General features: G+C 38.1%; 9 protein-coding genes and 2 long non-coding RNA genes across 27 annotated transcripts in view; 5 read left to right on the top strand and 6 right to left on the bottom strand.

The window, feature by feature from the left end:
• Nucleotides 1-21,321, top strand: part of LOC113098371 (gap junction delta-2 protein-like) — a 29,263-nt gene extending 7,942 nt beyond the window's left edge. Inside the window, exons 2-3 of one of the 2 annotated variants that reach the window (XM_026263408.1) lie at nucleotides 15,050-15,873; nucleotides 16,440-21,321. In XM_026263408.1, coding sequence (XP_026119193.1) covers nucleotides 15,050-15,873; nucleotides 16,440-16,486 — 871 coding nt within the window. In that variant the 3' untranslated portion in view covers nucleotides 16,487-21,321. Of the gene's footprint in view, nucleotides 1-15,049 lie in introns of both variants that reach the window. The other variant, XM_026263409.1, reaches the window with a different exon arrangement.
• A 5,357-nt stretch (nucleotides 21,322-26,678) lies between these two features.
• On the bottom strand, nucleotides 26,679-29,825 carry LOC113098399 (zinc finger BED domain-containing protein 4-like). Its single transcript, XM_026263452.1, has 2 exons — nucleotides 27,913-29,825; nucleotides 26,679-27,720 (listed from the first exon to the last, which is right to left on the bottom strand). The coding sequence occupies exons 1-2, from the start codon at nucleotides 29,238-29,240 to the stop codon at nucleotides 27,192-27,194; spliced, it is 1,857 nt and encodes a 618-aa protein (XP_026119237.1). The 5' UTR covers nucleotides 29,241-29,825; the 3' UTR covers nucleotides 26,679-27,191.
• A 23,940-nt stretch (nucleotides 29,826-53,765) lies between these two features.
• LOC113098396 (uncharacterized) lies at nucleotides 53,766-56,331 on the top strand. 8 transcript variants are annotated; one of them, XR_003289011.1, is made up of 8 exons: nucleotides 53,766-53,932; nucleotides 54,094-54,137; nucleotides 54,844-54,895; nucleotides 54,978-55,082; nucleotides 55,328-55,364; nucleotides 55,697-55,790; nucleotides 55,879-55,935; nucleotides 56,263-56,331. It is a non-coding gene; the product is annotated as an uncharacterized LOC113098396 (long non-coding RNA). The 8 variants fall into 8 exon arrangements; XR_003289010.1 differs by having other exon boundaries at nucleotides 55,439-55,790; XR_003289009.1 differs by lacking the exon at nucleotides 55,328-55,364.
• Nucleotides 56,332-56,516: 185 nt separating this feature from the next.
• Nucleotides 56,517-79,957, top strand: LOC113098394 (ras and Rab interactor 2-like). Of its 7 annotated transcripts, none has more exons than XM_026263446.1 (15): nucleotides 56,517-57,009; nucleotides 60,546-60,621; nucleotides 62,435-62,501; nucleotides 62,615-65,763; nucleotides 66,955-67,071; nucleotides 67,195-67,354; nucleotides 70,343-70,451; nucleotides 71,071-71,143; nucleotides 73,349-73,437; nucleotides 73,541-73,641; nucleotides 74,349-74,562; nucleotides 75,591-76,196; nucleotides 77,034-77,351; nucleotides 77,606-77,737; nucleotides 78,197-79,957. In XM_026263446.1, the coding sequence occupies exons 5-15, from the start codon at nucleotides 67,037-67,039 to the stop codon at nucleotides 78,637-78,639; spliced, it is 2,280 nt and encodes a 759-aa protein (XP_026119231.1). In that variant the 5' UTR covers nucleotides 56,517-57,009; nucleotides 60,546-60,621; nucleotides 62,435-62,501; nucleotides 62,615-65,763; nucleotides 66,955-67,036; the 3' UTR covers nucleotides 78,640-79,957. The 7 variants fall into 7 exon arrangements, with proteins under 7 accessions (XP_026119231.1, XP_026119229.1, XP_026119228.1 ...); XM_026263444.1 differs by having other exon boundaries at nucleotides 62,021-62,501; XM_026263443.1 differs by having other exon boundaries at nucleotides 60,546-62,191.
• Nucleotides 79,958-83,020: 3,063 nt separating this feature from the next.
• On the bottom strand, nucleotides 83,021-91,254 carry LOC113098380 (homeobox protein meis3-like). Its single transcript, XM_026263416.1, has 13 exons — nucleotides 90,988-91,254; nucleotides 90,564-90,659; nucleotides 88,409-88,548; nucleotides 87,819-87,975; nucleotides 87,143-87,193; nucleotides 87,005-87,055; nucleotides 86,450-86,599; nucleotides 86,243-86,351; nucleotides 85,848-85,990; nucleotides 85,218-85,294; nucleotides 84,910-84,968; nucleotides 84,686-84,772; nucleotides 83,021-84,587 (listed from the first exon to the last, which is right to left on the bottom strand). The coding sequence occupies exons 2-13, from the start codon at nucleotides 90,573-90,575 to the stop codon at nucleotides 84,397-84,399; spliced, it is 1,227 nt and encodes a 408-aa protein (XP_026119201.1). The 5' UTR covers nucleotides 90,576-90,659; nucleotides 90,988-91,254; the 3' UTR covers nucleotides 83,021-84,396.
• Nucleotides 91,255-110,483: 19,229 nt separating this feature from the next.
• Nucleotides 110,484-117,851, bottom strand: ech1 (enoyl CoA hydratase 1, peroxisomal). Of its 2 annotated transcripts, none has more exons than XM_026263393.1 (10): nucleotides 117,573-117,851; nucleotides 115,884-116,052; nucleotides 115,444-115,532; nucleotides 114,659-114,783; nucleotides 114,285-114,333; nucleotides 113,729-113,793; nucleotides 112,633-112,703; nucleotides 112,474-112,545; nucleotides 112,182-112,332; nucleotides 110,484-111,051 (listed from the first exon to the last, which is right to left on the bottom strand). In XM_026263393.1, the coding sequence occupies exons 1-10, from the start codon at nucleotides 117,601-117,603 to the stop codon at nucleotides 110,947-110,949; spliced, it is 927 nt and encodes a 308-aa protein (XP_026119178.1). In that variant the 5' UTR covers nucleotides 117,604-117,851; the 3' UTR covers nucleotides 110,484-110,946. The 2 variants fall into 2 exon arrangements, with proteins under 2 accessions (XP_026119178.1, XP_026119179.1); XM_026263394.1 differs by having other exon boundaries at nucleotides 110,792-111,051; nucleotides 117,695-117,851.
• Nucleotides 117,852-119,840: 1,989 nt separating this feature from the next.
• LOC113098382 (28S ribosomal protein S22, mitochondrial-like) lies at nucleotides 119,841-126,553 on the bottom strand. Its single transcript, XM_026263419.1, has 8 exons — nucleotides 126,393-126,553; nucleotides 125,926-126,062; nucleotides 125,568-125,732; nucleotides 125,157-125,300; nucleotides 124,995-125,078; nucleotides 124,671-124,816; nucleotides 124,041-124,149; nucleotides 119,841-120,015 (listed from the first exon to the last, which is right to left on the bottom strand). Exons 1-8 carry the CDS (start codon nucleotides 126,526-126,528, stop codon nucleotides 119,926-119,928), a joined length of 1,011 nt encoding a protein of 336 aa, XP_026119204.1. The 5' UTR covers nucleotides 126,529-126,553; the 3' UTR covers nucleotides 119,841-119,925.
• A 19,539-nt stretch (nucleotides 126,554-146,092) lies between these two features.
• On the bottom strand, nucleotides 146,093-409,163 carry amotl1 (angiomotin like 1). Of its 2 annotated transcripts, none has more exons than XM_026263449.1 (12): nucleotides 408,989-409,163; nucleotides 351,121-352,309; nucleotides 350,464-350,785; nucleotides 350,150-350,294; nucleotides 348,638-348,718; nucleotides 318,578-318,720; nucleotides 228,247-228,396; nucleotides 178,537-178,727; nucleotides 153,951-154,067; nucleotides 151,796-151,980; nucleotides 148,452-148,853; nucleotides 146,093-146,279 (listed from the first exon to the last, which is right to left on the bottom strand). In XM_026263449.1, the coding sequence occupies exons 2-12, from the start codon at nucleotides 352,242-352,244 to the stop codon at nucleotides 146,176-146,178; spliced, it is 2,964 nt and encodes a 987-aa protein (XP_026119234.1). In that variant the 5' UTR covers nucleotides 352,245-352,309; nucleotides 408,989-409,163; the 3' UTR covers nucleotides 146,093-146,175. The 2 variants fall into 2 exon arrangements, with proteins under 2 accessions (XP_026119234.1, XP_026119235.1); XM_026263450.1 differs by lacking the exon at nucleotides 146,093-146,279 and adding an exon at nucleotides 147,031-147,572.
• Nucleotides 161,303-168,913, top strand: LOC113098398 (uncharacterized). The gene is made up of 2 exons (XM_026263451.1): nucleotides 161,303-162,009; nucleotides 162,098-168,913. Exon 2 carries the CDS (start codon nucleotides 163,752-163,754, stop codon nucleotides 164,781-164,783), a length of 1,032 nt encoding a protein of 343 aa, XP_026119236.1. The 5' UTR covers nucleotides 161,303-162,009; nucleotides 162,098-163,751; the 3' UTR covers nucleotides 164,784-168,913.
• Nucleotides 409,164-414,018: 4,855 nt separating the features above from the next.
• LOC113098372 (uncharacterized) lies at nucleotides 414,019-416,714 on the top strand. The gene is made up of 7 exons (XM_026263410.1): nucleotides 414,019-414,363; nucleotides 414,467-414,584; nucleotides 414,716-414,808; nucleotides 414,950-415,067; nucleotides 415,506-415,610; nucleotides 416,031-416,195; nucleotides 416,569-416,714. The coding sequence occupies exons 3-7, from the start codon at nucleotides 414,740-414,742 to the stop codon at nucleotides 416,712-416,714; spliced, it is 603 nt and encodes a 200-aa protein (XP_026119195.1). The 5' UTR covers nucleotides 414,019-414,363; nucleotides 414,467-414,584; nucleotides 414,716-414,739.
• Nucleotides 416,715-434,441: 17,727 nt separating this feature from the next.
• On the bottom strand, nucleotides 434,442-435,282 carry LOC113098379 (uncharacterized). The gene is made up of 2 exons (XR_003289001.1): nucleotides 435,168-435,282; nucleotides 434,442-434,477 (listed from the first exon to the last, which is right to left on the bottom strand). It is a non-coding gene; the product is annotated as an uncharacterized LOC113098379 (long non-coding RNA).
• Between the last annotated feature and the right edge of the window lie 34,718 nt (nucleotides 435,283-470,000).

Genomic DNA, 470,000 nt, shown 5'->3' with positions numbered 1-470,000 from the left:
TATATATAGAGAGAGAGAGAGAGAGAGAGAGAGAGAGAGCGCTTTTAACAATATAGATTGTAACAAAGCAACTGAACAGCATTAAATGGAAAATAGTGTCAATAACGCAAAAAGGCAGTTCATCTTTGAATTCATCATCCAGCTCAGTTCAGTTTAAACAGTAGCTGTGCAATCAAGTCAACAAAATTGCTGGTAAATGAGTTTCCCCAACTAAGCAAGCCAGAGGCGACAGCAGCAAGGAACCAAAACTCCATCTGTGACAGAATGGAGAAAAAACCTTGGGAGAAACCAGGTTCAGTCGGGGGGTCAGTTCTCCTCTGACCAGATGAAACCAGAAGTTCAATTCCAGGCTGCAGCAAAATCAGATTGATCAGTTTCCTGTGGTCTTGTTTCGGTGGCCGTCTAGGAGACAAGGTCTTGACTGTGTATCTGTCTCTGGGGCTCATCTAGTTGTCCTGGTCTCCGCTGTCTTTCAGGGCTGTAGAGGTCCTTTCTGGGTGTTGATCCACCATCTGGTCTGGATACGTACTGGATCCGGGTGACTTCACTGACCTCGGAATAAGAGAAAACAGACTAATATTAACGTAGATGCCATTCTTCTAATGATGTAGCAAGTACATTGGGTGTTAAGGGAAGTGTTCCCGGTTCCGGTTTTCTTAATTAATGCAGCCTAAAAATCCTTTAAACAGATTTGAATATTAGAAATGTGTTAGTGTGTTATGTGTAAGCCAGGTTAAAGAGATGGGTCTTAAATCACGATTTAAACTGACAGAGTGTGTCTGCCTCCCGAACAATGTTAGGTAGGTTATTCCAGAGTTTAGGAACTAAGTAGGAAAAGTCATAATATTATGTTAATATAATTATAATAATGTAATATAATGTAACAATATAATGTTACAAACAAACTGATTTTGGAGTTGAAGTGTGTGGCAGCTTACCACTGAGAATTGTAGGATCTAGGATGACATCTAATTGCTACTCCTGAACAAATAAAGCATAAATCAGTGTCTTATCTCTCTGAACCACATCAAACCTCAAGCTGCACATGGAAGATGAAAACAGAAGGGAAAGTAGGTCCTGTGAGGACAAGAGTGACACATGATGGTTGTCAGAACCAATGTACCACAAAACAATTGTGTGTACATCTCGAGTAGGTCCCTCAAGACTGAGGCTAAACTGCTCTGGAAAAACTGTAATAGAAACATACTTTACAAAAAAACTGTCCATTATACATATGCACACATTGACTGTACATAACCACAAGCAAAATCTTCATGCAGCTGTTTACACACAAAATGAAAAACAATATTTGATCACAAACACATTTATCATTTACTACACAAAGACATATGCACACACACCAACAGAGGCTCCTGTACCAACAGTATGTCATTTATTAACACATCATATTAGAGAGACAAGCATTTTTTCAGGGGAATATCAGCCTCCATTCGCACTATATGTGATTTAACAAGTATGCACACACACACTGGTTAGCATAAATAGTTCTCCATAGCAACAATCCCATGCACCCATCAGGCTGCTTTCTACTTCATTGAGATTTTTCTACTTAAATAAAAACAGAAGCAGATCAAATAAAATGACTTACAGAAAGAGTATATTATATATTTACACTTTATTTGAATAGTACACTTTAAACATTCTCCTAGCTATACATAACTTTAAGACTACATGTAACCTAACTCTCATCAGAGCATTAGTACACTGTTAGGTTAGGGTTAGGGATAAGAATAAGTTGATGTACATGCAAAGTTACTTATAGTCATTAGGGTAACACTTTATTTTACAGTTTGTTCCCAATGTACATACTATGTACATATTATAGTAATTACAATAACTATGTAATAACTAGGTAATAACTCTGAAGCTACCCCTAAACCTAACCCTACCCCATGTAGTTACCTTGTATTACCAGAACGTTCTTAGATAAATACACTGTAAGTAAACTATAAGTACATGTAAGTACACATACTGTAAAATAAAGTGCAACCGTCATTAGAATATACTGTATGTTAGGGCATCATCGAAATAAAGTGTTAGCAGATATTATGCAAGCAGTCTACTAATAATCTAATGACTGGTAACTGACATGTAGTTACAAAGTTACTTATAATTAGTAGAATGTTTAAAGTGGACTATCAAAATAAAATGTTACTCTTCAAATTGAAAAAGAAGACATTAATGGGGTCAAGAAGCAAAAATACTTATATATTATATTTTATTATTTATTATTTTATATTATTATAGTTCAATAATATTTGTAATTATTATTTAGAATTTGAGGGCTTTTATGATACTATGCAATATTTATAATTTTTATGAGCTTTTTTTTTTTTTTAAGGTGCCAAGTGTTACTTTTTTTCGACCCTTTAGCATAGCCAGGTCATGTCCTTGACTTTCTGTTCAAAATCTAATGTAACAAAAGTCACAGAGTATAATTTCATTCTGACTGTAAATTTGAAAATGTAAAATTTTAAAATTAATTTGTTAATTGCAGTCCATTTATACTGTGTGTTTCATTCCACTCAGAAATTTGGACAGAAAGAGCAGAATCCCACTTAAAGGTGTGCTGAAAGGTTGATGTATATGGCTTACCCAAGGGGATACTCCTTTTAAGCAAATAAAATACACCAATGAGTTGTACACATCAGATAAGCATAACATTTCCACCTCTCAATTAGTTGATAAAATAATTATTAACATGTCTGCAAAGCTGACAGTAGCTTTTTCTTATATTGTTTCCTTGCACATCATCCAAGCAATGGGCAGGGGAATGCTTTTAGTCATTCAGTCGGAAGTCAGAGAGATATCATATACAAATATCCCACATCTTGCAGCACAGCCACAGCGACTTCACATTGAGAGATGAGTGTGTAAGATGTGCGTAAAGCCTGCATAATTCCACTCAGTGACACACAAACCAAGCATGCATAAGCATAATAGTGTAATCCTAAGGGACGGCATTTTTTCAAACCAGCAGAATTTAAACAATACAGGTTGAGAGAGGAAAAACCTTACAAACCTTGGCAGAATCTGTTTTATGCAACGTACATACATAAGCGCCAAATGTACTCTTAAAGAGCCACCTCCTCTTTACCTAAATGCATATGAAAGACCTGTAAAAGCTTTATGTGATTGCTCTGTTAAGTTAACACAAATCTTTTTGAGTACAAAATAAAAATTGACCCAAATTGACCTGGAACACTCACTTCCTGTTGCTGACGTGTGGCCGTATGTGTGCATGTGTGTCATGCAGAATTCTGGAAGTCAGTGCGGGCAAACGGATGGTTGTTCTGGCACAAAACCTTGCGTAGAGACCTTCCTCTCTTTCTCCTCTGTCCTTCTGCTGAGAGAGGAGAGATATGGAGACTAGCCATCCTCTGTTTCTCTAGGGCATGTGGGTCTTTGCTAGGTTTGTGGTAGGAAGTCTCATAAAAATACTGTGATGATACCCTGGTACTTTGGTATCCAACAGTTCAGTCTCATATTGAAATGTCATGTTTTAATGCGATTTTGGAGATTCTCGGTAGAGCGATGCAGTGTACTGAGGTAGGGATGGATGCAGTATCTTGAGACATTTTTCATTACAGCATCATATGAATTAAATTACACAGAATGATTGTTCGCAGAATTGATTAAAAACAGGGTGTGAGAATTAGCAAGGCTTTGTGCAAAAACTGCATTCCTTAATTTCTCACTATTAACTATTAACTACAAAGTTTGCTTTAATAAACTCCTAATTCGCTACTTATATTATAGTTAGTAAGGTAGTTGTTAAGTTTAGGTAATGCAAAATAAGGAATTAACAAGTGCTTCATTAAGTATTAATAAACAGCCAATATGCAAGTAAAATGAATGCTTGTTAATAGTGAGAAATGATCCTTAAAGTGTTATCCAATTTTCTTTTTATATGTATTTTTACACAATAATATAGCAATGCAGCAGGTTCCTGATTCTTTAGCTACAAAAGATTTTAACATCTTTTTTTTTTTTTTCTCAAAACATAGAGTTAATTTGATGTATCATGTTAAATTGAAATGCATATAATCACTTGGCATTTAGATCATTTTAATGACATTTCTTAAGAATATTTTGACAGGATATAATGTGAGAAAGCTAGTGATTGTGACATAAGTCTGTCACAGCACAGGAAGATAAAGGCAAATTGATAGTACCAGTAAAATACTGCTTTATTCATGCCTAAAATTATGTATAGTTATTGACATCCAGAGTTTGAGTGCTTTAATTGCTCGCCTGTCTGATATTAAGGCCTTGATGTAAGACTAAGAGTAAGACTGATGCAATTGTGTTTGGTTCTTTAGCCTGTATCTGGCAACATACAGCAAGTATGTCAAGCCCTGTGTAAAAAATGTAGGTGTTGTGTTTGATTCCGCTTTGACTTTTTATAAGCAAGTAAATGCAGTAGTTAAATTAAGTTTCTTTCAGCCTCCTTGCTAAGGTGAAGGTTTTTTTTTTACTTGTCCTGAGTTCGAAAAAGCTATACAGTACATGCTTTTATCTCTTCTCGTCTAGACTACTGCAATTAAATGTATATTGGTATTAACCAATCATGCATGAATTGCCTACAAACAGTACAAAATGCTGCTGCCAATCTTATGACTGACACTCGCAAAAACGAACATATTACTCCTGTCCTACTGTCACGGTTTACGCTGCCGGAAGAAACACGGAGCCGAGGATAAACGGAATAAGGCTTTTAATATATTCAGCTCATGGAGCACAGCGATAGACACACGTAAGTGAGTGAGTTAGAAGACCCGACAACACAGAACTGAAAGGACAGGGCTTATGTACAAAAGATAATGGGGAAACACAGGTGGATGGAATCACTAAATTAACAAGGACATGGAACACATGAGGAATAGAATAGACACACCTGGGAACTAATTAAACCAAACACGGAAGACAGAAACTGGGTCACAGGGGCAAAGACACACTAAATGAGACCAGGTATGTGACAGTACTCCCCCCTCCCGGTAGGTGCGTCCTCGCACCATAGAAACAACCGAGGGAGGCGTGGGTGGGAACTTGGGAGGAGGTACCAGTGGAGGACAGACTCCCAGGAGGGGGCCAGCAGAAGGGGACCACGGAAGGAGGAGCCAGGGAGGAGACGACGGAGGGAGGAGCCAGGGAGGAGACAGGAGCAGGAGGAGCCAGATGGTCCACCAGAGACCAGCCAGGTCGACGACTGACCAAGGTGGAGCCGGAGGGACGAGGGAGCCCGGTGGAGCAGGTGGGATGACAGGCCACGGTGGAGACGAGGGAGCTAAGAGCCAAGGCGGAGCCGCTGGGTCGAAGGACCGAGGAGGAGTCCAGGGCTCGGAGGCTGGAGGCGGAGACAGGGCATTAACGTGCCAAGGCAGAGCTGGAGACTGGCAGTCCAGTGGCGAACCATCGCGCCCCGATGGCGCGGACTGAGGGTGAGCTGCGGGACTGACTGGCACCAGCAGGGATGGCGAGGAACTGGCTGGTCTAGGAGGAGGACAGAGAGGAAGGATGGGAGGAAGGACAGGAGGATCAGGGCTGGACGGAACCAGAGAAAGTGGAGCAGAGGGACCAGCAGGTTTGGGAGGAGGTGGGAGAGGGAGGCTGGGAGGGAATACAGGAGACACAGAAGGTTCAGGGCTGGGCGGAACCAGCGGAGACACAGAAGATTCAGGGCTGGGCGGAACCAGCGGAGACACAGAAGATTCAGGGCTGGGCGGAACCAGCGGAGACACAGGAAACTCAGGGCTGGGTGGAACCAGCGGAGAAACAGAAAATTCATGTCTGGATGGAACCAGCGGAAATGGAGCAGAGGAAATGACTGGAGGAGGTAGGAGTGGGAGACTGAGAGGGTACACAGGGGAGTCAGGGCTGGACGGAACCAGCGGAGAAACAGGAATATTAGGGATTACCTCCATAGACCAGTCCATCAGATCCAGAACTTGCTCCATATGACCTTCAGAGACTGCATACAGCTCACCCTCAGTCGCAGGAGTGTGGGCAGGGCTTTCCTCCACGCCCTCGATCTCCACGAGGACTCCCACGACGCACGGTGTTGCCGGCTCACACACCTGGTCAGTCGCGCTCTCGAGATCCGGCCCCCTGTCGGTGAATGGCTCGGGCTCTGCGGCTGCGGTGGGCTCTGGCTCCGTGTGGCGGGATGGTGGCTGGCTGGTCTCTGGGTCGGGAATGGGACTGGCGAGATCCTCTATCGGGCAGACGGTGAAAGGTGAGCCATTTCTCGCCAGAGTCCACTCCACGAATGCGGCGAAATCCTCCCGAGGACCATCTTCGGGCGACAACGCTCTGCACTTGGAGTTCAGGCTGGCATTGTAGAAGGCACAGAGCGCGTCGTCCGGGTAGCTGGTGGCATTAGCTAACAGAAGAAACCGTCTGGTGTGGTCCTCGAGAGAACGTCCTTCCTGCTCCAGCATGAGGAGGAGGAATCCGGGGCTAGAGAGGGGATCCATCAACACTACGAAACAAAAAGACTGTGAAAAAACAAAAACAAAACGGAGGGAAAAACACGCAGTTTTCTACTTTCTTTTTCTGGTCGGGTCTTCTGTCATGGTTTACGCTGCCGGAAGAAACACAGAGCCGAGGATAAACGGAATAAGGCTTTTAATATATTCAACTCATGGAGCACAGCGATAGACACACGTAAGTGAGTGAGTTAGTAGACCCGACAACACAGAACTGAAAGGACAGGGCTTATGTACAAAAGATAATGGGGAAACACAGGTGGATGGAATCACTAAATTAACAGGGACATGGAACACATGAGGAATAGAATAGACACACCTGGGAACTAATCAAACCAAACACGGAAGACAGAAACTGGGTCACAGGGGCAAAGACACACTAAATGAGACCAGGTATGTGACACCTACTCTCTTTGCACTGGCTGCCAGTCCATTTTAAAATAGAGTTTAAAATTTAGCTTTTTTAAGATTTTAAATGGTCTGGCACCTTCATACCTTTCTGATCTGTTGAGTGTACACAGTCCAGCTAGATGTCTAATGTCATCAAATCAGAAACTTCTATTGGTCCCTAGATCTAAATATTTAGGACCATGTGATATTTCAGTTTTTCTTTTTTTTATAAATGTGCAAAAATGTCAACAATTCTGTGTTTTTCTGTCAATATGCGGTGCTGTGTGTACATTAATGAGGAAACAAAATAACTTAAATGAATTTAGCAAATGGCTTTAATATAACAAAGAGTGAAAAATGTAAAGGGGTCTGAATACTTATATTTAGTGTTACGTTTCCAGCTGATTGGACCATGTTAGTAAACGTTCTGAGATGGCTTTCAGCCTTCAGGTCGCAGTGTCACATCCACAAATGACAACATTCTTCAGCTTAACTCTGGCCATAAGTCAGATAGGCTCAAACTATTGGTACTTTTGCCAATGCAAATCACTGTTTGAAAAATAATGTAATAAAAAAAAAAAAATTTAAATGCTACACTTCTAGTTCTAAGATAAAACAGTACCATTTTACTGTTAATATTGTTTGGCATTTAGGCATTTAGGTCTTAAACGTTATCTTGATATATAGATTTAATTTGCACATGTAGCAAATCCAATCCATTTCTGAAAAAGGGCTGTAAAAATCATTTTGGACCCCTCACATCCAGCACACTCCCTCTTTGAACTGTTGCCATCTGGTCGACGCTACAGAGCACTGAGCACTAGAACGACCAGAGACAGGACCAGTTTCTTCCCTCAGGCAATTCATCTAATGAACAGCTGATAATAACTGCGAACACACTACACTATTTATATTTATATACACATACACTTGTTTATCTAACACACATACTTAGTATACACTTACATTTTGCACATAATATACATGTACATACATAACTGCATTTTGTAATATACCTGCCTACAATTGTCAATTTGTATATTGTCATTCACTATCTACTTATTTGTATTTTTTATTCTTTTATTATGTGTTTTATGTTCTGTCGCTGTCATTCTGTTGTACTGCAGAGCATCTGTCACGAAAACAAATTCCTCGTATGTGTAAACATACCTGGCAATAAAGCTCATTCTGATTCTGATTCTGATGTCATATTTGCAATATATTACTGGTTAAAGTTAAGTAAACAAGTAGTGATTTGATTTGTACTGAAAAAATATTTCCCAACCCTCTCATCCATGTATAAAATGCAGTTATATGCTCATACATTATGCATATAGACATTTGTATATGAATTATATTATTATGGCCTCAAAGAAGTGGGAGCAAGATGGAAAATCAAAATGGTATATTAAATAATTAATGCAATTAATTAGTGCAGTAATTTAAGCAATGGTAAGCTATGGGTGAAAACAAAAGAAAATAAATAAAAGAAATTCACACTTCACAGTCCACAGCTTGGCTGAAAATGCCACAAGCTAGAACCGGAACACAAACTATTAGATTTCAAGGATTCATACACCAAAAGAAGAGATGGTTCTTTCCTTTATCTTCTCAATTTTCAATCTCCTATCCTTATTTCTAAAGCAGTATGAACAGAAAGAACTGTGTGATACTGAATTATGGTTTGTTGAACTAGGAAGAATGCATGTCAAAACATCCTGTTTCTGTGTTACTCTTAGCTCCTGTATGTTTCCTTCAGTCATCAGCATGCTCGTATAATTGCTGCTATCAGAGGCAGTGAAATAGCACACTGCTAGAGCCAAAATAGAATCTGAATAGACTGCGACTTCTCAATATAGCAGGTTCTTATCACATAACTGAGCGAAAATTACTCTCACTCCAGCTTTCTGCCCTTTGTTGTTGCCGTGGTAACAGGCAGAGGGAGGCAGAGTGATGCTGTGGGTACCGTTGACGGGGGGTTCTCTCTTCATCATAGACCGAGCGCCTTCTGAACACCTCCTTACTACTAAAACACACTCACAGTCAGTGGCATTAAAGGCTATAGTGGGAAAGACACTTGATATCTGCCATGCCTTTTTCCCCACATATATTGATTCAGCAGTGCTTTCAGTGTATTAATCAGAAACATTAGTCACAGGAATAAGGCTCATTGTATTCACATGTTGATAATGTATCCAAATTTTACACTGTAGTGTGTTACTATTATTATATAATTCTATAAAATTATATTGCAGAAAATGTTCAATGAATTTTCACAGGTGAAATCCAGTCATCTCGGTAGAAATCCACCCAATCTGGAAAGTCACATGAGGAGAAAAGATTTCCCCACAATGTGAATGATTTGGTCACAGATATATGCATGACCCCTTATTTTGGATTTAATGTGGTCTTTAATGTAAGCTCTCTTGTATGTAAAATTAAACAACTTTCATTTATTTAAAGTGCATTTTTATATAGGTCTAATCAATAAACATGGTTTCCAGTGTTACATTTTTCTAAAATGACACTCCCCACAGAAAGAAAGAAAGAAAGAGAGAGAGAGAGAGAGAGAGAGAGAGAGAGAGAGAGAGAGAGAGAGAAAGAAAGAAAGAAAGAAAGAAAGAAAGAAAGAAAGATAGATAGAAAGAAAGAAAGATTTTTGTTTAAATGATATTTCCGCTTGACGCCAGATGTGCAGAACATACTGGCTATCTTTGCTGACTGCTAAAATGATTGTGGGTCTTATGAACATTTCTGGTATTTTTGTGAGATAACAATAAACATGAAGGTCTTTCAAAGTTGTCTTTCTTTGTAGTGAGTAAATCAAATAAATATTGACTAACAAAATGTTTTTTGTTTCATCATAAGTGAAAATTCTATTTTTATAGCTTATACCCTTACATTTGCATTTACATTTAATCATTTAGCAGACGCTTTTATCCAAAGCGACTTACAAATGAGAACAATAGAAGCAGTCAGGTCAACAAGAGAACAACAACAGTATACAAGTGTCATGGGAAGTCTCAGTTAGTCTAGTATAGAACGCATAGCCAGTTTGTTTTTAATAAATGGAAAGACGAAAAGGAAAACTGCTAATATTGGTTGGTTAAGTGCTGTCGAAAAAGATGAGTCTTTAGATGTTTCTTGAAAATGAGTAAAGAATCAGCTGTACAAATTGAGATTGGGAGGTCATTCCACCAGGTGGGCAAAGTCCAGGAAAGGGTCCGTGAGAGTGATTTTGAACTTCTTTGGGATGGCACCACAAGGCGTCGTTCACTTGCAGAACCAGTGGTCGTCTTGTAGACAAGCATCAGTACCTTGAATTTGATGCGAGCGGCTACTGGTAGCCAGTGTAACCTGATGAAGAGAGGAGTAACGTGAGCTTTTTTTGGCTCATTGAAAACAACCCTTGCTGCTGCATTCTGGATCAAATCCTTACCTAAAGGATTATAAGGAACACCATACTAATACTGTGTTTGACCCCCTTTTGCCTTCAGAACTGCCTTAATTCTACGTGGCATTGATTCAACAAGGTGCTGAAAGCATTCTTTAGAGATGTTGGCCCATATTGATAGGATAGCATCTTGCAGTTGATGGAGATTTGTGGGATGGACATCCAGGGCACGAAGCTCCCGTTCCAGTGCATCCCAAAGATGCTCTATTGGGTTGAGATCTGGTGACTGTGGGGGCTATTTTAGTACAGTGAACTCATTGTCAGATTCAAGAAACCAGTTTGGAATGATTCGAGCTTTGTGACATGGTGCATTATCCTGCTGGAAGTAGCCATCAGAGGATGGGCACATGGTGGTCATAAAGAGATGGACATGGTCAGAAACAGTGCTCAGGTAGGCCGTGGCATTTAAACAATGCCCAATTGGCACTAAGGGGCCTAAGAATTGCCAAGAAAACATCCCCCACACTATTACACCACCACCACCAGCCAGCCTAGTGGTAACAAGGCATGATGGATCCATGTTCTCATTCCGTTTACGCCAAATTCTGACTACCATCTGAATGTCTCAACAGTAATCGAGACTTCACTTCAATCGACATTTTTCCAGTCTTCAACTGTCTAATTTTGGTGAGCTCGTGCAAATTGTAGCCTCTTTTTTCTATTTGTAGTGGAGATGAGTGGTACCCGGTGGGGTCTTCTGCTGTTGTAGCCCATCCGCCTCAAGGTTGTGCGTGTTGTGGCTTCACAAATGCTTTGCTGCATACCTTGGTTGTAACGAGTGGTTAATTAGGTCAAAGTTGCTCTTCTATCAGCTTGAATCAGTCGGTCCATTCTCCTCTGACCTCTAGCATCAACAAGGCATTTTCGCCCACAGGACTGACACATACTGGATGTTTTTCCCTTTTTCACACCATTCTTTGTAAACCCTAGAAATGGTTGCCAGTGAAAATCCCAGTAACTGAGCAGATTGTGAAATACTCAGACCGGCCCGTCTGGCACCAACAATGCCGCGCTCAAAATTGCTTAAATCACCTTTCTTTCCCATTCTGACATTCAGTTTGGAGTCCAGGAGATTGTATTGACCAGGACCACACCCCTAAATGCATTGAATCAACTGCCATGTGATTGGTTGATTAGATAATTGCATTAATGAGAAATTGAACAGGTGTTCCTAATAATCATTTAGGTGAGTGTGTATGTTTTATTAATATTTATAAAAACTGTAAGTATATTGTGTGAAAATCTAATAAATCGAACACATTATTATTATGTTAATGATTATGATGATTATTTTTATTATTTGTGATCAAAATAACCCTAAATGTACTTTTGCATTGATAGGAAACTAATGAGAGACAGAGAACAGGAATAACACCACAGATGAAAAGAGACAGAGAGAGAAAATGTGTGGGGGAAGAATAAGGAGTAGGTGGGGGTTGGGGAATGCATAATCTAAAGCTGGCATTAAAGAACTCGTAATGCAAGAATCCCTCTATTGGCTCTAGTACAGATTAAAGGTTGTGGGGTTTGTGCATGGAAGCTATTATATAATTCATCCTCTGATGAAATTTTTATCACATTGGCAATTTTTTTATTCATGGAAATCTCATATTATTTGTCAGTGCTGTGTGTGTGTGTGTGTGTGTGTGTGTACATGTGCAATTCCCTGCACAGTTTTTCCTTTTTCTCAGCATTCCATGGACTCTTTTGATCAATCTCGCTGCCTACAGTATGCTGTTAACCACACAAACACAACACACTCCTACGAATTGCACAGTGTTTGCAATGAGTTGCAAAAGCATAAGACAAGGAATACATTCTTATTACACACCTTCTCAAAGTCACCAACAGAAATAAGTTTAATCTTTGGTGCGTTTGGATTTCATGTCCATGTGATGAAATGTTAGGAAAACCTGCAATGGGGCATAGCTGGCATAAAGTGATGTTCATTTGAAACCCGTTTTCCCTTTAGCATCCATCATTTTAAAGAATTGTGTCATTTTGTTTTCAGTGTTTAAAAATCAGGGTTTAATACAGGGGGAAAAATTTAATCTAAATATAAAGAATTAATACATAGTATTATCATATATTATAAATAGTGTTGTGTTGTTATCAGTAGATTAGTCCTTTTATATCTATTATATCTATATTAATTCTGTTTTTCGTGACTCAAACTTTCTGAAAATCCTATATATATTTAAATAAAATTCACATAAACGTTTCTTATATCACTAACTAGTACAATTATGTAGGGTAACTTACAGATGATGTTACTGATTGAATTATTAGTTATTTAACAAAAGTAAAGTTTAGTATAAAACATAATCATGTTTTTAAATGAAATATAAAAGGGTGTTCATATATATATATATATATATATATATATATATATATATATATATATATATATATATATATATATATATATATATATATATATATATATAAACACATAATCTTAGTTAATTACTACATGATGTTAGGCTGTAATGTGATTGGTTATAAAGACACACGTGATCCAAGTTGACCATTGTGCTTTCTCCAGTAGTAAGTGATACAGACCCTCTCATCTCCTAATAGTAAGACGGTATCTGTTTCTAATATACCTAATAAGACCTTGATTAGCTGTTCGTGTGTGTTTGATTAGGGTTGGAGCTAAACCCTATAGACACCGGTCCTTCAGGGTTTGGTGACCCCTGCTTTAGCATCTCAAACTTTTTCGAAATAGCTAGGCTAACTCTATAGCTTGAGTTCTTGTTTATGAATATATAGTCTTTTAACCTTTGTGCATATTTTTTGTCAATGGTTTGTCAATGGTTTATTGCAATTTGGCAAATTTATTTAGCCTAAAAAAATGTGCTGTACAGTTAATGCAATAAACATTTTAATAATATACAGTATCTTTCCAAGTCTTGTTACTTCTGGATTTTCTTTTTTAATTTCATATTATTTTCAGTATGATAAATGACTCAGGCTTTTTAACTTTTGATAATCACACACCTGAAAAATACTACAGACTTGATTTTGAATTCTATACAATTTTGCCTCTGTCCAAATTTCTGTCCAGCCACAGAATCAGGCTTGGCTCAGAAAAGCAAAAGCACTGGCTGATTGGATGCAGATTAAAGCTGCCTGTTTGATCTCACAGCTGGAACAAGAACGCAATCCATTAATCCATAATAAGTGAAGGCTCCAAATCACATAATTCACTTACCTGATGTGAAACCTTCTACAGAGCTAGAAAGCACCTCATCATTTAAATGGAAAAACGCCATTTTCAACTTTAAATCACTCAAACATTTAAAACCTTAATTACTATTACAGACGGAGTATTCTTTACAGTTTAATTTCTAAATAAAGAAATGCACCTCCTATCAGAATTAGAACACAGATGTAGACTACATCTTCTGGATGTAGTTAAATACTGTTCATGTACTTGAACACTTTTGCATAAGAGTTGAAGTATTTCTGACTGTTAGTGTCTGCTGAGGTCTGGGATGTCTGGCATGCTCAAGTGCTGACTCTGATTTAAAAATTAATGAGATCGTAAAAGTGACTACATTTCTGGGTGAGGAAATGAAATATCTGGTAAAACATATGTCGGATGCTTATGTTGTCTGATGCGCCTCATGAGTTCAGCACAGTGGCAAGATGTCAAAATGTCTCACTTATCTCTTATGGGGGTTATGTTTTTGCCATATTACCATAGTCATTGCTATGGTAACAAAATAACACACTGGATATTGACTATGCTCTTTGAATAATAAATCTGATTTCATTACTTGCAGAAAGAGAGAGTTGATATGTCAGTCCAACAGATTTGAAACCCATATTGGAATTTGGTACAGTGTGTACCTAAACTTTCAAGCCTTTGAAATTTGGTTGAATTGGATGGGGACTGACATTAAGAAAATACATGCCATACCCACCATCCACATGTGCACAATTACAGAACCTAGAAGAACATTTGTGAATACTCTTTATAAAAGATCTGTCTTACAGAGCCAAACACCTAAAATGTAGAGTTTAATCCAAATCCACTTATGCCCAAATTAAATCTGTTTTACTCCTCCCTTCAGTCATATGTAACAGACATATGTAACAGACATATGTAACATCTCTCTTTATCCATCTCTCTTTCTTAATCTCTCTCTCTCTCTCTCTCAGTCAAACACTAGTACCGAAATAGCCCTAACAGCAGTGACAACTAAGGTTTAATATCTAAACTGTTTCTATGGGGAATAGAAGAAAACAGGTTTGACTGCCACCACGCTACCAATTAATGAGCAGTATAGAGACTAGCATCGACAGATGTTACTGTACCAGTGATACCGGTTACCATGTCAGCAGAGTTCACAGGATGGCACAGAACAAGCTATAATTAGCACCTGAGAAAGCTAAACTGTTTAAAATTTAGATTTCTTAATTAAATGGGAAAGTTGGTTTTGAAAGTGAAAAACACACATTTGAATAGCAAATGCAAACATCTACAATGCTAATTTGCTGGTAGCCTAAATAAGGGACAAATTACGTCAATGGAAAAAAACTGAGGAGATATATATATATATATATATATATATATATATATATATATATATATATATATATATATATATATATATATATATATATATATATATATATATAACCACGTTTATATCCAATATCAAATATTCCCTCTATTTCTTTCCACCAGGATTTTACTGACGGTTGTGGTGATATTCCGTATCCTGATTGTGGCCATCGTAGGTGAAACAGTGTATGAGGACGAGCAGACCATGTTTATCTGCAACACCCTCCAACCTGGGTGCAACCAGGCCTGCTACGACAAGGCCTTCCCCATCTCTCACATCCGATACTGGGTCTTCCAGATCATCCTCGTTTGCACACCCAGTCTGTGCTTCATCACCTACTCAGTACACCAGTCGGCCAAACAGCGTGACCGTCGCTACTCCTTCCTCTACCCAATGATAGAGAAGGACTACAGTCATGAGGGAACCCGAAAAATACGCAACATTAATGGAATTTTGGTGCAGCATTCTGACAGTGGTGGCGGAAAGGATGAACCTGACTGCTTAGAGGTAAAGGAGATCCCAAATGCTCCGAGAGGCCTCGTGCATGGCAAGAGCTCCAAGGTACGACGACAAGAGGGCATCTCTCGCTTTTACATAATCCAGGTCGTATTCCGCAATGCACTGGAGATAGGCTTCTTGGCAGGGCAGTATTTTCTATATGGCTTTAGTGTCCCTGGCATCTTTGAGTGTGACCGCTACCCCTGCCTGAAGGAGGTGGAATGCTATGTGTCACGGCCCACTGAAAAGACGGTCTTCCTAGTCTTCATGTTTGCAGTGAGTGGTATCTGTGTCGTGTTCAACCTTGCCGAGCTCAACCACCTCGGCTGGAGGAAAATCAAGGCTGCCATTCGAGGTGTGCAAGCCCGCAGGAAGTCCATCTGTGAGATCCGCAAAAAGGACATGGCCCACCTGTCACAACTGCCAAACCTGGGCAGGACCCAGTCCAGTGAGTCTGCTTATGTCTGATCTCCATTCACCTAAATATGGCATCACAATGAGTGGAGGTGAGAGTGGCGGTTATGGTACTTGTGCAAATGTTTATAATGTCAAAGGGTGAGGGGCTTCACTTAGCCACACCTCTTTCCCACAAGCCACTCCCTGCCTCTTTATGGAAGTTTGCACAATGATAGGCTTCTAGAAGATAAGGAATAGAAGAGGAATTTTTGGAAAGTCTCGAACACAAGGATCATTGGAAGGGTACGAGCGTAAGGAATGATTTGATGAGGTGATGTACTTCTAATATAGAATATTATGGAAATAAAAGTATCTGGGTCTTTTTTTCCCACTTTTCTCACTCTGACATCTTGAGAAAAGACTAGGAAGGATAGCAGGAGAGCGTAGCATGACAATAACCTCCCACTTTCCTCAACCATTGTCACTGAGATGGTTCCAAAAAAATAAACATTATAAACATGGGATATAAACATTGTTAGAAGCAGTGGCACCTTCACTTTGACATTTGATTGAACAAACATTAGAATCTTTTTTGTACTCTCTCTCGTTGTCTTACAGGACTAGGGGATGATTATTACCTCTGCGCAAAGTGTGCCCTTCCATGAAAACACCCACTGTTATGTGTTCCAGTCAAGTATTCATCGCTCTTATGGTGCATGGATGTGTTAATATGTATGTATGTGACCAAAGTTGAAAGAATTTACAGATTGCAGATTCTTTTTTGTTCGTTTTAAGATTTTACTTTTGTTCCGTGCAAAAGTTGGTGCCATCAACTTAAATGATTTCAGAATATTATTTTAAACATAGTTAAAAGATTATTCCAATGTTATATTATATATATATTTATTGGGAAAGGGAGTAAACCCTGCTGAAAATAATTCCCATGCTGGTCCAAGGTTTATGCTGATTATTGCTGGTTTAACTGGTGAAGAAGAATAGCCATGCGCACCAGCAAAAAAAAAAAAAAAAAACAAAAAAAAAAAAACACTCAAACATAGGGAACCAGCATGTTTTTTTTCTGGTGAATGTGATTAACAAAGATGATGTTGTTGTTATGATAGATGCTTGATGGGGACGTAAAAAAGATTGAAGAAATGTTTTCATGCATCCATGTTTCTATCAGTTGAATCAATTATCCAAAACTTTGCATAAAGGTATCTTTCGAAGGCATGTTTACAAAGCTTTTTCTGTAAAATGACTTTTTTAGATGAAAATTTATTTCCAGTGCGTTATTTGGAAAAAGGATAGATTTATAGGGTTTTTACTAGCTTTTTCTTCTCATCATGTGTTTTTATCAGCATGCCTTTACTATTAAGAACATAATAATCTTAGAAAAATATATGTATGCATTGCACTTTGTGGGTTGGGAGGAGTGGATAAAAGGAGAAACTCACTCTGGGAAGGACATTAGTGGATGGAAAGTGAGCATTTTGAATTGGTCCAGATCAATGATAAGTACTTACACAGCATGTATGTAGCCGTGATCCCCTGTGTGCCTTTGTTTACACAATGTGGGTTAAAAGCAGGGTGTTGTCTCTAACGAACACACACACACAGACAAAAAAAAAAACACAAACCAAAAAAAACAAAAAACATTTGAGTTGTCATTCAGCCAATTTTATCCCTAGTTTAAACTCACTAAAGTAAGTACTGGTGCCTACACCACCCTGACTCCACTCTGCACATGCACTAAAAACAACCCAGTGTAGACAGAACACAGTGCAACTAACACAGACCAGCTCGATGACATACCACAGAGACAGAAACACTGTCAGAGAAGATACAGAGAGAAAGAGAGGAAACTGCAGAGGCCCATTAATACCAACACAAGTGTCCTGACTTAGGCATTTCTTGCAGAAAAAAAAGTCTTTCACAGGAAAGTTTGTCTTTATGTTTAGTTTGATATGAAGTGCAGTTTAGAAACAATTCTGATTCAGGCCAGAAGTCAGTGTGAGGATGGAGATTGTCGTTTACATCTAAATTGAATCAGAGGTATAAAATTGGCCTCATTTGTGAGGCGTCCAATGCATGTCATATTTGTTTTACTGCAAAAGTAAACAGCTTGTAAATGATCCGTAAAAACTTCTGGACTTTCCTGTACTTGATCCAAAATGAGAACAAGGATTTCTATGATTAAATTTAGACCCAGTGTACAACATTAACACTCATCAAGCAGCAAATGTGATTGACAAGTACATAAAAAAAAGCTACTTGCCAGTTTATAAGGAACTGCAACACGACTGCAATAACTTACCTTGAACTAAGTGATGCAATTTAAAGACATACAAACTACTACTGCTATTTTTAATTTAAATGCAAATACAGTTTCATGGCTGGTACATATACTAAGTTCCACCTGCCATTGGCCAGCATGGTGAAAAGTTCATTTTGGGCCCTATGTACACACTTTAAACATCATTTGATTAAACATCTTTTTTTTTTTAGTGCAGAACTAATTGAATGGGGTTTGATTAAAACAAGACAAAATGCCAATGCAATATAAAAAATAGACATTGGTTCTCCAACTTGGTTATGAGGAAAATTAAAATTAAGTTATAAGAGGTTTCAGATATCAAAAATCCTATTTAAGATTTTTTTTTTTTTTTTTTTTTTTTACAGTCTTACCTGACATCAAAATTGTATTTTATACTCTGAAGATTTAAATATCAGGGCCTGTTATCAAGTAAATTATAAGGAACTATAGCCATTATTTTGTGGGGTAAAAAGGAAATGCAGCCCTGTTCTCGGGACCAAGTATATTCTACATCTGTCTCTTTTCTTACATCGTTCCTCTCCTGTGTAAGATAATTACGGTTCTTTTATTCTGCAGTAAAATAGTAGCTCTGCCAAAATCATAACCTCTGTAACAATGCTGCATTGAAGGGCATCTTTTACAAGAATGATATTGTCAAGTGCAGTTCAGAGATTTTGAAGATTGCTTCCCCAAGTGAGAACTTCTTCAGAGTGCTTGCATTAATCCACTCTTCTCCTCAGTCTATTTTTATAAAACCTATATCAGAGTTTGAATACTAGACAAAAAAGAACAATGTCAGAATTTTTATCTTCTTATTATTTATTCTATCTTGTGAGTTATGTTTATGTGTGCTACTCTTTTTTTTTTTTTACAGTGCTGTAATGTTAGGGATAGCGCAGGGGGAATTGAATTAAAGACCAGAATTAGGATTTGAAGTAAAAATGTTGCTTTACTTGCCAAAATTTTGTTATATGCAACTTCATAACTAATTGGGTTTCGGGGTTGATCAAATACTGTAAAGCTTGTGTAACTGGTATAAAAAGCATGTTTTTGTTATTTTAATTCACTCTATTTTATGAGACAGAAAATCAGGTACAAGTAAATGGCATGATTAGATTAGAAAACGGTGTAAAATTGTAAAAATGACATCCATTCATTGGCCAAAACTAAATTAAAAGACTAAAGCAGGTATTATTATGCAGACTATCTTGCTACAACCATAAGCAAGACTTGATTTTAAGCACAAACTTTTGACATGAGGAAAGCATATTTATTATTACACACATCCTGTAGTCCTTGCCAGACAATTTTGTAGAAAATTTCACCTACAATTTTTTTTAAAGATATAATTGATGTGTAAGCAACCTGCATGTCGCAGTTGACAGATTTTATTATTATTTTTTTTTAATGACCTCATTGTTTCTACAATTATTATTCAGTGCACAGTATCTTTGCGAAAGCTAGTAGAAACTATAGCCATGTTTTATAGAATTGTAAAACAAAAACTACTGATAAATCGTACATTATCTGATAACAGTGGATCTTTTACAGACATCATTTCAGGATAGTGAAAAAAATCTGAATATAGCTCAAACATCAGTCTAATATGTCTTTCTTGGCAGTGCCATTTTTTTTTTAAACACATATGCATATTAAGTAATGAAAAGAACAGAGTCAAGTTCATTCCCTGTTAGCTCAGGGAAAATAATCATTCTAATCTCACATTAATCCATTCTGAATGATCATCACATGTCCCAGAATGCTCTCTGAGTGTCTGCCAGAAATCAGTCACAAGAGCCCCTGTCCCAACCACACTTTTCAATTGCCAAATCAGGTTTTCCTCTAAAGCTCTGGCTCATGATCAATCCCTCATTTCAGCAAGGACAGTTAAATGAGAGGATTCTGTTTTAATCCGTTGTCCTTTGCTTAATAAGCACTGCTGTATTTCCAAACTGCCCAGAAGAAGCCAACCTTAAGGCTCACTTTTCCTTTCTCTTTATTAAACAGAATTATAAAACTGGTCTGGGATGGAACTTTAACCAATTACAACTCCACGTGTGCTGCCAGGGGTGTTTGACACCCGCCGCACAAGCCATGCTAATCTCAGGATTCAGGAATAAGAAGAGCCTAATCACTCCCAGCTACTTACACGACCATATAAACACTGGATTAGCACTTGACAAAGGCAAAAGGGCAGACGAGTCATTCATCCCTCTTACCTGCACCATCACAGAACAAATCACACCAACGCATGCCGCTGTAATTCAGGACCTGTGCACCAAGGTACCAATCTTAAAAGCCAATGTTTATACAGAGAGTACCCATTCTGCTAGCCAGGGAAACATAGTTACAGAAGAACTGCAGAAACTTTACAGTAAATCACAATTAGCCATATGAAACATATTAAAGTGAGTTTTATGTATATATATATAATTGACTCTTTGTTAAACTCCATACCCTTGGTTCTGTTGCTCATTTAGAAAAAACATTACGAATTGTCAACAGATCTTAAATTATTACAAGAATCTGAAAAGCACATTTAGGAGGTGTTTGACTTGCATTAATACATCCAGGTCACATGCTATGCCATACGGTAAAGGGTAACGATGCTACCTGAATGTTACAGCCATGTCCTTCAGAGATTATATATATTTATGAGGGCAACCCTTTAATCCACCATTAAATCAACTGTCTGATTACTTTATCTAAATAAAATGGGCTAGATTGTATGCACAGAATATGATATATATCTCCTTATAATCTTCTTTTATATCAGATTTTCTTTTTTCATTTTTATTTTGTCTTATTTTTGTGGGGATATGATGGTCATTGCAGAGTTCAACTTTCAACTTTCAACTTCTCAATGTGAAAAATGCTATGTTTATGAAATATCAAACAGGTGCTGCAAAAATGCAAAAGTAATAGCTATACAGATTTTACTGACAGCTGTACATCAATTGTTAAGTCCACAAATGCCACTGTATCTCTTAGCCCTGTTCTGATGTCTTTCATAGTCTTTAAAAAAAATTATCCAAATGAATGATTCGTACTTTTTAATTTCTTTAAAGAAATCTGTTGTTTGGGACACAGACTTCTATTTTGTAACTGACCTCATTTAAAGGTTTTCTTTTGTACTTTGTGGTTGTTGGATTGTGTACAATGACTTAATTAAACACCTTGAATGAACTCAACTATTTATTCCTTTAGTGTGTGTATCTTCAGATATAATTTTCGGATTCAGATTTGTTTGATGAAAATTTTAAGCAGACTGAATCTCATCATGTTCATAGCTGAGCACTGGTTTGATCAGGCTTAAATGATGAGAAAACCAGTTTAAACTGGTTTATTTACAGGCAATCGACCGTTTTACCCATTATCTGTGTTTACTATTTGTTTGCTCAATAGACTATTGTACCATTAGCTCAAATCACTCTTTTATATTGTTATTTGTGTGGCATAGTTTATATAGAATTTACCAAATCAAACACCTATGAGATTCCATGGTGGTTAAGATGATGTCTACAGTTGCCTTCTAGTGTTATTCAAAATGTACTTTAAATTTCAGAGGTCAAGCATGTTAGTCCACAGAAGCCCGCTACCAGCAGTTAAGAAAAACTGACATGAACTAATGTACTCTTCAATTTACCAGATAAACTGACTAGGCTATGCAGAGCATGTTTGGTTGTTTGAGTGTTATTTGATATTTATGTAATAAAGTTCCTCACAATGGGAAGAGTATAACAGCAAGAGAGTGGGTAAGCATAAAAATATGGCATATAAGTAAGTTTATTTATATAGCACCTTTTACAGACGATGAATAGTCAGAGTGCTTTACTATTAAAAAAAATATCTAAATAAAAAAATAAATGATGGTAACTGTTATGATATGCTGCTGGAAGGGATGAAGGAGCCATGGATAAATAAAACTGTAATTTATTAAATCCAACACACAGGGTAAATTCACACTTGGAAGGGAAGGAAGACACACGTACACAACTGGTAAACCCGACAATGGAGGAACACACACACAGAAAGGGAAGGATTCAATGATTGAAGTCAGCTCATCTATTGGAAAGTAATGTTTGGATATCATAGACTTTATGCATAGACATAATTCCCATGGCACTATTCCTTCAAAAATGTCATGCATAAAATCTGGGGGGAAGCCCTGGATTGTGTGGAAATGAGAAAGTCTATCGAGAACACAGTCACTCTTTACTCCATTCACGGAAACTAACTGATGTCTGTTTAATTCCAGAAGGTCCTGTTTGTGAGCTTCAACTGTCCGGAGTGTAAATACTCTCTCTTTTAGCTCGTGAATGTCAATATCTTGCTGACTAGCTAAACAAAACCGACAAAATTTGTTGACATCAAAACTCTCATGAAACCCAGCTAGTGAGTGGGCCCCCGAGTTGTCTGCAGAGACATACAACACAATACCTCTAACAGTTGTTCCCAATTTCTGAACATTAAATCCTTGCTGGTCAAGTACTTCAAGGTCTTTGGTTCAAGAATGGCTCCATACCCATATTTCTTCACATCATTGCTATGACACAGTCATGCAAGGTAGATGATCTATATCGTATAGATAAATTTGAAATCACTCAATAGACTGCACAGACCTTGTGCTTTTTTATCCTTGAACAGTCCATTTCATTAAAAGAACGCAACATCGCATTTCACAGTTCAGAACGATTCCTCATCGAACCATTAGTGCGTCATAAAACACAGTCATGGTGCCAAGATGGCTAAAGGAGATGTCACCCCCTCCTTTCCCTTCTGTGCCTGTCTAATCTCATACCAGCGATGCCAGGACAGCAGGAAAATATTTCTCTATGTTCTCCAAACTTAAGACCAAATGGCCAAGAACCCCTGTGGTGACCCCAATGCATAAATCCCCAGCCTTATCATGAAAGGAAGGATGCTAAGGCATTCCTTTGTCCCAGGATCACCAAAAACCTTAAATCAAAGACGTTATCTCCCAAATAGACCAATAGACTTAAATTTAACCCACTGGTGGTTTAATACAAACAACGGCCTCAAAATTGCTTCAAATAAGCTAAATTGATTGCCAGTTTTTACCTCACATATATTTTAAGTATGCTAATTACATGCAAGAACCGGAGAATGGGGCATAGGTCCCGCCCAAGACAATATCTGATAGGCTGTCACACTAAGAAGGACGGATCAGATGGACACGCTTATAACCGAATGACAGGCTTTTTGCCTAGCTTTTAGCCCTGCTTGCAGTGACTTGGGCTCTTGCCTATGGTTTGTGCTGACCTTTCCATCGTCCAGCGTGTACTCTTCAAACCACCAAGAGCTCACTCAAAACTCATCAACTCTTCCGTAAGTCCCTCGCTGAACTTCGTCAAAGAAAGAGTCACTACAGACTTAGAGAAAACTCAAACCACAATCCAGTCTCGCGAACGAAGCGCCACCCGGCAAAGCCAACCAATCACTTACCATTGAGTGCTGTCCCTCAGATCGCGTCATAGACAGACTGCCAGCCAATCAGCGCCAGAGATTCAGTCTCCAGCAACTTCCAGCAAAGCACCCACAGGAGCATCCAAACGCAAGTACCCAATATCTAATTCTGGCTGAAACTGGTGCAAATCTTATTAAGAAAATGAACTAAGATTAAAGTGTTAGTAGACTGATTCTCTCAGGTTGCGGGCAAGAAATAGTGTCTTTAGTTTTCATTAGTTTAGTTTGTGTGTATTAGAGTAGTTCAATAAAGCCTTGTTTGATTTTACATACCAGTGTCTTGTCAAGTCAAGTCACCTTTATTTATAAAGCGCTTTAAACAAAATACATTGCGTCAAAGCAACTGAACAACATTCATTAGCAAAACAGTGTGTCAATAATGCAAAATGACAGTTAAAGGCAGTTCATCACTGAATTCAGTGATATCATATCTGTTCAGTTTAAATAGTGTCTGTGCATTTATTTGCAATCAAGTCAATGATATCGCTGTACATGAAGTGACCACAACTAAGCAAGCCAGAGGCGACAGCGGCAAGGAACCGAAACTCCATTGGTGACAGAATGGAGAAAAAAACCTTGGGAGAAACCAGGCTCAGTTGGGGGGCCAGTTCCCCTCTGACCAAACGAAACCAGTAGTTCAATTCCAGGCTGCAGCAAAGTCAGATTGTGCAGAAGAATCATCTGTTTCCTGTGGTCTTGTCCTGATGGTCATCTGAGACAAGGTCTTTACAGGGGATCTGTATCTGGGGCTCTAGTTGTCCTGGTCTTCGCTGTCTTTCAGGGATGTATAGGTCCTTTCTAGGTGCTGATCCATCATCTGGTCGGGATACGTACTGGATCCAGGTGACTGCAGTGACCCTCTGATCTGGATACATACAGGATCTGATGTCTACGGTGACCTTGGAATAAGAGAGAAACAGACTAATATTAGCGTTGATGGCATTCTTCTAATAGTGGTATGGGAAGTGTTCCCGGTTTCCGGTTTACTTAATTATGGCAGCCTAAAAGTCCTTTAATGGATTTGGATATTAAAAGCATATTAGTATGTTATGTGTAAGCCAGGTTAAAGAGATGGGTTTTTAATCTAGATTTAAACTGCAAGAGTGTGTCTGCCTCCCGAACAATGTTAGGTAGATTATTCCAGAGTTTAGGCACCAAATAGGAAAAGGATCTGCCGCCCGCAGTTGATTTTGATGTTCTAGGTATGATCAAATTGCCTGAGTTTTGAGAATGTAGCGGACGTAAAGAGTATTATAATGTAAAAGGGGTTCATTCAAATACTGAGGTGCTAAACCATTCGGGGCTTTATAAGTAATAAGAAATATTTTAAAATCTATACGATTGGGAGCCAGTGCAGTGTTGACAGGACCGGGCTAATATGGTCATACTTCCTGGTTCTAGTAAGAACTCTTGCTGCTGTTTACTAAGCGTGCAGAACAACCACCCAATAAAGCATTACAATAATCTAAACTTGAGGTCATAAATGCACGGATAAACATTCCTGCATTTGACATTGAGAGCATATGCTGTAATTTAGATATATTTTTGAGATGGAAAAATGCAGTTTTACAAATGCTAGAAACGTGTCTTTGTAAGGAAAGACGGTGATCAAATAGCACACCTAGGTTCCTAACTGATGATGAAGAATTGACAGAGCAGCCATCAAGTCTTAAGCAGTGTTCTAGGTTATTACATGCAGAGTTTTTAGGTCCTATAATTAACACCTCTGTTTTTTCAGATTTTCAGCAGATTTCAACGAGTAAGAAATTACTCGTCATCCAGTTTTTTATATCGACCATGCATGCCATTCGTTTTTTCAAATTGGTGTGTTTCACCGGGCCGCGAAGAAAAATAGAGCTGAGTATCATTAGCATAACAGTGAAAGCTAACAACATGTTTCCTGATGATATCTCCCAAGGGTAATGTCACGGAGTGACTTTGAGGGTGGAACCAACAGTGAGAGGAGAAGTTCCGCCCAGACCGAAATTTGTAAGCCCTTGTCACTTCCGGAAACCCTGGACGCCCCAAATCAAGGGAAATCTTCAGCAGGTGCGTTCAATGACGTGGCGATTGCAGACGGGGCAGTTTGGGAGTATAAAGAAAGCATTGAGGATACAGGAAGGAGTGTTGTTTTGCTTCCTAAGGAACGCCACGAGTGAGACGGAGTGTTTTGGGCGCTGGAATAGGACGAAGCAGATGAGAGCAAGTGTGGAGTCGCTAAGCGAATTGGAGGATTTAAATACGGCTACTGGAACATGTTTGCCAGAGCGAAGTTTTGTGGAAAGAAGCCATACTCACCCGTGTCTGTTATATGAAGGTCCCGCAGGAAAATAGCGCTATTGTGGAACAACGATAACGCTTCCGGGTGTCTGTAAGAAGCTGGGGAGAGAAAGAGAGCGGGAGAAGATCAGTATCACGAAGACTGTGAGTACATTGGATTGCTTATATTGCTGTTTATATCTGGATGAGAAAGAGAGCGGGAGAAGATAAGTATCACGAAGACTGTGAGTACATTGGATTGTTTACATATCATTGTTCATACTTGGATATGGATAACTAATATCTGCTGGAGTGATTAACAGCTTGTTGAGCGGCCCCATCGTGGAGGACGAGACGAGTGGGTGAGCCGAAGTAAAGTGGGGCTGAACGGATGTTATTTGGCTGTGGCTACACCGCAAAGTTTGGAGCACTTACCGTGCCAGCGACTGTAAACTCCTCCAGGACGGAATCCGACCGGGTTTGGAGTAGAGATGTTCCGATACCATTTTTTCCCTCCCGATAACGATTCCGATACTCGTGCTTTGGGTATCGACCGATACCGAGTACCGATACCAGTGTGTTAAAAAAAAAGGAAAAGATCATACTATGCCTGCATAACTGTGATATTATCATTGTGGTAAGGTCTGGCTCAGGTTAAACCCTTTGTAAAACATGAATGAATAGAGGAAATGCAAGCCATTTATTTTTAAATAGAACAGTATAACAGTAGTGCAACAGCAACTTAAATAAATATAGGAATAATTTTTTTTTTTTTAATTAAACCGCAGCCACAATATTGTAAAATAAAGGCATTTAAATGTTTAAATAGAACAGTATAAAACAGTATTGCAACAACAACTTAACTAAATAAATATAGGAATAATTATTTTTTTTAAATAAAGTGCAGCCACAATATTGTAAAATAAAAAAGGCATTTAAATAGAACAGTATAAAACAGTAGTCCAACAGCAACTTAACTAAATAAATATAGGATTTTTTTTTTTTTAATAAAGTGCAGCCACAATATTGTAAAATAAAAAAGGCATTTAAATAGAACAGTATAAAACAGTAGTCCAACAGCAACTTCAATGATTCCTTTAAAAAAAAAAACTTAAAGTGCAGCCATTATGTTATAAAAAGGCATTCAAATCTTCAAATAGTGCAGTATTTAACAATAGTGCAACACCAACCTATAAAGTAAACATAAACAAAAATACAAATCAAAAGAGTAGCAGCTACATATTAAACAAAAAATACTTTACACCAAGTAGGCTACACATTGCAGTAGCATTTAAGCAATTTAGTATTGCTCATAATTTCAAGAGCAAAGGCAGATTCTTCTTCAAGAAGATGAGCATTTCTGCCCTCTCTCCTCCTAGCCTGTTCCTTCTTGCATCAATAATGTTGGATGCTACACTGAACAGTCTCTCACTGTCAACACTGGTACAAGGAGCACAGAGAAACTTTGCAGCAGTGGCAGCCAGGGTGGGAAAACGAATTTGGTTGACTCCCCAGTACTGGAATGGGCTGTCTGAGCGTGGGACCGTTTGCTCTGTCAAATATGTCTGTATTTGATTTTGAACTTGTGTGCTAGTGCTACTTGCCCCACGTTCCTCATCATGCTCCTGCAGGATTTCCTCAAACAGGCCTTTCAAGCTGCTCTTTCTGCTGCTGCTGCTGTCTGGCTGTGCTTCCAGACGTGGGGCTTTATGGGGGTTTTCTGGCACTGTCTCTGCTCCCTCAGGTGTGGTCCTGCTCAGTAACGCTGCCTCCATCTTCTCCACCTCTTGGGTCAGAGCATCCTTGGCATTCTTGTTGCTGTCTGCTCCTGTGAAGTATCTAAAAACAATGAAAAATAATAAATAAATGTCTTAATGTGTAAAATAAACATATAAACAACCTCTATAGTAGCTTTTAGTGGTAACATATTAATGCAACAGTAATCAATAATAATGCAATATCTAGTTATCCAAAACACCATTTCAAAATTTTGTTTATAATATAGACATTTAATAAACATATTAGACATACCTGTCTTTGAATCGTGGGTCTAAAAGAGTGGCAACTGCATAGAAGGGCTCATTCTCGATGGTCTTGAATCTTTTCTGGACAGCCTCAAGAAGGGTTGTTTTCATGGTTTTTATACCCGTGTCCCCCTCGTTCTCCCGAGCAAGCAGGCGTTTCAGCACTGTGACTGAGGGAATGACTTCAGCTGCAGAAGAGGTGGAGGAGCTAATCTGTCTGATCAGTTCTTCAAATGGTGCCAGAACAATGATGATTTTCTCCAGTAAAGCCCACTGGTAAGATGTAAGGGTCACTGGCAGGTCGTGGTCAGCTCCATATGCTGAAATTGACCGCTTCTGCTCCAGTAAACTTTCGACCATATAGTAGGTACTGTTCCATCGTGTTGCTACGTCTTGGTGCAGACGTTTGGTGGGCATTTGGAGATCTTTTTGAATTTCCTCCAGGCGTGTAGTAGCCAGTGGCGAGTGTTTGAAATGACCGACTATCTTCCTACCATTCGCCAGTGCATCACTCACACTTCTCTGTGACAGTAGTCCTTCATGCACCACCAGCTGGAGAGTGTGGGCGAAGCATCCCAAACTTGCTACATCCATCTCGTCCATGGCTTTCTTCATGTTGCTAGCGTTGTCGCGCAAAACAACATGAACGTTGGACTTGGGGATTTTCCATTTTACTAGCATCTCCTCAATTGCTTCGGCAATTGATGTGCCAGTATGTGACCCTCGGAACTCGTTCGCGTGCAGCACCGCACTTCGAGGGGTAAATGTTGACTCTCTGTCCACCCAGTGTGACGTTAAACTTAGCAAAGACATGGGGCACACGTCGGAGCTCCAAATGTCCGTGGTAAAGCTGATTGCATGCACGTCTTTCAGCATACACAAAATGTGTTCCCTAACTGTCTCGTATAATTTGGGTAGCGCAGTTTCAGAGATATATTTACGACCTGGCAAACAGTACCTTGGCTCCAAATGCTCCATTAAGCGGCGAAATCCAACATTTTCGACGACAGACAGGGGTTGGTCATCCAGGACAATAAACTCCACAATTTTGTCGGTTATCTTTGTTGCTTTTTGGCTGTCTTTGGTGAATTTATCTCGTCGCTGGAAGGCAGTTTCCAGAGTTTGCTGCTGCAGTTCGTCCTTTTTTTTACCCTTAGCTTTGGTGAATTCGTCATGCTCTTTAGTGTGACGTGTCTTCAAATGTTTGATTAAGTTGCTGGTGTTGAAATTTGCAACATTCGTGCCACCCCTCGAAATTCCTTCTTTGCATATGTTGCATTTCGCCGTCTTACTGGTGGGAAAATCCACTGTAAAGTACTGCCAAACTGCCGACATGATGCGTTAACGTTAGCTCTATGGTTAGCTCCTTTTAAGGGAGGAGTCAGGTGGTCAGTTCTTCTTCGCCCCTCGAAAACAACAGTAGCTGCCGATGGCAACACAGCGCAACTGTTTTAAGAGCGGCGAAGAAAAACTGTAAGCTAACGGAGCTAATCAGTAAATAGATTCCTATTTCTAATAAATTATATGGTATCGGATCGGTGCCTGGACTCCAGTACTCGCGGATTCCGATGCCAGCATATTCGGCAGTATCGGAGGCATTTCCGATACTGGTATCGGAATCGGAACAACTCTAGTTTGGAGTACTGACCTTAAAAATCACTGAAGTGTGTGTAGTCTGTCTTTGACGTGTGTACACCTGAAGTCTTGCAGTGCTGTGCCGTGTCCCTGTTGTCTGTACTCGCCCTCCAGGCCGGGAAAAGTTCCTGTTGGAGAGAACGTAGGCTGCCGTGGCGGTGCCTACCTATTCCACCTACGCCCACCTATAACTCCGTTCCTCGTATCCAGCTTGAAGGAGGTGAAGTGTGAATGCAAGACAAGGTATTGTGCGGATATTGTGGGGAAAGCTAAAAGCTATTGACTTTGAATACGCCCTGTAAGCCCAGTGTGAAGATACAGTCACTTGTTGAATACATACCTGTCTGTACGGGCTAAAAGCTATTGACCTTGAATACACCCTGTAAGCCCAGTGTGAAGATACAGCCATTTGTTGAATACTTACCCGTCTGCACGAGCTAGAAGCTATTGACCTTGAACATGCCCTTTAAGCCCAGCGTGAAGATACAGTCACTTGCTGAAAACTTACCTGCGCCCTCAGGGGCTTGTGTGTTACCTTGTACTTACCTAGGATGTCTATTGGAATGGAGGAGCTGTCAAGACGCTGGTGAAGTACAACCTAAAGAGCAACGAATATAGGAACAAGGCATTCTTCTCCGTCTTACCCATTACTCATCGTGTGTTTCTGTTGCCTTCAGGAGAAGAGAAGGGCACCACGGGAAATCAAGCCGCGAAGGAAGGACTTAGGATCAGTCAGGAGATTGGTGGGAGTTCTGTGAAAGGACGTAAGAGCCCTTGCCCCCATCCCCTTGTGATCACTTACCAAAGACCTCCAGATTTTAGATTCCCCTTTCTCCTTCCCTAAATTATCTTTTTAAATAATTTAAATAAAGTTGTTTTAAAATTATCCTTAACTTATCTCGTGTGTCTGGTCATTGGGGTGTTCGTGGGACCTCCTCGAGGTGGAAATTAGGAAGGGGCGTGACTCGCAACACCTGTGGTCCACTCCGACCTGTGACAGTAACATATAAAGTGTGAAGAGGAGTGGCCCTAGTACTGAGCCTTGAGGTACTCCATTCTGCACTTGTGAGCGATATGATACATCTTCATTCAGTGCTACGAACTGATGGCGGTCATATAAGTACGATTTAAACCATGCTAATGCACTTCCATTAATGCCAACAAAGTGTTCTAGTCTATGCAAAAGAATGTTGTCAATTGTGTCAAACGCAGCACTAAGATCCAATAAAACTAATAGAGAAATACGACCACGATTAGATGATGAGAGCAGGTAATTTGTAACCCTAAGGAGAGCAGTCTCAGTACTATGAAACGGTCTAAATCCTGACTGGAAATCCTCACATAAACCATTTTTCTCTAAGAGGGAATATAATTGTGAGGATACCAACTTTTCTAGTATCTTGGACAGAAAAGGGAGATTCGAGATTAGTCTATAATTAACTAGTTCTTTGGTGTCAAGTTTTGTTTTTTTGATGAGAGGCTTAATAACAGCCAGTTTGAAGGTTTTGGGGACATAACCTAATGACAATGAGGAATTAATAATAGTCAGAGGATCTATGACTTTCGGAAGCACCTCTTTTATGAGCTTAGATGGTATAGGATCTAACATGTTGTTGGTTTAGATGATTTAACAAGTTTATACAATTCTTCCTCTCCTATAGTAGAGAATAAGTGGAATTTATATGTTTAATAAATACCTGGGGTTATGTTTGTTTTCTTCTAAAAGAGAAAAAAAGTAATCGGATCTAGCAGTTTTTAATGCTTTTCTGCAGGATAGGTTACTTTCTAATTTTTTTTTAGGTTACTTACTGCACTCCATTTTTCGGGCTGCTCTCTTTATAGGGTGCGAGTATGCTCATTATACCATGGTGTCATACTGGTTTCCTTAACCTTCCTTAAGCATAAAGGAGCAACTGTATCTAAAATGCTAGAAAAGAGAGAGTCCATAGTTTCTGTTACATCATTAAGTTGTTCTGAGGTTTTCCAGTCTTTTTTGTGGTAGAAGTGATGGTTCTTCCATACTTGTAACAAGAAGTAGAATTTACAATTTTGGCTATATGAAGTTTGCACAAAACTAAATAATGATCTGAGATATCATCACTCAGCTGCATAATTTCAACACTATCAACATCAATTCCATGTGACAGTATTAAATCTAGAGTATGATTTCCACAATGAGTAGATCCTGAAATGTGTTGTCTAACCCCAATAGAGTTCAGTATGTCTATAAATGCTGATCCCAATGCATCTTTTTCATTATCAATATGGATATTAAAATCACCAACTATTAAAACTTTATCTGTAGCCAGAACTAACTCGGATGTAAAATCACCAAACTCTTTAATAAAGTCGGTATGGTGCCATGGTCGCCTGTATACAGTAGCCAGTACAAACATATTTATCATTAACATTTGTTTCTCTGGATAATGTTATATGAAGCACCATTACTTCAAACGAGTTATACTTGAAGCCTGCCCTCTGAGAAATCCTGAAAACGTTGTTATAAATTGAAGCAACAAAATTGTGCTGTGTGCTTACAAGTTACTGCCTTAAACTGTAGATTCTGTTACTTTGCTCATAACCAGTAATCATAATTTTATGATATTATTACCGTAGGCCACGGGATAATATTTTGTCCAGTATTGATAAGATACCCTAAGCTCAATTTATCGGTGGAGGAATAGTTGATAGAGGGTTAAATATTATTTCTGAATAATTTGCATTCTAATTCGGTTCTTACCTACTGTAATTCAATCCCCTTTGATTTATATTGATCTTAATTCCCTTATTAATCTTACATACAGTCCTAGGGCAATGCTAAGATCTGCTCTGACGAGAGCAAATTATTGTCTTGGTAATATAGACCGTCTCTGTATGTTTTGTACTGAGACAAGTGTTCAATTGTTTCAATATGTCCTGTCTCCAAGACTTTATCTAACACATCATTACGAATTTACAGCTCTGTCAGGACTTTCAAAACCGGAATATAAACAAATTTCTGTCTTGAAGATAAATCTAAAACATATCAATCAGCTCCATGACTTTAAATTTGTTCTTGTAAAAAGTTTCTCTTTTATACTCAGAGCCAAAAGGCCCGTCTTTTGGCAAGAAACTCAAGGGGGTTTGAGATAATTTGAGATAAGGTAACAGAGCCTTCTATACATTGTGATGTTTCTTTAGAAATAAACAATGGACAAATAAAGTCTTTAAACACTTAGATGTAAAGTTATTCGCAAAGTGACGTCAAAAGGAATGGCAGTCAATAGAATGCTCACAGCGGGTGAGTGCCAGGTAGCATTAAAATGGAGCCATAGGAGGTACGAGTTGTGGAGAGAGGCCATTTTAAATGTATTTACTTGGACGGCTGAACTGAACGGAATATTGTGAGTTTTTAAAGAGTTTCCGTGCTTTTTTCAAGTTGAAGTTGTTGTAACTCTTCATACTTTACTTTCCCCCTTGCAAGAAACCCACGTCTGATCTCCAAATGGTGGTCTGCGTGACCGTTCACCCCCACTGCTGCGTGTTGCCATGGATACAGAGTGTATCGGGCGGCACACGTATCACTACACATGAAAACAATCACTAAGTTTTAATCCCGCATCTAACTCAACATAAAAAATATAGTCCATACACTACGCTGGTGGTCAGTGTTTTTTTGCACTCCTCTTCCCCATGGACCATGAGTTGCTCTGTTATCTCACTTTCTGTTAATGCTGTGCCAGGTTGATTGAGTGCAAGCAAAGCTTCTTGTACGAGTCGCGACGCCACGTAAATTGGCAGGTTGACCCGGGTATATTGTTCCCACTGTTCACATATTTTTCCATAATAATGAAGACAGGTCTCACACCGTTTCACTTGTGTAAGAGTATATTACAACAATCGTCCCTCTGACTAAAAGCCCAAATAATTTTTAACAGTGCACCCGCAGGCGTATGAGACATTTTTTTATTTTTTTTATGGATGGGCTCTTTTTATTTAAAATCTTTTGGACTGAAGCAATACAATGACTGCAATGATAGAGCTTGAAAGATCAAAGACGAATCTGACTGCATTCGTCTGAAAGATGAAAGTCATATACACCTAGGAGGCCTTGGGGGTGAATAAAACGCAGCCTAATTTTCATTTTTGGATGAACTAGCACTTTAATATATGCTTTATTGTGATGGTCAGACATTCCACTGAATCAGTAACTTTGCAAGTACATGTCAACTTAATCTAACCCTACCAGTCTACTAATACTCTACTAATACTGAAATGAGAGTTAGTAGATAAGTAGGTGGAACGTTATTTATAGTCAACAGAATGTGTTAAAGGGACCATCAAAATAAAGTTATACCCCAATGAAATATAAGCTATACTAATACCACCACTAAACAACAAAAATTTTATAACAGCGAAACCATATTGTTTAAATGCTTTAAATTAAAAGGGTCTACCCATTTAAATAAACAAAATGGTAGCGCTCGGACAGGTAGAATCTAAACCATCTTAGAGCCTGCCCTTGAATACCTGTATAGTTGTGTAATCTATCTATGAGTATGTCATGATTTCTGGTGTCGAACGCAGCACTAAGATCAAGTAAAACTAGCAATGAGACGCAGCCTTGATCAGATGCAAGGAGCAAGTCATTTGTAATTTTAACAAGTACAGTTTCTGTGCTATGGTGGGGTCTGAAACCTGACTGATATTCTCCATAAAGATCATTTTTTGCAGGAAGGAGCCCAATTGAGCAGACACAACTTTTTCTAAATTTTTTTACATAAATGGAAGATTTGAAATAGGCCTATAATTTGCCAGTACACTAGGATCTAGTTTTGGTTTCTTAATAAGAGGCTTGATAACCACCAGCTTAAATGGTTTTGGCACGTGACCTAAAGATAACGACGAGTTAATAATATTGAGAAATGGTTCTTCGGCTACAGCTAACAATCTTTCAGTAATTTAGTGGGTACAGGATCTAATAAACATGTTGTTGGCTTAGATACAGTGATAAGTTTATTTAGCTCTTCCTGTCCTATGGTTGTAAAGCACTGCAGTTTTTCTTTGGGTGTGATGGATGAAACTGAAGTGTTAGACGCTGTAGAATCTACATTCGCTATTGTATTTCTAATGTTATCTATTTTTTCAGTGAAGAAATTCATAAAGTCATTAGCCACTGTGCTAAATAAAAAAAACACTGTTTAGCCACTGTGCTAAATAAAACCTTGGATTGTTTTGGTTATTTGGTCATGCAGTTCCTACAGCAGATCAATAAACAGAAAGGCTTTCTAATAGCAGTGGTTATAGAAGGAATGGTAATTATAATTGAAAGACTAATGAACTCTCATGAATTAAAGACTAAAACTGATAAGCATCTCTATTAGAACATTTATTCCAAATTTGGACATTAATTTGAAGCATCAAGCATATCATATGTTAGTCATTGTACATACGTAACATAACATAGTCAGTGTCCTTTTTGTTTTATTATACATGCCTGTGTGTGTGTGTGTGTGTGTCATGTCAACCCCCTTCTACAGCCCGCAGTCCATGGTTGCGAGTTGGGATTGAGGGCCTGTTGCCACGGTGATAAACCAGGCAGTAATATCACTAAGCGCTACAGGGATTATTGTGCAGACAGATGGGTGAGAGAGAGCATCACTTCTTAAAAGATGAGCAGAGACCACGGAAGACTCACGCCGTAATAACTGTTAGCATCACCACCTGCAGCCGCATGCATCATCTGATCTCCCACAGTGAAAGTAAATGTCACTTTAATCACCTATGGTTGATATAATTAATGACCATAATTATGCATTTGAAACACAGAGAAACCACTAGGAAATTCAGATTATCATTTCGAAAGCCAACATAAGCACTGATGTGCTATTTAAAGGAAGACCTCTTCATATGTTAATAGCATCGCACATCTATCAATAAACTGTGCGCGTGGAGAAGTGAAATTATTATAAATTCAGTAATGACATGTACAGTACATGCACTCTGCCATCAGATACTAATGACCTATATTTGATAAACCCGTGAGCAAGAGAAATGGCTTCATTTGGCAGAACAGTTCTTGTGCTGGGGTCGAGCTGGCAGGCTTTGCCTGACTGCTCATATTTTCAGAACTAATAGATGAATAGGTAATAGATGAAGAGGAAAGGGGTTTGCATTCTCACTAAGAGTGAAGAGAAGAGAGAGACCGAAAAATAAAAAATAAGAAAGAGAGCATGAAATGTGAAGTGTGTTTATATTTTTTTAAATGTTTTCTCCTACATGCAGAGTCTGTAAAGCCTGACATAAAAAATAATAGTTTGTGTAATTTTATTCAGAGGCCCGAACTGAGGGAAAATATGCCATTTGGTGCAGTTGATAATATTTCTATGGCCGAAATGTAACATGAAATTCCGATATCTTGTAATGTAAATCAATGAGATCTTTATAATAGCAGACTAGTTGCATCAAATGCATACAAGTATTGTCATTATCACATATTATGTTAAAAGCTCTCAAAGTAGTTTTTATTGTGGGGTTGCACATACAGTATAACGCAACACTATTCAATGATGATTGAGAGACGTACAAATTAGTGTTCTTCAACGACCTGATGTATCATATTTGATACTCACATTTTAACAAATTTTTTCTAAATAACTATGCATGGATAATCAAGAAAACCTAAGTTGCTTCAGTCCAGGAAGTGTTCATCTTGAAACATTACTATGACTTGATTGCAAATGATTGCACAGATCATATTTAAACTGAACTGAGATGATGACATCACAGAATTAAATGATGAACTGCCTTTAACTGTCATTTTGCATTATTGACATTACATTGCATTGCATTGTTTTCCTAATGAATGTTGTTCAGTTGCTTTGACACAATCCTTTTTGTTTAAAGTGCTATATAAATAAAAGTGACCTGACTTGACTAAAATATCAAATGTATTCTTATGTTTAATTCAATACAAAAGATTTCACAGACCAAATGTACCACACTTGAAGGATGTCATTTTTACAATCACTCTAAAAGGCCTTTTACTTTAAAGTATAAACTTTTTAGGAGGTGAATGTAACAGAGGCCTACTGGTATGAGCTTCTTGGCCTCATAGGCTATAATGGTCTATATTGTCCTATATCTTATTCATAATTATATATTGATTTTCAGATGAAACTGTGCCATCCATATTTCACTATATTGACTATTTGCTGTCACACATTTATGAGCATGTTTCATGGTTAATCATAAACTCAAATTCTGAGTTGACAGAGAATACATATTATGTATGTTATATATACCTGTTCTGTTTATGACTGTCCATTGGTTCGAGAGATTTAGAAAGGCAGATGCTAAGAGAGAAGTGGATTTAGACCAAAAGAGCTGCACGTTGAAAGAGACTGAAACAACACAGCTTCAGCTGCAAAATTGATTTTTTTTTTTTGGCTCTATTCCAAAACCAGTGAGCTGCCTCTCTGCCTGCTGCCACAGACAGCTGTCTATCATAACTAAAATATAATTTCCTAAGTGACCGATTTGGAATTCTTTGTAGGCAGCAACTGTATGTCATATAAATTGAGTTTACTTTTTTTTTTTTTTTTAATCTTTTTTCTGTACATTTCTTCTGCTTTGTCTGCAATTTTGGATCATTTTTGTATATTAATCATCTATCATCTGATATTGCTTTCTCTACAAAGGAAACATTTGATGCTGCATCAAAATGTAGCCATAACAATGTTCCTTTTAACTTTTTGACATTTTAGAACATGATTCGCGTTTATACATATCTGCGAAAAACTGTCAAAAATGCTGTATAACATATGCCAGGCCAATAGTTGGTGCTGTTACCTTGTTACTAAACAGTACCCGTAGGGAAGTGTTTCAGTCCCCCAAATGCCGTTGACATTTAAAAGAAAAGGCAAAACACATAAAAAGTTTCCGGTTTTTGACTGAAAATGTTGTCGTGTACTAGTTTACTAAGGGGCCATTTACATGTCAATCAAAAGCAGTGAAGCATGCCACTCGTGCCTCACACACATGCACACTTCCCCCAGTCTGGCAGCTTGGCAGCAACACTATCACATGACACTGCGCTGTGGCCATGTTTGGCCTGCAACTCTGCCCACACAAGCAAAGCAGAACCACAGTGTGCAGTGGGCATGCCAAGACCCGGGTTACTCAACATCACCATCACCAAAGCCCTGAGCCATCAATATAGTCCCAGAGACAGCCATAGCAGAGAGTGCACACAGGCTCTCCTGACAACAGAATCCCTCCCAGTCTAACACGCACACACACACACACGGTTATGTAATCCTGCCTTTTACAAAAAAAAAAAAATAATAATAATAATCATAAAATCCTGTCATTATAAAATAGTATAAAAGAAGTCTTTATGTAAGAGAATATGTGTGTCCTTGACTGTATTGAACTCACAAACATATGTTGACCATCATTTGTAATCCTTTCCCATTGAAGTCATTCTCTCAGCAGGATTAACAACAGTTGAGACAAGGACTACATGTCCTGTGTGAACATAGCCTAGGAGCTTTTCTGTTCACCTCTCACATCATTCATACGTACATGAAAATCTAACCAATGAGCAATGACAGCATTAGAAGCTAAAGTGGGGTTAAATAATTATTTAAAAGAGCACAATTGTATAAATTCAAAAACACTTCTATAGTATTTATCTAAGCATTTGGACTGGTCATTTCTACCAAAAGCATTATAAAATGCAGAAACAAAATCTCATAGTCAGCCAGAATACCACCTAGAAACTACCTAGAACATCCTAGCAACACTGTAGCAACCACCCTAGAAACCACATACAATTGTAGCAGTGAGACCTTCACAGAGAAAAAACGGTTGCACTTTATTTTACAGTACATGTACTTCCATGTGCTTATAGTGCACTTACAGTGTATTTATCTAAGAAAGTTCTGGTAATACAAGGTAACTACATGGGTTAGGGTTAGGTTTAGGGGTAGGTTCAGGGTTAGTACATAATTATTACATAGTTATTGTAATTACTATAATAAGTACATAGTATGTACATGGGGAACAGGACTGTAAAATAAAGTGCTACCGAAAAAACTCTACTCACATTTTCTAAAAAAAAAAAAAAACTATATACATCTAGTTTTATTGTAACTTAATGTTGTCAACCAATATGTGCTCTTTACACAGAAAAATTTGGACAAAATCATGTCATATAGCATTACCTATATTGGACAGAGAGAGGAATTACATTGTCAAATAAACATGAATTTTGTGTGGCAACAACATTCATCTATAAAGCCAAACTATGTACAGAATTATTGTTTAACTATTGTAGTGACAAGATCAACATTTGCATTTAGAGAAAGTGCATGAAAACTTTCAGTGTAGTCAGACATCAGACTTAAAGTTTGCAGCAATGTATCAGGCCACAAGAGAGATCTTTTTTCATTCACAGTGTTTACAGTATACTTATCATATGGACACAGGGAAGGTAAGGAGTCCATTTTTAAGAATTTTTTTTTTCTATCCCAGTCTAAGTAAACTATTTATAGGTTGACCTCCCGAAGAGCATAAACACAGTGGCCCTCTGGTTCTTTCCAAACATTGTTCTGTTTGTTTGAGCAGTCTGACATGTCAACTTCTGCCACGTGAAAATGTTACTAATGTGACTCTGTCATTCAATGGTGTGATATTAGTTCAGTTGTTTTTATAATAGGACAGCATTTCTAGGAACATTCTACTTTTTTTGACCACCAAATGTATTTACCACAGTGCAATAGACTGTGTGGTAATTAGATAGTTGAATAAGGATATTTGCACAAAAGGAAAATAAATAAAGTTAGCAAATGGATATTTACAAATTGTGCACATTACAAGGCAGGCAACATAGTTACCAAAAATTGAATGTCTTCATATTTCAAAGTACTGTCAAGGTACTGAACTGCATCGTATTAAAATATGAAGCATTTGTGCATATAAATAATAATAAAATCAAATTAAATAACACGGTAAGCAAAGGCTAGCCTTTCTGGCACACTATGGTAAGAAAATAGGCTGGCAGAGGAAGTGTTATGCTCTGAGTCATGTTCTGATAGGAAAACTTGGGTCCTGGATTTCATGGGGATGTTACTTTGACATGTTCCACCTACCTAAAGATTGTTGCAGGCCACATCCATCTTTCATTGAAATGGCATTCCCTGATAGCAGTGGCCTACATTCAGTAGGACAATGCACCCTGCCCCACTACAAAAAAATAAATAAAAAATAATAATAATTAACAATTGCTTAGGAATGGTACAAGGTGTTGCCTTAGCCTAAACATTCCCCATATATCAATCTGATGGGATTTATTTATGGGATGCAATGGACAAACAAATCTGATCAATGGAGGTCTCACCTCGCCTCATGTTAACATCACTTCATGTCTCCTGAGATGTTTTATTGTATCCTTTGCTGCTTTTTTATCATACAGCCCTGTGTATTAAATTCCGTGATAACTTAGCTAAATAATAAAAATGTTAAGTTGAGTTTGGTGGTCAGTTTATGTTTAAATGTAGGTTTTTGACCAACTTTTTACTTTTTTAAATTTCTAGCATGAAATTAGTAATATATACATGGGCGTCAGAATGTATGTGGGTGGGACAAGACACACCCACTTTTTAAGAGCAATGATATTGGACTCACTCACTTTTGTCAGTGAATATGTTAGTTCACTTTTCCATTCCATCAAATCCATTCCACTTGGCTCATTTAGAGTCCATATAAATTAAACTAATTGTTTTCAGTATTCGCTTCTGTTGCCTTCCCATGACACAGCAAGATTCTGCTGATGAAAATGAAACTTTTTGCAAACAGAGCTTTCTGCATGTAAACTTATCATGTCTGTTCTGTCTGTATCATCTCAGTGAGCTTTTATCAGGTTTATGTATGCGCAGCAAGGTGAATTTAGCATTTTCCGACATTTCAGTGTGGATGAGAAACTTCTTGAAAATGATAGTGTGGACAGAGAGATTTTGAAATGAAGACGTTGCTTTCAAATGTATCCATACTGATGTACAGTAGACGTCACGTCACCTAAACTTTCAGACATGGCCAGTCAGTTGAGTTAATTTAGCTCTCTTCTAGCGAGCCTGTAACAATATGAACTTCTTAATCATCGGCAAGAAGGAGGCGGGAACCGGCGCACAATCAAAACACTTTAATGATCAAAAATAAATACAAAACGGCGCGTCAGCCCCTCACGGCGACTGACGTGCACAAATAAAAAGCAAACATTAAATAATGTCCCAGGCCTGGTCCTCTCTCGTCCTTCACGGTCGTCACTGTTTTATATCCTTCCATCTCCTACGTGGGACTCGATACTGGCAGTGGGGCGCAGGTGTAGCTCATCTCCAATCACTACACCTGGCCTCACTACTCGTTCCCACGCCTCTCGGCCCCACCCCACTCGCCACAGAGCCGATTATCTGAATCATGTTAGTCAGTCAAGTGAGATATACAAAATTTGCAAAGCTGTGGGATGGCTCCTAGTCCTAAAGAAACCAAATTATACAGTAGGACTGAAACTCATACCCTGTGTCTGAAATCGCCCCCATACCTTTAAATAGGGCACTATTTGAGGGGACAGAAATTTTTAGTGGTGTCAGAAAACTTAGTGGACATTACTGAGTGCATTCATTCAATCCCACAATACACAGCAATATCAAGTGTACAACTGATGTTTGCTCAACGGCTAGAGAATACCCATAAAGCACTGTGAGAGTTGCATACAGAGTGAATTGCCGCATCTTGCCAGATGACGACACTCACAGCTGGATCATCCATCCATCCATTCATTTTACAAATCGCTTGGCATACAGTGTAATAAAATACAGATATAAATTCATTGCAAATTGATTATTAAATTGTTTATTAAGTTTTATGTATAATTAAGAGTATTTGACAAAAGTAGCGAAAAGTAGCACAACAAGGTAAATTATAACAATAATAACAATAAAGGTGGCTAAATACTAAATATTAATCAAAAGCCTCAGAACCTTCCTGGCTATTTTTGTTGTAAATGCAGAAAACTTATTACACTCCTTCCAAAGAGGGATGTTGAATATAGCATCACCCCTAATATCAGGTTTTACAATGATGACCCTAGAACAGAGTTGCAAAACTAAATTTTCACTTTGGGCAAAGGCAAGAATGACAAGAAGCAAGAACGATTATAGAACTAAAGCAAATGGCTGATGAACAAAACACTCTGGAATATGACAAGGAAACAAAATGACACAAAGTCAAATTCTGCACTCAGTTCAGGTCTTGTATTCATGGTATTATCTTCTTTAACAAACAGGCCAACATGGGACAGATAACTACTATACTTCCCTTTCATTACAAACATGCCAATACATTAGGCTATAAAATGTGATCCGACTTCAGTTGTAAACACTGGTTGGGTAATGGATACGCCATATGAGATCGCCCTTGTCATGATCCTGTCATGATTTTGTCTCTTTCTCTGTCTCCCTCTGCTGGTAACTATCTTCTCCTTTTCCCAACATTACTGACAGCTGTTTCCACTTTCCATTAGGCCCGTTTCCCTCCACCTGTTTCTAATCCTGACTTATTATCTTGGCTACTTCTACCCTCTCTTTTTCCTGTCTCATTGTCAGATTGTTTGATGTCACCGATGAGTATTGACCATTGGCATCTTCACATTAGTTTTGTCCTGTCCTGTCCTGTCCTGTCCTGTCCTGTCCTGTCCTGTCCTGTCCTGTCCTGTCCTGTCGAGTAGGGGTTTTGTTAGTAGTTCTCTACCACTGCTGGAATTACTCTGTGCTCATCATTTGCACCCACAGAACCTTACCTGCTGAAAGCTGCTTCGGCTTCCCCCGCTCTGTGAGCACCGACCGCCTGCTCCTTCGTGAGTCTCGAGAACCTCCGCCTCGCCAGTCTGCTGGCCACCCCTGCCACAGAGGTCTTCTCAGTTCTCTCCAATATCATTACAGCCCTGTAATGGCGAATTGTGAACAAGCGACCGGGTGACTGCAGTGACCCTCTGATCTGGATACAGACGGGATCTGGTGGCTACAGTGACCTTGGAATGAGAGAAAAACAGACTAATATTAGCATAGATGCCATTCTTCTAATGATGTAGCAAGTACATCGGGTGTTATGGGAAGTGTTCCCGGTTCCGGTTTACCTAATTAATTCAGCCTAAAAATCCTTTAACAGATTTGGATATTAGAAGCATATTAGTGTGTTATGAGTAAGCCATGTTAAATATATGGGTCTTTAATCTAGATTTAAACTGCAAGAGTGTGTCTGCATCCCAAACAATGTTAGGTAGGTTATTCCAGAGTTTAGGCGCCAAATAGCAAAAGGATCTGCCGCCCGCAGTTGATTTTGATATTCTAGGTATTATCAAATTGCCTGAGTTTTGAGAACGCAGCAGACATGAAGGATTATAATGTAACAAGAGCTCATTCAAATACTGAGGTGCTAATCCATTCAGGGCTTTATAAGTAATTAGCAATATTTTAAAATCTATATGATGTTTGATAGGGAGCCAGTGCAGTGTTGACAGGACCGGGCTAATATGGTCATACTTCCTGGTTATAGTAAGAACTCTTGCTGCTGCATTTTGGACTAGCTGTAGTTTGTTTACAAAGTGTGCAGAACAACCACCCAATAAAGCATTACAATAATTTAACCTTGAGGTCATAAATGCATGGATTAACATTCCTTCATTTGACATTGAGAGCATAGGCCGTAATTTAGATATATTTTTGAGATGGAAAAATGCAGTTTTACAAATGCTAGAAACGTGGCTTTCTAAGGAAAGATTGCTATCAAATAGCAAACCTAGGTTCCTAACTGATGACGAAGAATTGACAGAACAGCCATCAAGTCTTACAAGGTTATCACATGCATGTAAATCGTGAAGAGTAGCGGCCCTAGTACTGAGCCTTGAGGTACTCCATACTACACTTGTGATTGATATGATACCTCTTCATTCACTGCTACGAACTGATGGCGGTCATATAAGTATGATTTAAACCATGCTAATGCACTTCCATTAATGCCAACAAAGTGTTCTAGTCTATGCAAAAGAATGTTGTGGTCAATAATGTCGAACACTGCACTAAGATCCAACAGTACTAATAGAGAGTACTCCAATCAGGACAATTCCACACTCACCACCAGATGTCACTCGGACTCTAGCACCTCTTATCTGTTGCACCACACCCTAACTACATTTCCCTTGAGTCTCTGCATCACAATCACCCTGCCACACCTGCACATCATTCCTCAGTCAATCTCCTTGCCACACCTGCACCTCATTTACACACATATATAAGCAGCACACTCACTCTCACTCTCTGCGAAGTCTTGATTTGTTGTGTCTGTCCTTTCCGAGCGTTTCCCTTGTGTTTGATCTCTCTGTACCTGACCTTTGGATTGTTTATAATGACTCTGATTCTCTGCTGCCTGTCCCCGACATCTGCTTGTTCCGGTTTTCGATTCTGGTTATCCCTATATACCTGACGCCATTGCTGATCATTGCCTGTCTGACCATTCTCATTAAAAGTTCTGCACATGGATCCGACCTCTCTGTCTCATCATTACAGAAGACTTCGCCAAACCAGGATCCAGCAGCTTTCTTGAACCCCAGACCAGGTATGGAGTCCGCTAACAGTTCATGCAACCCTCTAAAGGTGCTATGCTCCATTTTTCAAGAAGGTAGACCAATTGAGCTCTTTGTGGAGGAATTCATTCAGTATAGTCACCTTTTGCCTGGGGATGAGGATTTGGTAAAGGACTGTTTCTGGAGTGGTCTTGATACTAGGATAAGCTTGAGTTTACCGGAGGAAGACCCTAGCTGGACCCTGGGACAGTTTATTAACTTTGTGTTGGAGTTTTGTGGCTCTCCCTTTACAGTTGAGGAAGTTACTTCTCCAGTGTATCCAGCTCCTATCTGTTCGACGGTCCCTGTACCAGCGCCACAGCACAAGATGGCCGCCAGCCCAGCGCCACAGCACAAGATGGCCGACTCAACCCCTGAGCCTCCAGACCAGGTGCCACCGACTCGCCACCATAGAGGGCGGAGGAGGAGGAGACAGGTGTCTACCGTTCCTCAAAGCCCGGAGATCATTCCCAAGGCCGGTCCAGAGGCGGTGCCCGAAGCTGAGGCGTCTCACATCTCTACAGGCAGTCCAAAGTCAAGTAAGGTGCCCATTGACCCTCCAGAGTCGAGTCAGTTCCCGGTGGACCCTACAGAGTCGAGTCAGTTCCCGGTGGACCCTCCAGAGTCGAGTCAATTCCCGGTGGACCCTCCAGAGCCGAGTCAGGTGTTCGTTGACCCTCCAGAGTCAGGGCTAGTCACCGTCGATCAGGTCTCCGTTGATTTCCCGGAACCTAGCCAGGTCACCGTCGATCAGGTCCCTGTTGATTTCCCGGAACCTAGCCAGGTCACCATTGATCAGGTCCCCGTTGATTTCCCGGAGTATAGTCAGGTCACCGTTGACCATCCAGAGATGGGTCAAGTCACCTCTAACACCCAAGAGTCAAGTAAAACAACAGTTAAACTTCATGAGCCAAGACAAGTCACAGTTGATCCTCAGGAACCAAGTCAAGTCACCAACGATCTTCATGATCAAAGTCAAGTCACCCTTAACCTCTGTGAACTAAGTCAAGTCACCAATGATCTTCATGAGCAAAGTCAAGTCACCAATGATCTTCATGAGCAAAGTCAGGTCACCAATGATCTTCATGAGCAAAGTCAGGTCACCATTAACCTCCGTGAGCAAAGTCTAGTCACCATTAACCTCCGTGAGCAAAGTCTAGTCACCATTAACCTCCGTGAGCAAAGTCCAGTCACCATTAACCTCCCTGAGCAAAGTCTAGTCACCATTAACCTCAGTGAGTAAAGTCTAGTCACCATTAACCTCCGTGAGCAAAGTCTAGTCACCATTAACCTCCGTGAACTAAGTCAAGTTACAGTTGATCCTCAGGAACCAAGTCAAGTCACCAACGATCTTCATGAGCACAGTCAAATCACCACAGATCTACCAGAGCCTCGTCACATCTCAGCCGAACTCCCAGAGCCTTGTCACATCTCAGAGCTCTCGTCCTATCCTGTCACGGCCAGGGAGGCCGTCAATGAGCTGTCATTCATTCCGATCAGGGCTAAGGAAGACCATACACCAACACTTTGTCTGTCCTGTCATGGCCACGGAGGCCAGCTACCATCTCATCACGGCCACGGAGGCCGCTATTAACCCGTTTATGTTCCCTGTTTCAGTCCCACCTGACCAGACTTGCTTTCCTGTGCCATCAACTCCACTGTGGTGGTCCTCTGCTCAGCCCTGGTGGGCCTCTGTCACCTTTATTTATTTATATAGTGCTTTAAACAAAATACATTGCGTCAAAGCACTGAACAACATTCATTTGGAAAACAGTGTCTCAATAATGCAAAATGATAGTTAAAGGCAGTTCATCATTGAATTCAGTTATGTCATCTCTGTTCAGTTTAAATAGTGTCTGTGCATTTATTTGCAATCAAGTCAACAATATCGCTGTAGATGAAGTGACCCCAACTAAGCAAGCCAGAGGCGACAGCGGCAAGGAACCAAAACTCCATCGGTGACATAATGGAGAAAAAAACCTTGGGAGAAACCAGGCTCAGTTGGGGGGGCAGTTCTCCTCTGACCAGACGAAACCATTAGTTCAATTCCAGGCTGCAGCAAAGTCAGATTGTGCAGAAGAATCATCTGTTTCCTGTGGTCTTGTCCTGGTGCTCCTCTGAGACAAGGTCTTTACAGGGGATCTGTATCTGGGGCTCTAGTTGTCCTGGTCTCCGCTGTCTTTCAGGGCAGTAGAGGTCCTTTCTGATCCACCATCTGGTCTGGATACGTACTGGATCCGGGCGACTGCAGTGACCCTCTGATCTGGATACAGACTGGATCTGGTGGCTACGGTGACCTCGGTATAAGACAGAAACAGACAAATATTAGCGTAGATGCCATTCTTCTAATGATGTAGAAAGTACGGTGTTATGTGAAGTGTTTCCGGTTCCAGTTTACCTAATTAATGCAGCCTAAAAATCCTTTAACGGATTTGGATATTAAAAGCATATTAGTATGTTATGTGTATGCCAGGTTAAAGAGATGAGTCTTTAATCTAGATTTAAACTGCAAGAGTGTGTCTGCCTCCCGAACAATGTTAGGTAGGTTATTCCAGAGTTTAGGCGCCAAATAGGAAAAGGATCTGCCGCCCGCAGTTGATTTTGATATTCTAGGTATTATCAAATTGCCTGAGCTTTGAGAACGTAGCAGACGTAGAGGAGTATAATGTAAAAGGAGCTCATTCAAATACTGAGGTGCTAAACCATTCAGGGCTTTATAAGTAATAAGCAATATTTTAAAATCTATACGATGTTTGATAGGGAGCCAGTGCAGTGTGGACAGGACCGGGCTAATATGGTCATACTTCCTGGTTCTAGTAAGAACTCTTGCTGCTGCATTTTGGACTAGCTGTAGTTTGTTTACCAAGCGTGCAGAACAACCACCCAATAAAGCATTACAATAGTCTAACCTTGAAGTCATAAATGCATGGATTAACATTTCTGCATTTGACATTGAGAGCATAGGCCGTAATTCAGATATATTTTTGAGATGGAAAAATGCAGTTTTACAAATGCTAGCAACGTGGCTTTCTAAGGAAAGATTGCGATCAAGTAGCACACCTAGGTTCCTAACTGATGACGAAGAATTGACAGAGCAACCATCAAGTCTTAGACAGTGTTCTAGGTTATTACAAGCAAAGTTTTTAGGCCCTATGATTAACACCTCTGTTTTTTTCTGAATTTAGCAGTAAGAAATTACTCGTCATCCAATTTTTATATCGACTATGCATTCCATTAGTTTTTCAAATTGGTGTGTTTCACCGGGCTGCGAGGAAATATAGAGCTGAGTATCATCAGCATAACAGTGAAAGCTAACACCATGTTTCCTGAAGATATCTCCCAAGGGTAATATATAAAGCGTGAAGAGTAGCGGCCCTAGTACTGAGCCTTGAGGTACTCCATACTGCACTTGTGATCGATATGATACATCTTCATTCACTGCTACGAACTGATGGCGGTCATATAAGTACGATTTAAACCATGCTAATGCACTTCCACTGATGCCAACAAAGTGTTCAAGTCTATGCAAAAGAATGTTGTGGTCAATTGTGTCAAACACAGCACTAAGATCCAATAAAACTAATAGAGAGATACACCCACGATCAGATGATAGGAGCAGATCATTTGTAACTCTAAGGAGAGCAGTCTCAGTACTATGATACGGTCTAAATCCTGACTGGAAATCCTCACATATACCATTTTTCTCTAAGAAGGAATATAATTGTGAGGATACCACCTTTTCTAGTATCTTGGACAGAAAAGGGAGATTTGAGATTGGTCTATAATTAACAAGTTCTCTGGGGTCAAGTTGTGGTTTTTTTATGAGAGGCTTAATAACAGCCAGTTTGAAGGTTTTGGGGACATATCCTAATGACAATGAGGAATTAATAATAGTCAGAAGAGGACCTATGACTTCTGGAAGCACCTCTTTTAGGAGCTTAGATGGTATAGGGTCTAACATACATGTTGTTGGTTTAGATGATTTAACAATTTTATACAATTCTTCCTCTCCTATAGTAGAGAATGAGTGGAACTGGTGTGATACTGTAGCTGACGGCTGAATGGTTGCAATTTTATCTCTAATAGTATCGATTTTAGAAGTAAAGTAGTTCATAAAGTCATTACTGTTGTGGTGTTGGGAAATGTCAACACTTGTTGAGGATTTATTTTTCGTTAATTTAGCCACTGTATCGAATGTATGTTCTGTCATGTATGTTCAACTATGGTGGTCGTCTGGTCCGCCCTGGTGGGCTTCTGTCCCATCATCTCTGCTGTGGTGGTCCTCTGCTCCGCCCTGGTGTGCTTCTGTCCCATCATCTCGGCTGTGGTGGTCGTCTGCTCCACCCTGGTGGGCTCCAGCTCCACCTGCTCTGCTCTGGTGGGCTCCCACACCACCTGCTCTGCCTTGGTGGGCCCCTGTTCCCGAGTTAGGCCCACGGCGGGTCCCTGTTACCGAGTTAGGCCCATGGCAGGGTTCCTGTTTCCTCTGTCAGGCCAAGGAAGGCCCCTTGTTTCCCATGTGAGGTCCAGGAGAGACTCCTGATCTCCATGTTAGGCCCAGTTCTGCCTGCTCTGCCCCGGTCCTCGACCACTCCACTTCCTCATGGACCTGGCCCTCCGTCCCTCCCCCTGTTCCGCCTCCGCTCCACCGTCCTCCTAGATTGTTTTGAGCGTCTGGAAGCTGCTCCTTTTGGGGGGGGGGGGGGCTATGTCACGATCATTACATGGAGTGCCCATGAACTTTTGTAGAGGGCACTCCAATCAGGACAATTCCACACTCACCACCAGATGTCACTCGGACTCTAGCACCTCTTATCTGTTGCACCACACCCTAACTACATTTCCCATGAGTCTCTGCATCACAATCACCCTGCCACACCTGCACATCATTCCTCAGTCAATTTCCTTGCCACACCTGCACCTCATTTACACACACATATAAGCAGCACACTCACTCTCTGCGAAGTCTTGATTTGCTGTGTCTGTCATTTCCGAGCGTTTCCCTTGTGTTTGATCTCTCTCTGTACCTGACCTTTGGATTGTTTATACCGACTCTGATTCTCTGCTGCCTGTCCCCGAAATCTGCTTGTTCCGGTTTTCGATTCTGGTTATCCCTATATACCTGACGCCGTTGCTGATCATTGCCTGTCTGACCATTCTCATTAAAAGTTCTGCACATGGATCCGAACCTCTCTGTCTCATCATTACAAATTTAAACACTGTGTTGAATAAATACCTGGGGTTATGTTTGTTTTCTTCTAAAAGAGAAAAGTAATCTGATCTAGCAGTTTTTAATGCTTTTCTGTAGGATAGGTTACTTTCCCGCCAAGAAATACAAAATATTTCTAGTTTCGTTTCCTCCAGCTGTGCTCCATTTTTCGGGCTTCTCTCTTTATAAAGTAGTTTATAAAGTCATTACTGCTGTGATGTTGGGAAATGTCAAAACTGAATAGAATGTTCTGCTGTAAAATAAGACTGTCAGTGGGTCTGCTAACTGACAACTAATACATTGTGATGTCCTGTGCTCTGTATAATACGGAAGTTCTAAGCAGCCATGCATTAAACATTTTTCCTTTGTTTTTTGGTTATAACAACTTAATTTTCTTATCTCGACGTAACAAAAGTTGTTTTCTCGTTATAACGACATAACAGTTTTGACAGGCATCTGATGGACAACCATGCAGGTGCTCTTACTGTAGCCTATATTTCAGCAAATTTTGCTTCGCCTAGGTAATAACGTATACAATACTGTACATAAGTAAAGGCTGATCAATCACTCTTGATTTTTCCAGAGACTGTACACTAAACATTTTGTTTTTGTAATTAACATGTTTAAATGGCAACACCGTGAACACTTCAGAAGGATGCAGAACTATTCTAAGATCTTTTAGAGCTGCTTGGATTAAACTCATTTTTAATTTTCCCTTTATTTGAAATAAAATAATATATAATTTGTAATTTTTAGTACTCATTATATGCTGTGGCAGATATCATGTGTGTTACAAACTTCTGTTTGAAAACAGCGTTCATGTACAGTGTATGTGCGTGTGTAGAAAAAAAATGTTTACAACATTATAGAACAAAACTGAATTAAATTAGCCTATGCATTTTACATATATATCACATTTCTCATCAATATGGTTAACAATAAAGATTGATAATAAGGAAAAGAAGCACATCACAAATAGCCTACATCGTTAAATCCCGTCCTACTGTAGATAAACAGAACATTTCTGCTTATTAGCTACCTAATCATGTGCCTAAAAGAAGCACAAATAAAGAAGATAAAGGTGCAAACAGAAATACAGTGACGTCAGCCTTGGTTTTGATAAGTAGTTATTTTATTTCGTTATGTCGAGATAATGAGAAAATGAAGTCGTTATAACGAGAAAATGACTTTTGTTACGTTGAGATTTTTTTATTTAATATAGGTTATTTGTTTATGCATAGAATAATTTTGGGAATAATATAGCAGCAGCCTATTATATTCTGAGGGAGCATCAGGTAAATGTAAATGATTTGATGCCCATTTTTATATAGTATTCATTTATTTACGTCAATTTTTTTTTTTAAGAATACATTTTTATGCTAAACCTGAATTAAATTCTGAATTAAACTGAATTAAGGTCAGAAATGTTAGTGATACACATTACACAATGTCCTGATGTCATAATGAAAAAAAAAATATTACAAAAGAAAACTTTAAGTAGTTCAGTAGTTCAGAGAGAAAAAAAAAAAAACTACTTAATTGCTTATTAATATTTGAAAATAAAGTTTGTCTGACAAATCAAAATCTTGTGGTGCAAAACAAAACAAAGCAGGAAATAATATCATAGAGTGGAGCTATGCAGACAGTGTTAAGTTCCATTAAGTCCCTAAATATGGTACATATACAGGTTCTGGTTATATAATTAGAATATCATCAAAAAGTTTCACTAATTACATTCAAAAAGCGAAACTTGTATATTATATTCATTCATTACACACAGACTGATAACATTCAAATGTTAATTTCTTTTAATTTTGATGATTATAACTGACAACTAAGGAAAATCCCAAATTTAGTATCTCAGAAAATTAGAATATAACTTAAGACCAATACAAAGAAAGAATTTTTTGAAATTTTTGCTTGGACACAGAGCTCTGTGAACAGCCAGCCTCTTTTGCAATGACCTTTTTTGTCTTGCCCTCCTTGTGCAAGGTGTCAATGGTCATCTTTTGGACAACTGTCAAGTCAGCAGTCTTCCCCATGATTGTGTAGCCTACAGAACTAGACTGAGAGACCATTTTAAGGCCTTTGCAGGTGTTTTGAGTTAATTAGCTGATTAGAGTGTGGCTCCAGGTGTCTTCAATATTGAACCTTTTCACAATTTTCACATTTTCTAAAATACTGAATTTGGGATTTTCCTTAGTTGTCAGTTTTAATTATCAAAATTAAAAGAAATAAACATTTGAAATATATCAGTCTGTGTGTAATGAATGAATATAATATACAAGTTACACTTTTTGAATGGAATTACTGAAATAAATCAACGTTTTGATGATATTCTAATTATATGACCAGCACCTGTATATAATGTGGTATGGTAATAGTGGTATTAAAATTAATAGTCTATTTTTCTTTTTCAATACCATACAAAACCAGTATATAAATAAATAACAAGTACATTTTTGAGACTTTAGCTTTTCTTTTTTCCTTTTTTTTTTTTTTTCATTGACACTTTTATATGTCATTGATTCTGAAATGTTTATAAACTCATTCAGCTTTTTACTACTTACTGGGTTTACTACCTAAAGGGTGCAAGTAGACATGGTTAAATTATCTCCATTGTGTTATGCTTGTGTCTTGAGGAAGTGGATCTGAGTGGCACCATAATAAACCATAATGGGCTTGAAAACCTTGGTAATCAACTCGTTTTATATAAATTAACACTTGTTGCATGAACTGTCATGATGTCTTCTCCCGATGTCTAAGCCTTTGACCAGTCAAGTATGTCAGTCTTTATATGTCTTTATCCCGCCGAGCCAAATTTTAATCTTGTCCCCATCTCGTCTGTCACAACTCATTTTGTGAGTGCCAGATCAAACTCATACAAAATTATGTTTATCTGTGCAAATTCTGTGGATTCAATTTTCTAAAATGTAAACATTACCTTATTCTGCTATCCTTGGCCTCTCCTGGCTTATTACTTATAGGAGATGACAACGGTAATCTCTGGGACATTTTGGCTTAAATTTTCTACTGTGGAAGTAAATAGAGACATGTGCCCATCTTTGCATAGACCACAGAAGCATTCCCTAAATCTAACAGAATACAAAACATATGATAAATTAGTGATCTCACAGCTGCCACTGAAACATTTTGCTGAGGTGCAGTTTGCTCCCTGGCTCACACAAAGAAAATGTATCTTCTCAGTGAAACAGAATAAACTTCAGACTCTCTCTCTGTGAGGATGTCCTGATAACTGGTTCCTAGCATGTCTTCGTGTCTTTGGAGAAAGTCTGGTGGAGTTCGACCTGTCCCACCGCTCTCTAATCACTGTGGGAGGCCTTGCTGCATTAAAGAACCTCAGGTCATTTAAACAGTCTTTAGTCTTTTTCTTTTCAGGGCCAAAATTATTTATTTATTTATTTATTTATTTTATTTTTTTACTCACATTCTGTGTTATTTTTTCCCCCTCCACCTTAAACCATCAGAAAGCTAAAGCGGTTGGATATTTCTAATAGAGGAAATGCTGCCACACTGCCGGGTCACTTCAGCTTAATACGAGCAGGGCCTGATCCAGCCAGACAGCCAAGAGCAAACAGAGAACCATCATGAAGCTTCCACACACACTGGACTTAGACATCTATGAACAATGTTGCTACTGACAGTGGAGATTCTATATTATTGTTCATTATAATGCCAAAACCTGTGATTTTAATAAAGCTCTGTGCTCATGTTTTGCATATGTTTATGTTTTCACTTTGTAAAATACATTGCATTTGATCATTATTTCAGAGAAAAAAAGACAAAAACAGTTTCAAATCCGATTAGTCAGAATAAATCCTGTAATCCTGTTTATGGAGGTGTGAGGATATTCTCTATTCTAAGTGTGGGAATTCTAAGGTGGATGAAGAAATTTGACTTAAGGTAATGTTTTTCCTTTATGCAAATATGTAAACATTGACACAGACACTATTGCATTAAAATACATGTTTTGTACAAATATAACAGTGTTTCCACCCGGTTGATTTGATCTACATGGTGCAGAGAAATATCATAGTATAGAATTGTATATAAACGCAATTTTCAGGAACGTCCAAAACGGCCAGGCATGCATTAGAGTCACGGAAGTTGTCTCTCTCTAATATAAATATTATTTTAATATGTTTTATCATATATATATATATATATATATATATATATATATATATATATATATATATATATATATATATATATATATATATATATATATATATATATATATATATATATATATATATGGCCTGAGATTTGAATACGACTCAGCGGAGGATTCGAGGATTCGGCTCTCTGTCTGAGCCTCTTGCGCCCTCTCGAGGTAACTGCATGTCCAAGAATGTTTACACCTATCAACATATTAAGCTACCCAATGAAATATATGCGACGAACACAAGTTATTGTCCCTTTAATAAGACAGTGCTATCTTCTCTTATCTTGATGTGTTTTAGAGTTTTAGTAATATTTGAAAGCGGATAAATGTTGAAGGTAATACTATGATTGTGTCTTTGTTTATATGAGTGTTGTCAGACACAGTTAGCAATTAGCAAAAGAGAAAGTAGAAAGCTAATTGTGTATTGGAAGTTTTTCCACTGTTTTATTAATATTATGACATTCACATGAGTGAGATGTGTTATTGTGTCCTGCAGAGGCTTCTTAAAGGGCAGAGGAGGCTGACGCACCAGATCTCGAGGTAAATGAAGATACAAGTTAATGTAACACTTACGTATAGAAATAAACATGAGGCTATAAGTAATATGTGTACATAACATCAGACACACATGACACGTCAAACAACACGTTCATTAGACTTACCATAGACATGTACCATAGTAATATGGACTTGTACAAAGCTAATACCATGTTTTGTTTTGTTTTGTTGGACCTTGGAAGTGGCATGGTTATTTTAAGTTCTCTATGTATTTATCAAAATACCATGGCATTACCATTAGACCTTAGAGTAATAATACATTATTGTTATTATTATTATTATTACTATTATTATTATTATATTTTATGTAAAACCATTATCAGCTAAAATAACAGAATAATAAAACTGCATAATAAATTATTTAATAAAATAGCTTCAGCCTGTGCCAATAATTTAAAAAAGGTCAAATGTCAGCTGATATATTAGACCTGTTCTAATATATTAGACCTGACCTTTTCTAATGTTTTCCCTGCCTCAACAGTATTTTTATTTTATCTTTTTTCTGAAAAACATATGCATAGATAGGAGATAAATATGTGAACATGAGATATAAATGCTAGATATGCAAATATAGTAAACATCCACCAAGTTCAGCATAGAAAGTAACCAGTTCATATCTATGTCTTTACATAAAATAATAACAATAATAATTATAAAAACAATATTATTTTGATATGCTTTTCTGCAGAGTGAGTCTGATGACAGCAGTGATGAAGGCAACGCTTCAGGAGACACTGAGAGTATGTGTCAAATAATCTGTCCTCAAAGTACATTTAAATAAATCATGTGATCTTAACTAAAGTTAGATATGCTCCTTTTCAGTGGATTTCTTACACAGTCTCTTCTCACGAACACGAACACAGGCCTGAGTCCTGGAGAGAAAGTCTTTTCTTGATGGGGTCGCCCGCTACATCCTGAGTGGCAAATGTGAGTTAACTTCTCCGATGAGACCAGTCTTTAAAAGTGAAGTGTGTCTTTTTTCAATGTTAAAATACTTTACTACATTCAATTCAGTATGTACAGTCTGCTGCAAAAAAGCCATTTGTACCTTGGCTTCCTGTCTAAACACTGTAGTGAACATATTGCACCTTTGTCTGAGCAGGTTATTTTTGACTCAGCTAGTGAGATACTGTTCAGTAAATTACATGTGTTTGTCTGTTTTAACGGGCAAGAACATTATCTGTATGGTTGGAGCTGGAATATCTACATGTAAGTAAATTGCTTATCATAAAAAGCAGTTTTCTAAAATTAAGCACATAAATAGATCATATCTTTTCTTACAGGCAAAGCCTCTTTAAGTATAAAGTCTCACCTCAGTCGTGTTATTGAGGCTGGAAGAGAGCGCTGTACATTCCCTGCTCCCTGCTGGTAGACTCGAACCTGCAACCTCTGGGTTACGCTCTTACCATTAGGCCACAGCTGCCCAATATATAGCATCCTGACTACTGTTATTATTGTTATATAGCATTAGTTTTTAATTATTGTCTTCTATGTTAAAGTATTAATTAACCTAATAATTAATTATTATTTTTCACATTAAGCTGCCGGAATCCCAGACTTCCGCTCTCCTGGCACTGGTCTGTATGCCAGTTTGCAGAAGTACAACCTGCCATCTTTCAGATCGACTATTTCAAGGTCTGTTTGTGTTTCTGAAGAAGAGCTGCAGCTGCATTATTTGTTATCTAAGAGGACACAAACCAAATGTTTCATTGTCACTTTCCAGAAACATCCGGAGCCCTTTTGTGCTCTGGCCAGAGAGCTCTACCCAGGACAGTTTAAGGTAATTTATGAATCTTTCCTGACATACATGGCTCACCAATTAAATTATGTTATGAATGAAATCAAACCTAAGCCTTTTCCATGTCCCTTTGACTTGAATTGTTTAATTTCTGCATAAAAATCAGTAAAAACAATCCTGCAACATCAGAAATTAACAGCTGATTTGGCATTGACAGCAGTGTGGAATAAGTATGTTTCTTTAATAAATATGCCTAAATAAATAAACAAACATCTGTAATTCATAAAATAATAAAATAAAATAAAATAAAACAAATAATGACCAATGTATTGTTGTGTTTAACTCTTGTATGCTCTTCGGTTTCTTTAGCCCACAGTATGTCACTATTTCACGAAGATGCTGAAGGACAAAGGTCTACTGACTCGCTGTTACTCTCAGGTAAAAAACTGTTTGTGTTATTATATGTTTGTTATTAATGCTGTTATTGAAAATGAATAATTATTGTATATGTATGTATACATAATTATTTCATATTATGCAATATTGGGAAGTCGTGGCCTAATGGTTAGAGAGTCGGACTCACAATTGAAGGGTTGTGAGTTCGAGTCTCGGGCCGGCAGGAATTGTAGGTGGGTGGAGTGTATGTACAGTGCTCTCTCCACCCTCAATACCACAACTTAGGTGCCCTTGAGCAAGGCACTGAACCCCCAACAGCTCCCCGGGCTGCGCAGCTAAATGGCTGCCCACTGCTCCGGGTGTGTGTTCACTGCTCTGTGTGTGTGCACTTCGGATGGGTTCAATGCAGAGCACGAATTCTGAATATGGGTCACCATACTTGGCTGAATGTCACGTCACTTACTTTAGAGAGAGTTGCAGGACTGGAAGGAGAAGACCTGATCTAAGCTCATGGTACATTTCACACCTCTCATTGTGTGAGCTTGCTCTGTTGTAAGGAGTACTTCATGGACTGGATGTACAGTACTGAAATTTAATTTTCACTTTTAAATGAAATCAATTATGAGTAAACTATTCACATTTCATGTTTTTGACTTACAGCTAAAACTTTCTCTGAAGATATTCCTAAGTGTGATTCCTGAGGGAGCCTGGTAAAACCTGGTAAGAGCAATTATTTCTAAGAGCAGTGTATGATTTTACTTAGAATTTGATTTAGTTTGGCTTCAAGACAGTTCATGGAAAAATTATGCTCTTTCAAAGCTGTATGATTTTCTTTCTTCCATGAAGCACAAAATAAATATTTTATAATCTCAGAGTTTCTCTTTAGAATAAATATAAAATATATAAATATAAAAAAGTGGTCCATAGAGGTTATATAATTCCTGGTCTTTTGAAATTATATAAGCATAGTGTGAGAAACTATTGTTAGATTTCTTTCATTGGTGACTACCCTCTACTGTTGTGATGATTTTAGCTTCTTTGTGGATGTATTTCCTCTCCTATTTTAGATATTGTGTTTTTTTGGGGGGAGAATATACCTCCCTGGTTCGTCACTTCCATGAAAATGGTGAAGATTCAGCTATTAAATGGATCGTTCACCCAAAAAATAAATGTGATGTTTATCTGCTTACCCCCAGGGCATCCAAGATGTAGGTGACATTGTTTCTTCAGTAGAACACAAACAGAGATTTTTAACAAAAACCGCTGCAGTCAGTCACTCTTATAATTAATGTGAATGGGAATAATTGCTAAAACATACAATAAAAAAAAACATACACAAACAAAACCAAATTAAACCCTGCGACTCGTGATGAATTATTGATGTGTAAAGACAAACAGTTATTATTATAATTTTTTTTTTTTTTTACCTCTGATTCACGCAATGTGCAAACTGTTCGAACTCTCCTAATCGCGTCCTCCTGAGCACGTTCTCAAGGGCCCTGACCCAAATGGCACCCTAAACCCTTGCAGTATTTCTTTGATTCTGGACTTTCGTGACATAATGCCGTTTTGACTTACCGTATTTTTCGGACTATAAGTCGCACCTGAGTATAAGTCGCACCAGTCCAAAAATACGTCATGACGAGGAAAAAAACATATATAAGTCGCACTGGACTATAAGTTGCATGTATTTAGAACCAAGAGAAAACATTACCGTCTACGGCCACGAGAGGGCACTCTATGATTTCAGTGTAGAGTACAGAAGCACTGAGCGCCCTCTCACGGCTGTAGACTGTAATGTTTTCTCTTGGTTCATTTCTCTTGGTTCATGTCAAATTAATTTTGATAAGTCGCACCAGACTAAAAGTCGCAGGACCAGTCAAACTATGAAAAAAAAGTGTGACTTATAGTCCAGAAAATACAGTAGGTAGAAGTCTGCTGCTGATATCGCCCCAGTGCGGGCTCTGCTGAAGTGTGTATTAAGGGCGCATAACTGCTGCAAAGGGGGTGTTCGTGAGCACCCTTTTGAACACTAAAACACACCACGGTCTCGTGGTCTTAACGTACACATGCACGCAGTAAGTCCGCAAGACCGAGTGCACATGAAGTGTTCCATTTGGGACAGGCCCAAGTAGGCAAGTGAGGTGTCGTCTTCTTGCTTTATGGCGGATTGTTTAACTGCCATCTTCAATCTCAGTTAGGAGTGTCAGTGGTCCATTTCAGCGATAGGTGGTGGTAATGCACTTATAAGTCTGCGATCCACAATTAAGCAAGGAGAAGAAAAATAATCCTCACTCTCTGAACACGCTCACGAGAGTTTGAACAGTTTGCACATTGCGTGAATTAGAGGTAATATATATATATATATATATATATATATATATATATATATATATATATATATATATATATATATATATATATATATAAATAGTGTTTTGTTTCTTCCACAGACTGATCGTTTTGTGTCTTTATATGTGTATGTGACCCGTCACGGAAACCAGTTGGCAGCACAACTTTCAAGCAAAATGAGAAAGAAGCATTTTTTTTTTCCAAATTTGTGTTTTTTGCGTTTTTTAGCAGAATCTGTTAGTTGATATCACAAAGAAGCCTCTCCGTGTTTGAGATAGCAGTATTGGTATATTTACAAGTGTACATTTTGAGGTTGAAATCAGCTAGTTTGTCGGAGATTCTAGCACGCAGTAGGGGCGTTTCATTGTCTGTCTGTATTTCCATACTGGATAAGCCTGCTTTTGTTTCTTTTGTTATTGCCCCCGCCCTCCGAGGGACGCGTGGCTACTTAGTATGCAGCGCTCTGGCCGGCTCTAGCTGATATCAGAATTCAATGAAGATGGACGCCACAAAGATGAACGCAGACGAGCTGAACCGTGGCCATTAAACCGAAAATGCTTTGATGTACTTCTTCAACAAGCCGGATGCTTATAAACAAGCTCTCACTGATTCTGAAGACGATCTGAGCGACGATGAAAGCGGCATAATAAGACTGTATGATATCCCTAATCTACAACTGAGCAAAGATAACGACGAGGAAGAATGTATTGGACTGGTGTCAGACGAGTTGGACCGTAAGATATCAGAGGCTATATCGATAGTAACATTTGATGGGGATAAAGACAGAGAAATGGGGAAAATCCGTAACATTTAGAGGCAAACAGACACACAGTGCAAACTTCGGATCTGCAAGAATACTTTTCTGTTTCTTATGGGGTGAGTTTTCATAAACATCAAAGTTTGTCGTTATGTGTTCATTCTAAGAACACGTACACGTTATCTCATGTTTATTCCATGTTTAGACCTTCCCATATCTACCTATTGTTATTAGCTAGCTCATCGGTTATCACAGAATCCTGTTAAAAAAGTCCTAATGCTACACAATGAAATCAATTCACCAAGTTTTATGTAGAAAACCAGCAAATAACAAATAGAATTAGAATTAATGTGTACTTTTGTTTACATAAACATTAAAATAATAACATTAAAAATGATGGCCACATTTTAAAGATTAAAGATTTTTTTATAAAAAGATAAAACTCACATATTTCAGCCTCTAAATCATTTTTATAAAAGTCAAAAAAGATAAATTACTGACATTTACAATGCACATTCTCCTTTATTATTAATATTATGCGTCCCGATTTTTCCCGTTGTGTCTGTCCTTGCTATGCAGGGGGTATGGCTTATCTAAATGAGATGTAAATGAGCCCCATTGTCACTCGCAGCAGTGAGAACTGCACAATCTTTAAAGGCTATTTTCTGCTTTTTGAGGTTTTTTGAGTGCCTACCTTCAAATGGCCACAACTTCTCCAAATATTATCCGATTTCCATGTGTTACACAACGTTGGAAAGCTTGGAGACTACATTTTCAGAATCTGTGAATACCTCAAAATGCCCCAGAACCGACTTGTGTCCCTACTTTCCGTGATTGGTCACATATGTATCGTCCCGAGCTGCAAGGTTTAATTTTTTGTGTGTGTGTTTTTTTATTGTATGTTTTAGTCATGATTCCCATTCACATCAATTATATGATTGACAGACTGCAACGGTTTGTGATAAAAATTTCCTTTTTGAGTTCTACTGAAGAAACAAAGTCACCTACACCTTGGATGCCCTGGGGGTAAGCAGATAAACATTGCATTTTCATTTTTGGGTGAACTATCCCTTTAAGGAAAAGTTCCTTTCCAGTCAGTCCACATTCTCAGTTTGAATGATACTATCATTCTTCTGTTTACTGCAAGACTTTCCTCGATGTGACCTTCTCATCATAATGCGCACATCCCTGCAGGTTCAACCTTTTGCATCACTAGTCAGTAGGTAAGATTCTCACTCATGTCTTCACGCATCCTTTGGGCCCCACTAAATTTGTAGATTATTTCAAATTTTCTGTGCTGATTCTGGAGGAAATGCTGTAGAATCGATGTAAATAAGGTAATAGATTGGGATATTTTTTACCCTTTGATCTATATATAAAACATATATCACAGTGATTATGCATTTTTTCTTAATGGCTGAAAGCAACACTATGTACATTTGGGCACTCTAGCAGTTAATAAACAGAACTGCACGCATCCCTCGGAAGAACATTCTAACCTACTTCTCCAAGTTTAGGTCTATGGCGATTCACGCAAGTATGTGTTACTCTGAGTCCACAGCGATGACGACCTGAACAGGCTACAATAGTCCAAAATAATTACTTATTATAAATGTCTCATAGTGATTTTGGATAAGAAAAACATGGTTTTGTAGATGAATTTATGATGCACTCGCTTATTATATACATTTGGCAAATTTTGAACACAGAAAAAGTTACATAGTGTTGCTTTACAAATGTTTTGTAATCAGAGGAACTGTTACAAATAGCCACTGTTGCCGAGCATGTAAAAAAAAAAAAATCAGCAAAACACACCTTTTTCACTAAATTAAATACAAGAAATAATGATACTTTATTGTTTTTATTAATATTTACTACTTTAACAATACATCGTAGTAAACAGCATAACATGAACATTTTTGAATGATGGTGCAAATTAATTGTTGAATCAGTGTTGTGAACTGATTTGCCTCCTAATTGGCATTTGAAATATATGCTATTAAATATTTCTGTCATAACGTTTTTATAATCAAGGGTCATGATGACACAAGGACTGGTCTGCTGGCCCCTTCTGTAGGAGTTTGGCTGAATTAATGGGCATATAGTATATGGGTCATTCTCTCGAAATTATGCCATGTGTATCCCCCTATTGATATAACAGGATATTAAACTTATTTACATTATTTTATGAATGTAGAAAACAAAACACATTTTTCAGTAATTTATAATTATACAACACGTGAACATGAGGCACATTGTTGGGTGTTTATTTTTAGGCATCTAGCTGCAACTTTCTGAGACTAGTGGTGTGCAAAGCGGGGCTTCATGAAACACTGAAACAGTCAAAGCAAATGTGGCGAGGCTTCAAAACATGTTCACACGCGTCTCTACGGTCATTTTCAAGTATTGCTCTGAAAAAGCATAGGCAATGAATCAGTTGGCCGAATTGACAAATTATAAAGTATATGATAGTAAAGATTTTTATTTAAATATATAAATTCCTCTGCTGCATTAACTCCACTTTTATACTTTGCTGGGTTTAAGTTAAGAAAGATGTGCGACTGTATGGTTCGTTCCTGACTGTATGGTCTCGAAACACCCCAATGTTCTGAATCACTTTAGTCACGTGACATGGGTGTTTCGTATCACACTTCGGAGCAGTGTTTCGAAACATCTGTGCTTCGGGATCTCGACACGGTGTTGAAACGTCATTGTCACGTCAGCCATCCCTATCTGAGGCAGCATCTTTCACACTGTACGAGTTCCTGCAAGAGCAGGGTTTCATAAACCCAGGTAAGAAACAGTGCTAAAGATAAGTCCAAAAAAATGTGCTTCTAAATTAAAATAAAACCGTCAAACATTGCTTTACCTAAGGTTAAAAGCAGGGTTTATGATGATGATAACCTGTGGTTAAGTGCAGTAAGAAAAGCCCTTAAGACCTAATTCATTCTAACTTTTAAAATGACGGTGTTAAGTAGCGTAAAGGTGTTAAGGAGGTTTGAAAAGAATGTGTTGATTTTTATTGATCGTTCACAGAGATGTGGCTCACCTAAGCACCTGTGATGACGGCTGCATGGCTCTCGCCGAACTGCTGGGCTGGAAAGTAAATAAAGGCATATTCACACACAAATTTGTCATGTTATTTAAATCAATATTTATTTATTTGTCTTTCTTAAACTATGTTTATTGCATGAAATGTCACCACTCTTGTTTCAGGAAGACTTGGAACAGATGGTGAAGCGTGAACATGCTTTAATTGACGGCAAAGATGCCAAAAAGAAAGACAAGGAAGCCAATCAGAACTCCAAAAGCACTGGGCGGAGGCTGCAAAGAGTGACAAGACAGAACATGAAGAGGGTTTACATGGCAGCCCTAATAGATCTATAGAATTTAACTCCATTTCTCAAAGCCAGGTCTGTCCTTCTCAAGTCTACAGTCGATCACATCTTTCTGTTTCTCTGAACTTCTGTGTCTCTCATCTGCCTATAATAGCAATACAGATATTATAGAAATAGTACAAAATCTCACAGAGATCAGACTGGAACAGTGAGACAGACAGACAGATAGCAAACACTCTCGCAGAAACATGGTGTTATGCATGGGCCAGGAGACGGCTTTGATTTAATTGTGTAACACAATTATGAAAAACAGGGCTATAAATGTTATGTTTTAAAGTTGATAAGCATCACGCTTTCACTTTATGCTTCATCACATAAGGTCTCATTTTATCCAGCATAAAACTGATTATGAAGCCCAAATTTACTACTTTAATGCCTGCAAGTTTTTCTTTTGAAATTTTTTTTTTGTAATTCTCATAATTCAGATTTTCTTTAAATTATTAGGTTAAATTAATTTACAGAAACATACAAAAGGATGTACAACAGATGCTATCATTCAGTAAATGTATTTTCTTGCACCACAGTAATGGGAAATGCTAAAGTTTTATTTTATTATTATTTTATTCTTACCAGGTTTCATGAGAATTAACAATACTAATGATAGATGACAATCTTCTGTCTGAACTTGTCAAAATAAGATTACTTTGTACATTTATTTGTAGATTTTATTATAATGTTATATTATTAAAATAATTAATGAATGTTTATTTTCTCTTTCTCTTATTATTATTTCTGCAGTATATTTACTATTATAATACATTTTTTATTTAATTCTCTGTTGCTTCTCTTTGGTTTGGAATGGATATCTATGCTTGTGGCTCAATTGTGTAAGAGGAAGTTTGCCTAACATTGTTTTACAACATTACAAAATATGATTATCATCAGTGATAACCTTATGTGAGGAAACGAGAATTGAAAATGAAACCTTTAAACGTTTTTTACTGTATGTGTGCATGTGGTGTCATTTTTGTCAAATTGCCTTAAAATAGTTATAAAAAATAATAGTTAATAGACATTCCAGCTATACTAAAATATACCCATAGTAAGTAACAGCTGTGATGTAAAATAACCCCAATGGCTGTGTATATGACTGCATAACACTCACAGGCCACCTACAGTCGTTGTCAAAAGGTTTGGCAGGGACATCAATTTTATGTTTCGCAAAGTTTGCTGCTTAAGCTGTTGTGGTGTTCATTCACATTGTTTCTAGCGATGGTTAACTCCAAAGAAACATGCAGCCATCATCACTTTGCATAAAAATGGTCTCGTGCAAGGAAATTGCTACAAAGAATATGGCACCTGAAAGAACCGGATCATCCAGAACTTCTAGGAGAGAGGTTTGACTGCTGTGAAGAAGTCTTTAGGACGTCCCAGAGTGTCCAGCAAGCGCAGAGTCCACCAGTACAGAGCTTGCTCAGGAATGGCAGCGGGTTGGTATGAGAGCATCCGTGAGACCAAGACCTTTGGACAATGGCCTGGTGTCAAGAAAGGAAGCAAAGAAGCCACTTCGCTTCAAGAAATACATAAAGGACAAACTGAAACTCTGCAGGAAGTACAAGGAAGTACATTTTCTGATGTAGCTCCCTTCCGACTGGGACATCTGGAAAATCGATTGTTCGGAGAAGGAAAAGGTGAACGCTACCAGGATTCTAGTGTTGTGCCAGCAGTGAATCGTCCTGAGACCATCTATGTGTGGGGTTGTTTTCAACCAAGGGAGTGGGCTGTCTCAAGAATACTGGCGTGAATAAAAAATGGTATTAAAAGATCTGGCAAAAGCGACTTCTTCCAACGATCCATGTTTAATTTGATGATTTGTGCATTTTCCAGCATGGTGGAGTGCCATGTCACAAAGCAGGGATAGAGAAGTGGCTTGAAGATCATTACACTGAAATGTTATTATGCCAATAAACTTCTCAGATCTCAATCCCATAGAGAAAATGAGGTCAGTCCTCAAAAGGTTAGTGGACCAGCAGAAGCCCACAAATCGTGATCAACTCCGAGAACTGATGAGGCAAGAATGGATCACCATCAGTGGATTTGGCTCAGAAGCTAATATCCAGCATGCCAGAGCGAATTGCAGAGGTTATGAAGACAACCCCCCCCCCTTTTTGTGCTTTGGGTGTACAGCAATATACAATATAAATGCTATTCATTCATTCGATACTGTAAATATCAAATTATATATTTATTTTTATTTATTTATTATTTTGCCAATAAAAGCTTTAACTTATACTATTCTCATTGTTTTTCAATGTCTTGTTAGCATGTGTATATAGTGGTTAAAACAACCTTTGTGATATTTAGTACCTGATTATAGACAGCATGGAAATATTATAGCTCTCAAACATTTATTTAAACCTTTTAATGTTAATGTTAGAGATGGCTATGGGTTTAACCTTAATTAGTCAATGTGGATTTTATTGTAAGAGGATATTCAGTGAATTTCTCTCTTCACTTGAACTCCGTTATTAGCAGATGATGCTCTTATACAAAGAAAAGTGGTTTAGTTTTTGGAATGCAACTGCTGGCTTGAGTAAAATGGAGCTGATGTGAACTGAGCTACATGGTACTGTTATTATGAAAGTAACACTTATTTAGCTATATTCGTTCTGCTGTATGTTACATCCTACTTCTATCACTGTGTTCAAGTTTTCACTCTGAGGTTTACCACAACCATGAATGTGGGTGGAGCTTTTGGTGTAAGAGACACAAAAAGCATCATTAACAGTACTGTTAGAGTTATCTGCTTAAACTGAACTATAATGTGACTAAAATTTGATGCCTTGAACATTTCATAACAGGGGCAAGAGTGAATCTCACTGTAGGTAACATGACAAAGTACAGGACATATCTGTAATGAGGAGTGTCAATTACCCCACACATAAAACTGCAGTGCATGGAGGCATTTGGAGCAGCTTTCAGAGATGTTTTTTCCTTATCTAGGAGGACATTTTGAAGACGCCTCATGTGAGTTCAGCTTTGACTTTTGTTTGCATCATTACAAGTGAGTTACTTTAAATACATACTTCTCAACTTACTCTTGAGACATAGGACTGATAGGCAAGTGAAAAAAAATAACGTTTGTAGCAGTAGTCGGTTCTAAAATGATGTTCAGAGGTGTTTACTGTAGGTTTTACATGGGAATAATCTGCCTTTTCATTTTCTACAGAACTGTAAAAACTACTGTTTGATTAAAAATAAAATGCACTGCCATGAATAAAAGTATTAACACTGATATTAAATATGGAGTATAATAAATAGAGAAGATGGGCTGTTCCGGACAGCTCCTATTGATGACAACTGGATTGACAGTTCAAGCTAATGACAAAATAATTGTATTTTGCATATGACACCAGTATTAAATAAAATAATAGTGTTGGACAAATTACTCAAAAAGAAATCCAGTACAGGCACCCGATACCAGAGAAAAATTAAGCTAATATGAATGCCTATCTGTGAAAATTTTTTTTAAAAAATGTAAAACCTTTGAAAATGTAATTTACAATCACAAAACTTATCATAGTTAGGACTTAACTGTGGCTAAGTAGAACTTAGTCTGATACATATTTTAATTTACTTTGTGTTGCGTTCTAACGACGGGTAATTTAAGTACCTTGACATTGATAATGTACAGTAATAATTTACTGTAAAAATTCTGAAAATCAAATTAGTATTTCCAATTTTTAAAGTGGAGATGTTGCTATTTTAATACCAACAGAAAGTAATATTCTGAGACAATTTATGAAAGAATCAACTTTTTTTTTATAATTCAGTTCGCACTGAATAAAAATACTTATTCTGAGTTCATACTGCATGTTAATTTAACCATCGATCTATCCACAGTATTAATATTCTAAAGTGATAAATGATAGCAATAATGAGTAACAATGAGCAGGTGCACCCAAATGTTTGACTGATATGTATTTCAACAAGTTGGAAATGGCTCTTTTTGTCACAGCACACGGCCCTCTGTTTTACACAAAAGAGATGAAACTCCTCCCTTAGTTAAATAAATAAATAAAGAAAAAAGACTTTACATTTCACCACTGATAAAATACATAAACTCTAAGCAAAGAACTATGACAAAGAAAGAGCAAAAAAAACTGAAAAAAACTATTTCTTAATTTCCTTTGTTTCTCAATTTCCAAATGTCAACAGAGTTACAGCAACATAGTTAAAATGGAGGAGATAATAACCGAACAGATTCCCTGAACAGGTCTGCTATTCTGTTGGACCAACGATGATGAAAGATGAATTCACAACCAGTGAGAGCAGGTGAGAGAGAACATGTATACAATCTTGAGTAAATGTAATCACCATTTTATTCCATATGCATTAAAAAAAAAAAAACTTCTTCAGTAAAATTATAAAAAATGTGTCTTGATTTTTTATTAATAGAGAAAATCCTGCTAGCACAGTACCCAATGGGGTCTCCAGGAATGAAAAACAAATCCTGACTCTGCTGCAAGGTTTACGGTTAAGTCAGGATGCCTGGGCTCCCAAGAGCCCCTGGGACAGACATGGGGCACATGCCGCTCTGTGGGGCAGACCTGCTGGGGTGGGTGCCTTTACTTCCTTTTTATCATGTTAATTCAATTTATCAATGCTAGTCATTCAGCTGTTTCAACAATATTCCCTGTAAACCCTAATGTTGTCAATAAAGAAAACCAAAATGTAGTTTTGGTAAATATGACTTGAAATGTAATTCAATTCATAATTCAATAATTTAAAGTTTTGCTTTCAAATTCCATCAAATCTAAACTAACTGAGGCCGGAGAGAGATGTAGGTCCCTAATAATTATTCCCTTTTAATATTACTGATGCTATTTTCTAAATAGATACTGTAGGAAGTCACTGTTCCCTTTGGTGTTTCCCTGTTTATTAAAAGTTTATTGGGAGTGAGGTTTAGGGTTAGGGTTTGAGGCTCACTCGGAGCAAGGACAAGGTTTGGCGTGAGGAGAAAGGGGTTACATTGGTGCCGTGACCCGGATGGGAGTGAGGTTTAGGGTTCGGGGTTCAAGGCTTTCTTGGAGCAAGGACGAGGTGTGGCGTGAGGAGAGAGGGGTTACATTGGTGCCGTGACCCGGATGGGAGTGAGGTTTAGGGTTCGGGGTTCAAGGATTTCTTGGAGCGAGGACGAGGTGTGGCGTGAGAAGAGAAGGGGTTACATTGATGCCGTGACCCGGAGGGGAGTGCAGGAGACCTGCTCGATGCATATATTGTATGTATGTATATATATATATATACACGCAGTGCCCCATTCATTATTACTGGCACCCTTCGTAAATATGAGCAAAGGCGCCTGTGAAAATAAATCTGCATTGTTTGTTCTTTTGATCTTTCATTTTAAAAAAAATCACAAAATTCTAAACTTTCAGTGAAATAAATCAATTGAAGGTGGAGGAACATATCATTGTGAAATAAATGTTTTCTCTAGTTTATGTTGGCCACAATTATTGGCACCCGATTATTGCAACATCCTTAACCCTGGACATGGGGTACTTTTTATCCCTGTTTATACTAAACCCATCCAGTTGGTTGGCTGATCAAAAGATATTTTTTTTAGTTTCATGTGACCATAGAAGCCAGTGCCATTTGAAGTTCCAGTCCTGTCTGACAACTGAATTACTACAAATGTAAATATCAATATCAGTAATATACTTCAGAGCTATTTTACTCAAAATAATTTCTAGGGATGCCACTATTGTGGTCAAAATGCATTGGAGAAAAACAATTATTTCATTGTGTGATTTTTTTAATGAAAGATCAAAAGGATAAACAATGCAAATTTATTTTCACAGCCGCCTTTGCTCATATTTACCAAGGGTGCCAATAATAGTGGATGGCACTCTATATATATGTTTCGGGGTTTAACAACAGTGATAAAGTAGGCTGAAAGTGTAGCGGAGCATTGTGAACCACAACCAAAGCAAGGTTCTTTTGTAATACGCAAATTAAATTAAACAATATTTTATTGAAACTATTGAAAGGTGATTATTTGTGAATATATTTTACTCTTAAGCAATCTATGATGTAGATGAGTTTGTTTCTTCATTGAAGCAGATGAAAACATAACATTAATTAGGTAATCTACATACCTACAGTCCATCAGTTTCCACATTGTGAAGTGGAAAGCTGTGTGTTTGTAGGGAACTAATCCATCATTAAATATTAAGCCATTAGTCAATAATCCATAATACACATTCCATCCCCTGTTGTACTTTTAAACGGTACTTGATAAGATTTTCTCTCCTGATTCAGACAAGACAACTTTTCCCTTCACACAACATGTTTTGATGAACTGGAGTCATATTGATCACTTGAATTATTGTACTATCAGCTCTTTTTCTGACGGTACCCATTCACTGAAGAGGATCAGATATTGACCAAATAATACAATGCTAAATTTGTCCAAATCTGTTCTAATGAAGGAATAAACTAAGTAAATTTTCAGCAAACATTTATTTGTGGGTGAACTTTTCCTTTATGGTTAACTTGTCCTTGTCTAGTGTTATTATTTGCGACCCTGTCTGCTAAAAGCTAAAGCTGGGTTTTATTTTTATTTTATTTTATTTTTTTATTTTTTTGTGATTCACTGTTTTCTACAAAACATCATCCTTCATAAAGATGTGGAATATTCTGTGTAAATATAAACTTTATATCTTTAATATTGACTAATTAAGGCCATTTCAAAGATTGAAATCATAGTGAAATATTTGGTTGAAATCAAACTTTGATGCTTGTTATTTTATGAGAGTTTGATACATTTTTGCCTGGATTTCACAGACAGGGTTAAAAAGTTTTTTCAAAAAAAAAACTACTGTTATGTTGCAGATAATTGCAGAAGTAGAGTTAGATAAGCTGCATAAAGCATGACTGCAAGAGCGCTTGAAGAGAGGCAAAGAGGTGGTTAGAGACAAGAAAAAAACCTATTCCAGAGTTTGTGGAAGTGATTATTTTTGTTGGTGGTATCTAGCATTATAGATTTTTACATTGTAGAGTGTTTTTGCTGGTTTAAGTGCTCATTCATGTCTTTAATGATAATAATAATAATAAATACAAGATCTGCATAATATAAAAAGAAAAGAAAAACAAAACAGACACAGACTTGTTGACGGATGTGTGTGTCTCTTTTCTTTCTTTCTTTTTTCACGTTCAAATGTGAAATATGCTTTCATAGTTTCACTCTATATAATCAGTGAGTGATGTCAATTATCAGAGGCCTCGTTTCACTTCCTTTGTGGTCATTGCAAAATCCTCCAACAAAGTTCTTTTAAACATTTTTTTTTATATATATATATACTTTGAATTTGAAAAAACGTTAGCTGATGTCCAACTTTTGCCTATACTGACTTCCTCTATTGAGAGTGAGCATTTCCTTGAATTCAGTGTTGGTTGTATCACTTACTCAAAAGAATGCTTAAGTAATTAGTTCGTAAAAATATGACAATGATACATTATTCTCCATGATATTTTGATCATCTCAGTATAACCCTTTCATTAACTTTGCATAACAGTAAAATTATATAACTGTTCCTTTACACAGAGTTTCTTGGTGGTCCAAGACTCTTCATCTCAAGACCAACTTCTGTGTGTGTCTGTAGGGGACAGAGGGGAGCCGGTCAAAGAATACCCCATCTTAACCACTGGAGCAGGTACTGAAAAGTGTTTTCATTCTTAATAGCCCCTCAGATTTGCTATACCCAAGTTTTCAGTCACAAGTAAGAATTTAACACTTGCATTTGTCATGATCAACATGTTCTCGTGATGTTGTCAACTCCTCCCATGTCAAATTATCTGAGCTATGGTGTCAACATTTTATAGCTGCAAACTATATATATATTTCAGCAACTGTCTGAATATTTATTCATTTATTTATTTATTAGATTTGCATGAGAAACACACACGTTTCCTGAGCTATTAAGGAACAACCTCAGAGAGGAAATGAACAAGCTTTTATGCATAGTCAGGCATAATACATTTCTAAAGCATGCACATTTTCTAAATTTCCTGTTACAAACTGACAATGGAAGCATAGCATGGGAATCCATGTGCAAATAGTTGCCGTGTAAATGAGATGTTTGTGCGAAGTTCAGTAAAATCTTCAGCACAGTAGTTTGTTCCCTTTTTGGCATGCAGATAAATTGCACATTGTGAACCCTACAGTCTTCTATTTCCTCATTACATACGTGTACTTGACTAGTCTGTCCAGTTTCTCTATTACTCATAGCGGTAGTCTGACTTAGTTCGCTTGTCTTTTTTTCCCTTTCATAGCTCTTCACCTGAATGCATCTCATCTGGCTTTCCCTGATCTCTGTCAACTCCTGCACTTCTACACACTGAGCAGGTGGGATGAGATATTTTTTATCTAGCACATATTGATAAGGAAGAGTATCGTTTTTGCTTGATATCAGGATGTTGTCACAGGAACCTCTGTGCACCACTGTGTTAGATAGTAAATTATATTAAATCTTCTATGCACTGTAAAAAAAACTGGTAACCTGCAATTACAAGCTTAAAGAGCTATTTCTACCTGATTCTACCCGTAATTGTTTTGTTAGTATAGATGAATGTATATATTTTGGTTGAGTGAAGTTAAATAGTATTTTTGACTTGAATAAAACCAGTATTTTTAGATGTTGTCCCTGTGTGGGACAAACAATCTGATAAAGAAAATTAATTATCTGTTTGTTTCCAGTATGCTAAAGTAGTAATTTGGCATAAGATTACATTGTTATAAGGGGCAAACTGTAATTGTGGGTGTAAATTTATATATTAAGGTTGGGTCAGTGGTATTAAATTATATTTATATTTTTACTTGATTAACCCTTTAACTGGTGACTTATCCCGGGGGATACAAACATTTGAGATGCTGTAGGGTCTAATTTCTTGGTTTCATGTTGAAAGGGTGTTTGTTTGTTTTTTGTAATCTGTCTCTAAATGTTTGTATCTCAAGGGATAAGTCACCTTTTTAGAATATTGTGGCTTGTGTTTTAGAAAATCAAATGTATGTGTAAGCCAGTGTTTTGTTTATGGTATAGTGGCCAAACTAGATCTCACAGGAACCATATTTTTTGTGATATCAACTTCAAATTTAGAACATAAATTGGTTAGTCAGATAGTTTTGATTTTATAGCAACTTTGAAGTGCAACATATTTTATACAAATACAAATATTAAATTGTTTCTTTTATTTTTTTTATTTTATTTTTTTTTGTGATTGTGTATTATTCTAACCATATAAATAATTCTTAATCATATAAATAATGTGTTTGTTTGTTTGTTTGTTTTTTGTATACTGAAAAAAATAATAAACACAACACTTTTGTCTTTGCCCCCAGTTTTAATGAGCTGGACTCAAACATCTGAGACTTTTTCTATGTACACAAAAGGCGTATTTCTCTCAAATATTGTTCACAAATCCGATATAATCCATCCACCTCACATGTGTAGAATATCAAGATGCTGATCAGACAGAATGATTATTGCACAGGTGTGCCTTAGGCTGGCCACAATAAAAGGCCACTCTAAAATGGGCAGTTTTATTGTATTGGGGGGTCCGAAAACCAGTCAGTATCTGCTGTGACCACCATTTGCCTCACGCAGTGCAACTCTCTTTGCATAGAGTTGATCTGGTTGTTGATTTTGGCCTGTGGAATGTTGGTCCACTACTTTTCAATGGCTGTGCGAAGTTGCTGGAGACTGGCAGGAACTGGAACACACTGTGGTATACGCCGATACAGCATCTCAAACATGTTCACTGGGTGACATGCAGGTGAGTATGCTGGCAATGCATGAACTGGGATGATTTCAGCTTCACAGAATTGTGTACAGATCCTTGCAACATGGGGCCGTGCATTATCGTGCTGCAACATGTGGTGATGGTCGTGGATGAATGGCACAACAATGGGCCTCAGGATCTCGTCACGGTATCTCTGTGCATTCAAAATGCCATAAATAAAATGCACCCATGTTTGTTGTCCATAACATACACCTGCACATACCACATCCCCTGCGCCACCATGGGTCACTCAATCCACAATGCTGACATTAGCAAACCACTCTCCAACATTACGCCATACACGCTGTCTGCCATCTGCCCTGTACAGTAAAATACAGGATTCATCTATGAAGATAACACCTCTCCAAGGTGCCAGACACCATCGAATATGAGCATTTGCCCACTCAAGTCGGTTATATCAATAACCTGCATCTCTGGTATAGTGCTGTGTGATAAAACTGCACTGAGTGGCTTTTTATTGTGGCCAGCCTAAGACATACCTGTGTAATAATCATGCTGTCTAATCAGCATCTTAATATGCCACACCTGTGAGGTGAATGGAATCTCGGCAAAGTTGAAGTGCTCACTAGCACAGATTTAGACAGATTTGTGAACAATATTTGAGAGTAATAAGACTTTTGTGTACTTATAAAAAGTCTTAGATCTTTGAGTTTAGCTCATGAAAAATGGGGGCAAAAACTAAAGTGTTGCATTCATAATTTTGTTCAGTGTGTTATCTGACATCTGCTACCTATGTTTAATTTTCTCTCAGGGATGTTTTGCCTGTCTGTTTATTGGTTCCCTCATGGGTTTACACCCTTAACAATCTATCAGCTCATCATGTTCCTCTGCTTGGTCCAAGTTAGTACTTGCCCTCATTCACCAGTCTCTGTATACACCATCATTCTGCTGTTGTGCAAATCTGACTCTCTGAATTCCAGTGAATTGTGTGTTTGGTTTTCAGAGACCTGGCTGTGTCCCTCTTCAGATCCACTGATTACCAGTACGACTCCAGAAACACAAGGCATAACAGAAAAGCCAAAAACAGTCATGTGCACTATACAGGTGATACAGATTCTCTGAGTCAGTGATCTCTGCTATAGGTCTCTGATGTTTTCAATTTGATAATATTTGTGTTAAATAAGTGGTATATGTAATGGCTTCATTCAGAACTGAGAGTGCTTTGTAATTCTAATTCTATATTCTAATTTCTGAATTTGAATTGGAGTATAACAGAAAACAGATTGCCTACAAAGATACTGGTTATTGTCTGTGTTTTGTTTTAATAATGAACTTTTTTTTAGAGAAACTTTCTAATCATTTAAGAAAACATAATTGGTATCACTTTATTTTAGAGTGTCCTTGTTTCACGTTACATCTGCTTTCTGTAGTAGAAACTATACCTTAAATTAAGTATGTTATAAATTCATAGTATTTGGCCCTTATTTGTGTTATTAACAATAACGCTTAAAAATAAAGTGTAACCAAATATTTACATATCTAAGACTGTCTGGTTCACATGAAATTTGATTTGCATAATCTAGACACTGACAATGAGTTATCTAAATCAATGTGATCTGTCAAATCAGTTGGTAGGCATAAAACTTTGTTTGGATGTGATCTACAATTACTTATAGAACTGTATATTTTGTGTGCAATAAATGTTCCACCTTAACTAATGTACTGTATCTATTAGAAATCTATTATTTTTAAGCTTTGTGACTATACACTATGTGAGGCAAGACCTTGAAATTATTTCTATTTGTTGGTAGGTTACAGCTGCCAGTGGTGCCATGTGCTTTATCAATCCTTTGTACCTTCAAGAGCACGGCGATGATTGGCTTGCTCATCCTTCAGCCAGCCAATTAAATCTGCCAATCAGGTTGAGGCGAAAAAGTACCAGGAGAGCATGGGTAGGGAGAGGACTGAAACAGAAGTCATCTACACTAGCTGAAGACAACTCTAGCAGTTTTGACCATGACAGAGGTACCGGTTGACTGTTTTGAAGTTCTAATTTTGATTTTGAATTTTTTATTTCATTTTATGTGCTTTTGTCATTTTTGTTTGATTTAGTTTTGTAGTTTAAATATTTCTATTTACTTTTTGTTTTGTTTTTTAGAAATTTTAGTACTTCAACTTCAATTTTATTGAAAATTTAAGTAAATTTGCAAGGCATATTTCTAATTATCTTTTAAGGTTTTTTTTAAGTTTAAGGTGAGACACTACAGAAAAATAGTTGTTGTTGTTGTTTTTCATGTCAATTTATAAATTTTGGGATTTTTGGCTTTTGGGATTTTCATTAAGTATTTTTTCAGACTAGTGGAAACAAAACATCCTAAATACACTTTTACACTTGTTTTATAGCACTTACCTATTTGCATCTTTAGATTTCAATGACAATGTATGTCTTTGAAGCTTGTTCTCTCAAAATGCAATATTTAAAAAAAATCTAAACTCTAAAATCTCCACTTACTTACATAAAACTTACAGTTTTATTCCTGTCTAAAAATTCCTTTTCTCCCTGGATTTTGATTGTACTGTATGTTCTAATTTATGGAGTGAGATCCAAAATACCCACTTTAAAAACCCTTAATATGTCAACAAAATGAAGAATTTTGAACCTGGCTTCATCCAATGTTCTACATATGTATGCAAATTAGTGCACATTTAATTAATCAGTCTCATTTTAAGAGACATATATGTCTCATTAGAATTAACATACAATTCCAAAAAACTTATGTTAACACAAAAATGTTTGCAGTTCTTAATGTAATCATTTAACTGTAGAAGTGTGGTAATCTCAATGATTTTTTTACCCCATTAACCTGAGGTGTTTCGCTTTACGTTTTTCATCCAACATTTTTTATTTTAAATACTTTTAGTTAACAATAACAACATTGATTTCAAACGCATATTGTTTATGAACTGAAACAGAATCTGCTGATAAAAGGCATATATAAAAGCTGATCTCAGTTAGTGTTATGTAAGTTAATGTCTTTTGTTTCTTCTCAAAGGATCATTTGAGAAGAATCCAGAGGCCCCAGCTACCCCAGGTGGAGTTGTGCTTCGAAGGCTGAGTGGAACCAGCAAGGAGGACCCCATAAAAAGATCAAGTGTCGACTCCATTAAATGCCCTCTCCCTCAGTCACCACATCGTGTGTCGTGGCTAGAGGACAATAAGATATGGCTGAACTCATCACTTACTTCCTCTCTGCTTCAACCACCCGGCTTAGAGCTGGACTCCCTGTCAGTCAGCAGTATAGAGGAGGAGACTGAACAAGAGTTAAGCCCCTCCCCATCCCCCCGGCTCCACTTGGCAGATAAGATGATGAACCGTCTCTCTGCAGTGGGTCAGGCTCTAGGTGGACTTATGTCGCCACAGCGAAGACTGAGTAAACGTGTTCAGGAGATGGCGGAACGGAAGGGAGGGGCTTTTGCAGAGGCTGTCAGGGGATTTGTAGAGCAAACTCTTGCATGTGGGGCTGGTCCTGGAGTGACCTGCACCGAGATGCTGCAGGAAGTGCGCTCATCCCTCACTGCTCTGAAGGAAACCCTGTTTGATTCTCCAGAGATACAAAGCATCACAGACAGCATTGGAGACACTCCAGATTTTGAGCTGGGTATGACCTGGAGATAACATTATTGCCACGATATTATAATAACGTATCAGTCTTATCAGCTTATCATCTGTGTTATTTGATCAAAAAACAAAAAAAAAAATTATAGAATTGCTCCAATTTTCATAGGGCATTCTCTGGTCACACTTAGCAAATGTTTTGCTAGTATATTAGTTAGTTTCTCATAAGAATCTTATTTGAAGGAAAGTGCAGGGAGATAAAATGGGAAATAATAGAACCATACAGTTTAATTAACAAGTATATGTGAACACAAGCACTTCAGCTATTCAAAAATCATGTTGTTGTGTTACCCACAAAGCCGTTTGCACCGCGCTATTTCATCACTCAGTCCATCAATCTGTTTAATTGCTTGTTATTTGTGAAACCATGATCCGCACTCAAAAAACTTTATATTTAACATTTATCACCAGCAGGAAAACACAAACGTTTTGGATCAAGGTCTTCTTCAGTGCAATCAATAATTCAGTCCCTCCACCCACTTTTTAAATCATTAATTATATTGACTTCATCATTCATTAGCCAATGTTAAGTCTCTAAAAACACACATGTGCATACCATTTGAATGTTCAACAATATCCATTTTTATATGACAGTTTGTCACATCTACCAATACAATACATTAAGACATGATTTAACCCATACAATACCATGCTAAAAATATATATATAAACAAAAAGTATAGGGAAATATTTTGTTATATACAAATGGATATTTGGTGAGTATTCAATGCATATGCATAAGTGTGTATATGTGTAATTCTTTTTTCACCTCTAGTAAAACTACATTCTTTCACAAATCTGTTTTTCTCTCTGCTCTTAGATGCTGTTCTGGAGCTTGCCATTCATAAAGTAGCTCTGAAGCCAGTTTACTCTCACCTTTACGTGTGTCTAAAGACAGCTCGTAGGGATGACGGCACTCTTCAGCGTTTAGAGGCCAACAAGAGCACCCTGGAGAACCGCAGCCTGGAGGAGCTGGAGGGTGCATCAGGGGCCGGGGTACCTGATTCCAGCATGATGGAAAAGATCCAGCAACGCTGGACCACAATGCATGAGGCCTATTCACCCAGTAAAAAAGTTGACACCCTGCTCAAAGTCTGCAAGAATATCTACCATAGTATGAATGCTAATGCCAAGCCAGGTGAGTGAAGTAGTACTGTAAAGACGTAATTCAGATTCTCATGGTTGATGTTAAGTCTGTGAGTCATTCAACATTCTACTTCCTTTGAATTTTGAACTTGTATGTTCTCTGTTAATATACAGTATATACAGAAATCAACAATTCTGAGCATACCCATGAACCCATGACTACTGCCAGACATTTTAAGCATTCAAGGCACTTACAACATCTAAAAACCTGTAGACGATTTGAATATGTTCAATGTTTTATGCTAGGTACAGTTTTCGGGGCAGATGACTTCCTGCCATGCCTGACATGGGTATTGCTGCGTAGTGATGTAGCTACACTTCAGGTTGACACTGACTACATGATGGAGCTGCTAGACCCCATGCTACTACAAGGAGAGGGTAAGGGGTGCACACACATTCATACCCGTAAACATACTAGTTTAATGTGCAGGGACATCTGTACAGTCATACATATTGGTAGGGCAAACAGTGTGATGCTTTTGAATCATAACTTGGTCTAACATGTCAGCTTCTGGCTCAATGACTGTTTGTCTGAACCTGTAGAGATCTATCCATTGCATTCCCATTCATCTCAATGGCAGGACACCTTTTCTGTGCACAGTCCCAGGCTCTCTATTAGCAACTACCCTGAAGTGTATCATAATTATTATTGTGTAAAACTGTTTGAACTTGCACCAAAATACTGAATGTGCCTTTAAGATAGAGAGTCGCATTAGTTGCATTAGAACATTAAAATGAAAGACCATCAATGGATTTTTTCCCCAGAAGGATGGAGTTTTTTTGTGTGTGTTTTCTAGTGTGTATAATGTGCATACTTTCTTTCTGTCTTTTTCTCAGGTGGGTATTACCTTACATCTCTCTACGCTGCCCTTTTTTACATTACCAGCTTCCGACCTCGTCTAGCGAAGCGGCAACTTAGTGCAGAAGCACAGAGATCTCTCAGCCAATGGCACCGCAGACGCACACTGCACTGCAACCAATCTCGGCGCAGCAGAAATCGTAGGACCATCCGCAGACATGGGCCGGCTGATGAAAGCTGTAAAACAGCCGAAGAACAGAACTCTTTGAATGCGAGCACAGAGTCCAGCAGTCTGACTGACGTCATGCCAACAACCTCTTACGTGCACGAACCACTCCAGGGCTTAGATGAAGAATTAGAGGACCCAAAGGAAGAAGAGGAAGGACAACAAATACTGTCACCAAAGCCTTTTCACATCACCACTCCTAAAACGGAGGGAAAAGAAAGAGCTGATGGAGTAAGCTGGACAGAAGATAACTAAAAACCACATGATTCTTAAGGGATGAGCAAATGGTATGAAATAACTAAGCTTTGAACTTAATAGAGATGCTTGTGAAGGCAAAGTGTGTTACTCAAATGACGACTCAGATCATACAACTTAATGAAAAGAATACATGCTATTATTTCTCTCAGCAAACAGATTTCAGATTTTTGCTTGTTAGATGATAAAATGATTGAAAATACACACACACACACACACACACACACATATATATATATACTGAACAAAGTTATAAAATGCAATACTTTTGTTTTTGCCTCCGTTTTTCATGAGCTGAAGACTTTTTATATGGACACAAAAAGCCTATTTCTCTCAAATATTGTTCACAAATCTGTCTAAATCTGTGCTAGTGAGCACTTCTCCTTTGCTGAGAAAATCCATCCACCTCACAGGTGTGGCATATAAAGATGCTGATTAGACGGCATGATTATTGCACAATGAAAGGCCACACTAAAATGTGCAGTTTTATCACACAGCACAATGCCACAGATATTGCAAGTTTTGAGGGAGCCTGAAGTTGGCATGCTGACTACAGGAATGTCCACCGAGCTGTTGCCTGTGAACTGAATGTTCATTTCTCTACAATAAGCCATCTCCAAAGGTGTTTCAGTTAATTTGGCAGTAATTCCAAGCGGCCTGCAGACAATGCAGACCTCACGTACAAGACCATCCAGCCACCTGCATAACAAAAAAGATTTCTGCACAAACTATCAAAACCATCTCAGTTCAAGCTGAAAATATCACAGTTCTTTCATGGCCAGCACTCACCGGACATGTCACCCATTGAGCATGTCTGGGGTGCTCTGGATTGGCATGCTGTTTTAGATTTTTGGAGAGGTGCTGTTCCGAAAGCCCCCCTGCTGGCAGAGAATGCATGTGCATTTTCAATAAGCCTGTTTTATAGGGTGTTCCTGCAATACTGGAGGACCTTATTGTGTATTATTATTAGCAGTAGTTGTTGTAGTAGTGACATGTCCGGTGAGTGCTGTATATAGCATATGAAGTAAAAAATAGTGAGTTTATAGTACATAAATATATTTTAAATAATACTAGATTACAACATCCAGCAGGACAATGGACTGTTTTGCACAGTTACATAGGCTAAATGGAGATTGCTGACATCGCCTCACATAGTAAAGTTCAAGCCAGCCCTTACATTAAAAATAAGATATAGAAAAATTATAAATGTACAGTTTCCATGGATCTTGTCTTTGCATCTGTTTGTTTCATGTTTGAAACAGGTATCGTCTGTTGCAATAGAATTGGCTAGATGGCGCTGTCACACACACAAAAAAAAAAAAAAAAAAAAAAATATATATATATATATATATATATATATATATATATATATATATATATATATATATATATATATATATATATATATATGGTCCTAGTAGAACCGGGTTCCTGAAAACACAGTGTTGGCCAATGTACACACCAGAGTGAAGATCGACCCACGTTTTTACAGTACCCTGCAAATACACAGAGCTATAAATGTGAACTGGTTGATCGATAAGAAGATAAGGCATTATAAAAATCTAAACAGTAAAATTTATGTATATGTTATTTAATTAATATGATAATTTATTGATAATCATTCTTTTAAATTAATAGCTATAATACTCATCCTTTTTATTAAAAATGGTTTAAAGGCTGAAATGTGAAGTGTATCGTTTTATAAAATGTTTTGTTTGTGTGAAAACTTGTATCTGAACTGTAAATCATGTCATCTTACAGTTTAATATGTCACTATAGACATTACCTTACCCCGCTCATGGTTAATTTTATTTGTGCAGGTCTTAAAAAGTCTTGAGATTTGAGTTTAAAAATCCTGCCAGAAACCATGTCTATATAAATTGCTATATTAAATAAATTATTTCATTTTAATGATCATGTTGGACTTTTTATTTTTTTAAATCTTGTTGGACTAATGCAATGCCTTGTTGTGTGACTGACTGTTTTAATTCTGTTGTGAAATTAAATCAATGTCTCTCTTCCTATCTTCAAGTCTAGTTGTGTAGGCCTACTAATTCACTGCCGTTCATCGTGACCACTCCAGGAAGTATTGTACATCTTTTTCTATTCTTTTTTTTTTTTTCAAGAAAGATCTTGAATTCACATTGTGTTCTAATATTACTTTGAAAAAGGTAGGTATTTGTTATTATATATATATATATATATATATATATATATATATATATATATATATATATATATATATATATATATATATATATATATATATATATATATATATATCCATCCATCCATCCATCCATCATCTTCCGCTTATCCGGCATATATATATGTGCACCATTTTAATTCAGTTTTTTATATTTAGATTTTTGTTATCACATCTTGAACAGACAAGACATTCTTAGACATGATGATCATCATACATATACAGTTATATTTGAAAGAGCAAAAACGGGTGTGTAATAATTCACATTATTTCTTTATAGATTCATATCACTGGGAAACATATTGTGAAAAGTGCAACAACAACAAAAAAACTATTGTCAATGCATTCTTTAAAATGCTTGTTTATATAGAATAATCCCTAAATAAACAGCCAACAAAAGCCTAGACTAGCAAGATTACAAGCCCCTTTATGTATTCATCTGGTACTCAGTCTAAATTTAAATATTACAATGTATTAAGCCTGTTGTCATCTGCAGCAACATTCAAAACTCACTTAAGTCATAATTTAGAGATAAAAAAAAATATATCATTCTTTTTTTTCCCTCATCCAGTAGATCAAGTAGTGAAAAAATGCATCCAGCACAAGGCATAAATTAAATATATGACCTTCTCTTGTGTGTTGCTGAATACACATATGGTTAAAGCTATTTAAAGACTAAACATAACAAAGAAGAGTTGGCTGTCAAACACATTCTCTATCCGTGATACTTTGACAGCTTAGTAGGTAATGTGAGCTAGAACAAAGTTGCAGTTAATGGAGATAAAGAAGTGCTGGTGGCAAAATGCACCCCAACACTTTCAAACCAATTATTCTCTGCATTAAACCAACTGATGGATCATTAACAACCTGCCTGGAGTTTTCCTTTCTGACACTTTCACACTTCTTTTTAGTCTCACACACATCTGTATCATTTGCAGCAGCTTGTTCACAACAATTTTGCTGATATTGTATTGTGAACAGTGATGTATAATTATAAAGTGGAGCTGCTTGATAGTGCACCATGTGAATACCATGGCAATAGGCTATATGACAATATATTCAATATGTTAAAGAGGGTCACTGCAGACACCCGGATCCAGTACGTATCCAGACCAGATGGTGGATCAGCACCTAGAAAGGACCTCTACATCCCTGAAAGACAGCCGAGAACAGGACAACTAGAGCCCCAGATACAGATCCCCTGTAAAGACCTTGTCTCAGAGGACCATCAGGACAAGACCACAGGAAACAGATGATCCTTCTGCACAATCTGACTTTGCTGCAGCCTGGAATTGAACTACTGGTTTCGTCTGGTCAGAGGAGAACTGGCCCCCCAACTTCGCCTCTGGCTTGCTTAGTTGGGGTCACTTCATCTACAGCGATATCGTTGACTTGATTGCAAATAAATGCACACTATTTAAACTGAACAGAGATGACATCACTGAATTCAATGATGAACTGCCTTTAAATCATTTTGCATTGTTGACACACTGTTTTCCTAATGAATGTTGTTCATTTGCTTTGACGCAATGTATTTTGTTTAAAGCGCTATATAAATAAACGTGACTTGACATTGGATTCTTCCTGTTAACCCTTTAGTGAACTCTGCCCCCTGCTGCAAGCTGAATCTATCACACAAGGCTGGTTGGCAGATATGGGGGTGAACATGGAGCCAAAAATGCACTCATGCATAGTGAAAAACACTTTAGCAGAGATTTGTGATGACTAGGGAAGTATAAGCCAACCCACATGTAAAAACTTGTTTTATTGATTGATTTTTATTTTGTCTGCAATTTATTTACTTATTAATACCTTTTAAACAAAGAGATGCAATAGATAAAAAATTGCCCCATAATGCTGAAAACAACCAATAAACAGTAGTGATTTTATTACATTACTTGCTTTTCTCAAATTCAAATATCTTGTCTTTTTAGTCTTCAACTGTTTCATTGCATTTTATGTCTCACTTTTTCATTTGTAGAATGGGTTTGTTTTGCTTTATAAATATGTCTGGGTTTAGAATGCATCTAATTAAAAATGCATTACTCATTAGTCAACTTGACTTTAAATTCCTCCTTACACTTTTAAATGGTCAAAAGAAGCAAAGCTTGAACTTTACACTTTGTTGATAAAATGATATAATACCTTAAGTCATGTCATCATAAATACATCATCAACAGTCTTATAATAGGTTTTAATGCAGACAGTGCATGACAAAAAAAGGTTTCAAAATTGAAGTCCATTGCTTTCCAACAAATCTCCAAAAAGTTTCATCAGATATTCTTGTATTCATTAATACATTGGTACTGTGTGATGAAATTGGGTGAAATATTGATGGTAATGTGAGTCGGGTCCTTTAGGGCAAACCAAAAATGTGCCAGTTGGGACCTCAACAGGTAAACATTTACAAAACTTTAAATAACTTTAAATAAGAACATATTCACTTCTTTATCAAATCGAGATATTCAAAAAACGTGGCACTCAGATTATTGTACGTTTTGGAGAAGCCATAGTTCTGACACAGATAAATACAAAACAATTAACATAAAAAATAAATTAAATCAGGTGTAAAAACTAAAATTGAGACTGACTTAGCAGAAGAATTGAAAGAAATGTATATGACCCTCAGCTAGGAAGACATAATCTGTGGGACCTTTAAGCCAAGAATCTCTCACAAAATTCCTCAAGAATATGTCAATATCTGTTTCACCCCAAAATCAAAATAAGATATATTTTTCTTATTGGAAAACGGGTTTTAATGTATTTTTGTATTACGGGAAACTAATGAGAACCATTATTATAAAGAATGGAGAAAGAGAGTTCTGTATAATAATACTGCATTTCTAATTCTTAATGATCTGAAAAAAAAAAAATGAATTGATATTCTATAAATAGGTTTCTTGTGCAAAATCTCTTGATTTTGGGGTGAAATGTGACGTGATTTCACGAGCTTCACCCTTACATTTTATTAACCATGTTCAGCAGTCAGGCTATAAGGATTTGGTGCAATTGTTCATCTCAGAAGACTATTTCAGGACTTTTGATATGTTTGGGTCCTGACTGAGGAGGTATATGCTGTATTTATCCATTTGTGCTCCTCAAGACAGTTTTCAGAGGCAAGGCAAGAAAGGCAATGAAGGCCTTAATGTTAGATTATGGGAGATCTCAGTTCACCCCTAAGGCCATAGGAAGACATGGGTATATTCAAATAAACACAACAATGTGCATAAAAACTAGTAGATAGGTGTATGAAGTACAGTGCATTCAGAGCATTGTCATGAGGAGAACATATAGCAATAAATGGTTAAGGAATGTAACAAGTCTATCAAGCATTTGAAATGAGCATTGCATGGAAGCTGAGTGCATAAAATTGACATTTTGATTCATGACGCCAGGTCAGTGCATTTAAGACATTCTCCGAGTCTTTATGTGTTGACCGCAGTGATGCCCTGAAGGTTTGGTGAGAGCGATGGGCTGTGGTACTGAAAAGTCCATTTATAATGTACCCTTCTATCCCATATTCAGCACACCCTCCCCAGCTCTGCTCTCAGTTAGTGGGCATGAATGTCAAGGCCTTGTCCTATGAGGGGTTCAGCGGGGTGGCTGTGGGGCGGTGGATGGAGCAGCATGGCAGTGTGGGGGCCGGGGTAGGGGTGCAAGGATGGGCCGGCGTGCGAGTATCCCGGCTGGGGCAGTAGGGCCCCGGGGTAATCTGTGGGAAGGGACGGTATTCCCTGAAGTCCTGACAATGGAGAAAGAGAGAGAGTGAACGAAAGCCAATATTGACAGATAACAGGTATTTCAGATAAGGTGATGTTTCCTCATGAACGCTGTTCTCACCTGCTGTCCTAAGACCTAAATGAGACTGTGCATCTAAGCCATATCCTCCTAGAGCTGCCCCCTCCGGACTGTACGGGGTACTCTGGCCTGAGGAAACACACACAAACACAGATATGTGTCATTCAGTGCAGAAAGCCATGAATGTTCATTTACTATGCAATCAGACTGTAAAACAAAGTCATAGATAAAGAAACAAACACAAATCCAGAATAACTTTATTTCACCTGAGCGATTTGATTGGTCAATCATTGGCTGGACTATTCTGCGTCTGGCATTTATAAACCTAAGTGGAGACAGCAAGAGCAAACACAAGATTAAGATCGATGAATGCATCACTAGGCATCTCAAGAACTCTAGCATTTAATGTTAATAAAATTACAATATTTGAACTTATTTTACAGTACGAAAGTGTAAATACGAAACACACACACACATATTTTAACTTTTAAATAAATAGCTAATTTAAAATAGAGGAATGTGATGGCAGATCATGAGAGAGGTTGATTACTGGGGAAAGAGAGTGATTACTTACCAGTTGTTGACTTGCAGTATAGTGAGACCAGTGTCTTGGGAGAGCTGTTTCTTCTGTTCTTCAGACGGGTACGGATGCTGAGACAGGACAAAAAACGTAACATGTGATCAAATAAGTCAAATAAGTTATATGGAGTGCTGGGGGTTACCTATTTACATAATATTACTTTTTGGAAAAGTAGCAAATAAATAATAATGACTTTTTCAAGAAAATATATTTGAAAAGGAAGTGTTTTTTTTGTTTTTTTCTTTTTTGCAATAAATAACTATATAAAATGTATTTATAAGGTAACAAGTTCCTTAACACTAGTTATTGTTGTGCATCCCTCAGGAAGTCTGAGAATGCACTTTAATCATTCTTTATTCACTCAAGTCTGTTTGTACGCACATTGTTTTTATTCTTGCTAAAAACCTTATCCAAACCTTTTATCATGTCTTCTTTTTCTAAGCTCAGAATTGTTTTTCTGTCACTAATTTTAGAGCCTAATGCTACTGTTTCTCTCAACCCTTATAAATATGTACCATAGTAACCATATTTTTCTACATTTATGATGTAGTTTTTTCCATGGAACACAAAAGAAAAATGTTCAAGTATATTTTTTACTTTAAATGAGTTGTTTTTTTCTCTCACCGACAGGTGCTGGAAGAGCCAAGCTCTCATAATGTTTGTTGCGACTTTGGGAAAGATTCCTCTTTTCTTGTTTCGTCTGTCTCTATCCGTTTCATCTTCTTCTCCAGTGCTGGGAGATGCTACACTTCCATCCAACCCATCACCTGACACAGCACAACACACAAGCATAATTAAATACCTTGTTGGATTGAACTGAAAATACAAAACAATATGTTTTTATTTCCAAGATGATAACAAGATGCCAGTCGTTGAATTAAACATGAAACAATTTAGCTCTTATCGCCGCATATAGTTTACACAATTCCCATAAGATTTTTATAAGACGGTATGCAACATAAATGCTACACTTCACTATAGCACTTCATTTAGAACATTGAGTGTAAACTGATAAGTACCAGCATCGCTGCAGTTCTCTGCGCTGTGTGAGGTGAGGCCACAGGAGGCACTGGGGGTGCCTGAGGGGGTCGACACACAGTCATCCGGGTCTCGCAACCAAGAATGATTCTAGATCAGGAAAGACAGACACAGTCAGACACACACACCCAGGAAAAGGGAAAAATTAGCTAGAGTACCTGATAAGTGTCCAATGTCTACTGACTTACTTGTTCTGACAGATTGGTGCAAGAGCCAGTGAAATCTTCCATGTCAGATTTGGATCCGCCCTCTCGGTCCTCCAACACCAAATCAGTGGGCATCTTGCCTTTTAGACAGGTGATGTACCGGTTGCAGAAATTATCACAGAGGTCATGAACCTATGAGAGACAAGTAAAGATGTCAGGCTGTCAAAGATATCACTGACATTTATAAAGCTAATGTTCATTGAGCTATTTCGTATAAAATAAAAGCTGAGAGTACTGCGAGAATAGCCGTCTATCTCTAAAAAAGGATGTGAGTGTGCTATTTTGTGTCACTGAAAGCAAACCTCCAGTGCCTCATTTTGACATGCCATGTTTGAATATAAGGAGGGATGAATGAGATTTTATGAAGGATATCCATTTAAAAAAAAAAAAAATGTTTTAAATTAAATTTAAAAAGAATGAACGAGGTAATTAAATTATAACAGAAGAATCACACTCTAAATAAAAAATGTGTTATGACAATGTCGTGTTTTTAGGACATGTACCTGGATAATACAAGGGTAAATTTTAAAAACATACCTTTTCTAGCTCTAATAGATGAAACCTTAGAACCTGAATGGCTTGGATCATCTGTGCAAAGAGATCATGTGATTAAGAATGGTGAAAAATTACACAAAGCCATTTATTTTTTAAAAAAAAAGCTTACATATATCTTACCAGATTATCCAGTTCTGGATTTGATGAAAAGATAGGTTTCTCTGATCGAATCTAAAATAATTAACAGAAAAACCATTATGTACTGAATTTGATGCTTGATGTTTCTGCAATCTGTATAAAGCAAAAAAGTATACACTGAAAAAAGTTATAAGTAAATTTACTTAATTTTATTTGGCAAGTTTTTGCACAAGCATTTTTCAAGTAAATTTAACACATTTGGAAATTAAGTAAATCTACTTTTTACTTTTTTCAGTGTACAAGACATAAGACATAAGCCTGTTGTCTCTGAAGTAGATATGGAATAACTAGAAGTTGAAGATCCCAGTCTATTGTGTTCTCTGTACAAAAAGCCTATAAACTGTCAGACTTTTTCAGAAGTTTTTAAACTTTCAAATAAGGCTTTGGCATGACAGAATTCAAAGCTTGTCTTGACAAACTTTAGTTTTCTGGTTCAAATGTACAGTTATATTAATATATTTGAACTTTCATTCATTAAATGCTACTTTCTTAAATTCAAGTTTGAATTATAAAATCTGCATGTTGTGCTCTACCTCAATGCCAATTCATTATAAATTTAAGAATTTAATTTAAAAGTCATAAAGGTCTGTAAACAGCATGGCAATGTTTGGTTTTGGAGTGTGCGCTTGGCTTTAACATGATTGGCTTGGTTACTCACTTGTTTGGCAAAGGCTGCGATATCATCATTGAACGATTCAGAGGAGCAGACATCACTGTAATTGGTCATGTTTGACATGGAGGTGGAGTCTCGTGGGGAGCAGGTGGCAAGTTCACACTTTTCAAATACCAGAGCCAGGAGTGGAAACAGAGGATGACTGCAAACAGATACATATGTACGCTCCAAGTAAGAAAACACTGCAGGGTAAGAAAATGCTACTCAGCTAACGCTGCCTAAGAATGACTGATATGAAATAAAAAATGAATGCCACCAAAATGAAGTGGATATAACTTGAGTATAATTGTTTATCTGACCAATGGGAATGTTCAGAAAACCTGAAAACCGACCTTATTTTTTGCAATTCATTTGCAAAAAGTCATTAATCGTTCTCACGTTTCCTTTTTTTTAAATTGTGAAAGAAGAGTTTTTTTTTTTTCTAAAAATAAATCTTTATGTGAGAAAGTCAAACATATAATTGATTCCATAATTCTGATCTCTTACAGAAATTGAAGTCCATATATATTAACACATGCAGTGCTCATTCATGTTTCGTGGGAGGTAACAGATGGTTAAAGTAACCAGACTCTCACCCATAGATCTGGTCCCGGTGGTGTTTCAGGGAGTCAGGCACAGCGTGGCCATAGTGGGGTGGAGGAAGTGACCTCATGGCATCCCTGTAGTCTCCCACAGGCATGGCATCAGAGCCTGGGTAATGCACCAAGTCCTCATACTAGATAAGCAGAGATGTGACAAGATCATTTTAAAAGAAAAGACGTTGCCTGATTCAGCCTTATGTGAGATGCATTATTGCATCTTGCATTATTGACTTTGACAATCAGTATTGTATAAAGCACTATATAAATAAAGGTGACTTGATTTGACTTGACTAAATGTGCTGTGTTTTGGGGGGAATTTATTATGATGTATAAGTATATAAAGGACTGACAATTCATGTGAGGATGTGCGTTAGCAAGGGGCTGTTTGAAGTCTCTGCTAATTGTATCTCCTCCTTAATAAACACTGGTTGCGGGGAGGCTTTGATGAGCGATTTTTCAGCGCACCGAGCAACATTCACCCAGGGACATAAACTCCAAAGAAAAGCTTTCCAGCTGATTTATAATTAACAGACTTACATACAAATACATAAAGTCATCCAGCCTTCATTCACACTAATTAGATGGGCTTACAGTCAGCTTTCTGATTAATGCTGTTGTCAGATAAATGATCAGAAAAACAACATAGAAGAAAAAGACTCACAGAATGCTTTCTGAATTAATAATCTGAAAAAAATCTGCCTGCAAACCTATAAATTTTATATGAGCCGTTTCCAATGACTGCTCACCTATTATTGAGAAGCAAGCTGTATCATTCATTACTTAATGCAAGCCACTTCTGCAAAGTACATTTTACTAAGAAATAAATAAAGGATATAATAAATCATAAATCAGGATTTTCTGTAGCATATAAACTCGATATTTAAAATTATTATTAGGCCTTCTATAAAGATGGGCAATTTAAGAATTTAAAAATATGGCAAACACATAAAGACACAAAACATCCAAAGTCTTGCATGTGGTACATTTTGTCAGTACTTTAGCACTTTAAAATAACTTTAAGTAAAACATAATAATAATAATAATTGAAGTAACTAACATTCATCATATAATGCAAATACATATAAGAAAATTTGTGAACCAAAGTTTGATGATTTTTCTTTCTATTGATGAAAATATAATCAAACTGATAAACATATATTGATTGATAATCACATAATTATTAGTAGTGTAAATTAATTATTATAGACAAACTACAACCGATTAAAAGCAGTAGAATTTCAAGCAGACTGGATGTAATTAAATATAAAGAGAATTACAGTATATATGTCGTAGTGTTGCTTTTTCTAAATAAATGAGTATGTATGTGTACTTCACAACCTTAAAGATGCAAACATCATGTAGAAGGTAATAGAACAAAAACATAAACCCACATATTTTGTGGGACTTACACATATAAATGTTTTATTTTAAATCTAACAGGCTTTTACTGGAAATAAAAACACCAATCAGTGTAATTGAATTTCTTGGATTATTTTACACAAGGAGGAATATTGCCGTACAGATAAAAGGGCTTATATTTGATATTGAATAGACTTGATTCCAAATTAACAGGATCATATAACTAATATTTCTAAGTAGATAGAAAGCAACAATAATTTCCATTAGGCAGCTGACTGTAGCACAAAGGTTGACCTATACCTACTGACTTTGCCTTACAAGGGCCTGTTTGCTATTTTCTTACACTCCATCTGATGTTTGACTTTTATTATTCTACGGAATACATGTAATTGATTTGAACATGGATAAAGCTGAACAGCTAAGTGTATAAGCACATTTATTTACTCGACTGCCTTTTTAATAAATGTAAGCCCAGATGAAAACATATAAGTTAAAGTTTAATCTATTTTTAACTATTTGAATGCACATTAACTAAAGAACATTAATTAAGCATTACATAATGGAATAATGTTCATTACTGACTTGGAAGTTGGAAGCCTAGTGTCAGACAAAAATCTAATAATTACGAAATAAGATTGAATTATTATTTTTATTTTTTTTATACCATAGCTGCTTGTACACATCAAGAGTTATATTTAGAAAATAGTTTTTAATATCCACATGATAGCATCCTTCGCATCAAAGTAGCAGTAAAATGGACATGGAAAATCAAGGGGAAAACAGGACCTACCCTCTTCTCCATGCGATACGGAAGCCGAGCTCACTCACTCACTGACGGATGACAACACGCACCAGAGCGGCAGATCAGACGCACTCTCTGCAAGAACTAAAGCAGAAAAACATTGAACCAAAACTAAAAAAAACTAAGTATGCATTGTAATGCCTGATACCATATTCAAATTCTGGTCCAAAAGCATCATACAATAAATGCAAGAACATGAGTGGATAAGATTGCTTTTCTCTTTAAAAGTATCCATAAAAATAACAGCCTAAGAGCTGAGCTAGAGTGAATGAGAAATCCCTATAATAATATTACCAGTATACACATATTAAATGCATAACAATTTATTATATCCATGTAAATTATGGCAATGGAAATTGGGTTATATAATGGATATACTGGGATGTGATGAGAAGGCGTAAGGATACCCCACCTTAATAAGAATGTAGCAGTAGACGCGTGGACCGGGCCGAGTATCCAGCATTAGCGGCGTGTTTGATATATCGCGTCCTTTCCGCTCTAGCGATGTCCATGAAGCGACGCGTTGGGCTCAAATGTGTCTCTCCACAACGAGCGATGAAGCTTTAAACCAGAAAGAGAGAGAGATGGAGACTGGGAGTTGTTTAGGGGGTCAAAACACAACGGGGTCTCTCACCCCCACCTCCTTATCACACACGCTCGCGCATTACAAACACACACATACACACACGCAGAGCCTTTCGTTTTATCTGAAGGACTCTCTCGCACACACACACACACACACACACACACACACACACACACACACACACAAACACACTCACACAGACCGTTCTTACCGAGTTTCATCATCATTATTCCGGTGTGAAATCATTGTTGTCTGATTATAGGTAGGCTATAGGCTATTGTGCAATCTGGAGCAGATCTGTTATGAAGCATGCACTGAGTTGCACTTGTAAATTTACACTCTTGCGTTATTCTCCACTGCATACTCGTCACATAGGCTACCACAAAACAAAAAACAAAACAAAAAACAAAAAAGAATATATATATATATATATATATATATATATATATATATATATATATATATATATATATATATAGTAAATAAATAAAAAGTGTTTGTGGATTTATATCGCTTTTTAAATTGGATAGGATACATATACTACGTTTATATCTTTCTTGATTGTAAATAGTGGGTGAATACGTGTAAGAAATTAGTATAATACATGATCACCTCCCTCCTGGGGGGACAGTAAAAGCTGTATGGATTCAAATGAAATTAATAAATAAAAACTGAGGTTGAAAAATAAACTTTTAATATAATATAATTTGATTTACATTTATATTTATATTCTTTATATACAATATTCCATATCTCACTTTGTTTCTCTTTTGTGGCCAATAAAAACGCTTACAATTAAACAAGGTGAACTGGGGGGGAGGAGTTAAGGGCGGTGGATATACAAAGAAAATCATTAAACAAAATAATGTAAACAAAATAATAACACTAATAACGTGTTACAATTCACCCAGTGGTGGGATAGGATGTAACAACTGCATTGTTTGCACTTGAGAGTATAATCTAAAAGTTGAAGACAATTTTAACTTGTAGGAAAAATGTAGGAAAATAGAAAGATAGATGGGGCGATTAAAACTTAAAACGTTTTTACATTTACAGACTGTTACTGAAGTGTTACTGAAATTCCATGTACTGTAGAGTTAAACACCTACAAAATGATTTGAAAGTCTAGCTTGTGCTATCTTCCTTAAAAACAAATACTTTGTTTGACATGTAATTTGCAGTAATGGAATTCTTGTGTGTTTCTTAAGTGTCAAAATAATTTCAGGGACAACATTATGCTGCAGAAAATAGAAGAGAAATAAGAAAAAATGCAATCAAGTATCAATCAGCTGTTATCACTGCCAATAACTGCCAATTGCCAATTTAACTTACTATAATAAATAACAACCACATTACCATGTAATTGCTTTAATTGCAGGACAAATTACAGCAATATGTTTGTGTTATTTATGACTGTCTTATTTTAGAACCATAATAGGGGAGACTTGGGCTGTTGTGTGGAAAAAAATAGAATATATTTCCAGCATACACACTTAATAAAAGAATATTAAGACAATTTGTAAATTATATAATGAAGATATGTTGTAACTGAAAGGTTGATTTAACTTTTTTCAAGACAGATTATTATTGTTTGTTTGTTTATTTATTTGCTGCTTACAATTGAAGAGCCATTAAAAGCCTATAAAACATTTGGAACACAGTGTGCGCGTGATACGTGAATTGAAACCAATGGGCTTTAAATATGTAGTACCAAGCAGCATAACAATCAGTTTGAGCAACCTGTAACAGGAAAACAGTTCCACGGCGTCGTCTTGTGTTGTAAATCACCCTTAAATAACATAATAAATATTCCACACGTCCCCCGAACTGTTCTCCCGCTGAGTGAGCCCTCAACAGGCGGTCAAGACTTCAATCACCGTGGCCCTCTCCAGCGCGCTGCGGCCGGACCGACGAGCTCGGTGGGCGGCGATGGGCGATCGGCGTGACATAAGCGAGGCAGAGGATCAGGCGATCCTCGTCCTTTCAACACCATGGGAGGGCACTGGCCAACAGAGATGATCATAGCTAAATAAAGGCATTAACAGCAGAACAACAGTGATTGTGGAGACGCTAAAAGGAGCAACGCCCTTTGAATGCGGCCTTTAATCGGGTCTTTCCACATGTACTAATGCGTTGTCATTTATACAGTAGGCTACATATGTAATATGATCGGTTGACATGGTATAACAGGGTTTTCACACTGTAAAAAATAAGTGTAATTTTAACTGTAAAATTTTGTAAAAACGCTACGGAAAAAAACTGATAATAGGTTAACAGTAAGTTCCCGTACTATATACAGGGAAAAACTGTAAAAGATCTAACAAAGCATTTAATGTAAATTTACAGTAAAATTCTGTTAATTATACAGCTTTTAGAAGTAAAAAAAGAACAAATCAATGTATAATTTACAGTCTAAAACTGTAAACTGATATTCCCAGAATTCCCTGCGTGACACTCCAAGTTTGAAAGTATTTTGTTTAAATAATCATGTTTTTAAATAGTTCTTGTTATCAGTTATGTACATTTGAGCTTTATGTTACATCTTCTGTTGCTTAATGAAAGTTTTTTGCATTATTTAAGTATCACGTGTGTTACCATGATGGTGTTTTGTGTTTCCATAAATGTGCACCTTCTATATGTTAATATATACTTCTGCTTGTGGTGAAGCTACTTGTGATGAGCTTTGATACTTCATGTGGCTTTCTCTTATACAGTACCGTCTTTATTATTATGGTGGTTGTCAGTACTTTCAAGGTACAAAACAGATTTAATTTTGTGTGTTGTTGAATTTACTGGTTTATATTCACATTTTCTGGTTTGTAAATTACAGCTTTATATTGTAAAATTAACAGTTTTTGACGTAAATGTGTTTACAGTTTTCTGTATTTTTACAAAATTATTCTGGCAACCACAGCTGCCAAAAAGTTTTTGTAAAAACAACAAGAAATTTTTTACAGTGCACATTAATTGTGTGTTTTTGTGGGAGTGAAATTGAGGGCAGGTTGTGTTCAGAGAATACGCTCATTAGTGTTCTGGTGTTAGGCATCTTGGTGTGATTTTGTTGTTGTTGTTGTTGTTTAATGTGACTATTTGTCACTTCCTCTCAAATTGTGAATGTTTGTTCAGTGGCATTTGTTACAGTATCTGTTCTAGGTGTCTGCGAGTTTACGTGCCATATGAGAGGCATTCGGTCAATGCCAAGGCATCAAGGAGCCAAAAAACAACAACTAGTGACTACTATTTGAGATGCAACAAAACTTTATCTTTCTTATTTATGCACTGTATAATAATGTTTAATATTTTTTCAGACCTTACTGACCTTATGGCCTGTCCATTTACAGTTTATGATGTTAAGGAACTGACTTCACAAACTCACACAATCTCTTAGGCCTGACCTTTGACATCTGGATCTATATCTGCTGTTGTGAGCATTGTGTATCCCTGAGGGAGTCGTTCTCTGGTATCTGTTCACCCCAAATCCTCATGTCAAGATCTCGCTGTCAATTTTTGGTGCCTTTTTATGCTTCTTATGTAGCCCTTATGGCACTGCTTAGCATGCACTTCGGAAGTTTGATTTCAGTAAAGCAATAAGTTGTCTTTTAAAATGTATAAACATTTTGCAAGTCAGACTATAGCAGACAGTGAGATTGTAGCATTTAGCATGTGTATATATTAATCAAACAACAATTGGCCTTGGCATTTGCAAATACTCCGAAATACAGAGGTGATGTGTGAAATGTATTTATTTCAGATATTATATTTTGCATATATTAATTTATGCATTGTGTCATGTACTGATCACAGAAGGCCACCTACACAATCACACACAAAAAGATGATATTAATTGTAAACTTACTGACTGCATCACTAGGTTGAATCGCTTATGCTGTGGCATTCTCTTTTTAAGAAACTGGCTTTAGGATGACACACAACAAGTGCTAGTAGCTAAACATTGTGACTTCTAAAATCACTTGTTTTATTCAAGTAAAAGCTTTTAACATCACAGAACCAACCAAGGAGTTAAATTAGACAAAAATAGCTCTTTAAAGGGGGGGTGAAATGCTCATTTTCACTCAATATCCTGTTAATCTCGAGTACATATAGAGTAGTACTGCATCCTTCATAAATCCAAAAAGTCTTTAGTTTTATTATATTCATAAGAGAAAGATAGTCTGTACCGATTTTTCCCGGAAAAACACGACCGGCTGGAGGCGTGACGTGTGGGCGGAGCTAAAGAATCAAGAGCGCGAATAGGCTTTTGCGTTGAGAGCATGTGGAAGCTGTGACATTACCGTGAGGGACAACCCATCATCCAAAACAAACCATGGCTTACAGTCAGATTCAGCCATTTATTTATGATCCAGAATCAGATCCAGAGGCTGAAACTGAACGAAAGCAGCAGCAGCAACGACTCGCTCCGAGCGGGGCTCGAACCCGGGTCTCTGGCATGGGAGGGGACGCACTGACAAGGAGGCAGAGATATTTGAAGCAGTTTTACTTACCGCCTGCGGTTCCAACACACGATCGTGACCCTTTTTCCTTGGGATTGCATCATCCTTAAGAAATAAACGATACGCAAATCCGTCGTCAAACTGGGCCTTGTGAACAAGCATCTTCGAAATGCAGGGAACAAACAAAAACACTTGCACAACTCCGTTGATGCTCTGTAAAAATAAACTCCATCCACTGGTCCCTTAATGCTGGTTTTTTTTTTGGTAATCTGTGCAGGGTTGTCTTGCCCTGGCAACCAAAAACACACTTCTTTTGTGACTTTTCGCGACGCTCTCGCTCTGATCAGTGAAATGTCTGTGCTGCTCAGCCTCGCTATACGGGAGCGCACGCTCTTCCGGCAGAAGTGCCTCAGGACCCATATAAGAAAATTCCGCTGCATCTAACGTCACACAGAGCCATACTCGAAAAAAACTTTCAGAAACTTGTGACAAACCGGAAGGAGTATTTTGGGAACAACTTAATTTTTGAAACTTTGTCCAGGTTTAGCATGGGAATCCAACTCTTTAACAGTGTAAAAAACTCAGTATGCATGAAATAGCATCCCCCCCCCCCTTTAAAGTGCCCCTATTATGCCATTTTTATGGTTACTAATATTGATTTGGAAGTCTTCTACAATAGGATTATGCATAAAAGGTCAAAAATGCTTTTGTTTTCTCAATATATGCATTTAGTATCACCTAATGTTCCAGCGACTCTCAAATGATTTGTTCAAAGTAGTTAAAAGATTCAGTCTTTCTTTCCATGAGCCTGCTCTGCTCTGATTGGTCAGATGGCCTAGTCTGTTGTGATTGGTCTACGGCATACAGCGATGTCGGAAACAATACGCCTATTTCAGTGGTTCTGTATTTTGAACGCTCTATAGAAAACATAACAAAACATATATATATATATATATATATATATATATATATATATATATATATATATATATATATATATAAACATACATTATTTATCATATTTACAGGTTGTGATTCAGTGGAGCAGCTGGTCCGTCTTTCAGCAGCCAGTGTTCTGTGAATCCCGTGTTAAACTCCCCGAGATCAGAGAAGCACTCATCAGCAGAATCAATGACATGTTTGTGGGCGGGGTCAAGTTGTTCGCAGTCGGCCGACGTAGAACGTAAGGCTCACATTAAGCAAATGTGTTACCGAGCAGCAGACTCCCGCACTCTCTTGTGAAGCCCATATGGAAGTGACTAAAACTGCAATTCATCGACTGGCCACTTGAGGCTGGCTGCAAAAGGGAATCAGTCCCATCAACTCCGCATGTTAAAATGCGATTTATAGGACAAAAAATCATGTTTACAGCCTGGTGCAAAAAAATTATGTTGGAATTTTACCCTTCATGACAATTGTGAGGGTGGTGAATTTTTTTATTACTAAACCATTTCAATTATATTAAGCCTTAAAGTTCTGCATAATTAAGGGCGTGGTCACTTGAGTGACAGGTGGATTGCCGCTGGCCCGCTCCACCCATGTTTGGTTTCAAAAACTCTCTTCGGAAACCTATGGGTGATGTCACGGACACTACGTCCATCTTTTTATAGTCTACGTGTGTTACCCCATGACGTGTAGCCATCACGGAAGTTGAATTTGAATGACTTACAACTTGTCTAGGCTGTACAGAGTCGATTTGGGAGACAATACCTTTATTTATCATGCACTTTCAGCTTTACAACTTTGCAGATACAGCTACATCACACACTGCATAAAAGGCAATATTGGAATAAGCACTTAAAGGTAATAATTTCAGCTTACTACTTTTTACAATGAACAACACAAGCAAAGTACCCTAGCTTCCACCCAGAAACTACATAGCAGCACACTCAGAACTCCTTAGCATCTGGAAAGCAATTCATGGCGACTAATTTTTCACAATTTAAAAACCTAGTTTTTAAATAGAGATTAGAAGATTTGTTTAGCCTTATTGTGTAGTCTGTTCAATGGTCGATATTTTCCCTTTTCTTTCTTCTTCTCTTATATTTGTGTAGTTCTTCTTTGTTATTTCACAAAATTTAGAAGCAAAGAACCCATGGCAGACTTTTTTGTCTTTTTCTAGACCTCTAAGTCTGTCTTTCTCTTCATCCTCAACTCCCTCAACACCCCCCCCCCCCCTCCAATGGTCTTCTTACAGATGGAGATTAACTCCGAGCCTGAGCACCATCCGTTTCCCTGACTGTTGGTTATTAAAGAGATGGATGGTAGCTTGCAGTGCCAGCCCGTCACAACCGCAATTACAGCAGGGCCCATGATAGATAGAGGGAGAGAGGGAGGAGATGGAGAGAAGGAGATAGAAAGAGAGGCATCTATCACGCCCCTTAATCTACCTGTCACTCCGGGGGGAGAGGCAGGAGAACAGAGCATAGGGAATGAGTAAAAGAGAGAAATAAAGAGGAAAGATTTTGGTCTGGCTTATTCTGCAAATAGTTCAGCTTTGCTTTGTATTCTATTTAATTGCAGAAAACATGTAAAATACCTTCAATCATAATTTTAATATTACATATTCATGTTACAGAAACTACATAATTATATGTAGGAACTAGGACGCTGAAGGATCAGTTTAGATATTGTGATATTTTGTCACTAAATGCAAATAATGAAACACAACTAAGATCAACTTTTAAAAGTCCTTCTGGAGCATCAGTGAATGTTTGAATCTTTTTTAAATAGTTGTGTTTGATTCCCTCAAATGTCCTCAGTCTGAAAAGATGTATCTCAAAATCATAAAGTCACTGCTGGAAAGGATTCAAATATGCAAAGATGCTGGAAAACTGAAAAATCTGCAGGACCTTAAAGATTTTTTTGAACGCTGCTCAGTTTAACTGTTCAGAACAAACAAGGGACTCATGCACAACCATCACAAAACAGAAAGACAGTCGAGGATCATCAGGTGACCACACACAGTACTAAGAACCAAGGGTTCCCAAACTTTTGAGTAGGGCTATTTTAATAATTTCTGCATTTTTTTTTGTCTTGTGGATTAAATGTTAATATCTTTTATGTACAATATCTTACTCAGGACAGTACTAAATAAAATATAACATGCATTTAGTATGATCTCTCTTATTTTTTGAAAATTACTCGCATTTTCACAGATTCTGCAAGGGGTGCCCAAACTTTCGAGCCCCACTGTATATGCATACGTTTGGTGTAATGCAATTCTTTTCTTTTCTTTTCTTTTCTTTTCCAGTGTTACAAAAATTTTATGAAAAATCCAAGGTTCTCCCATTCCCAGCTCTCCCTCTCATCAGTCCAGAGGAATAAAGGATGGGGTGGAGGGATTAATACTCTTCCGCTGGCCACTGAGATGATGGATGGACAGATGTGGAGAAGGACAGAGGGAGGTAAGAGAGAAGGCCAAGGGAGGAACGCTAAGCCAAGTGCTCGATAAATCTAATGGAAAGGCATGCTTTGCATCAGGCACTGACAGACTGTTGCAGAGGTGTTATGATGAAGGACTGGTTTACTGTTTGCTTATTGGACTGAATGTCATGTTTTTGCTGTATGTGAAGGAAGAGGAGCTCTCAAACTTTTGTCTTTGTGCTTCGTGTTTTACTGTGTGAGTTTATGAGTAAACACACAGATTTTCTGAAAAAAACTGCTGACCTGGGAACAGTTTTTAATTGAGGAAGGGTTTTAAATGGGGCTGCAGTGTTTGAAGTTGCCAGCCAATAAATACATAAATAATTGACAGAATACAGTAGGAATAAGAATTTTTCTAAATCGCTATTCTGATATCAGCATTTTTTGACTGGGACATTACTGACAAAATCAGCTGATTTGATTCTGAAATTATTATGGAGATTGTAATACTGTCCAGTCTAATCAACAAAATTATTTTACAGTTGTTTTATGTATTTTTTCAGTTGCTAATAAGCGTTTACCAATACTTAAATTACTTTTTCTAAACTCTTAACACAGCAACACAACTACAGTACATCACACGCTTAGCCAAATAGTAAATTTTCTGGCCAAAACCACATTTAGTTAAATAAATACAAACTCTTTCAAAATGCTGAATACCTTTTCCTAACATATACTAACTCTATCAAAACACAGCAAACACAATTCAAAATCGAGTCATTCGGACAAAAAAATTGCACTACTTTTCTATCCAATAGGAATATATAGAACATTGACTGGCAAAATACTAATATTTGATGGCTTGACAAAACTGCATTACTTGAAAAACAAACAAACATAAAAAATATAGAGTCCAGCATACATTCTTAACCCCTCCTTTACCTCTTCTTCTCCCTTACCTATCTTCTTCTGATCCAACTACTCCCCTCCCACCTCCAACTATTCCTCTTCATCTCCCAGGCATTATTTTTTCTCTCTTTGATTCTTTGTGGTGTTCTGCATCCACAAAACCAATTCAAAGAGGTATTTTTTTTACTCTATGTTGAGGTAATGTTGATGTAATGTAAAGTAATGTAAAGAGCATCAACACCTGTCTATTCCTGCAACTGAAAATGGAATCAGCTATTTCTAAATATTTTAGTGATCTGTTACTTAAAAATGCTTATCAGTTGTGACAATAGTTTATATATTGAGATATTTTTCAATACTTTTGAGTTGCTATTGTTGCAGAAGTAGAGGCTTTACACTATATTTAACGTTTGGAACATTAGGTCTTCATTTCTGTCATGCTGTGTTTAAGCATTTGTAAAAAAGATAATAAAGATCTATGATTTTGAAATGTAAGCATTTTAGAAACATGTTAATTTACTGAATATTGTGTGAAAACAACATGATTTGTGTTAAAGGAATGGTCACAACAGACTGATGTTGTGCTAATTGTGTATAGCGTTTTGAAAATGTGACTACAGATTAGACAAAAGCAATTGAAAAAAATAAAACTGTATTGTAATTATCACAGCAAAAAGTATATTTTCTATTATATATATATATATATATATATATATATATATATATATATATATATATATATATATATATATATATATATATATATATATATATATATATCAATAAATTACAATGTTGTGGAAAAGTTCATTTATTTCAGTAATTCAACTCAAATTGTGATGCTTCTTTATTAAATAAATTCAATGCACACAGACTGAAGTAGTTTAAGTTCTTCACTATCTCAACAATACTACAATACTTCATAGACCAATAAAAACTTCTGATTTTTAGTGAATAGTTGGCCTTCTGCAAAGTGTGTTCATTTACTGTACATGTACTCAATACTTGGTAGGGACTCCTTTTGCTTTAACTACTGCCTGAATTCGGCGTGCCATGGAGGTGATCAGTTTGTGGCACTGCCGGAAGCCCAGGTTTCTTTGACAGTGGCCTTCAGCTCATCTGCATTGTTTGGTCTCTTGTTTCTCATTTTCTTCTTGACAATATACCATAGATTAGACATATGGGGTTCAGGTCTGGTGAGTTTGCTGGCACAATGGTCATTTAACCAACTTTTGGTGCTTTTGGCAGTGTGGGCAGGTGCCAAATCCTGCTGGAAAATGAAATCAGCATCTTCAAAATGCTGGAGGAAGGAAGCATGACGTGCTCCAAAATTTATTTATAAACTTGTGCAGTGGCTTTGGTTTTTAAAAAAACACGATGGACCAACACCAGTGGATGATATTGCACCCCAAATCATCACATACTGTGGAAACTTAACACTGGACTTCAAGTAACTTGGGCTATGAGCATCTCCATCCTTCCTCCAGACTCTAGGACCTTGGTTTCCAAATGAAATACAAAACTTGCTCTCATCTGAAAAGAGGACTTTGGACCACTGGACCACAGTCCAGTTCTTCTTCTCCTTAACCCAGGTAAGACGCCTCTGACGTTGTCTGTGGTAAGGAGTGGCCAAATTTCTTGACATGTCTGTGTGTGGTGGCTCCTGATGCCTTGAGCCCAGCCTCAGTCCATTCCTTGTGAAGTTCACTCAAATTCTTGATTCAGTTTTGCTTGACAATCCTCATGAGGCTGCGGTTCTCTCGGTTGGTTGTGCATCTTTTTCTTCCACACCTCTTCCTTCCACTCAACTTTCTGTTAATATGCTTGGATACAGCACTCTGTGAACAGCCAGCTTCTTTGGCAGTGAATGTTTGTGGCTTACCCTCCTTATGAAGGGTGTCATTGATTGTCTTCAGGACAACTGTCAGATCAGCAGATTTCCCCATGATTGTGTAGCCTTGTGAACCAAACTGATAGACCATTTTGAAGGCTCAGGAAACCTTTGCAGGTGTTTTGAGTTGATTAGCTGATTGGCATGTCACCACATTCTAATTTGTTGAGATCGTGAATTGGTGGGCTTTTGTTAAATGTGAGTCAAAATAAGCACAATTAAAACAACCAAAGACATAAACTACTTCAGTCTGTGTGCATTGAATTTATTTAATACACAAGTTCCACAATTTGAGTTGAATTACTGAAATAAATGAACTTTTCCATGACATATAAGCACCTCTTACTGATTTTAAGCTCCATCCACTAAACTTGGTGCAGTCCTTCAGTTTGTTCTGACTTACATATTGTCTAACAGATCAGACTTTTGCTTTTTAGTGCAGGGATCAAATGGGCCACATGCAACTATCTTACTCTTAATGCTGTATAACCTTGAAATATTTACTTTAGGATTTGTCAATCCAACATTGTTTTCAATTTTCTTTGTGATAGCATCCTGTTTCATGATAAAGTAAAGTGTAATTAAAATCTGTTAACTTAAAAACTGTAATAGGACACAAGCAGATCTCTTCTTGACACGGGACGTGTCTGAACCACATATTTGGATAATGTAGCATGCCATCCCTGTTTAGACAAGTGAGTGTACTTTTGTTTCAGATCGCATGTGTGTTTTAATCAGCATCTGTAGTCATCTGTAAGTGTTGTTGTGCTGTGACCTGGCTAAGATCAGATAAAGTATGGCTTCACCTCACCCCTCCTCCTGCCGCCCTGCTCCATTTGTTATGGAGTAGCTGTCGGTCGCTGTGATTGGTTGCTGTGGTAGACAGATAGCCGATAGGCCCTGATTAATAGTTGTGGCTCTGGCACTTGCTCATTGATCAAGGGAACAGGCTGAAGAGAGAGAGAGAGAGAGAGAGAGAGAGAGAGAGAGTTTTCTACAACAGACCCTTAGCTTCTGCTTATCTGGTTGCAGTGATGAGATAAAGCCTGTGTGCAGGCTTTTTTTTATAAAATGTAATTCATAGTGATATATATTAGAATGTGTTTTGCTAACAAGTCTAAACATAATATGTGGGATGCATACCTGACAAATAGTCCTGTATATGTGCAAAGTTAGTCACAGTAAAGAACAATTTACAATGGCCTGTATAACACACTGAAGTCATGCAAACAAAAATATGCTAACATTACTTTTTGGAAACATAATACTGTGTACTATGCGGCAAAATATATATTTTTATTATTATGTATAATTATTTATTTACAATATCTTTATTTTTAATCGTCAGTGGACAACAATAGAAGACAAAACAATGTATCTTAAACAATACTGTTTAAATGCCTTTAAACTAGACAAAATATGCAAACAAATAATTCATTAATAAGATCTAGAAAGAATTCATTGCAGTGTAAAGTTTTTCCCCTTAATATTATTATCATCATTAATATTTACAGTATCATTATTGGTTTTAATGACACATTGAAAAAAGTAAAAGGCAAAACATGATACTGTCAAATCTGAGCAATGTATTTTTTTAACAAATGACTGTGGACAGTGTATTGGCAAGTGTATATGTATCCATATGTCTGTCTGAAAGCGAAAGGGGGGAAAGACATCCAAATGGAGTGAATAGCGCATTTGTGTGTGTGTGTGTGTGTGTGTGTGTGTGAAGGCAGGGTGCTGAATGAGCTCTCTCAGAGGGGGGTTCAGTGGTGGGAGGTCGTGACCTGGTCGACCCTGGGGGACTGGAGATCATCAATCAGTGAGAGGCAAGACCAAACAACAGGAGCTGAACACACCCCCTGTCCTCTAAACCTCGCCCTCACACACACACGCGCTGCCGCCAAGCAGATGGCCTTGCTTACCTTACACACACTCATACATTGACAGATTATGATTGATTTTCATTTCTGCTGTTGTTCAGACAGCACTTCAATGCATAGAAACAATGGATTACTCCTGTAATTTACAGATCATGCAATAGGAATATATGAGAATACCAGCATAATCTTTTTGATCAAAACATCATGCATCTCAACATATTATTCTTGATCCTGGAACTGCATAAAATGTGTAATATGTACGGTACGTAAGGTTTTGCAAGACTTATATTATATAAATTGAATCTGCAATTACATTGACATTTGAAGCAACTGCAATAAATTATTACAAATTTTATTTTATTTATAATTAGTAGTATTTTGGATACTGAAAGATCAACCCTCATCTCATTTTTCTGGCTAGAAGAGATTCTTAATAGGAGTGGGAATACATAATACCAGTAGCACCTCTTTTTGTATAAAACAAGCTGGTTGCTTTTTATAGACATCTAGGATGGAAATTGCTTAATATATGTTGTTGTTTTTTTTTTTTTTTTTTTTTTTTTTTTTTATGAAGTCAAATTTCAGAAGTTCAAATTTTAGCAACAACGACAATTTTGCAAGGCCTAATGCAGGAGCATTTGTATTTCCACCCCCTGGAATATACAACTAGTAATGTTTACCTCTTCAAGGTGAGAAATTTACCACATCTGTATTTTACAAAGAGCACAAACACACATAAATTATTAATTACATATACATTTTATTTGTAAAAGTCTTTGGTTATAATATAGCGCAATTTACAGAACAGGAAAAAAAAAAGGCATATAGTAATACTGAGCCCACTTTATATTACTGTAGGTGTCTTTAACTACTTCCATGTACTTCCATGAACATTTTATTACACAATATGCAATTGTTTAATAAAAGTACTTGCATGTAATTGTTTTCAAAATTGCACTGATGACCAAACCCCAACACAAAATGTCCTGATACAAGCAAATGTGAATCTGGTTAGAATTTTGCAGAACAACATGAGCATATATTATAGTAGTTAAAGATCCTGATGTGGTATAGTAATATTATCTTTCATGCAATTCTGAATTCAGCAGGAGTCCAATTCAGCTGGTCACAGCATGTGATAACTACAGTATTTTTTAGATCACTTATAGTATACTGCAATCATGTTAGCGGACATATTTTCAATCAAAAGTCTCCTAAAGAAGGTTCACAAACCTAATATAAAAAAGATTTCAAGCACTTCTTATGGTGCCAATGCTGCGCTTTTGAGCCACATGGCCACACATCTTCCAAAACATAAACATTCTTATAAAGTGACGTGACATTCAGCCAAGTATGGTGAAACATACTCAGAATTCGTGCTCTGCATTTAACCCATCCGAAATGCACACACACAGAGCAGTGAACACACACACACACACTGTGAACACACACCCGGAGCAGTGGGCAGCCATTTATGCTGCGGCGCCCGGGGAGCAGTTGGGGGTTCGATGCCTTGCTCAAGGGCACCTAAGTCATGGTATTGAGGGTGGAGAGACAGGAGGTAGAATTTAGAGATAGGATTTATCCCTCATAGGAGGAAAAAATAAAATGAGAGAAATTAAAGTAAAATTGAACTAAAACTATTAATTATTCTATGTTATACATTTTTGTTAACACATTTAGATTTTTACCTTCCTGGCTTTCTGCAATGCAGGTTTATCCATTGATTTATCTGAGTTCATGTCCATACAATGGGCAGGGCCATCAATGAGAACCACCACAGTGTCATTCCAAACCACGCTTTGCTCCATCCACGGGTCTATGTGTCCTTGGTCAAAAAAACATTTCTTTATGAATCACATAATGTACTCTGAGCAGACAGCTCCACTTGTAATTATTACATCTAAGAAATTTAAGTGGCCATTACAGTTTTTATCGATTGCTAAACGACAGTGAGAACCACTGTTGTCACATGTGCAAAACTCTAACTACAGTCTGCACAGCAGCAGATCATGTGGACCAAACTCTAGTTCATTTTTCATAGCTTGAACACAGTTTTCAAAACTCCCATGACTTTAACCACAACCTGCACAACACTGTGGATTTACAGCACTTTGTTCAAATGCTAACACACTGCTGACAAAACTGTGAAACGATCAAAACAGAATAGATTTCAGCCTTGTGCCTTTCAAACACTGCTGATTGCAATTTCAGGATTAGCCCCTCAATTATTTGTTCGAATTACAGTATGTACTTTTAGTTTATACTTTTTTTTTAAGAAAAGTATGAAAATAAGAAATAAGAAAATATGACTTTGTATGAAGTCACTGAAATTGTTCAAACTGTAAAGATGAAAAGTGAGTATTTTCTGTATTGGTGTTTGATGCTTAGTTTTTCATCTCAGTGTGTTCTGAATGACAGTGTGTGTTATCTCAGTGAGGGTTGTGTGTAGTGTTTCGCTGCACTGAGCCTGTTTTGAGCCATGTGTTAAGAGTTGTGTTGCTTTGAATGAGTTTTGTAGGTGATGTGAACTGTTTAGCTCAGGTGACTGTTGCTAGTGCAGACTGTAGTTAGAGTTTTGCACATGTAGCTCCAATTGTGCTGTAAGACTGTAATCTAAGATTAAATTACATACATCTATATAAAAAAAACAGCTTTATAATGTATATATATATATATATATATATATATATATATATATATATATATATATATATATATATATATATATATATATACAGTACAGACCAAAAGTTTTGACACACCTTCTCATTCAAACTTCTCTTTCCCCGAGAGATGCTTAGCACTTGTTAGCCCTTTTGCCTTCTGTCTGCGGTCCAGCTCACCCCTAAACCATCTCGATTGGGTTCAGGTCCGGTGACTGTGGAGGCCAGGTCATCTGGCGCAGCACCCCATCACTCTCCTTCTTGGTCAAATAGCCCTTGATGCCTTCAGTGTGACTCTACAGTTTTCATAGTCATGAAAATAAAGAAAACTCTTTGAATGAGAAGGTGTGTCCAAACTTTTGGTCTGTACTATATATATATATATATATATATATATATATATATATATATATATATATATATATATATATATATATATATATATATATATACACATGAAAATCAATGCTAAATGGAAAGAAAGATGGGGTTAGTTCGGAGATAATGTTTGTCTGCAGATGCCACTGATTTATATATTTATTTATTTTTGTCTGATATCTAATGTAATGATTTTCAGACAGTATTGTGAAGGTACTCCTGGGGCTACTGTGTAGGTGTATTGTGTGTGAATATCTGTAAAGGGAATTTGACTGAACCTCAGAAATGAGAGAATGATTAAAAAGAGCACTGTAGGCTATCTACTCACGGAAGCCAAACTCAGTGCAGGTCTGTAACTGGATGTAACCGTGGTGTTACCAAGTTCAAGCTTTTCATTAGAAACATCCAGACATGGGACATTCCCTCTGGCACGGTACATCTGAATACATGGCCAATAAATAAATAAATAAATAATAATAATAATTAATTACAAACTAAATATGTGATTTGTATTGTATAGCAAGAGGTGACATTGTATGGAGATTTACAAGAATCAGGCAACTTTTTTTACTAGTCTGTGATGCCCTCTGCTGGTTAGATATTATATTGAGCTTTTCATTTTAGTTTGGGAAAGGGTTATGTGCAAAATTAAAACACTAACAGCATACTGCGAGGGAGTACAGTGTATTCTGTAAACTATTTTCCAAAAACAACATGTGAAATTGAAAGCATTATAGCATCAACTTTTTTAAATAGTAGTATGCTGAATTATTGCTTGACCTCACTACATCATGCTGTATGTAACATTCAGCAAATTTTAATTTTAAATTAAATTCTGAGTAATAAAAAAATGTCTTAACATTTGGCAGTTTTATTCAAAATAAAGTTGTTATGCTGCAGCTGATATTACTTCTAGCTCATTCATCACACTAGAAATGGATGGTTTAGTTGAACATATGGCATATATATACTGCAGAAATAGTATAATGTATGTCGTATGCTAGTATGCTATTCTGAACATGGCCACTGATGTGTTCAATGTCCACTTGAATAATTCTTTGCACACTTATATATTCGTTACAGTAATTTTGGGCTCAGGGTGAGTATGCCAGTGAAAAAAAAAAAAAAAAAAAAAAAACTTATATACTGATTGAAATAATACACACAATTAAGGGGACAGATAAGTCAATCAAGCTCTTTTAACATTATTAAAATTTTAATTAAAAAATGCAAATTTAAATGTCAACTGTACTGTATTTTTCAAACAAAACATTATAGCAGATATGTTTAAAAACTAAATTTACTTTATTAATAAGTTATCAAAATTTGAAATACATCTTGATGCAATTTAGGTTTTTTACATAAACGTTTTACGGTCTCACTTTTTTAGTTAAAAAAAAAAAAAAAAAAAAAAAAAAAAACTATAATTCCAAGCAGTTACACATTTTAGATCTTAATATGAGAACATAAAAAAAAATGTTTTGGCCACTAGTTCGACCATATGGCCTCCTCCTTCTGTTCATTCTGTTCTCTCTTATTGGTCATGATGTCACAAAGTTCTGCGATGCTGAATGCCCCCTCCTCGTTGTTTTGGACATTTCCCAGGAAGATATCAGCCAAGCTCTGCAACAGTTCCATCTTGTCCTCTGGTTTGAAAGGGGTCTCACAAGAGCCCACCTCTATCTCATTCACCATAGTAGAGCTGCCTCTGCTGCTGACACACACAGACAGACACCCAAACACACATAGACAAAGTGACCCTAAATGTACTTTTACCGTTTTAGAGCCCACCACCTGCAAACATTAATTGTAAAAAATTCCAAACCATACAGGTAGTTCAATAACTACTGAGAAGTTGTGCTCTAATTGCTAAAATATCTGCTCCATGGATGAGATGAAGGAACTAGAAGAGAAAGAAATTTGGAAGATATATTATTTGTAATTTCTGGAGGTTCACTGAATGGAAAAGAGCAACTTGGGAACTATACAGAAAAAAAAAAAAAATATGACAGAATTTGGAAACAATTTACAAAAAGGCTCCATTAGCTAACATGAACTAACACTGAAAATATTTCTAAAGCATTTATTAGTCTGAATTCATGTTAATTACATCACTGTACATACTGTACATTGTTAAAATCAAAAGTTGTATTGGACCTAAGCTAACATGAACTAACAATGAACCATCTATTTTTATTGATCAATTTTAATAAAGATTAATCAATACTTTAATAAATGTAACACAACTACTGGGACCTCATTGTGAAGTCTTACCCAGATTTTTTTATTTTTATTAGTTTATTTTTTAAGGTGCAGTTTCATAGATTTTGGTTCGATTTGATCGGCTAAAATGATTTATTTGAATTAAAGATGTAGAAAACAAATTAAACACTTCCAGTACTTTTTTTAAAATGAACAACAAAGATTTGTTTGGAACGAACCTTTGCTCATAACCAAGCCGAGAGATCTCCAGCATAGGAACCACCGAAGCTGATCCAGCTGTTCTTATGGGAGAGGCTGAACCGCTGGCTGATACAATGATGGAACACAGACAGGTCGGCCAAACTGAGACGGGAAGGAGATGAAACAACATTTATCATAAATGCTTCCTTTCTTCCCTGCTGCCATCTTTGCATTATGAGCACTCAGAGTTATGAAAATATCATATAACAAATTATTTGTGATGTTCATCATTTGTAAGAAATTGCTTTGGGAAAAAACAGCTGTTAAATTAATAAATGTCAATACAAATGTTTGTAAAATCATATCATTGAGGAAAGCAGTGAATGCCATGTGACTCATGATTGGAAGTCTTATAGAGAAAAACTTTAAAGTTACAAAAAAAAAATATGTGCAGTAACTGGTAGCATGTGAAAGAGGATTTTCATAGAGCTTGAATATTACTGAACCTGGATTCGGGAAAAAAATAATAATGATAAATAACTCGCATTTAGCGCCACCCAGTGGACATTTCATCTGGAACACAGCATTGATACAAAGGAGAAACAAGGATCAAGGAAACAAGGAAAATTGATACTAACCACTAAATTTAGAGAGTGGACCCTCTCCCCCTACAGTATGTAGACAAAGACTGGTCCATCTGAACGCTGCCAATAAATGTCGTTCACAAAGAATTTCTGCAGATCACATATTAATGAATAAATGATGATAGCAAATAAATGACATGATAAATTCATTCATTTTTATATAATTATAATAATATTTTAAAATAAAAAATAAAATAATAAATGTTATTATTATTAATAAATAATTAATTGTATATATATTTCACATAATTGTTTACAATATAATAATAAAATTATCTAAAATGACATATTTGTGCCATCCTGATGATATCACATTCAAAGAAGACACTAATGAAGAGTGTCTATAATTTGTATGTCAATTTTTGTCATTTTTCCAAAGTGGTTCAGGGGTTGGCGAATTTTGCCTTTTTTTGGGAATTACAGTGGTCAGTGTGTGTGTCACATGCTGTTTTACTCTGGCCTGATGGATTTATGAACTTGGTCCTTCATGCTCCAAAGAACATTACCTAGAAAATATATCATATATCTATATGAAAACAAAAATGTGTGAGTAGATTTAGATTTACTTACACTTGTTAATTTTATAGTTTATTTATACTTACACACACACACACACACACACACACACACACACTATGTCCAGGCAGTGATGAAGTTCATATTTCAAAACTAAACTAGTTTCTCTTTTGAAAATTGTCCATACTGACATGACTATGCCCAACAGAACACACTCATTTTACATTAGTTGTTTTATTGAGTTGCAAAAATATCACAACTCACATTGTAAAACATCATATAATACAGAACACAAGTCACTGATAAATCATAAAACAAATCATAGACTCAAAAGCAAATCAAACCATTTATCTTAAGGTTTTATTTTTAGTGTGCATTCAGCACTGAACATGTTTAGCAGGTTTTTTTGGTTAATTAACTGATATTTGTGAGTCAGCATTAAGGCACCCATACAAATACTGAATCAAACTTGTTCATCTTAACTATTCCCAGAAAGACCTTAAACCAAACTGAAACTGATTGATTTAAACTGAATGTAAATACAGAATTGAAGTGTCAATAGCAAGATTTACTTTAGTTGTAAAAATCATGTTAATTAACATGAGCAGACCAAATCTAACTCAGCAGGAGCAGGTTTTCAATGAAGAAGCCATTATTTGTAAGTAAGGGTGTGTAGACTCAGAGCTTAGAGAAAGTAATGTCTTTGAGACTTTTCTTCTCCATCGCTGCTTGAGCTGACTTCATGACATCTTGGGTTTGAAGCATGCTCATATTCCAGGTGTTCTGCAGAAACAAACAGGAACAGAAAACCCAGGTAAGAACATATTTCTGTTTAACAAAACAGTCCTCAATTACAATTGTTGTTGGTTTATAATTTTTCATTTTCACGTAATAATTAAAAATAAATAAAAAATAAATACAAATATAATGGCTTTCATCATGGGAAGGGTTGTACTTGTACTACTACTAGAAATGCTGGATTCATAAAAAAAAAGAAAAAGAAAGAATAATAATATTAATAAGAAAAAACTAAACAAAAAACCACAGGAGTATACTGTATACACTGCTATAGTTAACTTTCTGTTTAGTTCTTAGGTTTTTTTTTTTATTCTATTAATAGTCTTTGTTTAATGTATTTGTTCTATTCCTTCTGAATGTAAGGAGATGGTTGATGCTTTGTATTAATTTGCAAAATGGCCAGCTTGGTTATACTTTCAATTTCATTAAAGTTTCTAACAGTAGATGGCTGTCATTCTTGTTTTATAAATATATTTTACAAAAGAAAATACCTGAAACCTGTTGTCAGTTTTTAGGTCATTGTTTTGAGAGTGACAAACTGTACGTGTTGGGATGACAATATTTGTAAGTTTTATGGAAGAATGAGTTGCTTTGAAACGTTCTCGGTGATGTGCTTTGGTAGTTTTAGTGTATATATATTATGTGAATAAATCAAAATTACTGCTGTGGACTGTGCCATGCTGAAAATTGTTTATGAAACTGTGTGAAGAGTAAAAAGTAGAGAAAATGTAACTCAAGTATGAAATGGGTCCTTGCAACTGTTTTAAAAAAAAGAGAAATAAAATACTAATAAAAAATACAATTGTAGAGAATGTGGAAATATTATACAAAAGTTGAAGACACAGAGCATAATTTAGTTTACAACTCACTACCCTACACTAAAACAAAATAAAGATTACTCCCTTATTTTGCTTTTATTAAGGTTTTATTTTTTTTCCCCCATTTTTGTCTGTCACCTCTAAGCACAACACATAATGTACAACCTTTCATTGCTTTCATGCCGAAGTTATTTTAATCCCCATATCCAATCTGAATCCGTTTTTCTTTATCATTTCTTATTATACTTGTCACTTTGTCAATTTATATACTTTATACTGAGACTGCTCAGAACTCACTATGTAATTCAGGGCCTCTGGAACACTGTGGTCTCTGGAGTAAATGAGATTGACTTTAGTTCCCTGGACTGCTACAGGACTTTTACTGGCAATCTCTCCTGCCATCTCCAGAGCTCCGGCCATCATAGTATCTTTATCCGGGAAAACACGACTGTGTGCAACAAAGGAGAACAAGCACACTCATGTTTACTAAAATGTATTATAAAATTTGAGACTGTTCTATGTTGTCAATACAGCTACTATATTCAAATTAAAGCAGATCATATTATATCTTATTGCCTAGGTCTCTCACCTGACCAGTCCACAGCTCTTGGCTTCATCAGCATACATCTTCCTTGCAGTGAAAGCCAACTCATTCACTAGACTGCAAGACATTAGACGAAAATGTTACTATTAATTGTATAAACCCAGTGCACTGCTACTGGATCTAGAACACGCTTTAAGCAAGTACCTTCGACTTCCAATCACTCTGGGGAGACGCTGCAAAGTCCCCACATCAGCTGCCAAACCAATGTCAACCTCCTTAACAGAAAATGGTGATCAATTCAAATTTGGATCAATAAAAATCTAAGGTATTGTAAAAATGGTATTAAAGGGGGGTGAAATGCTATTTCATGCATACTGAGTTTTTTACAATGTTAAAGAGTTGGAAAAAAATTAAGTTGTACGTTTGTTCCCAAAATACTCCTTCCGGTTTGTCACAAGTTTCGGAAAGTTTTTTTCGAGTATGCCTCTGTGTGACGTAAGATGGAGCGGAATTTCCTTATATGGGTCCTAGTGCACTTCTGCCGGAAGAGCGCGCGCTCCCGTATAGCGAGACTGAGCAGACATTTCACTGATCAGAGCGATTCACTGATTAGAGCGAGAGCGTCGCGAAAAGTCACAAAAGAAGTGTGTTTTTGGTTGCCAGGGCAAGACAACCCTGCACAGATTACCAAAAGAAAAAAAAAGCATTAAGGGCAGTGGATGGAGTTTATTTTTACAGAGCGTCAACGGAGTTGTGCGAGTGTTTGTTCCCTGCATTTGGAAGATGCTTGTTTTACAAACAAGGCTCAGTTTGACGACGGATTTGCGTATCGTTTATTTCTTAAGGATGATGCAATCCCAATGAAGAAGGGTCACGATCGTGTGTTGGAACCGCAGGCGGTGAGTAAAACTGCTGAATCTGACTGTAAGCCATGGTTTGTTTTGGATGATGGTTTTTTCCTCACGGTAATGTCACAACTTCCAAACGCTCTCAGCGCTCGTGATTCTTTAGCTCCGCCCACACGTCACGCCTCCAGCCGGTCGTGTTTTTCCGGGAAAAATCGGTACAGACTATCTTTCTCTTATGAATATAATAAAACTAAAGACTTTTTGGAGTTATGAAGGATGCAGTACTACTCTATAGGTACTCAAGATTAACAGGATATTGAGTGAAAACGAGCATTTCACCCCCCACTTTAAACACATAAAAGGGGTTGCAGTTGGGACTACAAAGAATTTCAGACTGGATGAGTAAAAAGCGGTGAGTTAAAATCACAACAATAAAATAAAAATGCACACACCTTGACCTGAAACCAGGCATCCTGTGTACACAGTCGAATATCACATGCTGTGATTAGGTCCACGCCTGTGAAAGAAGAAACAAAGGAATGATAGCATTTATCATGGCTTCCCCAGTTGAATATTAGGTTAAACATACACCTATCACTGTAACTATTGCTTAACTTTTGTATGATTTTAAATAAACCCCAACCCTTAGCATTAAAATAAAAAAAACTTTTGTGCTATGAAAATGTATTATACCTTGCATTGTGTGATTTTGATTTCATCTGATGGATAAATTATGTGGGAACAAATCTATAAACTTACAATCAAGGAGACAGCGAAATATCATAGAGACTTTTGACTTACCACCACCTAGACACCACTTAGAACAATCTTGCAACTGAACATAAGGTTAAACATACACATCTTGATTTTGTATGTTGTTGTTTTTTGGGAACAATTTGCGTTTTGAACAGTGCTGTTCAAATAAGCCAGAGTAAACTTCCATCTGTACTATATGCACAATAGAAAGTATCAAATGTTGTGACAGCCTCCTTACACAGGAAAACTAACCTCCTCCTATACATGCTCCATGAATGGCCACAATCACTGGTTTCGGACACTGTACAATGAAGCACAAGAGACATGATGAAAAAATATGATTTCTGCATGAGATAAAGCATAGTTGACCATTTACATTTCTAAATCCAAATCTTGGAATGGACTGATTGTTAAAGCCAAACATAATGTTCAAATTAAAATCTTGTAATCCTCCAAACATCCTCATGGCATGCCTTTTACAGTTTCTCAAATGCATAATGAATTAATTTTCATTTTTGTATGACATTTTCCTTTATATTTCCCATATTACCTAGATCTCTCTTTTTTATATATATAATTATCTATATATTGATATGCTTTCACAGTATGATGTTTAAAAAAGTAACCTTTTCAATAACAGAGAAGGTCTCTTGATATTTAGTTATGATGCGGCGCACATTCCATGAGATCCTGGCTGTGTCATCACCTTCGGGCTGTAGAAAATCACTGGCCATGCCCAGGAGGTCAATACCTTTACAAAGATTAATACATTAAATATTTATATATGGCATATAAAACATAATACATTCACTGCTGCAGAAGGAATGTCTCTTTCCAGCTGCAGTTAAATAGATTCATTAAGTGTTAGTGGTGCGTGCTAAGGGAAGTATTACTATAACTAATGCTCATTTTGAATGATTCCAATAAGCATTAAACTACTGCAACATTTGTGCTATGGATATGAATTATACCTTGCATACTGTGGTTCAGATTTCCAACTGATGAATAAATTCTACTTATTAAAAAAAGCCATAACCTTAAATTTAAGTAGACAGCTGTGGGCTATTTTGACTTTTGCTGGAAAACAACCACATAGACACCACCTAGAATATTCTAGCAATTGGACAGCAACACCTACATGTAGTACCACGGCTCTGAGTATTGCAAGGGCAAGGACATTTTTAAAAATCTAGGTCTAGGGCACCATAAAACAGTCTATTTTGTCAAAATGAAAAATGCTCTATTCAGTTTCCAGTGGCCAAAACAATGTTGAGATGAAACATCATGCAATTTTGAAAATGTATTTTCATATTATGAGAAACAGATTGACCAATCAACAAATCACACACAAAACTGCAATAAAACAAAAGGCCTAGACTAGACTTTGGCAAGAGACGTCGGATAGCTTTACCTGAAGTGAAGAGCTTTCCAGCACCTGAGAAGACCACGGCACGACATTCTGCGTCCTCAGATATCTGATTGAAGCAATCAACCATTTCACTACAGATGAAACCAAAATACAGTAATTAACACCAACATACAGTAATACAGCATAAGCCTGTCATGACAGGACTGAAAATATTTTAGATAACTAAATAACATTAGAATTTAAAGTGCACAATCTCATAATGCCAAATAAGAACATCTGAACAGAAATGACATAAAATGGCCACTCCTTCTAATAAAAATGATGAGATACTACGTAAGCATTTTAAAACTTAAAATATTAATATTCATGTCAAACTACTCCTGTGAAATGAAGGCTTACGAAGCATTACAGCAAATCTTAACAAAAATGAAATGAAATAAATGAATTATTCATAGCATGTGATATGGACATGGAAGCCATACAGCCAGAATGCCTTGTTCATTGCATTGCGTTTCTCCGGGCGGCAGATCTCAACATGAGTGATGGTCTCAGCTGGCCGGCTGACAGACAAGGTTGTGAAGGGGGGTGTCGGTGCTCCTGATGAAGACATTCCTCTAACAGCGTTCATGAACGGCATCAACAAAGCCTGTTCTAATCACAAAACAAAGACCAAATGTAGGGCTGTCAGTGATGGATCTGGATTTATAAAGATCCTATGAAGTTCAAACTGGTGCACTTTAAATTCACATATCGCCGTTCAAATAAGCCCATTTTAATCAAATCAGGGTGAGGAATTTGCTCATAATAAACTACAGGTCAAACTTCTTTTTTTTTTTTTAAATGGAACATGTCACATAATCCTTCAGAAATCATTCTAATATGCTGATTTAGTGCTCACTTATTTTCTTCTTATTATTATTACTATAAATGTTGAAAACCGCCTTAGCCACTTATTTATGTATTTATTTATTTTTGTGGAAACCATTCCAAAGTTTGAGACAAGAAGAGAAATACACAGAAATTAATACTTTTACTCATTAACCAAACCCATGAATCAAAAGTAAAATTTATATTGTTACAAAAGATTACTATTTCAAATTAAGTATATATATATATATATATATATATATATATATATATATATATATATATATATATATATATACAAATGAGCACTAAATCAATATATAAGAATGATTTCTGAAGGATCATGTGAAACTGAAGACTGAATAAGGCTGAAAAACTTTACCATAACATATTTAAATAAAATATAGTAAAATAAAAAACGAATATTATAAATCTTGTAATAATTTTCACAGTATTATTATTTTATAGCATTTGTTTGTATTTTTTATATTAATTTCACTGTGTTTATATTTTGATCAAATAAATGCAGCCTTGGTGAACATAATATTTTTTTATTATTATTATTAAATGTAACACACAAAATTAATTATTCCAAACTTATGATTTGTAGATAAAAGTTACACAATTACAAGGTTACTGATCTGTCAATTTCTGCGTAACCTAAGATATATTAATGTGTTATGAAAGAAAAGGATTTAGTTAAATGTTAAAAATGGTTGTTATATTAGATCTCTGTCATGTATTGACAAAAATGTGTGCTTTAATTGTTTAAATATTTATTGCAATTAATCGTAAACAATAGTATTACCAAACTCAGAATGTTTTTCATTGTATTGCACATAGATTATATGCACCATTTAAGCATTATCACATTATTTGTTTATACACAGATTCCAGCTGGCAATTGCGACTGCATGCTATATCGATTTTGATATTTTATTTATCCATTACAATATTGTATTCTATACTCAAAAAGAGAATTAACATATTATTGAGTATACGTGACCTTTCACCCAGTTAACTGCATTCAGCATGTGTGTAATGACCATAGACAGTAAAAGAAATGACACATTCACCTAACTTATATTCAGACGCGGTTACAGACAAATAAAATCCTTACAACGTCAATGTAACTGTCCAATGATTTACAAAAAGAATACAATTTATAGTTTGCTTCTAACAGTTTTGATTCTTCCATCCAGTGTTCAATGCTTAATCACAATAACATTTATACAATCAGTGAATTGTTAATGTGACTATTCGAACAAATGTAACGTTGGTTAGATGATCAGACTATGACTTACTTCTGAAGGCGGAACGCAATACGAATGCCATTGGTGCCCTTTGACCAATATATTCAAAATCACAGAGGTGGAGACCTGTTTATGAACAATATCACAATACTAACTTCAAAAATGTGGTTTACCTTTATGTGTTTAAAAGGTTGAAAATAATTGAGGTAATAGTCGCAACAAAACAAAAACACGGATCATATCTCAATCTGTCTTTAAGTAAGGTTGGTTTGTTTTGTTCTGGAACTTTTATTTTTTTAAGACCTCATCATGGTTTCCTCTGACGTACGGTGGCTCTTAAAGGACAAAACACAAACATATAATTAACAGAGAAGGTGTCAGCCTTGTCGTTTTTTTTTTTTTTTTTTTTTTTTTTACTGTTTTAATCATCAGCATGTGGGCCAATCTTAATCATGTTTGCAATTTAAAAAATCGTTTTAGATTAAACTAATTTTAGAGTTGACATGAAATCGTTAATTTTATGATCATTTAATGGTTATTCTCTGGTATATCTCTCTCCAAATTCAATTGAAAAGATTTGCATCTAACATCAACACTCTAATAGTAAAAACTAACTAAATAAATGTGTATACAGTGGAGATCAAAACAACCTACAATTTCCTAAATTGGTCACAGCTTAGTCCTATTCAAGGTCACTGTATAGTTATTTAAAGTTATCATTACAGGAGTAGAAGGGCAGTTTTTCAGCATATTTCTTAAATTAATTGCATTCTGAAGCACAGGATAAAAACCTAATAAAAAATCAAATAATATAAAAACTTAAATGACATATCTGAAAAAGAACTCTGATCAAAATTAGAGAACACTTACAGATACTTCCAAATTACTGGTGTTAATCTGGTACCTGTTGCTTATTTCCTTAATTTTATGATTACACCTATTTAACTGGCAGAATTTGTCCAGTTTTAACTGAAATTGCAAGATGGTGGGGCATTCTAACTTGACTGAAACCCTGCCACAGCAGGTTGTCCAAATGAAGGCCAAAGGTATGACACTTTTAACCACTGATTTCTTGAATTTTGTATCTTTACAATGACAATAAATCATTCAAGTCCTCAAAATTCTAGTCATCCATGTAAGACAAATGCTCAAGAAAACATGATAATGCAGAATCGGTTCAACACTGCAGCTGGAATTGCTCGCCAGTTCAGTGCTGAACAGGGTAAGGATCTGTCTCACGTTTAAGAGATGTCAGACTGAAAGCACACTCTGCGGTGACCAATCCTCTTGTCAGCAGAAACAATCAAAAGGCTAGGCTCACCTTTGCTAAGGAGCTTGCTGAGGTCCCATGGGAAACATTATTTTTGGCGTCAAATGGGAAAAAAGTGAAGGCCATGTGCATAAAGAAGTCAGTGAAAGGTGGAGGTGGAAGTGTGATTGTTAGGGGGATGGTTTTTACAGCAGAAATTGGCTACATCAATGCAAATGTTTATCAGAACCTTTTTCAGCAACATTCAGTTCCTTCCCTGCAAGCATCTTCCAATGCAAGACAATGCCCGTCAAACTACAAAACAGGTAGACCATTTCCTTGAAGCCAAGAACTTTGAAATAATTAAATGGACAGATGTGCAGAAGTCATTCAAATCATGGGCCTCTACACTTCCTACTAATTTCCGACAGCTGTATTCCTTAATTTTTTTCAGCATTGAACATTTAAAAACAAAAATCAAAGATTTATAGATTGTTTTCTAATTTTGATCTGCACTGTATATAACAGATGCATGTAACACAAAGTAATTATTTCCCTGATACAATGTTAGTTAGCTTTAATACAGTATAAACAAGACATTACTTACACATTTTTACCGTATAAATGGTTATTTTCACGAATGAAATTAGATTTTATGAAAGGGGTAAATACAGATTCATGCAAACTGTATAATGTTTTTTTTTTAGTCTACATTTACTGGTTTTGCCCCATCTACAGTAGATGTGTAATGAGTTGGACTATGAGACCGATTCAATTAATGGTTACTTGATAACAACGTCAAGAATGAGTAATTTACTCAAGGCATTCAACAAAATCATTTTTAACATGAAAAATAATCTATCCTATAACATGTGCAGAGAAAAGTGTTCTGGTGCTTTTAAATCTTTGTGTGTTTGAGCACTCAGCCATGCCAGCTACTTGCTCAATCAGTAGTGTGCATTTTAAGTAGGAGAACCTGTTTTTCTGAGCAAAGACAGAACTACTCTGATGTCTACATTGTGAAAAATGTGAAAGAAACTTAATATTTAAATAAAGAAACTGAGACCTTCTATACAAAAGATTTCTTTATTATGTACAGAAAGACTACATATTTAAAAACTGTCCATCAACAATTGAATTACGTGACCAATGTGTTTAAAAAGAGCTCGGCGCTTCGGTCTGTTCATAGGTTTGCACCGCCAACTCGATGAATCCAGCTCTGTTTGACTCATACTGGGCATATATCTAAAAAATAAGATGAAAATAAAGACAGGAAAAACATCAGACATGAACATATGTATAAAACTTATAACCATAAGCCTTTAAAACAACAACAAAGATTACTGCGAGCATTTTGCTTTTGGATTTGAATCATTTATATATTATTCTTGGTCTATATTTGACATGACTTTTGAACAAACTTTAATATGGCAAAAATAAAGCCTCCGGCTGATTATAACCTAAACCTACTGTGATCTTTGTTTTCACTGCCTTAATGGGTTAGCTCACCCAAAAATAAAATTTGGTCATAAATTACTCACCCTCAATGGCACTCAGCAGATGTTGCAGTGCTTCAGTCCAAAAGAAGTGAAATAAAAATCGCCCATCCATTTAAATAAATAAATACAGTGTCTCACACGATTCTGGGGGCTGAACAAAGGCCTCCTGTAGTGAATTTATACATTTTTGTAAAAAACAAAAAACAAAAACAAATAAACCTTTTGAAATGCAATAATTTAATTTAGCTTGCTCTCACTGTTCGAATATGGTTATTTTTCTTACAAAAATGCATCTATTTGCTACAGGAGGACTTTGTTCATCCCCCAGAGCCATGTAATACACTTTTTTATTATTATGGATGGGGGCTTTTTATTGCACTTCTTTTGGACTGAAGCACTGAAACATCCGCTGTGTGCCATTAAACAGATACAAAGATCAGAGACAAATTTTTATATAACTCAACTGGATTCATCTGAAAGAAGAAAGTCATATACACCTAGGATGACTTGAGGGTAGGGCTGCACGATGTGTCGTTTAAGCATCGATATCGCAACGTACGAATCCACGATAGTCACATCGCAGGATGTGCGATGTACAGTAGGCTGTCGTAGTTAAAACGTTAATCATTAACTGAATGGGCCAGAGATCGCGCGAGAGAGAGAGACCGCGAGCGCGCGGCCGGAACACACTGGATGCGTGGCGCAAGCGTCTCAGCTGCGTGGCGTGTCTGTTTTTAATTCGGCTCCCATGTTAACAGGTTAGAGCTTGCAGACTGCCTGCGTGAGACACGTGTCTCAGGCGCGGCTCGAGCTGCGCGGAAAACATGTGCATGCTAGAAATAGAACCAACGCCTATTTTTCAGGCAACACGCAAGCTTGCTGGAAGCATTTCCAGGCAAAATAGAATAGGAAAATATGTTTATATGTCATTTTGTACACAGATACATATTAATTCATGACACTTAGATGTTTGAAAGTCTATAGGTTGACATATATTCAGATATAAATGTAATTTAAAAATAAATTAATAATTATAGATTTTCAAACATTGCACCTGTCACCGGACTGAGAGAAAGAGCACGCGTGAGAGAGAGAGCGTGCGCAAGAGAGAAAGAGAGAGAGAGCGAGCCCCGGCCGCACGCTCAATGTCTTCAAACAGCGCTGTCTTGCTCTCTCTCCCTCGCGCATATTAATCAATTGACACGATAATGTCGATGTTTAAATCATTTAAAATGAGAATGTAAGTGTGCTCACCCCATTTTTGTTTGTAAGAAAAATTAGATTTCATATCGCAATATATAATCGCAGAAAAATTTAATATTGCAATGTAATTTTTTCCCAATATCGTGCAGCCCTACTTGAGGGCGAGTAATTTATTTATTTTAATTTATTTTATTAATTCAAATTTTCCTTTTTGAGTAAACTAACCCTTTAAATGTTCACCTGGTTTAGTTTAGCTGGCTCAAATTTGTTCCAACAGTACCAGTGGTTTTTGAACTGCCATTTATACCTTTGATGTATGTATTTTGTGTACTAACCAGTGTTGTTTTAAGTATCATTAATATACTGGTTATAAATTTTGTAGTATTTAGATTTTTTTTAAAATACTTAATTTTAATTTAATTAAATTTTTATCATTTATGTTTTTGTATATTTTTATTACATTTTAATTTGTAGTTAATTTCTTTGGGATTAATACTTTAATGAAAATTAGAAATTTTGCATTGGCAACTTATTTTCATTTTATTTTATTTCAAGTAATGAATTGTTTTATGTTTTTAGTTTCAATTAACGATAATAACCCTGGTAGTAACTGCTGTTGGTTCACACGGAATCTTTACATTTACAATATCTTTACATTGCTTATGGGAAATGGGAAGTGGTGTAGTCTGGGCCTGACCCCTCATTCTGTTTCCAGAGTTGTCAAAAGCACATAGCTTTATTGTGAGAGTGCTTTTTCAACAGAGACTGATCAGGGGCCCATTCTTCGTACGTCACTAACTCAGTTAGCTGGATTTGAATGTTGACGATTTTGCGTGATCTTGGATCGTTTGGTTCTTCGAAGCTCTTCGGAGCAGGCTTATTTCATGTAAACAGGATCAGATCGCTTCTTTTCAACTGATACTCAAAATATGTCTGCTACCACCGCTACTTTGTTACAAGAGTATCGTACTGATCCAGGGACAATAATTTAAAATAATAATCATTAAAAAAAAAATTTTTTTAAATAATATAAAAATGCTGTGTAGTCCATAACAGCCTACTATAGATAGCCAGTTTTACTCACTGAAATATTTATTTGTCATAAAATTATTACTTCATAATTGTATTAGAGTCTTACACACATGCTACACAGAAAATAGAGTCGTGCATTATTTTGAGTGATGACTGCTATTATACGTGGCTTGATGGAGCGCAGGAGATGCAGATAACATGATATTGACCCCGTAAGAAACTTACATTAATGCTGTCACGTAACAAATCCGTCCAAATATAAAATGAAATGAATAGGTAATTTCTACATTGAAATAAAAAATGTAAAGACTGCGCAACTATTATAAATTGTGAATCTAAATAATTGGGAATCATGAAAGAATTTCTAATAAAATAAAAACATGTATCTATTATCTCTTTCATGTATCTATTATGACATTTATGTAGTTTTGTTTGCTTGGCTGTTTCCTTATAAAAGTCCAGAAATTTGTCAAGTTTTTCGTCAGGTGTCGTTTTAAATTATGTGACGTCATTACATTGCCGTCTTGCCACCAGCCAATCGCTGCACTGCTGATCATGGTTTCGAGTATAGATACATATCCCCTTTTAAGCCAACACATGAATGCGCAATTATCTCAGATAACTCAATCCAGCGATACTAATCATACACAAGGTTCATGGTTAGCCGGATCATGATTAGCACGATGATATCATCTTGGATGTGTCATTTGATCTCGGATGTAATAAGCGACATACGAAGAACGGGCCCCAGCTCCAAAGTTTTGCAGATTGGCTCTGCTGATCTCTTCTGCAGGTATGTGAATTGAATGACATGGCTAAACAGTGCTACTTGAGTAAATATTTGTAGTATATTGGTGGATAAACTAGCATTCTGTTTAACAATGCACTGTTAGATTCTGAGTTGATTAATTTTAAGGCCCAATTCTTACTATTATCCAGCATACACATTATTTATAATGTTGGCTGTTTAGTACTTACAAAGCACATATGAATGCCTTTTTTTATTTTGCGTGACTAAATTTTAGATCCCTTAAACCTACCCCATACCTAAACTTAACAACTGCGTTGCTAACTATTAATCACCAGCAAACGTGGAGTTTACAGAGGCAAACGTCATAGTTAATAGTTAGATAACAGTGACAACTGGACTTTACATAAATAACATTTGGAGATTCAATATATTTATGATTATATGTGTAAATCATAAATAACAGGAATCTGAGCAATCAGTTACAATTTTTAGTTTAATTGAACTATTTTGACAGCCCTAACTTACACATATTCTTCAAAAAATGGCTCACAGTCTAAAGGTTTTTGTACAAACAAATATATATACACGCACATACACACACACACGAGGTCATGGGAGCTCACAGTAACTAAATTACATATTTTGGTAAATGGTAATAGAAAACCAAAATTGCAAACCATTATATGTAGTTGTTTGAACTGTAGTTCAAATGTGTTGCCCCAGTAACAGATGTGGAATTGCAATGCACAAAAAACCTCTAAGACTATGTTGTACTATGTATTCACCTTGAGCAGGTTCAGGTCAGTGGCCTGTTGTCTTTGAGCATGCTGTGCAGACTCACTCTGAGGATGAACCAAGTTAAACAGACGCACCAGCCTCACTGCATCCTGCATTCTGTAACCATGACAACACATGATCATCATGCAAAGCAACCAGACTTCTCACAACACAATACATAATTTAAACTTCAAAGAGTTTTAAAGATTGAAGCTCCCTCAAAGCTTTACTAATGTTCACTGATCTTTCTTTTGTGGTTTCTTAATTTTCCTTTCATATGTACATGCAAGGATACAAGAAAGTGATATGATGTAAGTATTTATGAAGCACATTTTACAAGGGCAAACTCTACTGAATTCTAAAAGCAATGCAATTGTGTTCACTTGATGACACACTTTGAAAAGACAACAATTTATACACCAAAAATAAACATTGCTATGGCATAAACCGTCAATAATACAGGATTAATTTCTACTTTTAAACCCTCCGGTACACTTGTCCAATAGACTTTCAGTGCAAATGCATTACTCAAAGTGTTTCCGTCCTTCCAAAAAAACAACTTTTTTTTTTGTGAAAAACCTGCCTGCATCTGCTCTGCACTGAACCCACAAAATTCATTTTTTCTTACACATACTCACAGGTCTCTCTGCAACATGTCCACAAGAAGGCCATCAATTCGTCTTCCATTAACTAGATGCCAGGCCAAACCACCGAAGAACCGTGTAGATCTGAGCAGATCGTATTTCCCATGCTTTTCAATGTCCTCATAGGTCAGCATGAGCACCTGAAAGACCAAATAACTATTATTAATTAGTTCTACAACAACTATTTCCTCTGAAGTATACAGAAAATAAGTGACAAGCAGAGCACTCCCTGAAAAATATGGAATAACATGTTTTCATGCTCTGGTACAGCTTATCATCCAATCCTGACTTCTATACATCTGTCTGTCAGCAACTCACATTCTTAAATTCTGCAGAGTCTGGCTCAAATTGGACAACACATTGGTTTAGCACATCTTCGTGTCTATCCTGTTCAAAGACCACCTGTAGAAAGACACACTTGTCAGAAATAAATACATGTGCAAATTGATCAGACCTAATCTGCTTTTGCACATTCCATACCCTAAGGTTTTCTTCCTTAAAGATGGGTGGTGGTGTGATCTTGCGACCCTCTTTGGGGAAATAAACTTGTATTATCCTATCTCTTTCATTCCATGTTGCTTTTCTTAGGGTTCCACTGGGCTCTCGCACAACTATAAATCTTTCCTGTGGAATAATGGTGAGTGCGGCAAAATTCCAACAGTATGAAAGAGAAGATAAGTAAAATAGGCAAGAAATAACACAGTACCTCTGTATACACACAAAAAGTTCTGTCTGAAATTGCATTAAAATATCAGAAAATTACCACGAAACTACAGTAAATAATGCCTTATTCCAGTTTTTACCTAGAACAACAAAAACTTTCAATACATGTAAAATGAAAGTATACACAACACAGACATGATAAACTTGGTCACAATGGCTTTTTCTTACTCGATGCGGGACGTTGAAGTTGATGTCGGTGAAGACGTATTTAGTGGTATCCATGCCTTCTAGCATCTGATCTTCAGAGAGCACATCATTTATAGGCTTCCTCTCAGGCAGGACTGGTGGCATCTTCAGCAGATGTTTTGCCTGTTCCTCTGCCTTAAGCACTGCCTGCTCAGCAGCAGAACACATAAACCCAATTGAGACCAGCAGAATAACTGTACAATCACACAATAAATCTCATGTTATTACCAAACACCATTCTGAATCTCTTTCCATTTCATCATGTATCTCAGCCCCTCATTAACCCCATCCTAACATTACCATCTTCTCACAAATTCCACCCCATCACGAAAAGTCTCACCTCCTCTAATTCTTTGTCTGTCATAAGCTTGTATTTTGGTGGCGTTAGCTGCTGTCTTTTGGGTTGGAACACTTTCTTCAGGTCCAGACCTGTGATTTTGGTCAGAATCTCTTGAACCTCTGTATCTGTGAACTGAGCTTAAGATACATCAACGAAGATTGGAAGAAGAGGGGAGCAAAAAAAAACAAAAAAAACAAAAACAAAAGTTAAATAAACACTGATCGACTGAAATTATGCTTATACTCAAACGTATGTGGCTGTATGGAACAGTTACTGTATGTTTTAGCATGATAATAAATATATATACTTTGAATTAATATACCATACTATTTATATACTTAAATTATCATATTCACAAAGCACATTAAAACTACAAAACATTAAACGTGATATACAAGGTCAACTCTACACTATTGTGAAGCATGTAACCAACGTCACATTTAACAGTACACATTTACTATACTTACTGCTGCGTGATGCAGGTACACAGAACATTCGCGTCGTAGCCTGCAAACGCGTTTGCACATGATCTACACATTTAACACAAAAGTAAGACCTTACTAAGCACCTTGTAAAACTGAATGCAGCCATGCTGTGAATCATTCTTCTTCTTCTAGGATTTTATGGCTGTTGGCAGACCAACTTAAAAGGTGCATTGCCGCCACCTACTGAAATGGAGTGTGAAGCTCATATTGAAAGGAAGTTTAAGCTAGATCTACTCTTTAAAAAAAAAAAAAAAAATATATATATATATATAATAATAAAAATAAATAAATAAATAAATAGAATAAATAAATTATAATAATAATTTAAGGTTATATAAGAGTTTACACAGCAGGAAGTTTTACATCCTATTAGATAATCCTGTTTTCTTTAAAAATATAAATAACTCATGATAAATTCTTGATTGTTTGGTACATTCTCCTAGGAGAACCTGAAGTGTCTGCTCATTGATTTCTATATTTCTTAAAGCGTTTCTTAGCTGGGACCGCTTTCTTTCATAAGCTTTGCATTCCATAAGCACATGTTCTACAGTTTCAGCTAACCCACATTTATCACAATTTCCATTCTCATGTTTACCAATTCTTTATAAGCAATGATTAAATAAAAAATGTCCAATACGCATCCTTGTGACTAAAACGTCCTCTTTCCTGTTTCCGAATCTTCTTCTCTCTGAACCAACTTTTTCTTGAATGCAGTAAACATGTCTACCTTTTGTTCCTTCATTCCATTCCTTCTGCCAAATTTCCTGCATTTGTTTCGCTATTATCACTTTAATTTCTGTTTTACTTGATGCCACTTCAACGTCAATTTGTGAATGATTTAATGCCTTTTTAGCCAGATTGTCAGCCTCCTCATTTCCTTTCACACTATGCGATGGAGCCCATACAAGATTTACCAGAATTCCATACTGTCTTGTTCTGTAGAGACTCTGCATTACTTCATTTATCATGTCTTGCCTTGCTGATGATGTTCCACCTTCCTAGTTATTTAGAGATGATAGAGAATCTGTACAAATCACTGCCTTTGTTGGTTGTATTTCTTCTATCCACTGAAGTGCTAGACATATTGCTATTATTTCTGCAGTGAATACCGAAATATGACCTGAAGTTCTTTTTGACATTCTAATGTTAAAAGTGGAATATATACCGCTACTGCTGTTTTCCCAAATTCTGGGTCTTTTGAAGCATCAGTATATATTTGCACTGCACTATAATAAGTTTGATCTATGTATTGCTGTATACCTAGATTTTCTAATCCATTTGTATTGTTATGCTTTTCTTTAAGCAAATGGATATCAATCAAATGCATTGGGAAAAGCAAAGGAGGAATTGCTGACCAAGCCACATTAGGGGCAACATTGAAATCACTTAATCCTATTCTCCGGGCTTCCTCACTGGCCTTCCATCCAAAACTTGATAACTTTTTATGTCCATATTCCCAACAGTCCTCCAACACCATTTTAACTGGGTGACTGTCCGAGCGTCCCTTTATGTTTATGAAATACCTCATCTTTAACTTAAGCCTACGAATTGCTTGAGGCATTAGCCCATCTCTACTTGCACTGCAGATATTGGGGAGGATCTAAACGCTCCACAACAAATTTGCATAGCTTGTGTGACTGAATTGCCTCTAGTTTTACGAGTTGTGTTTTGGATGCAGTGCAATATACCACAATGCCATAATCTATTGCCGATCTTATTAGGGCACAATATATTATTTTAAGGGACTGACGACTTGCTCCCCAATCAACTCCTGCTTAAACACCTCATAATATTTAGCTTTTTTGCATTTATCAACCAGTTTCTGTATATGTATACTAAAATTCAGTTTCAAATCCATCCATATACCTAGAAACCTCACAACTGCTTCACTTCTTGTCCATATAATTTAATGTTAATGGTAGGGTTACTTTTCCTTTTTGCGAAAACAAATGACCTGAGTTTTATCTACTGAAAAACGAAAGCCCAATTCATTAGCACAGTTTTCTACCATTTTAATGGCATTCTGCAAACATTTTTCCACATACTTTACATTACACCCTCTTTTCCACAACGCTCCATCATCTGCATATAAAGATCTTTCAATGCCCCTAACAACCTTTGTAAAGATGTCATTAATCATAATGTTAAACAGAATTGGACTGTGTGTGTATCTGAGAAAAAGCAGTACTTACTCTTACTTGTATAGTTCTGTTAAACAGGAAATCCCTGATCCAGTTATACATTCTTCCTTTAATTTCCATATTTTCTAACTTAATTAAAAGTCCCTCTTTCCACATCATGTCATATGCCTTTTCGACATCAAAAAATACCCCAACTAAAGCTTCCTTATTTACCTGAGCCTTTCTTATTTCAGATTCCAGGCAGGGTACTGAGTCCATTGTATTACATCCTTTCCTAAATCCACTTTGGTAAGGTGATAAAATATTATCCCTTTCAATGACATACACTAGTCTACCCATAACCATACGCTCCATTATTTTGCATAAATTAGATGTTAAAGCTATAGGTCTATAGTTATTTGGCTGTGTATGATCCTTGCCTGGTTTTGGAATTGGCACTATGACCCCATGCTTCCAGTCATTTGGTAACTTTCCTGACTCCCATACCTTATTAAAAAGCCTCAAAATTGGCTCTAATGCTGTCTCTGATAAATGTTTTACCAATCTCATAACAAATGTCGTCTCTGTCTGGAGATGTTTGCTTAACCCCTGCAAGCGCTTTTTTCACTTCATACAAGGTAAATTCTGAATCCAACGTACTACCCGAAAGTCCTTTTTCCTCCAATAAATGAGGATATTTACTTAGTATCTAGTCCCTAGCTTTCCTCACATCCTCTGATAAATTTGAATTACTATGAACTTTAACGAATGTTTCTGCAAACACCTCTGCTTTCCCGCTTTCAGATATAATTTGTCAATTATTATATTCTAATACAGGTGGTTTGTAATCTCTTTGTATCCCTCCCATCTTTCGTATCATATTCCATTACTCACTTATTTCAATGTCTTCCCCTATTCTATTACAAAAATCCCTCCAATGATTTCTTTTAGACATCCGAATAACTTCTCACTATAGCTTGTGCCCTTTTATAACTAACTAAATCATTAAAGTTAAGTGACCTTCTTACCCTCTTGAGTGCTTTATTTCTCATTTGTATTGCCTCATTACATTCTTCATTCCACCATGACCTAGCTTTCCTCCTGCTGCCTGCCTTCCTCTTACCTATTACTTCTTCAGCTGTACTCTGAAGTACTTTGCATATTTTTATATTAAAACATCAACATCTTCTATACATTTACTTATTTCCTTCATTTTGCTTTCACATAAATCCTTATACTTATCCCAGTCCGCTTACTTGAACCTCCACCTAAGCATTCTTCTCCCCATTCTTTGTTCTATATCTACTCCAACTTTACTGCAAATAGGAAAATGATCACTTCCTATTGTACTTTGTGTTAGTACCTTCCATTCACATTTACTCGCTAAGCTTTCAGAGACTATTGTCAAATCTAATGCTGAATGCCTTTCCTTATACAAATCAATTCTAGTATGGCTTCCATCATTAATGCACACTAATCTTCCCCAAGCTAGCATATCTTTGATAATCTCACCATTATAATCTGTTTCAATCAGGACCACTTCCATCAAGTATATTTAATGACAATTATAATTGCATACAGTTAGTGTTGGTGGTATGGTTATGTTCTGGGCAACACTCCACACGCCTATCCATGCAGCCATGCTTGGACAGAGCGGGGAAAGCAGCAAGACAAACCCCCCTGGGGTACAGAACAGAACCATAAGCATACATAATTAATTACATAATTGTAAACAAAATGTCATGGAGACTGCTTCCAATGAAGACACAGTAAAGAAAGAACAAATTAGATCAGATTACAGGTTCAGTTGGTGGAGTTGGGGTTGGAGGAGGGAGATAATTGCAAGCAGCAATGCGATGGATAGACACTGAATAATGGGAATTTAAATAGACCGCAGGAGATAGGTGTCAAGACTGGATTGGCAAGCGTGACTCAAGTGACCTGACTGAACTAACGCGATGCTCGATTTTTGCACTTCCCCATATTGAACTGTGAGCGTTAAAATCACCACATCGTTTTTTGACTTCCATTCCCTCCTATACTTTCTAGAATATCCTTACTTAATCTATCTCATGGATTGTAAAAATTAATTATTCTAATACACCGTGATCCTTCCCATATTTCCACCACCACAACTTCTATATCCCTATCTACCTCAACTGTATATACCCAATTCCTTGTTTTATAAAAGTAGCTACTCCACCTCCATTCCCTTGATGTCTATCCCTGCGAATAGTAATATAACCCTGTACTAGAAAGTTATATTGTGATTTAAGCCAAGTTTCCTGTATACATATAATATCTTGGCCTTTCTCTTGGTCCATTTTCTGCTGTGAATGATATCACTGTGACTGTGTAATGAACTTCCACCTTTCAAAGAACCAATCGGAATGCTGGGAGATGTAGTAAACTATATCCGGGAGAGTTCTAAGAAAATATTTTAGGGTCAGCATTTTCGCAATCAGCCTACCAGCATTTTCATTCATTCAAACAAATAAATAAATAAATATTCTTCAATTTACCAACTGAAAACATGTACTCAAAAAACCACAGCTACCAGTGGTATTAAATTGAAAAAAAAAAAAAAAAATGTATCTGTGTAGTAGGGGAGTGCGGGGCACAAAGTAACGCGGGGTTAGTTGTAACTATACAGTCTATGGTTGTAACACACGTGGTTTGAATATTTCTATACATGCTAGCATAAAAAAATGTACAGAATTTATTAGTTACCATATCAACATTGTATAGAAAAAAATGTGCACCAAAATTAGCTGAACATTTATTTTACCGTAGTAAAATTAAAATTCTGGCTTAAAGGGTTAGTTCACCCAAAAATAGTTCACTCCGTTTATCTTTGGAACACAGTTTAAGACATTTTAGATTTAATCCGAGAGCTTTCTGTCCTTCCATTTGAAAATGTATGTACGGTATACTGTCCATGTCCAGAAAGGTAATAAAAACATCTTCAAAGTAGTCCATGTGACATCAGAGGGTCCGTTAGAAAATACATTTTGTTCCAAAAATAACAAAAATGATGACTTTCTTCAGCATTGTCTTATCTTCCACTTCTGTTGTGAGTGCGTTCACAACACTGGAGTGTAGTGATGTTCGGTTCGTGAACGAATCATTCGATTTAACCGGATCTCCTTGAACCAGTTAACCAAATCGAACTGAATTATATATAAATATATATATATATATATATAGAGAGAGAGAGAGAGAGAGCGAGAGAGTGTTAATTAGATTCATTAATTATGGAGAAAAATAATGCGTTAAAATTATTAACGCATTTGATGCACTTGCCCACCCGAGACCTATGTGGATCATCTGCCATTTCATACAGTCGATTGAATGACTAATATGAGGCAGGGCAACAACTTACTGCATGATGAAGCATAGGAAACATCCCTAAAATTCAAGATATGGGGCTAAATATCGCTGTTTGAATTTTTGTCTCATATTAAGAAATATCACGAGTGCAAATGTAATACTCATCTTATACAATAGTTAATTAAGAAGTTAATATTGTGTTATTTTAGACACAATGTTGTCTGTTTTGCTCAATTTTGCCAACCAAAATATAAAGACAAGTCAGAACTATTCATCCCCGAGCAAACCACAGCGGCATTTCATTTCTTAATCCACGTTTTGAACGATAGTCGAGTTGGATTTGAAATGGTGCTGCACAGACCAATCTGTAATGACATCAAAGCACAAGGAGTCATCTGCTCGCTAAGCTCTAGCGGTACTTTGATGTAACACACCGATCGGTCTGATGGTGATGAACCGCTTCAAGTCGAACAAGCCTAATGATCCAATGAACCATAAATAACCCTTTACTTCACTCCTGAATGAATCAGCCTTTTGAACGAATCAAATGAATGAATAAATGACTCGATGACTTAATCATTACGAAATTTACCACCACCTACTGGCAGTTTATTATTTAGCGTATCATTTCATTAAATAAATAATTTTATATTTTCATAGTAATAATAATGCAATTAAGAAAATATCACCAAACCAAAAATGACTATTCTGTCATCAAATATTCACATGGTCCAAAAGAGTATATGTAATATATGTATATGTATTAGATAAAAAATTGTAATAACTTACAGCCCTAATATATATATATATATATATATATATATATATATATATATATATATATATATATGTATATGTATTGTGAGCCGTGTCCCAGGCACCGATCAGCGTCGCCCTGGCAACAGAGGAGATCCACCTGCACACCATCACCGCGGGCTGATCGGTCCCAGCTGAAACCGCTCAGAGGACAACTACAAAAGCTGCACCCGAGAAGACATGGGTGAGAAAGCTCTCCAGCAGAAAAGCCAGCTAATGTTGTGTCTCTTATCTCTCCAGAAAGCGAGTGACCGATCAGCCCGCCACCTGAGCACCGGACCCCGATTCCCCTTTGCACTCAGCCGGCTGACGAACAGGATCACACAGCACAGAGGACGAGCACAGGACACTTCTGGCACCTTCAGTATCACTGTCACCAATAAATACACCCTCCGGGGCTTCAAACTTTCACTACAGCCTGCTGTGTGATTCTTCAGCCCGCGACACTGGTGGAGAATGCGGGTAAACTGCTGAAGAATCACCGGCATCACCACTCCATTTACTCACCAATTTTTTTTTTTTTCCTTCTCTGTGTTTTGTAAGGCGGTGACTCCTCCCCCAGCCATGGAGGAACTCCTTAAACACCTGACGGAGATCAGTATTCGACAGCAGCAAATTGTGGAGCACATGGCTACTCGGCAGGGAGAGACGGAGCGTGAAGTCGCCACTCTCCGCTTCGTGGCTGCCCAGCGGGTCCCGCTTCCGGATCCCCGCGCTCAAGCCACCCAGCTCCTGCCGAAGATGACCGTCCACGATGACGTGGAACATTATTAGGACTGGCCCCGCGAAAGTTGGGCATGGATACTGGCTCGTTGCTGACAGGGGAACCCCAGCAGGCCTATTTCTCCATGCCGGCGAGCCAAAGAGAATCGTACGACGAGCTACGGAAGGAAATCCTGGCCCGTGTAGGGCTGTCTCCCATCACCGCGGCCCAGTTGTTCCGGACATGGGAATATAACAGCCGGTTGCCAGCCCGTGCCCAAGCCGCCGAACTCAACCGCCTCGCCCATCACTGCTACCTCCAAGGCCAAGACGAATTAAGGAAAGTCAACTATAGCACATTAATCTCCTGAAGCGCTGGGAGGGAACGAGGACTCAGGTCACCGTACTCGCCGCCATCTCTCCCGTGGTTGTTGACATCTGCCCCCAACTGTCGGCCGCCCAGAAGACGGAGCTCCATCATCTGGTCAGTCAATTCTCTGATGTGTTCTCCCCATGGCCCGGGTGGACCAACGTGCTTCAGCATGACGTGCGCACACCTCCAGGGACCATCGTGTGACAGCGGCCCTACCGAATCCCGGAGGCCCGGTGACACGCAGTCGAAAGGGAGGTTCAGGAGATGCTGAGGTTGGTGGTCATTGAGCCCTCCCGCAGTCCCTGGTCCAGTCCCATAGTCATGGTCCCAAAGCCGGACGGCACCCTCCGGTTCTGTAACGACTTCCGCCACCTTAACGAGGTCTCTGAGTTCGATGGATACCCGATGCCCCGTGTCGACGAGCTGCTGGAGCGGCTGGGGAGAGCCTGGTTCATTTCCACGCTCGATAACTGACAGCTAAGATTATAACTGACAGCTAAGATTATAACTGACAGCTAAGGAAAATCTCAAATTCAGTATCTCAGAAAATAAGAATATTACTTCTAAATACAGAGAAAAGTATGATCATGAAAAGTATGAGCATGTACAGCACTAAATACTTCAGTATTCAGTAGTCGATCAGTCTGTGGCACTGCTCAGGTGTTATGAGAGCCCAGGTAGCTCTTATAGTGGCCTCCAGCTCTTCTGCATTGTTGGGTCTGGCATATCGCATCTTCCTCTTCACAAAACCCCATAGAGTTTGCTGGCCAATTAAGAATATCATGGTCCTTAAACTAGGTACTGGTAGCTTTGGCATTGTGTTCAGGTGCCAAGTCCTGTTGGAATATGAAATCTGCATCTCCATAAAGTTGGTCAGCAGCAGGAAGCATGAAGTGCTCTAAAACTTCCTGGTATATGGCTTCGTTGACCTTGGACCTCATAAAACACAGTGGACCAACACTCGAGGCTGCCCTTTACCAAAGTTGTTCTAGGCTACTCCTTTTCCCATCACATATCAGATCAGAAAGGCATTTATTTAAAAAATAAATAAAGGAAATATCTGAATTTGGAAATAAAACATCTCATAAATAATTCACTGTTATTAGGTGGATAGCAGTATACAGTGTGTAGGGAGGTTTTTGTCCAAATAAAATTGCATTTATTTAATAATATTTTTTAAGCATGATAATTTAAACACTGTTATTGCATACTTTTTTATAATGTACTGAAATATAAATGTGTACTGGGCTGTAAGCAGTAAGCAAGTATGCCATTTCGAACACAGCCTGCATCTTGTGCTCGCCTGGGATATGTCATCACAGTATGTTAAGAGGCGTACCATTTCGGTCACAAGCTTGAGGCATTCAGCCAATCACAACGCACTGGATAGCTGGCCAATCAGAGCAAACCTCACTTTTTCAGAAAGATGTGCCTTGTAAAAATCGATGCGTTTTAGAAAGGCGGGGCATAGAGGAGAAACAATAATGTACATTATATGGAAAATAATGTGATTTAAAAGGTGGGGTTTAAATGTTTCACTAATGGCAGAATACTCTTCTTGTCACAGAGTCACCAGCAATGCCAGATCATTCAGCTCCACCCACTCATTCACAATCCCCAGAATTATGATTAACTTTACCTGTCTGCACTCATCAAAAGTACAGTATAAAGCCACTTACCCATCACCACATCAGTGTCTGGTCTTGTAGTTCACTACTGTGCTTCAATTGAACTTACCTGATCTGATCTCAATCGTCTGTCATCATCATATTCTGCCTGCACGTTGTCTCAACCACCAGTTACTGCTCAGCTTAGTCTCAACTGAACTTACCTGCACCTCTGTCTCGCCTGTGATCATCGCTTGCTCCTCTCCCTTTATAAAGCCTTAACAAAACTCTGTGGGACTGTCATTTACCAACGTTGTCTCCTTCTGTTTGCCACTCTCACTATATAAAGGGGGAATAAAATCCTTTTGGTCTTCTCAGGCTTTGAATGAAAATTAACACTCTGTTCAGTACATTTATTTGCATACTTGTAGTAGGATTTAAGCTGGCCAAAGTGTTTTCTCTATTTCCCCATTCTTCACTTCTTCAAAATAGCGCACAACAGTGGAACTGAAGAACTCACCACAGAGAGACTTGAGGTTTGCACAGCTTTATAGTTTTCAGACAGTGCTGTCACATTCTAAAAATGACTTGATCACTGTAGTCATTATATATGATCACAGTAGTCATCACTGTTATGGTTGCCGTCATCATGGGGGAGAAGGGAAAAATGATCTGATCTGAATTCAGAATTAATTACAATATTACACTTAGATTGTCAGATTTGCTAATAATTTGTCAAATATTTGATAAACATGAACTTTGGTGATAAATGTGAAATCAGTAGATTCACAACTCAAGTGGAAGATCTGAGAAATGTATTCTAAATATGGTTTGTAGTTAGACTTAAAAATATCTAAACAAAGAATGAATGCAGAAATGTTTTGTGTTCTCCAAACATGGCTGAAATTATTAGGCCTATGATAGCCCTGCATTTTAAAGATTTATTTATTTTATTAATATTTAAATATTTGGACCTTATACTAGGAAACAAAGCGTATAAATCTGTCAAATCATGTTAATATATAAATCTAGTGATTTGCACAGGTTTCTGTTTAGGGTTATGATCGGGTGCAACGGTCAAGTGAGGAAAATATAGAAAATATAATGAACCTGATACAGAGTCTGTGGAGAAGCCCTAATTAACATAGTAAAACAAATATTTATCAGACACCAACATTTTCCTCACATAGGTAGCCAATGTTTTTTTTTTGTTGTTTTTTTTTTTGGTTTTGCTATATGATGTATTCAATTCAATTCAAGTTTATTTGTATAGCGCTTTTTACAATACAAATCCTTACAAAGCAACTTTACAGAAAATTATGTTTCTACAATATTTAGTAATAGCTTATAAGTGGTGACTGTCAGTTTGTGCACGTATGACAGGATTTGTAGAAAAATGTATACAAGACGTAGTCAGCCAGATGATGAACATTATTAATATTATTAAAAATAAATAATTATTAAATGATGCAGTGATACTTGTAGCAATATTAGTTCGTTCTGTTGTTGATTCAGGGTCAGCATCATCTGTGGTCCTCTGATGGTCAGCATCATCTCTTCTAAGGTGTTCTGGATCCAGACTGGAGCTTATGTAAATCCTAGTTACCGTGACAAAACATAAAAACAAATAGAGACATCATTAGCATAGCTGCTGTTCCAACAAAGTAAAATTAATTAGTTTAACCCAGGCTAAAGAATAAGAATGCACATTTGATCAGATACAACTACACTCACAATTTAAGATACATTATTCAAATGCTTGGCGAAAGAGATGCGTTTTTAATCTAGATTTAAACAGAAATAGTTACTTTCTTGAGAGAGTAAGTATTACTGTTATACATTGGCACAGTACGTTTTTCTCTAACCTTTTTCAATTTGATGGGGGCAACAGTTTCTAATGTATTAGAGAAAATAGTGCCCATGTTGTCAGTCGTTTCATCTAATTCATGTGTATTTTTGGGTACAAATAGCAGTTGAGATAGATCAGGCAGGTTATTAGCGAATCTGTCTTTGGTGACTGGAACAATAGTTCTGCCCAGACGGTAACGCTGAGACATATAGTTAATGTCAGTGATGATCAGCATGCACGATACAAGGAAATGGTCTGTAACATCATCACATTGAGGTACGATATCTATAGCAGTAAGATCAATTCCATGCGATATAATTAAATCTAGTGTATGATTAAAACGATGAGTGGGCCTGGTGACATTTTGCTTGACCCCAAAAGAGTTTATTAGGTCAGTAAACGCAAGTCCTAATGCATCATTTGTATTATCAACGTGAATATTAAAATCTCCCATGATTAGCGTCTTATCAACTGTAACTAGAAGGTCTGAGAGGAAATCTGCAAATTCTTTTAGGAATTCTGTATACGGCCCTGGTGGTCTATACACAGTAGCCAGCGCAAGAGATACATTAGATTTCTTTTGCATGTCTGACAGTGTAACATTAAGCAGAAGTATTTCGAATGAGTTAAACCTGTATCCCGTTTTCTGGGTAACATTGATAATATCACTATATATTGTTGCAACACCTCCGCCACGGCCAGTCTGACGGGGCTCATGCTTATAACAGTAGTTTGGTGGAGTAGACTCATTTAGACCAAAATAATCATTTGGTTTTAGCCAAGTTTCAGTCAAGCAGAGTACATCAAAACATTATCTGTGATCATTTCATTGACAATAACTGCTTTGGGTGTGAGTGATCTAATATTTATGAGCCCAAACTTTAAAGATTGTTTTTGTGAAGAGGAGTGAAGCGGTTCCGGGTGGAGATCTCAAAGACAGGAGGGGTCGCACCGAATGCAGCTTGAACGAGTCCTCGTCTGCAATCAAAGGTAGACATTCATCCGCCATTAAAGCAAGTAACAGTGAGTACAGCAATGGTAATGTGTGTGAATACAGTATTAGCAATGTAAGCGCAGTTAGCAGCAACCATGCCGCTGATGCTAACGGGCTATAAGCTAATAGCTGACCCAGGAGATCAAAATAAAACTAGTGATAACGAGGCGCTCTGATTGTTTTTGTTGTAGAATACAATAGAGAATATATTCACACGTTATACAAATGGAAACGATGGTGTATATAATTGATTTTTAAGATAAGAATAGTCGATAAAAAGAATATAGTGACGGAGCTCAAACGCAGTACAGGTGCCAACAACAAACAGGAAGTCACGCCCAACCACAGGAAGTGAATGTATGCTATATGAAGTAAAAGCAATTATGTTATAAATCAGCCAATCAATCTTGTCATATTTTGTATAGCCTATGCTGATGCTTGCTCATATTTTGAAACCATTGACATTTATTAAAAGGTTTAAGCACCACATATTACATACTTATTATCTGTTAGGATTGTTTAGTTGTGTTGTCTAGCCACTTTTAGCAAGGGTTCTGTGTTAACCTATCTATCTGATGTGAACAGCTATGAGCACCTACATTTTCATGTGAAACCTTGTTATCTGTTATAACTATTTAAATATGTTTTTATATATGTATGTTTTTTCTATGTCGATCACTCTGAGCAGACCCAAAGAGCCTCAGAGGGATCCTGAGTGTTTAGAAGGTCTGTATGTCTCTCTAAAGCACATCATTGCTGACAGATTATGATCACCACTAACAGACTTATTTAGGGATCTCACGGTTTAAAATTATCTGGTGTGTAGTGTTATTCTAATAGCTTAGTCATGATACTGTCTCTCTTTTCATTACTACTGTGATATTGTTATATTGACCAGGGGCAGATCAGTGTAAGTGTGTACTGGTTTGACTATATGTGAAATCTGTTGAACATCCTTAGACAGCCAGACCTCACTAGTTAAAAAAAAGGGTTATAAATTGGTTTATATAAATTCAACTCTGCATTATATGGGGGTTATGTTTAGGAGTTTAGGCTTTTGAAAATATTAACCTGATATGAAAACATGGATGTTTATGAGGTGTCCTCACTAATATTTTGAAACAAACATAATTGTGTGTGTTTGCTTTAGTCAGTATGTAAATGTAACAATCAGAATGAAGTCCTTTGTCTTTTGCAGGTGTGAACTCTAATAAAGACAAAATGACTCTGCACAGATGTTAATTACACATACACACTGGTGTCACTGTGTTAGTGAGGGCATCTCATAAACATAGTGGTTTTTATGCAGAGTTGTGTAAAATATTTATAGATTAGATTACCTTAACTTTACCTAAACCTACCCCTCACTAAAAACCTGGTGATATGAGTTATTTTAATATAACTATAAGCCTAACCCTGGCCATAAAAGAAATCCACTAAAAGAAAAAATATTGCATTAGTTAATTAATTAATCTCTGTTTATCAATTTACACTGGCTGCCAATAGCTGCTCGCATAGAGGCATTGATGTTTGCCTACAAAACCACCACTGACTCTGCACCCCTTTACCTAAATTAATTACTTCAGGCTTATGTGCCCTCTAGAAGCTTGCATTCAATTGAATGTCGCTTGATTGTGCATCCCAAAAAAGCACAAAGTCACTTTTACGGATGTGACAAGTGGGGCGGGGCCGAGAGCCGTGGGATCAGGAGCGAGGCTGGCCGAGTGATTGGAAATGAGCGACACCTGCTCAACCCACCGGTCTCGAGTCCCACGGAGGAGATGGAAGGATATAAAACTGGAGCGACGACAGTGAAGGACGAGAGAGCACTAGGCCTGGGTTTTAGTTGTGTTTGGTTTTTATTTGTGTGTGTCAGTCGTCGGTGAGGTGTTTTGTCTTTATTTTGTCATTAAAGTCTTGATTTGATTGTCCGCCGGTTCCCGCTTCCTTCTTCCCGTGAATATGAAGTTTGTATGTTGTTACAACTGACAACTTTTAAATTAAATGTTCCCTCCTGGTGCAATGACCTGCCCAACTCAATCCTCAGTTAAGCCAACTGAGACTTGTTATAGCACATATATATCATTGCTCTTTGGATAAAAGCATCTGCTAAATGACTAAATGCAAATGTAATTAAAGTTTATAAATATCTGTGTTTATAATTAATTGTGTGTGCAAACATGTTAATGGTGGAGGGTAGTCACCAGAGGCAAGACTTTGTCTTTCAACAAGCAACAGCTGTCTCCATATTGAACTACACACACACACCTATATTTTCGATCTTCATGCACAATTATATGATGTGATTATAGAATTTAGGATACTATCTGAGAGTATGTATTGGTGTGTGTGTATGTCTCTGTCTGTGTGTACTGGTATATATGGTTTATGAGGACAAAAATGTGTAAAATGACATTGGTACTACAATGTAAACATGGTTTATGAGGACACTTACTGTGTCCCCGTAAAACAAATGGTTTTAAAAAACATACAAAACGGTGGTTTATGAAATTCAAAAATTGCCATTACTTTTCTGTGAGGGGTAGTTTTAGGTGTAGAGTTGGTGTAGGGCGATAGAAAATACTGTACAGTATAAAACCCATTATCCCTATGCAGAGTCTCTGTAAACCACAAATGCAAGTATGTGTGTGTGTTTGTGTGCATGTAGGTACGTACACAGATTTTGGAAGAATGGAATAAACCGAGGACCCAGAATCCACTATCATCTCCACAGGTATAGAAGCAGAAGCAGTTGTGATTGTAGCAGTACACTTAATCTTATCAGTTAGCACATTTTGCAGTTACAGAATGTAAAGTTCAGGCAATTCATTTTCGTGCTCTGAGCATGTTTGTTGTGAATGACATGCTCTTGAAAAATGTCAATTTTTTTTACAATTATGACATTTTCATGAAACAGCAGGGCATCTAGAATCATTTGCAAGATGTTTTGTTTATCCACAACGATAACATGCACAGACTGATTAAGTCATCTTAGAAACTTTAGAAGTCTTAAAAGTTTTTAAGGAAACAGAAGGCTTTGTAGATGCAGAGTATTTAGTTTAGAGTATTTAGTGAAAAACAGCCGCCAAAGAATTTCCTTGTATTGCTTGCACATTGCTTCCGGTCTGATATGGTTTTAACTTGTTCACCAGAAGCTTCAGTTTGAGTAGCAATTGTGATGGCATTACTAAGTCAAGTCAGTCTCCAACAACAGCTTTTCTCTGATACGATGACTGGCCACATTTTCTACTAATTGATCACATAATATTTCATCAAGATTTGACTGTTTAACCAGGTACTTGAGCTTGTTTTCTAAAAACATGTCATTCTGCAAATAAATTCTGTTGAGGAACAAAGTGTGCTTGTAAAACCTCAATAGCTTCCTCCATTGTCTGTCCTTGATTTGGCAAAGTATAAAATAATCTCTGACCTTCTGTGCTCAAACAATGAAGAAATAGAGCTCTCTCTTTCCTGCAACGGGCCACTCATCTCCAGATGCATTAACAACCAGTAAATAATAATTATTATAATTATTAATAGGAAATTAAGCAACTGCAGCCATCTTTCATTCACAAATGTAAAATCCTCCTCACCAGATTTGTAGTGTTTCAAGCAAGGCTCTGAACCGGTTCAAGAAACAAAAACGAAAACTGGAAAGGAACTAAATTTTGACAGGAACAGAACCAGAAACAGAAACTAAATAAAATGTTATACTTCCGAACAGAATCGAAAATTTGAAATGGCCATTAACCAGCTATTTACGTTATTTTATCCATTTAATATTTGAAATTTGCTGTCAAGCAATCACAAATTCCAGCAGTACGGCATATACAAGAATGATTCACTTCCTGTCGTGTAAGATGATGTTACTATCACTATATACCCTATTCCTAAATCTGAGATTGTTTTCCTCCTTTGCAACAGAAAATGTAAAACTGAAAATCAGCAAGAAAATTTTGACACATCGGTTTTACACATTTTTAATAACGCAGCTTCACATTATTCTTATCTATCTATCTATCTATCTATCTATCTATCTATCTATCTATCTATATATATATATATATATATATATATATATATTTTTTTTTTTTTTTTTTCTTATTTCCTTTTGGAGAAAAAAAATGAAAGAATTATATTTCTGATGATGAGATGTGTATATAATGTGGGAAAATAATGTTTTATAGTTTTGTGAAATATCTAGTAAAACAAATTAATAATTTCTTTAATTGTATTGCCCCGAGAGCTTACACAACATTAAAAATAGATTTTCTGGAGCATGGTAAAAATAATAATAATAAAATAAATAAAATCATTTAAAACTTAACTTTAAAAAGGCAGTTTTGAAAAAGGTGTGTAAAACTAAAGGTAAAACTTTCCGGTAATTAAAACACACATGATGCAAAACGGCAGTTATTGCTGTACAATTAATTAATAACAAGCTTATTTACAGCAAGTTTGCCATAAGACCAACAAAGTTAAACAGCATTCAATAATTTAATTGTACATTTTACAATTCAGAAAAATATTATTTTTATTTTCTGTAGATTCACACAAATATTATCTAATATACAGCATTGTGGAACACACTTATGAGGTTGTGATAATATATATATATAAAAAAAGATATTATATATGCAATAAGTATATAGGCTAGGTCAAATATCATATTCATTGTTTTTTTTTCAGGGTCAAAAATGGACAGAAATAAAATTATAATAAATTATCAAATTCAGTATTTTGGATGCACAATGCTGAATTCTAGCTTTAACTTTGCACTGCATGCCTTCATTCCTTTCCTTTCTGTCTGTCTGTTGTATGTGATCCATTACATTATACTACATCTATTTCTCTATGCCTTCCTTTCTTTTTCTGTCTTACTCATATTCTGTTTTTCACTCCCTCATTCTTTCTTAAGCACCGTCCTCTCTGTAAGAATGCTGCTTCCAGGGTTGTTCTTTCAGATAAGGATCTCCACCAGATCTAGGTCAGGCAGGGGCATCTTCTATCCTCGAACTTCTAGGCCTTTATCCTGCCTGGATTGAGATTCTGCAAATAAACATTTTTTTTTTTTTTTTTTGTCATACATTTTTTAATATATAATATGATACTAGCACTATTTCTTGAGATACTATTATTTAAACTACAGTAGCATTAGTTGCTAATATTTTAGCCATTTAATTTATTTATCCATTTTTTTTTTTTTTTTTCAGTAGGGGACTATAATTTAAAAGGTCATTGTGTCACTTACAATACCATGTACAAAAACATCAAGACTTGATTTGTTGTCTCATAGTTGTATGTTGTTGATGGATAGGTGTATCTCGATTCAATGCATTAGAAGAAAAAGCTTTTAATGTTTTTACTAAGCTTCTAACAAGTGTTCCACTGTTACATTGTATTTTACAGTGTATTTTTGTGGTCTACATTTATTCACTGGGCAGAGATTCTACAAAAAGCAATGTTATTAATGTTATTAATTCAACTAAGTGACCCTGTTATTTGATGGATCCCAAAAATTGTCAGTTACTGTCAGAACCAGTTGTAATGGTAAATGATCACAGAATCTCATTTGCTAGGCTAGTTTGAGCTTCAATTTAAAGCTTAAAAAAGTAGCATAGGACTTGATTTTATCTGGATCATAGAAAGTGCAAAATAAATGGATAATTGCTTTAAATGAGCAGCAATTTTCTGGAAGGGAGGTAAGGCCCACTTTTATTTTTTTATGAAATAAGTTTTTTTTTTTTTTTTTTTAAGATATGAATGGATAAATCATTAATCACTGGATTCAACAAAATGAGAACAGTCAATTTCGACTTAATCATTACTTGAATTCCTGAGTAGAACTGTGCCCTGCACATGAATGTATAATGTAGATAAAGAAGCTGCATTTCCACATTGCTTCTCTCTGCCTGTCTCACCTGTCTTTTCTTGTATTTTGCTGTCAAGCAATCACAAATTCCAGCAGTACGGCATATACAAGAATGATTCACTTCCTGTCGTGTAAGATGATGTTACTATCACTATATACCCTATTCCTAAATCTGAGATTGTTTTCCTCCTTTGCAACAGAAAATGTAAAACTGAAAATCAGCAAGAAAATTTTGACACATCGGTTTTACACATTTTTAATAACGCAGCTTCACATTATTCTTATCTATCTATCTATCTATCTATCTATCTATCTATCTATATATATATATATATATATATATATATATATATATATATTTTTTTTTTTTTTTTTTCTTATTTCCTTTTGGAGAAAAAAAATGAAAGAATTATATTTCTGATGATGAGATGTGTATATAATGTGGGAAAATAATGTTTTATAGTTTTGTGAAATATCTAGTAAAACAAATTAATAATTTCTTTAATTGTATTGCCCCGAGAGCTTACACAACATTAAAAATAGATTTTCTGGAGCATGGTAAAAATAATAATAATAAAATAAATAAAATCATTTAAAACTTAACTTTAAAAAGGCAGTTTTGAAAAAGTTGTGTAAAACTAAAGGTAAAACTTTCCGGTAATTAAAACACACATGATGCAAAACGGCAGTTATTGCTGTACAATTAATTAATAACAAGCTTATTTACAGCAAGTTTGCCATAAGACCAACAAAGTTAAACAGCATTCAATAATTTAATTGTACATTTTACAATTCAGAAAAATATTATTTTTATTTTCTGTAGATTCACACAAATATTATCTAATATACAGCATTGTGGAACACACTTATGAGGTTGTGATAATATATATATAAAAAAAAGATATTATATATGCAATAAGTATATAGGCTAGGTCAAATATCATATTCATTGTTTTTTTTTCAGGGTCAAAAATGGACAGAAATAAAATTATAATAAATTATCAAATTCAGTATTTTGGATGCACAATGCTGAATTCTAGCTTTAACTTTGCACTGCATGCCTTCATTCCTTTCCTTTCTGTCTGTCTGTTGTATGTGATCCATTACATTATACTACATCTATTTCTCTATGCCTTCCTTTCTTTTTCTGTCTTACTCATATTCTGTTTTTCACTCCCTCATTCTTTCTTAAGCACCGTCCTCTCTGTAAGAATGCTGCTTCCAGGGTTGTTCTTTCAGATAAGGATCTCCACCAGATCTAGGTCAGGCAGGGGCATCTTCTGTCCTCGAACTTCTAGGCCTTTATCCTGCCTGGATTGAGATTCTGCAAATAAACATTTTTTTTTTTTTTTTTTTTTTTTTTTGTCATACATTTTTTAATATATAATATGATACTAGCACTATTTCTTGAGATACTATTATTTAAACTACAGTAGCATTAGTTGCTAATATTTTAGCCATTTAATTTATTTATCCATTTTTTTTTTTTTTTTTCAGTAGGGGACTATAATTTAAAAGGTCATTGTGTCACTTACAATACCATGTACAAAAACATCAAGACTTGATTTGTTGTCTCATAGTTGTATGTTGTTGATGGATAGGTGTATCTCGATTCAATGCATTAGAAGAAAAAGCTTTTAATGTTTTTACTAAGCTTCTAACAAGTGTTCCACTGTTACATTGTATTTTACAGTGTATTTTTGTGGTCTACATTTATTCACTGGGCAGAGATTCTACAAAAAGCAATGTTATTAATGTTATTAATTCAACTAAGTGACCCTGTTATTTGATGGATCCCAAAAATTGTCAGTTACTGTCAGAACCAGTTGTAATGGTAAATGATCACAGAATCTCATTTGCTAGGCTAGTTTGAGCTTCAATTTAAAGCTTAAAAAAGTAGCATAGGACTTGATTTTATCTGGATCATAGAAAGTGCAAAATAAATGGATAATTGCTTTAAATGAGCAGCAATTTTCTGGAAGGGAGGTAAGGCCCACTTTTATTTTTTTATGAAATAAGTTTTTTTTTTTTTTTTTTTTAAGATATGAATGGATAAATCATTAATCACTGGATTCAACAAAATGAGAACAGTCAATTTCGACTTAATCATTACTTGAATTCCTGAGTAGAACTGTGCCCTGCACATGAATGTATAATGTAGATAAAGAAGCTGCATTTCCACATTGCTTCTCTCTGCCTGTCTCACCTGTCTTTTCTTGTATTTTGCTGTCAAGCAATCACAAATTCCAGCAGTACGGCATATACAAGAATGATTCACTTCCTGTCGTGTAAGATGATGTTACTATCACTATATACCCTATTCCTAAATCTGAGATTGTTTTCCTCCTTTGCAACAGAAAATGTAAAACTGAAAATCAGCAAGAAAATTTTGACACATCGGTTTTACACATTTTTAATAACGCAGCTTCACATTATTCTTATCTATCTATCTATCTATCTATCTATCTATCTATCTATCTATCTATCTATCTATCTATCTATCTATATATATATATATATATATATTTTTTTTTTTTTTTTTTTTTTTTCTTATTTCCTTTTGGAGAAAAAAAATGAAAGAATTATATTTCTGATGATGAGATGTGTATATAATGTGGGAAAATAATGTTTTATAGTTTTGTGAAATATCTAGTAAAACAAATTAATAATTTCTTTAATTGTATTGCCCCGAGAGCTTACACAACATTAAAAATAGATTTTCTGGAGCATGGTAAAAATAATAATAATAAAATAAATAAAATCATTTAAAACTTAACTTTAAAAAGGCAGTTTTGAAAAAGGTGTGTAAAACTAAAGGTAAAACTTTCCGGTAATTAAAACACACATGATGCAAAACGGCAGTTATTGCTGTACAATTAATTAATAACAAGCTTATTTACAGCAAGTTTGCCATAAGACCAACAAAGTTAAACAGCATTCAATAATTTAATTGTACATTTTACAATTCAGAAAAATATTATTTTTATTTTCTGTAGATTCACACAAATATTATCTAATATACAGCATTGTGGAACACACTTATGAGGTTGTGATAATATATATATATAAAAAAAAGATATTATATATGCAATAAGTATATAGGCTAGGTCAAATATCATATTCATTGTTTTTTTTTCAGGGTCAAAAATGGACAGAAATAAAATTATAATAAATTATCAAATTCAGTATTTTGGATGCACAATGCTGAATTCTAGCTTTAACTTTGCACTGCATGCCTTCATTCCTTTCCTTTCTGTCTGTCTGTTGTATGTGATCCATTACATTATACTACATCTATTTCTCTATGCCTTCCTTTCTTTTTCTGTCTTACTCATATTCTGTTTTTCACTCCCTCATTCTTTCTTAAGCACCGTCCTCTCTGTAAGAATGCTGCTTCCAGGGTTGTTCTTTCAGATAAGGATCTCCACCAGATCTAGGTCAGGCAGGGGCATCTTCTGTCCTCGAACTTCTAGGCCTTTATCCTGCCTGGATTGAGATTCTGCAAATAAACATTTTTTTTTTTTTTTTTTTTTTTTTGTCATACATTTTTTAATATATAATATGATACTAGCACTATTTCTTGAGATACTATTATTTAAACTACAGTAGCATTAGTTGCTAATATTTTAGCCATTTAATTTATTTATCCATTTTTTTTTTTTTTTTTTCAGTAGGGGACTATAATTTAAAAGGTCATTGTGTCACTTACAATACCATGTACAAAAACATCAAGACTTGATTTGTTGTCTCATAGTTGTATGTTGTTGATGGATAGGTGTATCTCGATTCAATGCATTAGAAGAAAAAGCTTTTAATGTTTTTACTAAGCTTCTAACAAGTGTTCCACTGTTACATTGTATTTTACAGTGTATTTTTGTGGTCTACATTTATTCACTGGGCAGAGATTCTACAAAAAGCAATGTTATTAATGTTATTAATTCAACTAAGTGACCCTGTTATTTGATGGATCCCAAAAATTGTCAGTTACTGTCAGAACCAGTTGTAATGGTAAATGATCACAGAATCTCATTTGCTAGGCTAGTTTGAGCTTCAATTTAAAGCTTAAAAAAGTAGCATAGGACTTGATTTTATCTGGATCATAGAAAGTGCAAAATAAATGGATAATTGCTTTAAATGAGCAGCAATTTTCTGGAAGGGAGGTAAGGCCCACTTTTATTTTTTTATGAAATAAGTTTTTTTTTTTTTTTTTTAAGATATGAATGGATAAATCATTAATCACTGGATTCAACAAAATGAGAACAGTCAATTTCGACTTAATCATTACTTGAATTCCTGAGTAGAACTGTGCCCTGCACATGAATGTATAATGTAGATAAAGAAGCTGCATTTCCACATTGCTTCTCTCTGCCTGTCTCACCTGTCTTTTCTTGTATTGTGGAGGTTGCAGAACTAAATTTCTTTGGTCTTCTGCCACTGTCTCTGCTGGCAAATTTAGAATGAAGAGACAAGAGAGGAATGGAGGGGAGAGGGAATGAAAAAGGAGGCTGAAGAGAGTCAGATGAGGGCCAGGGTGATGTGGAAGAAGAAGAGGAAGGGAGGGAGGAAGTGCTATAACGGGGAACACAGGAGGATGAGATTATTAATGATGTGTTTGAACCTGTGGAGGCCAACAAAGGAAGAAAAGAGGAAGATAGAGAGGAGGAGAATGGTGGAGAAAGAGAGGAAGGAAAAGAGGCAGGGAGAGATGAAGAGACAGAGACCAAAAGAGAGGGCACAGAGGGGCGGATGTGCTCTACTTGGTGTTTTTCCAGAAGAACATCTGCAAACAAAAACACAAACCAATCAGTAAAACATGCAGTAGCAAAGGTCGCATTGCAGTAATGAGTGTCAAAAGATATTTACACTTCAATTTTCGAATTTCCATCAGCCATTACTCATGTCTACAGTGTCACATGAGCCTTCAGAAATCATTCTAACATGCTGATTTATTGTCAGTGTTGCTGGAAAAACACACTATATATATATATATATATATATATATATATATATATATATATATATATATATATTAGGGCGGGTAATCAATTAAATTTTTTTATCTTATTAATTACATGATTATTAATTATTCTAATTAATCGCACATCAAATTTGGAGAAATTACATATAGCCTACTCTTAGACCATGTGAGTAAATGATGACATAATTGTCATTTTTTGTTGGGTGAACTATAATTTATTTTCTTAATTTTATTATTATTACTATGAAAATATGAAATTATTTATTTAATTAAACGATACTCTAAATAATAAACTAAAACTGCCAGTAGGTGGTGGTAAATTATTTAAGTCATCAAGTCATTTATTCATTCGTTTGATTTGTTCAGATGGCTGATTCATTCAGGAGTAAAGTAAATGGTTCTTTTAATGAATGGTTCATTGAATCATTAGGCTTGTTTAAATTGAAAAGGGTCATCACCATCAGAACGATCGGTGTGTGACATCAAAGTACCGCAAGAGCTTAGAGAGCAGACGACTCAGCCCCATATCTTGAATTTAAAGTACATTTTCTAGGCTCCATCATGTAAGTTGTTGTCCTGCCTCATATTAGTCATCAATCAACTGTCCACATAGGTCTCGGGCGGGGCAAGTGCATCAAATGCGTTAATAATTTTAGCGTGTTATTTTTTCTCCATAATTAATTAATCTAAGTAACTAATTAATTAGGTTAAGTTACCTGCCCTAATATATATATATATATATATATATATATATATATATATATATATATATATATATATATATATATATATACATATATATATATATATATATGGCATACTTTTTCGGGGTACAAAGTTACAAAGATCAGCCTTTCTTTCAAACAGTAAGTCATTTTCATAGTTGTTTATCAATTTAACACATCCTTGCTGAATATAAGATTTAATTTCTTTCAAATGAATAAATAAAGAAAAAAATTGCTGACCCTAAACCTTTGAACTGTTGTACATTGTTACAGTAGGTGGCCAAACACAATGTGATTTTTACTTCCTGAAAATGCATTTGCAGCTTTTGACCACTGAGGGGTGCTTTAATCACCAACCAAAGTTATCAAGCGAACGCTTCAAAGTGCATTTTTACAAATAGCCCTCAGCTTTGCCTTGCAGATGTTACATTTCATGGCTGCAGTCTGAGGAAAATGACAAGAAAATGTCTAGATACAATTTTTTTTTTTTATATTCACTAATGCAAATTAAGTACTAATGAAGTTATGTGCATTTCTCATTTAGGACAAATTCAAGCAGATATAAGAAAATATATCTCTTCACTAATTAAGAAATTGTTGTGTATTTTATCAATTGTTTCCTTTATTTTTGTACAATGTAAGGCATAATTTTGCTCCCATTATTTATGCATAATTTAAACAAAAAACGGATAAATTAAACTTGGCACGATTTAGCTTAATCTTTGAAACTGAAAAGAAGGGATGGATTAATAAAATGTCCCCTATTTAAGCTCAAGTTCTCTCATTATAATCATGCTGATTACTGATAGCCAACTGCATGAGTCGGCAAGTAAGTTTGGCATCAGGCCCAAATTTTTTTTGCCACAGAACATAGTCAAAGGATTATTTAAATTGTAATTTTATTGATGAAAAATGCAACTGGAATTGCCTGTGACGGACTGTAATTGTGTCTTTTGTAACTGTAAGAGAGCTGTTACTCTGTTAAATCCTGTAGGATGACAGTCAAAAACATTTGTGTGGCGGAGTCTGCCAGAGTATGTGAGCGGAGTGGAGCATCAACAATTTCCCCTCTGTGCTCCGAGCATTTATTAAAATTTCTAATAGACTTCAGTTTACAGTCTATAACTCCACCTGTCTCGGATGTAGATCATGTGAAGATATATTTTAATGTGGATCCAATACTGTACCTTAAACTAAAATAAATGTGCTCTATTGGTTGATACGCCGGCAGCCATATCACCCTGGAGCCCAAGACCGGTTGCCCACTGAAGCTAAGCAGGTCTGAGCCTGGTCAGTACCTGGATGGGAGACCTCAGAGAAAACTAGGTTGCTGCTGGAAGAGGTGCTAGTGAGGCCAGCAGGGGGTGCTCACCCTGTGGTCTGTGTGGGTCCTAGCGCCCCAGTGTAGTGATGGGGACACTATACTGCCAACAAGCACCTACCTTTGGATGAGACGTTAAACCGAGGTCCTGACTCTCTTTGGTCATTAAAAAATCCAAGGATGTCTTTCGAAAAGAGTAGAGGTGTGACGTCGGCATCCTGGCTAAATTCGCCCATTGGCCTCTGACCATCATGGCCTCCTAACAATCCCCATATCTGCTGATTGGCTTTATCACTTTGTCTCCTCTCCACCAGTAAGCTGGTGTGTGGTGGGCGTTCTGGCGCACTATTGCTGCCGTCGCATCATCCAGGTGGAAGCTGCACACTGGTGGTGGATGAGGAGATACCCCCTGACTATGTAAGCACTTTGAGTGCCTAGAATAGCGCTATATAAATGTAATGAATTATTATTATTATTATCATTATTATTATTATTATTATTACTATTCATATTTAAGTATTTGAAGCATTGGACTAATCAATCTGAATAGCTGGCCAATCACAACACTCTTTACTTTTCAGAGAGATGAGCCCTTTGTCTGACCCTGGTGTGTTTTTGTGTCTGTGTATATGATACAATATAGTAAAAAATAAGGCATAGTACTTTAATCAGAACGAATGTATTTGTATATGTATTACCTTTCCAGCTGTGCTGGTCTCTGTGTTTGGTCTGTGATGAGTGACGTGTGTGTAGTCCAGTTGCTATCGAAATGGAGGGAACAGAGCGGGCAGGACGTAGAGGAGTGGGATCTCGACGGGAACGCTGTTGTAGGACTTTAATCATGGCATCTTTCTCCAGCAACTGAGCATGCAAGTCCTTCATCCTGTGACATGCAGAGCAATACTTTGTTTTTTATTTCTTTTTTTCATCTCAGATACACCGTTATCAAAAACTATAAGATATCACCTTTTTTAAACCTTTGTGGATGGTGTTCCCTGGTAGTTTTGATTTGATTTATAGACTAACAATAAATCAAATCAACTACACTTAAGGATACAAGGTGACTGTGGTGAAAATTACGTTTGATAAACCGTATTTTCCGGACTATAAGTCACTTTTTGTACACTTTTTTTCATAGTTTGGCTGGTCCTGCGACTTATAGTTAGGTGTGACTTATCAAAACTAATTTGACATGAACCGAGAGAAATGAACAAAGAGAAAACATTACCGTTTACAGCCATGAGAGGGCACTCTAATGCTGCTCAGTGCTTCTGTAGTCTACACTGAAATCATAGAGTGCCCTCTCGCGGCTGTAGATGGTAATGTTTTCTCTTGGTTCTTGGTTCTAAATAAATGCGACTTATAGTCCAGTGCGACTTATATTGATGTATTTTTGGAATGATGCAACTTATACTCAGGTGCAACGTATAGTCCGAAAAATATGGTAGGTTTCAGAACGTTTGCTATAGAGTGCCCAGCGAGCTACATCCAGAAAATCCAGAACACAACACAGTCACTTATTTTACATTTTCTCAGCAAATGTTGTGTCATTTTCAGGCATTATATTTTAATGAACTCCTCATAGAGATTTAATCAGATCAACACCAAATTTGGTCATTCTAATCCTTTGTGATGTTAATTTGCGATTATCTTGAGTGTTCGTTGAAGGACCTGTCCATGGCGGCCCGACAAATTTCTATGTTTCAACATGAAACTGGAAGTTGTTATATCTCAAACATACAATGTTTGATCTGCCCCAAACTTCACATGTTAGATAAGTGTCCTGTCCTGATCACATGCCCATGTGCTGTCAACAGTAAGTGGCATGTTTGATGTAGTAATGAACTTCAAGAGATTTCATTATATCAACATTTATATTTAGCCAGTCTAATCTAAAGGCCTTTGCAATGTTAAATTGCGAAGATCTTGTGTTTTCGTTATTGGATGTGTCCGTGGCGGCCTGACAAAGTTAAATGTTTTGCCATGGTAAAAATACAAATACAATATCTGATCTGCCCCAAGCTTCACACATTTGATCAGAGTCCTGGAGTGAGCACATCTAAAGGCCAATATTCAGTTAAAATCATAGTGCCACCTGCTGGCAACAGGAAATTACTTGTTTTACACTAACTTAAACATGCAATGTGCAATCTGCCCCAAACTTTGCATGTTTGGTAAGAGTCCTGGCCTGAAAACATCTACATGCAAATATTCAGTTATTATTTAAAGCGATACCTTTTGGAAACAGGAAATGTCATGTTTTAAAATAACTAAAACATGCAGTGTACAATCTGCCTCAAACTTCACGTTTGTTATCAGTCCTGACCTGAAGACATCTGCATGCCAATATTTAGTTATTGTCATAGCACCACCAGCTGGCAGTAAAAAGCTTTGCACATATAAATGACTTTGACATATTCCTCCCATATTTACCACTTTTAAAGCATATTGCCCACCGTTGGCTGTTTCCCTAAGGCCACTGGGTGGAGGTGGCTCATGGTGTGTGGGCCCTTAAATGCTTCTTGCAGCCTTAATAATATATTGAATTCAAATCATTAAAAAAAAAAAAAAGCCTTGAAATTGATGTCAGGTCTTCCAGTTTACAGATGCTTTGGTTCTTTTTATCAGGTTTTTGTTGGTTTGGTCTTTACAATTTCTAAGTCACAAATGTAAATTGTCCAGTTTGATGACTATAGGAAAGGCTAACCCCCCAAGATATAACACCCCCCCCACACACACACACACATACACATACACTATTGTCAAAAGGTGGCACAATAGAGCCGCCCGCACCAGGACTATTTATGAGCTTTTGCCAGTGTCTTACTTACATATATGTTTATTAGCAATTACCTTTGTTCCATTTCCTGACAGTGACGACTGCTCTGGATTCTGTTCTCATCCTCATTGAGCCACAGTGAGCTGTCGGTGTAACTGCCACTTCGGGAATGCTGGATTATAGTTGTATCTCTGAAAACAAGTATAAAATAAATCTGTCACTTCGTGGGGAATAAAAAAACAAATCTGATCTAATTCAGCTGACTGTGTTTATTGTGGGTTTCATCTGTCCAGAGGGAAACTGACCCCCCAACTGAGCCTTGTTTCTCACAATTTTTTTATTAATTTTTTTCACTTCTGTCACAATGTGGTATTGTATGGAATGATATTGCGGACTTTATTCAAAAGGAATTGCAAATTTTATTTAAACACAATAATAGCAGCATTAATGTTTACTTAGTTCAGAGAAATGTGTATATATACAGTCATTACAAATGAAACTAAATATTATATCAATTGCCTCTTTTATTACCGTCCACTGTGAGTGACGTCACTTCCCAATGCAAACACGCCCCAATAAAATGGCCCCACCCCTGTCACTTGATTGACAGGTTTCCGTGTAGACGTTGGACATTCAAATGCAAAATGAATTGCGATTCCATTTGAGTTTTGGGAGTTTACATGCACAGTGAAGAGAGAGTGAAAAGGCAAATGTGGTAATTAATATTGCTTTTTAAATATGACAGGCTCATAGCTCGTAAGAGATGGGAAACAAAATTGCAAACGGACTTTGCGTTTCCATTTTAAATTTGGCAGACACTGTGCGTCCGTTTAAACGAAAATGCAAACGGTAATGCACGATTTGCATTTGGATTATGTCCTTTTTTAGAAAAATATATTTTTATTAGAATGCAATGCATATATAAAAAATAAACATTTAATTATTACCCATTGTTTCTCTGTCTGTACTTGTACTGTGAACAATAAAAATAAAGTTGACATATGAATTAAGTGCATTTAAGTACCATTCAGTTGGTGTTTTAAATAAAGCTTTTTCTGAGATGCACATTAAAATATATATATATATATATATATTTTTTTTTTTTAGTAGTAGGTAGGCTATGTACATTCTGCTGAACAATAGTCTTTAACCGAACTTTTATTTTGACGGGTTAATGTACCTTTACAGTTCTGTTTATGTGATACTACAGTCTATAATGTGATATGACGCTAGTTTTACTCAAATCAAACGGTCAAATGCTCATGAAGTGACTGTCAGAGCAGTTCTGGAGATGTTGTTCATGTGTTCACCTCCTTATTTAGTGAGAAAGCAGACGCTGAAATCACCGGAGCGTCACACGTGTGATAAAGGAACTCACGCTTCTGCTCCATTCATTAACAGAGACACGCAGAACATGCAGGATTCATATTTAAATAGATTGTTCCGGCTTAATATTTACAGATATTAGTTTATATCGTGATTTGATGTAAGTACAATGACCTATTTTTGATTAATCCATTAAAAATTTGGCAAATTCCAAGCCATTCTGCGTTAAACTGTTAATTCTGTTATTTTTTGACTGGATTCCGCCATTCCCTCCACGTTTTTTGCATCGCAGAAATCATAGGGTCCTAGTTGAGGTATGCCAGCACTATCTTGCAATGGACACACGCCAAGCCATTCTCTTTACGTTTGTCCGCGCCCTCAAATCAAAACACTGCTGACTCCTTGTGTCTCCTTTCTTTTTGACACTTTATTGGTGGGGTTACCATTATCATGGTCATGGCTGGATTTGTAATCAGGCATACCAGGCATTTTCCTGGTGGGCCGACATACTTAAAGGGATAATTCACCCAAATAGCAAAATTATGTAATTAATAACTTACTCTCATGTTGTTCCAAACCTATAAGACCTCCCTTTATCTTTGGAACACAGTTTAAGATATTTTAGATTTATTCTGAGAGCTTTCAGTCCCCCCATTGAAGCTGTGTGAACGGTATACTGTCCATGTCCAGTAAGGTAAGAAAAACATCTCAAAGTAGTCCATGTGACATCAGAGGGTCAGTTAGAATTTTATGAAGCATCAAAAATACATTTTGGTCCAAAAATAGCAAAAACTACGACTTCATTCAGCATTGTCTTCTCTTCCGTGTCTGTTTTAAGAGAGAGTTCAAAACAAAGCACTTTGTGATATCCGGTTCGCTAAAGAATCATTCGATGTTACCGGATCTTTTTGAACCAGTTCACCAAATTGAACTGAATCGTTTTAAACGGTTCGCGTCTCCAATACACATTAATCCACAAATGACTTAAGCTGTTAACTTTTTTAATGTGGCTGACACTCCCTTTGAGTTCGAACAAACCAATATCCCGGAGTAATGCATGTACTCAAACAGTACACTGACTGAACTGCTATGAAGAGAGAACTGAAGATGAAAACAGAGTGTTAAACAAAATACATTGTGTCAAAGCAACTGAACAACATTCATTAGGAGAACAGTAATGCAAAATGATAGTTAAAGGCAGTTCATCATTGAATTCAGTGATGTCATCTCTGTTCAGTTAAATAGTGTCTGTGCATTTATTTGCAATCAAGTCAACGATATCGCTGTAGATGAAGTGACCCCAACTAAGCAAGCCAGAGGCGACAGCGGCAAGGAACCGAAACTCCATCAATGACAGAATGGAGAAAAAAACCTTGGGAGAAACCAGGCTCAGTTGGGGGGCCACTTCTCCTCTAACCAGACGAAACCAGTAGTTCAATTCCAGGCTGCAGCAAAGTCAGATTGTGCAGAAGAATCATCTGTTTCCTGTGGTCTTGTCCTTGTGGTCCTCTGAGACAAGGTCTTAACAGGGGATCTGTAGAATCAGAATGAGCTTTATTGCCAGGTATGTTTACACATACGAGGAATTTGTTTTCGTGACAGAAGCTCCGCAGTACAACAGAATGACAGAGACAGAACATAAAACACATAATAAAAGAATAAAAAAAATACAAATAAGTAGATAGTGAATGACAATATACAAATGACAATTGTAGGCAGGTATATTACAAAAAAACAGTTATGTATTTACATGTAAATTATGTGCAAAATATAAGTGTATAATGTAAGTGTATAGTGTAAGTGTATACTAAGTATGGACTAACAGACTGGATCTGGTGGCCACGGTGACCTCGGAATAAGAGAGAAACAGACAAATATTAGCGTAGAAGCCATTGTTCTAATGATGTAGCAAGTACATAGGGTGTTATGGGAAGTGTTCAAGGTTCCGGTTTACCTAATTAATGCAGCCTAAAAATCCTTTAACGGATTTGGATATAAAAAGCATATTATTATGTTATGTGTAAGCCAGGTTAAAGAGATGGGTCTTTAATCTAGAGAACGTAGAGGATGTAGAGGATTATAATGTAAAAGGAGCTCATTCAAATACTGAGGTGCTAAACCATCCAGGGCTTTATAAGTAATAAGCAATATTTTAAAATCTATATGATGTTTGATAGGGAGCCAGTGCAGTGTTGGCAGGACCAGGCTAATATGGTTATACTTCCTGGTTCTAGTAAGAACTCTTGCTGCTGCATTTTGGACTAGCTGTAGATTGTTTACTAAGCATGCAGAACAACCACCCAATAATAATAAGCATTACAATAATCTAACCTTGAGGTCATAAATGCATGGATTACCATTTCTGCATTTTACATTATGCCGTAATTTAGATATATTTTTGAGATAGAAAAATGCAGTTTTACAAATGCTAGAAACGTGGCTTTCTAAGGAAAGATTGCGATCAGGTTCATAACTGATGACGAAGAATTGACAGAGCAACCATCAAGTCTTAGACAGTGTTCTAGGTTATTACAAGCAGAGTTTTTAGGTCCTATAATTAACACCTCTGTTTAACACCATTGAATTTAGCAGTAAGAAAGTACTCGTCATCCAGTTTTTTTTATCGACTATGCTTTTCATTAGTTTTTCAAATTGGTGTGTTTCACCGGGCCGCGAAGAAATATACTGTAGAGCTGAGTATCATCAGCATAACAGTGAAAGCTAACACCATGTTTCCTGATGATATCTCCCAAGGGTAACATATAAAGCGTGAAGAGTAGCGGCCCTAGTACTGAGCCTTGAGGTACTCCATTCTGCACTTGTGATCGATATTATACATCTTCATTCACTGCTACGAACTGATGGCGGTCATATAAGTACGATTTAAACCATGCTAATGCACTTCCATTAATGCCAACAACAAAGCGTTCAAGTCTATGCAAAAGAATGTTGTGGGCAATTGTGTCAAATGCAGCACTAAGATCCAATAAAACTAATAGAGAGATATACCCATGATCAGATGATAAGAGTAGATAATTTGTAACTCTAAGGAGAGCAGTCTCAGTACTATGATACGGTCTAAATCCTGACTGGAAATTCTCACATATACCATTTTTTGATTCAAGATTGGTCTATAATTAACTAGTTCTTTGGGGTCAAGTTGTGGTTTTTTGATGAGAGGCTTAATAACAGCCAGTTTGAAGATTTTGGGGACATATCCTAATGACAATGAGGAATTAATAATAGTCAGAAGAGGATGTATGACTTCTGGAAGCACCTCTTTTAGGAGCTTAGATGGAAGAGGGTCTAACATACATGTTGTTTGTTTAGAGAATTTAACAAGTTTATACAATTCTTCCTCTCCTGTATTAGAGAATCAGTGAAACTGTTCCTAAGGGGGTCTATAGTGAAGAAAATAAAAGAAAACAGCGATAGGTTTGAATGAAAACGCTAATGACAAGCTAACGAGTGCTAACGCTTTGCAGGTGTACTGCACTCACGGATATAAAATAAATGTGAACGATAAAAATTAATCTGATAAGATTGATCGATAATATTAGAAATATGGTGTGATTTAAGTTATATTTTATCACTTTAAAAAACAGAGAGTGATAGTAATATAAAGATTCTAGAGAAAAAAAATAAAAATAAAAACAGCTACACGGAGCTACGATTAGCTACAGAAGGCAAACAGGAAGTAGGGAAAACACTGTCCAACATTGGCATGCAATTATTGCATCCAGCTGCCGCTGATCACAGCATGAGTATAAGAAGGCAGCAGGTGATATGCATACCAGCTTTTCTCTTTGAAACCGAGCGACAGTATCGTTCTGCTTACCTCAACTGTGTCTACGGTGAACTGCGAGTTCAGCACGCTCTGGAGAGCTTCCTGTGTTGGCAAGACGGCGTTTCAGCGGCGGTCGTTCCAGTGTCGAGTGGGTTTCACACTTCAGGCTGCACTACCCTGTGTTGTGTTGCAAGTGGCCATCTCCTCTGTGTGCCACAGCACCAAAAGAGCATTTCCTAAGAGCAAATTTCCTCACGGGTAGAGCTTCACAGGTACGTCTTTATAAAGACGACGGATCGTCCTTATAAGGATGCCGTTCTGGATGCGGTCGTTACCTAGTGATGGTCACGATCACTGCCTCACGTGTCTGGGCGTCAAGCACGCTGAGGTGGCGGAGGGCGAAGGATGCGTACTTTCATGTATCCATCCTTCCATGCCACAGATCTTTTCTGTGGTTTGTGTTCGAATGACGGGCATATCAGTACAAGGTCCTGCCCTTCGGGCTGTCCCTGTCTCCCTGTATCTTCACGAAAGTCATGGAGGCAGCTCTTGTTCCCCTCAGAGAGCAGGGTGTTCGTATTCTCAACTATCTAGATAATTGGCTGATGGCTGAGGACCTCTTTTCTCCGTATGGAGTTGAATTCGGTTGAACAGGCAGCATGCCTCACAGAGGAACGTGTGTGGTCGGTGCTAGCCTGCTTGAAAGCGTTCAAGGGCAGGACAGTGGTCCCACTGAAACTTTTTGCTGTGGTTTGCTTGGGGGCCACGTACAACAGGCATGCAGTCTTAGGGGTTGGACAGGCCCGCAGCTGCAGTGGCACATCAATTGCCTTGAGTTGTTAGCAGTGCACCTTGCCTTGAACTGTCTCAAAGGTCTCTAATGAGGCAAGCATGTGCTGGTCCGAATGGACAACATGGCGACCGTTGCATACATCAACCGACAAGGTGGTCTGCACTCCCGTCGCATGTCACAACTCACTTGCCACCTGCTCCTTTGGAGTCGGAAGGTTCTGAGGTCACTTTGTGCCGTTCACATTCCAGGCCTGCTCAACCGTACAGCCGACAAGCTGTCTCAAGCAATGCTCCCTGGAGAATGGTGACTCCATCCCCTGTCGGTCCAGCTGATTTGGAGATGATTCAGAGCCGCTCATGTAGACCTGTTGCTTCTGTTTGACCTCTCACTGCCAGTTGTTCTGACCGAAGGAACTCTCGGCATGGCACCCAGCTGGCCGCGGGGCCTACGCAAGTATGTGTTTCTTCCAGTCAGCCTTCTTGCACAGACACGTTGCAAAGTCCGGAAGGACGAGGAGCAAGTCTTGTGGCGCCATATTGGCCCACTCGGACCTGGTTCCCCGAACTAGTGTTCCTTGCGACAGCCCATCCTTGGCCAATTCCTCTGAGGAAGGACCTACTGACTCAGAGATGGGGCACCATTTGGCACCCACGTCCAGACCTTTGGACACTCCATGTCTGGTCCCCAGACGGAGGTTCTAGTTGACCTACCCCAAGAGGTAGTGAACACCATCACTTCGGTAAGAGCACCGCCTACGAGACACACTTACGCCTTGAAGTGGAACCTGTTCGTCGAGTGGTGTTCTTCTCGCCAAAAACCCCTGAAGATGCCCGATTACAGTCGTGCTTTCCTTTCTGCAGCAAGGGCTGGAGCGAAGGCTGTCTCCCTCCACCCTCAAAGTCCATGTTGCTGCTATTGAAGCATACCATGACCCCGTGAATGGGAAGTCTTGAGTAAGCATGACCTCATTGTCAGGTTCCTTAGAGGGGCCAGGAGGTTAAATCCTTCCCGCCCCCCCCCTCTATACCCTCTTGGGACCTGACTCTAGTGCTTAAATCACTACAGCAGGGCCCATTCGAGCCTTTGCATTCAGTTGAGCTAAAGTTTCTTTCATTGAAAACTCTGCTCTTGCTTGCACTGGCCTCCATCAAGAGCCTAGGGGACCTGCATGCATTTTCGGTCGACAATTTGTGCCTAGAGTTTGGGCCGGCTGACTCCCAGGTAATTCTGAGGCCCCGGCCTGGAAGCATTGCCCCTGTAGGAGACAGACCCAGCCCTGGCTTTGCTCTGTCCTGTCCGAGCATTGAGGTGCCAGACACAAAGCTTCAGGACCTCAGAGCAGCTCTTCGTCTGTTACGGAGGCCGGCAGAAGGGGAGTGTCGTCTCTAAGCAAATGATGGCCCACTGGATTGTGGATGCCATAGCCCTGGCTTATAAGGCTCAGGGTGTGCCCTGCCCATTCAGGTTGTGAGCTTACTCAACTAGAAGTGTTGCATCCTCCTGGGCAGTGGCTCGTGGCACCTCGCTGACAGATATTTGTAGAGCTGCAGGCTGGGCGGCCCCTAACACGTTCACTAGGCTCTATAGCCTTCATGTAGAGCCAGTATCCTCCTGTGTTCTCACCTCAAACGGGTAGTGGCACTGAGAGGCCCTGGTTAGTGTCGGCTTGATTAAACTGCTCCAGAGTGTTCATACTGTAGACCCTGTTGTGATCCTCCATCACCCTTGGCAGCTGGACGCAGCGGAACATCCGGCGCCAGGCCTTCATTTTGTATCCGTGAGAACCATGGAAGGCAGGGTTCCATATTGAGACCTAAGTGGTTCTCGTATGTGTATAGTCCATGGTATAGCCTTAGAGCCTGTGTTTCCCCGGCAGACTTCTACCTTCCCAAGAGGGTTTTTATGACCTCAAATTTCTCCATGTACTCCTAAATGTATATTATATGTGTGTTACTGCCACATTTTCGTTTCTATTCATTTTCTGTATATTATTATTATTACCGTTAAGTGCCACTAGGGGCGCTGTAGCTTAAGAGTGAACTTCGTATGCAGAGAAGAGGTTAATACAGAAGAAGAAGCGATCTCTCTAGAGAAAAAAGCGATCTCTTAAGAGAAAGAAAGATGCATGACTAAAGTGTGGTCACTAAGCTAATAAGATAAATAAGATAAACAAAAAGAAGAAGAAAAAGACTTAAACTAATCCCTCTCTCGGTACTCAGCCAACGAGGTATGTTTTGTATGTTGTATTTGTCAAAATAGTTTTATCTGTCAGATTTCTTTCTTTAAGCTAATTATTGTTTGTTCTGTGCTTTTAGTTTTCACGGTGTGTTTATGATCCTGACTAAGCTGGATTCAATAAATCCATCAGTATGAGAAAGCCACTTGTGTCTGTTGGTACCTGGAGGAATTACAGTGAAAACTCGGACTGATCTGCATGCGGGTGGAGGCGAGGCGGCATGATCAAAGGAGCAGCAGTCTTGCCACAGCGTGATCGGCACGTGAACAGAGCGGGGAGCGCGCACGGGACCAAAGCACATGATTTGAAGAGCAACACTTTAAGATAAGACCATAAGATGTGTGGACACTCATAAGTTAAGGGTTTGTCTAAACATGGAAAACAAAACACAAGTTTATGGTTGATTAATCAAACTGTGAAAAGTGAAAGTAACGTTTTGCTATTCCTAGTTTTGTTTTATTAAGCCACAGTGTAAGTTCTAAAGCACCTAAGTTTAAGCATCAGTACTTTTGTTTTATTGGGCTATTTGTAAAATTCTGTATTTTATGTGAACAGTTTAAATGTGAATAACTCTTATTTGAATACGTTTTGGGTATATTTAAGTTGACAGTAATTTAAGTTACATTCATATTACTGCATTAAGATTCAGTGTTACATTTTTATTTTATTCTGCCTTTATATTTTAACTGCCTGCAGTACAGGGGTGACTTTTAGTTAACGTAAAGATTGCTGTTTAGTGACAAGTGACAAGACGTTAAAATGACTGATCCAAACACACCACTAAATAGTGCAGAACCCCAGATGCAGTCTGAAGAAACCCAATGTACTGATCTTAGTGAGCAGCAAGAATCAGTACAACTTAGAAGAAGTCAGAGAGTGAAAACATATTAGAGGTCTTTGTGCAGATGTCATAAAAGTTTATGAAGAGTTACGTAAGCTCACCCCACCGGATCAGGAGTCATGTCGCAGAGTAGATCTGTGTGTGGAGATCTCAGGTTTCCTCGTGAATAAAGCAACCAGCCGATTGGAAGGAAAAGAGGAACAAGATTGGCCGGAAGCAGGCTCCCTCTTTCAAACTGTAAGCAATAAGTCAAGCTCCTTCAACACCACTACGAACTCATCTGAGCATTCACATAGATCCTCTATAAAACGTCAAGAAGCCGCAGCAGAAGCAGAAGAACAAGAAACGGAACAGCAAGAGATAGAAAGACTAGAAGCTGAAGTCAGGAAAAAAGCAGTAGAAGAAACATTGATTAGACAAAAGCGCTTAGAAAGAGAGACAGAAGAAATTAGATTAAGAATGCAGAGAGAAGCAGACGAAGCAAAGTTTAAGGCTCAACAAGAAGCAGAGTATGCAGCTCTGCAGAGAACACTTGATGAAAAGAAAAGAAAAGTACTGCACCTGGAAAAGGTCAAAGATCTAAAGGCAGCACAAGCAAAGATGCAGGTTTATGACCAAATGAGTGCAGTAGAAGCGCAAAAGATCGATGTAACAAAGATTAACACAGAAATGAAAGACGCTGAACATGTAAGCTTCCCATCTCTGCTTAAACAAGTCATACCCCAAGCTGCAGCCACTCCTACAAGTGATGGTACATCAGATCTTGTTAAAGTGCTAGCAAGTGCACTAAGTGCTAGCCGTATCCCTGTTCCGGAACCTACTGAGTTTTCTGGGGATTCCTTAAGTTACAGTGACTGGAAGCTGTCATTTCAAACGCTGATAGACCAAAAAAATGTCCCAGACAATATTCTACCTTCGGAGATATGTGAGTGGACCGGCTAAGAGAGCGGTTGAAGGATACTTCCTGCTTGGAACTGAATCTGCATATGCTGCTGCCTGGAAGATTCTGGATGAAAGATATGGAAATCCATTCACAATCGCGAAAGCCTTTGGAGACAAACTGCATGCATGGCCCAAAATTACCTCAAGAGACAGTTTCGAACTAAGAGACTTTGCAGATTTCTTGCACAGTTGTGAAGCTGCTACAGCTCACATCAAGTCATTAGAGATCTTGAATGACTGCAATGAGAACCAAAATATACTTTCCAAACTTCCAGACTGGCTTGCTGCTAGTTGGAACCGCAAGGTTATTGAAATTGAAGAACAAACAAATCAGTTTCCCACTTTCAGCCAGTTTGTTGAGTTTCTATCGAGAGAAGCCAAGATAGCCTGTAATCCTGTTACATCTTTACAGTCACTTAAACAATGTGAGCCTAACAAATCAGACAAACCGATGCTTACAAAACAGAAAGAAATTGGAGTTAAAACCCTGATGACGACTTCACAAGAAAAGATACAACTGGTATGTGTATTCTGTAAGAAACCTAAGCACAGTTTACACAAATGCAGAAGTTTTCTGGGAAAGGCTGTGTCAGACAGAGTCAGCTTTATTAAGTCAGAAAGGCTATGTTTTGGTTGTCTCAAACCAGGCCATCATTCGAAGAGCTGTACCAACCGCAATATTTGTGAAAGGTGCAGTAAAGAGCATCCGACTTGTCTTCATGAAGATAGAGTTAAGGACAAAGGAGAACAAAGGCAACCAATAGCTAATCCAAATCCAAGCAACGAAAGGTCAAGTCAAAGCGACCGAGTTCAAGAACAAGTTACAGCCATGGCTATGACTAACCGAGTCGCAAGTCAAAAAAATAACACACAGACAGCTGCAATCAGTCCTGTGTGGCTTTCATCTTCCACAAAACACAAAGAAGTTCTTGTGTATGCCTTACTGGATTCGCAAAGCGCAAACAACATTTGTTCTCAGTGAAGTTGCAAAGTTACTAGAGACAAACCAAGAACCTGTTAAACTAGAACTGTCTACTATGTCTTCCCAGACTACAGTTGTTCAGTCTGACAGACTTCAAAATCTTCAAGTTCGTGGCCTTTACTCAAGCAAAAGAATCACTTTACCTCCTACATACACACGAGAATTCATTCCAGCCAACAAAGCTCACATTCCAAATAATGAAACAGCTAAAGCTTGGCCACATCTGGAACACCTTCAATCAGAAATCGCACCTTTGCAAGATTGCGAGGTAGGATTGTTGATCGGATACAACTGCTCACAAGCTCTTCTGTCGAGAGAGATTGTGTCAGGCAAGGAAGGCGAGCCATACGCTCAGCGCAACGATCTTGGTTGGAGTATAGTTGGACAAACCAATCACTGACTGAACTATGGAGATGCAATTGGAATTAGTCATCGCATTATTGTCAAGAAAGTCATCCCAGAGCTTAAGCCTTCTCTAAAGCTTCAGAACAAAGTCCACTATGTCAATAGGACAACAGTAAAGGACATCACCCCTTCGGACATTATCAAAGCACTTGAAGGAGACTTCTCTGAAAGAGCCATTGAGGGCAACCCTGTATCACAAGAAGATTTAAAGTTTCTCACAAAACTCAAAGAAAACATCACACAGAATGAGAGCGGCCACTATGAGATGCCACTACCATTTCGTGACGAAAGACCCACATTACCAGACAATAGAATATATGCAATGCATCGCCTAAAGTGTCTTGAAAGGAGATTAAAGAAAGACAAATCATATTACAATGATTACACAAACGTCATGGATGACATCATCTCAAGAGGAGATGCTGAAAGAGTCCCTGACAAAGAGTTGAATAACACTCCTGCATGGTATATCCCACATCATGGGGTCTATCACCCACACAAACCCGGAAGAATCGGAGTAGTATTTGACTTGACTTGACTTGACAGACTTTTATTGTCATTCAGTATACAACAAGTGTGTACAGAATGAAATTTCGTTTGCATAGGCCACAGTTTCAGTACAGTGTAAATGTCAATGCAACAAAGTGTTCTAAGTGTTCAACAGTCTGATGGCTTGGGGAAAAAACAGTTATAGAACCTGGTGGTCCTACACCGCATGCTGCGGAACCTCTTTCCGGAGGCCAGCAGAATAAACAGACCATAATGGGGGTGAGAGGAGTCGCTACAGATTTTTCTGGCCCGAGATGCACAGCGGTTCTCTGCAATGTCCTGAATGGAGGGAAGAGAAGTGCTGATGATTCCATTCAGCTCAAAGACTCAAGAGAGCTCTGTTCCAAAGGAAAGTTAAGAATCCACAAATTTGTGTGTAACAGTTAGAGAGTTATGTCCACTATTCCAGAAGAAGAGTGTGCCACAGTGAAAGACCTTGACCTGTCTTTAAGTTTACCACGCATTGAAAGAGCTCTTGGAGTTGAATGGTGCGTCACTTCAGACACATTCAAATTCAGAGTTCAAGTCAAGTTGAACCCCCTTACAAGAAGAGGTTTACTTTCTACTGTCGCCTCCATTTACGATCCCCTGGGGTTTATTGCACCGTTCGTCCTCTTGGGAAAGCAGATTCTTCAGCAAATGTGCAAGGATAAGGTTGGGTGGGACCACGAGCTTCCAGAGCACTTAAAACCCCAGTGGGAATCCTGCATTAGAGACCTTCCAAATTTAGCTAACATGCAGATTCAAAGATGTTCCTACAGATTTTGGTCAGGTTAAAAGCTACGAGCTTCATCACTTCGCAGACACCAGTGTCAATGGATATGGTGCTTGTACTTACCTGCGAGTCATTAACCAATCAGATCAAGTCCATTGTTGCTTGGTAATGGCCAAGTCAAGAGTCACACCTACTAGTGTCACAACTATCCCTCAACTCGAACTCTCAGCAGCAGTTGTTGCAGTTAGAGTCAGTGATCTACTCAGGACAGAACTTGAAATCCCATACATTGCTGAGTTTTTCTGGACAGACTCCACCGTTGTTCTCGGCTACATAAATAATGATGCCAAAAGGATTCAAGTCTTCGTAGCGAATCGGATACAAAGGATCAAGTAACGCACAAAGCCAGAACAATGGGCGTATGTCGCATCAGAGCAGAACCCTGCAGACTACGTTTCTCGAGGCTTAACCGCAGAACAACTGAAGTCCTCTGAATGGTTTGAGGGGCCAGCATTTCTCTGGGAGAAGAACATTCCTGAGAGAGATGTTAAGGTGGGAGAGATCAGGGAAAATGATCCAGAACTTCGCAAAGCCTCTGTGTATACCATCAATGCAAAGGAAGAGCAAACTATTTTCAGCAGATTTGAGAAGTTTTCAGAATGGTCCAGATTGATAAGAGCATTTGCAATCTTGAGAAGAAAGGTCAAGGAACACAAGGGTGATATACAAAGGATCAAAGAAAGTACAACTTTGGAAGAAAGAAAACAAACAGAACTGTTTGTCATCAAAATTGTTCAAGAGAAAGCTTTTGCAGAAGAGATAAAGAGTCTAAAATCAAAGAAAACAGTTTCCAAGACCACAAATCATAATCTGTACAAAGTCCGTTTCTGGACGAAAAAGGAATCCTCAGAGTGGGTGGACGTTTGGGTCAAGCTGTACTACACCCGCATGTAAAACATCCAGCCATACTTCCCAAGGACAGTCATATTTCAACTTTGCTAATCAGACATTTTCACACGAAGGTTCAACATCAAGGTCGTGGAATGACTATGAATGAGTTGCGTGCAAATGGTTGGTGGATTCTTGGGAGCAGCCGTGCAGTTTTATCATACATCTTCAAATGTGTAAGATGTCGCAAATACAGAAGGAATACGGAGCATCAAAGTGTGGGAGATTTGCCAGTGGAACGAACTGAGTCTACCCCGCCTTTCACTTATGTTGGAATGGATTGCTTTGGACCAATATACGTCAAAGATGGACGAAAGGAGCTCAAGAGATATGGACTCATACTAACCTGTCTATGTTCACGAGCCATACATATTGAAGTAGTAGACGACCTGAGTACAGACACATTTCTAAATGCTCTGCGAGCATTTATTGCAATAAGAGGAAATGTGCATCAACTGAGATGTGATAGAGGAACCAATTTCATTGGGGCCCAGAGAGAACTCGCAGATCTCATGAAAGAAATTAATCAGGAGAAGGTAAAAGCGCTTGGATGTGAATTTCTCATGATTCCCCCTTGGGCAAGCCATATGGGTGGAATATGGGAAAGACAGATCAGGACCATCCATAGTGTTCTTTCAGCCATCCTTGACCAGTCAGCAAAGAGACTCAACAGTACATCCTTGAGAACCTTGTTGTATGAGGTCATGGCGATTGTCAACAGTAGGCCACTTTCCATCGAACATTTAAGTGATCCAACAGGTCCTGAGCCATTAACGCCCAATCACATTCTCACTATGAAGTCAACCATTGTTCAACCTCCTCCAGGAGAATTTAGGAAAGAAGATATGTATCTTCAAAAAAGATGGAGAAGAGTACAATATTTAGCCAATGAGTTTTGGATTCGTTGGAGGAAAGAATATTTGCTCAACTTGCAACCAAGACAGAAGTGGAATGTACACAGAAGGAATCTGAAGATAAATGATGTAGTGGCACGATGACAAGATGACATGGCACCACGTAATGAATGGAAGCTTGCCAAAGTCACTGATGTCTATCCAGGAACTGATAACAAAGTGAGAAAGGTTCGACTTTTGGTTAGTGAAAGGACATATGACAAGCACAGTAAACTTGTGACTAAGACAGTCTCATTAGAACGACCTATTCATAAGGTTATTGTTTTGCTAGAAGCAGACTAAGGGTTTGTGTTTATTTTCATGTTCAGTTTGTCAGACTGAGTGTAAGTCATAGAAATCCCACAGTAAGAGTTGTGAGATTGGTGGGAGTGTTACTGCCACATTTTCGTTTCTATTCATTTTCTGTATTTTATTATTATTACCGTTAAGTGCCACTAGGGGCGCTGTAGCTTAAGAGTGAGCTTCGTATGCAGATAAGAGGTTAATACAGAAGAAGAAGCGATCTCTCAAGAGAAAGAAGCGATCTCTCAAGAGAAAGAAAGATGCATGACTAAAGTGTGGTCACTAAGCTAATAAGAGAAATAAGATAAACAAAAAGACTTAAACTAATTCCTCTCTCGGTACTCAGCCAACGGGTGTATTTGCCCCCGAGACCTCCTGCAGGAAGGATGGGGCGTCCGCAGCATCCCTGTTCCAAGCGGAACGGGTACGTTTTCCTAGTGTTATCCAATCTCACCAGTGAGGTAGTGCTTTGACAATGGTGAGTGGAACTTCTTGTTCCGAGCCCCCGCGTACACCTAATAGGGGCGCAGGCGGCTCACACAGGGCACTGGAAGGGGCAGCACTTATGGTGCTTTAGTAGATCCCATTTTGCGTCGGTCGCTTGGCTCCTCAGCGAATACCTGGTATGCATTGCACCTGCTGCCTTCTTATACTCACACTGTGATCAGCGGCAGCTGGATGCAATAATTGCATGCCAATGTGCATTGGCTTGTTTAGTTTACACTTAAAGTAGATTGGTCTATCGAAGCAATATCCCATTTTGCATCGGTCACTGACATGGTGTCTCCTTACCATACGTAACCGAGACATACTTGGGGGTGGAAACACATTAATCTCTGTTTTAGATTTATTCATATGCAAAACATTCTCATCCAACCAAGTTTTCAGGTCATTAAAAAATGCAAGAAGATGCCCTAGTGAGCTACTCACCTACTTTAATTGCATTTATATTTTTGTGTCATCAGCGTATGCTGTGTTTTTTTTTATGCCCAATTGGAACCATATATAATGAAAACAAAATGGGACCCAAAATGGATCCTTGGAGAATCCCACATGTAAGAGTAGCCGAAGATTATTAGATTGACCCAAGGCAATGGAAAAACATATATTTAAACAGCCCCTGATACAAGGCAACTATTTCTAATAGATAAAACACTAGGCCCAACTATATCAAAAACCTGTTTGATTAGATTTGATGGAACATTATCAATTGGGGAGTCTGATGGCTTTAACTGTTCTACTATTTTCACCAAGCCAGAGAGATGAAGAACCTCAAAATGATCAAACAGCATAGGCAAACACAGATGTACAGATGGATTAATAACAGCAGGAAGAATATGAGATCTAATATTAAACATGCCTTAAAATTTCACAAGAAATATCAGGCACAATCACATTATTGTATTAATAAGATAGTTAATAGTATTAAATAATACTCTAGGCCTGTGACAGTTTCTCTCAATAATTTCAGAGAAATACTTGCCTTTGCTGCTTTAAAAGTACTTTGATATGTATGCAAGGACTCTCTTAACATTACATATGATACTCGGAGCCTGTCCTCCTGCCATTTACGCTTTGCTCTTCTGCAGATTTTCAAAGTGCTTGTGTATTATCATTCAACCAGGGTTCTGCCTTAGGTTTTACATGCCTCACATTCAAGGGTGCAACAGCATCTAAAATAGACTCAAATATGATTAAGGGTTTTCAAAGGCAGTAACATTTTGATTGTTTACAAATGCCACAGAAAAATCGTTCATAATGCTAGAATTTAGTATATTGTACAGACATGCACTAGAGATTTAATATTCTGACATGGAAAAGATGCCCCAAAAATTATTGGTTTATAGTCAGAGAAAGTTGCATCATGAACATCTACATAACACAAAGAAATGCCATGAAATAAAATTGTATCCAATTTAGGTCCATGTTCATGTGTGGGACCATTTACAGACTAGATTAAAGATTTAATGAGATTCAAAAAAAGTCTTTAACTAGGGGGTCTGCTGGACAGCAGACATGGATATTAAAATCCCCCACAATTACAACCCCTATGAATTCAGAAGATTTGGGTGGCCAATATACCACCTCACACTGCACAGGCTATGCTGACTTATATAAAAGTGTGCAGTTCAAAACTATACAAATGTTCGGACTCCACACAATGGCAATTAAAGTTGTTTTTAAAAAATTATGCTAGAAATCCACTCCTGCCTATAGATTGGGGGAATTAAAAAACTTACAGTTTGAGGGAACGAGGTCAGCAAAAGGGCTTACATCACTGGTTGATAGCCACGTCTCAGTCACAAATAAAACAATATCCAATAACTTAGAAGTGTAGAAATACCTCAGGATATAAGTTTTATTGCAGAGTGATCTAGAATTAACCAGTGCCATTTTGATCAATATAGAGTCACCTACTGACGGTGATGCACGATACAGTGGTTCAAGATATTGGAGATTTACACCCCCACCTTTACGGAGATATGGCATCCGATGTATGGGATGATCTACGAAGATTTCCGGAGCGATCAGCCGAATTGATTTATATGATGGTTCCAGTGAGTGCCAGTAAATTAAAAGATGATAGTCCCACAAGTCATTAAAACCATGATGGGCTAGGTTGGTTCTAGACTCCAGCAACAGTTTGACAGAAAGCCTGCCTCGTTTTCCTTGTCTTCTTCTATGTTATTTGTTGGAAATCCACAGGGAAACCGGCACAGGACTGACAGCACATCTAGAGGATGGTATGAACACGGACCTCTCAGTTTGTCTCCGGTTTTGAGAGTGTAAACATCCAAACACAATGCGCTATAGACAACACGACTAAGTATTTTTGCTTGACCTATATAAAGATCGCTTCATCCCAACTTCTACCTTGTCCTCTTTGCCCACGTTTTCACAGCAGCTTTATCAATAACATGCTTGGTCTGCAGTGAGTGATGTGGGCCAAAGATCCAGGCAGGAGGGGAAGTGACAATGTGATGTGACATACAGCCAAGTGTGGTGACCCATACTCAGAATTTATGCTCTGCATTTAACCCATCCAAAGTGAACACACACCACACAGAACACACAAACACACAAACAAACACACACACACACAACGTGAACACACAGCCAGAGCTGTGGGCAGCCATTTTTGCTGCCACAACCTTAGGTTTAGGAGTCAAACTCTCTAACTACTAGGCCACAACTTCCCCAGAATAAGAAAGTAGTTGAATCTCTAAAGTGCTTTATAGGTACTCGCATGTGAAAAAAAAATACATATTATTCCCTCCAGTCCGCTAATGTGTTATTTGGCCAACAATTCGTGTCCTATGCATAGAAGCTTGCTTGATTTAAATTAGTTACACGCAATGACGCGTTGCGTTAAGTGTTTTGCCCATGACGTAATTTGTGTTGTACGTTGCCATGACGTTATAGTGACCATATTTCCTCTTTATCCTGGATATTTCCTCTTTTTTAAACCAAAAAAAAAAAAATGCTTCTGGACGGGATTTCTGATTCGCCCAAAATGTTGGGAATTCAGCTTTTGCTTTTTACAGTCACCATTGCATTTTTGTATTAGAGCGCTGCCAGGGACTGATTTCTTAATCACGCTCCCACTGAATTTCTGACCACTATGATTTTTGTGTCCAATCACGCCCACTTCCTGCAAACATTCATATATTGCATATTTTTTGCACATCAGGGAGCTGTCATCAATACGGAGAGTATTTAAATCTCTTTTGAATCAGTCATCTCTCTCTCCTCAAACTGTGAACAGTCAAATCTTACTCCTGCAGCTCGTGTTGAATGCAGAGTTCCCAAGTAGACCTACGCATTTTTATTTTCCTATGGCTACTTTTAAACTGTTAATGGATTGATTTTCCCTGTGGGTTTAAAGTTTGAAATGTTGCTTAATTACATTTTACTTAAATGCTTGTACTTAAACATTTTGCATTCTACCCATGATTAAACTGTGCTAGATGTTAAGTTTTGTGAAGGACATTTTCAGTTTTGATGTATGGGATATGGTCATTGCACCATTTTGGGCACTACTTTAACCACCAACCAACCACACCCCAGCCCCCCGACCCACCCACGCCCACTGTCCTCTTTTTGGTAAACTAAAATATGGTCACTCTACATGGCGTTCATGCATGCACAAAACTGCTAGGATGGTACCTCTTAACATATTCATATATCTTAAAACTTCTGGTTACATGAGCTTGAGCTCTTTTCAATAAAATCTATGCAAAAGTTATTATAATACTTTTTAGAATACAGTGTAGGATGTACCAGATATTCTTCAGTTTTATGCAAAACAGAAATACAACTTATATACTATCAGATCACTGTCATATGGGCAAAAATGTTTGCCAAAAAAAAAAAAAAAATGACAAAAAAAAAACCTTTTTTGCATAGTTGTGTTTGACACATGAAAACTGTAACAATGTATTTTACAAGATAGCAAGATGTAACCTTGCTCTCACTTAAAATGTATCCCCACACTTCTACCTCATTTCGGTGCCTCTTAAATGCCTGTGCGATCGATTTAAATATTTGTCCTGGTTCTCCGAAATGTACACAAGAAGCATGGGCATCGCTTGGCTTTTTTACGGGATTATAGCATTTTGCTCCATAAACTGTACTCTAATTCACAATCGCCTCAGAGTCAATCCCCTTAAATTACAAGGTGTGTTTTTATCAGAGACTGTTAGAATATCTGTATCCGTGCAGTACTATGTCATAAATACATTTTACAAAAGGTCAAGAGGGAGCAGTCGGTATCCCATCTACTTAAAGTTTTTGCTGTTCACTGATCATCACACCACAGCTGTTTTCTCCAACAATAATCTAGCCCTTAACACATATGAATGCATACTTTAATTATACTTAATTTAATTATACAAAGCTGATTCCAAAAAAGTTGGGACACTGTACACATTGTTGTTAAAAATGAATTCAAAAAATTACATTAAATTTATTTAATTTATTTAATGTAATGTAAATTTACAATTAAATAATTGCAAAGAGTTTGAAGTTATCATCATCTACAGTGCATAATATGATCCAAAGATTCAGAGAATCTTGAACGAATCTCTGTGCGTAAGGGTCAAGGCTGGAAAACCATATTGGATGCCCGTGATCTTCGGGCCCTTAGACGGCACTGCATCACATACAGGAATGCTACTGTAATGGAAATCACAACATGGGCTCAGGAATACTTCCAGAAAACATTGTCGGTGAACACAATCCACCATGCCATTCACTGTTGCCGGCTAAAACTCTATAGGCAAAAAAAGAATATAGGTTTGCAGACTGTTATAAAAAGAAGAGGGGATTCCACACAGTGGTTAACATGGCCTTGTCCCAACTTTTTTAAGATGTGTTGATGCCATGATATTTTCCCTTAAAATGATACATTTCCTCAGTTTGAACATTTGATATGTCATATATGTTGTATTCTGAATAAAATATGGAAATTTGAAACTTCCACATCATTGCATTCTGTTTTTATTCACAATTTGTACAGTGTCCTAACTTTTGGAATCAGGTTTGTACATACTTTATACATACACTACTGTGCGTGAGTCTTAAACTGGTTTTAGGGCCAGTTATTCATATATTTTTCTGTAGTGTGTCAGTAGAAAATATCAGTTTAAATTTGCAAACATTTATTTTGCAATTAATTAAAAAAAATAATCTAGTGATAATTATCCAAAATTTATTGAATCCAAAAGTAGTCTGATTTGATGATGGTGAGATCAGATCTCCTTTTGGAGCACCGGTTTTTATGAGACTGCTTGTGCATTTAAAAATCTCACTAGATTATTATTCAAATGATTATTATTTTGTTATTGTTGTTTGTTTGGTTTAAGTATCAGTTCAGGCACCGTTTAGGCACCGGTACCGTTTTAAAAGTATAGGCACCAGTATCGTAGAAAACCCAATCGATACCCAACCCAAGTGTTCATATAGGTTTCCATGGGCAGATGCGAATAAAGGTAGATTTAAATTAAAGGAGCTGCATGATGCTTTAAAAAAAATTATATATATTTATATATATATATATATATATATATATAAATGACTCAAATGCGTATACTCCAGAGGGTTAACTGAGATGATGACATCACTGAATTCAATGATGAACTGCCTTCAACTGTCATTTTACATTATTGATACAATGTTTTCCTAATTAATGCTGTTTAGTTGCTTTGTATATATAATTTTCAATTTGTATATTGTCATTCCTTACCTACTTATTTGTATTTTTTTATTATTTTATTATTTTTATTTTTTTTTCACTGCTGAGCTTCTGTCACGAAAAGAATTCCTCGTATGTGTAATCAATAAAACTCATTCTGATTCTGATTCAATGATGAACTGCCTTTAACTGAAAAAATGAAATAAATATATAATAAATAAGACCAAATACCCTCCAAAAATAATGTTACTCTCAAAAATGGAATACACAGACACACACACACACACACACACAGTGTGTATAAAAAAGTGAAAGTGAAAGTTAGAGCCTTTACATTGAACGCATACAAAGTGCACACACATAGCAGTGAACACACTATCTGATCGTGGTTTTATCTCTCTATTAGTTCTATTGGATCTTTGTGCAGCGTTTGACACTACTGACCACAACATTCTTTGCATAGACTTGAACACTTTGTTGGCATTAATGGAAGAGCATTAGCATGGCTTAAATCATACTTATATGACTGCCATCAATTCGTAGCAGTGAATGAAGAGGTATCATATCGATCACATGCAGTATGGAATACCTCAAGGCTCAGTACTAGGACCGCTACTCTTCACGCTTTATATGTTACCCTTGGGAGATATCATCAGGAAACATGGTGTTAGCTTTCACTGTTATGCTAATGATACTCAGCTCTATATTTCTTCATGGCCCGGTGAAACACACCAATTTGAAAAATGGAATGCATAAATCGATATAAAAAAATGTCGATAAAAAAAATGGATGACAAGTAATTTCTTACTGCTAAATTTTGAAAAAACAGAGGTGTTAATTATAGGACCTAAAAACTCTTCATGTAATAAGCTAGAACACTGTCTAAGACTTGATGGCTGCAATGTCAATTCTTCTTCATCAGTAAGGAACCTAGGTGTGCTATTTGCCACATTTCTAGCATTTTTAAAACTGCATTTTTCCATCTCAAAAATATATCTAAATTATGGCCTATGTTCTCAATGTCAAATGCAGAAATGTTAATCCATGCATTTATGACCTCAAGGTTAGATTATTGTAATGCTTTATTGGGTGGTTGTTCTGCATGCTTAGTAAACAAACTACAGCTAGTCCAAAATGCAGCAGCAAGAGTTCTTACTAGAACCAGGAAGTATGACCATATTAGCCCGGTCCTGTCAACACTGCACTGGCTGCCTATCAAACATCTTATAGAAAGGAGAGAGTCGGAAAGGACCTCTATATCCCTGAAATACAGTGGAGACTAGGACAACTAGAGCCCCAGATACAGATTAGAGAGCTAATTTCCGACAGTAGCACTAATTAAAATCCGCACCCGACCCGACCTGCTTAAAATAGAACCGACACCCCGACCCGCACCCGAAATCAAATCAGTTAAGCCAATCACATTAGACACACTTTTTTCAAATTTTATATACAGAATTATTTTTGGAAAACATTTTAAAAGATATTCATTTTTTATACATTTTATCTTAATTTTGATCAATGTTTTATCAATCAATTGCCAGTATTTAATAAGAAGCAAATATATAGCAGACAATGTAATAACCTTTAATTGACAGAATTACTAAAAAAATATTTTTCTACCTAAAAGTTAAATATTTTTTTGTGTCACACATGCATGCATGTCTATTTCCCTCATATTAAATATAAAATGCATGTGGACTGATATTTGTCTGGAGTCCTTTATTAATGGAGTATTTAAACAGTTGTTTCAATATATTGGTATTAAATGCTTTTTCTGAGAATTTATATTTCACGTTTTTACTGCAACTGTCGAAATACGTGCTTGAGTCACTGATCACACTATTTTGATCGACTGATTTATGAATGTATATGCATAATTCTCATCAGTCGGAAATACAGATAAACACTTTCATTTGTTGTATTTTTGATCCTGAAAGAAAACAGAACCACAAAAGAGCAAATCATACCACCGTCTGAGGTTGTGCTTCAAGTCGAACACACCCATTTTTAAATCGTTCACAGCTGAGCATCTCGAGAGGCGGATCTGCGCCAGAGCGCACATGTGAATGAGCTGCACAGTCATTTTCAGATGGAATAAAAAAAAAAAAAAAAAAAAAAATAAAAACCCTGGATAGCCTAGATTAGGTCCATATTCACAAATGTGTTAGCTATGGAATGAAATATCTGATATTCCGATTGTCAAATACATGCAAGTGGAAGTGTATTGTTGTTAAACACCTTTATAACGATCGAGTTAGCTGTATGTGCGATATCATTTTATGACACAAATTTTGAAATAGGCTTAAACCAAACACATTTTAATTCAGATTCTGTATATATATATATATATATATATATATATATATATATATATATATATATATATATATATATATATATATATATATATATATATATATAAAACAGCTGGCTGATCTTTTACGGGTTGATCTTAATTTAATTTGCAGGTCACCCGTCCCGTGCAGGACTCTAATACAGACTGTTTTCCTAATGAATGTTGTTCAGTTGCTTTGACGCAATGTATTTTGTCTAAAGCGCTATATAGATAAAGGTGACTTGACTTGGCTTGACTGGCACCAGCAGGGAATAAGCATAATTGATGACTTTTATGAGAATTGGGTATTTAAGTGAAAGTGACAGTGACATTCAGCCAAGTATGGTGACCCATACTCATAATTTGTGCTCTGCATTTAACCCATCCAAAGTGCACACACACAGAGCAGTGAACACACACATACTGTGAACACACACCCGGAGCAGTGGGCAGCCATTTATGCTGCGGCGCCTGGGGAGCAGTTGGGGGTTCGATGCCTTGCTCAAGGGCACCTAAGTCGTGGTATTGAAGGTGGAGAGAGAACTACATGCACTCCCTCCACCCACAATTCCTGCCGGCCCGGGACTCAAACTCACAACCTTTCGATTGGGAGTCCGACTCTCTAACCATTAGGCCACGACTTCCCATAGGTAATTTGAAGATTTAAATGTTATAATCTTGTAGGAAAATAAAACCTTTGGAGCTTTTCTGATTAAAGACTATTTATGTTGGAAATGCCAGTTGGAAATGGGTACCTTTTTACATTGTATTTGGGAATGTAGTCTTGTTAAGCAATACTTGAAACAGATTATGGATTCCATAAATTTCTGGTATCTTAAATACCACATATGCCATAAATTACTGGTTTACTAGGTGATAAATCTCAAATGCCTAATGTTTCAAAACATATATTTTCTGTTATTATGGTATATATAACAATCGCAAGTAGGATTACGTTGAGACACTGAAAGAGAGTGAAAGACCCAGAATCAAAAGAGTGGGCCAATGCAATGATAGAAATGGCATCTTATGAATCCATGCTTAATTGAATAAATGGTGTTAGAGAAGAAGGGTTATCTTCCTGGGAAGAGTTCTGGACATATATTACAGCAAGGTCTGAAAATAAATATACAACGAATTTGTGTCTGTCTTGCACTGTATTGTATTTCATGGATAAAATATGCCTGTAGAAATGTGTATCCCTGTATAATTATTGTAATGTTGTACTTCTGTTCTGTTACCCTTCAAAAAAAAAGCAATGAAAAAAATATATATAATAATAGTAATATACTTTATAGGTAAACAGACTTAACATAAGTGCAAATAAAAGTGCAAATAAGAATTGATTTCATTAATTATTTATACAGATTCTTACTTATACGTGTAAACATGCATGTGTGTGCAATGACCTCTGTGCTGCGGCTGTAGCTGCGGCCTCCGTGGCAAACTGTCTCATTGCACTCTCTTCTAAATACTTCTGTTCCCAGCGTGTCATATCAGCCTCCAATCCCAGAATCCTTTCCTCTCTCTCCTTTAGAAGATCCAGTAGTGCAGGAGCACTGGATTCCCACGAACTAAGGGGAACACCTACACCAGCACGCTAAACACAGGGAGAAACAGTGGTTATGGATATATTGGGCTGGAAAATTACTCTCTAACATATAGGCCTGTTGTTATTGAAAACACCCTTTTGTGGAAACAGATGTGGAAAGTAACGAAGTACACTTACTCACGTTACTGCAATCAAGTATCTTTTTTTGTGTGTACTTTTTGAAGTAATTTTTTTAAATCTGTAATTTTACTTTTACTTAATGTGCTAAGAGTTTTATTCTCATGAAGTTATGTTCGAGCTTCAAAGCTTAGAATTCTTGGTTGCATTTTATTTTACAGTATGTAACCCCTAGGGGGCCTCATTGTTTAAATCAACCAACAACCTAAATTGTAGATGTTCACAAGCATCTCAATAAAGGGGCATAAAAGGAGAGAGAGGGACTGGTGTAATATAAAAATATAAACAATTTATTTTCCTTAAATTAGACACACTTAAACAACAAACATTAGGTCTCTGGTCAACAATTCAGGGAAAGGTACAACAAAGTGCAAAATCAAGATGTCTAAATGAATACCAAATTCAGCAAAACTCAAAATCAACAAACACAGAATAAATAAGGCACATCACAAAATCACATGCATAGAAAACAGAAATAACTTACACTCAGCAACCCAGTGGCCACACAACAAAATTGTTACACCCCCCCCCCCCCCAGAATATTGCACCAGCCCAATTACCAAAGAAGAAAACATACAACACACAGGGGAAGGCTAGTGGGCAATACAGTGGTCCTTCCTCCCACACACACACACACACATACACGACTTAATACTGAAAACAGGGCACAGGAAAAACAGTGGTCAGGATGGCATATAACGGTCCTCCTGTTTAAACACCGACCGCAGCGTCGAGCTTGTTTACTGTAATACGATCGCAATCGCTTTATTCCATCTGGTTTTTACTCGTACATTCCCAGGCCAACATTCTCAGCGCGACAAACAGCACTCGGTAAACTTATAGTGGTCCTACTCCAAACCAGTGATTTTCATTGATTCACCCAAACGCAATCTGTAGTCGGTAGGGGCTCGTGAAGATGGCACTGAATAACCGCACAAACACCAGGTCAAGATCGACTTGTAAGAACCAACCAAGAGTCCAAGGAACCAAGATCTGTAGCAAAACACCAACTAAAGAGACCGCCAACTAGCTGCATTTAAATGTGAAACGCCAAACGCGCACCACCTGATTCAATCAAGGCGCAATTCTTGCTACTTACATCCTACCCACCTGATTCAATCAAGGTGCAATTCGCACTGCCTACATCCTACCCGCTACATTCACCCACCCTTAAATGTCACCGTCCCGGTGACTAGGGCAAGGGTCAAACCCGAGATGGTTAGAACATTTTCTGCCGAGGCCACAGGTGGTCTTCTTACAGTCGTGAATGGAAGGTTGTGAGGATTGGGATGGCGGCCTGCATTTGTTCTAACAGTTCTCCTTGAAACAAGGGTTTTGTCAGATGTTAATACCTCCCCTTCAACACCCAAGGAGTCACTTATTAAATGTTGAGGTGTAGTCTGCCCCTGCTGTTCAAGAGCTAGAGGCTGCAACCCTCCAAACTCAGTGGAAGGTATTGATCGTCTTACAGGAGGTTCATCAATTGCTACCAATACTCCAAAATCATCATCTTCATCCATACTGCCATCGACATCATCCCCTATGAAATTGGTCATGCTTACATTAAGCATCTCACCCCCAGATACAAAATGTAGTGGACCTGGGTCAGTTGGGAGAGGGCGCAGTTCTTTCCGGTTAATATTCTTCTCGGGACCTAACTGATCTCTTGGCCTAATTTTATAAAGTGTACCAACCTCATCAAGGCACCTCACAATCTCATACACCACATTTTCCCAAAGATCACTAATCTTGTGCCGTCCATGCGGATGGCTACGACGATACACCAGTGTACCAGGGGGCAGAAGTGGCAAAGGAGCCAAGTGATTCTTTGCTCGTTGTTAAGCGGCTGCCTCCAAATGAACTCGGGCCTAGATTGCAGAGAAATGCTTCAGTTGTTCTTGAACCCACTCAGCAGTGATAGAGTCTGATGGAATATCAATTGTGCCCAACAAGGAATCAAGTGGAAGAGTGGGCTTACGCCCAAACCAGTGATTTTCATTGATTCACCCAAACGCAATCTGTAGTCGGTAGGGGCTCGTGAAGATGGCACTGAATAACCGCACAAACACCAGGTCAAGATTGACTTGTAAGAACCAACCAAGAGTCCAAGGAACCAAAATCTGTAGCAAAACACCAACTAAAGAGACCACCAGCTAGCTGGATTTAAATGTGAAACGCCAAACGCGCACCACCTGATTCAATCAAGGCGCAATTCTCTCTACCTACATCCTACCCACCTGATTCAATCAAGGTGCAATTCCCGCTGCCTACATCCTACCCGCTACAAGTACATGTACTACCATGTACTTATAGTGTACTTACAGTGTATTTATCTAAGAAAGTTCTGGTAACACAAGGTAACTACATGGGGTAGGGTTAGTTTTAGGGATAGGTTCAGGGTTAGTACCTAGTTATTACATAGTTATTGTAATTACTATAATAAGTACATAGTATGTACATAAGGAACAGGACTGTAAAATAAAGTGCTACCGAAATCTTAGTTTAGTGTTTCTGTGAACAGTAACACTATGTTAGTGCATCTAAGCAAATGAACGGAATGCAAGCCCACATATGCTGAAAACCTTCTTTCTCTGCAGGAGAAAGTGGATTTATGAAATGTTTAGACTAAAGCTAGCCCACATCAAAGATGTGTGTGTACTGTTTGGGTGAAGAGCACGCACAGGATGCTCTTGAGGGAGCATCCTGTGCAAATTGTGAGCGTTTTCCTATGAAAACGATCCGCTCTCGTCGGGCTCTCTTCTCGAGGGAAGAGAGTTCAGCGTCTGGTCCTCGCGGATCGGGTCCCGCTCGTGCCGAGGCAGAGCGACGACGCGCTTCATGGGGCTCCCAGATGGAGCTCGCTGACAGTCTCGAGGGGGGCGTTAACCTCTCGGACGCGTCATCGGCTGACGAGAGTGAGCTGCAGGTGGATGACGGAGACTTTTCTCCTATTTATACTGCAGCGAGTGCTCTTCAGGCCGGGCAAGAGATGGCTGAGGAGGATGATTTAGATCCTCAACCTCGTCAGCCATCCTGCCCCGTGTACGCAGAGCTGGTGGAAGTTATGGAACACGCCACTGACAAACTTCAGTTGCCATGGCGGCGTGCTCAGGGAGAGATCGTTTACGGTCGTTTGGATGACCGGTTTCTCCCTGAACATAGACCACCAGCTCAGCAGAGCCTTCCATTCCTTCCTGATCTCCATTCAGAGATCGAGAGGGCATGGAAGAAACCGTACTCTGCCCGTATTCATCGACATCAGCGGGGCAACTTCGCTGATGTTGAGGGGATCGGTGAGTACGGTTATGTGTTGATGCCGCCCATTGAAGAGACGTTTGCGAACTATCTCGTTTCTGGGCGGGTGTCGACACCTAAAAGCTCCGACTCTGCCATCCAAGCCCCTTAAAGCCACGGCTCGCTTGAATGGCAGAGCGTACACGGCGGCAGGTCAGGCTGGTGCTGCCCTTCATACCATGGCAGTGCTCCAAGCCTACCAAGCTGACCTGCTGCAGGATCTTGACCAGGGGGCTGGGCTGTCCCCTGAGGCAGTCGCTGAGTTGCGCCGGACCACAGATTTGTCCCTCCGGGCCACTAAACAGACTGCTGCCGCGATCGGCCGATAGATGGCGGCGATGGTGGCCACAGAGAGGCATCTGTGGCTCAACTTGGCTGATATCGGGGAGAAAGAAAAATCCCTTCTCCTTGATTCACCAGTTTCGCCTGCTAAACTTTTTGGCACCTCCGTTGAGGCGGTGGTTGAAAAGTTTAGGGAGGCGAAGGCGCGCTCAGCTGCATTTAAGAACTGCATACCTCTGAGATCCGGGCCCCAGCCCAGGCAGGCGGGAGGACCTGGTCCGTCTTGGTCTGAGGACCGTAGGCAGGACCAGAGGTCTAGTGTCGCCTCTCGTGCCCCCCCTCCATGGAGGAGTAGGACACAGAGGAGGCGGGCCTCCCGCAAAAAGAGGGACTTAAGGGAGGTCATTCAGCACAAGCGCTGCAACGCTCAGCGGAAATAGGGTTTGATCTCCCTGGAGGGCCTTTTCTACCAGCCCTCTCCCTCTTCTTGACTCCCCAGGCGTTTACGTTACACCAGCCCTGGGGATGGGCCTTATGATGAGAACTGTGTTCTGATGGCCCACCGTAGCAACTGGTTGATGTGAGCGCCTCTTTTAGGCATGTAAAAGTGGTGGACCCCAGATTCATTGAGAACTCTCTGGCGAGTCTTCACTCCGCACGCCGCAGGTGAACTTTTGGTTTGTAAAATTCTGTGTGTATAACTAACACTGATTGTATTTCTCTACAGACCCTGTTCCCTGTATAGACCTAGGGGGTCATTCTTAGAGGAGCAATTAAAGTATGGACTTTAGGGCCCTGAAGCCTCCCCCCAGTTGGTGGCTAGAACGAATTAGGAGGAAGCTCAAAGAAGATTCGGCTTCTGTGCTGAGTATGTGATGGCCTTCCTGTCATAACATTTTATATGCGTGGTGGGCCACCGCTCATTTCTGTTTAGCCTCAGGGCTATTAGCCACCCAGAGGGTAGAGTAGTTGGTCTTCCTAAAAAAAAAAAAAATAAAAAACTTTTTTGCTTCAGGTTTAGACTGACGCTGGCGCTTCAGATAGATCTTCAGATAGATGTCCTGCCTATCGGTTTGTGACATTGGTATCCTGAGTACTCGCTCCCCTGAGCTCTGTTGGGTTTCAGTAGGTTGAGTGTTTTCACGGCCTCTCAATCAAGTAGGCTGTGGCTCCTCCGAGCCCTCAGGTAGATCTATGCTTGTAGGTCGGCCCTCATCCGGGCCGCCTCTGTAGCTGGCCTAGGCTATGCTAGGGATGTTGGAGGCGTGTTGCTAAGTATAGCTGCCACATTCATTATGTGTTAGGCTTCCTCCCCTTGATTTCAGCCTCCGCCCTTAAATGGGAGTTGTTGGCCAAGGCCCGCCCCTTTCTCTGCATTCAGGGGTCATAGAGTAATGCAGGGTGGTAGCTGAGGTAGGATCAGTCTGGCAGGGTTAGGCCATCTTTCGCTCTGCGAAGTGAGAGTTTGTCAGACCCTGCCGAACAGAGATGTTTTTGGGCCTCTAGAGCTGGCTCCACTCAGCCCGTTGAGCTAATCGCTCGACCGATGGGTTGAAGTGGGTTGGCTTGCAATTTAGCCCCCCCGCTCCCCTAGGCTGGGCGCAGGACAAATCCCTGTCACCCTTTGGAGCCACTTGCAGGCCTGCTCCCTGTCTAACATTGCAGGGGCATATGGTTGTTACTCCCCCGCTAACTCAGGGTAGTTTTGAGTAGTCCATTCTCAGCTCTGTATGTATCTACCTCACACCACGATGGCTCCGGTTGAGCAGGGAGTTCTAAACTACATTTCATTCCAGTTTTTGAACTCCGCTCCCTTTGAAGCCAGAGCATTGCCATGGGCTGACGCCTATGCATTTAGTAGGTAGGCCCCTAATGGGGCCTCCACTAGGCAGAATGGCGTATGTTGTACTCCCCTGCTATAAGGGTATTGCTATTTGCTGAGTACACTGCCTCTGGCAATGTGATTAGGTACCAGGATGCTGTAGCAACAGATTTCTGCCGCGAAGGCTGCACAGTTGGGTAGTAGGCCCCAGCAGGCCTCCTTGACGGAATAGCCCCCAATAGGGCTCCTAGGCCAGCTCACCTTCGGTGGTTGGCCCTGGTAGTTCGGGCAGAAGGCTCACTGCTGATTAGTAGGCCTTAACAGGCCTCCTCTGAGGTGGGTCGCAACATTGTGGAACATACACTTGGACAAAACTATAGGAAGAGTTTTTAATAGTATGGTTCCAGCAGTGTTCGGTAAAGTAGCAGAATAGACTCGCTATCAGCTAGCAGGCTCGACCAGGCCTCCCTGTTAGGCGAGTCCCCAGCAGCAGTTACATCCAGCTGATTAGACTGTTTCAGGTAGTAGGCCTCTTCAGGCCTCCCTGAAGGTGGGCTCCCACATTTTGTGGTGGTCAGGTAGTAGGCTTTACTAGGCCTCCCTGAGGGTTTAATCCCACATACTGTGGTTACTAGGTGGCAGGCCCCACAGGCCTCCCTGGAGTTGAATTCCCGCTTCTTTGAACTGTCAGGTAGTAGGCCTCATAAGGCCTCCCTGAAGGCAAAGCCCCAAAGACAGTCAACTGGACTGCCAGTCTGGCTCACTATCAGCTATGGTTTTCAGGTAGTAGGCCTCTCCAGGCCTCCCTGAAAGTAAGCTTTCCTGCACTGTGTTTATCAGGTAGTAGGCCTCACTAGGCCTCCCTGAAGTTAGACTACAGGTAGTAGTCTGTAGGTGAACTCCCACATATTGTGGTTATCAGATAGCAGGCTTCACCAGGCCTCTCTGAAGGTGAGCTCCCACATACTGTGAGCTCCAACATACTGTGGTTGTCAGGTAGTAGGCTTCTCCAGGTCTCCCTGGGAGTAGTTTCACGGTGATGCTGGGTTTCGTAAGCTAGTGGCCACTTACTTTCAGTTTAGCAGTCCTTATCAGGCAGCTACCGGAGGTGAGTTTGCGCCCTGGCTCGGCTCAAGTTTTTATTCTCTGCTACGGGTTCCCTCCTGGAACTTTTTTATCCTGCTACAGCCTGGTTGCCTACCAGGTAGATCTTATGCTCCCCTCACTGAGGGTCAATGTGAGTATGTGGTCTCCTGAGTCTGGTCAGTCGGTCGCAGGCCTCTCATGAGGCCTCCCAGTTAGATCAGTCCTTAGGCCCTCACAGGCCTCCTCAGTGTTTTTTGAAACACAAACACTGGGTAGATCCGTGGATCGAGTAGAGAAACTCCCCTCGCTGGCAAGGGTTGTAAAGCACTATGCTGAGTCATACTCTCCAGGATATCCCGTCTCTGAGATCCGGGCCGAGTGGTTCACTGCCTGCTCTGCAGTTCCTCGGGCTGGATGCCTTCCTAAAGGCAAGTGTCCAGAGGCTCTGTCTTCGGACAGACAGGAAGTGGCCAGTCTGTAGTGTCTTATGTAGTGACACCAGGTCAGGCCTGCCTGGTGGCATTTCAGGTGGCACATTCCCCTGAATAGTGACTGGCTGGGGTTCCCTCGGGTTCCCTAGCCACATTCCCTAGAAGGGACCCCTTCGAAAGGGAACGTCTCAGGTTACAAATGTAACCTTGGTTCCCTGAGAACAGGGAACGAGACAATACGTCTCCCAGCCATGCCTCAGGGTCTGCCTGCCAAACAGTCCCTTCAGACGAAAGGATATTGTCATGGTTTCAAGGCGCCCTTTTTATATCCAGGTCGCACGCTCATCATTCAAGCTGATGATTCACGGCTGTCGCCGGTCAGCATGATTGCTGTGAGTTGATATTTGATTTCAGACACCTGTCACACCTGAGGCGTTCCCCATAGCGTCGTTGACGTATTGTCTCGTTCCCTGTTCTCAGGGAACCAAGGTTACATTTGTAACCTGAGACGTTAATAAACAGAACTGCTTGCGTCTTGCAGAAGAACATCGTAGCTGGAACTACTTCTCTCTGTTTATGTCTATGTAGAATCACAAAGGTACTGGGTTACTCCGCCGCGGTACCCCGAAGCAATCTAAAAAATAGTGCGAATATAAACACTTATTATAGTGATTCAGGACAAGCTAAAAACATGGTTTGGAAAATGGATTCATGGTGTACTCGCTTATTATATACATTTTTCTACATTTTGAACACAAACAAAGTTACGAACCGCAGCTCTGATTGATTGTTTCTTACCGGGAGCGGATTAATTTCTGCAAATGGCAATAGGACCACTGGGAGGAGCCAGAGGAGCTTGATTTTTTCACAGATTATCTGTCTCATATTCTACTGTCAGGACATAATGACAGGTTTAACAAATATGTAAAAAATATATTTTTACAAAAGTTACCTACTGCATATGATATGATTGATATTTAATAAGTGGGGATGTTCTGTTTATTTACAATAGGATAGGCTTCAACGACGCAGGCTATTTGTAATGTGCCTCTTTTCCTTATTATTAATCTTTATTGTTAATCATATCGATAAGAAATGTGATTTATATGTAAAGTATATACTGTAGGCAAATTTAATTCAGTGATGTTCTATAGTGTTGTAATCTTTTGTTTTCTACACACACACACACACACACTACATGTACACATGAACACTCTTTTCAAAGAGCTTGTCATTCACATGATATCTGTCACAGCATATAATGACTACTAAAAATTACAAATTTTATCTAATTTTATTCCAAATAAAGGGAGCATTTAAAGTGAGTTTAATCCAAGCATCTCTTTAAGATCTTAGAATAGTTCTGCATCCTTCTGAAGGCACTCCTCCTGTGTTTGCTGTGTTGCTTTGACCATTTAAACATGTTAATTACAAAAAAAGTGCTGTGTACTGTGTTTGGAAATATCAACAGTGATTGATCAGCCTTTATTTACATATTGTAGATGTTATTACTAGGTGTATTTCTGTATTACTGTATTTCAGCAAAGCAAAATTTGGTGAAATGCAGGCTACAGTAAGAGCACATGGTTGTCCATCAAGTGAGTTTCAAAGTTGAGAAAATTATGTTGTGATAACACAAAAAATCAACTTGGTATGTCGAGATCACGAGAAAATTAAGTCATTATAACAAGAAAACAAGAAGGAAAAAAATAATACATGGTCGCTTAGAACTTCTGTACAAAATTGAAGATATGGAACAGAACATTTATATGTAATATAGTAAATCAATATCACATTTCAAAATTCAGCAAATCATTTTTTTTTTTTAACAAAAATTAAATAAACAAGAAGTTTATTAATAGATTTTCGTTTAAGACACCATATTGCCTGTTTTTGCTCTTATTTCAACAACAAACTATTTCCAAACACAGCCACCATGGCACTGTTTTTTGTCTCTGAGCAAGGACGGTGGTTTCTTATTAAATGATTGCTGGCACCTGGTGGTTTTAATTTCACATTTTAAGTATATATATTATCAAGTATTTTACACATTTTATGTCTTATATCAAAACATTATGTCTGGATTTGTAAATGCAGGCTATATGCATTCATGTCCTGCATTAAACAGAGTGTAAATGCATCTAAATGCCACTTTCGATTAAGCTTCTATGTATCCTCTGCATTGAAAAGATGAATTTTCTTGATACTGATTTAATTTATCTGGTAACAGCCCAAATGCACTGTAAAAAATTATTCACTTTTTTTACTCAATAAATTTGTTTCAAATTTTACCTCCAATATTATTAATTAAATGTAACACATTTAACACATAGAATTAATTAGAAATAATCAAATTAGATTATTTTACAAGCAACCATTCAAAATTAGTAGAACATGAAAAAATTAAGTAAAATGTACACAAAAAATTGATTTCATTGAAAACAAACAAATAAAAAACACTATACTAAAGAATACTATACACTGTAAAAAGTAATTTGTAATAAATTAAGTAATCTTGACTTTATTGTTTTAAGTGTCATTTAAATCTCTATTAATATATTTAAAGTATTCCTTACTTATTTTGAGTTTAATTTACTTAACACTTATGCATTGTTGGGGACATTTTCGTTCACTAATGGGTAAAGTTGAATCTTATTTTGGCCACAACTTTCTCTGTCTTTGAGCTAATGGAATGATTTTTGGTGACAAATCTTATTTTGACTTATTTTGATTTGAAAATGCTTTGACATTTTTCAAAAACTCAATGGTACACTCTGGCCAAATTCACTACCCTTTCGTTACGTCCGTGGATGAAAACATCCACTAAATTAAACTGCAGTAAAAATCTATCAAATTAAAATTAATTAAATTAAATTCATGCATTTAGCAGACGCTTTTATCCAAAGCGACTTACAGTGCATTCAGGCTCTCAATTTTTACCTATCATATAAATATTTTTTTTACAATTTTTTTTTGCATAAATATATTAATCAACCTCAGTCCTGATCAAAACTACCAAATGTTAAAAAAAAAAAAAATCCAAGATTTTAATTACCAAGTTCATAAATTATGTCACTGATTTGGGGGAAAAAATACACAAAATTACATATTTTCAATTTAAAAAGTGATTGTGAACTGGATATTTTTGTACCTTTTATCACAGTCTTGGGCATGTCAAAGATTAGTAACAAGATTTGCTTTAATGCATAGTTAATTTTTGTGCAGCATTAGATTTAAATTTTTTCTCCCTCATTTGTTGTTGGTGGCCGATCCTAACCCTAACCCTAAACTGGTCGTGGTGGAGGTGTTGCGACAATATATAGTGATATTCTCAATGTTACCCAGAAAACAGGATACAGGTTTAACTCTTTTGAAATACTTCTGCTAAATGTTACACTGTCAGACATGCAAAAGAAATCTAATGTATCTCTTGCTCTGGCTACTTTATATAGACCACCAGGGCCATATACAGAATTCCTAAAAGAATTTGCAGATTTCCTCTCAGACCTTCTAGTTACAGTTGATAAGGCGCTAATCATGGGAGATTTTAATATTCACATTGATAATACAAATGATACATTAGGACTTGCGTTTACTGACCTAATAAACTCCTTTGGAATCAATAAAAAAGTCACCGGGCCCACTCATTGTTTTAATCATAGACTAGATTTAATTATATCTCATGGAATCGATCTTACTGCTATAGATATTCTCAAAGTGATGATATTACAGACCATTTCCTTGTATCGTGCATGCTGCGTATAACTGATATTAACTATATGTCTCAGCATTTCCGTCTGGGCAAAACTATTGTTCCAGCCACCAAAGAAAGATTTGCAAATAACCTGCCTGATCTATCTCAACTGCTATTTGTACCCATAAATACATATGAATTAGACGAAATGACTGACAACATGGGCACTATTTTCTCTAATACATTAGAAACTGTTGCCCCCATCAAATTGAAAAAGGTTAGAGAAAAACGTACTGTGCCATGGTATAACAGTAATACTCACTCTCTCAAGAAAGAAACTCGTAGTCTTGAACGCAAATGGAGAAAAACTAACTTGGAAGTTTTTAGAATTGCATGGAAAAACAGTATGTCCAGCTATAGACAGGCTCTAAAAACTGCTAGGGCAGAGCATATACACAAACTTATAGAAAATATCCACAACAATCCAAGGTTTTTATTTAGCACAGTGGCTAAATTAACAAATTACCAGACGCCACCTGATTCAAATATTCCACCAACGTTAAATATTAATGACTTTATGAATTTCTTCACTGATAAAATAAATACAATAGCGAATGTAGATTCTACAGCGTCTAACACTTCAGTTTCATCCATCACACCCAAAGATAAACTGCAGTGCTTTACAACCATAGGACAGGAAGAGCTAAATAAACTTATCATTGTATCTAAACCAACAGCATGTTTATTAGATCCTCTACCCACTAAATTACTGAAAGAGTTGTTACCTGTAGCCGAAGAACCGCTTCTCAATATTATTAACTCATCGTTATCTTTAGGTCACGTCCCAAAACCATTCAAGCTGGTGGTTATCAAGCCTCTTATTAAGAAACCAAAATTAGATCCTAGTGTACTGGCAAATTATAGGCCTAAATATATTATAGGTCAAAAATTTTAGAAAAAGTTGTGTCTGTTCAATTGAGCACCCTACTGCATAAAAATTATCTGTATGAAGAATTTCAGTCAGGTTTCAGGCCCCACCAAAGCACAGAAACTGCACTTGTTAAAATGACAAATGACCTGCTCCTTGCGTCAGATCAAGGCTGCATCTCATTTCTAGTCTTACTTGATCTTAGTGCTGCGTTCGACACCATAGATCATGACATACTCATAGATAGATTACAAAACTCTACAGGTATTCAAGGGCAGGCTCTAAGATGGTTTAGATTCTACCTGTCCGATTTACATCCCGTGGTAACTAGGATTTACACAAGCTCCAGTCTGGATCAAGAACACCTGAGAAGAGATGATGCTGACCCTCAGAGGACCTCAGATGATGCTAACCCTGAATCAACAAACAGAACTAACAAATATTGCTACAAGTGTGACTGCATCATATAACAATTATTAATTAATAATTTTAATAATGTTCATCGTCTAGCTGACTACGTCTTGTATTATTTTTTTTTCTAAAAATCCTGTCAAACGTGCACAAACTGACAGTCACCACCATAAGCTACTACTAAATATTGTAAACATAATTTTCTGTAAAGTTGCTTTGTAACGATTCGTATTGTAAAATGTGCTATACAAATAAACTTGAATTGAATTGAATTGAATTAAGCCTTTAGATGGGCCTGTGCAAAAAAAAGGCTTAGTTTCTGGCTTGTATATGGAGTTATATGAAGTATAACAGCAAATTATAGTGTTTGTGTTTGTGTGTGTGTGTGTGTGTGTGTGTGTGTGTGAGAGAGAGAGAGAGAGAGAGAGAGAGAGAGAGAGAGAGAGAGAGAGAGTAAAAAGTTAAAAGTAAAAAGAGAGTAACTGTAAAAAAACAAAAAAACAAATTTTACCTCTTTCCAAAAGGGGAAACCAAAAACAATCAAGATTGCATGATTATATGGTGTCATGGCTTTGCAATAAAAAAAAAATGTCGTTATAATGGAAGTCAATGGGGCAAAATCAGCCACCAGCAACAAATTAGGGAGAAAAAATGGAAATCTAATGCTGCACAAAACCAAAAATGCATTAAAGCCAATGTTGCTACTAATCTTTGACATGCACAAGACTGTTATAAAAAGTAAAATTCATAATTTATGAACTTGGCAATTAAAGAGTTAAAATCTTGGATTTTTAAAAAAAACACTTGGTAGTTTTGATTAGGACTGAAGTTGATTAACAGATTTATGCAAAAAAAAAAAAAAAAAAAAAAAAAAAAAGAATCTGACACATTTTTACAGTTTAATTGAATGGATGTTTTCATCCCGAACATAACAAAAGGGTAGTGAATTTGAACAATGCACAAGGGTTAAGTCATTTAAGCTTTTTGAAATGCTTGTTTTCACTCAATATCCTGTTAATCTTGAATACCTATAGAGTAGTACTGCATCCTTCATAACTCAAAAAATTCTTTAGTTTTATTATATTCATGAGAGAAAGATAGTCTGTACCGATTTTTCCCGGAAAAAAACACGACCGGCTGGTGGCGTGACGTGTGGGTGGAGCTAAAGAATCACGAGCACCAGTAGGCTTTTGCGTTGAGAGCATGTGGAAACTGTGACATTACCGTGAGGGAAAAACCATCATCCAAAACAAACCATGGCTTACAGTCAGATTCAGCCGTTTATTTATGATCCAGAATCAGATCCCGAGGCTGAAACTGAATGAGAGCAGCAGCAGCAGCAACGACTCGCTCCGAGCGGGGCTCGAACCCGGGTCTCTGGCATGGGAGGGGACGCACTAACAAGGAGGCAAAGATATTTTAAGCAGTTTTACTCACCGCCTGCGGTTCCAACACACGATAGTGACCCTATTTCGTTGGGATTGCATCATCCTTAAGAAATAAATGATACGCAAATCTGTCGTCAAACTGGGCCTTGTTTGTAAAACAAGCATCTTCGAAATGCAGGGAACAAACAAAAACACTTGCACAACTCCGTTGATGCTCTGTAAAAATAAACTCCATCCACTGGTCCCTTAATGCTGTTTTTTTTTTTTTGGTAATCTGTGCAGGGTTGTCTTGCCCTGGCAATCAAAAACACACTTCTTTTGTGACCCGCTCTGATCAGTGAAATGTCTGTGCTCAGCCTCGCTATACGGGAGTGCGCGCTCTTCCGGCAGAAGTGCCCTAGGACCCATATAAGGAAATTCCGCTCCATCTAACGTCACACATAGCCATACTCTAAAAAAACTTTCCGAAACTTGTGACAAACCGGAAGGAGTATTTTGGGAACAAAAATACTCCTTCAAACGTACAACTTAATTTTTGAAACTTTGTCCATGTTTAGCATGGGAATCCAACTCTTTAACAGTGTAAAAAACTCAGTATGCATGAAATAGCATTTCACCCCCCCCCCCCCCCCTTTAACCTAATTGAATCTCCAAGTGCCCAACCAAAGAGAACGCAAATCGCTGTAATGATGAGTTAAAAATAAAATAAAATTAACATTTGAGAAAAATCAGCATCCATTTATCAAGTCAGATTATGCAATGTTCTCTCAAACATTTTAGTTTCACAAATTAGTGAAAATTATATAAAGGCTGTATTCACACCAGGAATGTCCGCTTGTTCACTTGCTTTGGTCCGGACCAAATACAATGTTGATTTTTTTTTTTCTGTTTCACACTGCTCTTTTTGCAAGTGAACCAGAAATTGTAAACAAAAACACATGTGTGCTAATGTCATCCATTCATTTGACAGAAATTCTCAAGCAGGGAAAAGCAAACTAATCATGGAGATTTTTTTGTAGTGCTAATAATATATATTTTCAGATTTTCTCTTATCAAATACAAAAGCAACATGAAGACACTTGACAGTGTCAGATGAGACAATGTAATCTATACAATGTTGTAACAAGGATTTTGCAAAGAACGAAGAAGTGCTGCAAGACGGTTCTGGCGGAGAGAGCATGCTCTTATGTGTGCCTACCATGGCATCATGACAGGCAGAATAAAGAAAGCGAAAGCGAAAGTGAAACTTAAAAAAAACACAGCGCACAGGAAAGCAATTGCAGGCTTTCGCAAGTGTCAGCTAACTGCGCGATCATCCGTAAACTAGAGCTCTAAACAGGCCTCAAATTTAGGCCTGATCCAAGCCCGCCCTTTTCCCAAAACAGCTTATACTACTGTTTCAACTATTAAAAATAAATCAGTTTTGTATGTAATGTCAAAGTGATTATATTCTATTTCATTTTTTATCAGGTTAATTTAAAAAAAATCTTTGGAGCATTTTTTGTTCTTTTAATAAAAGTTTTTTGTTTGTAAAAATAATGACCAAGCGAACAAGCTGATCATGTTTGATCAATTTAGCCTTCTCAAATCATCACAACTTACCTAAAATAAAATCTATAGATATACTAAAACAGTTCAAGCATATAACAATGTTTAAACATAAAACCTATATAAGTGTGCGCTATATCCAATAGTTTGTGTGGAGAGTGGAAGCTATGCGCGCTTTGCAGGACAAAGAGGCACCAGCGTGATCACTTGTTTTCCATGGATATGCCGTCATTTTTGCTCGTAATGTAAGAGTAATTCATCATTCATAACTGTAAAGGGTATGGGTTTCATTCACCCACAATATCAAGAAAACATTGTACGTTTATTAAATAAAGAAAACAAACATGATGAGCTTTATGCCGTCTGGTCTTGAATAGGATCGCTTCACAAAAATGAACCAAAATACATGCCTCAGAGACATGATAAATATATGTATAGAAAGCTTTAAATTAGTACTTAACAAAATTTAACATATTGAAAACAATAACTCTTTTATTATAATCATAATCCAAAGTTCGTTTTTTTTTATTGGTTGAGCTAGACGTAATTACGTCATTGGCAATAATTGCCCTTCATTCAAGTCTTCGGTTTACCCGCATTCATAATTTACCCGCATTCTGGGTTCAGTATACTGGTGATCCAAAAACCAATGCAACCGGTTCTTGACTTGAGAACGAGTCAATTTTTTGTTTGTTCCCTGCTGGAAAAATTAAATTAAATTAAACTTTCATATATTTTAGATTCATTGCAAACCAACTGAAATATTTCAGGCCTTTTATTGTTTTAATACTGATGATTTTGGCATACAGCTCATGAAAACCCAAAATTCCTATCTAAAAAAAAAAATAGCATATTTCATCCGACCAATAAAAGAAAAGTGTTTTTAATAGAAAAAAAGTCAACCTTCAAATAATTATGTTCAGTTATGCACTCAGTACTTGGTTGGGAATCCTTTTGCAGAAATGACTGCTTTAATGCGGCGTGGCATGGAGGCAATCAGCCTGTGGCACTGCTAAGGTGTTATGGAGGCCCAGGATGTCCTTAAGCTCATCCAGAGTGTTGGGTCTTGCGTCTCTCAACTTTCTGTTCACAATATCCCACAGATTCTCTATGGGGTTCAGGTCAGGAGAGTTGGCAGGCCAATTGAGCACAGTAATACCATGGTCAGTAAACCATTTACCAGTGGTTTTGGCACTGTGAGCAGGTGCCAGGTCGTGCTGAAAAACAAAATCTTCATCTCCATAAAGCTTTTTAGCAGATGGAAGCATGAAGTGCTCCAAAATCTCCTGATAGCTAGCTGCATTGACCCTGCCCTTGAAAAAACACAGTGGACCAACACAAGCAGCTGACATGGCACCCCAGACCATCACTGACTGTGGGTACTTGACACTGGACTTCAGGCATTTTGGCATTTCCTTTTCCCCAGTCTTCCTCCAGACTCTGGCACCTTGATTTCCGAATGACATGCAAAATTATCTTTCATTCTAAAAAAGTACTTTGGACCACTGAGCAACAGTCCAGTGCTGCTTCTCTGTAGCCCATTTCCTGCACACGCCTTTGCACGGTGGCTCTGGATGTTTCTACTCCAGACTCAGTCCACTGCTTCCGCAGGTCCCCCAAGGTCTGGAATCGGTCCTTCTCCACAATCTTCCTCAGGGTCCGGTCACCTCTTCTCGTTGTGCAGCGTTTTTTGCCACACTTTTTCCTTCCCACAGACTTCCCACTGAGGTGCCTTGATACAGCACTCTGAGAACTGCCTATTTGTTCAGAAATTTCTTTCTGTGTCTTACCCTCTCGCTTGAGGGTGTCAATGATGGCCTTCTGGACAGCAGTCAGGTCCGCAGTCTTACCCATGATTGCGGTTTTGAGTAATGAACCAGGCTAGGAGTTTTTAAAAGCCTCAGGAATCTTTTGCAGGTGTTTATATATAAAACCATTACAGAATGTGTAATGGTTTTAATGGGAATTCTATTGGTTTTAATGGACACTGTAATGGTCTCTGTTGGTCATGGTGGCATTGTATTGTCTATTGTCTATTGGTTACCATTAAGGACCAATAGAACAACATTGGAAACTTCTGGTGGTATCTACTGAACACCAGTATGAACCATTTTGACTCCAATAAACTTAGTGGTTTCTTTGGGAAACTGTATTGGTCCTAGCGGGTACTGCTGAATAAAATAAATGAAAACATAAACAATAGAAACCATTACAGAGTTTGTAATTGTTTTAATGGCTATAATGGGAATTCTGTTGGTTTTAATGGACACTGTAATGGTCCCTGTGGGTCTCTATTGATAATTTGCTTTCTTCTATTGGTAGCGTGTATTGTCTATTGGATACCATAAAGGACCAATAGAACACCTTTGGGAAATTATGGTGGTACCCACCCAGCACCAGACATCATGTGGGCGTTGTTCATTCATTTTTAATCAATGATTTTTTTTCCAATGTTATTTCTAAACAATGCTTAACATTTCAAAATTATATTATATTATATTAGTTGATATTATATTATATTATATTATATTGCGGACGACGTCACCATGGAAACGAGGCGGCAGCTCAACTGTCAAAAAGTTGAACGCTGACTATCAATGTGGTTTTCACAATTTCTTTAGGTAGGTTTCATCTAAAATTGCACGCAGAGTACATAAAAGTGATTCTGACTTATTTCGTGTAAAAAGGCATCACGTCTTTGCCGGGTAGCATGGCTACCACAGGTGTTACGAGCAGTGATGGTCTAACATGACGCCATGGGGTTAAAATTCTGAGTAAATTCAGTGTAGAGGAATGTGCTTTAGCAGTTGGCAATGTGGTGGGTGGCAACTCTATTGTTTCTGCATCTAAGATGAACAACACGATTGTTTTATTTGTAAATTCAATCGAAAAAGCCAACGAAGTTGTTCAAACAGGAGTCATCATTAATGGTACGCTTACACCCATACTCCCTCTTAGCAGCCCTTCTAGAAAGGTTATTTTGTCAAATGTTCCCCCTTTTGTTGCTGATGCAAGTATTGCTAAGGAACTGTCTTTTTTTGGCAAGATAGTCTCTCCTATTAGGAAGATTGCTCTTGGCTGTAAATCACCCTTGCTGAAAATGTTGTGTCTTTTTGGAGGCAGGTCTATATGATTCAGAAAAATAACGCTGATGAGCTTAACCTGTCATTTAATGTTAAAGTTGAGGATTTTAACTATACAGTTTATGCAATGTCTGAGAACATAATGAAGTGTTACGGTTGTGGAAAAAGTAGGGGTGCTCCGATCACGATCGGCCGATCGTTAATGCGCATTTCGTCAGTAAAGCCGGTTCTCTAATCAGCTGGTTAATTGCATCAGGTGTGTGATTTCACATAGAGCAGCTGTTACTACACGGAGCCGTTGTTAATAGAGAAGATGCACCAAAAAACGCTGAAAATGAAGTGGATTTGCGCATCTAATCTATTAACAACGGCTCTGTGTAGTAACAGCTGCTCTATGTGAAATCACGCACCTGATTGAATTAACCGTTGATTAGAAAACCGGCTTTACTGACGAGATGCGCATAACGATCGGCCGATCGTGATCGGAGCACCCCTAGGAAAAAGTAACCATTTGATACGTGCTTGTCCTGAAAAGATGGAAAAAAATGCTACTGTACAGACAACCTCTGAGAATAATCAGTCTAGAGTTGTGTCTGTTGCAGATAATGTTGGGACTTCAGTTGCTGTTCAGTCAGTTGTGAATAAACCTACTATGGCTGAGATTACTGCAGGTTCTATTTCTGTACCTGATCTTACAATTTCTGAGTCTGCTGATAAAAACAGCGCCATTATTGTAAGTACAGATAACATGGCAACCAATAATGTATTGGTTAGTGAAGCTGTTGTTGAACTGGAGAGCATTCAACTGCTAACTGCTAAGGTAGCATTCAATCATCCTGGGTAACACATACTATCACCAGTTAATACTATTTTCTACAGTAGAATAAAACTGAATTTATTTATTTTTTACTGGCCTTTGTATATGGCACAGAGACAGCCCTGTTAACTTACCGTCGGCAGTCGTCAACATGTGCGCGTGGGCACACAACCACCCCCCCCCCCCGATCGCTGCCCGCGCGTGTAGCCTGTCAGATACATAGGTCAGATCCCCCGTCGCCAATCAAATTACAGCGTTTCTTGTACTGTCGTCGTCCTGGCCATTAGAATCGATCCGAATAGCAGTGCAAAGATACAGATAGCTGTTCAAAGGAGCTTGCTAAATATAGGTGGGGACAAATTTGTCATCTCAAAATATTGATAGGGACTAGTACCTAGCGTCCCCCCTAAACCTACGCCCATGCCTGAAATGGAAATGGTTCCTTCCCCAATTGTCATATAGAGGTCGTATACTTATAATTAACAGCTTGGTGGGGTCCTCTCTATGGCATAAACTTGCATGCGTAGATCCACCTCTTGGACTTTTACCAAAACTTCAAGGAGAAATGGTAATTTTTTTTCTGGGACAATTTGCACTGGACTCCTCAAGTGTTCTTTTCCTGCAAATACATGAAGGAGGTCAAGGTTTGGTCAATCTTGTCAGCAGAGGAGCGACCTATCGGTTACAGTTTATACAATGATTACTCATGGGACCTCAAAATCTAGTGTGGAAGCCATTAGCACCACGTGGAGTCAATGGAATGGGACTTCATGCAGCGCTTTTATTAATGAATTTTACTTTTTTAGATTAAACTAGACTACCTTCGTTTTAAGTCTCTTTAAGGTATGGAGACTTTTTAAACATCGACTGAGTCAGCTAAATCTCTTTTTTGGTTGCTTGAAAAACCTGTGACTTTTGGAAGTCGTCTTGATGTGTCCGGAGATGACATTCCAGGGCTTAAAAACGTACTTGTGTCAAAAAAAAAAAAAAAAAAAAAAAAAAAAATATATATATATATACAAATAAAAGATATTGTTGACAAAGCTAGACCTGGACTAAAAAATGCAGAGACTCTTGCTTTACACCTGGGTATAAGATCAGTAAGATTTGTTAGAAAGTTTCTACACAAAATAAGTTTGGTTTTAAACTCTGAGGAAAAAATATACTTGAAGATTTTTTTCCAGACATCAAAATTATACCTGATCTTGAGGAATCTAGTTTTAATAGTCCTCTGTTGTGTTTGAAAGAAAATGAAAGTGTTTTAGATTTGTGTTTTAGCATTAGATTTATTTTTCGTGTCTGTTTTTGCCCCATTGTCTTTCATTATAACGACATTTTTTGATTACAGATCAAGATGGGGCCAGGCCAGTGCCACAACACAAGATGGCCGCCAGCCCAGAGCTACTGTGCAGAATGGCCGCCGGTCCAACACCACTGCCCATAATGGCTCAGGTCCTGCAACACTGCACAAGATGACCGTCAGCCCAGCGCCACGAGGCAAGATGGATGCCAGCATAGCGTCACAGCACAAAGTGGTCACCAGCCCAGCGCTACGGTGCAAGAAGGCTGCCAGCTCAGCGCCGAAGCCCAAGATGACCGCTGAGACATTTTTGGATCATTTCCCCCATGCTGTCAAAGATCCTAGAGATTCCCAGGAGTGTTGACGTCACGTCTGCTGAGCCAGCACCACAGTACAAGATGGCCACCAACCCAGCGCCACTGCACAAGATGGCCGCCAGCCCGGAGCCACTGCAGAGGATGGAAGCTACAGTGGGCTTTCCAGAGTCGAGTCATATTCCCGTTGACCCTCCAGAGATGAGTCAGGTTCCCGTTGACCCTCCAGAGTTGAGTCGAGTCAGGTGCTCATGGACCCTCCAGAGTCAGGGTTAGTCACCGTTGACCTTTCAGAGTCAGGGCTAGTTCCTGTTGACCTTCCAGAGTCGAGTCAGGTGCTCGTTGACTTTCCAGAGTTGAGTCAGGTTCTGGTTGACCCTCCAGAGTCGAGTCGGGTGATCGTGGACCCTCCAGAGTTGAGTCAGGTGCTCATGGACCCGCCAGAGTCCGGGTTAGTCACCGTTGACCTTCCAGAGTCAGGGCTAGTTCCTGTTGACCTCGCCTCTGCGGAACTTCCAGAGACTCGTCATGTCTCAGTCAAACTCTCTGAGCACACGACTGTTCCTGTTGTGGCCACGGAGGCTACCCTTAACATGCTAATGTTCTATGTTTCAGACTTGCCCAACCAGACTTTTCCTCCCGTTGGTCCAGCCGCACGGATGTGGTGGTCTTCTGCTCCACCCTGGAGGCTTTCTGACTCGACCACAAGGATGTGGTGGTCTTCTGCTCCGCCCTGGGGGGTGTCTGGTTTGACCACACGGACGTGGTGGTCTTCTGTTCTGCCCTGGGGGGTTTCCACCCTGACCACAAGGTTGTGGTGGTCTTCTGCTCCGCCCTGAGGGGCGTCTGGTTCAGCTGCATGGTTGTGGTGGTCTTCTGTTCCGCCCTGGGGGACTCCGATCTCAACCACATGGACGTGGTGGTCTTCTGCTCCGCCCTGGGGGGCTTACGCCCTGACCATACGGTTGTGGTAGTCTTCTGCTCCACCCTGGGGGGGCGTTCGTCCCGACCACACGGTTATGGTGGTCTTCTGCTCCGCCCTGGCGGGCGTCACGTGATGTCCTCCTTGGACTTGTGTTTTTGTGTTTAATTTTTGTTGTTTTTTCTGTCTGTGTCTTTCTTTCTGTTTCCTCCTATGGACCTGGCCCTCCGTCCCTCCCCCTGATCCTCCGCCAGTCCACCACACTCCAGGACTCCTTGTTTTGTGTTGTACTTCTCTTGTCTCTGTTTCCCCATTTTACCTGGTCGTCTTGTCACTGTTTCCCCATTCTACCTGGTCCTCTTGTCTCTGTCTTACCATTTTATCTGGCCCTCCATCCCTCCCCCTGATCCTCCGCTGCTCCACCTCCCTCCTGGTCTCTTTGTGTCTTTGGTTTCTCTTGGGTTCGGGTGGAGCATCTGGCAGCTGCTCCGTGGAGGAGGGGGTAATGTCACGCTGTCTAGTCTCTTTTTCCCTGGGTGTCCACTAGTGGGCTCACTTCCCCTTAGGCACTTCACCGTAGGCACTAGAATTCCTCTAGTTTGGTCGTCTTCACAGTAATTGCACTCCTGTTAATCGCACCAGGTGCAGGCACTCTATTGTCATTATCCTCCCTATATATTCCAGTATTTTCCTGTTGTTTGTATGGAGTCCTTACCCTTCGTGTATGCAGCATGCTCGTCATCCGAGATTCCCCTTTGTTTTCATGTATTCCGAGTTTCTCCTTAGCCTTCTCGTCCTCCGAGTTCCCTTTCCTTTCTTTTCCAGTTCCCTCCTTTGTTTCCTTTGTTTGTTTTGTTTTGGACTGATTGTTTGGTTTTGACCCTGGCTTGTTTTGACAATGATTTTTGGATTACCCTTGTTTGAATAAATACCTGCAATTGGATCGCTTGCTATCTCCCTGTGTCTCTCTCTGGTACACGAATGGTCACCGAGTGATGGAAGCCCTTCAAGAACGGAGCAGAATGCTGAAGATGATGCCCGAAGTGTGAGTCTGTCTATATGTTATTCTCTGTGCAGTACAAATTTAAAAATGCACAAATGAATATGAACAATTAAAGTTTAACTGGGCATGCACACAATATAAGCTTATGTTCACACCTGGAATTAACTTATTATTAATTAAAGATCTCAAACTGCAAAAAGATAAATGGTAAGTTGACCCAAAAATGATAAATTGTCATCATTTTTCACACTAAACTTGCATTTATTTTCCAAACACAAATGAAGATATTTTGAATGAGATAACTTCCTTTCATCGACAGTCTACACAACTAACAGTTTGATACTTCAAGAATTGCATAAAGAAATCATAAAAGTAGTCCAAATGAATCGAGCGGTTTAGTCCAAATTTTCTGAAGAGACTCGATCACTGTACAATGAACAGAATAACTTTTTTTTCACATGTAAACATTGATCAGGGAACAAAAACAGAAAATTTGGACTAAACCACATGATACGTATGAATTACTTCTCTTTATGGATTAGATCTCTTTATAAAGTATTAAAGTGGTAGTTGCATGGACGTCATTTAAGAGACAGAAATCTTATATTCTATTAAAATATCTACAGTTGTGTTTGAAAGATAACAACAGGCTGAGTAAACTGATGAAATTTTCTTTTTTTAACGAACCCTGTAATAAAAGTATATGGCCATATGTCACCCAAGATACGTGCTAATGCCAGGTTGTGAACAGAGCCACTGTGTGACTACACAATCAACTTAGCAGAATGGTTTCTGAGAGAGATGTTTTCATTAAAAAATTTTCCAAGAAGCCAAGTTCCTGGCTTCTCCCAAGACCTTCAAGGACCCAACTGACCTCTGAATCAGCTGTAAAGGAGGATGAAACAGATTGTCTAAGGTGAGACTATATTTCAGAATAAGAATATCTATATTCATGCTGTATCTATATTCTGTGTTCATGCATTTTTTTGCTGATTTTGTCATCTCTGCTATCTAGAATGGGAAAGAGATATTGCATCATTTGGTCTCCTACTTCATTTGATTCCACCATCATCACAAGGCTGCAAGGGACCTTGAAAAATGTCATCATTTTTAGCAAACAGCCCTTAGCAAACAGGGAGTATTGCTTGGAACACATGCATCACAGCTACAGAGGCTGACAGATGCTGTTAACCAGATTGGGGAATCTCTGCAACAACTACAAGCCCACTTGCCCAGAGGACCTGTGGCAGCACTGGCCCCAGATGCTCCAACAATAGCTGCACCTATTTCCCAGGAACCCAAGATCCCAGCCCCTCAGCGCTATGACGGGAAGCCCGGTACCTGTAAGTCTCTCTGATTTTTGAACTCCAACTCTCTTCCTTTGCCTCTGAGAAGGCTAAGATTGCATACAGTAGGTGGCCAGCCTATCTGGGGCTTACCGCCGTGCGGTGCCATGGTGGTAACTGTAATTCAGTCGGGTGTTAAAATAATTCGCGAAACTACTGCCAGGTTGCGCAAAGGGACGGATTGCGAAATGAATGTAATTGTAAAATGAGATAAAAGAAGGAAGTAAAACAACAATAACATTATGATATAACATTGTAACATTTAAAAAAAATCTTTTTACAATTTGTTAATTTTTAAAATGTAGGATAGTCTTAGGCTACAGTCTACTAAACAAAAATTAAAAGAAGACCTTAACACAAAGGATTAATTAAGGGATTTTTATTAAACAGTAAATAAATATAAGGCCTAAATATATATATATATATATTAGTGCTGTCAATCGATTAAAAAAAATTAATCGCACATTTTTTTTTAAATTAATCGCGATTAATCGCAATTAAAAGACTGAAACTTTTGGATATGTAAATGTAAAATGTAAATAATTTATGTAAACTCAAGACAAAGAAACTACTTAAATTCAAAATATTATTGTTTATTGGAATTTTTGTTTAACTTGTAACACAGATTTTCTCATGTAAACAACATACCTGCAATAAACCATCAATATCCTCCAAATTAACTGTTGGCTTGAAAGCCATATTTATTACAGAAATAAAAACACAGGCATGTAAGTGCCATTTGAATTTCAAAACAATCAGTGCCAATAAAAAACAAAAATGATTTCCAAGTTGAATTCTAAGTGGACTGCAAAAAAATTCCAAAGTATAGTCATTGCCAGTGCTTTAAGTGGGCCGGATATTTTATAATAATATAAATTATAAATTATACTAAAGCAAAATCTTGAGTATTTATTGTCTGATAAACATTAAAAACTGTCTGCGAAGGTTGAGTTCTAAAAAAAATACCGTAGACGGCAAGGCACAAATTTAGATATTCATTTATCTAATTAATCTATAGCCTATGCACAAAGACAATATGATCTTTTTGTCCCCTTTTTGTTTTAAAGCTTGATGAAGAGAGAGAGCTCAAAAAATTCAAAAAATGCCAGCGAATGAACGTAAAAACTGTGAATAGTCGCAGTATCAGTATTGAAGGAGAAGTGCTAGATTTTCGTTTTTTTTTTTTTTTTTTTTTTTTTGACCCGCAACTCACTTGAAGAAGTTCAGATAAATGGAAACACCATACACTATGTAACAATCCTTAAAGCGGGGGGGGGGAATGCTCGTTTTCACTCAATATCCTGTTAATCTTGAGTACCTATAGAGTAGTACTGCATCCTTCATAACTCCAAAAAGTCTTTAGTTTTATTATATTCATAAGCGAAATATAGTCTGTACTGATTTTTCCCGGAAAAACACGACCGGCTAGAGGCGTGACGTGTGGGCGGAGCTAAAGAATCACGAGCGCGAGTAGGCTTTTGCGTTGAGAACGCTTGGAAGCTGTGACATTACCGTGAGGAAAAAAACATCATCCCAAACAAACCATGGCTAACAGTCAGTTTCAGCGTATATTTATGATCCAGAATCTGATCCAGAGGCTGAAATTTAACAAGAGCAGCAGCAGCAACGACGTCTCTATGTGGTATGTACTGAAACTGTATATATTTGCTTAGTGGTTTTTGAAAATGACTGAGTTCAAATTTATGTCGTCTTTTATTTTTTTTATTTTTTATTATTATTTTTTTAAGCTGTAATTCAAATCCGGCGTCAAACTGGGCCTTGTTTGTAAAACAAGCATCTTCGAAATGCAGGGAACAAACAAAAACACTTGCACAACTCCGTTGATGCTCTGTAAAAATAAACTCCATCCACTGGTCCCTTAATGCTGTTTTTTTTTTTTTTTTGGTAATCTGTGCAGGGTTGTCTTGCCCTGGCAACCAAAAACACACTCCTTTTGTGACATTTCGTGACCCTCTCGCTCTGATCAGTGAATGTCTGTGCTCTCAGTGCTCTGCTATACGGGAGCGCGCGCTCTTCCGGCAGAAGTGCCCTTAGGACCCATATAAGGAAATTCCGCTCCATCTAACGTCACACAGAGCCACATGAAAAAAACTTTCCGGAACTTGTGACAAACCGGAAGGAGTATTTTTCTAACAAAAATACTCCTTCAAACGTACAACTTAATTTTTGAAACTTTTTCCATGTTTAGCATGGGAATCCAACTCTATAACAGTGTAAAAAAACTCAGTATTCATGAAATAGCATTTCACTCCTTGAGAATTTAAAGTTAGTTTAATAGTATTTAAATTCAAGTTTTAAAAAAGGTTTTAATTGCTTAAATTATTTTTATTAATTAACAATATCTTATCATGTTTATTCTTGTTAAAAAAAAAAAAACTTGTTTATTCTTTAGGAAAACAAGGGAAAAAAGAAGGGACAATCCGAATATTTGTTTTGCTCTACCTATTTATGTAAGCTACAATTATTCAAATAATAATAATAATAATAATAATAATAATAATAATAATAATAATAATAATAATAAAATAATTTCATTAAAAATACCATTAGCCTGAGTAATTTTGACCATTATAGAATTGTGACTTTAAAGATTAGTCATTTAGGTGGTAAAAATACTGTGAAATTAATAATGGCAAGGATTTTAGAGCATAAAAACTGAAGGTTTATGAAACATTATGAAACAAGCATTTTTTTAAACAACAGAACTTAAAGTTGTGAACTAAAATATTATTTCAACCATACAGCATGTGAATAAATAAAATGCATAATTTTCATAACATTTCATTATTCATAAAATGCATAACGTTTCTGGTGTTTGGATTTGTACTTCAATATAATGAGCTCCAATGATATACGTCTTCGTTCCGTTAGAATTTTCCTGCCTTGCTAAATGTTGGGCTCATGATCAATAAGTTCGCCTCAATCAGATTCAGTAAAGTCAAACCGCAGACAGTGAAGCCTCGGAGACCCGCGCACTGTGAGGCGGGAACAGAGGACTCCGCTTGGTCTTAAAGCCTCCCGCAAACATCCACGATCACAAATAACAATGATTTTCGTAAAATAATGATTAATTATTAATTGATGATTTGTTATTATCATTATGGTCTTGTGAAAATAATAACACGGGCTGTGAGAAAATAATGAATACAAAGAGTTGTGCTGCTGAGTGCAGGCATGTTTCAGCCCAGTAACACACCGTTCCTCAGAGCAAAAACACAGACCGAATTCTGTTCAGCTGGAGGGGGTTGGGTTTTGGATAGTTATTCATGGCTTGTGAATTGCTGTGAATTGCTCTTTCATATGGACAGTGTCTTATGAGGCTTTCACTTGGTTATATTCACAGTGCTGGCTCTCTCCGACGAGAGAAATGCAACATTCACACATTACACTATTCCTTTTCGTTTAAAAACATTTCAAGCTTTCTGTAGATATATTTTTAATTTACCTATGTGAGACACCACGATATTATGTTAATTAAAAAATTATACATTCATTATCATGAAAAAGTAAAGTGATGAGACGGTGCCTCCCTGTCATTAATGCACATTAATAATTTTTGCACAAACACTTGAATATGAGTTTCTTATCACGAGTAAAATTCATGCCAACAGCCAACATATTTAGCTTGATCAGAAGGTTGACTGGAAGAGTCGAGCGGGATGTTAAGAGTTTGTCTGTTTCTTTTACTGATTATTTTCGGGTTAAAGCATGATTTAAACAGATTCACACTCAATCGCTTTCGCAATAATGCGTTCAATGCGTAATCTTACAGTGCTACATTATCAGCATGCTATCTGATTTTGATATCTTGAAGTTAATTGATCTGTTTAGATAAAATAACTTACAAAAATATACTGTTATTTTCATCACAAACAAAATTTTCACAGCAGAAAGCAGCAATTAAAGATTTAATGCTTACAATGTTAATAGTTTGGCATGTGATAGGCTATAGGGAAAAAAGTTTACACAAAATAGCTTAAGCCACTTTGAAATCTCCTGTTATTTTTTTTATTATTATTATTATTTTATATGCTATGTTATGAACACAACATTTCAAACATACTGAAATACTTTATTCACGGAGTGAAGGCAGAGCCTGTTTCTGGGATCAGTGCGCGTGGAGGGGAAGTTGTTGCTGCTCACAGACACTGCTGTGAGTGAGAGAGATGTTTCACCTGACGAAATGAAGACGACCGCGCGAACACAAGCACAGAACATCCGCCAAAAATCAACCTGCAGCAATGCTCGTTAATCGACTCGCCAAGCTTTACTTTTGTAATTCGATAATATGACCATACAGTCAATACAGATATTTAATAAAAACATTTTCCAACAAAAGACAACAGAACACAGTGATGGATACACTGGACACGATCTCCATCAGTGAACTGATGCTCGTTCTGTTTATGATGAAATGTTCTGACACTGCCTTCAGATGATTTGACACTATAGTGTGATGTCATCAAGTTTAGACACACTTTTCGCTGTGGGGCACAGATTACAACTTTCGCGTCCGGTCTAGACACAGACGGTGACTGCTCTATTTACAAATAAGTTATATAAGAAAAAAAGAAAAAAATCTGAACCAGCGGCATAACGAGATGGAAATATAAACTAGAAAACAGGTCCTCCATCCATGACACTGACTCACTGCTGAGCTGCCAGTTTTAATCTGAACAGCTCTTAAAGCTGAGTGGATGGTTAAATGCATGATTGGCTAGTATTAAAAAAAATAGCATCTTTCCAGCATTAAGGTAATAACAGTACTGTTTTTTTTTTTGTTTTTTTTTCATCTTGTTGCAGTTATAAATTTGACTGCTAAATGAATGATAAAGAACTATATTAAAGGGGGGGGTGAAATGCTTTTTCATGCATACTGAGTTTTTTACACTGGTAAAGAGTTGAATTCAAGTTTCAAAAATTAAGTTGTACGTTTTAAGGAGTATTTTGTTCGAAAAATACTCCTTCCGGTTTGTCACAAGTTTCTGAAAGTGTTTTTTCGAGTATGGCTCTGTGTGACATTAGATGGAGAGGAATTTCCTTATATGGGTCCTAAGGGCATTTCTGCCGGAAGAGCGTGCGCTCCCGTATAGCAGAGCACTGAGAGCACAGACATTCACTGATCAGAGCGAGAGTGTCGCGAAATGTCACCAAAGAAGTGTGTTTTTGGTTGCCAGGGCAAGACAACCCTGCACAGATTACCAAAAAAAAAAAAAAGACAGCATTAAGGGACCAGTGGATGGAGTTTATTTTTACAGATCAACGGAGTTGTGCAAGTGTTTTTGTTTGTTCCCTGCATTTCGAAGATGGTTGTTATACAAACAAGGCCCAGTTTGACGCCGGATTTGCACATCGTTTATTTCTGAAGGATAATGCAGTCCCAACGAAAAAGGGTCACGATCGTGTGTTGGAACCGCAGGCGGTGAGTAAAACTGCTTCAAATATCTCTGTGTTGTTAACTTAGCTATCGGTGCGTAAGCACATCAAGTAAACAACATGCGATGTCGTCATCAAACTGCACTTTCCACATGTACATATAAAAAAAAAAAAAAAAAAAAAAAAAAAAAAGATGACATAAAGTGGAACTTAAGCCCTATTCGGACGGGACTAGTTTTACAGGGGGTCGTTAGAGAAATCTGCGTTTCACAGACGTACTTGGTGATTTTAATCCCGGCCGAATCTGCCACGTCTGTGTTTTTCTCACACAACCTCTGTGATAATTCCAGAGCAAATTACCTACCGTTTTTCAGCAAACTCGGTGATCCTCTGAGAAAACTAATCCCGTCCGAATGCGAATGTCTGTGATTGCCGGTGATATTTTATTTCACAGCGCGTTTCCTTGTGTGTTTTGGCCAACGTGAATTACCGTAGATGCTCTTACCGCGCGGATGTTTGATAGATTTGCTTAGCGGCAAATAATTAATAATAAAAAAATTATACAAATAATAAAATCAAGAGCAAGATCACGTAAACTGTTAATACCTGCTACTGTAATATCAGTATCAGGTAAGATTACTCACGTTAATTTATGTACTCAGTTACATAATGTTTTAATTAACGTTACATTTAATAAAAAAAAATGAAAACAAGTTAAACTAAAGGAACCACACATTAACATGGTTTTGTTATACTAGCCATTTAGTATTTATTGTGTAATAATACTAAGGCAATCATTCTGAATGAATGCAATGCACGCATACAGAGCGCGTGATCTCTGTGACGCCCAGATGCACAAATCAGACCCTCCCACCTCTGTAATAAACACGGAGATACTAGTCCCGTCCGAACTGGTACATGAAAATCACGGATGTCAGGTGGTAAGAATCAAAACTCAAACGTAGTTTAGAAAACTAGTCCCGTCCGAATAGTGCTTTAGTCATTTTCAAAAACCGCTAAGCAAATATATACAGTTTCAGTACATACCACATAGAGACATCGTTGCTGATGCTGCTCTTGTTAAATTTCAGCCTCTGGATCTGATTCTAGATCAGAAATATACGCTGAATCTGACTGTTAGCCATGGTTTGTTTGGGATGATGTTTTTTATCCTCACGGTAATGTCACAGCTTCCAAACGCTCTCAACGCAAAAGCCTACTGGCGCTCCTGATTCTTTAGCTCCGCCCACACGTCACGCCTCCAGCCGGTCGTGCTTTTCCGGGAAAAATCGGTACAGACTATCTTTCTCTTATGAATATAATAAAACTAAAGACTTTTTGGAGTTATGAAGGACGAAGTACTACTCTATAGGTACTCAAGATTAACAGGATATTGAGTGAAAACGAGCATTTCACTGACCCCCCCCCCCCCCTTTAAAACTTGTTTTGTAAAATTTCTTCTTCATTTGAATATTGATTTAAAAATCGGTTTAAATCATGAATCAATTTTTTTTTTTTTTTTAAATATGATATTACCTTACTTTAAAAGCAAGTAAAGAAGGTTCCCTTTAAAATTACTTTAGTTGTCAATTACTAAAGAGAACTTGAGTTTAATCGTGAGGACATTTTATTAATTCTTTAGAGTTTCAAAGATTTAATCGTGCCGGTTTAATTTAATTCATTTCTTGTTTTAGGCAAATTAGGCCTAAATAATGGGAATTAAATTAGACAATGCTTCACATTTAAACATGCAACAATTTCTTAATCAGTTTACAGACAAATGTCTTTTTCCCAATAAGTTATGTCAAAATAAAGGACAGGTAACGAATAACAAAAATGCATGTTGTTTTATTAAAGGAAAAAAATATATTTATATTTAAAAATATAAATTAAAATATAGGAATAATATATTAAAATATTGACATCTTGCATACTAATCCATGTAGCCTACCCCTCTAAAATAGACTACCACTTTTAATGCTCAAATGCAAAGTAAACCACAATTTCTTTTGAATAATATAACACATAATTAATATAATATAAATAATACTGCACACCTTTTAAATGTGTCCAATCTAAAATATGGTTTAATACCATGTAGCTTAGAAAATATAAGCACAGACTCAGGCACAGGCTTGACATTTATCCTGCTTGAATTCGTTCTAAGAAATGCACATAACTTCATAAACTTACATACCAAACTTTTATCTGTGAATATTAAATATTAAATATATTAGATATTTAAACTATAGTGTTTTTCTTTAATTTTCCGTGACTGAAGCAGTCAAATGAAACACATCAGCAAGGCAAAACTGACGTCTATTTGCGAAAATGTGCTTTGATGCGCTTGTTTGAAAACTTGTGGTTAAATCGCCACTCAGCGTTCAAAAGCTGCAAATGCACTTTATACCGCCGCTGCTGCAGTACCCGCGGCGGTAAAAGTGGCGTTTTCGATGTCTACTTAGTGTTTATAATATCTCTGTGTGATCGTGCCCTGGATTGGGCCTCAGCTCTTTGGAGACAACAGTCCCCCATTTGCTAAGATCTATAGGTGTTCACAGAGACTCTCCAACAGGTGTTCCACTATCCAGTCAGTGGGCATGAGGCAGCAAGAAGGTTGCTTGACCTACGCCAGGGGCATCAATTTGTGGCTGATTATGCCATTGAGTTCTGTACTCTGGCTTCTGAGAGTAAATGGGATTCAGAGGCTCTTCTCTCAACCTTCTACCGTGGCCTTTCTGAAGATGTTAAGGATGAATTAGCCAGTAGAGACTAGGGTTCATGTCTGGAGGAACTCATAACCTTGGCCATCCGCATTGATAACTGTATTCGTGAGAGGAGAAGAGAACGTTGCTCTCCCCAAGTCATGCCCATCTTATCACCTACAAATGTTCCAGAAATTGTTCATCTCAGGCCTACAGACAGAGGAAGAACCAATGCATCTGGGCAGGACTCACCTATCACCTAAAGAGAGAGAGAGATGCATGAGAGAGGGTCGTTGTTTCTACTGTGGAGGTACTGGCCACATGCGCTCTTCCCACCCTGAATTAGAGAATTGTAACCTCTCCCACTCATGTCATCTGCTTTTGAACTGCTTCAGAAAGCTAAGACTTTTTTCAAAATAAGATCTGCGGAATGCATACAACTTGGTACATATTCGGTAGGGTGATGAATGGAAAACAGCTTCAGTACTCCAACTGACCACTGGGAATACCAAGTCATGCCCTTTGGATTAGCTAATGGCCCATCTGTGTTTCAAGCCTTCATTAATGATGTCCTGAGGGAGATGTTGAATCGTTTTGTGTTTGTCTATCTAGATTACATATTAATCTTCTCAAACTCTCTACAGGAACATATTCACCATGTCCAACAGGTTCTGAAGAAGCTACTTGAGAATCATCTTTTTGTAAAGCTTGAAAAGTGTGAGTTTCATGTGTCTCAAGTCCCATTCCTAGGCTATGTTGTCTCTCGAGAAGGCCTCCAGATGAAACGAAAGAAGGTATCTGCCATCACAAACTGGCCCCCGCCCAAAACACTGAAGCAGGTACAGAGATTCCTTGGCTTTGCCAATTTCTATAGGAGGTTTATTCGTAACTTTTTGTAACAATTGCAGCACCCATTTCTGCTCTTACGAAGGGTTCACCCACTCAGATTCACTGGACGGCTGAAGCTCTGAAGTCTTTTGACAGGTTAAAGAAACTGTTTTCTTCTGCCCCAATATTGGTACACCCAGACCCTGAATTACCTTTTATTGTTGAAGTGGATGCATCTGAAGTTGGAATAGGAGCAGTGCTCTCTTAGAGATCCGTTACAGATAACAAGGTTCATCCATTTTCCTTCTTTTCCAGAAGCCTGTCTTCAGCAGAAAGCAATTACGGTGTGGGTAACTGAGAATTCCTAACTGTGAAACTAGCACTAGAAGAGTGGCACCACTGGCTAGAGGGGTCCAAGCATCCTTTCATTGTGTGGACAGACCACAATAACCTGTCCTATCTACAGCAGGCTAAGCGCCTTAATTAAGCACCTTCTCTCTTTGATATCAACGGAGGCGGTCGCATTTCTTTCCTCTCCTCCCTGCCTTTCCTTGCTTCGCTTGTTTTTTCTCTTGTCTTGTCTACTTGAGAGACTCTCTCTGCACTGCTCTCCTAAACTGGAATAGGGATTTGATAAATTGGTCTCTCAACGCAATTGACACCATCTTCTCGACGAGAAGCCTGGGTTCGGGGGAACCTGACTGCCCTGCTGGAACGTTTGCAGCTGGCTACACGATGGACGCGTGGGCGATTTGGCGGGTTGTGTGTCTGGCGGCTCTTTCCGTGGAGGACATTGAAGACATCTACCTATTCGGAACCATGATAACAGGTCTTCTGCTGATTGGATTAGGCTTTGCCCTGGGTTATCGGAAAATTAAGAAGACAGGAACAGCTGTCCAAAGCCTCACAAGGCTGCCCGTCATGATTGAAGTAGTGGGCAGAGCGGTCAGCATTGAGACTGAGACTATTGACCGCAATATGGATAACATCACGAAGAAGCTCACGGATTTGGAAAAGAAATTGGAGAATTTGGAGACCAATGGACAATGAACAATCATAGTGTCCGTGAAAAGAAATGCGGCTACTAGACCAAACAACTGGTATCTTATCTTCTTTTGGCTTTCTTTACCAGCTTTGGCTGGATGACAAAAATCTCCCAGGCGAGCAGGGCAGCTTGACTTCTCTTGCATTCCTCCCCCCTCTCCCACAGACACCTGCTGATTGTTGACTCTGTCTAGGACCTGACCAAGGACGTCTCCATGGCAACTTGCTGTGACGCTGTAAAATCTGCGGACTGAGGCATCTAGAGAGAGTTTCAACTCTCCAGGCCTACAAATACACAAACTCTTACACACATACAGATATGCATTCACCCTCCCAACCCCCATCCCCCGCCTTCGCCGCTTTGTTCCGCCAGTCTGGCAGGCGGGTCTGTGACCGGGGCTTTCAAGCTGCTGGACCGGATGGCTGTTTGCCCGTGCTGGATTACCTCAACCACCCCAAGTTCCGCACCCAGTTGCAAAGTCGTGTGTCTATGGTGTATTGATTATGTGCTTTTTGTGCTGAGGTGTTTTTCCTGTTCTCATACTGTGCTCCCATAAGGAGCATAGTCTGGGTGTTGGTTTTTTTCTCCTCACTTCCCTAATGTTATGCTGTATTTCTTCCTCAAATACCCTTTCTTCCTGTCCTGTCTACCCCACTGTCATATTGCATGTATGTATGTATGTATGTATGTATGTATGTATGGACAGGTTGATGGCTAATTCCGATGGAACTTGTGACTAGTGACAATAAAGGGCTACTACTACTACTACTAACTCGTCAGGCTAGGTGGGCCCTCTTTTTTTACCCGTTTCAATTTTGTGATCTCTTACAGACCTGGATCAAAGAATGTAAAGGCTGATGCCTTATCACGGCAGTATGATTGCTCCCAGAAGGACTGTTCCCCCAATTCATCATTACCAGAGACTGCATTCTGGCACCTATTTGCCGGTCCATCGAAGATATTGTGCGTGAGCACATTCCTGATGAGGTTCCAGCAGGATGCTTGTTTGTTCCCAAGGAAGCAAGATCTGAGGTCCTTCAGTGGGGTCATGCCTCCTCCCTTGCTGGACATCCAGGAGTAGAGAAGACATTGGATTTTATTCAAAGGAGGTTTTGGTGGCCAGAGTTGTTAAAAGAGGTCCGATCTTTTGTACCAGCCTGCCCGGTCTGTGCTCAACAGAAGTCTTCTAATCAGTGCCCTGCCGGTCTTCTACACCCATTGCCAATCCCTCAACGTCCCTGGTCTCATACATCCATGGATTTTATCACGGATTTGCCAATATCTGAAGGAAACACTGTCGTACTGGTGGTGGTGGACCGCTTCTCTAAGGCTGTACATTTCATTACATTACCTTAACTTCCTTCTGCTAAAGAAACTGCTGACATTGTCCTTCAAAATGTTGTAAGGATCCATGGAATTCCTGTGGACATCGTTATGGACCGGGGTCCCCAGTAAATGTCTTGTTATTGGAAGGCATTGTGGTCATTATTTAGCTCTTCACATCCCATCAGCTATCCTCTTGGAGTCAGTTCCTGTTATGGGCAGAGCTGGCACACAACACCTTACGCAGCTCCTCCACTGGATTTTCTCCATTCAAGTGTCAATTTGGATTTGAGCCACCATTGTTCTTCAGTCAAGAAATAGAGGTTGGAGTCCATAATGCTTTGTTGAACAGTGCAGAAAGACATGGAAACGGGCTCAGTTGGCCTTGAAAAGTGATTCAACTCGCTACAAGAAGTATGCTGACAGGAGAAGAAGGGTGACCCCATACTTCAGAAAGGGTCTGGCTCTCAGCTAAGGATTTGCCTTTAAGAGATGAGTCCAAAAAACTTGCCCCAATATGTGTTACATACCAGCTTGCTCTACCAAGATCGATGAGAGTAAGACCTACTTTCCATGTTTCTCAACTGAAACCTGTAGTAACCTCTTCTTTGTCTCCCTCAGGCCTGCCCCCCCCCCCCGTATTAAAGAAGGTGCCCCACATATAAAGTGAGGAGGCTGTTAGACTCAAGATGCCGTGGCCGTGATTTTCACTACCTGGTCGACTGGGAGGGATATGGGTCTGAGGAGCGTACCTGGGTGCCATCACGACACATCTTGGACCCAGGCTTGATCAAAACATTCCATCACCTGCATGCTGACCATCCAGGGTCGTTTGGAACCGGCCATAAAGGGGGGGGGGGGGGGGGGGCATGTCACACCACGGTCTGTCCAGCATAGGTAAACCTAGAGCACAAGACCTTCCACAATTTCCTCCTGATTTCCTGTTAATTATTAGCTCAATGATATCACCTGTGCCTGGCTTGTTCGTGTGCGCGTGCGGGCATATATAAGACCTGCATTTATTTGTATCTTTGTTCAGTCTTGAAGTTCTTTTGTTCAGACAGATCCTATGTTTTGGATTTCTTTGAGATACTTTTTACTCAGAACTTTGACCTGCTTATCTGGAAGCTTTACTTTGTTTTTTGGACCTTTTTGTCTTGTGGATCTGTACCTTCTTCAGCCATGCTTCTGATGTTAATTTGTATATTTATTCAAGAAAGACACTAAGTAGAGACTGTTTGTTTTTCTCCAATCCTGCCTTGTGTGGTTCTCTGCAATTTGGGTCTACACTGCTCTATGCTGTAGTGGCTAGAGCATTGGGCTACCAGCAACACATTCCGGGTTCTAGCCGTGGTTTTGACAGACAAACAAAATTTGCACAGCAGAAATTATACCTTTTAATGCTGACAATGTTATTAGTTTGGCATGTGGTAGGAAAATAAGTTTGCTCATAATAGCCCAAGTTACTTTGAAACCTTCCTGTTATTTTTTATTTTAATTTTTATGGCTATGTTATGAACATAACATTTCAAACATACTTAAATATGTTTCTGGTATCAGTGAGCACGGAGTGATTGTTAAATGCTCTGAGCGCGGAGGAGAAATTGTTGCCACTCCACTCAGCTCACATACTCTGGCATGAGTGAGATAGATGTTTTGCCCTATGAAATGAACAAGACCGCAGCAGCACAAGCACAGCATATCCGCCAAAAAACAACCTGCAGCAATACTCATTGCGGGACTCGCCAAGCTTTACTTTTGTGGCACGCATGGCAGTAAATAATACGATGACATGATCATGTAGTTGTAACGGATATGCAGATCATCGTTTCATGTGTTTAATTCAGATTTTCCAAATGAAACTCTTTTTGCACTAAATGCCTGGGCCTGGCGCCAGCCTGGCTGGACTTAAATTATTTACGATGCCCATGCGAGCTTCAAAGGAGACCTGAAACCCCCCCCAAATTCCTCCAACACACTGGAGACAAAGGAAACCTTTCGTAAAGTTCCTTACTTTTGTAAGTCCTTATTAATATGTATTTTAAATATGTTTACGGATTGCATAAAATGGTTAATTCTTGTTATGTGAAGAGTATAAGTTGCTAGCTTATACTTTAGGAAATGTCTCTGCTCACTTTAACTTTCTCAAATAGTCATGTGTATGTAACCCCCACCTTTGCAGGTTGTAAAACTTTACGACCTCCCTGGACAACAGGAGAGGAGAGAAGCCAAATCTTCTCCCCAATGCATTCTATGGAATGAATTCATTACCTCTTTGTTTTTATGTTTTATAAATGTATTACGTATTCCCTTTTGGTACATTTAGATGTTTCCCATATAAATTGGGACTATCTGCAGTGTTATCATGTGTTAAGCAAATCTTTAAATATGTGTAATTCTGCATTTGAATGTAACTTCATGTTTTGATCACATATATATATTATGTTTAGTATTGTTCTAATCGTCATGCTCTGACAGACCCATTTATCTAGAGCAAAGTAATGAAAAATGTATGTAATCTGAATTACAAACTTGCTAGAAATATCCCTGATGGAATCGGACAGGCCCTAGATCATCGGGGGGTTGTCTCCACATAGACAAAGGAACTTTTCCCTCCGCTTCAGATCGCGGACGTTCATTGGCTGTTAACGCAAAAAGAGGCGTGAACTATTTCAAGCTATAAGAATCGACCAATCAAGGTCCTTCCGCTCTTCTTCCGCTGACTCCCTTCCCTCCTGCATCGACCAACGTTACTTCCGCACGGCCTTAGGCCGCGCTCATAGCGCAAGCCCCCTCAGCACAGGGGCTGAGAGAAAAAGCCATTTTAATGGCTCCTTTGGAAGCTTTCGTTCTTTTCTTTTCTTTACTAAGTTTATTCAACTATTCGCCTCTCCACGCAAGGAAGACGAATTCTGGAACATTGTTTGTTGAACCTTTCAAATACCGCGCGAGGACAGAACAAAAGACCACGTGCTCCAGCGTGCGCCGGTCTCCAGCACGCGCACGCCGGTTTCAAAAGATCCAGCGCGCCGATGTCCAGCTCACGCACATTGGACACTTTGCAAGTATCAGTTTTCTATGGAGATTTAAATGCTGCTTTAAATTGTTGCTGTGATCTGATCGTTGTTGGTTTCCAAAAGTTACTGACTATGATTTCCATACCTGAGCTCCTTATGTGATCTCATTCTATTTTCTCTCTCTCTCTCTCTCTCTCTCTCTTTTATTTGGATTCCGTTATGTCTTGTATAAAGCTTACTGTTTGTATTGTCGTACGCATATTTACTCTGTGTGATTTGTAGTTTGATGTATTACTAGTTTAATTATTAAAAACCCATATACTGACGATTGGCTTGGACTCCACCCCACTCACATTATGAGTCACTGAGATGTCTGATCTATAGCTACAAGCTCTAAATTTAGAAATTAAATTTATCATTTTTCATGGCCAGAGAATATTTTTCCTTGAATTATAAGGCGTGATAACTTTATTGAAAATTGATAGGTCAACAGTGGTTTGCTGGACAAACCGCTGTTTGATTTGCAGTAATTTACAGTAAGAGCTATCACAACAATTGATATGAAGAATGGAATATTGACATATTAATGAGTAAATTACAATGCCCTGTGATTATTTATTGGTATAGGCAATTGAGCTATTTTTCATAATCAATCAAATTTAATGTAACTGTCATCTGAGATATAAATTAATCATATTCCTGATTAATTATTCTAATTCCCCATATATCATTTGAGTTAATTATTCTGTAAAACTCATTGTTGTTACACAGTCTATAAAAAATATTTAATAAAAACATTCAAAACAAGCAGGGTTGTAACAAAACCATTAAAAAACACACACCATGTTTACACCAGACTCGAGTGGCACAATCCAAGAAAACCCAATAGAACCCAGTGATGTTGTCTACTCCGGATACGGCATGATGCGACATGACGCGACAGTGTTTAGACGTACCTCCTCTCATCCGTGTGTCTTAATTTGATTAAATTAAAAATCTATTTCAACCATGGTAAACCATTACTGTATTGTGGGGTGTAACAGCGCAACATATAATAGCCATGGGGAAAAAAATGAATGGATTCATTTTCCACTGCTTTCCTGCTTGGAGGCGTGACCACGGAGGACAAAACATCTGAATATTCATTTATATAGCTTAAGTCAACATTAAACATTGAAAATAAGGGAAATTTCCTGGGTTACTCATCCAAAATACGGGAAATTACAACATTCATCTTTCTGTTGCTATCCCTCTGCTGACAGCAGAAATCCGTAATACAAAACTGCTGCATTAATTTATTTTAAGCGACTTGTGAAACTAGGTCTAACGTGACTTTTCTTACAGATGTGTGAAATCGTGCTCTCACAACAATCACGCTGTTATCTTAAAAGCCCAACATCACGCTAAGGTTGCTTTCAAATAAGCAAAACGATGCTTTGAAATACGCAACACATACGCACTGGAGATGGATTATGTGTAAAACAGACATAAGGTACTTTGCACCTTGTGCAATGTGGAATTCGTTTACAGCTTTCTCAAGCAGTTTGTGATGCATTTTGGAAACAGGAGATGATCCCCTGGTCAATGCACCACCTGTCTTAAGAAACCCATTCCCAAAGACTTAACGTTACTTTTAGTCATTATTTTATTTGGGTAGCACACATATTCTGAATGCCTTCGGCAGAATTCAAATTAGCCATTTTAATCTAGATTAATCTAGATGAATTCCAAGATTAATTCTAGATAAAGAAATCAATCTATGCCCACTACTAATATATATATATATATATATATATATATATATATATATATATATATATATATATATATATACACACACACACACACACACACACACACACTATCTCTGTCTATATTATGGAAACTGGTAAAACAAATGAAAAATATTATGAAAGTTACATTCCTATTAGTAATTCCACATTGCCATAGCCTATGCTTCTCTATTCACACAACAGTGATTGAGTTAGTGCATTTATAAAACCAAAAACACAAACAATACAGTCGAGATCTCATGAAAGAGCAAGGACTGGCTGCCAGAGCCCGTCCACGGAGAGCCTTTCCACTCCCGAAGTCCTGTTGTACCGAATTTTGGTTGCAGTACTACCAAAGTACCACTGGGGTGCGATCGCCATGAGTGCAAAATGAATGGGAGTCTATGGGGCTAGACGGCTAAATTTGTCCCTTTCACCCGATTGCCATTGAGAAATCTCAGATCTGATTGTAGTTTTTGCAAGTTCAACATGGGTTATAGGTCAAAAGTTGAATGAACAAGTACTTATGTTCTTTCAATTTCTTACAGGTTGAGTTGTTGTTGCCCATAACATGCTAGCATTCTGCTAATGAACGCTGATTGGTCAGTGAAGGACTAATTACGACCAGAGATACTGCTTGATGGCATCTGAATCAGAATCAGCAGGATCAGCAGAAAGTTAAGGCAGACTTTTTCGCCCAAGTTTTTCTTTTCAATTGCAGCAACTTATTTTTGGTTGCTGGCACTTTTATCTGCCTATAGTTATGTATGCACTGTGAAATTTACACGGAAAAAAAATAAATAATTGAGTACTTGTTGTGTTATTCTTGTGTTAAGAAATACTGGATACATATAGTATAGTATTGCCAATTTAAAAAAAAAAAAAACAGAAACAAATGTCATGCTGAATAGTGCTAAATATCAATACAAATTTTAAAAGGAAAAAATTGCCTCGCAGGTGTGCAATGGCAAATTGTTGTAATAGTGGGCAAGGGTTGTACTATTTCTCATTTCCCAAGAATGAAAAAGGTAACCCATGTGGACTGTGTTAAAGCCTACCTGAATTTACGGTGGTTCAAGTGGGAGGGAAAGTTGGCCAAATGCAAAGTTGGCTAATGTCCAGATCGTAACGATATGTGTTGTTGGGATATTTTCAAATTTTACATCATCATCAAAATTATTCTGATATTATCACTAATATTCTATATATTGCCCATCCCTAGATACAACCATTAAAAAAATGCTGTATAAAATTCCACAATAACTATCTCTATTAAACAGTAAGACATAACGCTCACCCATTGCTTGTAAATGAGATCCTCCCTCTGATACCTTATGATGAAACATTCAATGATCTCCTGTTAACATCCAATGATCAGTTGTGCGTCCTGCTTAAGTTGAAAGAGCAGCTCCTTCTCTATGGCAATAGAAGCCAGTGCAAAGAGTCATGTTTATCTGGTTGTATTCCGTGACACAGTCATTGATGATTCATTTGATCCAGATTGGACAAATATAATAGATTTATAAATATAAAATATTTGCAAGCACCAGTAAACTCAGCAAAGACTGTAATCCTCCATACAACCCAATTTATTCGACAAAGTAAAATAAGCCACATGGAGGTGGAGACTACAAAATATGTATTACATCTGCACAGACTGATCCAGTAATAACCAGATCCAAATCAGCTCAGCCAGAGACATGTTGCAATGTACACCAGCACCTGTCTCTGATTGGGGTGATGATCACAATTGATAAGGTCGGTCACAGATGACCATAGTTGATAAGGTCAGTCCAGAATTCTCTTCACCTGCTGTTTAAAAGAAAGAATTACAGTCTGAAATGATGACGGAAGAAAGATCATTCACACTAGGAGAACATCAAGCCATTCTCACAGCTTTGCCTCCTCTGATAAGACAAGATCCAAACACAGAGTTTTGGCGAGAATTATACTCCTTGGTTGAAGTACATCAAATGTCACTAAGAGACATACCATTGTGAAAGCTAAAATCCCAAGAGACAAATGGGAACACTTGCAAGTGTAACGGAGTCCAGCGAGTAGTGCTGTGCAGGTAAACCTCACTCCTCGATCTCAAGAGACGCACTAGCGACAGACGCTAGTGGCTGTAGCCAATTAGCCTCCTTGTTAGTGCATCCGCCTCCCATGCCGAAGACCCAGGTTCGAGCCCCACTCGGAGCAAGTGCGAGGAGCGTCAGAGAGGACCCGGGAGAGAGGGGTTACACAAAAAGAAATCCAAAAGGTCCTGGACAGCGGTAAAGTGAAAGTTATGACATTTGCCAAGTATGGTTACCCATACTCGGAATCGGTGCACTGCATTTAACCCATCCAAATACACACATACAGCAGTGAGAAGTGAACACACACCCGGAGCAGTGGGCAGCTATAGATCCAGCACCTGGGGGGCAACTTGGGGTTCAGTGCATTGCTCAAGGGCACTTCAGCAATGATTTTTGAGGTTTGAAGAGAGCACTGTTCATTAACTCCCTCCCACCTACAACTCCTGCCAGCACAGAGACTTGTACCGGCGACCTTCTGGTAACTAGTCCGGCTCTCTAACAATTAGGCCACAGCTGTAAGATTCCTTTCACATCAGTAACATTGATTAAGCAAAAAGATGATGAATCTCCAGATGAATATGCACTGTGTAAATGGAATGCTTATGAAAGATGGGCTCGCTGTGCCAAAAAAGAACCAGATAGAGATACTTTACATTTTACTGACAAACTTGTGAATGGTTTTAGCACAAAATATCAACAATCCTTATTACTTGGAGTCAACCCAGGAGAAACAATTGACTAAATTATGCAATGGGCTGGTCGTCTAGAGATGTCTATCACATCAAACAAGGATGAAGGAAACAGGAAAAATCGAAACGCTGTGGCATTCTTTCCATGTGGGGTATAATTGTAGCATATGAGCAGTTCATTCAATAATTGGTTCTGAATTAATGAATCATGGCTCGTTGTTTCTAAAACAATGCACATCCCTTATGAAACACAAAGCTTTTTTGCCTCTGAACTCATGCATGTAAACCAAACCCTCTGCAAGCTAAATGACCGGCCTGGTCATGGCTGGAATTAAATTGTTTATGACACCCCAGAGTGTTAACAGACATTCCACAGTCACGTTTGAGCAGCTGCAGAGAGGTTACAAACCTATCACACACACACACACACACACATACACACACAAACGTTTCTTTACACTCATCATTCAGAGTTTGTATTCAATACTAAGATGTATTTGATAGGTTTGTGCGTTGCATAACTGGTTAGCCCTGTTATGCGATGGATATGATTTTCTGATTTGTAACTTGGAAATGTTTCTCCTAATTAATGTTCTCAAATAGAGTCATGATTTTGTAACCCTACCTCTGACCAGGTCATAAAAATTTTGACCCAACTGGGAGAAACAGAAAAGGCCCAGCTCACTAGGAATTCTTGTAAATTCTTGAATTTAATGTATTTCCTTTTTGTACTTATATGTCTTCCCATATCTGCAATTTTATCATGTGTTAACCAAACTTTAAATGTGTGTAATTCTAAACTTTATGTTTCTCCAACCTTTACCTGTCAGTCTTGGTATTTGTTTAACCGTCTTGCTTTGACTGAACCACTCATACATAGGAAATTACAGTAAAGTGTATTATTCTGGAATTACCATTACCACACCTTGCTGGAATATAACTGCTGAATTCTGACAACACCATAACTTACTCGAGTGGGTGTCTCCACAGAGACAAATGAACTTTTTCCCGCTTCAGATCATTGGACATTCATTGGTTGTTTGCGTGAACAGAGGTGTGAACCAAGTCGCTCCATAAAGAAGATTGACGCACTTAGTCTCGGAGCACTTAGTCTGAGAGAATTTCTGGTTCCCATGGCTCCTTAGGGAGCTCTCATCTCCATTTTTCTTTTCTTTAAAAGAAAAAGTTTTATTCTGATATTCACCTCTCCCTCCAAGAGGGAGACAAACTCTGAATCATTTCTTTGGTAACTCCACATTCAAAGAACCTTTAAAACTTAGCGCGAATCTGCTCACCCCGAAAGACACGAGAGAACACGCCAAGCTCCAAAAGACTGACACATGCACGCTCGTCTTTCGCAGTCACAAATAGACACACATGCGAGTATTATTTTCTATAGAGATTTAAATGCTGCTTAAGGTTGTCTATTCTCTTTTACAAGGTGATCTGATTCCTTGTTGTCTTTCAAAAGGTTACTGTCTGTGATTTTGCCATACTCGATCCGAGCAGGTGACAAACGTGCCTGCATCGTGGTCGTGATCGTGACACGCCAGTCCTCGGACTTGGCCTGTGCAGGCGTGCTAAACTTCAGTCCCCTGACTGAGAGGTTCAAAAAGCACAGATCTAGAAAAGGACACAACACCTCATCCTTCCTCAGAACAGTGAAGTACCGGCTGTAGGACCCGGCCTCTGCAACCCAAGGAGGGACCACCTCGATGGTCTGCTTGGGGCCCAACAGAACTGGATTCTGTGGCCTCTCACTACAGTGTGCAGGACCCACTGAGACACATTTGGCAGTAGTTTCACGCTGCAAAATAGTCTACTAAGGCATAGGTCTTCAACCCAGCTCCTGGGGACCCACTGTCCTGCAGAGATCAGCTCCAACCCTAATCAAACACACCTGAACCAGATAATCAAGGTCAGGATCACTTGTAAAGTCACAGGCCAGGTGTGCTGAAGCAGGTTGCAAGTAAACTTTGCAGGACAGTGGGTCCCCAGGAGCAGGGTTGAAGACCTATGTACTAAGGGAATCAGCCTCTCAAGACTGATCTCTGCTGGCATCAGAGCATTTAGCTCAGTGCCCTGAAGCGGCGCACCAGCAGGAGATGGCCGAACTAGCTGCTCTGGAAACCTCCCAGGAGGTCGCGAGCCTCTTAGCACCGCTACGTTTCCGGGGCGGTAACTGAGAGAAGCGCTCGCTGGAGATCGTTGCACCATGGAACACCAGCTGGGTTGGCAGATCGATCTTCTGAGGGCACTAAGGAGAGATGGGCACCGTGTAATGTGGTGTACACCGCTCTTCCCCAGAGGGGCCTGCCCTCTGAGGTCCTGAGCTGCAACATCAGGACTCTCGTAGCTGAAGTCTCCTAAAAACGATGGTCCTCAGGCCCATATCGTCTGCTAGGAAGACTAGACCAGAGCCTGCTCGGGGCAGGACCATGTGAAGTACACTTGACAGGGGCTCCCACACTGCCATGTGACCTCCTAAGGGAACCAGTCTCGCGAGACTGGCTTCTGGTGCGCCTAGAGCCACTAGCTCGGTGCCCTGAAGCGATGGACTGGCAGGGGACGACCATACTAGCTGCTCTAGAGACCTCCGTAGAGGTAGCAAGCCTCTCAGCACCGCTACGTTTCCGGGTGGTAAATGAGAGAAGCACTCTCCGGAGATCGCTGCGCCCTGGAACACCGGCAGGGTTGGCAGAACGATCTCCTGAGGGCACTGAGGAGAGACGGGCACTGTGTAATGCGGTGTACACCACTCTTCCCCAGAGGGAGCTGGCCCTCAAAACGTCCTAGGCCTAGGCGTCAGGACGTTATGATGAAGGCTATTCAGCAAAAAAAAAGGTCCATAGAACTGCTTTCCATTAGAAGCCTTCGGCCTGGGAGCGCCACTTTGACTCTAGCGTCTGTGGAGTACAAAAGTGACACCCCCGGCGCGAGGGGCTGGAACACAGTTGGGACTGCTCCGCCCAGCAGCCCCTGACCGCCTCAACCTCCTCAGAGGAAGAGCGGTACACATGTGTTCTCACACAAAAAAATTACATCCCTAGAGCCCCTGTAAATCTAACTTCACATAGTCAGATAAATGTCATTTTATTCCTTAGAATTAAATGTAGTCAGCAACCAGACTTGTCAACACGGTCTGGTGTAGAAAAAAACTCTCATAAAAATGAAACAATGTAATAGACACATTGCCTCGGCAGCGCGTATGGCTTTTATATATATATATATATATATATATATATATATATATATATATATATATATATATATATATATATATATATATTATGTTATGCTACTCAGTCACACAAATAACATCAATCTCCTCAGAGAAAGATGGATGCTGCAGCGAGCTGTCTCAGAGGGCGAAGAAATCGAGCGCTGGTTTCCAAGCCTCGAGAACGAGCTCTAGATCTAGATAACACGGGTGGAGATAGGACGAGCCGTCTACAACCCGTTCGCCAGATCATGTGTGATTCCCGCTTTCACGGTCGCCGCCGGCGAGAGCGGAGCGCTTAACAGCAAGAAAAGCACAATCAGCCCCCCCCGAGAGCTGACTGCGCGAGCTCCACTCTTCATTAATGCTGCTTCTGTTAATATTAGGTCATAATATGCTTGTGTGACTGGTGCTTGTGCAACTGGTGAGCTCATCGATGCCTTTCCACATCAATCTCCTCAGAGAAAGACAGAGAAAGACAGCGCGTCGCGCCCTCTCATCGGGGAGAAAGTACTGCAAATGTGGACATTCATCCCCTGAGAGTGGGCGCCGGATCTGGTGTCTAAGAAAGAAGATAGGGACTTGCCCGTCTTACATTCCTTCCAGCAGATTCGAAAGCGAATCCGGCGAGCACAACCACCGCACCGCCTCGGCGAAAGTGGGGCTTGTACCACGAGAAATGCCAGTGAAAGCTCTCTCCTCAAAGAGAGCCTTCTGAGAGTGAAGCAAAGGCTCGCATCGCAGCCGTCAACTCCCTCGAGAGCTGACACTGCGCGCTTCACTCTCAAGCAGACAACACACAAGCTGCGTGTGTCCCTACCTTTTTTTTATTTTATTTTTTGGCAGGGAAAACACACAGCCTGAACGCTGCCTGCTCTCGCCCAAAACTTCTCTTGATTGAAGCTTTGACAATGGAGTTTATCTGTGGACAAACGACACTAAATAAGACTCACAAACAGATAGCGACTGACACACACACAGAGCGCTTGCTGAAGACACAAGGCTGATTACCGGCTTCGCCACTCATGCTTTTATGGTTCCTGTTCTCTGACGCCACCCGCCTATCACTTCTCGCCCTTCCTTTGGACTGATTATACACGTTATTCGGAGAGGTCACGCTGGATGCGGATTGAAGAACGCGCTAAAAGACGGGGAGGAGACCGGTCTGATGCCGGTTTCATAAGAAATTTAAGGGGACTGACTCTGAGGCGATCGGATACCGATTCCATACCCAACCCTACTTTTCAAAAATATATTTTTTGATAAACGAACCCAAAACTGGCTATGTCCTTGCTGGAGTGTGATGTGATTTGTGTCATGTCATGTGCAGGTGCGATTGATCGCGTACAAAACCAATAAGGTGTCGGAATGGTATATGTTTATACTTCTCATCCAACCACAATCAAATTCACTTCATCCGGATGGCGCGATTTATCTGGATAGGTTTTTTTTGTTTGTTTGTTTGGTTTTTTTATTTGAATGATGACAAGCCGGAATGAAAACAAGCCGAAATGAAATAGCAGTGATGAAGCTATTTTTAAAATGTAAGGAGTAGAAAGTAAGTCGGCTTTGTGGTTTGTGGTTACTCAAGTAAATTATAGATACCCCAAATTTTACTTAAGTAAGGTAGCAAAGTATTTGTACTTCATTACTTGATACCTCTGAAAATATGATATATGGAGGGAAGTTGTGTGCAATTCCTCCTGATCCATTTTGCATTGAAATTATCTATCCTCTTCATTTAGGTGGAATTAATGTTCCACGTGCAATTGCGGCAGGTAAAACCACAGTGGTGGAATAATGATTTAGTGGATGAAATAAATTATGAACCATTTGGAATGGTTTAAATACTCAAAAAGAGCATTAAAGCAGCTCAAGAGGAAGGAATTCAAGCAATGGGACATATTGTTGTAGCAAATGGAATAGCAAAATAATGTCTGAGAGGAAATTAACACAAATTCCAGGGAACTTATCACGGTCAGACTGGATAGTTCTAACTATGGTAGGAGTTCTTGTGTTTATGCTAGTAATACACATCATCATATGTGTTACTAGAAGGAGAGGTATTAACTCTATCAAGTTAGTTATTTCTAACCATATGGATAAAGCAGAGTATGGGAAATTGCACCACTTATAAAACACAACCCCACAAACAATCAACACCTGCTTACTGATTCAATTTTACTATTAATGCCCCAGAGAAACAAACATACAGCTGGCAAGACAACAAGTTTCTCTCCTATGCCTGATACATATGACAATAAAGAGTTCTAGGCAAGGCAAATGGTAGCCGGTCCTGTGATTCAACCATAACGGGGTTTCAGATCAACAATGAGCTCTTTTTTTTTCCTGTGACATCCTCAAACTTTAAAAATCTTTTTTTTACTCCGATGTTAGTAACTTACCAGAGTACAAATGATAGCTGTGCAGAGTTACCGAAATCGGTGGTCTCATCCACCATAACTGCGACAAAATTGGTGTTGATGATTTTTTGTTTTGTTTTTTTTGATGGCATCATTTAGCACCTCAGCAATATAATTAATTTGAGACAGAGATCATTTTTAAATTTCCCGATGTTTCCGTAAAAACGGTGACAATGGCGAGGTTGTGTCACAAGTCAGCATTGAATTCTGATAGCAGAGACAGTAATTCCAAGTAATTACCTCGATTCATGGTGTCCTTCTCCTTGTCATGTCCCCTGAAAAACAACTCTTGCTGTCCCAAAAGATGACACAATCAATGATGCACTTCAGTATATCCCGGTTTTTCTTCACTTTCTCATAGTGCAGGCTTCTCTCTCATCTCCGCTGTTCATCCAGCTGCAAATCCACCCTGGACTCACCAGAGGTCTTCAAATGTACCACCACTGTGAGGTGACATTCGGCTGTTTGGTGTTTGATAGCTGCCTTGGTGAAGTTATTAAAGCTGTTGAAACCTGTGCTTTTCCATGTTCCCTCATTGGTTCCCTCATTTCTCTCCAAATGAGCGCCTTGAAAAAGGCACATGAAGGAGATCGAAAACAGGATCGGTAAGAGGTGTGAAGGTAGCGGAAATAGCTTAGTTCACTTACATCACCCACAACCAGCCAAAAGTTCAAACAGGTAACCTAATTTTTTGTTATTATTGTTTATCATTTTATGTTGATGGTTGTATAATTTTTTGTAGCCCATTGTTCTTGATTTTGAAACATAAAAAAATTAAATTAAAAAATTAAAATAAAAAACCGTGCCCACGACAACTTTCTGGCCTCCCTCCTCCAACCCAACTCCTTACTGTTAAATTATTCTCATCCCATACTAGGAATTTGGGTTCTCTTGGTTCAGTCTATATTCTGAGCTTGGAGCCCTCCCTCAGGACTGCACACCAAATATGCTTAAAATTTTCTCAATTATATGTAAGTGTGAACTCAACAGTGACATTATTCAGCTCAATTTATTTCAGTGTTGATTCAACTCAGTTCTCCTCTGGTTACAGTCAGTTTTGTTTTGCACACTGGGGGCTTTAGGAAATTAAGGCACAATTTTCTATAAATCTGATTAGGAAATAGATTGTGGAAAGAACTATAAAATGAAAAGAAATGAAAAGTTTTTCATTTAGTTCTAGTTCTGTAAACCCTAAATTCTAATGAAAATTTTTCAAACACTGACCTGTTGTGTTCGCAATGATTCCAGTTCTCTCTCCAGGCGAGTACGTAGACGTTGTTCCAGCTGCTCACGTTTCTCACATGCGACCTGTATTTGTGCTAGTGCCTGCTGCAACCGCTCCACTCGCTCCACATACTTCTGCTTTTTACTCAACTACAGCACACAGACAGATAAAAGAGAGATATACTTGAGATTACGGACAATGCTTAGTGGGTATTTTATATCAGGTCACTGAAAAGGCTATACGTACATGTGGTCAAACTATTAATCAAAGCACTGATGGTTCACAAGTCACTATGAAGGTATCAAATAAACAAAACTGACATAAAATCAGGAAGAGACATAGGGAGACGGAATGGCTGTCCTTATTTAGTTTAAGATAGGAGATATGACTATGCAGTTATCACTTGTTCAAAGGAATGCAGCAGGGTAATAAAACCTAGGGAGACTGATAGCTATGCTAGCAGGAACACATCAAACACCTCAAGGTAAATTAACAGAGACATTATGAAGTGTTTCTAGTCTGCTCAAGGGATTGGTTTTAGGACGGTAATAGAAAAGACAGGAATTATGCTACTAATAACCTCTACAGAACATTAAGGGGACAACAGTTGCTAGAACTGCTCTAATTCTATACCGTTGGGGAAGATGGTGTTAGTCCAACTAACTAAAATAAGGTCAAATTAAAACTAAAAGGTCATAATTGCTGTATGACACTAAAAGGAAAAGCAAATAGATCAGCTGATTTAATTAAAGCTCATAATTTAAAAAGATAATAATAATAAATCAACTTAGCTGAATTGGTACTTTAATGCTAAACACTCACTTTCTTTCTAGAGCACTTTCAAAAACCACAATGAGCACCAAAGTGCTGTACATGAAAGAGAAAACAACTAAAAAAACAAATAAATACAATCGATATACATACAAATTACAACACATTATTAAAATCCAAAGAAAATAAATAGGTTTTTAACATCCTATGAAAAGACCCTAGAGTAAGAGTTGTTTTTAAGGAGAGGGGAAACTCATTCCATAATCTAGGGGCAGCCACGGAAAAAGCTCTATCTCCTCTACATTTAGATTAGATTAGATTAGATTCAACTTTATTGTCATTATGCAGAGTGCAAGTACAGAGCTAATGAAATGCAGTTAGTATATAACCAGAAGTGCAAGAATATAGCGTATATACATAAAATTGCAGAGTAAGTGAAGCTATGGTTTACATAATGTACAGTGGAGATGCTATGTACAGTATTGAGTGGAGTTTACACAAAATATAAATAGAAATACAATGTAGGGATTGTATGTACATTATGAACAAAGCAATGTAGGATTACATATACCGTATTTTTCGGACTATAAGTCTCACCTGAGTATAAGTCGCTTCAGTCCAAAAATACGTCATGATGAGGAAAGAAACATATATAAATTGCACTGGACTATAAGTCGCATTTATTTAGAACCAAGAACCAAGAGAAAACATTACCATCTACAGCCACGGGAGGGCATGTAGTCTACACGTCTTCAGTGTAGACTACATGAGCACTGAGCAGCATAGAGTGCCCTCTCGCGGCTGTAGACGGTAATGTTTTCTGTTGGTTAATTTACCTGGTTCATGTCAAATTAATTTTGATAAATAAGTCGCACCTGACTATAAGTCGCAGGACCAGCCAAACTATGAAAAAAAGTGCGACTTATAGTCCGGAAAATATGGTACACATTATTAACAGCAACAACGTGAGAACAGTGGTAATAAATACAGTTGGATGAGTGGGCAAAAGTATTGTTAAACAATGTATTCTATGCAAAATAACAGTAGTGCAATGATATTTTTATATATATTTATATTTTATATTTTATTTTATTATTTATATTTTACTGTGCTTTGAACAGTAACAACTTTAGACAGTTTACAGTGCAATAGCTAGAACAGTGTGCAGTCTGTGAAAAGTATGAGTAGTTCAAATACATGTAAGTAAAAGTACTGTGACCAGTGCAGTGTAGCAGAAATGAGTCGAATCAGACAAATCAAAGAGTCTATCAGAGCTGTGTGCATTGAAACATGAGCTGAATTCCTCAGGAAGTCATAAATCAGTTCTAGTGCCACAAGAACCAAGCAAGACAACCAACCAACCAACTTGTTCACACAACAGCTTTCAACATTAACACCAATAGAACAATTATTAACAATTTTAATTCGAAGAAGAGATTGTCAAATTTATTGTTCGTGATTGAAATGCAACGCTGGACATCACATGTAAACCCAGGAGATCAAGTTAAATACTTGCATTGACTTCCCCCCACCCAGAAGAACCAGACTGAAATTCCTAAGGGGGAAGGGCTTTAAACCTTTGTCTTCACAGAAAAGTCCTTTGCCAGAGAATGGCAAAGAAACCCTTTTTATACATAATATATGGACCAGAATGAACTCAAAAAAGACTTATGAATGAATCATTCCATTGCTTAACTCCATATTCATTTACGTGTAACCCACACATTTGACTATCATGTATAATCACTTATTGTGTATGTCTTTTGATAACTATAGGATACATAGTCATGTCTAGTATTGAAATAATCACATTTTCTTGCTTGATATTGTCCTGACAATCATTTATTTGTAAAATATATCATAATCATGTTATAGGAATCGTGTCCAAAATTAGACCCTGTGAGGCAAGAACCACATGCTTGGTAAGATAAACAAATGATTTATGATACCCACCCCAAGAACATATCTGATTGGTCAAGGCAACATTTGAGGGGTGGCCAACAAGAAAGTTTAAATACTTTGGATACGATTACATTTTTGCTTTTAGTTCTAGTCTAGCTGCTGCTATTAGCCATGTCTGCTTTTAGTCTAGCATTGCTTGTGCTATCAGTCATGCAGGCTTTTAGTCTGCTTTTAGTTCCAGCCTTGCTCGTGCTATCAGTCATGCCTGCTCTTAGCTTTTAGCTTGTAGCTTTGCTACCTAGCTTTAGCTATAAGCATCTAGCCATGCGGTTAGTCGTCATTGTTCTTTGAGCGCGGTTCCAGCGTGCCTGCCTACTGCTTCTATGCCACAATGAGAAGGAACACAACCTAGTCTCGTCAAACTTTATTTCTTTTCTTTTCCGTTTGAGTTTCGTGTTCTGAGTTAAGTTTTGTAACGTCGAGTCTCCGACGCCTGACCTCGGATGCCCGTTCAACTTCAACCAGCGCACACGACTCTGCACTTTCAGTCAACGCCCAACAACCACGGGCTTCCCAAGACGTCACTTCACTACTGAACTTCCAGCCAATCAGCGACACCGGGATACCCCTTTCAACGGGAGTTCCTTTCACAGGAAACTAAGGCAACGTATCCCCAGATATTTGTTGTGCTGGTGTATCTAGTATAATTTTAGTCACATTGAGGAACTCAATGCAAGGGCTAATTACGTGATTGATGGTTGTTCATGTCTATGCAATTTAACGTATTGCTGTAAACTTGGGATTCCATATTTCCATTCTCTTAAACTCATCTTTCCTTAACTTTCGACCTTCCTACAACTTGTGTGAATGTGTGTGTGCGTGCGTTTATGTGTTAGATTAGTTTATATGTCTTAGATTTATCTAATAAAGCCTTATTCATATTGAAAAGAGAAGTATCTTGTGTTTTGTGCTTACAAGTTAATGTCTTAAACTGCCGATCTTGTTACTGTGCTAATTGATAGTGTTTCACTATAGTTTGGATATTAGTATCCAGCGCAGATTTGATGTTAAACAGCTAGTTCACTGAATCGCAGGGCGTCTCCGTGACCAGCCGTGAAACAGTGATTCTGTTCAAATTCCCTTTAAAATCTTAAATGATTCCCTTTGAGCTAAATTGACCTGTTTCCCTTACAGCAGTAAGAGAGCAGGTGCAAGTTAGATTGGTGGTGTGGCGTTCAGAAGTGTCACAGCCTTGGGGAAGAAGCTCTTCCTGAGCCTACTAGTGTGAGAGGGAAGGCTCCTGTAATGCCTGCCAGATGGAAGGAGTGTGAAAAGTCCATGGGTAGGGTGAGAGGCATGAGACTATGCTCTCAATGGTACAGCAGTAGAATTCCATAAGGATCCTGGGACCAGGTGAGGTCATCAGAGATGTGGATGCCAAGGAACTTGAAACTCAACACACGCACCACTACAGCTCCATTGATGTAGATGGGTATGTGCGCATGACTCCTAGTCCACCTGAAGACCACAATGATCTCTGGGTGTGTAGTTCTAGATTGTTGATGCCACACAAAACAGTCAGGTGCTATACCCCATCCCTGTAGGCTGACTCATCGCCATCCTTGATCAGACCTATCAACCGTGGTGTCATCTGCAAATTTGAATATGGTGTTGGAGCCATAAACAGGAATGCAGTTGTAACAGAAATGAGTCGAACCAGACAAATTAAAGAGTCTATCAAAGCAGAACATGAGCCGAATTCCTCAGGAATTCATAAAACATTCTGTGCCACAAGTCCCAAGGAAGATAACCAACCAATCAACTTGTTCACACAACAGCTTTCAACATTAACACCACTAGAACAATTATTGACAATTTTAATTTGCAGAAAAGATTGTCAAATTTGTTGTTCGTAACTGGACATCACATGGAAACCCATTAGTTAAACACTTCCATTGACTTCCCCCCCACCTAGCAGAACCAGACTGAAATTCCTAAGGGGGGAGGGGCTTTGAACCTCTGGTCTTCAAAAAAACATCCCTATGTCAGAGAATGACAAAGAAACTGTCTTTTGTACATATATATAGACGAAAATGAACTCCAAAATGACTTCTAAATGAATATCATTCCATCGCTTAACTCCATTTTCATTTATATGTAACCCACACATTCGACTATCATGTTATAATCACTTATTGTGTATGTCTTTTGATAACTATAGGATACATAGTCATGTCTAGTATCGATATAATCGAATCTGTTTGTTTGAATTGGTTCAGACAATCATTTATTTGTCAAATATATCATAACCTGGTTATAGGAATCATGTCCAAAATTAGACCCTGCAAGAGTGGGAAAATTCGGACCAGATGCTTGGTAAGATAAACATATGATTTATGATACCCCCGAGCCAAGACAATATCTGATTGGTCAAGACAACATTTGAGGTGTGGCCAACAGGCCAGTTTAAATACTTAGGACACCATAAAATCCTGCTTTTAGTTGTTAGCTTTGCTTCTGCTACTAGTCATGCCTGCTTTTAGTTGTTAGCTTTGCTTCTGCTACTAGTCATGCCTGCTCTTAGCTTTTAGCTTGTAGCTTTGCTACCTAGCTTTAGCTTTTAGCCATGCTCTTAGTCATCACTGTTAGCTGTTCTTTGAGCGCGGTTCCAGCGTGCTTCAGTCTGCACGCCTGCTGTTACTTAGCCACAATGAGAAGGAACACAACCTAGTCTCGTCAAACTTTACTTCTTTTCTTTTCCGTTTGAGAGTTTTGTGTTCTGAGTTAAGTTTGTAACATCAAGTTCAACTTCAACCAGCCACACAACTCTGCATTTTCATCCAACGCTCAACCAGGGCTTCTCAAGACGTCACTTCAGCGACTACTGAACTTCCAGCCAACCAGCGACATCGGGATAGCCCTTTCAACGGGACTCCTTTTTCACAGGAGATGCAAGTAACTTTACCTCCAGACTGTGACCTTTACTGGTGTATCTAATATAATTTTAACCTCACTGAGGAACTCAAAGCGAGGGTTAATTAAGTGATTGGTGGTTGATCATGTCTATGCAATTTAACGTATTGCTGTAAACTTGGGATTCCATATTTCCATTCTCTTAAACTCATCTTTCCCTTACTTTTTAGGGAACGAGACACTGTGTCCTCTAGGGGGCGCTTTGGGGAAAACCTTGTTGTGACCCGTGTCTGAAGCATACATTGAAAACTTGTTGGCCGGCGACAGCCCCGACGTCACTACCGGCGTGACTATAAATCAGCACCGGGAGAGCACGTCATTAATTTCTTCATCTGAAGAAATTGTCACACAGGCGCTACCGCTAACTTACGCATAAGCTTGCTAAAAGAGCTGTCTCAACAGTTCTCTAGTAGCAACACCCTGTTTAGATAGGTATCCGAGGATACATAGGTGGAGTCGCGCCCAAGAAGAACAGGGCTTTTACCAACTCAAGAAAGGGCACAAAGCAACCGCGCAAAGCCCTCACCATATAGGATTTTAGAAAGAACGCAGAATACTAGCGTCCAAACTTACCACAGTGTGGATTTCAGAAAGTGTGCAAAGACTACACGTGCAAAATTACCATAGCATGGATTTTCAAATACTGTTCTAAGGAGGGGCTCCCGTGGCACTCCGATAGAGCAGCTCATAGATGGAATGTTGCATCTCAAAACAGTATGACTGAGAGTCATCAACTCGATCTATGGAAACAATACTGGAGTGCTCTGGGAAAAAAACGGAGAACTCCGAGCTCAGAGTAGCGCACTCATAGGCGACCCTTTTTTTGGAAAAAGGGGAGCGCTGCTAAATTACCACGAGAATCACCCAAATAGCCCCTCATGTTGAGGGAAGCAATGCTTGAGGTGTATAAACAAATACACACTGGCTGAATGGAGCTCAATGAACCAAGGTCTAATCATCTCAAGAAAGGGAACAAAGCGGAGCACGTAACCCTTATCGTACAAGATCTCAGAAAGTTTGCAGAGTCTTGCGTGCAAACTTACCACTTGTGGATTTTAAGAAAGTACGCAAAGTGTTCATGTGCACACTGACCACCATGTGGCTTTGATTAAGTACACAAAGCTTAGCGTGTGTACTTAAAGGTTCCTAAGCATCGCAGACGTTCTGAATCTCATGGAGAGGCAAGCTCAATTTTACAAACCTCGGGCGAGGGGAGCATCACCTGAAGCAGCATATACAAGAAGACTTCTGTAACTGCCACCTCCACTTCCCGGTAGATGCGACAGCACCCCTAAGCGGCCAGGAGACCCCTCGGGGTGACCTGGCCAGACATCCATGAAATTCCCTGCAGTGCTGTGCCAGGCCTGATGATCAAGGAGGCTCCCTCAGAAACCTGTGATCTCAGCCGCCTAATACAGTGAATGCATGATACATGAAGCCGGATGGCTGCTGCTGGCGAAGGTTTAGTAAACACTGTAACTGAGCACTGCAAAGGAAAATCACAGAGTTTATTATTACACTTAACCACCAGCAATTAAATACACATAAGTATATACAGAGAGGGTTACATTTACTCACCCACCCTCCTATGCCGGAGCCCCGCTCAAGGGGCACCTCCTTTTAGTCTGGACCATCAGTCAGGTGGTTGCTATGGACATAGAACCATAAAAACATTATAGGTCCAGCATAGGTCCAGACTGTTATGCGAGAGGTTTCCACCTAACCTCAATCTGAAGTCGATTAATGCATATACGCGTTATGAGGCTATTTTCTCCTGATAACCTCTTAGACTCCAGAGGGTTAAAAATCCCCAAAGGGAACGAGTAGATACCTCGGTATCACTCAGATTCGGACGAGAACGCTGCCTCGTCTAGATCATACCGCTTAGATTCTGCTTACCTCCTCGTGACCCACGATTCCTCTAACCCCTGCCCGCAGGTGGGGGAGGAGCGCGAATTGTGACACTAGCCTTCTGTGCCCATCTTTGATCCTCAGATCTAGACAGACCAGGACCCCTATGTTGTTTGGGCTCAGACCTGGACCTTCGTGGTATGAAGGATCTGAAAACAGCAGAGCGCCTCCGTCTCCCTGAAGTTCTCAAATTGCCGTCTCAACGGAAATACTGAAAAATTCAGAAGGCGAAACCTGACCATCGATCAGAAAGCATTTTCTTTCCTCCCGATGTCTGTTCATCCACAGATGTCTCTCCCTTGCCACTATGGCCGCCATAGTCCTGCCCATGGCAGAGGCGGCCTACTTGGTAGCACGGAGAGAGATCCGTGGTGCGGCGCAGCTCAGCTACCTGATCAGAAAAAGGCCCCTGCCTCTATCCACGTCTCTTAGCAGATCAATCTGATATGCTTGAAGCACCAGCATTGTGTGTAATAAAGCCACAGCCTGACCTGCTACTGCGTATGCCTTGCCATTTAAGCGAGATGATTTTCTGAAGGGGCTTAGATGGCAAGGAGGGAGATTAAGAGAGGATGTTTCCCCTGCAGAAAGAAAGAATTTTCACAGATAAAAATTATTTATAAACTTTTTAGCTCTTTCTACAGGGGGCATTCCCTCCTAGCCGATTTTGCGCATCACCTCAATGTCGGCAGATTTCTTTCATGCCGAAACTGCTGGATGCGGGAAGAAAACGGCATCTTTCATTTCTTTTTAATTTCTGTATGGAGATCAGTCACAAATGAAATGCTCACCTGAGCTGGAGGGCTATGGTCAAAAGGTAATTTTCGCTCAATAATCTCCAACAGCTCTACATACGCAGGGCAGGAGAATTGAGAAGGCTCAGCTTCAGCTTCTTCACCATCCTCAAATATCTCCTGCTTTTCCTGGGTAAAAACCCAGCAGAGCACTAACCTCAGTATCAGAAAGTGTTAAAGATATATCATCATCCTACCCAAGGCTCTCTCTCGTCCGCCACCCTTTTTTTTTTACGAGCGTGAAAGGGAAAGTCCCTCTTTAAACCATTCAGACAGATCCACCTGTATTCTCACGAGCTCATTTCTCTGTTCATCCAGGGCTTCTGATTGGGGAAAATATATATTTTTGTGTGTGGTCACTCTGCTCACACATCTGTTGATGTGCTCCAGGACAGAGTTGGTGTAAGTGTCAATGTTAATCTGAGAGTTTGTGGTGGACTGGGCAGCAAACTAACTCCAGTCACGAGTCAGTAGTACCCTTGTTCATGTAGATTTTCGCTACATGCTCTGACTAGTATTGTAGAGTAAGAACGTTATTTTCCTTAAACAGGAAAGGAGCGTTCATAGAATTGACAGACAGTTGACACTGAGAGGTCAAGTAAATTCTTACAGCAGATCTAAATATTTATAATTTATCATAACTAGTTAAGATTTGATTATTCATATTCCAATTTGAGCTGATTCGCTACAGTAATTGGTGGAGAATGCGGTCATGATAAAACAAAGGTTAATACAATAAAACACTGTCAACCTATAAGCGTGTGCTTGATAGTCCAGGTTAGAATAGGGCATGACTTGAGATACTCATTTGCATCCCTATTTGTTGGCTTGTTTAAATTCAGATAAAGTAGGGGCTTGAATTGGTACCACTTTTATGATTGCAAGAGTCTTTATGTATTTCATGCTTAATGGTATCAGTATAAGGTTAAAGGGTTAGTTCACTGAAAAATGAAAATTATGTCATTAATAACTCATTAAGTCCGAGAGCTTTCTGTCCCTCCATTGATAACATTTGTATGGTATACTGTCCATGTCCAGAAAGGTAATAAAAACAACTTAAAAGTTGTCCATGTGACATCAGAGGGTCAGTTAGAATTTTGTGAAGCATCGAAAATACATTTTAGTCAAGAAATAGCAAACACTACGACTTTATTGAGCATTGTTTTCTCTTCCATATCTGTTGTGAGCGAGTTCAAAACACAGCAGTTTAGTGATATCCAGTTCACGAACGAATCACTCGATGTAACCGGATCTTCTTGAACCAGTTCACCAAATGGAACTGAATCGTTTGAAAAGGTTCTCGTCTCCAATATAAGCATTAATCAACGAGTCAATCATTCGTTCGTTATCTGGCTTGGCTCTGTGTTCAGCTTCAGTTCTATCTTCACAGCAGTTCAGTCAGTGTACTGTTTGAGTAAATGAATTACTCCAGGATATTGATTTGTTTTAATGCAGAGGGAGTGTTAGCCACATTAAAAAGTTAACAACTTAAGTCATTTGTGGATTAATGCTTATTGGAGACGCGAACCGTTTCAAATGATTCAGTTCGATTTGGTGAACTGGTTAAATAAGATCCGGTTACATCAAGTGATTCGTTCGCAAACCGGATATCATTAAACTGATGTGTTTTAAACTCACAACAGACCCGGGAGAGAAGAATGCTGAATAAAGTCGTAGTTTTTGCTATTTTTGGACCAAAATGTATTTTCAATTCTTCAAAAACTTCTAACTGACCCTCTGATGTCATATGGACTACTTTGAAGATGTTTTTGTTACCTTTCTTGACATGGACAATATACCATACATACATTTTCAATGGAGGGACAGAAAGCTCTTGGACTAAATCAAAAATATCTTAAACTGTGTTCCGAAGATGAACAGAGGTCTGATGGGTTTGGGACAAAATTAGGGTGAGTTATTAATGACATAATTTTCATTTTTTTAGTGGACTAAGCCTTTAATCTTATTTTAGTGAAGAAACCCTAATTTCAGTATTAAAGTGTAAGTCTGTCCTGATGAAGAAACCTCAGATCAGCAGTCCAAACTGTACCATAATGTCTGACAAAGAAATGTCAGTACAGTGTTATAAAAAAGGTAGATTTGAGTATTTCTACTCTTTCTACATCATCAAGGCCTTACATATTATAACTAGATTGATGCAATTCATCTACACTTTGACTGTACTTATACCGGCCTAGCAACCTGGTTGTCATTACTGTGTTTCACTCACTGAGTGAAACTAAAGGTGTAATACTGTACTTCAGTGTTTATGAAGAAACACATAAATCGTGCAGAGTGTTAGTTCATTCAGGCCACGGAGGTATAGATGTGACCAGCTGATGTGGTCAGCTGTCAAATGGCTCCAATCACTACCATTCTCCAATTAGACACGGGACATATATACATGGCACTACTGCTCGGTAAGTATGCTCAAATGGCTTGCAAGACTCAAACTGCTTGCAAGAGCTATCGCTCGCACAGGAACTAACCAGATGGTGAATCTATCTCCATAAGAAGCATTAAAAAAACAGGATTTTTTACAGGATTCCCAGAGTATGTCACCAGATTTCAAGTAATAAACTTAACTGAATTTGCCACATTGTTTGTAAAGCAATGGACTGGAAGTGATCTGAGCTACCACGTCTCCTATCAATTGATATAGACACTTTGCCCACGATTCATCACCAAAGTTGTACTAATATGACTGACCCAACAACTTTACACAAGATCTGTTTATATTCAAGAAGAATCAAAGCATCCACAAACAACTGACCATTTCACCTTTAATTCATCTCAGGACGTCTTTACGAAGCTAAGCAAAGTTTTTTATTATTTTATTGCCTAGTGCTATGTTGGCAAATATGCTTCAGACATTGCTCATTGTCAAAAGCTAATTGTTAAGTTATGTTTGCTAGGTATGCTATCATATTATCACACTGGTAACACTAATAGTTAATTTACTAACGAGCCTTGTTAATCTTTGGTCAAGGCTCTTGATATGAACGAGCTGCTGCTTCAGGCATCTATTGGGGATGCTTTCATTAAACTTATCCGACTATTGCCAACACATTGTGTTTAAATCAATGTACTAACCATATAGCGTACTGCTTTAAAGGGGCATTCTGATCTTTTTAGGTGTTTTAAAAGAGCATCCTTCGCTACTTCTATTCTTCTGTAAGGGGATCCTGCCCTACTCTATGCACTTGAGAAGGTATTTGCTTAAAGGTATCAGGATATTGGGACTGCTTACTCAGTGAGGCTTATCTAGTGTCCAGTATCATGTGCTAATCCTGCCGATGCATAAGCAGGATTTATGCTGTCGCCTTGCTCCACTTGCTAGCTTCTGCTGACTGCGCGCGCACCTTCCCAAATGGTCAAGGCTTTATACTCATCATGTTCGCCGTCGTACAGGGTCGTATGGTTGCTTGAAATCCTCGAAAGTGCTAGAAATTGAATGCAGTGTTTTCAAGGTTTAATTAAAAATGATTGGATTTAAGTAAGTGCTTGAAAATGCAGTGCATTGGTTCATAATAATTTGCTTTCTTAATGAATGGTTAATCATGGTTTCATTAAATAAGCAGCCCCGCTTGAGTCTGCACGTGTGGCTGTAGTGTGCTCTTTATTAACGCACACCCTCCGATAGAGGAGAGGGAAGGGAGAAAAGGAAAAAAAAACAGTTTGCTGGAGGTTGCTGCTTCAGTTAGCATTGGCTTGGTAATGACAAATTATGGTAAACCGTAGGGCTGTGACGGTTGCCGTGACAACCGCGTCACCACGGTGGCCAGTTGCTACAACTCTAAAGCAAGCATGATACAAAGATTTTTAATATGTGTCTAATAACTGTAATAGTTGCAAATTCTAAGTCTATGGTAATTAACAAATTACCTTAAACACAGCGTTTCCTTTAGATTGACAGATTTGAGCACAGGAAAATACAGTTTATGCATTCAGCAAATTAATTTAGTGTTGGGCGATGGATCTTGTTGGAAAAGCAAATACCGCATCACAGATCTGGAGTCATCCGCATTCATGTCAACCATCAGCGTTTGCACAAGTTCTCGTGATCTCAAACGCTGTTTGGTCAGGTTTAGTGAGGCTTTCTCCAAACTTGCCAAATACAAACGAGACAGTGATAAATGAAAGATGGTAACAAGAAATATGGCAACGATTCCTATTTCAAACAGAGCGCGTGCAGATGAGGAGTTAGCTACTGAGCTTGCTTGGTGGAGGAAAATTAAACCGGACGCAACACAACCGCGTTGCGACAGGTTTAGTCTATCTAATGTCTATACAGGACATTTGAACTCAGTGTCAGTACCTCACAGACCGGACAGGGATTTTTCATGTCTTGTTGTGCTGCATCCAGTGCAGCATCACTGATTATAATGAGTATTTTGTCACGCTGCGTCGCTCGCGTCCGTTAGACACGGAGTATTTAACTTTCTTATTTAGGCTACTTTCTTGTAGCCTAAATAAGCATTATTTATTTGATATTTATTTTAGTGTTTTGCATGTGGCGTTCACTGACAGAAGTGCTCAAATAAACATGAACTGACGAGTTAAATAGGATGTGTTAGATGAGTGAGACAGTGTTGGGCTGATTTTTATACCTGCATACATATAAATATATCCTGTATATAATATATATAAATTATATGACATGCATGCACAGTTTAAGTCAGCTTTAATCACCTTTTTTGGTAATTCCATGAATTAACTGACCATGACAGTGCTTGCATATAGTTTATTTTGCAGTTTGATATGAAAGTATACGCACTTAAAGGAAGCGCGCACCGGCGACTTTGAGCACACATATATATATATATATATATATATATATATATATATATATATATATATATATATATATATATATATATATATATATATATAATTTTTTTTTTTTTTTCAAAAATCACTACCGCAGTGGTAAAAATCAGCCACCGTCACAGCCCTAGTAAACCGAGAACCAAATACTTGCCCCCTGTTAAATCTGCTTGGTTTTGTTTTCCATGGGAAAGTGCGCTTTGAGCATATAAATGTGAAAATAACTTTACCTGCTCAGTAAAAATAAATCTTAAAACTGTCGCGATTAAAGTGAAAATGAAAGTCGTGACATTTGCCAAGTATGGTTACCCATACTTGGAATTGGTGCTCTGCTTTTAACCCCTCCAAGTGCACACGCACAGCAGTGAGAACTGAACACACCGTGAACACACACCCGGAGCAGTGGGCAGCTATATATCCAGCCCCCGTGGAGCAACTGGGGGTTCAGTGCCTTCTTAAAGGTATAGGTATTGAGGGTGGAAGAGAGTGCTGTTTCAAAATGGTTTACAAAGAAAGGTGTGTCTGTGTTGTATCTGTGCGTGTGCTTTAACCAAAGTAAGATTGTGCATGTAAACAGGTCATTTACCACATAGGTAAAGTGCTGGAAAATTGAAATGTCCTTGGAAGTGCTTGGAGTACTTTTGAAGGTGTAAGAACCCTGGTGTACTATTCTCTGAACAACGGGGCAACGAGGAGTAATCGTCATCTAAAACCATCGGGGAATCACTAGTTAGAAGTTACTGGCTGCATCCGATACTTCAGACAGCTGACTATCTAAAGTATCAGTATCAGGCATTAGTTGCATTCGACTCACACAGCACTGCGCAAACCAATCGCAATCTGACTTGAAGCAGTGCATGCCAGTTAAAAATGTTGTCCGACTTGAGATGGCACCGGCGCCACATGACTGTCACTTGTGGAATCAAAGTACCGCAAGAGTGTTTCGAGAGCAGCTGTTTCTCCAGAGTGACTGCAGGAGTGCTGATGACGACACAGCTGCTTCATGATTGGCCAGATTTACAGCATGACAATGATCACATGTGTTTCAGGGTTTATTCAACATTTGCAGTTCCTATAATGGCCATAAATCTGTGTTTTTAGAATGGTAAAAACATTTTAATGTAGTTGCACTGTTGTATTGAGTCACGTTTATCATACAACACAGATAAAAGCGTATATACCCCACTGTATAAGTATTTAAATAGTATAAATATGTTGAACTTTATTATTGAAAATCTGGTGCTGTATTAAGCAATATATAAAAAGTGTTTCTGTTGGTCATAAAAACGTTTCTGAAACATCTGTGTATTTGACAAATACTGCATTTTATTTACTTCATCTGTGATAAAGAATGCAAACACCAAGTGTCCGACTTGACATGTTTAATTTCAACTCCTGCTCTTGTTGATCGCCGTCCGTAGCCGTGATTCAAGTTGAACACACCCCATGACTTGCATGCAGCATTTTTTGCACGTAGTCACCTCATGAACTGATTTTGGACAGGCTTCTGAGGCAGAGTAATGGTATACAGCATGATCTACTGCTAAATATACAAAGTTAATCAATCACCTTTATTTATATAATGCTTTAAACAAAATACATTGCGTCAAAGCACTGAACAACATTCATTTGGAAAACAGTGTGTCAATAATGCAAAATGATAGTTAAAGGCAGTTCATCATTGAATTCAGTTATGTCATCCCTGTTCAGTTTAAATAGTGTCTGTGCATTTATTTGCAATCAAGTCAATGATATCGCTGTAGATGAAGTAACCCCAACTAAGCAAGCCAGAGGCGACAGCGGCAAGGAACCGAAACTCCATCGGTGACAGAATGGAGAAAAAAACCTTGGGAGAAACCAGGCTCAGTTGGGGGGCCAGTTCTCCTCTGACCAGACGAAACCAGTAGTTCAATGCCAGGCTGCAGCAAAGTCAGATTGTGCAGAAGAATCATCTGTTTCCTGTGGTCTTGTCCTGGTGGTCGTCTGAGACAAGGTCTTTACAGGGGATTTGTATCTGGGGCTGTAGTTGTCCTGGTCTCCGCTGTCTTTCAGGGCAGTAGAGGTCCTTTCTAGGTGCTGATCCACCATCATGTCTGGATACGTACTGGATCCGGGTGACTTCAGTGACCCTCTGGTCTGGATACAGACTGGATTTAGTTAGTGATGACTAAGTGGATATTTCATATAACATACATTTACAATAAATAAATAAAAATAGAAAAAAAAAAATAATAATAATATGGCCCGCTGGAGAGAACACTCTTTGCTGCTATAACTGCAGGGGTCTGCTGTTCTATCCCTCAGTGAGGGACGAACACCCCACAAAAAGAAAAGGGCCTGCTGTTTTCCCCCTGTAGCAGAAATGAGTCAAATCAGACAAATCAAAGAGTCTATCAGAGCTGTGTGCATTGAAACATGAGCTGAATTCCTCAGGAAGTCATAAATCAGTTCTAGTGCCACAGGAACCAAACAAGATAACCAACCAACCAACTTGTTCACACAACAGCTTTCAACATTAACACCAATAGAACAATTATTGACAATTTTAATTCAAAGAAGAGATTGTCAAATTTATTGTTCGTGATTGGAATGCAACGCTGGACATCACATGTAAACCCAGGAGATCAAGTTAAATACTTGCATTGACTCCCCCCCCCCAGCCAGTGAAACCAGACTGAAATTCCTAAGGGGGAAGGGCTTTAAACCTTTGTCTTCACAGAAAAGTCCCTTTGCCAGAGAATGGCAAAGAAACTGCGTTTTATACATTATATATGGACCAGAATGAACTCAAAAAAGACTTATGAATGAATCATTCTATTGCTTAACTCCATATTCATTTACGTGTAACCCACACATTTGACTATCATGTATAATCACTTATTGTGTATGTCTTTTGATAACTATAGGATACCTAGTCATGTCTAGTATTCAAATAATCGCATTTTCTTGCTTGATATTGTCCTGACAATCATTTATTTGTAAAATATATCATAATCATGTTATAGGAATCATGTCCAAAATTAGACCCTGTGAGGCAAGAACCACATGCTTGGTAAGATAAACAAATGATTTATGATACCCACCCCAAGAACATATCTGATTGGTCAAGGCAACATTTGAGGGGTGGCCAACAGGAAGTTTTAAATACTTTGGACACGATGTAATTTCGCTTTTAGTCATGCCTTGCTTTTAGTCATGCCTTGCTTTTAGTCTGCTTTTAGTTCTAGTCTAGCTGCTGCTATTAGCCATGTCGGCTTTTAGTTCTAGCATTGCTCGTGCTATCAGTCATGCCTGCTCTTAGCTTTTAGCTTGTAGCTTTGCTACCTAGCTTTAGCTTGTAGCATCTAGCCATGCGGTAGTCATCATTGTTCTTTGAGCGCGGTTCCAGCGTGGCTGCCTGCTGCTACTATGAGAAGGAACACAACCTAGTCTCGCCAAACTTTATTTCTTTTCTTTTCCGTTTGAGAGTTTCGTGTTCTGAGTTAAGTTTTGTAACGTCCATTCAACTTCAACCAGCGAACACGACTCTGCACTTTCAGCCAACGCCCAACAACCACGGGCTTCCCAAGACGTCACTTCAGAGACTGAACTTCCAGCCAATCAACGACCTCGGGATAGCCCTTTCACCGAGGCTCCTTCTTCACAGGAGATGCAAGTAACTTTACCTCCAGACTGTGACCTTTACTGGTGTATCTAATATAATTTTAACCTCATTGAGGAACTCAATGCGAGCGCTAATTACGTGATTGATGGTTGTTCATGTTTATGCAATTTAACGTATTGCTGTTAACTTGGGATTCCATATTTCCATTCTTTTAAACTCATCTTTCCCTAACTTTCGACCTTCCTGCAACTTGTGTGAATGTGTGTGTGCGTGCGTTTATGTGTTAGATTAGTTTGTATGTCTTAGATTTATCTAATAAAGCCTTATTCATATTGAAAAGAGAAGTATCTTGTGTTTTGTGCTTACAAGTTAATGTCTTAAACTGTCGATCTTGTTACTGTGCTAATTGATAGTGTTTTCACTATAGTTTGGATATTAGTATCCAGCGCAGATTTGATGTTAAACGGCTCGTTCACTGAACCGCAGGCGCGTCTCCGTGAGCAGCCGTGAAACAGTGATTCTGTTCAAATTCCCTTTAAAATCTTAAATGATTCCCTTTGAGCTAAATTGACGTGTTTCCCTTTACATTTATAATGGTGGAGAATGATTGCGGGCAGTTTAACCTAAATTGTGAGCATAAACCAAGTTATTTAATCTTTGATTTTGCTAAAGGAATGACGGATGAAAAGCTTCCGAGACCTGAGTATGTGTGTGTGTTTGCGTGACGTAAGCAGCGCGCGCCCTCCCGCTTGAATTAAAGGAGCTAGAGGAGACTTTAACTCGAGTCCGTCTCCCCTTTGTTAACAGCAGTAAGTGAACTTAAAAGTAAACATCTGAGATCGTACAATAAGGTAGAAATTGAGCGTGTTCCTCATTTGTGTAATGCCTTGTTTTATAGCTGATTTGATTTCACTGCGTGTTCCAGTGTCTCAAACGCTATCTCAGTCACTGTTTGCTGAACGGAGCTAAACTGTTAGTGTTTCAAAAGGGATATAAATCGGTGAATAAAGAATAGTTTTGAGCGGGTTCCTCAATCTATTTATCAAAGTCCCCGTATTCATATTTCATATAGTTTGATTGCCAGTGCGTGTTCCACTGCCGAATCAAATTTGATGTTCTACTCCCCTAAATTAACGTTAAACATTAGAGAACAATGTTTGCCCATTTGTATCCGTTCACAAAGTGAATGCAATCTCGCGTAACACTGCGTGTGTCCGAGAGTAATTTGAATGGGAGTGTTTTAAAAGCTTGATCAAGTAAAGTTTAACTGTGTACCAACAGCGAAGGAAAACTTTTATGTTTGTGTCCAGAAAAACTGGCACGGAGATTCAAATTGCTGAGATTGATATAACTGTGTTCCCTTAACTACAGCAGGAAGCTGCTATTTGAATTAAGATAAATTTAACTCTATACAAACTGAGAGTTTAAGTGCCACATCGCAAAACCAACTGAAAGGCGGTGTTGTTATTTGTACAGTGTTGAAATGAGCCGACATTTCATGTAACATGCTTAACTGTATTTGCAACAATGCAACGATTCATGTGCTGATCCACTAGAATGTGTTTTGGTTGCCATAGTGACGACCGTGACCCGGAAGCCTAACGTACTTCCGGAGCAACTCTGAACTGTGCACGCGCAGCGCACAAACTCTGCGGTGTCGCTAAGCTAACGAAACCATTGCATTAACATTGAAGTCTATACTAAAGCCACTAGCCTCAAAGGTTAGCCGTTAGCATTACCATCCAGTGGTAGAATAATGTGTGTTTGGGCAACGCTGACGTGATTTAACCATTTTCAACATCTTAACTAACACTTGTTAGTCTCTTTCTTTTTATCGCTCTGTTTTCTCACTAGACCACTTATTTTCATTTTACTAGAAAGGGAAATACTGACTCACAATTATTAATTGTCAAATTGAAATTTAATTGAAACATTAAATTTATTTTGAATCATTTAAAATTTCCCTCTCAGATCATTTCATATGATCTTTTATTTCTAGTATTCTCTTTTGGGTCTTATTATTTTAGGAATGAATAAGCCTTGAACTTTGGAAGTTTAAGTAAACTTATTCTTCCTAATTTATTTATTACCCATCTGAATATATGCTATTCAGACCTTTAATTATTTGAATGCGTTTTACCCCTCTTCCTATTTTGGTTATACACTTAACCACTATTGTTTTACTTATTGATTTCCTTTTTTTTTTTTTTTTCATTTTTGCATATTTTGCCCATTTATTAATTTTTTTAATTTTACTTTTTCTTACCATTTCTTTACTTTGTGTATCCTAGCCTGGGAACGACAAACCTGAGCCCTAAAAGGAGACATTGTTATCCCTCACTACGAGTTCAAATAAATTAGAAAGACAACTCTCTTTCATTTAAAGTTTATTTTGTTTGATTAGTTGTGCAGCAACTAACACAACGCTCTCCTTGTAGTTGAGGTAACCGCTTCTGAGACTTACCATCTCCGTCCTCTCTCTCCTTTACTTTCCTCTTCTCTTTTTACATTTGTAGGACATGTAAGAACCATCAATCAATTCTAAGTGAAGTAAATACACAATCGTGCCAAAGACGACGAATCATCCTTATGAATTTGATTGTAATCATCCTCTCATTTGTTCTTCCTAACCTCCCTACATTTGGAAACGCATTCCAAGTTTTAGCATCTCATCCATCGTTGAGATCAATTTAATAGAGATACGTGTTGAGCAACTGTCGCCTTCGCTGACTCCCTGGTGAGCGGTCCAACTGAAAGGTGTACGGTGTCAATCCTGTCAGACTAAGAAAAGAGATATCAGAATTATTATTGTATTCTTTTGTCCAAAGCAAGAAATATAATAATATTATTTACGTTTTTGATAACATTTAATTGGAAAAAATAATTTTCCTCATTTGAAAAACAGAAATTTTGCTTGTCATTTGAATTTGTTTTTCACCTCTGTCTCTCTTTTCCTCTTCCTCATTAGAGTGACAAAGTCTTCGCATCTTTAGTCTATTTAGACACCCTGAGACCAACACAGTCATCACCACATTTCACTAGTGGTTCACAATCACTGATACAACACTTAGTTGTCCCACCACACATAGGCTTTTACTCCACACAGATCTGTGTCAGTCTTTCTTCTCCCCAGCGTGCCAACATGCCGCAGACTGCAGACCCCATTGCCCATGGGGAAGATGTGAACATTTGGCTGAGAGGCATAACAGACAGCCTCACTCCAAAGACATTTGAACTGTTATTATTTTTAATAATAATCCTAATCCTGAGAAGATTCCTGACACAAGATTCAAGCCAGAACAACAACCACGAGGAGCTAGTCAAGATCACAAGCTCACTAAGCTATGCCTTCACAACCCAGCTGAAACTGAGCGACAAGCACATCACCCACCTTCAAGAGGAGCTGACACGTGCTCAACGTCGCATAGACAAGCTGGAAGTGAAAGTTCAAAATCAACCCAAAGCACCCAGCGAGAGGGAGCAGGATACAACAGAACAAGTTATGAAGCTCCAAGCAGCCCTGGCAGCAGCTCAGCTCGACCAGCAACATGCAACGGCTGCTCAGAAAGACCTGGTAAACAGACTCCAGTATGCCGAACAGCTACTGGAGAAAGTCAAGATAGACATCAGAAACAAGAATTCTGAAATCAGTGCTTTGAAAGACCACCTTGAAAGGTACAGAACTGAAACGGACAATCTGACCAAACAACTAGACGATACCAACGATGAGCTCTACATGGTCAGAAAAGAACTCCAAAATGCTTACAAGCACAAACAAGAGCCAAGGAAAGAGAAACCTCTCTTAGCCTCATCACTGCTGAGCAGAGCAGAGTCCCACGTCCAAGAACTGGCATATGACGAAAGGAGCGAAGGGCCACAACCCAAAACCTCACCTGCCTTCGCCACACAACCCTTTCCTGCCAACGAAAGAAAACCTCCCGTCCAAGGCCTTGAAGCTGCACACGGGATGACAATCAAAGACCTCAACAAGCTGTCTAAAAACATCAGCAGGTTCAACCCGAACTCCACAGAGAGCCCCGACATCCAAGCTTACCTGCGAGATATCGAATTTCACCTGGAAGTGAGACCTCATGTGACTGACAGAGACTGGTTATACCTCCTTAGAGCCACGTCCAGTTCCGAGGTACGAAACTTTCTAGATCGACAGCCCAGTCAAACCAAGTCAAACTACCAGCGACTTCATGAGGTCCTGATTAAAGAGTTTACAGACCCAGAGTCTGAACATGGACTGTTAACTGCCTTGGAAACCAAACAAGGTCGTCAAGAGACTCCACAAGCTTATTACAACCGACTCCGACAAGCCTACTTTGGTGCACACAACAGCCCTGACCTTGAAGAGGATGTGAACTTCAAAACCCTCTTCCTAAAGAATCTGCACCCCGGAGTAAGTCACCATCTAGGTGTCATGGCCTGTCCGAACTCCATGACCATCCAACAGTTGCGTGACCTAACACAGAAGGCCTATAACAAGCAGAAGTTGGCCTCAAAGAAAGGTAACAAAACATCCACACTCTTGAACTCTGTCAACAAAGACTCAAGCCTTGCACTGGACGACACCCAGCGGCATCACAACACCAGAGTCTTCCATCAAGAGCACAGAGAACGTGACGCCCATATCCACGACCGCTTTCAGCCCAACTGCTGGAAAAATCCATGGGACCAGCCACGCTTCTCAAGAAACCAAAAGGATAACATCTGGAAACCTAACCAGATATCCAAAGGTAATCACCTGACTCATCCAAGAGCAACTCGTGTGGGTAAGCGACAACAAAACCCACCTCAGCACCACTCAGACATGCACAGTGCTGAGTACTCACAAGAACATAACCGCTTACCATTAGAAGACACGGAACAAGTCATGGAACAACTAAGAGAGTTCCTTCAAGACAATTTACATGCAGGTGACCACAAAGTTGAGTCATGCTCGCTGTGACCAGCGACAGAACGGAAGGCCGGTGATCACCTGGTGCACCACATCAGAGATGACAAGCACCTGTTCAACAACAACCCAGAATGAACAAGTCTTTCACGGCCAACTGTTGATGAAAAATCTGAGGTACTAAAGGACATCACCTCAGTCACTAACAAACTGTCAAATGAACTCCAACTCCAAGTACCACATTCCCTGTCTGTGCAACAGCAACCACCAGAGCACAGAAGGTCAGAAAGTCTGCTACAGCCAGAAGGCATCACAAGAAGAATGCAACATAGGAGACAAGTTTTGCAACTCAGCTTCACACAGCCATGCCAAACTGCCTCCGACGGCGTGCTAAAGAACTTCCTGCCTTGCTGAACTGACCCCTCATTAGACCATGGACACGCCCTCATCCAAGCCAAAGATGCAGAGAGCCAGTCTTCAGTGACATGCTAGAAAAAGGGGGAGACAACACAGACTTGAACAGATCTGACCACACATGCACTACACCAGTAATACACAACATTACCTACACCCAGAGGTAAACACATCTACTGATAACACAGTCAACAAACATATTCTTCCCACAGGTAGAATATCCAACCTTTAGCGTAACAAAGTTACACATACCCACCATGAAGAAACGTGCAGCCATCCTCACAATAGGTAGAACACCTGACACTAAGTTAAGGTTCACGACACACTAGCTGCACCTGACATCCTAGCTCAATAGTAGTTGTAACACATGCTAGGAAAACCCACAGCAGCCTTGTTTTGTTTTGTTCTTCTTTTACCTATCCTTCTCCTTCCCCTCTTTCCTGAGTAGGTGAAATGCCTAGACACCCTGCGAGGGTTGAAGGTCTGATATTAGGATTGACTCGCAACACCTAATATCCGCCAGCCACTCTAAACTGAATGGAAGCCAGAGAGCTCCATGCATGATAGGTCAATCCATTGAATTGAAAATGAAATTACTAGAAAACTAATGGTAAACATGTAAAGTAAGACAACCTAGAAGAACCAAACAAAGTTAACCACAAATTTGATTGATGAATCAAAATAAAAACAATTTCCAAGACCATCTAAACTATCCTCAATGTGCTAAACTACATTGACTAATTGAACTTAACCACGTGTACCTAAATAACCTGATGCCTGCACCAGTACAGTAACTGTCATGGAGGTGTTGTCTTGCTGTTTGCTGTGTTTGTCTGCTTCTTCTGCCTTTGTTTCTCCAGCGATCGACGATGTCTTCACCTAAACACCTCGCCGATCGAAAGGGGGATATATGTAGCAGAAATGAGTCAAATCAGACAAATCAAAGAGTCTATCAGAGCTGTGTGCATTGAAACATGAGCTGAATTCCTCAGGAAGTCATAAATCAGTTCTAGTGCCACAGGAACCAAACAAGATAACCAACCAACCAACTTGTTCACACAACAGCTTTCAACATTAACACCAATAGAACAATTATTGACAATTTTAATTCAAAGAAGAGATTGTCAAATTTATTGTTCGTGATTGGAATGCAACGCTGGACATCACATGTAAACCCAGGAGATCAAGTTAAATACTTGCATTGACTCCCCCCCCCCAGCCAGTGAAACCAGACTGAAATTCCTAAGGGGGAAGGGCTTTAAACCTTTGTCTTCACAGAAAAGTCCCTTTGCCAGAGAATGGCAAAGAAACTGCGTTTTATACATTATATATGGACCAGAATGAACTCAAAAAAGACTTATGAATGAATCATTCTATTGCTTAACTCCATATTCATTTACGTGTAACCCACACATTTGACTATCATGTATAATCACTTATTGTGTATGTCTTTTGATAACTATAGGATACCTAGTCATGTCTAGTATTCAAATAATCGCATTTTCTTGCTTGATATTGTCCTGACAATCATTTATTTGTAAAATATATCATAATCATGTTATAGGAATCATGTCCAAAATTAGACCCTGTGAGGCAAGAACCACATGCTTGGTAAGATAAACAAATGATTTATGATACCCACCCCAAGAACATATCTGATTGGTCAAGGCAACATTTGAGGGGTGGCCAACAGGAAGTTTTAAATACTTTGGACACGATGTAATTTCGCTTTTAGTCATGCCTTGCTTTTAGTCATGCCTTGCTTTTAGTCTGCTTTTAGTTCTAGTCTAGCTGCTGCTATTAGCCATGTCGGCTTTTAGTTCTAGCATTGCTCGTGCTATCAGTCATGCCTGCTCTTAGCTTTTAGCTTGTAGCTTTGCTACCTAGCTTTAGCTTGTAGCATCTAGCCATGCGGTAGTCATCATTGTTCTTTGAGCGCGGTTCCAGCGTGGCTGCCTGCTGCTACTATGAGAAGGAACACAACCTAGTCTCGCCAAACTTTATTTCTTTTCTTTTCCGTTTGAGAGTTTCGTGTTCTGAGTTAAGTTTTGTAACGTCCATTCAACTTCAACCAGCGAACACGACTCTGCACTTTCAGCCAACGCCCAACAACCACGGGCTTCCCAAGACGTCACTTCAGAGACTGAACTTCCAGCCAATCAACGACCTCGGGATAGCCCTTTCACCGAGGCTCCTTCTTCACAGGAGATGCAAGTAACTTTACCTCCAGACTGTGACCTTTACTGGTGTATCTAATATAATTTTAACCTCATTGAGGAACTCAATGCGAGCGCTAATTACGTGATTGATGGTTGTTCATGTTTATGCAATTTAACGTATTGCTGTTAACTTGGGATTCCATATTTCCATTCTCTTAAACTCATCTTTCCCTAACTTTCGACCTTCCTGCAACTTGTGTGAATGTGTGTGTGCGTGCGTTTATGTGTTAGATTAGTTTGTATGTCTTAGATTTATCTAATAAAGCCTTATTCATATTGAAAAGAGAAGTATCTTGTGTTTTGTGCTTACAAGTTAATGTCTTAAACTGTCGATCTTGTTACTGTGCTAATTGATAGTGTTTTCACTATAGTTTGGATATTAGTATCCAGCGCAGATTTGATGTTAAACGGCTCGTTCACTGAACCGCAGGCGCGTCTCCGTGAGCAGCCGTGAAACAGTGATTCTGTTCAAATTCCCTTTAAAATCTTAAATGATTCCCTTTGAGCTAAATTGACCTGTTTCCCTTACACCCCGCTGGAGAGAACACCCTTGCTGCTATAACTACAGGTGTCTACAGTTCTATCCCTTAGAAAGGGATGAACACCCCTCAAAAAGGAAAAAGGGCCTGCTGTTTTCTCCCACTGGAAAGAAAACCCTTTGCTGCCATAACTACATGGGCCCGCTGTTTTATCCCTCAGCGAGGGTCGAATAGAAAGTGAAGTGAAAGTGAAAGTGAAGTGACATTCAGCCAAGTATGGTGACCCATACTCAGAATTTGTGCTCTGCATTTAACCCATCCGAAATGCACACACACAGAGCAGTGAACACACACACACACACACTGTGAGCACACGCCCGGAGCAGTGGGCAGCCATTTATGCTGCGGAGTTAGAAAAGGGCCTGCTGTTAGAAAAGGGCCTGCTGTTTTTTCCCGCTGAAGAGAATACCCTTGCTGCTATAACTGTAGGGGTCTGGTGTTCTATGCCTCAGCGAAGGATGAACACCCCTGAAACAAGAAAAAAGGGCCTGCAGTTTTCTCCCGCTGGAGAGAACAACCTTGCTGCTATAACTACAGGGGCCTGTTGGTCTATCCCTCAGTGTGGGACTGCTGTTTTTTTTTTTTCCCGCTGAAGAGAATACTCTTGCTGCTATAACTGTAGGGGTCTGCTTTTCTATGCCTCAGTGAAGGACGGACACCCCTCAAAAATGAAAAGGGCCTGCTGTTTTCTCCTGCTGGAGAGAATGCCCTTGATGCTATAACTACAGGGGCCTGCTGGTCTATCCCTCAGCGAGGGACGAATAGAAAAGGGCCTGCTCTTTTCTTCCACTGGAAAGAAAACCCTTTGCTGCTATAACTACAGGGGCCTGCTGTTTTATCCTGCAGCGAGGGACGAATAGAAAAGGGCCTGCTGTTTTTTCCCGCTTAAGAGAATATCCTTGCTGCTATAACTACAGAGGCCTGCTGTTTTATCCTGCAGCGAGGGACGAATAGAAAAGGGCCTGCTGTTTTTTCCCGCTTAAGAGAATATCCTTGCTGCTATAACTACAGGGGCCTGCCGTTTTATCCTGCAGCGAGGGACGAATAGAAAAGGGCCTGCTGTTTTTTCCCGCTTAAGAGAATATCCTTGCTGCTATAACTACAGGGGCCTGCTGTTTTATCCTGCAGCGAGGGATGAATAGAAAAGGGCCTGCTGTTTTTTCCCGCTGAAGAGAATACCCTTGCTGCTATAGGTGTAAAGGGTCTGCTGTTCTATCGCTCAGCCAGGGACAAAATAAAAGGGCCTGCTATTTTCTCCCGCTGGAGAGAACACCCTTACTGCTATAACTAGAGGTGTCTGCGGCTCTATCCCTCAGCGAGGGATGAAAAGTGTTTTTCCCGCTGGAGAGAACACCCTTGCTGCTATAACTACAGGTGCCGGCTGTTTTATCCCTCAACGAGGGACGAATAGAAAAGGGCCTGCTCTTTTTCCCACTGAAGAGAATACTCTTGCTGCTATAACTGTAGGGGTCTGCTGTTCTATGCCTCAGTGAACACCCCTCAAAAATGAAAAAGGGTCTGTTTTTTTCTCCAGTTGGAAAGAAAACCTTTTGCTGCTTTGACTGCAGGGGCATGAACACCCCTCGCTACTTAAATTAAAGAGGGGCCTGCTATTCTCTCCCTCCTTTTAAAGGGGAGAATACCCCTCTGCTAGCCAGTAGGCTGCATTAAGAATATCTCAATAATATTGTCTTTTCTCTTTTGCAGGAATGGGAAAAGGATGGTTTTGGGGGGGTTCTTCTTAAGGAGGTAACACAACTCATTATGTTTGGGGGTTAACGTTTAAGGTCTTGGATGTTCAATTAATTTGGGAGCAAGAACCCCCATAAGGAACAATACCGCCAAGGATAAATTGTGTTCAATAAACTCAAGTAACTTGCCAAAGTGGTCCTGTCTGAACTACACATATTTAAACTGGCTTTAACTTACAGCAAACCTCTTTTGTTATTCTTTAAACAAGTGCAAGATGTTTATTGTGCAATTAGAGAATCACTCATAGAAGTGCTTATTTAATGCAACAAGAAATCTGTGGGCAACTTCTTTGAAATAGACAGACACTAAACTGCTTGACTTGCACTAGCATGCATTGGTTACCATGACAATGACTTGTCACAGGAAGTGCTAACTCCACATAGCACACACGTCACCTGGTGGTGCCATGTTGTAAACAGACCTCCTTAGGTTAAGCTAACATGACTTAGCATTGTTTTATCTTAGGTTAAGCTTCCAAATAGCTTTAACAATTAGGGGTTAACATCCTTTACTTTAAGCTTTTAAATACAGTATGTGTGTATTCAGTTTTAAATTTAACCTAATCCCTGGTTTCTTATTTTTCACTTACTCCATTCTCTGTTTCCCTATCTTCATTTCTTCTCAGCTAATGTAAAAAACTTAGTTGTATCCTTCCTTAATACTATTTGCTCAGTTACTAGTACCTTTAACTGTTTATTTAGAGAAGAATGATTAAGTTATTGGGGGTTTTTAATAGCACAGTGAATGCTACGAAGGGCAGAACACCCACATGGTATGTCCAACACAAATCTTAGTTATACTAATGTCTTCATGGGTCTGAAACAGGACGTAAAATGATCTCATACAAGGACCACATCAGAATGGAGTTACAGGAGGAAACCAACAGAACACAAAAGGTTCTGACAGCTGCTGTTAACAACAAGAGCAGCTGCAAAAGGCAGCCAGAAAGGACCTGGAAAAGCTGGACAACACTCAAGATGAACTTGATCTGGTCCAGAGAAAACTTCAAACTTCAAAACTTAGGCTGCAAAAGGACCCATAGTGGGAGAGATACCCTACCCCCTCACCCTCGCTCAGTGCAAATTCCCTCAGGGTTGCACCAAACTATGAAGGACGAGCCAGCACTTTCTGCTTAACAACTCTGCAGACAGAAGCATAATACCTCCAATAATACATGCAGCAGTGCATGAAATGACTCACAGAGACCTTGATGAGCTAGACAGATACACATAACCAGGAAAATAATAGTTTTTATATGCTGTACTAGCAATAATTTAGAATGGTTGCATAATTTTAAACATTGTTTGCAAGCAGACCAAGTAATCAATCTTATGCTTCTGTCTCATAAATTTTAGTAACTTCTTATACATGCACGGACCAGTTTCTGATCAAAATCAGATAAAACTACAGCTTGAATGTGTCTTCCTACAAGCAGTAGACAGTTTTCAGTGCTGTGTGTTTAAATCGTTCGATAAGAATCTAACCTAATATTAGCGAAGGAACCCTAATTTCTGTTGTTAGTATGCATTTTCTGACGAAGTAATCTCAGATTAGCAGCCCATATAAATGGTACCAGAATAAATCAGTAATCTTCGGCAAAGAAATCCCCACTTTCAGCACTGTTGTAGGTGATCTGAGCGATGTTCCTCATTTCACAGATTTAAGGTGGTATTCAAGCATAGCTAATTATGAATTCACCATTGCCTGTGAAGACTTGCTGTTTGTGACGTCATGACTGAGCACACCTCATCTGACCACATGTGAGCTTCCTTTGCATGACGTCAACACAGATCAATCGCTGCTCTGCATGGACTGTGATGTAAGCTTGCATTGGTCTCCTAGCAACATGTGGCCCTGGAAATCTGAGCAGACTTTTCCAGGTTAAACTGATAACAGCACTCACTTCACAGACCTATGCGTAAACAAAGAACTGTGTGTAGCCAAAGCTAACTCTTATGTATAATTGTATTCATAGTGACCCGCTCATGTGAAACATTTACATCAAATTAATGATGTTATTTAAGCGTAGCTAACTATGAATTCACCATTGCCTGTGAAGTGGTCATTTGATGGCCAAATAAAAAATAATGTAAAGGTAAAATGTAAATAAAAATGTCCTAATAGCCTTAGGAAACTAAAAGTAAAATTAAATAAACCAACTGATTTAATTAAATCTCAGAATTTATAATAACATCAAAAAAAAAAAAAAATCAAATTAGCTGAATCGGTACATTCATGCTAAATAAAGGTAAATTAATGAAAAATAAATAATAAATAATCTGAACTTGCAAGTCAAAGAGTTCTACAGGGAACTGACACCTGCTCAATGAGAGAAAGTACAGAACAGATGCAAAGAACCTTACAGAATGGGGCAACAGAAGGAAATCACCAGTTTTCAGGAGGCTCTAACAGCTCCTGGACACCAAGTGCAGCCGGAAAATACCATCAGACAGGATTTGGAAAGAGAACTGTTTCACACAAAGTCACTGTGAAAAACAGTGTATTTGGAACTTAATTAGAGAGTGACCAGAGCTGACGCCTTAGAAGGCCATCTGCATGCAGCCAGAGTTTAAGTCCAAACCCTGAGTTTGACATGGTTCAGAGAGAATCGAAACAGTCCTGCCGACTACAAAATCCTGAATTCCAGTCCTTGCTCAGCAGCAGAGACCATGAGGACATCAAAGGAACTGATCCTGAGAGTGGCCTCACCAGCAGCTTAAACAAGCCATCATACAGGAATTCTCAGACCCAGAGTCTGAACATGGACTGATCGCTGCCCTAGACACCAAATAGGGCAGGCATGAAAATCCCTATTCTTACTACAACAGACTTTGACTAGCTTACTTCGGAGCATACAATTACCCTGGCATGGAGGAGGACACCAGCTTCAAGTGCCTTTTCCTCTGAAACCTCCATCCTATTGTAAGTCACCATTTAGGTATTATGGCCTGCTGCACAATGCCTATTCAACAACTGTGTGACCTGACAAAGAAAGCCTTTAACAAGCACAAGGACTCCACTTAAGGTTTTTTGTAAGACCCCAATGATTCTGAACTATACATCTCAGAATCCAAAGCAGGCACCAGAAGGGGCCCAGCACTGCCATGATGCAAGGCCCTTCTGTAGAAAGTGTTACAGTCGGAGACCCAGGGAACACAGGAGACGAGAGATCCAAACGCAGTGTGGGTTTATTTTGGGTAATCCAACACAGAATCCAAAATTCAGGGGACAAAACCAAAAATCCATCCAAACAAACAAACAAATAAACAGGAAAGGGAATAGGAACAGGAATGGGAACAGGAACGGAAACAGGAACGGAACAGGAATAGAACCTAGAAACTCGGAATGCGAGAAACTGGGTGACGGAAGGAAAGGACTCCATTCAGACAAACAGAAAAGGACTGGTTAATATAGGGAGGATAATGACTAGCAAGTGAAGACACCTGAGGGCAATTAACAGGAATGCAATTACTGTGACAAGGGACAAGGCTTTGTGGGAATTGAAGTGCCTATGGGGAAGTGAGACAACTAGTTGAGACTCAGGGAAACAGAGACCAGACAGTGTGACAGAAAGCCTATAGTCTAAGTGTTTATTCTTTATGAAAACAAGAAACAGAATAAGGGACAATCCAAATATTTGTAATGATAATATATTTTTAATAATATAGGCCTATATCTGTGTCAGACACAGACGAGGACACAGAGGATTCAGTGAAACAGTATTTAATATTAATCAGAGGTTTCAGACACAGGTGAATCTTGACACGTAGTAGACACAGAGACAACACAACTTTCCTTCAGGTGAATGGTGATGCAGATGGTGACTCAGACGAAGACGATGGTAGTAGGAATTCCGATGAGGATGAAGAGGGTAAGGCAGATCAGGTAGGTAGACGAATGACGTACAGGTTAGTGAGGAGATCGGTGCAAGACCAGACACTGAGTGATGGTGACTGGTGGCTTTATATGGCGCACTGGTGATGACGCACAGGTGGTTGGTATTGCGGTGTAGGTCTTCGACGAGCGTCCGCTTGCTCCTTATGCCTCCGCACTGCCCGCTGGAGATGCACGTGAGCCGAGTCCCAGACCCTCTCGCTCTGCCGGAACCAGTGATCTACCGCTGGGACCTCCGAGGGCTCACCTGACCATGGGAAGAGTGGAGGCTGATATCCGAGGACACATTGGAAGGGGGTGAGCCCGGTGGTGGATTGCTGGAGGGAATTCTGAGCGTATTCGGCCCAGGGTAGGTACTGGCTCCAACAGTCCTGGTTACGGTGGCAATATATCCTCAGGAACCTCCCAAGTTCCTGTATCTTACGCTCCGTCTGGCCGTTGGTCTGTGGATGGTATCCCGAAGAGAGGCTGACGGACACCCCTAGAAGACGGAAGAAAGCTGACCAGACTCTGGAGATGAATTGCGGACCCCGGTCGGAGACGATGTCCTCTGGAATGCCAAAGTGGCGGAATACATTGTGGAATAGTGCCTCTGCCGCTTCAAATGCAGTGGGAAGCCCTTTGAGAGGGATGAGTTTACATGACTTTGAAAACCTGTCGACCACCACCAGCACACAGGTGTAGCCTTGAGAAAGAGGGAGGTCAGTCATGAAATCTATACCAATATGGGTCCATGGACGTTCAGGAATGGGCAGAGGCACCAGTTTACCCTCCGGGAGTCTTCTAGGGGTGTCTGCTATGGCGCAGACGGAGCATCCCTTGAGGTAGCGGACAGTATCCTGAGCCATCGATGGCCACCAGTAACGTTGTTGAAGGAGCGAGAGGGTCCGCCTCCTGCCTGGATGTCCAGATCCCGGAGAGGTATGAGCTAAGTCCAGGAGGGTAATCCGATGTTGAGGAGGGACGAAGAGATTCCCTTCTGGACCTCCCGGCGGAGCAGGGTGTTGAAGGTTTTCTTGTTCAATCTGATGATCAATATTCCATTGGATAGGACTTACAATCATGGCTGGAGGGAGGATTGGTTCCGGAGATTCGGGTTCAGGATCATCTTGATGAAGACGGGAGAGGGCATCGGCTCTATTGTTCTGGGAGCCAGGACGATAAGTGACCTTAAAGTTGAATCTCGTGAAGAACAAGGCCCATCTGGCTTGGCGATGATTCAGTCTCTTAGCTTCACGGAGGTATTCCAGGTTCCGGTGGTCTGTTACTACCTCGAAAGGGAACTGGGCTCCCTCCAGCCAATGACGCCATTCTTCCAGAGCCAGCTTGATGGCCAGTAGTTCACGGTTACCAATGTCATAATTCTGCTCCGCCAGGGATAGCTTCTTTGAGAAGAAGGCGCATGGATGGAGTCTAGGAGGATCCCCCTGCAGCTGGGACAGGACCGCTCCGACCCCGGTTGATGAGGCGTCCACTTCCACGATGAACTGTTGGTTGGGATCAGGGTGGACTAGGATCGGAGCAGTCTTGAAGGCCTGCTTGAGTAGGTGGAAAGCTTCAGTGGCCTCGGGGTTCCAGGACAGAGACTTGGGCCGGTTCCGGAGGAGAGAAGTCAGAGGGGAGCTGAGTAAACTGTAATCTTTGATGAATCTTCTATAGAAGTTGGCAAAGCCCAGGAAGCGTTGGAGTTCTTTAATGGAACCAGGTTGAGGCCAAAGTGTAATGGTGTCCACCTTCCCCTGGTCCATCTTCACGCCTTGTGGGTCGATGATGTATCCCAGGAACTGGACTGAGGGCATGTGGAACTCACATTTCTCAGACTTGAGGTAGAGGTGGTGTTCCCGGAGTTTTCGGAGTACGAGTGTGACATGTTGGATGTGTTCCTCCTTGGATGTGGAGTAAATGAGGATGTCGTCGATGTAGACAATTACGAACTGGTTAAGGTATTCTCTGAAGACTTCATTCATATAATTTTGGAAGACGGATGGACTGTTGGATAACCCATACGGCATGACCCTGTATTCATAGTGCCCGGAAGGAGTAATGAAAGCAGTCTTCCACTCGTCCCCCTTCCGGATGCGGATCAAGTTGTAGGCGCTCCTCAAGTCCAGTTTAGTGAAGATTTTGGCTCCGCGTAGTTGTTCTAAAGCTGCTGGGACCAGGGGAAGAGGATAGCTGAATTTGATGGTTTGAGAGTTGAGATGGCGATAGTCAATACACGGCCGCAAGCCTCCGTCCTTCTTGGCCACGAAGAAAAAGCTGGAAGCGGCAGGGGAAGTAGATGGTCGGATGAACTCCTGAGCGACGGCTTCCTGTATGTACTCCTCCATGGCCTTCTGCTCCGGGATGGACAGTGGATAGACTCGTCCTTTAGGAAGGGTTGCTCCAGGCAGGAGGTCTATGGCGCAGTCCCATGGCCTATGAGGTGGAAGTTTCGTTGCCAACCGCTTACTGAACACATCCTGGAACGCCCGATATTCAGGAGGGATGATATGATCTACCTTAGTGTCGGGGCTTTCCACTGATGTGGACTGGACCGGTAGGGATGACTTCTTTATGGGAGGAATGACCTTGGGAATTTTAGCTGGAAGAGTGATGCAGGTACGATGACAGGACTGTCCCCATTTCAGGATCTCACCAGTGGGCCAATGGATGTGAGGTTGATGTTGATTAAGCCAGGGGCGTCCCAGGATGATGTCTGCGGTGGATTCCTCCAGCACCATAAACGTGATGTCTTCCTCGTGCAGGAGTCCCACGCGGAGGATGATTGTGGGGGAGAAATGGTGGACACGACCCTTGCCCAGAAGCTTTCCCTGTATCATCGTTATTTTGAGTTCGACGGGGCTTCGATGATGTTTGGCACTTAGACGAGTTAATGTTTGCCGGTTGATGAAGTTCCCCGCCAAACCGGAGTCGATGAGGGCTTGTACTGAAACAGAAGAATGGAGATGTCTTAGAGTAACCCAGGTTTTAGTCAGAGGAGCAGTTTGAGGTGGAATATGGATGGTACTCACCGCTGGGCGTGGAGGTCGTACTGGACAGGATGGTAAGAGGTGTCCATCTCCCCCACAATAGAGACACAGCCCGGTGTTAATCCTCCGCTGACGTTCCGATGTGGATAGGTGGTTAGAATCCACTTGCATGGGCTCAGGTGCTGGAGGAGCGACAGATGGTATAGCGGGCGGAGGAAGTACAGCGGGAGTGAGCTGATGACAGGCAGTGAGTCTCTGGGCAACTCTAATGGATTTCTGGATTAGACACTCCAGTCCCAGTGAGTCTTCATATACCACAATCAACCCTTGTATTTTGTCACACAAACCGTGGCGATATGCTGTAATTAAGGCAGTTTCATTCCAGCCGCTTATGTAAGCGAGTGTACGGAAGCGTACGGCATAATCACTCACGGATTCATCTCTCTGTTGGCGAATTGTAAATAGTTGATCATGGACAGATAATGCCGAAGTTTGTTGACCAAAGACGGATTTTAACTGAGAACAGAAATTAGTGACTGATCCAATGGCAGAGGAGTTAGAGTCCCAGAGAGATTGAGCCCATTGGAGAGCTTTACCTGAGAGCAGGTTGATGATGAATGCCACTCGACTGCGTTCAGTGGTGAATAAATGAGCGTTGGATTCCATGTAGAGGGAACACTGTAGTAGGAACCCGCTGCAATCCTCCGCCGTGCCGCTGTATGTCGCAGGTTTGGCCATGGGACTCGCAGGGGCAACTGAAGAAGTGACCGGCGGTGTAGCGGTGATAGAACTGTTGACAGTCGGTGAAGAAAGTTGAGTTTGTTGTATTAGTGAGGACAGTACAGCGTGAACCAGTTCAGTGAAGGGATCCGCGGTGCGGTCCTCGCCTGTATCTGGAGAGCTCTGCATTTAGTCTGGTCTTCTGTCAGACACAGACGAGGACACAGAGGATTCAGTGAAACAGTATTTAATATTAATCAGAGGTTTCAGACACAGGTGAATCTTGACACGTAGTAGACACAGAGACAACACAACTTTCCTTCAGGTGAATGGTGATGCAGATGGTGACTCAGACGAAGAAGATGGTAGTAGGAATTCCGATGAGGATGAAGAGGGTAAGGCAGATCAGGTAGGTAGACGAATGACGTACAGGTTAGTGAGGAGATCGGTGCAAGACCAGACACTGAGTGATGGTGACTGGTGGCTTTATATGGCGCACTGGTGATGACGCACAGGTGTTTAGAATTCTGGTGATTGGGGACGAGTGGGTGTGGCATGAGTGTCCGATTCAGGGAGTGTAGCAGGTGTGGTTGTGACAATCTGCCTGCAGTTAAAAAGTTATCATATTTGTTTTGCTTTACCCATTTATGTAGGCTACAATTATAAAGAAAAATGTTATAAAAATAATAAAAATAACAAATTAGCTATGCTAATGATGTCTCTATTTGTTTCTCTGTAACTAGGATTTACACAAGCTCCAGTCTGGATCCAGAACACCTGAGAAGAGGTAATGCTGACCCCTCAGAGGACCCCAGATGATAACCCTGAATCAAAAAACAAAACTTACAAATTTTGCTACAAGTGTGACTGCATCATATAATAATTGCTGTTAATAATGTTCATCATCTGGCTGACTAAATCTTGTGTTAATTTTTCAGAAAAATCCTGTCATATGCGTACAAACTGACTGTCACCACTTATAAGCTACTGCTACATATTGTATAAACATAATATTCTGTAAAGTTGTTTTGTAATGATTTGTATCTTAAAAGGTGCTATATAAATAAACTTGAATTGAATTGAACTGAATTGAACCCGCAAATGGTGAATGGTTCATTTAGCGTGCGTCATGCTTGCTGTGAAGTGGGAGCAGCTGTAGAGGATTCTGCTTTCTTTAAGCCTTCCTGAAATGCCTACGTTCACAAGTAACAATGATTTTCATAAAAAGAATGATTAATTATCAAATGACAATTTGTTATTACTATGGTTTGGTAAAATTAATAATATGGGCAGTGAGAAATTAATGAATCAAAAGCTCTTGCTCTTTCATATGTATAGTGACTTATAAGGGTTTCAAACTTGCAGAACAGGATAGGACAAATGCCTTGTCATTCTAGTCTTGGTTTTGATCCACATCAAATGTTGACTACTGTATAGCGTATATATATATATATATATATATATATATATATATATATATATATATATATATATATATATATATATATATATATATATACACAGTAGGTGGACTACCTAAATGGGTATTTAGGTTAACTGTAATTCAGTCGCGTGTTAAAATCATTCATGAAAACTACCGCCAGGTGGCACAAAGGGACAGATTGCGAAATTAATGTAATTGTAAAATTAGATAAGAGGAGGAAGTAAAACAACAATAACATTATGATATAACATTGTAACATCTTAAAAAAAAAAAAAAAAAAAAAAAAAAACATTACAATTTTTACATTGAGTTAATTTCAAAATGTAAGATAGTCTTAGGCTACAGTCTACTTATAAAAAAAAAAAAAAAAAAAAAAAAAATATATATATATATATGGATGAAAAGCTAAATGTTTTCATTTCATTTTCATTTCGGTTCATTCTTGGTTTAAAAAAAATCTCCAGGTTCCATATACAGAGCGAAATGAGAACGGTCCAGCTTCAAATGGGCAACATCACGAATATGGAAATATTAGAATTTCTTCCTAGTGAGAGAATGAGAGAGCCCTGAGTCTTTTTTCCTCTCACAAACTTAATTTATTTTAAGCGTGTTTAAAAAAAAAACATGCAGCAAATGAAAATAGGTGATTAATCCGTTAAAATGCAACATATATTTTTTTACTCTCACAAACTTAATTTTTTTTAGCGTGTAAAATATAAATAAATAAAACATGCAGCAAACGAAAATAGGTGATTCATACATTAAAATGCAACCTATACACGACTTATATATTTTTTCCTCTCACAAACTTAATTTTTTTTTTTGTGTGTTTAAAAAAAAATAAAGAAAACATGCAGCAACTGAAAATAGGGGATTAATCTGTTAAAATTTGTTACTATGGGTTAACAGTAATTATAATTATTATATACTTCATAACAGAGCCTGGGCCTAATCTAGGCTATCCAGGGTTTTAAATTTTTCTTCATTGCATCTGAAAATGACTTTGTGCATCACATTTACTTCACGTGCTCTGGTGCAGATCCGCCTCCCGTGTTGCTCAGCTGTGGACGATTTAAAAATGTTTGATATAAATGTTGCTGTCCCATTTTATACAGGAATTGTTCATTTAAAAAATTTGAATTATATTGTTAGTTCTAATTATATTGTCAACACAATTTAAGTTGGGCTATTTAACATGCACTGTGACATTTTACCCTTTTTAACTTATAAACTTCTTGAGATTTTTAAGCTAGTTTAATAGTATTTAAATTCAACTTTAAAATATTTCTTTAATTGCTTAAATGATTTCGATGAATTAATAATATGTTATCATGTTTATTCCTGTAGAAAATAAGTGTTTATTCTTTAAGAAAATAAGGGAAAAAATAAGGGATGATCCAAATATGTGTTTTGCTTCACCTATTCATGTAGGCTACAATTATAAAAAAAAAATAAAAAAAAAAAAAAAAAAAAATTATAATATAATAATGTCATTAAAAAATGCCATCGGTCTGAGTAAATTTGACCATTATAGAATTGTGACTTTAAAGGTTAGTGATTAGAATGTGAAGATAATGTGAGATTACGAATGGAATTGGATTTTAGAGCATAACAACTGAAGGTTTATGAAACTGTAGGACATCGGTGAACAGCCACGCCAATAACTGCAGAATCGGCTACTTCTGCCAAAGGAATTATAAAAGCCTACTTCCTCCCATCTGCGATCTGAACACAGTTAATGATTAGCTGAGGAAAAACAGCTAATAGGAATCGTTAATAATTAATGGACCTCAACACAAAGAACCAATACAGGATCATCCCATGACTTTGCTTCCTGCTTGCTTGAGAATCTTTCTACGAACTGAACTTTTCAACAAACTATCTCAAAAGGAGGAATCTGAAGGTTTAACTAGATTCACAAATAATGTTTTATGTCTAATCATTGTTTTATAACCCTGTAACAAATAGTGCTATTAAATGGGTGTAAGATATGGAAAGTTTAGTATTGAATGAAAGTTCACGTTATTTACCTAAACTTGGAGCAAATTAAATTTCCAGATTCTGTATTATATGCATATTATGACACTTTATAAGGTATTAACCCAAAGATCCATCCCACATGACAATGCCACATGTTTAATCGAGTGTCTAAGCTCTGCAACAGCATCCCATTGGGAGATCGCATCGTGGGATGGACCAAATCTACTTCGATAAAACCCCAATGTTCCAGTCTAGTCTCTAGTCTAGTCTCCAAGCGCGTTGTCTCTTGTCGAGGGTTGTGTCGTTTATCGTGTCGCTTAAATGCGGTGCGCTGCACTACGCTGCTCTTCCATCTTGGCCATGGCTTGAACTACACGCTGCTAGCGTTCTTGCCATCCAGAACTCAAAACCACTCCATTGAAACTTCGTGACAGCGAGACCATGCTTGCTTGCTTGCTTGCCCCCTTGCTCCTAGCCATCAGCGTGCTTGCAAGTCATAAAGAACTTCAGCTTTCCGTGACAGAATCTCCAAAGCTCACGCCGCGCAAACGAGAGGACTCGGAAGAAACTTTGTCCTCCATCAAGGCAAGAGCTGTTGAATCTCTCAAAATTGCCAGGCAGTCAACCAACCAATCAAGGCCAAGGGCATCCCCAGACATCATCTACGTAACCACGAATCCCAGCCGGGATTCCCCTTTCAGATCAACTTTTCTTATTTTGATGTTTATATAGTTTATAGTTGGTAATTTAAGGAAAGCACTGTTAGTGGAGTGGTGGAAGTTTACAGCGGCCGGATTTGTTTCCATTTCTGGCCAGTGTGGCGTTTAGACGAAAATGACGTTCAGTCAGTTGACGCGCCAGCATGGCATTAAGATACCGGTCGGGGTGGAATGCTCCATTGAGGAATGCAGCCTCGCAGTGAGAGAGATTGTTGGGCACAATCGGCGTCGAGAATGAACAGTGCAGTGGTATTGTTTTTGGAGTCAATTGACAAAGTTAATCAAGTTGTTGAACAAGGGATTGTCATTAAAGACAAACATATTGGACCTCTCCCACTCGTTAATCCAGCTAAAAGAGTTGTGATTTCAAACTAACCGCCGTTTATTAGTGACGAGATTTTAGAACGTGAATTGGCAAGACACGGGCAAATAGTTTCGGCAGTAAGAAAGATTCCACTGGGGTGCAAATCCCCTCTGTTGAAACATGTCATGTCTTTTCGTAGACAACTTTTCATGATTCTGAAAGGGGATGTAGAGGATTTAAATATAGTGCTGAAGTTCAAAGTAGAGGGATTTGACTGTGTGGTTTTTGCCACAACTGAGACGATGAAGTGTTCAGGTTTGAGGGATGTTAGATCATCAAGTTCATTTTTGTCCAGAGCAAAACATTGCTCCTCAAAGGGATGTAAATAAACAAAATGTGATTCAGGCTGAAAAAGAAGCAGAACCAACCTTAGATGCACAAGTGTCTGAAAGTGCAAACACTGATAAAGGAAAAAGTACTGAAGGTAAGGAAAAGGGAAATGAGATTGATCCAAAGGTACTGGATGGTGAAATGATAAAAGATTTTGTAGAAGCTACAATAGATGAGGAAAGTATAATGATGGAGGAGGAAGAATTAGTATTTAAAATCCCTGTAGTGACAAGGAAATCCAGACAAAAGGAAGGGGGTCAAAATTAAAGAAACAATTAAAGAACAGCCAAGAGTCAATAAAAGATGGGGAAGGTAATAGTTCCGAGGACGCTTCTGATGACTCATCTATTGATGTTTCTCTGGTCAGCTCTTGTGAAAACGATCCTTCAGACACTGTGGTGTCTCTGAATGAGAGCCAAGGGCTTAGTGGGTACAGTCTTGAAAAAACGTTTTTTAATCATTACAAAAGGCAAACGGAATGTGGTGATAGATGATCTCTTTCTGGATCGAAAAATTTTCATTGAGTATGCACATTTCTTAATGAGAGAAAGAGGGAAAGAAGGACTATCAAGTCAAGATGTCCACAGATTGAATTTTTTTTTACAAAAAGTGCGTGCAGATCAAATTTAACTGAAATGAAAAGAAAAACTTTATGATTGATTGAAGTTTTCAACTTTAAATATGAATGGATCAAGAGATATTAAAAAAAAAGGAGTCAATTGTTCCAATTAATGAAAATGAAACATATAGATATTTGTTTTGCTCAAGAAACCCATAGTGATATGATAAATGAAGTGAATTGGAGAAAAGAATGGGAGGGTACGGCTACGTCATAAAAACAGTACAAGTGCTGGTGTAGGCGTTTTCTTTGCAAAAAATTGTTTGACAATCTCATATGACATGGAAGAAATTGTGGAAGGAAGACTTTTCAAAGTTAATTCAAAATTTGATGTTGCAACATTTGTTTTAATAAATGTGTATGCTTCAGTTATGGCAACTGAGTGATTGCTGTTTTTAGAACCATTGTTAAATACTGTGCAAAATTGTGATCCTGACCATTATCTCCTGATTGCAGGGGATTTTAATTGTACTGCGATGGATATAGATAGAAACCATCTAGAACCTCATACAGCTTCCAGGTTGTTGTTGAATCGTTTTACTGAAACTAATGATTTAGTGGATGTGTAGAGAAACTGTAACAGTAAAGTTAAACAATACACATGGGTACAAATAAGAGAAAGGGTTGTTTCAATGGCAAGACTGGATAAGTTGTATTATTTTAAACAAAAAAAAATTGTAAAAAGATGTTGTATTAGCCCTGTTTGTTTTTCTGACCATTCCATGGTGATAGCAAGTGTATTCTTAAAGTTTTTGAAAGTAAAAAGTGCATATTGGATTTTTAATAGTGCTTTGTTGCAAGATTTACATTTTAAGAATTGTTTTGAGTTTTTTTGGAAAGAATGGAAAGTTAAAAAGGCTTTTGTTTTCAAGTGTACAACAGTGGTGGGATTTGGGAAAGAAACAAATATAACAACTCTGTGTACAATACAATTTCAATGTCACCCAGAATATGTCTAAAAAAAATTGCATTTTGGAAAATGATATTTTAGAACTACAAAATTTATGTGATTCTACAGGATATCAAGTGAACTCTCTTATTGGAAAAAAAAGAATTCTTATCGGAATTAAGAGATCTGCTCGGTAGTAAAGCAGAGGGGGCATTGATCAGGTCTTGTTTTCAGAATTCTTCTGAAATCGATGCTCCTTCCAAGTTTTTCTTCAGCTTGGAAAAGAAAAATGGCCAAAGCAGAATCATTCATTGCCAGCCAATGGGCAAGAACTCACTGAAACTGCTGATGTGCGTAGGAGGGCTGCTGACTTTTATAAGGACTTGTTCAAATGTGAGTACAAGGAAAGTGCGGGTTGAAACGCCATGGGCTGTTCATTTTGGTGTTGAAAATGATTGTAAACCTGTGTGAAGAAGTATATACAAACCACCATTGACCAAAGCAAATGGGCATTTGCAGTGGAGAATATACCTTAATTAATTCAGCAACTGATAGCAAATGTCCTTTTTGTGATCAGAGGGAAACAATTTTTCACTGTTTTGTACATTGTGACAGGCTTTAAAACTTGTTTTTGATGCTTAATTTCATGTTTGTGGCGTTTAAAGTAGTGTTTTCAAAGGTTGGTTTTATCTTTGGTTTCAAGTTTTGAAAAAAAAAAGAGAAAAAAAAGGGCAGCTTGTTAATTTTGTAATTGGAAAAGCGAAAATTTATTTGACAAGAAAGGAAAAAAAATAGATGGTGAAGTGGGTCGAGATGTCGTACAAGTTTTTAAGAGTTTAATAAAAGTAAGAATTAGATTAGATTTTTTTATTTTACAAAACTATGAAGAATATAGAATTTGAAAATGTATGGAAATGCAAAGAAATTTTGTGCTTTGTTAGAGATGGTGAATTGGTAATTTTTGCTAAATGTCTTGAGTAAAGTGTATGTTTGTTAATTGTTTTTAAATGATTTAATAAAGTGCTATAAAAAAATCTCTCTCTCTCTCTCTCTACACTAAGGGCTCAACCCTCCCCGCGCATCTGACACAGAGTCATACTGCCGAGCAGAGGATGAGCGGAGCGGTGTGATTCTAACTGGAGTGAGGAGCAGATTTCTTTAAGAGTCAGAGTGTTGTGGTTTTCACTCGCTCCAATAGCGCTCCATCATGAGAACAATTTATGCCAACAACCCGTAATAATAACTGCATATTCACCAAGAATTCATGTTAAACATATTTAGCTATATAGCTTGATCAGGTTACAATGACTGCAATAGTGGAGCGGGATGTTACAGGCTAGGAGTTTGTTTCTTTTACTGATTATTTTCGGGTTAGAGTATGATTTAACCCCTTTACTTGCATGCATTGCCGACAGCCCCAGTTTATTATTGTTTCACTTTCACAGCACGTTAAACATCACTCTCTTACTTGATCTGGACAAACTGTGCATCAATTGAAAGTTTAAAGGTCCCATTTTTGTGCTTTTTTGAAGCTTTGATTGTGTTTACAGTGTGCAATATAACGTGTTCATGTTTCGCGCATAAAAAAACAGTATTTTTCACATAATTCACCTATCTGTATACCGCTGTTTTCACTGTCATAAAAACGGGCTGATGACTTCCTTGTTCTATAAAGTCCCCCCTTCAGAAATACGTAATGAGTTCTGATTGGGCAGCGATTCCTGTGTTGTGATTCGACAGCAGCTGAGCGCATGCTGCCCTCCTGGAAATGTCATTGGACTAGTTTTGAGAAGCAAGTGGACAGGAGCATGTGCTGGAGATGTACTTATAATCACAGGAGTGTTTTTACTGACGAGATGTGCATGAAAATCACAATCGTTTTTTGTACAGCCCAAACATCTAGTTAACAAAGCTAAATAGTTTTGCTCTTTGTGTAATATGTTACAGAAACTGTTAAACGCACCAACTTAAATAATAAAATACACTTACCGGTTGTGGTCCATATACAACACCTTCTCCAGACAAAGAGGGAACTGCTCCATCTTTCAAGAATAATCTTTGTGCGAATCCGCAATTAAACTGATTGAGATTGAGGAAGTTGTCCTCAGCAAACTGTCCTCAGCAAAATGTGCTGCCCATAGTTTTACAATTATAATTTTCGGGAACCGAGTTTAACATAAATTGTAACCATTAATCTGCAAGTACAGTGTCCCTGGGAAGGCCAAAGAAAGATGATTGGACTCTGAGATGAAAATAATTAATTCACCTTTTTTGTGAATTAATGTGGGCGGAGATTAGTCAAAAAACTGTTCTAGTGACGTCATTACAGCAGGAACTAGAGGGATGTAGTCCAAACGGGTCGTTTTTTGTAGGCGAATCCTGTTAAATGAAATATCTCGCTTGGCATTGAACTTTAAGCTTTTTTTTTTTTTACAGATTATATATTTTTTACTTTAATTTTACAGATATTATTTATACTCTAACAAGAACATTACACACTAACTAAAGTTTAAAACATTGAATCACGAAGAAGGGGACCTTTAAAGACTCTAGCTTCGATATTTGAACAATGTTTCGATAAAATGATCGCTAAAGGAAGTTATTAGAAACACTCGATCGGGGTTTAAAGTGAGTTTTGAGAAAAAGTTTACTAATAATTTAATAAATTGTCTGATGTAGCTTGATGCTAACGTTAGCTCTAATGCTACTAATAGCAGGTGCATTTCTTCTTCATAATGCATTTCTTTCACAATAATTCACGTAAGGTCGTAAGAAAATGTTATTGTATTTTTATAGTAAGACTTTTGATAAGTAAGGGCTAAATGCATACTGAGATTAAATCGAGATTGCAGCTTTGTGTCTTTGTAAAGCCTGAAAAACCACAATAAAGGCTAATAAATGTGGAATAAATACAATAGAATAATGATAAAAGAATAATGCGGATAATGTGTCATACCTGGTGGAGGTGTAAGAGACTCGTTTGGTGAGAACAATACAACCATGAAACGGGGAGTTTTCACAGCCAAACATACATGTAGAGCACTCATGAGTGTTTACATGTTTGATCTTACAGAGATGACAAGTGCCATAAATCAATCTGATTAGCCTTCTCTAAAAACACAAATGACATGGTCTTAGAAAATAAAATTCACTTTTGCTGATAAGATTATGAAATTTCTCATGAAGTTTTGAAAGACGTGTGGCTTTAGCTACACTATATCTTACAACAACAGTGTCAGCTTTGTGAACAAATGCTGATTATGTATCTAGTCAGAAAGAATCATGAGCAGAAACTTTTTTTTATTTTGGGTATGTCATTTCTGTCTCCATGCCAAAAATGGGGGGTGACTGGTAAGGGGTTAAACAGATATACCACATTCACACGCAATGGCTTTAGCAATAATGCATTCAATCAAATGTAATTTTACAGTAATACTACATTATCAGTAGGCTATCTGATTTTTAAACCTTGAAGAAATTAATCGATCTGTTTAGATAAAATAACTGACAAAAATGTACTGTTATTTTCCTCACAAACAAAATTTTCACAGCAGAAAGCAGCAATTAAAGATTTAATGCTTACAATTTTATTAGTTTGGCATGTGATAGGGAAAAAAGTTTACACACAATAGCCTAAGCCACTTTGAAACTCACCTGTTATTTATTTTTTTTTAAATGTTTTTTTTATAGGCTACATTATGAACATTAAATTTCAAACATACTGAAATACTTTAACCATGGAGTGAAGGCGGAGCGGTGTTTCTGGTATCAGTGAGCATGGAGCTAATGCTCTGAGCATGGAGGAGAAGTTGTTGCTGCTCCGCTCACAGACTCTGCTGCCGAGTGAGAGAGAGGTTTCACCCGAAAAAAATGAAGAAGAATGCCAGCACATCCGCCAAAAAGCAACCTGCAGCAATGCTCGTTGCTCGACTTGCCAAGCTTACCATGCAGTCAATACAGATATTGACGTAGTCCGACAAAAGACAACAATCCCCATCAGTAAACTGATGCCTCATTCTGTTTATGACAATATGTACTGACACTGCGTTCAGATGATTTGACACTGTAATGTGTGATGTCATCAGGTTTAGACACACTTTTAGTGCAGCACAACTATCTGGTCCGGTGTAGACACAGACAGTGACTGCTCTATTTACAAATAATTTATATAAAAAATAAATAAATAAACCAGCGGCATAACGAGATGGAAATATAGACTAGAAAAAATATTTACACTTGATCTGTCCTCCATCCATGACAGTGACTGCGGAGCTGCCAGTTTTAATCTGAACAGCTCTTAACACAGAGTGGATGGTAAGATGCATGATGGGCTAGTATTAAAATAATAATAATAATAATAATAATAATAATAGTAATAATAATAATAATAATAAAAGTAAAAACAAAGGTCTTTCAAGCATTAAGGTTATAACATTACTGTTTTTTTTTTTTTTAATCATCTTGTCTCAGTTATAAATTTGACTGGTAAATGAATGATAAAGAACTATATTAAAACTTGTAAATCTGGGATTTTTTTTAAGCCATATGCTATCGCCCAGCCCTAAAAGCAAGTAAAGAAGGCTCCCTTTAAAATCACTTAAATTGTCAATTAGATGATTCTTCTGCACAATCTGACTTTGCTGCAGCCTGGAATTGAACTACTGGTTTCGTCTGGTCAGAGGAGAACTGGCCCCCCAACTGAGCCTGGTTTCTCCCAAGGTTTTTTTCTCCATTCTGTCACCGATGGAGTTTCGGTTCCTGCCGCTGTCGCCTCTGGCTTGCTTAGTTGGGGTAACTTCATCTACAGCAATATCATTGACTTGATTGCAAATAAATGCACAGACACTATTTAAACTGAACAGAGATGACATAACTGAATTCAATGATGAACTGCCTTTAACTATCATTTTGCATTATTGAGACACTGTTTTCCAAATGAATGTTGTTCAGTGCTTTGACGCAATGTATTTTGTTTAAAGCACTATATAAATAAACGTGATTGATTGATTGAATTAATAAAGCTCTTTTTTTTTTTTTTTTTTTTCTTTTTTTTTTACCATGTGTGCATTTTGTTGATTATAATGAGAGAACTTGAGTTTAATCGTGAGGACGTTTTACTAATCCATCCATTCTTTATAGTTTCAAAGATTTAGCTAAATCTTGCAGGTCTAATTTATTCATTTTAGGCTAATTAGGCCTAAATAATGGGAACGAAATTATACAGTGCCTCATGTTTTACTAAAGTAAATGAAATAATTCATAAAACATGCAACAATTTCTTAATCAGTGTACAGACAAATATATTTTTCCGAATAAATTATCTGTCATAATAAAGGATAGGTAACAAATAACAAAAATGCATGTTGTTTTATTAAATGAACTTTAAAATATAAATTAAAATATAGACATAATATATGAAAATATTGATATTTTGCATATTGAACTCTGCTAAATAGGCTACCACTTTTAATGATCTGCTGCAAAGTAAACCAGAATTTCTTTTGAATAATATAACACATCATTCATATAATAAAAATAATACTGCACACCTTTTAAATGTGTCAAATCTAAAATATGGTTTAATACCATGTAGCTTAGAGAAAATATAAGCACAGGCTCAGGCACAGGCTTGACATTTATCCTGCTTGAGTTCATTCTAAGAAATGCACATAACTTCATAAGTACCAAACTTTCAAGTTCTCTCTCTTGACAGCTTCACTGTCTGCGGTTTGACTTTACTGAATCAGACTGAGGCGAATACAACTTATTGATCATGAGCCCAACATTTAGCAAGCAGGAAAACATTAATTCTAACAGAAGGAAGACGTATTTCATAGAGAGAGAGAGAGAGAGAGAGAAACTAGTCTAGGGCTATTCTTAAACTTGGAGCTCAATATATTGGAGTACAAATCCAAACACCAGAAACGTTATGCATTTTATAAATAATGAAATGTTATGAAAAGTATGCATTTTATTTATTCACATGCTGTATGGTTGAAATAATATTTTAGTTCACAACTTTAAGTTCCGTTGTTTAAAAAAATGCTTTATTGGCTAATGTTTCATAAACCTTCAGTTGTTATGCTCTAAAATCCATGCCATTATTAATTTCACAGTATTTTTACCACCTAAATGACTAATCTTTAAAGTCACAATTCTATAATGGTCAAAATCATTCAGGCCAATGTTATTTTTTAATGACATTATTTTATTATTTTTTATTTTATTTTTTGAATAATTGTAGCCTACATAAATAGGTAAAGCAAAATAAATATTTGGATTGTCCCTTATTTTTTCTCTTGTTTTCTTAAAGAATAAACACGTATTTTTTACAAGAATAAACATGATAACATATTATTAATTAATAAAAATAATTTAAGCAATTTTTTTTAAACTTGAATTTAAATACTATTAAACTAACTTTAAATTCTCAAGAAGTTTATAAGTAAAAAAAAGTTCTAAATGAACTTGTGTTAACAATATAATTAGAACTAACAATATAATTAGATTTTTTTAAATGAACAATTCCTGTTTAAAATGGGACAGCAACCTTTATATCAGTGCTCTCAACCTTTTGTTTCCCAGCGGGCCGCACTATGGTCTAAGTGCAAGTCTTGCGGGCCGCTCGGATATAATTTACATATTACGTCACCAATACAAACCAACCTGATTTATAATATTATAGCCTAACTATTATGATATATAATCTATTACATTCATTGAAATAAACAATTCTACTCCCCATAAAAAAAACACCTGATGCTGTCGGGAGCTGACCAATTTTGTGAGATTCAGCTTGAAAGGAGTAACAGCACAAAGAAGTTGCGATTGTAACGCCTGTGTTATACTTTCCGCATGAGCAATCCGGATGCGTAGCACGGCCAGCGCGGACCCAGATTTCTTCAATTTATACTTCTGAATGCACAGGCTGATGGTCCACTATGCAATTGCCCAGAATTATTGCACATCTGACTGTCTTTATATTCATTTATTGACCGATTGCACAGGTTCGAGTAGCAATGAGCTTCTTCACACTGCCTGCACATGTGCAATTTTGCTTTTGAAGCCTACTGACCACGCGCACCTGTCTGCGCGGTCGACTGCTCAGAGCCTCGGCACACACTCTCCAATGACGATTTTTACGTCACGCCTACCTAGCGGTCCATAGCGGACTCGCGGACGCACAACTTTGACAGAGGCTTTAAGATGCAGGCTTGAATGACCTGATGCGCAACATTTCAGAAAATGTGCGTTCACAAATGTAGCCTATTTTGATCCAAATATGGAAAGCACTTTTGAATTTAATAATATGAGGTTCTCTCCAGAGATGTTTTGCCACATGTCTTCAATTAATGATTGCTACGTAGTGTATGGTGTTTCTATTTGCCTGAACTTCTTCAAGTGAGTTGCGGGGCAACTCCCTTAAAAAAAACAAATTTGTCCATTCTGATGCGCAATTTCACCTTAAAGGCAATTTACCTAATGGCTGTTGATGACTTTTTGAATTGAATTGCGTAGTCGATCTAACAAACTGCATGACAAGTTATTTCTTACTGCTAAATTAAGAAAGAAACAGAGGTGTTAATTATAGGACCTAAAACTCTGCATGTAATAACCTAGAACGTGGTCTAAGACTTGATGGTTGCTTTGTCAATTCTTAATCAGTTAATAACCTAGTTGTGCTATTTGATTGCAATCATTTATTAGTTTCTAGCATTTGTAAAACGTCATTTTTCCATCTCAAAAATATATCAGGAGTTTTGCAAATTGTCTCATCATGGACTTAAAGCTGATCTTTCTTTAGTTTATTTGTTTTTGGTTAAAGATATTTTTTGTTATTTTAATGTGAAGTCATTTGACTCATTGAAATGTTTGTTTGAGGATGAAATATCAAAACGTGTGGCAACGTTGTCTTATATTATTGATGTTACTTATGGCAGGAAATGTTCAATCAAATCCAGGTCCTGAACCTGAATGTTTGTATGTTCCTTCTGAGTTTTCAAGTCGACCGGGTTTGAAGATTGTTTATTTGAATGTCCGTAGTTTGATGCCTAAAATTTATTATATTAGAATATGGACGATGTCTTCAAAGACAGATATTATCGCTATATCAGAGACGTGGTTGAAGAAGACCCTCTCAGATAATGATATTGCCATTGATGGTTACAATATATTTTGTGTAGATAGGAAGAGCAAAGGAGGGGGTGTTGTTATATATGTAAATTGTAGACTAAATGCCAGTTTGATAAAGTCTATGACTGTTCCTAAGTACTTTGAAATGCTGGCTATTGAATTAACGTTAGGAAATACCAGACTAACCGTTGCCTGTTGTTATATACCCCCTTCAGCTAATAAGGAAGCCTTATCCATACTTTCAACTGCACTTGCAGATATTGTACATGAGAAAGAAATTATTTTGCTTGGTGATTTGAACTGGAATTGGTTGACAGATGTCAGAGGTGGAAAGTAACGAATTACATTTACTCGCGTTACTGTAATTGAGTAGCTTTTTTGTGTACTAATAATTTTTTTAAGTAATCTTTTAAATCTGTAATTTTACTTTTACTTAAGTATATTTTTTTTTAAGTATTGTACTTCGCTACATTTTAAAACACATTAATTACTGAGTAAAAATAAAAATAAAAATAAAAATAAATCGCTCCCTGGAAACTACGGCAGTAAATAATGGGGAGGAGGGCAAACTGGCGCTAAAATCACAAGAAAGATGCAGACGGACAAAACAGGCGTTAGTGGTGCAGACACCGCTGAAAACGAAACCCATCATATTCTGAAGTTGAACTCGAAGGAAATGAAGTGAACCCCTGGCCATATGTATGCTCTATTATGCAGTGTAAGCTGTACTTGCCTAGGAAGACCAAACTAGCAGCTTATAAAATCTCGACAAGACATCAACCCTTTGAAAGAATGTAGAGGTAAGCTAAATAATCGTATCGTTGCATTGGTGGTTAAAATGAAGCTTTGACATTTTGCAAGAGGTTTTGCACAAATTAGCCAAAAAGACAGTGGTGAGGAGTGTGCTATATATATCGTCTGCGATAATATCATAATTTTTGTCTAATGATGTGCGCGCACATTTATAGTACGTTCTTTCACTGTGTGATTCAGTCTCCTAAAATGCATTTAGAATGATCACAAAATTGAAGATATAGGGGCAGAAAATTCACATATTTATATAATTTCATATATTAAATCAGAATCACACAAAGAATGCCGTCTTTTCCTCCAAAAATCATTATGAATATATACATACAAATATATAACAGTTCAGTAAACAAGTTAATTAAGAGACTTGCATTTTAGACATCATATTGCCTTTTTTAGCTCTATTTCTACAACAGAAAATAATTCCAAACACAGCCTCCAATGCACAGTTTTGCGTCTCTGAGCAATGTGACAGATCGTTCCTGAATTAATCAACCGATTAAATGATTCGGTTCAATCCCAATGACTCACTTATTAACAGTGACTTGCTGACACATACTGGCCATTTTAATTTCACATTTAAAGTATCTTTTGATTTTTTTTTTAAATAATTATTTTCTTATCATTTCAAATGAGTATTCAACATTTTATGTCTTGTATATCAAAACATTATTCATGCATTTGTAACTGCAAGTTAAATGCATTCTTTTCCTGCACTAAACAGTGTAATACATCTAAATGCCACTTCCAATGAATCTTCTGCATTTCCTCTGCATTAAAAGATGAGTTTGTTGATACTGATTTGCCTGGTAACAGCCCAAATGTTTTATTATTCTAAATAACTGATTCCTTTAATTAAAAACAACTAGTTTGAGATTAATAGGCCTATCCCAGGGGTGTCAAACTCAGTTCCTGAAGGGCCGTAGCCCTGCAGAGTTTAGTCCTAACCCTGCTCCAGCACACATATCATGTAGTTTTCAAATAAACCTAAATGATTAGATTAGCTGGATCAGGTGTGTTTAATTAGGGTTATATCTAAACTGTGCAGGACTGTGGCCCTCCAGGAACTGAGTTTGACACACTTGGCCTGTCCCATTTTTGACTCCCTCCCACTGTTAAAATGTAACTAAGTAATTTTTACTCTGAGTAAATTTTAAATGAGCTACTTTTTACTTTTACCTGAGTGGATTTTTAGGCTGGTACTTTTACTTGTACTTAAGTAAAATTTCATTAATGCAATGGTACTTTTACTTGAGTAGAATATTTTTGTACTCTTTCCACCTCTGACAGATGTATCTAAAGATTTTAAAGATTATTGTGATTCTGTAAATTTAACTCAAGTAATACATGTTCCCAAAAGTCCACTTTAATAGATTTAATCTTAACTAATAACCCAGATAAATGCACACAAATAATTATTTTCTCAAATGATATAAGTGACCATTGTGCTGTTGGTATGATTAGAAACTGCAAACTTAAAAAGGGAGTGCCACGAATTGTGGAGAAAAGGTATTTTAAATTATTTGATCAGCAAGCTTTTATCCATTATATTTTTCATTTTGATTGGGAAAAAAAAAAATTGTTTAATTCCTGATGTTGAATTGGCATGGTCATATTTTAAAGATTAATTTGTGGGTATTTTAAATAAACATGCACCCCTGAGAAAGTTCAAAGTCAAGGGGAGGAATAATCCCTGTTTTTCTGATGTATTATCCATCAGAACTATCTCTTTTGCATGAACGGGATTTGACCTGGGCAAAGGCAAGGAAATCTGGGCAAGAAAATGATTGGGTTAATTTCAGATATTTAAGAAATAAATGTACTACACAAATACATAAACTAAGTCACATTTCTATCTTGATGAGACCGCAAAATTTTGGAAAATTATAAATTCAATGAAAACAGTGCCAGACTCTTCATTTTCTGCACTTCCTAAATTTGTAAATGTTAATAATTTACAAGTTAATGATAAAAAAAGATATAGTTGATTTATTTAACAATCACTTCGCCTCCGACGGATCCCTTTTCAAGCCAGAGCTAGGACATCTTTCATCTCCAGGTTTTTCTAACGCTAATGTTTAGGACTCAAACCTATTTACTTTTGAACCAATTTCAAGAGTGAAGGTTTTACTCGCGTTACAAAACATAAATTGTAAAAAGTCAGCTGGTCCAGATGGGATTGACCCTTTCCTCCTGAAACTTGTGGCTAATATTATTGTTGAACCAATAACTTATATTTTTAATTTATCTTTGGAACAAAACATTATACCCCAGTCTTGAAAGACTGCGCATGTAAGACCACTTTTTAAAAATGGGGATCCAACTATTATGGACAATTATCGTCCTATTTCAAAACTCTCAGTTTTAGCTAAAATATTTGAGTCGTTGGTTAGTGATCAGTTGAAGGACTTCTTAATAGTAAATAATATTCTTATTCCTTTTCAATCAGGTTTTAGGAAAGGGTATACCACCATCACAGCAGCCAGAAAGGTAGTTGATGATATTGTTAGTGCTATTGACTGTAAAGAATCCTGTGCAGCATTATTTATTGATCTTTCAAAAGCTTTTGATACGGTTGATCATGCTATTTTGTCAAAACGTCTGTCTAAAATCGGGATGTCTGATAATGGTATTGAATGGTTTAAAAACTTTCTGTCTAGTAGATATCAGTGTGTCACTTGTGAAGGCATTATATCAAGGGAGGCAGATTTAATGGTTGGAGTCCCTCAAGGTTCCATATTAGGGCCTTTGTTGTTTACAATCTACATAAATGATATTTGTACAAATGAAGATGTAGCTGCACATCTCTATGCGGACGATACTATTATATACAGTACTGCTAGATCTCCGTATGAGGCATTAAATAAATTGCAGGATGCTTTTACAGTTTTCCAAAAATTGACTTAAATTAAAATTGGTACTAAACTCTAAAAAAAAACAAATTTATGTTATTTACTCATTCTAGGAATGTACAGGATTTGCCTCAAATTATTACTCTATGTGACCAGAAAATTGAAAGAGTGTCATGTTATAATTATCTGGGGTTTTGATGAAAAGCTCACTTTTATTCCCCATGTAGATAAATTGGTAAAAAAGCTGAGAGTTAAACTAAGATTTTTTTATGGAAATAAGGCTTGTTTTAATTTAAAGGCAAGAAAGGAACTTGTTGCTGCTACCATTTTATCTGTTGTAGACTATGGAGATATTCTGTACATGCATGCAGCAAAGTCTGTTTTACGTTCATTGGATTCTGTATACCATTCTGCTCTACGCTTTGTCACTAAAGCAGAGTATTTTACACATCATTGTAGTTTGTATAGTTTATCAGGTTGGCCTCCACTCTCAATCCGTAGAAAGCATCAGTGGCTTATTTTTATTTATAAGGCAGTGTTAGGACTGTTGCCTTCTTATTTATCAGTTTTCTATTTTGTAGAAAACAATAGATACAATCTTAGGTCTAATAATAGCATTCTTTTTACTACACCTGCTGTAAAATCTGAATTTGGTAAAATCGCCTTCCGTTACAATGCTCCTTCAACATGGAATGCTTTGCAGAAAAAGTTGAAGATAAGCACTATTATCCCACTTAATGATTTTAAATTATATGTCACAGAAACCTTCAGCTATAAGTGTGATTGTATATAGGCTGCTGTTCTGTTTTGATTCTTGTATGGAGCTTCATGTAGCTGTCATACTCCGTGTAAGTAGGTAGGATGTCTTGGTTATTTTGTTATTGTGTTATATTTAGTTTGTTGTTGTATCTGACTTTTGTCTTTGTTATGTGTTGTGATATGGTTTATGTGGTGTTGATATGTTATTGTGTAATTTGGTATGCTTTGTTTGTTGTAGATGAGGTTTTTTTATTTTTTATTTTTATTTTATTTTATTTTCTTCTTCTTTTTACATTTTTAAGTGCTGCCTTTCTTGGCCAGGGACCACTTGAAAAAGAGACTATCGTCTCAATATGATTTCCCCTGGTTAAATAAAGGAATAATAATAATAGTAATCTAAAATTACGGCCTATGCTCTCCATGTTAAATGCAGAAATGTTAATCCATGCATTTATGACCTCAAGGTTAGATAATCGTAATGTTTTTTTAGGGCTGTCAAATGATTAAAATTTTTAATCAAATTAATCAGAATTTTCAGTGGATTAATCAAGATTATTCACTATTTGCAATTACACCTGAATCCTAACCATTTTTTTTTTTTAAATGCATACCAAAAGATAAATAACAGGACACAGATACATAATTTTCATGTATTGATTCATCAATATGTGGTTCTTTTTTTCTGAATTTCAAAAGTTTAACATTTACTTAGATCAAATTTACCTGAGCACTATATCAAACCATGCCATCAGATAGTGTAAGAGTTTTAGGTGAACCAGTGGTTAAATATAGCCACATATCTATGAAATTATGCATAGAGAAACTCGAAAAAAAATGAACTCAAAAACACAAACATGCGCTTTTGGGAGGTGTTCATTTGCTCTGCCACAATACTTTAGGATCGATATTTTCACGTTTTGAAGGCTTCAAGTGCCAGTAAAACCAAGTAAAGATGCATATGCTTTTTCAAACAGCTGTAATTTTCGCTGCATTGCATGTAGGCGTTCTGCGCATGCGCAGTGTGAAACACAGGATGCTATAACAGGAAGAAGCTCCAGCTTATCAACTACCAAAGTCGTCTCTGTTTATCGAGCTTGGCATGAATGTATTTGAGAGTAACTGGGGTAAAACCTTAAGCTTCTTCGGTGTTTTCGTCGCGGCGTTCGCCGCTGTTATTTACTATCTTGAGAATTCAGAGATCGACGAGGCTTTCCTGACCTGAATAATTTGTCACACTGCGCATGCGTGAAATGCGTAAAAAATTTGACGTAATTAACGACAAACAACTAATTAACGTCGTTAACGCGCTATTTTTGACAGCCCTCGTTTTTTGGATGGTTGTTATGCATGCTTAGTAAACAAACTCCAGTTAGTCCAAAATGCAGCAGCTAGAGATCTTACTAGAACCAGGAAGTATGAGCATATTAGCCCAGTCCTCTCAACACTGCACTGGCTCCCTGTCAAACATCATATCGATTTTGAAATCTTGCTTATTACTTAAAAAGCGCTGAATGGTTTAGCACCTCAGTATTTCAACGAGCTCTTGTTACGTTATAATGCTCCACGTCTGCTGCGTTCTCAGAGCTCAGGCAATTTGATAATACCTAGAATATCAAATCAACTGCAGGAGGCAAATCTTTTTCCTATTTAGCGCCTAAACTCTGGAATAACCTAACTAACATTGTTCGGGAGGCAGACATACTCTTGCAGTTTAAATCTAGATTAAAGACCCATCTCTTTAACCTGTTAACCTGACCCCCCATTATGGGACTCACAGCTGATATTGCTCTACCTAACTTATAATTGTAACAGTTTCCTACTTCAGTGTGTTACAAACATAATGTGTGTGTCTTTGGAAAGAAACCCATTGGGCTTTACTTTTTATCAACCAGATTTGATAATTCTCAAAAATATTAAGTTATAGACACTGAAGTGCCTTGATTTTTTTTTTTTTTTTTTTACCACATTTAAATATTTTTTTATTTGATATAAAAATAAATAAAATCAGTCCTGCAGCAATCTAGAAAAGTAATGGGTTGAAAGTCACATGTCTCATGAGTTTCTATTTCAAATCTGAATAAGATATCATCAAAAATGTGGCTCCTGCAAATATTTTTATGAGACTATGTCTACACCCCCCACTCCCCCAAATATAAAAAAATATTTACCAACTGTATTAAAGGCTTCTACAAACTATTTAGTCATTAAAAATACCACTGCATAGTTTTTTTCAATTATAAAAAACTAGACAGAAACTTAGACATCATATAAGTTATTAATTTGAGCACTAGAAAAATACAATAGGAATAATATGAGTAAGAAAAATAAAAATAATAAAAATAAAAAAAATATTTAACATTGTATTCCAATTACAGAAAATCCTGAGATTGCTAGAAATGCAGCAGTTACAATGAACTACAATGCAAATAAGTGCTGATGGCCACAATACAGATGGTAATAACACAAATGCGCCATCAAGTAAATAATCCACTCTCTCTATTCATTTAGACGCGTTCACTTTGATAGCCATGATCATACAGTAATAGTGAGCTGTGATTTGGGCTGATTTGCACTCAAACAGATGGTAATCATGCAGGCAGTGTTAATTTTGGCATGCATTTTTGATTTAGTCTTAGTCTTAGTTTTGAGACGAAAATGATTAATAGTCTTAGTCAAATTTAGTCATTCGATTCTTTCATAGTTTTAGTCGACGAATTTTTGTCAACTTTTACTCATTACTTTTATATATTATATATATATATATATATATTTTATATATTATATATATATATATACAATACAATACAATAGAGATAAAAAAATTAAACTTTTTTCAGATCATGTAGGTTTTACTTAACATGTATACATTTATTTAACATCTTCTGTTGGTTAACATTAATGACAGATAGGTATTTAATTTGGAATGCTGTCGCTTTAAGACGGAAGGCATGCATGAAATACTGACAGGTTCAGTTTTCACCCACCTGTTCACCTTCACTTAATCCATAATCTACTGTATTTACATGTGACTCTCTACACAATAAACATTTTGACTGTTGTGTGTGTATTTGAGTGCTGAGAACTGATTGTGTGCTGTATGTGAGAACTGAGGAAGTAGATCATGATTCTTCCACCTATCCCGCCTACACTAACTCTAAGTTAATCGAAAACGAATTGTGAAAAACAGAACATCTGGTTACCTTATCCCTACCCCTTCAGGTGCTGAGGCCATTTTTTAAGATCGCTAGTTCACGTTTTATTAGTCTATCCATCCACTGCGGCTGCTATACTGACCAGATATGCAAACACCACTTATCTGATCGAAATCCAATGACAAGGACGCACATTTTGAAAGACAATAGCCTATAGGATGCATTTGGAATGTCCGATAGTCCTCAAATAACATTATAGTCCAGTCTCGTCTAGTTAACAAAGACGCAGCAAAAATTTCGTCATAATTTCATCATCAGATATTATTTTTAGCTCGTCAATGTCTCGTCTTAGTCACATAAAAAATGTTTGTTAACGAATATTTTTCGCCGTCATCTTCGTTAACGTAATTAACACTGCATGCAAGTACATCCATATTCAACATAAAACAAACTCTCACATATATAAAAACTGTTGAAAAATAAAACAAACAAAGAAAAAGGCGTTTGCTATAAGTTCCGCCTCCATCAGCTGACAGGTGCATCACGTCACGAGCAGTCGCGAGAGAACGCCAGAATTCAAATATACTATCTTTCGCCTATCATTGATTCACTTTTTTTTCCAGTGGATCATCTCATTCTGGATCATCTCATTCTGTCGCTGAAGAACTGAAATGTAAACAAAGGAATTATGATCCATTTTACAATGTTATTGCTTCGTTGGACTAAACGCGCTCCATGAGATGTCGTTCAGTGGACCCTTACCTTCCTAACTAAACCAGAATTTACAGCTGTTGATGTGTTTATGACTCGTTATTACGACAGATCAGGTATATACTGCTTTTCGATTATTCATGTTTTTATGTGTACTGCTTACAGAAATGTAACAAATACAGTCTTTATAAGCTTTCCATTGAAAAACAGCAAACTGTCGTCGATGCTTGAGGCTTAGATCTTTATAATGATATATAGTTTTTCCAGATAAAATCTGTTCCGTTTCATTTAATCTATTCATAAACACTGACACGTGTGAGTTGAGGGGCATTGAGGATGCCCGCGTCTGGGCCAGGCTAACAGGTTAACCTGGCTTACCCATAGCACACTAACAGAGGTGGAAAGAGTACAAAAATATTCTACTCAAGTAAAAGTACCATTACATTAATGACATTTTACTTAAGTACAAGTAAAAGTACCAGCCTAAAAATCTACTCAGGTAAAAGTAAAAAGTAGCTCATTTAAAATTTACTCAGAGTAAAAATTACTTAGTTACATTTTAACAGTGGGAGGGAGTCAAAAATGGGACAGGCCAAGTGTGTCAAACTCAGTTCCTGGAGGGCCACAGTCCTGCACAGTTTAGATATAACCCTAATTAAACACACCTGATCCAGCTAATCTAATCATTTAGGTTTATTTGAAAACTACATGATATGTGTGCTGGAGCAGGGTTAGAACTAAACTCTGCAGGGCTACGGCCCTTCAGGAACTGAGTTTGACACCCCTGGGATAGGCCTATTAATCTCAAACTAGTTGTTTTTAATTAAAGGAATCAGTTATTTAGAATAATAAAACATTTGGGCTGTTACCAGGCAAATCAGTATCAACAAACTCATCTTTTAATGCAGAGGAAATGCAGAAGATTCATTGGAAGTGGCATTTAGATGTATTACACTGTTTAGTGCAGGAAAAGAATGCATTTAACTTGCAGTTACAAATGCATGAATAATGTTTTGATATACAAGACATAAAATGTTGAATACTCATTTGAAATGATAAGAAAATAATTATTTAAAAAAAATCAAAAGATACTTTAAATGTGAAATTAAAATGGCCAGTATGTGTCAGCAAGTCACTGTTAATAAGTGAGTCATTGGGATTGAACCGAATCATTTAATCGGTTGATTAATTCAGGAACGATCTGTCACGTTGCTCAGAGACGCAAAACTGTGCTTTGGTGGCTGTGTTTGGAATTATTTTCTGTTGTAGAAATAGAGCTAAAAAAGGCAATATGATGTCTAAAACGCAAGTCTCTTAATTAACTTGTTTACTGAACTGTTATATATTTGTATGTATATATTCATAATGATTTTTGGAGGAAAAAACGGCATTCTTTGTGTGATTCTGATTTAATATATGAAATTATATAAATATGTGAATTTTCTGCCCCTATATCTTCAATTTTGTGATCATTCTAAATGCATTTTAGGAGACAGAATCACACAGTGAAAGAACGTACTATAAATGTGCGCGCACATCATTAGACAAAAATTATGATATTATCGCAGACGATATATATAGCACACTCCTCACCACTGTCTTTTTGGCTAATTTGTGCAAAACCTCTTGCAAAATGTCAAAGCTTCATTTTAACCACCAATGCAACGATGCAATTATTTAGCTTACCTCTACATTCTTTCAAAGGGTTGATGTCTTGTCGAGATTTTATAAGCTGCTAGTTTGGTCTTCCTAGGCAAGTACAGCTTACACTGCATAATAGAGCATACATATGGCCAGGGGTTCACTTCAATTCCTTCGAGTTCAACTTCAGAATATGATGGGTTTCGTTTTCAGCGGTGTCTGCACCACTAACGCCTGTTTTGTCCGTCTGCATCTTTCTTGTGATTTTAGCGCCAGTTTGCCCTCCTCCCCATTATTTACTGCCGTAGTTTCCAGGGAGCGATTTAGTTTTTATTTTTATTTTTATTTTTACTCAGTAATTAATGTGTTTTAAAATGTAGCGAAGTACAATACTTCAAAAAAAATATACTTAAGTAAAAGTAAAATTACAGATTTAAAAGATTACTTTAAAAATTATTAGTACACAAAAAAGCTACTCAATTACAGTAACGCGAGTAAATGTAATTCGTTACTTTCCACCTCTGCACACTAATATGCTTCTAATATCCAAATTCGTTAAAGGATTTTTAGGCTGCATTAATTAGGTAAACCGAAACCGGGAATACTTCCCATAACAACTGATGTACTTGCTACATCATTAGAAGAATGGCATCTATGCTAATATTAGTTTTGTAAATAATATAATAACTGATCATAATATAGATGTGCTCTGTTTGACAGAAACTTGGCTAAAACCTGATGATTACATTATTTTAAATGATGTAATATATCCACCCCCCAAGATTACTGTTATAAACATGAGCCCCGTCTAAAAGGCAAAGGGGGAGGAGTTGCTTCAATTTATAACAACATTTTCAGGATTTCTCAGAGGGCAGGCTTCAAGTATAACTCGTTTGAAGTAATGGTGCTTCATATTATCCAGAGAAACAAATGTTAATGATAAATCCCCTGTTATGTTTGTACTGGCTACTGTATACAGGCCACCAGGGCACCATACAGACTTTATTAAAGAGTTTGGTGATTTTACATCCGAGTTAGTTCTGGCTGCAGATAAAGTTTTAATATTTGGTGATTTTAATATCCATGTCGATAATGAAAAAGATGCATTTGGATCAGCATTTATAGACATTCTGAACTCTATTGGTGTTAGACAACATGTTTCAGGACCTACTCATTGTCGAAATCATGCTCTAGATTTAATACTGTCACATGGAATTGATGTTGATAGTGTTGAAATTATTCAGCCAAGTGATGATATCTCAGATCATTATTTAGTTCTGTGCAAACTTTATATAGCCAAAATTGTAAATTCTACTTCTTGTTACAAGTATCGAAGAACCATCACTTCTACCACAAAAGACTGCTTTTTAAGTTATCTTCCTGATGTATCCAAATTCCTTAGCATATCCAAAACCTCAGAACAACTTGATGATGTAACAGAAACTATGGACTCTCTCTTTTCTAGCACTTTAAATACAGTTGCTCCTTTACGCATAAGGAAGGTTAAGGAAAACAGTTTGACACCATGGTATAATGAGCATACTCGCACCCTAAGGAGAGCAGCCCGAAAAATGGAGCGCAGCTGGAGGAAAACAAAACTAGAGGTATTTCGTATTGCTTGGTGCGAAAGTAGCATATACTACAGAAAAGCATTAAAAACTGCTAGATCTGATTACTTTTCTTCTCTTTTAGAAGAAAACAAATATAACCCCAGGTATTTATTCAATACAGTGGCTAAATTAACGAAAAATAAAGCCTCAACAAGTGTTGACATTTCCCAACACCACAACATTAATGACTTTATGAACTACTTTCCTTCTAAAATTGATATCTTTTGAAGATAAAATTGCGACCATTCAGCCGTCAGCTACAGTATCACATCAGATAGATATGCACTATAGACCCCCTGAGGAACAGTTCCACTCATTCTCTACTATAGGAGAGGAAGAATTGTATAAACTTGTTAAATCATCTAAACCAACAACATGTATGTTAGACCCTATACCATCTAAGCTCCTAAAAGAGGTGCTTCCAGAAGTCATAGGTCATCTTCTGACTATTATTAATTCCTCATTGTTATTAGGATATTTCCCCAAAACCTTCAAACCGTCTGTTATTAAGCCTCTCATAAAAAAACACAACTTGACCCCAAAGAACTTGTTAATTATAGACCAATCTTGAATCTCCCTTTTCTGTCGAAGATACTAGAAAAGGTGGTATCCTCACAATTATATTCCTTCTTGGAGAAAAATGGTATATGTGAGGATTTACAATCAGGATTTAGACCACATCATAGTACTGAGACTGTTCTCCTTAGAGTTACAAATGATCTGCTCTTATCATCTGATCGTGGGTGTATCTCTCTATTAGTTTTACTGGATCTTAGTGCTGCATTTGACACAATTGACCACAGCATTCTTTTGCATAGACTTGAACACTTTGTTGGCATCAGGGGAAGTGCATTAGCATGGTTTAACTCGTACTTATATGACTCAGTACTCAGGGCCGCTTCTCTTCACGCTTTATATGTTACCCTTGTGAGATATTATCAGGAAACATGGTGTTAGCTTTCACTGTTATGCTGTGTTCTAGTGTGGGTCACCATACTTGGCTGAATGTCACTTCACTTCAAATGAATGTTGTTCAGTGCTTTGACGCAACTTTTTTTTTTTTTTAAAGCACTATACAAATAAAGGTGATTAGTCTGTTTCTCTTTTATTCTGACTGAAATATTGAAATATTCTGAAATATATATATATATATATATATATATATATATATATATATATATTATTTTTTTGCTTGGTTGGTTTTGGGCCTACAATGTTAATATTAATAATGTCATCTCATTCCTCAGTGTGACATAATTGTAGCATATCTGACCCGAACCAGACAAATTAAAGAGTCGATCAGGACCGTGGTTGAAACATGAGCCAAATTCCTCAGGAAGGCAACAGGAGGTCATAAATCAGTCCTACTGCTACAAGTCAGAAACAAGTTAACCAACCAACCAACCAACTCTTTCACAGAACAGCTTTCGACAATTATTGAAATTTCAATTCAGAGAAGAGATTGTAAAATTTGGGGCAAGTAATTGAGATGCAACGCCGGACATCACGTGTAAACCCATGAGAGTACTACTACACAAGATCCTTGGATTGACTTCCCCCACCTACCAGAACCAGACTGAAATTCCTAAAGGGGGGCCTTTTAACCTCTGGTCTCCACAGAAATCTTTGTCAAGAAAATGGCACAGAAACTGTCTTTTCTACATATATATGTACCAAAATGAACTCAAAAAGACATATAAATGAATATCACTCCATTGCTTCACTCCATATTCATTTATATGTAACCCACACATTTGACTATCATGTTATAATCACTTATTGTGTATGTCTTTTAATAACTATTGGATCGCTTAAGGATACATATTCATGTTTAGTGTGTACGTGTTTGAATCTGTTAGCTGTTAACAGTCATGACCATCAGTTATTTATCAAATGTATCATAATCTTGTTATAGAAATCATGTCCAAAATTAGACACTGCAAGAGCGGGAAAATTCGGACCACATGCTTGATAAGATAACATATGATTTATGATACCCCTGAGCCAGGACAATATCTGATTGGTCAAGACAACATTTGAGGTGTGGCCAACAGGCCAGTTTAAATACTTAGGACCCCATAACATTTTGTTTTTTGTTTTTAGCTTTGCTTCTGCGATTAGTCATGCCTGCTTTTAGTTTGCTTTTAGCTTTGCTTCTTAGCTTTATCTTTTAGCCATGCTTTTAGTCATCACTTATCTTTGAGCGCGGTTCCAACGTGCTTTGGCCTGCATGCCTGCTGCTACTTAGCCACGATGAAAAGAAACACCACCTAATCTCTTCAAATTTTACTTCTTTTCTTTTCCGTTTGAGAGTTTTGTGTTCTGAGTTAAGTTTTATAACGCCGTGTCTATGAGTCTGACCTCGAGTGCCCATTTAACTTCAACCAGCCCACACAACTGCATCGTCATCCAACGCCCATCCACGGGCTTCCCAAGACGTCACTTCAGCGACTACAGAACTTCCAGCCAATCAGCGACATCGGGAAACCCCCTTTCAATGACAACTTTACACAGGAGACGCAAGTAGTACCTCCAGACTCTGATTTGTACTGGTGTATCTAATATAATTTTAACCTCATTGAGGAACTCAATGCGAGGGCTAATTAAGTGATTGATGGTTGTTCATGTCTATGCAATTTAAAGTATTGCTGTAAACTTGGGACTTTACATTTTCATTCTCTTAAACTCATTCTTCCCTAACGTTCTAACTTCCTGCAATTTGTATGAATATCTGAGTGTGTCTGCTTATGTGTTAGATTAGTTTATATGTCTAAGATTTATCTAATAAAGCCTTATTCATATCGAAAAGAGAAGTATCTTGTGTTTTGTGCTTACAAGTTAATGTCTTAAACTGACGATCTTGTTACTGTGCTAATTGATTGTTTGATTGATTGTGTTTTCACTATATTTTGGATATTAATATCCAGCGTAGATTTGATGTTAAACGGCTCGCTCAGTGAATCACAGGGCTTCTCAGGGATCAATCGTGAAACAGTGATTCCGTTTAATTCCCTTTAAAATATTAAAGGGGGGGTGAAATGCTATTTCATGCATACTGAGTTTTTTACACTGTTAAGGAGTTGGATTCCCATGCTAAACATGGACAAAGTTTCAAAAATTAAGTTGTACGTTTGAAGGAGTATTTTTGTTCCAAAAAAACCTCTTCCGGTTTGTCACAAGTTTCGGAAAGTTTTTTTCGAGTATGGCTCTGTGTGACGTTAGATGGAGCGGAATTCCTTATATGGGTCCTAAGGAACTTCTGCCGGAAGAGCGCGCGCTCCCGTATAGCAGAGCAGAGAGAGGCTGAGCACAGCCTGATCAGAGCGAGAGCGTCGCGAAAAGTCACAAAAGGAGTGTGTTTTTGGTTGCCAGGGCAAGACAACCCTGCACAGATTACCAAAAGAGAAACAGCATTAAGGGACCAGTGGATGGAGTTTATTTTTACAGAGCATCAACGGAGTTGTGCAAGTGTTTTTGTTTGTTCCCTGCATTTCGGATTGCACATCGTTTATTTCTTAAGGATAATGCAGTCCCAACGAAAAAGGGTCATGATCGTGTGTTGGAACCGCAGGCGGTGGGTAAAACTGCTTCAATTATCTCTATGTTGTTAACTTAGCTATCAGCGGGTAAGCACATTAAGTAAACAACATGCGATGTTGTCATCAAACTGCACTTTCCACATGTACAGCTTAAAAAAAAAAAAAAAAAAACGACATAAAGTGGAACTTAGTCATTTTCCAAAACCGCTAAGCAAATATATAAGGTTTCAGTACATACCACATAGAGACGCCTTTGCTGATGCTGCTCTTGTTAAATTTCAGCCTCTGGATCTGTGTCACAGCTTCCACATGCTCTCAACTCAAAAGCCTACTGGCGCTCGTGATTCTTTAGCCCCGCCCACACGTCACGCCTCTAGGCGCTCGTGTTTTTTCCGGGAAAAATCAGTACAGACTATTTTTCTCTTATAAATATAATAAAAATAAAGACTTTTTGGAGTTATGAAGGATGCAGTACTACTCTATAGGTACTCAAGATTAACAGGATATTGAGTGAAAACGAGCATTTCACCCCCCCTTTAAATGATTCCCTTTGAGCTAAATTTACCTGTTTCCCCTACATTATTATGGTGGGCAATGCCAGGGAGTTGAGAAGCTAGCAAGACATGTGTGTGTGTGTGTGTGTGTGTGTGTTTGTGAGACCCGTGACATAAGCAGCGTGCACCCGCTTAAATGAATGAAACCAGAGACTGTAACTCGAGTCAGTCTCTCCATTGTTAACAGCAGTAAGTGAACTTAAAAGTAAACATCTGAGATCATACAATAAGGCAAAAATCGAGCATGTTCCTCATTTTTGTAATGCATTGTTTATAGCTGATTTGATTCCACTGCGTGTTCCAGTGCCTCTCAAACGCTATACTATTTCAGTCACCATTCGCTGAACAGAGCTTAACTGTAACGTTAGTGATTCAAAAGGGATATAAATCGTTGAATAAAGAATAGCTTTGAGCGTGTTCCTCAATCTATTTATCAAAGCCTAAGGATTCATAGTTTGATTGCCAGTGCGTGTTCCACTGCCGAATCAAATTTGATATTTGACTCTCCTAAGTTAAACATTAGAGAATAATGTTTGCCTGTCTGTGTCCGTTCAGAGATGTATAAAGTGCTAGAGACCCATACTTGAGTAAAAGTACAAGTGCTCTATCAAAAAGTGACTTGAGTAGAAGTTGAAGTGCTCTTTAAGCACCACACTTAAGTAGAAGTACTAAAGTATTCAACATTTTTTGTACTTAAGTATTGCAAGTAGTCTATTTTAAAATGTACTACTCAAGTACTGAAAGTAAAAGTAGAAGTATTGTGTTATGTAGTTAAAGAAAGTAGTAAAAAATTTCAACATATTGTTTTTACTATTTCAAATTATTAACCTAAAGGACAATCACAATTCCTTTGACTGTAACTTCTTTTAAACAAAAAACGGTTACTAGGGTCAGTTAGCCCAATTTGCTAAATTATGTCATTAATAACTTACCCTCATGTTGTTTCAAACCCGTAAGACATCAGAGGGTCATTTAGAATTTTTTGAAGCATTGAAAATACATTTTGGTCCAAAAATAGCTAAAAACTTTATTCAGCATTGTCTTCTCTTCCGTGTCTGTTGTAAGACACTTAAAAACAAAGCAGTTTGTGATATCCGGTTTGCGAACGAATATAACCGGATCTTTTTGAAACAGTTCACCAAATCGAACTGAATCGTTTTAAACGGATCGCGTCTCCAATATGCATTAATCCACAGATGAATTAAGCTGTTAACTTGTTTAATGTGTCTGACACTCCCTCTGAGTTTAAACAAACCAATATCCCGGAGTAATTCATTTACTCAAACAGTACACTGACTGAACTACTGTGAAGAGAGAACTGAAGATGAACACCGAGCCGAGCCAGATAATGACTCGTTCACGAGTCAAGAACCGTTTCTGTCAGATGCGTCCGATTCGTGAACCGAGGAGCTGATGATACTGCGCATGTGTGATTTAGCGTGAAGCAAACCAACACACAGAGCGTCTGAACCGAACTGATTCTTTCGGTGATTGATTCTGAACTGATTCTGTGTTAATGTTATGAGCCCAGGTGCAGTCAACGCCAATGACGCCATTGCGTCGAGCGCAAAAGAATCGGTGAACTGTTTTCTTCAACTGGTTTATTGAATCGAACTGTCAGAAAGAACTAACGTTACTGGTCATCCGAGAACCGATGCAACCGCTTCTTGACTCGTAACCGAGTCATTATCTGGCTCGGCTCGGTGTTCATTTCTCTCTTCACAGCAGTTCAGTCAGCATGCGCAGTCTTCTTAATCGCTTGATTCGCTCAATGATGTGCCAGCTTCATCAAACCTGCCATGCCATCTACAGTTCTGGCAGTGGTTTGTAATGGAATGATTCGTAACATTTTTATAATTGTAACGAGTAACGATGCAGCACATAAAAAAAATATCGGAGTAAAAGTATTAAAAGCGAAAATATGTACTGAAGTAAAAGTGGGAGTAGGAGAAAAAAAATAATACTCTAGTAAAGTACAGGTACCGCCTTTTAGTACTTAAGTACAGTAGTGAAGTAGTTCTACTTCATTACTATACATCTCTGTGTCCGTTCACAAAGTGAATGCAATCTTGTGTAACACTTTGTGTGCCCGAGAGTAAGTTGAATGGGAGTGTTTTAAAAGCTTGATCAAGTAAATTTGAACTGTGTACCAACAGCAAATAAATCCTGTTGTGTTTGTGTCCAGAAAAACTGGCACGGAGATTCAGATCGCTGAGATCGCTGTGACTGTGTTCCCTTAACGACTTTCCCTTGGGGAAGTCGTGGCCTAACGGTTAGCGACTCTGACTCGCAGGTTGTGAGTTTGAGTCTTGGGGCAGGAATTGTGGGTGGGTGGAGTGCATGTACAGTGCTCTCTCCACCTTCAATACCATGACTTAGGTGCCCTTGAGCAAGGCATCGAACCCCCAACTGCTCCCCGGGCGCCGGAGCATAAATAGCTGCCCACTGCTCCGGGTGTGTGTTCACAGTGTGTGTGTGTGTTCACCGATCTGTGTGTGTGCACTTCGGATGGGTTAAATGCAGAGCACGAATTCTGAGTATGGGTCACCATACTTGGCTGAATGTCACGTCACTTTAACTACAGCTCTATAACTACTTTAACTACTTTTAACTACTATTAAGATAAATTTATCTCTATATGAACTGAGAGTTTAAGTGCCTAAGTTTAACACTTTAGTTTAAGTTTAACTTTTAAGTGCCACAACGCAAAACCAAATAAAAGCGGTTTTGTTATTTGCACAGTGTTGAAATGAGCCGACATTTCATGTAACATGCTTAATTGTATTTGCAACTATGCAACGATTAATTTGCTAGTCCACTAGAGTTTGATTTGGTTGCTACAGTTACAGTGACACGGAAGTCTTAACCTACTTCCGGAGCTACTTTGAACAAGCACATGCACAGTGAATTGATGCTAGTGTAAACAAACTCCACGGTGTTGCTAAGCTAACAAAACAGTTGTATTTACATTGAAGTCTATGCTAAAGCCACTTGCCACAAAGGTTAGCCATTAACATTAACATCCAGTGGTTCAATAGTGTCTGTTTGGGCAACGCTGAAGTGATTTAAGCCTTTAAACATCTCAACTAACACTTGTTGGTCTCTTACTCTCTCTTATTTTTTTATTTTTCTCACTATTCCACTTATTGTCATTTTACTAGATAGGGAAATACTGACTGATAATTGTTAATTGTCAAATTCAAATTTAATTGAAACATTGAATTTATTTTGAATCATTCAAATTTCCCTCTCAGATCATTTCATATGATCATTATTTGACCTTTACCTATTTGATTGTGTTTTACCCCTCTTCCTGTTTTGGTTATACACTTAACCACTATTGATTTCCTCTATTTAATTTCATTCTTGCATATTTTGCCCATTTATTACTTTTTAATTTTGACCTTTTCTTACCATTTCTTTCTTCTGTGTATCCTAGCTTGGGAACGACACACCTGAGCCTTAAAAGGAGACATTGTTATCCCTCACTACGAGTTTAAATAAATTAGTTGTGCAGCAACTAAAACAAAGCTCTCCTCGTAGTTGAGATGACCGCTACTGAGACTTACTGTCTCCGTCCTCTCTCTCTTTTTTCCTTTCCTCTTCACTTTAAACATTTGTAGGGACATGTAAGAACCATCAATCAATTCTAAAGTAAAAAAAATAATAAAAGAAGAAGACAAATCATCCTTATGAATTTGATTGTAATCATCTCTCCATTGTTCTTCCTAACCTCCGTACATTTGGAAACGCAATCCAAGTTTTAGCATCTCATCCAACGTTGAGATCAATTTAATAGATATACGTGTTGAACAACTGGCACCTTCGCAGCCTCCCTGGTGAGCGGTCCAATTGTAAGGTGTACAGTGTCAATCCTGTCAGACTAAGGAAAGAGATATCAGCATTATTATTGCATTCTTTTGACCAAAACAAAAAATGTAATAATATTGTTTACCTTTTTTATAACATTTAATTAGAAAAAAATATTTTCCTAATTTGAAAAACATAAATATTTGCTTGTTATTGAATTTGTTTTTCAACTCTTTTTCTCTTTGCCTCTTCCTCATTAGAGTGACAAAGTCTTCGCATCTCTAGTCTACTAGACCATACCACACTTCACTAGTGGTTCACAATCACTGATACAACACTTAGTTGTCCCACCACACATAGGCTTTTACTCCACACAGATCTGTGTCAGTCTCTCTTCTCCCTAGCGTGCCAACATGCCACAGACTGCAGACCCCATTGCCCATGGGGAAGATGTGAACATCTGGCTGAGAGGCATGACAGACAGCCTCACTCCAAAGACATTTGAACTGTTATTTTTTTAACAATAATCCTAATCCTGAGAAGATTCCTGACACAAGATTCAAGCCAGAACAACAACCACGAGGAACTAGTCAAGATCACCAGGTCCCTAAGCTATGCCTTCGCAACCCAGCTGAAACTGAGCGACAAGCACATCACCCACCTTCAAGAGGAGATGACACGTGGTCAACGTCGCATAGACAAGATGGAAGTGAAAGTTCAAGATCAACTCAAAGCACAAAGTACAGAACTGAAATGGACTATTTGACTCAACAACTAGACGATACCAATGATGAGCTCTACATGGTCAGAAAAGAACTCCAATATGCTTACAAGCAGAAACAAAAGCCAAGGAAAGAGAAACCTCTCTTAGCCTCATCACTGCTGAGCAGAGCAGAGTCCCACGTCCAAGAACTGGCATATGATGAAAGGAGCGAAGGGCCACAACCCAAAACTCACCTGCCTTCGCCACACAACCCTTTCCTGCCAACGAAAGAAAACCTCCCGTCCAAGACCTTGGAACTGCACACAGGATGACCATCAAAGACCTCAACAAGCTGTCTGAAAACATCAGCAGGTTCAACCCGAACTCCACAGAGGGCCACGACATCCAGGCTTACCTGCAAGATCACAAATTTCATCTGGAATTGAGACCTCATGTGACTGACAGAGACAGGTTATACATCCTTAGAGCCATGTCCAGTCCCAAGGTACGAAACTTTCTAGATCAACAGCCCAGTCAAACAAAGTCAAACTACCAGCGACTTTGTGAGGTCCTGATTAAAGAGTTTACAGACCCAGACTCTGAACATGGACTGTTAATTGCCTTGGGAACCAAACAAGGTCGACAAGAGACTCCACAAGCTTGCTACAACTGACTCTGACAAGCCTACTTTGGTGCACACAACCAACCTGACATTGAAGAGGATGCGAACTTCAAAAGCCTCTTCCTAAGAAATCTGCACCCTGGAGTCTGTCACCATCTAGGAGTCATGGCCTGTCCGAACTCCATGACCATCCAACAGTTGAATGGCCTACCACAGAAGGCCTATAACAAGCAGAAGATGGCCTCAAATAAAGGTAACAGAACCTCCAAACTCTAGAACTCCGTTTACAAAGACTCAAGCCTTGCACTTAACGAAACCCAGTGGCATCACAACACCAGAGTCTTCCATCAAGATCACAGTGAATGTGACACCCATGTCCACTACCAATTTCAGCCCAACCGCTAGAAAAATCCATGGGACGAGCCACGCTTCTCAAGAAACCAAAAGGATAAAAACATCTGGAAACCTAACCAGACATCCAAAGGTAATCACCTGACTCATCCAAGAGCAACTTGGGTGGGTAAGCAACAACAAAACCCACCACTCAGACATGCACAGTGCTGAGTATGCACAAGAACATGAAAGCTTACCATCAGAAAAAACTGAAAGAGTTCCTTTAAGACCATTTACATGTATATGACCACAAAGTTGAGTCATGCTCGCTGTGACCAACGACAGAATGGAAGGCCGGTGATCACCTGGTACAACGCATCAGAGATGACAAGCACCTGTTCAACAACCACCCAGAACGAACAAGTCTTTCACGGCCAACCGCTGATGAAAAATCTGAGGTACTAAAGGACATCAGCTCAGTCACCTACAAACTGTCAAATGAACTCCAAATCCAAGAACCACATTCCCTGTCTGTGCAACAGCAACCACCAGAGCACAGAAGGTCAGAAAGTCTGCTACAGCCAGAAGGCATCACAAGAAGAGTGCAACATAGGAAACAACGTTTTGCAACCCAGCTTCGCACAGCCATGCCAAACTGCCTCCGACTGTCTGCTAAAGAACTTCCTGCCTCTCTGGACTGACCCCTCCTCCCCCCCATTAGACCATGGACACGCCCTCATCCAAGCCAAGGATGTAGAGAGCCAGTCTTCAGTGATATACTAGAAAAGGTGAATCATATTACAGTTACATTAAAATTATTGAAGATGAAAAATAGGTCAATTGTATATATCAATAAATCATTACAAGGCACTGTAATTTACTCATTAATATGTCAATATTCCATTCTTATATCAATTATAGTGATATCTATTACTGTGAATTACCACAAATCAAACAGTGGTTTGTCCAGCAAACGGCTGTAAGATTTATCAACTTTCAATAAAGTTATCACTTCTTATAATTCCAGGAAAAACAGTTTCTGGCCATGAAACTATTCTCCTATCCTTATGAAATTTTGGTGACTGAAAAGTAACGAGCTTGTAGCTAAGATCAAACATTTCATTGACTCGTGATGTGAGCATTTTAGACAGAAGCAATCATGAATATATATTGGATTTGAATAATTTAACTAATAATACATCAAACTACGATTCACACGTAGTAAATATGCGTACGACAATACAGATAGTAAACTTTGTACAAGACATAACGGAATCCAAATGAGGGAGAGAGACAGAATGAGTGAGAGAGGATGAGAGAGAGGTGAGAGAATAGGCGCAATCACAGAATAATCGCTCAGTTATGGCATAATCACAGACAGTAATCTTGTGAAAGACAACAAGGAATCAAATCACCTTAAAAAGGCAATAGACAAACTTTATGCAGAATTTAAATCTCTCTAGAAAATAATACTTGCATGTGGTCTCTTTGTGATTGGGCGTGTTCTCTCGTGACTTCCAGGGGTGCTGCGGACTCGCGCGATATTTGAAAGGTCGAATGAACGTAAGGATTCAGAGTTCAGATTTTTATGATTATAAAGATACCATAAACCATAAAATGCGATTATACAGAGATACAGAGTTGTTCTTAACTACATGCATATAAAGTTTGATTAAACAGATACTCCAATTTTTGATTATGGAAAACGTCTAATGCACCAAAAATGCAACACAGTGAATATGTTTAGAAATACGTTTTAAAAAGGTACCAGTGAGCTGGCTTTGCTGTTCTATGAGATGGGTCATAAAGTTTTATGACCTGGTCAGGGGTAGAGTTACAGAATCATGACTCTATTTGAGAACATCAATTAGGAGAAACATTATCGCATAACTGGTTAAAGAGCCAGTAAGATGAAAATTCTAAGCTTCATATCACTGTTTATAAGTCCTGTACAATAGGTTTAAATCCGTCCAAGGTTAAAAAACATTGTCATTTTGTCAAAATATCATTTTAAAATTATCTCAATTCTCAGAGATCCCCAAATGGTTCGCGCGAAGCTGTTCAAAAGATTCATTTTCCTTAAACCCCACCTTTCGGTAGCATACTGTGTTCTGATTTGTCAACTAACATAGTTTTGATTGGTTGTTCCGCACACAACTCCATGGTAAACAATGCGTTAGTATCTTTTTGGGGTGAATTATGTCTTATTCCTCTCATCGCGAAGCAAACAGTAAAATAAAAAACTTGAACAGTCTCGCTGCTTTTTCTTCTGTGTGTGCGTATTCAAGCCACGTGCTTCAGTTTGAATCTGAATAGCGCGTTCAGCGCGGGGGCGTGGTCACATTAGATATGAAGGGATACGTGAAAAACGGACATTGCGTTGTTTTCATATGGATTACTTTATCACAGAATATCTGTTAGCAGCACTTGTTACACTTCATTTTAATGACGTGTTTGTAAATGAAGATCAGCGCAGACAGCACACATACTAATAAGATGCTTGGGAGAAAACAAACACATAACTTCATAATCATACTTCGCGTTGTGATTCGGAGATGCTTGTTGGTCTAAATAAAGTTGGTAATGAACCCTCTTTTATGGCCAAATGCTTTGAAAATCCCGCCTTGTACTCACTGAGATTAGAAAAGCAGTCATCAGTGAAATGTTGTGAACACAACAAAAGGGATTTGTTGTACTGCTCTGTTATTATGGTAAAAATGATTTTTAGCCATTGGTTCTTCTGATCTTCATTCTTTGGCAGTGAAAATAAAACAAACTTGCCTTTACAATTAAAAACACACTGTCTCCTTGACATGATGCTATCACACCAACCAGAGCATCTGTATGGGGCGGTGGGGCAGGTCAGAGTTCCGTTTCTCCCAAGACGGTAGGCGGAGATTATTATGCAAAGTGTTCCTAGTGACGTACATAGAGATGGGCAAACGATTTGAAATCTATAACGACTCTTTTGAGCGATTCAGAGTCGACTCCTTACTTTAGAAGCCAATAACTTTGTAAATCGTGTACTTTTTGGTTTAATTACTTTGCACATTGTTTACACTGATGGACAGCTACATCATACACTGTAATACAGGTAATTTTTGATTTCCCATCTGTGTGGCTCTTTAACTCTCTTAACCCAGCACAAACCTATCAAAATACATCTTATTAAGGACTCACATAAAGAGCGTAAAGAAAAGTTTGTGTGTGTGTTTAGGAATGTGGGTGTTTCGTTTCTCCTTTGAGGCTGCTCACATGACTGTGGAATTTATCACTCCAGAGTGTCGTGTAAGTATTTTAAATCCAGCCAGGCTGGTGCCAGGCCAGGCATTTAGTTTGGAGAGAGTTGGGTTTAAATGCCTGAATTCAAAATCTACAAGCTTTGGGTTTGCATTGTTTTAGATTCAATGAACCATGATTCATTAGTTCAGAACCAATGAATCGATGAACTGCTCATCCGTTACACCCTCTTTCCTGAGTAGGTGAAACACCTAGACACCCTGCAAGAGTCGAAGGTCTGGTATTAGGATTGACTCGCAGCACCTAATATCCGAAAGCCACTCTAAACTGAATGGAAGGCAGAGAGCTCCATGCATGATAGGTCAATTCATTGAATTGAAAATGAGGTTACTAGAAAACTAACGGTAAATGTGTCAATTAAGACAAACGAGAAGAACCAAACAAAGTTAACCACAAATTTTATTGATGAATCAAAATAAAACAACGATTTCCAGAACGATCTAAACTATCCTCAATGTGCTAAACTACATTGCCTAATTGAACTTAAACCATGTGTACCTAAATAACCAGATGCCTGCACCAGTACAGTAACTGTCATGTCATGTTGTCTTGTTGTTTGCTGTGTTTGTCTGCTTCTTCTGCCTTTGTTTCTCAAATATAGCGTATCTGCCCTGAACCAGACAAATTAAAGAGTCGATCAGGACTGTTGTTGAAAAATGAGCCAAATTCCTCAGGAATTTGACTATCGTGTTATAATCACTTATTGTGTATGTCTTTTAATAACTATTGGATCGCTTAAGTCAAGTTAAGTCAAGTATATAGCACTTTAAACAAAATACATTGCGTCAAAGCAACTGAACAACATTAATTAGGAAAACAATGTGTAAATAATGCAAAATGATAGTTAAAGGCAGTTCTTCATTGAATTCATTGATGTCATCTCTGTTCAGTTTAAATAGTGTCTGTGCATTTATTTGCAATCAAGTCTTTGATATCGCTGTAGATGAAGTGACCCCAACTAAGCAAGCCAGAGGCGACAGCGGCAAGGAACCGAAACTCCATCGGTGACAGAATGGAGAAAAAAACCTTGGGAGGAACCAGGCTCAATCCGGGGGCCAGTTCTCCTCTGACCAGACGAAACCAGTAGTTCAATTCCAGTCTGCAGCAAAGTCAGATTGTGCAGAAGAATCATCTGTTTCCTGTGGTCTTGTACTGGTGGTCCTCTGACACAAGGTCTTTACAGGGGATCTGTATCTGGGGCTATAGTTGTCTCCGCTGTGTTTCAGGGCTGTAGAGGTCCATTTGCGGCATTTTGGCTGCATTTTGGACTAGCTGTAGTTTGTTTACTAAGTGTGGAGCACAACCACCCAATAAAGCATCTAACAATCTAGCCTTGAAGTCATAAATGCATGGATTAACATTCCTGCATTTGACATTGAGCGCATAGGCCGTAATTTAGGTATTTTTTTAGATGGAAAAATGCAGTTTTACAAATGCTAGAAACGTGGTTTTCTAAGGAAAGATTGCTATCAAATAGCACACCAAGGTTCCTAACAGATGACGAAGAATCGACAGAGCAAACATCAAGTCTTAGACAGTATTCTAGGTTATTTATTAAATGCAGAGTTTTTAGGCCCTATAATTAACAACTCAGTTTTTTCTGAATTTAGCAGTAAGAAATTACTCGTCATCCATTTTTTATATTGACTATGCATTCCATTAGTTTTTCAAATTGGTGTGTTTCACCGGGCGTTGAGGAAATATAGAGCTGAGTATCATCAGCATGACAGTGAAAGCTAACACCATGTTTCCTGATAATATCTCACAAGGGTAACATATAAAGCGTGAAGAGAAGCGGCCCTGAGTACTGAGCCTTGAGGTACTCCAGGAGAATGAGTGGAACTGTTCCTCAGGGGGTCTATAGTGCACTGTCTGATGCGATATTGTAGATGATGGCTGAATGGTTGCAATTTTATCTCTAATAGTATCGATTTTAGAAGTAAAGTAGTTCATAAAGTCATTACTGCTGTGATGTTGAGAAATGTCAACACTTCTTGAGGCTATATTTTTCGTTAATTTAGCCATTGTATTGAATAAATACCTGGGATTATGTTTGTTTTCTTCTAAAAGAGAAGAAAAGTAATCGGATCTAGCAGTTTTTAAATGTTTTTCTCTAGGATAGGTTACTTTCCCGCCAAGCAATACGAAATACCTCTAGTTTTGTTTTCCTCCAGCTGTGCTCCATAGGGTTCAAGTATGCTCATTATATCATGGTTTCATACTGGTTTTCTTAACCTTCCTTAAGCATAAAGGAGCAATTGTATTTAAAATGCTAGAAAAGAGAGAGTCCATAGTTTCTGTTACATCATCAAGAGGTTTTGGATATGCTAAGGAATTTGGATACATCAGGAAGATAACTTAAAAAGCAGTCTTTTGTGGTAGAAGTGATGGTTCTTCCATACTTGTAACAATAAGTTACAAGATGGTGCCGCCGAGTCCGGTCGCCGTCCAGGTCGCTCCGCTTAGATTATGTTTTTATGTACTTTTTTACCTACTTTTGCTTTCTCTTTTTACACACATTACCTCTGCACTGATCATATACGAAAAGGAAACACTTTTGGACATTGGACACCGCTTCACTGACCTGTTTCAGGACACTTTATTCTCCAAACCATCATGGCCATCTGAGATTTCCAGAACGCCGAGATGAACAATGGCCACCTGAATAACCACCCGAGGCGACGGATCAAGAAACACCACGGGAAACGTGCTGGGATTCGCAACAGACAGAGGAAAAGAGCACACAGCCCTCCTTTACCGAGCATTCTGCTCGCCAATGTCCAGTCTCTGGTGTAACGGCGTCTGAAAACTTCTCTGTTTTACGGATGGACAGGACGGCCGAGGCCGGCAAATCCAAAGGCAGAGGAGTGTGTTTCATGATCAACAAGAAATGGTGTGACCCCAGGAATATCTCCACTCTGTTGCGCTCCTGCTCGCCTCATCTGGAGCATTTGCAGAGGGTGGTGACGCCATGGTCCGCCCAATCAGAAGCAACGTTACAGGCGGCTCTTGATGACGTAGACTGGGACATGTTTCGCGCAAGTTCATCTGACGTCAGCGAGTTCACGGATGTAGCGTTAAGCTTTGTAATCACGCTAGCCGATCAAGCTACGGATACAATAACTATAAGGACATTCTCAAACCAGAAACCAGTGGGTGGACAGATCAATCCGTGCAGCAGTAAACAAATGCACTGCTGCTTACAACGCAGGTCTTCTGTCGGGAAACATGAGCGAGTACAAAGCATCGTGCTGTGCTCTCCGGCGCGCAGTAAGAGATACAGATACAGGGAACGCATAGAGTCACATTTCCAGCTAAATGACTCCCGACGCATGTAGCAAGGACTAAGGACCATCAGTGACTTTGGAAATAAATCCTCTGCAGAGGTGAGAGCAGATCCGTCGCTAGCTGAAGAGCAAAACACTTTCTACGGCCGCTTTGAAAGCAATCCAAGCAGTGTGAGTCTGCCGATCAGCGTGTCAGGATGCAGCAGTCAGAGCAGTGATCATCATCATCATGCGATCACCGTGTCGGAGGACGAGGTTCGGAGGGCACTAAAGCGAGTGAATGTAAGGAAAGCAGCCGGACCTGATGGAATTTCTGGCTGTGTTCTGCGGTCCTGCGCTGATCAGCTCGCTGGTTTGTTTACATCCATTTTTAATGAGTCTCTTGCTACATCTGTGGTTCCCACCTCATTCAAAAAATCGGTCATCATCCCTGTGCCTAAAAACAATAAACCCTCTTGTCTGAATGACTATCGTCCAGTTGCCCTCACATCAATAGTCATGAAGGTCTTTGAGGGACTGGTTAAAAACGTCATCTGCTCCTCCATCCCGGATACTTTAGACCCTCTTCAGTTTGCCTATCACCCAAACAGATCCACAGATGATGCCATCTCTCACATCCTGAACTCTTCTCTCACACACATTGACAGCAATAACAGGAACTATGTAAGGCTGCTATTTATTGACTATAGCTCAGCTTTTTATATTATAGTCCCTACAAAGCTAGCTTCTAAACTCATAGACCTTGCACTGAATTCTCCACTCTGCAACTGGATTCTTGATTTCCTCACCGGCAGACCTCAAGTGGTGAAACTAGGCCAGTACACCTCCAGCTCCATCACCCTGAACGTAGGAGCCCTGCAGGGCTGTGTCCTGAGTCCCCTGCTATACACACATGACTGCGTGTCTTCGCACAGCTCCACATCCATTATAACATTTGCTGATGATACTGTGGTTCTGGGCCTCATTCACAACAATAATGAGAACAATAATAGAGAAATTAACATTCTTCAGGAAGAGACAGCAGCAGCCCTACACTCCTCTTATGATCAGCGGGACCCCTGTGGAGAGAGTGAGCAGCTTCAAGTACCTTGGTGTAAACATCTCAGAGGACCTGACTTGGACTACTCGCTTTCAAACACAGGTTAATAAAGGCAGGCAAAGACTGTACCATCTGTGACAGCTGAGGAAATTCAGGGTCTCACCAGCAATCCTTAAAAATGTTCTATTCTGGGGCTATAGAAAGTGTATTGACTCAGTGCATCTCAGTGTGGTATGGGAACAGCTCCAGTTAAGACTGCAAAGCCCTGAAGAGAGTTGTGCGCTTAGCTGAGCTCATCTCAGGGTCTGCTCTCCCCTCTCTGCAGGATATCTACCTCAAACACTGCAGAAGTAGAGCTGCTAAAATCATCAAAGACTCCACCCACCCAGGTAACCATATTTTCACTTTGCTGCCATCTGGTAAGCGCTACCCTAGCCTGATGGCAAAAACCGAGAGACTCTGGAGGAGTTTCTTCCCCCAGGCCATCAGGCTCTTAAACTCTAAACCAGCCTCTTAACATCCTCATGCCTCCACTTAATGTTCACTTATCATTTTCACTTTATTCACTACCTCACATAGACACACTGACAGTGTCACCATGTTAGCACATTTACTTCTTGTACATTCCTGTGTATCTTAATATTTAAAAATACAGTAAAATGCATATATGCACATTGTACATCCCTCTACATCTTAATATTTAAGACTACAGTTTACATTCATGCACATTATTTTGCGTTCCATATTTAATTCTACAATATACATCTTTTTATATTTTTTCTTATATTTTTATTATTTACTTTTATTTCATTCTTACATAGCTATATTTATGTATATTTTCATCTGTGTTGTTTTCTTTAATAATTGAACTGTCCATGGAGCGGACCTGACTCACATTTCACTGCTGGTTATATATGCTATATATAATTTTGTATGTGACAAATAAAATTCTTGAATCTTGAATCTTGAAGTAGAATTTACAATTGTGGCTATATGAAGTTTGCACAAAAATAAATAATGATCTGAGATATCATTTCTCTGCATAATTTCAACACTATCAACATCATGTGACATTCCATGTGACAGTATTAAATCTAGAGTATGATTTCAACAATGCTTAAGGATACATATTCATGTTTAGTGTGTATGTGTTTGAATCTGTTAGCTTGAAACAGTCATGACCATCAGTTATTTGTCAAATGTATCATATTCTTGTTATGGGAATCATATCCAAAATTAGACACTGCAAGAGCGGGAAAATTCTGACCATGTGCTTGATAAGATAACATATGATTTATGATACCCCCGAGCCAAGACAATATCTGATTGGTCAAGAAAACATTTGAGGTGTGGCCAACAGGCCAGTTTAAATACTTAGGACACCATAAAATTTAGATTTTAGTTTTTAGCTTTGCTTCTGCTATTAGTCATGCCTGCTTTTAGTTTGCTTTTAGCTTTGCTTTTAGCTAAAGCTTTTAGCCATGCTTTTAGTCATCACTTATCTTTTAGCACGGTCCCAGCGTGCTTCAGCCTGCATGCCTGCTGAAACACCACCTAGTCTCGTCAAACTTTACTTCTTTTCTTTTCTGTTTGAGAGTTTCGTGTTCTGAGTTAAGTTTTGTAACACAGTGTCTCTGAGTCTGACCTCGAGTGCCCATTTAACTTCAACCAGCCCACACAACTGCATCGTCAGCCAACGCCCAACCATGGCCTTCCCAAGACGTTACTTCAGCGACTACAGAACTTCCAGCCAATCAGCGACATCGGGAAACCCCCTTTCAATGACAACTTTACACAGGAGACGTGTAATTAGTGTAGATTAGTTTATATGTCTTTGATTTATCTAATAAAGCATTATTCATATTCAAAAGAGAAGTATCTTGTGTTTTGTGCTTACAAGTTAATGTCTTAAACTGCTGATCTTGTTACTGTGCTAATTGATCGTGTTTTCACTATAATTTGGATATTAATACCCAGCGCAGATTTGATGTTAAACGGCTCGCTCAGTGAATCGCAGGGCGTCTCAGTGATCAGCCGTGAAACAGTGATTCTGTTCAAATTCCCTTTAAAATCTTAAATGATTCCCTTTGGGCTAATTCCCTTATATAATGAAGGAATATTAAAAAGTGAAAAGTTTAGATTATTCTGAAATGATTATGTTTTTTTTTTACATTTTAAAGAGGGTTCACCCAACTAAAATGGACTTCATGGAAATGGAACGTGAGCAGGCCAAAAAGAGGATGGGACCCAGGAATGAGGAGGAGGAAGACCCTGTTCCTCTCATATAAGGCAGTGTAGCACAGTGTTCTCAAGAGTGATTTGACAAGTTGATCCTTAACTTCATCATCCAAGAAATGCATCCACTTCACACTGTGGACAGACCAGAGCACATACACTCACCTAAAGAATTATTATGAACACCTGTTCAATTTCTCATTAATGCAATTATCTAATCAACCAATCACATGGCAGTTGCTTCAGTGCTTTTAGGGGTGTGGTCCTGGTCAACACAATATCCTGAACTCCAAACTGAATGTCAGAATGGGAAAGAAAAGTGATTTAAGCAATTTTGAGCGTGGCATGATTGTTGGTGCCAGACGGGCTGGTCTGAGTATTTTTACAATCTTAGTTACTGGGATTTTCATACACAACAATTTCAAGGGTTTACAAAGAATGGTGTGAAAAGGGAAAAACATCCAGTATGCGGCAGTCCTGTGGGCGAAAATGCCTTGTTGATGATAGAGGTCAGAGGAGAATGGGCCGACTGATTCAAGCTGAAAGAAGAGCAACTTTGACTGAAATAACTACTCATTACAACCAGGGGCGTAGCAAGCTTTTCAAAAGTGTGGGGGATGGATGTGGTTTGTTTATAAACAATAAAAACGATGAATACAGTGACAGAGGGGTACAAAATGCAGGGCTTAAAGTCCTCCGGCACTGTGCCGGATTTCCGGCTTGCAGCGTTTGGCTTATTTTGTTCTTTGGCCATGTACCACACATCAACTTCCAACAGGATAATGTCCCATTTCACAAAGCTCAAATGATTTCAAATTGGTTTCTGGAACATGACAATGAATTCACTGTACTAAAATGGCCCCCACAGTCACCAGGTCTCAACCCAATAGAGCATCTTTGGGATGTGGTGGAACGGGAGCTTCGTGCCCTGGATGTGTATCCCACAAATCTCCAGCAACTGCAAGATGCTATCCTATCAATATTGGCCAACATTTCTAAAGAATGCTTTCAGCACCTTGTTGAATCAATGCCACATTTAATTAAGGCAGTTGTGAAGGCGAAAGGGGTCAAACACAGTATTAGTATGGTGGCTTCCTTGGGGCGACTATCCACTGGATAAACCAAGAAACATTAAGCATCTGCTCTAGGGCATTAGCCTGTCCTAGGATCTTAGGGCATCATACATATGAAGTTATGGTGGAGGTGTTGGAAGATGTGCACAGACATTTCAACATGAAAGACATGGTGACCATTACAACCAAAGAAAATGGTTCAAATTTTGTAAAGGCTTTCAGTTTCATTGCAGAATTTCAAAGAACCATTCAAGACAGAGAAAAGGAGGATGAAGAAGAGGAGGGGCACAATGTCTTCATAAATGTCACAGACATCTTAAACGAATCAGAAGAAAACTACAGTCTCCCACCTAATCAGCGATGTATCTTCCCAGCCTCAACCTGGTTGCAACAAGATATATTGAGAGTGGTTTGACCCAGTCAGAGGCCTTTAAAAAAGTATCAAGGTCAACAATTAGCAAATGCCAGGCACTATAGAAAAAGCAACACAGAAGCACACCAGCTCCAGACATCATCAAGGACAAGCTAGGGTGCCAGCTTATATTTCCCAGTCCAACAAGGTGGAATGCCATGAAGCGCTTGAATACCTGTACCCTGACAAAAACACAAGAGCTCCAGGAAACCTGTGAGAAGCTTCTGTTCACTCGCTGCAAAGCAGCAGAACTCACCTTCATACAGGAGTATATTCAGGTAAATATTTTATTTATTTTAAATAAATAAATATTTTTATCATATTATTATTATTATTATTATTATTATTATTATTAATTTTGAGTAAGTGTTATTTACTCCTTGTATTTTCTATGCATCTTAAGGTTATGGCACACATGGCCAAGGCCCTTGACATACTACAATCCGACAAAATGGCCTATGCAGGAGTTTTGGTGTCATACATACAAGGCAAACATACATCACTGTAACCAACTAATAGATGCCATCATCAATAGGGTGAATGCAGAGGTTTGGATACATTTTTCAAGATGCAAGGTTGCTCATAGCCTCTGCAGTTTATCTTATGGTTCAGCAGATTGTCATCACTCAAAGTGGTGCCCACAGAATAACATAGGTTTCATAGACAATTGGACGAGCTTTTGGGGCAGACCTGACCTGTTGAAAAGAGATGGTCTTCAGCCCTCCTGGGATGGTCCCCACTCTTCTCTCTAGAAATGTGGCAATTAGTCTTAGAGTTTATACTTGACTAAATGGGGCCCAGGTCAGGAAGCAGACAGACTGGATAAACCGACCGTCTGCTATCTGCCTCACGTCACAGAGGTCAGTTAATTCTTAGCACATAGAGACTCTTTCACCTAGATATCACTCTACAGAGACTGTGTCTGTTCCCTGAACTAGAAAATACAAAAAATGTCCAAACCAAGTTAAGATTAACAATTTATTTGAGGTTCAACAAATAAAAAACAGATGCAATATGGATAAACAAATGATAAAGCTAGGCTTATTGAATATCAAATCCCTTTCTATGAAAACACTTTTTGTAAATAATATGATCACTGATCATAATCTAGATGTGCTGTGTTTGACAGAAACTTGGCTAAAACCTGATGATTACATTATTTTAAATAAGTCCAATCCCCAAGATTACTGTTATAAACATGAGCAGCATTTAAAAGGCAAAGGGGGAGGTGTTGCTTCAATTTATAACAATGTTTTCAGGATTTCTCAGAGGGCAGGCTTCAAGTATAACTCGTTTGAAGAAATGGTGCTTCATAAAACATTATCCAGAGAACCAAATGTTAATGATAAATCCACTGTTATGTTTGTACTGGCTATTGTATACAGGCCACCAGGGCACCATAGAGACTTTATTAAAGAGTTTGGTGATTTTACATTCGAGTTAGTTCTGGCAGCAGATAAAGTTTTAATAGTTGGAGATTTTAATATCCATGTTGATAATGAAAAAGATGAATAATAATAATAATAATAATAATAATAATAATAATAATTAATTATAGACCAATCTCGAATCTCCCTTTTCTGTCCAAGATACTAGAAAAGGTGGTATCCTCACAATTACATTGCTTCTTAGAGAAAAATGGTATATGTGAGGATTTCCAGTCAGGATTTAGACCGTATCATAGTACTGAGACTGCTCTCCTTGGAGTTACAAATGGCCTGCTCTTATAATCTGATCCTGGTTGTATCTCTCTATTAGTTTTATTGGATCTTAGTGCTACGTTTGACACAATTGACCACAACGTTCTTTTGCATAGACTTGAACACTTTGTTGGTATTAATGGAAGTGCATTAGCATGGTTTAAATCGTACTTATATGACCGCCATCAGTTCATAGCAGTGAACGAAGATGTATCATATCGAACACAAGTGCAGTATGGAGTACCTCAAAGCTCAATACTAGGGCCGCTACTCTTCACACTTAATATGTTACCCTTGGGAGATATCATCAGGAAACATGGTGTTAGCTTTCACTGTTATACTCAGCTCTATATTTATTCGCGGCCCGGTGAAACACAACAATTTGAAAAAATAATTGAATGCATAGTCAATATAAAAAACTGGATAACGAGTAATTTCTTACTGCTAAATTCTGAAAAAGCAGAGGTGTTAATTATAGGACCTAAAAACTCTGCATGTAATAACCTAGAACACTGTCTAAGACTTGATGGCTGCTCTGTCAATTCTTCGACATCAGTTAGGAACCTAGGTGTGCCATTTGATCGCAATCTTTCCTTAGAAAGCCACGTGTCTAGCATTTGTAAAACTGCATTTTTCCATCTCAAAAATATATCTAAATTACGGCCTATGCTTTCAATGTCAAATCCAGGAATGATGATCCATGCATTTATGACCTCAAGGTTAGATTATTGTAATGCTTTATTGGGTGGTTGTTCTGCATGCTTAGTAAACAAACTGCAGCTAGTCCAAAATGCAGCAGCAATAGTTCTTACTAGAACCCGGAAGTATGACCATATTAGCCCGGTCCTGTCAACACTGCACTGGCTCCCTATCAAACATTGTAAAGATTTTAAAATATTGCTTATTTCTTATAAAGCCCTGAATGGTTTAGCACCTCAGTATTTGAATGAGCTCCTTTTACATTATAATCCTCTACGTCCGCTACATTCTCAAAACTCAGGCAGTTTGATAAAACCTAGAATATCAAAATCAACTGTGGGCAGCAAATCCTTTTCTTATTTGGTGCCTAAACTCTGGAATAACCTTCCTAACATTGTTCGGGAGGCAGACACACTCTTGCAGTTTAAATCTAGATTAAAGACCCATCTCTTTAACCTGGCTTACACATAATATACTAATATGCTTTTAATATCCAAATCCGTTAAAGGATTTTAGGCTTCATTAATTAGGTAAACCGGGACAGGGAACACTTCTCATACCACCCAATGTACTTGCTACATCATTAGAAGAATGGCATCTACGCTAATATTAGTCTGTTTCTCTCTTATTCCAAGGTCACCGTAGCCACCAGATCCAGTCTGTATCCAGACCATATGGATCAGCACCTAGAAAGGACCTCTACATCCCTGAAAGACAGCGGAGACCAGGACAACTAGAGCCCCAGATACAGATCCCCTGTAAAGACCTTGTCTCAGATGACCACCAGGACAAGACCACAGGAAACAGATGATTCTTCTGCACAATCTGACTTTGCTGCAGCCTGGAATTGAACTGCTGGTTTAGTGTGGTGAGAGAAGAACTGGCCCCCCAACTGAGTCTGGTTTCTCTCAAGGTTTTTTTTTCTCCATTCTGTCACTGATGGAGTTTCTAGACCTGACTCTGGAGGGTCAGCGGTGACTAGCCTTGACTCCGGAGAGTCCACGGGAACCTGACTCGGCTCCGGAGAGTCCATGGGAACCTTACTCGACTCTGGAGAGTCCACGGGAACCTGACTCGACTCCGGAGAGTCCACGGGAACCTGACTCGGCTCCGGAGAGTCCACGGGAACCTGACTCGACTCCGGAGAGTCCACGGGAACCTGACTCGACTCCGGAGAGTCCACGGGAACCTCCGGAGCCTCTGCATTGGGCACCACCTTGGCCTCCGGAACAGCATCAGGCACCTTGTCTGGAGACTCAGCCGTTTAGTTGGCCATCTTGTGCTGTGGCGCTGGGCTGGCGGCCATCTTGTGCTGTGGCGCTGGGCTGACGGACATCTTGTGCTGTGGCGCTGGACCTGTGGCCAATTTGGGCATTGGCGCTGGGTTAGCGGCCATATTGTGCTGTGGCGCTTGGCTGGTAGCCATCCTGGGCAGTGGTGCTGGGCTGACGACCACCCCGCCGGAAGAGACAGGAGTGGCTGGGGCATCCCACCGACACCGATGCTGCAGGTAGCACAAGAAATTTCCAGAATTCCAGTGGTTCTAACTGCGCCATCTCCTCCAGAGACACTGGATCATCCAGCCCGCCATTAAAATAGTCTTTAAGGGCCGTATCGTTGTAGCCCATGCCCATGCCCTCAGCCAGGGACCAGAACAGCTGAGCCAGGGCACCCACTTCATTGCCCTCTTGCAAATTTTTAAAAGCTGCTATTGTGTCGTGTGAATAACCACCTCTTGTTAAAAGAATAAGGGTCCAGCATGGCCACCTCTTGATATGTGGTGTTAGAAACTTGTTTCCATTGAAAGAGACAGATCTCTTTCACACACACACACACTCATACATAAAATTTTATTTAGAGGAAATTATTTGTAGTTTTTTGCCATGTTGATACTGCATGGAATAGATTTTAATTATTTTGCTACATTGAGAAACACAAATGTATGCATTCAGATAACACAATACTCAATACACACACTCACACAGTTTTTTTTTTTAGTTTTTAGTTATTAGTTTTTTACAGTTGTTTAATAAATAATTGCACAATTATGCCGCCTTTCTGTTTGAATGATTTTGTTTTTATTATTACTGAGATATCACATACATGAAGTTGCTCCAATATAAAAAAAAAATAATGAAAAAATAGTTTAGATACTTTTCTCATTATACTGTAGCTTAGTTTGCTACATTTCCCAGGGTCATAGCTTTAGTGTAGTGAAACTTAAATTAATGTAAAGTAACTGCTAGCTTAGCTTACTACATTTTCAAGTAGTTAGTACACTTCACATTTCCATTTGCGTTTCTTTTCATGTCTATTACCGTTTTCTATTCTTTTTTTTCATCCAAAAAAAGTTTATCAAACATATTCTGGTTACACTGCCAGTGCAGCAGCAAGGCAACTGGGTGACTGTGAGGTGACGATCACGGGTCAAAACATCACTCTTTCGTTCTGATCAAAACATTAATTCGCCACCTTCATCGTCATGAGTGGGTGGAACGAATAAGCTTTATTGACCAAATATCATCAACGATTGGATCCTTGAGTGCGGTTGCATCTCGCTGCATATGCTGCACCAGGGCCAGTCTCAGCACAACATCTCCCTCTGCCAACCAGAATCCGTCAGCCCTCCTGAACCAGCCTACGAACCCATGCAATTGGATTCTATTCGTCTGACAGTCACTTAACGGCAGAGAAGGCTGACTCAGAATCTGTGCTTGTATCGTGGATCTCCGGGGCATATAATCTCCACATGCCTCATTCGTCCTCTTCATCCTATGGTGAGTGGCATATTTCCTTCCATTAATAAGATGAAGCCACTCACCATTATTGTAACATTTACTGCTGCTCATTGTTACATTCCAGTCAATGCACTCCTCAATTCTGGGCAAGCAGGCTTCATCTCTGGCTCCCTCTGCCATCAGCTCAATCTCAAGACCTCTGCAACTCCATCCATCTACCAGATCCACTCAATAACTGGAAGGCCGCTTAGTAGGAGACAGGTTCGCTGTAGTGTCACCCCAATTTAATTTCAAACTGGCATACCTCACTTTGAGAAAAGCTATCTGCTGGTTCTGGAGGAATCCACTGCTGACGTGATCCTAAGGGGCCCGTTGTTGGAGCAGCACAATCCTATCATCTCCTGTAGAACTGGCGAAATCCTGAAGTGAGGCGACACTTGTTTCAAGTTCTGTTTTTCTGTGTTTCCTCTACCACCCTCCCATCTTCCTGAAGACCTCTTTGTCTGTGCAACCTCCACTGAGAGTCCGATTGAAAAATGTTCAGTGGATACCATCCTGTTACACCCCCTTCAGTGATGTTTTCTGCCTGAAATTAATCCCAGACAAGCCCATTGAGCTTTATTCTTAACTGCTTCAATTTCACGATCTCCTATCATCCTGGATCCAAAAACATCAAGGCTGATGCATTACCCATGGTTACACACTTGAGGAAATGCTTGAGGATGCTCATGGGATCCACGTTAACGACATACTCGACCCGAACCTGCTGGAAACCTTCCACGCTGCTCATCCTAACAAACCTGCCCCACAGGGAAGAGGAAGATTACTATGATGTCGGGGTCTTCGGCCCTCAGGAGCGGGCCGTGGAGGAGGGGTGTACTGTCACAGACAAGCCAGGTTCCAGCACCATCCATTCACAGCGCACTCCCTCACTGGAATACTGAACACACCCACCAGCACCTCTTCAGCACCTTAATTGACTGGCATTTTTAAAGACACTCATACACACACAGCCACTGTCCAGTCTCGTTCGCTACTAGGCTTACCTCCATGCTTACTTCAAGGAATACCTGTGTTATACTTACCTGCCTCCAGTGATCCAAAGTTCCCTCCTGTGTTCATTGTGTGTGTGTGTGTGCGTCTTCATCATCCAATGTCTTGAATTCTCAACTGCCACTTAGATCTTCACTCTGGACAGTATCAACTCTCTTTCACTTATCATTCACGACTGCCACTGCCACAGTTTGACTCTCCTGTGTTCGCTATACCCTCTGCTTGTGTCAGTAAACAACCTCACCTGTGATCTCCCATCTCCGACCTGTCTGTATTGTAACATGAATAGACTAGAAACTTTGCTGGCATTAATGGAAGTGCATTAGCATGGTTCAAATCATAATTATCTGATCACCATTAGTTCGTTGCAGTGAAAGAAGAGGTATAATATCGATCACAAGTGAACAATGGAGCACCTCCAGGCTCAGTTCTAGGGCCGTAATTTTTCACCCTTTACATGTTACCCTTTGGAGATATAATCAGTAAGCATGGTGTTAGCTCTAACTGTTATGCTGATGATACTCAGCTATTCACGTCCTGGAAATATATACCAATTTGAAAAATCTACAGCCCTGAATGCCAGCGGAGACCAGGAGAACTAGATGAGACCAAGAGACAGATCCACAGTCAAGACCTTGTCTCCTAGATGGCCACTGGGACAAGACCACAGGAAACATGATTCCTCTGCACAATCTGACCTTGCAATAGCCTGAAATTGAACTGCTGGTTTCGTTTTGGCCAGAGGAGAACAATCCCAACCCCCCCACCCCCCTCCCCAAACTGAGCCTGTTTTCTCTTAAGGTTTATTCTCCATTCTGTCACTGACAAAGTCTTGGTTCCTTGCCACTATCACCTCTGGCTTGATTAGTTGGGGACACTTCATTTCCAGCAATTTTATTGACTTTTTTGCACAGATACTATTTAACCTGTTAGCCTGCACCCCGGCTCGGACTTCCTCAACTCCCCGTTTTCGCACATGTCAGTTTTTACGAATAGATTAAATGAAACGGGACAAATTTAATCTTGACAAACTATGTATCATTATAAAGATCTTAGCCTCAAGCATCGAAGACAGATCACTGTTTTTCAATGGAAAGCCTATAAAGTATGTATTTGCTACATGTGTAAGCACTACACATCAAAACATGAAGAATGAAAACACAGTACATACCAGATTTGTCGTAATAACAAGTCATATACACATCCACAGCTGTAAATCCCGGTTTAGTTAGGAAGGTATCGGTCCACTGAACGACATCCCATGGAGCATGTTTTGTCCAACGAAGCAATAACGTTGTAATATGGATGATAATTTCTTTGTTTACATTTCAGTTCTTCAGGGACAGTATTGTTTTTGTCCGTTATGGAATAACTCATGCTCAGAAACTGCATCTTGGTAGAAAAAACGGCATGGTTTTGTAGCGTACAGTGTCACAAACAGAATGAGACTATCCACAAAAAAGATAGTTTATTTGAATTCTGGCCCTGTCTCATGACGGCTCGTGAAGCACGCTCTGATGCCTTTTTCTTTGTTTTATTTTTCAACAGTTTTCATATATGTGTGAATGTGTTTTATGTTGAATGTGCCTGTATCTACATGATTACCATCTGTTTGAGTGCAAATCAGCTCACAATTACTGTGTAACCACGGCTATCAATGTAAACGGGTCTATATGAATAGAGTGCGATTTATTGACTTTACGGTGTATTTGTATTTTTACCATCTCTATAACTGGCCATTAGCACAAATTTCCTTTGTAATTCATTGTAAATGCTGCATTTCTAGCTATCTCAAGATGTTCTGTAATTGGCATACAAAGTTTAAAAAAAATGTATTAGGGCCCGAGCCAATGGGTGCAGTGCCCTCTTGTTTTCCTAAGGATTATTCTTATTTTCTTATATTTATTTGTTTTTTTCTTTTGACTAAACGGGGCTTTTGGGGGGGCTTAGCATGCTCAAAAACTTGTGAAAACTGGCACACACATTGGAATCTGCGGCAATTAGGACGCCACAGAGGCTGGGACCTGGGCATAGCACAGGGGCTCTACAATGCCCCCTGGAACACAGTCAGAAATCTTGAAGTATAGCTCACACATACTTGCATGTATTTATATAAATCTCCGTACACTTATAGATCTTATTGAGCCAAAACATTTCAAGCTTCATGTTATGGGCTCTGCCCAACAGGAAGCCAGCTATTCAGGTCTGTTTAAAATAATCATGCTCTGGAACTTGATATACTCCTCTGAGTTTAACCATTTGCCTCAAAACTCTGTGAAAATGATCTCACGACACTGGACATGCAAAATTGTCAGGGGATTTTTGATATCTTGAATGGTTTGCCCGTGGAAAGACGATGAATTCATGGCGAAAAATTAGAAACAGTGCCTAATAACAAACATTTTCTTATTTTTATCAAACTTCAGGGGTTTTTTCATTGTATAATGCCGATTGCATAGATGTGCCTTTTAGGAGTGAAAGTTATAGCACCACCAACTGGCAGCAGTTATCAGGAGAAAATGCCTCATAACACGTATACAAGAAAATCGACTCCAGCGGGTTAATGCTGTTCAGTTGCAATTTGTGCTCTGCATTTGCAACCCATCCGAAGTGCACACACACAGAGCAGTGAACACACACACTGTGAACACACACCCGGAGCAGTGGGCAGCCATTTATGCTGCAGCGCCCGGGGAGCAGTTGGGGGTTCGATGCCTTGCTCAAGGGCACCTAAGTCGTGGTATTGAAGGTGGAGAGAGAACTGTACATGCACTCCCCCCACCCACAATTCCTGCCGGCCCGGGACTCGAACTCACAACCCTTCGATTGGGAGTCTGACTCTCTAACCATTAGGCCACGACTTCCCTTGTTAAAAGCACTACATAAATAAAGGTGACTTGACAATGCTGGTATTGGTAGTATAGTTTAATTCAGTTTGTGTAAATTGTAAGGATGGCAGAAGCAATGCCAAAGTATGTATTTATTTAAAACTGTACCAACAATCTATTAAGGTAATTAAAAGACTCACCTCTTCCTCTAGTTTGAGGACTTTACTCTGAGCATTATTTAAAGCCTGCTCTAAGATCTCAATATGTTGTTGCTGATCCTCATTGGCTGATTGGAGATTGGTCTTGATCTCAATTTTTTCCAGATCTTTAAAGCTTTCTCTTCCTAAGGAAAAATAAAAGACAAAATAAAAAGTTTTTTAGAGAACTTGATGGGTGCACTGGTATTTTTGTTTGTTTGTTTTTATTTTATTTATTTTTTTGGATGCAGTTGTCAACTACACAAAGAGACAGTGGCTACCCAGGTTTAAGATTATGTCAACTTTTTTTATTATATGTACATTTCTTAATTATCAGAAGAGTTGATTTGCTGCAGATTCAGGTGCATCACTTCACAGTTAAACATATACTCTGAGTCAGTCCCAAAGTAGACAGAATGTTTATTGCAAGCATTGTGATCCTGCCAAAACTGATCCAAATTAGTTTGGAATTGTTTGGTTATGTCAACTTTAGATTCTGTCTTTGACTAGCTTTGTGTGACAGGCCACAGTTAATAATAATAATAATAATAATAATAATAATAATACATTTAATTTAGTATAGCACCTTTAAAAGAGTACTTTGTCAAAGTACTTAACAACACAAGCAAACACAACAATCCAAATTAATAGAGAGAATTCCACAATTTGGGGGCATAAGATGAAAATGCCCGATCAACCCATAACTCAGCCATGTTTTAGAAACGACTAAAAGACCACTCAGAGAAGAACACAAATTGTGACTAGGTTTATAGCGAATTAAAAGTTCAGCTAAGCACTGAGGAGCCAGATCATGCAGTGCGCCTTGAATGTTAACATTAGAACTTTAAAATCAATATGAAATCTAACCGGAAGCCAATGCAAAAATTGCCAAACATGAGTTATATGATCAACAACTTTGGCCACTGAAAGAATTGTCTGCTGAATTTTGTAAATGCTGAAATTTGTTAATACAAGATTTTGAGACTCCATTAAGAAGGGCGTTAAAATAGTCTAGACAAGAGAAGACAAACAAATTATCAATAAATTAATTCAGCAATAGAGAAAAACAGCACAGGTCATAGCCGTGCAATATTTCTGAGATGAAAGTACGAGGTCTTAACAGTGCTCTGCACAAAAGGCTCAAATGACAGTTGTAATTATAAATTGCTGTACTGTGAAAGTTAGATTTTTTATGTGCAGTTTTTGGACCAATCAGACACACATTTATTTGTTATGTTCAACAAATACTCCTCAACACCCTTCCCCACACCAACAAGCCAACTATGAGGGTCCATGGACCCTTTCCCCGAAATGCTACAGACAACTCAAAAGGAGGAACAAGCCTTTAGTTCCATGGCACCCCAAGACAAATCATCTGATAACACTGGTTTAATTGCTTAGAGGAATGCGGGCAAAGCATTCCTTACTCCATTTGCCATTGGAAAGACACATAATACCCATAAATTCACTCCTCTTGTACATTATATTTTGTATTGTATAGTGTTTTATGCATGTGTTATGATAGATCACTTGTTAATATAACCTCACCTACAGTATATCATGTTTGGTAACTATGAGTTCGTATTTTGATGATCTAAATGAGAGAATATAAAATATGTAAATACCCATGCAACGTTAGTGTTCTAAGAATCTTAGTTTTTGCATCAGTACTCAATCCAGTTACATATGAAAAATACCATGATCAAAGAAATATAGTCCATCTGGGTGAAAACTCTCCTGACCACCACAGATTCAGAATAACATCTTTGGAGTTCATCCACCTTCAAACCCAAAAGAGTGTGATCATGATTCCAACACCACCGAACCTTAAAACCATCAAGACTTTCATCTCAGATTGCATCCGGATGCTTGTTCAATGGCCAAGTCAATGAAAGTAACATGCATTAACTAAATTAAATGGAAGTTTTAGTATAAGCTGTAGAGCCCGCTGTAAAACGGTGCTGATACTTTGATTCAGGTGGTTCAACTGACTTTTTACAGCGTCATTCCCTGTTTCTCTAATGGTTTTAATCATTCTGTCTCATTTGATCTTCCCCCATGTATGAATGATTGTATGCTTGTTGGTTTGAAAAAAAAAGTTTAAGTCGTGACATTTGCCAAGTATGGTAACCCATACTTGGAATTGGTACTCTGCATTTAACCCATCCAAGTGCACACACACAGCAGTGAGAAGTTAACATATGGTAAACAGACACCCGGAGATGTGGGCAGCTATATATCCAGTGCCCGGGGAGCAACTGTGGATTCAGTGCCTTGCTCAAGGGCACTTCAGCCATGGGTATTGAGGGTGGAAGAGAGAACTGTTCATTCCCTCCCCACAACCCAAAACTCCTGCCAGCACCGAGACTTTCAGGGGTTAGACAACACATTTCAGGACCTACTCATTGTCGAAATCATACTCTAGATTTAATACTGTCACATGGAATTGATGTTGATATTGTTGAAATTATGCAGCCAAGTGATGTTATCTCAGATCATTATTTAGTTTTGTGCAAACTTCATATAGCCAAAATTGTAAATTCTACTTCTTGTTACAAGTATGGTAGAACCATCACTGCTTTTTAAGTTATCTTCCTGATGTATCTGAATTCTTTAGCATATCCAAAACCTCATAACAACTTGATGATGTAACAGAATCTATGGACTTAACACCCAATGTACTTGCTACATTTTAGGAGAATGGCATCTACGCTAATATTAGTCTGTTTCTCTCATATTCCGAGGTCACCGTAGCCACTAGATCCAGTCTGTATCCAGATCAGAGGGTGGATCGGCACCTAGAAAGGACCTCTACATCCCTGAAAGACAGCGGAGACCAGGACAACCAGAGCCCCAGATACAAATCCCCTGTAAAGGCCTTCTCTTTACTTAACTCTAATGCTACTAATAACAGGTGCATTTCTTCTTCATACTGCATTTCTGTCACAACAATTCACGTAAGGTCGTCATAAAAAAAAATGTTGTTGTATTTTTATAGTACGACTTTTGATAAATAAAGGCTAAAAGCATACTGAGACTGAAGTGAGATAGCAGCTCTGTGGCTCTTGAAATAACCACAACAAAGGCAAATAGTGTTGGAATAAAAGCAAAAGTATAATGATAAAAGAATAATGCGGATAATGTGTCATACCTGGGGGAGGCGTGAAAGACTCGTTTGGTGAGAACAATAGAATCATGAATGGGGCAGCTTTCAGAAAAAAACAGACAAAGCACACAGGAGTGTTTACATGTGAGATCTTACAGAGATGACAAGTGCCATAAATCAATCAGATAAACTTTCTCTAAAAACACACATGACATGGCCTTAGAAAATGTTAAAATAATTTGCAGATTTCCTCTCAGACCTTCTAGTTACAGTTGATAAGGCACTAATCATGGGAGATTTTAATATTCACGTTGATAATACAAATAATACATTAGGACTTGCGTTTACTGACCTAATAAACTAATAAAAAGTCAAGCAAAATGTCACCGGGCCCACTCATCGTTTTAATCATACACTAGATTTAATTATATCTCATGGAATCGATCTTACTGCTATAGATATTGTATCTCAAAGTGATGATATCACAGACCATTTACTTGTATCGTGCATGCTGCATATAACTGAAATTAACTATATGTCTCAGCGTTACCATCTGGGCAGAACTATTGTTCCAGCCACCAAAGAAAGATTCGCAAATAACCTGCCTGATCTATCTCAACTGCTATTTGTACCCAAAAATACACATGAATTAGACGAAATGACTGACAACATGGGCACTATTTTCTCTAATAAATTAGAAACTGTTGCCCCCATCAAATTGAAAAAGGTTAGAGAAAAACGTACTGTGCCATGGTATAACAGTAATACTCACTCTCTCAAGAAAGAAACTCTTAGTCTTGAACGTAAATGGAGAAAAACTAACTTGGACGTTTTTAGAATTGCATGGAAAAACAGTATGTCCAGCTATAGACAGGCTCTAAAAACTGCTAGGGCAGAGCATATACACAAACTCATAGAAAATAACCAAAACAATCCAAGGTTTTTATTTAGCACAGTGGCTAAATTAACAAATTACCAGACGACACCTGATTCAAATATTCCAACAACGTTAAATAGTAATGACTTTATGAATTTCTTCACTGATAAAATACATAACATTAGAAATACAATAGCGAATGTAGATTCTACAGCGTCTAACACTTCAGTTTCATCCATCGCACCGAAAGATAAACTGCAGTGCTTTACAACAATAGGACAGGAAGAGCTAAATAAACTTATCACTGTATCTAAACCAACAACATGTTTATTAGATCCTGTACCCACTAAATTACTGAAAGAGTTGTTACCTGTAGCCGAAGAAGCTCTTCTCAATATCATATATATATAGTGTACACTATTCTTAAACCCTTACCAGTCACCCCCCTTTTTTGGCATGGAGACAGAAATGAAATACCCAAAATAAAAAGGTTTCTGCTCATGATTCTTTCTGACTAGTAACATAATCAAAAAAATTTCACAAAGCTGACACTTCAAAGTTTACTGTTCAGGAATAAGAATCACTCAGACTGTTTTGATAGAGATATATAAGCTCAAACATAAAACCAAAAGTAAAAATATTAAAAACATTTTTTAAATGTATTAAAAAAAATTGTTGATGTAAGATTGTTACAGTCGTGTGTATGATAGCATTGAGATATAGCACAATGAGGAGGGTATAAATCAAAAGAGGAGTTTACTGAACATCGATAGAGATAACAGACTACATACAACATTAATACATTAACTTACATCAACTAACATCAATCACGGACCAGGAAGAACTGAACAGACAGGGTATTTGATCCCACAGGAGGTAATCAGGGAACGGAGACAGTTGGGGATCAATCAATTAACAAAACAAGAACAGGAAAAAGACCAAATAAGGAAACTGAAAGTCACTGAACGTAACAGTTCACCCCCTCCCGGAACTGTGCATCCTCACACCGCAAGAGGAATACCAGCGTGGGGAGGGTGGGGGTTCTGGAGGCGTGCGTAGGGCAGGCAAAAGAGAGGAACCAAGGAGGAGCCTGGAGCAGGAGGAGCCAGATGTTGCTCCAGAGACCAGCCAGGATGGAGATCCATGGTGGAGTCGACGGCGGGAGGAGCCATGGTGGAGGAGGAGCTGACGACACCAGGACAGACGGAGACTGCGCCGGTGGGTGAGGAGCCCAAGATGGAGCAGAGCGGCCGCAGAGCCAGGGTGAAGCCGAGGATCCGGAGGGCCAAGGTGGAGCAGAAGGCTCAGGCAGAGCAGAAGGCTCAGGCGACCAAGGCGGAGGCGGGGCCCTGGAAGACCACTGCAGAGCCAGAGTGACTGAGGATGGAGGTGGAACCAGAGGGAAGGAGGAGCCTGAAAGAGCCGGAGGGATGGAGTGACGAGGCGAAGCCAGAGGAATGGAGTCCCGAGGTGGCGGATGGTCGAAGACTGTCCAAGGTGGAGCCAGAGGGACGAGGGAGACCGGTGGAGCAGGTGGGATGCTGGGCCACGGCGGAGACGAGGGAGCTAAGAGTCAAGGTGTAGCCGCTGGGTCGAAGGACCGAGGAGGAGTCCAGGGCTCGGAGGCTGGAGGCGGAGACAGGGAATCCACATGCCAAGGTGGAGCTGGAGACTGGAAGTTCTGCGGTGAACCATCGCGCCCAGATGGCGCGGACTGAGGGTAAGCTGCGGGACTGACTGGCACCAGCAGAGAAAATGGCTGGTCTAGGAGGCAAATGAAGAGGGGGAGGATGGGAGGAAACATAGGAGGATCAGGGCTGGACAGAGCCAGCAGAGAAACTGGAGATACAGGGCTGGACATAACCAGCAGAAATGGAGCAGAGGAACTGGCAGGTCTAGGAGGAGGCGGGAGAGGGAGGCTGGGAGGGAATACAGGAGATTCAGGACTGAACGGAACCAGCGGAGACACAGGAGATTCAGGGCTGGGCGGAATCAGCGAAGACACAGGAGATTCAGGGCTGGGCGGAACCAGCGGAGACACAGGAGATTCAGGGCTGGGCGGAACCAGTGGAGACACAGGAGATTCAGGGCTGGGTGGAACCAGCGGAGACACAGGAGATTCAGGGCTGGGCGGAACCACCGGAGACACAGGAGATTCAGGGCTGGGCGGAATTAGCGGAGATACAGGAAATCCAGGGCTGGGCGGAACCAGCGGAGAAACAGAAAATTCAGGGCTGGACGGAACCAACGGAGAAACAGAAAACTCAGGGTTGGGCGGAACCAGTGGAGAAAAAGAAAATTCAGGGCTGGGTGGAACCAGTGTAGAAACAGGGGATTCAGGAACTACCTCTATAAACCAGTCCATAAGGTCCATAAATTGCTCCATATAATTTCCAGAAACCAAATACAGCTCACCCTCAGTCGCAGAAGTTTGGGCAGGGCCTTCCTTCACGCCCTCCATCTCCACTAATACTCCCACGACGCACTGTGTTGCCGGCTCACACACCTGGTCAGTCGCACTCTTGAGTTCTTCCTGCTCCCTGTCAGTGGTAGGCTTGGGCTCTACGGCTGTGGTGGGCTCTAGCTCTGTGCGGCGTGATGGCGGCTGTCTGGTCTCTGGTTTGGGAGTGGGGCTGGAGATATCCTCTTCGGCGGTACAGATGGTACATGAAGATCCATTTTTCCCAGCACCCACTCCACGAAGGCGGCGAAATCCTCTCTGGGACCATTCTCCAGTAGGTGTGCCTTACACTGCTTGCTCAGGCCGGTGTAGTAGAAATAAGAGAGCGAGTCTGGGAAGTGGGTAAGGCACGCCAGATCAAGAAAATCCCTGTTATGGTCTTCCAGTGAATGGTCCAGTTGCTCCAGGCATAGGAGTTGGACTGCTGGTTTAAGCACACAGGAGGTAATCAGGGAACTGTAGACAGGTGGGGATCAATCAATTAACAAAATAAGAACAGGAAAAAGACAAAATAAGGAAACTAAAAGTAAGAACCAGGTTCTATTGTTCTCACCAAACGAGTCTTTCACACCTCCGCCAGGTATGACACATTATCTGCATTATTCTTTTATCATTATTCTTTTGTTTTTATTCCACCTTTATCAGCCTGTTTTGTGGAATTTCAATGTTTACAAAGCAACAAAGTATGTCTCAGTATGCATTTAGTCCTTATTTATCAAAAGTCTTAATATAAAAATACAACAAAACTGACTGTCAGGGTCACAGCTCGAGTACATGGATCAAACACACAGAGACAGCACAGGGAGAGGCTATTATCATCAGATCATGTAAATCAGTGGAAAATGAATAGAAATGATTATTTTGTCTGAAGAAATATGAAGTAAACATCAGTAAATATATCCATATACAGTGGGGCTCGAAAGTTTGGGCACCCCTTGCAGAATCTGTGAAAATATGAGTAATTTTCAAAAAATAAGAGAGATCATACTAAATGCATGTTATATTTTATTTAGTACTGTCCTGAGTAAGATATTGTGCATAAAATATATTAACATTTAGTCCACAAGACAAAAAAAAATGCTGATATTATTAAAATAACCCTACTCAAAAGTTTGGGAACCCTTGGTTCTTAGTACTGTGTTCTGTTACCTGATGATCCTCGTCTGTCTTTCTGTTTTGTGATGGTTGTGCATGAGTCCCTTGTTTGTTCTGAACAGTTAAACTGAGCAGCGTTCTTCAGAAAAATCTTTAAGGTCCTGCAGATTCTTCAGTTTTCCAGTATCTTTGCATATTTGAACCCTTTCCAGCAGTGACTTTGTGATTTTGAGATACACCTTATCACACTGAGGACATTTGAGGGACTCAAACACAACTATTTAAAAATATTCAAACATTCACTGATGCTCCAGAAGGAAACAAGATGCATTAAGAGCTGGGGGTGAAAACTTTTGAACACAATGAAGATGGCCAAATTTGTCTTATTTTGTTGAAATACATATTTTTTTTTTCCATTTAGTTCTGCCCTTCGTAAGCAACAGAAGATACTTGTATGTTTCCCGGTACACAAATTAAGTACAATTTACCTTGATCTTCAAATTCCAAAAGTTTTCATGCCCCAGCTCTTAATGCATCTTGTTTCCTTCTGGAGCATCAGTGAATGTTTGAATCTTTTTAAATAGTTGTGTTTGAGTCCCTCAAATGTCCTCAGTCTTAAAAGATGCATCTCAAAATCATAAAGTCCCTGCTGGAAAGGGTTCAAATATGTAAAGATGTTGGAAAATTGAAGAATCTGCAGGACCTTAAAGATTTTTCTGAAGAACGCTGCTCAGTTTAACTGTTCAGAACAAACAAGGGACTCATGCACAACAATCACAAAACAGAAAGACAGCCGAGGATCATCAGGTAACAGAACACAGTACTAAGAACCAAGGGTTCCCAAACTTTTGAGTGGGGTTATTTTAATAATTTCAGCATTTTTTTTGTCTTGTGGAATAAATGTTAAAATATTTTATGTACAATATCTTACTCAGGACAGTACTAAATAAAAAAATAACATGCATTTAGTATGATCTCTCTAATTTTTTGAAAATTACTAATATTTTCACAGATTATGCAAGGGGTGCCCAAACTTTCGATCCCCACTGTATCTCCGTGGATATGCATCTTTGGTCTATAAATCCTTATTAACGCTGTGCAGTGAGTCTATGTGAACACAAATAAACTGCTGCAGATGTGATTGAATATGAATGAGTGGTAAATTTCTATTTAAAATGTGGCATAATACGGATTTATTATTTTGCACTCCTGACATAAATTACTAAATAACTGTCACTGCAACAATGTTTTATGAAAATATTGGTGAAATATCTTGGAGGTCATATTATTGAAGTACAAATCCAAACACCAGAAGCAACCTCCACTTTCTAAGTGTTCTTTCATTAAAAAAGTATGCATTTTATTTATCCGCAGGCTATATGGTTGAAATAATATTTTAGTTCAAAACTTTAAGTGCCACTGTTTAAAAAATTTCTTTATTGACTAACATGTTATAGGCCTTCAGTTGTTATGCTTTAAAATCCCATGCCATTTGTAATTTCACAGATTTTTCACCTCCTAAATTACCACCCCAATTCTATAATGGTAAAATTTACTCAGGCCGATGGCATTTTTTAAATGACATTATTTATTTATTCATAATAATAATTGTAGCCTTCATAAATGGGTGAAGCAAGAAAAATATGATAACTTTTTAACTGCAGATACAGGCCTATATTATTGTACATTACAAATATTTGGATTGTCCCTTATTCTTTCCCTTATTTTCTTAAAGAATAAACACTTATTTTCTAAAATAATAAACATGATAACATATTATTAATTCATAGAAATAATTTAAGCAATTTAAGCAATTAAAACCTTTTTATACTAGATTTAACTTGAATTTCAATACTATTAAACTGACTTTAAAATCTCAAGGAGTTTATAAGTTAAAAAGGGTAAAATGTCACTGTGCATATAACTTAAATTAGCTTGTATCTTATATAGTATCCGAAGACCTTGATTGCATGTTAGCATAAAACTAACAACATAATTAGATTTTGTTAAAATGAACAATTCCTGTATAAAATGGGACAGCAGCCTTTATATCAAATATTTTTTTAAATGTGTACAGCTGAGTAACTGAGTCACTTTAAAACAAATCCTTTAAATTTAACAAATTTATCAGAACGGAACAAGAATTAAAAATATATAATTCTAATGGATAAATGTAATTGCAGTATATAATAATATAGTCTTAGCTATAAACTAAAAAAAATGATTAATAATAATTTAAAGCGAAACATAAGGTAAGGTTGGGCTCTCTCATTTGGGACGTTTCCATATTCGTGATGTTGCCCATTTGAGTCTTAACTATTATTCATTAGATAAAATAGGCTTTGTAGTTCACACATGTTTCAGTATCGATGGAAAAAAGTCATAGTTAGCAAAAATATACCAGTGGAAAGTCGAAAGTTACGGTGAAGGTCTGTGCTGTTTTCAGTGAATATATGCACGTGAGGCACCAGAGCGATCAAACAGTTGAAATGTATAATTCTCAATTTTTGGTCACACAGTAAAGGCATAATTCCAAAATGCAAAGTGTTGGGGGTGCTCGTGAGCAAAGCATGGAGTAAGCAGTTTTTTTTGAGAGCTCCGACAGAAACTTCATTATTTCAAGTATAATTGCAGACAGAACATATTTCATAGGCAGATTAATTTATACGTATTGCCAGCGCTTAAACGGAGACGTCGAGAAAAGAAATCATGGCAGCAAAACTTAGGAAATTCAAGTACGATGGATCAGGAAATCCGCGGCCTAGCGATTCTGCAGAGAAAGGGTCTGTCAGTCAAGCTAGTCAAACCTCCATCTCCCATCAAGATGGACGAGATGAAACGGATGCGGACGCGTTAAAATCCGAAATTCTGGATGTCATGAGATCGGAGATCGGCTCAATAATACGATCCGAGATGAAAGCGGTGTTGGCAGTGGACTTTGACTATCTCAAAAGTGAGTTACAAAAAATGAGATCAGAAATCGTTAATAACACAACAGCTATGCGCACCGAACTGGACAAAGTGAATGCCAACATCAGAGATATGGAGGGGGGGCTATCAAGATGGTCGGACGAAGTTGTAACGTTGCAAACAACAGTGACCAAACTGGTAAGCCAAGTTAAAAATCTGGAAGACAAAAGTGAAGACCTGGAGGGAAGGATGAGGAGAAACAATGTGTGGATTATGGGAGTACCCGAAACTCCGGGCTCAAGTAGCACAACTGCGGTGTCTAAATTGCTTCGAGAAGTGCTTAAAATAGAAAGAGAACTGCAAGTGGATCGCTCTCATCGAAGTCTGGCACCTAGACGATCAGGAGGGAATCCGCGTGCCGTAATTGTTCGCATGCATTATTACCAAGATAGGGTGGAGATTTTGAAGAAAGCGAGACAACTGGCACCACTAAAGTTCAACGGAAAACAGATTGCCACCTTTCCCGATTTCACAGAAAGTGTCGCAAAAGCCAGAGCGGCATTGGCAGAAGTGAAAAAATTGACCTACAACCGTCCAGATGTCCGCTATGGATTAATCTACCCTGCTAAACTGCGGATCTCGTTTAAAGGCGATGAAAGAGAATTCATTGATCCAGACAAAGCCATGAACTATGTGACGAACACCATCGTAAAAAGTTCGCAGAGATCTGTGAGTGAGTAATAGGTATGTTTCACAGACTAGGAAGATGTAACCGAATGGAAAAGTGACCCAACATTATGGTCTAAAGATGTTTAAATGTATAAATAACTATCTATCGGAAAAGACAAGAGACGGTCGTGACAATAGCTGAGTAAATGAGAGAACTGATCTACGGAAACTGCCAATATACATGATTAGCTATAATATTATTCATGGCTTAAATCATTCAGTCCATGAAATCTCGCTATGGCCGAATTACGGCAGTTAAAAAGGTGATAGTCTGCCCGAACTAATATAGGTGAAATATGTTTCTGCTGGAGCTTAAGGGTATTCAGATCTAACCCTTCTGTCAGACTAGGCTGGGAAGGTACAAAGGCCTGGTAAACTTTTGGTTTAGAATTCGACTGTTAAGCGATGTTCTTCCCTCTTTGTTAAATCCCATGTTCCCCCTGGTAAGTGTTCATGCTCTACTGCTTGGTATTCTTTATAAGGTCCTGAATCTGATATGTAATGTTAATATAATTATTATTATTTTATTTAATTTTTTTACTCTCTGTCTTACAATGCTCAGGCATACACATACTCATACACGCACACGCACACAACAAACACTACTACCCTGTTTAGTAATCTCATGCCTCAAAGCTTCCATTTTCTATCCTAAACAACACAATGGGTTCTCTTAAGACATTAAGCTATAATGTAAAGGGTTTGCATAGTCCCATTAAAAGGAAGAACATTTTTAATTAGCTGATTCGACTACAGTGTCAGATAGCATTTCTTCAGGAAACACATTTGTCTGATGCAGAACATGAGAAGCTGAAAAGGTCCTGGGCAGATAAGGCTTTTTATTCATCCCATAAATCAGGAAAGAGGAGAGGAGTTTGCATATTAGTCCATAGAAATCTGAACTTTACATCCACTGAAGTTTATAAAGACACGGAAGGCAGATTTATCCTGGTAAATGGAGTTATTGATGGAGTAGACGTTTCATTAATGAATGTCTATGCTCCAAATGAAGATGAGCCAAATTTTATAAAAACTATCTTTGGGCTTATTTTGCAACACAGTAAAGGGATCCTCTTGTTGGGGGGAGATTTCAATTGTGTTTTGTCACAAGTTTATGGATAGAAAGCCAAGATGAGCAAGATGTTGTCTGGGCAACTGAGGGAGATGAGCCTAGTGAATGTGTGGAGACAGAAATTCCCAAATATTAAAGATTTTACCTTTTTCTCTACTAGGCATTCATCATATTCACGAATTGATTATTTTTTCACCCCCGTGTCAGAATTACATAGAGTAACCGATATTAAAATACTGCCCATAACACTCTCAGACCACGCACCCTTGACAATGTTATGGGTCAACAAACACAGGCTCCGACAAAGGTAGTATTAGATGAGTTGCTTGCAGTACATAGAGAACTTAATACATTACTTTTGTGTAAGATAGAAGGCAGATTGAGGTTTGCTAAGCAAAAATACTATGAATACGGCAATAGAGCGAGCAGACTACTAGCACTACGTCTAAAAAAACAACAATCAACAAACATAGTATCAAAGTTAAAATCCAAGAAATCATCTACCCCTCTCACAAAACCAGATGAGATCTCTGAAATGTTCGCTGACTTTTATAAGTCCCTGTATAAAAACACTGATACATGCACAAATGATGAAGAACTAAAAGGGTTCTTAGGGAATATACAACTACCACAGTTAACTGATTCTATGAGATCTGAATTAGATAGACCTATTACAGAAGAGGAGATTCTTGAAACGATCTCAAGACTTAAAAATAACAAAAGCCCAGGCCCAGACGGTTATTCAAACAAGTTCTATTGTTATACATAAGGAAGGAAAGGACCCAACATTATGCCAGTCGTATAGGCCAATTTATTTATTAAACGGAGATCTTCGTATATTGACAACCATCTTATCTCAGCGATTAAATCAAATGTCTACCCATATTATAAATCCAGATTAAACTGGTTTTATAAAAGGAAGATATTATGGTGATAACATACGTAGACTCTTAAACATAGTCAATTACTCAGAACGTAAAACAGAAGAGATTGCAATTATTTCACTGGATGCATATAAAGCTTTTGATCGAGTGTCTTGGCAGTTCCTGTTTCATACCATGAAGAGATTTAATTTTGGACCTAACTTTCTTAAATGGATACAAACTTTGTACTCTAATCCACAAGCTTCAACTAGAGTTAATGGTCATAAATCAGTAGCATTCAAATTAGAGCGTGGGTGTAGACAGGGATGTGGACTGTCCCCATTATTATTTGGCATAAGCATAGAGCCTCTTGCCCAGCTCATAAGAGAAAGCACTGTCATAAAGGGCATTGTTTAAGGGAAGGGAAGTTGTGGCCTAATGGTTAGAGGGTAGGACTCCCAATCGAAGGGTTGTGAGTTCTAGTCTCGGGCCGGACGGAATTGTGGGTGGGGATTAGGGGTGTCACGATTCTCCAAATCCTCGATTCGATTGCATTTTCGATTCTAAGGTCATTTTTACATTTATTCTCTTTAAAGCACAGATTGTCATTTTTCAAACTAGACTTTTATGTAATATAATATCTGACCTTTGTTTGCAATGTACCACATTACACTGTCAAATTTAAAACTTTTATTAACAACATAATGTAACAATAACTTATATCTTTAGTCAATTGAAAACTTAAAATAAACTGCCATCCAGTTTCTCTTTTGTAAGTGCAGTCACAAAAGATGACATTCAAGTTCATAACAAAACAAACAAAAACAATAACAAATTACTAAACTAACCTTCAAATATTACGATGTATCTATTTAAAAGATTAAAGATAAAACACTTGTTAAACACTTCACTGTCATTCATTTAGATTTATTTATATATATATATATATATATATATATATATATATATATATATATTATGTATGTATGTACAGTATGTGTGTGTGTGTGTGTGTGTGTGTATGTGTGTGTGTGCATCATTACAGTCTGTAAAATATGTGTATCTCTTATTACAAGACTGCAATCACTAGCAATCAGAAGAATTCCAGTTAATCAAGTATCTACAAAAGATCTACTCTATAAACAATGCATTAAATTACATTAAAGACAAAAATAAATTAAACAAGCAAAAGAAATGATTACTCGTATGTATCTGGTCCACTGATGAAGTCATGGGTCAAGTCAAGTGAATTATTACTCATTTTCTAACAGGCGTCGAATACTGACTTTAGGAAAAGGGGAATAACCAATGACATTTGAGATAAACTAAAACAGCAAGCCCCGCCCCACGACTGACAAAAAGAAAATTGTTCGCGCGAGCAGAGGTGAGATGATCGAGTGCGAGGATGTGGGGAATGAGCATGCGCACGCGAGGGCTTTTATTGCGCGAGTACATGTCACACGCCGTTTCTTCGCATCCGATTCAGTTTTCCTCTCGCGGAAGCCATATAGCGCGCGCGCCAGCATCAGTTGAATGCTCGGTTATTTTTGTCATTGATTTGCCGTCATACAACATGGGGGCGTGGCAGAATCGACGATTCCATTTTTTAATTCAAAGTTCGAGACTATAACTTAATTTCGATCGATTTCGATTTAAAATCTAAATCGTGACACCCCTAGTGGGGATAGTGCACGAACAGCTCTCTCTCCACCTTCAATACCACGACTTAGGTGCCCTTGAGCAAGGCATCGAACCCCCAACTGCTCTCCGGGCACCGCAGCATAAATGGCTGCCCACTGCTCTGGGTGTGTGCTCACAGTGTGTGTGTGTGTGTGTGTGTTCACTGCTCTGTGTGTGTGCATTTCGGATGGGTTAAATGCAGAGCACAAATTCTGAGTATGGGTCACCATACTTGGCTGAATGTCACTTCACTTTCACTTTTTTTCACTTAAAAAACTAATCACCAAGTTTGGATACTATTCAGGGTATAGAATAAATTTAGACAAAACTGAAGCTCTGAATATTGGAGGCCAAATTTCTGAGAGGGTTATAAAATTGAGTGGCTTTAAATGGCCCTAAGAGGGCATCAAATATTTGGGGATCTTTATAACCCCCTTTTTGCAAAACCTATATGTAGCAAACTACCCTAAATTACTTAAATGCATCTATGAAGATCTGCAACGGTGGTCAGCAGTTCCCCTATCTCTCCTAGGTCGGGTGGAATGCGTACGAATGAATATACTACCTAGACTTCTTTACCCCTTTCAAATGTTACCCATAGAAATTCCAAATAATGTATTTGCCAAATTAGATAAACAGATTTCTAAATTTATTTGGGCAGGGAAGAGGCCAAGAATTAAGTACAAAACCTTACAGCTTATGAAAACCGATGGAGGAGTGTGCCTCCCAAATTTTAGATATTATTATTGGGCAGCACAGCTAAAACCAATTGAGACATGGTTGAAGGATAACACATACATAGAGAAAAGTCTCTGTCAATACCCCTTGACCTCACTTCCTTTTGTAAGGGCTAATGCTGACAAAATGGTATTAGGTAAATGGACAAAAATTACTTCACAAATATGGAATAATGTACAATCATCATTGAAATTTATTCATTCCATCTCCCCTTTATCTAGTATAAGTACAATAAAAACATTTTTACCATTTGAATTAGACTTAGGTTTTAAAAAATGGATAAATTATGGGCTCAACTTTATACATCAGTTCATTAGTAAAGGCCATTTTAAGTCATTCGAACAATTGCAAAGAGAATTTAACATACCGAAAGTAGACTTTTATAGATATCTACAAATTAGAGATTTCATCACAAAACACAAAGACTGGGAGGGGATTGCTAACCCAAACAAAATAGAGAAAATATTGATGAATATACAAATGGGGAACACCGATAAGAGGGTTATATCTAAACTATATCAGAGTATGCTGACGAGTCACTCAAGTAACTCTTTGCTTTATAAAGAACGATGGGAGGTTGACACACAACAGGCGATCACTCAAGAGGATTGGTCAGATATATGTCTAGAGGCTCATAGGGTGACTAATTCAAACACATGGAATGAGTTTAAATGGAAGATTATAACAAGAAATTTCCGCACTCCACAAATTGTGTCAAAGATGGGAGCAGGGCTTTCTAGTGAATGCTGGAGGAACTGTGGTGCACAACAAGGCGACCATACTCACATCTTTTGGTCTTGCCCAAAGCTGAAACCATTTTGGGAAGAGGTTTATAGAGCTCTTAAAGTTATATTTAACATTGATATCCCTTTTGACCCAGTGGTGGCTATTTTAGGGGCAATACCTGAGGGTGTGAAGGAAAGGAGATTGAACCACTGACTTCAGATACTATTTGTAGCAGCTCTGAAATGTATCACGTCCAAATGGCTCAAGCTGGAACCGCCCACACATGAACAGTGGCTCCAAAGAGTCAAAGAGATTTATGGGATGGAACAAATAACTTATTCCCTTAGACTTCAGCTAAATATTTTTGAGGCAAGATGGAGCCCAATCTCAAGAAGATTGCATAACAAGGATTAACGAACCACACACGAGAGGGTAAATAGGGACATATAATTATTTGTATACATATAATATGTTGTGTTGTCATTTTAATGCTTGACTTAAAAAGGGAAAAAATGGGAAGACTTCTTTCCTTTTATTTTATTTAATTTTTTATTTTATTCATTTTTTTTTTTTTTTTATAAATCTTTTGATTATGTTTATGTATATGTGTACATTCAGGTATCATTTACTGTTGTAGTTGTACCCCTGTTGATTGTTGGTGTATCTCTGTTATTACATGCTGCTTCTAATAAAAAAAGAGTTTGAAAAATAATGCAAAGTGTTTTCAAAATCAAGAATAATAACAGAGTTAATAAAGAATTATTTCTAAATGCTGGACCGTTCTCATTTCGCTCTGCAAATGGAACCTGTAGATTTTTGTTTAACTAAGAACGAAACCGAAATGAAAATATTTACCTATTAACCCTTATACAGGTCCTTCTAAAAAAAAAATAGCATATTGTGATAAAGTTAATTATTTTCCATAATGTAATGGTAAAAATTAAACTTTCATATATTTTAGATTCATTGCACACCAACTGAAATATTTCAGGTCTTTTAATGTTTTAATACTGATGATTTTGGCATATAGCTCATGAAAACCCAAAACTCCTATCTCAAAAAAATTAGCATATCATGAAAAGGTTCTCTAAACGAGCTATTAACCTAATCATCTGAATCAACTAATTAACTCTAAACACCTGCAAAAGATTCCTGAGGCTTTTAAAAACTCCCAGCCTGGTTCATTACTCAAAACCGCAATCATGGGTAAGACTGCCAACCTGACTGCTGTCCAGAAGGCCATCATTGATACCCTCAAGCGAGAGGGTAAGACACAGAAAGAAATTTCTGAACGAATAGGCTGTTCCCAGAGTGCTGTATCAAGGCACCTCAGTGGGAAGTCTGTGGGAAGGAAAAAGTGTGGCAAAAAAAGCTGCACAACGAGAAGAGGTGAAAGGACCCTGAGGAATATTGTGGAGAAGGACCGGTTCCAGACCTTGGGGGACCTGCGGAAGCAGTGGACTGAGTCTGGAGTAGAAACATCCAGAGCCACCGTGCACAGGCGTGTGCAGGAAATGGGCTACAGAGAAGCAGCAATGGACTGTTGCTCAGTGGTCCAAAGTACTTTTTTCGGATGAAAGCAAATTTTGCATGTCATTCGGAAATCAAGGTGCCAGAGTCTGGAGGAAGACTGGGGAGAAGGAAATGACAAAATGCTTGAAGTCCAGTGTCAAGTACCCACAGTCAGTGATGGTCTGGGGTGCCATGTCAGCTACTGGTGTTGGTCCACTGTGTTTTATCAAGGGCAGGGTCAATGCAGCTAGCTATCAGGAGATTTTGGAGCACTTCATGCTTCCATCTGCTGAAAAGCTTTATGGAGATGAAGATTTCGTTTTTCAGCATGACCTGGCACCTGCTCACAGTGCCAAAACCACTGGTAAATTGTTTACTGACCATGGTATTACTGTGCTCAATTGGCCTGCCAAATCTCCTGACCTGAACCCCATAAAGAATCTGTGGGATATTGTGAAGAGAAAGTTGAGAGACGCAAGACCCAACACTCTGGATGAGCTTAAGGCCGCTATCGAAGCATCCTGGGCCTCCATAACACCTCAGCAGTGCCACAGGCTGATTGCCTCCATGCCACGCCGCATTGAAGCAGTCATTTCTGCAAAAGGATTCCCGACCAAGTATTGAGTGCATAACTGAACATAATTATTTGAAGGTTGATTTTTTTTAATTAAATAATTAAATAAATAATAAAAACACTTTTCTTTTATTGGTCGGATGAAATATAATTTTGGGTTTTCATGAGCTGTATTCCAAAATCATCAGTATTACAACAATAAAAGAGCTGAAATATTTCAGTTGGTTTGCAATGAATCTAAAATATATGAAAGTTTAATTTTTATCATTACATTATAGAAAATAATGAACTTTATCACAATATGCTATTTTTTTTAGAAGGACCTGTATACAGTACAGACCAAACGTTTGGACACACCTTCTCATTCAAAGAGTTTTCTTTATTTTCATGACTATGAAAATTGTAGAGTCACACTGAAGGCATCAAAACTATGAATTAACACATGTGGAATTATATACATAACAAAAAAGTGTGAAACAACTGAAAATATGTCATATTGTAGGTTCTTCAAAGTAGCCACCCTTTGCTTTGATTACTGCTTTGCACACTCTTGGCATTCTCTTGATGAGCTTCAAGAGGTAGTCACCTGAAATAGTTTTCACTTCACAGGTGTGCCCTGTCAGGTTTAATAAGTGTGATTTCTTGCCTTATAAATGGGGTTGGGACCATCAGTTGTGTTGTGCAGAAGTCAGGTGGATACACAGCTGATAGTCCTACTGAATAGACTGTTGGAATTTGTATTATGGCAAGAAAAAAGCAGCTAAGTACAGGAACCATTTTTCAGTACTGGCGCCGATACAGGATGGCTGCCTCCATGATGTGCTCTGCATATGTTTTTGTTAGTTCGTCCTGTCTTTAGTTATATTCCTGCCATCAGTTTCACCAGGGATGAACTGCTGAACATTTGGCAGAACGCACCACAAGATGTTTTTCCGGATTTCAATTATTCAGACGTTTTAGTGAACGTTGTTATCGGAGGAGCAGCGGCGCTGATCAAACCCTTCAGGACGCGCAGACGGGGGAAGTGAGCGGGAGCGCTCGTCAGACTCAGGAAGCGCAGATTTAAAACGCCGTTGCCTAGCATCCATCTGCCAAATCTCCGCTCTTTACCCAACAAAACGGACAAACTCCTTCTGCTTTCTCGGACAAATAAGGATTTCACACACTCTGCTGCTCTGTGTTTCACGGAAACCTGGCTGAATGACACCATACTGGACAGCGCGCTCCATCTGCCGGACTTTCAGCTGTTTAGAGCGGATCACAACGCAGAATCAACGGGGAAATCGCGTGGCGGAGGGACATGCTTCTGGTTTATCTTGTACCGTCCTACAGGCAGAAACTAAAATCAGCTAAACCTGTATAAAGGACTGTAAAAAAAATTACAATCTTGTTTTGACCTCACTGATTGGAGTGTTTTTGAAGCTGCTGCCTGGATCTGGATGATCTCACAAAGACCGTAACATCATATATCAGTTTCTGTGAGGGTATGTGTATTCCTACAAAGACTCAACTAAATTACAACAATGACAAACCGTGGTTCACTGCAAAACTCAGACAGCTCCGTCAGGCCAAAGATGCTTACGTGAAGGGGGACAATGTCTTGTATAAACAGTCTAAATGCACACTGGAAAAAGAGATCAAAGTGGCAAAGAGGAATTATTCTGAAAAAATAAGGACTCAGTTCACTTCCAACGACTCTGCATCAGTGTGGAAAAGTCTGAAAGAGATTACCAACTACAAGACACCACCCCCCAGCACTGTGGAGAATCCACGACTGGCAGACGATCTGAACGAGTTTTACTGCAGGTTTGAAAGAACACCCATCACCTGCCCTGAATGCCTCCCCACACAACCATTCACACCATTCACAACTCCTGCAACCAGCCCTGAATGCCTCTCCAAACAAACGTTCACACCATTAACAGCTCCTGCAACCCATCCTGAACACCTCTCCAATCAAGCACTCTCACCATTCTCACCTCCTGCATCCCCCCTCTCCCCCACACCTGCAATTCAGATCAGCGAGGATGCGATGCGCCAGGTCTTCCGGAAGCAGAAAAGGAAAAAAGCACCAGGCCCAGATTGTGTTACACCAGCCTGTCTGAAATCCTGTGCTGACCAGCTGGCCCCCATCTTCACACAGATCTTCAACATATCACTGGAGCTGTGCGAAGTCCTTTCATGCTTCAAACGCTCCACCATCATCCCCATCCCTAAGAAACCCAAAATTACAGGACTAAATGACTACAGGCCTGTGGCTCTAACGTCTGTAGTCATGAAGTCATTTGAAAAACTGGTGCTGGCCCACCTGAAGGACATCACTGGGCCCTTGCTGGATCCTCTTCAGTTTGCCTACAGAGCAAACAGGTCTGTGGACGATGCAGTAAACATTGGACTGCATTATGTTCTGCAACACCTAGACAGACCGGGGACTTATGTGAGGATCCTGTTTGTGGACTTCAGCTCGGCCTTCAACACGATCATCCCAAACCTCCTCCTGCCCAAACTAAATCAGTTCTCCATGCCCACCTCCATCTGTCAGTAGATCAACAGCTTCCTGACAAACAGGCAGCAGCTAGTGAGGTTGGGAAAATACACATCCAGCACCCGTACAATCAGCACCGGAGCTCCCCAGGACTGCGTTCTCTCCCCACTGCTCTTCTCCCTATACACTAATGATTGCACATCTAAGGACCCCTCTGTCAAGCTCCTGAAGTTTGCAGACGACACCACACTCATCGGTCTCATTCAGGACGGTGACGAGTCTGCTTACAGACAGGAGGTACAAGAGCTGGCTGTGTGATGCACTCTCAATAACCTGGAGCTTAACACGCTCAAAACAGTGGAGATGATCGTGGACTTCAGGAGAAACCCCCCTGCACTTCCCCCACTCACAATCATGAACAGCCCTGTGACTGCAGTGGAGTCATTCAGGTTCCTGGGCACCACTATCTCTCAGGACCTGAAGTGGGACATTCACATTGACTCCATCGTGAAAAAGGCCCAGCAGAGGTTGTACTTCCTTCGCCAGCTGAGGAAGTTTAACCTGCCACAGGAGCTGCTGAAACAGTTCTACTCCACCATCATTGAATCCATCCTCTGCACTTCAGTAACTGTCTGGTTCAGCTCAGCTTCTAAATCTGACTAAGAAGACTACAGAGGGTAGTCCGGAATGCTGAGCGAATCATCGGTACAACCCTCCCTTCTATTCAAGAACTGTACTTATCCAGAGTGAGAAAAAAGGCTGTCAAAATCACTTTGGACCCCTCACATCCAGCACACTCCCTCTTTGAACTGTTGCCATCTGGTCTACGCTACAGAGCACTGAGCACTAGAACGACCAGACACAGGACCAGTTTCTTCCCTCAGGCAATCCATCTAATGAACAGCTGATAATAACTGCAAACACACTACACTTTATATTTATATACACATACACTTATTTATCTAACACACATACTTAGTATACACTTAAATTTTGCACATAATATACATGTACATACATAACTGCATTTTGTAATATACCTGCCTAAAATTGTCCATTTGTATATTGTCATTCACTATCTACTTATTTGTATTTTTTTATTCTTTTATTATGTGTTTTATGTTCTGTCGCTGTCATTCTGTTGTACTGCAGAGCTTCTGTCACGAAAACAAAATCCCTCGTATGTGTACACATACCTGGCAATAAAGTTCATTCGGATTCTGATTCTGAAAACGAGTGGCCATCATTACGTTAAGAAATAAAGGTCAGTCAGTCGGATAAATTGGGAAAACTTTGAAAGTATCCCCAAGTACAGTAACAAAAACCATCAAGCGCTACAAAGAAAATTGCTCATATGCGGACCGCCCCAGGAAAGGAAGACCAAGAGGCACCTCTGCTGCGGAGGATAAGTTCAACCGAGTCACCAGCATCAGAAATCGCAGGTTAACAGCAGCTCAGATTAGAGACCAGGTCAATGGCACACGGAGTTCTAGCAGCAGACACAACTCCAGAACAACTGTAAAGAGGACACAGTGTGAATCAGGCCTTCATGGTAGAATATCTGCTAGGAAACCACTGCTAAAGAAAGGCAACAAGCAGAAGAGACTTGTTTGGGCTAAAGAACACAAGGAATGGACATTAGACCAGTGGAAGTATGTGCTTTGGTCCAAATTTGAGATCTTTGGTTCCAACCACCGTGTCTTTGTGCGACACAGAAAAGGTGAATGGATGGATGGAGGAGGAGGTGTGATGGTGTGGGGTTGCTTTGCTGGTGACACTGTTGGGGATTTATTCAAAATTGAAGGCATACTGAACCAGCATGGCTACCACAGGATCTTGCAGCGGCATGCTATTCCATCCGGTTTGCGTTTAGTTGGACCATCATTTATTTTTCAACAGGACAATGGCCCCAAACACACCTCAAGGCTGTGTAAGGGCTATTTGACCAAGAAGGAGAGTGATGGGGTGCTGTGCCAGGTGACCTGGCCTCCACAGTCACCGGACCTGAACTCAATCGAGATGGTTTGGGGTGAGCTGGACCACAGACTGAAGGCAAAAGGGCCAACAAGTGCTAAGCACCTCTGGGAACTCCTTCAAGACTGTTGGAAGATTATTTCAGGTGACTACCTCTTGAAGCTCATCAAGAGAATGCCAAGAGTGTGCAAAGCAGTAATCAAAGCAAAAGCTTGCTACTTTGAAAAACTTGGAATATGACATATTTTCAATTGTTTCATGCTTTTTTGTTATGTATATAATTCCACATGTGTTAATTCGTGGTTTCGATGCCTTCAGTATGAATCTACAATTTTCATAGTCATGAAAATAAAGAAAACTCTTTTAATAAGAAGGTGTGTCCAAACGTTTGGTCTGTACTGTATATATATATATATATATATATATATATATATATATATATATATATATATATATTAGGGGTGTAACGATACGCGTATTCGTATTGAACCGTTCGGTACGAGGCTTTCGGTTCGGTACGCAGTACGCATTATGTACCGAATGGTTCGTTGGACTAATTAATTATATTTGGAATATAAATAAAAAAATGTGAAATATAATGATATGCGTTCAACAAGGTAGCCCAATAACCCACACGACGTAACAGGCAATGCCCCTGACACCCCCGAAGAAGGAAAAAACACCAACTTATATGTTTATGTTAGGCTACTCAGTCAGGCGCTCGCTCACTCAGTATGCGCTGAAGGCTCATTGCAAAATAGCCAATGCGTTTAACAGACAAGAAATAGAAGATCCTCCAATAAACAACAGGTCTGGTGTTTGGGTGCACTTTACCAATCGATCGGGGCATCCAAACAAGCACGGAAATCAAAATGGACTAGTACTGCACTGTGTCGGAATTTCCTGAGCAGTACGACACGATTAACAGGCCTGCACGTTATTAGATAGAAGAACTGTTATAAATAGAACTTATGCACGGGCAGTTTTGAAAACTCCATCTACTTTGGTCTTGGCAAATCGCATTGTATCTGAAGGGCAACGCTGACTCCAGGGTCCAGCGCTGCGCATACCGCGTCCTGTGTGAAAGGCCCTTTAGCCATTTTGCAACGAGCCTTCAGCGCGTACTGAGTGAGCGAGAGCCTGTGGAAAACGCAGGTTTTAAGAACATGCGTAATTGAGCCCCGTTACAATATTCCTTCAGACCGTAATTCCTGCTTTGTTCCAAAAAACATAAGCCCTATAGAGAACTAATTGAGTAAAAACACACTCAATATAAAGAGTTATAGGGTTCCACATAAAAAGTTACATCTTTGTATTTGTTCATAACTACTACAACAATATAACATTTATATAACTTTTTTTTTTATAAGGAGCTGTTTTTGTTTTATACAGTATGCTGCTAAGAAAACACCATAGAAGATGGGTAAAGAATAGCTCCATCATTGTTCAATGTAAAAAAAAAAAAAAAATACTTTGTTAGTTTTAATAAATAAGACAATTTTTAAAAATCAAGGAAATTTATCTGCCAATTCTTCTTTTTGCTGTATCTAAAACGTACCGAACCGAACCGTGACACCAGTGAATCGTATCGAACCGAACCGTGAATTTTGTGAACTGTTACACCCCTAATATATATATATATATATATATATATATATATATATATATATATATATATATATATATATATATATATATATATATATATAGGCCTTATATGTAATGACTGTTTAATAGCAATAACATGCATAAAAGCCTATGTGTAAAGGTCTTTCTTTAAATTGTTGAAGAGTCGACTGTAACCTAAGACTATCCCACATCTTGAAATTAACTATTTATAATGTTATTGTTGTTTTTCTTTGTCCTTTCATCTATGTTTACAAATCAACATTTTACAATTACATTTAGTTCGCAATCCGTCCCTTTGCGCAACCTGGCAGTAGTTTCACAAATTATTTTAACACACTACTAACTTGAAGTCAACGCCGCGGCACTGCGGTATTACACATTCTGGTTGCCCACCTACTGTATATGCCCTATAAACGTTAGCTGTGGTACTTCAGTGATAATTTGAGTGTTTGTGGCATAAAATAATCACAAAAGTGTCTATAAAAACTGTTTGAGTGAACGTAAATGACAGCCGCTCATCAGCCTCTTATGAAAAAAAAATGTCTGCGGGCATTTCATTCACACATTAATTTATTCTGCTTATATGCTATATAAACTTTTGTTGTGGTACTTCTGTGACAATCTGAGTGTCATCATGCAAATGTAAACACTGTGAGTGAACGTAAATGACAGCCGCTCATCAGCCTAAAACAGCCTGAGCTTGTTTCATTCATACATTATTGTGCTTATATGCCCTATAAACTTTTGTCTGTTGCTTCTGTGACAGTATAAGTGTATGTTACAAAATAAACACATCAAATACTTATAAAAACTGTTTGAGTAGCTAGATGTGCAAATATTAGGGCTGGTAAGTGATTAACATTTTTAATCTAATTAATTACATGATGTGGTGATTAATTAATCCAATTAATCGTACATCAAATTTGGAGAGATTACTCTGGAAAGTCATTTTTCTGAAAAGCAGCAAACAGAGATTACAAAAATCTTTTTTTTTTTTTTTTTTATGAAATAATACTCTAAATAATAAACTAAAACTGCCAGTAGGTGGTGGTAATGTCTTAATGATTAAGTCACTGATTCATTTATTTATTTGTTTGATTCGTTCAAATGGCTGATTCATTCAGCAGTGAAGTAAATGGTTCTTTATGAATGGTTCATTGAATCATCAGGCTTGTTCGACTAGAAGCGGATCATCCCCATCAAACAGACCAGTGTGTGACATCAAAGTACCCCAAGAGCTTTGGAGAGCATACGGCTACTTGTGCTTTTGAATCGCTCTCGAGGTACTTTGATGTGCAGTGCCACTTCAAATCCTATGGCCAATGGTTCATCGCGCAAAATGGTTCACCCAATTCATTCAAAACATAGATTAAGAAATTAAATGCCGCTCTGGGTGGCCCGGGGATGAACATTTGTGATTTGTCTTTATATTTTGGTTTGCAAAATTGAGAAAAACAGAGAACATTGTGTCTAAAATAAGACAATATTAACTTCTGAATTAACTGTTGCATAATATGAGTATCATGTTTGCACTTTGCCTACAGCTCGTTTGACATTTCTTAACTATGTGATGTAAATATGAGACACTGCCGAAGCCCCATCCTCCTCGAAGGAGGTCTCGGGAGCAAATACACATATAGCATCCATTTAGGTGTATATAGAGTAATTTGAGGTGATTAAAACCCTCTTGGGAAGGCAGAAGTCTGCTGGGGAAAATTGGACTATACACATACGAGTACCACTGTAGCAACAATCACTTTCTGGGGAATAATTAACTCAAATGAAGTGAATACTCATGAGTCTATGAATATGATTTGCTTATTGCTTACAAATATTAAATTACCCAAATAGGGAATATTTAATCATTTAAAGGTAACCTTTACTAGAATTAATTTAAGTTAATCTAGACAATCTGTTCGTCCTGCAAACTGGAAGCTAGACTTCCTTATCAAAAATCAATAAAAATACCCTTCTTACAAAATCCAAAAAATATTAATCTTCTGATCAGGAAAAACAATATTTTCTTTGTCTGTACTACTTAGATTACTGAAATTAATTCATAGAAAACAAAGCTTGTAGCTTAGATCACACGATTCAGGGACTTCGATCTTGATGAGCAATAAAACAGTTCAATTCAAGCAAATCATGGCATTTAATAAAAACAGACTAAAGAGTACATAACTACAATTCACACAGAGTAATTTAAAGAAGATAAACGAATGAGAATAGTAATGAGATAGAGAGGGAGAGAAACGAGAGAGAGAGAAAGAGTGAAGACCAATCTCAGCATGACAATTTTCAAACAGTTAACTTTGCAAGAGATCCATAATCATTGAATAATTTGACAAACATGGAATAGCCTAGACAACAGCAATTTTAGTTTGTGATATAAGAAAGTACTTGCTTTGATCTGGCTCTTGTGTGTAGCTGAGTTCAAATTGTCTGTTGGTGCAGCTTCAGCGTTGTTCTTTCCAGAGCAGATGATGCGCGAGTTCGATGGTTAACGTGAATGTAAACGTGGCCAAAAGATGGTTAGACTTAAGTTTGTTTGGCGCGTTAAGACAATTGACCGAAGTCAAATATCAGAAGAAAATAAAGAAAAAACTAAAATGAAACGAAAAGTAAAGAAGAACAAACGGAGAGACTTCTTGAGAAGTCCAGTCGCGAAGGTGAGAACCCCCTCTTTCTCTGGCGGAATGCCAAGAACACGAGTTCCCCTATGTTTTTATGTAAAAGTAGGTTTACACCTATCTTTCCGTATGAACCAATGAAGTGTAAGAAACTGAGGCGGGAAAAATCTTCTTTGTTTGCTGATTTCCGCCCACTGGTCTAATTTATGGCGATAACAAAATTAAACATTTTTCCTCGGCAAGATTGTTCCTCTGAAAGAATGCATCTTTTTTGTAATTTCCCGTCAAGATTCTTTACAGTCGGGTTTTTACGATTATACAGACACCAAAAACTATGATTTTGCAAATCAGAGTTGTTCCTAACTACAGATGCATATAAAGTTTGATTAAACACACAGTAACATTCATCTATTCCACTATGCCACATAAATACATTTGAGCACATAAAGGGAGACATTAAAATACATTTAGAGGTAGGTTTATTGAAAAAGGTCCATGTGCTAGCCAAAAATGCTTGTGCCTGTTTGTTTATGTGTGTGTCTGTTCCGTGGAATGTGTGATTGCGCCGTGAGTGAAAAGGGCGGGTGTTTGTCTTTCCTTTGAGGCTCACGCGTGTATCTCTGGCAAGTCTCCAAGGTGTTATAATTCTCATCCACGCCAGGATGTTGCCACCATGGCGGCGCTCAGGTGGTGAGTTATTTTGAAAGATGTTGTTTAAACGAAGGTCCTTGCTTTTTCTTTAACTCACGTTCTGGTCTTTGAGTGCAGAATGTGTTAGAGAGTCAGGATTCATTAATATGGAACAGATGGTTGAATACCATCCGCTCATTAGTGTTTCACCACTTAGATCTCAGTATGGAACCCAGCCTTTCATGGTTCTCACAGATTCTTCATGAAGGCCTGGCACAGGATGTTCCGCTGCATCCAGCTGCCTAGGGTGATGAAGGATCTCAACAGGGTCTTCAGTATGGACACTCTGGAGCAGTTTAAGCAAGCCGACACTAACCAGGGCCTCTCAGTGCCACTACACGTTTGAGGTGAGAACACAGGAGGATACCAGCTCTACACGAAGGTTATAGAACCACAGCTCTACAGATATCTGTCAGCGAGGCGCCACGAGCCAGTGCCCAGGAGGATGCAACACTTCTAGTTGAGTGAACTCGCAACCTGAACTGGCAGGCCACACCCTGAGCCTGATAAGCCAGGGCTATGGCATCCACAATCCAGTGGGACATCCTCTGCTTAGAGATGGCACGCTCCCTCTGCCGGCCTCCGTAACAGACAAAGAGGTGGTCTGAGGTCCTGATGCTTTGTGTCCGGTCTACGTAGCACCTCAATGCTCGGACGGTACAGAGCAAAGCCAGGGCTGGGTCGGCCTCCTCCAGGGGCAGCGCTTGCAGGTTCACCTTAATGGACCGAAAATGCATGCAGGTCCCCTGCCCTTCTTTTCAATGAAAGAAACTTCAGCTCAACTGAATGCAAAGGCTCGAATGGGCCCTGCTGTAGTGATTTTTAAGCACTAGAGTCAGGTCCAAGAGGGTATAGAGGGGGGCCTGGAAGGATTGACATGATTTTAAATGGGATGCAACCAGTTTCTCAAAGCACTTGGCAATGATGGTGGTGAGTGCAACAAGATGGACATCATTAGCGACCAAGACCGTGGAGTGTTTCAATACTGGTACAATGGTGGAGGTTTTGAAGATAGTGGGAAAAGTTGTTTGGGCCAGAGACAGATTGAAAATGTCCGTGAAGACCTCAGCAAGCTGCTCTGCATAGGCTTTAAGCATATGACCAGGTATTCCATCAAGGCCAGCTGCCTTCTGGGCATTCACCTTACGCAGAGTGGAGTAACATCTGAGGTGGAAAGTGTGAGAGGCAGTTCACTGAGTTAATGGCCAGCTATAAGGGAGATTTCCTTATTATTTTGATCAAAATGAGTATAAAAGTGATTGAGCTTGTCAGAGAGGGAGGATCTGGTTAGGGTTAGCTTTAAGCCTCCCGGTCTCCAAACCTGAAGGCTGCATCTCTGGTTTTGAGCAGGAGGCGAACCTCTCTGTTCACCCAGGGCTTCTGACTGGGGAATTTTTTTTTTTTTGTGTGTGTGTGGTCACTCTGCCCACACATCTGTTGATGTGTTCCAGGACAGAGTTGGTAATGTCAATGTTGATCTGAGAGTTTGTGGTGGCTTGGGCAGCAAACTCACTCCAGTCTGTGTTCTAGAATTGATGTTGAAGAGTGGAGTCAGCACCTTCCAGACAGATTTTAACAGTTCTTATTGTAGGCTTAACACATTTGATGACCGGGGTATACTTGGGGAGCAGGAACAAAGAGAGGTGGTCAGACTGACCCATGTGGGGGAGGGGTGTGACTTTGTAGGTATCAGTCACACTAGTATATACGTGGTCCAATGTTTTATGTCCCCTTGTAAAGCAGGATACTTTTTGGTTAAATTTAGGGAGAACGGATCTTAATGTGCAGTGATTAAAGTCCTCAGCAACAATATAAAGGCTCCATCTGGGTGCAAGGTTTGTAATTTACTAATAGCAGGCCAAAGTTTTTTCCTAGAAACATCAGCATTAGCATTAGCACTAATGAGAGTACATATTATGTGTTGATACCCATGCAACATGAACACTCATCCTCAGGTCATTGTGTGTATTATTAAATTTCTTGTAAATCGTATTAAGTATTGTATACTGTTTTATGCATGTGTTATGATAGATCACTATTTAATATAACCTATTCCATGTTTGGTATCTATTAGATATTTAGTTTAAATTCTGGAGTTTTCATTATACCCAGAGAGACAGAGAGAGATATTTGAGTGCAAGAGAGGAAGAGGTACAGGACATTAAGGAAGGGAAGCAGAAAATGATTTGATTTAAGCAGCTAGACACATATTTTTAACAGAAAACAGATTCAGCAAAATGTGTATTAAGTATATTTGTGTGATGGAGCAATCATATTTTTGTGATAATGCACAAAAAGAAGTAAAATCTCACTCTGTGAAAGATACAAATGTCTGTCATCTTGTCCCTTCGTCTCCTGAATGGCGAGCTGTTGATTGGCTGTTTCCAAATGATCTGAAAAACACATGAATAAAAAAAAGATCTGCCACAGGACCCAAGCAGTTAAAATAAACTGAATCAATGAATAAACAAATAAATCAAATAAAATACAAATAAATTAGGGGAGAGCAGGGGCCATTTTTCAGAAAAACATTATTTCAAAAGATAATGTTGTAGACAGAGATATATTTCTGCTGTGGTCAGTAACTCATAAGTGTGGTGTAACAATACCAGGTGGTATTTTGTAGAAATGTAGAAAGGCTTCAGTATAATTTCACTTTGAACATAAGTTGCACATTGTTACTTTCGAACCCATCGGTTGGGACGAAAGTAACACACAGTTGGGTTAAAAGTAACACAAAAAATATAAGCTAGATTTTTTCTGTTACTCTAATTTTTATTAAGTATACCTGACTATGACCTTGTTAATATGCAACTGTAAACATACAGTGTCTTTTATTTTTGCAAAAAAAAATATTAAATTAAATTTTTATATTTATATTTTTATTGTCTCAAAACCCGACTGTAAAAATTTGATTTTTTTGTGTGTGTGTATTTTTATACAACATTTTTTTTAACAGAATGAACAATATAATAATTAAATTACATTAGCATTATATAAATTCTAAACATAATGTAACAGTAGGCCTATTCATGTTTCCATCCAGTTGTTTTTATGCATAAATTCAAAATGTGCATTAAAACATCTGGAAACACTCCAAATTCATAGGTGGAGTTGTAAAAGCTAAGGTATGGCTAAAACCTAATTATAACTAAGGTAAATGCGAGGTAGGAGCTGCCCAGATGTTCCTCTATGTCCAGAAACGCTCTCTCATAAACATCTGGATAAAACCAGACCCCTATTTGTCTTTCTGACCCTCACTCATATTCTTTTGGTATAATATGACAAACATTTTAATAAATGATACAAGACACAGAAATTCACAGAATAGTATGTACCGGAACAAAATAAATAATTCTTGTCACTGTAGCGGGACAAAAGCGTTTAAACCTGATTTACTTTTATGCTAAAAAACTTTGATAATGCAAACTTTAGGATGTATTAAAGCACTAAATAACCTATATATTGATCATTACTGTGACACATGAAACAAAAAAACAACACAACTAATAAAAAATAAAAAAATACCGCTTCAATAATTTACTTTTTGTACTCGAAAACAGTTTTACGGGAAATGATGAGGAAATCACGTGATATTTCTCTGCTCCGTCAAGGATTGAATGCTGAATATACCGTCATAGCTGGGAATGCAAATGCATTAATAGGCTATGAGAAAATCACTTTGTTACTTTTGTCCCACATTACTTTCGACCGCGCTATCCCCTATGTTATAACTACCAACTCACAAAGTTCAGCAGTAAAATTTGTATTGATTTTTAATAAAATGTTGTTTCTAAAAGCATGGGTATTATAAACAATCTCACCTCTCAAGTCTCTGTTAAAATCATGAAGACGCCTGATCTCTGCCTCTAGTTTATTCCTCATATTTTTTTCCAGAGCATCCCGTTTGGATGAGCTCTTCACTAAACTCTCATATGTCTCTGACAGGTGCACAGTCTCCGCCTCCAACTGGAAATAACATAAAATTCAATTAAATCCTATTAAAGCTGCACAATAGTATAAACATGCCAATGTCCTCCTGTCAGTGTACTTTTTTACAATCATACTGGGCAATCATATTAGTTTGTATTATAAGAGCACTTTAGACAGTAAATAGCCTGTGATAATGACAAAATACCCGCTGTAGTTTGCTGGCCTTCTCATTTTGCTTGTGAAGTTCTTGTCTAAGTCTTTGGTTCTCCTCTTTTAGGATCTCCAGTATCTGGTTGTCATGGTTTGCCATGGCAAATGTTTCCCCTGGAAAAGGCTGTCCAAAAGGGGCCACACAAGAAATCAGCCCCTGAGTCACAGATCCAGTTTGAGCTGGAGGAAATGCCAGGGACTGAGAAAGAGATAGTGTCTGATACTGTTGCTGAGAAGCCTTTGAAGGCAGGATAGAAGTCTCAGAAATCATGGGACATGTCTTTGTTTGGTGCTGTGATGTAGTCAAAGGGCACTCTCTGAAATACAGAAAGACAGTGAGTGAAACAGGTGAAAAGTGTACTTTTTTCGTTTATCATATACAAGTACAATAGACAAGAGTTAAATTAATGCAGAGACAACTATAAATAAGTCACTGCTATGTTGGCTTACATTATAAACAATGAGCCACCATAAAAAAATAAAAAACATTGTTTGTTTTAATGGCCCAACATGCTCAGCCAATGGTATGTTATAATCCTATACCAGTAATAAGCTGTTTAGGTCAATTTGGAAAACATTCCAACAGTTCCAATTGGTACTGCTAGTAGTAAAGATATTACACATTTCACCTTTTAGTTTCTGTTACCATTACCTTGCTATATTTATAAGTGGCACTGTCTCCAACATGGCTGCTGTCAAGGTATCACTGTTGAAGTCACCATGTTCCAGAGAGTCTGAGTTTGGGTGTAATGTGGGCGAAAGCATAGTCTGTACCTTGAACTTAGAGGGATATTCTGGGGGAGGACCTCTTTGATCCAAAGACAACTGTGGAGGGTTTAAGGGTGGTGGTGGAAGTTGTAGGATAATCATGGAGGTCTTACTAGTTAGTGAGCGAGAATCTGCTGTATTATCAGCCCCACAAAGAGTAGTGTCTCCTGTGCAAGGTGAAATGGATGGTCCTACACATTGCTTAACTTCACTGCATTCTAGACTGAGTTGCGTGATCCTTTCACTTAGAGAGCGAACATGACCCTGTTTCAACTCTGCCAGAACTTCATCACAAAGAAATGTACCACCAGTGCCTCCTTGCTGGACTGAAGATGTGTAAGAAGACAAAAGAGAAGGAGGGGAAGAGAGTGAGTGTGTGTTAGAAAATGATGGTAGACAGGAATGTGAGCATGGGGGACTGTAAGACATTGTTGACATCTGCTGTGCCTGTTGAACCTGGTTGTGTTGCTGCTGAGTTTGGTGGACAATGATTTTATGGCCCTCTTTGTGAAAGTCCTGCTCTTGATTTTGTTGAAAATTGTTTGAAACTTTGTCTGGATTTTGAAGACTCTGGTGGTGGTGGTCAGGAATTTGGGACTGAGGGGCCATCGGACTTTGCTGTCCTCTGTAAAGCTGAGACTGGATTTTAGCCTCCTCGTATGATGGAAGCTCCAGGGTGTCAAACCCAGACAAAATCTGGGCCGCTTGGACTGCTCTACCTCCACTCTGGCTAACACCACCAGCTTTTTCCATGAAGCTGCTGTCCACTTGATGCTCCTGACCTTGAGGTTCCTGTCGAGACTGCGACTGCAAGGGCATAAGCTGATATGAATTGGCTACTTGACCCTCCTTTTGAAGGTGTAGGTTTTCTGTAGACGTGAGTTTGCTTGGCATCTGAGAGCTGTCGTCTTCTACCCCTCTTCTGATTCCAGTTGTTCCATATTTGAGATGTTTTTGCATAAGTCTATGAAGCACAGTTCCAGATGCACTCTCCTCAGAACCATGCATGTCTGCAGCTGCACAGGTAGGCAAAAGGTAGCACGGATATGTTCAGATGATTTGGATGATGTTATCTGCAGAAGGAAAATGGACAAATAATTAATCCAATACTGCAACAAAAAAAAAACAAAAAAAAAAAAAAAACAGGATTAACGTGACAAACAAGACTAGGCCCTGGCAACTGGGCTAAGGTCATACATGTTTTTTATTACACATTTCAAAACATTTTCAAACTATTTTAAATTTCAAAGCATTTTAGTATGCAGCAGTTTATTATACTGGTATTATATATATATATATATATATATTATATGCTTTTTGTTGTTGTTTGTTTGTTTTACACATAATTACAGTTCTATTTAGACCCATACCATCTTGAAGATCCCTTTTGTGCTGAAATGGTTCTTTCTGTTATTATTTAGATTTTTTTAATTCTCACCTTTTCGCTTTCTACAACTATCGAAGCCACCTTATTACTGATTTTCTAGGGCTCAGCCATACAACTACACAGACTGTCAGCACACACTTAGAAGGCAAATTATTTAATTCTCAAAATCTCTACAAATTGTAACTTTCAAATTGTAACTTGTTTCTGACCAGTTGTGTCATTTTCTCTTTTTTATTTTAATAAAACATAACCCCACAACCATGATTATCTACAGAGAGAAGCTGCCACTCAAAATGATGATGGAGATGAAGATCATAAGGAAATGCTAATATTTTTCAGTGATCTCTCTTTCACTGTCTTTGCTTCTGTTTTTGTGTTTCTATTTATGTATTTATTCATGTTCAATGCCAGTTATCATGTATTAAGCTAATGACCGTTGTTAGAGCACTGTTATTTGTGCTACAATTTCAATAAAATGTAAGAAAAAGTACCAAATTGACTTGGCTTGCCATTTTTTCTGCAAAACCCAAATAGAGGCTACAAGATACTATAAGACAAGGCAAACAGAGGGATAAATACAACCATTTAGCTTTGGGACAGCTGTGGCCTAATGGTTACAGCAGAGCCGGCCCGTCGCATAGGCAGTATAGGCAAATGCTAAGGGCGCCGGCGCCCTATACCCTAGGGGGGGCGCCAGAGCCGCGTAAGGAACTTTCCACTTTTATTGTACTTCATTAACACTGCAACGAGTGGAGCAATAATGGGATTTACATGGCATTGACTTTCTTTTTTTTTTGTGATCAAATTTTTCAAATGGCATTGACTTTCTCTTATAAATTCTTCCTTTAACGTGACCAGGGGGGAGTTGAAGGGATCATACACTTCCACCAATCAGACTTCTTTTACCCGCGGCCGCCATTCGTTTTTCGTTTTTATTGTGTCAAAAAAAGTTAATATGTCAAAGCGTCCCAAATTATCTGGTGCCCAGGAGAGGAAAATAAGAAAAGAAGAGGAGGAAAAACGCGACAAAGACAAAGGTAATGTCACAGTAAAGATGATCAATAATGCCATTACTCATTAGCATACATGGTGGTTAGCTAACGTTAATCTATAAATAACCAGCGCTATCTGCTAGTTCTAACCAAAATAAAAACAGTCAATGGTTCTAACAGATAAGCCTAGCGCTATTATTATGGAAAATAGTAATATGAGTACCTTCCTCGGACAAATTTGTAAATATTAGATCTAATCAGCAGGTGTATTAATGTTAATTTCATTGACATCCTTATCTCACGTTTTCCCAGCTTGTAATAATTAATCAAAATACCATTAATAATCATATTAATAATTCCATAGTTGTAACGCCAGCTGTTAACTGTGTTACAGCTCATATTGTCTATAAAGTGTTTATCATTTTAAAATTTACACCTGTGTTAAAGTGCACATCATTAATGTTAGAGCATAACTTTCCCACATGCAATATTATACTGCAGTTTACTGATTCTTTTGCATTCTGCTAATTAGAATTTCATTGTAATGACAATAAAATTTAAATTATTACTAATATATGAATTACTAATATAATTTGTATCTGAAAAAAATACATTGTATATTATACACTATAGTCTACATCATGTATTTATCTCTAGGTTTCTCATTTATATTATTTCATTTTATTGTATTTTTTTAAATATTCTGTTTATTATTAGTCTGGTGTCACATACTCCTCCTCTGTCTTCAGATGCGCTGCTGAGGTTTCTCAGTCCCACCCTTGCCAATCCCTCTGTTCCCTCAATCAATCAATCACCTTTATTTATATAGTGCTTTAAACAAAATACATTGCGTCAAAGCACTGAACAACATTCATTTGGAAAACATTGTCTCAATAATGCAAAATGATAGTTAAGGCAGTTCATCACTGAATTCAGTGATGTCATCTCTGTTCAGTTAAATAGTGTCTGTGCATTTATTTGCAATCAAGTCAATGATATCGCTGTAGATGAAGTGACCCCAACTAAGCAAGCCAGAGGCGACAGCGGCAAGGAACCAAAACTCCATCGGTGACATAATAGAGAAAAAAACCTTGGGAGAAACCAGGCTCAGTTGGGGGGCCAGTTTTCCTCTGACCAGATGAAAGCAGTAGTTAATAATAATAATAATAATAATAATAATAATAATAATAAATTGTATTTGTAATGCACTTTACATTTGGACAATCTCAAAGTGCTACAGAGGATCTAAAAATCAAAGTAATTCAATATAAAAAGAAAACAGGAGCTGCAGCAAAGTCAGATTGTGCAGAAGAATCATCTGTTTCCTGTGGTCTTGTCCTGGTGGTCCTCTGAGACAAGGTCTTTACTGGGGATCTGTATCTGTATCTGTATCTGTACCCTCCACCTCAGCAGCACAAACCAGCAGTTATGCAGCTGCATCAAGCGCTCCTCTTGTCGCCTCCACCTCAGCTGCATCAAGCGCTCCTCCTGGACCTGTCGCCTCCACCTCACCTGCATCAAGCGCTCCTCTTGTTGCCTCCACCTCACCTGCATCAAGCGCTCCTCCTGTCGCCTCCACGTCAGAAGCATCAAGCGCTCCTCTTGACGCATCCACGTCAGAAGCAACAAGCGCTCCTCTTGACGCATCCACGTCAGAAGCATCAATCGCTCCTCTTGACGCATCCACGTCAGAAGCATCAAGCGCTCCTCCTGTTGCCTCCACCTCAGTAGCATCAAGCGCTCCTCCTGTCGCCTCCACCTCAGTAGCATCAAGCGCTCCTCTTGTCGCCTCCACCTCAGCAGCACAACCTAGTAGGTATGTAGCAGCATCAAGCGGACCTTCTGTTGCTCCAATAGACCCAGCTGACTGGCCATCTCCTCTAACTGATAAGGTACGAACAGAGTTGGTTCACAGAGGTCCATTTAAAATAGAAAACAGCTTCACATTCCCTAAAACAAAAGACGGACGAAGATGTCAGCATGACCATTTTAACAGACTCTTAATTAATGGAGAAAAAGTCAGAAGAAGCTGGCTTTTGTACTCTAAAAAAGATGATAGCTTGCACTGCTTCTGCTGCAAACTTTTTTTCTAAAAGAGAGTACAAACTTAATAGGGAAGGACTTAAGGACTGGAAAAATGCAAGTCACTTGCTCTAGGTCCATGTGGATAGCCAGGAGCATAATGCTCACATGGCAACAGGGATCAAAAGGGATCACAATAGATAAACAAGAGATGGCACTTGTTGAGGCTGAGAGAAAAAGGTGGCGTGACGTTCTACATCGATAGGTGGCAATAATTCAGTCCTTAGCTGAAAGAAACATGGCTTTCAGGGGTTCCACAGACACATTACATAAACCAGAAAATGGAAATTTTGTGAAAGAGGTGGAGCTCATGGCCAAATTTGATCCAGTGATGAAGCAGCATGTCAGTAGGTTGGAAAGTGGAGCTGGCAGTCATGTACATTATCTTGGCAAAACAATTCAAAATGAACTGATAGACTCCATCAGTTCTAAAATAATAGAACACATCGTGACAAAGATAAAAATATCCAAATATTTCTCCATCATTTTAGACTGCACCCCAGATCTGAGTCATAAGTAACAGCTCTCTGTCATAGTCAGGATAGTGTCACAAGAAGACATTCCACAAGTAAAAGAGCATTTCTTAGGCTTTCTTGTGGCAGCGCAGTCAACAGGAGAACATTTGTCATCTCTAATCCTAAAAAGGCTAGAGGAACTTAACATCCCATTTGAGGACTGCAGAGGCCAGTCCTATGACAACGGCGCCAATATGAAGGGGAAAAATAAAGGTGTTCAGGCAAAGTTGCTTCAGCTGAACTCAAGAGCTTTTTATGTCCCATGTGGTGCGCACACTTTAAATCTGGTAGTAGATGATGCTGCAAAAAGCTCACCAGATGCCCTCAGCTACTTTGGGCATTTGACAAAGCTATTCAAGCTCTTCTCAGCCTCCACCCAAAGGTGGGATGTCCTCTTGAAATATGCAAAAATCACTCTGAAATCATGGGCTGAGACCAGATGGGAAAGCAGGGTGAAAAGCATTGAGGCAGTAAGGTATCAGGCTGGGCAAATCCGAGAGGCTCTTCTGGAGGTGAGGGAAAAAACTGCAGACCCTGTGGTGAGAGTTGAAGCCCAGTCTTTGGCTGAGGAGATTGGATCCTTTTGCTTTTGCATTTGTACAGCCATATGGCATGACATTCTCTGCAAGATCCAGCATGTCAGTAAACTGATACAGTCACCCTCCATGCAGCTTGATGTAGCTGTCAACTTGCTGAAGAAAACAAGAGATTCCCTCACCAGTTACAAAAAGACTGGATTTTCTGATGCACAGACAATTGCGAAGGAGATGTGTGAAGAGATGAACATGGAGGCTTGTATGAGCCCATACAAGATGCCCTGCGAAAAATGGAAACCACATTTTTGTATGTGGTCATGGATACTGCCATCTATTCACTTGATGAGAGATTTCAGAATCTTAGAGAGGTGAATAACACGTTTGGCGTGCTCCTTGATTTCCCCAACTTAGCAGAAGAGGACCTGCTACAGAAGTGTCAAACCCTAAGTCCTGCTCTGACCCATGACAGCCAGCCAGACATTGATGGCATTGAACTTGCAAGGGAAATGCAGAATTTCGCACCATTGCCATCAAATAATATGACAAACATGGAACTTTTTACCTTCCTGCATGTGAAGAAGCTGGCAGAAATGTACCCCAACATGTGGGTTGCTTTGAGAATCTCTGCCACTCTTCCTGTTACAGTGGCTGCTACTGAAAGAAGCTTCTCAAAGCTCAAACTGATTAAAACTTACCTGAGATCTACTATGATGCAAGAACGTCTCAGTGGACTTGCCATCATAAGCATCAACCATGTGGTCTCTAATCAGTTGTCATATGATGATGTTGTAGATGACTTTGCCTCAAGAAAATCCAAGAAAGTCAAGCTGTAGCAAGTCATGTTAGATTTAGGAGGTGGTGGTGTAGTTTCTGAAGTAATTTAAGGCAGGACCAAAAACACCAATAGAGCTCTTTTTAAGATCATCTTTTAATTTTTTTCTATTCAAATCCTTGTAGTATTTCTGTGCCTACTTAAAGATACAAATAGATAAGATATATAAGATAGATAAGATAAGATAAGATAGATAAGATAAGATACTAATGTCTTATTTTGCACAGTGCCGTATTTCTATTTTATATAAGTTAATGTCACTTATTTACACTTTTCATTTCGGTAGTCTAAAAATTTAATACTTTATGTAAGCTATCTATATTGTATTTCATATGTTGAGTTCATATTTTTTATTTGTTTCTTTAATTATTATTATTATTATTAGCATTTTGAATGTGCAATTGTTTTAGTTAAATAAAAGAATGTCTAAAACAAAGCTATTAAGTTTCTTGTAAGTATATGTACACTAACAGTGCAAGTACTGTACTGCGATGCAAGGGGGCGCCACTTAAAATCTTGCCTAGGGCACCAAATTGGTTAGGGCCGGGCCTGGGTTACAGAGTTGGACGTTTGAGTCTCTGTGCTGGCAGGAGTTGTAGGTGGGAGGGAGTGAATGAACAGTGCTCTCTTCCAACCTCAATACCCATGGCTGAAGTGACCTTGAGCAAGGCACTGAACCCCCAGTTGCTCCCCGGGTGCTGGATATATAGCTGCTGCTGCAGATGTTTTTGTTTTTTCTTCTTAACTTATAACAATGAAAATGTTATGCATGTTAGAGATTTATATAAAAAAATATTACAGCTTAATTAGATACTTCTTTATGTACTTACATACATTTGTGCTTATTTGACACAAAATTTAGATTTGTCACCCAATTATGACATCAACACCTGCATTCTCCAATGATTGTATTAAATTACTTTCTCACATTGAAAATTGTGAATGTGGAGGTGATAAAACAGGTCAATGAATTACCCAATAAACTGGATAAAATTTCAAAGAAATTTAGTATCTTCACTAGAAAAATATGTTTTGTAAATTTGAAAACATTTAGTACTTAACACACACACACGTTTATTTTTATTTTTAATTTTGATGATTGTAACTGACAACTAAGGAAGATCCCAAATTCAGTATATCTAGAAAATTTGAATATTGTAAAAAGGTTTAATATTGAAGACACCTGGTGCCAGACTCAAATCAGCTAATTCACAGAGGTCCATTTAACTCAAAACACCTGCAAAGACCTTTAAATGGTCTCTTAGTCTAGTTCTGTAGGCTACACAATCATGGGGAAGATTGCCGAGTTAACTGTTGTTCAAAAGATGACCAATGACACCTTGCACAAGGAGGGCAAGACAGAAAAGGTCATTGCAAAAGAGACTGGTTCACAGAGCTCTGTTTCCAAGCACATTGATAGATAGGGGAAGGGAAGGAAAAGATGTGGTAGAAAAAAAAAAGTGTACAAGCAATAGTGATAACCTCACCCTGGAGAGGATTGTGAAACAAAACCCATTCAAAAATGTGGGGGAGATTCACAAAGAGTGGACTGCAGCTGGAGTCAGTGCTTTAAGTGCTTACGCACAACCACTACGCACAGACGTATGCAAAACATGGGTTTCAGCTGTCGCATTCCTTGCGTCAAGCCACTCTTGAATAACAAACAGCGTCAGAATAGTCTCGCCTAGGCTAAAGACAAAAAGGACTGGGCTGCTGCTGAGTGGTCCAAAGTTATGTTCTCTGATGAAAGTCAAGTCAAGCCACCTTTATTTATATAGCGCTTTAAAACTAAATAAATTGCGTCAAAGCAACTGAACAATATTCAGTAGGAAAACAGTGTGTCAATAATGCAAATTGACAGTTAAAGGCAGTTCATCATTGAATTCAGTAATGTCATCTCTGTTCAGTTTAAATAGTGTCTGTGCATTTATTTGCAATCAAGTCAACAATATCGCTGTAGATGAAGTGACCCCAACTAAGCAAGCCAGAGGCGACAGCGGCAAGGAACCAAAACTCCATCCGTGACAGAATGGAAAAAAAAAAAAAACTTTGGGAGAAACCAGGCTCAGTTGGGGGGCCAGTTCTCCTCGGACCAGACGAAACCAGCAGTTTAATTCCAGGCTCCAGCAAAGTCAGATTGTGCAAAAGAATCATCTGTTTCCTGTGGTCTTGTCTTGGTGGTTATCTTTACAGGGGATCTGTCTCTGGGGCTCTAGTTGTCCTGGTCTCCGCTGTCTTTCAGGGCTGTAGAGGTCCTTTCTAGGTTCCGATCCATCATCTGGTCTGGATACATACTGGATCCGAGTGACTGCAGTGATCCTCTGATCTGGATACAGACTGGATCTGGTGGCGACGGTGACCTCGGGATAAGAGAGAAACAGACTAATATTAGCATAGATGCCATTCTTCTAATGATGTAGCAAGTCACCTTTATTTATATAGTGCTTTAAATAAAATACATTGCGTCAAAGAAACTGAGCAACATTCATTAGGAAAACAATGTGTCAATAATGCAAAATGACAGTTAAAGGCAGTTCATCATTGAATTCAGTGATGTCATCTCTGTTCAGTTTAAATAGTGTCTGTGCATTTATTTGCAATCAAGTTAATGATATCGCTGTAGATGAAGTGATCCAAACTTAGCAATGGAGCCATTCTTCTAATAATGTAGCAAGTACATCGGGTGGTATGGGAAGTGCTCCCGGTTCCGGTTTACCTAATTAATGCAGCCTAAAAATCCTTTAAAGGATTTGGATATTAAAAGCATATTAGTATGTTATGTGTAAACCAGGTTAAAGAGATGGGTCTTTAATCTAGATTTAAACTGCAAGAGTGTGTCTGCCTCCCAAACAATGTTAGGTAGGTTATTCCTGAGTTTAGGCGCCAAATAGGAAAAGGATCTGATGCACGCAGTTGATTTTGATATTCTAGGTATTATCAAATTGACTGAGTTTTGAAACACAGCGGATTTAGAGGATTATAATGTAAAAGGAGCTCATTCAAATACTGAGGTGCTAAACCATTCAGGGCTTTATAAGTAATAAGCAATATTTTAAAATCTATACAATGTTTGATAGGGAGCCAGTGCAGTATTGACAGGACTGGGCTAATATGGTCATACTACCTGGTTCTAGTAAGAACTCTTGCTGCTGCATTTTGGACTAGCTGTAGTTTGTTTACTAAGCGTGCAGAACAACCACCCAATAAAGCATTACAATAATCTAACCTTGAGGTCATAAATGCATGGGTTAACATTCCTGCATTTGACATTGAGAGCATAGGCCGTAATTTAGATATATTTTTGAGATGGAAAAATGCAGTTTTACAAATGCTAGAAACGTGGCTTTCTAAGGAAGGATTGCTATCAAAGAGCACACCTAGGTTCCTTAATGATGTTGAAGAATTGACAGAGCAGCCATCAAGTCTTAGACAGTGTTCTAGGTTATTACATGCAGAGTTTTTAGGTCCTATAATTAACACCTCTGTTTTCTCAGAATTTAACAGTAATAAATTACTCGTCATCCAGTTTTTTATATCGACTATGCATTCCAATAGTTTTTCAAATTGGTGTGTTTCACCGGGCCGCAAAGAAATATAGAGCTGAGTATCATTAGCATAACAGTGAAAGCTAACACGTTTCCTGATGATATCTCCCAAGGGTAACATATAAAGCATGAAGAGTAGCGGACCTATAACTGCACTTTTTACAGATATGATAACTCTTCATTCACTGCTACGAATTGATAGCGGTCATATAAGTACGATTTAAACCATGCTAATGTACTTCCATTAATGCCAACAAAGTGTTCAAGTCAATGAAAAAGAATGTTGTGGTCAATTGTGTCAAACACAGCACTAAGATCAAATAGAACTAATAGACAGATACAACCACTATCAGATGATAAGAGCAGGTCATTTTTAACTCTAAGGAGAGCAGTCTCAGTACTATGTTACGGTCTAAATCCTGACTGGAAATCCTCACAGATACCATTTTTCTCTAAGAAGGAATATAATTGTGATGATACTACCTTTTCTAGTATCTTGGACAGAAAAGGGAGTTTCGAGATCAGTCTATAATTAACTAGTTCTTTGGGGTCAAGTTGTGGTTTTTTGATGAGAGGCTTAATAACAGCCAGTTTGAAGGTTTTGGGGACATAGCCTAATGACAATGAGGAATTAATCATAGTCAGAAGAGGATCTATGACTTCTGGAAGAACCTCTTTTAGAAGCTTAGATGGAATAGGGTCTAACATACAGTACAGACCAAAAGTTTGGAAACATTAATATTTTTAATGTTTTTGATAGAAGTTTCTTCTGCTCATCAAGCCTGCGTTTATTTGATTAAAAATACAGAAAAACTGTAATATTTTGAAATATTATTACAACTTAAAATAATAGTTTTCTACTTGAATATACTTATATTAAAGTGTCACATGTAACATCCAGTCTATCACATGATCATTTAGAAATCATTCTAATATCTTGATTTATTATGAGTGCTTTACACTTTTTGTAAATAATATGATAACTGATCATAATATAGATGTGCTCTGCTTGACAGAAACCTGGCTAAAACCTGATGATTACATTATTTTAAATGAGTCCACCCCCCAAGATTATTGTTATAAACACGAGCCGCGTCTAAAAGGCAAAGGGGGAGGAGTTGCTTCAATTTATAATAACGTTTTCAGGATTTCTCAGAGGGCAGGCTTCAAGTATAACTCGTTTGAAGTAATGGTGCTTCATATAACATTATCCAGAGAAACCAATGTTAATGATAAATCCCCTGTTATGTTTGTACTGGCTACTGTATACAGGCCACCAGGGCACCATACAGACTTTATTAAAGAGTTTGGTGATTTTACATCCGAGTTAGTTCTGGCTGCAGATAAAGTCTTAATAGTTGGTGATTTTAATATCCATGTCGATAATGAAAAAGATGTATTGGGATCAGCATTTATAGACATTCTGAACTCTATTGGTGTTAGACAACATGTTTCAGGACCTACTCATTGTCGAAATCATACTCTAGATTTAATACTGTCACATGGAATTGATGTTGATAGTGTTGAAATTATTCAGCCAAGTGATGATATCTCAGATCATTATTTAGTTCTGTGTAAACTTCATATAGCCAAAATTGTAAATTCTACTTCTTGTTACAAGTATCGAAGAACCATCACTTCTAACACAAAAGACTGCTTTTTAAGTTATCTTCCTGATGTATCCGAATTCCTTAGCATATCCAAAACCTCAGAACAACTTGATGATGTAACAGAAACTATGGACTCTCTCTTTTCTAGCACTTTAAATACAGTTGCTCCATTACGCTTAAGAAAGGTTAAGGAAAACAGTTTGACACCATGGTATAATGAGCATACTCGCACCCTAAAGAGAGCAGCCCGAAAAATGGAGCGCAGCTGGAGGAAAACAAAACTAGAGGTATTTCGTATTGCTTGGCGGGAAAGTAGCATATCCTACAGAAAAGCATTAAAAACTGCTAGATCTGATTACTTTTCTTCTCTTTTAGAAGAAAACAAACATAACCCAAGGTATTTATTCAATACAGTGGCTAAATTAACGAAAAATAAAGCCTCAACAAGTGTTGACATTTCCCAACACCACAGCAGTAATGACTTTATGAACTACTTTACTTCTAAAATCGATACTATTAGAGATAAAATTGCAACCATTCAGCCGTCAGCTACAGTTTCGCATCAGACAGTGCACTATAGACCCCCTGAGGAACAGTTCCACTCATTCTCTACTATAGGAGAGGAAGAATTGTATAAACTTGTTAAATCATCTAAACTTACAACATGTATGTTAGACCCTATACCATCTAAGCTCTTAAAAGAGGTGCTTCCAGAAGTCATAGGTCCTCTTCTGACTATTATTAATTCCTCATTGTCATTAGGATATGTCCCCAAAACCTTCAAACTGGCTGTTATTAAGCCTCTCATAAAAAAACCACAACTTGACCCCAGAGAACTAGTTAATTATAGACCAATCTCGAATCTCCCTTTTCTGTCCAAGATACTAGAAAAGGTGGTATCCTCACAATTATATTCCTTCTTAGAGAAAAATGGTATATGTGAGGATTTCCAGTCAGGATTTAGACCGTATCATAGTACTGAAACTGCTCTCCTTAGAGTTACAAATGATCTGCTCTTATCATCTGATCGTGGGTGTATCTCTCTATTAGTTTTATTGGATCTTAGTGCTGCTTTTGACACAATTGACCACAACATTCTTTTGCATAGACTTGAACACTTTGTTGGCATCAGTGGAAGTGCATTAGCATGGTTTAAATCGTACTTATATGACCGCCATCAGTTCGTAGCAGTGAATGAAGATGTATCATATCGATCACAAGTGCAGTATGGAGTACCTCAAGGCTCAGTTCTAGGGCCGCTACTCTTCACGCTTTATATGTTACCCTTGGGAGATATCATCAGGAAACATGGTGTTAGCTTTCACTGTTATGCTGATGATACGCAGCTCTATATTTCCTCGCAGCCCGGTGAAACACACCAATTTGAAAAACTAATGGAATGCATAGTCGATATAAAAAATTGGATGACGAGTAATTTCTTACTGCTAAATTCAGAAAAAACAGAGGTGTTAATCATAGGGCCTAAAAACTCTACTTGTAATAACCTAGAACACTGTCTAAGACTTGATGGTTGCTCTGTCAATTCTTCGTCATCAGTTAGGAACCTAGGTGTGTTACTTGATCGCAATCTTTCCTTAGAAAGCCACGTTTCTAGCATTTGTAAAACTGCATTTTTCCATCTCAAAAATATATCTAAATTACGGCCTATGCTCTCAATGTCAAATGCAGAAATGTTAATCCATGCATTTATGACCTCAAGGTTAGACTATTGTAATGCTGTATTGGGTGGTTGTTCTGCACGCTTGGTAAACAAACTACAGCTAGTCCAAAATGCAGCAGCAAGAGTTCTTACTAGAACCAGGAAGTATGACCATATTAGCCCGGTCCTGTCCACACTGCACTGGCTCCCTATCAAACATCGTATAGATTTTAAAATATTGTTTATTACTTATAAAGCCCTGAATGGTTTAGCACCTCAGTATTTGAATGAGCTCCTTTTACATTATACTCCTCTACGTCCGCTACGTTCTCAAAACTCAGGCAATTTGATAATACCTAGAATATCAAAATCAACTGCGGGCGGCAGATCCTTTTCCTATTTGGCGCCTAAACTCTGGAATAACCTACCTAACATTGTTCGGGAGGCAGACACACTCTTGCAGTTTAAATCTAGATTAAAGACCCATCTCTTTAACCTGGCATACACATAACATACTAATATGCTTTTAATATCCAAATCCGTTAAAGGATTTTTAGGCTGCATTAATTAGGTAAACTGGAACCGGAACACTTCACATAACACCGTACTTTCTACATCATTAGAAGAATGGCATCTACGCTAATATTTGTCTGTTTCTCTCTTGTTCCGAGGTCACCGTGGCCACCAGATACAGTCTGTGTCCAGATCAGAGGGTCACTGCAGTCACCCGGATCCAGTACGTATCCAGACCAGATGGTGGATCAGCACCTAGAAAGGACCTCTACTGCCCTGAAAGACAGTGGAGACCAGGACAACTAGAGCCCCAGATACAGATCCCCTGTAAAGACCTTGTCTCAGAGGAGCACCAGGACAAGACCACAGGAAACAGATGATTCTTCTGCACAATCTGACTTTGCTGCAGCCTGGAATTGATCTACTGGTTCCGTCTGGTCAGAGGAGAACTGGCCCCCCAACTGAGCCTGGTTTCTCCCAAGGTTTTTTTCTCCATTCTGTCACCGATGGAGTTTCGGTTCCTTGCCGCTGTCGCCTCTGGCTTGCTTAGTTGGGGTCACTTCATCTACAGCGATATCATTGACTTGATTGCAAATTAAAACAGACACTATTTCAACTGAACAGAGATGACATAACTGAATTCAATGATGAACTGCCTTTAACTATCATTTTGCATTATTGAGACACTGTTTTCCAAATGAATGTTGTTCAGTGCTTTGGCGCAATGTATTTTGTTTAAAGCACTATATAAATAAAGGTGATTGATTGAAAGGTGATGAGTGTTGGAAACAGTTCTGCTGTCTAATATATTTGATGAATAAAAGGTTAAAAAGAAATCGAGCGCAGCGTTAGTTCAGTCAGGCCATGGAGGCAAGGCTGTGAACAGCTGATGCGGTCAGCTGTCAAATCGCTCCAATCACCACCTCTCTCCTATAAGACATGGAACATATATATACGTGGCACTTCTGCTCGGTAAGTATGCTCAATGGCTCGCAAGGCTCAAACTGCTCACGAGAGCCTTTGCTCGCTCAGGAACTATCAGACGGCGAATCTATCTCCATACCAAGGGTTAAATCAGGTTTGGTAGGATTCCCACAGAGTATTTCACCAGATTTCAGTCGCGAACTTAAGCGAATTCGCCGTGTTGTTTGTCAAGCAACAGACTGAATTGATACAAGCGAGCTCTTGATGTAGACACTTCGCACGCGTTTCATCGTCAGTGTGTACTAATACGACCGAATCACAACTTACACGAGATATGCTCCCCGCTGGAAGAAGCTATATATTCAACAAATCAAAGCATCCACGAACAGCTGGCAATTTCAACTTTAATTCATCTCTGGACATCTTCACGAAGCTAAGCAAAGTATTTAATTTTAACATTTTTGGAGCCTAGTGCTATTTGGCGAACATACTTCAGACATTGTTTATTGAAAAGCTATTGTTCAGTTACGTTGCGAGGCATGCTATCATATTACCACACCAGTAACACAGTTAAATATACCCACAAGCTTCGTTAATCTGTGGTCAAGGCTGTCGATATTAACGGCTGCTGCTTCAGGGATGCTTCATCAAATTTATCTGACAACTACAACACACGGGGTTAATCCGCAATTTGCTGTTGCTCAAACACGATCAAGTGCTTTATACTACATGTACAGATCGTAGTTGCTCGTATAAATGCTAAAACGTATCCGAATAGGGCTTATGCTTAAGTCTGACCAAATGATAAATATACTGCTTTACAGGTGCACGCTGATTTTCAGCTGTTTAAAGAGCACCCTTCGCTACTCCTATTTCCGACGGCCTGCAATACCTCCCCACTCCACACACTAAGAAGTTATTTGGTTAAAGCTATCAAGATATGGGACTGCTTGCTTGTGAGGTTTATATGATGTGTCATTCTCCCACATACATGAATCGTTATTGTTACAAAATCTCAGGACATCATTATTGTAAGGACATTTATACAAACCGTTGTACCGGGCCAAATGCACCGCCTGTTGACAATTTGATGATTTGTCTAGAACTATGAAATTGCTAATGGACCTTAAAATCCAACGTTTTACAAGTTAAGGGTGTCCATGGGGTATCTGTGCATGTGCTCAACTAAGGTAAGAGTATATATGCAAAAAAAAAAAAAGTGCTGGAAAATTAAATGTCTTGGAAGTGCTTTGATTTACTCAAGGGGCGTAAGAACCCTAGTGTACCTTCTCGGAACAACAGAGGGCGACAGAGACTAACCATCCTCCGCAACCATCGGGAATCATTAGTGAGAATTACTGGCTGCACCCGATCTTCGGCAGTTGACTCAATGAGCATCAGGCGTGTTCGACTCACCAGCACCGTGCAAACCAATCGCAATCTGACTGAAGCAGTGTATACCGGGTAGAATATTGTCCGACTAAGACTGCGCCGACGCACATGACCGTCACGTGTGCCATCAAGTATCGCGAGAGTGTTCGAGAGTAGCCGGCTGATTCAGCATGCACTTTGGCCAGAAATCAAAAATGGCCATAAATCTCCGTTTAGAACGATAAAGTTTTAATTTAGTCAGCTGTATGAGTCACGTCATCAAGGCATATATACCACTCTGTATTAGCAAAAAAAAAAAATGATCGTGAACTTATTTTTTAAATATATGGCACCGTATTAAGTAGTGTCGTGTATATGTGCTCACGAAATGTTCTGAAATGCCTGCGTATTTGACAATTCTGCATTTTATTTACTTCATAGTGATAAGTATGTGATATAGACATGTCTGTTTCTCCTCATGAACCAATTTTGGACAGGCTTCTGAAGCAGAGTAATGGTTTTTAGCTGATCTACAGCTAAATATAGGAGCGTTGGTTATAACCAGTGGACATTTTATACTACGTACATTTGATAATAATAAAATACGACACTGACTGCAAGGGAAAAAGAAGAATGAGGAGGAGGATGAGAAGAATGAGGAGGAGGATGAGAAAGAGATAGAGAAGGAGATGAAGAACGAAGAGGGGGATGTGAAGGAGGTAATGAAGAATGAGGAGGATAATAAGGAAGAGGATTAGGATTAGAAGGAGATGGAAAATGAGGAGGAGGATAATAAGGAGGATGAGGAGGATGAGAAGAAGGAAATGGGCAAGGAGAAGAATGAGGAGAAGAAGGAGATGGAGGATGAAAGAATGAGGAGGCGAATTAGAAGGAATGGATAAGGAGAATGAGAAGATCTCTCCATCTGGAGAGAACACCCTTTGCTGCTATGGCTGCAGGGGACTGCTGTTCATCCTTCAGCAGAGGATGAACACCCCTGTTACTTAAAATAAGAGGGGACTTGCTATTCTCTCCCTTGCTTTAGAGGGAGAACACCCCTCTCCTACCATAGGCTGCTTAAGGACATCTCTATAACATTATCTTTCTCTTTTGCAGGAAGGAAACGCTACTCTCCTACCACTCATACCAAGCTCAGGGACATGCTGCTCGTTTGCGGTTCTCCCGCTGGAGAAAATACCCTCGCTGCTATTACCAGCTACCTTAAAGGGGGGGGTGAAATGCTCGTTTTCACTCAATATCCTGTTAATCTTGAGTACCTATAGAGCAGTACTGCATCCTTCATAACTCCAAAAAGTTTTTAGTTTTATTATATTTATAAGAGAAAGATAGTCTGCACCGTTTTTTTCCCGGAAAAACACGAGAGGCTGGAGGCGTGACGTGTGGGCGGAGCTAAAGAATCAAGAGCGCGAGTAGGCTTTTGCGTTGAGAGCATCTGGAAACTGTGATATTACCGTGAGGAAAAAAACATCATCCAAAACAAACCATGGCTAACAGTCAGATTCAGCCATATATTTATGATCCAGAATCAGATCCAGAGGCTGAAATTTAACAAGAGCAGCAGCAGCAACGACTACAGCAGGACGTCTCTATGTAGTATGTATTGAAACTGTATATATTTGCTTAGCGGTTTTGGAAAATGACTAAGTTCCAATTTATGTTGTCTTCTTTTTTCTTTTTTTTTTTAAGGTGTACATGTGGAAAGTGCAGTTAGATGACAACATCGCATGTTGTTTACTTAATGTGCTTATGCACCGATACCTAAGTTAACAACACAGAGATATTTGAAGCAGTTTTACTCACCGCCTGCGGTTCCAAAACACGATCATGACCCTTTTTCGTTGGGATTGCATTATCCTTAAGAAATAAACGATATGCAAATCCGGCGTCAAACTGGGCCTTGTTTGTAAAACAAGCATCTTCGAAATGCAGGGATCAAACAAAAACACTTGCACAACTCCGTTGATGCTCTGTAAAAATAAACTCCATCCACTGGTCCCTTAATGCTGTTTTTTTTTTCTTCTGGTAATCTGTGCAGGGTTGTCTTGCCCTGGCAACCAAAAACACACTTCTTTTGTGACATTTCGGTCTCTCGCTCTGATCAGCGAATGTCTCTGCTCTGCTCTACGGGAGCGCGTGCTCTTCCGGGAGAAGTGCCCTTAGGACCCATATAAGGAAATTCCGCTTCATCTAAAGTCACACAGACCGCTTTACTCTAAAAAAACTTTCCGAAACTTGTGACAATCCGGAAGGAGTATTTTTGTTCAAATGTACAACTTAATTTTTGAAACTTTGTCCATGTTTAGCATGGGAATCCAACTCATTAACAGTGTAAAAAACTCAGTATGCATGAAATAGCATTTCACCCCCCCCCCCCCTTTAATTACACAGAGGCCCGCTATTTTCTGCCTCATTAGAAGGGAGATACCCCTTCGCTAGCCAGTAGGTTACATAAGGATATCTCAATAACACTGTCTTTTCTCTTTGCAGGACTGGAACAAGGTTGGTTTTGGGGGGTCTTCTTCAGGCAGTAATACTCTCATTATGTTTTGGGGGTTAATGTTAAAGCTCTTGTATGTTCAATTATTCTCTGAGCAAGAACCCCCATATGGAACCATACCGCCAAAGATAAATTGTGTTCAATAAACTCAAGTAAACTTGCCAAAATGGTTCCTGTCTGAAATCGAGCGCAGCGTTAGTTCAGTCAGGCCATGGAGGCAAGGCTGTGAACAGCTGATGCGGTCAGCTGTCAAATCAGTCCAATCACCACCTCTCTCCTATTATACATGGGACATATATATACGTGGCACTTCTGCTTAAGTATGCTCAATGGCTCGCAACCCTCCCTCCCTCCCCATTATAAGCATGAGCACATTACTGTGCACCTTCTGGCTGTCGTCTTCTTTGTTTCAGATCACTAAGGCTTCCAAAATCTTAGCTGGTATGGACCTCACTGCTGAGTGACACCCAGCTTCATAACCAGGCTACAGGATAGACATCCCACTGCCACATCCATATGATTATCACTGTTTGCTTTAAAGACTTATTAAAAGTCTTAATTTTTATGTATTTCTTAATTCATGGTTCCAGGGGGTTAATGTTAAAGCTCTAGGAATGTTCAATTATTCTGGGAGCAAGAACATCCATAAGAAACCATACCGCCAAAGATAAATTGTGTTCAATAAACTCAAGTGGACCCACTTTATATTAAGTGGCCTTAACTACTATGTACTTACATTTTAATTAATAATTTAGTACAATGTACTTATTGTGTACATGCATGTTTTTACATTGTACTTATATTTAAAAAAAAAACTACATGTAATTACATTTGTATTTAATTTCTGTAATTACATTTATAATTACACTGTTGACCCATACTTTACACCTTAACCCACCTTTAAACTTACCCATACCTCCAACCCTCTCCCTAACCTTACCCCTATCCCACCTCAATAGCAGCAAAAGTGTTTTACAATACAATATGAACACAATAAGTACATTGTACTTATTTGTTTATGTAAGTACATAGTAGTTAAGGCCACCTAATTTAAAGTGGGACCATATATTCTAATAATATATTTTCTTTACTATCACTTTTTATCAATTTTACACACCCTTGCTGAATAAGAGTATTGATTTTATTTAAAAAAAAAAGAAGAAAAAAAATACTGACCCCAAATTACTGACCAGTAGTGTATATTGTTATTACAAAATATTTATATATTAAAAAAATTATATATTTTTTTATTCATCAAAGTATCCTAAAAACGTATCACATGTTCTGAAAAAATATTAAGCAGCTTTGATAAAGAATCACCATATTAGAATGATGACCTTGAAAAAGATGGCTGCGTAGTCTGAGAGCTCTCCACAACTTCACACATAAACTACCTCTAACTTCTTTAAGCCTGATCTGTCAACTCGGTCTCAAGCATGTCTAAGAACCCTTCAGTTAAGGAAAGTGACATTTTCGAAAGCATGTACACAAAGTGTGAAAACAGTATCATCAACAGTATCATCATTCAAACAGTACACTGACTGAACTGCTGTGAAGAGAGAACTGAAGATGAATACCGAGCCGAGCCAGATAACGAACAATAGACTGACTCGTTCACGAGTGAAGAACCGGTTGCATCGGTTTTCGGATCACCAGTAGTTCTTTCGGACAGTTCGATTCAATAAACCGGTTGAAGAAAACGGTTCACCGGTTCTTTTGCGTTTGACGTAATGGCATCATTTGCGATGATTGCCCTTGATTCAAGCCTTCAGTTTACCCGCACTCATAACACTAGCACATAATCAGTTCTGAATCAATCACCAAAAGAATCAGTTCAGTCCAGACTCCCTTTGTGTCGGTCTGCTTCATGCTGAATCACACATGCGCAGTATCATCAGCTCCTCGGTTCACGAATAGGACGCGTCTGACAGAAACGGTTCTTCACTCGTGAACGAGTCAGTCTATCGTTCGTTATCTGGCTCGGCTCGGTGTTCATCTTCAGTTCTCTCTTGACAGCAGTTCAGTAAGTGTACTGTTTGAGTGCATGCATTACTCCGGGATATTGGTTTGTTTGAGCTCAGAGGGAGTGTCAGCCACATTAAAACAGTGAACAGCTCAAGTCATCTGTGGATTAATGCGTATTAGAGATGTGAACCGTTTAAAACGATTCAGTTTGATATGGTGAACTGAATGATTTGTTCGCGAACCGGACTGCTTTGATTTGAACTCTCTCTCAAAACAGACACGGAAGAGAAGACAATGCTGAATAAAGTCGTAGTTTTTGCCATTTTTGGACCAAAATGTATTTTCGATGCTTCAAAAAATTCCAACTGACCCTCTGATGTCACATGGACTACTTTGATGATATTTTTCTTACCTCTTTATTTAAGAGAAAAGGCTGATGTCTTTAGCATAATATGGGTGCCTCTTATAGACCTCTGACCTATTGGCTGCCAAGGAGGGCATGATTAAAAATTTGTATGACCATAATCATACTTCTGACCATAGCTGAAACTGGATTTCTCCCTCTCCCCTCTTTTTCGTCTTTCCTCCTCTCTCTCTCTTTTTTGTGTGTTATTTATCTACTCTTATTATTATAACCATAATTATTTTACTTACTGTACTCATCATTGTTTCTTGCTGTTTTATTTTTTATTTTATTTTTATTTTTTATTCTAATTTTATTTTATTCTTCTCTCCTGTGTATATTTTTAAAAACTAATAAAAAGTCAATATAAAAAAAAAATGCTAGAAAAGAGAGAGTCCATAGTATCTGTTACATCATCAAGTTGTTCTGAAGTTTTGGATATTCTAAGGAACTCAGATAAATCAGGAAGATTACTTACAAAGCAGTCTATTGTGGTAGATGTGAATGTTCTACCATACTTGTAACAAGAAGTAAAATTTACAATTTTGGCTATATTAAATTTGCACAAAACTAAATAATGATCTGAGATACCATCACTTGGCTGCATAATTTCAACACTATCAACATTAATTCCATGTGAGAGTATTAAATCATGAGTATGATTTCGACAATGAGTAGGTCCTGAAACGTGTTGTCTAACCCCAATAGAGTTTAGAACGTCTATAAATGCTGATCCCAGTGCATCTTTTTCATTATCAACATGGATATTAAAATCACCAACAATTAAAGCTTTATCTGCAGCCAGAACTAACTCGGATGTAAAATCACCAAACTCTTTAATAAAGTCTGTATGGTGCCCTGGTGGCCTGTATACAATAGCCAGTACAAACATTAAAGGGGATTTATCATTAACATTTGTTTCTCTGGATAATATTATATCAAGCACCATTACTTCAAACAAGTTAAACTTGAAGCCTGCCCTCTGAGAAATCCTGAAAATGTTGTTATAAATTGAAGCAACACCTCCCCCTTCGCCTTTTAGACGCGGCTCGTGTATATAACAGTAATCTTGGGGGATGGATTCATTTTAAACAATGTAATCATCAGGTTTTTGCCAGGTTTCTGTCAAACAGAGCACATCTAGATTATGATCAGTGATCATATTATTTACAAAAAGTGTTTTCGTAGAAAGGGATCTGATATTCAATAAGCCAAGCTTTATCATTTGTTTATCTGTATTGCATCTGTTTTTTATTTGTTGAACCTCAATTAAATTGTTACTCTTAACTTGGTTTGGATGTTTTTTGTATTTTCTAGTTAAGAGAACAGACACAGTCTCTACATTGTGATATCTAGGTGAAAGAGTCTCTATGTGCTGATGTGGTGCTTACAAAAAAAATATATATATAAATATATAATTAATAATAATTAGTGTCATTGAAAAATAAACTAAATGTCGTTAATGCATAGTGTATTATGTTGGATGATGGTGATAGTATTCCTTGCCTAGTATGGATGATCGATTATTTGATTACTTTTGCCTTGAGACTGGAAGATATTGCAGCAGCTCCGTGTCCTATGTCTTTTATTGACTGTATATCTCCCCTAACCAGGTATGATATTAGTAAATTGTAGTGAAAATACACTTTATGTAAGTCAAGGCTGTAAAAAAATGGCAAGTGTCATTGTTTGAAGTGTATGCATGCATTGTGTATTTATGTTTAAAAGTACGGTTCAAGTTTACCGCGTGTGTATCACGTGTACAACTGGTGAATGCTAAACTGATGGCAGAGACCATGCAGTCATAGAAATGTGAATGAATACCATACTGGTGTTTTTGAGAACTAATTTAACAATTAAGTTACAGGTGACAGTGCTTGTAGAAAAAAAGTAATCTGTTGATTCATAAGAGAAACTCTAATATGTGTTCATACTAATGGTGTGTAAAGAGATAATTGGTTTTGCTGACATTCTATAATTCTTGAGCTAATTTAAGAAGTTTAAAAGAGTTGAAGACATGGTAAACGACACGTTTAAAATGTAGAGTATCACATGTGAATATTGTATGCAATATACAGTACATAGTAGTATAAATGTGCATTGTAATTCAAGTTTCTATTGAAATTGTTTAATTGGTGGAAACGGTACCTGTGGAGAAGCTGTGAGTAATTCTATATATTTTTCCATATATTGTGTTTTTCTCTAAAAGAGATATGTTGTTATACGTTTTATATGACATATGAGAATGCAGAATTATTTGCATTAATGTCAGACAATACAGAGACTCAGAAGATATTGCAGCAGCTCCGTGTCCTGTGTCTTTTATTGACTGTATATCTCCCCTAACCAGGCGGTCAGGGTGCTACACTGAGAATTAACTGACCTCTGTGACGTGAGGCAGCTAGCAGACGGTCGGTTTAGCCAGTTTGTCTGCTTCCTGACCTGGGCCCCAGTTAGCCAAGTATAAACTCTAAGACTATTTGGCATATTTCTAGAGAGAAGAGCAGCGCCACCCCAGGAGGGATGAAGACCATCTCTTTTCAACAGGTCAGGTCTGCCCCAAAAGCTCATCCAATTGTCTATGAAACCTATGTTATTCTGCATGCACCACTTATTGTATATCATTGTGATTTACACTTGAAAAGACAAAGGCCCGCATAATGAGCTGCATAATGAGCCATTCAGTCAGCTGTCACTGAGAGGGAAGGGTTACAAGAAGGAATGTAACCCTTACATTCTTATTATTATCATAATTATCATTATTATTATTATTATTAATGTTGAAAAGAGCTGAGAATATTTTTCAGGTTTTTAGGGGGGATAAATTAAAAGAACACCATTTTTTTGTTACATTTGTTACAGTTACATTTATTGGTTACCTTTATTATCATTTGCATCAAGCTTTTGAATGATAGAGTATTGCATATTGTTATTGAAACTTCATAATATTCGCTTTGTAACAGAAATGAGTCGAACCAGACAAATTAAAGAGTCTATCAAAGCTGTGTTTGGAACACGAGCCGAATTCCTCAGGAAGTCATAAAACATTCTGTGCCACAAGTCCCAAGGAAGATAACCAAGCAACCAACTTGTTAACAAAACAGCTTTCAACATTAACACCACTAGAACAATTATTTACAATTTCAATTCGAAGAAGAGAAATTTGGTGTCAAATGTGTTGTCCGTAAAGGAAATGCAACGCTGGACATCACATGTAAACCCATGAGATCGAGTTAAACACTTCCATTGACTTCCCCCCACCTAGCAAAACCAGACTGAAATTCCTAAGGGGGAGGGGGGGGGGGGCTTTGAACCTCTGGTCTTTCGTACTATATATGGAACAGAATGAACTCAAAAAGACTTATAAATGAATCAATCCATCACTTCACTCCATATTCATTTATGTGTAACCCGCACATTTGACTATCATGTTATAATCACTTATTGTGTATGTTTTTTTTTTATAAATATGGGATAGCTGAAGGATGCATAATTATGTTTGGTATGTGTGTGATTGAATCTGCTTGCTTGAATTATATGGAATGCCACGTCTGCCAAAATAAAAAATAAATAAATACATAAATAAATATACAAATAAATCTAAAAAATATATATATATATATATATATATATATATATATATAGAAAAGCAAAAAAAAAAGAAAATAAATAATTTATACATTTATTTCCTTATTTATGTATATATTTATTTTTTCCCATATTTATTTATTTCTTCTTTTATTTATTTATACATTTATTCATTCATACATTTAATTATTTATACATTTATTTATTAATACATTTATGTATTTCTAAATTTATTTATTTCTTCATTTATTTCTTCCTGCGTAGGGTAATGAGGAGGGCGTGGTTTACCTCAGACATAGCAATCGAGCTCAGAGTAAGCGAAGGGTTGAGGCCACAGTGACACCCTGTGGCGAAATACAATAAGTATCACTGACGTTGATATGGTCTGTGTTGTGACTGCGAGGTATATGGTTAAAATCTTACTGTGTGACATGGATAGGCTAGTCTTTATTTCGGACATGGCCGTGGAACATCGTTTGGTCTGGATTTGTAAAATATCCTGGGCTAACAAACATGAAACAGGAACTCTGAAATGGAAGCGCTTGATATTTTCCATTTTTCGGTCAAAACTCACGGAAAGGAAGCAGGGCACATAGGCTACAGTAAAGTCGACGCAAGCATATTGACCAATGCTTTTGAAACGAGACCATTGCATTTGAATGTAGCCTAATTTCCAAAAACAATACTGACAGCAACAGCCTTATTAAATGTATGAACGTCACGTTAATCCACATCAATAAATTCAGTTAGAGGATAAGACTGTAGCCTATAGGGCAGTTAGCCTACCAATAAAATCCAACTAGAGCTTCATCAGAGCCATCAGTACAGAAGAGATCTTAATGCATTTACACAGCAATTAGCCTACAAGTGCATACAAATATTATGAAGTGTCTTAGGGCCTACATTTTGAAGACATAAATATGAAATGATGGAATCAATGAAATGATAGCCTACGTTTAATCAATCAATCACCTTTATTTATATAGTGCTTTAAACAAAATACATTGCGCCAAAGCACTGAACAACATTCATTTGGAAAACAGTGTCTCAATAATGCAAAATGATAGTTAAAGGCAGTTCATCATTGAATTCAGTTATGTCATCTCTGTTCTGTTGAAATAGTGTCTGTTTTAATTTGCAATCAAGTCAATGATATCGCTGTAGATGAAGTGACCCCAACTAAGCAAGCCAGAGGCGACAGCGGCAAGGAACCGAAACTCCATCGGTGACAGAATGGAGAAAAAACCTTGGGAGAAACCAGGCTCAGTTGGGGGGCCAGTTCTCCTCTGACCAGACGGAACCAGTAGTTCAATTCCAGGCTGCAGCAAAGTCAGATTGTGCAGAGGAATCATCTGTTTCCTGTGGTCTTGTCCTGGTGCTCCTCTGAGACAAGGTCTTTACAGGGGATCTGTATCTGGGGCTCTAGTTGTCCTGGTCTCCGCTGTCTTTCAGGGCAATATGAAACTAAAACAGACACAAGGTGGCAGAAAGTCACTGTCTTAATGAGTGAGTTCAATCCACTCATTTGATACACCGACGTGTTGAAGCGATTTGTTTCTGATCATTTATATTTAGGCATATGCGTTATCTAAATAATTATAATAGCCTAATAATAATAAATAAATGACCAAACGTTCAAAAAGTTGGCAGAGAGGGGTCATGTTCGGGGAAACAACATAATTGTTGATAGGCTATATTTTTCGGGGCCATGGGTTTAATGCGCAAACCTGCGTGACCATATAGCAACTATTCAGAAATGGAAATTACGAATGCATTAATATTTTGTTTTGAATTTAAGAAAAGTCGATTGAATATTTACAGGTTTGTATCTCGTTATTATTTTCAGAATAGTAACGTCTTTGTAACCAACCACAGTGAATGTCGAAGCTATCTCTATCTAATAGGCTACTTCAAAGATCAAATCAAATTATCTATTGTAAAAGTTTGTAAAAAATTCTGTAGCCCAAAAACTGCCAAAAACATAACAAAAAATAGGTAGTAGCCTACATAACTTTTTAATTTGTATTATTATTATTATCATTCTTTCTTTCTTTTTATTATTATTATTATTATTAGGCTATTGTTATCATCATCATCATCATCAGCTGGCAAACCATTATGGAATCTATTTAAAGGGAATGATTGTGGTCGGAAGTTTGGTCAAACTATTGCAGTGATTACAGCGAATATAACGGGTTGAAATAAAAGACGGCGCCGTCCACAGAGACATTTCTATGTGCACTATTTCATCCGTGAAAAACGTAGTCCCCTGGCTATCATGTCAGAATCTGCAATTCAAAATAAAGTTTGCCTGCCACGGCAGCAAATTCAGCAGCTTTTAGATATTGTTGTTGGTCTGACTTTGTCAAGACAAACCCGACGGAGCTCAGCCCCGAAATTCAACTGCTGTCTTCTCTTTCTTTTCTTTCCGCTGTAGCTGTTGGCTCCGTCTATATTTTGGTCATTCGATTTTCTATTTAAAAATAAATAAAGATAAATGAGAAACGGTTTGATTTTCGTTTTTTCGTTTTGTTTAAGAAACGGAAAACGAAAATTTAGCTGGATTTTTCGTATTTTTGTTTGTGGGTAAAAAATGAGATTATGCTTTAATATTTGTTTGAATGTGTGGGCGGCGCTGAAACAGCCCCTTTCATCCCTTCTGTACTGCACCGACAAGCGGCAACCGCAAGCTCAGTTAATTTTCACCAGGAGAGAAGCGGCAGACAGCAGAGTTTATTAATCCTGCGAATTCTTGCTAGTGGTGCTTGCAAGCTTTATATATATATGTGTGTGTGTGTGTGTGTGTGTGTTTTTTTTTTTTTACCAAACAGAAATTAATTTATTCAATGACATTTGAATTTTACTGTATAGGATCTACAATGACATGAAATGTGCAGATTTTTAGCTTACTAATTTTATTCTATGCCTATTTAAGAAAAACCTCACAGCCTAACATGTTTTCATTTGCTATACAAACAACAGCAACTGAAGCTTTATCTTGTATAGTGTAGTCTGCTGCACTTCTCCGATCGGCGGATCCCGATCCACAGCTTCCATCCCGATAACAAGAAGAAAGAGCTTCAGCTCCGTCAGTTTGGGTCGTAAGACACCCTAAATAACATGAAAACCTTACAAAACTCAACAGGATTTGCTTTCTGCCATCTCGGTCTACATTAACTTCTTTCTGAAACGTCAGAAATGAACCAGGCTCATGCATCAGACAAACCATGTCTAGCAGGACATGTCTACTTTTAAAATAAGCCATTTAAATAGAATAATAATAATTCATTTATTATTATTATTATTATTATTATTATTATTATTATTATTATTTTATCTTGCAAGCACCACTAGCAAAGAATTCGCAGGATTAATAAACTCAGCTGTCTGCCGCTTCTCTCCTGGTGAAAATGAACTGAGCTTGCGGTTGCCGCTTGTCGGTGCAGTACAGAAGGGATGAAAGGGGCGTTTCAGCGTCGCCCACAAATTCAAACAAATATTAAAGCATAATCTCATTTTTTACCAACAAACAAAAATAAGAAAAATCCAGCTAAATTTTCGTTTTCCGTTTCTTAAACAAAACGAAAATCAAACCGTTTCTCATTTATCTTTATTTATTTTTAAATAGAAAACCGAATGACCAAAATATAGACGGACCCAACAGCTACAGCGGAAAGAAAAGTAAGAGAAGAGCGACAGCAGTTGAATTTCGGGGCCGTCGGGTTTGTCTTGACAAAGTCGGACCAACAACAATATCTAAAAGGGTCCGTGTATCATCCGATCATTCAATTATTCCATTTAATCTGGCAAACCAAAAACGAAATAACGAATCAATATTTTGTTTTTCTGTTTTTCTGTATGAACCAAATATGAAAAACTGACGTTTGTTTCATTGCTTTCAGCTCGAAACGGGAAATATAATAAACAAGGAAACCAAAACGAAATAATGGATCGAATTTACGTTGTCTCAGTTTTTCTTTATTTGTGTAGCAGGTCTAACTATTTCCCACGGTGGCGTCCTGCTTGCTTTGCTCATGCGCAGTGGATAGTTTCAAAGGAGTAAGGTCGCTGAGCGCCCAACACACGATGGGTAACTCGCGAAGCACAAAGTTCCTCCGTGTTTTCTCAGCATTATATCTTAGAAAATACGAGGTTTGAGAAGTAAAAGGCGGGGCAACATTTAAAATATTTCAAAGTTAAAGTTCATGCAAACAGATTTTAATAGACAAGTTGCAGTCAAATATTTATGTTTTATGCCTATAACAAAACCCAGAGTTAAAACAGAGCGCAAACAATTATATCTGGAACATTATATACTGTAGACTAACCAATATGCGCTCACTTCCGCGTATTCATCGCAGGGATAAAGAACACGTTTTTGTTTAACGATCACAGCCATAGTTACAGTATGTCCAATCACAATAGTACAACACGCTATAATAAAAATCAGACAAGGTTTAAATGTCCTTTGAAATCACGCTTACCACTTGTTTTTGGTATGTGGGGCATTTTAAGTAGATCATTAATTATTAAATACTATCTATCTATCTATCTATCTATATATCTATCTATCTATGTTAGAAAGGTCGGGTCTGTGCGCGTGCGCCACCTTTGACAAGTCCGAATGCGCAGAAAGTGCGAGAGTGACTCAGTAGGAGAAGTGCAAAGACTGTGAGTGGGTTAATGTGTGCGTCACTGAACAAAAGTAAGTTTTCTGATTATTAAGTTAGTAATAACTGTTAGTTGAACAGTTCCTCATAAATGTGTTTATTGTGTTTGCATGTTAGCACGTTGTTTAAGCATTTATCTGTGTTAATCGCCAATCGAACACGTTCAAGCACATTTGAATATGCCTTTCTGTCATGATCATAATGATTCGAGTTCTCTCAAACTATGGTGTAATCAAGGCCAGACTTACCATTGGGCTTGACTGGGCTCAAGCCCATGGGCCCCGCCCAATAGGGGGCCCCACCCGTTTACGTTAGATTTTTTCAATAATATGTCATGTCAGTCATTCAATTTTTCATTTAAAGTTTGTTGATTAGTCTAGCATTGTTACTTGGCCCTGCCCTGCAATGAAAAATGTAATTTAATTAGCTAAATTAAATGTCAGTCATCTTGAGGTTTGCTGATTGGTTATTGGCAGTTACGCAGTGCCTCGTCTACTGCCGTTGAAAAAACCTGTCTGCATAAAAAAAATAAAAGGCATTAGACAGTGATGTAATGGCGGACAAACGGTATCAGAGTGGCGCGCTTAAAAGAAAATTAAAGAATAAAGGACAGCAACGCAAAAAGGAAGTCATCAGTAAAATAAAAAGGATTACATCAAAGACATTAATCCACTAGTGAGTGGGTGCCGTGTGCCGCACACACGCTTAATCTAGTTAAGTTAATAGCGCAAACTGCTGCACAGAGACCGCCGATTTTTTTAACCTCATTCAGGCTTTGGTCAACTTCTGCTCGAAATCCACAACTAGATGGAAGGTGGTAGCCTAACTGCAGGTTTGCAGCCTAATGAAAACCACCGCATTGAGACACTAAAATCTCTCTCTGACACCAGGTGGGCTGCGCATGCAAAGGCCACCAAGGCACTGTGCAGAAATTATGCCAATATTCAAGAGTCACTGATGAACATTGCAGAAGACAGCAAACAAAACCCGACAACACAAATTGATGCTTGGTCTCTGCATAAAAAAATTAACAGGTTTGATCCTGCTTTTCTTTGCACATGTGGAATTATGTTCTCCAACGCCACTAAATTTGAACAAAGTTAGGCATGTTCTATGAAGTTCTATTTATGTATTTTTGCTAGAGTGCTAAATTACATCTAACGATCTTTAAAATGCCATGGTAATGAGAAAATGCTTATTTAATTATGTTATATATTATTCTCTAAGATTGTAATTTATGTGATGTAACTTAGTAGACATAGTACTGTAGGTCAAAGTCAGCCTAACACTGCCTATGTATACTGGAGATGTATATAATCTATACAATATGTCAGCACTTACCAAGAACAGTTTAAAAAAAAAAGATTTATACACTCATAGATTTAGCTATTTATATGTAATACAAATGATTTGTTATGATTGCAACTTTACAAGGTATTTGTTTGTTTTTCAATATGTTTTCCAGGTAAGTAAGTGTTTTATTCTCATTCTGACCAAGACATTTGTGCATTGCAATAAACACATGATCACTTTTTTAATCATTATTTATTTATAAGAAAAACTTTTTCAAGCTTCAATCAGTGGTCATATAAATAAATTATTACGTTTTTTTTTTTTTTTTTTTTAACGTAACACTGTATACTGTACTAGTCACCTTTTGAAAGTAGCTTTGCAGTTCAAATAACGATTGGATCAATTATATTGTTACGCCACAAGATGTCGACAAATGACTTAAAAAAACATCAGTCATTGAATCGTTCATTCAGGAGATTCGTTCAAAAATGCTGATTCATCTATGAAACAAGTGTATTTGATTGAGGAATTGAATCATTCATTCAAACCCAAGTTTTTTTTTTAAATAAATGATTCAGATTAATTAAACATTTTTATAGACTTCAGCAATTAACATAAATTATGTTATTTTGTTTAGTTGTTTGTTCAGAATCGTGATCTCTATTTTAATTCTCAGTTTATCCAAAATTGTGTAGCTCTAATACATAGCTTGTGTATGTATCATTTTGTTCTATTTAAAGTAATGTAGACTATAGAAGGTAGGGCCCGAAAGTGACTCAAGCCCAGGGGCCTCCACGACCCTAAGTCCTGCCCTGGGTGTAATGATGTGAACGAATGTCAGATTTAGTATCCCACTGTGTGTAACTGCAATATTAGTAACTTAATCGCTGTTTATTTGATCTTTATGGACGCGATGTTCATGCTTATGTGCGGTTATGCAAATTACCTCATAAGCGGTTTGAGTATGAAAGCAGTTTCCCTTTCCAACCACAAGGTGGTAGTGGTGTTATAATGTTTATTGTTCATTTAGTGTTCTTTGATAATTTAACCTGAGGATATAATAAGAAACTAAGTATTTAATGTGAATATCTTTGTAATAATATTTTGAAACATGTAACTTATTACAATTCTTATTTCTTTTCTATTGTAGACCACATACACACCCACTCTCACAACAAATACCCAATTGATCACCTGTAATGCCCATGTACAGCTGTGTTGTGTGCATCTTGGTTGCAAATTACTCTTATTCTAAGAGAAATTATACTCTTTGGATGGAACTGATCAGACCCTGTGTTTTGACTGACACCCCCTGAGCAAGGCTGGATGTCAGACCTCACCTAATACAGTCTCTTTAGTCACACTCCAAAACAATCTATCTATCTATCTACATACACACATACAATACAATACAAATAAAAAAAATAGAAATAATTGAAAAAGAATACAGAAAGCTAGTGTTGGATGAAAAACTAGCAGTTAGAATAAATAAATAAAAATAGAATAGACAGTGCTAGAGTTCGAGGGTCAAAGAAGAAAGAGATGCGTTTTTAGATGTTTCTTGAAGATGCATGTACTGCATGTAATATATATTTAGCTTTGCAGAAATTAAAAAAAAAATTAAAGGTAACAATGTAATTAAAAAGGTAATGGTTGACATACTGTAATAATGTTTGTAATAGTATTTTACCTGACAATTACTGTATCAGTTAAATATATTACATCCTTTTATTATACTGAATTTATAGAATAGAACACCTTTATTGCACAGATGTACTTTGAAATGTAAGTTCTAGTAGCAATACACACTTACAAACAGTTCTAGTGCACATGTAAACAAATACTGTATGCACAGAACTACGAAGTTAAATATTTACATTATTTTACAGTTCCATTGCAATCTGTACAAATAAAACAAATTAATTTATTCCTTGTGTTATGTCTTAACCTAGCATCAGCTTATCTACTGCTGTGTGCCGTTCTTCAGTTATCAAATTATTGATGTAGTATCAGGGTTGAAGTAACTATACATTTAGTAGGCCTACTGTAAATCCATGGCTTTATCAGATCTCGTCTGAATTGGCGACAAGTGAGCAGAATTCTGCTGCCTATTTCCTTAGGTTGGAAAGGCAGCAAGTGAAAAATTATATTTAGCAGCTATGTAGGAAAATAACTAATTACTTTAAGATAAATGCAGATCTTTGTGCTTTAATGATTTGTATTCTTCCAAATTCTGCCAGCAGAATTTTTTTATTCTTAATTCTCACCTTAAATAAATGAATAGCCTAAAGAAAACTGTCGTTTTTGTGAAGAATAAAATCTTTTTTTATTTAATTTTGAAATCTGAAAAAATGAAATTAATTTACTTCAAACCTGCGCTCACTAGAAATTATTCTATCAGTGTCATATTCTATCACAAATCATTTTTATTAACCATTTAAACAGAATGTCGTATTAGGCCTAAAAATAAAACCCGATTCAAAAAAAAATTGTGACATTGTGAATAAAAACAGAATACAACATAGATGACATATCAAATGTTTAAACTGAGAAAAGGTATCAATTTAAGGGAAAAATAAGTTGATTTTAAATTTCATGGCATCAACACATCTCAAAAAAAGTTGGGACAAGGCCATGTTTACCACTGTGTGGCATCCCCTCTTCTTTTTATAACAGTCTACAAACGTCTGGGGACTGAGGAGACAAGTTGCTCAAGTTTAGGAACAGGAATGTTGTCCCATTCTTGTCTAATACAGGCTTCTAGTTGCTCAACTGTCTTAGGTCTTCTTTGTCACATCTTCCTCTTTAAAGATCTGGACTGCAGGCTGGCCATTTCAGTACCCGGATCCTTCTTCTACACAGCCATGATGTTGTAAATGATGCAGTATGTGGTCTGGCATTGTCATGTTGGAAAATGCAAGGTCTTTCCTGAAAGAGACGACATCTGGATATGTTGTTCTAGAACTTGGATATACCTTTCAGCATTGATGGTGCCTTTCCAGATGTGTAAGCTGGCCATGCCACACACACTCATGCAACCCCAAACCATCAGAGATGCAGGCTTCTGAACTGAGCGCTGATAACAACTTGGGTTGTCCTTGTCCTCTTTAGTCTGGATGACATGGTATCCCAGTTTTCCAAAAAGAACTTCAAATTTTGATTCGTCTGACCACAGAACAGTTTTCCACTTTGCCACAGTCCATTTTAAATGAGCCTTGGCCCAGAGAAAACACCTGCGCTTCTGGATCATGTTTAGATATGGCTTCTTTTTTGACCTATAGAGTTTTAGCTGGCAATGGCGAATGGCACGGTGGATTGTGTTCACCGACAATGTTTTCTGGAAGTATTCCTGAGCCCATGTTGTGATTTCCATTACAGTAGCATTCCTGTATGTGATGCAGTGTTGTCTAAGAGCTGAAGATCAGGGGCATCCAGTGTTGTATTCTGGCCTTGACCCTTAAACACAGAAATGATTCCAGATTCTCTGAATCTTTGGATGATATTATGTACTGTAGATAATGATAGCTTCAAACTCTTTGCAATTTTTTTCTGGGAAACTTTTCCAGCCTCTTATTGCTACCTGTCCCAACCTTTTTGGAATGTGTAGCTCTCATGAAACCAAAATGAGCCAATATTGGGCATGACATTTCAAAATGTCTCACTTTCAACATATATTATCTATATTTAATGCTGATCAGACATGCCTTTACATAGCAATTGCAACTGTATAATGAAATGAGATTAATGTTTAAAACAAAATTTTTAACACAGAAATATGTAATGACAAAATGAAATGATAGGCCTACTTTATGATACTTCTGAAAGTAAATAAAGAAGTGTTAATAAAGAAGCCTTTTATTCAATCTATTCATCCAACATTTAGATTCTTTCAGGAATAAATTCAAGTGTCTGTGTTTAATAATTTGTCTCTGAACTGTCTATAATAATAGGTCTTTCAAAGACTGATTCATACCAGGATTCAGGAATGATACATAAGTCTATGCTTACTGTGACTTTGGTTTAATGACGTCAAGAAAGTATACCCATTCACATCTGAAAACTACTACTTATATGTCACACAATGTAACTGTAAAAATAATGTAAATATGTAACTTCACATAATTCTGTACATATTTGTTTACATGTTTGCATTTAAATAAAGAAAACACTTGACCCTCTACTTGCTCTCTGTTCGTTTTCTATCTAGGCTACTTAAGATTAAAAAAAATAAACACTTTCTTTATATATTCTAAATATTTATATTCTAACTACTTGTTTTCTCTCTCTCTCTATCTCTCTCTCTCTCTGTGTGTGTTTGTGTGTGTATAAAGTAGTCAACGTTTGAAGTGGATCAAATCTTTTAATCAAAGCTGTCCTAAAACCAAAACGAATATATATATATATATATATATATATATATATATATATATATATATATATATATATATATATATATATATATATATATATATATGTATGTATGTATGTATATATATATATATATATATATATATATATATATATATATATATATATATATCGTTTTGATTGCTTTTATTGATCTCATTATTAATAAAATAATCTGCTAATATAAATGTTTTAATTATTGATCGCTTAAAATGCCAAACATACCAACACAAGTGGTTAGCGTGATTTCAAAGGACATTTAAACCATCTCTGATTGGTTTATTATATTATATTAACCAATATAATCTATTATAGCGTGTTGTATTGTTATTGGACATACTGTAACTATGCCTGTGATCGTTAATAAAATAAATAAAAAAACGTGTTCTTTATCCCCGCGAGGAATACGCAGAAGTGAGCGTAATTCCTTTGAAACTATTCACTGCGCATGCGCAAAGCAAGCAGGACGGCACTGTGGGAAATAGTTAGACCTACTACAACAAATAAAGAAAAATTGAGAAAACGTAAATTTGATCCATTATTTCGTTTTGGTTTCCTTGTTTATTATATTTCCCGTTTCGAGCTGAAAGCAATGAAAAAAAACATCAGTTTTTAATATTTGGTTCATACAGAAAAACAGAAAAACAAAATATTGATTCGTTATTTCGTTTTTGGTTTGCCAGATTAAATGGAATAATTGAATGATCGGATGATACACGGACCCAAAAGCTGCTGAATTTGCTGCCGTGGCAGGCAAAATTTATTTTGAATTGCAGATTCTGACATGATAGCCAGGGGACTAAGGTTTTCACGGATGAAATAGTGCACATAGAAATGTCTCTGTGGACAGCACCGTCTTTTATTTCAACCCATTATATTCGCTGTAGCCTATCACTGCAATAGTTTGACCAAACTCCCCTCCACAATCATTCCCTTTAAATAGATTCCATAATGGTTTGCCAGCTGATGATGATAATGATAACAATAGCCTAATAATTATAATAATAAAAAGATAGAAAGAATGATAATACTAATAATAATACAAATTAAAAAGTTATGTAGGCTACTAGCTATTTTTTGTTATGTTTTTGGCAGTTTTTGGGCTGAAGAAATTTTTACAAACTTTTACAATAGATAATTTCATTTGATCTTTGAAGTAGCCTATTAGATAGAGATGGCTTCGACATTCACTGTGGTTGGTTACAAAGACGTTACTATTCTGAAAATAATAACGAGATACAAACCTGTAAATATTCAATCGACTTTTCTTAAATTCAAAACAAAATATTAATGCATTCGTAATTTCCATTTCTGAATAGTTGCTATATGGTCACGCAGGTTTGCGCATTAAACCCATGGCCCCGAAAAATATAGCCTATCAACAATTATGTTGTTTCCCCGAACATGACCCCTCTCTGCCAACTTTTTGAACATTTGGTCATTTATTTATTATTATTATTATTATTAGGCTATTATAATTATTTAGATAACCTAAATTTATGCCTAAATATAAATGATCAGAAACAAATCGCTTCAACACATCGAGTTGTTTTTGATTCGGTGTATCAAACGAGTGGATTGAACTCACTCATTAAGACAGTGACTTTCTGCCACCTGGTGTCTGTTTTAGTTTCATATTAAACGTAGGCTATCACTTCATTGATTCCATCATGTCATATTTATGTCTTCAAAATGTAAGCCTAAGACACTTCATAATATTTGTATGCACTTGTAGGCTAATTGCTGTGTAAATGCATTAAGATCTCTTCTGTATTGATGGCTCTGATGAAGCTCTTGTTGGATTTTAGTGGTAGGCTAACTGGCCTATAGGCTAGAGTCTTATCCTCTAACTGAATTTATCGATGTGGATTAACGTGACGTTCATACATTTAATAAAGCTGTTGCTGTCAGTATTGTTTTTGGAAATGATGCTACATTCAAATGCAATGGTCTCGTGTCAAAAGCATTGGTCAATATGCTTGCGTCGACTTCACTGTAGCCTATGTGCCCTGCTTCCTTTCCGTGAGTTTTGACCGAAAAATGGAAAATATCAAGCGCTTCCGTTTCAGAGTCCCTGTTTCATGTTTGTTAGCCCAGGACATTTTACAAATCCAGACCAAATGATGTTCTACGGCCATGTCCGGAATAAAGACTAGCCTATTCATGTCACACAGTAATATTTTAAACATATACCTCGCAGTCACAGACCGTATCAACGTCAGTGATACTTTTTGTATTTCGCCACAGGGTGTCACTGTGGCCTCAACTCTTCGCCTTCACTTACTCTGAGCTCGATTGCTATGTCTGAGGTGAACCACACCCTCCTCATTACCCTACGCAGGAAGAAATGTAGGAAGAAATAATTGAAGAAATAAATAAATGTAGAAATACATAAATGTACAAATAAATAAATGTATAAATAAATAAATTTATAAATGAATAAATGTATAAATAAATAAAAGAAGAAATAAATAAATATGGGAAAAAAATAAATATATACATAAGAAAATTAATGTATAAATAACTAGAAAAAAAAGTTTGTTGAGACAAACTTTAAGTTGGCTTGAGAAAGCCTGACCAGAAAGTTTGAAGAAGTTTAAAGAAGTTAGAAGTTTATAGTTTAAAGTTAGATTGATAGATTAGTTGAAAGAAAGATATATTAGTTAGAAAGAATGACAGATAGATTAGTTAGAAATAATGATATAGATTAGTTCAAAAGAAAGAATGATAGATTAGTTTGACAGAAAGAATGCATGCAACTAACATGTTTCTAGCATGATTAGCACGTTACTAGCATGACTAGCATGTCGCTACCATGTTTCTAGCATGACTAGCATGTTGCTAGCATGTTTCTAGCATGATTAGCATGAGAATAACATGTTGTTAGCATGACTAGCAGGTCGCTACCATTTTTCTAGCATGTTTATAGCATGATTAACATGCTGCTAGCATGTTGTTAGCATGTTTCTAGCATGCGACTAACATGTTGCTAGCATTTTAATGGCATGTTGCTACCATATTGTTATCATGACTAACATGTTGCTTGTATATTTCTAGCATGATTAGCATGCGACTAGCATGTCGTTAGCATTTTTCTAGCATGATTAGCTTTTTGTCAGCATGTTGTTAGCATTTTTCCTAGCATGACTAGCATGTTGCTAACATGTGTGTAGCATGATTAGCATGCGACTACCATGTTGCTAGCATTATTAGCATGCGACTAACACGTTTCTAGCATGTTTCTAGCATGATTAGCATGTTTCTAGCATGTTTTAGCATGATTAGCATGTTGCTAGCATGTCGTTAGCATTTTTCTAGCATGATTAGCATGTTGTTAGCATTTTTCTAGCATGACTAGCATGTTGCTAGCATGTGTCTAGCATGATTAGCATGCGACTACCATGTTGCTAGCATGTTTCTAGCATGATTAGCATGTTTCTAGCATGACTAGCATGCAACTAGCATGTTGTTAACATGATTAGCATGTTGCTATGATGTTTCTATATTCATGTCGCTAGCATGTCTCTAGCATGAAAAGCTCATAGAGCTTTTGAATTGGTGGGCCCACTTTATGGAATAATCTACCTATTCATCTTAAAATGGCTTCCACTTTATCAGAGTTTAAAACGGCGCTAAAAACATATTTGTTTGGAGTGGCTTTTAATGTGTAGTTTACTTGAACTTATCTTTTAATGCACTTTAATATATTGTAGATAGTGACGTTGCTGGTACAGTATGTATTTTGTCGTGATTACTTTTAATGTGTATTTACTTGAACTTAACTTTTAATGCACTATATTGGATTGTTGATAGTGACGTTGCTGGTGTGTATGTATTTTGTCGTGATTACTGTACAGCACTTTGGTCGGCTAAAAACTGGAAGTAAATGTGCTCTAGAAATAAACAAACTTGAACTTGAACTTGATTAGCATGTTGCTAGCATGTTTCTACCATGATTAGCATGCTACTAACATGTTGCTAACATGATTTTAGCATGATTAGCATGTTGCTAGCATGTTTTTAGCATGATTAACATTGTGACTAGCATGTTGATAGCATGATTAGCATGTTGCTAGCATGTTCCTAGCATGCGACTAACATGTTGCTAGCATGATTTTAGCATGATTAGCATGTTTCTAGCATGACTATCATGCGACTAGTATGTTGCTAGCATGATTTTAGCATGATTAGCATGTTGCTAGTATGTTTCTAGCATGACTAACATGCAATTAGCATGTTTTGCTAGCATGATTCTAGTATGTCGCTAGCATGTCTCTAGCATGATTGGCATGTTGCTAGCATGTTTCTAGCATGCGACTAGCATGTTGCTAGCATGATTTTAGCATGATTAGCATGTTGCTAACATGTTTCTAGCATGATTAACATTTTTGCTAACATGTCGCCAGCATGTTTCTAGCATGATTAGCATGTTTCTAACATTACTATCATGCGACTAGTATGTTGCTAGCATGATTTTAGCATGATTAGCATGTTGCTAGTATGTTTCTAGCATGACTAACATGCAATTAACATGTTTTGCTAGCATGATTCTAGTATGATTAGCATGTTGCTAGCATGTCGCTATTATGTCTCTAGCATGATTAGCATGTTGCTAGCATGTTTCTAGCATGATTAGCATGTTGCTACCATGTTTCTAGCATGACTAGCATGCGACTAGCATGTAGCTAGCATGATTTTAGCATGATTAGCATTTTGCTAGCATTTTTCTAGCATGTTGCTAGCATGCGACTAGCATGTTGATAGCATGGTTTTAGCATAATTAGCATGTTGCTAGCATGTCCCTAGCATGATTAGCATGTTGCTAGCATGTCGCTAGCATGTTTCTACCATGATTAGCATGCGACTATCATGTTGCTAGTATGATTTTAGCATGATTAGCATGATGCTAGCATGTTTCTAGCATGATTAGCATTGTTGCTAGAGTGTTTCTAGCATTAACTAGCATGTGACTAGCATGTTGCTAGCATGTTTCTAGCATGACTAGCATGCGACTAGCATGTTGCTAGCATGATTTTAGCATGATTAAAATGTTGCTAACATGTTTCTAGCATGACTAGCATGCTTCAAGCATGTTTCTAGCATGATTTACCATAGTTTACCACTATTTACCATAGTTCACCATGATTTACCATAGTTTACCATTATTTACCACGATTTACCATAGTTTACCATGATTTACTGTAGTATACCATGATATACCATGTTCAAGTATGATTTACTGATACTAGCATGATTTATCATAGTTTACCATGATTTACCACGATTTACCGTAGTTTACCATGATTTACTATAGTATACCACGATTTACCATGTTCATGTATGATTTATTGATTCTAGCATAATTTACCAAAGTTTACCACGATTTACCATAGTTTACCATGATTTCCCACGATTTACCATAGTTTACCATGATTTACTTTAGTATACCATGATTTACCATGTTCAAGCATGATTTACTGATTCTAGCATGATTTATAATAGTTTACCATGATTTACCATAGTTTACCATGATTTACTATAGTATACCATGATTTACCATGTTCAAGCATGATTTACTGATTCTAGCATGATTTATAGTAGTTTACCATGATTTACCATAGTTTACCACGATTTACCATACTTTACCATGATTTACTATAGTATACCACGATTTGCCATGTTCAAGTATAATTTACTGATTCTAGCATGATTTACCATAGTTTACCATGATTTACCATGAGTTACCATAGTTTACCATTATTTACTATAGTATACCATTATTTACCATGTTCAAGTATGATTTACTATGATTCTAGCATGATTTACCATAGTTTACCACGATTTACCATAGTTTACCATGATTTACCATAGTTTACCATTATTTACCACGATTTACCATAGTTTACCATGATTTACTATAGTATACCTCGAATGACCATGTTCAAGTATGATTTACTGATTCTAGCATGATTTATCATAGTTTACCATGATTTATGATCTATGATAGATAGTAGGCTTGGGCGGTAATACGGTAATATGGTATACCGCGGGATCTAAAAATAGCAACGGTATCAGTTCCAATACCGTCATACCGTTAATAAAAAAAACAAAAAAACAAAAAAAAACAATGCACTTATATAGGAGACAAGGATTAAATATTAGGCCTAAATATAATTTATTTAATGCCTAAAAATGTGTATGCGTGGTTGTCATCGCTTGACAACGAGACGAGGAGAAAGAGAGAGGAGGGGAAAAGATGGCGAGTTGGGCACCGAGTGACCTGGTCTCACAAAAAAAGAACATATCAATTCTTGACTAGATTGTATGCCACTTGCCATTCGTTCCTATTGGCACTGTTTATTTTGTATTTATTTAATGGATTCGGGTATTTTTATTTGGTTTTCATTAAAAACTATTTTGGAAAGAAGACTGGAAAGAAGTTGTTTTTATTTAAACATATTGCTTTTCAATATTTATATATATATATATATATATATATATATATATATATATATATATATATATATATATATATATATATATATATATATATATATATATATATATATATAAGATGCTCTTTGTTATTAAAAGTTGTTCATGCAGTGTGATTTTTATGGATGGGCGTTTTTCCGCAAATATCACATTCAAATAATTTTGAGCTCACAAAAAACGAATATTCGATTATTCGTTTATTTAAATTAAGTTTAATGAGACAGACGTTATTTTTCAGCAACATTTATTGTTTCTGTCATTTTGGAACAAGCTTAAACACAATAAGCTTGAACATTACACATCGTGTATTGTAGCTGAAAAACTTTAACAATGCAAACAATCAAAAGTAGCCTACAGATTAAAAAAAAAAAAAAAAAAAAAAAAAGAACAAAGAAAAAACGTAAAGCAGCCTGCAGCAATTATGCCATTGTACAGAATGTAGCTTACACTTAACTTTGAAACTGTCTGCAAATCTTTTTTGCTTTTTTTCTATTGTTTTAGGCTACATGTTCTTGTTAAGAAACACGGGCATAACATGATCGGGGGAAAGTCGGCTCCTTAGTCTGTTAACAATAAGGCCGGCTGCGGAGAAAACGCGCTCTGACGGCACAGACGTTGGCGGGACTCACAAATAACGGTGTGCTAAGCGAATAAGTTTTGTGAAGCACTTCGTGTTTTCGTTTCACCACTGAATGGCATCCTCATCTGGTGGAATACATGGCTCCAGCAAGAACTGTTCCCACTCGTCTCAGCTGGACTCTCTGTAATCATCGCTGAAGAACTGGAGAAGAAGAAGATCTTTTCCGACGAGTGGGCATTGCATCCTCTTCATCGTTGGTGACGCACCACTCGTCTCGCATCAAGGAAAATGTTCTGATAATGTTCCAAAAAGTTTTTTTTTTCTTACTTCTTCAAGTTTTCATCGAGAAACCTGAGATTTTTGGGCCGAGGGTCTACGGCAGATGCGAGAAGTGGAGTTTTCACTGCATTCTCCAAGTTAGCGGTGTTTATTCGTTGCTTGAGAGACGCCGGAACAATGTTCTTGAATTCGGTCAGTTTCTGTGATTCTCCACGGCATATTTGAAGTACTGTAGAAGACCGCAGTTCTTATTCATTCATTAATTATGTTTTGCTTTCATACATCTTCAAATATGCCGTGGAGAATCACAGAAAGTGACCGAATTAGGATTTATTGTGGACTTTTTTCCCTTTTTTCTTTTCTTTGTGGCAAGTAAAAATGTCGAAATTCGAATATCATTTTTATCTATCAAATAATTAGAGCCGAACGAATATTATAATAATAATAATATCTGTGCACACCCCTAGTGATTTTATTGATTCGTGTGCGCATCTCTGCGCAAAAACTGTTCTGTATGTTTATGTTAATTTAATTATGACTATTGCTATTTGTTGCTAATAAAAGTTGTTAATATTGTTGTGCAAGTCATTTTGTTATTGTTTCAGTATTAGTGTTTGGTATTCAGTTTCTGCCAACAGTTTGGTGATGCTGTCTCAGCCTTACGTCATATTTTTTTTAAATTATTCACGGTAATACCGTATACCGAGGTAAAATAGGGAGGAGGTTTGACGGTATCAAAATTTGGATACCTAATTGGCTAATAAACAGAAAACAGACTCGACTGAATAAGCAGGCTATTTTCATAAGCGTTAAAAATAAATAAATAAATAAAATAGTAATAAGTGTATTTATGTGTGATTAATTTTGAGTCCTGATAAATTAAATCAATTCTATAGTTAAAACATCGATGCTTTTGAATTTGAATATATAACAAAGCATGCAAACACACGGCCGCTTTTATTATGTTTGTTTTGTGATCGCGCATGTTCCAGTGGCTTATTTCTTAGTTCAACTTCTCTTTGTTGATGAAATGATGAGGTTGCATGACGTTGTTCTGAGAGGCGTGTAAAGGGCGTGTTTTAGTGACGTGCAGCGGTGCTTCAAGCTCCTCTGTGGAAACCCTGCGCTATTCTGGCCTCGTGCTACTGGCCCGGGGCTATGAGCCCCGCCCGGCCCGCTTTAAGTCCTGGCTCGCACTGGCCCGACAGTGGAAATGCGGCTATTGTGTACAGCCTTGCTCTGCTCAATTAGCAGAATTAAAAGCTCTCACAACTGCATGTCAGTTAGCAAAAGGACAAACTGCTTACATTTTTACAGATTCAGCGTATGCTCATGGTGTATGTCATCTATTCGGAGCAGTGTGGAAACAAAGAGGTTTCAAAAAGAGTGATGGGACTCCCATCCAACATAGTGAACAAATAGGGCAATTGATTTCTGCTATGATGCTACCAAAACGACTAGCAATAATCAAGCACACAAAAAAGGAAATGACTATGTCATCAAAGGAAATAATGCAGCAGATTTAGAAGCTAAAAAAGCTTCAGGGTGTCAAGTAGCAGTATTAGCACCTGTTGTACTTATCGAACCTCATCCTCAATTGGATGACATTATTCGAATTCAACAACAAGCAGGCCCCTATGAACAATCAATGTGGCAACAAAGGGGAGCTAAAAAAGACTCACAGGAGATCTGGCGTACACATGAAGGACACATTGTTGCACCTACTTCACTGTTGAATATTCTTATTACAGATGCACATGGTTTTGACCATTGTGCAAGGGGAGAAGTAGTAAGAAAAATTAAACAGCAAGGATTTTGGTCTACTTATTTATATGCAATGGTGGATTAATTTTTGTCCACATGTGAAGTATGTGCTAAATACAATGTAAGAAAAGGCATAGTGACACCAATAGGCCATATTCCAACACCTGAAGGCCCCTTTAAACATCTTGTATCCGATTATGTGGATATGATAAAGCGTGTACAAGGCAAAAGATACATGCTTGTTATCATAGACAGGTTTAGCAGATGGGTGGAAGCGGTACCATCCGCGGATCTAGGAGCAGGAACAGTAATTAAATGTCTAACAAGAGAGGTAATTCCTAGATTTGGAATTCCATCAGAAATTAGTTCAGATAATGGGTCGGCATTCATACAAAAAACTGTGAAACAAGTGTTGCAACAATTAAGAATAAAACAGAGACTAGGATGTGTTTATAGACCTCAGTCACAAGGGTTAGTGGAGAGGGTTAATGGAGTTATCAAGGCCAAAATAAACAAAATATGTGAAAGTACTAAACTTAATTATATTGATGCATTACCATTTGCACTAATGAGCTATCTCATGCAAGCTAACAGGAACACGCACTTAACACCGCATGAAATGCTTACGGGTCGACCCATGCCTGTGCCATATTGTAGAGGTCCCTATAAAGGACTGCCTCTAGAACAATTACAAATGGAACTTAGCTTTATGTATGGCAGTTAGTTTCTTCATATAAGAGCGATCTATTTACAGGAAAAAAGAAAAGAGCCCAGTGAGGAATCGGAGACTGCCTGTCCAGTTGTTCCAGGGGACCAAGTTTATCTGAGGGTATTCCGGAGAAAAATGGAATGATTCCAGGAGAAAAGGACCTTACACAGTGGTGAGAGCTACTCCAACAGCAGTTCAAGTGGAGGGAAGCACAACCTGGTATCATCTAAACCACTGTACTAGAGTCCCCACAGGAAAGGCAAAAAGAAAGGAAAGCAGACAACCAGACAATACAGGAGAGAGCAATGAGGAAGAATCAGAGACACATGATGAAGTGCAAACTGACAAGAGCTCTTTCCTCCTTTCAGACAAACTGGAGAGGACAAAGAATAAGTCTGACAACATGTCTGAAGACCATCCTATGCCTAATGCATCTCATAATGCAGACTCAAACTCAACCGATAGAAAGCAACCTGACTTCCCTTCATTTGACTTTACAACCTTTGAACAAAAGTGACAATGTGATCAACTCAACAAAACCAATGATAATCAAAAATCGTAGAGACATTGATTATGATGTTCAAGGTGATGAAGACGTTAGTCAAATTGATGCATTATGGGATACAGCCCAAAATAATGAATGGTATAAATGGGCAGCCTTTACAGCTAAAGAAACAGGAAAAGAAAATCGCTTGCTGTGCTCCAAATCTCCGTTAAACAAAGTAATAGCCATACCAAATCCATATGACTACCGAAAATGTGCCCAATTTGGGAGAAACTTTTGTCATTTAACAGATTTTACCAGGCCATATTGTATTGCTGAATGCCTTGGATATTTAGGAAATCCCAAAATGGTATAGCATAGATTATAAACAAGAACATGAGTGTTTCCATAAACCAAAAGGAACCCAAGATGTAGGTAAATTCAAAGGAAGATATGCTATTATTTGGTCTAAGAAAAATTCTTGGAAATCAGGAGTTCCTTCTAGAGCTCCAGAACTTTTAGCATTCGGAACAACTAAAGGAAGTAAGATAGCACCTGAAAAATGTGAAAATCAAACTATAGCCTTACCACCAATAGAAATTTATGAAGATCAATCATTAATAATAGCAGATTTCTTTTGGATCTGTGGAGGTGAGATATTATTGCCTTCTTTACCAGTTGGATGGAAATGTATATGTGTAAGAGTACAGTTACTTCAAGAAGTTAGCATGGCACAATGGGGAACAGAACAGAGCACAAACAAAGAAGACAATAGAACTAAAAGAGGATACGAGCCAGACCCCAATGTATATTTAGACTCAATTGGACAGCCAAGAGGAATTCCTAATAAATTCAAGGCAAGAAATGAAATAAAAGGAGGTTTTGAGTCAATCCTGGTTTGGATCACACCAAACAAAAATACAGAGTGGATTAATTATATCTATTATAATCAACAAAGATTCATTAATTATACTGATGAGGCCTTAACCTTATTAGGCGACCAAGTGCATGCAACAAGTAGAATGATATGGCAAAACAGACAGGCTCTTAATTGGCTCTTGGCAGATAAGGGAGGAGTTTGTGTTATGTTTGGAGATCAATGTTGTACATTTATCCCAAATAACACCGCCCCTGGAGGAGCTTTCAATGAAGTTATGACAAAAATTAAAAAATTAAGAAATGATATTACAGCAAATGCCGGAAGAGACCAACACATTTGGGATTGGATTGATGTGAAACTTGGAGCATGGGGAGCATGGTTTGTTAAACTAGGAATGTTTTTAGGAGTTGCCATATTAATAGGAGGATTATTATTTTGATGTGTATTACCTTTATTAAGATCATTAATCATCAATGCTACTGTTAAGCAAATGGAAGTGATAAAAGTCCCGAATAATCAACAAAGGATCATTGAAAGGAGTCTGGAGGAATATTATGAAGGATGGCTAAACAAACTGAACTTAAATGAGCAAACTTTTGACGATAGTTCTATTGACTCTAATGAGGATGATGAAGATGTCTAAAGGTGAACCATACCCTGGATATAAGTGCCAGTTGAACTTTGGCCCAGGGAGGCTCTCTACGATACATAAGGGTCCGTGTACTTGTTGGCCAACGGATTTTCGTTTTAAAAGGAAAAAAACAAAAACGAAAAACGGCTCGTTTCCCAATTTCCATTAGTAAATAGGAAAACAAAAAACGGAAAACAATCCATTTTTCTTTTTTTCTTTTGATATTAAAAGACGGAAAACACAAAACAATCTCGTTATCCGATTGTATTTATAGATGGAAATCGGAAATCAAGATACGTATATATATGACCTAATCCTGCATTGGTACTTTTTCGTGAACCGGAAGTTACTCCCGCCCAGAGCTCCCGCCACGCCAAGAAGACCCGCCTTTCACCCTAGGTAATGTAAAACACGTAATTGATGTTCGAGCTACTGCGACAATGGAAACAACAAGTTATGTTCTCTTTTGAGAAGGCAAACGTGTCACAGTAAGAGATGATGACATGTCTGTTGACAAAATATGCAGGATATTTCAGGTACTTATATTTCAGTATGTTCCTGCACAACCAGAGGCTGCAGTTTCAGGACCGCAGATCTATTACCCTGTTGGTTTAGTTTGCAGTCACGTTACTTTGTATATAGCATCAATATATTAATCTCAGTAGTATTTGTTTTTAAATGTGATTTTTGATTCAAAATGCAGCAGAGGTTAATTACTAAGTGAGCTTTGAGTCACAATTTTAATTTTAAACATGAATTTACACAAAATATAAATGAAATATAAATTTTGTGAAATTGATGTATATTAATTTTAAAACAATTGTAAAAAATGAAGAACCTTAAAAGTCTTAGTCTCTTGAATTATACAGTATATTTATTAACCTCCTTAAGGCGATTTAGCTCATTATCAGGTAAGTTAAAGTTGGAATCAGTGTATGGAGTCACTAAATTACAGCCGATAGTTTAAAAGTTGTTGAGAGGCAAGACAAGACACAAGAATGATTCAAGAATGTTATATATATATATATATATATATATATATATATGTCATTTTTGCGACAACATCACAAGCACCAAAGTGTACCCCTTTTCCATCAGTTGCTGCATGGACAGAATGGCTGTAGGCTTCAACTCTAGACAGAGAGAGATAAATAAGAAACATGTGTTTAACATATTCAACTGGAGTATATATATATATATATATATATATATATATATATATATATATGAAAAGTGAAAGTCCTTGCAGCATGTGGTGCATCTCTTCAATTCGGGCAGGGATCTCCCTTTTTGGTTTGTTATATGTATCTTGAAAAAGAGAGGGCCTACTTGTTAGAATATTTTGAGATCATGAAAATATCCCTAGTGCCTTTTTTAATCATCTGTCCTACAATGAGCCTAACCAAATCCATAAAATCACTTCATATTGGCCATGCAGAACATGACAGAAACTAACACATGATATCAATAGACTGTATGTGGACTGTATGTGGAGTAGACCTGCAGATTAGGCCAAATTGTAACAAGCTATTAAAATTGCCAAACGCATCATTCATCATTGCAAAATAATGCCAAAACAACAGGCTAACACATAGTGCAACTAGACAGTCAGTGCAGTTTAATTATGAAATATATTTTATACATAAATATGGTAAAACAACGACTATTAAGCCAGTATTCACACTAATACATTAAGCTGCAGGTAAATCTTACAAACCTTACATCAACCATGCTCTTGTCATCTGATAAGTTTAATTAATGTGCAGGCCGTTCCACCCCTATTAGGTTTTCTGACATTTTAATTAAGCATTTTGTTTATATTCGTTATTAAACTAACAATGAATCTGATGGATTAGCATTTGTCTTTTTACTGTTTGCCATTTATTTTAAATGTTCATTAAACTTATGGTATTTTCCTTCTATGCACTTCAACAGGTTGATGGCAGCAGTCTGTACATTACAGATGATGCAAACACCACAACATTTCCAGAGCCATCTGGACGTTTTTGCATCCTCGATCTTGTGCATCGCGGCCATTATGAGGTCCACGGGGATCCAGATCATAGTCAGCTTCCTGCAAGCAGAGCCGTACCCACTACTGCTGTTCCTTTTGCCTTCATGCGCCGCCCTGCACCTCCCGCTTCTGCTTCCACTGAAACACCACGACCTTCCCCTGGAACTCCACGATATATATATATATATATATATATATATATATATATATATATATATATATACCAGTTGAATATGTTAGACAAATGTTTCTTATTTATCTCTCTCTGGCTAGAGTCTGGCTAGAGCAGCTCATTCGAGTCCGAGTCCAGATCGAGTCCAGAGAGGGTCGAGTCCGAGTCAAGACCGAGTTCAGAAAGGGTCGAGTCCGAGTCAAGACCGAGTTCAGAAAGGGTCGAGTCCGAGTCAAGACCGAGACCAGAGAGATTGGGTCTTTGACAAGACCTAAAGAAATCTTCAAGAGTATGTAAAATGTTTGGTGGAAACAATAAAGGGTAAAAGGGCCACATAGTATGTGGTGTAAAGATAATTTTATTAGTATTATGAATTGTAACTTGTCAATATTAAGTGCTCATTTTCACATAACATCGTTGTACCACTATACACATCCATATAACCTTTCTAGTACAAGTAACATTACTGTACCACTATACCTGTAAATGTTCAACTGTAACAGCTTTTACATAACTTTTAACCTTGAAGCTTAACTAATGACTGCTAATATCCTTACAATGTCTTGGATTATGTGCACTTTAGATGTTGTGAAGATTACAGATGGGCATAATTACTTTTCAAAAAAATAAGTGAGGAGACCATCCTGCTACCCAACCAAGCACGATGTGGTCTCATGATCAATCCACCCCGACTAAAAACACTCTCTACTGGTGCAGAGGAAGCGGGGACTGACAACAGTCACCATTTTATTACTTTCTGTAACAGCAACGGATAATCTAATGCTAATTTCCCTGGATGGTGCATTTTAATGCAGGGTAAAATACACACTAGTCCAAGTTTTTTTTTTTGTTACGGAGGGCATACACACAAGAGCCGACTGACTGTCCAGGAAAATTTCATGCAAAAGTGTGTATGTGCCAGGGGAAGAAAGCTGGATGAAATGCCATATAAGTTCAATGCCTTCTGTCAGACATGTTTTTGGGGGGAGATGATTAGTGTTGGGACAGTCTGTCTGTGTCTGTATTCATTATATACGTTTATTAAACGATATTTGTTTTTTTTTTCTGTAACCATTTTGTCCTACTTTGTAAAAATAACACAGTTGAGAGAAATAATGTAGCAATGTGGCTTCCTGGAAAGCGGGATCACTACAGGCGGATGGCAGGAGGGTAACTTAAGGCCGGTGACACACTGGCTGCGTGGCGTCTCTACTGCGTGCCAGAAACGTGGTGGCTGCTTCGCGTTTTCTGTCTTTACACACCAGAAGCGTGCCTGCACGCGGCGCTTGGCGCGCTGCTGCGGCTGTAGGAGACATAGAGGGAGGCCGCCGAAAAACCAGGCTCTTGTCTTCATGACAACAATATCAACTTTATTTATTTTTTTTTATTTTTTTTACACACCTACTGATAGGACACCGTCAACAGTATTGACGGCACAATAGAGTATGTTTGACAGGTGCAATATTTGAAAATCGTTCATTATTAATTTATTTTTTAAATTACATTTATATCTGAATTTATGCCAACCTATAGACTTTCAAATATCAAAATGTCATGAATTAATATGTATTTGTGTACAAAATGACATATAAACATATTTTACTTTTTTGCCTGGAAACGCTTCTAACATGCACGCGTGTCACGTGAAAAATAGGCGTCGGTTCTATTTCTAGCATGCACGGGTTTTCCGCGCGTCTCACGCAGGCAGTCTGCAAGATCTTACCTGTTAACATGGGAGCCGAATTAAAAACAGACACGCCACACAGCTGAGACGCTTGCGCCACACATCCAGTGTGTAGCTGGCCTAACGTCTCACGTCAAAAGAAAATCACCAGTCATTGGATGTCTCAAACATACATCAATTTAAATAAACATTAACATACAGTAATAATCATGAAATATTTTGATTGAACCTCGAGTGGACTCGGGCATAAGTCCGATTCCTAATATGTTCGAGTCCGAGTCAATACCGAGTCAAAATGCACACGAGTCCATGACAAGACCGAGACCATTAAAATACGGTCTCGAGACCGAGTCCAAGACCGAGTCCGAGTCTCGAGTACTCAACACTGGTGGTGGTGTCTCTATATTAACGTTCCGTACAATAGAATCGCCAATAACTAGACCACTTTCATCAGGTTTCTCAGTTGGTGCATCACTGAGTGGGGAGAACCTGTTTAATGTTTTGATCGGAACAGAAAAGTGGGGTTTTGACCCACGACTATGCTGCCTCACTGTCACCCAGTTGCCCTGCTGCAGGGGCTCTATTGTAGTGATATGTCGTTCTTGAACGATTCGTCTCGGGGAGTGATTCGTTCAGACGCGCATGTGCATTATTCTATAGGTTCTGTTCTAGTAGTAGTAATTCACCTGTCAGTCAATGCAGTCTTGAGCCGGAAAGAGAATTGATTAGTTCATAGTTCGGGTCTATCGGGTTTTTGATTCGTTCCTTAATCACGTGACAGCCCTATACGCTTACCCAATGCAGTCTGAGCCAGAAAGAGAATTGATTAGTTCATAGTTCGGGTCTATCGGGTTTTTGACTGGTTCCTCAATCACGTGACAGCCCAATATGCTAAACCCAATGCAGCATGAGCCGGAAAGAGAATTGATTAGTTCATAGTTCGGGTCTATCGGTTTTTGACTTGTTCTTTAATCACGTGACAGCCCAATACGCTAAACCCAATACAATATGAGCCGGAAAGAGAATTGATTAGTTAATCTCATGAGTCTTCGGGTCGAGTCATTCCTTAATCATGTGACAGACCCATACGCTAAAACCATAGACAGTAAAAGAATGCAGTATTGAGCCGGAAAGAGAATTGAATAGTTTATCTTTCGGTTCTTCTGGTTTTCGTTCTTTTGTCCCTTGATGTGACAACATTGGCTAGAGTAACTAATTAATTTACAACTTTCCTTACAAATGGGTGCGTAGTACTTGTTTATTATTAGTAGAGTAACGTGATGCATTTCTGGTTTCAAATTGTTGCATTTAATTTCTGTCATGGTGGTACTTTTCCATAACACTGAATGTGGAAATAAAGAGTTGGTTATGCTTAAAATGTTGATCTTTTTTCTGTCTGTTTGTTTGTTTGTTTTTGTTTAGTTGTGCAGTTATTAAATCAGATTGTCTGTGTAAACCATACTTTTGTAACATATGACACTTTATAAACATTAAAAACACTGTGTACATACTTTTGAATTGTTGTTTATTGTTTATTTTTGTGCCAGAAAAGCTTTGTAACAAAGAGGACAACTATTCCAAAATAAATTAAAATAATAAAAATGTAAATAATTAAAAATGAAATTACAATTAAAAGATAATAAAGCCACAGGGTCTAATAACCTTAACAAATGAACTTTAAAAGGACAATATAAAAAAAAAAAAAGAAAAGCAAATATTGCACAACAAGCTTTGCTTTTTTTACATAATAATTTTAAATGAATGCGTTTTAAAATAAATAACACTTTTGTGCCAAAATAAAAACTTTATATCAAAGAGGATAACTATTCCCAAAATAATTTTAAACCATTTGAATAAAAAATAAATGAAAATTAAGAGATACTAAAGCTACGGAGCCTTATAACAATAACAAATTACCTTTAAAATCACAACAACAAAAATATTGCACAACAAGCTAGTCTTTTTCTAAATAAATAAAAATAAATAAGCTTTAAAATAAATAACACACTGTGGCTATATTTTTAGGACTTGCTTTAAGGCATGTTTGCATTTTAATAAAAAAAAACAAGCTCCCTGACCTTGGATGGGCTGAGTCTGTGAGTTCTTCTATCTGAGATAATCTGCCCAGTTTTAGAAAAAAAAAAAATTCAGATGGCATGGATGTGGCCACAATGCAAAGTCTTGTCTTTGTGACTTCAGAAAGGCTTTTGTATACTGGTGAACATCTCCTCCACCAGGCCAGAGGGTCTGATGTGCGGGGTAAGAGTGGCTCTGCAAGGTTGGCCCGCATCTCCATCATACCATCTGAGGTCTTAGAAGAGGTAGCAGAAGGCCTCAAACTTGCTAACCTCTCGTCAAAGTCTTCCCAAAACATGGCCCCTGCACTGGCAGTCGCACCAGGATCTGAAACTCCTCACTCTGAGCTGGGTTAAAACTGTTAAAGCTGAAGTTATCATAACCTTAATGTCTTAAACTAACATTAATAATTCAAATTCAAAATGTTATTTGCTTTTAATGTATGCCATTATGTCCTTTTTTGAGCAATCTTCTTATCCTTTTGAAGGGAAGTCGTGGCCTAATGGTTAGAAAGTCGGACTCCCAATCGAAAGGTTGTGAGTTCGAGTCCCGGGCCAGCAGGAATTGTGGGTGGGGGGAGTGCATGTACAGTTCTCTCTCCACCTTCAATACCACGACTTAGGTGCCCTTGAGCATGGCATTGAACCACCAACTGCTCCCTGGGCGCCGCAGCATAAATGGCTGCCCACTGCTCCGGGTGTGTGTTCACAATGTGTGTGTATGTGTGTGTGTTCACTGCTCTGTGTGTGTGCACTTCGGATGGGTTAAATGCAGAGCACAAATTCTGAGTATGGGTCACCATACTTGGCTGAATGACACTTTCACTTCACTTCACTACATATATTACACCAATATGTCAAGTCTGCCTAGGAAAACCAATTATTATACCAGCAAACTCAAAATTGAAGTAAAAATGAACAAACTAGTCTATAAATACTTTTTATTGTAAGCTTGGATTATTATATTATTATATCGCCTAGTGTTTATTTACCGATAGACAGTCAAGAAGACAAATTAATCAAAATTTTATTGATAACAGGGTTTTATTTATTTATAAAATAATAACAAACCACAGACCCTCAACAAACAGTAACAAAAACACAGTGACAGAAATGTCAGAAATAGCGCATGGGTCTGTCACGTGATTAAGGAACGAGTCAAACTGGACCCGAGACCCGAAAGACTCAGGAGATGAACTAATCAATTCTCTTTCCGGCTCAAGACTGCGTTAGTTTTGCGTATGGGGTGTCACGTGATTAAGGAACGAGTCAAACTCGACCGAGACCTGAAAGACTCATGAGATGAACTAATCAATTCTCTTTCCAGCTCAAGACTGCATTAGTTTTGCGTATGGGGCTGTCACGTGATTAAGGAAAGAGTCAAACTCGGCCCGAGACCCGAAAGACTCATGAGATGAACTAATCAATTCTTTTTCCGGCTCAAGACTGCGTTAGTTTTGCGTATGGGGCTGTAATGTGATTAAGGAACGAGTCAAACTCGACCCGAGATCCGAAACACTCATGAGATAAATTAATCAATTCTCTTTCCTGCTCAAGACTGCATTAGTTTTGCGTATGGGGCTGTCACGTGATTAAGGAACGAGTCAAACTCGACCCGAGACCCGAAAGACTCATGGGATGAACTAATCAATTCTCTTTCCGGCTCAAGACCGCGTTGGTTTTGCGTATGGGTCTGTCACGTGATTAAGGAATGACTTAAACCCGAAGACTTCTTGTCAGATAAGAGGTGAGATGAGCTAATCACAGACTGAAGACCCAGGTAAAGAATGAATATTTTTTTCTGTATCTTATAGCATTTTAGTTTCGTATTGTTTGTAGTGTGATCAACGTTTGCCTAAGTACTAGATGTGTTGGGGAGGTAGCACTTAATATTTTAATAACATTTTGCTCAAATGAACGAAATGACTCGAAAAAAGATTAGTTCTTTTTGCTGAACGAGACTCAAAAGTCTGAGTCGGTAATATGATCCGAACTTCCCATCACTACTCTATTGCCGGAACCGAACAATGTACAGGAATCCCTGAGCTAGACGCATCCAAAGCCGTATCTAAAGCCCTTACATTCTTACTGCTCAATTAAAGTTTGGATGCGTGTCTCTAATTCTGAAATCTTCTCTGTCAGCCTAACTATTTCCCTGCATTTATCACATGTGAATCCATCATCATCGACAGAAATAGATAAACTGTACATCTGGCAAGAGGTGCAAATAACAATAGCAGGAGAAGCCATTACTCATTGTGCTTGATAAAAATATTCTTACCACAGTTCTATGATGAACTTGTGAAAAACTGGAACAAAAGAGAGCTGTAAATTTTGCATTTCCTTTGGAAATCAGGGTCCCAACATCTGAATTAAAGCTGCGGTAGGTAACTTTTGACGCTCTAGCGGTTAATAAACAGAACTGCTTGCGTCTTGCGGAAGAACATTGTAGCCGGAGCTACTTCTCTCTGTTTATGTCTATGAAGAATCACAAAGGTACTGAGTTACTCCGCCACGGTACCCCCGAAGCAATCTAAAATAGTCAGAATATAAACACTTATTATAGATGTACCCTAGTGATTCAGGACAGGCTAAAAACGCGGTTTGGAAAATGGATTCATGGTGTACTCGCTTATTATATACATTTTTCTACCTTTTGAACACAAACAAAGTTATGGACCGCAGCTCTGATTGGTTGTTTGTTACCGGGAGCGGATGAATTTCTGCAATGGCAATAGGACCACTGGGAGGAGCCAGAGGAGCTAGATTTTTCACAAATTATCTGTCTCATATTCTACTGTCAGGACATAATGACAGGTTTAACAAATATGTAAAAAATATATTTTTACAAAAGTTACCTACTTCAGCTTTAAGAGAGGACACAATCCACGTTGCTTGAAGTCCAGTGTAAAGTTTCCACAGTCAGTGATGGTTTGGGGTGTCATGTCATCTGGTGGTGTTGGTCCACTGTGTTTTCCAAGGTCCAAGATCAACGCATCCGTATGCCAGGAAGTTTTAGAGCACTTCATGTTTCCTGCTGCTGACCAACTTTTTGGAGATGCAGATGTCATTTTCCAACAGGGCTTGGCACCTGCACACAGTGTCAAAGCTACCAGTACCTGGTTTCCATGGACAATGGTATCCCTGTTCTTAATTGGCCAGCAAACTCGCCTGACCTTAACCCCATAGAAAATCTATAGGGTATTTCTGAAGAAGAAGATGTGATATGCCAGACCCAACAATGCAGAAGAGCTGAAGGCCACTATCAGAGCAACCTGGGCTCTCATAACACCCGAGCAGTGCCACAGACTGATCGACTCCATGCCACACCGCATTGCTGCATTAATTCAGGCAAAAGAAAACCCAGTTAAGTACTGAGTGCTGTACATGCTCATACTTTTCATGTTAATACCTTTCAGTTGGCCAACAATTCTAAAAATGTTTTATTTGTATTGGTCTTAAGTAATATTCTAATTTTCTGAGATACTGAATTTGGGATTTTCCTTAGTTTTCAGTTATAATCATCAAAATTAAAATAAATATTTGAAATATATCAGTCTGTGTGTAATGAATTAATATAATATACAAGTTTCACTTTTTGAATGGAATTAGTTAAATAAATTAACTTTTTGATGATATTTTAATTATATGACCAGCATCTGTGTGTGTGTGTGTGTGTGTGTGTGCGCGTGTGTGTGTGTGCGCGCAAATTTTCTTTAAAAAAGTAAGTTATAATATTGACAAATACTTAAATGTAATATGTGTTTTGTTACCAGGGGTGTCCAATCCTGCTCCTTGAGGGCCACTGTCCATCCCCAGTTAGAAACACATGAACCAGCTAATCAAAGTATTTGGCATACATTTATCTTCCAGGCAGGTGTGTTGAGGTAAGTTGGAGTTAAACTATGCAGGACACCGGTCCTCCAGGACCGAGTTTGGACACCCCTGTGTTAGGCAGATTATGGTAATACATATCTCTTTTGTAGGAAACTGCACCATTTTCATCGCCTAACTACTGTATTATTAGAGGAGTAGCAACAACGTAATAGCTTCTTTGATGTTTTGGGTTTTGGAACATCCATGCAATGTTGTCATTATTGTATTGGCTATTTCACAGAACCAATTCATTGTGTATTTGAGACAGCCAGCAAGTGGTGTGTGGAACACTCAAAATGTGCTTGTTTCTTTTCAGCTCCCCAAAATACTGTGCATGTATGGAGGAACAAGACCAAGGCCAAGTTATTGAAGGCTGAATTACAGGAATGATGCTCTGAAACCCTCCAGCTTTGTTTTTACTCAGATGCAAACACTGACTGCTGAATATTGATTTTAGAGATTTCAAATGATTGAATATTAAAATATGAAACAGTAATTTTTTGCTCTAATGTTTCTCAACATAATCCAGTAATGTTTGTAAGTACAGTTAAAACTGTTTGGGAAGTGTTATAATGTTTTATCGTTATTCTTTTTTTTTTTTCATATTATTATTATTATTATTATTATTATTGAATCATGATGTCATAATTTGCCTTGTGTGCTGAGGGTAAGTAAATTAGCAAATTTTCATTTTTGTCTTAACTAACCCTTTAAGCATTTAAAGCTGCTGAAAACATAATTCCAGCACATTTATAATAACAATATCTTTGCATTTCTTGTTCTTGGTATGAACGGACCTTAAGGACTATTCAACTTTAAACACAATCAGATATTTTAGAATGTAATGGGTGCTTTAGATCGCTTTAAATCTTTAGATTTTTAAAACATTGAGAATGTTTTGTCTTCTAATCATAGAAATACCTGACATCTAAACATTTTTTCACAGTATATTCACAGTATCTAAATCTAAGTATCCAATATAACCCGTGAAATGACTTGAGGAGTTAACAGGGAAACTTACCCGAGAAACCAAAAATAGAACCACCAGATGAACTTCCCCCTCAAACACACACACACACACACACACACACAAACTTTACTAAGTAAGCCATTGCATTTGAGAAATAAATGTTAGGTAAAAAAAACCCAGGCTGGCACATGTAGATTTCTTAACTCCAGCTGAGAGCTGGTAAACAAGAGTTACTCATCATGTTACATCAAACTCATCATCCGCTACATTTGAATCCATTGAGGAAACACGACAACGACGTTAGCAAAATTATGCAAGCCATATTTACCCAGTGAGATCCTGACACGGATAACTCAATCTGTCAGAGTGGAGCGATTTTGTAAGTGAATTAATTTCCCGGGACTCTTTAGCTGATAGGAACTCTGCTGCTTAACACATTTGACTGACTCGCAAACAGTCATTTCCATTCACTGTGGTATGGCAGGAATGTGTGTGCCAGGACCGCTAGGCAACATGCGCCCCTGGGTCCTAGCACCAGTTCAGAATCTGTGGAGACGTGCGTGGACATGAATATTTTTCCTTGACTTTCCAGTCATTGTATAGAAAACCCACCTCAGAGGAATAAATAAATATAAGAATATATAAATTAGTGGAAACAAAATAAAAGTTATTTTGTTTGCGTAATGTTTGTCTACTGTATATGTATCATATGCACACATATTGGGTCTCATTCAAGAAACATTCGTAAATATACGAGTAAATATGTGAGTGATTTGCGCGTAAAGAGAACTTCCCGAAAACTCTTCTCCTGATTCACAAAAACTTCGTAAACGTCAGATGTGATAGTGAAATGTGTGTGCGTGTTAATGAATTCCAATCAGTCGTAAATGCGACGCGCGTGCACGCTCAATTACCATAAATCCCTCCCATTAAATCCGACTGACAACTATATATGAGCATCATATTATGACACCAAACGAATGATTCCAACACGTCTTTTCAAAAGCGAATGAAAATTAAAATTTCTCAGCTGCAGAATTTGAAGTTTTATTATCAGAAGTTCATTCAAAACGCCACGTTTTATTTTCAAGCGTACATAGTGGCGTATCAGGTCCTAAAAAAAGGATGCTTGGCTGCATATTACAGACGATGTTAATAGAGTTTCATCTGTTAATCGAACAGTCCCAGAAGTGAAAGGAAAAACCGTATGTAATTACTATATATAATATTTTTTTTCAAAATGCTGTGTAAATATGTACCCGATTAAGAATTAAAATGCTGCAGTATTAATGAGCCAAACGTTCAGACCAGTGTTGTGGTCGAGACCAGCTCATTCGAGTCCGAGTCCAGATCGAGTCCAGAGAGGGTCGAGTCCGAGACAAGACCGAGTTCAGAAAGGGTCGAGTCCGAGTCAAGACCGAGTTCAGAAAGGGTTGAGTCCGAGTCGAGACCGAGACCAGAGAGATTGGGTCTTTGACAAGACCTAAAGAAATCTTCAAGAGTATGTCAAATGTTTGGTGGAAACAATAAAGGGTAAAAGGGCCACATAGTATTTGGTGTAAAGGTAATTTTATTAGTATTATGAATTGTAACTTGTCAATATTAAGTGCTCATTTTCACATAACATCGTTGTACCACTATACACATCCATATAACCTTTCTAGTACAAGTAACATTACTGTACCACTATACCTGTAAATGTTCAACTGTAACAGCTTTTACATAACTTTTAACATTGAAGCTTAACTAATGACTGCTAATATCCTTACAATGTCTTGGATTATGTGCACTTTAGATGTTGTGAAGATTACAGATGGGCATAATTACTTTTCAGAAAAATAAGTGAGGAGACCATCCTGCTACCCAACCGAGCACGATGTGGTCTCATGATCAATCCACCCCGACTAAAAACACTCTCTACTGGTGCAGAGGAAGCGGGGACTGACAACAGTTACCATTTTATCACTTTCTGTAACAGCAACGGATAATCTAATGCTTATTTCCCTGGATGGTGCATTTTAATGCAGGGTAAAATACACACTAGTCCAAGTTTTTTTTTTTAGTTACGGAGGGCATACACACAAGAGCCAACTGACTGTCCAGGCAAATTTCATGCAAAAGTGTGTATGTGCCAGGGGAAGAAAGCTGGATGAAATGCCATATAAGTTCAATGCATTCTGTCAGACATGTTTTTGGGGGGAGATGATTAGTGTTGAGACAGTCAGTCTGTGTCTGTATTCATTATATAAGTTTATAAAACGATATTTGTTTTTTTTTCTGTGACCATTTTGTCCTACTTTGTAAAAATAACACAGTTGAGAGAAATAATGTAAGCAATGTGGCTTTCTGGAAAGCGGGATCACTTCAGGCGGATGGCAGGAGGGTAACTTAAGGCCGGTGACACACTGGCTGCGTGGCTTCTCTGCTGCGTGCCAGAAAAGTGGTGGCTGCTTCGCGTTTTCTGTGTCTTTACACACCAGAAGCGTGCCTGCACGCGGCGCTTGGCGCACTGCTGCTGCTGTAGGAAACATAGAGGGAGGCCGCCGAAAAACCAGGCTCTTGTCTTCATGACAACAATATCAATTAATTTTTTTTTTTTTTTTTTTACATACCTACTGATAGGACACCGTCAACAGTATTGACGGCACAATAGAGTATGTTTGACAGGTGCAATATTTGAAAATCGTTCATTATTAATTAAAATTCTTTTATTTATTATTTATTTAATTTTTATAAAATTAATTTATTTATTTAATTACATTTATATCTGAATTTATGCCAACCTATAGACTTTCAAATATCAAAATGTCATGAATTATGTATTTGTGTACAAAATGACATATAAACATATTTTACTTTTTTGCCTGGAAACGCTTCCAACATGCACGCGTGTCGCGTGAAAAATAGGCGTCGGTTCTATTTCTAGCATGCACGGGTTTTACGCGCGTCTCACGCAGGCAGTCTGCAAGATCTAACCTGTTAACATGGGAGCCGAATTAAAAACAGACACGCCACGCAGCTGAGACGCTTGCGCCACACATCCAGTGTGTCGCTGGCCTTGAGTATGTGTGTTGAGACTGCATTGTCTGAGAGAAATTGCGCCCCTACAGGTGCAATTCACGGACTTAAAGGGAGGAGACTCTCTTTTAGTTTCACTTTTAAATCGGTTAAAAATACAAAATATATACTTAGATTTAATTCACACTTACAAGCAAAAACCAACATATGATTATTACCGGGTGACGGCTCATTAATAATTGATTTCTGGCCAGAGATATGTGAGAAATACAAGAGATGAATCACCGCTGTATTCAGAGCCCTGATGATGAAACAGTTACTTAACATACTGGTAAATTTTGGTAATTCCATGATTTACCAATTGACAACGTAACTATGACATCGCATGCCCGTAATTTTATTGAAACCTGGTCTCATGGGAAATACGTACTTCTGCACACTTTTTTGCAGTGCCACAAATATGTACCACCTGGTACGTATTGCCACAGTTTTGAAACACAAACGTCCACTGGGGTCGCTAAAGAGAAGGACTGCATGACATTGTGATCGACAGTAAGAGCAGAGGTATGTACACTAGTATATCCCATTATCCTAAAACTGTTATTTTTGTGATAAATGTTAGTGATATGTGTTGTTTTACTGAATCATGTTTGCTTTAATGTTAAATGTAATGTTAGAATCATGTGAGTGCTTATGACGTCCGTAGGACATGCAGGCGAATGCCTGGGTGATTTAGCTGAAGTTCATAAAGTTACATCCTCAGAACCCCGACACACTATCATCATATCGCCAGTTAGGAGCGCATCCATATTTGCAAATAAATGCGAGATATTGCATTACTGTGAATGCTTAATCTGTGTCATATAGAACTACAGATCCCATGAAACTGTCGCCCGAGCGCCAACCTCCCGCTCTTTCTCGTGAGGCCAATAATTGACTACAACTGCAATTCATCAACTGGCCGCTTGAGTTGGCTGCAAAAAGTGAGTCAGTCCCATAGACTCCCCATGTTAGAATAACCAACTTTACAGCAGAAAAAAACATGTTTTTAGCCTGGTGCAAAAAATGATTTTGGCCTAAATAGCTAATTTTGCCCTTCATGACAACTGTGAAGGGGGTGAATTTTTTTATAACTCATCCGTTTAAATTATATTAAGACATTAAGTTCTGCATAATTAAGGGCGTGTCCACTTGAGTGACAGGGGGATTGCCGCTGTTGACACTGCCGTCGCGTTGGGTGGGCATCTTCAGCAAGTAGCCCCCGCCTTTCTGCCCATTTTTGATTGTCCGGGAGAGTCGCGACGGGCCTCTTTGCACACTTCAGGAGTCTACGGTTGACGTCACCGACACTACGTCCATGTATCTGGATGTTGTCCACATACACATAGAAAAGACAAGTGTAAAAGCATTTATGATGGCAATGTTATCCGATCAGTGTGTCCAGGTTCAGAGGGAGTAGAGGACTCGTATCTCAGTGTAATGTAAACGCAATACAGCCATCGTTTCTGGATTCACAGGTGGATGTCACACAAGACCCAAGACCCACCCACGGTCTTTATTCCACCTCCTCTCTCTAGGAATTGGCGCACATAGCTGTGTGGTTTTTCGATACAGGCATGTGCGAAATACATAGATTCGCAAATATACTGAAATGTTTGCTTTCGCACCCTAAAGTTCCAGAACCCTAACCTGACGTCATCATATTCAGATTCTAGTAAGAATATGAGTCTGATATTGCTCCATTAGGCTCTGATTATGGGGCTTGTTTCAACCGAAATGCCTCTGCACCCAATAGAATAGACCTACAAGCAATCTTTTTTTTTTGTTCCAAAATGCTTTCCTTGAATGGACATATTGTCGTCATAAAAGAGAAAAACTCTGCGGCATTGATCACTTCTCTTGCCCAGCTTGCACCACAGATACAGTTGCTGTGTCTGCAGACGGAAACAGAAAATTATACAGATTCAGCAAAACAAAGGGATATATTATAACATTTACATTTAATAATTTAGCAGATGCTTTCATCCAAAGAAAAATATAAGCAATCAGACCAACAAGAGGGCAACAGTATACACGTGATGTAACAAGTTTCAGTTAGTCTAGCACAGTACACATAGCAATGTATTATTGTTTTAATTTTTTTATCTTCCTGTAGGACAGAGGAACAACCATTTTTTGATGGAGTTTTTCTGGCTAATGACAAAGATGTAGCAACATTTGTTGATTGTGTTCGTGAGAAGACCATTCAAGTAAGATATTTGTCAAAAGATTTGGGATTGTACACGGTGAATCAAGCTCTAGTTTATGAATATATTTGATATGACACTGTTACAGGTACATGGAAAAGGCATCTGTGGAACATCAACATGGGCTGCAGCCAGGGAGACCTCTAAAAAGATAAACACTAAATGTGATGAAGAGGGCCTAGAGGTGGCAGTTTGCAGGCACAGCATATTGCTTAGAGGGTTGAACATGTTTAGGGGCGAGATATTTGCATACCCTCTGTTTCTTCAGAAGGAACTGGCCACAAAAACAAACTGCAAGTTCTCCTGCACTGACATCATGTGTCGATATTGGCCCTATCTTCAAAAGGTGGCTCAAGCATTCCCAGAAATGCAAAACCTGACTCAGATGAAGCCATTTCTCTCAGTTATGCATGCAAAGGGGCACTCTACAAAATGTGAGGTAAATTAATATTCTTGAACAATATGGTAACTAAGCCTTTTACCATTTTGATATCCATGAACTTGATATGTTTTAGTTTGGACATTTGGTGTGCATGCTGTAGGTGCAGTGGGGTGGCAAAAATCAAACAGGGGCAGGCACAACAATTGGTGAAGAAGTTGAACAAGTGAACAGCTTTTTGTCCCGTGTGGCTTTAACTACAAAATACATGAGTAAGGCTGGTGAGTAGGCTGTAACTTTTTTACAGTTATCATGTATTGTTAAGACACCTTTTCTTTTTTCTTTTTTTTATTCAACATACTCTGTGACTAACCACTAATTGAAAAGCACATTTATGCCTTCATCATTACAGCACGAGTAGATCTGGTCACATTGCATGCCAGAGGATGGAATGAGCGCAAAAAAAAGAAACCTGCACAAGTACTTGTCTACACAGTACTTGAAGGTAAGTAAAAAATAAAGATTTCGTCAATGAAGGTTAAATTTAATTTGTCTAAAGTCCACTTATAAGTTGTACATACCAAGTATCTAATACTTTCAGTATTGCTGAAGGTTTTTGTGACTTTCCATTAATTATTCTTTTGAGACTATCCAAAAGACAAAGGAAGTCAAGGAGGACATTGAGGCTATAAAGAAGTGCACGCAAAGGTCTGATGAGGAACTGCAACAGTGGGTCACTGATGTGAGACAGTGGGCAGTTGACAGTAAGTATGTACTTTTTTCTATAGATAGAAAAATGTGTTTATTTATTTATTTTTTTACTTGTTGTGAAATACTCCTCACAGCAGTAGGAGGAGCTCGCTGAGAAACAATGCAACAACAAAAGTGAAAATCAACGAAGAAATGGCTCAAAATGCTAAGTTAATAATTGAACTTGATGTAGCTTTCTCCCTCAAATTTATAATACTTACTCACCCTTGAAAAATTAGCAAACTGAAAAAATGTTTTCAGATTCTTTGGCAGAACATTTGTAGATGTCCTTTTTTGTTTTTACATGTGTTCCTACTACATTCTTCTTATTGAATCCTCCTTTTACCATGTTTAATGTATAAGGTGTTTAATAGAAATAGTATAGTTGTTATATTTTTGATAGCACAGAAAATGCATGACACTGATCAAATACCTTCATAAATACTTTACAGCACCAGATTACTTCAGAACAGATGATCCAGTGGCGTTGCAACATCTGATTGAAGGCCTATTCTTGGGCATCCAGCAGAAAAAGAGGGATCTGTATCGAGTAACCGGTAAGTAGCCTCCATGCCTTCATGTACTTGTGGAGTTCATTTTAAAATGTGAGATCTATAGCTGTATCTAAGTAATTTAAATTTGATCGTATCTTAACACTGAACAAAGTCTTCCATCTACACTGTGCACTTAAGCCACTACACAACCTTCCTACATTGAGTGAACAGTCCTGCCTTCCTATATGTCCAATGTTACCATCACCCAACTCCCTCCATTACTTGAATATTGGCCACATTCCAGGTTATTTATTATGGTTAAATTAACCAGAGGTGTAGTAAAAATATTGTACAATTGTATTTTTAGTCGCCGATGATATGTGCGCTTTAAAACATAATTTGTAAGGAGCCTTTTGGATGTCCATTAGCACAATGACCAAACTTTATGCATATCCTCCTTAAAAGTATTTGTTTTTTCTGCAGACCGTAACAAACAGCGACACAAGATCCGAAGACGGATTAGAGAGGATAAGAAAAAGCTGTTTAATGCCATATCTCAATACAATGATCTTCCAACCACCACAGAATCTGTAGATTCAGTTGAAGACCTTCTGGCAGCAGAAAGCCCTATCTGGCATTGGGATTCTGGTTTGTAAAGTTTGACATTGATAGTTTTAGTGAATCTTCATTTAAACGATTACCTCACTAAACTCCGACTTTCAAAGGAAAGAGGCCCACCATGTGCTTTTCATTTGTTTTGGAAAATCTGGAACAGACTATATCACATTTTATTTTTAAACCGTTTTGTTTTTGCCAACTCAGACTACACTCTAGAAAATGAGTAAAGGTCTGATTCAGGCTCGCCCTTTTCTTTTTCACACTGTAGATTCAACACCAATCACTTGTTGCCTATGTTGTAGGGACAAAGAATTGTACCATTATTGGATTTTACTCTCAAAAAGGCAATAAGAGGTAGTATTTTAATATGGTGGTTAATTCAATTGGTCATTTGTCTTGATAGAACCTGACACTTCCTTAGGCATGAAGAAGAAGGTTTTTGACAAGGTGATGCAGCTGGAGAGACTGATTGAGGAAGAGGCTATACTTTTAGAGGAAATGAAACAACATTGGACTCATCTTTTTTGTATATCCCAATTTGATTTTTAGGCTACCCTTCAGGACTGTCTGGTCAAGCTTACCATGGCCTGCATAGTGCTGTCCTCCAAAAATGTGAGGAGGTCAAAACAGACATGGTAGCTGTGAAAGAAACCTACTCCCAAATAGTAGTAAATGGGAATGGTGGATCTGTTGTTGAAGAAGATGATGAAGACCCATATGAGAATGTCTCCACAGATGCCTCTACGGATGATTTTTTTTTTTTATTTAACCTTTATTTAACCAGGAAAGTCCCATTGAGGTTAAAAACCTCTTTTTCAAGGGAGTCCTGGCCAAGAGGCAGCAAAAACACAGTCAATTACATTTATAAAAGTTATACAATACAAATAATTAAAAACATTTGCAATTTAAACAGGTCATTTCAGGTTCTCTCAATCTGGACTTAAAAGCATTTAAGGAAATGAGTTCAGATAATTTCAAGTCTTTTTGCAAAAAGTTCCATGCAGAAGGAGCTGAGTAGACAAAAGCCCTTTTTCCCAGTTCTGTACGGGCAAATGGAACAAAGAGCAGCAAGTGATCATTTGATCGCAATGAATAAGAATCAACACTTCTCCATGTGATTAAACTACAGATGTAGGATGGCAAAAGACCAAGCATGGCCTTATAGATAAAAGTATGCCAGTGCCCTGATCTCCTGTTGGACAACGATGGCCATCCCACTCTGGAATATAATTCACAATGATGGGTCAAGTTTTTACAATTCGTAATAAATCTCAGAGACGCATGATAAACAGTGTCAATCTTATACAGACATTGTGCTGAAGCGGTCCTATACACCAGGTCTCCATAATCTAAGACAGATAAAAATGTTGCAGTGACTAGCTGCTTTTTTGCTTTAAAAGAAAAACAAAATTTATTTCGAAAGAAAAAGGACAGTTTAAGTTTGAGTTTCTTCACAAGGTTGTCTATATGAGGCTTAAAAGTGAGAGCATCATCAAGCCAGATACCAAGGTACTTATAAGAATGAACCACCTCTATGACACTTCCAGTCAAAGTGAACACAGGAGGAGGAGCTTGAGAAACCTTCTTAGTATTTCTAAACAGCATCAGTTTGGTCTTATCAGCATTGAGAACCAGCTTAAGCTGCATAAGCGTACGTTGAACCACATCAAAAGCTTTCTGCAAAGACTCAACCGCTTTAGCTGGGGATGATCCAAAACAATAAATAATCGTGTCATCAGCATAGAAATGCATATTAGCATCTGACATATTGTGGCCTAGTTCATTTATATACATAATAAACAATAGAGGACCTAATATTGAGCCTTGTGGCACCCCCTTTTGGACCTTCACTAATGCAGAACATAGACCATCACATTTAATGCACTAAGTCCTGATGAATTATAGATTCTCTCTTCTCCACTGCACAAACTGGTTTACTGACTGAGTAGCTTAAATGTAAATAATAAAACCTTGAATCTGAATTTTCAATCACTGTCTTACTGATTCTTAATTACTTTAGTAAAACAATTATCATCATTATTTCAGTTTTGGTTATAATTTGTTGTTTTTATCTTGTACACATTTGTTCACCACATATTTTCTACATTGACAATTGGATCAACAATAGAATATAGAATATATATATATATATATATATATATATATAGTTTTTTTTTTTTTTTTTTTTTTTGTCACAACACATGTACAGTATTGTTCAAAATAATAGCAGTACAATGTGACTAACCAGAATAATCAAGGTTTTTCGTATATTTTTTTATTGCTACGTGGCAAACAAGTTACCAGTAGGTTCAGTAGATTCTCAGAAAACAAATGAGACCCAGCATTCATGATATGCACGCTCTTAAGGCTGTGCAATTGGGCAATTAGTTGATTTAGTTGAAAGGGGTGTGTTCAAAAAAATAGCAGCGTGGCATTCAATCACTGAGGTCATCAATTTTGTGAAGAAACAGGTGTGAATCAGGTGGCCCCTATTTAAGGATGAACCCAACACTTGTTGAACATGCATTTGAAAGCTGAGGAAAATGGGTCGTTCAAGACATTGTTCAGAAGAACAGCGTACTTTGATTAAAAAGTTGATTAGAGAGGGGAAAACCTATAAAGAGGTGCAAAAAAATGATAGGCTGTTCAGCTAAAATGATCTCCAATGCCTTAAAATGGAGAGCAAAACCAGAGAGACGTGGAAGAAAACGGAAGACAACCATCAAAATGGATAGAAGAATAACCAGAATGGCAAAGGCTCAGCCAATGATCACCTCCAGGATGATCAAAGACAGTCTGGAGTTACCTGTAAGTACTGTGACAGTTAGAAGACGTCTGTGTGAAGCTAATCTATTTTCAAGAATTCCCCGCAAAGTCCCTCTGTTAAAAAAAAGGCATGTGCAGAAGAGGTTACAATTTGCCAAAGAACACATCAACTGGCCTAAAGAGAAATGGAGGAACATTTTGTGGACTGATGAGAGTAAAATTGTTCTTTTTGGGTCCAAGGGCCACAGGCAGTTTGTGAGACGACCCCCAAACTCTGAATTCAAGCCACAGTACACAGTGAAGACAGTGAAGCATGGAGGTGCAAGCATCATGATATGGGCATGTTTCTCCTACTATGGTGTTGGGCCTATTTATCGCATACCAGGGATCATGGATCAGTTTGCATATGTTAAAATACTTGAAGAGGTCATGTTGCCCTATGCTGAAGAGGACATGCCCTTGAAATGGTTGTTTCAACAAGACAATGACCCAAAACACACTAGTAAACGGGCAAAGTCTTGGTTCCAAACCAACAAAATTAATGTTATGGAGTGGCCAGCCCAATCTCCAGACCTTAATCCAATTGAGAACTTGTGGGGTGATATCAAAAATGCTGTTTCTGAAGCAAAACCAAGAAATGTGAATGAATTGTGGAATGTTGTTAAAGAATCATGGAGTGGAATAACAGCTGAGAGGTGCCACAAGTTGGTTGACTCTATGCCACACAGATGTCAAGCAGTTTTAAAAAACTGTGGTCATACAACTAAATATTAGTTTAGTGATTCACAGGATTGCTAAATCCCAGAAAAAAAAAAATGTTTGTACAAAATAGTTTTGAGTTTGTACAGTCAAAGGTAGACACTGCTATTTTTTTGAACACACCCCTTTCAACTAATTGCCCAATTGCACAGCCTTAAGAGCGTGCATATCATGAATGCTGGGTCTTGTTTGTTTTCTGACAATCTACTGAACTTACTGGTAACTTGTTTGCCACGTAGCAATAAAAAATATACTAAAAACCTTGATTATTATGGTTAGTCACATTGTACTGCTATTATTTTGAACAATACTGTAAGATCAAATGCAATACCTAGTCTAGCTAAGCTTCCAAATCTGTACAGTACATACTATAATACAGTAGCCTATACTAAAATTTACTATGGTAAATTGTTTCACGTCAGAGAGTATACGCAAAATAAATACAAACATTGTCATATTTACCCAAATATCATTCATATGAAGCACATTAATCCTTGCTGCTAACACAAAATGCATAAAAAAGCATATTGTTTAGCTATGCTAACATCACATTTTTAAGCACAAAGGGGGCAGTTTAGTAAAGCCATATGGCCAAACAAACGTTTTAAGACTTCGGCTGCAGTAAAACCTTTATTCTATGGGATTTAAATCCTGCCATGATTCAAAACTGAAAATACATTTCTGAAAGGTTGAAACTAAGTGTTCGAAAACTCAAAATCTTACAAAAAAAAGTTTTGAAAGTTCGAAAAATAAGATTTGCAAGCTTGCAAAATGTAAAAAAAATAAAAATATATCTGCAAACATTATGTTGTTTTTTAGATTTCCTTCTTCAGAACTGCAACATTTTTTTACGATGTTGCGCAAAGAATTTTTCAGAGTTTCAAATTTGTCAGTGTTCTCCCACTGTATTAGATTGTTTTGTTGTAGAAACCTTGTAAATGGTGATCTGAAAACTGGTGTGCGAATATGTGAAAAAAAAGTTATGAAACTCTGAAAACAGAGCTTTGCAGGCTTGCAAAGTGGTAAAAAAAAAAAAAATCTCTTCAAACATAATTTTGTTTTTGAGTTTTCCTTCTTCAGAAGTGCAACACTCTTTTTAATGGTGTTGTGCAATAATTTTTTTCAGGGTTTCGAATTTGTCACTGTTCTCCCAGTCTATAGTTTGTTTTTAAGATTTGAAACTCTGTAAATAGTGATCTGAAAACTGGTGTGCAAACAGGTGGAAAAAAGTTTTGAAACTCTGAAAACAGAGGTTCGAAAGGGCAAAACTTATTACATTACATTACATTTGCACTCCTATGCAGACTATTTTTTCAGAGCCGAGTTTACAACACCCACTTTGCGGAGAAATGAAGCTTCGCAACCTCGTAACTAAAAAAAAAAGCCTGGAGGGAGGGCCTTCTGCTCTTGGCCAATGCTTTGCTGTCTGTTGACGTACAGTCCAATCACAAGTCGTATTTACCTGAAAGGTGGGATTGACCGACTGCTCCGCCAATGACAAAAGCGCACAGGATACGTAAAATAAACGGTCCTAAAATTTAAATAAAGGTTACCGACTTGTCGCTGGAATTCACCATACAATTGCCAGCAGCCACTAAGTTTACCACTGATAGTCCGGCGGTGCATCAGTATACACACTTTCCTCACCTGGCGACTCACTTTCCTCAACTCAGGTTCTTTTTCGTGGTGGGGGGGGGGGGGTGGAGGGGGCTGGTAGGACTGGCACCTGGTTACTGGCTACACAAGAATTAATGTTCAATGAATATAAAAATGTAAAACATTTTTTTTTCATGGCTTAAATTATAAGGACATTCTAAATGTATTTATTAATTCTGCAAGCTTCATTGCGAAGTGAATGCTTTTGGACTCTTAGGATGTGTTTTTGTTGGGTTTTTGTCGGTGACTCAAAATGTAAGCATCCTCTCTCAATCCGTCACAAACAGCGTATGAGGACAATGGAAGCAATAAAAAACAACAAATATACAAGTTCTATAACAAGTCTCAGTTAGCTTACATGTAACAAAAGCTTTTAAATAATATAATAAAGAAATACAGATAACAGATAGAATAGAAACATTACAGAGCAAGTGTTAGAGGTCTTTTTTGCCTTTGTTAATACTAAAAGAAAACCAATAGAATACAAAAGATTAGAAAGCTTAATATAATTCTTTTTTTTTTTTTTGAATAGTGAGTGTTAGAGTTAGAGGGTCAAATACATTTGGAAAAGATCTGTTTTAAGCTGTATAGATATATAGTCGCGGGCTGAAGAATCACACGGCAGGCTGTGGTGAAAGTTTAAAGCCCCGGAGGGTGTATTTATTGGTGGTTGTGTTTGTAAAGGTGCCAGGGGTGTCCGTTGCTCGTCCTCGGTGCTGCCTGATCCTGTTCGCCTGCCGGCTGAGTGCAAGGGGAATCGGTGTCCGGTGCTCAGGTGGCGGGCTGGTCGGTCACTCGCTTCCTGGAGAGATAAGAGACACACCATTAGCTGGCTTTCGGGTGCAGCTTTTGTAGTCGTCCTCTGAGCGGTTTCAGCTGGGACCGATCAGCCCGCGGTTATTGTGTGCAGGTGGATCTCCTCTGCCAGGGTGACGCTGATCGGTGCCCGGGACACGGCTCACAATATATATATATATATATATATATATATATACATACATACATACATACATACATATATACATACATATATATATATATATATATATATATATATATATATATATATATATATATATATATATATATACTACTTATATAATATATGAAAATACAGATTATAATTCAGGTTTATTTTTTATTATTTTTACAAAATATAGATTTTAAAATGTCTCAATACATATAGCCTATAGTGATTACAGAAAAAAGTTAACCATGCATTCATAAATTTGTAATAGGCAATTATTTATAATTTTACTGAAATATTTTAATAAAAGTAAAACATACACTGTACACCTTTCTGAATATTTAAATATAATATCTAAATATTATTTTGGATGCATGAGGAATGCGTGAGGAAAGTGTGTATACTGATGCACCGCCGGACTATCAGTGGTAAACTCAGTGGCTACTGGCAATTGTATGGTGAATTCCAGCGACAAGTTGGTAACCTTATTTTAGAACCAAACTGCAAGCCATCCGGGACCATCTTGTGGCCAGAAATCTGTGCATCCTCTGTTTGCGTATCCTGTGCGCTTTTGTCATTGGCGGAGCAGTCGGTCAATCCCACCTTTCAGGTAAATACGACTTGTGATTGGACTGTACGTCAGCAGACAGCAAAGCATTGGCCAAGAGCAGAAGGCCCTCCCTCCAGGCTTTTTTTTTTTAGTTACGAGGTTGCGAAGCTTCATTTTTCTTCAGTTTCAGAGTTTCAGAGCAGAGCTGCGTGACAACACTGCCACAAATCACGTGAGTCGCAAACTCACAACTGTGTGAGCGTATCTCCGCAAAGTGGGTGTTGTAAACTCGGCTCTGAAAAAATAGTCTGCATAGGAGTGCAAATGTAATGTAATGTAATAAGTTTCGCCCTTTCGAACCTCTGTTTTCAGAGTTTCAAAACTTTTTTCCACCTATTTGCACACCAGTTTTCAGATCACTATTTACAGAGTTTCAAATCTTAAAAACAAACTATAGACTGGGAGAACATTGACAAATTCGAAACCCTGAAAAAATGATTGCACAACTCCATTAAAAAGAGTGTTGCACTTCTGAAGAAGGAAAACTCAAAAACAAAATTATGTTTGAAGAGATTTAATTTTTTTTACCACTTTGCAAGCCTGCAAAGCTCTGTTTTCAGAGTTTCAAAACTTTTTTTCACACATTCGCACACCATTTTTCAGATCACCATTTACAAGGTTTCAAACCTGGAAAACAATCTAATACAGTGGGAGAACACTGACAAATTTGAAACTCTGAAAAATTATTTGCGCAACATCGTAAAAAAATGTTGCAGTTCTGAAGAAGGAAATCTCAAAAACAACATAATGTTTGCAGATATATATATATTTTTTTACATTTTGCAAGCTTGCAAATCTTATTTTTCGAACTTGCGAAACTTTTTTTTTGTAAGATTTTGAGTTTTCGAACACTTAGTTTCAACCTTTCAGAACTGTATTTTCAGTTTTGAATCATGGCAGGATTTAAATCCCATATTATTCTGCTGATAGATGGTTGTATAACCCTACTTTAAACCCCTATTTTGCCAGCAAGACGAGCTGTGGTGCTCCAAAATATCTGAAATAAACTAACAATATAACTTTTTCTTAACATAGATCATCTAAATACAGTGTAAGTACGTCTTCGTCTGTACTATATGGTTGATATATTCCGTAGATGTTTCTTTTTGCAACCTTATTTACAGCAATACTTTGCTAACTGGAAGAACTACAAAAATGACACAAATTTGTATCAGGCCGCATTGCGCTGCTATAGGGAATTGTAGTTTAAATCAATATAACCTATTACTTAGAATTGGAAGTTATAAACAATTAATTAATAGTACACCTAGGGATATAAGTGGATGTTAATAGCATTTGTGTGATAATATTTTCAATATGTAACTGCTAAATAGGTGAAAATAAATTTTGACCATAATTGACTGTACCCCCTTTTAGTGACTCTATCCACAAGAGTATAGTCACATAGCTAAAGTGAACGGCTCTTTACAACAAGCCCCTTCTTTTCCTGAATGACAAGGCTTTCAACATGTGCTGAGGTCACAGTTCAGAGGTCAATATTTCAAAACAGGACCTATTTCTCATCTTCATACTGTCATATATTATTCTCCAGGCCAAGACATTTTCAACAATGTATTTGGGTTAGTCCTACATAAGGCTTTAATTTCAACATTTCATGGACACAGCCCTGACCCAGGCATAGTTTCAGTGAGGCCTTTGGAGGCCCAACCTCCAACCCCACAGGCAATGCCATCACAATTGTGTTTATTACAGTAGTGCACATACAGTCAGGTCCATAAATATTGGGACATCGACACAATTCTAATCTTTTTGGCTCTATACACCACCACAATGGATTTGAAATGAAACGAACAATATGTGCTTTAACTGCAGACTTTCAGCTTTAATTTTAGGGTATTTACATCCAAATCAGGTGAACGGTGTAGGAATTACAACAGTTTGTATATGTACATCCCACTTTTTAAGGGACCAAAAGTAATGGGACAGATTAACAATCATAAATCAAACTTTCATTTTTTAATACTTGGTTGCAAATCCTTGCAGTCAATTACAGCCTGAAGTCTGGAGATCAATTAGACATCAGCGTACGCTGGGTTTCATCCCTGGTGATGCTCTGCCAGGCCTCTACTGCAACTGTCTTCAGTTCCTGCTTGTTCTTGGGGCATTTTCCCTTCAGTTTTGTCTTCAGCAAGTGAAATGCATGCTCAATCGGATTTAGGTCAGGTGATTGACTTGGCCATTGCATAACATTCCACTTCTTTCCCTTAAAAATCTCTTTGGTTGCTTTCGCAGTATGCTTCGGGTCATTGGCCATCTGCACTGTGAAGCGCAGACCAATGATTTCTGAAGCATTTGGCTGAATATGAGCAGATAATATTGCCCAAAACACTTCAGAATTCATCCTAATGCTTTTGTCAGCAGCCACATCATCAATAAATACAAGATAACCAGTTCCATTGGCAGCCATACATGCCCACGCCATGACACTACCACCACCATGCTTCACTGATGAGGTGATCATGAGCAGTTCCTTTCCTTCTCCATGCTCTTCTCTTTCCATCACTCTGGTACAAGTTGATCTTTGTCTCATCTGTCCATAGGATGTTGTTCCAGAACTGTGAAGGCTTATTTAGATGTTGTTTGGCAAACTCTAATCTGGCCTTCCTGTTTTAGAGACTCACCAATGGTTTACATCTTGTGGTGAACCCTCTGTATTCACATGGTGAAGTCTTCTCTTGATTGTTGACTTTGACACACACATACACCTACCTCTTGGAGAGTGTTCTTGATCTGGCCAACTGTTGTGAAGGGGGTTTTCTTCACCAGGGAAAGAATTCTTCGATCATCCACCACAGTTGTTTTCCATGGTCTTCCGGGTAGTTTGGTGTTTGGAAAGCAACCAAAGAGATTTTTAAGGGAAAGAAGTGGGATGTTATGCAATGGCCAAGTCAATCACCTGACCTAAATCCGATTGAGCATGCATTTCACTTGCTGAAGACAAAACTGAAGGGAAAATGCCCCAAGAACAAGCAGGAACTGAAGACAGTTGCAATAGAGGCCTGGCAGAGCATCACCAGGGATGAAACCCAGCGTACGCTGATGTCTAATTGATCTCCAGACTTCAGGCTGTAATTGACTGCAAAGGATTTGCAACCAAGTATTAAAAAATGAAAGTTTGATTTATGATTGTTAATCTGTCCCATTACTTTTGGTCCCTTAAAAAGTGGGATGTACATATACAAACTGTTGTAATTCCTACACTGTTCACCTGATTTGGATGTAAATACCCTCAAATTAAAGCTGAAAGTCTGCAGTTAAAGCACATCTTGTTCGTTTCATTTCAAATCCATTGTGGTGGTGTATAGAGCCAAAAAGATTAGAATTGTGTCGATGTCCCAATATTTATGGACCTGACTGTATGTATGTACCACACCCAAGTAAAATATGCACTATTTAAGTGTTTTTGCATGAGCCAAGAACTTGTGAGCATCTGCATTCGTCTAGAGTCAGTCAATTATGTGTCAGCCAATTATGTGTTCAAATGGTACTGGAAGTTCACACAACAGGTAATGCTATCACAGTTGGGTTTTTACAGTAGTGCACATATGTATGTACCACACCCAAGTAAAATATCCACTATTAAGTGTTTTTTCATGAGCCATGAACTTGTGAGCATCTGCATTCGTCTAGAGTCAGTCAATTATGTGTCAGCCAATTATCTGTTCAAATGGTACTGGAAGTTCACACAACAGGTAATGCTATCACAGTTGTGTTTATTACAGTAGTGCACATATGTATGTACCACACCCAAGTAAAATATCCACTATTAAGTGTTATTGCATGAGCCATGAACTTGTGAGCATCTGCGTTCGTCTAGAGTCAGTCAATTATGTGTTCAAATGGTACTGGAAGTTCACACAACAGGTAATGCTATCACAGTTGTGTTTATTTCAGTAGTGCACATATGTATGTACCACACCTAAGTAAAAATGCACTATTGAAGTGTTTTTGCACTTGAAAACACAAGTCCTGAACTTGTGAATATCTGCATTTGTCTAAAAAATAAACCAATTATGTGTCCAAATGGTACTTTAATAGGAAGTTCATTCAACAAGCAAAAACATCACAATTGTTTTGATTACAGTATTGCACATATGCATGCATCAAGACAAAGAAAGATATTTCTCCATACAGTTTTACAGAATGTCAGTGGATATGATTTATGACTATATTGATGTACATTTAGATGATGCGATATGGAAAGCATAACAGAAAAACGTATGGTTTAATATCAATTTGATGGTGTTCATTAACAAGTATGATGAAACTACAAACAGTATATACATATTGCATACATAGCTTACATACATACACAAAGTATAATATGGAAATATTGAAGTAAAGTACATTGTAATAAATGTACTTCATCAGATTTTTTACATGCAAAAAATAACAATGATTAATTTAAAGCAAAATACCGGTAATGCATTTTAATAACATTCAAAATTACTTTTAACATTATTAAGATATATTTACCTGCCTTCATTCTTAAATTCAAAAGTCAAAAATGAAAGAAGATATCAGCAAAAACTGAAATTTTACTATTCTTATGAATATTTGCATTTATTTGTCTCCTTTTTTTCTGACAACAAAAACAGAAAAGCTGCTGTTTCTCCTGATTGGCATCACCAAGTAGCGGATTAACCTTAAAAACTTTTATGATATAATTGACATTGTATAAAAGTGCTGGAAAGGATAAGACCTTTACACAAAGTTAGTATTTTGTCCTTGTTTCTAATAACAATACATAATCTGAACATTTTAGCAAAGTGCCATTATTTATATTGTCAATACTTTCCTGAAGATATGTGGCTCTTTATTATCTCTAAGCTATGGGTGAAAACACTTAGTAGCTTTGGTTTGAAATGTAAAAATCAAAGTGCACTATTTTCTAACAGTTGGGTTTCTGATGACAATTCCCTTATACTGTAAATCACTTCATAAAAAGGGATGTTTGATATAAAAGCAAGGCAGGTTTATTTAGTACACATCTTCAGTGCACCTGTCCTGTCCTCAATGTAATCGAAAGCGCCTATACTGCTGTTTGCATTTATAGTCTGTCTGTGTTGACTTCTGAATGACCTCTGATTGATGAGACTGTTGAGCCCATAGGTAGCATCCTCTGTCAAGTCACCGAGACCTGTAGAGGAATTGCAAGGAAAAACAGAAAGAAAAAGATGACGCATCATCACACAGCAGTCAAAGCCCCGAAAAACATGACAATTCCAAATATCTACAAATATTATTCAGTGCTGCATTAGTAACATCAAAATAAACTTTTAATCATTATCGTTACTTGTCAAAAGAAAATCCACCTTCATGAAAATTATTCTAAAATATCATACAAGTGACTATAAAAATGTTGGTGCTATAGCTTGTGAAATTGTAATAGACAAGCATTTCATTTGTGATTACTACAGCAGAATAACATGGAGCTGACATATGACAAAAAGATTATCACAGGGGTCAACCTTTAAAATAAACACAAAACTATTTTTGTGTCAGATATAATTTTCAGAATTTTCTTACCATATACCCATATCTCTCATTTCCAGGTGAAGGTGAGCTTTAAGGGTTTCCAGTTCCCAAAGTGGATCTGTATAGCTTTAGAAGTCTAAAAAGACAAGATAATTATTATTAGTGTATGAACCATTATTTTATATTTGTTCTCTGATCACCTGATATTCATAATACAGGTTATTTTGTACAATCCTGTTCAGCTTATGTAAAAAAAGTAACATTTGTTTCTTGGAAATTGAAACAGTTCTCTTTCTATGTATTTAAATCTATTTATAATTATATGCCAATATTAAATCAATTTGATGCTTTGAATGCATAATTATTGCATTGCCAATGAATAATAGATCAAAAGAGAACTACTACTGGTCTTCTATCCAATTACAGAGGCAGATAACGATAGTACATCTACACGGCATGCCAACTACTGTTCTACTTCCTGCCCTGCACTGTAAAAATTGATTATCCATATTTACTCAATAAAATTGTGACAACAGATTACAAGCAATATTATTAATTAAATTTAACACATTAGAATTCATTAGAATTAACCATTCAAAATAAGTAGAATAAAATGAAAAAATAAAGTAAAATTTACACAAAAATATTGATTCATTGGACAAAAAACAAACAAACAAAAAACATTATGCCAAAGAATACTATGTTATGCATGCAAGGCCAGTAGTTGGTGATCATGAAACACCCTGTGAAAACATTATATGCATGCACATGATGTCAACCTTTTTACAAATTCGCATTTTTGTTGCTTACATAGATATGATACAGGCATCATGTTCAAAAGGTTGTGTCTTAAGGCCCCCAAAACAGAGTTATTGAAGACACCTAAAGTTCACGAACAGAATCACTGAAGGAGAAAAGGGTAAATTATTGGTTACCATTACAGTGGTCAGTGTTTGCTTTAGTTGTGCTCTTGACCCCTTGACGTTTTAACGTCACATTTTGTATGGCTGTTGTATCTCAGTTATAACACCTAGACAAGTTAAGAGAAAATGTGATCAGGTGGTGTTGGTTATGCTTTGACATAATCTTTGTTTTACCTGAATATCTGAACTTATTTAGAGTCTGATCTCTGAGTTAAAATTAACATTTGTTATAGCTGCCCTGTGATTCAACAATAAAAGATCTGGAATTTTAGTTTAATATCAGAGTTTAAGAATTCTGATTTTAAAAACCAATGTAGGGGGAGGTCTTCTTTTGGCACACAGTGACATCAAGAACCAGCGTATGAATCTCAAGAACGGTGACAAACAGCATATTCAGATAAACAGATGATCTGTAAGCATCACAAAACAAGCTACTAAAAAATTGTTGTTCATAATTTATTCATGCTGCAAAGCATGATGGGAGCCATAAATGAGTTTTGATTGGTGGCACCCAGAATGCAGTGCGACATGCTTTTTGATGGTCACAATTGTTGAGGTTCTCAGGCTGATTCTTGATGTCCGTGTGCCTAAATGGAAAATTCTCTTCCTTTTTTAACAAGATTTTGATCAGAAGTGCTTCTAAGAATTTCTCTGATTATCCTGAAATACCAGAACCAGAATATTGCTTGTAATCTGTTGTCACAATTTTATTGAGTAAATATAGAGAATCACTTTTTACAGTGTGGGGTGGAACCAGCACCATCAGGATGTTCTCCGCTCAATGTCATCTGGACAGGACACAAACCTCAACATTAAAGGCATAAAGTAGAGCAAATATCTCCAACTACATCCAATTTAATGGTCCCACTTTATATTATGTGGCCTTAACTACTATGTACTTACATAAAAAAATAAGTACAATGTACTTATTGTGTTCATATTGTATTGTAAAACACTTGCTGCTATTGAGGTGGGATAGGGGTAAGGTTAGGGAGAGGGTTGGAGGTATGGGTAAGTTTAAGGGTGGGTTAAGGTGTAAAGTATGGGTCAACAGTGTAATTATAAATGTAATTACAGAAATTAAATACAGATGTAATTACATGTAGTTTTTTTTTTTAAATATAAGTACAATGTAAAAACGTGTATGTACACAATAAGTACATTGTACTAAATTATTAATTAAAATGTAAGTACATAGTAGTTAAGGCCACTTAATATAAAGTGGGTCCAATTTAATTAATCTAAAATTTAAACAGCCACAAAATATAATAGGTTTCTTCCTGTACCATGTCCTACCCATCCAACAAGTTACAAGAAATCCTGCTTACAACCAATATATAGACAGTACATGTATAACTACATACACAGACAAACACAGGTGAGAACATAACAGACGTACAGACGTAGATATAACAGTTATTCAAACAAAACTGACAATAAACAGAGGATTTTTAATTAGGTTATTTATAAAGATCTGTCTGTACTCTATATAGCATATGCAATTTAGGCAATGAATAACAAGTCAATAACTTTGTTTATGTTTGTAGTTATTTTATTCATTATAAAAGAAAATACAAAATAAAAATAAAAATGTAATTAGTGCGTGAGTGTGAGTGCTTGAGAGTGTTTTGGCAGTGCTTTGCTTGTTGTTATTATGTGGAATATCCGCGAAAGTGTTACTAGTTATCTCATTTCACAGATTGTTTGTTTCTGTGTTGTTTCTATACAAAACTGTCGATAGATTATAAAGTATTTGCTCTGGCTCTAGTTTAAAATTATTTTGTTCCATTATTGTGCTTGTTTGCTGTCATCTGTTGACTTTGTACGAGCAGAGTGTGGTGGTTGTGTGTTATTAGTCCCACGCCTACTCAACTGTGATTGGACTGGGTGATGAGCACTGCATTTGACCCAAAATTGAACATTCTTCAACTCTTGGCGACTGGTAAAAAACCATGAATGCTCTTTGCATCAGCGTGAAAAAGAAACTCAGCGGCGTGTGCAAATATGCCAGTCGCGTGAAAAAATGCTTTTGTGAACACAGTTCCTTATTCATTGTAGAATCAAAAAGAATTTAAATATTAATAATGAGTGAGTGCGAGTACATTGATATAGAGCAAGAGCGTTTAAAATACTTTAGAAAGACAAACCTTGGAGTAGTCAAAGTTGTTTTGCCTCACTCTCCAACAGCATTCTGGACACTCATCTGAAAGATAGTCAATATAACATTGAAATAAGTATACCAATATACACTGTAAAAACTTTTGCCGTTAAATAACAGTAATTTTCTGGCAGCAGGGGTGCCAGTAAAGTACTGTTAATTTACAGCTCTTAACCATTAATTTATCACTCTTATTTTTTAACAGTATTTTACCGTAAATTCTACCATGGAAATTAACTCCACTCCCACTGCTTCAAACAGTTCGAGTTTTAAAACTAGCATTCCTACGATGTTAGTACTATGAACTTATTTGATTTGAGTCCACTGAGAAGGAATATTTCTTACACTTAATGTGCAGTAATAAAGTAACTAAATACATGACTTTTACTCAAATCACTGCAGCTCATTGTCAGCTGTATTACACATGTATGTGCTGAAGTACTTAACACAGAGATCACCACTGTATCAGCGACTCCACATTTACTGCCTTTATATAAAGCAGCAGAAAATCAGAATTTGTGGCTCATCATTGACTGAAGCACCGGCTCTACTCTACAGCACAATGGTGAACAACAAAACTACATTAAACTAAACGATCTCTCTTGTGCAAACACACATTAATACAGTCAAGTTCAGTATTTACTCTCATTATCAGTGTATGACTTTGCCTAATTTTTTTTCTATGGATGTTCACAAATATTTTAGTTAAATTAACTTATTTTTCATTTGGTAAATCTGACGTTTACATTTTACAGTATATTACTGTTTTTCCTTGACTTGACGGCAAAAAACTGTAGAAAAACACTTTTTTTTTGCTGGCAACCATTAATTTACGGCAAGAAACAGTAGAAAAGCAGCAGGGGTGCCAGTAAATAACTGTTTTTCTACAGTTTGTTTCCTGTAAATTAATTACAGTTTATTACTGTTAAATTATGTTTCATTCTGTTTTTTCTTCATCTTAAATCTTTAACCCTTTAAACCCCACAAGAAAATCCTCAGTTTTAAATGAAAACTTATAATGTGTGCACACTACAGAGTGTTAGAGTAACACTGAATCAGTGAAGTTAATGAGATAATTCGGTGATTAATTGATGATTGAGCATTAGTGATAAACACCTGCAGAATCACTGAAGGAAAGAGAAACACAAGAACTACAAATGACTTCAGCCACAGCCTTAGATGAAATCAACTGAATAAAAGAATACATCAAATCTCTCAAGATCTGATTAAACAACTACTAAAACAGCTTCACCAGATTCACATTACTAACCAGACTGACTTTATTTCTGTCAGATGTCTACAGAAGAACTTATGGATAGTTAAATAGGTTTAGGTGTTTTTTTCACTACCATGATGGAGATCAGTGTTTACTTTAGTTGGGCTCTTGAACGTGACTTTTCCACAACTAAGGTTTTTTTTTTTCATGCTGTAACAATGCGCCTTTGGAACCTGTTATAGCAAAACAAAAGTACACAGAAGAAAAAATATCTGATATTGTTGTTTATCGATTGACAAGAACAAATACTATTATTTCTGATCTAATCCCATATCTCTTCTCTTATTGAATATTGATACTACAGCATGAGAAGGAACACTGCTGAGCCATAAGTTATGAAAGACTGTTAAGAAAATGTCACTCATAATAAATAAAAAAAACCTTTGCTGAAATTTAGACAGAAATATCAAGAATCAGCGTATGAATCACAACAATGGTGACAATCCACAAAATAAATGAACAGATCAGTTCTGAACATCACAACACATGCTACTAAAACTTAAAACAAATGCAAAATTATAAGCACATAAGAATTAAAAAAAATAAGTGAACAATTCAGGGGCATAATTTATTCATGCCGCAATGCATGCTGGGAATTATGGATGAGTTTTATCCTGTGCTGGTACCCAGCATGCATTGCATCATGAACCTTTTGATTGTCACCATTGTTGAGATTCATATGCTGATTGTTGATTTCTCTATTTGAGTGTTGTGGGGACTGCTGCCCAAAATACTTTTTAACTAAAACTAGTCGTTAAATCCATAAACACTGGTTATCTCACTACTTTTCAATCTTACTAAATTGAAGTGTCATTGGCTCAAATATTTCAACACCAAATTAATATTTGATTATTATAGCAACACTTTAAGTCAGTCTAGTAGATCATGCCTGTTAGAAACAACCATAATCACTTGACTATCAAAATTAATACTGCTGTAACAGATGCATCATAAAGATACAAATACAGCAATAAAACAAAACGTAAAGTGTAAAAGTCAATGTTCAGGAGACCAACTAAAGCAAACACTGATCTCCACAATGGTGATGCTAAACGAAACAGTAACATTATCATCTAAATCTCTTTAATTCTCAATAAGATCTTTTGATCTCTGTTCTCTGATCTGACAGAAATAAAGTCAGTCTGGTTAGAGATATGTGTAGTTGGTGAAGCTGTTTGTTGATCGTTTAAATCTTCAGTTGATTTCATCTAAGGCTGTGGCTGAAGTCAGTTGTATTTCATGTGTTTGTCTTGTTATGTTTTTTTTTTTCTTCAGTGATTCTACTCATTAACAGCAGCTGTTGATCATTGTCTGAATTCACTCATTAGTGTTCATTCTCTCTGTCAGGTAGACTATATTAGTAAACTCATGTAGGGAATAGTGAATGAGGGTGTAGGGTGTGATTTGAAACACAGCCACTGAGTGTCGAATTTGAACTTTGTTATTTTATGATATATAGCAGCAGGCTACTTCTCGAAAATGATGAATATTACCCAGAATGCACTGTTTAAATGAAAAACAGTATTTTACTGTCGAAATTTGGCCGTTTTTTTACAGCGATTTTTAACAGTGTAGGCAATACCTAACTGTGATGGCAGAATCAATGTGTAGTTGATATACATCATATAATTTTAAATAGAGAAAATGTACTCTTTTTTTTTTGCTTCATATTGCTGGCTACCCTCTGTTGGACTGGATCTGTATTAAAAATATACAAGATATCAAATTTTATTAAACACTATTTCTGTCAAGAGCACTATCATCAAATATGATTGACAGTTAGCATATAGTTTTGATAGGTGGTATGGTTCTGTTCTGGACAAGAACTCCTTACGCATCCATGCAGCCTAGCATAGAATCATAAAAGCAGCAATTACCCCCCATAGGGTAAACTAAACAGAACCAACATAAATGTTTTGCAGATATCAGTGATTTATTTTAATGTACAATATATTTAAGAGAATTTAAGTCTGATTCAGGGGTAATCAGAATGCTATAATGACTGACGAGAGGTGGAGCTGGGGATGGAGCAGGGTAATTCACTCCTGAGAAACGCGACAGCTGCTGATAATACTGAAGGAGCTTATATATGTACTGTATACAGTAATAGGCGTCGTATTCCTATAGGTAGACGTAGATCAGCTGATGCGAGCTTGACTAATGTGACCTGGCAGAACTGACGCTATGCTTAATATATAAATATAGTAAGTTATTACTAATTTAGAATGTACAATATCTGTCAAAGGTTTGGCAACGCTTTCCCATTCTCTTGGATGAGTAGGTGGGTTCAAACTTTTGACTGGTAGTGTATTAAAAAACATAGTTCTTACATAGGTATTAACATAGTTCTAATAACACATTACTGACTATTAAAGAAATATACTTCACTTTGTCTTTTTTTTGCCTTCTGGCCCCGGGGTCTTGTGGCTTTTGATGAGCCTGTGGTCTCAGTGGCTTCTGGAGTGACGGTCTCAGTGGCTTCTGGAGTGACGGTCTCAGTGGCTTCTGGAGTAACGGTCTCAGTGGCTTCTGGAGTGACGGTCTCAGTGGCTTCTGGAGTGACGGTCTCAGTGGCTTCTGGATTGACGGCCTCAGTGGCTTCTGGAGTGACGGTCTCAGTGGCTTCTGGAATGACGGTGGTCTCAGTGGCTTCTGGAGTGACGGTCTCAGTGGCTTCTGGAATGACGGTGGTCTCAGTGGCTTCTGGAATGACGGTGGTCTCAGTGGCTTCTGGAGTGACTTTGGTCTCAGTGGCAGTGGCTTTGGGAGGACGAGTAGTTTCTGTGCTACTTGTGGCCTTCTTCTGTCTTTGAAAATGAACTTGCAGACAAGACAAACATCACACACAAGAAAAATTAAACAGTTTGCCTCAATCTCAGTGCCACTTTATGCCATATAGCCTATGAATAATTATTGAACCAAAGGAAGAGGACCTGCGGGCGAGTGATGATAACAGGCTACTATTTATAGTAATTTATTTCTACATTACAGGTGTGTTATGTTATGATTTAAATGTAAAATTAATTATCTACAGTCTATATCAACAAATATAGTCATCGAGTTCCCAGTCAAGGTAATGCTGTCTCTTAATGTCTGATCAGAACATTCAAGATTTTCTGCCTACTTTTTATCTAGCTTGTTGACTTGGCTTAACTGCTAAAGAAAACAATTAGGTGATCACATGCTGATTCATCCTATTATGGCTGAAAGTAATGCTCATGCATCAATAGAAAAATAAAGAAAATGATACTTGTGGGTTCACATTCCTTTGGGTTCCTTAGGATTACCAGTGTTTTCAGATTAATCCAGAGCTTCTTCTTTGTAAAAAAAAAAAAAAAAAACTTACTCTTTAGCACAGCTTCATATATAACTTTAACCCTCTGAAGCAAATCAGGATCCAAAATATAGTCCCCTCCTAGGATGACATCGGCCACCAAACTTCCTTTGCATTTCTTACCCAAAAGTAGTATTGGGAAAAAAATCGAAGGCAGCAACTTTGTCAAGCTGAAATAAAAACATTATTAAATAAAAAAAAAAACATGCACCGAATACAATAATTTAATTTAAATATTAATTTCATGACAATTTTAATGGTTTAATGGTTTAATGGTCATATTAAAAGTACAACCCATATCAAGGGATTCATAACTATACTACATGTTTCACCAGCCATGTTTCCATCAAAATTTGGGGAAAAAACATCCTCAATTTAGCAAAAACATTTTATGGTCGCTTGAGGTGGTTTTTGTCTTTTTCGAAAAATAATTAATGTGCTGAATGGAACATGGTAACAGCTTTGCAAAAGTTCTGACATGAAGAACAGTTAAGTCACACCACTGATCACATCGCTGTTTACGCAGTCAGGTACATTACTAAGTGGGGGAAAAGAAACTAACCAGGAAACCCTCAGTAGCAGCGAGCAAAGAGCCCAGCACTAAATCCTCATCTGACATGCGGCGTGGGAAATGTGGTGTATGGGAAACAGCTTGGGCGGTGTTGCTTGAGACCCTGAGTCTTTCTGATCATGGCTCAGCCTCTGGAAGGTGTGAGGATGGTAATGGCCCCCATAGTGCCGAGGTCCCATCTAAGGGGTGATCCCCTCGCGGGATCTTAATTAATTCCCTCCAACCCAGTTGATAGAAATACACCTGATTCAGGGTATATGCAGGAATCTTGAAGTTAATTTTAATACCTTTTCAAGACTTTTTCCAAGACCTTCTCATTACTTTTTAATACCTCACCGCCACTTCAAACTGTAACCATTTACATCAGTGATACTATTAACTTAACAGTTTTAGTTTGTGATAAAGACTATAGACCACTCTGATACCAAAAAAAAAAAATCAAGTAGGCTGGGATAGTAAATCAAAGCAAAGTTTATTAAAAAACTTTTCGGTGCGTTCTAATACGCACTGGGAACGCCAGAGCGTACTTTGTGGTTTTGAACTTCCGCCCGCCTGCCCGCTCTGGTGCTCTCAGAGGCAATTTACGAACGCACCCACAATAGCCTATTTATGTACCTGTTCGTTTTTTTTTTTTTTATATATATATAAATTGACTAAATTCACACTGTTACGATGTTTTTGGTACTCAAACTGTTGGACGGCCAATTCAGAAAAAATACTTTACAAATTTAAGACTTTATAAAGCTGTGATAAGACTTTTTAATACTTTTTAAGGGTCTTAATTTTCCCAAAATTGATTTATCACCTTTTAATACTTTTCAAGACCCCGCGGATACCCTGTGATTGATATTTTATATTTTTTTGAAACATTTCATAAGTTCGCTTGACAATTACATGGAAACATGTCTACTGACTGTTAAACTTTACTGTGTTAATTGACTTAACTTCATAAATTCCTATTAGAATCCTGAACTTTGACCTAACATTACCAACACATGGCTGCTATTGAGAACAACTGTCCTGTTGTTGTTTTTCTTGACCGACTCCTTCCATTCATTTTTTTTATTCTGAAAGTTGCATCTCTTTGCTGCAACTTTTGCTTTGTATGGCTGCAGTTGTTTGCAATGTGGGCAAGCTTTGTATTGTTCTGGGCACATTTTCGTTGAACTTCCTGGCATCTCCAAAATAAAGTAAAAAATTACATTAAAACCTTAATAAAACTTGTTTTTGTAACATTATATCCAGTAACAAGAGGCACAATTATAACTTTAGAATTCTTTAAAACTATGTTGTTACTATAAAGGGGGTTAGTACTACTGGCTAACCTAGCCACTTGCCAATGCCAACTGTCACGTGTCACCTATTAGGCGGGACGTCCGTATATTGGGCCTAATTTATTTGTCCCATATGCGACGTCCCTTGTCCATTTATTGTCTGCTACGCTGATCTAACCACTGACTAATAAAACAGCAACAGCAGCAAGCACATGTAAAGTCATGCTTTTCCTCCTGTATGACTGTTAAAAGGCGCGTGTATTTGTCTGGGGTTTCTCATTCCAGATTTATGCAGTAACGTTAGGCCAAGTTATATTGTTATTACTGACACATCATGAGTGTAATGACAAAGAAATCCATCAATTTTAACATTTAAGCAAAACGTGATCATTACTTATTATGAACCTCGTAACTTACCTGGAAAGAGTGCAATGAGAAATGAAATCACTAAAGAAATCACCCAATCGTTAAGGGGACTGGCTACGTCTCCATAGCAACTGATGCTTAGCATCACGGGTAATGCTGGTGTCCACTAATTAATTAAATTAAATTTATTAAATTTATTTTAAATAAATTACTATCCAAAACAAATCCCCGTTCTCATAATCGAAGGAGAAACAATTAAAACTGATCGTCACTGTCGATAAGGCTAATGGGTTCTGTATATTACTGTTAGATTTAACACACCAAACCGATAGAAAAACGGTAACATTATTTCTCAAAAAATAAACAGAAACTTCTGTTAATTAATGGGTAGAATATATTTACTATATTTACTATATTTTGACTGGAATTAATTACTGACGATGAAAAGCCTACAGAATATAATTCAATAAAAACAAGGACAAAAAAAAAAATCTCTGTGCGTTTTTTTCTTATTTGTCGAGGAGTCATTTATTTTTCTGTATTTTTATATATATATATACACACACACACACACACACATATATATATATATATAACAACAACAACAATAATAATAAAATATATATATAATAACAACAATAATAATAATAATAATAATAATTATTATTATTATAATTATTGTTGTTGTTGTTGTTTTATTTTTATTTTTGGTAAATTCAATGCAGTCCTGTTTCTTCTTTGTAAAAGAAAAAAAATGTCACTCTTTAGCAATCCCAGTGGACGTTTGTGTTTCAAAACTGTAGCAATACGTACCAGATGGTACATATTTGTGGCGCTGCAAAAAAGTGTGCAGAGGTACGAATTTCCCATGAGACCAGGTTGGACATAAGCATGTTACAGTTTGGCAAGATTTGCACTGAATATTGAATGAAGCAGCTTTCTCTAATAGAAAGACAAGCTTTTGAGCAGATTTGGGTTAGATTTCACTTCATTTGAACAGAAGCACTATTTCAACATTACTTGGTCTCAGAAACCTGTAAACTGACAATCTTGAGCTTTGAAGCTCTAACATTAGAGAGGATATAGTACACCATGTGTCAAAAATTTGATTGATGAGGGTCATAAAAGCCATCTGTTCTGGACACCTGTTTGTACACCCCCACCCCTCCCATCCCTGTACACCCCGGTGACCTAGATATGAACTTACGACCCTAAGAAGGAATTTCGGTGAGGGAGGGTGAAAATGTGTTGGGATCTATGTGCTTTTTTTTTTTTTTTTAAACTGTGGAAAGGGATGAAATCATGAAAATGGTATAAGGGAAGTTTTTATTAATGTTTTAAGTTCACAGTGCATTTCAAGAAAAAAGGTTATACACACAAACAAAATGGGAACGATGTAATGATTGTTTTCGTAGTTGGAAAAGTGTAAAACGTTGTTAAAGTTGTAACAAATAAAAAAGAAAAAAAAAATAGGTTACTGGTTATTTATCTAAAACAACTAAACAAGTCAAAACTATCAGATGTGTTTTCGTTAAGCAACACGTGAAAAAATGTGAGAGCTTGTAAAAATTAAAAAAGGTGTTTTGTTACCAGCTAGAAAAGAAAGCATTTAACATTTGTACCTTACCTCAAACTAAAAAAGAAATGAATGTAAAGCGGCGATACAAACCAGAAAACTTGGTGTTTGTCACAATGTTATAAAAAGTTAAAAACAAAAGAAAAAATATGGTAGGCATTACGCGGATCAAAAATAAAATCCATCAGACAAGATACTTCAAATCAAATCTATGTTGTACTTTACCACTAACTACAACTTTAAAAATCTAGACTATTACTGACAGAGAATTAGACGAAAGAAAAAAAGATATCACAGCAAAGTGTCAAGGCATCTCCGTTGAGCGATCCTGACAGCATTGCTGACACACTTAGAATGAGGCTCGTGGAATGCTCCGGAAAAAAACCACGCCTCCAGCGCTAGAGACTGCCCCGCTGTAGGCGTGATACCTACATCAAATAAATTTAAATGTTAAAATAATTAAAATAAGTAGTTTTTAATAAATAGACATCAGTCCTTAATTAGTGAAAACTTTTAATCCGTTTAAACATAAGATCAATTTGTACTTTTTAAATGATGTAGCTTTATGCGATTTTTATTTACTTTTAGTCTTAAAAAAATAAAAAAATAAAAAATAATAATAAAAAAACAGCACTGAAAAAAGCATTGTTTGTTTTTAATGTATTAAGTTAATTACTCTAATCTACGACTAGTCTAAATTTAGACTATTGCCGTCGATATATCTTTTATTTTTGTCAAGCTTAATTTCTCAAGCTATGACAATTAACACACACAAACACACTTGCCTTCTGTCCAGTTTGTAAGTTTGTGTCGTGTTATCTAGTAAATAAAACAGACATATGTAGTTAAAAGTAGTCGGTTTAACAATATGACAGGAAAGAAATATCTCGTCTCTGTTGCCTGCATATCAGTTAGACATCAGCGGGTGTAAAAACATCTAAAGGTTTTTGGGGGTTTGCAACTCAACTGTTATCTAATTAGTTTTCCGGGGGTTCTGGTGTTGTAAATGGTCTGCTGCAGGTCGGCTAAAGTTTAAAAAAAAAATGTGTGTAATCAAAGTCAGGGATCAAAGGCGCGACAATTTCAAATTTATGGCTTAGGCCTGTGATCGTGAGGTTATCTGACAGTTCATTTAGTGGGTCAAATGGATGTGAAATCTTTTAACAAGTCAGACCATATAGGAATATGTAGTTTAATTCGAGTTAATTTAGTTTATTTTAGTTACATTTATAATTTTTATTAACCCCTAGATCTTTCAACCTCAACATAAATGTACCGAGAATGCAAACAAGTACACAAACACTCACACACACACACACACACCCACCCACACTTTCCTTCTGCCGAGTTTGTGTCGTGTTATCTAGTAATTAAACCATACATATGTAGTTAAAAGTATCACCCATTTAACAATATTACAGGTAAGAAATATCTCGTCTCAGATTGAAACGTGACAAACTTAGTAGTGATTCTTTAAATCCTGTTTATCAACTCTTTGAGATACTTAATCATTGAAACATTTCTATAGTCACATCTTTATTTAATATTTTCTAAAATGAGATCTGGTTTATTTCTATATTAAGTGTAAGTAAGTTTTATTCTTTCGTTGTCATATCTTTTACATTTTATTAAAATAGGTTCAACTGATTGAGGAAGATCACATTTAACACAAAGTCCAGACACATGTTTTTCCTCTTATAAATAATGACTGATTAAGTGCAATGTGTCCAATTTTATGGCGAGAGCTTCCTTTCTACCCCCAAAATTCTCCTTTCATTAAATTTGATGTCTGACATTTTAATGTTTTTATCTGATCCACTACCTTCTATTCCTATATGTGCAGGTATCTATACAAAATAAATATTTGTTTTTGGTTGTATTCTGAACAAACTCTGTAAAATGAATGACAAATTGTCTTGTTGAAGATTCGCCACACTTTAAACTTGGTAGTACTGCAAATGAGTCTGAACATATGACTACTTTAGGTATATTAATGTGTTCAACCCACTGAAGAGCCAAAAATATGACAATCATTTCTGTAGTATAAACAGACGGATGATTAGATGTTCTTTCAGGTATTCTATATCTACCCACTTGGAACATATGTGTCCTGTTTCAGGATCTTTAGATACATCTATGTATATGAGTTACTTTAAAACTATATGCTCTTTATTTTTCATCTAAACAAAAGTCCTTGATGTTTTATTTATTTTAATAAGCCACTCAAACTTACTTTAGTAGCCTAAATCATTGAATATGTCTTTTATTTTCTTAATATCAACTTCTGGCACGAAATTCTACATTCATAAATGTATGTTTCTCAAAACTCCCCGCGTTTGGTGGCATTTAAAGAGGAATTTGTGATGTATTTGGAGACGTTAAAAGAAATGAAAAGTCTCAAAGCAAGATTTTTGTATTCTTCATTAAAGGACTTTGGTTTTTCTTAATGTGAAAATCTGTTACTCCCCTACTTTTTCATTCTTTATCTTTTTCTTCAGTGTTGTTTTATTTATTTTACATTTATTTTGTTTTATGATGTACAGAGTGTGAACGAAAATTGAGTGGTATCTCAGACCATATTTGTAAATCTACCAGTAATGTACGCCTTTATATTTTTAATGTTTAAAGCATCGAATAAAAAAGAAAAAAACACCCACTAACACATCCCCCTAACACCTCCCTAATAACGTTGGTCACAAAGGTTTAAATGTATGTTAAAAGAGTTAAACAAAGTAACGTTTTTAATAAAAACACATCAGTTCTTATTTGATGAAAACATTCTACCTGGTTTTAATATTAGACCGATGTTTTTACTTTAAAATTAGGTTAACCTATACCATTTTATTTTCATCTCAACAAAAATTCCTTGTTGGAAAAAATTGTTGTTTTATTTCATTTTAATAAGTCACTCACCCATACTTTAGTAGTCTAAATCCTTGAATACGTCTTTTATTTTGTCAGTATTAACTTCTATCATTGCTATAGCGTAGCTATATCAATTAAAACATGCGTTTAGGCATACACAAGTCTAACTGGAGTGAAATGTTTTGGAATGTCTTTGATTTTTTTGCCAAAGAAACTTTAACAACATTACAGGAGAGGCTAAATATTTCATCTCAAGTAGTGCGTAGAAACGCGTCTGGTATCTGGAATCTGATGTCTTTGTGTTTACTGTTACGACCATGTCAGCAAAGATTGTAAAACATCTAAAGGTTTTTGGGGTTTGCAACTCAACTGTTATCTAATTAGTTTTCCGGGGGTTCTGGTGTTGTAAATGGTGTGCTGCAGGTAACCATAAAATGGTTTATGGTTTAGGCCTGTGATCGTGAGGTTAGCTAAAAGTTCATTTACTGGTCAAATGGACGTGAAATCTTTTAACAAGTCAGACCATATAGGAAGATGTAGTTTAATTGGAGTTAATTTAGTTTATTTTAGTTACATTTATAATTTTTATTAACCCCTAGATCTTTCTAAACCTAGATCTAGACCCCTAGAACCTCAACATAAATGTACCGAGAATGCAAACAAGTACACAAACACAACCATACAATCATAAACACACACACACACACAAATGTAAAACATTACAGAAAACATGAACATGCAATCTAAATAAATACTAATATACACTCAAACAAGTACAAAAATACACAAACAAACAAAATAGGTCACAAACACGAACATATCTATATAAGATTGAAAATGAGTTGTCCTAAGTTTTCTTTGAAACCAAAAGTGTTTGTTGGTACAAATGTCTGACAGAAATGTATACAATAGATTAGACGTCCTTTCTCACTTTCCAAATGGTGTTGTTATCCATGATGTTTAAAATAGTTTAAAAAAAGTATTATTTTTTAGCTTTAATGCAGGATTCATGTCAGCACTCAAGTGTTTACGCATTTCTCTTGAATGTGTGTACGGTAACCGTTGCATACATGAAGCAGAACAAATACATAACTCATAAATGCATTGTGGTTAATAAAAAAGACTTATTTATCTAGCATAACTTACTTTCTTTTCATAACAATAAACATTCTTACGACTTTAACAACTGCAAACAAACGGTTTGGTTGGAAAATAAAAAAATAAAAAATAAAAACATATTGTGTTTTCTTAGTTAGAAAGCTTATAGTTTGTAGTAAATCACATACATAAGCTAAAAAAAAAATTCTTCCAAACCATGCTGCTTTCACACACACACACACACACACACCTCACAAAACTGTCAACAAGGACCTTAAGTTTTTGTTATAACGTTTAGCTGTAGCTGAGACCTTGGTGGAATTATTTTACGTACAGTTTTGGGGAGGTTACCATGAACGTTGTTATAGGTTATAGATCACAAATTAACCCATTTAAAAATCTAAAAGTTTAAAAAGTAATGTAACTGATAACATTTGATTACATGTTTAAGACTTGTAATGTTTTCAACCGTTAATCTTTTGAAACGTGTAAACAGGACAGGGGGTTAACATTAGAGTACTCAACAACTAATGACCGTCAGACTTTTCAAATCCTTCATCACTTAAATTAGGATTGTGAACATTTCATTTTAAAGCACAACCACCACGAAATCAGATTTGCTTGGAGATTAAATACATATTTAAAAACACAACAAGAAAGTTTAACAGCTATGATACTGTTTTTAAATCAGGTTTTTGTACACCTATGAAGGGAAATGCCATGGCATCTAACAACGGTTGGTAAATCGGTTCAATTTAACAAATAAATATACATCGGCCAAATAGGAAATAAGCATACGTCTTTAACTCATGAAACATCTGACTCATATTTTAGAGTATTTAAGGTGGTTTATGAAATATATCAATGAAATCTGTAATCTGTAAAAATATTCAGATGTAACATTTTCATAATTAACCGCAATTTAATTATTTTTCTCACTGACTGTAACTGATTACATTTATTTTTAATCAAATGATATAATTTAGCTATATGTAACTAGTTGACCCCCTAACACTGATTATGCGTTCTAACAAGAATAGTTGGTGAAAGAGTTCATTACCCTCTTTAACTTTAAAAATGCGTACAATGTCCACAAACAAGGGTTTGCTCTTAAAACAAGCCCCAGACACCAACTTGGAAGCACCGTAACAAGTATAGCCATTGCAGAAATTTGTTATAGAGATTCAGTAAGTTAAACTCTGGATGCACGATTGACCGACTTACGTTTGCCATATTATTACTTTTTCTAAAGATAAAGACAATTATTTGGTTTCAGGACACACGAATCCTAACGCCCAATGGTTCACAAGATAACATGACAACGGTTGCTCCATTACAGCATAGTCAACCCATTTTAGCCTGTTTTAGCACATGTATATCGTATTATTGTTGAATATAGTCGTTTGGTCTAAATATGTGTTAACAGTTATTTTATTGTTGTTATATGTATTATATGTTTTTGTTTTACAAATGTAATATGTTTACCTAATACCTCATTCAAGCTATGTAGATCTTCAGGTCAGGGAACTACAATACCCATCACACACCTCAGGCTTCAAACATGCCTGTCGTGAATACATACTCATATTGTATGTGGCAACGCTCTAAATCATTGGACATCTGATTAAACGCATACGCAGATAACCTAAATAAAAAGACTCATATTCTTTTCTGTGATCTGTTTTAGTGATGCAAAGTTCGATTCACTTCTGAAAAATATTTATTTGGACAGTTTGGTTCAATGAACCGATTCATAGGGACCTTAAGTCATTTTCGCAGTTACGTAGTACACTTTTTTTTTCTTCTAACAACTGAAGGGTCATTTTTATTTCTGTGAATCATCTAAATAAATGTAATTGTGTGAACACATATTGTTGGTTATTATCTTTTGTTCATTTAAGTTAATTCTGAATCATCTGAATAAAGTTAACTGTGTGAACACACATTAGCGGTTATTGTCTTTTGTTCATTTAAGTTAATTCTGAATCATCTAAAAAAAAAAAAAAGTTAATTGTGTGAACACATATTGGTGGTTATTATCTTTTGTTCATTTAAGTTAGTGATGTTTGTGTTTGCAGTTTTACGCACAGTGTCTCTGTCGTTGTTTAGCTTAAACATCAGTTTTTAGTCAGTTACAAAAGTGTCAGGCATTAAGTTTTTGTCTTTTTAATTCACCTAATTATGACAGAGTTACAGGTTTCGGGTGTTTTTGAAAGTGTAAGCGGTGAAAACTTAAATGTGACCGTCGAGTAACGTTAGCTACTCAAACGAAGACAAATTGTGTAAGTGTTCATTAAGATGCAGAAATGAAAATAAGCGTACAAATATTCATAATGACAAGTACAATATAACCTAAAAACACTATAGACCCCTGCTAAGTATACCTAAAATTTTCTAGAGCGGTGAGATATTTACATTTACTGTACATTAATTCATTTAGTAGACGCTTTTATCCAAAGTGACTTACAGATGAGGACGGTGGAAGCAATCAAAAAACAACAAAAAGAGCAATGATATATAAATGTTTTAACAAGTCTCAGTTAGGTTAACACAGTACACGTACCATGGGATTTTAAATAATATCATAAATAAAAAGAAAACAGATTGAATAAAAAAAGAATAGAGCAAGCTAGTGTTAGAGGTCTTTACACATACACACACATGCACACACACACACATAAATAGATATAAACCGCAATGTTTTTCATAGCGTTACACTTTGAACGATATGTTTCCATGACATTGTTAGCTCTTTCTGTTTGAATCTATTTACAGCAGTTTTCACCATCCTAATTGTAATGGTTTGGTCTTATGCTTAGGGCCTTATACGTTGTATTTTCTAGTTTTTGCTCTCGTGTTAGTGGGTCTCTTTGTTCATACAAATCAATATTTCTGTGGATTTGGGTATTAAAATATTGCTTTAAACATCGTCTTCATTCGAGACGTTTACTTAACATCATTATATCATCCTAGTTTATATCAGATATAAGATATGTTGATTATTAATTATTATTGTTAATTGTTAACAAACAAAAAAGTTGCTGAACTCAGAGAACAGAATAGCAAGTGAAGTGGATCAATCTTTTATTTCAACACTATATTGTTGAATATACATTGATGTAGTGAAGAAAATTATCAAATTGTCATTAAAAACAAATAGTACTCATGACATTACAGGCAATCTAACCAGAATATAAAATCTCTGCAGATTAACATGTTTTGGTCCAATATAAAATCAACCAACGATGCAACAATTTCACAGGTCATAGAATCATAATTTTTGGCAGCCAACAGCACACATTGATCTGTTATAGATGTACACAGATAGAGAACGTCATTAACGTCCATCTCATCTTCACATTCAGACATCACTTCCAGAATTTTACATGCAGAAACATGCACCGGGTCCCTCCCGGTTAAAAATATGCTTGTCAAATCAGGCCATGTATATTTCAGTCTTCTTACAAGTTTCATTTGGTTACTGAGATTTGTTTCCCGCTTGCTATCGCCCGTACAATCGTGATTTGGGTCGCAGTCCTTCTTGAAGATCTTTTGCATCAGTCCGATCATCTGTCCTCTGTAGTGTTGTTTAAAATCAGGGTCGATAATGTCTTTGACAAAACTGGTGTTTGCCGCAGCGCACTCCAGTTTTTCGACCTCATCAGCGCCGCTCCATTTACCCTCCATGGGTCAGTTGTGCAGCGTCAGACGACTTTTTGAGAATTCGATTCTTTTCAAGGAGTAAACTTTGCCCCTAATCGATATAGAACTGTCGCCGAATGCGGTAGTCCTGTTTTAATTCACGATAAATTTCCGGTTTATTGATTTATTGTATTGTTTGTTGTTCACAGCAGGCAACTGTAGCATTTATCAGCCGGCCTTTGTTGGTTTTAGTGAGCCACCCTCAACCCTTGTATGATGTACACGATGGGGGTTTGTCATCAGGAAGTCATAAACATTGGTCACGCCCAAGATGGCTCCGCCCAAGATGATCACTCAAGTCAGTCGTGATATTTTGATGATTAAAAGGTTGGATAATAATTAATAATCAACATATCTTATATCTGATATAAACTAGGATGATATAATGATGTTAAGTAAACGTCTCGAATGAAGACGATGTTTAAAGCAATATTTTAATACCCAAATCCACAGAAATATTGATTTGTATGAACAAAGAGACCCACTAACACGAGAGCAAAAACTAGAAAATACAACGTATAAGGCCCTAAGCATAAGACCAAACCATTACAATTAGGATGGTGAAAACTGCTGTAAATAGATTCAAACAGAAAGAGCTAACAATGTCATGGAAACATATCGTTCAAAGTGTAACGCTATGAAAAACATTGCGGTTTATATCTATTTATGCGTGTGTGTGTGCATGTGTGTGTATGTGTAAAGACCTCTAACACTAGCTTGCTCTATTCTTTTTTTATTCAATCTGTTTTCTTTTTATTTATGATATTATTTAAAATCCCATGGTACGTGTACTGTGTTAACCTAACTGAGACTTGTTAAAACATTTATATATCATTGCTCATTGCTTTTTGTTGTTTTTTGATTGCTTCCACCGTCCTCATCTGTAAGTCACTTTGGATAAAAGCGTCTACTAAATGAATTAATGTACAGTAAATGTAAATATCTCACCGCTCTAGAAAATTTTAGGTATACTTAGCAGGGGTCTATAGTGTTTTTAGGTTATATTGTACTTGTCATTATGAATATTTGTACGCTTATTTTCATTTCTGCATCTTAATGAACACTTACACAATTTGTCTTCGTTTGAGTAGCTAACGTTACTCGACGGTCACATTTAAGTTTTCACCGCTTACACTTTCAAAAACACCCGAAACCTGTAACTCTGTCATAATTAGGTGAATTAAAAATACAAAAACTTAATGCCTGACACTTTTGTAACTGACTAAAAACTGATGTTTAAGCTAAACAACGACAGAGACACTGTGCGTAAAACTGCAAACACAAACATCACTAACTTAAATGAACAAAAGATAATAACCACCAATATGTGTTCACACAATTAACTTTTTTTTTTTTTTAGATGATTCAGAATTAACTTAAATGAACAAAAGACAATAACCGCTAATGTGTGTTCACACAGTTAACTTTATTCAGATTATTCAGAATTAACTTAAATGAACAAAAGATAATAACCAACAATATGTGTTCACACAATTACATTTATTTAGATGATTCACAGAAATAAAAATGACCCTTCAGTTGTTAGAAGAAAAAAAAAAGTGTACTACATAACTGCGAAAATGACTTAAGGTCCCTATGAATCGGTTCATTGAACCAAACTGTCCAAATAAATATTTTTCAGAAGTGAATCGAACTTTGCATCACTAAAACAGATCACAGAAAAGAATATGAGTCTTTTTATTTAGGTTATCTGCGTATGCGTTTAATCAGATGTCCAATGATTTAGAGCGTTGCCACATACAATATGAGTATGTATTCACGACAGGCATGTTTGAAGCCTGAGGTGTGTGATGGGTATTGTAGTTCCCTGACCTGAAGATCTACATAGCTTGAATGAGGTATTAGGTAAACATATTACATTTGTAAAACAAAAACATATAATACATATAACAACAATAAAATAACTGTTAACACATATTTAGACCAAACGACTATATTCAACAATAATACGATATACATGTGCTAAAACAGGCTAAAATGGGTTGACTATGCTGTAATGGATTTGTGTGTCCTGAAACCAAATAATTGTCTTTATCTTTAGAAAAAGTAATAATATGGCAAACGTAAGTCGGTCAATCGTGCATCCAGAGTTTAACTTACTGAATCTCTATAACAAATTTCTGCAATGGCTATACTTGTTACGGTGCTTCCAAGTTGGTGTCTGGGGCTTGTTTTAAGAGCAAACCCTTGTTTGTGGACATTGTACGCATTTTTAAAGTTAAAGAGGGTAATGAACTCTTTCACCAACTATTCTTGTTAGAACGCATAATCAGTGTTAGGGGGTCAACTAGTTACATATAGCTAAATTATATCATTTGATTAAAAATAAATGTAATCAGTTACAGTCAGTGAGAAAAATAATTAAATTGCGGTTAATTATGAAAATGTTACATCTGAATATTTTTACAGATTACAGATTTCATTGATATATTTCATAAACCACCTTAAATACTCTAAAATATGAGTCAGATGTTTCATGAGTTAAAGACGTATGCTTATTTCCTATTTGGCCGATGTATATTTATTTGTTAAATTGAACCGATTTACCAACCGTTGTTAGATGCCATGGCATTTCCCTTCATAGGTGTACAAAAACCTGATTTAAAAACAGTATCAAAGCTGTTAAACTTTCTTGTTGTGTTTTTAAATATGTATTTAATCTCCAAGCAAATCTGATTTCGTGGTGGTTGTGCTTTAAAATGAAATGTTCACAATCCTAATTTAAGTGATGAAGGATTTGAAAAGTCTGACGGTCATTAGTTGTTGAGTACTCTAATGTTAACCCCCTGTCCTGTTTACACGTTTCAAAAGATTAACAGTTGAACACATTACAAGTCTTAAAACATGTAATCAAATGTTATCAGTTACATTACTTTTTAAACTTTTAGATTTTTAAATGGGTTAATTTGTGATCTATAACCTATTACAACGTTCATAGTAACCTCCCCAAAACTGTACGTAAAATAATTCCACCAAGGTCTCAGCTACAGCTAAACGTTATAACAAAAACTTAAGGTCCTTGTTGACAGTTTTGTGAGGTGTGTGTGTGTGTGTGTGTGTGTGTGTGTGTGTGTGTGAAAGCAGCATGGTTTGGAAGAATTTTTTTTTTAGCTTATGTATGTGATTTACTACAAACTATAAGCTTTCTAACTAAGAAAACACAATATGTTTTTATTTTTTATTTTTTTATTTTCCAACCAAACCGTTTGTTTGCAGTTGTTAAAGTCGTAAGAATGTTTATTGTTATGAAAAGAAAGTAAGTTATGCTAGATAAATAAGTCTTTTTTATTAACCACAATGCATTTATGAGTTATGTATTTGTTCTGCTTCATGTATGCAACGGTTACCGTACACACATTCAAGAGAAATGCGTAAACACTTGAGTGCTGACATGAATCCTGCATTAAAGCTAAAAAATAATACTTTTTTTAAACTATTTTAAACATCATGGATAACAACACCATTTGGAAAGTGAGAAAGGACGTCTAATCTATTGTATACATTTCTGTCAGACATTTGTACCAACAAACACTTTTGGTTTCAAAGAAAACTTAGGACAACTCATTTTCAATCTTATATAGATATGTTCGTGTTTGTGACCTATTTTGTTTGTTTGTGTATTTTTGTACTTGTTTGAGTGTATATTAGTATTTATTTAGATGTTAGCATGTTCATGTTTTCTGTAATGTTTTACATTTGTGTGTGTGTGTGTGTGTGTGTTTATGATTGTATGGTTGTGTTTGTGTACTTGTTTGCATTCTCGGTACATTTATGTTGAGGTTCTAGGGGTCTAGATCTAGGTTTAGAAAGATCTAGGGGTTAATAAAAATTATAAATGTAACTAAAATAAACTAAATTAACTCCAATTAAACTACATCTTCCTATATGGTCTGACTTGTTAAAAGATTTCACGTCCATTTGACCAGTAAATGAACTTTTAGCTAACCTCACGATCACAGGCCTAAACCATAAACCATTTTATGGTTACCTGCAGCACACCATTTACAACACCAGAACCCCCGGAAAACTAATTAGATAACAGTTGAGTTGCAAACCCCAAAAACCTTTAGATGTTTTACAATCTTTGCTGACATGGTCGTAACAGTAAACACAAAGACATCAGATTCCAGATACCAGACGCATTTCTACGCACTACTTGAGATGAAATATTTAGCCTCTCCTGTAATGTTGTTAAAGTTTCTTTGGCAAAAAAATCAAAGACATTCCAAAACATTTCACTCCAGTTAGACTTGTGTATGCCTAAACGCATGTTTTAATTGATATAGCTACGCTATAGCAATGATAGAAGTTAATACTGACAAAATAAAAGACGTATTCAAGGATTTAGACTACTAAAGTATGGGTGAGTGACTTATTAAAATGAAATAAAACAACAATTTTTTCCAACAAGGAATTTTTGTTGAGATGAAAATAAAATGGTATAGGTTAACCTAATTTTAAAGTAAAAACATCGGTCTAATATTAAAACCAGGTAGAATGTTTTCATCAAATAAGAACTGATGTGTTTTTATTAAAAACGTTACTTTGTTTAACTCTTTTAACATACATTTAAACCTTTGTGACCAACGTTATTAGGGAGGTGTTAGGGGGATGTGTTAGTGGGTGTTTTTTTCTTTTTTATTCGATGCTTTAAACATTAAAAATATAAAGGCGTACATTACTGGTAGATTTACAAATATGGTCTGAGATACCACTCAATTTTCGTTCACACTCTGTACATCATAAAACAAAATAAATGTAAAATAAATAAAACAACACTGAAGAAAAAGATAAAGAATGAAAAAGTAGGGGAGTAACAGATTTTCACATTAAGAAAAACCAAAGTCCTTTAATGAAGAATACAAAAATCTTGCTTTGAGACTTTTCATTTCTTTTAACGTCTCCAAATACATCACAAATTCCTCTTTAAATGCCACCAAACGCGGGGAGTTTTGAAAAACATACATTTATGAATGTAGAATTTCGTGCCAGAAGTTGATATTAAGAAAATAAAAGACATATTCAATGATTTAGGCTACTAAAGTAAGTTTGAGTGGCTTATTAAAATAAATAAAACATCAAGGACTTTTGTTTAGATGAAAAATAAAGAGCATATAGTTTTAAAGTAACTCATATACATAGATGTATCTAAAGATCCTGAAACAGGACACATATGTTCCAAGTGGGTAGATATAGAATACCTGAAAGAACATCTAATCATCCGTCTGTTTATACTACAGAAATGATTGTCATATTTTTGGCTCTTCAGTGGGTTGAACACATTAATATACCTAAAGTAGTCATATGTTCAGACTCATTTGCAGTACTACCAAGTTTAAAGTGTGGCGAATCTTCAACAAGACAATTTGTCATTCATTTTACAGAGTTTGTTCAGAATACAACCAAAAACAAATATTTATTTTGTATAGATACCTGCACATATAGGAATAGAAGGTAGTGGATCAGATAAAAACATTAAAATGTCAGACATCAAATTTAATGAAAGGAGAATTTTGGGGGTAGAAAGGAAGCTCTCGCCATAAAATTGGACACATTGCACTTAATCAGTCATTATTTATAAGAGGAAAAACATGTGTCTGGACTTTGTGTTAAATGTGATCTTCCTCAATCAGTTGAACCTATTTTAATAAAATGTAAAAGATATGACAACGAAAGAATACAACTTACTTACACTTAATATAGAAATAAACCAGATCTCATTTTAGAAAATATTAAATAAAGATGTGACTATAGAAATGTTTCAATGATTAAGTATCTCAAAGAGTTGATAAACAGGATTTAAAGAATCACTACTAAGTTTGTCACGTTTCAATCTGAGACGAGATATTTCTTACCTGTAATATTGTTAAATGGGTGATACTTTTAACTACATATGTATGGTTTAATTACTAGATAACACGACACAAACTCGGCAGAAGGAAAGTGTGGGTGGGTGTGTGTGTGTGTGTGTGAGTGTTTGTGTACTTGTTTGCATTCTCGGTACATTTATGTTGAGGTTGAAAGATCTAGGGGTTAATAAAAATTATAAATGTAACTAAAATAAACTAAATTAACTCGAATTAAACTACATATTCCTATATGGTCTGACTTGTTAAAAGATTTCACATCCATTTGACCCACTAAATGAACTGTCAGATAACCTCACGATCACAGGCCTAAGCCATAAATTTGAAATTGTCGCGCCTTTGATCCCTGACTTTGATTACACACATTTTTTTTTTTAAACTTTAGCCGACCTGCAGCAGACCATTTACAACACCAGAACCCCCGGAAAACTAATTAGATAACAGTTGAGTTGCAAACCCCCAAAAACCTTTAGATGTTTTTACACCCGCTGATGTCTAACTGATATGCAGGCAACAGAGACGAGATATTTCTTTCCTGTCATATTGTTAAACCGACTACTTTTAACTACATATGTCTGTTTTGACACGACACAAACTTACAAACTGGACATAAGGCAAGTGTGTTTGTGTGTGTTAATTGTCATAGCTTGAGAAATTAAGCTTGACAAAAATAAAAGATATATCGACGGCAATAGTCTAAATTTAGACTAGTCGTAGATTAGAGTAATTAACTTAATACATTAAAAACAAACAATGCTTTTTTCAGTGCTGTTTTTTTATTATTATTTTTTATTTTTTATTTTTTTAAGACTAAAAGTAAATAAAAATTGCATAAAGCTACATCATTTAAAAAGTACAAATTGATCTTATGTTTAAACGGATTAAAAGTTTTCACTAATTAAGGACTGATGTCTATTTATTAAAAACTACTTATTTTAATTATTTTAACATTTAAATTTATTTGATGTAGGTATCACGCCTACAGCGGGGCAGTCTCTAGCGCTGGAGGCGTGGTTTTTTTCCGGAGCATTCCACGAGCCTCATTCTAAGTGTGTCAGCAATGCTGTCAGGATCGCTCAACGGAGATGCCTTGACACTTTGCTGTGATATCTTTTTTTCTTTCGTCTAATTCTCTGTCAGTAATAGTCTAGATTTTTAAAGTTGTAGTTAGTGGTAAAGTACAACATAGATTTGATTTGAAGTATCTTGTCTGATGGATTTTATTTTTGATCCGCGTAATGCCTACCATATTTTTTCTTTTGTTTTTAACTTTTTATAACATTGTGACAAACACCAAGTTTTCTGGTTTGTATCGCCGCTTTACATTCATTTCTTTTTTAGTTTGAGGTAAGGTACAAATGCTAAATGCTTTCTTTTCTAGCTGGTAACAAAACACCTTAAAATTTTTACAAGCTCTCACATTTTTTTACGTGTTGCTTAACGAAAACACATCTGATAGTTTTGACTTGTTTAGTTGTTTTAGTTAAATAACCAGTAACCTATTTTTTTTTTCTTTTTATTTGTTACAACTTTAACAACGTTTTACACTTTTCCAACTACGAAAACAATCATTACATCGTTCCCATTTTGTTTGTGTGTATAACCTTTTTTCTTGAAATGCACTGTGAACTTAAAACATTAATAAAAACTTCTCTTATACCATTTTCATGATTTCATCCCTTTCCACAGTTTAAAAAAAAAAAAAAAAGCACATAGATCCCAACACATTTTCACCCTCCCTCACCGAAATTCCTTCTTAGGGTCTAAGTTCATATCTAGGTCACCGGGGTGTACAGGGATGGGAGGGGTGGGGGTGTACAAACAGGTGTCCAGAACAGATGGCTTTTATGACCCTCATCAATCAAATTTTTGACACATGGTGTACTATATCCTCTCTAACATTAGTTTTTATGCATATAACTTCTACCACATTAAAAACTTTCTGACAGCATTGCAGAAAACATTTTATTTCATAAGACATAAGCATCTTTCAGTTTGGCAAGATTTGCACTGAATATTGAATGAAGCAGTTTCTCTAATAGAGAGACAAGCTTTTGAGCAGATTTGGGTTAGATTTCACTTCATTTGAACAGAAGCACTATTTCAACATTACTTGGTCTCTGAAACCTGTTAACTGACAATCTTGAGCTTTGAAGCTCTAACATTAGTTTTTGGGCATATAACTTCTACCACATTAAAAACTGTCTTACAGCATTGCAGAAAACATTTTATTTCATAAGACATAAGCATGTTTCAGTTTGGCAAGATTTGCACTGAATATTGAATGAAGCAGCTTTCTCTAATAGAGAGACAAGCTTTTGAGCAGATTTGGGCTTGATTTCACTTAATTTGAACAGAAGCATTATTTCAACATTACTGGTCTCAGAAACCTGTAAACTGACAATCTTGAGCATTGAAGCTCTAACATTAGTTTTTGTGCATATAACTTCTAACACATTAAAAACTGTCTTACAGTATTGCAAAAACATTGTACTTCACAAGACATAAGCATGTTTCAGTTTGGCAAGATTTGCCCTGAATAATGAATTAAGCAGCTCTACCTAACAGAGAGAGAAGCTTTTGAGCAAATTTGGGCTAGATTTCACTTCATTTGAACAGAAGCACTATTTTAACATTACTGGACTCAGAAAACTGTAAACTGACAATCTTGAGCATTGAAGCTCTAACATTAGTTTTTGTGCATATAACTTCTAACACATTAAAAACTGTCTTACAGAATTGCAGAAAACATTTTATTTCATAAGACATAAGCATCTTTCAATTTGGCAAGATTTGCATTGAATATTGAATGAAGCAGCTTTCTCTAATAGAGAGAAGCTTTTGAGCAGATTTGGGTTATATTTCACTTCATTTGAACAGAAGCACTATTTCAACATTACTTGGTCTCAGAAACCTGTAAACTGACAATCTTGAGCTTTGAAGCTCTAACATTAGTTTTTGGGCATATAACTTCTACCACATTAAAAACTATCTTACAGCATTGCAGAAAACATTTTATTTCATAAGACATAAGCATCTTTCAGTTTGGCAAGATTCGCACTGAATATTGAATGAAGCAGCTCTACCTCACAGAGAGAGAAAAGCTTTTGAGCAAATTTGGGCTAGATTTCACTTCATTTGAACAGAAGCACTATTTTAACATTACGGGACTCAGAAAACTGTAAACTGACAATCTTGAGCATTGAAGCTCTAACATTAGTTTTTGTGCATATAACTTCTAACACATTAAAAACTGTCTTACAGAATTGCAGAAAACATTTTATTTCATAAGACATAAGCATCTTTCAGTTTGGCAAGATTTGCACTGAATATTGAATGAAGCAGTTTCTCTAATAGAGAGACAAGCTTTTGAGCAGATTTGGGTTAGATTTCACTTCATTTGAACAGAAGCACTATTTCAACATTACTTGGTCTCTGAAACCTGTTAACTGACAATCTTGAGCTTTGAAGCTCTAACATTAGTTTTTGGGCATATAACTTCTACCACATTAAAAACTGCCTTACAGCATTGCAGAAAACATTTTATTTCATAAGACATAAGCATCTTTCAGTTTGGCAAGATTCGCACTGAATATTGAATGAAGCAGCTCTACCTCACAGAGAGAGAAGCTTTTGAGCAGATTTGGGCTAGATTTCACTTCATTTGAACAGAAGCACTATTTCAACATTAATGGACTCAGAAACCTGTAAACTGACAATCTTGAGCACTGAAGCTCTAACATTAGTTGTTGTGCATATAACTTCTAACACATTAAAAACTGTCTTACAGCATTGCAGAAAACATTTTATTTCATAAGACATAAGCATGTTTCAGTTTGGCAAGATTTGCACTGAATATGGAATGAAGCAGTTTTCTCTAATAGAGAGACAAACTTTTGAGCAGATTTGGGTTAGAATTCACTTCATTTGAACAGAAGCATTATTTCAACATTACTGGTCTCAGAAACCTGTAAACTGATAATCTTGAGCATTGAAACTCTAACATTAGTTTTTGTGCGTATAACTTCTAACACATTAAAAACTGTCTTACAGCATTGCAGAAAACATTTTATTTCATAAGACATAAGCATGTTTCAGTTTGGCAAGATTTGCACTGAATACTGAATGAAACAGCTTTCTCTAATAGAGAGAAAAGCATTTGAGCAGATTTGGGTTAGATTTCATTTCATTTGAACAGAAGCACTATTTCAACATTACTTGGTCTCAGAAACCTGTAAACTGACAATCTTGATCATTGAAGTCCTAACATAAGTTTTTTGTGCATATAACTTCTAACACATTAAAAACTGTTTTACAGCATTGCAGAAAACATTGTACTCCATAAGGCATAAGCATCTATCAGTTTGGCAAGATTTGCACTGAATATTGAATGAAACAGCTTTCTCTAATAGAGAGACAAGCTTTTGAGCAGATTTGGGCTAGATTTCACTTCATTTGAACAGAAGCACTATTTCAGCCTTACTGGACTCAGAAAGCTGTAAACTGACAATCTTGATCATTGAAGTCCTAACATAAGTTTTTGTGCATATAACTTCTAGCACATTAAAAACTGTCTTACAGCATTGCAGAAAACATTGTATTTCATAAGGCATAAGCATCTATCAGTTTGGCAAGATTTGCACTTAATACTGAATGAAACAGCTTTCTCTAATAGAAAGAAAAGCTTTTGAGCAGATTTGGGCTTGATTTCACTTCATTTGAACAGAAGCACTATTTCAACATTACTGGACTCAGAAAGCTGTAAACTGACAATCTTGATCATTGAAGTCCTAACATTAGTTTTTGTGCATATAACTTCTAACACATTAAAAACTGTCTTACAGCATTGCAGAAAACATTGTACTTCATAAGGCATAAGCATCTATCAGTTTGGCAAGATTTGCACTTAATACTGAATGAAACAGCTTTCTCTAATAGAGAGACAAGCTTTTGAGCAGATGTGGGCTAGATTTCACTTCATTTGAACAGAAGCACTATTTCAACATTACTGGACTCAGAAAGCTGTAAACTGACAATCTTGATCATTGAAGTCCTAACATAAGTTTTTGTGCATGTAACTTCTAACACATTAAAAACTGTCTTACAGCATTGCAGAAAACATTGTATTTCATTTGGCATAAGCATCTATCAGTTTGGCAAGATTTGCACTGAATACTGAATGAAACCGCATCCTCTATTAGAGAGACAAGCTTTTGAGCAGATTTGGGCTTGATTTCACTTCATTTGAACAGAAGCACTATTTCAACATTACTGGACTCAGAAAGCTGTAAACTGACAATCTTGATCATTGAAGTCCTAACATAAGTTTTTGTGCATATAACTTCTAACACATTAAAAACTGTCTTACAGCATTGCAGAAAACATTGTATTTCATAAGGCATAAACATCTTTCAGTTTGGCAAGATTTGCACTTAATACTGAATGAAACAGCTTTCTCTAATAGAGGGAAAAGCTTTTGAGCAGATTTGGGCTTGATTTCACTTCATTTGAACAGAAGCACTATTTCAACCTTACTTGGTCTCTGAAACCTGTAAACTGACAATCTTGAGCTTTGAAGCTCTAACATTAGTTTTTGGGCATATAACTTCTAACACATTAAAAACTGTCTTACAGCATTGCAGAAAACATTTTATTTCATAAGACATAAGCATGTTTCAGTTTGGCCAGATTTGCACTGAATACTGAATGAAACAGCTTTATCTAATAGAGAGAAAAGCTTTTGAGCAGATTTGGGCTTGATTTCACTTTATTTGAACAGAAGCACTATTTCAACATTATCGGACTCAGAAAGCTGTAAACTGACAATCTTGATCATTGAAGTCCTAACATTAGTTTATGTGCATATAACTTCTAACACATTAAAAACTGTCTTACAGCATTGAAGAAAACATATTATTCAAAAGACATAAGCATGTTTCAGTTTGGCAAGATTTGCACTGAATATTGAATATTGCACTGAATATTACACATCCAGCACCCGTACTACACATCCAGCACCCTTACAATCAGCACCGGAGCTCCCCAGGGCTGTGTTCTCTCCCCACTGCTCTTCTCCCTGTACACCAATGATTGCACATCTAAGGACCCCTCTGTCAAGCTCCTGAAGTTTGCAGATGACACCACACTCATCGGCCTCATTCAGGACAGTGACGAGTCTGCTTACAGACAGGAGGTAAAAGAGCTGGCTGTCTGGTGCAGTCTCAACAACCTGGAGCTTAACACCCTCAAAACAGTGGAGATGATCGTGGACTTCAGGAGAAACCCCCCTGCACTCTCCCCACTCACCATCATGAACAGCACTGTGACTGCAGTGGAGTCATTCAGGTTCCTGGGAACCACCATCTCTCAGGACCTGAAGTGGGACATTCACATTGACTCCATCGTAAAAAAGGCCCAGCAGAGGTTGTACTTTCTCCGCCAGCTGAGGAAGTTTAACCTGCCACAGGAGCTGCTGAAACAGTTCTACTCCACCATCATTGAATCAATCCTCTGCACTTCAGTAACTGTCTGGTTCAGCTCAGCTTCTAAATCTGACCTCAGAAGACTACAGAGAGTAGTCCGGACTGCTGAGCGAATCATCGGTTCAACTCTCCCTTCTATTCAAGAACTGTACTTATCCAGAGTAAAAAAAAGGGCTGTCAAAATCACTCTGGACCCCTCACATCCAGCACACTCCCTCTTTGAACTGTTGCCATCTGGGCGACGCTACAGAGCACTGAGCACTAGAACGACCAGACACAGGACCAGTTTCTTCCCTCAGGCAATCCATCTTATGAACAGCTGACAATAATGGCGAACACACTACACTTTATATTTATATACACACACACTTTATTTATCTAACACACATACTTAGTATACACTTAAATTTTGCACACAATATATATGTACATACATAACTTCACTTTGTAATATACCTGCCTACAATTGTCATTTGTATATTGTCATTCACTGTCTACATATTTGTATTTTTATTCTTTTATTATGTGTTTTATGTTCTGTCGCTGTCATTCTGTTGTACTGCGGAGCTTCTGTCACGAAAACAAATTCCTCGTATGTGTAAACATAACTGGCAATAAAGCTCATTCTGATTCTGATTCTGATTCTGATTGAATGAAACAGCTTTCTCTAATAGAGAGACAAGCTTTTGACCAGATTTGGGCTTGATTTCACTTCATTTGAACAGAAGCACTATTTCAACATTACTGGACTCAGAAAGCTGTAAACTGACAATCTTGATCATTGAAGTCCTAACATTAGTTTTTGTGCATATAACTTCTAACACATTAAAGACTGTCTTACAGCATTGCAGAAAACATTGTATTTCATATGGCATAAGCATCTATCAGCTTGGCAAGATTTGCACTGAATACTGAATGAAACCGCTTTCTCTATTAGAGAGACAAGCTTTTGAGCAGATTTGGGCTTGATTTCACTTCATTTGAACAGAAGCACTATTTCAACATTACTGGACTCAGAAAGCTGTAAACTGACAATCTTGATCATTGAAGTCCTAACATAAGTTTTTGTGCATATAACTTCTAACACATTAAAAACTGTCTTACAACATTGCAGAAAACATTGTATTTCATATGGCATAAGCATCTATCAGTTTGGCAAGATTTGCACTGAATACTGAATGAAACCGCTTTCTCTATTAGAGAGACAAGCTTTTGAGCAGATTTGGGCTTGATTTCACTTCATTTGAACAGAAGCACTATTTCAACATTACTGGACTCAGAAAGCTGTAAACTGACAATCTTGATCATTGAAGTCCTAACATAAGTTTTTGTGCATATAACTTCTAACACATTAAAAACTGTCTTACAGCATTGCAGAAAACATTGTATTTCATAAGGCATAAGCATCTATCAGTTTGGCAAGATTTGCACTGAATACTGAATGAAACCGCTTTCTCTATTAGAGAGACAAGCTTTTGAGCAGATTTGGGCTTGATTTCACTTCATTTGAACAGAAGCACTATTTCAACATTACTGGACTCAGAAAGCTGTAAACTGACAATCTTGATCATTGAAGTCCTAACATAAGTTTTTGTGCATATAACTTCTAACACATTAAAAACTGTCTTACAGCATTGCAGAAAACATTGTATTTCATAAGGCATAAACATCTTTCAGTTTGGCAAGATTTGCACTTAATACTGAATGAAACAGCTTTCTCTAATAGAGGGAAAAGCTTTTGAGCAGATTTGGGCTTGATTTCACTTCATTTGAACAGAAGCACTATTTCAGCATTACTGGACTCAGAAAGCTGTAAACTGACAATCTTGATCATTGAAGTCCTAACATTAGTTCCTTTTCGGGAACTCGAGCTGCGTCGATATCGCTTTGGGGAACGTCCCTGACGAGACCGGCTCTGAACATCGTGTGCAATCTGTCCAATGGACGGGCATGACGTCACGGAGCGGGGTGACGTAGCGACCAGGAAGCTATATAAGCACGTGCCGTGCAGCTGGCTTCAGCTTCGCTCTGTCAGCAAGCGCTCTGTGTGTGCATGTTAAAAAGTCTGTCCCGTTGGTCCTATTTATTGTTGTCTGTCTCTTAGCCATTAAAAGATCGCTAATACAGCTCAATAATGCCAAAAGCAAAGCAAAAGACCAAGTATTTAAAGGGCGATTCCAAGCCACGTTACAGATTGTGTGTTCCTCCCTGCCCTCGCTACATCACGAGCGGGGATACACACAATCTGTGCGTGGCTTGCCTGGGATCGAAGCACGCTGAGTCGGCTCTCGAGGGGGCCGACTGTCCGCATTGCAAGCGATTGCCAATGCGGGCGCTTCGATCCCGGAGGGCTCTCTTCGAGGAGGGAGCCTTCACCAGCGTTCCTCGCGGTGCTGGCCCCGCTTCTGCCGAGGCAGAGCGGCTGCTGCACTCGTGGGGTTCGCAGGTGGATCTGTCAGAGGGAATGGAGACGGGCCAGTCCTTATCTCCTTCCTCATCTGCCAGATCAGGCGCCCAAACCCTGGGTTCGGAAGCACGCTCATCGGTTTCTTCCCCCCAGGGTGAGGGATCAGGTCTCCGCCTCTCTTCCTCCTAGGAGGTTGACGTGGAGACTGTTGCTGGGGATTCGCCACCCCTGTCGCCCCAGTATGAGGAGCTTTTGGAGGTGGTTACACGCGCAGTTGATAGATTAAAAATCGAATGGCCTGCAGAAAAACACACTGAGCCGCAGAAAAGCAAGCTAGATGAACGCTTTCTGCGGCCGAGGCAACCACCTCCACGCCGGAGTCTACCATTTTTTCCCGATCTCCATGATGAGTTATCGAGATCGTGGAAACATCCGTATTCGACCCGCCTCTTTGGCCCCGATTCACTATATTATGGCAACGTGATGGGGCTGGGAGAGCGGGGTTATAGGACGTTGCCACGGGTTGAACAGACGCTCGCGGGCTATCTGTCACCCGGCTCGGCATCGTCCCTAAAGGCTCCGGCATTGCCCACTAAGCCGCTGCGAGTTACATCATCGCTTGTGGGCAAAGGTTATGTGGCAGCAGGTCAGGCTGGGGCTTGCCTTCACACCATGGCAGTCCTTCAAGCTTATCAGGCCGACCTGCTGGGAGATATCGATGAGGGAGAGGGGATTAAGTCTGAAGATATCGAAGAGCTTAGAAAGACCGCTGATCTCTCCCTCCGCGCCACTAAAGAGACCGCTCGCGCGATTGGGCGGTCTATGGCAGCCTTAGTGGCCGCGGAGAGGCATTTGTGGCTGACCCTGTCGGAGATAAAGGAACGAGACAGGGTCTGCCTCCTGGACGCCCCGCTTCAAGCCTCGGGCCTGTTTGGCGACACAGTCAACACTGTCGTCGATAGGTTCCAGGAGGCACGCAAACAGGTGGCGGCGTTCCAGAATTTCCTCCCTCGTCGCTCTCGTGGTGCATCTGGGCGGGAGATCACCACACCACATACCGGCTCCTCATACCGGGAAGCGCAACAACAGAGTGTCGCCGCTCGTGTTCCCCCACGTCGGGACCGAGGGCCCCAGCGACTCGCTGAGTCGGGGACTTCCAGAGCTAAAAAACCCGATTTAAGAACAGTTATCGAGGCCCGGAAATCCTCGACAAAAAGATCCTGACATCAGGGTCCAGAGGGTAGCCCCCACTGGGGTAGAGCGCGGTCCACCTCAGTATACGGTGCCCGCCTCACCTCAGTGCCCTCAGGAGGTCGGTCTGCCAACCCTGCCAGAGTTTCAGGGTGCAGCGGCCTCCCGCGAGCACTACTCCCAGTTATTTCCGCCCGTGAGCGCAGCGGAGCTAGGAGGCTCGCCGCCCCTTCGGGGGCCTCTTACACCAGAGGTCAGTCTCGAGAGACTGATTCCCTTAGTAGATTATTTAGCAGCGTGGAAGCTACTGCCAAATGTATCTCGTTGGGTCCTGCGTACAATAGAAAAAGGCTATTGCATTCAGTTCGGTCGTCCACCACCGAAGTTCAACGGGGTTACACCGACTGTGGTCGGCCCCCGGCAGGCTCTGGTTATGGAACAAGAAGTGAATACCCTATTAAGGAAGGAGGCCATCGAGGTGGTCCCTCCTCTAGACAGGGAATCCGGATTTTACAGCCGGTATTTCATAGTTCCAAAGAAGCATGGGGGGTTGCGTCCGATCATAGACTTACGTCACCTGAACCGCTCAGTTATGTCACTGAAGTTCAAAATGCTCACTGTCAAGCAGGTTGTAGCTCAAATCAGATCCGAGGACTGGTTTGTCACCATAGATCTCAAAGACGCATACTTCCACATATCCATCCTTCCACAACACAGGAAGTTTCTGAGGTTCGCTTTCGGGGGCAAAGCTTATCAATATCGAGTACTTCCCTTCGGCCTTGCACTCTCACCCCGCACATTCACGAAATGTGTAGATGCGGCTCTGGTATCCCTCCGTATGCAGGGCATCCGCATTCTGAATTATATCGACGATTGGCAGATGGCGGTTCGACATCGAGATGTCGTTCTCGCACACATGGGGGAGCTGGGTTTGAGACTAAATGCCAAGAAGAGTGTACTTTCTCCAGTTCAGAGAACCACCTATCTAGGCGTAGTGTGGGATTCGACCACGATGCAGGCACTTATGTCTCCTGCTCGGATCGAGTCGATCCTCACTTCAGTCGAGAGAGTCAAAGAAGGCCAGTCACTCACTGTCAAACAATTCCAGAGATTGTTAGGGCTCATGGCAGCTGCGTCCAACGTGATACCTTTTGGCCTGCTGCACATGAGACCCCTACAGTGGTGGCTCAAGTCCAAGGGCTTTTCCCCGAGGGGAAATCCACTTCGAGTTATCAAGGTCACGCGGCGATGCCTTCGTGCCTTAGACATGTGGAAGAAACCTTGGTTCTTGAATCAGGGCCCGGTGCTGGGAGCTCTTCGTCGCCGTGTAACGCTAGCGACAGACGCGTCCCTCACCGGTTGGGGTGTGGTCATGAGTGGCCACCCTGCCCGCGGTCTGTGGAGTGGTCGCCACCTGACATGGCACATCAATTGCCTAGAGATGTTAGCAGTCTATCGAGCATTAAAATATTTCCTCCCAGACCTGAGAGGTCACCATGTGTTGGTGCGCACCGACAACACATCAGTGGTCTCTTATATCAATCACCAGGGGGGTCTGCGCTCACGCCCCTTGTACAAGCTGGCATACCAGATCCTTCTCTGGTCCCAGGGCAAACTCCTCTCGATCAGAGCAGTGTATATTCCTGGGAGATTGAATGTGGGAGCAGACATACTGTCGAGGCAGGGGCCGAGGCCCGGGGAATGGATGCTTCACCCCGAGGTGGTGAAGCAGATATGGAGAGTGTTTGGCAAAGCTCAGGTGGACCTCTTTGCGACTCAAGAGACATCGCAATGTCCCCTCTGGTTCTCTCTAGTTCATCCAGCTCCTCTGGGACTGGACGCTATGGTACAGACCTGGCCGAGGCTTCGTCTGTACGCATTTCCCCCTATCGCTCTGCTCCCGGGAGTTCTGGCGAGAGTACGCCAGGACGGGGTCCGTCTGTTGTTAGTAGCCCCGTGCTGGCCGGGCCGAGTATTGGTTCTCAGATCTAGTCTCGCTCCTCGACGGCTCTCCGTGGGAGATACCGATCAGGACAGACCTACTCTCACAGGCGCAGGGCACGATAATTCACCCTCGCTCGGAGTCGTTCAAGCTGTGGGTGTGGCCCCTGAGGGGGCACAACTGTTAGCAGCTGGTCTCTCAACCGAGGTTGTTGAGACCCTACTCCAGTCCAGAGCTCCCTCTACGAGGAAACTGTACGCCCTGAAGTGGACATTCTTCACTTCATGGTGCAGAGATCGCCACCTTGACCCTGTTAACTGCCCAGTTGGTACAGTTCTGGAGTTTTTACAAGCTAGGCTCTCTGCGGGGTTATCCCACTCCACCTTAAAGGTGTACGTGGCGGCCATAGCTGCTTTCCACGTCCCTTTCGATGATCAGTCAGTGGGTAGACACCCCCTAGTTACACGTTTCCTCCGCGGTGCGCTGAGGCTAAGACCTCCAGTACGGTCCCGTGTTCCCCCTGGGATTTGGTTGTGGTTCTAGAGGCTCTTTGTAAAGCTCCATTCGAGCCAATACAAGATATCTCAGATAGACATCTGACACTTAAAACTGCCCTGCTACTGGCAATCACCTCACTAAAAGAGTTGGAGATCTCCAGGCCCTTTCGGTGGCCCCTACTTATCTAGACTTTGCCCCTGGTATGGCCAAAGCATTCTTATACCCTCGAGCGGGTTATGTTCCAAAGGTTCCCTCTGTTACACCACAACCTATCGTACTGCAGGCCTTTTGTCCTCCTCCCTTTCGGGAGCCAGACCAAGAGAAGCTAAATTGTATGTGTCCTGTGCGAGCACTGGACGCATACGTCCACAGAGCTGCCCTGTGGAGAAAGTCCGACCAATTGCTTGTTTGCTACGGTCCTACTAACAAGGGTTCCCCTGCCACCAAGCAGACCCTTAGTCGTTGGATAGTCGAGGCTATCAACGAGTCCTATGAGTCCTCTGGTCTTCCCCCTCCTTTGGGGGCCAAGGCTCACTCTACTCGGGGTATGGCGGCCTCCAAGGCCTTCTCAGCAGGTGTGTCCCTCTTGGACATCTGCAACGCTGCGGGGTGGTCCACGCCCTCTACATTTGTCAGATTCTACGATCTTGATATGCGAGCCACTCCGGGCTCTTCTGTTCTCTCGCCTCAGCTGTGCTCTTCGGACACACACTAGGCAGGGATTTGGTAGTCTGGCAGCGTTGGCACATCGTTCCCCAAAGCGATATCGACGCAGCTCGAGTTCCCGAAAAGGAACGTCCCAAGGTTACGCATGTAACCCTAGTTCCTTGAGGGAACGAGACGCTGCGTCGCAGAGCCATACTCCCGGCACCCCTGCCGGCGCTTGCTTCCCTACTCGAAGCTGAAGCCAGCTGCACGGCACGTGCTTATATAGCTTCCTGGTCGCTACGTCACCCCGCTCCGTGACGTCACGCCCGTCCATTGGACAGATTGCACACGATGTTCAGAGCCGGTCTCGTCAGGGACGTTCCCCAAAGCGATATCGACGCAGCGTCTCGTTCCCTCAAAGGAACTAGGGTTACATGCGTAACCTTGGGACGTTTTTGTGTATATAACTTCTAACACATTAAAAACTGTCTTACAGCATTGCAGAAAACATTTTATTTCATAAGACATAAGCATGTTTCAGTTTGGCAAGATTTGCACTGAATACTGAATGAAACAGCTTTATCTAATAGAGAGAAAAGCTTTTGAGCAGATTTGGGCTTGATTTCTCTTCATTTGAACAGAAGCACTATTTCAACATTACTGGACTCAGAAAGCTGTAAACTGACAATCTTGATCATTGAAGTCCTAACATTAGTTTTTGTGCATATAACTTCTAACACATTAAAAACTGTCTTACAGCATTGCAGAAAACATTTTATTTCATAAGACATAAGCATGTTTCAGTTTGGCAAGATTTGCACTGAATACTGAATGAAACAGTTTTCTCTAATAGAGAGAAAAGCTTTTGAACAGATTTGGGCTTGATTTCACTTCATTTGAACAGAAGCACTATTTCAACATTACTGGACTCAGAAAGCTGTAAACTGACAATCTTGATCATTGAAGTCCTAACATTAGTTTTTGTGTATATAACTTCTAACACATTAAAAACTGTCTTACAGCATTGCAGAAAACATTTTATTTCATAAGACATAAGCATGTTTCAGTTTGGCAAGATTTGCACTGAATACTGAATGAAACAGCTTTCTCTAATAGAGAGAAAAGCTTTTGAGCAGATTTGGGCTTGATTTCACTTCATTTGAACAGAAGCACTATTTCAGCATTACTGGACTCAGAAAGCTGTAAACTGACAATCTTGATCATTGAAGTCCTAACATTAGTTTTTGTGCATATAACTTCTAACACATTAAAAACTGTCTTACAGCATTGCAGAAAACATTGTATTTCATAAGACATAAGCATGTTTCAGTTTGGCAAGATTTGCACTGAATACTGAATGAAACAGCATTCTCTAATTAGAGAGACAAGCTTTTGAGCAGATTTGGGCTTGATTTCACTTCATTTGAACAGAAGCACTATTTCAACATTACTGGACTCAGAAAGCTGTAAACTGACAATCTTGATCATTGAAGTCCTAACATAAGTTTTTGTGCATATAACTTCTAACACATTAAAAACTGTCTTACAGCATTGCAGAAACATTGTATTTCATAAGGCATAAGCTTGTTTCAGTTTGGCAAGATTTGCACTGAATACTGAATGAAACAGCTTTCTCTAATAGAGAGAAAGCTTTTGAGCAGATTTGGGCTTGATTTCACTTCATTTTGAACAGAACACTATTTCAGCATTACTGGACTCAGAAAGCTGTAAACTGACAATCTTGATCATTGAAGTCCTAACATTAGTTTTTGTGCATATAACTTCTAACACATTAAAAACTGTCTTACAGCATTGCAGAAAACATTGTATTTCATAAGGACATAAGCATGTTTCAGTTTGGCAAGATTTGCACTGAATATTGAATGAAACAGCTTTCTCTAATAGAGAGAAAAGCTTTTGGGCAGATTTGGGCTAGATTTCACTTCATTTGAACAGAAGCACTATTTCAGCATTACTGGACTCAGAAAGCTGTAAACTGACAATCTTGATCATTGAAGTCCTAACATAAGTTTTGTGCTTATAACTTCTAACACATTAAAAACTGTCTTACAGCATTGCAGAAAACATTGTATTTCATAAGGCATAAGCATCTATCAGTTTGGCAAGATTTGCACTGAATACTGAATGAAACAGCTTCTCTATAGAGAGACAAGCTTTTGAGCAGATTTGGGCTTGATTTCACTTCATTTGAACAGAAAGCACTATTTCAACATTACTGGACTCAGAAAGCTGTAAACTGACAATCTTGATCATTGAAGTCCTAACATTAGTTTTTGTGTATATAACTTCTAACACATTAAAAACTGTCTTACAGCATTGCAGAAAACATTGTATTTCATAAGACATAAGCTTGTTTCAGTTTGGCAAGATTTGCACTGAATACTGAATGAAACAGCTTTATCTAATAGAGAGAAAAGCTTTTGAGCAGATTTGGGCTTGATTTCACTTCATTTGAACAGAAGCACTATTTCAACATTACTGGACTCAGAAAGCTGTAAACTGACAATCTTGATCATTGCAGTCCTAACATTAGTTTTTGTGTATATAACTTCTAACACATTAAAAACTGTCTTACAGCATTGCAGAAAACATTTTATTTCATAAGACATAAGCATGTTTCAGTTGGGCAAGATTTGCACTGAATACTGAATGAAACAGCTTTCTCTAATAGAGAGAAAGCTTTTGAGCAGATTTGGGCTTGATTTCACTTCATTTGAACAGAAACACTATTTCTGCATTACTGGACTCAGAAAGCTGTAAACTGACAATCTTGATCATTGAAGTCCTAACATTAGTTTTTGTGCATATAACTTCTAACACATTAAAAACTGTCTTACAGCATTGCAGAAAACATTTTATTTCATAAGACATAAGCATGTTTCAGTTTGGCAAGATTTGCACTGAATACTGAATGAAACAGCTTTATCTAATAGAGAGAAAAGCTTTTGAGCAGATTTGGGCTTGATTTCACTTCATTTGAAAGAAGCACTATTTCAACATTACTGGACTCAGAAAGCTGTAAACTGACAATCTTGATCATTGAAGTCCTAACATAAGTTTTTGTGCATATAACTTCTAACACATTAAAAACTGTCTTACAGCATTGCAGAAAACATTTTATTTTCATATGGCATAAGCTTGTTTCAGTTTGGCAAGATTTGCACTGAATATTGAATGAAACAGCTTTCTCTAATCAGAGAGACAAAGCTTTTGAGCAGATTGGGCTATGATTTCACTTCATTTGAACAGAAGCACTATTCAACCTTACTGGACTCAGAAAGCTGTAAACTGACAATCTTGATCATTGAAGTCCTAACATAATGTTTTGGTCATATAACTTCTAACACATTAAAAACTA

Source organism: Carassius auratus, unplaced genomic scaffold, assembly GCF_003368295.1.
Source record: "Carassius auratus strain Wakin unplaced genomic scaffold, ASM336829v1 scaf_tig00216545, whole genome shotgun sequence".
In the NCBI taxonomy this organism is placed as follows: domain Eukaryota; kingdom Metazoa; phylum Chordata; class Actinopteri; order Cypriniformes; family Cyprinidae; genus Carassius; species Carassius auratus.
The sequence above is the reverse complement of the archived record's forward strand: the minus strand, read 5'-3'. Positions and strand labels throughout refer to the sequence as shown.

Excerpts from the sequence above, each read along its gene's own strand:
- LOC113098399 (XM_026263452.1), bottom strand. The coding sequence starts at position 29,240 with ATGTCGGCAGTTTGGCAGTACTTTACAGTGGATTTTCCCACCAGTAAG. Across the intron at positions 27,721-27,912 it reads GACCCACGATTCAAAGACAG|ATACTTCACAGGAGCAGACA; the intron begins GTATGTCTAATA and ends CATTGTTTTTAG.
- LOC113098394 (XM_026263446.1), top strand. The coding sequence starts at position 67,037 with ATGATGAAAGATGAATTCACAACCAGTGAGAGCAG. Across the intron at positions 71,144-73,348 it reads CACTTCTACACACTGAGCAG|GGATGTTTTGCCTGTCTGTT; the intron begins GTGGGATGAGAT and ends ATTTTCTCTCAG. Across the intron at positions 73,642-74,348 it reads CAGTCATGTGCACTATACAG|GTTACAGCTGCCAGTGGTGC; the intron begins GTGATACAGATT and ends ATTTGTTGGTAG.
- LOC113098380 (XM_026263416.1), bottom strand. Across the intron at positions 87,976-88,408 it reads CACCGGGACCAGATCTATGG|TCATCCTCTGTTTCCACTCC; the intron begins GTGAGAGTCTGG and ends ATCTGTTTGCAG. Across the intron at positions 85,991-86,242 it reads AGAGAACTGCAGCGATGCTG|GTGATGGGTTGGATGGAAGT; the intron begins GTACTTATCAGT and ends GTGCTGTGTCAG.
- ech1 (XM_026263393.1), bottom strand. The coding sequence starts at position 117,603 with ATGGCATTCGTATTGCGTTCCGCCTTCAGAA. Across the intron at positions 114,334-114,658 it reads CCTTCTCTGTTATTGAAAAG|TGTCCGAAACCAGTGATTGT; the intron begins GTTACTTTTTTA and ends TTCATTGTACAG. Across the intron at positions 112,704-113,728 it reads ATGCCTGGTTTCAGGTCAAG|GAGGTTGACATTGGTTTGGC; the intron begins GTGTGTGCATTT and ends TTTTCTGTTAAG.
- LOC113098382 (XM_026263419.1), bottom strand. The coding sequence starts at position 126,528 with ATGATTCACAGCATGGCTGCATTCAGTTTTACAAGGTGCTTAGTAAGG. Across the intron at positions 125,301-125,567 it reads ACTTCAACGTCCCGCATCGA|GAAAGATTTATAGTTGTGCG; the intron begins GTAAGAAAAAGC and ends ATTATTCCACAG. Across the intron at positions 120,016-124,040 it reads CTGACCTGAACCTGCTCAAG|ATATATGCCCAGTATGAGTC; the intron begins GTGAATACATAG and ends CTTATTTTTTAG.
- LOC113098398 (XM_026263451.1), top strand. The coding sequence starts at position 163,752 with ATGTCCCAGACAATATTCTACCTTCGGAGATATGTGAGTGGACCGGCT.
- amotl1 (XM_026263449.1), bottom strand. The coding sequence starts at position 352,244 with ATGCATGGTTCTGAGGAGAGTGCATCTGGAACTGTGCTTCATAGACTT. Across the intron at positions 178,728-228,246 it reads AATCATTGCGAACACAACAG|CGTGCTGGTGTAGGTGTTCC; the intron begins GTCAGTGTTTGA and ends CCCTGTGTTTAG. Across the intron at positions 148,854-151,795 it reads AGACCAGCACAGCTGGAAAG|ATGTTCTTCTGGAAAAACAC; the intron begins GTAATACATATA and ends TTTTGTTTGCAG.
- LOC113098372 (XM_026263410.1), top strand. The coding sequence starts at position 414,740 with ATGCCAGAGGATGGAATGAGCGCAAAAAAAAGAAACCTGCACAAGTAC. Across the intron at positions 415,611-416,030 it reads GGATCTGTATCGAGTAACCG|ACCGTAACAAACAGCGACAC; the intron begins GTAAGTAGCCTC and ends TTTTTTCTGCAG. Across the intron at positions 416,196-416,568 it reads TATCTGGCATTGGGATTCTG|AACCTGACACTTCCTTAGGC; the intron begins GTTTGTAAAGTT and ends TTGTCTTGATAG.